The sequence below is a fragment of the Hyla sarda genome, chromosome 2 (genome assembly GCF_029499605.1).
Source record: "Hyla sarda isolate aHylSar1 chromosome 2, aHylSar1.hap1, whole genome shotgun sequence".
NCBI lineage: Eukaryota > Metazoa > Chordata > Amphibia > Anura > Hylidae > Hyla > Hyla sarda.
This window is the reverse complement of record NC_079190.1, coordinates 306543332-307075193: the sequence shown is the minus strand read 5'-3', so window position 1 is coordinate 307075193 and position 531862 is coordinate 306543332. Positions and strand designations below refer to the sequence as shown.

The 531862-nt window shown below is 45.2% G+C and overlaps 4 protein-coding genes across 8 annotated transcripts in view; 3 read left to right on the top strand and 1 right to left on the bottom strand.

Moving 5' to 3' along the window:
* The first annotated feature begins 93211 nt into the window (after window positions 1-93211).
* RPL10A (ribosomal protein L10a) lies at window positions 93212-110155 on the top strand. Its single transcript, XM_056557645.1, has 6 exons — window positions 93212-93290; window positions 99558-99632; window positions 100760-100840; window positions 101431-101579; window positions 104504-104676; window positions 109954-110155. Exons 1-6 carry the CDS (start codon window positions 93286-93288, stop codon window positions 110122-110124), a joined length of 654 nt encoding a protein of 217 aa, XP_056413620.1. The 5' UTR covers window positions 93212-93285; the 3' UTR covers window positions 110125-110155.
* A 20959-nt stretch (window positions 110156-131114) lies between these two features.
* LOC130356318 (tubby-related protein 1-like) lies at window positions 131115-349763 on the bottom strand. Of its 3 annotated transcripts, none has more exons than XM_056557640.1 (13): window positions 349667-349763; window positions 278450-278555; window positions 269216-269356; window positions 203300-203386; window positions 199990-200100; window positions 185842-185967; window positions 182705-182793; window positions 164344-164514; window positions 163915-164027; window positions 163689-163797; window positions 157893-157991; window positions 150603-150774; window positions 131115-131316 (listed from the first exon to the last, which is right to left on the bottom strand). In XM_056557640.1, exons 1-13 carry the CDS (start codon window positions 349679-349681, stop codon window positions 131183-131185), a joined length of 1473 nt encoding a protein of 490 aa, XP_056413615.1. In that variant the 5' UTR covers window positions 349682-349763; the 3' UTR covers window positions 131115-131182. The 3 variants fall into 3 exon arrangements, with proteins under 3 accessions (XP_056413615.1, XP_056413616.1, XP_056413617.1); XM_056557641.1 differs by having other exon boundaries at window positions 182705-182790; XM_056557642.1 differs by having other exon boundaries at window positions 185842-185961.
* On the top strand, window positions 322586-454298 carry LOC130356319 (colipase-like). 2 transcript variants are annotated; one of them, XM_056557644.1, is made up of 3 exons: window positions 322586-322657; window positions 433504-433626; window positions 454120-454298. In XM_056557644.1, exons 1-3 carry the CDS (start codon window positions 322628-322630, stop codon window positions 454255-454257), a joined length of 291 nt encoding a protein of 96 aa, XP_056413619.1. In that variant the 5' UTR covers window positions 322586-322627; the 3' UTR covers window positions 454258-454298. The 2 variants fall into 2 exon arrangements, with proteins under 2 accessions (XP_056413619.1, XP_056413618.1); XM_056557643.1 differs by lacking the exon at window positions 322586-322657 and adding an exon at window positions 331234-331346.
* Window positions 454299-500623: 46325 nt separating this feature from the next.
* Window positions 500624-531862, top strand: part of LOC130356316 (mitogen-activated protein kinase 14) — a 174012-nt gene continuing 142773 nt past the window's right edge. For both annotated transcript variants that reach the window (XM_056557639.1, XM_056557638.1), the window contains exon 1: window positions 500624-500864. In XM_056557639.1, the coding sequence (XP_056413614.1) occupies window positions 500746-500864 (119 nt within the window). In that variant the 5' untranslated portion in view covers window positions 500624-500745. The remainder of the gene's footprint in view (window positions 500865-531862) is intronic.

The window sequence follows — 531862 nt, the reverse complement described above, 5'->3', positions numbered from 1 at the left end:
TCAGACACTGACAGAGGTGATGCCGTTACCATGAATTGTGGTGAGCATAAGGACATCCCTCTTTTCCTTATACCTGACCAGCAACAGGTTTTCATGGGTAAGGGAACGGGACTCACCCCTGGGGATTAGCGCCTGGAGGGATAGGTGGGGAGGCCTCTCTGATTTTTCCGCACGGTCCCACAAGCGGACATAGATCTGGCGGTGAGGGATTTGAACAGAGGGGTACTAGTGTAAAAGTTATCCACGTAAAGGTGGTAACCCTTATCTAGTAGTGGGTGCAAAAGGTCACACACGATCTTCCTGCTGACACCCAGAATGGGGGGACATTCTGGGGGTTCAATACAGGAATCTTGACCCTCATATATTCTAAACTTGTAAGTGTACCCATAGGTACTCTCACAAAGTTTATACAGCTTCACTCCATATCTCGCCCGCTTAGATGGGATATATTGGCGGAAAATGAGTCTCCCCTTAAAACTGATAAGAGACTCATCTACAGAGAGCTCCCTTTTGGGGACATAGGCCTCCATAAATTTGGCCCCAAAGTGATCTATGATCGGCCGTATCTTGTACAGCCGGTCATAGGCAGGATCCCCTTTGGGGGGGGCGGGGGGACATGCTGCATTATCATTGTAATGCAGGCATTTCCTCATGGCCTCAAAACGTCGCCGTGCCATGAACGGGGTCTGGTAGAGGTCGTCCCCGCTCCAGTACTGCCCGACACTTGGTTTTTTGACTAGACCCATATGCAGCACGAGGCCCCAAAATGTCCTCATTTCAGCTGCATTGGAGGCATAACATCCATTGGGACTAGCCAAAAGTGAACCGCAATAAACTGTTGGGCATACAGGTTTGTCTGTGTCACCATCATGTTGACAAAGCTGCCATTGAAATAATAACTAAAAAAGTCTATTTCAGTGAACCTGGCTGTGTCAATTTGGATTCCTGGGTTGCCAGTTCTCTGGGGTAGTCCAGACAGGTTCAGCGGTAGAGGGTACCGGTGGAATTGCCTGGTGGGCCAGCATACTAGTACAGGCGACATGGTCGCTAGGGCTAGTATAAGGCACAGGGTCATTTGCATGGGGGTATCTGGCCTCACACGGCGGCGTCTCCAACGCCTTGGGGGTTCATCATCATAACTTGATGATGAGGAGAGCGAGGAAGAGACCAGGAAAATGGGGTCTTCCTCGCCTTCACTGACGCTTTCAGAGTCAGAGGCAAGTATGGCATATGCCTCCTCTGCTGAAAATGCCCTGCGAGCCATTGCCTAACATTTATGGGAGGGGGGGGGAGCATGTGTGTGTGTGTTTTTTTTTACTTTGAGTATATGTGTAGGGGGGGGGGGTTCTACTTAATACCTAACCCACTAACAAAAAACTACAAAAAAAAGAGAAAAGAAAAAAACTAAGGGTGTACTTCTATCGCAAAAAAACCTGCACCAAAGAGACAGTACCTAATCAGTTGTGTGCGCCACTGATTAGGGCTCAGTGGCGGCAGGGGGCTCAGAAGACACCAAAAAGGGGGGGGGGGAGATAAAAAAAACACCTGCCTGAATCCTAAAAAAAACGCTGATCAGTTATATATTACTATCAGCGGTCAGGGCAGGCACACACAGGGGTACGGTCCGTCCACACAGCATGGACCTGCTGCTGGTGGCACGGACCGCTAATCCCCAAAAAAGGTGCTAAAAAATAAAATATAATAAAAACGCTGGTGGGGTGAAACTTTAAACGTATACAAAAAGAATAGAAAGAATTGCCCAAAACACTTTTCTTATTCTGACAAACAATAACAAAAAAAAACCTTAGACAGTAAGGTTAATTCCACACGGTGGAATTTCCGTGTGGAACTCAAAGTAAGAAATCTGCCGAAATATACTCCCCATTTACTTTAATGGGATTCCACTGTCTCATTCACACAACTTAATTTCCACTGCAGAAATTCCACTCTGCAAAAGCCCTGTCAAATTTTGAGGAATTCCATGGCAGAATCCAAAAGTGGATATTCAGCTGCATTAACATGCCTACCATCCCAAAACTCTGTCAATAAATACACTTTCTGCTACATAACACAAGGCTTCATATAAACCACATCAATTTGCTTCTCGAACACCTAGAGGTAAGAACAGAAACAGCTTTAAATGTCTTTCCATATTAAATTCTATCTTTGTGGACACCAAAAGCATAAGAAATGATAACCTAAAATGGTGTGACTAAAATATAAAGCAAATATGTCAGTAATTCACCAAGTGCATGCTCATTAATTGACACAATATAACAAAACAATGGCCCTGATTTACTAAGAGTGTAGTGTAGTTTTCTTTGTGAGTTTTAAAGAAGAAATGCAGCGCAAAACTTTTACCTTTCCTTTTGCAAAGGCTGCAAAAACTTAAAAAAAAAAATTTAAATCACCTTCCTGCATACCCCAGTTGTGCCGATATCGGCATCCCGGTCCTCCTGCATCGCTGCGGACGGCGATACGCTGACTACAGTGTGACGTAACAAGCCTAATGAGAGGGAGCCGAGCAGTGCCAGAGGACCGGGACGCAAAATCGGCACAATGGTGGAATGTAGCAAGATGAGTTAAAGTTTTTTGTTTGTTTGTTTTTGCACCCCGGGGACAAGGAAAGGTAAAAGGTTTGCGCTGCATTTCTCATTTAAGTCCCTACAAGTATTTTTTCACAGTATTTACTAATATTTCCCTCCATTTTGCACCTTTACTATGTTTTACTTTATTTTACAACTGCTCTGAGCCGTGGGATTTCTAGAGATCAAATCCACCACATTTTCTGTGGAAACCTTAGTAACTATGATGGGATTTTCTAAAATGTCAGGGTCACGCCCCCTTTTGGTGACCATGCCCCCTTACAATTGCAGCCATGTGGCGTAGACACAATTTGTTGCGCAGTGTGACAAATTCTGGCGTACAACTAAACAAAACAGGTCGGGTTCACATGAGTAAGTCAGGGCCAGTCTCTACAGCCATTAGGTACAAGTCTTTATGTAACTTTATGTAATTCATTTTCATTTATTAAATTTATTGCTCATTAATATCTTTCCTAACTCAACATTTAACACTTTCAACCTTGCAGGTTTATTTACATCACAGAAATTCAATTAACAAGAAATCTCTATGAAAGCGGTTATGTATTTCTTATGATTAGTAAAATATAGATAGTCTTCTTTTAGGTGTAAGATTGCTGACAGCAAAGTTGTACTAGTTCCCACGATGTCTTCTGATTACAATTTGAGAACACATTGCCTATTTGCAGTCTAATGCAAGTCTATTGTATCCTAGCCACCTCCCTTCAGCAGTCTTCTCACGCTGAACAAAATGGGGGAGGGGTAAAGTAAAATAAGCACACCAAATACTTAGCAGCGTGTAAGCAAATGTTCATAAATTTTAAGACTGTAGTTGTTATAGACTGTTAGCCAAGTCTTTTATTTCAAAAGATTTTTTATCAGTTTACATGATTAAGTGTACATGAAGTTTGCTCAGTTGAACCTTTCACACATACATTACAAGAAAATTATTGACATTGTGACATTATTGACTAATATTTCAACCAGCCGGTCGCTCAATTAATTATACTATACCAGTTATAATAATGACGGTCACAGTGTGTTTGTGCTTATGTTTAATGTATAGGTTTTATACTCTTAAAGAAGATAAGAACAAATACATTATAAAGATGAAATACAGTATAATCCATTTCTGATTTGGCATACATTATCAAAAATTGTACCATTGTAAACACAATAATGCAGACTATTTTATATAGCATTCTATACAGCTATTCTATTTACTATTCTATACAGCAAAAAAATAAAATAAAATAAAACAGAAACCAGTAAGCATAATGTGCAGTGTTATCCCAGCCTAAAGAAACATGGTTAAACTGTGAAGTCTCCATATATATATATATATATATATATATATATATATATATATACCATATTTTTCGCCGTATAAGACGCACTTCTTCTTCCCCAAAACTGGGGGGAAAAAGTCGGTGCGTCTTATACGGCGAATACACCCCTATCGCGGCGGTCCCTGCGGCCATCAGCGGCCTGGACCCGCGGCTAATACAGGACATCACCGATCGCGGTGATGCCCTGTATTAACCCTTCAGACGCGGCGATCAAAGCTGACCGCTGCGTCTGGAGCGAAAGTGACACTAACCCGGCTGTTCAGTCGGGCTGTTCGGTCCAGAACAGCCATACTGAATAGCCGGGTTAGTGCTTACAGGACACCGGGAGGGACCTTACCTGCCTCCTCGGTGTCTTCTCCGTTCAGGGATCCCCTGTATGGCCGGCGCTCTCCTTCCTCGTTATTACGTCGTTGTGTACGTGCGTCGGCGAGCATAACGCCGTGATGGCGGCGACGGAGAGCGAGGATACCCAGCCGGCAGCAGAGACATTCCGGAGCGACGGGGACACGGCGACAGCGATGAAGCGACATCCAGGGCAGTGGTGACGGGTCTGGAGTGGCGGGACACGTGAGTATTACCTCCTATGCAGTGGTCTTCAATCTGCAGACCTCCAGATGTTGCAAAACTACAACTCCCAGCATGCCCAGACAGCCAACTGCTGTCCGGGCATGCTGGGAGTTGTAGTTTTGCAACATCTGGAGGTCCGCAGGTTGAAGGCCACTATTGGGTTCAAAATCTTCATTTTTTTAGATTTTGCACCTTTAAATTGGACGAAAAATACAGTATATATATACAGAATGTTTTAGAAATTGTGCTATTCCTTTTTTATTCCTCCTGGAAATGTATGGATAAAATAACAATCAGTATACTGTCTTTAGGGACAGTCTGTTTTGATATGGGGAATGATAGAGTCTAGTCCTCCATGTATTTATACAAGCAAAATAATTTATACTTAGATCTAACGTCATGCAACTTTTCTTAAAGCAAAGTTGCATGAAGTTAGATCTAAGTGTAAATTATAGGTCAAAAGGGAAGTAAAACTTATCTCCTTAACCTCTTCAGGACATAGGGCGTATGGATACGCCCTGAATCCCGAGTCCTTAAGGACCGAGGGCGTATCCATACGCCCGTGGGAATTCCGGCCCCCACCGCTAGCCGGTTGGGGACCGGAGCCGGATGCCTGCTGAAATCGTTCAGCAGGCATCCCGGCATATCGCCCAGGGGGGTCATTATGTCCCCCCATGTCGGCGATCGCCGCAGATCGCTGGACAATTCAGTCCAGCGATCTGCGGCGATTCCGGGTCAATCGGATCTCCAGTGACCCGGTGACCCGGAATTACTGGCTGTTCGGGGCCGTCTCTGACGGCCCCGAACATCCAGAGTCTGCAGGGGTGAGGTGGCACTGGTGCCACCTCACGATCGCCCTGATTCGTCGGCTGGATTACCGGCCGACCAATCAGGGCGCCTGCTGCGAGTGTCACTCCCGCACCCGCTCCGCCCCTCTTCCGGAGGACGTGAGCGGGTGCGGGACATGCACCCCGGGTGCTGGGGACCCCGATCCCCGGCGTCCCTGTTGGGATCGGGGCCCCAGGAGCAGCGGCGGCGGCGTGACTGACCTCACGCGGCTGGATCGTTGGAGGTGAGTGACAGCCTCCTGCTGTTGCTTAGCAACAGCTCCCAGCATGCAAAAAGGGCATGCTGGGAGCTGTAGTTATGCAACAGCAGGAGGCAGACCACCACAACTCCCAGCATTCCCTTATGGGCATGCTGGGACTTATGGTTTTGCAACAGCTGGAGGCACATTTTTTTCTATGGAAAAGTGTACCTTCAGCTGTTGTATAACTACAACTCCCAGCTTGCACAAACAGCTAAAGTGCATGCTGGGAGTTGTAGTGGTGCATCTGCTGGTTGCATAACTACAACTCCCAGCATGTCCGTTGGCTGTCGGTGACTGCTGAGAGTTGTAGTTTTGCAACAGCTGAAGGCACACTGGTTGTGAAACTCAGAGTTTTTTTTTTTACCTAACTCAGTGTTTCACGACCGGTGTGCCTCCAGCTGTTGCAAACTACAACTCTCAGCAGTCACCGTACACCATGCACCGTACATGCTGGGAGTTGTAGTTTTGCAACAGCTGGAGGCACACTGGTTGTGAAACACTGAGTTAGGTCACAAACTCAGTGAGACATAACCAGTGTGCCTACAGTTATTGCAAAACTACAACTCTCAGCAGTCACCGACAGCCAACGGGCATGCTGGGAGTTGTAGTTATGCAACAGCTGGATGTGTCCCCCCCCCCCAATGTGAACGTACAGGGTACACTCACATGGGCGGAGGATTACAGTAAGTATCTGGCTGCAAGTTTGAGCTGCCGCAAACTTTCTGCTGCAGCTCAAACTGCCAGCGAGAAACTACTGTGAACCCCCGCCCGTGTGACTGTACCCTAAAAACACTACACTAGCACAAAAAAATAAAATAAAAAGTAAAAAAACACTACGTATACACATACCCTTATACAGCCCCCCTCCCCTCCTCAATAAAAATGAAAAACGTCTGGTACGCCACTGTTTCCAGAACGGAGCCTCCAGCTGTTGCAAAACAACTCCCAGTATTGCCAGATAGCCACTGACTGTCCAGGCATGCTGGGAGTTTTGCAACAGCTGGAGGCACCCTGTTTGGGAATCACTGGCGTAGAATTCCCCTATGTCCACCCCTATGCAAATCCCTAATTTAGGCCTCAAATGCGCATGGCGCTCTCACTTTGGAGCCCTGTCGTATTTCAAGGCAACAGTTTAGGATCACATATGGGGTATCGCCGTACTCGGGAGAAATTGGGTTACAAATTTTGGGGGGTATTTTCTGCTTTTACCCTTTTTAAAAATGTAAAATTTTTGGGAAAACAAGCATTTTAGGTAAAAAAAGAAAAAATTTTTTTTTACATATGCAAAAGTCGTGAAACACCTGTGGGGTATAAAGGTTCACTTAACCCCTTGTTACGTTCCCCGAGGGGTCTAGTTTCCAAAATAGTATGCCATGGTTTTTTTTTTTGCTGTCCTGGCACCATAGGGGCTTCCTAAATGCGGCATGCCCCCAGAGAAAAATTTGCTTTCAAAAAGCCAAATGTGACTCCTTCTCTTCCGAGACCTGTAGTGCGCCAGCAGAGCACTTTTCACCCCCATATGGGGTGTTTTCTTAATCAGGAGAAATTGGGCTTCAAATTTTTAGGGGTATTTTCTGCTATTACCCTTTTTAAAAATTAAAAATTTTTGGGAAAACAAGCATTTTAGGTAAAAATATATATTTTTTTTTTTACATTTGCAAAAGTCGTGAAACACCTGTGGGGTATTAAGGTTCACTTTATCCCATGTTACATTCCCCGAGGGGTCTAGTTTCCAAAATGGTATGCCATGTGTTTTTTTTTTGCTGTTCTGGCACCATAAGGGCTTCCTAAATGCAACATGCCCCCCAAAAACCATTTCAGAAAAACGTACTCTCCAAAATCCCCTTGTCGCTCCTTCGCTTCTGAGCCCTCTACTGCGCCCGCCGAACACTTTACATAGACATATGAGGTATGTCCTTACTCGAGAGAAATTGGGCTACAAATGCAAGTAAAAATTTTGTCCTTTTACCCCTTGTAAAAATTAAAAAATTGGGTCTACAAGAACATGCGAGTGTAAAAAATGAAGATTGTGAATTTTCTCCTTCACTTTGCTGCTATTCGTGTGAAACACCTAAAGGGTTAAAACACTTACTGAATGTCATTTTGAATACTTTGGGGGGTGTAGTTTTTATAAAGGGGTCATTTATGGGGTATTTCTAATATGAAGACCCTTCAAATCCACTTCAAAACTGAACTGGTCCCTGAAAAATAGCGAGTTTGAAAATTTTGTGAAAAATCGGAAAATTGCTGCGGAACTTTGAAGCCCTCTGGTGTCTTCCAAAAGTAAAAACTAATAAATTTTATGATGCAAACATAAAGTAAACATATTGTATATGTGAACAAAAAAAAAATGTATTCGTAATAACCATTTTCCTTACAAGCAGAAAGCTTCAAAGTTAGAAAAATGCTAAATTTTCAAATTTTTCATCAAATTTACGGATTTTTCACCAAGAAAGGATGCAAATATCGACAAAAATTTACCACTATGTTAAAGTAGAATATGTCACGAAAAAACAATCTCGGAATCAGAATTGATAACTAAAAACATCCCAGAGTTATTAATGTTTAAAGTGACAGTGGTCAGATGTGCAAAAAACGCTCCGGTCCTTAAGGCCAAAATGGGCTCCGTCCTGAAGGGGTTAAAGGGGTACTCTGTTGTAAAACATTTTTTTTATCATTTGGTGCCAGAAAGTTGAACAGATTTGTAAATGACTTCTATTAAAAAATCTTTACCTTTCCAGTACTTTTTAGCAGCTGTATTTAGAGATGAGAGAACTTTTAAAAAATTTGATGCGGCCGATTCGCCAAATTTTTCGGAAAATTTGTATTGATCCGAATTTATTTGCAGCTAATCTACAGGGTGGGCCATTCATATGGATACACCTTAATAAAATGGGAATGGTTGGTGATATTAACTTCCTGTTTGTGGCACATTAGTATATGTGAGGGGGGAAACTTTTTAAGATGGGTGGTGACCATGGTGGCCATTTTGAAGTCGGACATTTTGAATCCAACTTTTGTTTTTTCAATAGGAAGAGGGTCATGTGACACATCAAACTTACTGGGAATTTCACAAGAAAAACAATGATGTGCTTGGTTTTAATGTAACTTTATTCTTTCATGAGTTGTTTACAAGTTTATGACCACTTGTAAAATGTGTTCAATGTGCTGCCCAGTGTGTTGGATTGTCATTGCAGCCCTCTTCTCCCACACTTCACACACTGATAGCAACACCGCAGGAGAAATGCTAGCACAGGCTTCCAGTATCCGTAATTTCTAGTATTGAAATTTCTATTAATCATGTATTTAGCTCATGCTAAACATCCAATAATTTAAGGCCCAAGCCCAGAAGCATCAAAAAGCCAAGTAGCTCCTGAAACACAGTCCGGAGCAGGCGTCAGCAGTACACCCGAGGGTTTCATAACCCCTTACATAGAAAGATCAAAGTAGAAATTTATATTAAGCATGTATTTAGCTAGTGCCAAACATCCAAAAATTTAAGGCACAAGCCCAGAAGCATCACTAAGCCCAGTAGTTCTTGTAACACACAGTCAGGAGCAGGCATCAGCAGTACACCAGAGGGTTTCATATCCCCTTATATTGAAAGATCAATGTTGAAATTTCTATTAAGCATGTATTTAGCTCATGCTAAAAATCTAAAAATTTAAGGCGCAAGCCCAGAAGCATCAGTAAGCCAAGTAATTCCTAAAAGACACAGGAGCAGTCAGACGAAGGCATCTGCAGTACAGCCGAGGGTTTCATAACCCCTTATATTGAAAGATCAATGTTGAAATCTGAATTAAGCATTTATATTAGCTAGTGCTACCATAACATATATTGAGTTTATATCCCAGTCCCAGCAGCATCAGAAAATTATTTATTGGCTGACTGACACAGCCTGGAGGTGGGGAAAGCATAAGGAGCCCATATAGTGTCTGAATGGTACAGCCTGAAGGTGGATGAAGCATGAGGAGACCATATAGTGGCTTAATGACACAGCGTGGAGGTGTTGGCAGCATGAGGAGACCATAAAGTGGCTGAATGGCACAGCCAGGAGTTGGCAGCAGCATGAGTAGACGCTAGGCCTTCACAATCTTTAAGATTAAAAGATGAATTCAGAAATTTAAACCGAAGATTTTGGGTAGCTAGTGCTACCTACCATAACAAAATTTTTATACCCAGGCCAAGCAGCAGTATCAGTAAACCATATATTGCCTGAATGACACAGCCTAGAGTTGTCTGAAGCAAGAGTACACACCAGGGCTTCACAATCCCCAAGAAAAAAACACAAGAATTTTTGAAATTTTAAATGAAGATTTTGGATAGCTGGTGCTACCTACCATAACAACATTTTTATTCCCAGACCAAGCCCCAGAAGCATCAGTAAACCATATATTGCCTGAATGACACAGCCTGGAGTTGGCTGAAGCATGAGGAGACCATTGAAATGCATGATTTTTTAATTAAAATTTAAGATTTTGAAATTGAACTTTTAACTCCCAAGTTTTAGTGTCCCGGACCCCGGCATGTGGGTACAAAGGGCCAAATCTAACAGGCCCCCACAGGGCTCATGTGGCCGTGAGATGTAGGCGCAACGCCTTTATTGCCCTGACCAGCCATTGTTTCCAACACTTTTCGCAAAGGCAAACCATGTGAAGAACAGCATGACACAGCCGTGCCCTGCAAACATGGTATGCTGGAAGGCCACTGAGTCTTGTCCGGGCAGTGGAGGCTGGGGACACCGTGGAGGATGAGGAGGCAGAGTCGCACACTGTCACAGGACAAACAAGCTGACAGAATGGAGCAGGAAGAAGCATGAGTACACAAGGGGGTACACAACCCCTAAAATTAAAAAGTGAATGTTGAAATCTCTATTGAAGATGCATGTTAGGTAGTGCTACCATCCAAAAATGTAAGGCCCAAGCCCAAAAGCATCAGTAAGCCAAGTAGTTCCTGAAAGACACAGTCAGGAAAAGGCTTTAGCAGTACACAAGAGGATTTCATATCCCCTAAGATTGAAAGATCAATGTTGAAATCTCAATTAGGCATGTATGCAGGCTAGTGCAAAACATCCAAAAATTTAAGACCCAAGCCCTGAAGCATCAGTAAGCCAAGTAGTTCCTGAAAGACACAGGAGCAGTCAGGAACAGGCATCAGCAGTACCCAAGAGGGTTTCATAACCCCTTACATTGAAAGATCAATGTTGAAATTTCTATTAAGCATGTATTTAGCTAGTGCTAAACATCCAAAAATTTAAGGCCCAAGCCAAGAAGCATCAAAAAGCCAAGTAGTTCCTGAAACACAGAGTCAGTAGCAGGCATAAGCAGTACCCAAGAGGCTTTCATAACCCCTTACATTGCACAATCAATTTTGAAATTTCAATTAAGCATGTGTGTAGCTAGTCCAAACATCCAAAAATTAAAGGCCCAAGGCCAGAAACATCAGTGAAGCAAGTAGTTCCTGAAAGACACAGGATCAGTCAGGAGCAGGCATTCGCAGTACCCAAGAGGGTTTCATAACCCCTTACATTTAAAGATCAATGTTGAAATGTGCATTAAGCATGTATTAAGCTACTGCTAAACATCCAAAAATGAAAGGCCCAAGGCCAGAAGCATCAGAGGCAAGTAGTTCCTGAAAGACACAGGATCAGTCAGGAGCAGGCATTCTCAGTACCCAAGAGGGTTTCATAACCCCTTACATTTAAAGATCAATGTTGAAATTTGCATTAAGCACGTATTTAGCTACTGCTAAACATCCAAAAATTAAAAGGCCCAAGGCCAGAAGCATCAGAGGCAAGTAGTTCCTGAAAGACACAGGATCAGTCAGGAGCAGGCATTCACAGTACCCAAGAGGGTTTCATAACCCCTTACATTTAAAGATCAATGTTGAAATTTGCATTAGGCATGTATTTAGCTACCGCTAAATATCCAAAAATTTAAGGCCCAAGGCCAGAAGCATCAGTGAGGCAAGTAGTTTCTTAAAGACACAGGATCAGTCAGGAGCAGGCATTCGCAGTACCCAAGAGGGTTTCATAACCCTAATTGACAACCCAAGAGAGTTTCATAACCATAATTGTGAAGTGTTGGTGTAGAAGCATGGTCAATCTACTCTGAGGCATCTGGCATTAGTGGGTGGAAATCCTGGCTGATCCATGCGTGATTCATCTTCACAAATGTCAGTCTCTCCACATTTTTCGTGGACAGACGAGTTCGCCTTGGGGTGACTGTGGCCCCGGCCGCACTTAACACCCGCTCTGATGGCACAGGACAGCTTTTCCAGGGAAAACTCTGCTAGTTGCGGCCATAAATCAAGTTTGGCTGCCCAGAAGTCCAGCGGATCTTCAAGGTTTGTTGACATGGCCATGTCAAGGTATGCCACCATCTGCTGGTTTAGGTCCTGCTCCATGTCTACCTGCTGCTGATGAGTTGCTTCACTATGCGGGTGAAGAAAGCTACTCATCTGCGACTGTAGACTTAGGCTGTTGATAATGGAGCTGGTACTGCTCCTGCCACCCCTCCCCAGCAGCCATGGCAGTGGAAGGTGAGCGCAGAGGCCCCCCCGAGTCAGACCTGCGAGTGGATGGACCATGTCACCGATAGGCATCGGCCAACTGACTAAGTAGGATCTCTCTGTAGTGGGTCTGTAGTGTCCTCCCTCTCAGTGGGTGTAAAAAAGGCCCCAATTCTGTGACGGTAGCGAGGGTCCAATTAGGTGGAGAGCCAGAAGTCATCTCGCTGACGAATTATGACAATTCGGGGGTCACTATGCAGGCAACTGAGCATGCATCGTGCCATTTGCGCCAGAGACTCGGAGGGACTCCCTGCCTCCATCTCCACTGCATACTGCCACGGTGTGTCTGGGTCCTCTGTCTCGCCTTCCTCATAATAACCCTCTAGCTCCTCTAGCTGATCATGCTCCTCCTCTCCTGTCCGATGACTAGAAACACTGCCCATCTCATCAAACCTAAACTGTGCTCCACTCTGCCCCTCCTCCTCCTCCAGTTCAGCCCCCACAGGGCTCATGTAGCCGTGAGATGTAGGCGCAACGTCTCCATTGCCGTGACCAGCCATCGTTTCAATCATTTGTTGTAGGCAATGTAGGAGTGGAATTACGTTGTTCATCACGTAATCCAGGTGACTTACAAATAATGTGGCTTTCTCAAAGGGCCTTAGCAAACAGCAGGTGTCACGTATGAGCTGCCACTGGTTCACATTGAAGTTACACAGGGGAGTACCCCTATCTGCTTGGATCATCAAGAAATCGGTGATGGCTTTTCTTTGTTCATATAGTCTGTCCAACATATGGAGGGTGGAATTGCAATGTGTGGCAATGTCACAAATAAGTCTATGTTGTGGGGTACCGTTCTGATGCTGCAGCTCAAGGAGGGTGTGCTTTGCAGTGTACGAGTGGCTGAAGTGCATGCACAGTTTCCTTGCCATTGTTAGGATGTCTTGCAAATGGGGTGAAGACTTCAGGAAGTGCTTGACAACCAGATTGAACACGTGTGCCATGCAGGGTGCATGTTTCACACTTCCTTGTCGCAGTGCGGACAGGATGTCCTTCCCGTTGTCGGTCACCATGGTTCCCATTTCCAGTGTTCGTGGAGTAAGCCATACTCAGATTTCTTGACAAATTAATTTTAGCAGTTCCTCCCCTGTGTTACTCCGTTCGCCAAGGCAAACCATGTGAAGAACAGCGTGACACCACCGTGCCCTACACACGATGGTACGATGAAGGGCCACTGAGATTTGTATGTGCAGTGGAGGCCGAGGACACTGTGGAGGATGAGGAGGTGGAGTCGCACACTGTCACAAGACCAACTGCCTGAGAGCGAGAGCGTGGAGGAGGAAGTGGTGTGACCTGTCCAAGTTGTTGTCCTGGCTGTGCAGGAACCACATTTACCCAGTGGGCCGTAAAAGACATGTATTGTCCCTGCCTGTAGTTACAGCTCCACATGTCTGCACTGCCGTGCACTTTTGAACACACCGACAGGCTCAAGGACTGGCCCACCTTCTCTTGTACAAAATGATGCAGGGCTGGTGCTGCCTTCGCAAAGAAATGACGGCTTGGGACTCTCCACCTCGGCTCGGCACAAGCCATCAACTCTCTGAAAGGTGCAGAGTCTACCACTTGAAATGGGAGGGACTGCAGCACCAGCAACTTGGAAAGGAGGACATTCAGCTTCTGCTCCATTGGATGAGTGGGCGCATACTGTTGTGTCTTGGACATGGATTCGCCTATGGATTGTTGGCAGAATGGCTGACTACAAGTAGGAGGAGCAGAAGCATCTGGATCGACAGAAGGAGGGTACGACACACAGCTCCCTTCGCCTGAGGTGGTGGACCCTTGGCTGGCTGAAAGAGGGAGTGGTGTGCCGCTGGGTGATGCGGCAGGCTGGACCACCACTTCTGAGCCACGGTTGTCCCAGGCCGCTTTATGGTGGCACATTATATGTTGACGCAGGGCCGTGGTGCCAACATTGCTACCCTGTCCACGCTTCACCTTCTGCCGACATATCTTGCATGTGGCTGTGTTAACTTCCTCCGGATGCTTGATGAAAAACTGCCAGACCGCAGAGTATCTGATTTTACCACCAACAGTGCGCAATAATTGACTGCTACTGCCACCGTCTCCAGGAACCCCTGTTTCACTACCTCCCGGGAAGGTAGGCTGCCGTGAAGCAGGTGGCCTACCCCGGCACGTTTGGCTCCTGAATTTCCACTTCTGCCACTATGCTGACTGCCGACTATGCTACTACCTTGCTGGCTCATTTGCTGGCTCACGGGCAAGCTGCAACCCTCTTCTGCTGATGATGATGAAGCCCCCTCTGCACCCGGCTCCCAAGTGCGATCGGCTTCATCATCATCGAGTTCTGTCTGCACGTCACTGATGTCCTCCTCAGGTTCCTCAACAGAGTATGATTCAGGACCCTGAATGCTGGAAACACCACAACCCACGTCACCCTCCTCATCAATAATTGCCTACCTAGCGTAGGAAGCGGCAGATGTCTCCTCCACTTCTTGGCTGGGCAGTAGCTGCTGACTGTCATCTAATACATCTTCCTCACTGAATAGTGATGCTGAACCCACTGCGTAAGATAATTCTTTAGGGATGGGAACAGCAAAGGACAGAGGCAATGGAAGGACAGGGACTGCTCCCGGGCCATGCATACTGAGGGTTGTAGATAAGCAATTTGACCGTGTAGTAGGAGATGTCGGCGCTGGATAGAGGAACCAGGAGGAGTGCAGCATAAAATCAAGTTGGGTTTATTAGATGCAACGCGTTTCGCTGCGCATGCGCAGCGAAACGCGTTGCATCTAATAAACCCAACTTGATTTTATGCTGCACTCCTCCTGGTTCCTCTATCCAGCGCCGACATCTCCTACTACACGGTCAAATTGCTTATCTACTGCCTCTTAGAAGGGCTGCGGATGAGGACACAAGCATTTACAGGCGCTTCCCATTGTTGTGTGTGTGCACACAACCAACTCTGGTAAGCGGCGTGGGATAGATCGTTTCCCTTCCCTATGGGCCTGACCTGCTGATCCCGCACATGGAGCGCCTTCTGCTTTCCTTTTAGATTAACTGAGGGTTGTATCTGAGGAACCCACCGACTGTTGACTGGGGGTATCTGATGTTACTTGTGATGAAGTGAATGACCACGTCAACCAATCGACGACGAGAGATGAGTTGTCGGTAGAGAGACGACCAGTAGCTGATACCGGCAGCTCAGGCCTCTCGCTGCGACTCCTGCTGCCACTCGGCCCTAGTCTGCTTCGACCTCTGCCTGATAAATTTTTAGCCTCTGTCACTCTTCTGGGCATGTCCTGGGACTTCTCTGCCTGACATAGTGCGTATACAAGGGGAGTAAAATACGCTTCACTACACGCCTTTCACTGTATGTGGGCTTGCTGCAGATTAACAAGTTCAAAAAAAGCAAACTACTTACTTGTAGGTATATGGTATGCACAAATGACAGAAAAAAAGGCTCTATAGTACACTTGGAAAACACCAACCGGTGATTACTTTTGCCTGGACTTTCCCAATATCTGCACTTGTTACAGATTTACATATACAAAATAGTAGACTGCTTTGATGTAGGTATGTGGTATGCACTTATGAGTGCAGAAAAATGCACTACTATGAGCCTAAAAACTAAATTTTGTAAAACACCAGCCGGTGAGTACTTTTGCTTGAACTTTAACAGTATGTAGGCCCTTGACAGATTAACAGGTACAAAATGGTACACTACTTAGATGTAGGTATGTGGTATGCACGTATGAGGGTAAAAAAATGGGCTACAATACGCCAAAAAACTTTGTCACCAGCCGGTGATTACTTTTGCCAGGACTTTCCCAGTATCTAGACTTGTTACAGATTTACAGATACAAAATAATAGACTGCTTTGATGTAGGTATGTGGTATGTACGTATGAGTGCAGACAAATCCACTACAGTCTGCTGAAAAAGCGTACTTTTGCACAGCAGCAGGACACAACAGTGCAGCACCACAAACAAAAAAAAACGGGGATTAAACCCTAAATTGCACTCTGTCACAGAGTGTTAAGAATGGTGTGAACTGGTTTTTATACCGTCTACAGACTAGTATATGCAGCAGATGATTTCTTGTGGAAAAAATACACAGAATTGTGCTGAAAAATCTTTCCTGCCTCCTGTGATAAGGTTCATGAAGTTCAGGCAGCTTGTTGATATGTTTGAGGCAACGAAAAGCTATCTGCCCCTCTGATAAAATGCTGAATGAAGTGACTGGGAGCTTAATGGCTGGCATCAAAATAATTCTAAGTGACAACAAGCACTGCACTTCTCTCTGTCCACAACGCTGATATAACTAGCAGTTGGCAGTGGAACGCTGCGGTATGATCAATTCAGCGTCTCTGTGTAACACACAGAGACACGCAGTCTGTCCTATCTCTGCAGTGTATATGGCATGAAATGAGCAGCCGCAAGATGGCAATGGTGACCCCTTCACCCTGAGGGATTTCAAAGATAGGATCTATAGCTTGTTTGTCTGTTACTTTTTCCCTCTTAATCAACAGTTGCAACTGCTCACGGGACAACTCCAGGGACCGACATTAGAGGAAGTCCGCACCTGGCCAGAATCTGAGAAGGTGACAGTGGAACAGATCTTTGAAGGACTGTTCCAGGTATTTGAGTCACATTCTCCATCAGAGGTATATCTCCAGCTGTATGAAAGGTGACAAAAGCCAGGTGAGACCTTGAGAGCGTTTGCTGTAGACTTACAGAATGCCCTAGAGACTGTCCAGAAGTTAGATGTTACATAGTACGGTCGAAAAAAGACATATGTCCATCAAGTTCAACCAGGGAATTGAAGGGTTGCGATATTGGGGAAGGGATGGGATTTTATATTTCTTCATAAGCATTAATGTTATTTTGATCCAGGAATGTATCTAATCCTGTTTTAAAGCTGTAAATTTTTCCTGCTGTGACCAGTTCCTGAGGTAGACTGTTCCATAAGTTCACAGTTCTCATGGTAAAGAAGGCGTGTCGCCCCTTGAGACTAAACTTTTTCTTCTCCAGATGGAGGGAGTGCCCCCTCGTCCTTTGGGGGGGTTTAACCTGGAACAGTTTTTCTCCATATTTTTTGTATCAGAGGTATGGGCCATTAATATACTTATATATGTTTATCATATCCCCCCTTAAACGTCTCTTAAGACTAAACAATTGTAACTCCTTTAACCCCTTAAGGACTCAGCCCATTTTGGCCTTAAGGACTCAGACAATTTAATTTTTACGTTTTCATTTTTCCTCCTCGCCTTCTAAAAATCATAACTCTTTTATATTTTCATCCACAGACTAGTATGGGGCTTGTTTTTTGTGCGACCAGTTGTCCTTTGTAATGACATCACTCATTATATCATAAAATGTATGGCGCAACCAAAAAACACTATTTTTGTGGGGAAATTAAAACGAAAAACGCAATTTTGCTAATTTTGAAAGGTTTCATTTTCACGCCGTACAATTTATGGTAAAAATGACATGTGTTCTTTATTCTGAGGGTCAATACGATTAAAATGATACCCATTATTACGTACTTTTCTATTATTGTTGCGCTTAAAAGAAATCACAAACTTTTTAACCAAATTAGTACGTTTATAATCCCTTTATTTTGATGACCTCTAACTTTTTTATTTTTCCGTATAAGCGGCGGTATGGGGGCTCATTTTTTGCGCCATGATCTATACTTTTTTTTGATACCACATTTGCATATACAAAACTTTTAATTCATTTTTTATAATTTTTTTAATTAATATTTTTTTAATTATTTAATATTATATTTTTTTAATTAAAGTAGGAATTTTGGACTTTTTTTTTTTCGTTCACGCCGTTCACCGTACGGGATCATTAACATTTTATTTTAATAGTTTGGACATTTACGCACGCGGCGATACCAAATATGTCTATAAAAAAAAATTACGCTTTTTGGGGGTAAAATAGGAAAAAACGGACGTTTTACTTTTTTATTGGGGGAGGGGATTTTTCACTTTTTTTTTACTTTTACTTTTACATTTTTTTAAATTTTGTTTACACTTGAATAGTCCCCATAGGGGACTATTCATAGCAATACCATGATTGCTAATACTGATCTGTTCTATGTATAGGACATAGAACAGATCAGTGTTAACGGTTATCTTCTGCTCTGGTCTGCTCGATCTCAGACCAGAGCAGAAGACGCCGGGAGCCGGACGGAGGAAGGAGAGGGGACCTCCGTGCGGCGTTATGAATGATCGGATCCCCGCAGCAGCGCTGCGGGCGATCCGATCATTCATTCAAATCGCGCACTGCCGCAGATGCCTGGATCTGTATTGATCCCGGCACCTGAGGGGTTAATGGCGGATGCCCGCGAGATCGCGGGCGTCGGCCATTGACGGCGGGTCCCTGGCTGCGATCAGCAGCCGGGATCAGCCGCGCATGACACGGGCATCGCTCCGATGCCCGCGGTTATGCACAGGACGTAAATGTACGTCCTGGTGCGTTAAGTACCACCTCACCAGGACGTACATTTACGTCCTGCGTCCTTAAGGGGTTAATCGCTCCTCATAGCTAAGATGTTCCATGCCCCATATTAGTTTAGTCGCGCGTCTCTGCACCCTTTCCAGCTCCACAGTGTCCCTTTTATGTACAGGCGACCAAAACTGAACAGCATATTCCAGGTGAGGCCCTACCAATACTTTATAAAGGGGGAGTATTATGTCCCTGTCCCTTGAGTCCATGCCTCTTTTGATACATGACAATATCCTGCTGGCTTTGGAAGCAGCAGCCTGACATTGCATGCTATTCTGTAGTCTGTGATCTACAAGTACACCCAGATCCTTCTCTACCAGTGACTCTGCCAGTTTAATCCCCCCTAAGACATACGATGCATGCAGATTATTAGTACTCAGATGCATAACTTTACATTTATCCACATTGAACCTCATTTGCCAAGTGGATCCCCAGACACTTAGTCTATCCAAGTCATCTTGTAACATATGCACATCCTCTATAGACTGTACTGTGCTACAAAGCTTGGTGTCATCTGCAAAGATAGAAACAGAGCTGTTAATGCCATCCTCTATATCATTGATAAATAAATTAAACAACAGGGGTCCCAGTACAGAACCTTGGGGTACACCACTAATTACCGGGGACCAGTAAGAGTACGAATCATTGACCACCACTCTCTGGGTACGATCCATGAGCCAGTGTTCAATCCAGTTACAAACTAAAATTTCCAAACCCAAAGACCTTAACTTACCTGTCAGACGTCTATGAGGGACAGTATCAAATGCTTTAGCAAAATCCAGAAACACTATATCCACAGCCATTCCTCTGTCAAGGCTTCTACTCACCTCTTCATAAAAGCAAATTAGATTGGTTTGACCACTTCTATCCTTAGTAAACCCATGCTGGTTATCACTTATAATACTATTATACCCTGTGTATTCCTGTATGTAATCCCTTATAAGTCCTTCAAACAATTTACCCACAATGCACGTTAAACTTACCGGTCTATAGTTTCCTGGGGAAGACCTAGTGCCCTTCTTGAAGATTGGCACCACATTCGCCTTGCGCCAGTCCCTTGGGACAATACCAGACATGAGTGACTCTCTAAATATCATGAACAAGGGTACAGATATTACTGAACTTACCTCTCTAAGAACTCTTGGGTGTAGTCCATCTGGTCCCGAATAGTGTTGCTCGCGAATATTCGCAATTCGAATTTTATTCGCGAATATCGCATATTCGCGAATTCGCGAATATTCGCGAATATAGCGCTATATATTCGTAATTACGAATATTCGTTTTTTATTTTTTATTTTTTTATTTTTTTTTTCACAGTACACATCACAGTGATCATCCCTCTCTGCTTCCAGTTTATGTGGTGTAAGAAGGCTCTAATACTACTGTGTGAGACTGGTGTGCGAATTTTCGCATATGCGAAAATATGCATATGATAAGTTTCGCATATGCGAATTTTAGTTTATGTTAATTTTGTATATGCAAATTTTCGCATATGTTAATTTTCGCACACGCGAATATCCGCATATGCGAAAATAAAAAGAGAACATTGCGAATATGCGAATATTCGCGAATATGACGAATATTCGTCCATATATTCGCGAATATTCGCGAATTCGAATATGGCCTATGCCGCTCAACACTAGTCCCGAACAGGGCAACAAAGTGTTAATGGACAGATTCATTGATGGAGTCCATAATAAGTGGGAAAAGGCCCAAATGAGAATGTTAGCAGTCCAAACCCCCAATATGTCATCTCAAACACATTACAAGTACAAGAAAACCTTGTTCGCATCACGGCCAGGGGTATAGACATCAGATACATCAGGATTATGTGTGTGAACACGTACCTAATGTGAATCAAGTGAAAAATGGAAAAACCATATGTGAAGTGAATGAACCATCGTATGGGTGTTGTATTCATTGCAAATGCTGTGAATGACATGCAGGTATCCATCGATTGTAGAACACCGTTACATAAATGAGCTCACGTTACAATATAAATGTTAAATGGTATAAATGTTGTGTAAATTTGTGAGATTCAAAAAACAAAACAGGTATTACATAACTGTCAAATGCATAGTGCAACCTCAGCATGTGTTGCAGAGTATCACATAATTTGGTGATGCCCCTCAAGTCAAATATATCCAAAATAAGAATCAGCACGATTCAGCTGAAAACCCCCCCCTCGGCTTATACTCGAGTGAACTCTCCACCCGCAGTGGTCTTCAACCTGCGGACCTCCAGAGGTTTCAAAACTACAACTCCCAGCAAGCCCGGGCAGCCATCGGCTCTCCGGGCTTGCTGGGAGTTGTAGTTTTGAAACCTCTGGAGGTCCGCAGGTTGAATACCACTGCGGCCTTCGACATCATCCAGCCCCCTCTCACCCCCTTTAGTTCTGTACAGTACTCGCCTCCGCTCGGTGCTGGCCCGGAGCTGCAGGTCTGTCCGGTGAGGAAGTCGTCCGGTGGGATAGTGGTTCCGGGCTGCTATCTTCACCGGGGAGGCCTCTTCTAAGCGCTTCAGGCCCGGCCCCAGAATAGTCACGTTGCCTTGACGACGACGCAGAGGTACGTTCATTACCAACGTCCTTCTGCGTCATCGTCAAGGCAACGCCTCTATTCTGGGCCCGAAGAGCGGAGAAGAGGCGCCCCCCGGTGAAGATAGCAGCCCGGAACCACTATCCCACCGGACGACCTCCTCACCGGACAGTCCTGCAGAACCGGACCAGCGCCGAGCGGAGGGGAGTACTGTACAGAACTAAAGGGGGTGAGAGGGGGCTGGATGATGTCGAAGGCCGCAGTGGTCTTCAACCTGCGGACCTCCAGAGGTTTCAAAACTACAACTCCCAGCAAGCCCGGGCAGCCATCAGCTGTCCGGGCTTGCTGGGAGTTGTAGTTTTGAAACCTCTGGAGGCCCGCAGGTTGAAGACCACTGAGGGCGAATAGTTCACAAGAGGATGATGACAAGAGGATGATGAAGGGGGGTGTGGGATGATGACAAGGGGAAGATGAAGGGGGGTGGGGATGATGACAAGGGGATGATGACAAGGGCATGATGAAGGGGGGGTGTGGGATGATGACAAGGGGATGATTAAGGGGGGTGGGGATGATTAACCTGTTGGGGACGAAGGGCGTATGCATACGCCCTTGCGTCCTGGTACTTAAGGACGAAGGGCGTATCCATACGCCCGGGGGAATTTCTGTCCCCGCCGCACGCCGGGCGGGGATCAGACCGAGGTGACTGCTGATATCTATCAGCAGGCACCCCGTGCAAATGCCTAGGGGGGTCATTAGACCCCCCCATGTCGGCGATCGGTGCAAATCGCAAGTGAATTCACACTTGCGATTTGCGCCGATTCCGGGTCATTACGGGTCTATGGTGACCCGGTGACCCGGAATATAAGGGGGATCGCGGTTGTCTAAGACACCCACGATCCCCCTGAAGCGATAGGAGTGAGGTGGCAGGGGTGCCACCCCTCCTATCCCTGCTATTGGTGGTCTAGACACGACCACCAATAGCAGATCGGGGGCGGGGGGGGTTTACTTTCATTTCCCCGTCCTGCCCACGCACAATAGGCGGGCCAGAATGGGGAAAACGAAGACGTCCACTTACCCCTCTGGAGGCGACGGGGATCAGCGGGCAGCGACGGAGATCTGCGGGCAGCGTGCGGCAGAAGAGGACGGCTCCCTGGATGCGACGGAAGCCTGTAAGTAGTTGCCTAGCAACATCTAGAGGGTTACAGTCTTAGACCACTATAGTGGTCTCTAGACTGTAGCCCTCCAGATGTTGCAAAACTACAACTCCCAGCATGCCCAGACAGCTGTTTGCTGTGTGGGCATGCTGGGAGTTGTAGTTTTGCAACATCTGGAGGTCCACAGTTTGGAGAAAACTGTTCAGTGGTCTCTAAATTGTACCACTCCAGATGTTGCAAAACTGAAAATTGCAGCATGCCCAAACAGCAAACAGCTGTCTCGGCATGCTGGGAGTTGTAGTTACGTACTTCCAGCTGTTGCATAACTACATCTCCCAGCATGCCCTTCTGTGATCAGTACATGCTGGGAATTGTAGTTTTGCAACAGCTGGAGGCACACTGGTTGGAAAATACTGAGTTAGGTAAGAGAACCTAACTGAAGGTTTTCCAACCAGTGGGCCTCCAGCTGTTGCAAAACTACAACTCCCAGCATGCACAGTCTGTCAGTACATGCTGAGAGTTGTAGTTTTGCAACAGCTGGAGGCACACTGGTTGGAAAATACTGAGTTAGGTAACAGAACCTGACTGAAGGTTTTCCAACCAGTGTGCCTCCAGCTGTTGCAAAACTACAACTCCCAGCATGTACTGACAGACCGTGCATGCTGGAAGTTGCAGTTTTGCAACAGCTGGAGGCACACTGGTTGGAAAATACTGAGATAGGAAACAGAACCTAACTGAGGGTTTTCCAACCAGCGTGCCTCCAGCGGTTGCAAAACTACAACTCCCAGCATGTACTGACAGACCGTGCATGCTGGGAGTTGTAGTTTTGCAACAGTTGGTGGTACACTGGTTGGAAAATACTGAGTTAGGTAACAAAACCTCACTGAAGGTTTTCCAACCAGTGTGCCTCCAGCTGTTGCAAAAGTACAACTCCCAGCATGCACGGTCTGTCAGTACATGCTGGGAGTTGTAGTTTTGAAACAGCTGGAGGTTTGCCCCCCCATGTGAACGTACAGGTTACATTCACATAGGCTGGTTTACAGTAAGTTTACTGCTTCAAGTATGAGCTGCAGCAAATTTTCTCGCCGCAGCGCAAATTCCTAGTGGGAAACTCACCGTAACCCGCCAGTGTGAATGTACCCTAAAAACACTACACTACACTAACACATAATAAAGAGTAAAACACTACATATACACCCCCTTACACTGTCCCCCCCAATAAAAATGAAAAACGTATTGTACGGCAGTGTTTCAAAAACGGAGCCTCCAGCTGTTGCAAAACAACAACTCCACGCATTTCTGGACAGCCACTGACTGTCCAGGCATGCTGGGAGTTTAGCAACAGCTGGAGGCACCCTGTTTGGGAATCACTGGCGTAGAATACCCCTATGTCCACCCCTATGCAATCCCTAATTTAGTCCTCAAATGCACATGGTGCTCTCTCACTTCGGAGCCCTGTCGTATTTCAAGGAAACAGTTTAGGGCCACATATGGGGTATCTCCTTACTCGGGAGAAATTGCACATGGCCCCCGACTTCCATTCCAAACAAATTATCTCTCTAAAAGCTCAATGGCGCTCCTTCTCTTCTGAGCATTGTAGCATTGCCCTTGTAAAAAAGTAAAATTTGGGGAAAAAACTGCATTTTAGTGAAAACATTTTTTTTTCATTTACACATCCGACTTTAACAAAAAGTTGTCAAACACCTGTGGGGTGTTAAGGCTCACCGTATCCCTTGTTACGTTCCTTGAGGGGTGTAGTTTCCATAATAGTGTGCGATGTGGGGGGGGGGGGGGGGTTGCTGTCCTGGCACCATAGGGGCTTCCTAAATGGGACTAAAACCATTTCAGAAAAACTCACTCTCCAAAATCCCATTGTTGCTCCTTCCCTTCTGAGCCCTCTACTGCGCCCGCCGAACACTTGACATACACATATGAGGTATTTTCTTACTCGAGAGAAATTGGGTTACAAATTTTGAGAGGATTTATTTTCCTTTTACCCCTTGTAAAAATTCAAAAACTGGGTCTACAAGAACATGCGGGTGTAAAAAATGAAGATTTTGAATTTTCTCCTTCACTTTGCTGCTATTCCTGTGAAACACCTAAAGGGTTAACACACTTACTGAATGTCATTTTGAATACTTTGGGGGTGCAGTTTTTATAATGGGTTCATTTATGGGGTATTTCTAACCAGAAGACCCTTCAAATCCACTTCAAACCTCAACTGGTCCCTGAAAAATTCAAATGTTTAAAATTTTGCGAAAAAGTGGAAAATTGCTGATGAACTTTGAAGCCCTCTGATGTTTTCCAAAATTAAAAACATGTCAACTTTATGATGGAAACATAAAGTAGACATATCGTATATGTGAATCAAAATATTATTTATTTGGAATGTCTATTTTCCTTACAAGCAGAGAGCTTCAAAGTTAGAAAATGTAGAAAAGTATTGACGAAAATTTACCACTAACATAAAGTAGAATATGTCACGAAAAAACAATCAAATCAAATTTCTAAGTAAAAGCATCCCAGAGTTATTTATGCTTAAAGTGACAGTGGTCAGATTTGCAAAAAATGCTCCCGTCCTTAGGGTCATAATGGGCTCCGTCCCCAAGGGGTTAAAACATTGATTAATTGCAACACTACCCATGTAGTCTACATGATTGAACATCATATTCTCACATGTAACTGTGGTGATGCATAGTGCTTTTGTGCTTCTGTGTTATGTTCTGTTATTCTTATGCTTTGTGTTAAGTCTACCATTATTATATTTTACATATTACCGTATATACTCGAGTATAAGCCGACCCGAATATAAGCCGAGGCCCCTAATTTCACCCCAATATCCCAGGAAAAGTTATTGACTCGAGTATAAGCCTAGGGTGGGAAATACATCATCCCCCCCTGTCATCATCCAGACCCCCGTCATTAACATCCTCATCATTATCACCCTGTCATCATCCAGACCCTCATCATCATCACCCTGTCATCATCCCCTTGTCATCATCCCCTTGTCATCATCCCACACCCCCCCTTCATCATGCCTTTGTCATCATCCCCTTGTCATCATCCCCACCCCCCTTAATCATCCCCTTGTCATCATCCCACACCCCCCCTTCATCATGCCCTTGTCATCATCCCCTTGCCACTATAGTGGTCTAAGACTGTAACCCTCTAGATGTTGCTAGGCAACTACTTACAGGCTTCCGTCGCATCCAGGGAGCCGTCCTCTTCTGCCGCACGCTGCCCGCAGATCTCCGTCGCTGCCCGCTGATCCCCGTCGCCTCCAGAGGGGTAAGTGGACGTCTTCGTTTTCCCCATTCTGGCCCGCCTATTGTGCGTGGGCAGGACGGGGAAATGAAAGTAAACCCCCCCCGCCCCCGATCTGCTATTGGTGGTCGTGTCTAGACCACCAATAGCAGGGATAGGAGGGGTGGCACCCCTGCCACCTCACTCCTATCGCTTCAGGGGGATCGTGGGTGTCTTAGACAACCGCGATCCCCCTTATATTCCGGGTCACCGGGTCACCATAGACCCGTAATGACCCGGAATCGGCGCAAATCGCAAGTGTGAATTCACTTGCGATTTGCACCGATCGCCGACATGGGGGGGTCTAATGACCCCCCTAGGCATTTGCACGGGGTGCCTGCTGATAGATATCAGCAGTCACCTCGGTCTGATCCCCGCCCGGCGTGCGGCGGGGACAGAAATTCCCCCGGGCGTATGCATACGCCCTTCGTCCCCAACAGGTTAATGATGTTTTTCTGTTTTTTTTACAGTGGATGCAAATTCTTTTGTGTTGATCATGAGGGCTCAACAGATACATCTGGTGGCACCACAGCGATAACACCCACTGGTAGACAACCAACTGGCATTGGAATTAACAGTTGTAAACTCACTAAAGATTTAACCCTTTTTGCCACAAATCTTGTCCCTTTTTGTAATAATGGATTTTTGCTTTTTGCATGTAAAATACTATTAACAGCAGTTGGTTTACAGAAGAGTTGCGTGTGTATTTTATGGCTGACAGAATCCCCATGTCAAGGTGACATCAAGGAAGTTGGTAGTGTTTTCCAATTGATAAGTAAACTGTAGGTTGTGAGTAGAGATGAGCGAATTTTAAAAAATTTAATTCGGCCGATTCGCCAAATTTATTAAATAAATCGATTCGATCGGAATAAATTCTTGGCAAATTTTTATTACTAATGTATTTAAATAATGTGTTTAATAAAGTGTGTGTGTCACTTTTTTCCCTATGTTTTTTAAATTTTTTAGGTAGTACTGCTACTCACAGCATGGAACAGACTGTTCAATGATGGGAGTAGTAGTACCTGTGCTAATAGACAGATTACCCTGGGTGTCATACCTGATACCCGCTGTGATCGTCCTGTATAATGTATAGATGCGGGCGGCTTTCTCGCATCTAGATAGGGCGATCGCATCGGGTGTCAGGAGTGACACCTACTGTGATCTGTCCTCAACTGCAGGTACCACTGCTCCCAACATGGAGCATACTTACACACACACTTTATTAAACACAATATTAAAATACATTACTAATAAAAATGTAAAAAAAAATAATTATAAAAAATATATAATTTTTACATTTAAATGGCCCCTTTCTACATTTTTATTATTGTCGGCTACATTTTTAGGTCCCTGCCTGCCCACATAAATTGATCCCTGTTTAAAAATTTACATAAAATATTTTTTTTTTGCTGGCTTTATAATTTTTTAAACACCCAAGAATGGAGTCTACATTTTATTCTATTCTGCCAGAGCAGAGAAAATCTTTAACTGCAAAGGTCACAGGTTAAATATGTGGTTAACCACAATTAATTTGCATGGTAAGTAGGTCAATTGACTGTGCTCTTGTGGTTTACCACATATTAAAATTTTATGTGTCTAGCGCCTTTATTTTTTTATTACAATTTTAATTTAGCTAACTAGTCTGAATTCCTCTCAAAGGGAGGGTCATGGCCTCACTGCAGGTCTCCGCCCCCTCCCTCAGTATGCTGTCTGCTCACATCTCCCCTAGCATTAGCAAAACTACAACTCCCATCTTGCCCTCACTGACAGTAGTGGGACACAAGCTGACCGTGGAAGGATTTTTCCTCCAGCTGTGAGCCCTGCGCTCACAGCTGTCAATCAAGGAAGTGGGTCCATGACGCATGGACACAGCAGGACTAGTATGTGTCCAAGCAGGTAGGAGGGGGCAGTTCTTTGACTGGCTTTTTCAGTATGAAATACAGAAAATTTTCTAATGAAAGCAATTGCAAAACCTATTGGTTTTGCATGCTTTACAACATATCATAAGTTTTTGTATCTGACAGTACCCATTTTACCTGATTGCTTTGGCTCTGCGCTGAAAAGAAAAAAGACTGCTATGTGAATTTCAATAATTTCCTTATGTATCACAAAAATAAAGAATGTAAAACTGATACTGTGACCATGCCTGAATTTGTAGGCAACAAAAGTTAAATGTTTTAAAACAAAATATTTTTTATTAAAAAGCAGCGAACAATTTGTGTGAGCAGGGCAGGGAACTGAGAGCCCTGGCCAGCCGATATTAACATGCAAAGCAGCCTGTGAAAATGAATAGAATACTGTAATATAGTATTACAGTAAAGGTTAGAATAGACAAATAATATTCTTAGACTGGTGCTTTATATATATATATATATATATATATATATATATATATATATGTATAGAGAGAGAGAGAGAGAGAGAGAGAGAGAGAGCATTCAATATTTTACACTGCCGTGTGCAGATTGAATCAGCTTGTTGTACAGTTCTGCCGGGATGGATTTGTTTAGTTAACATTTTTTAATAAGGGGGTATGGTGACTAAAAGCACGATTAAATATACTAGGTTTCTATCCAAAATACACCCATACAGCATAACGAAATGTGCTGTATGGGCGCAATGGTACATTTGCTGTACGGATGTATTTTGTATATAAACCTAGTATATTTAATAGTGGTACTTTTAGTCACTATACCCACTTATTAAAAGGTGTCCCCCCCCCCCCCCCGCTGCCGGCAGTGCTGCCGTTCACAATGCGGGACACGCCTGCATGCAAACCCCTGACTGCCGCTTACCTTCTGCCCAGTCTCCTTCTGGTCATGTTGCAGGGCTCGCTCGCTTCTCTGTTCCTCTCCTCCTGCCCGTCTCTGCTGGCGCCTGTGTACTCACCTCCTAGGGCGCGCGCGCGCCGGCTTTTCTAAATTTAAGAGGCCAGTGCACCAATAATTGGTTCATATTTCAAACCTACCTTATTTAGTTCCGGCACTTCCTCCTATTTTCTGCTGGATCTTTGTGCCCTTGTTGCCAAGAGAAAGTGTTTATTTTGTGACTTGCCTTGCCGTGTATCTGATCCCTTGCTATGTTTACTAACCTTGCTCCTGTGCCACCTGTCCTGACCTCCTGCCAGTCCTGACTACATCTGTGCATCATTCCTCCTGTGCCTCGCTATAACTCGGCTGCCTGTGGGAATGAGTCATATCAGGGGTAGCGACCTGGGTGTTGCTTGCCGCAGCAAGTCCATCCCGTTTTGCGGTGGACACTGGTGAATACCAGCGGCACCTTAGACTCCACTCCCTGGTACGACCCAAGCCATCTTCCTCACAGGTCAGTGGATTCACCTATCTATCTAGTAAGATCCGGCCATGGATCCCGTCAAGGTTCCTCTGCCCATTGTTTCTGACTTCTCTGCAATTGTCGCACAGCAGTCCATGCAGATTGAGCAGTTGTCTCAGCTTACCGCACTGATGCAGCAGTTTCTCACCTCACAACAGCCTCAACCAGCTTCTGTGGAACCTTCAGTGTCATCTGCCCCAGTGGCTACCGGAGGCTCCAAGATTTGTTTATCTCTGCCTTCCAAGTATGACGGAGATCCCAAGTTGTGTAAAGGTTTTTTCACTCAGTGCTCTATGCATATGTAACTCTAGGCTGACCAGTTCCCTACAGAACATGCTAAAGTGGCGTTCGTCATCAGTCTTCTGTCTAGCAAAGCTCAGGCCTGGGCTACTTCTCTTTGGGAATGATAATTATCTGGTGTCTGCAAACCTCCAGTCCTTCCTAGTGGAATTCCACAATGTCTTTGAAGAACCGGCACAGGCTTCCTCTGCTGAGACAGCCCTGTCGAATCTCTGTCAAGGGAACTCTCCCGTAGGGGATTATGCAGTACAATTCCGCATCCTGACCTCCAAACTGGCTTGGAATGATAAGGCCTTGAGCGCTACCTTAAAAAAAAGGACTTTCTAATAGAATCAAGGACGCCCTTGTTGCACAAGACCTTCCGACTTCACTGAGTGACCTTATCAACTTGGCCACTCGAATTGATGAGCTTTGCTGTGAAAGGGAACCTGTCCATACACGTCGGCTCCCTCGCTTGGCATCTGTTTTCCAGCGTCCACTTCATTCTTCTCCTATGTCACCAGAGGAGGAGCTTATGTATGAGAGATTTGTTTGTTACAATGTAGCTGGCATGAGAGTGCCTAGTTTAAGTTTTTCTTACCGGACAGCAGAGTCACGGGAAAAGGGACGCGGAGGCTGCTACCTTCATTGGCTCATAGAGTCTATATGTCATCGAAGGTGTTGCACTCTCAGTGCAACACCATATGGTAAGGTGCAATATTTTACATTCATCTTACTTATTACCCCACAATATTTCACTAGGAGCGCACCTCTTTTTGTTCATTTTTACTTCACAGTCTTCGGGTGGTTTTTTCCACTCCGGCAAGGGAATTTTTCTCTGAGGTTTGCTGCACCAGTGGATTATACAATATGAATTATTAACAACAACGGCTACAACAGCGAGATGAACTCATCTGCAGACTCACGATTCCAGCGAGTGGAAACAAAGGTAACCAGGTTGCTAATGGTGACAGCAGCAACCTGGAACAATTTAACATTGAACTAATGACCAGACTGTTTTTTCAACTCGAAGCTAAACTTAAGGATGAGATGCAACATCAGTTAGATGTGGATTTTCTTAAACTATATCGTAAAGAAAATATTACCCCTAGGGGGTTGAGACTTACCTTTTGTTCAACTTTTAAAAATGACATTGATTATACAAGGGGATGGTATGAACTCATGGACTCATGTACATTTATGATGGTTGATTATCTGTGTAAGAAACGACTATCACTTTGCAATGAATTGAATGATGAAGTTTTGTCACTTATGAATGAATTACAAATGTTCTCAGGTTGTGGTAGTTTTGATAAAATTAATGCCCAGATCACATATAGATTATCTAAATTTGAGAAAGAGATTATAGAGAAGAAAGCTAACAAACTGCACAGAGACAGGTCGGATTATTTACAGGGTGAGCCCTGGGCTTGGAATAATCTTCCCAAGAGAGGGAAATATAATGATGATGGCAATATTAAAATTTATGATGATAACACCAAAACAGACCATAAAACATCCCACAAAGGTGGGACCCCAATAGGCCGATACACTGCACCAGGGATGTACAACAACAAATATTTCACCAATACCTCGTATAAAGGAAGAGGCAACAAATTGGATACTGTAAAAGTATACCCAACAGGGGAAACAAGGATGGATAAGGAGCCCGCAAACACTACAATACAGAAAGTGAAAGAGGCTGGTGAAGTCTGCACCAATGAAGGCTCTAGAAATAATCATAAGAGGAATCCAATAAATACCAAGGAAGCAGTTCCAGAAATGGACAATATTGAATCAAATGAGAGAATCAAGTCTGGGACTCCTCCCGCTTATACAGGATTGAGTGAGAAGGATAAGTCTGGAACCTCTCCTGCACAAATGCAACAGGGAGACGGGCCTTGTGCGCCAAAAGAAGGCATCTTCCAAACCCCTGAGAGGGGAACAACAAATAGCAGACAGAACTGCCTGAGTACCCCCAAATCCCTTTTCTTACAAGCGAGCCACAATCTCTCTAAAAAATATGAAAATGCCAGCAAGGAAATAAAAAAGGCATTGAAAGCAAGAGAGGATCTAGCAGCAAAATCTCCCTCCACTCAGAAACTAACACCCATCAAACAAATATGGGGCATCTCTGATCTAATAGATCTTAACTTATCTCTGCATGAGGCTATCTCACCCACAGGAGTAACATCGTTACGAGCATCCCCTGTGAATGATGAGATAATCACCATAGACAATACAGAGAACAAAAACTCAATAGCCCTCTATTTGAAGGACAGGTGCCATGTACAAGAAGAATGCATTGATGCAATCAATGATATCAATGGCCTCCCCACGAAGTCTTTTTTAGAAATAAGCAAGACCAAGCAGTCGAATGTTCCAATCATGTTTCAGAAGAGAAAAAGCAAAAGGAAAATAGAAGACGTAGAGGAAATGGAGGAAAAAGAAAGAGAGAAAAAAGGAAAGAAGAACCCGATGAAGGAACCAGGAGTGCAAGTAGGGGAACAATAAAAATATTTAATCTATCAAAACATCATCTTACCCCACATGAAATGTCTGTACTTGAAAAAGGGCTGTCCTTCTGTCCATCGAATAAAGGGGATGACTTTCAGCTGTTTTTAGACTTGAACAGATTTATCAGGAAATTGACCTTACAAAGGTTTTTTTCCATGAAAGAGAACCAGAAAGACCACTCCAGAACCACTACTAGATATGGAGGATTTGGATGAAGCAGTACACCAAGCGGTGAAACTCCCTTCCACCTTTTATCCGACCCATGCCAAAGGTCCAAACATTGAAGTTTTTCACGACCTGGTGTCACAGGAGCTTATGAAATCGGCTAGGATCACTCACCATAATCTCACTAAGGAAGAGAATGCAGCAATTAAAACTCTACAAAAAAACCATGACATCGTGATTAGGTGTGCTGATAAAGGGGGAGGAGTAGTGGTTCTTGACTACGAGTACTATGAGGAAGAATCATATAGAATATTGTCTGACAAAAGATTCTATGAGGAAATTCCACATAACCCGTTTCCACAGGTTGAAAAAAACCTGCATCTTCTGATTGAAGAAGGAACAAAGAACAAAGTCTTAAATAAGGAAGAAAGTAAATATCTAAAAATTAGTTTAGCTAACAAAACATATTTCTATTTTTTACCAAAAATTCACAAATCCCTCAGTAATCCCCCTGGCCGGCCAATTATTTCAAACATTAATTCCCTGAGCAGTAATTTGGCACACTATATTGATCTTTTTTTGCAACCATATGTTTTGCAGCTACCTAGTTTTCTGAAAGATTCTACCCAACTCATTAAAATATTGATTGACAGACCGTGGATATCCGGATATCGCTTTATCACGTGTGATGTTACATCTCTGTATACGAATATATCACACACCTTGGGCTTACAATGTATAAGAAGTTATCTAGACAGTGATGCCAAAATCAGATGCTATCTTTAACAAGGAGGCAAGGATTTTGGAGACTAGATTCAAAGAAAAAAAGTATTCGAAGGGGATCATAAACATGCTCGACAACAGGCACAGAGAAAAATGCAAAAGGAATGCCTGCACTCTACAACAACAGAGGATAAGGCTTTTGATGAGATAAAAATACAGAGGCAAAAAACTAATTTTACAACAACCTACAGTAGCTCTTCATTTAGAATACGGGAAGTCCTGAAGAAAAATTGGCATATTCTGTCCAATGATGTACACCTCAAAGGGAAGATACCAGATTGCCCGCAAATTACGTTTAGAAGAGCCCCGACCCTCAAAAACCTATTAGCTCCAAGCCAGATTCGGCAACGCAAGAAAAAATGTAATAGTTTAACAGAAGATTTACCTCCGGGCAGCTACAAATGTGGAGCAAGACGGTGTATGTGCTGTAAAGAAATCAGACATAGAACTAATGCCATTATATCCTACCACACAAAAGAGACATTTCAGATCAAGGACAGACTCACCTGCCAGTCCTCGTATGTTGTGTATCTCATTGATTGTGTATGTGGTCTCCAGTATGTAGGGAGAACGATCCAACCCCTACACAATAGGATTAATAAGCACCGTCAGAATATAAAAAAGCACTTTCTTCTGCATGGGCTATCGCGCCACTGTACTATACGTCATCCTGATGAGAGTAACCCCATCAAAGTGACCCCTATTGATTTTATCAGTGAGCACAATTCAAATCGCTTCGAGCTACTTAAGAAACGCGAAGTGTATTGGATATTTAAACTCAACACCATCTCTCCTCGGGGTCTTAATGAGATTACAGAAAACATCATTTAATACCCCTGTTATTCAACAGTCTCTTTTTTCTTCCCCTTTACCCCCACCCTTTTTCTCCCCCCCTTCCCCCCCCCCCTCCCCCTCTTTTTTATCCCCTTCCCCCCCCCACTTTTTCAATCATTTTATATGTATATAAAAAAAAAATTTATGCAAAATACCCCTATCATGTCATTTAAAAAAAAAAATTTGGGGATTTTTTGCATGGCCCGATCTATGAAGCAGATGGGCATAAACTGATTTTTCTGACCCTTTTTCCCCTTTTTAACATCAAATGCTCCGAATGAAATTCAGTCTATCTATGGGACCATCACTCCGGAGATGAGACATGATCCTGCATCAGAAACAATAACAACGGAGACTGCTCCCTTTAAGTTGATAGATCAAACAAAATGGAATTCTCGCACCTGGGATTGGTGTTTCCCCAGCGCTGCAAAATAAGCAGGGACTACTGTGGATTATTTCATCTTACCTCCCCTCAGTCGGCAGAAACTGATATTATTATAAACTTAAACTAGGCACTCTCATGCCAGCTACATTGTAACAAACAAATCTCTCATCACACTGTAGCAAATCGTTGCAGTGACAAATTATTTGTACCTTGCGGGTCCCGCAGAGATACATATATATATAACATAAACCACTTGTATCCCGCTAGCTCAGCGTGGGATTCCAGCTGGTATAACCAGACATCCCTGCTATTACCCACACCTATCTCCTATTAACCGCATTCAATGCGCATCAGCCTGCTAGGAAGGCTTTTTTCATTATGTCTAGGCTTAGCGGAGGGCTCCATTCTGAGTGTCTCCAGCGCTTCAAACAGGAGATTTTATGCATAGCCCCAAAACCTTGTCCAGTTCATGTTGCCATACCGGCCTTAACTCATGAGCAGGGATTTTGTGCTGGTCGGCTTAAATTTTAGGATGTCAGTTTTCTTGTAAGTACGGATATTAGCATATTAGTTTTTTCTGTTCATAGATCACATTGTTAGACATCCAATTCAATTCAATTTTGCTATATGGTCTGCATATTGTTTATTGTACAGTTCTTTTATCTTCCTTCCCCTTTTACCCTCTGACCCGGTGGCAGTTTCATTATCTGAACATTTAAAAACTGGCGTTTTTTTTCTTGTAACTCATACTGCCTGACGAAGAATCCGGTCCGGATTCAAAACTTTTAAGTTGCACCATTTTAAGAAAAAAAAATTTGCCTTTTTAACGCTCTGGCAAGTTTTTTTTTCATTTTCCAAGGAAGGCGCCGTCCGGAGGTTCCATATCTTTTATCCTTTCCTCAAAAATGAAAGTGTTGGCCCTTTAAAAAATGATGAGGAAGAAATTATAAAGGGGGATCAGGAAAAAGCAAATATATTAAACAAATTCTTCTCCACTGTATTCACTGGGGAAAATGAAATGGCAGGTGAAATACAGTGTGATAAGGTAAACTCCCCAGTACAGGTCACCTGTCTAAACCAGGAAGAAGTACAGTGCCGCCTACAAAAAATCAAAATAGACAAATCACCAGGTCCAGATGGCATTCACCCCCGTGTTCTAAAGGAATTAAGTAATGTAATAGACAGACCCCTATTTTTATTATTCAGGGACTCTATAGTGACAGGGACTGTTCCCCAGGACTGGCAAGTGGCAAATGTGGTGCCAATATTTAAGAAGGGGTCAAAAGGTGACCCCGGGAATTATAGACCTGTTAGTTTAACCTCGGTTGTATGTAAATTGTTTGAGGGTTTCCTAAGAGATGCTATTTTGGAATATCTTGATAAAAATAAATGTATGATCCTGTATCAGCATGGATTTATGAGGGATCGATCCTGTCAAACTAACCTAATCAGCTTTTATGAGGAGGTGAGCTCCAGACTGGACCAGGGACAATCACTGGATGCTGTATATCTGGATTTTTCCAAAGCATTTGATACGGTTCAACATAAAAGGTTGGTGCATAAAATGAGAAGGTTTGGGCTGGGGGAGAATGTGTGCAAGTAGGTAAGTAACTGACTCAATGATAGGAAACAGAGGGTGGTTACTAATGGTACTTATTCTGATTGGTTGACTGTTACTAATGGGGTACCACAGGGGTCCGTTTTGGGTCCTGTCCTATTTAATATATTCATTAATGACCTTGCAGAGGGGTTGAATAGTAAAGTAGCAATCTTTGCAGATGACACTAAACTCTGTAAAGCGGTAAACACTATAGAGGACAGTGCACTGTTACAAATGGATCTGGATAGGTTGGAGGTTTGGGCTGGGAAGTGGCAGATAAGGTTCAACACTGATAAATGTAAGGTAATGCACATGGGAAAGAAAAATCCGGGCTGGGATTATGTATTAAATGGGAGAACACTTGGGACGACTGACATGGAAAAGGACTTGGGAGTCTTAGTTAACCCCTTAAGAACCAGGGGGTTTTCCGTTTTTGCACTTTCGTTTTTTCCTCCTTACCTTTAAAAAATCATAACCCTTTAAATTTTGCACCCTAAAATCCATATGATGACTTATTTTTTTCGCCACCAATTCTACTTTGTAATGACATCAGTCATTTTACCCAAAAATGTACGGCGAAACGGAAAAAAATCATTGTGAGACAAAATTGAAAAAAAAAAACAATTTTGTAACTTTTGGGGGCTTCTGTTTCTACGCAGTAAATTTTTCGGTAAAAATGACACATTCTCTTTATTCTGTAGGTCCATACGATTAAAATGATACCCTACTTATATCGGTTTGATTTTGTCGTACTTCTGAAAAAAAATCATAACTACATGCAGGAAAATGTATACGTTTAAAATTGTCATCTTCTGACCCCTATAACTTTTTTATTTTACCACATATGGGTCGGTATGAGGACTCATTTTTTGTACCCTTTTTGTATTGATCGGACTTGTTGATCACTTTTTATTCATTTTTTTCATGATATAAAAAGTGACCAAAAATACACAATTTTGGACTTTGGAATTTTTTTGCGTGTACGCCATTGACCGTGCGGTTTAATTAACAATATATTTTTATAATTCGGACATTTCTGCACTAGGCGATACCACATATGTTTATTTTTATTTACACAGTTTTTTTTTTAAATCGGAAAAGGGGGTTGATTCAAACTTTTAATAGGGGAAGAGTTAAATGATCTTTATTCACTTTTTTTCCACTTTTTTTTTGCAGTGTTATAGCTCCCATAGGGACCTAAAACACTGCACACACTGATCTTTTACATTGATCACTGGTTTCTCATAGGAAACCAGTGATCGATGATTCTGCCGCTTGACTGCTCATGCCTTTATCTCCGGCACTGAGCGATCACTGCCGCGCGCTATTAGCCACGGGTCCAAGCCATTGTTAGAGGCTGGGCCCGACCCGCTATGACACGGGGCCACGTCGTGGCCCGGCGTTATAGAAAGGGAAAGGACTCAGGACGTACCAGTACGTCCTTGGTCCTTAAGGGGTTAACAGTAAATTTAGCTGTAGTGACCAGTGTCGGGCACCTGCTGCCAAGTCTAATAAAATCATGGGATGCATCAGTAGGGGCATAGATGCCCACGACAAGGAAATAATTCTACCGCTGTACAAATCACTAGTCAAACCACACATAGAATACTGTGTATAGTACTGGGCACCAGTGTACAAGAAAGATATAGTGGAGCTGGAGAGGGTTCAAAGACGGGCAACCAGAGTAATATGGGGAATGGGAGGACTACAGTACCCAGAAAGATTATCAGAATTAGGGTTATTTAGTTTAGAAAAAAGAAGGCTTAGGGGAGACCTAACAACTATGTATAAATATATCAGGGAACAGTACAGAGATCTCTCCCTTGATCTATTTATACCCAGGACTGTATCAATAACAAGGGGGCATCCTCTACGGCTAGAGGAAAGAAGGCTTCTACACCAGCACAGACGGGGGTTCTTTACTGTAAGAACAGTGAGACTGTGGAATTCTCTCCCGGAGGAGGTGGTCATGGTGAACAAACATAGAGTTCAAAAAGGGTCTGGATGCACTTTTGGAGAGTAATAACATTACTGGTTATGTATACTAGATTTATAGGGACAGAAGGTTGATTCAGGGATTTATTCTGACTGCCATATTTGGAGGAATTTTTACCTCTAGTATGAGGGTTTTTTGCCTTCCTCTGGATCAACTCAACTCAATAGGGACTTATTAGGGTTATAGGTTGAACTTGATGGACTCTGGTCTTTTTTCAACCTTATGAACTATGTTACTATGTATATTGTCTGGAGTCCACCCAGCCTAAGATTGCCCCATCTTCTTCTATTTAGATGGCCTACCTCTTCCTTATCAAAATTATTCTGATGTGTTTTGCGAGAAGCAGGCAGAGATTCATCCACCACATCGTCCTTATGATTGCCCCATTGATCTTCAACCTGGCTCTACTTCTCCCCAGGGAAGAATGCAAGCTATGGCTAATGATATTCAAGAAAACCTACAAAAGGGTTTCATCCAAAAGTCCACCTCTCCAGCTGGGGCTGGATTCTTCTTTGTAGAAAAAAAGGATGGATCCCTCGTCCCTGTATTGACTATCGGGGTTTAAACATGATTGCGATCAAAAATTGCTACCCTTTGCCTCTTATCTCTGAATTTTTTTGATCGTTTATGGGGAGACAGAATCTTTTTTAAGTTGGGTCTGAGAGGAGCATATAATCTTATTCGAATTTGTGAAGGTGACAAATGGAAGACAACCATTTTGAGTACCTAGTCATGCCCGCTGTCTTTCAAGAATTCGTAAATGACATCTTCCAAGATCTGTTGTACACCTGTGTAGTCGTCTACCTGGATGATATTCTGATTTTCTCTCCCAATTTGGAAGCTCATTGTTTCCATGTCTGTCTCCAGGAGAATCGTCTGAATGCCAAGCTTGAGAAATGTCTATTTGAGAGAACTAGTCTTCCATTCCTTGGATACATTGTCTTCCACAAAGGTTTACAGATGGATCCTGCCAAGCTTTCTGCGGTTTTGGAATGGCCACGTCCATCCGGTCTGCAGGCTATTCAACAATTTTTGGGGTTTGCCAATTACTACCGGCAATTCATTCCACACTTTTCTTCCTTGGTGGCCCCAATTGTAGCCCTCACCAAAAAGAACTGCAACCCCAAGAACTGGTCCCCTAAGGCTGAGGAGGCCTTCTCTCATTTAAAATCTGCCTTTGCTTGTACGCCTGTTCTCCAAAGACCTGATCCTGATAAACCATTCTTTTTGGAGGCTGACACATCTTCCGTGGGAGCTGGCACAGTATTAACTCAGAAAGCCCCCATGAACAAGATATGACCTGTGGTTTTTTCTCCAAGACCTTTCACCAGCGGAGAGGAATTACTTTATTGGCGCCCGGGAACTCCTCGCTATAAAACTTGCCTTAGAGGAATGGGGTCATCTTTTGAAGGGTTCCTTACATCCAGTCAGCATCTTTACGGATCACAAGAACCTATTATATCTTCAGTCTGCCAAACTTTTGAATCCTCGCCAGGAAAAGATGGTCGCTCTTCTTCTCCAGGTTCAATTTTTTTGTTTATTTCCATCCTGCCGACAAGAACATTAGAGCTGATGCACTTTCCAGGTCCTCAGATGTGGTTGGTCAGGATTCCACTCCTCGTCATATTATTCCACCTGAGTGTTTAGTTCCTGTGGCACCTGCAGTCCTCCAGCAAGCTCCATCTGGAAGATCTTTTGTGCCACTTCTATTGAGATGCAGGGTGCTGAGCTGGGGTCATTCTTCCTTGGTAGCTGGCCATTCCGGTGTGCAGAAGTCCTTTCAATTAATCTCTCGGCATTATTAGTGGCCCTACCTCAAACGAGATGTCACAGACTTTGTCAGTTCCTGTGCTACCTGTGCTTGAGACAAGAAACCTCGGCAGAGACCTGCTGTCTTTCTACAGCCACTTCCTATTTCGGACACTCCTTGGTTGCCAATTGCTATGGATTTTAACACCGATCTGCCCCCTTCCTATAACAATATGGTCATCTGGGTGGTGGTCGATCGGTTTTCCAAGATGGCTCATTTTATTCCATTGCCTGGGTTACTTTCTGCTCCTCAACTGGCCAAGCACTTCCTTCAGCATATCTTCCGTTTACATGGCCTCCCTTCTCACATCGTCTCGGACCGCTTAGTGCAATTTGTTTCGAAGTTCTGGCAAGCATTATGCTCTCGTCTGGAAATTAAGTTTCAATTCTCAACTTCCCATCACCCGCAATCCAATGAGCAAGTCGAGAGAGTGAATCAAGTCTTGGGAGAATTTCTTCATCACTTTGTTTGAGCCCGAAAGGACGACTGGGTCGATCTTTTACCCTGGGCGGAATTCTCTTACAACTCTGAGGTCACGATGTCTTCTCCATTTTATGTTGTCTATGGTCTTCATCCTCGACCTCCTCTTCCAGTCCCCTCGGGCATGCCAGCCGTTGATGAACTAGTTTGGGATTTCATTTCCATTTGGCAACAGATTCGGCAATCTCTGCTTCAAGCCTCCTACCGTATAAAATCTCAGGCAGATAAGAAAAGAAGATCTTCATCTTTCTCTCCTGGTGATAAGGTCTGGTTACCCTCCAAATACATCCGTTTCAAGGTTCCCAGTTACAAGTTGGGTCCTCACTTCCTGGGACCATTTGAGGTTTTACGAAAGATTAATCCGGTCTCCTATAAACTTCGTCTGCCTTCTTCCCTTCGCATTCCGAATTCTTTCCATGTCTCCCTACTCAAGCCAGTTGTGATCAATCAGTTCTCACAAAAGTCTCTTGTTTCCTATCCTGTTTCTGGTTCTTCTGACATCTACGAGGTCAAATAAATCTTGGCCACGAAAACTGTAAGCAGGTTGTTATTTTTTGGTGGAATGGAAAGGTTTCGGTTCGGAGGAGAGATCCTTGGAGCCGGAGGAGAATATTCTGGCCCTTGACTTACTTCAGAACTTTTTTAGACCCAAAAACAGGGGGAGACCCAGGGGGGGGGTACTGCTAAGGATCTGCTCCCCACTGCTGGCAGTGCAACGGTTCGCATTGCGGGACTCGCCCGCATGCGAACCCTGGACTGCCGCTTACCCTCTGCCCTGTCTCCTTCTGGTCATGTTGCGGGGATCGCTCGTTGCAAGCCCCGCTCTGTTCCTCTCCTCCTGCCTGTCTCTGCCGCGGCTTTTCTAAATTTAAAAGGGCCAGTGCACCAATAATTGGTGCATGTTCCAAACCTACCCTATTTAGTTCTGGCACTTCCTCCTGTTCCCTGCTGGATCTTTGTGCCCTAGTTGCAAAGAGAGAGCATTTATATTGTGACTTGCCTTGCCATGTATCTGATCCCTTGCTATGTTTACTGACCTTGCTACTGTGCCGCCTCATTCCTCCTGTGCCTCGCTATACCTCGGCTTCCTGTGGGAACAAGTCGTATCAGGGGTAGCGACCTGGGTGCCGCCTGCCGCAGAAAGTCCATCCCGTTGTTACGCCGAGCGCTCCGGGTCCCTGCTCATGCCCGGAGCGCTCGCGGCGTTCTCCTCTCTGCAGTGCCCCGGTCAGACCCGCTGACCGGGAGCGCTGCACTGTCACTGCCGCGTCCCAATCTACTCACCTGTCCCGTTCCCTGGCTGTCACGTCCTGGCGCGCGCGGTTCTACTCTCTAGGGTGCGCGCGCCGACTCTCTAAGATTTAAAGGGCCAGTGCACCACTAATTGGTGCCTGGCCCAATCTGTGTAATTGGCTTCCATCTGCTCCAGGCTTATTTAAAACCACTTCCCCTTCCTGTCCTTGCCGGATCTTGTTGCCTCAGTGCCTAGTGAAAGCGTTTTTGTGTATGCCCTTACCAGTGTTACCAGACCTTCTGCCGTTGCCCTTGACTATGAACCTTGCCGCCTGCCCTGACCTTCTGCTACGTCTGACCTCGCCTGTCTAGTCCTCCTGTCCCATGCCACTCTCAGCAGTCAGTGAGGTTGAGCCGTTACCGGTGGACACGACCTGGTTGCTACCGGTCCACCGGTACGGTCCACGCCAATCCCTCTCTGACACAGAGGATCCACCTTCAGCTTGCCGAATCCTGATAGTAGATCCGGCCATGGATCCCGCTGAGGTGCCACTGCCAAGTCTCGCTGACCTCGCCACCGTGGTCGCCCAACAAGGACAACAGCTGTCGCAGTTGTCCGCCATGCTACAGCAGCTTCTGCCTCTACCGCAGCAACCATCTCCTCCGCCTGCTCCTGTTTCTCCTCCGCAGCAAGTTGCTACTTCCAGACTCCGCTTGTCCCTACCTGACAAGTTCGATGGGAACTCTAAATTGTACTGTGGGTTCCTGTCCCAGTGTTCTTTGCACTTGGAGATGATGTCGGACCAATTCCCCACTCAACAGTCTAAGGTGGCTTTCGTGGTCAGTCTCCTGTCTGGAAAGGCCTTGGCATGGGCCACACCGCACTGGGACCGCAACGATCCTGCCACTGCTACAATCCAGTCCTTCTTCACTGAAGTTCGTAGTGTCTTTGAGGAGCCAGCCCAGGCCTCCTCAGCCGAGACCGCTTTGCTGAACCTCGTCCAAGGGAGTTCTTCCGTAGGCGAATACGCCATCCAGTTTCGTACCCTCGCCTCTGAGCTATCCTGGAACAATGAGGCCTTCTGCGCGACCTTCAAGAAAGGCTTATCCAGTCACATCAAAGATGTGCTGGCCGCACGAAAAATTCCTGCTACCCTATCTGAACTTATCCAGTTGGCCACCCGCATTGATATGCGTTTTTCTGAAAGACGCCAGGAGCTCCGCCAGGAAAAGGACCTTGATCTCTGGGTACCTCTCTCCCAAAATCCTCTGCAATCTACTCCTGTGCCTCCCGCCGAGGATGCTATGCAAGTGGATCGGTCTCGTCTGACCCAAGAAGAGAGGTCTCGTCGCAGAGATGAAAATTTGTGCCTGTACTGCGCTAGTACCGAACATTTCCTGGTGGACTGCCCTATTCGTCCTCCGCGTCTGGGAAACGCACGCACGCACCCTGTTCACATAGGAGTGGCGTCTCTTGGCATAAATTCTGCCCCTCCACGTCTGACTGTACCTGTGCGGATTTCTCCTTCTGTTAACTCCTCCTTCTCTGCTGTGGCCTTCTTGGACTCCGGTTCTGCAGGAAACTTTATTTTGGCCTCTTTCGTTGATAGGTTCAGTATCCCAGTAACCTGTCTCGTCAAGCCGCTCTACATTTCTTCTGTCAACGGAGAAAAATTGGACTGCACTGTGCGTTACTGCACAGAACCCTTGCTTATGAGCATTGGACTGCATCATGAAAAAATTGAATTTCTTGTTCTGCCCAACTGCACCTCTGAAGTCCTCCTCGGTCTGCCATGGCTCCAACATCATTCTCCTACCCTTGACTGGACCACCGGGGAGATCAAAAATTGGGGTCCTTCTTGTCACAAACGATGCCTTACATCTTCTCCCACTTGTCTAACTCCTGAGGTTCCACCCTTACCGGTCCCGCCCAAGGCTTACCAGGACTTTTCTGATATTTTCTTCAAAAAGCAAGCAGAGATCTTACCTCCTCATAGCCTCCTTCCTGGTACCACTCTGCCCCGTGGCAAGCTTCACTCTCTGCCCCCCCTCCCCATTCCCACTTCTTCTGGAGTTCCTGCCGTAGATGAAGTAACCAAGGATTTCTCTGTTATCTGGAAGGAGACTCAAGAGTCACTCCCACTGGACTCGTCTCGTATGAAGGGACAAGCAGATAAAAAGAGGGGGAGACCTAAGGGGGGGGTACTGTTACGCCGAGCGCACGCGGCGTTCTCCTCTCTGCAGCACCCCGGTCAGCCTGGCCAAATCAGTGTAATTGGCTTCCATCTGCTCCAGGCTAATTTAAAACCACTTCCCCTTCCTGTCCTTGCCGGATCTTGTTGCCTCAGTGCCTAGTGAAAGCGTTTTTGTGTATGCCTTTACCAGTGTTACCAGACCTTCTGCCGTTGCCCTTGACTACGAACCTTGCCGCCTGCCCTGACCTTCTGCTACGTCTGACCTTGCCTCTGTTTAGTCCTCCTGTCCCACGCCACTCTCAGCAGTCAGTGAGGTTGAGCCGTTACCGGTGGACACGACTTGGTTGCTACTGCCGCAGCAAGACCAGGCAGAGGATCCACCTTCAGCCTGCCGAATCCTGACACTCGTTTTGCGGTGGGCTCTGGTGAATACCAGCGGCACCTTAGACTCCGCTCCCTAGTACGGCCCAGGCCATCTTCCTCAGTGGTCAGTGGATCCACCTATCTCAGCCGTTACAGTAAACCACAAGAGCACAGTCAATTGACCTACTTATTGTGCAAATTAATTGTGGTTAACCATATATTTAACTCCTTGGGGACGAAGGGCGTATGCATACGCCGTGGCGTCACGTCACTTAAGGATGGAGGGCGTACCTGTACGCCCTCTGCATTTCCGATCACCGCCGCTTGCCAGGGGGTGATCGGACCGGGATGACTGCTGATATCCATCAGCAGGCATCCCGCGGCAATGCCTAGGGGGGTTCTGAGACTCCCAAGTCGGTGATCGCAGCAAATTGCTGGTCAATTCAGACCAGTGATTTGCCACGATCCGGGCCAATCGGGTCACTGGTGACCCAATCGCCCGGAAAATAAGAATGATCAGAGCTGTCAGAGACAGGAGGGGGGCGGGGGGGGCTTAGAGTTCATTTCCCCTGCTCTGCCCACCGATCGAAGTCGCGACAGAGCGGGGGGAACATGGGCGGCAAGGGGGGAGCATGGCCCGGCTTTCCCGGACCGGCGGAGGCATCCTGGACCAGCGGCAGCGGCATCGACACAGGAGGAGCGGCTGGAAAGTGTGGCGTGGAGAAGGCTGCAGCGAAGATCGGGGTAAGTGATCTTCTCTGCACTATAGGGTGCGCGTCGGCAGTATAAGATTTAAAGCGCCAGTGCACCATTAATTGGTGCCTGGCCCAATCCGTAATTGGTTACTCCTATAAATGTATCCTGCCCCTTCCTGCCCTTGCCGGATCTTTGTTGCCTCAGTGCCCGAGAGAAAGCGTTCTTGTGTATTTCCTTGCCTGTTGCCGATCCCGTTGTTAATGACTACCGCCTGAGAACCCGTGCTGCTAGCCCTGACCTTTGCTACGTCTGACCACGCCTCTGCCTGCCCATTCTGTACTTCGCCTGTCTCAGCTGCCAGTGAGGTTGGGCCGCTATCGGAGGATACGACCTGGTAGTTACCGCCGCAGCAAGACCATCCCGCTTTGCGGCGGGCTCTGGTGAAAACCAGTAACTGCTTAGAACCGATCCTCCGGTACGATCCCCGCCAATCCCTCTCTGGCACAGAGGATCCACCACCTGTACCGCTTCCTGCTACTAGTCCGGATCCTGACAGTAACATCCGGCCATGGATCCCGCTGAGGTGCCTTTGCCTAGTGTTGCAGACCTTTCTACGATTGTGGCCCAGCAGTCGCAGCAGATCGCCCAGCAAGGTCAACAGCTGGCACAGTTGACCGCCATGTTGCAGTAACTCCTACTAGCGCAGCAGCAGCCGCTACCTCCGCCTGCACCAGCATCACCACCGCAGCCTGTGACCGCCTCATCTTATAGAGTCCGTTTGTCCATGCCGGCCAAGTACGACGGAGATACCAAGTTGTGCCGCGGATTCCTGTCTCAATGCTCTCTCCATCTTGAGATGTTGGCGGAGAAGTTCCCCTCAGAGCGAGCCAAGGTGGCATTCGTTGTTAGCCTGCTTTCTGGGAAGGCCCTGGCCTGGGCTACACCGCTTTGGGACCACAACGATCCAGCCACTGCAAGTGTCCAGAGTTTCTTCCAGAATTTCCGAAGTGTCTTTGAGGGGCCAGCTCGGGCTTCCTCAGCTGAGACTGCTTTATTGAACTTGTCCCAGGGGAGTTCATCTGTGGGAGACTACGCTATCCGTTTCCGTACCCTTGCTTCTGAACTCTCCTGGAATAACGAGGCGCTCTGTGCTACTTTCAAGAAAGGCTTGTCCAGCACCATAAAGGATGTTCTGGCCGCACAAGACGTGCCTACCAATCTGAGTGACCTCATCCACTTGGCCACCAGGATTGACCTGCATTTTGCTGAGAGACGAGAGGAACTGCTACAGGAAAAGGGAAGTGCTCGTCCCAGATGTTTTCCTCGTCTGGCTCCTATCTTCCAGCATCCACCGCAACCCTCTACTGGGCCTCCTACTGAGGAAGCCATGCAGGTGGATCGTCTCGCCTGACCACGCAAGAAAGGAACCGCCATAGAGACCAGAATCTCTGTATGTACTGTGCTAGTACTGAGCATTTCCTAAGGGACTGCCCTCTTCGTCCACCACGTCAGGGAAACGCCCGCACCTAGTCAACGTTGGAGAGGCGTTACTAGGTGTGAATACCCCCTCTCCACGCGTTACTGTATCCGTGCGGATTTCAGTATCCGCCAAGACATCCTTTGCTGCCACAGCTTTTCTGGATTCCGGTTCTGCCGCTAACTTCATCGACGCCTCACTGGTAAACAAGTTCAACCTCCATGTGGTTCACTTGCAAAAGTCCTTCTTCATCTCCACAGTCAACGGAGAGAGAGTCGACGGCACGGTGCAGTTCCGTACGCACCCCCTCCAGATGGACATTGGAGTTCTGCATTCCGAGTGATTGGAGTTTTTTGTGTTACCCCATTGCACCTCTGAACTCCTCTTGGATCTGCCCTGGCTGCAGCGCCATTGTTCTGTTCTGGATTGGACCTCCGGAGAGATCCGAAGCTGGGGCTCGGCTTGTCTTGGAAGATGCCTTAAGCCGATACAAGTCAAGTCTGCACCTGTCGTTCCTCCTCCCGGTCTGCCTGAACCTTATGTGGATTTTTTGGACGTCTTTTGCAAGAAACAAGCGGAGGTGTTGCCTCAACATAGGCCATATGACTGCCCCATTGACTTGTAACCCGGTACTTCGCCTCCTAGAGGAAGAATTTACCCTCTGGCTTTTAATACCCGAGACGGTCATTTTGAGTAATTAGTCATGCCCTTTGGCCTCTGTAACGCCACAGCTGTCTTCAAGAAGTTCGTTAACGATATTTTCAGAGACCTGCTCTATACCTGTGTCATAGTCTATTTGGATGACATCCTCATCTTCTCTTCTAATTTGCATCAACACCGTGCTCATGTCCGCTTAGTGCTCTCCCGTCTCAGGAAGAACCGCCTCTATGCTAAATTTGAAAAGTGCTTGTTCGACCGCACCAGTCTTCCCTTTTTAGGCTACATCATTTCCGCCAAGGGGCTTCAAATGGATCCTACCAAGCTCTCTGCCGTCCTGGACTGGCCTCGTCCTTCTGGCCTTAAGGCCATTCAGCGATTTCTCGGATTCGCTAACTACTATAGACAGTTCATCCCGCATTATTCCACCCTTGTGGCACCAATTGTGGCCTTGACCAAGAAGGGGGCTAATCCGAAATCCTGGCCTCCTCAGGCTGAGAAGGCCTTCTGCGCTCTCAAGTCTGCCTTTACCACCGCTCCAGTTCTGTCCAGGCCGGACCCCACCAAGCCTTTCTACCTGGAGGTAGACGCTTCCTCCGTAGGTGCTGGTGCTCTGCTCAGGCAAAGGACTCCGAAAGGCAAATCGATTATTGTGGGTTTTTCTCTAAAACTTTCTCTCCCGCTGAGAGAAATTATTCCATTGGAGAATTACTCGCCATCAAGTTGGCTTTGGAGGAGTGGCGGCATTTACTAGAAGGATTTGTACATCCCCTGAACATCTACACAGATCATAAAAATCTTTTATACCTCCAGTCTGCTCAGAGATTAAACCCCCACCAAGCTCGCTGGTCTCTATTTTTTGCCAGATTTAATTTCCTGATCCACTTTCGTCCAGCGAGTAAGAACTTCAGGGCCGACGCCCTCTCTCGCTCCTCTGATGTCGCAGGAGATGAGGCCAAGCCACAGCACATTGTGATTCCGGAATGTCTTGTCACCGTGGCACCTGTAGACTTGCGCAATCTCCCTCCAAGGAAGACCTATGTTTCTCCCCGTCTTCGTCTGAAAATTCTTAAGTGGGGGCATTCTTCTCTACTCGCAGGGCATCCTGGCGTCCGAAAAACTGTACAACTTATCTCCAGAAGATATTTGTTACGCCGAGCGCTCCGGGTCCCCGCTCCTCCCCGGAGCGCTCGCTTCACTCCCTCCGCTGCAGCGCTCCGGTCACGTCCTCTGACCCGGGGCGCTGCGATCCTGCTGCCAGCCGGGATGCGATTCGCGATGCGGGTAGCGCCCGCTCGCGATGCGCACCCCGGCTCCCCTACCTGACCCGCTCCCCGTCTGTTCTCTCCCGGCGCGCGCGGCCCCGCTCCCTAGGGCGCGCGCGCGCCGGGTCTCTGCGATTTAAAGGGCCACTGCGCCGCTGATTGGCGCAGTGGTTCCAATTAGTGTTTACACCTGTGCACTTCCCTATATCACCTCACTTCCCCTTCACTCCCTCGCCGGATCTTGTTGCCTTAGTGCCAGTGAAAGCGTTCCTTGTGTGTTCCTTGCCTGTGTTTCCAGACCTTCTGCCGTTGCCCCTGACTACGATCCTTGCTGCCTGCCCCGACCTTCTGCTACGTCCGACCTTGCTTCTGCCTACTCCCTTGTACCGCGCCTATCTTCAGCAGCCAGAGAGGTGAGCCGTTGCTAGTGGATACGACCTGGTCACTACCGCCGCAGCAAGACCATCCCGCTTTGCGGCGGGCTCTGGTGAAAACCAGTAGTGGCTTAGAACCGGTCCACTAGCACGGTCCACGCCATCCCTCTCTGGCACAGAGGGTCCACTACCTGCCAGCCGGCATCGTGACAGTAGATCCGGCCATGGATCCCGCTGAAGTTCCTCTGCCAGTTGTCGCTGACCTCACCACGGTGGTCGCCCAGCAGTCACAACAGATAGCGCAACAAGGCCAACAGCTGTCTCAACTGACCGTTATGCTACAACAGTTGCTACCACAGCTTCAGCAGTCATCTCCTCCGCCAGCTCCTGCACCTCCTCCGCAGCGAGTGGCCGCTCCTGGGATACGTTTATCCTTGCCGGATAAATTTGATGGGGACTCTAAGTTTTGCCGTGGCTTTCTTTCCCAATGTTCCCTGCATCTGGAGATGATGTCGGACCTGTTTCCCACTGAAAGGTCTAAGGTGGCTTTCGTAGTCAGTCTTCTGTCCGGAAAAGCCCTGTCATGGGCCACACCGCTCTGGGACCGCAATGACCCCGTCACTGCCTCTGTACACTCCTTCTTCTCGGAAATCCGAAGTGTCTTTGAGGAACCTGCCCGAGCCTCTTCTGCTGAGACTGCCCTGTTGAACCTGGTCCAGGGTAATTCTTCCGTTGGCGAGTATGCCGTACAATTCCGTACACTTGCTTCAGAACTGTCCTGGAATAATGAGGCCCTCTGCGCGACCTTCAAAAAAGGCCTATCCAGCAACATTAAAGATGTTCTGGCCGCACGAGAAATTCCTGCTAATCTACATGAACTTATTCACCTAGCCACTCGCATTGACATGCGTTTTTCTGAAAGGCGTCAGGAACTCCGCCAAGATATGGACTCTGTTCGCACGAGGCGTTTCGTCTCCTCGGCTCCTCTCTCCTCTGGTCCCCTGCAATCTGTTCCTGTGCCTCCCGCCGTGGAGGCTATGCAGGTCGACCGGTCTCGCCTGACACCTCAAGAGAGGACACGACGCCGTATGGAGAACCTCTGCCTGTACTGTGCTAGTACCGAACACTTCCTGAGGGATTGTCCTATCCGTCCTCCCCGCCTGGAAAGACGTACGCTGACTCCGCACAAAGGTGACACAGTCCTTGATGTCTACTCTGCTTCTCCACGTCTTACTGTGCCTGTGCGGATGTCTGCCTCTGCCTTCTCCTTCTCTACAGTGGCCTTCTTGGACTCTGGATCTGCAGGAAATTTTATTTTGGCCTCTCTCGTCAACAGGTTCAACATCCCAGTGACCAGTCTCGCCAGACCCCTCTACATCAATTGTGTAAATAATGAAAGATTGGACTGTACCATACGTTTCCGCACGGAGCCCCTTCTTATGAGCATCGGATCTCATCATGAGAGGATTGAACTTTTGGTCCTCCCCAATTGCACCTCGGAGATTCTCCTTGGACTACCCTGGCTTCAACTTCATTCCCCAACCCTGGATTGGTCCACTGGGGAGATCAAGAGTTGGGGGTCCTCTTGTTCCAAGAACTGTCTAAAACCGGTTCCCAGTAACCCTTGCCGTAACTCTGTGGTTCCTCCAGTAACCGGTCTCCCTAAGGCCTATATGGACTTCGCGGATGTTTTCTGCAAAAAGCAAGCTGAGACTCTACCTCCTCACAGGCCTTATGATTGCCCTATCGACCTCCTCCCGGGTACTACTCCACCCCGGGGCAGAATTTATCCTCTCTCTGCCCCAGAGACTCTTGCCATGTCCGAATACGTCCAGGAGAATCTAAAAAAGGGCTTTATCCGTAAATCTTCCTCTCCTGCCGGAGCCGGATTTTTCTTTGTGTCCAAAAAAGATGGCTCCCTACGTCCTTGCATTGACTACCGCGGTCTTAATAAAATCACGGTTAAGAACCGCTACCCCTTACCCCTCATCTCTGAACTCTTTGATCGCCTCCAAGGTGCCCACATCTTCACTAAATTGGACTTAAGAGGCGCCTATAACCTCATCCGCATCAGAGAGGGGGACGAGTGGAAAACGGCATTTAACACCAGAGATGGACACTTTGAGTATCTGGTCATGCCCTTTGGACTGTGCAATGCCCCTGCCGTCTTCCAAGACTTTGTCAATGAAATTTTTCGTGATCTGTTATACTCCTGTGTTGTGGTATATCTGGACGATATCCTAATTTTTTCTGCCAATCTAGAAGAACACCGCCAGCATGTCCGTATGGTTCTTCAGAGACTTCGTGACAACCAACTCTATGCCAAAATTGAGAAATGTCTGTTTGAATGCCAATCTCTTCCTTTTCTAGGATATTTGGTCTCTGGCCAGGGACTACAGATGGATCCTGACAAACTCTCTGCCGTCTTAAATTGGCCACGCCCCTCCGGACTCCGTGCTATCCAACGCTTTTTGGGGTTCGCCAATTATTACAGGCAATTTATTCCACATTTTTCTACCATTGTGGCTCCTATCGTGGCTTTAACCAAAAAAAATGCTGATCCCAAGTCCTGGCCTCCTCAAGCAGAAGACTCCTTTAAACGACTCAAGTCTGCCTTTTCTTCGGCTCCCGTGCTCTCCAGACCTGACCCTTCCAAACCCTTCCTATTGGAGGTTGATGCCTCCTCAGTAGGAGCTGGAGCTGTTCTTCTACAAAAAAATTCTTCCGGGCATGCTGTCACTTGTGGTTTTTTCTCTAGGACCTTCTCTCCAGCGGAGAGGAACTACTCCATCGGGGATCGAGAGCTTCTAGCCATTAAATTAGCACTTGAGGAATGGAGGCATCTGCTGGAGGGATCAAGATTTCCTGTTATCATCTACACCGACCACAAGAACCTCTCCTACCTCCAGTCGGCCCAACGGCTGAATCCTCGCCAGGCCCGGTGGTCTCTGTTCTTTGCCCGATTTAATTTTGAGATTCACTTTCGTCCTGCCGATAAGAACATTAGGGCCGATGCTCTCTCTCGTTCCTCGGATGCCTCAGAAGTTGATCTCCCTCCGCAACACATCATTCCACCTGACTGCCTGATCTCCACTTCTCCTGCCTCCATCAGGCAGACTCCTCCAGGAAAGACCTTTGTTTCTCCACGCCAACGCCTCGGAATCCTCAAATGGGGTCACTCCTCCCATCTCGCAGGTCATGCGGGCATCAAGAAATCTGTGCAACTCATCTCCCGCTTCTATTGGTGGCCGACTCTGGAGACGGATGTTGGGGACTTTGTGCGAGCCTGCACTATCTGTGCCCGGGATAAGACTCCTCGCCAGAAGCCCGCTGGTTTTCTTCATCCTCTGCCTGTCCCCAAACAGCCTTGGTCTCTGATTGGTATGGATTTTATTACTGATTTACCCCCTTCCCGTGGCAACACCGTTATTTGGGTGGTCGTTGATCGATTCTCCAAAATGGCACATTTCATCCCTCTTCCTGGTCTTCCTTCTGCGCCTCAGTTGGCTAAACAATTTTTTGTACACATTTTTCGTCTTCACGGGTTGCCTACGCAGATTGTCTCGGATAGAGGGGTCCAATTCGTGTCTAAATTCTGGAGAGCTCTCTGTAAACAACTCAAGATTAAATTAAATTTTTCCTCTGCATATCATCCCCAGTCCAATGGACAAGTAGAAAGAATTAACCAGATCCTGGGTGATTATTTGCGACATTTTGTTTCCTCCCGCCAGGATGACTGGGCAGATCTCCTTCCATGGGCCGAATTCTCGTATAACTTCAGGGTCTCTGAATCTTCCTCCAAATCCCCGTTTTTCGTGGTGTACGGCCGTCACCCTCTTCCCCCCCTCCCTACCCCCTTACCCTCTGGTCTGCCCGCTGTGGATGAAATTTCTCGTGACCTTTCCATTATATGGAGAGAGACCCAAAATTCTCTCTTACAGGCTTCTTCACGCATGAAGAGGTTCGCGGATAAGAAAAGAAGAGCTCCCCCCGTTTTTTCCCCTGGAGACAAGGTATGGCTCTCCGCTAAATATGTCCGCTTCCGTGTCCCTAGCTACAAGTTGGGACCACGCTATCTTGGTCCTTTCAAAGTTTTGTGTCAAATTAATCCTGTCTCTTATAAACTTCTTCTTCCTCCTTCTCTTCGTATCCCTAATGCCTTTCACGTCTCTCTTCTCAAACCACTCATCCTCAACCGTTTTTCTCCCAAATCTGTTCCTCCCACTCCTGTTTCCGGCTCCTCGGACGTCTTCTCGGTCAAGGAAATTTTGGCTGCCAAAAAGGTCAGAGGAAAAAATTTTTTTTTGGTAGACTGGGAGGGTTGTGGTCCTGAAGAGAGATCCTGGGAACCTGAGGACAACATCCTTGACAAAAGTCTGCTCCTCAGGTTCTCAGGCTCCAAGAAGAGGGGGAGACCCAAGGGGGGGGGGTACTGTTACGCCGAGCGCTCCGGGTCCCCGCTCCTCCCCGGAGCGCTCGCTTCACTCCCTCCGCTGCAGCGCTCCGGTCACGTCCTCTGACCCGGGGCGCTGCGATCCTGCTGCCAGCCGGGATGCGATTCGCGATGCGGGTAGCGCCCGCTCGCGATGCGCACCCCGGCTCCCCTACCTGACCCGCTCCCCGTCTGTTCTCTCCCGGCGCGCGCGGCCCCGCTCCCTAGGGCGCGCGCGCGCCGGGTCTCTGCGATTTAAAGGGCCACTGCGCCGCTGATTGGCGCAGTGGTTCCAATTAGTGTTTACACCTGTGCACTTCCCTATATCACCTCACTTCCCCTTCACTCCCTCGCCGGATCTTGTTGCCTTAGTGCCAGTGAAAGCGTTCCTTGTGTGTTCCTTGCCTGTGTTTCCAGACCTTCTGCCGTTGCCCCTGACTACGATCCTTGCTGCCTGCCCCGACCTTCTGCTACGTCCGACCTTGCTTCTGCCTACTCCCTTGTACCGCGCCTATCTTCAGCAGCCAGAGAGGTGAGCCGTTGCTAGTGGATACGACCTGGTCACTACCGCCGCAGCAAGACCATCCCGCTTTGCGGCGGGCTCTGGTGAAAACCAGTAGTGGCTTAGAACCGGTCCACTAGCACGGTCCACGCCATCCCTCTCTGGCACAGAGGGTCCACTACCTGCCAGCCGGCATCGTGACAATATTGGTGGCCATCCTTAGAAAAGGACATCTTTGAGTTTGTGCAGTCCTGTTCTGTGTGCACTAGAGACAAGACCCCTCGCCAGAGACCCTCCGGCCTCCTCCAGCCACTCCCTGTACCGGAGACCCCATGGTCCCATATCGCTATGGACTTCGTTACAGATCTACCACCCTCTCATGGGAAAACAGTTATTTGGGTCATCGTGGGCCGCTTCTCTAAGATGGCGCACTTCATCCCATTGCCTGCCTTACCATCTGTGCCACAGTTGGCCAAGCATTTCTTGCGACACATCTTCCACTTACACGGCCTTCCTTTGCATATTGTCTCCGACAGAGGGGTCCAATTTGTGTCCAAATTCTGGAGTGGAGGGCCCTTTGTGGACAGCTTAAAATCAAGCTGGACTTCTTCTTACCACCCCCAAACCAACGGTCAAGTGGAGCGGGTAAATCAAATCTTGGGCGACTACCTTCGCCACTTCGTCTCCTCCTGCCAAGATGATTGGGTCAACCTCCTCCCGTGGGCGGAGTTCTCTTACAACCATAAGGACTCTTCCGCCACAAACAAGTCTCCCTTCCGCTTCCTGCTACTAGTCCGGATCCTGACACTGAGCATGTAGTTCTGCAATATCTGGCCCTTTATATGTTACAGAACTACAACTCCCAGCATTCCAGGACAGTCTGGGCATGCTTGGAGTTGTAGTTTTGCAACATCTGGAGGGCTACAGTTTGGAGACCACTACTTAGCGGTCTCCAAACTGTTCTTCCCCAGTTGTTGCATAACTACAACTCGTAGCATGCCCAGACTGTCCAGGCATGCTGGGAGTTGTAGTTCTGCAACATCTGAAGGGCCAGATATTGCAGAACTACACGCCCAGGATCCCTGACTGTCTTGCCACGCTGGGAATTGTAGTTTAGCAACAGCTGTAGACATACTGGTTGGGAAACACTGAGCTAGAGTCTGTTTCCTAACTCAGTGATTCATACCCGTGTGCCTCAAGCTGTTGCCAAACTACAACTCACAGAATGCACTGAGAGACCGTATATGCTGGGAGTTGTAGTTTTGCAACAGCTGGAGGCACACGGGTTGGAATCACTAAGCTAGAGTCTGCTTTCTCAGTGGTTCCCCACCAGTGTAAAACTACAACTCCCAGCATGTACGGTCTGTCAGTGCATTCTGGGACATTTTGCCACAGCTGAAGGTTTGGGGCGGCCCCCCTTCCATATGAATGTACAGGGTACATTGATACGGGCGGGATTACAGGGGGTTTCCCTCTACAAGTTTGAGATGCGGCAAATTTTCCACCGAAGCTCAAACTCCCAGCGGAAAACGTACTGTGAACCCCCTCCCGTGTGAATGTACCCTAAAAACACTACACTACACTACCAAATAATAAAAAGTAAAACACTACATATACACCCTCTTACACGTCCACCCCCCCCCCCAATAAAAATGAAAAACGTCTCATACAGCAGTGTTTCCTAAACGGAGCCTCCAGCTGTTGCAAAACCACAACTCCCATTATTGCCGGACAGCCATAGACTGTCCTGGCAGGCTGGGAGTCTTGCAACAGCTGGAAGCACCCTGTTTGGGAAACACTGCTGTAGGGTTTTACTGTAGGTAACTGGGTCCGCACCTACTGCAAATTCCTTATTTAGGCCTCAAATGCGCATGGCGCTCTCTCACTTCAGAGCCCTGTCATATTTCAAGGCAACAGTTTAGGGCCACATATGGGGTATTTCCGTACTCGGGATTTTTCTTCTTTTACCCCTAATGAAAAGGTAAAGTTGGGGGCTACACCAGCATATTAATGTAAAAAATTTTTTTATCTTGCCCCATACTTTTCATTTTCACAAGAGCTAAGGAGAAAAAGACCCCCAAAATTTCTAACCCATTTCTTCTGAGTACGGAAATACCCCATATGTGTATGTAAAATGCTTTGCGTATGAACTACATGGCTCAGGAGTGAGAGAGCGCCATGTACATTTGAGGCCTAAATTGGTGATTTGCACAGGGGTGGCTGATCGTTACAGCAGTTCTGACATGAACGCAAAAAAAAAAACACCCACATATGACCCCATTTTGGAAACTACAACCCTCACGGAATGTAACAAGGGGTATAGTGAGCCTTAACATCCTTCAGGTCTTTGAAATGTTTCATTAAAATTTGTCCCTGAAATGCTGGCGTTACTCCAAATTTTTCATTTTTACAAGGGATAATAGGAAAAAAGCCCCCCAAAATATGTAAGCCTATTTCTTCTGAGTATATAAATACCCCATATGTGGATGTAAAGTGCTCTGCGGGCAAACTACAATGCTCAGAAGAGAAGGGGCGCCATTGGGCTTTTTGAGAGAGAATTAGGCTGGAATTGAAGGCAATGTGTGTTTACATTTTGGAAACTACACCCCTCACGGAATGTAGTGGGGTTCAGTGAGCATTTACGCCCTACAGGTGTCTGACAGATTTTTGGAACAGTCATCCGTAAAAATAAAAAAAAATTATTTTTAATTTGCACCACCCACTGTTCCAAAGATCTGTCAAATGCCAGTGGGGTGTAAATGCTCACTGCACCCCTTATTAAATTCTGTGAGGGGTGTAGTTTCCAAAATAGTATGCCATGTGGTTTTTTTTTGTTTGTTTTTTTCTGGCTTCATGGGGGCTTCCTAAATGCGACATGCCCCCAAAAACCATTTCAGCAAAATTTGCTCTCCAAAAGCCCAATGTCGCTCCTTCCCTTCTTAGCCCTCTAGTGCACCCGCAGATCACTTTACATCCACATATGAGGTATTTCCTTACTCGCGACAAATGGGGTTACAAATTTTGTCGGGCATTTTCTCCTATTAATCCTTGTGAAAATGAAAAGTTTGGGGTAACATCAGCATTTTAGTGTTAAAAAATCAAATTTTTCATTTTCACATCCCACTTTAATGAAAGTTCATCAATCACCTGTGGGGTGTTTAGGCTCACTGTATTCCTTGTTACGTTTCTTGAGGGGTGTAGTTTCCAAAATAGCATGCCATGTGTTTTTTTTTTTTGCTGTTCTGGCACCATAGATGCTTCCTAAATGCAACATGCCCCCCAAAACTATTTCATCAAAATTTGCTTTCCTTAAGCCAAATGTGACTCCTTCTCTTCTGAGCATTGTAGTTTGCCCGCAGAGCGTTTTACGCCCTAACATGGGGTATTTCCATACTTAGAAGAGATGGGCTTACAAATTTCGGGGGGCATTTTCTCCCATTACCCTTTGTAAAAATGGTAAATTTGGGGGGGAAAAACTGCACTTTAGGGAAAAAAATTTCATTTACACATCCGACTTTAACGAAAAGTCGTCAAACACCTGTGGGGTGTTAAGGCTCACTGGACCCCTTGTTACATGCCTTGAGGGGTGGAGTTTCCAAAATAGTATGCCATGTGTTTTTTTTTTTTTTTTTTTTTGCTGTTCTGGCACCATAGGGGCTTTCCTAAATGTGACATGCCCCTCAAAAACCATTTCAGAAAAATTCACTCTCCAAAATCCCATTGTTGCTCCTTCCCTTCTGAGCCCTCTACTGCACCCACCGAACACTTGACATACACATATGAGGTATTTCCTTACTCAAGAGAAATTGGGTTACAAATTTTGGGGGGATTTTTCTCCTATTAACCTTTGCAAAAATTCAAAAACTGGGCCTACAAGAACATGCGAGTGTAAAAAATTAAGATTTTGAATTTTCTCCTTCACTTTGCTGCTATTCCTGTGAAACACCTAAAGGGTTCAAAAACTTTCTGAATGTCAGTTTGAATACTTTGAGGGGTGCAGTTTTTATAATGGGGTAATTTATGAGGTATTTCTAATATGAAGGCCCTTCAAATACACTTCAAAACTGAACTGGTCCCTGAAAAATTCAGATTATGAAAATTTTGTGAAAAATTGGAAAATTGCTGCTGTACTTTGAAGCCCTCTGATGTTTTCCCAAAAGTTGTTTTCCCAAAAATTAAAACATGTCAACTTTATGATGAAAATATAAAGTAGACATATTGTATTTGTGAATCAATATATCATTTATTTGGAATGTCTGTTTTCCTTACAAGCAGAGAGCTTCAAAGTTAGAAAAATGCAAAATTTTCAATTTTTTCATCAAATTTTGGAATTTTTCACCAAGAAATGATTCAAGTATCGACAAAAATTTACCGCTAACATGAAGTAGAATATCACGAAAAAACAATCTCGAAATCAGAATGAAAAGTAAAAACATCCCAGAGTTATTAATACTTAAAGTGACAGTGGTCAGAATTGCAAAAAATGCTCCCGTTCTTAGGGTTATAATGGGCTCTGTCCCCAAGGGTTAAACTGTGACCTTTGCAGTTAATGATTTTCTCTGCTCTGGCAGAATATAATAAAATGTAGACTTGGGTATTTAAAAAACTTATAAAGCCACAAAAAAAAACATTAATGTTAATTTTTAAACAGGGATCAATTTATGTGTGCAGGCAGGGACCTAAAAATGTAGCTGACAATAATAAAAATGTAGAAAGGGGCCATTTAAATGTAAAAATAATATAGTTTTTATAATTAATTTTCTTACATTTTTTTTATTAGTGATATATTTTAATATTGTGTTTAATAAAGTGTGTGTGTTTCACTTTTTTTTCTCTATTTTTTAAATTTTTTAGGTAGTACTACTGCCAGCATGGAACAGACTGTTACAAGATGGGAGCTGTAGTACCTGTACTAATAGACAGATCACAGCAGGTGTCACTACTGACACCCGAAGCGATTGTCCTTTCTATTGCAGAGATGGAGCGGCTTTCTCCTGCGCTCGCATCACTGCACTATTCTCCGGCCGGCCAGTGATGTGAATAGAATTCACATCACTTATTCGTACTTCCAGCAAAGAGCTGTGATTGGCCAGATGGTTCCAGCCAATCACAGCTCTCTGCGGGAAATATGAATAATAGGTATATATATATATATATGGTATATACTCATACTTCAGTGGGACCAGAGAAGGGCGATCGCCCGCCTGCATCTATACATTGTCATAAGTGACACCCGCTGCAATCTGTCTATTAATGCAGGTACCACAGCTCCCAGCATGGAGCAGAGTGTGCTTCATGTTGGGAGCAGTACTACCTGCAGTTAAATACAGATCACAGCAGGTGTCACTCATGACACCGGTTGTGATCGTCCTATCTATTGCAGAGATGCGAGCGCAGGAGAAAGCCGCTCACATCTATACATTATACAGGACAATAGCAAGGGGTGTCGCTAATTAAGAAATGTGTTATTTTGAATAGAGTCAAAGTTCTGATTCGGTCCGAATCAAATTTTTTATGAAATTCCGAAGGAATTCGACTTTGTCCGATTAGGTTCGCTCATCTCTAGTTGTGAGAATTGGTATTGAGGTATTGCACAAAAGAAATTGCCTCCTCCTCTGACCCCCTCCACACTAGGAGGAGGTCATCTATATATCGGCCATACCAACCCACTAAGAGGTGGAAGATGTTATCTGCCGTATATAGATGGACCACCTCCCAATGAGACATGTATAGATTTGCCAGAGAGGGGGAAAAATTATTTTTCAGAACAAGAAGAAGAATGTCCAGCATACATTTTTTAAGTCCTTACTGTAGTTGGAATATTTGTTAAGATGAAAAAAGACTGCATGAAATTGCTGATTCGTGTGGTATGCACGTATACAATGCGGTGACATCGCATTACAGCCATTTATCTTGTGCACTCCATGAGAAGGATTGTGTGGCATAGAGTAGGGTTTTGTTGTCCCGGATATATCCCATTGCTGGGGACACAAGTGGTTGAAGGAGATGATCTAACCACTCATCCAGATGTTCCTGTTGCGAGTAAATGCCCAACACTATAGGGCATAGTGGAGGAGGGAACACCTTCTTGTGGGTTTGGGGGAACCCATGAAAAACTGGACATTTCAGAGATTCTGGGAGCATATAGCTTTTCAGTTTCTCAGTGAGTATGCCCAGAAATACCCCCTCATTTAGTATCTTTTCCAATTTGGTTTTAACTACAGATGTAGGATCAGATGTTACTTTCCTATATGTCGTTGCATCATTTAGTTGTTCCAGAATGAGTTTTTCATACAGCAGTTTGTTTAATACAAGGACTGACCCTCCTTTATCCACCTGTCTCGCCACTATGTTGTCGTTGGCGGCTAATTCTTGGAGGGCAGCAATTTGTCTGCGATTTAAATTACATGACATGCTGATAGGTGTTTGTAAAAGAGATTTTAGATCTTCTTCAACAATCATTTAAAATAAGTTCATAGATTCCACTTGTGAGTTAACAGGATAAAAGGCTGTGTTGATAGTAACAAAACTCTTATAAAAAAAACTCTTAATGTGAATCAAACGAAAAAAGTATTCAGTGCAATCGATGTATCCATCTATTGTAGAACACCATTACATTAATGAGTTCAAGTTAAAAAATAAATGTTAGAAAGTATATATGTCGTGTAAATTTGTGAATAGGCTCAAATTTAAGATCCCAAGGATCAATGACCCAAGTGAGGGGTGGACTAAACAACCGTTTAATATATACTGCAACTCAGTCCAGAAGGAGCAATGACCCTAACCTCTGAAGACGTCACATGAAGTGATGAAACATGTTAGGGGGGGCAGTGTGAGGAATTTTAACATCAGCATCAGCCACAACTATCGGCACACACTGCAGGTGTGCTGATTACTAAAAATCAATGTCAGTCCAAATGGACAACAGTATATAGAGATCACAGAGTGTGCTCATGATGCTGGATTTTTAATTAATTTTCAGCTCATATAAATTAGTTTTTTCAGTAATAAAAGTTAAGTTTTAAACAATTATAGTGAGGGAAAATAAGTGGACTTTTTTACTCAGTCCTTCTGGACTGAGTTGCAGTGTAAATTTGTGAGACTCAAAAAAACAAACGGGTATTACATAACTGTCAAATGCATAGTGCAACCTCAGCATGTTTTGCAGTGTATCACATAATTTGGTGATGCCCCTCAAGTCAAATATATCCAAAATAAGAAAATAAATAATATGTAAAATATAATAATGGTAGACATAACACAAAGCATAATAATAACAGAATGCAGCACATACAAAGAAGCACATGAGCACTATGCATCACCTCAGTTACATGTGAGAATATGATGTTCAATCAGTAAATGTACATCAGATCATGTCTAGCATTCATGCCCCTAGGGCTGTGGGAATCAAGAGCCAAAATCCAAAAAGCCTCCCTGGACTTAAATTTTTAAGTCCAGTCACCTCCCCTGCAAGGCGGTCTGACTTGCTCAATCCCTATCACTTCAAAACCAGAGGTGTCATCTAGGTGGTGATCTCTAGGGTGTTTAGATAATCCAGATGTGGGTCGGTTGCTGCCCAATGCATTACACGTGCAACGAAAATGTTCTGTAAAGCGAATTTTCAATTTTCTAGTAGTGAAACCTATGTATTGAATATGACATTTGGTACAAGTTACTATGTAAACTACATGGGTAGTGTAGGACCCCTCTAAAATACTCCCATATAAACCCATGGAGGAGCTAGTTAATGAGATCTATGCATGCTGAGGTACAGTCAAGACCTGAGAGTGTCTGGTGTCCTGAGGAGACCCAAGGCCTAGTCACGCAGCCACGCTTCCATCACCAAGTGCCTCACAGGTGAACGTCAAAGCCTAGTAAGCTACACAAGGGGTGAAGCCTAGTGAGTCCTAGTCAAGTAAGTCAAGTGTGTCTAAATTCAACGTGGGTCTGCAGCATTCTGTCCAAGTCCACTATAAGTCCCAGCAAGTCCTCAAGTCTCTAAAGTCACTGGTCACCACCTTGGGCCTAACTGAGTTGTAAAGACTATTCCATCTGTCTGCCTCAGTAAAGCTGCTCCGTAACTTTGCATCAGAGTCATTATTTGCCCCGCGCCTAGCCCAGGATCCAGCGGCCATACCTTGGGTGGTGTAGAGGATAACCACTCCCTGGCGTCATGAACACAAGGGGTTAATGCCTTCTGCCCCTAGGGTAATAACATCTTCCCTGCATTACACCCTCACCACAAATTTGTAAATAGAAAAAGAAGAACAACAGAAGGAAATGCCAAAGGTAAACAAGTATAGAATCTAAACAAAAACAATAAAGAGAACAAAGACTAGAGAGACAAAGGGAAAGATTTAATGAGAGGAGACAAGGGAAGGGGAGCAAGTTGGTCAGCAGCTTGCATCTTAATTAAAAAGAGTTATTATGGTGAGGTATCTGATTGATCAGAAATGCAACCTTTAACCAATTACAAACCATGGATGAGCAGAAATTCCTAATTGTGATAAACCATACTTTTTTTCTGCTCAATATTCACAAACCTGTGACAGAACCTCAAGGATGCCCAATCATATCTTGCACAAATCCAACAACCAATATTTTAGCTCACTACATAGACCTAAACTTACAGCAATATGTAATCAAGCTTCTAACACCTTTTAACACTCTCCTTGCACTTTAATTGGCATGTAGTCTAATCTATGTAAATATTGGACATGGCATTGGCTTCCAATGTACTGAACAATTTCTAGCAAATTACCCCCACATTGGTGAATCCTAGGAAATGTTAGAAGAGTCAGAGTTTATTCCTAAAAAACAATATTTTCCTGTACAACAGTGCCATCTACCACCAGTGGCGTGGTAATGCAATGTCTGCCCCCTCGTTTATTCATAGAGGCCTTTGAGTCCATCCATAGGACAGACTTTCACTAAACATCTAATTTTTTTATCACAGATTTATAGACAACTCAAGTTCACCAACTATCTGTTGGATACACTAAAGGCCAATAAGTGGGGTATACAGTTTACCATGATTTCTAGTGAAAACAGTGAAAATGTTGTTTTCAGAGTTATGCATCTCACATGATGAGAGTAGAATTATGAAATCCACCCACTTCAAATCAGTGGACACCAATAGTTATAGTGAACCCTACAAATAGTAGCTATATAATATATAATACAGTCACTATAGGAGAGTGAGATATAGAGAGATGACAAATGTAATAATGAATACAAATTTACTAAAAAAAATGATGAAAATCAGACATTGCTTTTAAATGTGAATCATTTTGAAAAACAAAACTTAGCAAAAATGATGGTCCCCTGAACTTAACCCCTTAAGGACAATGGACGTAACTGTATGTCCTGATGCAGTGGTACCCAACACACCAGGACGTACTTTTACAACCTGTGCATGACTCAAGCACAAATAATAATTTTTTGGGGTTCGCCGTACATTTTATGGTAAAATTTGTGATGTTATTACTAGAGATGAGCGAACTTACAGTAAATTCGATTCATCACGAACTTCTCGGCTCGGCATTTGATGACTTATCCTGCGTAAATTAGTTCAGCCTTCAGGTGCTCCAGTGGGCTGGAAAAGGTGGATACAGTCCTAGGAAAGAGTCTCCTAGGACTGTATCCCCCTTTTCTAGCCCACCGGAGCACCTGAAAGCTGAACTAATTTATGCAGGAAAAGCCATCAACTGCCGAGCCGAGAAGTTCGTGACGAATCGAATTTACTGTAAGTTCGCTCATCTCTAGTTATTACAAAGGACAATTGGTCACACAAAAAAACAAGCCATCATATGGGTCTGCGGATGGAAATATAAAAGAGTTATGGATTTTAAAAGGCGAGGAGGAAGAACAAAAACACAAAAATAAAATTGGCCTGGTCCTTAAGGGGTTAATATTTTGTTCCAGAACACTTTAAGGCAGGTACTGCAATCAAGCGATTTCTGTAACTCTCAATGATACTTCTGCACTTGTCTACAGGTATTTTGGACCAATCCTCATAAGCAAACTGCTTCAGCTGTCTCAGGTTTGAAAGGTGCCTTCTCCAGACTGCATGTTTCAGCTTCTTTCACAGATATTCAATAGAATTTACATCTAGGCTTTTAGAAGGTCACTTCAGAACAGTCCAATGTTTTACTCTTTTACGCCATTCGTGTGTGTTTTTAGCTGAGTGATTTAGGTCATTATCCTGTTGGAGGATCCATGACATGCGAATGAGACCAAGCTTCCAGACACTGAGCAGAATCTTTCGCTTGATAATGCCTTGATAGTCTTGAGATTTAATGTACAGTTTCAAGACACCCAATGTCAGAAGCAGAAAAGCAGCCCCAAAACGCAACAGAGGCTCCTTCATGCTTTATAGTAGGTACAGTGTCCTGTTCTTTATATGCCTCATTTTTGCATCTGCAAACACAGAGCTAATCTGACTTGCCAAAAAGCTGCAGTTTTGTCTCATTTTTCCAAAGAACAAGACAAAAATCTTCTGGGACAATGAGGGGCATTTACTAAGGGGTTTAGTCATTTTTTTCTGACTATTTTTGGCGCAAAATTGTTGCAATTGAGCCTACCATATTTTTCGTGCAACTTTCTCTAGCAAAAGCTAGAAAGTCAAAAAATTTTCCAGCTTGATTTATGCAAGTTTTCATTTTTGACATGCAGTGGTCAGGTATTTATTAACTGAGACAGTCGCAGTTGCGCAATAAACTGTCGCAACGGCCGTAAAAATGTACTAAATTTACTCCAGCTCCAACATGGAGCAGGAAAAGCTACTGCCGCCCGGGCTCTGGCATACTTTTTCCCCGCTACCGGGACACTGCAGTGATTTACTGCCATCTGTCTGCTAAGTGTTGCAAGACTACAAGTCCAAGCATGCCCTTACAGTGAGGACACGCTGGGGTTTGTAGTCTTGTAGCAGCGGGAGCTGAGCGGCGCGGGCGGGAGAGAAGGGGGGGGGGATATCAGTGTCCCCATAAGTGAGGGTAGTGGGGAGGCCATATGAGGAGCCCGAGCGGCTGCACTGTAATGTCAGCCCGGGCTCCTGCCCTGAGAGCCAAAGGCTTTGGCTGTCAGGGCATGCTGGGTGTTGTAGTTTTGCAACAGCTGGAGGGCCACAGTTTGCAGACCACTGGTTTGTGGTCTGTAAACTGTAGTCCTCCAGCTGTTGCAAAACTAAACAGCTGAAGGGGACCGATGAAGACGTTCACTTACCCTTCCGAGGCTCCAGCGACGATCAGTGATGGAGATCGTCAGGCGGCACTGTGGCGTGGCAGTGTCTTGCGGCAATGTCGTGCGGTGCTGGATCCTACGGAAGCCGGTAAGTTGCCCAAGCCCTAAAACAGTGTTTCCCAACCAGGGTGCCTCCAGATGTTGCAAGACTACAACTCCCAGCATGCCTGGAAACCCTTTGGCTGTCCAGGCATGCTGGGAGTTGTAGTTTTGCAACATCTGGAGGCACCCTGGTTGGGAAACACTGGCCTAAAACAGTGTTTCCCAACCAGGGTGCCTCCAGATGTTGCAAGACTACAACTCCCAGCATGCCTGGACAGCCTTTGGCTGTCCAGGCATGCTGGGAGTTGTAGTTTTGCAACAGCTGGAGGGCCACAGTTTGTAGACCACTGGTTTGTGATCTGTAAACTGTAGTCCTCCAGCTGTTGCAAAACTAAACAGCTGAAGGGGACCGGCGAAGACGTTCACTTACCCTTCCGAGGCTCCAGCGACGATCGGTGACGGAGATCGTCGGGCAGCACTGTCGCGCGGCAATGTCATGCGGCACTGGATCCTACGGAAGTCGGTAAGTTGCCCAAGCCCTAAAATAGTGTTTCCCAACCAGGGTGCCTCCAGATGTTGCAAGACTACAACTCCCAGCATGCCTGGACAGCCTTTGGCTGTCCAGGCATGCTGGGAGTTGTAGTTTTGCAACATCTGGAGGCACCCTGGTTGGGAAACACTGGCATAACTATCCAGATATAGATTGGGGCCGGGGGCTGGCTAAAATTACAAAGGGGAGAAAATTCCTAAATTTATTGCAGGATAATTTTATGGGCCAGTTTGTGGAGGACCCAACAAGAAGTGATGCCTTGTTGGATCTGATCATTTCCAACAACGCAGAGCTGGTTGGTAATGTAACTGTGAGGGAAAACCTTGGTAATAGTGACCACAATATAGTTACTTTTGACTTAAAATGTAGAAAACAAAGACAGACGGGGAAAGCAAAAACATATAACTTTAAAAAGGAAAACTTCCCTGGGCTGAGGGCTGCACTACAGGACATAGACTGGGGGGAGGTGTTCTCAAATACTGATACAGAAGGTAAATGGGACATCTTTAAATCAACTCTAAATAACTATACAGCTAAATATATACCAAAGGGGAACAAATATAAACGATTAAAACTAAATCCTACATGGCTGACAAATGATGTTAAAAGAGCAATAAACAACAAAAAAATTGCCTTCAAAAAATTCAAATCTGATGGGTCAGCTATAACATTTAAACAGTACAAGGAGCTTAATAAAATCTGTAAAAATGTAATAAAACAGCAAAAATTCAAAATGAGAGACAGGTGGCCAAAGAAAGCAAAACTAATCCTAAATATTTTTTAAGATATAAATACAAAAAAAAACAAGGACAGAGCATGTAGGACCCCTTAATAATGATAATGGGGAGGTTGTCACGGGCGATCAAGAGAAGGCGGAGCTACTGAATGGGTTCTTTAGTTCTGTATACACTATGGAAAAAGGAGCTAACATTGGCCAGGTCAGTGCTGGTAACACATCATGTAATGTACTGAACTGGCTTAATGTAGAGATGGTACAAGGTAAGTTAAGTAAAGTAAATGTAAGCAAATCTCCAGGGCCGGATGGACTACACCCAAGAGTTCTTAGAGAGGTAAGTTCAGTAATATCTGTACCCTTGTTCATGATATTTAGAGATTCTCTGGTGTCTGGAATTGTGCCAAGGGACTGGCGCAAGGCTAATGTGGTACCAATCTTCAAGAAGGGCTCTAGGTCTTCGCCAGGCAATTATAGACCGGTAAGTCTAACGTGCATTGTGGGTAAATTGTTTGAAGGACTTATAAGGGATTACATACAGGAATACATAGGGGATAATAGTATTATAAGTGATAGCCAGCATGGGTTTACTAAGGATAGAAGTTGTCAAACCAATCTAATTTGCTTTTATGAAGAGGTGAGTAGAAGCCTTGACAGAGGAATGGCTGTGGATATAGTGTTTCTGGATTTTGCTAAAGCATTTGATACTGTCCCTCATAGACGTCTGACAGGTAAGTTAAGGTCTTTGGGCTTGGAAACTTTAGTTTGTAACTGGATTGAACACTGGCTCATGGATCGTACCCAGAGAGTGGTGATCAATGATTCGTACTCTGATTGGTCCCCGGTAATTAGTGGTGTACCCCAAGGTTCAGTACTGGGCCCGCTGCTGTTTATTTTATTTATCAATGATATAGAGGATGGTATTAACAGCTCTGTTTCTATCTTTGCAGATGACACCAAGCTTTGTAGCACGGTACAGTCTATAGAGGATGTGTATAGGTTACAAGATGACTTGGATAGACTAAGTGTCTGGGCATCCACTTGGCAAATGAGGTTCAATGTGGATAAATGTAAAGTTATGCATCTGGGTACTAATAACCTGCATGCGTCTTATGTCTTAGGGGGGATTAAACTGGCAGAGTCACTGGTAGAGAAGGATCTGGGTGTACTTGTAGATCACAGACTACAGAATAGCATGCGATGTCAGGCTGCTGCTTCCAAAGCCGGCAGGATATTGTCATGTATAAAAAGAGGCATGGACTCGAGGGACAGGGACATAATACTCCCCATTTATAAAGCATTGGTACGGCCTCACCTGGAATATGCTGTTCAGTTTTGGTCGCCTGTTCATAAAAGGGACACTGCGGAGTTGGAAAGGGTGCAGAGACGCGCAACTAAACTAATATGGGGCATGGAACATCTTAGCTATGAGGAGCGATTAAAGGAGTTACAATTGTTTAGTCTTGAGAAGAGACGTTTAAGGGGGGATATGATAAACGTATATAAGTATATTAATGGCCCATACAAAAAATATGGAGAAAAACTGTTCCAGGTTAAACCCCCCCAAAGGACGAGGGGGCACTCCCTCCGTCTGGAGAAGAAAAAGTTTAGTCTCAAGGGGCGACACGCCTTCTTTACCGTGAGGACTGTGAATTTATGGAACGGTCTACCTCAGGAACTGGTAACAGCAGGAACAATTAACAGCTTTAAAACAGGGTTAGATACATTCCTGGAACAAAATAACATTAATGCTTATGCAGAATTATAAAACTACATCCCTTTCCCTTATCCCCTTACACCCTTCACTTCAATTTCCTGTTTGGACTTGATGGACGTATGTCTTTTTTCAACCATACTAACTATTTAACTATGTAACCGGGGTGCCTCCAGATGTTGCAAGACTACAACTCCCAGCATGCCTGGACAGCTTTTGGCTGTCCAGGCATGCTGGGAGTTGTAGTTTTGCAACATCTGGAGGCACCCTGGTTGGGAAACACTGGCCTAAAACAGTGTTTCCCAACCAGGGTGCCTTCAGATGTGGCAAAACTACAACTCCCAGGTTGGGAAACACTGTGCCCGGCCTCCGCCCCACCTTACTGTAAGGGCATGCTGGGAGTTGAAGGGGAGTGCTTGTAGGATGAAAATAGGGGGGACCCTATGCGTTTTTTTTTTTATTTTAAAAAAAAACACATAGGGTCCCCCCTATTTTTATTCTCAGCCAAATACCAACCAAACCGTAACAGCCTGACGTTACCAGGGTGGGCAAAGACCATTGTTACTGGCCCTCCCCAGCCTAAATAACGCCAGCCTGTTACCGCCTAGGCCCAGGAGCGCAATTTTTTACGCTCCAGGCCTGTTGGTACCGGCTCTTCCTGTCACCCCTGTGGCGTTGGGTACCGGGGTAATAATTGGGGGTTAGCGCTAGCTGTTTTTGTGGCTAACGCTAAGCCCGGCTTAGTACATTTAGGGAGAAAAAACAGTGTTAAAAAAATGTAATAAACACACACAAACTAAACGCCGTTTACCACTATTCTGAGCCATGACTACAATTTAGTTATTGAATTATTTAGATGTGGTGAAAAAGCTAAAAAAAAAAAACTCAAAAACAAAAGATCCAGAAGGAAACCTAGCAGCCAAACCTATTCAGACAGCAGGAAAAAGGAACAGACTATTTTTTCTACTACATGAAGTAAAATTTTCCACTTTTGCCTATGTGTGCCAAATTTATTAACGCCGTGCAACAATTTAGTAAATTTGTCGCACATAGTCAAAAATGAAGTAAAAAAAAACAGGGTAAAAACCAGACTAAATAGTAAAAGATTAGTAAATGCCCCTCAATGTCTTTTGGACAGATAAGACACAAAAAACTTTTTTATAGTTTACATTTAGAGGCTGCAAACCCATCTTGATTTTATCCAGCTGACACATGGGCAAAGTTTATTAGATGTAGAGCTGCTGTATGTATAGTGTAGTGCGCTGCCAAACCAAGAATTCCAAGGTACAACTGCACTTGGTATACAGTAACTTGCTGTGATTCTGCTGTGTAATTTTTGGTTCATGTGGCTTGTTCTGGAAAACTGAATATAACCAAACTGCTTCTCTTATACAAGTCATACATTGCAATACAGAAGTAGAGAGCAGATTGCCAGCAGCAGCCAGCAGCAGTGACGTTGATCCAGATTAACTACTTACTGTGTCTCGAGAACAGTTGTTGGCCCCTGGTCAGGCGATTTTTCCCATAAGGCTTTTAAACGACCTAATACCATTATCCGCCTCTTTAATGATGGAAAATTGATAAGAAACCCGCAATTTTGCAACTTTTTGGGGTTTGGTTTTTTATGCAGTGCATTTTATTGTAAAAGTGACATGTTCCGAATCTGCCAAACCCGAATTTGTTACGAATTTCATGAAAAATTATATTCGCAACAAATGCAAATTTCACCACGATTCTAACGCACAAATCGCTTCATTAAACTTCATTTAGTGCGGTCCAGACTCCAGGGCATCTAAAATGGCGGATCCACATGTGAGGACATGGGGCAAGGAACTCTGGGAAGGCGGGAAGGCCAGGTGGGAAGGCGGGATGACCCTGAATCACATGCAGGATGCAGCCTATCAGCAGCCAGTCACCCCTGTGATGTCACAGCCTTATATAATTGGCAGCCATATTCCAGCTAGTCACTTCATCTTTTCACTGCAGAGAAATAGGACAGCGCTGTGTGTTACACAGACAAGCTTTTTCCAGCAGCTTTTCACCTCCTAGTCACATCAGCGTTCTGGTGGACAGAGAGCAGTGCATTTTTCACAGAAAATAATTTTTACTGCAACCATTAAACCTACAGCAGTGTATTACAGAGAGGGGCAGAGAGCTATGTGTTGCCTCATTAATTTAAACAAGCTGGCTCACCTTGAGAAACCTTAGCAGAAGACGACAAAATAGTACACTACTTAGATGTAGGTATGTGATATGCACTTATGAGGGAATAATTTTTCAGCGCATTTCTGCCCTCTTTGTTCTACAGGGTGGGCCATTTATATGGATACACCTTAATAAAATGGGAATGGTTGGTGATATTAACTTCCTGTTTGTGGCACATTAGTATATTTGAGGGGGAAAATTTTCAAGATAGGTGGTGACCATGGTGGCCATTTTGAAGTCGGCCATTTTTAATCCAACTTTTGTTTTTTCAAAAGGAAATTGGGTTGATGTCTGGTGAACACAGTAACCGGGTCATTGCAGCAGATTTCAATGCAAGACACCATACGAGACTACCCATCTCGCATGCTACAGTTAGCAAATTGCTTGCTAAGTTTTGTGAAACTGGTTCAGTGTTGGATTTGCCAAAATGTGGACGCATGAAATCTGTCACTAATGAAGAAACATCAGTGGCTGTCCTAGCTTCATTCAGCAAGAGCCCACAGCGTAGCACTCCCCGCATGTCATTGGAGAGTGGCATTCGTCGAACCTCCCTTCGGCAGATATTAGCTACTCACAAATGGCACCCTTACAAACGCCAGTTACTGCAGCATCTCAACAAGGATGACCCAGATCGGCGCACTGAATTTGCAGAATGGGCAAAACAAAAATTGGAACAGGACCCTGTTGAGTAATGAGGCAAACTTTTATGTGAATGGTGAAGTAACTTCACCACTGCTATTGGTCTGACACTAACCCACATTGGATAGATCCCTCCAAGACTGTTGGAACACAAAAATTGATGGTATGGTGTGGTATATAGGGTACAAAGATAGTGGGGCCTGCACCGGCCATGAGTGCATTGTGTATCTGTTGCCGGCTACCAGCAGTGCCGGGATTCGCATCGCGGCCCGTCACTCACCCTGTACTGCTGCCGCTTCTGCTCCTGTGTCTCGGCTCCGTCGCACGCGCCCCCGTCTCCTAGGGCTCGCGCGCAATGGAGCTAAGATTTAAAGGGCCAGTACGCCCATAATTACTGTTTGCATCTGACACTACCTTATAAAGTCCCTGCACCTCCCACACTTCCCTGCTGGATCTTCAGTGCCCCTAGCCTGAGATTAAGAGTTCCCTATAGCCAGTTTTCCTTGTCTGTGTATCCAGACTTTTCACTACGTATTTTGACTCTGCTCCTTTGCCGCCTGCCTTGACCTTCTGCTGCGTTGACTACGCTACTGCCTTATCCTCCTGTACCTCGCCTTGCCCAGCTACCTGTGTGGTCAAGCCATGTCGGGGGTAGCAACTTGGGTGTCGCCTGCTGCAGCAAGTCCATCCTGCTTTGCAGCGGGCTCTGGTGAAGACCAGCAGCACCTTAGACTCCGCTCCCCGATACGGTCCGAGTCATCAGCCACACAGGTTAGAGGATCCACATCCAGCTTTGTTACAGCAAGATCCGGCCCCGCCAGGGTTCCTCTGCCCGATAGTCCGGATCTCGCTTCCACAGTCACAGCAGTTGGCCCAGCAGGCACAGCATATGAACCAGTTATCCGCCTTGATGCAGCAGTTCCTATCTGCTCAGCAGCAACCGTCGCAACCACAGCCTCCTCCTGTTCCGATGGTGTCTTCCGCTCCTGCAGTTGTCTCCGGTTCTAGACTCCGCCTGTCTCTTCCCGAGAAATATGCGGGGGATTCGAAGTCCTGTCGTGGTTTTGTGACTCAGTGCTCCATGCACATAGAACTCATGGTGGATCTCTTCCCTACGGAATGAGCAAAGGTGGCCTTCATCGTCAGTCTTTTAACTGGAAGGGCTTTGGCCTGGGCAACTCCACTTTGTGACCGTGGTGATGCTCTCACTATTAATCTCCAGGCGTTCCTGATAGAATTTCGGGGTGTCTTCGAAGAACCTGCTCGAGCTTCCTCTGCTGAGTCGGCATTGCTGAGCCTTACTCAGGGCAACTCCTCTGTGGGCGAGTATGCAACTCGCTTTCGTACCCTGGCATCGGAGTTAGCATGGAATGAAGAAGCTCTCTGCGCCACCTTCAAGAGAGGACTGTCAACTCAAATCAAGGATGTTCTCGCTGCCCGGGAATTGCCATCTAATCTCCTTGTATAGTTAGCATCTTGGATTGATATCCGTTTCTCAGAGCGACATGAGGAACTACGCCAAGAAAGGGAGTCTGTACGACATTGGCGCTTTCCTCGTCTGGCACCAGCCTTCCAGCAACCACCGCAACCTTCTATGCTGCCTCCCGCAGTGGAGGCTACTATGCAGGTGGATCGGTCTTGCTTGACCCCGCAGGAAAGGAATCGCCGACGAACTGAGGATCTCTGCCTATCCTGCGCCACTTCCTAAAAGACTGTCCTCTGTGTCCTCAGCCAGGGAAACGCTCACACCTAGGGTTTGTGGGAGAGGCCTCCCTAGGTGTGAATACCACCTCTCCACGCTTAAATATGACGGTCCAGCTTTTTCTACCTTCCAAAGAGATCATCTCCCTTATTGCCTTTCTGGACTCTGGCTCCGCAGGAAATTTTATTGATGCTCCTCTAGTGCATAGGCATCGTCTGCTGGTGTTCTGCCTGTTAAAGCCTCTCTTCATCTCCTCAGTGAATGGTGAAAGACTGGATTGTACTGTGCTATATTGCACAGAAATATTGACTATGCAGGTTGGAGTCTCGCATAGGGATAACTTGTCCATCTATGTTCTCCCACATTGTACTTCTCCTCTCTTGCTTGGCCTACCATGGTTGCAACTCCATGCTCCACAGCTGGATTGGAAACTGGAGAAGTTCTTCGCTGGGGTCCGCATTGCAACAATAACTGTATCCACATACAAATCACAAAGATGGAACCATCATCTCGTCCTATGCCTGGTGGTTTTCCTTTCTTTCTTTTGGACTATGCTCATGTCTTCTGTGAAAAGCAAGCTGAAATGTTACCACCACATCACCCCTACGATTGTCCAATTGACTTGCTACCCGGCACCACACCTCCCAGGGGCAGAACCTACCCTTTATCTGTTTCCGAAACTCAGGACATGTCTAATTATATCCAGGAGAACCTTCAGAAGGGATTCATCAGGAAGTCCTCTTCCCCTGCCGGAGCTGGTTTCTTCTTTGTGGAAAAGAAAGAATGGTCTCTGCGACCTTGCATAGACTACCATGGTCTGAATAAAATTGTGGTAAAGAACTGCTACCCACTTCCTTTAATCTCTGAGTTGTCTGATCGTCTGCCAGGTGCAAAATCTTCTCTAAATTGGATCTTCGTGGAGCCTATAATTGAATTCGAATACGAGAAGAGGACGAAAGGAAGACCGCATTTAATACTCGCGTCGGACACTTCGAGTATCTTGTGATGCCATTCGGACTCCAGTGGTTTTTCAGAAGTTCGTTAATGATATTTTCCATGACCTCCTGTACTCCTGTGTCGTTGTTTACTTGGATGACATACTCATCTACTCACCCAATGTCCAGTGTCATCGCTCTCACCTACATCAAGTCTGACAGCGTTTCCGAGAAAATTAACTCCACGCTAAACTTGAGAGATGTACTTTTGAAAAAAACAGCCTTCCATTCCTGGGCTATATTATTACCAGTCAAGGCCTCCAAATGGACCCCAACAAGCTGTCCGGGGTACTAGACTGGCCTCAACCTTCGGGCTTGAAAGAAATTCAGTACTTTCTCGGATTTGCCAATTACTATCAACAGTTTATTCCTCACTACTCCACTCGAGTAGCTCCCATCATCTCACTTATCAAGAAGACTGCAAATCAAAGAGTCTGGACTCCTGAGGCTGAAAAAGCTTTCAAACTGTTAAAGTCTGCCTACGCTTCAGCTCCTGTTCTGTCTAGACCCGATCCTAGCAAGCCATTTATCTTGGAAGTAGATGCTTCCTCTGTTGGAGCAGGTGCAGTGTTGACACAGAAGTCTTCTAAGGGGAGAACGTTAACCTGCGGATTTTTATCCAAAACTTTCTCCCCTGCGGAGAGAAATTACACCATCGGAGATCGCAAGCTCTTGGCCATTAAGTTGGCATTAGAAGAATGGCGTCACCTCTTGGAGCTCTGAACACCCTGTTACTATCTATTCCGATCACAAGAACTTGCTCTATCTCCAGTCTGCTCATCGGCTCAACCCCCGACAGGCTCGTTGGTCTCTGTTTTTCTCCAGGTTTAACTTCTTAATCCACTTCCGTCCTGCTGAGAAGAATCTTTGTGCTGACGCTCTGTCCAGATCCTCCGATGTTCAAGGCTTGGAATCCCATTCTCAACATATTATTTCCCCTGATCGTCTCATCTCAGCAGCGCCAGCGTATCTTCAGCATTTACAACCAGGGAAGACTTATGTACCTCCAATTTAAAGGGGTACTCCGGTGGTCAAGGCTTTTTTTTGCTTGTGACTTACCCTGTTTGTGTTGGCTGCCTCTTTTTTATGGTGTTTGGCCTAATGTCCTTCTGTTCTTTGTTTGCTTTTCATACCCCAGTTTGTTTTCTGTCCGTTGTTTCTACTTCCTTTTTGTAGCCTGCCTTGAAACTACGAATCCCAGCATGCCTCATGTCTTGCACGTTTGTTTGTTTTTTTTCTTTGGGATCCGCCCTGCTTTTTTTTTTTTTAACCCTTTTGGTAACGCCTTGCACACGCCCACTTGCTATTGCTGCACAAACCCACATGGATAATTTTGATGTCATGCAGCCGCTGCAAAACTCAAACCAGCAGGCACACGTTACAGATGCGGAAAAAAAAATCCACACACATACATTGCATGATGCATCGGCAAACCAGACACCCACACATATATAAACACAGACGCGCACACACACACACCGGTACTAAAAACACAACTGGATGAACAGAATCACCCACGCATCCAGGCCATATGCCTGGGGATTGGACGGGTGGCAGGAGCGTCATCAAATAAACAGAAAGAAGCACGAATGCGCTACACACCACCGGCAATTGGTTTAGCAACATGGTAGGAGTTATTGAAGGGCTAACAGGGTTAACCAATCAGCAAAGAGGCTGATCGGAGCAACATACATATTCAATAGCTGGCCGCCCACACGCCGAGAGAAAGGACAGGGGGGAAAAAACAAACCAGTGATGTATTGGCCACCATCAACTCTGAACATGGCCGATGTGGTGGCCGACAGTAAATATCCCTCACAAAACTACTAAACTTCTGGGGCCACAATCAGGTAAGAAAAACATACACTTGCAGGCCAAAAAAAAACACTTGTCAATTGCAAAAAGCAAGCACATAAGAAGAAGAGGTAACATAGTTAAAAATATTCACCACCGGAGTACCCCTTTAAGACTCTGAGTCCTGAAATGGGGTCATTCCTCTTTATCGGCCGGTCATGATGGAATACAACAATATTGGTAGTCCACTTGAAAACATGATGTCGTTGACTTTGTACGAGCTTGTTCAGTTTGTGCCTGGGACAAGACCCCCTGTTCCAAGCCTGCTGGTCTACTACATCCTTTGTCAGTTCCAGAGCACCCCTTGACCGATATTGCAATGGATTTTATCACTGATCTTCCCTCATCTGGCGGAAATACTGTCATTTGGGTTGATGTGGATAGATTGTTGTGGATAGATTCTCTAAAATGGCTCATTTTGTGCCATTACCCTCTGCACCACAGCTTGCCAAGTTGTTCTTCTGCCATATCTTCCGTCTGCGTGGATTGCCCTCCCATATTGTCTATGACCGAGGAGTCCAATTTGTCTCTAAGTTTTGGAGGGCCCTCTGTTCTCGTCTTCAAGTTAAATTAGATTTCTCTTTTGGTTACCACCCTTAATCCAACAGACAAGTCGAAAGAGTAAACCAGGTCTTGGAAAACTATCTCTGCCCTGTTGTTTCTGCTCGCCAAGACGACTGGGCTGCTCTGCTACCCTGGGCCGAGTTTTCATGTAACCATAAGGATCCTGAATCCTCTGGGTCTTCTCCTTTCTTTGTGGTCTATGGACTTCATCCTCATCCTCCTTTACCCCTGTCCACTTCCTCCGGAGTTCCTATGGCCGATGATCAAGTGCAGAACTTCGCCTCCATCTGAAAATAGACTCGCGACTCTCTACAGCATGCTGCCACTCGTATGAAATTACAAGCGTATGAAAGAAAAGACGTCCTCCTCCAGAATTCTCTCCAGGGGACAAAGTGTGGTTGTCTTCCAAGTTCATCCGTTTTAAAGTTCCATCTTATAAACTGGGCCCTCGCTATTTGGGTCCCTACAAAATCAAAAAAAATGTAAACCCTGTGGCTTATTCTCTCCACCTGCCCTCTTCTCTCCGGATTCAGAATTCTTTTCATGTATCCCTCTTGAAACCTGTCATTCATAACCGCTTCTCTAAAAAAGTTATCACTCCTACCCCCATCTCTGGTACCTCCGATGTTTATGTGGTCAAGGAAATTTTGGACAGAAGGTGGTCAGAGAAAAAGTTTTTTCCTTGTGGATTGGGAAGGATTTGTCCCAGAAGAAAGATCATGGGAGCCGCAGGAAAACATTCTAGACTGTGACCTTATCCACAAGTTCTTGTCCTCAAAAAAGAGGGGGAGACCAAAAGGGGGTACTGTTATGCCCTGTGCTCCGGCCGCCTGCACCGGCCGTGAGCGCATTGTGCATCTGTCCCCGGCTGCCGGCGGAGCCGGGATTCACATCGCAGGACGCGCCCGCATGCAAATCCTGGCCCGTCACTCACCCTGTACTGCTGCCGCTTCCGCTCCTGTGTCTGGGCTCCGTCACGCGCGCCTCCGTCTCCTAGGGCGCACGCGCGACGGAACTCTGAGATTTAAAGGGCCAGTATGCCCATAATTACTGTTTGCACCTGACACTACCTTATAAGTCCCTGCACCTCCCTGCCGGATCTTCAGTGCCCCTAGCCTGAGATTAAGCGTTCCCTATAGCCTGTTTGCCTTGTCCGTGTACCCAGACCTTCCGCTACGTTATTTGACTCTGCACCTTTGCCGCCTGCCTTGACCTTCTGCTACGTTGACTACGCTACTGCCTTATCCTCCTGTATCTTGCCTTGACCAGCTACCTGTGAGCCGTGTCGGGGGTAGCAACCTGGGTGTCGCCTGCCACAGCAAGCCCATCCTGCCTTGCGGCAGGCTCTGGTGAAGACCAGCGGCACCTTAGACTCCGCTCCCCGATACAGTCCGAGTCATCAGCCACACAGGTTAGAGGATCCACATCCAGCTTCATTACAGTTAATCTGTCAAGGGCCTAGATACTGTGAAAGGCCAGGCAAAAGTAATCACCGGCTGTTTTTTTTTTACTCCACAACGTATTTAATTGCACTGTAGCGCATTTTTCTGCCCACATAAGTCCATACCACATACCTACATTTAAGTAATGTACTATTTTGTACCTGTTAATCTGTCAAGGGCCTAGATACTGTGAAAGGCCAGGCAAAAGCCATCACTGGCTGTTCTTTTACTCCACTACTTATTTAAGCGTACTGTAGTGTATTTTTGTTGCCCACATAGATGTAGGTATGTGGTATGCACTTAAGAGGGCAGAAAAATGCGCTACAGTACGCTTAAAAAACATATTTGTGCACAACACCAGCTGGTGATTACTTTTGCCTGGACTTTCACAGTATCTAGGCCCTTGACAGATTAACAGGTACAAAATAGTACATTACTTAGATGTAGGTATGTGGTATGCACTTAAGTAATGTACTATTTTGTACCTGTTAATCTGTCAAGGGCCTAGATACTGTGAAAGTCCAGGCAAAAGTAATCACCTGCTGGTGTTTAACTCCACTACTTCTTTAAGTGTACTGTAGCGCATTTTTCTGCCCACATAAGTGCATACAAACTTCCTACATCTAAGTAGTGTACTATTTTGTTAATCTGTCAAGGACGGCTCACATTAAAGGGGTACTCCGGTGAAAACCTTTTTTCTTTTAAATCAACTGGTGCCAGAAAGTTAAATAGATTAGTAAATTACTTCTATTAAAAAGTCTTAATCCTTCCAGTACTTATTAGCTGCTGAATGCTACAGAGGAAATTCCTTTCTTTTTGGAACACTGATGGCATCACGACCACAGTGTTCTCTGCTGACATCTCTGTCCATTTTAGCAACCGTGCATAGCAGATGTATGCTAAGGGCAGCATGGTGGCTCAGTGGTTAGCACTGCTACCTTGCAGTGCTTGGGCCTTGGGTTCAAATCCCACTAAGGACAACTATAAATATAGAGTTATTATTATTATAATGACGTCAGCAAAGAGCACTGTGCTCGTGATGTCATCAGAGAGAATTCCAAAAAGAAAAGAATTTCCTCTATAGTATTCAGCAGCTAATAAGTACAGGAAGGATTAAGATTTTTTTAATAGAAGTAATTTACAAATCTGTTTAACTTTCTGGCACCAGTTGATTTAAAAGAAAAAAGGTTTTCACCGGAGTACCCCTTTAAACTTTAACGTGGACATGGCAGGAAACAATCAACCCCAAGTGCAGTTGTGCACCTAAGCTGGGGTGGAGGTCCTGCACTTGTGATCCGTTGCTATGGGCGATCCCCAGCATAATATGTATACAATGGAGGATGCCTGCAGACGGTCACAAGTACCACAATGGCATCCTACACCAGATAAATGTGTATGTGGATGAGTATTACATAATTTAGACATTAAACAACTACATTAGCGTGGTCTAAAGTGATAAGAGGTGCTCAACCCCAAGTGCAGTTGTGCACCTAAGTTGGAGTGGAGGACCTGCACTTATGGACCACAATATGGTTTCACTCCTGTGGCAGATGCAAACAATGGCATTAGCTAACCCTCAAAACTGATATAAAAGTGAGACATTAGCCAGTATATCCTTATATGAAGGACACACCTGAGCCTGCACACTACGCCAAGGTTTCTCATATGGTGCAGGACCTAACACTAGCCTACCTGTGCCAGATGAGCAAAGCCATTGTTTGCATCTGCCACAGGAGTGAAACCATATTGTGGTCCATAAGTGCAGGTCCTCCACTCCAACTTAGATGCACAACTGCACTTGGGGTTGAGCACCTCTTATCACTTTAGACCACGCTAATGTAGTTGTTTAATCTGTCAAGGGACTAGATACTGTGAAAGTCCAGGCAAAAGTAATCACCGGCTGGTGTTGTGCATGTGACAGATCCATCTGCTGGTTAACCTCTTGGCCCCAATTAGAATGTTGTGGTTAACCGCAGACACCTCTCCATTCCATCCGTACGGGTGGTCGTCGTTCGCCGACCAAGGCGGCAGCCGTTTTTGGGACACGAGGAAAAATCAGCAGTGTTCGGTACAAATCCTATGGAACTAAAAACGGACCCTTTATCTACCAAACACCGCTGGAAGCTGCCGCCCGCCTTCTATTTCGTCATTTATATGTTTCAATGTGCTTTCTTGTTGTGTTCTGAGATGGCGATTGTCTCTGTCCTGGGAGATAATTGGATTTCTTCGTCCTGGGAGATAATTGGTTTTCTTCCTAGTTGTCTGGGGGATAGAGAGGAGAGAGGTATGGGTAAAGTGGGAAGGGCTTATGTTGAAGCCACTGTGATTGGCTACTGTCCACTATGTTTTACAGTCTTCCATCAGGTCCCCTAGGGGAGTGTCCACCTGGTGGAGACCTGCATAAATACCGGGCAGGTAGCCCCATTAAATTCATTCCTGTTTGACCCTCAAGACAGAGCTGGTCTTGTTTGTGGAGGGAATTACTATTGGGACAGCGCTTTCGTTATTTCTAGCTATGGAAGGAGTTCGACTGATTTGCTGATCGGGAGCGGACGCGTTCGTATCCTCCGGTCGGGAGTTGGACAGTCGGCTGGAACCAACCTGCGTTCATGGAGAATGGGATCATTCCAAGCGGCGGCTTCCTCTACCTGTCGGGGATTGTCGTAACAGTGCACAAATACATTTTTTAAGATTACTGTAGCGCATTTTTCTGCCCTCATAAGTGCATACCACATAGGTACATATACCGTATTTATCGGCGTATAACACACATTTTTTAGACTAAAATGTTTAGCCTAAAATCTACCTGCGTGTTATACGCCAATAAGCCGCTGCAGTTCAATGATTTAAAGCGGGCGCTTTAAATCAATGAACTGCAGCGGCTTTTTCAGGTGCAGAGACCGCCACCGCTGCTGGCTTCTCTGCCCCTGCCTGTTCTGGGGTCCCTGCTGCCGCCGCTTCTCTCCCCCTGCTTTCGGCGCCGCTGCCCCTTCTCTCCCCCTGTCTATTGGTGCCGCTGCCCCTTCTCTCCCCCTGTCTATCGGTGCCGCTGCCCCTTCTCTCCCCCTGTCTATCGGTGCCGCTGCCCCTTCTCTCCCCCTGGCTATCGGTGCCGCTGCCCCATTGCCGGCGACGATAGCCAGGGGGAGAGAAGCAGCACCGGCAATGGGGCAGCGGTGCCGATAGCAAGGGGGAGAGAAGGGGCAGCGGCACCCATTGCCGGCGCCGCTGCCCTGTTGCCTCCCCCATCCCCGGTTGTATAATTACCTGTTGCTGGGGTCGGGTCCGCGCTGCTTCAGGCCTCCGGTGTGTGTCCCCTGCGTCGTTGCTATGCGCTGCACGGCGAGACGCCATGACGAGTGACGTCACTCGTCATTGCGTCTCGGAGCGCATAACAACGACAGAGGGGATGCGACACCGGAGGCATGAAGCAGCGTGGACCCGACCCCGGCAACAGGTAATTATACAACCGGGGATGGGGGAGGCAACGAGGCCGGCAATGGGTGCCGCTGCCCCTTCTCTCTCCCTGGCTGTTGGTGCCGCTGCCCCATTGCCGGCGCTGCTTCTCTCCCCCTGGCTATCGGCGCCGGCAATGGGGCAGCGGCACCGATAGCCAGGGGGAGAGAAGGGGCAGTAGCGCCGACAGCCAGGGGGAGAGAAGCGGCGGCAGCAGGGCTCTAGACCCCAGGAAAGGCAGGGGGAGAGAAGCAGGCAGCGATGGCCTCTCTCCCCCTGCCTTTCCTGGGGGGCTTCTGCCAGGTAAGAAACAGTGTATCGGGGTATACACACGCACCCTCATTTTACCAAGGATATTTGGGTAAAAAACTTTTTTTACCCAAATATCCTTGGTAAAATGAGGGTGCGTGTTATAGGCCGGTGCGTGGTATACCCCGATAAATACGGTAAGTAGTGTACTATTTGGTAACGGTTAATCTGTCAAGGGCCTAGATACTGTGAAAGTCCAGGCAAAAGTAATCACCGGCTGGAATTGTGCACAAATACGATTTTTAACCAGTTAAGGACCCAGGGCATACAGGTACGTCCTGACACCCTGGTACTTAAGGACCCAGGGCGTACCCATACGCCGGTGGGAATTTCGGTCCCCCGCCGCGGGCCGGGCAGGGACCGGGGTGACTGCTGATATCAATCAGCAGGCACCTTGCGCAAATGCCCAGGGGGCATTTCACCAGTGAATTCACACCGGTGAATCACACCGCAAATCACCGGTGAATTCACACCGTTGACCTGGAAAATAAGGGTGATCGGAGTTGTCCAAGACACCCACGACACCCTGAAGGGATAGGAGTGAGGTGGCAGGGGTGCCACCCCTCCTATTGGTCATTAAGAAGCGACAACCAATAGCAGATCAGGGGCGGGGGGGTTAACTTTCGGTTCCCCCGTTGTACCCACCCACAGTAGGCTGGACAGAACGGGGAAACAGTGACCGGCACTGAAGTCTACTTACCCTTAGGCGCCGGCGGAGGCGACGGTGATCGGAGGTAGCAGAGGACGGCGATGCTGCTCCCTGGATCCTACAGAAGCCGGTGAGTTTCCAAGCAACTTCTAGAGGGCTACAGTTTAGAGACCACTATACAGTGGTCTCTAAACTGTAGCCCTCCAGATGTTGAAAAACTACAACTCCCAGCATGCCCAGACAGCTGTTTGGACATGCTGGGATTTGCAGTTTTGCAACAGCTGAAGGGCAAGGACAGTTTGGAGATCACAGTGCAGTAGTCTCTAAACTGTGGCCCTCTAGATCTTGCAAAACTACAACTCCTAGCATGTCCACACAGCAGTTTGTTGTCTGGGCATGCTGGAATTTGTAGTTTTGCAACATCTGGAGGGCCACAGTTTGGAGATCACTGTGCATTGGTCTCTACACTGTAGCCCTCCAGATATTGCAAAACTGCAAATCCCAGCATGCCCAAACAGCAAACAGCTGTCTCAGCATGCTGGGAGTTGTAGTTGCGTATCTCCAACTGTTGGATATAACTACATCTCACAGCATGCCCTTCAGCGATCAGTACATGCGGGGAGTTGTAGTTTTGGAACAGCTGGAGGCCCACTGGTTGGAAAATACTGAGTTAGGTAACAGAGCCTAACTGAAGGTTTTCCAACCGGTGTGCCTCCAGCTGTTGCAAAAGTACAACTCCCAGCATGCACGGTCTGTCAGTACATGCTGGGAGTTGTAGTTTTGAAACAGCTGGAGGTTTGCCCCCCATGTGAATGTACAGGATACATTCACACGGGCGGGTTTACAGCAAGTTTCCTGCTTGAAGTTTTAGCTGCGGCAAATTTTACGGTAAAAACACTACATATACACCCCCTTACACTCCCCCACTCCCCCCCCCCCCCGCCCCCCAATAAAAATGAAAAATGTATTGTACAGCAGTGTTTCCAAAACTGCAAAACAATAACTCCCAGCATTTCCGGACAGCCACTGACTGTCCAGGCATGCTGGGAGTTTAACAACAGCTGGAGGCACCCTGTCTGGGAATCACTGGCGTAGAATAGCCCTATGTCCACCCATATGCAATCCCTAATGTAGTCCTCAAATGCGCATGGCGCTCTCTCACTTCAGAGCCCTGTCGTATTTCAAGGAAACAGTTTAAGGCCACATATGGGGTATTTCCGTACTCGGGAGAAATTGCACTACACATTTTGGGGGTCTTTTTCTCCTTTTACCCCTTATGAAAAGGAAAAGTTGGGGGCTATACCAGGCTGTTAGTGTAAAAATTTACTTTTACTTTTTATTTTCACAAGCGGTAAAAGGAAAAAAAAGACCCCCAAAATTTGTAACGCAATTTCACCTGCGTATGGAAATACCCCATATGTGGGCGTAAAATGCTCTGCGGGCGCACAACAAGGCTCAGGAGTGAGAGCGCATTATGTACATTTGAGGCCTAAATTCGTGATTTGCATAGGGGTGGCTGATTTTACAGCAGTTCGGACATAAATGCAAAAAAATAAATACCCACATGGAAACTATTTTGGAAACTACAACCCTCGCGGGAACGTAACAAGGGGTATAGTGAGCCTTAACACTCCACAGGTGTTTGACGAATTTTTGCTAAAGTTGGATGGGAAAATGAAAAAAATAAATTTTTCACAAAAATGCTGGTGTTAACCTGAATTTTTTATTTTCACAAGGGAAAATAGGAAAAAAGCCCTCCAAAATTTGTAACCCCATTTCTTCTGAGTAAGAACATACCCCATATGTGGATGTAAAGTGCTCTGCGGGTGCACTACAATGCACCATTGGGCTTCTGGAGAGAAAATTTGTCCGGAATTGAAGGCCACGTGTGTTTACAAAGCCCCCATAGTGCCAGAACAATGGACCCCCCCCCCACATGTGACCCCATTTTGGAAACTACACCCCTCACATAATGTAATAAGGGGTGCAGTGAGCATTTATGCCCCACAGGTGTCTGACGGGTGTCTTGAAGGGTGTAGTTTCCAAAATAGTAGGCCATGTGTTGTTGTTTTTTTGCTGTTCTAGCACTATAGGAGCTTCCTAAATGGGACATGCCCCCAAAAAACCATTTCAGCAAAATTTGCTTTCCAAAAGCCAAATGTGACTCTTCCTCTTCTTAGCATTGTAGTTAGCCCACAGAGCCTTTTACGTCCTAACATGGGGTATTTCCGTACTCAGAAGAGATGGGGTTACAAATTTTGGGGGGCATTTTCTCCCATTACCCTTTCTAAAAATGTAAAATTTGGGGGGGAAAATGAACTTTAGTGAATCACCTGTGGGGTGATGGACCCCTCAATGGACCCCTTGTTACGTGCCTTGAGTGATGTAGTTTTCAAAATAGTATGCCATGTGGTTTTGTTTTTGACATTCTGGCATAATAGGGGCTTCCTAAATGCACCATGCCCCCCCCAAAAACCATTTCAGAAAAATTCACTCTCCAAAATCCCATTGTCGCTCCTTCCCTTCTGAGCCCTCTACTGCACCCACCGAACACTTCACATATACATATGAGGTATTTGCTTACTCAAGAGAAATTGGGTTACAAATTTTGGGGGGCTTTTTCTCCTATTACCCTTTTCTTCTTCTCGCTGCTATTCCTGTGAGACACCTAAAGGGTTAACAAACTTTCTGAATGTCATTTTGAATACTTTGAGGGGTGCAGTTTCTATAATGGGGTCATTTATGGGGTATTTCTAATATGACGGTCCTTCAAATCCACTTCAAAACTGAACTTGTACCTGAAAAATTCACGAAAAACTATCTTGGAATCAGAATGAAAAGTGAAAGCATCCCAGAGTTATTGCTGTTTAATGTTATTAAAGTGACAGTGGTCAGATGAGCAAAAAACGCTCTGGTGCTTGAGGTGAAAGGGCTTGGTCCTTAACCTCTTGGGGATGCATGGCGTATGCATGCGCCCTGCATTACCGATACTTAAGGACTTAGGGCATACCTGTACGCCCTGGTCCCATTTCCCGGGGTTAAACCGTTCTCACCAGCAGAGAACGGGTTAAACCCGGTGGGTCCCAGTTGCTACGGGCAGCAAGGACCCACGGCTAATGCCGTGCATGGCTGATCAGGCCGATGCCTGGCATTAACCCTTTAGACCCCGCAATCAAAGTTTATTGTGGCGTCTAAAATGAAAGTAAAAGAATCCCGGCAGCTCAGCGGAGCTGAACGGGACTGTTGCGACAAAATTGTGATGTCCCGATTAGCTTACCGGATGACGGGAGGGTCCTCACCTGCCTCTCCGTTGTCCGATAGGCAATCTACTGCTCCATGCCTGCACAGCAGGGTAGAGCAGTAGATTGCCGGTTACACTGATCAGTGCTTTGCAAGGGCAAAGCACTGATCAGTATATGCAATCAGAAGATTGCATGTTGTAGCCCCCTATGGGAGATTAAAAAAAAAAAAAGTGTAAACATTTTTTTTAATAAAAGTTCATTAAAGGAGATGTCCAGCGCAGACTTTTTCTATTCCATCCTGCCCAGGCTGCAAAAAAAAGACGAAACAAACTTTCACTTACCTCCATATGTTCCCCTGGAGCTCCGCAACAGCTGATCGGTCGGCCGGGCTGTCTGCTTCCTACTTCCTTTAGCCCGGCACATCACACGGCACTTCAGCCTATCACCGACTGCAGCGATGTCCCGCTTCGGCCAGTGATAGGCTGAAGCACCGTGTGAAGTACCGGGCTAAAGGAAGTAGGAAGTAAACAGGCCGGCCGACCGATCAGCTGTTGCGGAGCTCCGGGGGAACATATGAAGGTAAGTAAAAGTTTGTTTTGTCTTTTTTTGCAGCCCGGGCAGGATGGAATAGAAAAAGTCTGCGCCGGACATCTCCTTTAACCCCTTCCCTATTAAAAGTTTAAATCACCACCCTTTTCCCATTTTTTAAAATAAAATAAAGAAATAAAGAATAAAAATAATCATATGTGGTACCGCCATGTGCGTAAATGTTTGAACTATTAAAATATTAGGTGTATGGCATACACGTAAAAAAATACCAAAGTCCAAAATTGTGCATTTTTGGTCACTTCATATACCATAAAAATATTGATAAAAAACGATTAAAAAGTCCCATCAAAACAAAAATGGTACCTATAAAAACTACAGATGACGACGCAAAAAATGAGCCCTCATACCGCCCCGTCCACGGAAAAAATAAAAAGTTATAGGGGTCATAAAATGCCAATTTTAAACATACTATTTTTGGTGCATGTAATTTATAATTATTTTAAGTATTAAATAAAATAAAACCTATATAAATTGGGTATCCTTGTAACTGTATGGACCTACAGACTAAAGATAATGTGTCATTTTTACCAAATATTGCACTGCATAGAAACGGAAGGCCCAAAAATTTACATATGGCATTTTTTCTTTTTTATTTCACCCCACAAAAATTTTTTTTTTTGGTTTTGCCACAGGTTATATTCTAAAATGAGTTATATCATTGCAAAATACAATTGGTGACACAAAAAACAAACCCTTATATGGGTCTGTAGGTGCAAAATTGAAAGCGTTATGATTTTTAGAAAAGAAGGAGGAAAAAGCGAAAATGCAAAAAACGAAAATTTGCTGAGTCCTTAAGGTGAAAATAGGAGTCCCTAAGGGTTAAAGGGGGTACTCCGGTGGAAAACTATTATTTTTATTTTTTTTATCAACTGGTGCCAGAAAGGTAAACAGATTTGTAAATTACTTCTATACAAAAATCTTAATCCTTCCAGTACTAGCTGCTGAATACTACAGAGGAAATTATTTTCATTTTGCAACACTGTGCTCTCTGCTGACATCTCTGTCCATTTTAGGAACTGTCCAGAGCAGCATATGTTTGCTATGAGGATTTTCTCCTACTCCGGACAGTTCCTAAAATGGATAGAGATGTCAGCAGAGAGCACTGTGCCCGTGATGTCAGCAGAGAGCAGTGTTCCAAAAAGGAAACAATTGCTCTGTAGTATTCAGCAGCTAATAAGTACTGGAATCTTTGGTTTGTGGCTCCAGCCTGCTTTGGCAGGATAGAGCAACAGACCACAGATAGCACTGATCAATGCTGTGTAATAACACATGCGTATAAATATCTGAATTACGGTATATACTCGAGTATAAGACGACCCGAATATAAGCCGAGACCCCTAATTTCACCCCAAAATCCCAGGAAAAGTTATTGACTCGAGTATAAGCCTAGGGTGGGAAATACATCATCCCCCCTGTCATCATCCAGACCCCCGTCATTAACACCCTCATCATCATCACCCTGTCATCATCCCCCCTTCATCATCACCGCCTGTAATCATCCCCTTGTCATCATCCCACACCCCCCTTCATCATCCCCGTCATCATCCCACCCCCCCCCTTCATCATCCCCTTGTCATAATCCCACACACCCCCTTCCTCATCCCCTTGTCATCATCCCACACCCCACCTTCATCATCCCCTTGTCATCATCACCACGTCATCAGCCCCCCCCTTTCATCATCACCGCTTGTCAATGTCTGATACAGTAGTCTTCAACCTGCTGACCTCCAGAAGTTTCAAAACTACAACTCCCAGCAAGCCCGGGCAGCCTCTCGAGGTCCGCAGGTTGAAGACCACTGCGGCCTTCGACATCATCCAGCCCCCCCCCCCCTCACCCCCTTTAGTTTTGTACTCACCTCCGCTGGGCGGGATGTTAGGGTGCGCTGGTCCGGTGCTGCAGGACTGTCCGGTGGGGAGGTCGTCCGGTGGGATAGTGGTTCCGGGCTGCCATCTTCACCGGGGGGGGCCTCTTCTCGGCGCTTCGGGCCCGGAATAGAGGCGTTGCCTTGACGACGACGCAGAGCGACGTTAGTAATGAACGTCCCTCAGCATCGTCGTCAAGGCAACGTGACTATTCCGGGGCCGAGCCCGAAGGCCCCCCGGTGAGGATGGCAGCCCGGAACCACTATCCCACCGGACGACCTCCCCACCGGACAGTCCTGCAGCACCGGACCAGCGCACCTTAACGTCCCGCCGAGCGGAGTACAAAACTAAAGGGGGTGAGAGGGGGGGGGGCTGGATGATGTCGAAGGCCGCAGTGGTCTTCAACCTGCAGACCTCCAGAGGTTTCAAAACTACAGCCGATGGCTGCCCGGGCTTGCTGGGAGTTGTAGTTTTGAAACATCTGGAGGTCCGCAGGTTGAAGACCACTGAGGGCGGAGAGTTCACTCGAGTATAAGCCGAGGGGGGTGTTTTCAGCACGAAAAATCGTGCTGAAAAACTCGGCTTATACTCGAGTATATACGGTATTAAAATATAATTTCACGTCATATAGCAGAAAAAAATCCATTAACCTCTTCCCGCTATTGGACGTATGCATACGTCCAGACGAACTACACGTTCGCGCAAATGGACGTATGCATACGTCCAAGCGATCTCCTGCTCTGCCGCGGGCAGCGCAGGAGATCGCCGGCGGGACTCAGCTGTCAATCACAGCCGGAGTCCCACTGCAGCTACCGGGGCCGCGATCGCGCCGGTCCCGGCAGCATTAACCCCATAGATGCCGTGATCACAGCATCTATGGTGTTCGCAGGGGGAGCGCTCTCCCCCTGTCCACTAACAGCGGCGCCACGATAAATTAAGGGGGATCGGGGGTGTCCAAGACACCCTCGATCCCCGTGAAGAGATAGGAGTGAGGTGGCAGGGGTGCCACCCCCTCCTATCCCTGCTATTGATCGGCGGAGCGACTGACCAATAGCAGACTGGGGGCGGGGGGGTTAAAGTTCGGTTCCCCCTGCTATGCCCACCCATCGGTGTCCGGGCACAGCGGGGGGAACCATGTAGTAGCGGCGGCAGCGGTCACTTACCCGGTGGCGGAGCTCCAGATGACAGCGGCGGCTGTGATCATGGCGGCGGCGTCATGTCCGGGAGTCTGTTACCTAGCAACATCTGCAGGGCGACAGTTTGGAGAGTGGTCTCTAAACTGTGGCCCTCCAGATGTTGTAAAACTACAACTCCCACCATGCCTTGACAGCTGTTTGAGGTGTTGGCATGCTGGGATTTGTAGTTTTGCAAGATGGGGTTCAGGCTAGAGATCACTGACAGTGGTCTCTAAACTGTAGCCCTCCAGATGTTACAAAACTACAACTCCCAGCATGCCCAGACAGCAATTTGCTGTCTTAGCATGCTTAGATTTGTAGTTTTGCAACATCTGGAGGGCTACAGTTTAGGGACCACTGTCAGTGATCTCCAGCCTGAACCCCTCTAAATCTTGCAAAACTACAACTCCCAGCATTCAGGAACAGCAAAAGGCTGTCTCGGCATGCTGGGAGTTGTACTTGCGTGCCTCCAGCTATGGCATAACTACATCTCCCAGCATTCCCTTTGGCAATCAGTACATGCTGAGAGTTGTAGTTCTGCAACAGCTGGAGGCACACTGTTTGGGAAATACCGAGTTAGGTAATAGGTTCTATTACCTAACTCAGTATTTTCCAACCAGTGTGCCTCCAGCTGTTGCAAAACTACAACTCCCAGCATGCATGTTCTGTCAGTGCATGCTGGGAGTTGTAGTTTTGCCCCCCCTCCCATGTGAATGAACAGGTTACATTCACACTGGCGGCGTATTACAGTGAATTCTCCGCTTCAAGCTTGAGCTGCGGCAAATTTTCCGTCACAGCTCAAACTCCTAGCAGGAGACTCAGTGTAATCCACCGTCAGTGTGAATGTAGCCTAAAAACACTACACTATACTAACATAAAATAAAGAGTAAAACACTACATATACACACGTACACAGCCCCCCCCCCCCCCCCCCAATAAAAATGAAAAACATATCCTCCGGCAGTGTTTCCAAAATGAAGCCTCTAGCTGTTGCAAAACAAAAACTCCCAGCATTTCCGGACAGCCATTGACTGTCCAAGCATGCTGGGAGTTTTGCAACAGCTGGAGGCACCCTGTTTGGGAATCACTGGCCTAGAATACCCCTATGTCCACCACAATGCAAATCCCTAATTTAGGCCTCAAATGCGCATGATGCTCTCACTTTGGAGCCCTGTCGTATTTCAAGGCAACAGTTTAGGGCCACATATGGGGTATCGCCGTACTCAGGAGAAATTGCCTAACAAATTTTGGGGGGCTTTTTCTCCTTTTACCCCTTATGAAAAAGTAAAGTTGGGGTCTACGCCAGCATGTTAGTGTAAAAAAAAAAACATTTTTGTACACTAACATACTGGTGTTGCCCCATACTTTTAAATTTCACAAGCGGTAAAAGAAAAAAGCCCCCAAAATTTGTAACGCAATTTCTCCTGAGTACGGAAATACCCCATATATGGGTGCACAACAAGGCTCAGAAAGGAGAGTGCACCATGTACATTTGAGGTCTAAATTGGTGATTTGCACAGGGGTGGCTGATTTTACAGCGGTTCTGACATAAGCGCAAAACAATAAATACCCACATGTGACCCCATTTTGGAAACTACACCCCTCACGGAATGTAACAAGGGGTATAGTGAGCATTTACACCCCACAGGTGTCTGACAGATCTTTGAAACAGGGGTCTGTGAAAATGAAAAATAAGATTTTTAATTTGCACAGCCCACTGTTCCAAAGATCTGTCAAATGCCAGTGGGGTGTAAATTCTCACTGCACCCCTTATTACATTCCGTGAGGGGTGTAGTTTTAAAAATGGGGTCACATGTGGGGGGTCCACTGTTCTGGCACCACGGGGGGCTTTGTAAATGCACATGGCCAAATTCTCTCTCCAAAAGCTTAATGATGCTCCTTCTCTTCTGAGCATTGTAGTCCGCCCCCAGTGCACTTCACGTCCACTTATGGGGTAATTCCATACTCAGAAGAGATGGGGTTACAAATTTTGGGGGGTATTTTCTGCTATTATCCCTTGTAAAAATGTAAAATTTGGGGGAAAACAAGCATTTTAGTGTAAAAAAAAATTTTTTTTTTTACATATGCAAAAGTCGGGATTCACTTTAAGGTTAAGGTTCACTTTACCCATTGTTACGTTCCCGAAGAGGTCTAGTTTTCAAAATGGTATGCCATGTGTTTTTTTTTTTGCTGTCCTGGCACCATAGGGGCTTCCTAAATGCGGCATGCCCCCAGAGCAAAATTTGCTTCCAAAAAGCCAAATGTGACTCCTTCTCTTCTGAGACCTGTAGTGCGCCAGCAGAGCACTTTTCATCCCCATATGGGGTGTTTTCTGAATCGGGAGAAATTGGGCTTCAAATTTTGGGGGGGGGGTTATTTTCTGCTATTACCTTTTTTTAAATGTAAAATTTTTGCTAAACCAAGCATTTTTGGTAAAAAAAAATTTTTTTTTTTACATATGCAAAAGCCGTGAAACACCTGTGGGGTATTAAGGTTCACTTTATCCCTTGTTACGTTCCTCAAGGGGTCTAGTTTCCAAAATGGTATGCCATGTGTTTTTTTTTTCTGTCCTGGCACCATAGGGGCTTCCTAAATGCGACATGCCCCCAGAGCAAAATTTGCTCTCAAAAAGCCAAATATGACTCCTTCTCTTCTGAGCATTGTAGTTCGCCCGTAGTGCACTTCAGGTCAACTTAAGGGGTACCTCCATACTCAGAAGAGATGGGGTTACACATTTTGGGGGATATTTTCTGCTATTAACCCTTACAAAAATGTGAAATTTGGGGGGAAACACATTTTAGTGAAAAAAATATATATTTTTTTTTACATATGCAAAAGTCGTGAAACACCTGTGGGGTATTAAGGTTCACTTAATTCCTTGTTACATTCCTCAAGGGGTCTAGTTTCCAAAATGGTATGCCATGTGTTTTTTTTTTCCTGCTATTTTGGCACCATAGGGGCTTCCTAAATGCAACATGCCCCCCAAAAACCATTTCAGAAAAACGTACTCTCCAAAATCCCCTTGTTGCTCCTTCGCTTTTGAGCCCTCTACTGCGCCCGCCTAACAATTTTCATAGACATTTGAGGTATGTGCTTACTCGAGAGAAATTGGGCTACAAATTCAAGTATAAATTTTATCCTTTTACCCCTTGTAAAAATTCAAAAATTGGGTCTACAAGAACATGCAAGTGTAAAAAATGAAGATTTTGAATTTTCTCCTTTACTTTGCTGCTTTTCCTGTGAAACACCTAAAGGGTTAAAACACTTACTGAATGTCATTTTGAATACTTTGGGGTGCAGTTTTTATAATGGGGTAATTTATGGGGTATTTCTAATATGAAGACCCTTCAAATCCACTTCAAACCTGAACTGGTCCATGAAAAATAGCGAGTTTGAAAATTTTGTGAAAATTTTTAAAATTGCTGCTGAACTTTGAAGCCCTCTGTCTTCCAAAAGTAAAAACACGTCAATTTTATGATGCAATCATAAAGTAGACATATTGTATATGTGAATCCAAAAAAAAATTATTTGGAATATCTATTTTTCTTACAAGCAGAGAGCTTCAAAGTTAGAAAAATGCATGGGTGGGTATTTTTCACCAAGAAAGGATGCAAGTTACCAAAAAAATTTACCACTATGTTAAAGTAGAATATGTCACGAAAAAACAATCTCAGAATCAGAATGATAACTAAAAGCATTCCAGAGTTATTAATGTTTAAAGTGACAGTGGTCAGATGTGCAAAAAAGGGCTGCGTCCTAGAGCTGAAAATGGGCTGCGTCCTTAAGGGGTTAAAAAAAATGGAACTGTTTAAAACTAAAGATCAAGGCACAAAGACATGAGCTCTCATATAGCCCCATATGCGGAAAAATTAAAACATTATAAGGGTCAGAAGGGGACAATTTTAAGCCTACTAATTTTCGTACAAAAAGTTGTCATTTTTTTTCACTAGCAAAATAAAACAGAACCTATATAAATTGGTCCAAATTGGAATCGTTTGGACCTACAGAATAAAGATAACATGTAATTTTTACCAAAAAGTGCACTACATAATAACGCACCCCCTAAAACTTGCATAATGGTGTTTTTTTTTTTTTATATATATATAATTTTGCCCCACAAATAATTTTTATTTTTGCTTTATCATACATTTTGTGGTAAAATGAGTGATGTTACTGCAAAGAACAATAAGTCCCACAAACAACAAGCCCTATAGATGAAGGAAAGCCCTATAGATGAGGAAAAATTGAAAACACAAAAAAACTTAAAAATTGCTGCGTCATTAAGGGCTAACTACTCTCCCTGCCTGCACCACTAAAGCTTTCTCTAAGAGCTAGTGTTCCAGATGGCACAAAACTAGCAGGATGAGCACAGATCCGGGGGCAAGACTCTCTTCAAGGGCTGTCAGAGAGCAGAGTAGAGCTGCGGAAGGTTCAACCACCCTCTGGTTGCAACCGACCAATCACAGCCGTCCAGAGGGGTAGCACCACATATGGAAGAGGGTGATTGGTGCCATGTCTAACGGCACCAATTACCATCTTATTCCAGGTCATGCCCCGGTCTCAGGACCCCCTCGGGCGATGTTCCAATAAGGGTGCTGATATCTATCAGAAGTCATCCTACTCCAATCACCGTGCCGGAGGGCGTACAGGACGCCCTTCATCCTGAAGAGGATAAGGCAATGCTCAGAAAACGTGTGGACATTCTGCACATGTGAGCAAACAGGTGGTCACTAGAACCACATGGAAATATGCCGTTTCATAGCTGCCAATGTATTTCCAAGCGAAATCCACAAAAAGAAAAGTCTATTCTTTTTGTGGACGTTGGCATCGGCATTTCCACAGTAGAAGAAACATCTGCTGTGGAAATTCCACCATGTGAACCAGTGCAGCAGAATCTTACTGAAATCAATGGGACTCTGCTGTAGTGGAATTGTGCTGTGTGAACATATCCTAATTCACTTTGAATATAGCAGAGTACAGCAGCTCCCACAAAGAATATAAAGAAGCAGTCCTGTATTATCCCTGTTCTCCTAATCATGGGGTCCCGGCAGTTGGACCCCACGCGATCAGTTTTTTTCCCTTTCCCCCCTTATTCTGAGAATATGAGATAACATGTATTCGCGGGAAGACCCAGTTGTACAGCGTAATGTGTTTAGAGTGAGATGTCATGCCATTTATAGACTATAATCTCGGACTCCACAAACATGGCCGTATGCAAACATCGCGAGATTACGTGCTTCTTAAGGGCATGCGCGGAAGTAGCTTTCCTTTTTCATCGTTGAGGCTTGACGGTGTCCATCATGAGGTAGGTGGTAGCGCGGGCCCATCCTGCTTCATCCGCGGTCTCGAGAGCTCGTTGTTACTGTAAGGCGCCCGTATGCCCAATGGAAGGGTCGGTTTATGCGGGGACTGCCGTATTATGAACGATGAAGCACTGTCTGTCGTTTTATAGACTTAGGAGTTACTAGGCCTAGGACCGGGCGGGCGGCACTGTACGGGAGGAAGCCGGTATAGAACTCGGGCGTTATAGTGGGAAGAAGGTTCGCAGTTTTAGTATTACAGCGGCATGTGTATTGTAAGCTGCAGGAAATCCGCCATTTCCAAACCTATCTGTGGTGGATGATATCCTGACTGTCATTGGGGATCTGCCATCTTATTCACATCCTATGGTGAACGTCTTGGCCCCATGTAAGCGAGAACCACAGGGGAAATAAGTAATGTGCTGTATATCACGTGTCTGTTTATGGATCAGACTGTTCAGCTGGCTATGCCTAGGTCTGTGCCACATGCTGGCATTGGCTATTTCTTCCACAAGGTTTCCATGACCTCACTACCGAGTTTTCAATTAGCTTCTTGTGCATTGTACCAGTCTGTCCGGGTTCACATCAGTGTTTGACAGAAATTAAGCACTGCAGGGCCAGTTTAGAGGGACATAGTAAAGGAGTGGAATGCCCATAGAGATTAATGGACCAGAGTGAAATGCCCATAGATAATAGAAATGTAATATTTGAATTGGAGACATTTTGACTTATCTAAGGCCCAGATTTATCAAAACTGGAGTGGTTTTTCCACAGCAACCAATCACAGCTCAGCTAACGAGATCTGGTAAAGTGAAAGCTGAGCTGTGATTGGTTGCTGTGGTAAAATCTCTCCAGTTTTTCCCTCAGTGTAAATCTGGGCCTTAATCTTTCAGGCATGCACTACAAAGGCAGTGATTAATATTTAGATTAAGTAGATTGACATATTTCTGCAGAATGACAAGGGAATTATGCAATGCCCATAGAGTATTATGGGAAGAAAAATGATCAGTGCATTTCCATGTAAATCTGTTATGTAGAAAATTAAACTTTACCACAAGTATTCCACAGAGTAGCACATTGTAAACTGAAAATTACCTGGGATTATACCTGTTTTCTATAGACCAAGAGGATAGCAGACTGGAATTCCCATAGACTATAATGGGAAGCAAAATTGGAGTTGCAAATCAAATCTTTGTCAGACATACTCCAAATTCCGTGGCATTACTTCAAATTGAGATAGGGGTTATCATTGGTTTCTATTAAATGACAAGGGGATGAGTGGAATGGACACAGAATATAATTTGGTAAAATATGAGCTAGTTTGCACAGAAATCTGTTATGTAAGAAATTGCCCTTAACCCTTAAGGACTCGGCCCATTTTCACCTTGACGCAGCCAATTTTATATTTGCATTGTTTTTTTCCTCCTCGCCTTCTAAAATTCATAATTTAAAAATTTCTTTTCCCAGACCCATGAGGGCTTTTTATATTTTTTTATTGCGTGACAAGTTGTACTTTGTAATATCACTCATTTTACCCTAAAATGTATGATAAAACCCCAAAAATATTTTGTGTAAGGAAAATTTAACAAAAATCATAATTTTGCAAATCTGGGGGGGGCTTTGTTTTTGCGCTATACACTTTTACGGTAAAAAAAAAATACATGTTTTCTTCTGGGTCAATAAGATTAAAATGATACTCATGGTTACATTTCTATAGTAGCGCTTTGATAAAAATCCTTTTTTTTTTACAAAATCAGTGTTTAAAATTGCCCTATTTTGACCCTCTAACTTTCTTATTACCATATTCAGGGATTTGTGAGGGCTCATTTTTTACGCCATGATCTGTAGTTTGTTTTGGTACCAGATTTGCGTGTATGGCTTTTTGATCATTTTTTATTAAAATTTTTAGCAGTTTAATGTGATAAACAGAGATTTCTGTCACTTAACGTTTACACCGCTCACCGTAGGGGAGCATTATATTATAGTTCGGACATTTACGCACACAACGATAACAAATGTTTATGTATTTGGGGGGAAAATGTGATTAAAAAAACTTATTGGGGGAGGGGATTTTTCACTTTTATATATTTTTTTAACTTACACTTTTTTTCCTTTTTTTTTTAGTCCCCATGGACTATTTATAGCAATCATTAGATTTCTAATACTGTTCAGTGCTATGCATAGGGCATAGCAAAGATCAGTATTATCGGCAATCTTCTCTGGTCTGCGCGATCGCTGATGTCGCTATTACCAGCGGGTCCGTGGCTGACAGCCACCGGAACCCACTGGGAATGAAGCAAGCGCATCTCCTGCGCCTTAAGGGTGCGTTCCCACAGGGCATATAAGCAGCGTATTTGACGCTGCGCAAAGTTTACGGCAGCAGCGGGAAATACGCTGTGTATTCCTTGCTCACTATACACACAGGGCATTCCGGCGGCAGCCCTATGTGTGCAGTGAGTTTTGGAGGCGGAGCCGCGCGTCAGACACGCCGGCACACGGCCCCGCCTCCAAAACTCACTACACGCATAGGGCTGCCGCCGGAATGCCGTGTGTGTATAGTGAGCAAGGAATACGCAGCGTATTTCCCGCTGCTGGCGTAAATTTTGCGCAGCGTCAAATACGCTGCGTATACGCCCTGTGGAAACGCACCCTAGATGTACGGTGCTGTGCTATGCAGCGCTGTGTATTTACGGCGCATGTCCTTAAGCAGTTAACACGTGTTCCCTGGGTAGAGTAGCGCATTGTAAAATGAAAATTTGTTGTCTCAGCAGTTGGACACCCAGCAATCACTTATCCTGTGAACTTGAAGAGTGTGCCTGCTAAAGATTTATTTCATGTTAAATGATTAACATCTGCATGTCTCCAGTTATTGCAAAAATACAACTCCCAGCATGCCTGTACAGCTTTTGGCTTCTGGGCATGCTGGGAGTTTTAGTTTTGCAACAACTGGTGAAACACTGAAAACACTGCTCCATCGGGACAAAAAAAATAAAAATAGTGAAGAAATGATAGCACTTCTACAATATTATGCATACTAATGTTGGTACAATACCTGTCATTATGCTGGGGTGTGGAAATTTAAATAAAAAAACTACTTGTCCCTCAAGAAAATACACTTGTCCTGGTAAAATTTCAACCAATATAATACAAAAATAGGGTCTTGATTAGTTTCCGCACTTTTGTTTTTTCCTCCTTGTCCTATAATAGCCATAACACTTATTTTTCCATCTACAGACCCATGAGGCATGTTTTTTTGCAGGGAAGTATATGTTGTAATGAAACCTTTTTTTTTTTTTTCCATAACTTATGCTCTGGAACAAACAAAAAAAAAAATTGTGAGGTGAAATTGAAAAAAAATGCTAATTTTGAGGATATATATATATACACCTCAAAATTAGCATTTTTTTCAATTTCACCTCACAATTTTTTTTGTTTGTTCCAGAGCATAAGTTATGGAAAAAAAGGTTTCATTACAACATATACTTCCCTGCTATATATATATATATATTATAGCCATTCACCTTGTGGTCAAACTTACATATTTTGATACTTCGGCCTGATTACACCAATACCAAATTTTAGTTTGTCATGTTTTAATGTTTTTTTTTTTATTTAAAAAAGGAAATCCCCTGACCCCTATAATTTTTCCGTATACTGGGCTGTATGAGGGCTCATTTTTTGGGCTGTAATATGCTGTTTGTATCGGTACCAATTTGGCATTGATCAGACTTTTTGAACTTTTACCTTTTTTTAATTTTTTTCTGGGATATGTTATAAAAATAAAAAAGCTATTCTGTGATTTGTTTTTTTTTACGTTAACACCATTTACCATACGGGATATAAAATGTTATTTTTTAATAGTTCAGTCAATTATGCACACGCAAATACCAAATAAGTTATTATGTTTATATATTATTATATGGAAAAGGGGGTGATCTGAACTCTTAGGGTACGTTCCAACGGGCGGATTTATTTGTGGGTTTCCTGCTGCGTATTTGAAAGGGGGCAGGCTCTTCTCAGCTGTCCGCAGCAGATTTTCCAAGGCGGAATTTACGCAGCGGAGATTCCGCCGCAGAAAATCTGCTGCGGACAGCAGAGAAGAGACCAGCCCCTTTCAAATACACAGCGGGAAACCTGCAAATCCGCCCGTGTGAACATACCTCTAATATGGAAGAGGTTAATGAGTGTTAAACTTTTTTTTTTATTTATTTTTTTTTTTTGAGGAATTCCTTTAGATTCCCCATACAGATAAATGCAGTTCTATTGAACTCTATTAATCTGTGTTCATTTGGTTGAGCCTCAATCAGATGCAGAGCTATGGGGCAGCCATGGATGCAGAGGTAAGCCCTCCGGCTACCTCCACAGGGGATCGTGGGGGGTGGGCAATCAACCCCACTAGACCACCAGGGATGGTTAAAAGATCCCTTTAGACACCACTGTCAACTTTGACAGCGGTGATCTAAAGGGTTAATAGCTGGCCGCAGCATGCCAGGCTATTAGCAGGGCCCCCTGCTACTGAAAACACCAGGGGGCTGCCGAGTATGGAGCGAGCAGGACTCGGGAGCCCGCTCCATACACCCTGACTGCCGGTGTGAGGTGCAGACTTGTGTCCTATGCAGGTCTGCGCCTGCTCTTCCCGTCTGTCTGCACGGGGGGGGGCAGTCCGATAGAGCTAAAGCTATGAAAAATTCACCTGCCTGGTGCCCAAAACTACATGATTCGGGTAATAGGATTTCCACATCTGTTATGAATTCTCCCAGCACTGATAACCCCCTCCCTTGCCTTTTATTTTTGCTATTTTTAATATTTCTACCTTTTTTTTCAAATATTTTTTTTTTTTTTTGTTAGCTCTGGCGCTCCTAATGGGATATTACCTGGCAAGCCCTGAAGCCCTGCCAGGGAGAACATCCGCCCTCTATTCTATGCTGCACTTGGGAGCACAACATAGAAGGAAGAGGGCGAGGCAGCCAATCATGGCTGGCTGCTCCTAAATCTTCCTCCTCTGCTTGTGTAACACAGAGGATGGGAGATTGAAGCAGACATTGCACACACAGCGCTCGCTCTTGTCTGCATAATTGAGAGCAAGCACTGGTCCCCTGCCAGGTCCGCAGGAGACCAAAACATGAACTATATGAGACACTGAATGTGGGCTGGATCACAAGGGAGACCCCTATTGGCCAAAATTCCACGGCCGAAGAAGAGAAAAATATTTTTTTAAACATGAAATACACTAGTAAGCTGATTCATCTCACTAGAGGAATAAAGAGAACATGTCAATTTCACCATAAAGTTTACGGAGTAAAAACCAAAGTTGCAAAATTGCGTATTTTTCTTTTCACAATACATTTTGTTAAAATGAAAGGCGTCACTACGAAGTACAATGGCCTGTGCAAATGAAAAGCCTTCATATTAGGGATCGACCGATTATAGGTATGGCCGATATTATCGGCCGATAATCACGATTTTGGGCATTACCTTGCCGATAATGCCCTGCACCGGCGACCGACCCACCGCACCCCCCACCATAGTGCTGGGAGGTATACCAGTATGGATTTTTGCCCATACCGCTATACTGGTCGCGCCCCTCCCCCACCCTCAGAGTCAATAAAAAAAAAATTTAAACTTACCCGTAATGGGGGTGGTCCGGGCCATCCTTCCTGTAGTGTCCGGCGGCATTCCGGATGGAGGGTGAACCGGTCCGGGCTGTCCTTCTTCTCTGGGGGTCCTCTTCTCCACTCCAGGCAGGCTCCGGCCTAGTACGCTGCATAGACGCCGTGACGTCAGGTGCGTCTCTGCGCAGCGGCGTCTATGCAGCGTACTAGGCCAGAGCCTGCCCGGAGTGGAGAAGATGACTGCCGGAGAAGGAAAGCCCGGACCGGTTCACCCTCCACCCGGAATGCTGCCGGACACTACAGGAAGGATGGATGGCCCGGACCACCCTGACAGGTAGGAGAGAGAAGCAGATGGTGGTGGTGGCCTATGGCACCGCAAAAGCCACTGCAGTGCATTGATTTAAAGTGCCCGCTTTAAATCAATGTTCTGCAGCAGTGTCGAGGGGGGATAAATAGCCGATAACTTATACCGGAATATCGGTATAAGTTATCGGCCCTAACCTCCACCGATTATCGGTATCGGCCCTAAAAAAACATCGGTCGATCCCTACTTCATATGGATCCATAGATGGAGAAATAAGGGGGGGGGAGAAGCAAGAATGAAAATACTGTCCTTAAGAGGTTAAATCTCAGACTTTTTTTTTATTCTTAATCTTGTAGTAGTAAAGTTTCTCGTGATACCCTATATGAAGGAGTGAGGGAAGTACTGCTTGGAGCAAGACGGAAGAAGAGAAAGTAAGTTGTGGTCTATTAACTTTCAGGTGACTTGTTTAGTGGAGAACTTGGTGTAGGATCCTTTATGTAGTGCTTAGCAGATGTCTGTTTAGGATAATTTTAATCAATCCAGTCACTGCTTATTCCATTCTACTGCCTAGACCAGTGTTCCCCAACCAGGGTGCCTCCAGGTGTTGCAAAACTAAAACTCCCAGAATGCCTGGACAGTCTGTGCAGGCATGCTGGGAGTTGTAGTTTTGCAACATCTGGAGGCACCCTGGTTGGGAAACACTGGCCTAGACTGACAACTTTTTATAATGTTCCCCAGAAATAGGAGGAAGGTATGGCACGAATATATGCAAACTCTTAGTTGGTGGAAATCTTCAGTTCAAGGGTGCATGGCAGAAATATTTAATGTATTAAGAGGTTGTGTCTCCTCATACTTAAAGGTGTAGTCTCGCTTCAGAAAATTACTTTCTATTCAGACTAGGGAATAATTAGCAGATCAGTTGCTGGCCCAATTGTGCAAATGGAATGCACTGTGTTCAGTTCATGGCAATGGTTGGAATCCCTATAAAGAATGAAATAAGCACTGGCTGTATATTGGTGCACAATTTTGTTTCCTGACTTTGTGATGGTGCCAGTGGTCAGACTGTTGTGATCCACTAGTTGTCCCCAATTCCCATAATCTGTGGATAACTTTAAGAAATAATGTGAAAGAATGGGAAATGTTCAGTTAACTTCAGATCTGAAATCAGTAATGCACACAGAACAGCTCAGCATATTTTAGGAGGCTGGGTATTATAGTATTATATATAGAATTTATAATCTGGGAGACGTGTGCGCTTTTTCCCTGTGAACATAAGGCTGTGTTCCCGTTCAATATTTTGAGCCTTATTTTTATCACATTGGGCCATATTTCTACAAATACCATTGGAACACAAATAAATAAATCTATTATAGTTTATTTTTTGGACCCACTCCTGGTTTGAGTAAAAATGCTGATCAAATATGGATAACATTGTGCACTTACCCGAACACTTAAAATTTATCTGCATTCTTGACATACCACATGTTCACTGCCAGCTAGGGTCAAATTTTGTGCCATAGCTACACTAAACATGCTTGCATTTCTATATTCTATTTAGGTTTCTGCAAACTGTGGAGCTTCAGATCAGCCTCAAAAACTATGACCCTCAAAAGGACAAGCGTTTTTCTGGAACAGTCAGGTTTGGACACTACTCCTATTCTCACCCAGCTTTTGCCTTGCATCTCCCTCTTAACTAGTATGCTGTGAGGAGGGGAACACTATGGCAAATGATATGGGTAGTTCAGTTACCTGGACCATAAGGTTAGCTGAACGGACCCCCACCCTGGGTCTTAAAATATGAGGGTAGGTGTGGTTTGGTCGTCTGTCCAACACCCACCGAATAATACTTCGGTATTATGCAAGGTTTGTTTCTAGATTTCATGTCTTGAATCAGGTTTTGTCTTAGTATTATCACTTTTTAAAAACTCTTGGCATGTTAAGGTGTACTGTCCCTCTTTAGTTTTTCAGACCTGAGATCTCTGCATTTCTACAGAACCTTTTCATTACTATTCTTGAAATAAATGGTACTGCAGTCAGTTGGAGGGCCATTAATATTTAGAATTTCAGAATGCAGACATCTCAGAGCTAAAGGCATATGTGGCAGTACCCTGTTGCACAAACAATTTTAAGGTTTCCCACCTAGGTCTATTTTGACCTTTTACTGCCAAAGTTCTTAAAGAGTGAACATTTAACCAATTACTTTTCTAACTTTTTACTTTCTATTTTTAGGCTTAAGTCTACACCAAGACCCAAATTTTCTGTTTGTGTTTTGGGAGATCAGCAGCACTGCGATGAAGCAAAAGCAGTTGACATGCCACACATGGACATAGAAGCTCTTAAAAAGTTAAACAAGAACAAAAAACTGGTGAAAAAGCTGGGTGTGTGCGCATGTATTATTGATTTCATTTTTAGTAATAAAAAAGTTCTGGAGGAAGGTGGTCTTTCCAGTCTGACCACGGTGCTTTGTGCTGCCACATCTTTCAGTGTCAGGAACAATCCAGAGCAGAACTTTGCTATGAGGGGTTTTCTTTTACTCTGGACAGTTCTGACACAAAGGGGTCAGCAGAGAGCAATGTGGTCAGGTTGGAAAGAACCACATACGGCATACAGCCGTTAAAAATCTAGATCTTTCCAGTACTTAAGTAGAAGTGATCTACAAATCTAACTTTTTGGTACTAGTTGATTTGAAAGCATTTTTACCAGTGGAGCATCCCTCTTAGGCTGCAGCAATGTTTAATTTTTGCATTTGCATTTTTTTACTCCACTCCCCCCAATTTTTTATTTTTTGGCCACCACCTGTACTTTGTATAGAAATCGCTCACTTTCACAAGCTATAATGAAACAAAATTGTGGGCTAAATTTTGGAAACTGACTCTGCAACTTGGGGTTTTATGCTTTGACACACTGCCCTTTTTCTTGACTTTGGGATTTATGTTTACACCATTAAATAAGTTGTTTCATTCACATATTTTAATAATTCAGACTTTTACACATATGGTGATACCACCACATGTTTATATTTTTTTATTTTAACAAAGGGGGTTATATACTTTTTTTTTCATAGGGAACTATTAGAGATCGACCGACTATCGGTTTGGCCGATATTATTGGTCGATAATCTTGATTTTGTGCATTATCGGTATTGGCAATTACCTTGCCGATAATCCGATAATGCCCCGCACCACCCCCACTGCACTGCGACCACCGACCCACCGCACTGTGACCTCCCCGGCCCCATTGCCTCCCCCATCCCTGGTTTTATAATTACCTGTTCCCGGGGTCAAAGCTACTTCTGGCTCCCGCTGCGTCCTGCGTTACGCTGTGCGCAATGGCGAGTGACGTGATGTCAGTCAGTGCGCACAGTAACGGCTCAGGAGGACGCCACCGGAGCCAGATGTAGAGTGGACCCCAGGAACAGGTAATTATAAAACTGTGGATGGGGGAGGCAATGCGACGCGGGGGGGGGGGGGGGGGGGCAGGCGGTGATAGGACTCAGCACCCCCGGACAGGCAGGGGGAGAGAAGCGGGTGGCAGCGGTCTATAACCGCGCAAAAGCCGCTGCAGTTCATTGATTTAAAGCGCCCGCTTTAAATCAATGATCTGCAGCGGTGTCGCGGGGGGGTTAAATAGCTGATAACTTATGCCGATATTCCAGTTTAAATTATCAGCCCTAACCTCCACAGATTATCGGTATGGGCCCTAAAAAAGATCTGTCGATCCCTAGGAACTATTACATGCAATCTTTCGAATGCAAAAACTGAACAAGCCATACTAAAAGCACAGCATTGATCAAGGTTATTGGCACTACATTACAGGCTGAGGCTGCCTGTAAAGATTGCTGGTTGGCCTGATGTAATGAGGGACTTTCTGCCTGTCTTGGCTGATTAGGACCCTATGATTTTCCCATGGTGGTCCCAGAGCTACTGGCAACGGATTTTCAGCACTTTAGACTAGGGATCGACTGATTAGCGGTATGGCCGATAATCACTATTTTGGGCGGTATCGGCAATTATCTTGCCGATAAGCCAATAATGCCCGTACCGCAACCCCCCCGACCCACCGCACTGCGTCGCACCCCCCCACCGTAGTGCTGGGCAGTATACCGGTTGCTCCCCTCCCCCACCCTCAGTCAATAAAAAATTAAACTTACCTATAATGGGGGTGGTCCGGGCCATCCATCCTTCCTGTAGTGTCCTGCGGCATTCTGGGTGGAGGGTGAACCGGTCCGGGCTGTCCTTCCCCAGGGGTCATCTTCTCCGCTCCGGCCTAGTACGCTGCATAGACGCCGCTATGCCGTGACGTCAGGTGCGTCACTGCGCAGCGGCGTCTATGCTGCATTACTAGGCCGGAGCCTGCCCGGAGTGAAGAGGACCCCGGAGAAGTACAGGCCGGACCGGTTCACCCTCCACCCATAATGCCGCCGGACACTACAGGAAGGATGGATGGCCTGGACCACCCTGACAGGTAGGGGGAGAGAAGCGGGTGGTGGCGGCGGCCTATGGCACTGCAAAAGCCACTGCAGTGCATTGATTTAAAGCGCCCGCTTTAAATCAATGATCTGCAGCGGTGTCGCGGTGGGATAAATAGCCGATAACTTATACCGGAATATCGGTATAAGTTATCGGCTATCGGCCCTAAAAAAACGATATGTCGATCCCTACTTTAGACATTACAATCAAAGTTAAGGGTTAATGCTGTACATTGTAAATGTAGGCACTGTATAATTAGCTAAACATATGTAAATTCATTCCCTGTAATGAAACGTTGATTCTTACAATTGTGGCATGTGGGTGGGTGCGGCTCAGGATGCCAGCAGTTACACAACTGACATTGTCTGCAACTGCAGGTTTCCAGATTCCAGTTGCTAATCTCCCACGGCTGTGGTCCATTAACTTCTTATGATTGTGGAATGGGGTGTTATGGCAGCCACGTCTGCCATGTTTGTGAACTTAAGATTTCAGTGGTATACTGACAGACATAATACACTGCAATACATGAGTATTTTATGAGCGATTAACCACTTACTTGAATTAACAAAATTAAGGAAGGTAAAATAAACCTTTTCTACCTGGTTAGGGAGGGTTAATACAGAAGTCATGCACCCCCAAAATAGTTGCATTTGAAAAATGTAATGCTTGCTACAAAGCCCTAATGTCAATGTAATTACAAATTACATTTCCAAAGACAGCTGCTGCATCAAGCACCAAATTAGATAGCTTTACTAAGGGATTAAATGTTGTTCCTATACTGGTTTTCTTTTACTATGGCTTTGACTAACATAACATTTTGTATTTTTCCCCAGCTAAGAAATTTGATGCATTCTTAGCCTCTGAATCACTGATCAAGCAGATTCCTCGTATCTTGGGACCTGGCTTGAACAAGGCTGGAAAATTTCCTTCCTTGTTAACACACAATGAGAACTTGGTTGCAAAGGTTGACGAAGTAAAGTCCACCATTAAATTCCAGATGAAAAAGGTGGGTTAGATTTGCTTGTAGTTTTAAGTTTAAGGGAGTTTGTAGTGTTAGCCAATAAGTGTCATTGCTACTGCACTAGTCTATATATTTAAAGAGCAACTGTCATAAACTAAATTTTTCCTAATCCCCCCCCTCCCCATCTATCCCTGACTCTAACTCTCTATCCCTGTATTTATTTTTGTTTAAAACCCCATGTAAATACCTTTTTCATAGCATCTTCAGTAGCTGTGTTGAGCAGTATACGAGGGCAGGAAGTGGGTGTGGCCCGACAGGCGCATAGTCATCAGAAGCCTGTCCGGCCCAGCATCTGCCCTTCTTCCTGTATGCTGCGCTCCCTTTCTGGAGCGCACATACATGTGAAGCACAGTGGAGGGCCGGTGTGAGGTGGATTCTTGTGTCCACTCCTCCCCCAGATTTCCAAAGCTAGAGCTGGGGGAGGGCAGAGCAAGGGGGGAGAGGAGGTACACACCCCCTCCCTCATCTCCAGTTCTCCACGTAAAGCCAGAGCACTGTTCCTCATCTCCCCTGCCTGAGCTCTGACTGTGGTTACTGTACACGTGCTGGGGATTCATACACTGCAGGGACTGGGAATTAATCTCTGCCTGGGGATGATTTCTATGTGAGGGGGGGGGGGGGGTCCCTGGTGTGTGTATGTATGCTGGGAGTTGTAGTCCCTGTTAGGGGTGTGTCTGTATGCTGGGAGTTGTAGTCCCTGTTAGGGGTGTGTCTATGCTGGGAGTTGTAGTCCCTGGGGGGGTCTATATGCTGGGAGTTATAGTCCCTGTTAGGGTGGTGTGTATGCTAGTGTTTCCCAACCAGGGATTGCTGGGAGTTGTAGTTTTGAAATGCCTGGAGGCACTCTGGTTGGGAAAGGGTACCTTTTGGGTACGTTCACACTTTTTGTGTACGTGCATATTTTTGCTGTAGATCTGCTGCAGATTTTCACTCCCCATTGACTTCACGTGCATAATTTCACAACAATCTAGATATATACTGTAGGTCCTTACAATTAAAATGATACCCAACTTATATAGATTTTATGTCATGCTAACTCTTTTACAAAGTTATTTTTGCAAAGTTTTATAAAGTCCTCCTACGACCATATAACTATTTTTCTGTATACAGGGCTATTTGAGGGCTCATTTATTTATTTTTTTAAATAAAAAATTTATAAATAAAAAAAATAAAAAATTTTTTATACATTTTTATTTTTCCTCTTGGGGACCAAGGGTATACCTGTACACCCTTGTTCTGCTCCCCTTCTGAGCATGTCATAGCTGGTCTGTTTAGGCAGCTGTCTGATGCTGGACATCACCAATTCATAGGATAAGGGTCCTGGCAGCTCAGCAGAGCTGATTGGGACCACCGCAGTGCCATGATCAGCTGAGGACAGCGGGATGGCCCTTTCCTGCCTCCCCTCTGTCCAATTGTTGGTCTGAAGCCCCAGTCAGCCATTGCAGGCTGGAGCAGCAGAGCACCGATGACACTAATCAATGCTATGGCATAGCATTGAGCAGTGTATGCAATCCAAGGATTGCATGTTGTAGTTCCCAATGGTGACTAAAAAACGTAAGTTAATGTGAATTAATACCTTCCCTAATGTTTGAATCTACACTTTTTGAATGGAAAAAAAGGGGAGAAACAAACATGTCCAAACTATAAAAAATGTAACATCACTTTAATTGCACAGTCAGTGGCATGTACGTAAATTAAGTGCAGAATTGTGTATTTTTTGGTCACTTAGTATTCCCTAAATGAAGTGTTTAAGTCCCTTAAAAACAAATTGTACTTATAAACTTCACATTACAGTGCAAAAATAAGCTCACACATCCCCGTATACAGAAATTAAAAATGATAGGGGTCAGAAGAAAATTTTAAAGCAAAACCATCAAAAGCTGTCATTCTGTAGGTCCATACGATTAAAAATTTCATTTTTACCCAAAAGTGCAGTGTGGAATTGAAGTCTCAAAATAATTTTTTTAATTTTTTTTTGCCATAGATTTTTATGGTGAAATGATTACAAAGTAAAATTGGTGCAAAAAACAAGCCCTTATATGGGTCTGTAGGTGGAAAATTGAAAGTTTTAATTCCACCTTGCCTTCTAAAAATCAAAGTGCAAAAATGAGAACCCAATGTCCTGAAGGGTTTAATGGGACAGTTTCCAACTCAAAGGGAGAGAGAAATATGGGAGATCAAACCCATATTTAGAGGCACTGTCATTATGAAAAACTTTATACTTTGTAATACTACTAAGATTACTTTTTAAATATACAGGGTGGGCCATTTATATGGATACTAGGGATCGACTTATTATCGGTTTGGCCGATATTATCGGCCGATAATCACGATTTTGGGCATTATCGGCAATTACCTTGCCGATGATGCACCGGCCCCATTGCCTCCCCCATCCCCGGTTTTATAATTTCCTGTTCCTGTGGTCCACACTACTTCCGGCTCCTGCTGCGTCCTGAGTTACGCTGTGCGCAATGACGAGTGACGTGACATCGCCGTCAGTGCGCACAGTGACGGCTCAGGGGGACGCCACCGGAGCCAGATGTAGAGTGGACCCCAGGAACAGGTAATTATAAAACCGGGGATGGGGGAGGCAATGGGGCCAGTGCTGTGGGGGTGCGACGGTGGGGCAGTGATAGGACTTGGGACCCCCGAACAGTCAGGGGGAGAGAAGCGGGTGGCGGCGGTCTCTGGCACCGCAAAAGCCACTGCAGTTCATTGATTTAAAGCGCCCGCTTTAAATCAATGATCTGCAGCTGTGTCGCGGGGGGGATAAATAGCCGATAACTTATACCGGAATATCGGTATAAGTTATCGGCTATCGGTCCGAACCTCCACCGATTATAGGTATCGGCCCTAAAAAACCAATATCGGTCGATCCTCAATAAAATGGGAATGGTTGGTGATATTAACTTTCTGTTTGTGGCACATTAGTATATGTGAGGGGGGGGGGGACTTTTCAAGATGGGTGGTGACCATGGCGGCCATTTTGAAGTTGGCCATTTTGAATCCAACTTTTGTTTGTTCAATAGGAAGAGGGTCATGTGACACATCAAACTTATTGGGAATTTCACAGGAAAAACAATGATGTGCTTTGTCTTAACGTAACTTTATTCTTTCATGAGTTATTTACCACTTATAAAATGTGTTCAATGTGCTGCCTATTGTGTTGGATTGTCAATGCAACCCTCTTCTCCCACTCTTCACACACTGATAGCAACACCGCAGGAGAAATGCTAGCACAGGCTTCCAGTATCCGTAGTTTCAGGTGCTGCACATCTCGTATCTTCACAGCATGGACAATTGCCTTTAGATGACCCCAAAGATAAAAGTCTAAGGGGGTCAGATGGGGAGACCTTGGGGGCCATTCAACTGGATATGTGAAATTACTACATGTGTTTCTCTCTTTATGCACTGAAGCTGGCACGTTCCCTGAGTTTTTCCAGCAAGATGGTGCACCACCACATTATGGGTGTAAGGTCCGAGCATTCCTAGATGAACAGTTTCCTGGAAAGTGGCTTGGTCGTCGTGGGCCAGTTGAATTCCCCAAGGTCTCCCAATCTGACCCCTTTAGACTTTTATCTTTGCGGTCATCTGAAGGCAATTGTCCATGCTGTGAAGATACGAGATGTGCAGCACCTGAAACTACAGATACTGGAAGCCTGTGCTAGCATTTCTCCTGCGGTGTTGCTATCAGTGTGTGAAGAGTGGGAGAAAAGAGTTGCATTGACAATCCAACACAATGGGCAGCACATTGAACACATTTTATAAGTGGTCAGAAACTTGTAAATGACTCATGAAACAATAAAGTTACGTTAAAATGAAGCACATAATTTTTTTTTGTGAAATTCCCAATAAATGTCACATGACCCTCTTCCTATTGAAAAAACAAGTTGGATTCAAAATGGCCGCCATGGTCACCACCCATCTTGACGTTTTCCCCCTCACATATACTAATGGGCCACAAACAGGAAGTTAATATCACCAACCATTCCCATTCTATTAAGGTGTATCCATATAAATGGCCCACCCTGTACATTTAAGTCAATTGAAAATAGCTGCCACTAGGGGTCATCTATCTTTATGCAGACATAATACTGTATTTTGCAGTATTTATTTATATAGCGCCTACAGATTCCGCAGCGCCATAAAGCATGTTGGTATACAGTATAGGAGATCACCATTGCACCACTACAGCCTATAGCTGTTCCTAAACTAAATCTCCCATGGTGGGAGTTTTAGTTTTAAAACAGCTGGGGGTACAATCTTTGTAGTTTTGCAACAGCTGGAGGCCCACAGCTCTAAACAGTTTTACAAGGGATGTGTGGGCATGCTGGGAGTTGTAGTTTTGCAACAACTAAAGGCAACACTGCCCTAACATTGCTTTATAAACACTCCAGCTCTTGCAAAACTAACTCCCAGCATGCTTTAACAACCAAAGCTTTCTGACTCCTGAATGACAAAGAAGCTGATCAGACATTCAGGTGTCTTTGAAAGCTGAATGATACACATAGTGACAGATGTTGAATAGTATCCAGCTTTACTAGGAACAGACTGTAAATCGCTACACAGTAGTTTCTATGCATACATTTTCTGACTGCCAGGCTGCTCCCAGACTTAGCAGATGAGTCCTTCACGGTGAGGGAGAGGACACTCCTCCATAAAATAACAAAGCAAGTGAGCTACAAGGTGTCGTGGTTACTCCACTCATCTCTTAACACAAAGCTGTTGAAATAAAGGACTTTAAAACTAAAACTTAATTGGATGAATTGAACGTTCCACTATAGTAAAGTCTGTAAAGGAGTAGTGCAGCAAAAAATAACTTGTACCCCCCCCCCCCCCCCCCCCGTGATTTAAAACTTATCCCTTATCCTTTGAATAGGGGAAAAGTTATAGATTGCAGGGGTCTGTGCTGGGACCCCCTGCGATCTCCTGCACAGGGCCCTGGCAGTATGCCGGAAGCGGCTGCTCAGACCCCTGCAGGAAGCTGCAGCCAGCACACCCCCTCAATTTATTTCTGGGGTACGTGGAGTGGGCGTGTCATCCAGTGCTCCATGCGGGGGAAGACTGCCGAGGTGCTGTTAAGGAGACATGGGTGCTCAGTTTTTATTTTTTTTTTTGGTAATAGCAGGCAAATGGCAGTGTTCATGTGGTTTTTCTATCTTATGCTCCTGTGATGAGATTTTTCTGAACTTTCATACAAAGGGGGGGTGGACTAGCATGGTACTGTCCAAAACTTATAGGGCTCACTTATGTTTCTTTCAGGTCCTGTGTCTGGCTGTTGCAGTTGGACATGTGAAGATGAGTGAGGAGGAGCTGGTCTACAACATCCACCTGGCAATTAACTTCTTGGTGTCACTGTTAAAAAAGAATTGGCAGAATGTGAGGGCTCTTTATATCAAAAGCTCCATGGGCAAACCACAGCGCCTGTACTAACTTTTGACAACAATAAAGTGTTTTCATAGGTTTTTGTGTTTGAATAGGCATCTTTTCCAACATTTTTTATTTTAACATGTGAACTGTACACAGGACTAGCTAGAATATGCTGTCACTAAGGGACTATCTGCAAACTTGATAGTTACAACTTGATTACATCAGAGGTGAACAAATGGACCAGAATGCTCGTACATTTAATTCACAATGATGACTGGGCAAATAATGAATGGAAAATTACACCTAGCTGGGGGGATAATCGGGGGGAAATGTGAAACTATACCTACATGGTGTGTGGATTTTTTTATTTTTTTTGTCATGTTTTTGTTTCGATAGGTGGGAGAAATGTTAAGGTGGTGGTTAGAGTACCTCAAGATCTTGTTAAATTTTACAATCCTCCCAGTTCACTACCCCATCATGATAAACCACCTGCCTTTATTTTTTGTACCTTGAAATTGCTTTTGTATTTTCTGCTGATTCAGACTGGGAAGGGGCAGTATCCAGCAGTTGTGACCACGTCTAAAGCCATACAGGGATGAACTTCCTCCCACACTGAAATGCTATGGGCTGTGTAGCAGTGTGAGTTGAGCTATGACTGGATAAGGCTGCTCAGCATTTCATGCTTTTGGATTTCTGCCAGACCAGCAGGAGTCCAGTCTGCAAAAGATCAGGGATATTTGCTCTCAAGTAGGAAGATGGCTAGTGGCTGCTTTTTTTAAACACAAATAAAACATAAAAAATTACATTAGAATTTTTTTTTTTTTAGCATGAGTGCAATAGCAGAAACTAGTTTTAATGAGTGCCCATTTAAGGCCTATGAAGAACCTTTCGATAAATCTTCCTCTGTTTGGGGGGACTCGACTGCTTAAAGGGGGCAGTTTTAAAAAGTGTGTATTAAAAGCTTTAAAAAACAAACTCCCCTAATTCAAATTGCCCCCCTTTTCTAGTTTTTTTTTAAAACCATTGTACAAATCAGAATGCACATTTGGTAGCATTGTCCATAATTGTATGAACTATTTAAATGTTTCTGATCCTGCACGAACTGTGTAAACTCAAAACAATTCCAAACTTAAAAATAGATTTTTGGTTACATTACATCCTAAAAATGTGATCAAAGCTAGAACTATACAAAAGTAGTACAATTAACTGCAGCTCATGGCACAAAAAAAACACCAACATAACTCCGTAGGCAAAAAAAAAGTTATAAGGGTGAAAACATGGTAAAGAACTTTGTTTTAAGGTTAAAAAATAATTCCCCCTCCTACAGTGACCATATAGTGGTAAATACCAGCTCTACAGAATTGTGACTACATAGTTACAGGTGACTTGCAGGTTATGTCTTCTCTGATTGGAGTCATTTACACTTCTCTTTCATCCAGCTCAGACGCTCATAATTTCTTACAGCCACAACTTTTCTTCACAGAACCTGCCAAGCATTTTGTGCTCTGCACTTTTTCAGCACCTATAGAACTCTACAGTAATAAGAACCCCTTGTTGGGTAGACAAGTGGGTTAGGGAAGAGTAGGTAGGTCCCCTCCATTAAGTAGATAGGTCACTTCAATAAGTGAAAGGTCCCTTCACATGGTTCCCCCCCATTATGGTAGTGCCACCTGGAAGTAGGTCCCCATGTAGATAGCTTCTCACTGTAGGTAGTTACTCCCGGTCGGCAGTAGCAGCCTCCTATAAGTAGGTGTTACTCCCTGAAGGAAGGACACTTTTTAGATAGTAGCTCCCCCTGTATATAGCAGTAGCAGCCACACCCATAATTTAACAGCGTAAGGACGCAGGGTGTACATTTACACCCTGACAGCTCTCCTTCAATGATGTGAGTCATAGTAGGATGGTCCTGGAAGCTATCAGCTGCTGGGACCCATGGCTAATGGTGGACATCACCGATAGTGGTGATACCCAGCATTAACCCTTTAGATGCTGGGATTAAAGTTGTTTATTTAATTTTAAATTATTTTTTTTAAACACAATTTAGAAACCACAAATAGCCCCATCTGCTCAGTGGAGCTAATCGGGACATCCAGTGCATGTAATCCTCTATGGGAATAAAAGTGGACATTTTTTTTAAATAGTGAATTGACCCCTTAACCAATAAAAGTTTGTACCACTCCCCTTTTCATATATATACTACTTGCATAAATGTCTGGTATTTTATATATACACGCCATTATTTGTGCAGTGTAACATTTTTATTGTTCAAAGTCCAGAATTGCGTATTTTTGGGCACTTTTTGATTGCTTTTTATGAATTTTTTTTATTTTTTAAAGATATACAAAGTCCCATTAAAAACTACAGATCACAGCGCAAAAAATGAGGACCCACATATCCCCGTATATGGAAAAATAAAGTTTAACCATTAAGGACCCAGCCCATTTATACCTTAAGGACCCGGCCATTCTTTGAACATCTGACCACTGTCCCTTTAAGCATTAATAACTCTGGGATGCTTTTACTTTTCATTCTGATTCCGAGTTTTTTCATGACCTACTTTGTTAGTGGTAACATTTTGATACTTTGCATCATGTCTTGGTGAAAAATGCCAAAAATGTGATGAAAAAGAAAATTTAGCTTTTTTTTTTTTTTTTTTTTTTTACTTTAGTTCTATAGGTCCTGAAAGTGCAGAGCCCAAAATGCTTGGCAGGTTCTGTGAAGAAAAGTTGTGGCTGTAAGAAATTATGAGCGTCTGAGCTGGATGAAAAAGAAAAGTAAATGACTCCAATCAGAGAAGACTCCAATCAGATTTGTAAATTACTTCTATTAAAAAATCTTAATCCTTTCAGTACTTATGAGCTGCTGAAGTTAAGGTTGTTCTTTTCTGTCAAGTACTGAAAGGATTAAGATTTTTTAATTGAAGTAATTTACAAATCTAGTCAAAATATAGACATGTGTGCAGCTCATAAAACACAATCCGAGGATATAATTGGTTATAAGCCGAAACCCAACGGCCGAAATTATGAAAAATAATGTACAAAGTGTATCAAGGATTCTATCCCAAAAGGTACATAATGTTTGAATAAAATAACATAGGATGCTATAAGTATACGGTTTTTATTCAATACAAATAAATATAAAATCGTAAAATGCACTATATATCCTCTGGCATGCAATATAACAGAATGAAGAAAACCACTGGGCCCAAGTGGTGACACCCCCCCCAATACGTAAAGATATTAAACATTTTTTATCTTTATGTATAGGTGGTGTGTCGTGGTTTTCTTCATCCTGTTATATTGCATGCCAGAGGATATATAGTGCATTTTACTATTTTATATTTATTTGTATTCAATAAAAATCGTATACTTATAGCATCCTATGTTATTTTATTCAAACATCATTATGTACCTTTTGGGATAGAATCCTTGAGGATTGGTTATACAATTTGTACATAATTTACAAATCTGTTTAACTTTCTGGAGCCAGTTGATATGTTTTTTTTTTTCTGGATAACCCCTTTTAAGGATGAATTGTTCAAAGATCATATAGCAATTTATTTAGGCGCACACACAGCAACGCGTTTCCTGCCCGTAGCAGGCACTTCATCATTCAAATGTGCATGTAAAAACAGGAGACAGACAGGTTTAAACAAAGTCCTTACGTATATTTAAAAGGTTAAGTCAATTAGGCTATTCAGGATAAAACACTAAGTAACATGACTAGCAGGTTTAAAAAATAGTGCAAATCAAAGATCAGACAGTATTACATAAAAAAATATTCATGATTTAATAAAACCGCAGCTATGATTCAACTCATTTAATAGACCAGGTGTGAGTGAATCGCCGACGGTATGTATCTCGACACTGTAGTAGCAAGTTCTTTTATGAATGAAGAACACTGGGGGAGATTTATCAAAACTTGTGCAAAGGAAAAGTTGCCTATAGCAACCAATCCGATCTCTTTCATTTTGCAGATGTCTTGTTAAAAATGAGGAGCGATATGATTGGTTGCTAGGGGCAACATTTCCTCTGGATAGGTTTTGATAAATCTCCCCCCACTGTGTTTTTATGAATGAAGGGTGCTGTGTACGCTGTAGATGAGGCGGAGTAGGAAAGTGTAACACAGGTGCAGCACCATGTTTGTAAGGCATTACAAATGAGATCGCCGGGGGTAACCATCGGTAACCGATGAGGTTGAAAGTGCTATTTAAGCAGTTATGGTAAGTAATATAATATGCTGTAATATGCTCTGCAGGTTTTTATGCTAGACCGTAGTAACAAGGGGAAGAGCACATGAAAGGCAGCATATATAGAACCGGTTGAAGGTTCAATTGCTGGCTGGGCATATAGTTTAGATTTATGCGCCGCTCAGAAGGGCATGCTAAAACGTGGCTATGATGGGTAAGGGCTCATTCACACAGCCGTCTGTCCCCATTGTTTTATCCCAGTTTTGTTTCCTGTCTTGCAGGCTTTAAACGGATTCAAAACGGTTAAAAAAAAAAATCCCATTCATGTGAATGGGATTTTTTTACAATCCTTTTGTACCAGTCTGCACTCATTTCCGTTTTTTTTTTGACGGCAGAAAACGGAAGAAAAAACGTATACAGTAAATTTAACATTGAAGTCTATGGAAAACGGATAAGCCTTTAACCCCTTAAGGACACATGACGTACTGGAACGTCATGTGTCCGCTCCCGATCTATAGCGCGGGGCCACGGCCGGGACCCGTGGCTAATAGCACGCGGCATTGATCGCTGTGCCGCGTGCTATTAACCCTTTAGACGCGGCGTTCAAAGTTGAACGCCGCGTCTAAAGTGAAACTGAAACTATGCCGGTTAGCTCAGTGGGCTGTTCGGGATAGCCGCAGCGAAATCGCGGCATCCAGAACAGCAGGAGGGTCCCTACCTGCCTCCTCGTTGTCCAATCGCCGAATGACTGCTCAGTGATCAGTGGGGGACATGTATAATTTCCAGTGTATAATAGAAGTTTTTTACCCCTCTGCCTGTTGTCTAAATTTGGCGCAGCTGCGTTAAATTTATCATTCTTGCGCAGCTACTTTCTTGAATTGCGTTTAAATTTAGAATTCTCCTCAGAGCATAAATTTACACCGCAGCTCTATTTAGTAGGAGCTTTGTCTGCAGCGTATCTGCACCTAAACAGTAAATGTGTCCTCGTTATTAGTTCTAGAATTTTTTATCTTCATTATGTAGAGTTTTAATCTCACAATAATACCACTTTTTGCACCCAATTATAACACATCAATTATACCAATGTCCTTATTCTTCATTTAACATCTGTGACACTCCTGTGTCAGTGTAAATAATTTTATTTTTATACACTAACATACTGGTGTAGACTCCAACTGTTCCTTTTCATAATGGGTAAAAGGAGAAAAAGCCCCCCAAAATCTGTAAGGCAATTTCTCCCGAGTATGGCGATACCCCATATGTGACCCTAAAATGTTGCCTTGAAATACGGTCTCCAAAGTGAGAGCGCCATGCGCATTTGAGGCCTAAATTAGGGTTTTGCATAGGGGTAGACGTAGGAGTATTCTATGCCAGTGTTTCCAAATCAGGGTGCCTCCAGCTGTTGCAAGACTCCCAACATGCCTGGACAGTCAATGGCTGTCCGTTAATACTGGAAGTTGTTGTTTTGCAACAGCTGGAGGCTCCATTTTGGAAACAGTGGCATACCAGACGTTGTTCATATTTATTGGGGAGGGGGGCTGTGTAGCGGTATGTGTATATGTAGTGTGGTATATGTAGTGTAGTGTAGTGTTTTTAGGGTACAGTCATATGGGTGGGGGTTCACAGCGAGTTTGCTGCATCTCAATCTTGCAGCACTCCCTGTAAACCTCCGCCCATGTGAGTGTACCCTGTCCATTCACATTGGGGGGAGGAGGGGGGAAACATCCAGCTGTTGCAAAACTACAACTCTGAGCATGCCCTTTGGTTGTCTGTGCATGCTGGGAGTTGTAGTTTTGCAACAGCTGGAGGCACACTGGTTGCGAAACACGGAAACAGACTGTGTTTCGCAACCAGTGTGCCTTCAGCTGTTGCAAAAACTTCAAATCTCAGCATGCAGTGACAGCAGAAGGACATGCTGGAACTTGTAGTTATGCAACAGCTGGAGGCATACTGCTACAACTCCCAGCATGCCCTTTGGCAGTCCGTGCATGCTGAGGGTTGTAGTTATGCAACAGCTGAAGGCACACTAGTTGCAAAACACTTGAAAGTTTTTTACTTAACTCAGTGTTTCCAAACCAGTGTGCCTCCAGCTGTTGCAAAACTTCAATTCCCAGCATGCATGGTCTGTCAGTGCATGCTGGGCGTTAGTTTGGAGGCACACGGGTTGGGAAAAAGTTAGGAAACGAACAATGTTTCCCAACTAGTGTGCCTCCAGCTGTTGCAAAACTATAATTCCCAGCATGGCCAAACATGCTGGAAGTTGTATTTCCGCAATATCTGAAGGGTCAGATGTTGACAAAATACAACTCCCAGCATGCTTGGGCATGCTGGGAGTTGTAGTTTTGCAACAGCTGGATGTCCACAGTTTGTAGACCACTGTATAATGGTCTCCAATCTGTGGTCTTCCAGATGTTACAGAACTACAACTCCCAGCATGCCTCGACAGAGTGGGCATGCTGAGATCTGTAATTTTGGCACATCTGGAAGAGCACAGATTGGAGACCATTATACAGTGGTCTCCAAACTGGCCTTCCAGATGTTGCAAAACTACAACTCCCAGAAAGCCAAAGGCTGTCTGGGTATGCTGGGAGTTGCAGTTTTAAAACTCCCAGAGGCAGCAGTGAGATCGCTTTACGGCGATCTCACTGCTGCCAACGAAGATGCCGCCCTGCTGCTGCTGCAAACTCACCGCGGGAACGCACCACCCCCGGGACCGCCTGGAGGACGCTGCTTGTGTCGGGACTGCTCGGGACACCGCATGGCCGGGTAAGTGACACTTAGCAGAGCGGTGTGTGTCCCGATCCCCGTGATCCGGACTCGCACACCGCGCTGCTATCAGCTAGTCAGATTTGACTAGCTGATAGCAGCGATTGCTGGGGGAGGGGGGGGGATGAAACCCCCCGTGGTCACATGGTAAGATGGCTGGCTATCAGTGATAGCCACCATCTTACCGGGCGCTGGGGAAAAGTATAACGGAAAGCAGTAAATTTTAAAAATAAAAGGAGAATGAGCTACAGTGTTAAGTGGATTATAAAGCTATTTTAATGTGACTGAGTTTGTTCAATGATATGTTATCAAACATTTCCTATGTAAATGTATTAAATTGTTGGATCATAAAATAACAATACCAATATAGAAGTGATCTAATGAATAACTGAACTGGAAACAAATATTCTATATGCAAATTATTTTAAAAGTGCTTTGGAATAACCAAGAGTAAAAAACAATATAAAATAGTCATATTACATTATCAATCTTATTTATAACATATTCAAAATTTTTAGCTAATCATATCATAGCCATCTCCTGCCGACATGGTACCACACTCATCATAGTAGCCACTACATACAGTACCAATAACTGCCCATACCAAACACACACATGTATAAAGTGCATAATGCAGTATATACAATGATCACTTCTGGGATGCAGCGCATACCAGTCTTCGCACATCAGCATACATGTGTAAATGTACTAACAACTTTCCGTGGCAGAAATTTTACGATACGGAGCACATTATAAATAAAATAAAAATTTGCATTATGCATATAAAATTTTCCATCACAGTTGCACACATTAGCATGCGCATATTATTTTGCAGCAACATTGTAATATGTGTGTAGACATGTATGTATAGTATGTTACCCATCATAGCCGCGTTTTAGCATGCCCTTCTGAGCGGCGCATATAACTCTAAACTATATTCCTGCCTAGGCAGCAATTGAACCTTCAACCGGTTCTTTATATGCTGCCTTTCATGTGCTCTTCCCCTTGTTACTACGGTCTAGCGCATAAAAACCTGCAGAGCATTTTACAGCATATTATATTACTTACCATAACTGCTTAAATAGCACTTTCAACCTCATCGGTTACCGATGGTTACCCCCGGTGATCTCAGTTGTAATGCCTTACAAACATGGTGCTGCACCTGTGTTACACTGTCCTACTCCGCCTCATCTACAGCGTACACAACACCCTTCATTCATAAAAACAATGTTCTTCTTTCATAAAAGAACTTACTACTATAGTGTCGAGATACGTACCCTCGGCGATTCACTCACACCTGGTCTATTAAATGAGTTGGATCATGGCTGCGGTTTTATTAAATCATGAATATATTTTTAAGGGGGGATATGATAAATGTATATAAGTATATAAATGGCCCATACAAAAAATATGGAGAAAAACTGTTCCAAGTTAACCCCCCCCCCCAAAGGACGAGGGGGCACTCCCTCCGTCTGGAGAAGAAAAAGTTTAGTCTCAAGGGGCTACACGCCTTCTTTACCATGAGAACTGTAAACTTATGGAACAGTCTACCTCAGGAACTGGTCACAGCAGGAAAAATTAACAGCTTTAAAACAGGTTTAGATACATTCCTGGAACAAAATAACATTAATGCTTATGAAGAAATATAAAATCCCATCCCTTCCCCAATATCACGTCACACCCCTACCCTTCAATTCCCTGGTTGAACTTGATGGACATATGTCTTTTTTCGACCATACTAACTGTGTCCGTACTATTTTTTTTATGTAATACTGTCTGATATCTCTATTTCATTTGCACTATTTTTTATACCTGCTAGTCATGTTACTCAGTGTTTTATCCTGAATAGCCTAATTGACTTAACCTTTTAAATGTACGTAAGGACTTTCTATTTAAACCTGTCTGTCTCCTGTTTTTACATGCACATTTGCCTGATGAAGTTCCCGCTACGGGCAGGAAACGTGTTGCTTTGTGTGCCCAAATAAATTGCTATATGATCTTTGAACATTTCATCCTTAATTCATGCTGTTAAAGCGCCTGCTGGAGATCCATCTTTCTTTTGTTTTCTGGCTGATATTGGACCAGTGGTCGAGGACTTGACCGGAGGATCGGGGCTGCTGACAGCTAACCATTGTTTTATACGCTGCATGGTGTTGTGCCCAGAGCGCAACGCTACTTGGCAAGTGTGTTTTTTTACTACCACTGCCATATATAAATACAGTATTACACTAGGGGCACGTGTGCCTTTTTTGCCTCTTTTTGTCTCTACATGTTTTTACTTTTGGAAGACATCAGAGGGCTTCAAAGTTCAGCAGCAATTTTTCACAATTTTCAAAATCAGAATTTTTCAGGGACCAGTTCAGTTTTGAAGATGATTTGAAGGGCCTTCATATTAGAAATACACCACAAATGACCCAATTATAAAAACTGAACCCCTCAAAGTATCCAAAATGACATTCAGTAAGTGTGTTTTACCCTTTCGGTGTTTCACAGGAATAGCAGCAAAGTGAAGGAGAAAATTCTAAATCTTCATTTTGTACACTTGTTCTTGTAGACCCAGTTTTTGAATTTTTACATGTGGGTAATAGGAGAAAAAGACCCTCAAAATTTGTAACCCAATTTCTCTCGAGTAAGGAAATACCTCATATGTGTATGTCAAGTGTTCATGGGCGCAGTAGAGGGTTCAGAATGGAAGGGGCAACAATGGGAATTTGGAATTTTGCTGAAATGGTTTTTGGGGGGCATGTCGCATTTAGAAAGCCTCTATGGTGGCAGAACAGCAGAAAACCCCACATGACATACCATTTTGGAAACTACACCCCTCAAGACACGTAACAAGGGGTCCAGTTAGCCTAAACACCCCATAGGTGTTTGACGACTTTTCGTTAAAATCGGATGTGTAAATGTAGACAATTTTTTTCACTAAAGTGCATTTTTTTCCCCCCAAATTTACCATTTTTACAAAGGGTAACAGGAGAAAATGCCCCCCAAAATTTGTAACCTCATCTCTTCTGAGTATGGAAATACCCCATGTTAGGATGTAAAACGCTCTGCGGGCGAACTACAATGCTCAGAAGAGGAGTCACATTTGGCTTTTTGAAAACAAATTTTGCTGAAATAGTTTTTGGGGGGCACGTCGCATTTAGGAAGCCCCGGTGGTGCCAGAACAGCAAAAAATACCCACATGGCATACTATTTTGGAAAAGACCCCTTAAGGAACGTAACAAGAGGTACAGTGAGCTTTAACACCCCATAGGTGTTTGATGACTTTTTGTTAAAGTTGGATGGGTAAATGAGAAAAAGTTTTTTACTAAAATGCATTTTTTCCCCCTAAAGTTTACATTTTTACAAGGGGTGCTAGGAGAAAATGACCCCCAAAATTTTAACCCTATTTCTTGAGTATGGAAATACCCCATGTGTGGACGTCTACAATGCTCAGAAGAGGAGGAGCACTATTGGGATTTTGAAGAGAAAATTTGTCCAAAATTGAAGGCCACGCATTTACAAACCCCCAACCCCCCCCCCCCCCCCCCCGTAGTGCCAGAACAATGGAAACATTTTGGAAACTACACCCTTCATGTATTGTAATAAGGGGTACAGTGAGCATTTACACCCCACAGGTGTCTGACAGATTTTTGGAACAGTGGTCCGTAAAAATGAAAAATTAAATTTTTCATTTGCACAGCCCACTGTTCCAAAGATCTGTCAAACGCCAGTGGGGTGTAAATACTCACTGCACCCCTTATTAAATTCTGTGTGGGGTGTAGTTTCCAAAATGGGGTCACATGTGGGGGGGTCCACTGTTCTGGTACCACAGGGGGCTTTGAAACGTACATGGCCCCTGACTACCATTCTAAATAAATACTCTTTCCAAAAACTCAATGGCACTCCTCTTCTTCTGAGCATTGTAGTGTGCCAGCAGAGCACTTGACGTCCACACCTGGGGTATTTCCATACTCAGGAGAAAATGACCCCCAAAATTTGTAACCCTGAGTATGGAAATACCCCATGTGTGGACGTCAAGTGCTCTGCTGGCGCACTACAATGCTCAGAAGAGGAGGAGTGCCATTGAGCTTTGGGAAAGAGAATTTGTTTAGAATGGTAGTCAGGGGCCATGTGCGTTTCAAAGCCCCCCGTGGTGCCAGAACAGTGGAACTACACCCCTCACAGAATTTAATATGGGGTGCAGTGAGTATTTAAACCCCACTGGCGTTTGACAGATCTTTGGAACAGTGGGCTGTGCTAAGGAAAAATTTTATTTTTCATTTTCACGGACCACTGTTCCAAAAATCTGTCAGACACCTGTGGGGTGTAAATGCTCACTGTACCCCTTATAACAATACATGAGGGGTGTAGTTTCCAAAATGGGGTCACATGGGGGGGGGGGGAGTCCATTGTTCTGGCACTACGGGGGTTTTTGTAAACACGTGGCCTTCAATTCCGGACAAATTTTCTCTTCAAAATCCCAATGGAGCTCCTTCTCTTCTGAGCATTGTAGTTCACCCGCAGAGCACTTTACGTCCACATATGGGGTATGTTCTTACTCAGAAGAAATGGGTTACAAATTTTGGGGGGCTTTTTTTTTCTATTTTCCCTTGTGAAAATTAAAAATTTAGGGTAACACCAGCATTTTAGTTTCCAAAATGGGGTCACTTGTGGGTATTTTTTTGTGTTTCTCAGAACCACTGTTAAATCAGCCTCCCCTGTGCAAACACCAATTTAGGCCTCAAGTGTTCATAGTGCGCTCTCTCTCCTGAGCCTTGTTGTGCGCCCGCAGAGCACTTTACGCCCTCATATGGGGTATTTCCGTACTCGGGAAATATTGCATTACAAATTTTGAGGGTCTTTTTTTCCTTTTACCTCTTGTGAAAATAAAAAGTATGGGGCAACACCAGCATGCTAGTATAATTTTTTTTTACACTAAAATGCTGGTTTAGACCCCAACTTTTCCTTTTCATAAAGGGGTAAAAGGAGAAAAAGCAAACCTCCAGCTGTTGCAAAACTACAACTCCCAACATACACTGACAGACCGTGCATATGGGAGTTGTACATTTGCAACAGCTGGAGGCACACTGGTTGGAAAAACTTCAGTTAGGTTCTGTTATCTAACTCAGTATTTTCCAACCAGTGTGCCTCCAGCTGTTGCAAATCTACAACTCCCAGCATGTACTGATCGCCGAAGGGCATGCTGGGAGATGTACTTATACAACAGCTGGAGCTACGTAACTACAGCTCCCAGCATGGCGAAAAAGCCGTTTGCTGTTTGTGCATGCTGGGAGTTGTAGTTTTGCAAGATTTAGAGGGCCAAGGTTTAGAAACCACCGCACAGTGATCTCCAAACTGTAGCCCTCCAGCTAATAGCTGTCTGGGCATGCTGGGAGCTGTAGTTTTTCAACATCTGGAGGGCTACAGTTTAGAGACCACTGTACAGTGGTCTCCAAACTGTAGCCTTCCAGATGTTTCTAGGCAACAACTCACTGGCTTTCGTAGTCACAGGATTGCCGCACCAGGGAGAGGATCGCTGCCTGCCGCCGGTAAGTTAGCTCCACCGTCGCAGAACAGTTCCCCCGTTCTGCCCGAACAACAGTTGGTAGGCAGAGCGGGGGAACGGAACTTTTTATTTACACTGTGTATTTTTTTTTTTTTTTCATAGGAAAAGGGGGGGGTTAAATGATCTTTATTCACTTTTCCCCCCCCCCCCCCCTTTTTTTTTTTTCAGTGTTATAGCTCCCATAGGGACCTTAAACAATGCACACACTGATCTTTTACATTGACCACTGGTTTCTCATAGGAAACCAGTGATCGATGATTCTGCTGCTTGACTGCTCATGCCTGGATCTCAGGCACTGAGCAGTCATTCGGCGATCGGACAGCGAGGAGGCAGGTAGGGACCCTCCAGCTGTCTTGTAAGCTGTTCAGGATGCTGCGATTTCGCTGCGGCTATCCCAAACAGCTCCCTGAGTTAACCGGCATACTTTCACTTTAGACGCGGCGTTCAACTTTGAACGCCAGGTCTAAAGGGTTAATAGCACGCGGCACCGCAATCAATGCCGCGCGCTATTAGCCATGGGTCCCGGCCTCTATGTTAGAGGCCGGGCCCGACCCGCTATGACGCGGGGCCACGCCCTAGCCCCGCGTTATAGATCGGGAGCGGACTCATCACATAACGTTACGTCATTGGTCCTTAACAGGTTAATGGAGTGAATATCCAAATCACGCTAGAAGGATTACCTTTCTGATCGACTGGGAGCTGGAGCTGGGAGAACCAGACAAATTACGATAAACAGGTAACTTTTATCTCTCCATAAATTTAAACCTCATAATCGCGCGAGAGAGAGACCTTACAACATAAATTACTGTTGACATACTTCGCTTATTCCATATCCATCTTCGTTTTCATTTTTTTTTCCCTCATTTAACTTATGTCCATATTTTGTCCCATAAACATTTTGACACAGAACATGTATACCTAGTTGTTTCATTGCTTCTATGACGTAATAGAGGCTTGCCATTTATATTAGCATGTTTCCTTACCTTTATATACAGTTTTACATATAAATTGATATTTACAGTACATCTCATTGTTTTTGCTTCTATGAAATAATAGAAGCCTACCATGTTCTACGTTACCTGTATGTTCATTCTTATTATCTGTAAAAACATTAATAAAAACCTTTTGAAAGGGACGATACTTTAGAGCTATGCATGAATGAAGTGCCTAATGGCAAGAAACACGTCACCCATTACTGAACACACTGGCGTCGGGATATGCTATGGCTAGATGCCAAGATGTACTGCACTGAACGTTTATAATAAAGATGTTATGAAGACAGTCACGTAGAAAAAGAATGCAATGGCACTCACCAGATACTAAGGCTTCTTTCACACTGCCGTTGTTACACTTGGGGAAGCCGGGGAGGATAGCTGGAGGAAAAATACATCATGCAACATTTTTTCCTCCAGCTACTCCTGTCGAAAAAAAACGATGCCCGACAGATCCCATAATAGTAAATGGGAACTCCACCATGGGTGTTAAGTGGAGAAAAAAAAACTTCTCCGCTCAACTTCTATAAAATACCAGACACCCAGCAAAACCACATTCAAGTTAATGGTATTCATCAGGACCCAGCTGTGTCAGTTATGCTTTGTGCTGTTTTGGGTCGGTTCTATGCAAAAAAAAGAGCCAAATGGACCCTGAACGGGTTGGCCAACAATGACAGTGTGAACCTAGCGTCCCTCAGCAGCACAATGTGGGGTCTCTCTGCCCCTGTGAGCAAAGTAGGACATAGTTTTTTTTTTTAGTTTATTCAATAAAAAATCCCAAGGACCTTCCCGCCCCCCCGCCCCTGCCGGTATAAATCACCAGGCTGACACCAGGACAGTGAGTTTTTTTTTTTTATCTGTCCTAGTGTGAGCATGGACTTCCAATCTCCCCCATATTGTGATTTTACATTTACCTGTATTTCTTTTCTCCTAGGGCGGGGTAGCATGTTCCGATGCGCGGCGCCATCTTGTTGTGGTCTGGAGAAGGAACTGTCTCTCCGGACTCTACAACTTCCTGTTTGGGGGCCATTTTACTGTAGCCCATAGGGAGTAAAGCTGATATGTCACTTCCGATCCAGAGGATCTGCAGATGCGGCCGCAAATATCCTTTTTTTCAGGAGAACTTTTTCATTTTTATAACTTACATGTTAAAGAATGCCTTGTAGGGTTATGAGGATTAACCTCATAGTTATTTAAGATAGTTTATTTAAAGTATTTTCTCCTTTACTTTACTGCCGGGTACTACCCGGAAGTGGGCGGGGCTTCTCCCTGATGCGATTTTGCCAGCTATTTAAACCACCCCCTTTCAGGTTTTAGGTCTCTTGGAGCCAGGATCTATTTCTTTGTGCTACTAGACATTATATATTTCTGTTTGTGATTTTTTTCAGTTCTAAAGATCTGAAGCCTAGGTATTTCCCTAGATATGTTTATACTTGATTTGTTTTAGATGTCCTCAATGGAGTTTGGAGGGCGCAGAGAGGCTTATGGAAAATCCTCTCAGAAATGAAAACACTTGGAGTGTAATACATGCAAGATTCCACTGCCAGATGGATATAATTACCGCATTTGTTCATCATGTCACCCTCGATTACCACCAGATAGTGAGCCATCCATGCAGGATATGTTCGGAGTTGAAGGACACACTAGCAGTTGCTCCTCCTTCAAACAAAAAGCCCAGACGTGGTGATTCTTCTGTCATCTGATGAAGAGTTTAGAGTATTAGATAAGACGAGATCCTCTAGCTCAGAAGAAGTAGTACAGGGAAAGACGTATTTCCCTGTAGAAAAGTTCCCTAAAGTCATTAGAGCTGTACAGACAAAAAAATGCACCGGCTGTCCGGGAAGAAGCTCCCTCTACATCAAAGGGGCCCAGGGTGTTTTCTATGGAGGACATGATCCTAGATCTAATGAAGACCGAGTGGGTCAACCCGGAGAAGGCACCAGTCCTCAATAGGAGGTTTAAGACCCTTTACCCATTGGATCAGTCGAAATCCAAGGACTGGGTCAACCCACCTAAAGTGGATTATGCCATAGCAAAGTTCTCCAAGAGAACTATTATTCCGTCAGATGACAGATCAAGCCTTAAAGGGGTACTCCGCCCCTAGACATCTTATCCCCTATCCAAAGGATAGGGGATAAGATGTCAGATTGCTGGGGACCCCGAGGATCGCTGCTGCAGCACCCCGCTATCATTACTGCGCAGAGCGAGATCGTTCTGCACGTAATGACGGGCAATACAGGGGCCGGAGCATCGTTACGTCATGGCTCCGCCCCTCGTGACATCACGGCCCGCCCCGTCAATACAAGTCTATGGGAGAGGGCGTGGCGGTCGTCACGCCCCCTGCCATAGACTTGCATTAAGGGGATGGGCCGTGATGTCGTGAGGGGCGGAACCATGATGTCACGCTGCTCCGGCCCCTGTATCGCCCGTCATTACGCACAGAGCGAACTCGCTCTGTGCAGTAATGATGGCGGGGTGCCGCAGCGGCGATCCCCGGGGTCCCCAGCAGTGGGACCGCGGCGATCTAACATCTTATCCCCTATCCTTTGGATTGGGGATAAGATGCCAGGGGCGGAATACCCCTTTAAAGTCCCTAGGGACCGTCGAATAGAGGTCACCCTTAGGAGGTCATATACAGCATCTTCCAGCCAGTGTGCTGTAGGGAATGCATCCTTTGAAGTGATTAGAGCAATGAAATCTTGGCTTTCTAGGATACAGGATGACATAGATTCGGGTGTCAGTAGACACGATATTCTTAGATCATTCAAATATATTAACCTAGGTATAGACTATCTTTACAATGCAAATTGTCAACAGATTAAACTGGCATCACGTTATAATGCCCTATCATCTGCCGTTAGGCCCTTTGGTTAAGGCCCTGGCCAGGAGATAGTCACTCCAAATATATCCTAGGGAATCTAGAGTTTAACCCGACCAAATTACTTGGTCCAGAACTAGACACCATTATGGAGGAGCTCTCCAACAAGAAGGGGAAGAACCTTCTGTTATCAGATCCTTTCGTGGGCGATACAATCAAGCTAGACAAGACCGATCTCCGCAGAGAACCAAACAATACAGAACTTCTGGACAGGGTAGAGGATCTGGATCTTCTAGAAGAGGGCCATCTAGAGCCAGAGGCTCAAAAAGCCAGAATTCTGACTCGATATGTAGGCGGTCGTCTTCAGTTCTTCCTCCCAGCTTGGCAAGCACTAATAAAGGATGCTTGGGTTATAAATGTGGTAAAGAGTGGTGTGAGGTGTCACCCTCCAGAGAGGTATCTATCCTCCCCTCTTCTAAATCCTCCAAAACAAGAGGTTTTGGAAGAGGCTATTCTGGAGCTAATTACAAATGCTGCGGTAGAAACAGTTCCCCTGGAAGAGAGGGGCAGTGGGGTTATTCCCCAGTGTTTCTAGTACCCAAGCCAGGGGGAAAGTGGAGACTTATAATAGACCTAAGATATCTCAATCAGTACATAATAAAGAAAATGTTTTGGATGGAAACCATAAAGTCAGTGAAGTCCCTCATTCTGATGGACGATTATATGGCGTCACTAGATCTAAAGGACGCCTATTTCCACATACCCATCTTTCAGAGGCACAGAATATTCCTGCGGATTGCAGTCTTTATCAAAGGAGTTCTCCATCATCTCCAGTTTCGAGTCCTGCCATTTGGCATTTCAACCGCCCCATTTGTGTTCACGAAGGTGGTCTCTTCCATTATGGTAGTGCTCAGAGTTCAGGGTATCAGAATAATACCCTATCTGGACCACTGGCTTATATTGGCCAGAACTAGAGAGGAGCTTCGCTGTCAGACCACCATTACGCTGGACTTACTTCACAAACTAGGTTGGTTAATAAATCAACACAAGTCCCATCTAAACCCAACCAAGGAAATAACCTTTCTGGGTTTCTGTTTAGATTCCCACAGCATGACAATCCATCTATCTCCAGCAAGGAAGGACAGGATATCCAGGGGATATCAATTCCTTTGAGTCCCTCGCAGGATAACCCTGAGGACCCTTATGAGATTCTTAGGTCTCCTATCCTCCTCAGCAGAGGCTGGCACATGAGGCCACTTCAGACAGAAATCCTTCAGAGTTGGGACAGGAGGATCTCCTCCCTAGACACTCATCTAAGACTTTCTCCAACAGTTCGAGTTGGTGGGCGATTCCCCAGGACAGAATGTCACTTACAGAACCTCCATGGTTACTCTTGAAGACAGACGCATCAGGGTCAGGATGGGGAGCCCACCTGCTGGGAAGAAAGGTGAATGGGAATTGGAGTACAGAGGAACTTCCACTTTTGTCCAATATAAAGGAACTAAGGGCAATTTACTATGCCCTTCTTAACTTCGCCCCCTTCCTGCTGGGACAAGCCGTCAAAGTAAGAATGGACAACATGTCGGCTGTTTATTACATAAACAAACAAGGAGGAACAAGATCAGTTCCACTACTTCAGGAGGTGGCAAGGATCTTTCGGTGGGCCGAAACTCGAATCCTCAGACTGTCTGCAGTCCACATAAAGGGACTCTACAATGTCATAGCAGACCATCTAAGCAGAGAGCTTACAGGACCGGGAGAATGGGCTCTGAACCAAGATATATTCCTTTAGCTAGTAGACCACTGGGGTCTCCCGGAGATAGATCTGATGGCCACAAGATCCAATTGCAAGCTAGACAAGTTCTGCTCCCTTTATCCTGCGGACAAACCTCTTCATGTGGATGCCATGACGATTCCGTGGAATTTCAAGCTGGCCTACATATTTCCTCCAATCTCAAAGATACCCATTGTATTAATGAAGATCAGACAGGATCAGGCACTCAGTTCTGCCACAATCTCAAGACACTCAGTCTGACAGCATGGAGGTTGATAGGTTCTTACTAAAAGCCAGAGGGTTTTCAGACCGCATACTTGAGACGCTATCTCACTCTAGGAGTGAGGCAACTAACAAGACCTATGCTAGAATCAGGAAGATCTTTATTTCCTGGTGTATCGCTAAGAAGATTGATGCTTCTTCCCCATTTATTCCATCAATTCTGGAATTTCTCCAGGACAGGTTTGATAAAGGACTTTCTCCTAATTCCATTAAGGTACAGCTAGCAGCTCTGTCTGCATCTTTACAGAGACGTATTTTTCAAGAACCAGTAGTAAAGTCATTCATCAAGGCTATTACTAGAATTTGTCCTAGGTCTGTGAAACCAGTTGCTCCCTGGGATCTGGCATTGGTCTTGCAACAACTGTGTGCTCAACCCTCTGAACCCTTGGAGGAAGTGGAACTTAGGTTCCTCACTCTTAAGGTGGTGCTACTTTTAGCTGTCACCACTGCTAAGAGGGTTGGTGAACTACAAGCTTTAGCCTCAGTAGAACCTTACAAAGTGTTCTTACCCAGAAAGGTCCTTCTGAGATTCCTTCCATCTTTTTTGCCTAAGGTTGCCTCTTTTGCAAATATTAACCAAGTTATTTCTCTTCCAGAGTTTTTTCCTGAGTCTGGATCTTCTCAGAAGGATCTTGCTTCCCTAGATCTGGTAAGTTGTTTAAGAATCTATATAGAGAGAACCAAACCCTTTAGAAAGGCTGAGAATCTTTTCATCTTGCATCAGGGTGTAAAGAACGGTGCTGAGGCATCTAAACCCTCCATTTCTAGATGGATATGTGAATGTATAAACCTATCTATGTTACACCTCTAGGGGGCTTACTGAACCTGAGTTCACGAAAGCACACTCCACAAGATCTGTGTCTGTCTCTTGGGCAGAACGAAATTCTGTTCCTCTGGAACACATCTTTCAGGCTGCGACCTGGAGCTCTCCGTTAACCTTTCTAAGACACTACAGGGTAGATAAATTTTTGTCTAGCGAAACTGCCTTCGCTAAGACCATTATTAATTCTGCAACGCAGGAGAGCCCTCCCTAGGGGTGATTCTTGCTAGATCACCACATTGTGCTGCTGAGGGAAGACTACATTTAGAAAGTTAATTTGTTTTCCCTTAGTCTCCTCAGCAGCACAAGCTTCCCTCCCTTTTTTACATTTACTTTATAATTTACTCACTGTCCTGGTGTGAGCCTGGTGATTTATACCGGCGGGGGGGGGGAGGTCTTTAGGTTTTTTTTTGCTTATTCATTAAAAAAAATCCCATGTCCTACTTTGCTCACAGGGGCGGAGACACCCCACATTGTGCTGCTGAGGAGACTAAGGGAAAAAAATTAACTTTCAAAATTTAGTCTTAATATGCATAGTGCTTCTTTGCCCAACAAATGTTCATCAAAATCCCTCTTCCCGGATAAGACTTTCATATGCTTTATTGCCTGAAATGCTAGTGATTTATGCTTTCCACTATGGTGCACCTATAGCTGAGCTACAGGAGTATCATACTGTATGATGATATCACTTATATGCTCAAGGATTGCTCTTCTAAATTGGTAGATGGTTTTGCCAATATCCCGTGAACTCCGGAACGGGCCCCAGATCTTCAGGACAGGACATCGACTCTCTCAGTGAGGAGCAAGTGTTTTCTACTGGTAGAAGGCCCGGGCTCCATTCATTGCTATGGGTGTGCCAAAAAGACTCGAGTACAGCAGTTGGGCATCTCCTTTAAGTAGTGGGCAATGACAAGTGGTCACCTTTAGATTCCTTACAGATCATGAATTCCCAATATTTGGTAACACTTCTAAAATTATTACTCTGGCATATAAATTGATATGCCTCTAATGTGTCCTTTTAAAGTGTAAAGCTAAATTTCTTTAAAACAAAACAACCCAAAATTGGTCTTTGGGAGGGTTGGGGGGGGGGGGGGGCTAACTGGGGAGCTAGGGGGTCATAATAAATTATAAATGTTTAAACTTGAAAATCCATCACAGGAAATCAGTTCTGGAGAAGGGGGTGGTCTTCTCAAAGAGGTGGCCTTTTACCGTATATCTTCTGCACTAATATAACACTTGATCTTTGTTACACTTGTTATAAATTTTTGGTGTTGATGTATGCTAAAATGCCATTTTATAGTATTTAGTTATGATTTTCACCCTTAGGGTATGTTTACACTGACGAATTGGAGAGGAATTTCCACAAGTAATTTTGCTCGCTTTTTCCTCTCCAAATCATTCAGCAATGAAATCCCCCATAGAGTTGTGCAGAATTTCTGCCCCTCAGTTCACACTGAGGAATTTCCTCAAGCAGAATTCTGACGAGGAAGTCTGTTCCGCTTGAAGAAAGAACATGTTCTTTCTTTCAGGCGGAATCAGCGTCGTTCTCCCATAGAGATCAATGTTATTTTTTTTTTTCAGTCAGAAGCATTTCCACGCGGAATTCGCGCGGAATTTCCGCATGAGAAAAAAAAGAGGAGTATTAAATAATAACAAAAAATACATATATTACGCCCACTCTCCACCCCGCGCGAAATCGCTGCTAATACTGAGCGGAAAAAAAAATGTATTTTGGGGTGGAAATCTTCAGCGTGATTTCCGCCCCAATTCCTCAGTGTGAACATGCCCTTAAGTTTTACTCATATATGGCCTTCTGTGCCAGAGAAATACTATGAGAATGACATGTATGATATTCATTTTTTTTTATTAGAAATTTTGTTTCACATAATGGGAAAAGATATGTAATTAAGGGGAAAATCCTTGGGTACATCATTCACATGCCAACTTTCCATCAAAGCTAGACAGAGCAATTGCAAATGCTTGAACTGCACACATAGGGTACTTATAATCCATGGTGAATGCATCATCTGCTATGCGACCAAATTGCATGATGATATAATCAACTGTAAAACAAAAACAAAGAAAATGATCTTGTAGCATCTTATATTTTAATTTAACAGTTTAACCCCTTGGGGACGGAGCCCATTATGACCGTAAGGACGGGAGCATTTTTTGAAAATCTGACCACTGTCACTTTAAGCATTAATAACTCTGGGATGCTTTTGCTTATAAATTTGATTCCGAGAGAGGTTTTTTGTGACATATTCTACTTTATGGTAGTGGTACATTTTCGTCGATACTTGCATAATTTCTTGGTGAAAAATAGAGATGAGCGAACTTACAATAAATTCGATTCATCACGAACTTCTCAGCTCGACAGTTGATGAATTTTCCTGCATAAATTAGTTCAGCTTTCCGATGCTCCGGTAGGCTGGAAACGGTGGATACAGTCCTAGGAGACTCTTTCCTAGGACTGTATCCACCTTTTCCAGCCCACCGGAGCACCTGAAGGCTGAACTAATTTATGCAGGAAAAGTCAGCAACCGCCGAGCTGAGAAGTTCGTGACGAATCGAATTTACTGTAAGTTCGCTCATCTCTAGTGAAAAATAAAAAAATGTGATGGAAAATTAGAAAATTTAGCATTTTTCTAACTTTGAAGCTCTTTGCTTGTAAGGAAAATAGACATTCCAAATAAATTATATATTGATTTACATATACAATATGTCTAATTTATATATGCATCATGAAGTTAACATGTTTTTCCAATTTTTCACAAAATTTTCAAAATCGGTATTTTTCAGGGACCAGTTCAGGTTTGAAGTGGATTTGAAGGGTCTTTATATTAGAAATACCCCATAAATGACCCCATTATAAAAACTGCACCCCTCAAAATGTGTGTTAACCCTTTAGGTGTTTCACAGGAATAGCAGCAAAGTGAAGGAGAAAATTCAAAATATTCATTTTTTACACTTGCATGTTCTTGTAGACCCAGTTTTTTAATTTTTACAAGGGTAAAAGGAGAAAAATCCTCTCTAAATTTGTAACCCTATTTCTCTCGCATAAGGAAATACCTAATATGTGTATGTAAAGTGTTCGGTGGGCTCAGAAGGGAAGGAGCGACAATGGGATTTTGGAGAGTGAGTTTTTCTGAAATTGTTTTTGGGGGGCATGTCGCATTTAGGAAGCCCCTATGGTGCCAGGACAGCAAATAAAAAAACACATGGCACACTATTATGGAAACTACACCCCTCAAGGAACGTAACAAGGGGTACGGTGAGCCTTAACACCCCACAAGTGTTTGACAACATTTTGTAAAATTTGGATGTGTAAATGAAAAAAAATAAATTTTCACTAAAATGCTGGTTTTCCCCCAAATTTTACTTTTTTACAAGGGGTAATAGGAGAAAATGCCCCCCAAAATTTGTAGCCCCATTTCTTCTAAGTATGGAAATACCCCATGTGTGGATGTCAAGTGCACTGCTGGCGCACTACAATGCTCAGAAGAGAAGGAGCGCCACTGAGCTTTTAGAGAGAGAATTTGTTTGGAATAGAAGTCGGGGGCCATGTGCATTTACGAAGCCCCCGTGGTGTCAGAACAGTGGACCCCACACATGTGACCCCATTTTGGAAACTACACACCTCACAGAATGTGATAAGGGGTACAGTGAGCATTTACACCCTACTGGCGTTTGACAGATCTTTGGAACAGTGGGCTGTGCAAACGAAAAATTTTATTTTTCATTTTCACGGACCACTGTTCCAAAAATCTGTCAGACACCTGTGGGGCGTAAATGCTCACTGTACCCCTTATGACATTCTGTCAGGGGTGTGGTTTCTAAAATGGGGTCTCATGTGGGGGAGGTTCCTTGTTCTGGCACTATGGGGGCTTTGTAAACACACGTGACCTTTAATTCCGGTTACAAATTTTGGGGGGCTTTTTTCCTATTTTCCCTTGTGAAAATGAAAAATTTTGGGTAACACCAGCATTTTAGTGAAATTTTTCCCATTCAACTTTAATGAAAATTCGTCAAACACTTGTGGGGTGTTAAAGTTCACTATACCCCTTGTTACATTCCATGAGGGGTGGAGTTTCCAAAATGGGGTGACATGTAGGTATTTATTTTTTTGCATTTATGTCAGAACCGCTGTAAAATCAGCCACCCCTGTGCAAATCACCAATTTAGGCCTCAAATGTACATAGTGCGCTCTCGCTAGTGAACCTTGTTATGTGCCCGCAGAGCATTTTACACACACATATGGGGTATTTCCGTACAAAATTGCGTTACAAATTTTGGGGGTCTTTTTTTCCTTTTACCTCTTGTGAAAACAAAAAGTAAAGGGCAACACCAGCATGTTAGTGTAAAAATTTTTTTTTTTTTTACACTTTTTACACTAACAGGCTGGTGTAGACCCCAACTTTTCCTTTTCATAAGGGGTAAAAGGAGAAAAAGCCCCTCAAAATTTGTAGTGCAATTTCTCCCGAGTACGGAAATACCCCATATGTGACCCTAAACTGTTTCCTTGAAATACGACAGGGCTCCAAAGTGAGAGAGCGCCATGCGCATTTGAGGACTAAATTAGGGATTGCATAGGGGTGGACATAGGGGAATTCTACGCCAGTGATTCCCAAACAAGGTGCCTCCAGCTGTTGATAAACTCCCAACATGCCTGGACAGTCAGTGGCTGTCCGGAAATGCTGGGAGTTGTTGTTTTGCAACAGCTGGAGGCTCCGTTTTGGAAGCACTGCTGTACAATACGTTTTTCATTTTTATTAGGGGGACAGTTTAAGGGGTGTATATGTAGTGTTTTACCCTTTATTATGTGTTAGTGTAGTGTAGTGTTTAGGGTACATTCACACTGGCGGAGGTTTACAGTGAGCTTACAGCTAATTTGCCGCAGCTCATACTTGAAGCAGAAAACTTACTTTAAACCTGCCCGTGTGAATGTACTCTGTACATTGACATGGGGGGCAAACCTCCAGCTGTTTAAAAACTACAACACGGTCTGTCAGTGCATGCTGAGAGTTGTACTTTTACAACAGCTGGAGGCATACTGGGTGGAAAACCTTCAGTTAGGTTCTGTTACCTAACTCAGATTTTTCCAACCAGTGTCCCTCCAGCTATTGCAAAACTACAACTCCCAGCATGTACTGATCACCGAAGAGCATGCTGGGAGATGTAGTTATGCAACAGCTGGAGGTAAGCAACTACAGCAAACAGCATGCCGAGACAGCTGTTTGCTGTTTGGGCATGCTGGGATTGCAGTTTTGCAACATCTGAAGGGCTACAGTTTAGAGACCACTGCACAGTGATATCCAAACTGTGGACCTCCAGATGTTGCAAAACTACAAATCCCAGCATGCCCAGACAGCAAACTGCTATGTGGGCTTGCTGGGAGTTGCAATTTTGCAAGATCTAGAGGGCCACAGTTAACTGCACAGTGATATCCAAACTGTAGCCATCCAGCTGTTGCAAAACTACAAATCCCAGCATGACAGCTTGTCTGGGCATGCTGTGAGTTGTAATTTTGCAACATCTGGTGGGCAACAGTGTAGCGACCACTGTATAGTGGTCTCAAACTGTAGCCCTCTAGATGTTGGTAGGCAACTTACCGTCTTCCGTCGGATCCAGGGAGCCAGCCGCACGACATGCCGCCCGCCAATCTCCGACACCGATCGTCGCCCCCCAGCAGCCTCGCCCACAGGGTAAGTGGACTTCGTCGCCAGTCCTCTTCAGTTTCCCTGTTCTGCCCCACCTAATGTGGGTGGGCAGAATGGGGAAAACGAAAGCCAACCCCCCCCCCCCGCTCTGCTATTGGTTGTCGCTTTTGATGCCCAATAGCAGGGATAGGAGGGGTGGCACTACTGCCACCTCACTCCTATCCCTTCAGGGGGATCGTCGGTGTCTTGGACAACCGCGATCCCCCCTATTTTCTGGGTCACCATAGACCCGTATGACCCGGAATAGCCGGAAATCGCAAGTGTGAATTCACTTGCGATTTGCGCCGATCGCCGACATGTGGGCATTTGCGTGGGGTGCCTGCTGATCGATATCAGCAGTCACCCCTGACCGGTCCTCGCCCGGCGGGGACCAAAATTCCCACGGGCGAATGCATACGCCCTTCGTCCGTAAGTACCAGGACGCAAGGGCGTATGCATACGCCCTTCTTCCCCAACAGGATAATTGACCTGTGAATTATAGATTCAGGGTTTAGGCTGTGTTTACACCCTAAACAGATAATATAGGAAGGTAAGGTGTTGTTCCTTCTCCCGCAAGGAAGTTTTTTTTAACCCCTTAAGGATAAAACCCATTTTCACCTTAAGGACCAGAGCATTTTTGGCAAATCTGACCTGTGTCACTTTATGCATTAAGAACTCTGGGATGCTTTTACTTATCATACAAAAATTGTAAAATGTTGAATTTTTTTGAACTTTGAAACTCTCTGCTTGTAAAGAAAATGGACATGCCAAAAAAATTATATAAAAAACAAAATAGGACAAGAGTGCTTCCATGTGTGGGATCACCAGTAGAAATGTGGTAGAAAGGTGATTGTTGTGCTCACCTTGTGTAGTTGTGCAATAAACGAGGCCCAATGCTCAGAAGATGTATCAGTGATCACACGAGGTGCTGCACGGCTGCTGCGGACTTCCCACGCCGGGTTAGCGTGCATCGATCAGCAAGCACCCCGCGCAAATGCCCAGGGGGGTCAACAGACCCCCCCCCCCCATGTTGGCGATCGCCGGTGAATTCACAGCAGCGATTTGTGGCGATTCCGGTGATGTGGGTCACTGACCAGGAGATACATGGTGATCGGGGGTGTAGATAGAACCCCCCCCCCCAATCACCTCCTGTATCTATGTGAAGGTGGCGATTTCGTCCCCCCCCAGGATCGCTGCTATTGGCCGGACGAATGTCAGAGCAATAGCAGCCGGCAGGGGAGGGGTTAACGTCCCCTTCTTCTACAGTGTATAGCAGTATTATATTCAGGGTACAGTGTGTGGCAGTATTATATTTAGTCAATACAGTGTATAGCAGTATTATATTTAGGGTACAGTGTGTGGCAGTATTATATTAAGGGTACAGTGTGTGGCAGAATTATAGGCCTTAAGCTGTGTGAGGGGCATATGTAATTTTTCTATTCTCTGTCGCCATTATGTTGTAGAAGTGTTCTTTGTTACGTCGCACTTCTTTTTGGTTAAATATCTTACCTGGCTGACCTGTCCTTTTATGTTTGCTATTTTATAAAAATAACATGGTTACTGTCGCTTTAAATAGATTGCACACTAAATAATGGCATGTCTTTGGTCGCCATGGATACATGGCCCCTGCGTACATTCACCTCTGGTCATGTGAATACATTCACTACCAGTGTCTTCTATGACGTATGTGCGATCACTATTAGCGCAGGCTATTGTTTACCTCACATGATAGTTCATGGGACACCAGTTATGCGACTTCTTTGTGTTCTGATCTCTGGATTCGGGAGGCGTGTACCGACTGGTGTTTACATCACGTGACGTCTCACGTGACACTGATCATGTGACTTCCCTACGCACCGATCCGGAAGGGCATGGCGGCGCAGCATCATTATGTTTTAGATCCAGGATCTTGTTATGGCAGCACATGGCCATTGTTTACATGGCGTATGTGATGCCAGCCATGTGATCTATACGCAATCTGATCCGGAAGTGATTATCTGAAGTGGCGCCTTCCTAAATAGCTACGGACATGCACTTATGAGGGGATATGACGCACTGGACCTGGCATCTTGTCTACAGGTTAGTTATATGAGGCATCCATCATTATTAGCCACACCAATGGTTGCAGTGTGTTCTCTAGATCCGCACCACATTGGCTGAGTATTAACTGAGGCGGGCTTTGTCGTCCATATTTAAGGTTCAAGTTTAGACATACTAATCATGGCCACCAGCAGACCACATCCATTATGCTCCTTATCTGGCCATCATGAGGATCGTCTCCTGTCATCAAGCCCCCTGACTGTCCCCTGATGAACAGGGGGGCGTGAAACGCGTTGGGACGTTTTTAACCATTTTTTGCAGACCGGTCACATTGCCTGATAAGTATCTCATTCTTTGATGGTCTATCATTACCTGTGTGATTGATACAGCGTATATCATGCTTTCTATATTATAGCATTAGTACTGCTATCTTGAAAAGGAGGATACAGGATTATTTTTTATATAATATTTTTTTTCCTCTTTCTCATGGTTCATTGATTCTCTTTATTTGAGACACACTGATATAGAGTCCCTTAACGTATGTGCCTTGCAATTTTGTGCACCTTTTCATGAACACATCCACATGTCCTCTGCATTATGCATTTAGCAGAGGGAGTATTTTTGTGTTCCTGCACTTTATAACTTACTGGAAGACTGTTGTATCAGCTCCATCCCTCTCCTCTGGTTCCCGTGCTCGGACTGGTGGGTGGCGTTCCCATCCGTAGGTAATCAGCAAAATGAAGAAATGTCCAGCACCAGGAAGGCAGGTAAAACTTTTCTTTATTGTGGCGTCAATAAAAGTAGGGTACACAGAACAAGTAGGCTACTTGTTCTGTGTACCCTACATTTATTGACGCCACAATAAAGAAAAGTTTTACCTGCCTTCCTGGTGCTGGACATTTCTTCATTTTGCACTTTATAACTGTTACACCTGTTTACTGTAGATGATTAGATCTGTATTTGCAGCTACAATATTATTGTGTTCCTGCACTTTATAACTGCTACACCTGTGTACTGTAGATAATTGGATCTGTATTTGCAGTTATAATATCATATGTCTTATCAATTTCCTGAGTACAGAATCAGTTTATATAGTTACAATACATCCAACTATTTGGATTTTGATCTATTTTTGTATCTGGTGTATATCTAGCAGGGTTTCCTTCCCTATGCCTATAGTTATCTAGGGCGCCCCGGTGAGACAGTGAGTTCTCCATCCTTTGCTGTCTTAGTATAGGGCTTATAGTGAATTTGCAGGTGTAGGTTCTGTAGCGGGGCCGCCCTTATCAGGGCGTAAACTCTGCCTTAGGGTAGGTTAGAGGGAGGGTGAGATAAGGAGAGGGCTAGGTAGCAGCCAACTACATCCAATTGGCATGGGAAAATGAAAAAAAAAAATGCTAGTGTTACCCTAAATTTTTCATTTTCACAAGGGAGAATATTAAAAAAGCCCCCAAAAATTTGTAATCCCATTTCTTCTGAGTAAGAAAATACCCCAAATATGGATGTAAAGTGCTCTGCGGGCAAACTACAATGATCAGAAGAGAGGGAGCGCCATTGGGCTTTTGAAGAGAAAATTTGTCCAGAATTGAATGCCACGTGTGTTTACAAAGCCCCCATAGTGCCAGAACAATGGATCCCCCCCACATGTGACCCCATTATGGAAACTACACCCCTCATGTAATGTAATAAGGGGTACAGTGAGCATTTATGCCCCACAGGTGTCTGACAGATTTTTGGAACAGTGATCCATGAAAACGAAAAATTTAATTTTTCATTTGCACAGCCCACTGTTCCAAAGATCTGCCAAACGCCAGTGGGGTGTAAATACTCACTGCACTCCTTATTAAATTCTGTAAGGGGTGTAGTTTCCAAAATGGGGTCACCTGTTCTGGCACAACGGGGGGCTTTGTAAATGCACATGGCCCCTGACTTCCATTCCAAACAAAAAATTCTCTTTCCAAAAATTCAATGGCGCTCCTTCTCTTCTGAGCATTGTAGTGCGCCAGCAGAGCACTTGACGTCCACACATGGGGTATTTCCATACTCCGAAGAAATGGGGTTACAAATTTTGGGGGTAATTTACTCCTATTACCCCTTGTAAAAATGTAAAATTTGGGAAAAAGGCATTTTTGTGAATTTTTTTTTTTTTTTTTCATTTACACATCCGACTTTAGCAAAAAGTCGTCAAACACCTGTTAAGGCTCACTGGACCCCTAGTTACGTGCCTTGAGGGGTGTAGTTTCCAAAATGGTATGCCATGTGGGTTTTTTTCTGCTGTTCTGGCACCATAGGGGCTTCCTAAATGTGACATGCCCCCCAAAAACCATTTCAGAAAAACTCATTCTCCAAAATCCCATTGTCGCTCCTTCCCTTCTGAGCCCTCTACTGCACCCGCCGAACACTTTACATACACATATGAGGTATTTCCTTACGCAAGAGAAAGTGTGTTACAAATTTTGAGGGTATTTCTCTCCTATTAACCTTTGTAAAAAATAAAAAAAACTGGGTCTACAAGAACATGCGAGTGGAAAAAAATGAAAATTTTGAATTTTCTCCTTCACTTTGCTGCTATGCCTGTGAAACACCTAAAGGGTTAACACACTTACTGAATGTCATTCTGAATACTTTGAGTGGTGCAGTTTTTATAATGGGGTCATTTGTGGGGTATTTCTAATAAGAAGGCCCTTCAAATCCACTTCAAAACTGAACTGGTCGATGAAAAATTCCAATTTTGAAAATTTTGTGAAAAATTTGAAAATTGCTGCTGAACTTAGAAGCCCTCTGATGTCTTCCAAAAGTAAAAACATGTTAACTTTATGATGCAAACATAAAGTAGACATATTGTATTTGTGAATCAAAATATAATTTCTTTTGAATATTTGCGAAAATTCAAAATCTTCATTTTTTACACAAACATGTTCTTGTAGACCCATATTTTTTTAAATTGTTTTACAAGGGTTAAAGGAGAAAAAGCCCCCAAAATTTGTAACCCAATTTCTCTTGAGTAAGGAAATACCTCATATGTGTATGTTAAGTGCTTTGTGGATGCACTAGAGTTCTCAGAAGAGAAAGGGCAACAATGGGATTTTGAAGAGCGAATTTTGCTGAAATGTTTTTTGCAGGGCATGTCGCATTTAGGAAGTCCCTATGGTGCCGGAACAGCAAAAAAAAATAAAACACCCCACATGATATACTATTTGGGAAACGACACCCCTCAAGGAATGTAACAAGGGGTACAGTGAGCCTTAACACCCCACAGGTGTTTGACGAATTTTCAATAAAGTTGGACGTGAAATGTAAAAATTTAATTTATTTCACTAAAATGCCTGTTACCCCAAATTTTTCATTTTCACAAGTAATTGTAATAGGTGAAAATGTCCCCCAAAATTTTAAACCCCATTTCTTTTGAGTAAGGAAAAACTGCATATGTGGATGTAAAGTGATTTGCAAGTGAATTTTGGTGAAATGGTTTTTGTGGGGCATGTCCCCATGGTGCCAGAACAGCGAAAAACACCTCACATTGCTCACTAATAGGAAATGACTCCCCTCAAGGAACGTAACAAGGGGTGCAGTGAGCATTTACACCCCACTGGTGTTTGACAGATCTTTGTAACAGTGGGCTGTGCAAATAACATTTTTCATTTTCACGGACCCCTGTTCCAAAAATCTGTCATTCACCTGTGGGGTGTAAATTCTCACTGCACCCCTTGTTACGTTCCGTGAGGGGTGCAGTTTCCAAAATGGGGTCACATGTGGGTATTTATTTTTTTGCGTTTATGTCAGAACCGCTGTAAAATCAGCCACCCCTGTGCAAATCACCAGTTTAGGCCTCAAATGTACATAGTGCACTCTCACGCCTGAGCCTTGTTGTGCACCCGCAGAGCATTTTACACCCACATATGGGGTATTTCCGTACTTGGGAGAAATGGTGTTACAAATTTTGGGGGTCTTTTTTTTCCCTTTTACCTCTTATGAAAATGAAAAGTATGGGGCAACACCAGCATGTTAGTGAAAAAAATAAAAATGTTTACTAACATGCTGGTGTAGACCCCAACTTTACCTTTTCATAAGGGGTAAAAGGAGAAAAATCCCCCAAAATTTGTAGCTTAATTTCTCCGGAGTACGGAGATATCCCATATGTGCCCCTAAACTCTTGTCTTGAAATACAACAGGACTCTGAAGTGAGAGAGCACCATGCGCATTTGAGGCCTAAATTAGGGATTTTCATAGGGTTGTACCCGGAAGCAAGCGTTATACTTGCCTCCTCCACCAAAAGTACTGTACGTCAGTTTTCCCCAAACAGGGTGCTTCCAGCTGTTGCAAAACTCCCAACATGCCTGCACAGTCAATGGCTGTCCAGCAATACTGGGAATTGTTATTTTGCAACAGCTGGAGGCTCCTTTTAGAAAAACTGACGTACAAGACGTTTTACATTTTTATTGGGTGGGGGGGGGGAGCAACAGTGTAAGGGTGTGTATATGTAGTGTTATACTCTTCATTTAGGGTTAGTGTAGTGTAGTATTTTTAGGGTACATTCACACGGGCGGGGTTTACAGTGATTTTCCCGCTACAGCGGAAAATTTGCCGCATCTCAAACTTGAAGCGGGAAACTTGCTGTAAACCCCCACCCATGTGAATGTACCCTGTACATTCACATGGGGGCAAAACTACAACTCCCACCGTGCACTGACAGACCTTGGATGCTGGGAGTTGTAGTTATGCAACAGCTGGAGGCACACTGGTTGGGATTGGGAAACACTGAGTTAGGCAACAGAATACCGCAGTGTTTACGCACCACTGTCTGTTTCTTAACTCAGTGTTTCCCAACCCATGTGCCTCCAGCTGTTGCAAAACTACAACTCCCAGCATGCATGGTCTGTCAGAGCATGCTGGGAGTTATAGTTTCGCAACAGCAGGAGGCACACAGGTTGGGAAACATTGAGTTAGGAAACAGACAATGTTTCCCAACCAGTGTGCCTCCAGTTGTTGCAATACCCAAAGGGCATGTTGGGAGTTGTAGTCATTCAACAACCGGAGAACTGTGTAGTGGTCTCCAAACTGTAGCCCTCCAGATATACACTCCAAGTATCCCCAGACTGCCCAGGCATGCTGGAAGTTGCAGTTCGGCAACATCTGAAGCGCCAGATGTTGCGGAACTACAACTCCCAGCATGCCTGGACAGTCTCGGCATGCTTTGAATTGACATTTGGAGCACTATAGTTTGTACACCACTGTATAGTGGTCTCCAAACAGTGCCCTTCTAGTTGTTGCAAAACTACAACTCCCAGCATGCTGAGACTGTCCAGGCATGCTGTGAGTTGTAGTTCTACAACATCTGAAGGGCCAGATGTTAAAGAACTACAACTCCCAGCATGCCTGGACTGTCTGGGCATGCTGAGAGTTGTAGCTTTGCAACATCTGGAAGGACAGTGGTCTCCAAACTGTGGCCCTCCAGATGTTGCAAAACTACTACAAGGCTGTCTGGGCATCCTGGGAGTTGTAGTTTTGAAACTCCTAGATACAGCAGTGAAGATCACTTTACAGCCATCTTCACAGCTGCATCTGACACCGCCGCTGCCTCCACTTGCCTGCTGCCTCCTGTCAGCCGCCGGTCCTGATCCCTGATCCCTGCACCGTGATCTGAGGTAACTGCCGCCAGTCCCCGCCACATCCACGGCCCCCGCACCATCGCCGCTATCTTTCCCCCACTTTCACCTTCGCCCCTGCCTGATCGCCCCTGTCTGATCGGCCAATCGCAGGGGATAGGAGGAGGTGGCACCCCTGCCACCTCACTCCAATCCTTTAGGATGATTGGAGCTGTCTCTGACAGCTCCGATCATCCCAATTTTCCCGGCTATTGGGTCATCAGAGATCCGATCAGCCCCGGAATTGCCGATCTCAATTGATCAGCGAATTGCGGCGATCGCCGACATGAGGGGGGGGGGGGTCTTCTCAGAAACCCCCAGGCATTTGCACAGGGATGCCTGCTGAATGATTTCAGCAGGCATCCTGGTCCGATCCCCGTCTGCCTAGCGGTGGGGATCGAAATTCTCACAGGCGTACAGGTACGCCCTTGGTACCAGGGCGCAGGGGCGTACCCATATGCCGTGGTCCCCAACAGGTTAAGGCAGTGCTAGAAAATAACTATGGCCACACAAAATATTGACACTTTGGGCCCAATTTGGACATTTCCTTTTAGGGGTGTATTGACTTTTGTTGCCAAAGTTTAGACATTATTGGCTGTGTGAATTCCTATAGAGAAAACAGACATGGTCGCACATCCACAATTTGTATTTCGATCTACTTGCTTCTCAGCATAAATTAAAAAACTAACAGGTTGTTTGTATACATTTTGATCAAAAAGTACAAGCCCACTCGCCACATCAAGGCCACCTGTTTAGAGTGGGTCCCTAACATCCCTAGAATAAAATGGCATAGCACTGGGTGGCGAACACCACCACTGCAACACCAGTGCCCACAGGGGGAACAACCCACTGGCAGAGCAGCCCCAATGCCACTCAGACCAGTCCCAGGGCCGCGCCTCCCCACAGAAAATAGGTGGCCTTGACGTGGAGAGTGGGCTTGTACTTTTTGATCAAAATGCATACTAACAACCTGCTAGTTTTGGAATTTATGCTGTGAAGCAAGTAGATCAAAATACAAATTGTGGATGTGCGACAATGTCTGTTTTCTCTATATGAATTCCCATTGTGTTTTCTATCCCCCTCTTTTGCCCACTGAGCTAACCGGCAGCACTTTACTTTCAACTTTGAACGCCGCGTCTGCAATCAGTGCTGTGTGCTATTAGCCATGTGTCCCGGCCGTTGTTAGAGGCCGGGCCCGACCCGCTATGACTGTTGCCTCGCGTTATAGAACGGGGGCGGACTCAGGGCGTACAGGTACGCCCTGCGCCCTTAAGAGGTTAAGAGGACCGCAAAATAAAGCACAGGCTGTGTACTCACTACTTTACACTGTAGAAGATTGTCATTTCTTCAGTGTTGTAACATGAAATGATATAATAAAATATTTATTAAAATGTGAGTGGTGTACTTACTTATGTGAGATACTGTATATTAAAATCACTGATTATGCTGGTTATACAGAGCATATAGTGATTTAAAGGGGTACTGCAGCGAAAAGTCTGTGGATAGGGGATGGGTGTCAGATAGTGAGGGGTCAGACCACGATCTACCTGAACTGGCCCTGGCTCTCTGAGAGAAGTTTGCTTCTCTCGGAGAGCTGAACCCCAATCATGAAATTCCAGGGGGTCCCAGCAGTCTGACACTTATGCCCTATCCTCTGGATAAGGGATAAGTCACTTTTCTCTGCAGTACCCCTTTAACAGAGCCAAATATGCCCCATATACAGGTGGATGGTTAGAACAACCTATCCCCTGTATGCTTCTGTCACTATAGATGTTTTATTTTGCTCATTGCACAGAATGCCTAGCATGGCTGTACTAAGAATCATGAGCATTGTACCATTCTGGACTAAAAACACATATTAAATCACAATCCAGTCCCAAACACATTGCAAAGGGCAAGTTTTTTTTTTTGGATGGGGCAAACAAAATTACGGCAACACCTTGGAGGGGCATTAAACCCCATGCATTGCAATTTTTCTTTATTGCTGATTTCCCACATAATTGAGGGTGACATATTAGGGGGAACACAGCTACCCAACTTTCTCTGCGGAGCTAATCTAGGTCTGTTGAGACCCATCCACTCACTGCAGCTACATGAAAACTAGCAATCACATGATCGCTAGGATGGGAAAAAGGAAACCTCATGGCTTTTGCTACTCTATGTAAGGACTCATTGAGTGCTGTTTATATAGCAATCCGTAAAGGAAGGGACACAGTTAAACCAGGGGCGGACTGACACCACTCAGGGCCCCCGGACCAAATAAAGCAAGGGCCCCCAGCAAGACTCCACCCCTGGCCCCACCCCTGCCCTGCCCCTATTCCTGCCCAGTATGTACATGAATATTTGCCATAGAATAGGGGGTGCAGGGTGCTTGAGGCTATGGTGTACTTTGAGGCATGGCAATGCCAATAACCTTAACTACACCAAGCGCTTAAAAACACTGAACTATACGCCTCCTTTTTGTGCCAACTTGGGATCTCTGTCTGCGATACCCAGTCCAACTTGGCTCCAGCCTTCACTCACCTTAAAGAGGTACTACGGTGGAAAACATTTTTTTTAAATCAACTGGTGCCAGAAAGTTAAACAGATTTGTAAATTACTTCTATTAAAAAATCTTATTCCTACCAGTACTTATTAGCAGCTGCATACTTCAGAGGAAATTCTTTTCTTTTTGGATTTTTTTTTCTGTCACGACCACAGTGCTCTCTGCTGACACCATTTTAGGAAATGTCCAGAGCAGCATATGTTTGCTATGGGGAATTTCTCCTGCTTTGGACAGTTCCTGACTGTCAGAGGTGTCAACAGAGAGCACTGTGGTCGTGACAGAAGAGAAATCCAAAAAGAGAAGAATTTCCTCTGTAGTATACAGCCGCTAATAAGGAAGGATTAAGATTTTTTAATAGAAGTAATTTACAAATCTGTTTAACTTTCTAGCACCAGTTGATTTCAAAAGAGAGAAAAAAAATGTTTTTCACAGGAGTGCCTGCCTTTCACAGCTCACTACATGATGGCACAGTCAGATATATAACTCATCTCTGACTGTGCCATCATATAGTGAGCGGTGAAAGGCAGGTAAAAAATAGCAACTAGTCCTTTTATAAGCCACACACTACCATTTTTGCTTCCTGCTTGGGTGAGGCTGAGGCCTCTAAGATTTATTACAGAAATAGCACAGCAGCACAGAGTATTTCTGGAGGGAACTGTCGTGAGGCAGACTGTCTGAAATACTCTGTGCTGCTGGGAAGCCTACTCCTGCCTTTCACCGCTCCCTACATGATGGCACAGTCTGAGATATAAGTGATATGTGAAATATAACTTATATCTCTGACTGTACCATCATGTAGGGGGGTGGTGAAAGGAAGGTAGAAGATGGAGTAGGCTTCCCCGCAGCACAGAGTATTTCTGGCAGACAGTCTGCCTCACGACAGTTCCCTACAGAAATATTCTGTGCTGCTGTGCTATTTCTTTAATAAATCTTAGAGGCCTCAGCCTCACCCAAGCAGGGGGTGGGAAAAGGTCCGCAATACACAAAATGCACTATATCTATTTAGCTGTAGATTAAAGTGCTGCTTTAGACAGCAACTCACAAATGATGTCTTCTCTAATCAGTCTTGTTCCCTTCTCTTCTCCAACTGGTCTGCGCCATCATGACAATTTCCTCCAGCCACAATTCTTCACCATTAAACCTGCAAAACAAACCTATTAGGCTCCACACTTTTTCTATGGGTGACAGAGGGGTGTAGAGGAGTGTACAGGGGTGACAGAGGGGTGTAGAGGAGTGTACATGGGGGACAGAGGGTTGTAGAGGAGTGTACATGGGTGGCAGAGAGGTGTAGAGGAGAGTACATGGGTGACAGAGAGTGTAGAGGAGTGTACATGGGTGGCAGAGGAGTGTAGAGGAGTGTACATGGGTGGCAGAGGGGTGTAGAGGAGTGTACATGGGTGACAGAGGGGTGTAGAGGAGTGTACAGAGGGGTGTAGAGAAGTGTACATGGGTGGCAGAGGGTGTAGAGGAGTGTACATGGGTGACAGAGGGGGTGTAGAGGAGTGTACATGGGTGGCAGAGGGGTGTAGAGAAGTGTACATGGGTAGCAGAGGGGTGTAGAGGAGTGTACATGGGTGACAGAGGGGTGTAGAGAAGTGTACATGGGTGACAGGGGTGTAGAGGAGTGTACAGAGGGGTGTAGAGAAATGTACATGGGTGGCAGAGGAGTGTACATGGGTGACAGAGGGGGTGTAGAGGAGTGTACATGGGTGACAGAGGGGGTGTAGAGGAGTGTACATGGGTGACAGAGGGGGTGTAGAGGAGTGTACATGGGTGGCAGAGGGGTGTAGAGGAGTGTACATGGGTGACAGAGGGGTGTAGAGGAGTGTACATGGGTGGTAGAGGGGTGTAGAGGAGTGTACAGAGGGGTGTAGAGAAGTGTACATGGGTGGCAGAGGGGTGTAGAGGAGTGTACATGGGTGGCAGAGGGGTGTAGAGAAGTGTACATGGGTGGCAGAGGGGTGTAGAGGAGTGTACATGGGTGACAGAGGGGTGTAGAGAAGTGTACATGGGTAGCAGAGGGGTGTAGAGGAGTGTACATGGGTGACAGAGCAGTGTAGAGAAGTGTACATGGGTGACAGAGGGGTGTAGAGAAGTGTACATGGGTGACAGAGGGGTGTAGAGGAGTGTACAGAGGGGTGTAGAGAAATGTACATGGGTGGCAGAGGAGTGTAGAGGAGTGTACATGGGTGACAGAGGGGGTGTAGAGGAGTGTACATGGGTGACAGAGGGGGTGTAGAGGAGTGTACATGGGTGACAGAGGGGGTGTAGAGGAGTGTACATGGGTGGCAGAGGGGTGTAGAGGAGTGTACATGGGTGACAGAGGGGTGTAGAGGAGTGTACATGGGTGGTAGAGGGGTGTAGAGGAGTGTACATGGGTGGCAGAGGGGTGTAGAGGAGTGTACATGGGTGGCAGAGGGGTGTAGAGAAGTGTACATGGGTGGCAGAGGGGTGTAGAGGAGTGTACATGGGTGACAGAGGGGTGTACATGGGTGACAGAGGGGTGTAGATAAGTGTACATGGGTGGCAGAGGGTTGTAGAGGAGTGTACATGGGTGACAGAGGGGGTGTAGAGGAGTGTACAGGGGTGACAGAGGGGTGTAGAGGAGTGTACATGGGTAACCGAGGGGTGTAGAGGAGTGTACATGGGTGGCAGAGGGGTGTAAAGGAGTGTACATGTGTGGCAGAGGGGTGTACATGTGTGATAGAGGTGTAGAGGAGTGTACATGGGTGACAGGGGGAGTAGGGTGTTACAGAGGGGTGGACAGGGGTAACAAGGTGGTAATAGAGGGGTGGATAGGGGTGACAAAGGGACAGAGGGGTGAATAGGGGATGGACATGGGTGACAAGGATGTGGTCAGGGGTGGACAATGGAGAGTGAACATCATGGGTGACAGGGGGATGGACAGGGGTGACAGAGAGGTGGATAGGGAGGTGGACATGCATGACAGGAGGGTGAAAAGGGGGTAAAAGAGGGGTGGACAGGAGTGAGAGAGGGGTGGACTGTGGTGACAAAGGGACAGAGGGGTGAATAGGGGGTGGACATGGGTGACAGAGGGGTAGACTAGGGGGTGGTCAGAGGGGTGGATGGGGGGTGATCATGGGTGACAGAGATACGGACAGGGGTGACAGAGGGGTGGCCAAGGTGGACATGGATGACAGGGGGGGTGGACATGGGAGACAGGGGGGTGAACAGGGGTGACAGAGGGGTGAATAGGGGTGTGGACATGGCTGACAGGGGGGTAGACAAGGGAGACAGGGGGAGTGAACAGGGGGTCAGAGGGGTGAATAGGGGGTGGACATAGTTGACAGAGGGGTAGACTGGGGGGGGGGTGGTCAGAGGGTTGCCCAGGGGGGACATGGGTGACAGGGGTGGCCAAGGTGGACATGGATGACAGGGGGGGTGGACATGGGAGACAGGGGGGATGGACAAGGATGACAGGGGGGATGGACAAGGATGACAAAGGGGTTAAAGGGGGTAGAATAAGGCTGTGGACATGGGTGACAGGGGGTAGATTGGAGGGTGGACATGGGAGACAGGGGGTGAACAGGGGTGACAGGGGGGTGAACAGAGGTGACAGGGGGTCAGAGGTGTGGACAGGCATGACAAGGGGGTATAAGAGGGGTCACAAAGGGACAGAGAGGTGAATAAGGGGGTGGACAGGGGTGGACATGGATGACAGGGGGGGGTGAACAGGTATGACAGGGGGGTGGAAAAGGATGACAAGGTGGTAAAAGGGGTGACAAAAGGGACAGGGGTGACAGGGTAGACTGGGGCTGGACAGGGGGAGTGGTGAACATGGGTGACAGGGATGGTGGTGAACATGGGTGACAGGGTGGACAAGGCGGACATGAATGAAAGGAGGGTGGACATGAATGACTGGGGGAATGGGTGACCCAGGGGGGGGGGGGTAACAGAGGGGTGGAAAGGGTACAGTACCTTAAGCAAGCCGGCACAGGGCGCAGCTTGCAGTTCCACGGCATCTTCGGCACCATTTTCGGCTTACTGTGCCGGAGGGGGATGCTGGGTGCGCAGTACGCACGTACGTTTCCCTTCCCCCCTCCGGCGCTGTGAGTTACAGGCGCACAGGCTGCGGCGGGAAATTATAAATGCCGCGGCATCGGGGGAGCACGGCCTGATCTAGGGGGGGCCATGGTCTCCTCTGCCCCCCCTAGCGATGCCACTGGTTCTCCGGGGGGCGGGCCCGCCGGCTAAATCCCAGACACCGCGGTAGCGGTGCCGGGCCCGGGTGTCACAGGAAATTAAAAAATATAATATTTTTTTTATATTTAAAGTGACAGGCGGTGGACAAGAGGGCCCCCTTCCCGGCCGGGCCTTAGGACGACGGCCGATTGGACCGGCCTGTCAGTCCGCCCCTGAGTTAAACCATCCTAGCCTTCTCTCAGGTCTAGCTCTCCAAGAACATCCTTGCAAGGACAATTGCGGACTGCCCAGACATTTATAGTCTATGAGCAGTCTGCAAGTGGTTAATAAAATTAAAGGAATACTCCGGTGGAAAACAATTTATTTTAAATCACCTGGTGCCAGAAAGTTAAACAGATTTGTAAATGACTTCTATTAAAAAATCTTGATTCTTCCTGTACTTATCAGCTGCTGTTTACTACAGAGAAAGTTCTTCTTTTTGAATTTCTTTTCTGTCTGACCACAGTGCTCTCTGCTGACACCTCTGTCCATGTCAGGAACTGTCCAGAGCAGGATAGGTTTGCTATGGGGATTTGCTCCTATTCTGGACAGTTCCTGACATGGACAGAGGTGTCAGCAGAGAGCACTGTGGACAGACAGGAAAGAAATTCAAGAAGAAAAGAACTTTCTATGTAGTATGCAACAGCTGACAGTTGTACTGGACAGGTTTAGATTTTTTAATAGAAATAATTTACAAATCTGTATAACTTTCTGGCACCAGTTGATTTAAAATAAATTGTTTTCCACCAGAGTACCCCTTTAAGTACATAAGACATTTCCTTTAAACTTTTCTTCATAATTAAAGGTAAACAGTGACAGTCTATAATTATTTGTGAAGATTACAATGTATTGTTTGTATTGTATCCTAATACTGTCTTAGAAGCTGTATTCATTCAATGATAAATTTAAAATGACTCAAGCTTATTTAATTTGTTACATTGAACTGTAGTAGTGATTTAAGATGGAAAAAAATGCTACATTTTATTATTTACAATAATGTACTACTACAATATGTGTTTCATATAAAGGCCAAATAAAACCAATACTATAACCTGGAAATTATCAATTTGGGTATGATGGATTAACAGTTTGGTGTTGCACTATGCGGTAGAAGCAATATGTTGTATCTCCATTGCTTGAAACATAATTAAGAAATGTAATCAATATATAGGAGCAGCATTACCTTACTAACCCTACTGAAATATGTATACACTTACCATCATCGGAATGGACAATTTGAAAGTTCTTGATGGAAGGGTGTGTGACGCGTCCATGAAAGTTCAAAACATAAGACTGTGTTTCATCATTCCACACTGGGCTCTTATTATGTAACTCTATCACATTCTCCATGTTCTTGTTCTGCCATCGTTGGAGTAGTCCATCATTATCCTTTTACAAAATTACCAACAAACAAGAAAAAATTTGTAATTTTTTTTTACTTTTTCATAAATATTTTTTAGATATCTTAATATATTAAAATTTACCATTACATTACTATACTAGAATTATTTAAATCCAGTCTAAAGTAATAATCACTAGAAGTATTGTTGGCCTGGAAAAGGAACTCTTAAGTCCTCCATACCCATAAAGCACTTCTAGTATTTCCTTGATTGCTGAATTAGTGGTTGATCCAGTCTGAGCAGTTGAAATAGTATGGTTAAAAAATGTATATGTCAAGGGTATGGCTTGGCTTCCGAGCTGCATAGCTGCTTGAGAGTCTATTTCCCACAAGAAGCAGCAACTAAAGTGATGCGATACCGCTTACAGTCACTCAACAGACCCCACTGTCACTCCTGGAATGCCTAAGAGAAGAAAAATCTGTGTTCAGACTATAGAAACTAGCAGTCTTTTACTTTACTCCCAGTGCAGGCCTATACCAATATATGCCTGGGGGTTAAATCACAGCAAGGCCCATTCTACTCAGTGTGATCTGATAGATCTCCTCAAAACTGCAGCCTCTCACCTCCAACCAAAGTAACATCGCAGAGAACACTTCTCCATCCAGCCACAACCAACACATTACAGGTCTCAGTGATATTAATGCAAGATGAAGAGTCTCTGCACTCTCCGCTTGCTTGGCATGGCGCACCCTTGTCAGCTCCTGTGCCGCTTATATAGAGAAATTCTCTGAAGCAACAACCATTAGCCTAAGTCATCACAAACACAAATGACCTGTCTGCCCCACAGCACTCCAATAATGCGAGAAAGGACTACTTCGACCTCCTACCTAACTCTAACATTTCAGTTATGGAGTTACAAATAATGCATATGCTAGGTTATACGCAAGTCTCTACAATTTTTCCTTTTGTTTTCTTTTCTACAAATTTATTTTTAATCCTCTCTGTAGAAGTAAAAGGTCTGAATAACCCCCCAAAAGGGCTTATATGTGTCTGAGGCTAAAGCACAAGCCTAACCGGTCTCTGTGCACAAATAAAATGTGCCTGATGAAGCAGCTGTGCTGTGAAACATGTTGCATTATGGGTGAATAAACGTTTGGTCTAGCTACCTGGTTGTCGAGCGCCCTTTATCCCGTCTACATTTTGGAGTTTCCACCCCTGTTGTATCTGTGCACAAATGACATACGCTGCTCATAAGAGTGCATTTCATATGAAATACTGCTACAGTGTTGGTGTTTTGAAATGAGAAGTGAAAACTGTTGCAGGATTAAGATTAATCCATTAAAGGGGTACTCTCGTGGAAAACTTTTTTTTTTAAGTCAACTGGTGCCAGAAAGTTAAACAGATTTGTAAATCACTTCTATTAAACAATCTTAATCCTTCCAGTACTTTTTAGGGGCTGCATACTAATGAGAAATACAAAAAAGAAATGTATTTCCTGTGATGTCCTGACCACAGTGCTCTCTGCTGACCTCTGCTGTCCATTTTAGGAACTGTCCAGAGCAGCATATGTTTGCTATGGGGATTTTCTCCTGTTCTGGACAGTTCCTAAAATGGACAGCAGAGGTCAGCAGAGAGCACTGTGGCACAGGAAATGCATTTCTTTTTTTGATTTCTCTTTAGTATACAGCCCCTAAAAAGTACTAGAAGGATTAAGATTTTTTCATAGAAGTGATTTACAAATCTGTTTAACTTTCTGGCACCAGTTGATTTAAAAAAAAGGTTTCCAGGGGAGTACCCCTTTAAGATGAATTCACCTTTTTTAGGACATACATGAAATTGAAAGCTGTAGTAGGGCAAAAGGGCTATTGGGCTCCCTGCCCGTCTTTTAATTTGAAGGCTGCAGGCTGCTTTAGGCCTGCGGCCTACAAGAGACCAGGTGTGGAGTACAAATTCTGTGTCCTCCCCGGTGCATTAGCATTATGATGTCCTCTCAGTATGCACTTTACTTCCAGGCAGTGGAAGAGAGGAGGTTGTGGTAAATATAAAAGCAAGTACACTAAGCGATTGTTGAGCTAGCGATTGTGTGTCTGTATAGAGGTGTGAAGTATACAAGTTAGTGAGTATAAAAGTGAGGGGACTTAAAATTAAGGGACTTTAAATTCAGGAAGTTTAAGTTGAATTATTTGATTTTTTTTTTCTTTTCTGTAAATTTTTGCTATCCCCAAATCTAGTATGACCTCCATGTTGGAAAAGGCAGTCCAGTGTGCATCTTGCACAATGTATGCAATCCTTGAACAGCAGTTTGAGGGTGCATATTGTTGTGCGAGATGTGTGCGAGTTGTTCATTTGGAAACCCAGATCCTGGATCTAGAGGAGCAACTGGCCACACTGAGATGCATTGACAACCCGGAGAGGAGTCTCCTGCTCACTGAGCAGGTACTCTCTGGGGTAGAGGTGGGGGAGGATAGTGGGACGGAGGTGCAGGACAGTCAGGCAGCTAGCTGGGTTACAGTTAGAAAATGGGGTAGAGGGAAAAGTGTCAGGGAGGCTAGTCCTGAACTGGCACACCCCAACAAGTTTGCCCGGTTGGCAGATGAGGGAGATACCATTTCAGAGCTAGCAGTACTGCAGCAGGACTCTTCCTCTGACCACCAAGGGGGTGTCTGCTCCAGTAAGGAGGGAGGGAGGAGTGCAGGGCAGGCCAGACAGGTACTGGTAGTGGAGGACTCAATTATTAGGGGGACAGACAGGGCAATCTGTCACAAAGACCGGGATCGCCGAACAGTGTGTTGTCTTCCTGGTGTTCAAGTTCGGCAAATCGCGGATCGGGTTGACAGGTTGCTGGGTGGGGCTGGAGAAGACCCAGCAGTCATGGTACATATTGGCACCAATGACAAAGTAAGAGGTAGGTGGAGTGTCCTTAAAAATGATTTCAGGGACTTAGGCTGCAAGCTTAAGGCAAGGACCTCCAAGGTAGTATTTTCTGAAATATTACCTGTACCACGAGCCACACCAGAGAGGCAGCGGGAAATTAGGTAGGTAAACAGGTGGCTCAGAAGCTGGAGTAGGAAGGAGGGGTTTGGGTTCATGAACTGGGCCGACTTCGCTGTCGGTTACCGGCTTTAGCGTAGGGGACAGGCTGCACCTCAATGGGGAGGGTGCAGCTGTGCTTGGGGAGAAGATGGCTAGAAGGGTGGAGGAGTGTTTAAACTAGGGACTGGGGGGAGGGAACCTACAACGTAGAGGGTGAAGATAGAGTAGATAGAGGGAGGGACTTAATAATGTACCAGGGGGTGGAGCGGAGGGAGGGGTTAGAATAGTTAATATGGATAGGCATCATAGGAAAAAAAAACATACACCATTGAAGTGCATGTTGACTAATGCCAGAAGTCTGTACAATAAAACTGACGAACTGGAGTTGAAAATTTCTGAGGTGGATTATGACATAGTCGGTATAACAGAGACTTGGTTGGAGGATAGCTGTGACTGGGCGGTCAACATACAGGGTTATAGTCTATTCAGGAAGGATCGGACAAAACGGAAAGGGGGAGGAGTCTGTCGTTATGTAAAGTCCAATTTGAAGGCCGCACTGCAGGAGGATATTTGGGAGGAAAACGATAACGTGGAGACATTATGGGTAGAAATATATGGAGATAAAAATAAAAAAATTCTGGTTTGCTATAAGCCACCAAACATAATGGAAGAGCCAGAAGATCAATTATTGAGGCAAATAAACAAGGCAGAAAATCTAAATGATGTGATAATAATGGGGGACTTTAACTATCCTGATATAAACTGGGAGACTGAGACCTGTGAATCTAATAAAGGAAACAGATTTCTGACTATAGCTAAAGACAATTATCTGTCCCAAATGGTGCAGGGCCCTACCAGAGGGGCGGCCCACTAGACTTAATATTAACCAACAGACCTGACAGAGTAACTAATGTGCAAGTAGATGGAAACCTAGGAAATAGTGACCATAATGTAATACATTATAACTTGTTCTTCAATAAGGGAATCTCTCGAGGGGCTACAAAAACAATGAACTTTAGGAAGGCAAAGTTCGATCAACTCAGAGAAGCCCTTAACAATATAAAATGGGATAATGTCCTAAATATGAATAATGACACTAAATGGAAGACTTTTAAAAATATCTTAAATTTTCACTGTAAGATGTATATAAAAGGGTCAGAAATAAAAGAAAACCAATATGGATGAATAAAAATGTTAAGGGGGCAATAAATGACAAAAATAAAGCATTTCAACTACTAAAACAGGACAGCAGTGAAGAAGCATTAAAAAGCTATAGAGAAAAATGTAAAATATGTAAAAAACAGATAAAAGCCGCAAAAATAGAGACAGAAAGACTCATTGCCAAAGAGAGTAAAACTAACCCCAAAATGTTCTTTAACTATATAAATAGCAAAAAGGTCAAAAATGAAAGTGTGGGCCCTTTAAAAAATGATGAGGAAGAAATTATAAATGGGGATCAGGAAAAAGCAAATATATTAAACAAATTCTTCTCCACTGTATTCACTGAGGAAAATGAAATGCCAGGTGAAATACAGTGTGATAAGGTAAACTCCCCAGTACAGGTCACCTGTCTAACCCAGGAAGAAGTACAGTGCCGCCTACAAAAAATCTAAATAGACAAATCACCAGGTCCAGATGGCATTCACCCCTGTGTTCTAAAGGAATTAAGTAATGTAATAGACAGACCCCTATTTTTAATATTCAGGGACTCTATAGTGACAGGGACTGTTCCCCAGGACTGGCACATGGCAAATGTGGTGCCAATATTTAAGAAGGGGTCAAAAGGTGACCCTTGGAATGATAGACCTGTTAGTTTAACCTCGGTTGTATGTAAATTGTTTGAGGGTTTCCTAAGAGATGCTATTTTGGAATATCTTTATAAAAATACAGTGACCTCTCGACCTACGATGGCCCCGACATACGATAATTTCAACATGCGATGGCCTCTCAGAGGCCATCGCATGTTGAAGGCAGCATCAACATACGATGCTTTTTTATGTCGGGGCCATCGCATAAACGGCTATCCAGCAGCGCAGACTGCTTCAGCTGCCACCGGATAGCCGTTTACGGTGCCCTGTGTGGTCCGCTGACGATCACTTACCTGTCCTCGGGGCTCCGGCGCGTCCTCTTCAGGATCCCCTGCATCGTCGGCGCTCTCCATCACGTCGCTGCGCACGCCGTCCCGTCATCCAATAGGAGCGGCGTAGCGACGTGATGGCGGCAACGGAGAGCGCGGATGCCGTGGAAGCAGAGGTGGGGACACCCCGGGGACGCGGCGACAGCAATGGACGGCGACATCCCGGGCAGCGGTGAAGAGCGGTGACGATCCGGAGCGGCGGGGACAGGTGAGTACAACTTCCTCTAACAGTGGTCTGCAACCTGCGGACCTCCAGATGTTGCAAAACTACAACACCCAGCATGCCCGGACAGCCAACGGCTCTCCGGGCATGCTGGGTGTTGTAGTTTTGTAACATTTGGAGATCCCAGGTTGTAGACCACTGTCCTATACTTTACATTGCACGGATCCCTCAACATGCGATGGTTTCAACAAACGATGGTCCGTTTGGAACGGATTACCATCGTATGTTGAGGGACCACTGTAAATGGATGACCCAGTATCAGCATGGATTTATGAGGGATCGATCCTGTCAAACTAAACTGATCAGCTTTTATGAGTAGGTGAGCTCCAGACTGGACCAGGGGCAATCGCTGGATGTCGTATATCTGGATTTTTCCAAAGCATTTGATACGGTTCCACATAAAAGGTTGGTGCATAAAATGAGAAGGTTTGGGCTGGGGGAGAATGTGTGCAAGTGGGTAAGTAACTGGCTCAATGATAGGAAACAGAGGGTGGTTATTAATGGTACTTATTCTGATTGGGTGACTGTTACTAGTGCGGTAGCACAGGGGTCCATCCTGGGTCCTGTCCTATTTAATATATTCATTAATGACCTTGCAGAGGGGTTGAATAGTAAAGTAGCAATCTTTGCAGATGACACTAAACTCTGTAAAGCGGTAAACACTATAGAGGACAGTGCACTGTTACAAATGGATCTGAATAGGTTGGAGGTTTGGGCTGGGAGGTTCAAAACTGATAAATGTAAGGTAATGCACATGGGGAAGAAAAATCCGGGCTGGGATTATGTATTAAATGGGAGAACACTTGGGACGACTGACATGGAAAAGGACTTAGGAGTCTTAGTTAACAGTAAATTTAGCTGTAGTGACCAGTGTCAGGCAGCTGCTGCCAAGGCTAATAAAATCATGGGGTGCATCAATAGGGGCATAGATACCCACGACAAGGAAATAATTCTACTGATGTACAAATCACTAGTCAGACCACACATAGAATACTGTGTACAGTACTGGGCACCAATGTACAAGAAAGATATAGTGGAGCTGGAGAGGGTTCAAAGACAGGCAACTAGAGTAATACGGGGAATGGGAGGACTACAGTACCCAGAAAGATTATCAGAATTAGGGTTATTTAGTTTAGAAAAAAGAAGGCTTAGGGGAGACCTAATAACTATGTATAAATATATCAGGGGACAGTACAGAGATCTCTCCCATGATCTAGTTATACCCAGGACTGTATCAATAACAAGGGGGCATCCGCTACGTCTAGAGGAAAGAAGGTTTCTACACCAGCACAGATGGGGGTTCTTTACTGTAAGAGCAGTGAGACTGTGGAATTCTCTCCCGGAGGAGGTGGTCATGGTGAACTCTGTAATAGAGTTCAAAAAGGGTCTGGATGCATTTTTGGAGAGTAATAACATTACTGGTTATGTATACTAGATTTATAGGGACAGAAGGTTGATCCAGGGATTTATTCTGACTCCCATATTTGGAGTCGGGAAGGAATTTTTAACTCTAGTATGAGGGTTTTTTGCTTTCCTCTGGATCAACTCAACTCAATAGGGACTTATTAGGGTTATAGGTTGAACTTGATGGTCTTTTTTCAACCTTATGAACTATGTTACTATGTTACTTATGAACTATGCACCTTGCCTGTTGGCTTTGAAGAGGGGATAAGGAGGCTGTTTCCTAATGCACATTTATGAGCATCAGGAAACAGGAGAGATAGTTGCTTCATAAAACAGGTACACTTTAAACAATATTGTTAGTTCAACTCACATTTCGTGGACGGATTGGTACTCTTTCACAGTCTTCATCCATTCCTGGTATAAGCACTGTCATCTTCCGTGGACCTTTAAATCCCAAGACATTTGTTTCCTGTTTGAGTGCCATATAATTTTTAAGTTACTTGAACGACTTTCTATAATGACAATACACTTACAAATTTATAGTAAAAAAAAAAAAAAAAAAACATGCCTAGGCAGATAATTGCAGTTTGGCAGGCATAGCTAAAATAACAATCAAAAACAACAGATCTGTGAGCATATCCTAGTCTATTTGGGCCGTTTTACATAAAATAAAAATAAAAAAGCTTAAAAAGTGGCCCTTTTTCTTTACATTATGTTCAGAACGCTGGGTTTGGACCACCACGCCCCCAACCCCCCATAGACATGAACTAGGTGTGGTTCAGCTTGCTGAGCCAATTAGAGTCCTCCTGGTTGAAGCTCAGGCATATATAAGGAGGCCTTTTCAAGTCATTCCCTGCTCGTGATAGTTCTAAGTAACTGACCTAGCAACCTCTGTACTCATTGAGGGGAATTTATCATTGTATATAGAGCTTTTTTACTGTATTTTTTAACGCAAAAATTTGTGCAAGAGTTTTTTTGCTCAAAAACTGAAAAATTTGAAAAAGCACTTTTCTTGCGCAAATATACACCACCTCGGAGGATACGTACCAAAGTGTCTATTTTGGGACAGTAAGGACTGCTACTCCCATCATGGAAAGACTCTGCCCATGATGGGAGTTGTAGTCCAGGGGCTGAGGTGCAGATCGCAGCAGGTCATTATCCAGAGACCCGCTGTTATCCGCATTTATTAACTGTAAAAGTCGGTGCATTGCCGTGGAATGAGATTTGCCATAGAATGAGATGGTCCGCCTCCATCACATCCTATTGGCTCTCTCTTGTCACGTGACATATTTAAACGTCACGCATCGATGCGCACAGCAGTGTCAATTTGGCTATCACAGGGAGAGGATCTCCTCACCCTGTGATAGCTGAAGCTGTACGGAGCTCTCATGGCCTCTGTGGCCCGACAGAAGTTCACACATGTACGCAGCTCATACGGCTGCCTCATATACAGTTACTGTTGATCCACAGCGCTATCGGGATCCCTATGCCCGATGGCGCTGTCATCAGGATCCCCACGCCCGCAGCTCTACACCCCGTCCCCCGCAGCTGTACTCCCCGTCCCCCGCATCTCTACTCCCCGTCCTACGCAGCTCTACTCCCCGTCCCCGCATCTCTACTCCCCGTCCCACGTAGCTGTACTCCCCGTCCCCCGCATCTCTACTCCCCGTCCTACGCAGCTGTACTCCCTGTCCTACGCAGCTCTACTCCCCGTCCCCTGTGAATGCTCAGGGAGCGATCCACAGCGCAATGGGGATTCCTACGCCCGATGGCGCTGTCATCAGTGTGCGTCCCCGCGAGCGCCCCATGCCCGCAGCTGTACTCCCCGTCCCCCGCAGCTCTACTCCCCGTCCCGTTAACGCTCAGGGAGCGGGGAACAGAAAGTAGAGCATCGGCCGCAGGTAAAGTAGTACTGCGCATGCGCAGCACTACGCGAATAACTTAACCTGCGCCCGATGCTCTACTTTCTGTTCCCCGCTCCCTGAGCGTTAACGGGACGGGGAGTAGAGCTGCGGGGGGCGGAGGACGGGGAGTAGAGCTGCGGGCTTGGGGCGCTCGCGGGGACGCACATTGATGACAGCGCCATCGGGATCCCGATAGCGCTGTGGATCAACTGTAAATGTATATGAGGCAGCCGTATGAGCTGCGTACATGTGTGAACTTCTGTCGTGCCACAGAGGCCATGAGAGCTCCGTACAGCATCAGCTATCACAGGGTGAGGAGATCCTCTCCCTGTGATAGCCAAATTGACACTGCTGTGCGCATCGATGCGTGACGTTTAAATATGTCACGTGACAAGAGAGAGCCAATAGGATGTGATGGAGGCGGACCATCTCATTCTATGGCAAATCTCATTCCACGGCAATGCACCGGCAGCACAGGGAAGCTCTGATTGGTGAAAAGCTATTAACCAATCAGAGCTCACATCTCCCGGCAGGGATTATGAATTATAAGAACTGTATAGGAGCCGGTGGGAAGTGGAGTGTAGCCGAATGTGCCGCCGGCTTGTATAGTTAATAAATGTGGATCGCAGTGGATCTCCGGAGAATGATCTGCGATCTGCCCCGCTGCCCTTGGACTACTACTCCTATCATAGGACAGTCTGTCCCATGATGGGAGTAGTTGTAGTAGCGCGGCGCTGCTTAGGGATGGCACTTGCACATCCCCCGGCTGCGGGACTTTATAGGACTACTACTCCCATCATGGACAGACTCTGCCCATAATTGGAGTTGTAGTCCAGGGGCCGAGGTGCAGATTGCATTGGGTCATTCTGCAGAGACCCGCTGCGATACGCATTTAAGTTAGCAAGCGGGCGGTACATGCGGCTACATCGCGCTCCCCGCCGGCTTCTATATACACTGTCATAATTCATAATCTCCGCCGGGAGACAGAAGCTCTGATTGGTCAATAGCTATTCACCAATCAGAGCACCTGTGTTCCGGCGGTGGGGATTATGAATTGGGGATTATGAATGACAGTGTCTACAGAAGCCGGCGGGGAGTGCAATGTAGCCGCATGTACCGCCGGCTTGTTAACTTAAATGTGGATCCACTGCGATCCACATTTATTAACTATACAAACCGGCGGTACATGCGTCTACACTGCGCTGCCCACCGACTTCTATATACACTGTCATAATTCATAATCCCTGCCGCCGGAACACAGGAGTTCTGATTGGTGAATAGCTATTGACCAATCAGAGCTCCCCTCTCCCGGCGGGGATTATTAATTATGACAGTGTAAGCAGGAATCGCCGGATTGTTAACTTAAATGCAGATCGCACTCGGTCTCTGCAGAATGACCAAGTGCCATCTGCACCTCAGCTCCTGGACTACAACTCCCATCATTGGCAGAGTCTGTTCATGATGGGAGTAGTAGTTCTAAAACAGCTGGGGATGTGCAAGTGCCATCCCTCAGCAGCACTGCGGTACTACAACTACTTCCATCATGGGACAGACTCTGTCCCATGATAGAAGTAGTAGTCCAAGGGCAGAGAGACAGATCTCTGTTCAAATTATGCGTTTTGCATAATGGGAACAAAGTAGTGTGTTCCCAAACAGGGACACTCCAGCTGTTGCTTAACTACAGCCCCCCCCCCCCCCCCATGATGGGAGTTGTAGTTTAGCAACAATTGGAGGCTCCCTGTTTAGGAACATGCTGCATTATGTGAGCTCTTCCCAGGGGAGAGTGCAAAAAAATGTACTAACCCATATTTCTTGTTTTTCTTTTCTTCCCATTTCAAATACATGAATGCGGAGGACTACGTCAGATTCGGTGGACCGCGACGATAACCAGCGTTTTTTTGTTCTTTCAATAATATGGTTAACGAGGGCTGTGGGGGAGTGTTTTTTCCTAAATAAATTATTTTTTTCAATGTGTCGTGTTTTTTATAATTGAATTTTCAGGATTAGTAGTGGAAGCTGTCTGATAGATGGAATCCATTACTAAGCGGGGGCTTAGCATTAGCCCCAAAATCAGCTAGTGCTAACCTCCAATTATTACCTCGGTACCCACCGCCACAGGGGTGCTGGGAAGAGTCGGTACCAACAGGCTCTTCCCGGCGTTTTTTTTAAATATATACATTAAATGAATAAAAAAACGTGTGTGGTTCCCCCATTTTTTCATTATTGGCCAGGGTACCGGGGTAATAATTGGGGGCTAGCGCTAGCTGTTTTGGGGGCTACCGCTAAGCCCCAGCTTAGTAATGGATTCTGTCTACAAGACGCCTTCCACTACTAAGCCTGAAAACTCAATTATAAAAAACACAACACATTGAAATTGAAAAAAAAAAAAAATTATTTAAAAAAATACCCCCCACAGCCCTCGTTAACCCTTTTATTGACATAAAAAAACGCTGTTCATCGTCGCAATCCACCAAATCTGACATAGTCCTCCGCATTCACGTATCTAAATTTCGAGGAAAAAAAAAGTTTAGTAAATTTTTTTGTTTCCACACACCAGCAAAAACGCAAGAAAAACTGACAAAATGCAGGAAAAAGCTGGGACAGTTTTTCTGGAGTTTTTGCTGATGGACAAAAAACCTCAATGGAATCCTGGCCTCAAAGCAATAGAACAAAATCCCTACGTCCACTTTTCCTGTGAGGTAGAGAAGGAGTGCACGGTAGAGTGAGGGGGTGGGGCATTTCTATATTTGCACAAAATTTATCAAAGGAGTGCACAACCTTTTGTAAATTCTGAGCAAGAGTGTAAATTAGACAAGCAGTGTAAAGGGGTAGATCTGTGTCTACAATAGACATCTAATGATAATCTGTTATTGTACTTTGTGCTCTTCTGGTTTAGACTCAGCTCTCTGAATATGTATTTTTGTGTGTAAGTGTTTAGGTTCGTTTTCTGTTAGTTTGTGTGCCTCCAGCTTTTCCCAACCTTTTGGCAGTTTTGCAGTTTATTATTTTGACTGTAATGCCCATCACTTATTTAGGAAGGGACTGTCACCGTAGTTTTGGACCTGCTGTCTATGAGTGGGTTTCCAATAGGCAGGGACAGAGGTTGCGGGTGAGTTCAGGGCAGCACTCTTTCTCTGCCCTGATGTGACACAATTCAATTTAATTGAATTCCTGCAGCAGAAATTTGGCTGTGTTAATGGGACAGGGGAATCCAATTGAAGTGTATTTGCTATAAATTCATGCAGAATTTTCATGCAGAATTCTGTGCAGAAATTCTGATGTGAAACATAGCCTAAGAGTACATTCAGTTGAGCAGATCCACAGCGTATTTTACGCTGCGGATCCCTACAGGGTGACTTTAGATATGCCTGATCAGAGTGGCACTACGCCGCTACGAGCAGACACACTGCTGCAATGTGTGAGTCGCCACGGATGCGCGGTGTACTCACAGACATCGTGGCCACTCCCACTGCTCTGAGCTTGGCCCAGAGTAGCCGCGATGTGTGAGTATACTGCGCATGTGTTTGTCTGCTCATAGTGGTGTATTGCTGCTCTGAGCAGGCACATCTAAAGGCACCCTGTACCAGTCCTTTGGTGACTGATCCGCAGCGTAAGATACGCTGTGGATCCACTTGTCTGAAAGTGCTCACATGTGCGTATTTTTGCTGCAGATCTGCAGCAGAATTTGCTGCCCACTGACTTAAAGAGGTAGGAAAATCAGCTACAGCAAATCAGAAAATACGTACGTGAGGAGAGTTTTAAACTAATATAATACAGCCATAATATAGAAGAAAGCCTGGCCCTACCTGGGTCTAATGCCCTGAAGTGATATGCTCATACACACTTGAGCTGCTTTCAGTTTGGTTCATCAGACTCACAGGTCGGGCCTTGTAGTCATAGCATGTCCCTATAACGACTGTTGATCGTTATTTGGTGGTCATTTAGCGAGCTTTCACATGGTTTAATAAATTGCAAATCAGGCCACATGAAAGATCGTTGGATTATTTGTGCGGCCCTTTAATTTCATTGTTTACACAGACTGCATATCATTAACAAGTATTTCTATGAACACTCATTCAGCTGATAACCAGTCCATGTAAAGGATCCTTATATGTGTCTTTGTGTTTATACTATACAGTTAAAGTTTGGGAAGCTGAGAGATTCCAAACTAGAAGTAAAACTGAAAATGTTGTACTTTTGGTCTTTATTTTATGCCAAACCCCATATTATTTCAAAACTACTCTAAAGGAGTTTTTACTTACATACACAATTGCTGCAAGTTCCTGACGTACATTGGACCAGTCAGAATTAGCTTTTTCAGGATTCGCTCCATTGTCAAATACAGTAAATTTTGTCCCCATTAGATTAGACCTAAAAAAAAAGTTTTACTATAACATTAATGCTCATGTAAACATTTTGTGAATGACTAAGAACTGACACCATTAGTTAAAATTTTTAAAATATATAGAATAAAACATTTTAGTTTACCTCAGTTTTCCGATAAAATTCTCTCCACCACGGGATAAATCTGTAGCATCAATTGAGATTAAGTAGTTGGAGGTTTTACTCTTCTTTCGTTTTCTTCCAGCTAATAAGAAGACCTGGAGTATAAATACACATGTAAAAGTTATCTGTACGTAAGGACATTATAAGGTCTGCGTCATGTCTCTTCTTATAAGGGCATGTTGACATCAAGGAGAAGAATGCTCAGAACTTCTAGTGGCAAAAAAAGGAACTCTAATTCTAAGTTGAGACGTCATTACATGTGTTACTACAATGATTATCTTGCCATGGCTTTCCTTGGGGAACTCGTCTGTTTGCATTTCACAATCTCTATAAACCAGTCTTATCAACTTGATGTAAAATGTTTTAAATCAAACATTACTGCAGACTATTGTATTATAAATGATTTCTTACCTTCTTATCATTATCAAGATGAACATAATAAGTTGGATACCATCCCCTGTCCATTCCTTTTTTATCCCTTGTGACCTTACATTTGATAGTTACACCTTGTGGTGCTGGGCGCAGCACAAATTCTTCGAGATTATCTACTTCAATGTCAGGTGAGGGTGAACGTTCTTCTTTCTGCCACAATAGAGAAAAGTTTAATTTTGCCAAACATAATTCATTACAAATATATGATTTAGTATGTAAATCAATATTTTGGTTAGTTTACACTTGTGTACGGTTCTGGTGGTTTTAACTGTACATATTGGCCCAGATTTATCAATCTGTCTGAGACAGAAAAAGGAGTGACCTTGTGGTGGCTAACTGGGGTGATCCGACTGAAATAAGGTGACGCCAGCGTACCGTTTACCTCTACGTTCCAAGGGTAGTAGCTTCCTGGGCAATAACTGGGGTAATAACTACCACAGATTCAGGGTTACGGAAACTGCAAAATTTTACTCAGGAACTTGCAAAAATATACAGGAACAGCTCAAAAGTAGTGCAAAATTTGATGGAGTATGCTTCAGGGATCACAGTTGCTTCAGGGCACTATTTAACTTGTAGTCCTTGCTGACTGACTAGCTATTTGCTTGCTGAATTATGTTTAGACTGATCTGGATTGGGCTAAATAGCTTTTTTGAGACTTAGGAGTTCACCAACACTGACTCTATTCTCCACATAGGAATCCTTAATTAGGGCTTACCACCAGTGTTTAGATTGTAGATTTAAGGACCGGAATTTGTCCAAGGCTTTCTATCTCTTGGCTCTGGGCTCTCTTGGCTCTCCTTCCCACTGCAGATTTTCCACTGACTTGCTGGACAACTTGGTCAGTGGGATCCTGTGAAGGGTGCTGTCGCTCTGATTTTCAACTAGATTTTCTGCAACTAGATTTTCTTAGGCCTGTCCTCATGTGGTGAGGTACAGGTCCACATCATAGGTCTAATGTTGACCTCCACTCTCTCTCCTCAGAACTATGATGCTTTTCACCCACTTGATTAATACTGACTTGAGATTAGAAACTGTAGATTCTCCAGTACAGCTAGGGTTCTGACAAGATCCAATTGCTTTCTCCGCCAGGGCTTGATTTTTCACTGTACAGGGGATCACTTGCAGAATGGCTGGGTAGAATTAAGAAAAGATTTGTTCCTAGGATTCCCTCAGAATTTCTCACACACAACTTGTTTGAGCGGTGGTTATGGCGGTAAGGTCCTTGACTTAAATAACAACAACCTATTTGGAATAATGGTTTACCATTGTCAAAGCATAAGAATACCCTGAATGGGTAGGGGCCAACTTCACATGACCCAATGCTACAAGCTGGTTTGGTGTCTGACTGGGGATGGAATGGAGTGATGCTCTGGCATCCTTTCATCCATTTTTAGTGACCTTGCAGATGAAGCACTCATTGCACCAATGCCCGATATCTCCTCGCATTCCTATGTAGTAGGATCACTTTTTGATGGTGGCTTGGTTTTGTGGACACCGAAGTGTCCTGACTGGTCATGATACGCATTAAGGGCCATAATGGCATCGCTCCTTAGGATCAGGATTTGATGCAGTCTCTTGCCAGAGACAGGGTCTAGAGTGTATCGATACAGCATCCCTTTCTGGATAAAGAGTCGCTTCCTCAAAGACGATGGAGTTTAATGTCAGGCTGAGCTTGACATAGACGTGATGGCACTTTTCCCTCTGTGAGGTAGTCATACAGTTCACCCAGGACTCAACTTTCATCTGGATGGTTTTGCAGGTGGAAAGGTCTCCATAGAGCTCTCCCAGCTTTTTTTTGCCTTCTATGGCAGCAGTGATGGCATTCTCATTAACAAACAGGTCTTCCTGAGGCGGTTCCTCACCATCAGTTAATCATGAGAGTATGTCAGCACTGACATTTGACTTGCCACTTCTGTACTTTATTGTGAAGCAGTAGTTGGTTAGTCTGGAAGCCCATCTTTGCTCGGCAGCATAAAGTTTTGCAGTGTTGAGGTGCGCCACTGGGTTGTTATCAGTGTAGACAGTGAACAGAGTAGCCCACATAAGAGCTAAGAGTTTAAACTTGAAGGGACTATAGTTGCTATCATTCCTTTTGGCACCTCGCAGATTTCAGCTGACATAAGCAATTACATGTTCATTGCTATCCTGCACTTAAGACAAGTCAGCTCCAAGGCCTTGGAAACTGGCATCTGTGTAAAGCCGGAATAGTTGACTGTAATCCAGATGCACCAGGATTGGAGGTTGCGAGAGTAAGTGCTTTAAGGCTTGAAAGGTGGTTTCCTGTTCTTCATCCCAGGCAAAAGGGAGTCTTCCATTGTAGTTGTAATAGCCAGCAAATCCTATAAAGCTTCGGATATGTTTTAAAGTGGTAGGGGTAGGCCAATTTTTGGCAGTGGCCCCTTTAGCAGGGTCTGGCTGGACTCACTCCACACTTACAAGATGGGCAGGTCAAGCAGGTGCATTCTGAAGGCTTGATTTTGAGACCATGTTGTATCAGCACATCAAAGACGTCAGACAGATGCTCAAGGTACTACTGGTAAGTCTTCGAATCAACAATGGCATCGTCCAAGTATAAGAGGACACTTCATATGTCCAAGACACCTTTCCATCACATGCTGGAATGTAGCTAGGCCATTGCATAGCCCAAACAGCATACTCTTGAACTCAAAGAGGCCCAAGAACTCGAGGAAGCCCAGTAGCTGCTGGTCAGGTCTAGAGTGGAGAAATAGGTGGCTGAGCCCAATGTAGTAAGCGACTCTTCGATCATTGGCAGTGAATACACATCGTTGAGTTTGCGATAGTCTACGAAGAATCGGATTGTTTCCACCTTTCTTCTTTACCAGCACTAGCATTAACATCCACTTCCTTTATTTTGGCCAACATTTTCTTAAACATTTTGGTACATTGCCGGCACGACTGGTCAATGTCTTTCTTTGACTGGCAGATTATCGCCCATGAAAATGCAGTGTTGAATTAGGGAGGTCTACTCAAAATCAGTGGGGTCTTTGCTGGAGGCTTGATGATGCCTTTTTGTTATGTTCAGGACACTGTTGAAGGTTGAGTAGTGGTGATATCTCCCACATGAGTTGTGCCCACCAGGGCTCTGGGTTGGTCCTGCTTGGGTCCCATGTGGTTGTGGTCATCTGCTGCTTGGCAACAGGTCGCTCTTTCGGGATAACTGGGCTACAGCAGTGTACTTGCATAGGGCAGTGGGAGTGTTGCCCAGGTTCACCAACTCCGACTGGACTAGCTCAAGGAGGGCTTGATAATCCCGGTTCTTCAGGCTTAGACAGGCTTGACACCTAAAGCATAGTCTATGTGTTGTGCTGTAAGGTCACCAATCTCATGTCTTAAATGCGGACACGGCAGATCTCTCCTCTTTTGTTGGCAAATATTTGCTCAGCCTTAAGTGCTTTCAGGTGATGTTGCAGGGCTTTTCTATGAGTGGGAGAAGAAGTGGGAAGAGAAGCATGCAAGACATCCATGACCTTTACAGACCTCAAAAGCAGTTTCTCATAATGTTCATCCCCAAAATGTATTCTGCAGTCCCCTCATCCTTAATATTAGTAACAATAAAACCTTGCCCAGCAAATACACGACTTCCTACCTAAACATGACCCCACCTAGCTGTCGTGGAGCAGGTGCAGGTCCAGGATACTGATCTCTGGATAAGAATGACACACATGATAACAGTGTAGGTCTGGTCACCAGCTTCTTAACTGCCTTAGTGAGTTCTGATGTGAGGTCTTGTTTCATACTTTGAAGCTCAATGGTAGAGGTGACAGTTTGTACAGCCTGAACTGGAGAAGGGGGTAAGGGTTGGACAGGTGAGGCAACAGCCCCTGTGGGTTCCTGACTTGGGGCAGGAACAGCAGTGGCACCCGCTGACTAAGTCTATGACTCCGCTACTTGGACAGCCAGTCTTTTAAACACAAGGAAGGAGATACCTGGGTTCTGGGCGGCAAGCATTTGGAGTTGGGCCTCATCGCATTTAGCATAGACGCCATCTATGAACCTGTTCAATAATACTTTGTTCCCTCTATTGGGAGGTATCCCATCCAATTTTTGGACAATGTCAAAGGCATTCTGGAGGACCACTGCATAAGCTCTCAGACTATAGCCTGGCTTCTGTCGCCACTCATAGAATCTGAGGTGTACCTCTGAGGGTGCTCGTCTTGAACACCTGCTGTAGACCTGTTGACTAGAAGGAAAACTGTAGCACTCCGATAAACTCTGGAATTTCTCCTTGAAGTCTGGCAGACTGAAGAGGTTTCTTCTATAGGTGGGGACCGTGAATAACAGTGTAGGAGCAGCAGCTGGAATAGTTGGAACACTGGCAGTAGTTTAAGAAATGGCACTGATTGCTAGAGCAGATGGTGCACTTGCTGTAGGTGGTGATGTGGCACTTATGTTTGGTAGTTCACTTGTACTTGGTTCAGACATGTTAGAAATTGGAGGGCACTCTCACTTTAAGAATAATGTATGTGTAAGGCCCTTTAAGAAATTTGCAGGAGTGCTGCAGCAGTCTATAGCTGTAGTGATTTGAGGTGCTCCCCCTCTATTTTGCAGGTACAGGCAGCAATGACCTTGGTGGCTGACAACTGTGGGCAATAGCTGCACAGAATGTGACAGCCACAGGATATTGGTAGCAGAATGAGGCGCCAGAGGCTTTGCTCAGCACTGTGCTGATGACTGGAGATCAGGGACGTGCACACATAGGGGTAAAAGGGGGCTGGAGCCCCTGCCCTTTTCCTCACATGCCCCTAAAGTGCCCTCACAAAAGGAGCTACAGACTCAGGGTGACAGGTGCAGTAAAAAAGGATCCATTGCTGGGGAGTTGTATGGGGTTTAATGGAGGGTGCTGTGCCCTCCCTGCAGGAAGGGGGCACCACTCACCCTGTCATTATCATCTATTTCTCTGCTCCTCTCCAAACGGAGGAGACAGGAGCAGAGGAGGCAGAGAGAAGACCCGCCCACAGCATGTCCCGGCCACAGCATGTCCCGACCAGAAACTTTAGTCTATGCAGAGGGGTTGGTTACTGTAAGTAACTGTAAATATATGTAAGTGATTGTATGTCAGTGTGTGTGTATGTATATATATATATATATATATATATGTGTGTGTGTGTGTATCTCTATGTATGTGCCTGTGCAGAGAGGGATGGCTGAGCCCTTAGTATAAGTGACTGTGTATATATGTGAGTGATTGTATGTCAGTGTTATCACAGCCAGCGCTCCGGCCTCCACCTCCGGACCGGAGCGCCCGCTGCCTGTGTTTCTCCTTCTGGGGTCCTGGCGTCTCCCGGTCAAACACACTGACCGGGAGCGCGGGTCTCAGCCTGGCAGGGACGCGGCTAGCGTGGCGGCTGGTCCCCGCTCACGCGCCGCATCCTTGTTAAGCTTACCTGCTCCCCGTGCGGCGTCCCTGGTTCCTGGTTCCCGGCGCCCACTCTCTAGGGCGCGCACGCGCCGGCTTCAGTAAATTTAAAGGGCCAGCGCACCAGTAATTGATGTGCTGGTTCCACACCTCCCTTGTCAATTCCCAATAAAAGACACCTGCCCCTTCCTGCCCTTGTCGGATCTTTGTGCCTTGTGCTTCTGAGAAAGCGTTCCCTACAGTGTTATTGCCTAACCAGTTGCCAAACCCTTTGCTACCATATACTCACCTGTGAACCCTTTCCGCCTGCCCTGACCTCTGCTACGTCCGACTACGCTCTTGCCTGCTCCCTGTGTACCACGCCATATAAGCCACCAGAGAGATCGAGTAGCTATTGGAGGATACGACCTGGTGGTTACCGCCGCAGCAAGTCCATCCCGCCTTGCGGCGGGCTCTGGTAAAAACCAGTAACCACTTAGAACCGGTCCTCTGGTACAACCCGTGTCATCGCCTCTTTGGTTCAGAGGATCCACTTCCAGTCCTGCCGGTACGTGACAAGTGTGTCTGTATGATGTGTATATATGTTTGTGTGTGTGTGTGTATCTCTATGTATGTGCCTGTGCAGAGAGGGATGGCTGGGCCCTTAGTATAAGTGACTGTGTATATATGTGAGTGATTGTATGTCAGTGTGTCTGTATGATGTGTATATATGTGTGTGTGTGTATCTCTATGTATGTGCCTATATATGTGAGCAAGTGAATCTATGTATATGTGTGTGTATATATGTGAGCAAGTGAATCTATGTATGTGTATATGTATATATATATATATATATATATATATATATATATGCTGTATATACACACACACATAGATTCACTTTCTCACATATATACACACACATATACATAGATTCACATATATATAATGTGAGCAAGTTAATCTATGTATGTGTGTATATATGTGAGCAAGTGAATCTTTGTGTGTGTGTGTGTGTGTGTGTATATATATATATATATATCTGTGAGCAAATGTATGTGTGAACCTGTATGTATGATGTGCCTGTTGGCCATATCTTTTATTATGTATTCCATGTTGTATGTATGTGTCAAAGTGTCTCTATGTATGTGTGTATATTTCTTATGTAACTGTGTGTGTCTTTATGTTATGTGCTTGTATGTATTGTATGAACCACATTATTAGGGAATTAATAGAGGAATGTAAGCACATTATATAGAGAATTTATGGAAGCACAGAATATATTTTATTTATATTGGAACATTATATTTTTATGTATTCTGGCACTGTGTATAGATCCTTAATGGTGGCACAGTATAGTTAAATAACAGTGGCACAGTATATAGTTAATTAATGGAAGCACAGTATATAGGGAATTAATAGATGAATTTGAATGGTGGCACAGTAAGGTATATAATTAAAGAGAAACTGACAGGCTGTTTACTCGCACTAAACCCAATACACTAGGTTACAGTGCAGGAGAACAGGAGAAAGATAATGTTATACTTACTAAATGTGGACCAGCCGTTTTCTAGGTATTGCCCCACATTGCTAGTATGTGAATTTAGTCTTGTGCTCAATGGAGCTTCTCTGCCTCCATCCTGTATGCTGTGCTATGCCTGGCCGTCTTTGTATATTTATAATTCTTTTTCTCCAACTCTTGTATATTGTAGCATGTAAGCATATATTAGTGTAGTGTCCATCTCTTCAGTGTAAGAACCAGAGCTGTGTGGAGATTCCTGCATAAGGTGGGTGCTGGGTGATGGGTGCTGGGTGATGGGTGCTGGGTGATTGGGGATGGGTGCTGGGTGATTGGTGATGGGTGCTAAGTAATTGGGGATGGATGATGGGTGATTGGGGATGGGTGCTGGGTGATTGGGGATGGGTACTGGGTGAGGCTGGGTACAGTGCACGTTCTGTCATATAGAGGTCAGACCGGGGCATATAGGGGGAGATTTATTAAAACCTTTGCAGAGGAAAAGCCCTCTGCAAAATGAAAGAAATGATCTGATTGGTTGCTATGGGCGACTGCACCGCTCTTTCTCTGCACAGGTTTTGATAAATCTCCTCTATAATACAGTATATTATAGGGCAGCTGTCACATGTTTTCTGTAAATAAAACTGACAGCACAGCCAAAGTGTATATACACATGGCAGACCTTCATAGAAACTGTTCTTGACTTTATTTTACAAAAACACCAACTTTTATGGGGATAGGAATGTCGAGGAGGCCTGGCGGGAGTCCACTGTATCCCTGGGCCGCAGCACATCTGCCCATTAAGTCTGGCAGACGTTTTTTAAATTATGAGAAGTGCCCTCTTTTTTACTTGAGCCTCTGCCCTCCAAAATGTCTGTGCACGTCCCTGCTGGAGATGTTTAGTACTTTACTTTGTAACACTTGTAATGGCCGACAGTAAAACTCTCCCCCTCTTTTCCATGCGCAGACTTACACAAATGGCACATACACAGATGCACAGCAGGTGCGTTTTTCGCTTGCAAAAGTCACTGTTCGCACTGGGGGGGGGGGGTTACTTGCAATAAGGCACACATCTGCATTCTGTTTGTGGAATGCCAAAATTAGGATTTGCTGGCTAACTGAGGTGATGTGACTGGAATTGTTTGTGATGCCCGGGTAGCGTTAACCTCCATACTTCAAGGGTCGTAGCTTCTTGGGCCAAGCCCTGAGGTAATAACGACCAAGATGCAGAGTTATGGAAACTACTAAATTTTATTCAAGAACTTGCAAAAATATATAGGAACAGTTCAACAGTAGTGCATAGTTTGTTGGAGTATGCTTTAGGGATCACTTTTGCTTAAGGACTTGTAGTCCTTGCTGACTGACTAACTTCTTGCTTACTGAATTATGTTTAAATGGATCTGGATTGGACTGTATAGCTTGTTTGAGACTTAGGAGCTGATCAACACTGACTCTACTTTCCACAAAGGAATCCAGAATTTAGGGCTTACCGCCAGGGTTTAGATTGTGAATTTATTAATCAGAGCTGCCCAAGGCTTTCTATCGCCTGTAATCCTCTTATTTGCTAATGGGGTCCGTGGGCTTTCTTGGCTCTTCTCCCTACTGAACGCTTGCTGCCTACTTTCTGGACAACTTGGTTGGCGAGATCTTGTGAGGGATGCTGTCACTCTGAACAGATTAGTATCAGTATCATGTGGTACAGGTCCACAGCAGAGGTCTAATATTGACCTGCACTCTCTCTCCTCACAATTATTCTAAACACTGACTAGCTCCTCCTAGTCTAGCAAACTTAAAGGGGTACTCCGGTGAAAACCTTTTTTCTTTTAAATCAACTGGTGGCAGAAAGTTAAACATATTTGTAAATTACTTCTATTAAAAAATCTTAATCCTTCCTGTACTTATTAGCTGCTGAATGCTACAGAGGAAATTCCTTTCTTTTTGGAACACTGATTACATCACGAACACAGTGCTCTCTGCTGACATCTCTGTCCATTTTAGCAACCATGCATACCAGATGCATGCTAAGGGCAGTATGGTGGCTCAGTGGTTAGCACTGCTGCCTTGCAGTGCTGGGGACTTGGGTTCAAATCCCACTGTTGTTCAAAGGACAACAATAAATAATGCTTTATTATTATTATAATAACGTCAGCAGAGAAAACTGTGCTCGTGATGTCATCAGAGAGCATTCCAAAAAGAAAAGAATTTCCTCTGTAGTATTCAGCAGCTAGTAAGTACAGGAAGGATTAAGATTTTTTAATAGAAGTAATTTACAAATATGTTTAACTTTCTGCCACCAGTTGATTTAAAAGAAAAAAGGTTTTCACCAGAGTACCCCTTTAAGGGAATCAGGGCAGCAGCCCTGATTGACTGAAGCAAGCATGTGACCCCCCCCCCCCCCTGCATCCTCCTGTACAAAGAAGTTAACCCCTTAGAGCATTAAAGTGCATTTGCAATACATTACAGTGCAATACATATCACATCTTACCCCTTCCCTCTTTGGCGATTTTTCATTTTTGCACTTTTGTTTTTTTCTCCTCACCTTCTAAAAATCATAAAACTTTCAATTTATTTTCCACCTAAAAGTCCATTAGAGGGCTTGTTCTTTGCGCCAACAATTTTACTTTGTAATACCATTACCAATTTCACTACAAAATCTATGGCAAAACCAGAAATTATTTGTGGGGCAAAATTGAAAAAATAAAACCATTTTGTAATTTTTAGCAGCTGATATTTATTCTGTAGGTCCATACGGTCGCAAGGATACCCAATTTATATACGGTAGGTTTGATTTTTTTTTACTACAAAAAAAAAATTATAACTGAAACTAATGTGTTGAAAAATGTCCTCTTCTGACCCCTATAACTTTTTTATTTTTACGTATAAGGTGCAGTATGAGCAATAATTATTTGCGCATGGTCTGAAGTTTTTATCGGTACCATTTTTGTTTTGATCAGACTTTTTGATCAGTTTTTATTCATTATTTTATGGTATAAAAAGTGACCAAAAATATGCTCTTTTGGACTTTGGAATTTTTTTACGTGTACATCATTGAACGTGCGGTTTAATTAATGATATATTTTTATAGTTCAGACATTTACGTACGTGGTGATACCACATATGTAAAAAAATTTTATTTACAGTTTTTTTTATGGGAAAGTTTTTTTAATGATTCAAACTTTTATTAGGGAAAGGGTTAAATCATATTTATTAACACTTTATTTTCATGCAATAGCATGGCATTGATCAGTGTTAACGGCGCTCGACTGCTCCTGCCTGTATCTCAGGCACAGAGCAGTCATTCAGCGATCAGACAGCAAAGTAGGCAGGTAGGGATCCTCTTCCTGTCCTGCAAGCTGTTGGGGACACCGCGATTTTGCTGTGGCGGTCCCAAACAGCACCACTGAGCTAACCAGCAATGTTTGCTTTTGTTTAGATGCGGTGATCAAGTTTGGGTTAAAGGGCTAAAGGGTTAATGCTGGACATCAACCCGATCGGCGATGTCCGGCATTAGCCGCGGGTCCTGGTTGCCTGTTGCGACCGGGACCCACAGGGTATGATGCGCGCTCACCTGCTGAGCATGCGTCATACCTCGGGAACCGCACATGGACGTTAATGAACGTCTATTTGCGGCAAGGGGTCAAAGTAGTGGGGCCCAAAGCAGACACATTAGGTGCAGCACGGTGACGTTATATGACATTTCACATTTTTGATCATTTTATGCCTTTATTGCTACATGTTTACAACTTTAGCACTTTTTTTGCATCACATTTTGCATCAGGCACTTTTCCATTTTTTCCATATGCACTTTATTGTCATTATTTATGTATAAGGCTCACAGTGACAATTGTTATTAATAGTTTTTAATTGTCTGTGCACTTTCCCTTTTTTGCTGTATGCTAATAAAATGTATGATATTATATGCATGGTGTGCATCAATTTATGGTTGCCAACTTTTCTTCTTGGGTATATATTCTTACCAAACGTGTCATGCTCTGCCGTAAGCTATTCAATGGTAATGTTATCTCATATTTTTTATGTTGGCCAAAGGTCGTCTTTAAAAAACAAACAAAACAACACTGCAAATATAATTGACCCTATTATACATTAAGTTAATGGGATCTGTCAGGATTTATTTGGTTTCATTGGAACGGAGTCTAAGTGAGCAAAATGTATGTTGTTGCAATGTGACATATTAAACCGAACACATTAAATCCACTTCTAATTGCATCAATATCGTTTAATATATTATTTATGAATTATTAATTTCATAAGACATTGGCCGAAGACAAAAGTGGTTGGCTCCAAAGTCAGCTCTAAATTGTCAATGTATCCAACTTTGTAATCCAGAAGGTGTCACAACATAGTAAACATGTGTGGCATTCTTCTGTATTATTTTTAACGTGGACTTGTTCTATAATTTGCCATATTAGGGGTCATGTATCATAGTCTGTGACTTTTGATGTTTTACACCAAGGTTGCAAACCATGATTTTCACTGATGTAGCTGGCCGACCTCTATCAAGAAGCTGCACCTTTTGATACTTTTGGATCACCTGCTGTGTACCGATTTGTGCTGCAGGTTATCCAGATACACTTGCCAGGTGTAAGCATGATAAATATGCCAGTCATCTGGACAACCTGCTCTAAACTGGCATCAGGCCATCCCAGCGCTCGGCTAGGCAGCAGATATACATTGTAGCCAGGAAAGAGTTGAGGAGGAATGTCCTACATCCCTCATTAACACTTTAGGGACTCTATCCAGCGATGTCTATACTTCACTGGATAGCGTCCCCCAATGCTGGGCTCCACTTTGGGGGGTAAATAAGGGATGCTCAGCTCATCGTCCATTTGAATCCACCAAATCCACTGTAATCCTCAGCATACACAGATGCTGACACAAATGTACTAACACAAAATAGTTAGTACATTTTGGCGCTCTCTCCACTTGGTTATGTCAGCTGTGTTCACACACAGCTTTTTTAACATGGTTTACAAATAACAACTTATTTAAAGGGGTACTACCCTGGAAAACTTTTTTTTTTTTTAAGTCAACTGGTGCCAGAAAGTAATAGGAAAACGGTTAGTCCGTTCACCCACACTAAACCTGACTGCCTGTCAGTGGTGCCAACGGACAGCGGCTCCCGAAACCTCGCCACACATCAATTAAAGGGGTACTCCGGTGAAAACTGGTGGCAGAAAGTTAAACATAGTTGTAAATTACTTCTATTAAAAAATCTTAATCCTTCCGGTACTTATTAGCTGCTGAATGCTACAGAGGAAATTCCTTTTTTTTGGAACACTGATGACATCACAAACACAGTGCTCTCTGCTGACATCTCTGTCCATTTTAGCAACCATGCATAGCAGATGTATGCTAAGGGCAGCATGGTGGCTCAGTGGTTAGCATTGCTGCCTTGCAGTGCTGGGGACTTGGGTTCAAATCCCACTAAGGACAACAATAAATAAAGCGTTATTATTATAATAATAATGTCAGCAGAGAGAACTGTGCTTGTGATTTCATCAGAGAGCATTCCAAAAAGAAAAGAATTTCCTCTGTAGTATTCAGCAGCTTATAAGTACAGGAAGGATTAAGATTTTTTAATAGAAGTAATTTACAAATATGTTTAACTTTCGGCCACCAGTTGATTTAAAAGAAAAAAGGTTTTCACCAGAATACCCCTTTAACCCCTTAAGGACTCAGCCCATTTTGGCCTTAAGGACTCAGACAATTTAATTTTTACGTTTTCATTTTTTCCTCCTCGCCTTCTAAAAATCATAGCTCTTTTATATTTTCATCCACAGACTAGTATGAGGGCTTGTTTTTTCCGTGACCAGTTGTCCTTTGTAATGACATCACTCATTATATCATAAAATGTATGGCGCAACCAAAAAACACTATTTTTGTGGGGAAATTAAAACGAAAAACGCAATTTTGCTAATTTTGGAAGGTTTTGTTTTCACGCCGTACAATTTATGGTAAAAATGACGTGTGTTCTTTATTCTTAGGGTCAATACGATATACCCATTAAATGATACCCATTATTATATACTTTTATATTATTGTTGCGCTTAAAAAAAATCACAAACTTTTTAACCAAATTAGTACGTTTATAATCCCTTTATTTTGATGACCTCTAACTTTTTTATTTTTCCGTATAAGCGGCGGTATGGGGGCTCATTTTTTGCGCCATGATCTGTACTTTTTTTTGATACCACATTTGCATATAAAAAACTTTTAATACACTTTTTATAATTTTTTTTAATAAAATGTATTAAAAAAGTAGGAATTTTGGACTTTTTTTTATTTTTTTTCGTTCACGCCGTTCACCGTACGGGATCATTAACATTTTATTTTAATAGTTCGGACATTTACGCACGCGGCGATACCAAATATGTCTATAAAAAATGTTTTTTTACGCTTTTTGGGGGTAAAATAGGAAAAAACGGACGTTTTACTTTTTTATTGGGGGAGGGGATTTTTCCCTTTTTTTTAACTTTTACATTTTTTTACATTTTTTTTTACACTTGAATAGTCCCCATAGGGGACTATTCATAGCAATACCATGATTGCTAATACTGGTCTGTTCTATGTATAGGACATAGAACAGATCAGTATTATCGGTCATCTCCTTCTCTGGTCTGCTCGATCACAGACCAGAGCAGGAGACGCCGGGAGCCGCACGGAGGAAGGAGAGGGGACCTCCGTGCGGCGTTATGAATGATCGGATCCCCGCAGCAGCGCTGCGGGCGATCCGATCGTTCATTTAAATCGCGAACTCCCGCAGATGCCGGGATCTGTATTGATCCCGGCACCTGAGGGGTTAATGGCGGACGCCCGCGAGATCGCGGGCGTCGGCCATTGCCGGCGGGTCCCTGGCTGCGATCAGCAGCCGGGATCAGCCGCGCATGACACGGGCATCGCTCCGATGCCCGCGGTTATGCTTAGGACGTAAATGTACGTCCTGGTGCGTTAAGTACCACCTCACCAGGACGTACATTTACGTCCTGCGTCCTTAAGGGGTTAAAGCGCATCCCAGAGATGTGCCTGAAAATCTGCACAACTCTATAAGGTGAGCAGCATTTCAATTTATTTTATTCTATTATTATAATTTTTTTATCCCATCAAAGCTAATGGCACTATTAGGTGCCATCTCTGCGCTTTCTTTTCTATACCCCCACCATAGCTTTTTGTGAACTGGTATTTCCTTTTTGAATTTTCTTCTTGGCTTACAAATCCCATAATTCCATTCTCCTCCCTCCCACACATCAACCACCCCACCCATTGAAACATAAATGAGCTGCATCGTTCAAAAGATCTGTGGTTTTCAATCAGGGTGCCTATAGCTGTTGCATTAGTTGCAGATTGATCTCTCTCCCACCAAGCGATCGCTCCACCCATTGAAGCAGACAGGCTCCCTGTCATTAGCTGACTGGTGAGGTCAGGTCTCAGCCGCATTGCAACCTGGGAAAAATCTGAGACAACATTCATTTTGTATGCTGTTAAAAATAAATATTGGGGTGAAAATCACATAAGAATTGTGAGAAAACCGTCACACACAGGTACAGACACTATGAGGGACATTTATCAATGTTTGCTTATGTATTCTTTTTTTTAGTAATTTTTTCCTTACTTTTTTTTTGCTTATGTGTGACTTATCAACTGGTTTCAGGCTGTTGATAATTTTCTTTCACGTAAGCAATTTTTCCTTTTTTTACTTTGGTAGTAGCTTTTTCTGCTCCATGTTTGAGCTGGAGTAAATTTAGTACATTTTTAACGCTGTTGCGACTTTTTTTTGCGCAGTTGCGACTGTCGCAGTTAATAAATACCTGACTACCCGTAGTCCATTTTAAAATTATTACTACATAATAAATTTTAGGAAAACTTGCTTTTCTCGCTTTCCAGTCAAAATGTTGCACGAAAAATCGCGTAGTCGCAGCTGCGACAATTTTGCGACAATTATAGTAAAGAAAACCTGACTAAACCCGTTGATAAATGTCCATATATATTACTAACTACACTAACTTTACAGCCCCTGTAGCATAGTCGAATAAAAAAAAATTCCTGGAATACCCCTTTAATCCAGTTAATTCAAAATCAGGTACCAGAAAGAAGAATAGAATACAGAACGCTAGCTTCAGAAATACTCTTCTTTCACTGGTGAGGTCTAAAAGCACACTGCAGGTTTATTTAGCCAGCTAAACAGGTGTGGTCACACCAGAATCTGATAGGTGGGCGAGACTTTGCTATGATAGGTCAGTGTGGAGTCTCAGCAACCTAACACAGAAAACAGGAAATTTGAAGAGACAGTTACAATCTAAACTCTTTTTCCTATGTGTTGTCTTATTGTCTCTACCTGTTTTTCTGCATTATCCCTTATTCACAAATTTCTTTACCATCCCCCTCTTGCCTGACTGCTCTCTTTGTGACCTGGGAAACTTCCTACAACAAAATCAACACCTCATTACCAAGGTTTCCCTTTAGTCTGTGCACCCCAGTCTAGCCAGCACCAAACATAATGTGGTTTAGAGAATCCACAAACAAAAAATAAAAACATTTAGAGTGCGTTCCCACCTGGCATATACGCAGCGTATTTCACGCTGCGCAAAATTTGTGGCAGCAGCGGGAAATACGCTGCTTATTCCTCACTCACTATACACACAGGACTTTCCAGTGGCAGCCCTATGCGTGTAGTGCGTTTTGGAGACTGGGCCATGTGTCGTCGTGACTGTAACGCGCGGCTCCACCTCCAAAACTCACTAAACATATAGGGCTGCCGCTGGAAAGTCCTGTGTGTATAGTGAGCGAGGAATACGCAGCGTATTTCCCGCTGCTGCCGCAAATTTTGCACAGCGTGAAATACGCTGCTTATACACCAGGTGGGAACGCACCCTTAACGTTAAATAGTAAGCATTATTACTCCCATACAGTGACATATAGTGGCACATTCCAGCACTAAACAGGAGCTCTAAAGACCATGGTGGGGATTTATCAAAACTTTTGTAGAGGAAGAGTGGTGCAGTTGCCCATGGCAACCAATCAGATAACTTCTTTCATTTTTCACAGGCCTCTTTAAAAATGAAAGAAGCGATCTGATTGCTTGCCATGGGCAACTGCACCACTCTTCCTCTGCACAGTTTCTGATAAGTCTCCCCTCATATACATATTCACAGCACAGTTACATCAAGTGACTCAGAATCAGTGTTTTCTTAAAGGAGTACTCCGGTGGATTTTTTTTTTTTTTTTTAAATCAACTGGTGCCAGAAAGTTAAACAGATTTGTAAATTACTTCTATTAAAAAATCTTAATCTTTCCAGTACTCATTAGCTGCTGAATACTACAGAAGAAATTATTTTCTTTTTGGAAAACAGAGCTCTCTGCTGACATCTCTGTCCATTTTAAGAACTGTCCAGAGTAGGAGAAAATCCCCATAGCAAACATATGCTGCTCTGGACAGTTCCTAAAATGGACAGAGATGTCAGCAGAGAGCACTGTGCTCGTGATGTCAGCAGAGAGTACTGTGTTCCAAAAAGAAAAGAATTTCCTCTGTAGTATTCAGCAGCTAATAAGTACTGTAAGGATTAAGACTTTTTAGTTGAAGTAATTTACAAATCTGTTTAACTTTCTGGCATCAGTTGATTAAAAAAAAAAAGTTTTCCATCGGAGTACCCCTTTAATGTTGTTCACTTTTTCAATCTCCCCAGACCACTATGAAGATTTCTTCCAGCCATGACTCATCTCTGCATTATTTCAGGACAAACATCTTCTCACTATAGCATATTCCTCACCCCTACACAAGCTCCACATCTATATTGCCCTAAATGGTAATAAAGCCCAACACAGTATACGTGCCCTATTTAGCCCCCACACAATAAAAGGGTTCTTTATTTGAGCCCCAAAAAGCAGCAAGGTCCCCTTTCTTTGCAATAAGCCTCCCTCTACAGTCAGCGTGAATCACTGCTATCTCCCTGCAGGAATCTCTAATAGGCCTAAAACCTACAGGAAGAGGTGACAAGATCCATTAACTTTCTGTTCCATCAACAGGAAACTGGTGCATTAATAGGGTACTCTGCCCCTGGGACATTTTATACCATAGGGCATAAGACGTCCAGGGGAGGGGTACCCATTTAAGTCAGTATTCATTAAAAAATTGCATCTTATACTTTTTTTCCCTGGACCTCTCAGATTAAGGATGAGGTTCATGCTAAAAATCTAAAATATATCTCAATTTATTTTCTACTTAGACCGTAAAGAGAGAGAAGATATGGGAGACACTCAGTGCACAGGCAACCCATCTAGTGAAAATTGCTTTATTTCGGGTGAAAATACATTCCACGTGGGATGCCATACCAGCTCAGGTAAATTTGATTAGTCATGTCCCTCTTGTACTTCTGAGGGATCGCCTATGAGTTCCTCCCGTTTCTTCTCACTCTCTTTATGGTCCATTGGCTTCCTTTCAGGGATGTGAGCACCACAAAGAGTAAGTGACATCCATGCATAAGCGCACTACAGACTTTTCATAGTAAAGGAGTGTGGCTAGTGTTCCAAAAAGGTGCTGACACCTTTCTCTATGGACTGTATTTATTTGTATTTTTTTAATCTTGAATCCATAATGATATAAATGTAGGAAGAAGTTGCAGCCATAGAAAGGCCTCCTTACAAAACTGTCAGCCTAGCTGTGCAAACGTTAGCATACTTTCGGTGTCAACTAAATCCGGGTAATATGCACATACTGTATGTTTTTAACAGTATATTGAGTAGCATAAGCCGTTCATTTCTTAGGCCTACTTCACATCGAGCATTTCACAAAAATGTAAAAAATCAGTGTGATCTGCTACACCATGGGCAATATTCTTTATCGGTCAACAATTTAATCATATGTGCCCAGTACTTAAAGGGGTACTCAGGTGGAAAACCTTTTTTTTTTTTTTTTTTTTTTTTTTTTTTTAAATGAACTGGTGCCAGAAAGTTAAACAGATTTGTAAATGACTTCTACTAAAAAAATCTTTACCCTTCCAGTACTTTTTAGCAGCTGTAAGCTACAGAAGAAATTATTTTCTTTTTGAATTTCTTTTTTGTCTTGTCCACAGTGCTCTTCTGACACCTGATGCCCGTATCAGGAACTGTCCAGAGCAGGAGAAAATCCCCATTGCAAACCTATGCTGCTCTGGACAGTTCCTGACACGGACAGAGGTGTCAGCAGAGAGCACTGTGGACAAGACAAAAAAGAAATTCAAAAAGAAAAGATTTTCCTCTGTAACATAAAGCTGCTAAAAAGTACAGGAAGGCTAAAGATTTTTTAATAGAAGTAATTTACAAATCTGTTTAACTTTCTGGCATCAGTTCATAAAAATAAAAAAATAAAAAATAAAAAGGTTTCCACCGGAGTACCCCTTTAAAACATGTATGGAGGTCAGTTTGTTTCTGTAAGATAATAGAACCATACATGCACCAACATTTTCTTTTAATACCTTTTTGGATTTCTTTCCTTTCTTTCCCCTCTTGTTTGTGTTCTTAATGGTTTCCTCAACTTCTTTATCATCAGATTTTGAAGACCCTGCTGAAGAATAATTTTCATATTACAAAATAACTGACTGGGCTTATTAACCCCTTAATGAAGCAGTGATTTTTCATTTTTTTTCATTTTTGTTTTTTCCTCTTCACATTTTAAAATCCATAACTCTTTCAATTTTCTATCTATAGGGGCGAAATTGAAAAAATAAAGCCATTATGCAACTTTTAGGGAGTTTAGTTTCTACACACTGCACTTTACAGTAAAATTATCAAGTTATCTTTATTTTGTATCATTACAATGATACTCAATTTATGTAGGTTTTGTTCTATTTTACTAGTAAAAAAAATAAACTGTGTATACTCGAGTATAAGCCGAGTTTTTCAGTATGATTTTTTGTGCTGAAAACGCCCCCCCCTCGGCTTATACACGAGTGAACCAAAAAAATATATATATACCGGTGGTTGGGTCCGGGCCGTCCATCTTCACTGCAGGGACCGTCCGCATTCCGGTGGGGAGTCGGTCAGGACGCTGCATTGAAGCCACCACGCAGTGACGTCTAAGCGCAGCAGACATGTGATGTCAGGGGCATCCCTGCAAACGGATGTCTGCTGCGCACGGATGTCCCTGCGCGGCGGCGTCACTAGTCCGGGGATGGCCCGGAGCGGAGAAGAGGGCCTCCCGATGGAGATGGACGGCCCAGACCGGCTCACCCTCCCCCCCCCCCCGGAATGTGGACAGTCCCTGCAGTGAAGAAGGACGGCCCGATACACCCTCCCCAGATAGTCCCTGCAGCTACTAGAGCAACAACTGTAGAGGTGAGAAGACAACAAAAGGGGGTCTGCATGATGACGGGGGATATGGACAGGGGGTGATATGGACAGGGGGGGTCTGGATGATGACAGGGGAGGGGATGATGACGGAGAGGGGGAAAGATGGATGATGACGGGGGGGATGATGTATTTCCCACCCTAGGCTTATACTCGAGTCAATACGTTTTCCTAGATTTTTGGGGTGAAATTAGGGGCCTCGGCTTATATTCGGGTCAGCATATACTCGAAAATAAGTATGCTTAAAATTGTCTTCTGACAATTTATTTTACTGTATACAGGGCTAATTTTTTAGCGCCGTGATCTGTAGTTTTTATTGGTACTATTTTTATTTTTATAGGACTTTTTAATTGCTTTTTATTCCTTTTTTGGTATATGTGACCAAAATATGCAATTCTGGACTTTGCTATTTACTTTAAATGTACGCCATTGACCATGCGGTTTAAGCAACATTATATTTTACTGGTTCACCCTATTCTGATCGCACTTTTTTTTTTCACATCTTTTTTTTAGTCCCCATAGGACCATTGATCAGTGGTATCTGTGCTCTGCTGCTCTAGCCTGTCAAAGCAGTCTGAAGCAGCAGAGCTGTCATCAAAAGGCATAAAGGCAGTTAGGGACCCTTTGGCTGTCTAAGCAACTGCTCAACCAGGAAATACAGAGCTTAACTGACATGGGAAGACAAAATTCAAAGCAACAAAACAAATGTTTTTCCCTTGGTTCTAGAGCTAGGGCAGAGAGGCAAGCAATGCTATATGCTTCTGCAGCATGTTTTACCTCATGTTGCAATACCCCTTTAACCTCTTCCCTCTTGGGCCATTTTTCATTTTTGCACTTATGATTTTTAGAAGGTGAGGAGGAAAAAACTAAACACTTTCATTATTCCACCTACAGACCCATATGAGGGCTTATTTTTTATGCCACCAATTTTACATTGTAATACCATTAATCATTTCACCACAAAATGTACGGTGAAACCAGAAAAAATTATATTGGTGGGACAAGACTGAAAAAAAAAAAAAAAACGCCATTTTCTAAATTGGGGGGGGGGGGGGGGGGGGGGGGGGGGTTGTGCTTCCATTTCTACACAGTGCATTTTTCAGTACAAAGGAAACCTTATCTTTATTTTGTAGGTCCATACGGTTCCAGGGATACCCAATTTATGCAAATTTTTTTTCCATATATATGGATGTATGAGGGCAAATTTTTTGCGTCATGATGTGAAGTTTTTATCTGGATAATTTTTATTTTGATGGCACCTTTTGATTGCGTTTTTATAATTTTTTTTCTAGTATATGAAGTGACCAAAAATACGCATTTCTGGACTTTGGAATTTTTTTTTTACGCTTGCGCCTTTGACCAAGCGGTTTAATTAACATTATATTTTAATTGTTCGGACATTTACGTACATGGCAATACTACACGTTTAGGTTTTACTTATTTATTTAAACTTATTAGGGAAGGGGGTTACTGCATATTTTTTTTTTTTTTTACACTTTAAGTCCCTATAGGGGACTATAACATGCAATCTTTAGATTGCATACACTGATCAATGCTTCTCCATAGCTTCAGCCTTGCAAAGCTGAACGCAAGGCTGGAGCACAGATCAAACACCTTCCCCCCCCCCCCCCATTCTCTCAGCTAATTGGGATGCCGCGGTTTCGCCGCAGCATTCCCGATCAGCTCACTGAGCTAGGAATTAACCACTTTTAGACGCCACAATCAACTTTGATTGTGGCGTCTAAAGGGTTAATGCTGGACATCAGCCTGATCGGCGATCTCGGACATTAGCAGTAGGAACTGCCGAGCGTGCATCATACATATACGTCCATTTGCGGGAAAGGGTTAATTCTAACTTTGTGGACACTATAAAGTTGTACATATACAAGTATTGATAATGTTTCACTTAACAGCACATATAAAGACAACAAGACATTTAGAATATGCAGCAGTTAGAATTTTAGTGTAAATGCACAGGACACCAAGGACAACTTTCTTCCCCTCAACTAACCCCGCAGCCACCACTGAACTTTTCCCCCTACCCTGACCAATTGCTTGAACCCTGCTATATGTCTATGTGACAAAGACGGTAGCATAAACTTGCATTTTGCAGCTGTTTCAGCCATGTGGCAGGGTGGTAGAGACAGGGGAGGGAGAGAATGTATAAGTAAACACTTCACCTGGCTCTTTGGGGTCTAAACACTATCTATGTTTTTTATGACATATTAAAAAAATTTTGTTGCACAGCGCCCATTTTACTTAATACCTTTTTTCTTCTCTTTTACATCCTTAGGTGTTTCGCTTTTAGACTGAAACATATTAGCTGCCTTTTTCTTTGTTGATTTTATAGGCTTTGAACTGGAGTCCGATTCTTTGTCTGTACTTTCTGTTGCTTGATAAGATAAAAAATAAAACAGTAATCAGAAACTCAGACAAAAAACAGCTAAAATATTTGTCATGCTTTTATGCTCATGCAGTTTGATATCATTTAAAGGATATGTAGAGTTGTTTTTGGTATTGCTCTAAATTATTTAAAATAAAGCTAAGCTAAATAAAGCAAAATTAAGCAAAAAATCTCAGAAATCAGTGGCAGAGTTAGCTGTTTTACTGGACATGGTCTTGTAGGCATTTGCAACTACAAACTGCTGGAAAGTAAAGCATATGTCACCATTGTCACGATGCCGGCTGGCAGGTAGTGGACCCTCTGTGCCAGAGAGGGATGGCGTGGACCGTGCTAGTGGACCGGTTCTAAGCCACTACTGGTTTTCACCAGAGCCCGCCGCAAAGCGGGATGGTCTTGCTGCGGCGGTAGTGACCAGGTCGTATCCACTAGCAACGGCTCACCTCTCTGGCTGCTGAAGATAGGCGCGGTACAAGGGAGTAGGCAGAAGCAAGGTCGGACGTAGCAGAAGGTCGGGGCAGGCAGCAAGGATCGTAGTCAGGGGCAACGGCAGAAGGTCTGGAAACACAGGCAAGGAACACACAAGGAACGCTTTCACTGGCACTAAGGCAACAAGATCCGGCGAGGGAGTGAAGGGGAAGTGAGGTGATATAGGGAAGTGCACAGGTGTAAACACTAATTGGAACCACTGCGCCAATCAGCGGCGCAGTGGCCCTTTAAATCGCAGAGACCCGGCGCGCGCGCGCCCTAGGGAGCGGGGCCGCGCGCGCCGGGAGAGAACAGACGGGGAGCGGGTCAGGTAGGGGAGCCGGGGTGCGCATCGCGAGCGGGCGCTACCCGCATCGCGAATCGCATCCCGGCTGGCAGCAGGATCGCAGCGCCCCGGGTCAGAGGACGTGACCGGAGCGCTGCAGCGGAGGGAGTGAAGCGAGCGCTCCGGGGAGGAGCGGGGACCCGGAGCGCTCGGCGTAACAGTACCCCCCCCCTTGGGTCTCCCCCTCTTCTTGGAGCCTGAGAACCTGAGGAGCAGACTTTTGTCAAGAATGTTGTCCTCAGGTTCCCAGGATCTCTCTTCAGGACCACAACCCTCCCAGTCTACCAAAAAAAAATTTTTCCCTCTGACCTTTTTGGCAGCCAAAATTTCCTTGACCGAGAAGACGTCCGAGGAGCCGGAAACAGGAGTGGGAGGAACAGATTTGGGAGAAAAACGGTTGAGGATGAGTGGTTTGAGAAGAGAGACGTGAAAGGCATTAGGGATACGAAGAGAAGGAGGAAGAAGAAGTTTATAAGAGACAGGATTAATTTGACACAAAACTTTGAAAGGACCAAGATAGCGTGGTCCCAACTTGTAGCTAGGGACACGGAAGCGGACATATTTAGCGGAGAGCCATACCTTGTCTCCAGGGGAAAAAACGGGGGGAGCTCTTCTCTTCTTATCCGCGAACCTCTTCATGCGTGAAGAAGCCTGTAAGAGAGAATTTTGGGTCTCTCTCCATATAATGGAAAGGTCACGAGAAATTTCATCCACAGCGGGCAGACCAGAGGGCAAGGGGGTAGGGAGGGGGGGAAGAGGGTGACGGCCGTACACCACGAAAAACGGGGATTTGGAGGAAGATTCAGAGACCCTGAAGTTATACGAGAATTCGGCCCATGGAAGGAGATCTGCCCAGTCATCCTGGCGGGAGGAAACAAAATGTCGCAAATAATCACCCAGGATCTGGTTAATTCTTTCTACTTGTCCATTGGACTGGGGATGATATGCAGAGGAAAAATTTAATTTAATCTTGAGTTGTTTACAGAGAGCTCTCCAGAATTTAGACACGAATTGGACCCCTCTATCCGAGACAATCTGCGTAGGCAACCCGTGAAGACGAAAAATGTGTACAAAAAATTGTTTAGCCAACTGAGGCGCAGAAGGAAGACCAGGAAGAGGGATGAAATGTGCCATTTTGGAGAATCGATCAACGACCACCCAAATAACGGTGTTGCCACGGGAAGGGGGTAAATCAGTAATAAAATCCATACCAATCAGAGACCAAGGCTGTTCGGGGACAGGCAGAGGATGAAGAAAACCAGCGGGCTTCTGGCGAGGAGTCTTATCCCGGGCACAGATAGTGCAGGCTCGCACAAAGTCCCCAACATCCGTCTCCAGAGTCGGCCACCAATAGAAGCGGGAGATGAGTTGCACAGATTTCTTGATGCCCGCATGACCTGCGAGATGGGAGGAGTGACCCCATTTGAGGATTCCGAGGCGTTGGCGTGGAGAAACAAAGGTCTTTCCTGGAGGAGTCTGCCTGATGGAGGCAGGAGAAGTGGAGATCAGGCAGTCAGGTGGAATGATGTGTTGCGGAGGGAGATCAACTTCTGAGGCATCCGAGGAACGAGAGAGAGCATCGGCCCTAATGTTCTTATCGGCAGGACGAAAGTGAATCTCAAAATTAAATCGGGCAAAGAACAGAGACCACCGGGCCTGGCGAGGATTCAGCCGTTGGGCCGACTGGAGGTAGGAGAGGTTCTTGTGGTCGGTGTAGATAATAACAGGAAATCTTGATCCCTCCAGCAGATGCCTCCATTCCTCAAGTGCTAATTTAATGGCTAGAAGCTCTCGATCCCCGATGGAGTAGTTCCTCTCCGCTGGAGAGAAGGTCCTAGAGAAAAAACCACAAGTGACAGCATGCCCGGAAGAATTTTTTTGTAGAAGAACAGCTCCAGCTCCTACTGAGGAGGCATCAACCTCCAATAGGAAGGGTTTGGAAGGGTCAGGTCTGGAGAGCACGGGAGCCGAAGAAAAGGCAGACTTGAGTCGTTTAAAGGAGTCTTCTGCTTGAGGAGGCCAGGACTTGGGATCAGCATTTTTTTTGGTTAAAGCCACGATAGGAGCCACAATGGTAGAAAAATGTGGAATAAATTGCCTGTAATAATTGGCGAACCCCAAAAAGCGTTGGATAGCACGGAGTCCGGAGGGGCGTGGCCAATTTAAGACGGCAGAGAGTTTGTCTGGATCCATCTGTAGTCCCTGGCCAGAGACCAAATATCCTAGAAAAGGAAGAGATTGGCATTCAAACAGACATTTCTCAATTTTGGCATAGAGTTGGTTGTCACGAAGTCTCTGAAGAACCATACGGACATGCTGGCGGTGTTCTTCTAGATTGGCAGAAAAAATTAGGATATCGTCCAGATATACCACAACACAGGAGTATAACAGATCACGAAAAATTTCATTGACAAAGTCTTGGAAGACGGCAGGGGCATTGCACAGTCCAAAGGGCATGACCAGATACTCAAAGTGTCCATCTCTGGTGTTAAATGCCGTTTTCCACTCGTCCCCCTCTCTGATGCGGATGAGGTTATAGGCGCCTCTTAAGTCCAATTTAGTGAAGATGTGGGCACCTTGGAGGCGATCAAAGAGTTCAGAGATGAGGGGTAAGGGGTAGCGGTTCTTAACCGTGATTTTATTAAGACCGCGGTAGTCAATGCAAGGACGTAGGGAGCCATCTTTTTTGGACACAAAGAAAAATCCGGCTCCGGCAGGAGAGGAGGATTTACGGATAAAGCCCCTTTTTAGATTCTCCTGGACGTATTCGGACATGGCAAGAGTCTCTGGGGCAGAGAGAGGATAAATTCTGCCCCGGGGTGGAGTAGTACCCGGGAGGAGGTCGATAGGGCAATCATAAGGCCTGTGAGGAGGTAGAGTCTCAGCTTGCTTTTTGCAGAAAACATCCGCGAAGTCCATATAGGCCTTAGGGAGACCGGTTACTGGAGGAACCACAGAGTTACGGCAAGGGTTACTGGGAACCGGTTTTAGACAGTTCTTGGAACAAGAGGACCCCCAACTCTTGATCTCCCCAGTGGACCAATCCAGGGTTGGGGAATGAAGTTGAAGCCAGGGAAGTCCAAGGAGAATCTCCGAGGTGCAATTGGGGAGGACCAAAAGTTCAATCCTCTCATGATGAGATCCGATGCTCATAAGAAGGGGCTCCGTGCGGAAACGTATGGTACAGTCCAATCTTTCATTATTTACACAATTGATGTAGAGGGGTCTGGCGAGACTGGTCACTGGGATGTTGAACCTGTTGACGAGAGAGGCCAAAATAAAATTTCCTGCAGATCCAGAGTCCAAGAAGGCCACTGTAGAGAAGGAGAAGGCAGAGGCAGACATCCGCACAGGCACAGTAAGACGTGGAGAAGCAGAGTAGACATCAAGGACTGTCTCACCTTTGTGCGGAGTCAGCGTACGTCTTTCCAGGCGGGGAGGACGGATAGGACAATCCCTCAGGAAGTGTTCGGTACTAGCACAGTACAGGCAGAGGTTCTCCATACGGCGTCGTGTCCTCTCTTGAGGTGTCAGGCGAGACCGGTCGACCTGCATAGCCTCCACGGCGGGAGGCACAGGAACAGATTGCAGGGGACCAGAGGAGAGAGGAGCCGAGGAGACGAAACGCCTCGTGCGAACAGAGTCCATATCTTGGCGGAGTTCCTGACGCCTTTCAGAAAAACGCATGTCAATGCGAGTGGCTAGGTGAATAAGTTCATGTAGATTAGCAGGAATTTCTCGTGCGGCCAGAACATCTTTAATGTTGCTGGATAGGCCTTTTTTGAAGGTCGCGCAGAGGGCCTCATTATTCCAGGACAGTTCTGAAGCAAGTGTACGGAATTGTACGGCATACTCGCCAACGGAAGAATTACCCTGGACCAGGTTCAACAGGGCAGTCTCAGCAGAAGAGGCTCGGGCAGGTTCCTCAAAGACACTTCGGATTTCCGAGAAGAAGGAGTGTACAGAGGCAGTGACGGGGTCATTGCGGTCCCAGAGCGGTGTGGCCCATGACAGGGCTTTTCCGGACAGAAGACTGACTACGAAAGCCACCTTAGACCTTTCAGTGGGAAACAGGTCCGACATCATCTCCAGATGCAGGGAACATTGGGAAAGAAAGCCACGGCAAAACTTAGAGTCCCCATCAAATTTATCCGGCAAGGATAAACGTATCCCAGGAGCGGCCACTCGCTGCGGAGGAGGTGCAGGAGCTGGCGGAGGAGATGACTGCTGAAGCTGTGGTAGCAACTGTTGTAGCATAACGGTCAGTTGAGACAGCTGTTGGCCTTGTTGCGCTATCTGTTGTGACTGCTGGGCGACCACCGTGGTGAGGTCAGCGACAACTGGCAGAGGAACTTCAGCGGGATCCATGGCCGGATCTACTGTCACGATGCCGGCTGGCAGGTAGTGGACCCTCTGTGCCAGAGAGGGATGGCGTGGACCGTGCTAGTGGACCGGTTCTAAGCCACTACTGGTTTTCACCAGAGCCCGCCGCAAAGCGGGATGGTCTTGCTGCGGCGGTAGTGACCAGGTCGTATCCACTAGCAACGGCTCACCTCTCTGGCTGCTGAAGATAGGCGCGGTACAAGGGAGTAGGCAGAAGCAAGGTCGGACGTAGCAGAAGGTCGGGGCAGGCAGCAAGGATCGTAGTCAGGGGCAACGGCAGAAGGTCTGGAAACACAGGCAAGGAACACACAAGGAACGCTTTCACTGGCACTAAGGCAACAAGATCCGGCGAGGGAGTGAAGGGGAAGTGAGGTGATATAGGGAAGTGCACAGGTGTAAACACTAATTGGAACCACTGCGCCAATCAGCGGCGCAGTGGCCCTTTAAATCGCAGAGACCCGGCGCGCGCGCGCCCTAGGGAGCGGGGCCGCGCGCGCCGGGAGAGAACAGACGGGGAGCGGGTCAGGTAGGGGAGCCGGGGTGCGCATCGCGAGCGGGCGCTACCCGCATCGCGAATCGCATCCCGGCTGGCAGCAGGATCGCAGCGCCCCGGGTCAGAGGACGTGACCGGAGCGCTGCAGCGGAGGGAGTGAAGCGAGCGCTCCGGGGAGGAGCGGGGACCCGGAGCGCTCGGCGTAACAACCATCACATTCACCAAACCCTTTCTAAAAATGATAAAAGGAGAACTCCAGGAAAAAGTTACTTATACCCTATCCACAAGATAGGGGAAAAGTAGCTGACCGCAGGGGGTCTGACCGATGGGACCCCCTGCGCTCTCTCCAACAGGACCCCGGCTCTTTCAGTGAGAAGTACTGGACATGCGCTACATTCATTTCTATGGAACCACCCATGATGTCAAAGTGCTGTACTCGGGTCTTTTCAGCGTTCTTCAAAAATCTATCCAGCTATTCTGCAAGTGATCCCCCGTACAATGGAAAGTCAAGCCCTGCAGAGAAAGAAATTGGACCTTATGAGAACCCTAGCCAGTGCAGTGCCATATATTATGTTTTGCCATGGAATGTGTTACATGACTCAGCCCTTTCCAGTGCTGGACTAAGACAGCTCCATTGGCTGACACACATACACCAGCACCTACCATTGGCTCCTGGGGGGGGGTCGCGTGTCACGTGACCACAAATATGCTGTCTAAAACACTGTTCCCTTCAGTGTGAGTTTGGCTACCACAGCAAGAGGATGTCTCTTGCTGTGATAGCCAAAGTGCTGCGGCTGCAAGGTTATTCGCGCTGCAGCTGTAATGTAATTGATTCCCTGCCATGGGGACCGTGCTCCCACGGGGGGATCTCAGGACTGTGGCTGATATTACATTCATTCCCAGCTATGGGGACTGTGCTCCCACAGGGGGATATATAGGACTGATCCGTGTATAACACAGTTGTAAAGAAGATATTCTCACTCTAAATTTTAGTAAGCACTGATGAAGCAGTGAGATAATAATAAAACGTCACTTTTATTTATCCATTTTTAAAAAACGTATTGACGAAAAAATTGGAAAAATGTATAAATTCACACAAAGCAATCAAAATATGGTGAATCACAAAAGATGTGCATAAGAAATGTCTTTAAGACACGATAAAAGTTCAGCCGCCAACTGCTGTAAGTAGTAGCACCCTGATTATGATTTAACCATATCCCGCTGGGCACACCTATAGCGTGGGCAGGAGAGGGATACCTTAGGTGTAGATTCCACTTTAGCAGTCATATATTATTCCACATCAAAGTACATAGATATATCCATAAAAAGGACACAGTCACTTGCAACTGCTGAGAATAGTACAATGCCGACCTGCAAGGTGTCTTGTGCTCGTGTTACATAGTTACATAGTTAGTACGGTCGAAAAAAGACATATGTCCATCAAGTTCAACCAGGGAATTAAGGGGTAGGGGTGTGGCGCGATATTGGGGGAGGGATTTTATATTTCTTCATAAGCATTAATGTTATTTTGTTCTATGAATGTATCTAATCCTGTTTTAAAGCTGTTAATTGTTCCTGCTGTGACCAGTTCCTGAGGTAGACCGTTCCATAAATTCACAGTCCTCACGGTAAAGAAGGCGTGTCGCCCCTTGAGACTAAACTTTTTCTTCTCCAGACGGAGGGAGTGCCCCCTCGTCCTTTGGGGGGGTTTAACCTGGAACAGTTTTTCTCCATATTTTTTGTATGGGCCATTAATATACTTATATACGTTTATCATATCCCCCCTTAAACGTCTCTTCTCAACACTAAACAATTGTAACTCCTTTAATCGCTCCTCATAGCTAAGATGTTCCATGCCCCAAAGATGTTCCATGCCCCAATTATATTTTGTGCAGCAAGATGTCAGACTGTAATAGGAAAAGGAGTACTATTCTTTACTGGTTATGCTTCCCTTACATGCAAAATCGCACCATTAGAATAGGTGTCTAGGAGCACAGATTATTAGTTGAGTATCGTTGTAAAGCACCTCCCCACAGCCAGATCCGTAGCTTACCTGAAGAAATTACACAGGTGTAGTTAGAATGAGAGTGTCGTGCTGTTGGAGGAGGATCCGGGGTGTGTTTAAAACTTTGACCGCGAATGTAGTTTAACATACGGCCGCCATCAGAGCTGTATGCGGCATCTCACGACAGAGAGCTTAAATATTTTCTTCTAAAGAATCTAAATGCTGTATAAATAACAATTCCTCAATTCCTCAATGAGACTAACAGCAAGAAACGTGTTGAATCCGCAACAGAATTTACATTATCTACAACCAACTGCATGGACTGTATGACTACAGAATTGATGTCTAAAAACAAAGCACCTTAATACGCTGAGCACACCGGCAGGATTCAATACGGACCTCTGAACCACCGTGAGGACTGCAATCCACCCGGAGGAAACACTGCTCGTAATGAGCCAGAGGACACATCCGTACGAAGCAAGCTCGGGATACCAGGTTCAATTTTCCTTTTTTATACATCCTATCACTGCCTGAGATAGACTGTTACTTTGAATATGACCTTCCGCTGCTAAAAAATTACCTAGGTGTGAGCTGTGATACACTGCGGTACCGGACTGTGTGAACACGAGCACAAGACACCTTGCAGGTCGGCATTGTACTATTCTCAGCAGTTGCAAGTGACTGTGTCCTTTTTATGGATATATCTATGTACCTTGGTGCGGAATAATATATGACTGCTAAAGTGGAATCTACACCTAAGGTATCCTTCTCCTGCACACGCTATAGGTGTGCCCAGCGGGATATGGTTAAATCATAATCAGGGTGCTACTACTTACAGCAGTTGGCGGCTGAACTTTATCTTAAAGACATTTTTTTGTGCACATCTTTTGTGATTCACCATATTTTGATTACTTTGTGTGAATTTATACATTTTTCCAATTTTTTTCGTCAATACGTTTTAAAAAAATGGAGAAATAAAAGTTTTATTATTATTTCACTGCTTCATCAGTGCTTACTCCCACAGGGGGATCTTTTGCAGTGTCTCATGTGTTTGAGACAGCATATTTGTGGTCATGTGCGCACACACACACACACACCCCTAGGAACCAATGGTAGGTGGCGGGTGTGCGCATGTAAGCCAATGGAGCTGTCTTAGTCCAGCACTGGAAAGTGCTGAGTCATGTAACATATTCCATGGCAAAACACAAAATATGGCACTACACCGGCCTGGAGAATCATCAGTCTCTTATCTCAAGTCAGTATTATTAATTAAGTGGGTGAAAAGCACCATAAGTCCCAGCAAGGCAACAGGGCTCCTAATGGGTTACCCTGCATTCCTTCCACTCTGCTCCATACTGCCTGCGTGTAATACCATCTGCACCCTGTTCAGTAAAAGGCAGTTATCCGCAACCCGATGTCGGTGTGTTTCTGGCTCAAGAGAACCTGTATCCACCTCAGACCATATATAGGCTAACGGTGCCCTGGCATCACAAAGTAATTTCTTGCACCCCCATGTCACCACAACTTTTGGCATCACAAACAGGATTCGGGTGTCTGCCTAAAGCCCCCCCAGTCTGAACTGTACCTCACAAAGTGCTCGAGCGTGCAACAGATGCAACAGATGTTACTATGTAATGTGGTAGGTCTAAGAGAAGCATAGCCTCTGGATTGGTGAATCTTATGAGGCCAACAAGAAGTTATATAAGTCAGAGCGTGGCGTCCAGAGAGACAGTAGCCTCATAACCCTTGACAAAGCTGATTTGTCATCAAAACGTCGGGTAGGCTAGCAGTTCATGTTTTAATCCAGTGGCATAGTGGCACACAATAGTGGGGAGTTAGTGCTGTCACCTGCTGTGTGCAGTGCAGAGCGCACAATACAAGTGTGAATAGAATAGACTGTACATTCCACCCAGATAGGAGAGGCTATCCTTCTCCTAGACCAACCACATTGACAGATTTGTTTGTGGAGGGTATAAGATTTTAAACAAGATTTAATAAACATTACTATTTTATGGGGGGGGGGGTTTCTAGTAAGGATTTCCCCGCCAGGGGCTCACCCCTTAAAGGTTTGTTTACAAATGAAGAAAGTCCCAGCCCTGTAGGAGTTAACCGTTGCCCGCGATCTCCCACGCGCATGAAGATCCAAACTCCGCCTATCGCCCACCTTGGGGAGCAACGCCTTCTCCCAAGCAGCAAGGAGGAAACAAAGTGCCGCCCTGTGTTGCACAGGGGAAGATTTTATTTTATGAGCCGGACACTACAGGTAGTCTGCTGGGTGCCAACATCTTTAAAATGCCGCGGCTGCCGCCCTTCTCACCAGGACTGTCCTGCTGCAAGAAACATCAAGTGAGTGTCAGCAATCATCGGCCCTGTGCTGCACAAAGCCCCAGGTGCTCAGATCTGCCACCAGAACCCACAAAACAGAGAAGGAGTGCCATCTAAGCTGCTGCAGCACCTCTGCAAGTTTCTTAAGAGTCCATATACCATCTTTTCCTTAAAGCAACAGTGTGTCTGACCCAAGTACCAGCGGGTTACAGGGCTCCAGTGCGACCCCACCACCAGAGGCGAGTGCATCATCTGCTCCAGCGACCAACACCGCATCTCCAACTGCTGCCAGCATCCCAGATGTTCCAGCTGTTCCAGTCCCTTTAGCAGCTGCCCCTACACCGGTCTTCAAGGGAACCCCATGCTCTCCACCTACAGCGGAGACCTCTTCCCCCTGCGGGACTTTGAAGAGAAGTTCCAGAACCTCTCAGAATTCTCAATTTTCCTTCTAGCCAACAGGTGCTGATGGGACAGCTCCAGGGACCAGCGCTAGATTAAGTCCGTACCTGGCCTGCAGAGAACAAGGCAACAGTCGACCAGATCTTCAAAGGACTCCGCCAGGTGTTTGAAACACGAGCACCATCTGAGGTATGCCTGCAATTCTACGAACGGTGACAGAAGCCAAGTGAGAGCCTGAGGACATATACTGTAGTACTCCAAAATGAATTTGACACTGTCCAGAAATTAGATGGGATACCTACACCCCCCCTCCACCCCTGATAGAGGGAACAAAGTTTTGATGGACAGATTCATAGACGGCGTATATGCCAAGTGGGACAAGGCCCAATTAAAAATGCATGTTGTATAGAACCCTGGTATCTCATTACCCTTATTCAGAGACTGAGTAGAGACTGAGTCAGCGGATACCACTACTACCTCTATTCCAAGTCAGGAGCCTCTTGGGGCCACTGCTACACCTACTCCTATTTCACCTCCCACTTCACTCCCTGCCTCCGCGGTACAAGCTGTCAGTTCTATCATTGAGTTCCAACATCAGCTGCTAAAGTGCCTCGGCCTACTCCTGGCATTGAGGAGGTTTGGCTGTCCCAACGGGCACCAACTAAAGTGCCTCGGCCTACTCTTGAGGAAGTTTGGCCAGCCCATCAGGCACCTACAGTTTGTCCCCCAGTGGTGCAAGCCGCTGCGGTGCAGATGGTGGTTACCATAAGCCCCACCACCTCACATTCCAGTTTAAGCAAGGTGTCGTGGAACATCAATGTAAATCCATCAATAAGAGATTGAGTCGGCACTGCCTATCAGCGTGGTGTCCGTATCGCGGAAAGATCAGTCCCAAAGGTATACACCGGTGCACTAGTCTCCAGTATGGGGTGCTCTAGTAGATATAGTCAAGCAGAACAATCGAAGCAAAGAAGAAGTCAAAGGCACTCACCATAAAAACTGGATATTCTTTATTGCATCTTCAATGGAGGTGCGATCAGGTCAGGTGCTCCAGCGGTCGGCTGGGGGCGTGTCTGGAAATGTTTTTGTGCAAAGTGACGCACTTCCTCAGCCAACGCTGGACACCTTGCTACCTGTCCGTGCTTAAATACATTAACAGGTGAGTTGCCACAGCAACTAAAACAACACTAATGTGAGTTAAAAACAATGTAAATTATTACAAAAACATTACAAAAATGGGCTGAGATCATGGCGGTCATTCAAACCGAGTGGCCCGAGGGCGCCCAATTTTAAAATCCATCGGGCTTCCCTCTAGAGTAACAGATTATGTCTGTCTCCGCCGCCTACAGGAACATTAACCCTCTCTTGACCGACAAATTTCACTCCTCTACAGTTAAGTCCATGGGCGTCTTTCATGTTGGCAATCCATCTGGGGCCACCTTTTTCAGTGTTAAGTGAATACAGGTGTTCACGTATGCGGATCGTTAGTTGCCGGATGGTTTTGCCCACATAAAATCGGCCACATGGACAAAACAGCACGTATACTACAAAAGTCGTCCCACATGTAATTAGTTGCCTAACAGTGTGGGTGAAACCTTCAATTCGAATGGTCTTGCTATTCATACTGTAACTACAGAAAGAGCAGCTGCCACAGGCATGATTACCCGTGGGACCCGCTCTGCTGAGCCAGTTATCCTGACCTTGTTCTCTATCCTGACTAGTGGGTTGGTTCAATTTCTCTCTGAGGGTAGGAGTTTTTCTGAATGTAATCAGTGGTCCTTCTTTAGTCCTGGCTCCCAATTCAGGGTCTGCTTGTAGTATGTACCATGCCTTCCTAATTGCCTCAGACACTCTATTATTCATATTGGAATTATCCAAGGAGAATACGAACCTGCTAGCTTTGCTCTGGATTCTTTTCTTAGGGGTAAGTAACTCTTGTCTGTCACGGGCCTCAGCTTTCTTGAAGCCCTCCTCTATGACTTTCTGAGGATACTCTCTATTCTGTAGTCTCTTTTTGAGGTCAGCTTGCTGCATGTAACTTTCTGTGGTACTATTGATGCGCTTAAGTTGCAGAAATTGCGAATATGGGATACCCTTCTTAACATGGGTGGGATGTATCATAGTGGAGAAGGGCATTCTTGGCTATATCCTTACGGTAGCCAACAGTATGTAAATGGCCCCTCTCCACTATGAGCTAGACTTCTTAGATGTCAAATTCATTCATTCCAAAAACCGAGGTAAATAGCATGTTGACAGTGTTATGGGTATTAAGGTGTTGCACAAACTGTAGGAACACTTCCCTGGAGCCGTCCCACACCACCAGGACATTATCTACGTATCTAAGTAGGAGCTTGATGTGCCTGGCGTATGGGTTTGACTCCGAGAAAATGTATCTTCTCTCGAAGACTGTTAGGAAGAGATTGGCGTAAGTGCAGGAGACCTGTGTGCCCATCGCAGTACCGGTCTCCTGCCTATACCAATCATCTCCCGAGCGGAAGTCATTATGGCTGAGTATCAGGGTGAGGGCATCACTGATGAAGTTGCTAAATGAGGGAGATTTGTCAGTGCTCTGGAGGAACTCTCTAATTGCCTCCACACCCGCATCCCTAGGGTGTGATTGTATTGTATTTGATCGCTTTTTATAAATTTTTTTCATGATATATAAAGTGACCAAAAATAAGCTATTTTGGACTTTGGAATTTTTTTGCGCTTACGCCATTGACCGTGCGGTTTAACTAATGATATATTTTTATAATTCGGACATTTCTTTATGCAGCGATACCACATATGTTTACTTTTATTTACATAGTTTTTTTTTATGGGAAAAGGGGGGTGATTCTTACTTTTATTAGGGAAAGGGTTAAATGATCTTCATTAACTTCTTTTTTTCACTTATAGGGGGCTATAACACTGCACAAACAGATCTTTTACATTTATCATTGTTATCCCATAGGATAACATTGATCAATGATTCTGCCGCTTGACTGCTCATGCCTGGATCTCAGGTACAGAGCAGTCATTCGGCGATCAGACACGCAGGAGGAAGGTCCCGAACCGCCCACTGAGCTAACCGGCACTGATTAGCTTTCACTTTAGATGCCGTGATCAACTTTGAACGCCGCATCTAAAGGGTTAATAGAGCGCAGCACCACTATCAGTGCAGCGCGCTATTAGCCACGGGTCCCAGCCGTTGCTAGGTGCCGGGCCCGACCCGCTATGATGCAGGTCCACGCCGTGGCCCCGCGTTATAGAAAGGGAGAGGACTCAGGACGTATCAGTAAATCCTGGGTCGGGTCGTCAAGGGGTTAAGACAATCGAGATTTATGAAAACCTATGCAGAGGAAAAGTTGGCCAGTTGCCCATAGCAACCAATCAGATTGCTTCTTTTATTTTTCAGAGGCCTTGTTAAAAATGAAAAAGACACGATCTGATCGGTTGCTATGGGCAACTGGTCAACTTTTTCTCAGCACAGGTTTTTATAAATCTTCCCCATTTATGCTTTTAATTATTCTACACTATATAACATATCTGTTAAAATGTACATAGTACAGGATTTTTTAAACAATATTTCTACACACAAAAATAACAATTCACCTTTCTTTTTGCTGTTTTCTTTTTTTTCACCATTTGTTAGAAACATGGCTCCAGTGTTTTTCTGCTTGGCTTTGGCTCCATTACTTTTTGTTGGAAGGTCACTTTTAACTCCTACAATACAAACTGGCTTGAATACACGTAACAAGTGATATTGTGCAGCATCAATTTTCTATTAATCACTCTCGTATTGGTCCCTAACTAGTGGCTCTCAATAGTAACCTTTATGGTCATATGCACTGATTACTATATGAATTACATTTTTTATAACATGTATTACATACATTGTGGCTGCTGTCACTAGAGCTGAAGTTCAGACACTGATAAGTTACCTAAAGAACTCCTATAGCCTTTCTGCACGTTCTTGAGGGTCTATTCAGATTTGATGCGCAGCATTTGTAATTGCCGATTAGAAGCTGTGCTCATTCATTTAGTTTACACTGAAATCTGCAGCAGAAAATCCTGTGCATCAAATCCTGCGCATGAAATCTGCGTACGTGTGACCGTACCCTAAAGGTACCCAAAGGATAAGGGATAAGATGTCTGATCGGAGGGGGTCCCACAGCTGGGCCTCCCTTTGATTTCTGGGCCGGCGCTGCAGCATTCTGAACACGGAAGCTTGGAGCTTCCATGTTCATGACATAATGCCACACCCCCACCCATTCGTGTCTATGGGAGGGCAGCTATTACATATGAATGAAGGGGGCGTGACGGCTCCGTGCACCAGATGACTGCTCCGTGCCCCTGATGATTGGGGTGCTGCACCGACAGAGGTGGCTCTAGACTTTGTGAGGCCTTAGGCGAAACTTGAACACGAGGCCCTCACTGACCAAATGTCACAACGTAGTGTGGGTTGGCAGCACCCGAGATAAGGTATCACTGGTGCCAAGTCACAGAGAAGGTCACTACAGACACTCCAGATTTACAATTCTGCATTCCTTTCAAACCATGTTTGCACTCAATAACAAAAAAAACCTCACTAGTGGACTTTTGCGCCTTCACAGCAAAATGTCAGAATCAATAAAATCTATGGGGGATATTTATCAAAACCTGTCCAGAGGAAAAGTTGCTGCGCTGCCCATAGCAACCAATCAGATTGCTTCTTTTATTTTTCAGAGGCCATTTCAAAAATGAAAGAAGCAATCTGATTGGTTGCTATGGGCAACTCAGCAATTTTGATAAATCTCCCCCTATATATGTATTTCTTTTATACTGATGACAAATAACTGAGATGTAACCCTTGTGCCAGGGAGTGTAATAGGAGTACTCACCACTGTGTGTCGGGGTGCTGTGAGATGCAGAATGGGAGCAGCAGGAACAGGAGCTGAAGGGACCTCATAGTGACAGACAGGGGTGCTTCTCCTGACCCGCCCCTGAGGAACCTTTCTCTGTCCTGCAGCTCTTCACGAGAAAGCCACCCACTTCCCAGAGACTCCTCGTCCACCCTCTGTATGGACCCCTCCTCTTCATCCTCTGCTTATAGGTACCCTTACTACACCCTCACATAGACTCTTTGGTCCCACAATATAAATGCTTTCCTTCTCCTCTGCCCCCCATTAAAGACACCCCCTGCCCCCCCCTTATAGATCCCTCCACTCCTCCTGTTCTCTCCTAAAGAAACTTCTTTTCCTTTCCCTTTCTCTCCCCCTGTACCCACTTATATGGACTCCTCTTCTCCTCCTGTACCCCCTTATATTGAGTCCCCTTCCTCTCCTGTAGTACCCCCTAACATAGAGTCTGGCCTTAAATACTTGTCCTCTTGTCCCCCCTTACAGACTCCTCCTATCCCCCTTAATAGTGACCATGCTTCCTTTAATATTTCCCCATGTCTCCCACTTTCTTTATTTCTGTTCCCCCGCAGTTATTGCCCTCTCACCTGCTATCCAGTGTCAATGCTCTCTGTTGCAGCAGCGCTCAGTCTTAGCTCCTGAGCTGCCGCTGCCCATCCTCCTCCTGGACCTAAGTCTGTTTCAGTGCAGGCCACACGTGAATTTTAGTGCAGGCCACGTGCAATGAGATGATGTCATCGCAATCAGCCTGCACTGTAAGAGCTGTGAAGCTGCACAAAACCGAGTGGCAATGCATACATTTTATGCATTGGCACTTATTTTACTTCCTCACGCGAGGCCCTTGCAAATGCGAGGCCTTAGGCGGCCGCCTAACTTGCCTGATGGTAGAGCTGCCTCTGCATGCCGAAGATCGCTGGGGGTCCCTGCAGTGACCCCCCCACGATAAGACATCTTATACCCTATCCTTTGGATAGGGATAAGATGTCTAGGGGCATACTACCCCTTTAAAGTGAACCTGACTCTTGTTTTATGCTGCCAATGAAACAGGTACAGGGAGCGGGGTCCCAAAACACTTGGGAAACACGTTTGGGCATTTCAGAGAAATCATAGTTTATAAAAGACTAGGTAGTCACACGGCAGTTACTGCAACTGCTCTGCACCCGGCCTCCCCAACCCGGCACTCCCTATCTATGCTACCTGGGTCCTGGCATCTTTTGTAAACAAGAGTCAATTATAGTGTTTGTCGACCCTGTTCACTGCACCTGTTTATTTGCTAGGGTGGGTTCACACTATGTTTTGATGATTTAGTCAGCGGATCGGCGGTGGGGGTTGTAAACCGGGCGTTCCTGTAACCCAGCCGGACCCAGCCCGGATCTCATTAATTTGATTGAGCCTATTTTTGCTCCGTATTTTTACAGTTTTAGTTCCGGTCACAAAATCGATTTAACATTTTATTATATTTTATATTACTAACAGAATAACCAGCATTGTCCGATCTTCCTACCTAAACCATGTGGGAGAGGAAAATAAACAATGACGCTCTTCCTCATATGCTGTCCTAACAACTTGTCCTCATATTCCGACCTCGTATCCCATCCTCATATCCTTACCTCATATACTGTCCTCATATCCAGTCCTCATATCCTGACCTGGATATGGTGGGGCTGAGCTTTAATGAAGAGATTGTAGTCTGAAAATAGAAGGGGTTTGGCTTTGTGAAGCTTGGGGGGTGAATTGCCTTGTAAGAGGGGCATGGCTTGCCAGCCAGACCAACACATCAAGATTGAAAAAGACTCTTGAGAGGGTTGAAACCTTGTTTGATGGAATACATTTTTAACACATTTTTCACTATCCTGGACTGCATTGGTTTTTTGGATTTATGGATACTACGGGGACTTTGTGCACCTTGCCCTTTACAATTGCCTGCACCTGCCTCCTAAGAATTTTATGCTGTCTTTCCAGCATAAAAGAGTGCTTTTACATCTGTTTTTTCTAGATAGATAGGTAGGTAGATTATAGCCAACCTTTTTGTTTTTTCTCTGTAGTATCAGAATCTGACTTCTTCTTTGGCTTCTTTGTGGTCTTTCCATTCTCTGAAACTTTTTCTGCTCCTAAACAGAATTTAAAGGAGTAAATGACTACAAATATAAAATGAATGTAATAACGTAATTTTTTTTCTGAATTCACCAATAACCCTAAAATACCAAAATAATCAAATTTTTTAATTAAATACTGTAGGTGACTGGTGTTACTTGATACTAGTTGTAGTTACTGAATTGAAACAAAGTGCTGCCATCATTGTATATGATTGCTCACTTATGATTTGAGAGTTATTGTCAAGGGTAACTTTGATGTCTAGAATAGTGCATTCTTCTGTCTATGTGATATTATATGATTAAATAACCTTTCCTCATTAAGCCCTGTCCATATGCTCTATTTCAGGGGTGTCCACATTTTTTTAATTTTGCCATTACATCAGAAATATATGTGTGAGTGGGCTGCACATATTCTGCACCCACCCCCAATCTCCCCAGAGTGAAGACCACCATCATAAGACCCAGGGCCAGCTTTTAGGCACCCTGTGGGAAGCTTTTTGTTGGCGCCCCCATGGCCGCACACCATGTGGCCACGCAACCTCTCTCATGCAGGGCCGTTTGAAGGAATTTGGGGGCCCCAAGCAAAATAGACATGGAGGTCCCCCCCCCCAAACACAAAAAATACAGGAACCACAGCATAGCCATACAGTTTAAGTTTACCCACAATTTATATAAATAAAAAAGGAGATTAACATTGCAATTTCCATGCACATTAAATGCAATAGCAGTATTTGCACTGTGCAAATACTGCTGTTGCATTTAATGTGCATGAAATTTGAACATTTTCAATAAATGAACATTTGCGAAAAACACCACTGTACCATGCAAATTGTGTGGTACAGTGGTGTTTTTTGCAAATGTTTAATGTATATTCGATACAATGTAGTACCCCCAGATTAACCCCCTCCCCACAGTAGGCAGGTAGTACCCCTAGATTAACCCCCTCCCCCCAGCAGGCAGGTAGTACCCCCAGATTAACCCCCGTAGGCATGTAGCACGCCCACATTAACCCCCTCCCCCCCAGTAGGCAGGTAGTACCCCCCGCACCCCAGGTGGGGGTTCATCTGGGGGTGCTACCTTCCTACTGGGGGGAAGAGGGGGTTAATCTGGGGGTACTACCTTCCTACAGGGTGGGGGAGTGGGGGTTAATCTGGGGGTACTACCTTCCTACTGGTTGGGAGGGGGTTAATCTGGGGGTTACTACCTATGTACTGGGGGGCCCCAGATTACCCCCTCCCCCAGTAGGCAGGTAGTACCCCCAGATTAACCCCCCCCCAGTAGGCAGGTAGTACCCCCTGTACCCCAGGAGGGGGTTAATCTGGGGGTGCTACCTTCCTACTGGGGGGGAGGGTGTTAATCTGGGGGTACTACCTTCTTACAGGGCGGGGGTGGAGGTTAATCTTGGGGTACTACCTTCCTACTGGTGGGGAGGGGGTTAATCTGGGGGTACTACCTACCTACTGGGGGGCCCCAGATTGTCCCCCCCAGTAGGCAGGTAGTACCCCAGATTAACCCCCTCCCCCCAGTAGGCCGCCAGTACCCCCAGATTAACCCCCCCCCCAGTATGCAGGTAGTACCCCCTGTACCCCAGAGGGGGTTCATCTGGGGGTGTTACCTTCCTACTGGAGGGGAGGGGTTAATCTGGGGGTACTACCTGACTACTGGGGGGCCCAGATTAACTCCCTCCCCCCAGTAGGCAGGTAGTACCCCCAGATTAACCCCCTCCTCCCCCAGTAGGAAGGTAATAGCCCAGATTAATCCCCTTCCCCCCAATAGGCAGGTTGTACCCCAGACTAAACCCCTCCCCCCAGACCCAGTAGGCAAGTAGTTAGGGGTACTCACCCCAGTCAGAGTCACTGAAATGTAACTGACGCCACACGACGCGCACAGTCACGTGACACGTCACATCACGCTCTACGGCCGGCGTTAGGATGCCCTGGGACTCAGCGTGCCGTCATGTGGCGCACGAACATATGAAGTCTGGACCAGAGGTGAGCCGGGGCGGGGCACAAAAGAAGCCGGAGGCAGCGACTTCAGTCTCTGCCTCCCGCTCCAGACAAGCTCTAGCACTGCTGGCCCGGCAGGCCGACAGGGCGAGCTGCCTGCTGAACGGGATAGGGAAGGAGGACCGGCAAACACAGGCTCTGCTTCGGGGGCCCCGGGCCAGCTCGGGGCCCCAAGCAATTGCTTGGTTTCCCTTTCCTCTTCCGACGGGCCTGCTCTCATGTAATGCCACACCTCTCCTCTAATATTTCCCTTTTTTATAAAAAGCAAAACAAAGAGAATAGAAAGTTTGATAAAAAGTAAGAGCAAACACTTAGGGAACAAAACATTCATTTCTTACTATATGAGGGCACAAAGTAGAAACTGTTACTGTGTGGGGCAAAACAGACTATAGAGGTGAGATAAGGTACTGGAACAAGGAGACTAGTGACACCGTTTAGGCTGTATACACTATTTTAAATTAACTGGACAACGCAGCAGACAACACACTCTTGAGTCTGACCAAAATTGTGGATATGGCCTGGATATGGTTTGGTGACTCTGTTCTGGCCATTAGAATAAGTCGACTGTCATGAAGGACAAGTAGATTGGGCTCCTCTTTTAGTTACTTTAAAAAAAAAAATATATATATATATATATATATGTATATTCACACCCCTGTTACTAATAAGACCAGTATACAAAGTGGGAAATATTATCTGCATACTTGATACTATTATACTGTTACTGACCACATTCCAGTGTACTGAGACTAAAATTATCAATAATACCTGTACGCAAGGGACAAGAATACCAACACACCAGGACCACTAACATTACAATAAGGCCATACTGTTACTAAATAAAATACACTATGTACAAGCCAATATTCCCCTCATACGGTGACCCATATAGTGGAAGATAATAGCACTACACAGGATCTTCAAGCCGTGTTTACAATACAGTTATATCCAGTGACTCACAGTGGTATCTTCTCTGTGTGAATGAAAGGTAATGGGCCTCATTTACTAAGCTTAAACCGACCAGTGTTTGTCTGGTTATTATGTCTGAGACATGTCTAGAAAATCCAACAAACCCTACATTGCACTGTGAAAAGCCAAAAAGGAGCGTGGTCTGTCGCAATGGGGGCGTTGTCGACTCGAAAAGGGGCGTGGTTTCACAAACCGACTGATTTAATATTGAATTCACAGAAAATCCTGTGGGTAAATGGCTGGAAATATCGACCTAGAAAAAGATGGTCAGAAAATGTTCCCGACTTTTCCCAATAGTAAATAGAGAGGAATCCTGCAAGTCTGAAACAACTTTTCCCACTAGTAAAAACCGACACTCTTAGTAAATAAGGCCCAATGTCTTCCCCCACCGCTCACACCAAGTATAAGGGCAGAGACACATCTCACAATTGCATGTACACACACACACACACACTTCTCCTGTACCCAATACCCTGCAGCAAGCGCCAACTTTTCTACCGCTTGCCATTTCATTCATATTTTAAGTGAACATGCTGCATGATTTGATTCTGCATCTAAATCCACATCAAAATCCATGGAAAAAAGGCAGACTTTGTGGCAGATGAGTTCATAACTAGAGATGTGCGAACTTTTGAAAAAAGTTTGGCTCGCCGGGCAAACCAAATTTTCCTAAAATGTTTGGTTCACAGAAACCTAGTTCTCTGCAAACCAGCAATAAAATTGGCCTTAAAATAAGTGTATTATGTTGCCTTAGAGCTCTACAGCCCTGTACAGCACTGCTATGATTGTACTTAAAGGGGACTCCGCTGGCCATTTAGCTTCCAAACACTTTGTGCACGCTGTGGGGGTTGGCTATGACCCTTACTGATGCCACACCATGCCCCTACCATAGACTTTCATTGAGGGGGCATGGCGCGACATCACACCACACGACCACCGTAGCTCGCACGCAGCTTTCGGAATGTTCCGAATGCTGGCCAGTGGAGTACCCCTTTAAGTAGTTTTTAGGGTCATTTCACATGTACAGTATCCTGCTCAGATTTGATGTGCAGGATTTTGTGCACAGTATTTTATGCTGCAAATTTCAATGTAAACTAAATGGCTGAACACAGCTTCAAATTCTGCACATAAAATCTGCGTAGGATACTGAAGGTGTGAATAGACCCTTAAAGTGTTTTTTATGGCTTTTTTTATTCATTATTATTTTATTTAACAACAATACCTCATATAGCAAGTTATTCATAAAACAAATCATGACTATATCCTCATACAAAACAAAGGAGACCCGATTTCCCCCAATTGATCTTAAACCTCGAGTATTTACTGAATTATTCTATCAAATTACAATAGCGATTTTTTTCACCACATCTTTTATTAACAATAATACATTATCTGCATATAATAAGATCCTTTCTATTGCCCCATTAATGCCAAATCCTTCAAATAGCTCTATGTCCCTTATTATATGCGCTAATGGTCCCAAAAACAATGAGAACAATAGAGGGGACAGAGGGCAGCCATGCCTTTTTTCCCTCTGCAGCATCACTAATCCCCCTGATATGTTGTTGTTGTTGATATTGACTCAAGTTTTGGGACCCTTAACCCCTGGACCAGGGGTTTTTTCCGTTTTTTTCCTCCTTACCTTTAAAAAATCATAACTCTTTCATCCCACATTCCGCATCCCACATGATTTTGAGGATGTGGAATCATTGTGGGTAGAATTACAAAAGGAGGGAAATACTGAAAAAATTGTATTTGGTGTAATCTACAGACCCCCTAATATCACTGAAGAGATAGAAGGTCAGCTGTATAAACAAATAGAGAGGGCTGCCCGGGCAGGTACAGTGGTAATAATGGGAGATTTTAACTATCCAGATATAGATTGGGGTCCGGGGTTGGCTAAAACTTCAAAGGGGAGAAAATTCCTAAATTTATTGTAGGATAATTTTATGGGCCAGTTTGTGGAGGACCCAACAAGAAGTGATGCCTTGTTGGATCTGATCATTTCCAACAACGCAGAGCTGGTTGGTAATGTAACTGTGCGGGAAAACCTTGGTAATAGCGACCACAATATAGTTACTTTTGACTTAAAATGTAGAAAACAAAGACAGACGGGGAAGGCAAAAACATATAACTTTAAAAAGGCAAATTTCCCTGGGCTGAGGGCTGCACTACAGGACATAGACTGGGGGGAGGTGTTGTCAAATACTGATACAGAAGGTAAATGGGGCATCTTTAATCCGATAACGACCATGGACGTCTATACTCGTCCAATGGCCGTTACCGGGGTATGACGCGGGCTCCCGACTCGAGCCCGCGTCATACCGGCCAGCCCCCAGCTGATTCCTGTAGCTGGGGGCCGGCGTTAATAGCCGACATGCGGCGATCGCCGCGGCCGGCTATTAACCCTTTAGATTGCCGCTGTCAAAGTTGACAGCGGCGTCTAAAGGTGCCTGTATTAAGTCCCTGGTGGTCCAGTGGGGTGTATCGCCCCCCCGCAGCGCGATCGCGGGGGAGTGATCCACTACTGAGGTAGCCTGAGGGCTTACCTCTCCTGCTGCGGCGGCTCCGGTGCTCTGAATGATAAAGCCTGGCAGGGCCAGGCTTTATCAATCGAGCGCAGAGCATGCAGATCATTGTGGTTTTATGAAACCACAATGATCTGTATGAGGAATCTAATGATTCCTCCTAAAAGTCCCCTAAGGGGACTAAAAGTGTAAAAAAAAAAAGGTTAAAAAAAGTTTAAAAACACACACATTAACCCCTTCCTTATTAAAAGTTTAACCCCCCCTTTTCCCAAATTCCATATTAAAAATATGTAACCATAATAAAAATAAACATATGTGGTATCGCCGCGTGCGTAAATGTCTGAACTATAAAAATATATCATTAATTAAACCGCACGGTCAATGACGTACATGCAAAAAAATTCAAAGTTTCAAATAGCGTATTTTTGGTCACTTTTCATACCATAAAAAAAAAGGAATAAAAAGCGATCAAGAAGTCCAATCAAAATAAAAATGGTACCGATTAAAACTTCAGATCATGGCGCAAAAAATTAGCCCTCAAACCACCCTGTACGTGGAAAAATAAAAAAGTTATAGGGGTCAGAAAAGGACAATTTTAAATGTATAAATTTTCCTGCATGTAGTTATGATTTTTTCCAGAAGTACGACGAAATCAAACCTATATAAGTAGGGTATCATTTTAACCGTATGGACCTACAGAATAAAGATAAAGTGTCATTTTTACCGAAAAATGTACTGCCTGGAAACAGAAGCCCCCAAAATTTACAAAATTGTGTTTTTTCTTCAATTTTGATGCACAATGATTTTTTTTTCCGTTTCGCCATAAATGTTTGTGTAAAATGACTGATGTCATTCCAAAGTAGAATTGGTGGCGCAAAAAATAAGCCCACATATGGATTTTTAGGTGCAAAATTGAAAGGGTTAGGATTTTTAAAAGGTAAGGAGGAAAAAATGAAAGTGTAAAAACAGAAAAATGCTTGGTCCTTAAGGGGTTAAATCAACTCTAAATTACTATACAGCTAAATATATACCAAAGGGGAACAAATATAAACGATTAAAACTAAATCCTACATGGCTGACAAATGATGTTAAAAGAGCAATAAACAACGAAAAAACAGCCTTCAAAAAATACAAATCTGATGGGTCAGCTATAACATTTAAACAGTACAAAGAGCTTAATAAAATCTGTAAAAATGTAATAAAACAGCAAAAATTCTAAATTAAAAACAGGTGGCCAAAGAAAGCAAAACTAATCCTAAATATTTTTTTAGAAATATAAATACAAAAAAAAAACAAGGACAGAGCATGTAGGACTATTAAACACTGATATTAGGATGAATAGGTTAGGTCTCCCAATATCACAAAAAACTGAAATGACTGAAAGGGAACCTCTAAAACATATCTTTTAATGTGCACATCTAAAAATGTACAAATTTAACAAGTATCAAAAAGTAGAAAAGTAGACAAAATAGAAAAAATATATATTATAGGGCCACCATCAGTGTCCTACCATATAGGTGTATCTAAGCAAAGTGCATCGTCTCTCCAGTTATGAGGCTCAGTTACTGTTGCGTAACCACTGACACCTCACATATATATTCACAGGAGGGACAGCCCGCTATGCAGATAACACACACAAAGCATTGTTCGCGAACAATAACCAATCCTGAATATTGATATTGCACAATGTAAGCTATTAAACCAATAAATGTATTCACATCTCCTGTATGCTGCCCACAACCCTGCTGCAGTTGTATAGGGGTGTGAGCAGGCAGGACATATTAATGCGCATTAATCAGACATATTATATGGGAATAATATGCATATTGAACCGCTTGAAGTACTGGTATATAGCTACTGAGGGTAGTATCCTAGTTAGGATTCCAATGCTCTGTCCAAAAATGAATGAACCACGATGTACAGTCCACCTATGTATGCGAACTTGTAGTATATCAGTGAGGACTATGGATATCAAGTCCACTGTTCACACTTTAGCGCAGCCGCGCCTCCAGTCAGGTAACTCTCTGTCAGCTATAGTACACAGCAGTACTGCTGAAATAGATTCATAGTAATGGCAGTCCACTAGATCATGCACTTCAAGATATCAAGCTCAATGCGTTATTAGGTTGTCCTCGCAGGAATAATGGTTATTGTCACGGACATTTAGCCAGCATACAGTTGTTGATGTATATTAGCACAGCATTCAAATAGTGTATATGCACAATATTATCAGTTAGATATAGTTTAGAGATTCTTAGATGTCCCCATCAGATGAATTGAGTAGCCAGTTCACACTGTGCAGTTTGCAGTATTTACACTAAGATATGCTGAATAGAAGTTCAAACTGCACAGTGTGAACTGGCTACTCAATTCATCTGATTGTTCGCGAACAATGCTTAGTGTGTGTTATCTGCATAGCGGGCTGTCCCTCCTGTGAATATATATGTGAGGTGTCAGTGGTTACGCAACAGTAACTGAGCCTCATAACTGGAGAGACTATGTGCTTTGCTTAGATACACCTATATGGTAGGACACTGATGGCGGCCCTATAATATTTATTTTTCTATTTTGTCTACTTTTCTACTTTTTGATACTTGTTATATTTGTATATTTTTAGATGTGCACATTAAAAGCTATGTTTTAGAGGTTCCCTTTCAGTCATTTCAGAGCATGTAGAACCCCTTAATAATGATAATGGGGAGGCTGTCACGGGCGATCAAGAGAAGTCGGAGCTACTGAATGGGTTCTTTAGTTCTGTATATACTATGGAAGAAGGAGGAGCTGACATTGGACAGGTCAGTGCTGGTAACACATCATGTAATGTACTGAACTGGCTTAATGTAGAAATGGTACAAGGTAAGTTAAGTAAAGTAAATGTAAGCAAATCTCCAGGACCGGATGGACTACACCCAAGAGTTCTTAGAGAGGTAAGTTCAGTAATATCTGTACCCTTGTTCATGATATTTAGAGATTCTCTGGTGTCTGGTATTGTGCCAAGGGACTAGAGCAAGGCGAATGTGGTACCAATCTTCAAGAAGGGCTGTAGGTCTTCGCCAGGCAATTATAGACCGGTAAGTCTAACGTGCATTGTGGGTAAATTGTTTAAAGGACTTAGAAGGGATTACATACAGGAATACATAGGGGATAATTGTATTATAAGTGATAGCCAGCATGGGTTTACTAAGGATAGAAGTTGTCAAACCAATCTAATTTGCTTTTATGAAGATGTGAGTAGAAGCCTTGACAGAGGAATGGCTGGGGATATAGGGGGAGATTTATCAAAACCTGTGCAGAGGAAAACTTGCCCAGTTGCCCATAGCAACCAATCAGATTGCTTCTTTCATTTTTCACAGGTCTTCATAAAAATGAAAGAAGCAAGCTGATTGGTTGCTATGGGCAACTGGGCAAGTTTTCCTCTGCACAGGTTTTGATAAATCTCCCTCATAGTGTTTCTGGATTTTGCTAAAGCATTTAATACTGTCCCTCATAGTCGTCTGACAGGTAAGTTAAGGTCTTTGGGTTTGGAAACTTTAGTTTGTAACTGGATTGAACACTGGCTCATGGATCGTACCCAGAGAGTGGTGGTCAATAATTCGTACTCTGATTGGTCCACGGTTATTAATGGTGTACCCCAAGGTTCTGTACTGGGATCCGCTGTTGTTTAATTTATTTATCAATGATATAGAGGATGGTATTAACAGCTCTGTTTCTATCTTTGCAGATGACACCAAGCTTTGTAGCACGGTACAGTCTATAGAGGATGTGTATAGGTTACAAGATGACTTGGATAGACTAAGTGTCTGGGCATCCACTTGGCAAATGAGGTTCAATGTGGATAAATGTAAAGTTATGCATCTGGGTACTAATAACATGCATGCGTCGTATGTCTTAGGGGGGATTAAACTGGCAGAGTCACTGGTAGAGAAGGATCTGGGTGTACTTGTAGATCACAGACTTCAGAATAGCATGCAATGTCAGGCTGCTGCTTCCAAAGCCAGCAGGATATTGTCATGTATCAAAAGAGGCATGGACTCAAGGGACAGGGACTTAATACTCCCCCTTTATAAAGCATTGGTATGGCCTCACCTGGAATATGCTGTTCAGTTGTGGTCGCCTGTCCATAAAAGGGGCACTGCGGAGCTGGAAAGGGTGCAGAGACGTGCGACTAAACTAATATGGGGCATGGAACATTTTAGCTACGAGGAACAATTAAAGGAGTTACAATTGTTTAGTCTTGAGAAGAGACAATTAAGGGGGGATATGATAAACGTATATAAGTATATAAATGGCCCATACAAAACATGGAGAAAAACTGTTCCAGGTTAAACTCCCCCCAAAGAACGAGGGGGCACTCCCTCCGTCTGGAGAAGAAAAGGTTTAGTCTAAAGGGGCGACACGCCTTCTTTACCATAAGAACTGTGAATTTATGGAACAGTCTACCTCAGGAACTGGTCACAGCAGGAACAATTAATAGCTTTAAAACAGGTTTAGATACATTCCTGGAACAAAATTACATTAATGCTTATGCAGAATTATAAAACTACATCCCTTCCCCTTATCCCCTTACACCCTTCCCTTCAATTCCCTGGTTGAACTTGATGGACGTATGTCTTTTTTCAACCGTACTAACTATGTAACTATGTAACTAATTTTGCACCTAAAAATCCATATGATGGCTTATTTTTTGCACCACCAATTCTACTTTGTAATGACATCAGTCATTTTATCCAAAAATCTATGGCGAAACGGAAAAAAAATCATTGTGAGACAAAATTGAAAAAATAAAAACACCATTTTGTACCTTTTGGGGGCTTCTGTTTCTATGCAGTGAATTTTTCGGTAAAAATGACACATTCTTTTTATGCTGTAGGTCCATACGATTAAAATGATACCATACTTTTATAGGTTTGAGTTTGTCGTACTTCTGAAAAAAATCATAACTACATGCAGGAAAATTTATACATCTTCTGACCCCTATAACTTTTTATTTTTCCGCATATGGGGCAGTATGAGGGCTAATTTTTTGCACCATGATCTGAAGTTTTTTGCGATACAATTTTGTATTGATCAGACTTGTTGATCGCTTTTTATTCATTTTTTCATGATATAAAAAGTGACCAAAAATACACTATTTTGGACTTTGGAATTTTTTTGTGCGTACGCCATTGACTGTGGGGTTTAATTAATGATATATTTTTATAATTTGGACATTTCCGCATGCGGCGATACCACATATGTTTATTTTTATTTGCACTGGGTTTTATTTATTAGGGGAGGGGTTACATGATCTTTATTCACTTTTTTTTTTCACTTTTTTTTTGCAGTGTTATAGCTCCCATAGGGGGCTATAACACTGCACACACTGATCTTTTACATTGATCACTGGTTTCTCATAGAAAACCAGTGATCAATGATTTTGCCGCTTGACTGCACATGCCTGGATCTCAGGCACTGAGCAGTCATTCGGCGATCAGACAACAGGAGGCAAGGTAGGAGACCCTCCTCGTGTCCCAGAGCTTTTCGGGATGCCGCGATTTTGCCGCAGACATCCTAAACAGCCCCCTGAGCTAACCGGCAGTAATTTACTTTCACTTTAGATGCAGTGTTCAACTTTGAACGCTGCATCTAAAGGGTTAATAGCGCGCATCACTGCGATCATTGCCGCGCCCTATTAGCCACGGGTCCCAGCCGTTGTTAGAGGCCGGGCCCCACCTGCTATAGAAAGGGAAAGAACTCAGGACGTACAGGTTAAACAGTAGTTTGACACCTTCAAAAAAAAAAAAAAAAAAACTCCCCCAAATTCATACCTTCAATTACCTTAAATAGGAATCCTCACTCCACTCTATCAAACGCCTTATGGGCATCTAAAGATAGGATGGAGTGCCTCCCCCTCCCCCAGAAGTCGGCATATTCAAGAAAATCCAACAAATATTTCCATAAATATTTCTCCGCGATATAAATCTCTTCTGTTCTAATCCAACCAATTAACTAGTTACTTTTTGCAACTGTTTCATCCATATTTTATCAAAAAGTTTCTGATTCGTATTCAAAAGCAAGATATACCAAAAAAGAGGTAGGATTAATTTCTGCCTAAGACCTATTATAGCTTCTGCCATTGAGGAGGTTAACTCCCCCTCTCCTCAGGGATCAATTTATTTCCTCAAGGAGGCAGTGCAGCAATGAGTCCCGAAATTTCTTATGTATGTTAAACTACAGCCCATCTGACCCGAGCGCCGAGCTACAGGAAAAAGAGTCAAGTGCAGCGCTAACTTCTGTCAAATTAATATCCCTGTCCAATTATTTTATTATCCAATCTCCCCTTCTTATGGGAAGTTTATTCCTTTCAAAAAAATGTTAATCTCAAACTCAGACTTCCAGCTTATAGCTCTTGATACTATTCAAGTGCTATCTGCTCTCTCCTTCTGATCATTAACCAATTTCCCCAACTTATTTTTCAATGTGACAATCTTTTAATTCTCTCATTGATTTTGTTTAAGCCCAAAAAAAAAAATAAAAAAAAATAGCATGCTGGGTAGAGTTGAACAAACCTTTGAAAAGTTTGGTTCGCCGAACCCATCAAACTTTTTGGAAATCGCAAGTTTTGTTCAGCTCGGTTCGACTTGAACCGGCAATAAAAAAAGCCCATTAACATGTTTAAAACACTGCCTAACAGGTCTAAACCCCTGTCTAACACTCTTAGGGGTGTATTCAAGTAGTTTTAAAGTGTTTTTAAGGCTCAGTTATGGTGACATGCATTAGCCGATGGTAACTATTCCCGCTGACTAATTATCTTTTTTTAAGGCTAATTCGCACCAAAATAAAGCAGCATAAAGTATCCCTGGTTGTCAGTAGATGCCTGCCAGTGGTGATATGCTCACGGAGGCATAGGAAGATGCCGTGGCTTTATCCCGGTGTGCCAAAAATGATCCCTTTTTTGAGAGTAATAACAGGTTCTTAGTCTAGCAAGTAAAGAAGACGGCATTGATTTTTCCAAGTGTTACAAAATTGATCCCTTTTTTGGGAGTAGTAATAGAATTGGCGTTCTAAAATAGTGAAGACTGAAGAAGAAATCGCTCTTGTATGAAAAGCTGAAAAAAATTATCCCTTTTCTGGGGATGATCGTTTGTGTTTGTGTAGGCCTGGCTGGAAATAGGGTGATGGAGGATTGGTGTTACTAGTAGTATCCCGTGTACAGCAGGTGGTGGCTAATTGATTTTAATAGCGTACAGCATGAGATGGAAGAAAGATGTTAATAACGTACAGCATGAGATGGCGGACAGATATCACTAGCGTACAGCATGAGATGGCATACAGATGTCCCTAGTGTACAGCATTAGATGTGTGGTGAGCAAAGATGAATGGCGGGACCACGGGGTGTAGCAGTGTAGGTGGATGGGGCAGATGGTATTAACCCCAGGGGCAAGGTGTTATTAACCCCAAATGTTCCTGACACCAGAGTGGTTATTGGGCATCGGGAACCACCTAAACGATATCTCCGCTATCCCAATGGCTAGGCAGTGAAATGTAAGTCCATGACTAGGTTATGATTTAACGGAGGCTTTACTCAGGTCACACAGTTGTTATAGTCTCTACAGCTTGGCCAGAATCCCAGAGAGGTGGCCAGGAACACAGAAGGACCTCGCAGCTTGCTGGGAACAATTGTACTTGTAATGGACTTTAGATCATTGACTTTAGCCTTGACTGACTGTAGGTAGGGACAGCAGACATAGACTTGACTTACTGGAAGTGATGGTAGATTTGAGGCCTTCCAGGTAGCTGGACACTAGCACTGAGACATCTGGTCTTAACTGTACCCCAGTAGAAAGAAAGAGCAAAGAGAACTAATTGTAATGGCCGCCCCCTTATAAAGGGGGGCTGAGACAAAAGCCCATAGGTCAAGCTGCGGGTCATGTGTTAAGCTGGTGACTCTCTGGGTAACATAAACATAACATGTGACATCTCAAAAGTCCTTTAGACAATTACATTAGTCATCCAAAGGTCCTTTATACTGTCTATGCATTAGCATATTAACTATATACCCATTACAATAAATAACATTGTTCTAACAGCAGGGGAGACACTGCAGGAGAGCCCCCAGGTTACTGAGGGACTCAACCTGACAGGACCTAAGTGTAGTGCAGGACTATGTTCTGTAGTGGGACATTACAGATGGCAGACATATGTAACTGGTGTACATCATTAGATGGCAGACACATGTCACTAGCGTACAGCATGAGATGGCAGACACATGTCACTAGCGTACAGCATGAGATGGCGGACACATGTCACTAGCGTACAGCATGAGATGGCGGACACATGTCACTAGCGTACAGCATGAGATGGCGGACACATGTCACTACCGTACCGCATGAGATGGCAGACACATGTCACTAGCGTAAAGCATGAGATGGCGAAGAGATGGCACTAGCGTACAGCATTAGATGGTGGACTGGTAGTGGCAAGAAGGTGGTGGGCTGGTTGCTAACTGATGTTACTATTGTACAGCATGAGATGGAGGACAGATGTCACTAGCGTACACCATGAGATGGCAGACTGAGGTCACTAGCATCCAGCAGGGATGGTGGTAGTACTGCCCAATCAGTGGCATCTTGCACAGGAGGTTTAAATTCCTCTCTGATCCATGCCTGATTCATTTTAGTAAAAGTCAGTTTTTCCACGCTGCTGGCTGACAATCTGAGGTGACCACGTCACCTGCTGTGCTGAACACTCTCTCTGAAGCCACACTAGATGGTGGACAAGACTGAACACTCATGGCAAACTCTGGACAATGGTCCAATCTGGTGAGCCAGGAGTCCATGGGGTCTGGGCTCATGGTGTATGCCAAAGAAAGTGGTCTGCTGAGGTACGCCTCAACCTGGTTATTCTGGTGATGGTTTACATCCCTTTGATGACTAATGCATACAGGATGCATAAACTTCGTCATCATGTGCTCAAATGTCAAGATAAGGCCACTGTTGCTGCTGATGCTCCTACCTCTTGCTGAGGTAGTGCTGGCAGCTTGGAGTGTTGACTCTGTGGAGAGCTGAGACTGGACCCCCAAATCCATAGAGTCCATCTCCAAATCTTCCTCTTCTGGTCTTACTACCTTCTCATCCAACGCCTCCTCCTCAAGGAGAACATCTGTACTGCTAGCATCAAGACGTGTACTCTCCTCCATCCCTCCTTCTTCATCGCCGTCAGCGTCTGCTCCAAAAGAACTATCAGAGGCATTACATCGCCATTGCCACTGTTTTCCATGATGACATATCTTGTCACCTCCTCAAAAGGCACGAACATGCGACAAATGTCCCTGATTAGCTGGCAATCCCTGAGCTGTAAATTGCACTGGCTCCAGAAATCGTCTTACTGTAGCATAAGAAAGTTGGTCACCGCTGTGTGCTGCTGGTAGAGGTGGTGCAACATGTGTAAGGTGGAGTTCCATAGCGTTGGAACGTCGCAAATAAGGCGGTGTTGGGGAAGACCGTTTTGGCACTGGTGAAGCAAGCCATGTTTTAAAGCATATAAACAGCTAAATTGAATACATGGAGGAAAATTTGCAGACACCACTGGCTTGACACCTGGACAAGTTGTCAAGAAACATTTCACCACAAGGTTTAACAAGTGTGCCAAACAGGGACAGTGTGTCATGCCACCTATACGCATCGGTTTGTTTATGTTTGTGCCATTATCAGTGACAACATATCCCAACACAGCCTGTGAACCAGTGTGAAACCTCTTGTTGCAGACAGAGCAGCAGCTCGCCGCTGTGTATCTTTTCTCGCCACAGCAGGTGTAACACAGCATGGCAGCGCTTGATTTTGCAGCGATGAAAGAAGGGGGAGAGAGGAGGAGAATAAGCAAAGCTTAGGATAGATGAGGGTGTCAGCAGTTGAACACGTTAATAGAGTGGCCCACCCTCTTTGCCACATGATTGTGAAAGGTGGGGATAGCTTTCTTTGCAAAATAATGGCAACTAGGTATGTGCCACCTGGGCTTAGCACACCCCACTAGTTGCCTGAAGGCTGTGGAGATGGTATGGGAGGGCATGCGCCACCAACAACTTGGCCAGGTAGGAATTGAGGTGCACTGGGTGACTGGGAGAATACTGTTTGCTGGAGGACATGGATTTCACAATTGATAACTGAGGGGATCGGAGAGGAGGGCATGAGACAGATGTGGCAAATCCAGAAAATGTGCTGCCTGTGGAAGAGGCCAGTTGGAAGGGATCTGGAGGATCAACAGTAGCAGCAGCAGCGTCTTGTCTGTCCCACGCAGCCTTGTGCTGACACTCCATATGCCTGCATATAGACTTTTGTCCCCACATTCGGACCCTGGCCACGGCTTACTTTCTGTTTGCAGAGACAACATATTGCCACGTTCTCTGGATCAGGTAAGGTGGAAAAAGAATTCCACACATCAGAATATCGGACAGAGACTGCACCACCTGACTGTACCCCACCTCGGGATGGCTCTTCATCACAGGTTTTCTTCTCCCTGAACAAGTCAGTTGACACCTGCTCTGAACACGTCAGTTCATGCCAAGGTGGTTCCCACGTCCTGTCCAATACCACATCATGGTCATTGTCAAACTCCTCATCCTCCATGCTACTCCTCTCTGCATGGACTTCTTGGGCTCCTTGCTCCCCCTCAGCATAGTCACCTTGACTCCTTACAGTTTCCCCACCATGCTTACCACCCCCAGTCCCGCTAGTGCTGGGCTCAACCACTGATTCAACCTCCACCACCTTGCCAACACACTCCAAAGCTTGACTATCCCCACACAACTGGTTAGTGTAATCCTTCTGCATAGCAGTTGGGGGAGGCAAAGCCAGAGATGAGGAGGCACCGCATCTAGGATGGACCTTTCCACCTCCCCATGTGAGTGTAGATGCAAAGGAATCCACTGACCGGTGGCTCACTGTCATAATTGTCAGAATCTTCCTGCTCAGAAGTGATATGACAGAAATATTCCAGTAACGCTGGAACATCCTGTGAAACCAGCAAACCTTTCTAAGGCAGTGAGAATTTGGAATGGCTGAAACAGCTGCCACTATTACCAAATACACCTGGCTACTGTTGCCACTACCTGTATTAGGACTGCCACAAACATTCTTACTGACAGAGAACATAGTGGGGGTCTTCTGCCCTCTACGCTGTCCACCAACTCCTTTTCCAGACATTTTTTTTGGTTACTTTTATCCTTTTGAATGATTTTTCACCATCCTACTTGTCAAATCTAAGAGATAACAGCACAATGAGTACTGAAGGTGTTGGTGGAAGAATATGAAATAAACCACAACTGTATTTACACTTCAGGCTAGATACGTGTAACTTAACCCCTTAAGGACGCAGGACGTAAATGTACGTCCTGGTGAGGTGGTACTTAACGCACCAGGACGTACATTTACGTCCTAAGCATAACCGCGGGCATCGGAGCGATGCCCGTGTCATGCGCGGCTGATCCCGGCTGCTGATCGCAGCCAGGGACCCGCCGGCAATGGCCGACGCCCGCGATCTCGCGGGCGTCCGCCATTAACCCCTCAGGTGCCGGGATCAATACAGATCCCGGCATCTGCGGCAGTTCGCGATTAAAATGAACGATCGGATCGCCCGCAGCGCTGCTGCGGGGATCCGATCATTCATAACGCCGCACGGAGGTCCCCTCACCTTCCTCCGTGCGGCTCCCGGCGTCTCCTGCTCTGGTCTGTGATCGAGCAGACCAGAGCAGGAGATGACCGATAATACTGATCTGTTCTATGTCCTATACATAGAACAGATCAGTATTAGCAATCATGGTATTGCTATGAATAGTCCCCTATGGGGACTATTCAAGTGTAAAAAAAAATGTAAAAAAATGGAAAAGTAAAAGTAAAAAAAAAGTGAAAAATCCCCTCCCCCAATAAAAAAGTAAAACGTCCGTTTTTTCCTATTTTACCCCCAAAAAGCGTAAAAAACGTTTTTTATAGACATATTTGGTATCGCCGCGTGCGTAAATGTCAGAACTGTTAAAATAAAATGTTAATGATCCCGTACGGTTGACGGCGTGAACGAAAAAAAATTAAAAAAGTCCAAAATTCCTACTTTTTTAATACATTTTATTTAAAAAAAAATTATAAAAAATGTATTAAAAGTTTTTTATATACAAATGTGGTATCAAAAAAAAGTACAGATCATGGCGCAAAAAATGAGCCCCCATACCGCCGCTTATACGGAAAAATAAAAAAGTTATAGGTCATCAAAATAAAGGGATTATAAACGTACTAATTTGGTTAAAAAGTTTGTGATTTTTTTTAAGCACAACAATAATATAAAAGTATATAATAATGGGTATCATTTTAATCGTATTGACCCTCAGAATAAAGAACACATGTCATTTTTACCAGAAATTGTACGGCGTGAAAACAAAACCTTCCAAAATTAGCAAAATTGCGTTTTTCGTTTTAATTTCCCCACAAAAATAGTGTTTTTTGGTTGCGCCATACATTTTATGATATAATGAGTGATGTCATTACAAAGGACAACTGGTCGCGCAAAAAACAAGCCCTCATACTAGTCTGTGGATGAAAATATAAAAGAGTTATGATTTTTAGAAGGCGAGGAGGAAAAAATGAAAACGTAAAAATTAAATTGTCTGAGTCCTTAAGGCCAAAATGGGCTGAGTCCTTAAGGGGTTAAACATGCTTTTTGACTGGCAAAGATGACAGCACAATGAGTACTGATGGTGTTTGCGGAACAATATGAAATGCAGCAGACCTGTATTAACACTACAGGCTACATACGTGTAACTTCAACACGCTTTTTTACTGGCAGAGATGACAGCACAATAAGTACAGACAGTGTTTGAAGAACAATATGAAATGGAACAGAACTGTATTAACACTACAGGCTACATAGGTCTAACTTCAACATGCTTTTTGACTGGCAGAGATGACAGCACAATGAGTACTGACTGTGCTTGCGGAACAATATGAAATGCAACAGACGTGTATTAACACTACAGGCTTTATATGTGTAACTTCAACACGCCTTTTGACTGGCAGAGATGACAGCACAATGAGTACTGATGGTGTTTACGGAACAATATGAAATGCACCAGAACTACAGGCTAGATACAGATCACGGTACTTGCTGGTTGAGGAACACTATTCAATTCAGGTATTTGCAGGTCTTGAAAAAGGCTTTAGATTTGTGGTAGCAAAAGATAAGTCCTTCAGAGTCTGTGAGAAGGATGTCCCCTTATCTGCTGTATAGGAGCCCCTATAGGTTTCTTGCATGGGGACTGACACCTGTTCCTACACACACAAGGTCTTTCTTTCTATCTGTATATATCTGTATCTATCCTTCTCTCTCTTTCTAATCTGTATCTCTATCTTTCTAATTGATAACTGTCACTAGTTATGTCTCTCTCTGTGTCTCTCCCTCTTTCTTTGTCTCGTTCTGGCAGTTCTTCCGTCTCTGTATGCAGTTGTTGACATCACTGCCCTCTTATCTGTGTAAAAATGCCCTCCCACCTTGCTGTGTGCTGACTGACACGGTAAGCAGCAAATCACATGATAGACCTGGGTTATCATGTGATATGCTGATGTCAATGACCACCTTGCTTCTTCCATCTGCCAAAAAAGCATGCTTTCTGTTTTTTCACGTTATTTACTGGCTCGCACCAAACCAGTATAAGCTTGAGTGTTAGCCAATCCGGAAAAATCCAACATTTCAAGTCAAATCTGGGTTCGCCGGATTTGGCTGGCTAATCTATAATGCTGAGCTTTTTCAAGTATATATTTGCGATGGGCTTCTTGGCATTGTACAAATTTTTTCCAATTTTCATTTTTCAAATCTCTTCCATACTCCCTTTCTGCCTGTCAAACTGACCCAATAAGTTCTCTTTCTTTCTCTTTACACTTCTTTTTAAATTTTGCAATATTCTTACACATAATTCGCCATAGAAACGTTTTTAATGCATCCCAAACCATAGCGATTTTTGTCAAACTTTTGTTAACTTTTTTAAAATCTTTTGTTTCATCTGCAATACCCTTAGTAACTTCATCTATTTTCAACCAATGGAGATTTATAAGAAATGTATTTGCTTCTTACTAAATTTTGCTCCTTTCCTCCGGCATCAATGCGACACACCATCATGACATGATCATTCCTCATTTCCTTTATTCTCACTTATGCCGAAGGTTTACAAACAAATAATCTATCCTAAAGGCCGTTTTGTGTGTCGCATTGATGCAGGAAAAAAAGTTCCTATCTTTCAATTGCTCCCTCCATGCGTCCAACCACCTGACCTCTTGACACCTATTATAAAGAAGAGACCTACCACCTCCTAATTCCCTATTTTGCCAATCTATCTCTTTGTCCATTATACAATTGAGGTTTACCCAAAACGAAAAAAATTAAGATAATCCTTATTCTTTAACCCCTTAAGGACGCAGCCCTTTTTCACCTTAAGGACTGAGCCCTTTTTCGCAATTATGACCACCGTCACTTTACGAATTAATAACGCGAAAACGCTTTTACCGAATATTCTGATTCTGAGATTGTTTTTTCGTGACATATTCTACTTTATTTTGGTGGTAAATTTTCGGCATTAATTGCATCCCTTTTTGGTGAAAAATCCCCAAATTTCATGAAAATTTTGAAAATTTAGCATTTTTCTAACTTTGAAGCTCTCTAATTGTAAGGAAAATGAATATTCCAAATTTTTTTTATTTTTCTTCACAAATACAATATGTCTACTTTATGTTGGCACCATAAAATGGACATACTTTTGCTTTTTGAAAAAATTAGAGGGCTTCAAAGTAGAGCAGCAATTTTCAAAAATGTCATGAAAATTGCTAAATCTGAAGGGACAAATGTTACAGAACTACAACTCCCAGCATGCCTGGGCAGTCGAGGCATGCTGAGAGTTGTAGTTTGGCAACATCTGGAGGGCTACTGTTTGGGCACCACTGTAACAGTGGTCTCCAAACTGTGACCCTCCAGATGTTGCAAAACTACAACTCCCAGCATGCCCAGACAGCCTTTGGCTGTCTGGGCATGCTGGGAGTTGCAGTTTGGCCCCCCTAGTGGTTGCCACAGTAAAGATCGATTTACTTTCACTTTCAATTCCCCCCCCCCCCCCCCACTGTCGATTCCCTACCTGATCAGGATCCAGCAGGCTCCAGCGAAGATCCAAGGTCCCCAGGCATCTTCTCCTGCAGGTACGGCCTCCATCTTCTTCCCAGAGCCCCTCGACATCCAGGGGCGGGCAGAACAGGTCAGAACTGCCATGCGCTGCCATTGGTCAGAACTCCGTTCTGAGTAATGGCAGGGGATAGGAGTAGATCGCAGCTTTGCGACCTCACTCCTATCCTTTAGGCTGATCGGGGCTGTTGCTGACAACTCCGATCAGCCCTATTTTCCGGGTGATCGGGTCACCAGAGACCCGATCAGCCCGGAATTGGAGAAAATCGCATGTCTGAATTGACATGCGATTTTCTCCCATCGCCGACATGGGGGGGGGGGTCTCAGGACCCCCCTGGGCAATGTGCCAGGGTGCCTGCTGAATGATTTCAGCAGGCATCCGGCTCCGGTCCCCAACCGGCTAGCGGTGGGGACCGGATTTCCCACGGGCGTATGGATACGCCCTCGGTCCTTAAGGACTCGGAATGCAGGGCGTATCCATACGCCCTGTGTCCTGAAGAGGTTAAGAAGCCCAACAGTTCCTGTAATACCTCAACTGCAAATGGAGGAGGTATGTATATGAAAGCAAGAATCTTCCCTGATGTTCAGTTAAAGCTTGTCTAATCTGAATATCCGCACACCTGTGTATCAGAACTGAGACTCCTGATGTTGAGTGGAATGTCTCCTTAGTCCAATGCCTCCCTAACATTTACTGATTTTTTTGTAAGAGAGAGACAATTACCTATTTGGTCAAAAATAGTAACCCTTTTACACTTATCATTAACACCTCTAAAATTCCATGTTACTATTCTTTTTTCTATTGGATCTTTTTAACCTTGTTTACGACCAATACTCTAGCATTTCCCTTTCCTACTGGTGAATCTCAGCTGGCAAAGTCTCTTGTGGTGATTTTAAGAATTTATCCATTTTTGTACTATGTACAGAATAATTTACTCCTCCTCCTGATCTCCTGGGGTTGAGCCTGGGTGCCATAGTTTTATTTTTAAACTTAAAATATAAAAAAGGCTGAAGGGATTCTTCACCTTTCCCCCCTGGGCATCTCTGGGGATGCCAAATATATTTGTAATGCTTTTCCCTCAGACTGTTTAAATGCAGTTAGAAGAATTCCCCAAACACAGTCTATTGCCGCATCAGTCCCGGCCCTTGATTATTGCTATACGTATTTCTCCCACTTGTGTTTCTCTCCTTAGGCATATACCATTAGAGCAGGGCAGGTAGCCAGGTGCCCGTTGCAGCTCACCGTCCAGTGCTCCCAGCAGCCGACCCTCTGACCAAGGAGCAGGTCGGGAAGCTTGCCCAGGGCTGCCTCACTCACAGCTCTGGTGTCTTCCGGCTTTATGCTTCCCAGTGTCCCTCACTGCCTCACATCATCCTCTCTCGTTGCCTCCTCCGCATTGGAGACAGACGCCAGGTGCTGAACCCCCATGCCCCCTGGGCCGAAGCGCAAGGCACCACCGAAGCCGAACATCCTTATCGGCCACCATCCAGTGCACCGGGTAAGGGAGCAGGTCAGTCGGTTCTTCTTTCATGTCAAGGCAGGGGGAGAAGTCCGTAGCACCAATAGTGCTACATTCTTCGTGCAAGCGGGCTCCAGGAGCTGACAGCATTACGTCATATGTCAAGTTAATGTCAAAGTTACGGAGACATGCAGTAACCTATGGTAACTAACAGCTTGTTTTAAACAAACACAAATAACGGTGTTCAGTGTACAGCAGTATGTGGCAGACTGGTGGGGGCGTAGTATCCAGCATAAAGCAGGAGGTGGTGGACAGTTGGGAGTTGTAATATCCAGCATACAGAAGGAGGTGACAGACTGGTGGTGTAATAGTATCAAGCATACAGCAGGAGGTGGTGGACTGGTAAGAGTTTTTGTATCCAGCTGACAGCAGGGGTGATGGTAGTACTTTCTAATCAGCGACATTTGGCACAGGAGGTTTAAATTCCTCATGAATCCATGCCTGATAAATTTTAACAAACATGAGTTTTTTTTTTAACATTGCTGTCAGACAATCTTGTTTGCTTAGGGTGTGGCATTGGTGTGCGGGCTCTGGTGTGTCCTTCATATAAGGATACACTGGCGAATGTCTCAATTTTAACATCAGTGTTGAGGGATAGCCAATGTCATTGTATACATCTACCACAGTAGTGCACCTAAATTTCTGTATTGTATTATTCTAATTGTTACACATCCACACGGTTTATCTGGTGTAGGATTCTATTGTGGCACTTGTAGTCCGCTGCAGGCATCCTCCATTGTATGCATTTTTATGCTGGGGATCTCCCCTAGCAACGGACTACAAGGGCAGGATCTGCTCCCCCAGTATAAATGCACAACTGCATTTGGGGTTGAGCACCTCCAGCCATTTGAGACCACGTTTTTTGGTGTTGTTTAAAAATGTATACTTGGAGGTGTGTAAACTCCATATGTTAATGCACCTTGAACATTTTCCAAGCAGCATTAAGGTTGCACCTTTGAGGCCATGCACCTATATCAGCCAACTTGGGTGGGGCTTGTAGCCTGTCTCTCCCTCCTCCCATTGTATGTTCTCAGTCACACCGGAGGGAACTGGGAGCAGGCTGCATGTCGGCCTAGTGTTACTGTAATTGCCCACTGGCCCCTGGTTTTTGCTTATTACGCACAGGTAGGTTAGCGTTAGGTCCCGCACCATTTGAGAAACCTTGGCGTTGGTGTGCGGGGTCTGATGTGTCCTTCATATAAGGATACACTGGCGAATGTCTCAATTTTAACATCAGTGTTGAGGGATAGCCAATGTCATTGTATACATCTACCACAGTAGTGCACCTACATTTCTGTATTGCTTAGGGATGACACCTCTGCCTGCTGTGATGTACACTCTTGCTGATGCTACACTGGAGGATGGACAAGACAGAACCCTTACCAATTATGTTATTATGGTACCCATGGCAAACTTGACAAGTTCTGGCCAATTGTCTAATCTGGTGACCCAGAATGGAGAAACTGGAACCATTATTACATAGTAACATAGTTCGTAAGGTTGAAAAAAGACAAGAGTCCATCAAGTTCAACCTATATACCTAATGAGTCCCTACTGAGTTGATCCAGAGGAAGGCAAAAACCCTCATCTTAGAGGTAAAAATTCCTTCCCAACTCCAAATATGAATATGATCCCTGGATCATTGTTCTGTCCCTATAAATCTAGAATCCCTAACTTGTAATGTTATTACTCTCCAAAAATGCATCAAGGCCCCTTTGGAACTCTTTAACCAAGTTCACCATGACCACCTCCTCTGGGAGAGAGTTCCACAGTCTGACTGTTCTTACAGAAAAGAACCTCTGTCTGTGCTGATGTAAGAACCTTCTTTCCTCTAAACGTATAGGATGCCCCCTTGTTATAGATATAGTCCTAGGTATAAATAGATCATGTGAGAGATATCTGTACTGCCCCCTGATATATTTATACATAGTTATTAGGTTGCCCCTAAGCCTTCTTTTTTCTAAATTAAATAACCCTAATTCTGATAATCTTCCTGGGTACTGTAGTCCCCCCATTCCCCTTATTAATCTGGTTGCCCGTCTTTGAACCCTCTCAATCTCCACTATATCTTTCTTGTACACTGTATTGTTGGAGAAGACTATGATAGTGATAACTCAGAAATGGCTGGATGCGAGCTAGGACTGGACTGTTAATGTACAGGGCTACATTATGGTCAGAAATGACCATACAAGTAAGGGGTTGCTTATACGTAAAACCCTGTCTTAGGCCAATTCTGCGTGAGGACATCGATGAGGAAAATTATCATTTAGGGTCTCTGTCGGTGGAAATAAGGGGAGAGAGGGGGAAGAACAAGAAATTACTGATAGGGGTTTGTTATAAGACACCAAGTATAAAAGAAGCAGCAGAAAACATAATAATTAGACAAATAGATGGGGCAGCAAGGAAGGGAGAAGTCATTATTGTGAGGGACTTTAACTACCCTGACATCGACTGGGAAGCTGAAACTGTAGGACCAGCAAGGGAAACAGATTTTTGGCAATAATAACAGACAATTACCTGTCCCAACTAGTGCAGGACACAACATGAGGTGAGGCACTTTTGGACCTTATACTAACCAATTGGCCAGACATAGTATCTGAGGTAGAGGGTCATCTTGGTAATAGTGACCACAACATAATAAGTTTCTGTAAATGACATACGGGAATAAAAGGACCAGAAATAGAAAAATAATTATTTGGCTAACCAAAACAGTAAGGGATGCCATAAATGATAAGAAGAAAGCATTTAAACTACTAAAACAAGAGGTAGTGGGAAAACATTAAAGAATTATAAGGAGAGAAATAAAATCTGTAAAAAAGAAATAAAACTAGCAAAAATTTCAACAGAGAAAATGATTGCCATAGAAAAAAAAAGAACCCCAAAATATTCTTCACATACTTAAATAATAAGAAACTTAAAACTGAACAGGAAGTCCAATCGACTTGTTCGTCCGAGCGGTTATTAAGGAGGTAAAGGCCTTGTACTACCCCCAGTTGAGGAGCAACCTCACCCCAGGTGAAGAGAGAGCTCTGAAGTGGCTTGTATCTAGACCTGACCTAAAGGTCACTAAAGCTGACAAAAGTGGCAGCACTGTCGCAATGACAGCTGCAGCCTATTGTAACGGTCCGGACAGGTGACTGGAGGTGGATCCACTGGACCAGAGGAGTGATGGCGTGGGCCGTACCCAGGGATCTAGGAGCTACTGGAGCTCCTTAGCAATCTAAGGAGCTACTGGTCTTCACCAGAGCCCGCCGCAAAGCGGGATGGTCTTGCTGCGGCAGGTAGCCTCCAGGTCGTTCCACCAGATAGCGACTCAACGCCTCTGGTTGCTGAGATAGGCGCGGTACAGGAGGAACGGACAGAAGCGTAGTCAGACGTAGCAAAAGGTCAGGGCAGGCGGCACAGGTTCAGAAGCGGTAGTCACTAGAAACAGGTCAAGGCAGGCAGCACAGGTTCAGAGGCGGTGGTTACGGGCAAGGGTCGGCAACAGGCAGGGAACACTTTAATAATGGGAACGCTTTCTCTGAGGCACGAGGCACAAAGATCCGGCGAGGGCAGGAAGGGGCTTGAGACTTTTATAAGACAGTAAGGGCCAGGCACCAATCAATGGTGTGCTGGCCCTTTAAATTTCATGAAGCCGGCGTGCGCGCGCCCTAAGGAGCGGGGCCGCGCACGCCGGGAGGAAGAGGCAGCGCAAGGGGACGGGACCGCGGGTAAGTGGACACGGGATGCGGCGTGCGTGCGGGGACCGGCCGCCACACTAACCGCATCCCCGACGGAGGAAACCCTGCGCTCCCGGTCAGCGTGTCTGACCGGGACGCACAGGGAAGCCGCAGACTGGGGCAGAGGCAGCGAGCGCTCCGATCCAGAGGAGGGGACCGGAGCGCTCACTGTAACACCTATGACACCGAGAAAAAACGTCTATTAGGAGATACAACCACTTACAGACCTCTCTCAGTCAATCCAACCACTAAGACCCTCGTCCAACTGAGGACTTTTCTTAGAACCAGTTGGGAAAGAGGAGTCATTTCCCCAAAAAAACTGCAGAAAAACTCCTCCCTACTGCCCCATGATTCCCTAGATGGTACTATTTGCCCAAGGTACACAAGTCTCAGAGTCGACCCCCTGGTCGCCCAATTGTGGCGGGGATCGGTTCTGTGACCCAATACCTTTCGCAGTATATAGAGTGGCTCCTAAAACCATTGCTGCCATTCACCCCTCCATACATCAAAGACACAGGAGCCCTTTTGACCGCCGGTCTCCTGCACTTATGCCAATCTATTCCTCGCCATCTTTGAACGCAGATATGTATTTTCTCATATGAATCCCTTCTCCAGAAACATTAAACTGTTTCTGAGGTATGTCGACGACATATTGGTCGTCTGGGATGCATCAGAAACAGAGTTCTTTGAATTTGTCACTTATCTCAACCGGACTAACAAAGAGAATATGCTGTTCACTGCTGTGTTTGTGGGCAATGAACTTGATTTTTAGATGTCAAGCTAAAGGTGGTCGAGAACACCCTCACTACTGAGGGTTTCAGAAAAAGCACAGCTCGGAATGCATTACTCCATTTTCATAGCTCTCACCCCCACCATGTTAAGAGTACACCATATTCTCAGTTTCTCCGTTTACGGAGAATTAATAGTACCGACCAGACCTTTGCCTCCCAAGCCCAAGATCTAAAAAAGAGGTTACTAGCAAGGAAATATCCTACCAACATCATTGAGTCTAGTCTTTTAGATAGGATTATCTAACCCCAAGAGAAGGCCACCCCAAATAGGTTTACGTTCTCCCTTGCCAATTCCAACATGAACCAGAATGTGGTTAATGCAATATGCCACCACTGGTACATGTTGGAAGCAGACCCTGACCTTCACGAAATGACCCAACACCCTCCTCTTATTACATTTAGGAAGAATATGACCAAAGGTGAGAAACTGAAGAAACTACAGAATAAGTCAGATCATCAGTCAGCAGGTACCAACTGGCTAACTAAATATTCTTTAAAGGGCAACTACCCTTGCAGATCTTGCCCACACTGCACGCATATGCAGACAGGAACTGATAACTTGCAGATCTTGCTTTGTTGTATACACTTTGATTTGCCCTTGTGGCAGATTCTATGAGGGCAAGACCATCAGGCAACTCCATATCCGGTTCCGGAAACATGTTCGTTCAATCCGGACCGGTACTGGAGCCCCGAGGTTTATTGCCCACATGAATCAGGCACACGGGGGCAATCACAGTGAACTAAACTTCTTAGGCTTGGAAAGAATCCCACCCATTCATAATGGAGGAGATCATGACAGACTCCTGCTTCAGAAGAAAGCCCATTGGATTGCACGGTTAAATGCAACCAGGAACATTGGTCTCAATGACCGGAATGAATATAGTTCCTTTCTGTAATATCTATGCACTTTTCATATTCTGACACTAGTTTGTTATTTGTTATTGTTTATGTTTTTGATCCCTTTCTGTATGTCACATGACCGCTGACCAACTCATGTGATATTCACGTCAGCCAGGTTGCTTGGCGACTGCAGTGCATACCCTCTACAAAAGTAGAGGTTATGCACGCACAAGCCGTTCCAGCTAGAGGAAGTGCGTGAGCCGCACGAAAAAACTTGTTCCGGTCAAGCCCCGTCCTCCACCGTTGCTCCCCCACCTGTGACCTGTATCCTGTCTGAGAGACTGCAATAAATACACCTGCTTGGTGTGTGCCGCCTGTCTGTTTTTCTTTGCTCTGTTGGTAAAACTGAAAATGTTGGCCCCAATAATATGGGTGTAATGGTGGAGGAAGATGAGGAAAAGGCTAATTTACTAAATGACTTCTTCTCTACTGTAGATGAAAATCCAATGTCAGATAACAGGGGATGGAACAAAGTAAATTCTCCTGCAAATCTCACCGTTTTAAACCAAGAAAAAGGGCGGTGCCGCATTAGTAACATAAAACACACAAATCACTGGAACCAGATGGCATCCATCCCAGGGTTTTGCAAGAATTAAATTCTATGCTAGACAGACCTTTATTCCTTATATTGAAAGGAAAATGGGTTGTAGTGTGGGTGAACAGGAGACTGATGCAAGATGTCTGACTAACAAACATACCTGCAGCCCAAACCAGTGTCCCTCTGAAGGTCCACTTCTTTCTTCAGTGAATTGCGTACTGGAGGCGGTCCCGCCGGGTGAATCTGAATATTCATGAGCCCTGGTCACGTGAGCGCTCAGTAGACACAAGCGCTCACCTGACGCTACATGAATATTCAAAGAAGCGGACCTTCAGAGGGACCTCCAAGCTGCAGGTACATATCTTAGTCAGACACAGTGCATCGGTCTCTGACCCATATACTATAACCCAGTGCATTCGGTTTAGTGTGGGTAAATGGGATGACTATTTTCCTTTAAAGATTCTATAATGACAGGGATTGTTTCTCATGACTGTCTCTTAGCAAATGTGGTACCAGTATTCAAAAAGGGGTCAAAAAGGGATCATGGGAACTATAGGCCTGTAAGTTTACCATCTGTTGTGGGTAAGATTTTTGAGGGTATTTTAGAGAAGCTATTCTGGAATATCTTAATCAAAATAAACTTCCAACACAGCACCAACATGGGTTTATGCGGGATCGGTCCGGTCAGACTAATCTGATCAGCTTCTATGAGGAGGTGAGTTATAGATTGGATCGGGGTGAAGCTGTGGATGTTATATATCTGGACTTTTCTAAAGCAATTGATACTGTGCCACACAAAGGTTAGTACAAAAAGGAGGATACTGGGACTAGGGGAGGACATATGTAAATGGGTTAGCAACTAGCTGAGTGGCAGGAAGCAGAGAATGAGAATCAATGGAACTTACTCTGGTTGGGTGACAGTTAGTAGTGGGGTACCACAGGGGTCGACTAATTTTCAATATCTTTATTAATAACCTTGTAGAGGGATTACAAAGTAGAATTTCTATATTTGCAGATGACACTAAACTGCGTATTTTTTTGCTAATTGTGTGCACTGCTGATGAAGAGAAGACACACAATGCACTACCTGTGGACAAGGCCTGACTTGGGGTAATGAAAGTAAAAGTAAAGCGATCTTTACTGTGACAACCACTAGGAAGGCAGAACTGCAACTCCCAGCATGCCCAGACAGCCAAAGGCTGTCTGGGCATGCTGGGAGTTGTAGTTTTGCAACATCTGGAGGGTCACAGTTTGGAGACCACTGTTACAGTGGTGCCTAAACGGTAGCCCTCCAGATGTTACCAAGCTACAGCTCTCAGCATGCCTAGACTGCCCAGGCATGCTGGGAGTTGTAGTTCTGTAACATCTGTCCCTTCAGATTTTGCAATTTTCACGAAATGTTTGAAAATTGCTGCTCTACTTTGAAGCCCTCTAATTTTTTCAAAAAGTAAAAATATGTCCATTTTATGATGCCAACATAAAGTGGACATATTGTGTAACGGACCGTTTCTGCACACAAGGGGTTAAAAAACGTTTAGGCGATAAATCCCCTTTTCAGAACCACAGGCACAGCTACTGCAGAACACCAAACTCCTGAACTGGATACAAAATAGCACTCCGAACTGGAACCTCACGAATAGCTGCTAACAGACGAACAGGAAAAGCTCCCAAGCAGCTTACACTCCTGGCAATCAGTCTCTAACAGCATACAGTGAATCCCCCCAAGAACGAGACAAGGCTCTGTGTTGAGGGTCAAGCAGTGGTCTGATTTTTTTTTTTATCAGATATTTTTATAAAAATTTTTAAACAAAACATTTCACATACAGTAAACCCCCCCTCCACCCATCCCACCCATCTTACAAACAAACATTCCGTCTCACCCTTCTGCAGCAGCAAGAATATATACTAGTTGTTAACCAGTGGTTTGATTATACTCTTATCCTGATGGGCATACTCCCTTACTTCTTGCACACACAACCACAGCAAACGGCACCTACAGGCACTCCAACAAAGCCACCAGAGAAGGATAGAAATGAAAGGGTGGACAAGGAGAAAGTGAAGCCACATACATAAATCCGCAGTAATCAAGCCAAGCATACTATGGCAAGCACAGTCCGAGGGCTCACAAGTAATTATGAATCAGTCGTCAGTGGGTCAAAGTGGTGTACCCAGGGTCCCCAAATACCATCAAACTTCCTTTCAACTTTACGCTTAATATGTATCCCTTTCTCCAAGCCCAATCTGCTTTATTCTTTTAATAAGATCAGCCACTCCCGGAGGAGACGGTCTGATCCAAAACTGCGCAATTAGTTTCCTAGCTTGATACAGCACTCGTAAGATCCCCACTTCTCTCATGGAGGGTTCCTTATCACAACCAATAAGGCCAAGTAAGCACACCTTAGGTTCTCTATGCAGTGTAACCCCATAGACCGCCCTAATAAGGTGTATCACATCAGCCCAATAGGAATGTAAGACAGGGCACGCCCACACCATGTGAAGTAGGTGAGCCTCCAACTCACCACATCGAGGGCAGGCAGAGTCGGACCGAACACCAATATTATGTAAGAACAATGAGGTCTTATACACCCTGTGCAAAAAATAACAACTGTGACAGTCTGTTAGATTCTGACAGGGACAATGACGGGGCAAGCAACAGAACTATAGACCATTCCTCGTCACTCAGCCCACCAAGGTCTCTCTCCCACTTAGTCCGGACTGTTAGGGGGAAACGCTCATGGTACAAACTCAAGATTTCACTGTACAACCAAGAAATAACTCCCGCAGACTCCCTTTTCGTAACTACAGATTCTAGGACCCTATTAGTTTGTACCTCCATCAGCCGCAGCCGATTCTGAGTTTTGTAAACATGACAGAGTTGCAGGTATCGATAAAATGATGAACATGATAAAGCGAACTCTTCCTGCAAGTCCTCAAAAGATCGGACTACCCCCTGTACAGCCAACTGCCCCACTTCACACAGTCCCTTCCTCTCCCAATAACGAGCTTCCTCAAAAGAGAAGAAAACTGGCAAGCTCGGGTTACGCCACAGCGGTGTACACGATATGAAACTTGTAAGACCCAGTAACTTACGCGCGTGGCCCCATAGCTTGCAAAGGAGCTGGGCAGTCGGAGAAGAATCCAGAGGTCTGGTCAGGGCTCCAATTTACATAATATGTATTGGCACCCTCCCTCCACATGTTTGGCCATAAATAATCAACCCGTAGGACCCAGGATAGACGTCTTTGCCCACCCTCTAACCTGATGTAATTGCGAGGCTAGATAATACAACTAGGGATTAGGTAGCACCAACCCACATGAAGTTTTTCCCCTTTGTAATGTTTCAAGTTTAATCCTAGCAGTCGCTCCCCCCAACACCAACTGTCGGAAAAGCCGCTGAATTCTATGAAAGTAAGTCATTGCTATCCACACTGGTGAGTTCTGCAACACATATAATAACTGCGGCATTAGCACCAAACTCAGGAGGAGTACTAGGCAGGGAGACACGTGGACCCTCAATAGAAGCTTTAAAAAGGTCCGCACAGTCCTCTAGGGGGCCACAGCAGCCATTGGGAGAGGGGTCACTCCGCGGTCAGGTGAGTCAGGGGACAGGCGTTTTAGGGCAAACCACTCCAATTTGGCCACCACCTCTTGTTGTAGAGTCAACGTATTTCCACCAGTGGACGACCCACCGGTTCTCTGTTGAGAGGTGCTAGCCCCCTTTTTATTCCTGCGCACCATAGCAGATTTCAAGTAATGTAGTAAGGAGACCACTCAGGCAGCACCCACAGCTCACTAACACAGCCAATTCGGGAGCAGTAGAAGTCAGAGTACTCCTTTAACATTGTAATAGTTTGCAGCACTCAGTCCAGCCAGCAGCAGTGGGAGTCAGAGTACCTCTGGAAGTTGCAACAGCAGTGAACACTCAGTCCAGTCAGCAGCAATAGTAATCAGGGTAACCCCTTTAAGGTGTAATATCCGTCAGCACTCAGTCCAGCCAGCAACAGTAAGAGTAAGAGTCAGAGTACCCCTTTAAGTTGTAACAGCATACAGCACTCAGTCCAGCCAGCAGAAGTAAGAGACAGGGTACCTCTTTAAGTTGCAGCCGTTTCCAGCACTCAGTCCAGCCAGCAGTAGCAGGAGCCAGAGTACCCCTTTAAGTGGTAGCAGCTGTCAGCACTCAATCCAGCCAGCAGTAGTAAGAGGCAGAGCACCCCTTTAAGTTGCACCCACTTTCAGCACTCAGTCCAGCTAGCTGCAAAATGAGTCAGAGTACCCATTAAAGTTGTAGCAGCTGTCAGCACTAAATCCAGCCAGAAGTCCAGCACACAGTCCCAAGTATGGTGCAAAGGGCAGGTGGGGTCCCCCAAGCTCCAGCAGCCCTCCCTTCAGCAATGCCCTCGCAGCTCCGCTCCCTGCAACCCAGGGGTCCTCCAGCTGTAGAGACACCAGTTATTGTGGGCTCCCCCCCTCACAGGATACTGTCCAGTTGCTACCCACAGATGGGCCAGGCACTTACTGATTGAAACGCAGGGACCCCGGCAAGATTCCCAAGATGGCGGCCGGCTCAACACGAGGCCGCTCTCACTCCCGTACCACCGGACTGATCCCCCGCATCCACAAGGCCCTCTCCACTCTTCACAGCCTCCGAGGACGTTGGAGGGCCCAGCAGTCAGCGCAGGCGTCCGGAGGTACCAGCGCGCCTCCCCACAGCCTCCCCCAGCAGCCGAAGATAGAGGGTCAGGAGGAATGTCCCAGGATGGCGCCCAGGACTCTGCTGCGGCCGAAGAGAGGATCCCCGCCAGTCCCCACCGCAGGCCTCCCGCAGCTCTCACTCACCGGACCTTTCCATGATGAGCCACCAGTCCAGGTAGGAGGACTCTTCAGCTCCCCAGAGAGCACAGCAGCGCCCGGATGGTAGTCAGCAGGATTACCAGAGGCCCCCCGCAGCCGAGCACACTCCCAATGCCCCTTCTCCTCCAAATAGCACCTCTACAAGGGTCCCCCAAGCAGCAGGGGTCCTGCAGGACAAGGCAGCACTTGTATTTTAGCAGGATGGTTGATATATCCGCAGGATCAATTACAGGATGACAGGAGCTCTCCTCACACACGTCTGCTCAGGCAGCCATCCCAGCCACGCCCCAGTGGTCTGATTTTAATGGGGCTACCTGCCCGGTATTTATGCAGGTCTCCACCAGGTGGACACCTGATGGAAGACTGTAAAACATAGTGGACAATAGCCAATCGCAGTGGCTTCAACATAAGCCCTTCCCACTTTACCCATACCTCCCTCCTCTCTATTCCCCAGACAACTGGGAAGAAATCCAATTATCTCCCAGGACGAAGAAATCCAATTATCTCCCAGGGATAGAGGCAGACTCCATTGAGCACATGGTTGCAAAAAGACATAAAACTACACAATGCCACAATTACTACATAAAACATGCAACATATCCCCAGATAGCTTAGGTCTGAGCGCACATTATCAAATGGTGCTCAGACCACACACATACAGTTCAATTGCCATGGAGCTAAAGTCTTTCCCATAGTCTTTTATTATATGAATGGGCTCCATGGCATAGCTATCTGGGGCATCACCGCTCACACAGGGCAAGTACCGAATGACCCCACTGTATTTAAAGGGCCAGAATGAGTGACATACACTCTGGTATGGCTGAATACTGTTTTTAAAGGGCCCAATCTCCCAGGGCCATAGTCCAAAGGCAGCAGGCAGGCAACCAGGCTTCTCCAATGCAATGTGGCGAGATTGGTCTCGTCACATCTCTCCCCTTTTCCAAACAGACTAACAGGGTATCTGACCTCCTGCCGGTCAGTGCCCTTGTTAGTCCAGCAGCCCACCCACAAAACAGAAACAGTAATACAGCCCACCCACAATAACTGGTTACTACACCTGGGTAGAGGAGAATATTGTACAGGTGCCTCACCACGGCTGTGTGGGGAACTGGTAAGCTGCCTTGGTGGGTTGCTGAGGGGGCAGAGACCAGCGGTACTCTGCCCTGATGCCAGCACTGCCACGGGAGTAGTCTGGTTGAAGCCTGATTGCTGGAGACCGACTGTCTCCCCTTTAGCTGCACCGCTCTGCTGCTGGAGACCGACTGTCTCCCCTTTTGTTGCACAGCTCCGCTGCCGGAGGGGGAGACCGACTGTCTCCTCTTTGGATACTCTCAGCTGTCGCTGGGGAAAGGGGGTAACAGGCTCCTCTCCTGATAGAACATTCTGCCGCTAGGGAAAGGAGACTGAGCTCTCTACTCCCGGCCCTTTAATGATCCGCCGCTGGGGAGAGGTGGTAGCAAGCTCCTCTCCCATACATATTTTCATCCTCTGTGGAGGGAGAACGACTGTCTCTGCTCCCAATACAGTGTCCTGCTGCTGGGGGAAGGAGACTGGGCTCTCTATTCCCTGCTGGACACTCTGCCGCTGGGGAATGGAGACTAGGATCCCAATTCCCTGCACCTCACTCGGCCGCTGGGGAATGGAGACTGGGCTCCCAATTCCCAAAAAATCACGCTGCTGCTGGGGGGGGGCAGGAACAACTACCTCTGCCCCCTGTAACTCAGCCCGCCGCTGGGGAGGGAGGACGCTGCTCTCCACTCCCTGCATTTCACACTGCCACTGGGGAATGGAGACTGGACTCCCAATTCCCGGCATATCACACTGCCGCTGGGGAATGGAGACTGGGCTCCCAATTCCCAGCATATCACACTGCCGCTGGGGAATGGAGACTGGGCTCCCAATTCCCTGGGGTTCTTCCCAGTAAATCTCCACGATGTCCTCCCAGCTGAAGGGCTCTGGACCTGGGTCTGCCACAATGCTCTCCTGCTGGGTATCCTCGATGGAACGGAACAGATCTCTGTAATCCTGCTCCAGCTCCATCTCTTGGATTACTAGGGGGGCCAGGTCTTGCTCCACTCCGTGAAGGTCATCCCAGTCATACCTGCTCTCCCTCCACTCAAAGAGATCCTGGAACCGGGCTTGTGTAGCGCTCCCAAACTCAGGCTCTGCAAAAGTCTCCCATAACAAGCCAGGACCGTCAAACTCGTCTCCCTCTGGCTTGTCATGCTCGGCTGTCCAGGGGTAAGTACTGAGCTTCATACCACCAGAGCGCCTGGTAGGCATCTTCCAGCCACATCTCCCGACATACCAGGTGCTTCAGATCTTCTACCCACTCTTCCAGGGGCTGCTCTCCCAGGAAAGGCATCCACAGGGCTAGTCGCTTCTGCTGTCGCTACTCCTCCTTGGGGAGCCTCTCGTCCCGCAGATATTCCACAATACCCAGTGCCTGGTACCAGATGTCTTTGCGGACTGCATCCCAGCCATCCAGGTCCTCCTCCTCATACAAAACTGCTGGTTCCATTCTGTTGCTTTTAGGGTCACTGTACTGGGACATGCGGTGCCCCCAACTTGTAAATCCAAAGAAATGGTGTTCTGTAGCTGTCCTTCTGGCTGTAGGAACAATCCCACCGTTGCCACCAATTGTAACGGACTGTTTCTGCACACAAGGGGGTAAAAACCGTTTAGGCGATAAATCCCCTTTTCAGAACCACAGGCACAGCTACTGCAGAACACCAAACTCCCGAACTGGATACAAAATAGCACTCCGAACTGGAAACTCACGAATAGCTGCTAACAGACGAACAGGAAAAGCTCCCAAGCGGCTTACACTCCTGGAAATCAGTCTCTAACAGCATACAGTGAATCCCCCCAAGAACGAGACAAGGCTCTGTGTTGAGGGTCAAGCAGTGGTCTGATTTTAATGGGGCTACCTGCCCGGTATTTATGCAGGTCTCCACCAGGTGGACACTCCCCTAGGGGACCTGATGGAAGACTGTAAAACATAGTGGACAGTAGCCAATCGCAGTGGCTTCAACATAAGTCCTTCCCACTTTACCCATACCTCCCTCCTCTCTATTCCCAGACAACTGGGAAGAAATCCAATTATCTCCCAGGATGAAGAAATCCAATTATCTCCCAGGGATAGAGGCAGACTCCATTGAGCACATGGTTGCAAAAAGACATTAAACTACACAATGCCACAATTACTACATAAAACATATACATGCAACATATCCCCAGATAGCTTAGGTCTTAGCGCACATTATCAAATGGTGCTCAGACCACACACATACAGTTCAATTGCCATGGAGCTAAAGTCTTTCCCATAGTCTTTCATTATATGAATGGGCTCCATGGCATAGCTATCTGGGGCATCAACGCTCACACAGGGCAAGTACCGAATGACCCCACTGTATTTAAAGGGCCAGAATGAGTGACATACACTCTGGTATGGCTGAATACTGTTTTTAAAGAGCCCCATCTCCCAGGGCCATAGTCCAAAGGCAGCAGGCGGGCAACCAGGCTTCTCCAATGCAATGTGGCGAGATTGGTCTCGTCACATATTGTATTTGTGAATAAAAATTTAATATATTTGGAATATCCATTTTCCTTACAAGCAGAGAGCTTCAAAGTTAGAAAAATGCAACATTTTCCAAAATTTCTTGAAATTTTGGGATTTTCCACCAAAAAAGGATGCAAGTAACGACGAAAATTTACCACCAAAATAAAGTAGAATATGTCACGAAAAAACAGTCTCAGAATCAGAATATTCGGTGTTAGAGTTATTAATGCATAAAGCGATGGCGGTCAGAATTGCGAAAAAGGGCTCAGTCCTTAAGGTGAAAAAGGGCTGCATCCTTAAGGGGTTAATATCGCTCTCAAAAATACCTTTAGTGTTTCCCACACTATGAGAGTATTGGTAGAGCCTTTGTTCATTTCCCCAAATTCTCTAATTTCGCTATCTACTCCCCTAGTTATCTCATCAATTTTTAACCAATGAGGGTTTATATACATAATCCTTACTACCTCCTTCTTTTCCTGCCCCTTTTTGATATAACATACCACCATCGCATGGTCGGATATACACCTAGGCTCATAGAATATTTTCTGTATCAATGCCATCGCAGAACTATTGGTCAACACATGGTCAATCCTCGAGGCAGTTTTGTGAGTAGCATTAAAACAGGAAAAACTCCTCTTATTAGGATACAGGTTTTGCCAGGCGTCCTCCCACCCCACTTCTAGACACCATTTATACAGGAGAATGTTACCACTTCCCAGATCTCTTCCCTGCCAATCCATTTCTTTACTCATCACACAGTTCTTATCTCCAGGCACTAATAGATCCTGGTATTCTTTGTCTTTTAGGAAATCCCTCAGTGCTTGGAGATGGTCAATCTTCCCTCCCACTTAGCAAACAGAAAAAAAAATCCAGTTGGGAGGGAATTATTTGTATATTAACTGCCTTATGGATTAAAACTGAAACTCCCGAATTGCCTGGAGATGTTTATTAATTCTATCAAACATTGCTACGCGTTTATTCTTATTTTTCACCCCTCTAACATTCCATATTATAATCTTGTGATTATTCTCCATTTACTTTATCATTTACACACCTCTTCCAAATGAACCTCTATGCTTCACTTAACCCCCCTCGCCTAACCCAACCCCTCTGGCTACCTTTAATGACATAGATATTTGTTACTGTATCCCCTTTTCCTCCAGCCACTTATTTATCTCAATATCCGTGCTAAAAAAAAAAAGAATTTGGTCGTTATACTTGATCCTCAGTCTTGCTGGAAATAACAGTGAGAATGATATGCCTGCTGCATGCAATCTTTTCTTCACCCCACTAAATGTCATCCTCTTGCATTGTGTGTCCCTGGAAAAACCCAGGTAGATGTAGACTTTAGAACTGCCACACATAATTGGGCCTTTTTCCTAGAGAATTTTAGTAGCATGTCTCTGTCCTGAGAGCATAGCAGCTTTACCAAGAAGGTTCTGGGTGGTGATCCTACTGGGGGCTTCTTTTGTAGGAATTCTGTGTGCTCTTTCCACATGAAAAAGTGCCGAGAGTGCCTGAATGCCGACAGAGTCCCTCAGCCATTTAACGATGAAGGCTAATGGGTTTTCTCCTTCTTCCCCCTCTGGCAATCCTATAATCTGCACATTACTGCGTTGGGATCTGTTCTCTAAATCGGCCACCTTTTCTTTAAGCTGTTTATTATCTGTTTTCATCGCCTCCCATTCTTCCGCATATCTCCAGGCTCCTTTTCCATACGCAGTACTGCTTTTTCAATTTGTTTAACTCTGTCTGCCTTATTAGAGAGACATCAGTACTAAAGCGTTCCGACTTTGAAAAGTCAAGTCCTCCAAAGCCTTATTGCATTTCTCCACCCCATTCAAAATCGTATTTAAAACTTGTGCATTCGCAGTAGCCCTCTCTCCCTCCTTTTTGGCCTCTTTGTTCTGAAGTGCAGCAGTATCTTAACCCATAGACTACCGTAGACATGTCAGGAGTCCTGACCAGTATTTTTCTGTGTCCTTATTTTTATAGTGTCATGTGGGGATTTCAGTTATTTGTCCATTCTGGTGGTATGTCTATGCTCACTCCCCCTCCAGATTTCCTGGTATTGATTTTTGGTGGCATGACCCGGGATTTACTGTTCCTTCCGCTTACTATCTTTTTGGGACTTGTTAAAATCTACTAAGTGTGATGATTCAAGTTTGTAGGTAGTCTGCAGGAAAACAAACAGGGGGGGGGGGGGGGGGGGCATCTCAGTATGTAACATACCTGCACCGCTTTTCCAGCAGTCATAAATAAGGCTTTTTATCATAGATTTACAGCTTTGTAGAATTTTCCACTCCACCTAACTTGTTGATTGTATCAGCAGAAACCGCTATTAATACAAGGCTAAAAAGTGAATAAAAGAATATGTCAGTTCCTTCTCTCCTTTTCTCCTCTCTACATCTCCTAGGTATGCAGATTGCATGAACAGACATGAAGCCAATTAACTCCCCCCCCCCCTTTTTACCCCTCCTTTTCGGCAACAGCTGGAGGAGTTCCATTCCCGGCACACAGTTTCGTTCCCCCCTCTTTTATTTTCACCTTGTTGACTTATGCTTTTAACAAGTCCATCCACTGTTTGCTCTACCTCTACCTTTCTGTTAGCGCTCATCATCCCACAGTCCTGCAGCAAGGTCCCTTTCAAGGCACCACCACGTCCTTCCCCCATTAAGCATATAGACCCTGCAATCCAGGCATATCTTTATCAGCCTCCACTGTACCCTTGTCCTTTAGCGTCGGCCACATCACCAACCAATTAAGCAGAATTGTACAGAGAAGCCATTTCACATGCACTCCGGTGCCTTGGACGTTCTCCCGGCGTCTTCTGGGTTCACCAGCAGCCGGTCACATAACCCACCTCCACCACTCATGTTATCCCCGAGAGGACCCTTAATAACCGGGAGTAAGCTGTCTTCCTAATGCCTGTGCGACCATACCGGCACAGCTCCATAACTGCAGGCAATGTAAGAATGTAAGAGAACACAATGCCGTGACACGACAGCTGTGTCTGCGGATTTCCTTATCCTTAGTCTGCCGGTGCATTGCCGTGGAATGAGATTTGCCATAGAATGAGATGGTCCGCCTCCATCACATCCTATTGGCTCACTCTTGTCACGTGACATATTTAAACGTCACGCATCGATGCGCACAGTAGTGTCAGTTTGGCTATCACAGGGAGAGGATCTCCTCACCCTGTGATAGCTGAAGCTGCACGGAGCTCTCATGGCCTCTGTGGCCCGACAGAAGTTCACACATGTACGCAGCTCATACGGCTGCCTCATGTACACTTACTCTATTATTACATGTACTGTTGATCCACAGCGCTATCGGGATCCCTATGCCCGATGGCGCTGTCATCAGTGTGCGTCCCCGCGAGCGCCCCACGCCCGCAGCTCCACTCCCCGTCCCCCGCAGCTGTACTCCCCGTCCCCCGCAGCTCTACTCCCCGTCCCCCGCAGTTCTACTCCCCGTCCCCCGTAGCTCTACTCCCCGTCCCCCGCAGCTGTACTCCCCGTCGCCCGTAGCTCTACTCCCCGTCCCCCGCAGCTCTACTCCCCGTCCCCCGCAGCTCTACTCCCCGTCCCCCGCAGCTGTACTCCCAGTCCCCCGCAGCTCTACTCCCCGTCCCCCGCAGCTCTACTCCCCGTCCCCCGCAGCTCTACTCCCCGTCCCCCGTAGCTCTACTCCCCGTCCCCCGCAGCTGTACTCCCCGTCCCCCGCAGCTGTACTCCCCGTCCCACGCAGCTGTACTCCCCGTCGCCCGTAGGTCTACTCCCCGTCCCCTGTTAACGCTCAGGGAGCGATCCACAGCGCTATGGGGATTCCTATGCCCGATGCCGCTGTCATCAGTGTGCGTCCCCGCGAGCGCCCCATGCCCGCAGCTGTACTCCCCGTCCCGTTAAAGCTTAGTGATCGGGGAACAGAAAGTAGAGCATCGGGCGCAGGTAAAGTAGTACTGCGCATGCGCAGCACTACGCGAATAACTTAACCTGCGCCCGATGCTCTACTTTCTGTTCCTCACTCCCTGAGCGTTAACGGGACGGGGAGTACAGCTGCGGGCGTGGGGCGCTCGTGGGGACGCACACTGATGACAGCGGCATCGGGCATCGGGATCCCCATAGCGCTGTGGATCAACAGTAAATGTATATGAGGCAGCCGTATGAGCTGCGTACATGTGTGAACTTCTGTCGGGCCACAGAGGCCATGAGAGCTCCGTGCAGCTTCAGCTATCACAGGGTGAGGAGATCCTCTCCCTGTGATAGCCAAACTGACACTGCTGTGCGCGTCGATGCGTGACGTTTAAATATGTCACGTGACAAGAGTGAGCCAATAGGATGTGATGGAGTCGGACCATCTCATTCTATGGCAAATCTCATTCCACGGCAATGCACCGGGTAGGCCAGGAGGGAGAGAGCACAGCACTTGGTCCACAGGATTCATCAGGTGGCTGGAGGAGAGGTCAGGTTCAGGAACCGACGGTTTGACATCATGCCGTCACGTGCAAGCCCCCCCCCCGGTCCTTCCAACCCTTTTAACTACATAGTTATGTTACACTCAGATATAAGTGTATGATTAATCCAAGTTTGTGTGAGATGAAACCTAGAAAATACATGTAACTGACACTTAGACAGCGATCCCACATTTAATCCCAATGCCTTTAACTGCGTTTTTCTGGGCTGAATCACAGATCTGCATTCTCAGGGCTCAGCTCGATCTTCTGTTTTCATAACATATAAATATGCAGTGAATCTACCTTCAGCATACCCTCACATAATCCTGAACATGGTTCTCTGAGGGTTTGTCTAAGATTGAGCTAGAAAATCCACTAATGACATCAGTACCTGCATATTTCTACCAAACCCATTCCCGGACACTCACTGCCTAGGATGGTCCTTAGTTGGGAGCAGGGCCGGCGTTAGGGGGGGGGCAACCCAGGCAATTGCCTAGGGCCCCCATCCCCCAGGGGGCCCCCTGCCGGCTTCTCAGTAGGGGGGGGGCAACTGTTTTAAAGTGTCCGCAGCGACTGCTGCTTGTTAAAGATAAGCAACCCAGCCGCGGTCACTTTAAAACCGTGACCAGCGGCAGACCCGGACACTTCTGCTTTCTCTATTTTTCACATTTCCTTACCTGGCCGCGCTCCGCAGGCTCAGATAATGCGGCGGGTTTTGTGGGCTGTGTGAATAATATGAGGAGTGACGTGTCCTGCCGGTGCTCTATGCGGCGTCAGGGACTTCACTCCTCATTTCCTGCAGCGCCGGTGTAGTGAAAAAAACTGTGTCATGAAGCGTTCTGCAGGAAATGAGGAGTGACGTCCCTGACGCAGCATAGAGGACCCGGCAGGAGACGTCACTCGTCATATTATCCACACAGCCCACAAGACCCGCCACATTACCTGAGCCAGACAGGTAAGGAAATATGAAAAATAGAAAAAGTAGGGGGGGGGGGAAGAGGGGAACTATACTGCCAACCTAATGTGGGGGAACCTACTGCCTACCTAATGGGGGGGGGGCTGCAACCTAATGTGAGGGAACTATACTGCCAGCCTAATGTGGGGGAACATACTGCACCTAATGTGGGGAAACTATACTGCTTACCTAATGTGGGTAAACATACTGCCAACCTAATGGGGGGGAGGGACTGCAACCTAATGTGGGAGAACATGCTGCCTAACTAATGGGGGGGGGGACTGCAACCTAATGTGGGGAAACTATAATGCCTACCTAATGTGGGGGAACATACTGCACCTAATGTGGGGAAACTATACTGCCTACCTAATGGGGGCAACATACTGCCAACCTAATGGGGGAGAACTGCAACCTAATGTGGGGGAACATACTACCTACCTAATGTGGGGGAAATATACTGGCTACCTAATGTGGGGGAACTACAACCTAATGTGGGGGAACTACAACCTAATGTGGGGGAACTATACTGCCAACCTAATGTGGGGGAACTACAACCTAATGTGGGGGAACTATACTGCCAACCTACTGTGGGGGAACTATACTGCCAACCTAATGTGGGGGAACTATACTGTCTATCTAATGTGGGGGAACTACAACCTAATGTGGGGGAACTACAACCTAATGTGGGGGAACTATACTGCCAACCTAATGTGGGGGAACTACAACCTAATGTGGGGGAGGGAACTATACAGCCAACCTAATGTGGGGGGAACTATACTGCCAACCTAATGTGGGGGGAACTATACTGCAAACCTAATATGGGGGAACATACTGCCAACCTAATTAGGGGGAACTGCAACATAATGTGCGGGAACTATACTGCCAACCTAATGTGGGGGATCTATACTGCCAACCTAAGGTGGGGGAACTATACTGTCTACCTAATGTGGGGGAACTATACTGTCTACCTAATGTGGGAGAACATACTGCCAACTTAATGTGGGGGAACTATACTGCCAACCTAATGTGGGGGAACTATACTGCCAACCTAATGTGGGGGAACAACAACCTAATGTGGGGGAACATACTGCCAACCTAATGTGGGGGAACTACAACCTAATGTGGGGGGAACTATACTGCCAACCTAATGTGGGGGGAACTATACTGCCAGCCTAATGTGGGGGAACATACTGCACCTAATGTGGGGAAACAATACTGCCTACCTAATGTGGGGGAACATATTGCCAACCTAATGGGGGGGGGGACTGCAACCTAATGTGGGGGAACATACTGCCTACCTAATGGGGGGAACTGCAACCTAATGTGGGGGAACATACTGTCTACCTCATGTGGGGGAACATACTGCACCTAATGTGGGGAAACTATACTACCTACCTAATGTGGGGGAACATACTACACCTAATGTGGGGAAACTATACTGCCTACCTAATGGGGGGAACAAACTGCCAACCTAATGGGGGAGAACTGCAACCTAAAGTGGGGGAACATACTGCCTACCTAATGTGGGGGAACATACTGCCTACCTAATGTGGGGGAACACATTGCCAACCTAATGTGGGGAACATACTGCCAATCTAATGTGGGGGATCTATACTGCCAACCTAATGTGGGGAAGCCATACTGTCTACCTAATGTGGGGGAACATACTGCCAACTTAATGTGGGGGAACTATACTGCCAACCTAATGTGGGGGAAATATACTGTCTACCTAATGTGGGGGAACTACAACCTAATGTGGGGGAACTATACTGCCAACCTAATGTGGGGGAACTACAACCTAATGTGGGGGAACTATACTGCCAACCTAATGTGGGGGAACTATACTGCCAACCTAATGTGGGGGAACTATACTGTCTATCTAATGTGGGGGAACTACAACCTAATGTGGGGGAACTACAACCTAATGTGGGGGAACTATACTGCCAACCTAATGTGGGGGAACTACAACCTAATGTGGGGGGGGGGGAGGGAACTATACAGCCAACCTAATGTGGGGGGAACTATACTGCCAACCCAATGTGGGGGGAACTATACTGCAAACCTAATATGGGGGAACATAATGCCAACCTAATTAGGGAAGGAAATTTGAGGAAACAAAAAAAGAGAGAGAGGGCAGCGCCTCGTGTTATACCGTACAAACAGAGAAATCCCAGGTGGATCCCCCAGCAGGGTGTACTCTCACCTGGTGACCCTCTTGGGGTTAAGCGTATCTCCCCGTTTGAGGGGTATTAAGTGGAATCCGTGCTGCAGCTGAAGGTGCCTAGACCGGTGTCCTGGGAAGGAACCCGTAGAGTACTTGAATGAGGAGGAAAGAGAGGGCCCTTGTGTCCAGCGCTGCTCGGTGCCAAGGATGGTTCAGGCAAGATATATGTTTTAAAAGAGGTTTATTTATATGTCAAATAAATAAAACTATTAAAACTATTAATTAAAAGTGCATGCAAGCAATAACGCGTTTCGGGATCAGCATATCCCTTCTTCAGATTGCAGATGTAAAAAATGATGAAACTAAACATTTAAATAGGCGCCAGACCGGTATTCCAGGTCAGAGGGCGTGTATCTGAACCGGATCCGGATCGGCGTAAAGTCTTAAGATTTTTTTTTACCATTAGGTCGGCATAAAGAAAACAAACAAGATACACGGGACATGTATTGTAGGAATAGGTGTGTATCTAAGAACAGAATATCACAGTAAATTAGCTTTTGGGTGAAGTATATATGAATGAGTGCTAAAAGCGCATCCCAAAGGGAGGCTTGGAGCGCATCAGTCAGACAACATAGTCTGGTGTGAGTGACGTCAGGTGAAAGGACTTAATGCGAACTAGTATTACTGGGGAAATGTAGGTGCGCGGGGAACATTTGAACAGGCCGGATAGATTGAGAAACGTATACAGCCAATGAAAGTTGGTGGGAGGGGCATGAGTGGAAGAACAACAATCTAGTGGCAATACGGCGTAATGTCAAAAATGTAAACAAAGGTCACATGTTTGGTGTATACCAATCAGGGATGGGGTCTATGAAAAGAACCCAATTTAAACAAATAGAGGCAGCCAATCCGGAGGTGGATGGAGGCGCTAGCAACTGGTCGAGATATACAATGTATATAATGATGAATAAAATAGTACAGCGGACATCTGTGTTCTTAGTGAGAGAGAAAAAGTGCGAAGCAAACTATTGTATCGAGGTAAGTAGAAAGTATGTAAGGTCTATGATAATGATGATCATGTTACGTGCTCGATGTACTCGTTAAGACCTGTCGGTTGTAAGGTTTGTAGGCGGAATATCCAATAGTTTTCCCGTCGGCGAAGGCAAGTGAATCTTTGATTAGTGTCTTCCGAGATGTGTTCAATTGGCGTAATGTGAAATCCGGAAAATTTGCAGCCATGCGCCGCCGCAGCATGCCTTGACACACTGTGCAAATTGTATCCGTTGGTCACATTTGATCGATGTTTGTTGAGTCGACAGCGCAAAGGTTGAATGCTGCGTCCTATATATTGAAGAGAACAGGAACACTCCAGAAGATAAATGATATATGACGTGTTGCAGTTCATAAATGTTTTGATATTGAATACTTCTTGTGTTATGTTGGATTTGAATGTTTTCTTAGCATGATTAATTGACTGGCAGCATTTGCATCTTGTGGTATTGCATCTATAGCTTCCTATTACATACAGGTGGCATGGAAAAAACTGTAGGGATAGTGGCTTTCAGATTTTTTAGACGGCTGGGGGCTAGGATATTTTTGAGTGATCGATTTTTCCGATAGGTGATAAGAGGATGGGAGGGAATGACATCTTTCAAATACGGATCCAATTTGAGGGTATCCCAATGTTTCTTTAGAATCTTTTTGATATTTTTATGGTCACTTGAAAAATTGGTGATGAAATTGCAAGAGAAACTGGTATTGTTGTCTTCTTTTTTGATTGATGATGGAAGTAGGCATATCTGTTGGTCTAGGGCTTTTGCTTTTTGGAAACTATTTTGGATCAGAGATGTTGGGTAGCCTTTAGATTTGAATCTCTTGGTCAGCATTTTACTTTGCATGGTGTAATCTGAAAGTTGTGTACAGTTTCTTCTTAGCCGTTTAAATTGCCCAAAGGGGATATTGTTTAACCACTTGTGAAAGTGGGAACTGCTATAATCCAGGTAACTATTACTGTCAACAGATTTGAAATAAGTTTTAGTGTTGATATTTTTAGCTGGAGTGTGAAACACAATGACGTCCAAAAATTCTGCATTATTAGGATAAATGTTATGAGTAAAATGGAGGTTCTGGGTATTATCGTTCAGATCTGTAATAAATTTATTGAGAACATTGAGGTCGGTGTCCCAGATAATAAATATATCATCGATATATCTTCTGTAAATTATACAGTGACGAAACAAAGGATGAGTGTAAACAAATTGGTGTTCGAAAAAACTCATAAACAGATTTGCCAGACTTGGTGCGAAGCGCGTGCCCATCGCCGTGCCTCGTTCCTGTTTATAGATACGGTTATTAAATGAAAAATAGTTGTGATGTAATATGAATTTGATCCCATCTAAAATGAACATTTTTTGAGCAGTGGGCATCTTAGGGTCTAAATCCAGAAAAAAAGAAACGGCTTGTATGCCTTGGTCATGGTCTATGATTGTATAAAGAGACGTTATGTCCATTGTTAGGAAGCAATATGAATCATGGGATATTGATAACGGAGTTTATGAAATCTGCAGTATCACGGAGGTAGGCCGGTGTAGTGATGACAAATTGCTGCAGCAAGATGTCTATATACTGGGAGAGGTTGGATGTGAGAGAATTGATGCCGGAAATGATAGGACGTCCAGGGGGGTTCGTAGCATCCTTGTGGATTTTTGGCAGATAGTAAAATAGAGGAGTGTCAGGTTGAGTGATGGTGATGAACTCGAATTCCTTTTTATTTAACACGCCAGAATTGTAACCTTGTAAAAGAAAATCATTAAACTCACTACAGTACAGAGAAGTGGGATTAAGGGATAGCTGTATGTAGAAGGTGGTATCAGACAATAAACGGTTAGCTTCAAGGAGATAGTCTATTCGATCCAGTAATACAATGCCACCTCCTTTATCCGCCGCTTTTATTATAATAGAATCATCTTTCGATAAGGTGGTTAAGGCCTCTCGTTGTTTTTTAGAGAGATTAGGTTTGTGTCTGTTTGCGACTTTAGAGCACATTTGTTTGAATTCAGAAATAACTGCTGCTGAGAATGTATCAAGGAAGGAGCCTCTATGGTGAATCGGATGAAACGTGGATGGGGGTTTTAAGCCTGTGGGTATAGGGGCCGGATCAAGGATATTAACATAGGAATTTATTGGCATAGCGGATGGAGTGTCATTTTTGGCAATCATGTTGAAATGCCGTTTTAAAGTTAGTTTTCTAATATAGCTATTTAAATCGAGGAATAGATCGAAATCTTTGGATTTTGCAGTGGGGCAGAATGATAGACCCTTTTTAAGTACGCTTTCCTCGATTTCAGTCAGAATATGTTTGGAGAGGTTGAAAATGCGGATTGTATCTAGTTCTGATGGTCCGGCGAGGGTATCGGATGGTTTATTTTGTTCCTCTTTTCTCTGTCTTTGTTTCTGTCCCCAGAGGTCTTCGTTTACGTATTGCACCTTCCTTCCCGGAGGACTTAGACTTTTGTACCAAATGGGAAAGTGCACTTCACATTTCATCGCGCTTGCTTATTGATGTGTTAATTGAAAAAAGATGTGCTCTTGTGGACAGTATTTCTGACCAAATTGATGATTGCCTGTCTTGTCTAACACCTTTTCAATGCACCTCTGAGTATCAAAAAACTAACCAAACAGTTCAACACAAGATTAGCAAATATGAAAAAGAATTAATAAATACTAAACTACACAAACTGAACAGAGATCGAACTGATTACAAAACTAATAACATAAAATTTTGGGAGAAACCCAAATCTGTTCCGAAACCAACACAAACTAAAACCACATCAAACAACTTCACATCTCGTCCCAAAACAATCTTCAAACCTACTCCACGTCCCAAACCGATATTCAAACCGATACCCAAACCAAGATCACACCAACCTGCACTCAATCACCTTTGCAATAACCATATCTCCACTATATCCATGCCAAAACATCATCTGGCCCCCCAACCCATGTCACCCGTGTTTCAACATGTCGATCCCACTACAGTCCCAGAAGATCTACTTCAACTATTAAATAACACTAACAATAAACCAAATCTTCCATCTGGCAGATTTGAACAAATGTCCATCTCTGATATATCCACCCTATCTCTCAACGATTCTATACTCACAGTTCATCCTACCTGCAATCTGGTTTCTCCATCCCCTAACAATCCTCACAACACATGTTATTACACACCATGCACTGAATCTGTACCAGTCATTCAATATAATTCCACCACTTCGGATACGTCACTGATTTTAAACAACTCTGGAGCTAATTCGTCTTTTTTAGGGCTCCCTCCCATCATTAATTGCAATCCGCCGATACCATTACCGATTCAAGGGCTCCTTCAATCCTCAGAGACAGTCCATGTGGCGCTCCCCCTATCGTCAAAAAGAAAAGAAAGAGAGGATGTCGAGGAGGACAGAAACAAAGACAGAGAAAAGAGGAACAAAATAAACCATCCGATACCCTCGCCGGACCATCAGAACTAGATACAATCCGCATTTTCAACCTCTCCAAACATATTCTGACTGAAATCGAGGAAAGCGTACTTAAAAAGGGTCTATCATTCTGCCCCACTGCAAAATCCAAAGATTTCGATCTATTCCTCGATTTAAATAGCTATATTAGAAAACTAACTTTAAAACGGCATTTCAACATGATTGCCAAAAATGACACTCCATCCGCTATGCCAATAAATTCCTATGTTAATATCCTTGATCCGGCCCCTATACCCACAGGCTTAAAACCCCCATCCACGTTTCATCCGATTCACCATAGAGGCTCCTTCCTTGATACATTCTCAGCAGCAGTTATTTCTGAATTCAAACAAATGTGCTCTAAAGTCGCAAACAGACACAAACCTAATCTCTCTAAAAAACAACGAGAGGCCTTAACCACCTTATCGAAAGATGATTCTATTATAATAAAAGCGGCGGATAAAGGAGGTGGCATTGTATTACTGGATCGAATAGACTATCTCCTTGAAGCTAACCGTTTATTGTCTGATACCACCTTCTACATACAGCTATCCCTTAATCCCACTTCTCTGTACTGTAGTGAGTTTAATGATTTTCTTTTACAAGGTTACAATTCTGGCGTGTTAAATAAAAAGGAATTCGAGTTCATCACCATCACTCAACCTGACACTCCTCTATTTTACTATCTGCCAAAAATCCACAAGGATGCTACGAACCCCCCTGGACGTCCTATCATTTCCGGCATCAATTCTCTCACATCCAACCTCTCCCAGTATATAGACATCTTGCTGCAGCAATTTGTCATCACTACACCGGCCTACCTCCGTGATACTGCAGATTTCATAAACTCCGTTATCAATATCCCATGGAAAGATTCATATTGCTTCCTAACAATGGACATAACGTCTCTTTATACAATCATAGACCATGACCAAGGCATACAAGCCGTTTCTTTTTTTCTGGATTTAGACCCTAAGATGCCCACTGCTCAAAAAATGTTCATTTTAGATGGGATCAAATTCATATTACATCACAACTATTTTTCATTTAATAACCGTATCTATAAACAGGAACGAGGCACGGCGATGGGCACGCGCTTCGCACCAAGTCTGGCAAATCTGTTTATGAGTTTTTTCGAACACCAATTTGTTTACACTCATCCTTTGTTTCGTCACTGTATAATTTACAGAAGATATATCGATGATATATTTATTATCTGGGACACCGACCTCAATGTTCTCAATAAATTTATTACAGATCTGAACGATAATACCCAGAACCTCCATTTTACTCATAACATTTATCCTAATAATGCAGAATTTTTGGACGTCATTGTGTTTCACACTCCAGCTAAAAATATCAACACTAAAACTTATTTCAAATCTGTTGACAGTAATAGTTACCTGGATTATAGCAGTTCCCACTTTCACAAGTGGTTAAACAATATCCCCTTTGGGCAATTTAAACGGCTAAGAAGAAACTGTACACAACTTTCAGATTACACCATGCAAAGTAAAATGCTGACCAAGAGATTCAAATCTAAAGGCTACCCAACATCTCTGATCCAAAATAGTTTCCAAAAAGCAAAAGCCCTAGACCAACAGATATGCCTACTTCCATCATCAATCAAAAAAGAAGACAACAATACCAGTTTCTCTTGCAATTTCATCACCAATTTTTCAAGTGACCATAAAAATATCAAAAAGATTCTAAAGAAACATTGGGATACCCTCAAATTGGATCCGTATTTGAAAGATGTCATTCCCTCCCATCCTCTTATCACCTATCGGAAAAATCGATCACTCAAAAATATCCTAGCCCCCAGCCGTCTAAAAAATCTGAAAGCCACTATCCCTACAGTTTTTTCCATGCCACCTGTATGTAATAGGAAGCTATAGATGCAATACCACAAGATGCAAATGCTGCCAGTCAATTAATCATGCTAAGAAAACATTCAAATCCAACATAACACAAGAAGTATTCAATATCAAAACATTTATGAACTGCAACACGTCATATATCATTTATCTTCTGGAGTGTTCCTGTTCTCTTCAATATATAGGACGCAGCATTCAACCTTTGCGCTGTCGACTCAACAAACATCGATCAAATGTGACCAACGGATACAATTTGCACAGTGTGTCAAGGCATGCTGCGGCGGCGCATGGCTGCAAATTTTCCGGATTTCACATTACGCCAATTGAACACATCTCGGAAGACACTAATCAAAGATTCACTTGCCTTCGCCGACGGGAAAACTATTGGATATTCCGCCTACAAACCTTACAACCGACAGGTCTTAACGAGTACATCGAGCACGTAACATGATCATCATTATCATAGACCTTACATACTTTCTACTTACCTCGATACAATAGTTTGCTTCGCACTTTTTCTCTCTCACTAAGAACACAGATGTCCGCTGTACTATTTTATTCATCATTATATACATTGTATATCTCGACCAGTTGCTAGCGCCTCCATCCACCTCCGGATTGGCTGCCTCTATTTGTTTAAATTGGGTTCTTTTCATAGACCCCATCCCTGATTGGTATACACCAAACATGTGACCTTTGTTTACATTTTTGACATTACGCCGTATTGCCACTAGATTGTTGTTCTTCCACTCATGCCCCTCCCACCAACTTTCATTGGCTGTATACGTTTCTCAATCTATCCGGCCTGTTCAAATGTTCCCCGCGCACCTACATTTCCCCAGTAATACTAGTTCGCATTAAGTCCTTTCACCTGACGTCACTCACACCAGACTATGTTGTCTGACTGATGCGCTCCAAGCCTCCCTTTGGGATGCGCTTTTAGCACTCATTCATATATACTTCACCCAAAAGCTAATTTACTGTGATATTCTGTTCTTAGATACACACCTATTCCTACAATACATGTCCCGTGTATCTTGTTTGTTTTCTTTATGCCGACCTAATGGTAAAAAAAAATCTTAAGACTTTACGCCGATCCGGATCCGGTTCAGATACACGCCCTCTGACCTGGAATACCGGTCTGGCGCCTATTTAAATGTTTAGTTTCATCATTTTTTACATCTGCAATCTGAAGAAGGGATATGCTGATCCCGAAACGCGTTATTGCTTGCATGCACTTTTAATTAATAGTTTTAATAGTTTTATTTATTTGACATATAAATAAACCTCTTTTAAAACGTTTATCTTGCCTGAACCATCCTTGGCACCGAGCAGCGCTGGACACAAGGGCCCTCTCTTTCCTCCTCATTCAACCTAATTAGGGGGAACTGCAACCTAATGTGGGGGAACTATACTGCCAACCTAATGTGGGGGATCTATACTGCCAACCTAAGGTGGGGGAACTATACTGTCTATCTAATGTGGGGGAACTATACTGTCTACCTAATGTGGGGGAACATACTGCCAACTTAATGTGGGGGAACTATACTGCCAACCTAATGTGGGGGAACTATACTGCCAACCTAATGTGGGGGAACTATACTGTCTACCTAATGTGGGGGAACTACAACCTAATGTGGGGGAACATACTGCCAACCTAATGTGGGGGAACTACAACCTAATGTGGGGGGAACTATACTGCCAACCTAATGTGGGGGGAACTAAACTGCCAGCCTAATGTGGGGGAACATACTGCACCTAATGTGGGGAAACAATACTGCCTACCTAATGTGGGGGAACATACTGCCAACCTAATGGGGGGGGGGGGACTGCAACCTAATGTGGGGGAACATACTGCCTACCTAATGGGGGGGACTGCAACCTAATGTGGGGGAACATACTGCCTACCCAATGTGGGGGAACATACTGCACCTAATGTGGGGAAACTATACTGCCTACCTAATGTGGGGGAACATACTGCACCTAATGCGGGGAAACTATACTGCCTACCTAATGTGGGGAACAAACTGCCAACCTAATGGGGGAGAACTGCAACCTAAAGTGGGGGAACATACTGCCTACCTAATGTGGGGGAACATACTGCCTACCTAATGTGGGGGAACACATTGCCAACCTAATGTGGGGGAACATACTGCCAATCTAATGTGGGGGATCTATACTGCCAACCTAATGTGGGGAAGCCATACTGTCTACCTAATGTGGGGGAACATACTGCCAACTTAATGTGGGGGAACTATACTGCCAACCTAATGTGGGGGAAATATACTGTCTACCTAATGTGGGGGAACTACAACCTAATGTGGGGGAACTACAACCTAATGTAGGGGAACTATACTGCCAACCTAATGTGGGGGAACTACAACCTAATGTGGGGGGGGGGAGGGAACTATACTGCCAACCTAATGTGGGGGGGGAACTATACTGCCAACCTAATGTGGGGGAACTATACTGCAAACCTAATATGGGGGAACATACTGCAAACCTAATTAGGGGGAACTGCAATATATTGTGGGAGAACTATAGTGCCAACCTAATGTGGGGGGACTATACTGCCAACCTAATGTGGGGGAACTATACTGCCAACCTAATGTGGGGGAACTATACTGCCAACCTAATGTGGGGGGAACTATACTGCCAACCTAATGTGGGGGAACTATACTGCCAACCTAATGTGGGGGAACTATACTGTCTACCTAATGTGGGGGAACTACAACCTAATGTGGGGGGACTATACTGCCAACCTAATGTGGGGGAACTATACTGCCAACCTAATGTGGGGGAACTATACTGCCAACCTAATGTGGGGGGAACTATACTGCCAACCTAATGTGGGGGAACTATACTGCCTATCTAATGTGGGGGAACTATACTGCCAACCTAATGTGGGGGAATTATACAAAAATATAAAATTGTACTATTCTGATCCCTATAACTCTTTTATTTTTCTGTATATGGGGATGTATGAGGTCATTTTTTGCGCTGTGATTTGTAGTTTTATCGGTACCATTTTTGTTTTGATGGGACTTTTCAATTGCTTTTTAAGATATTTTTTATGGTATTTTATGGTATTTTTATGGACCAAAAATGTGCAAATCTGGTTAGTGCACTATTACGACTTTTGGGGCCCCTCTTTTGATTTTGCCTAGGGCCACGCTAAGCCTAAAACCGGCCCTGGTTGGGAGGCATGGCAAGGGAAGTCTACCACAGTGAACTGCATTCTCTTGTAGACAGTGCTCCGGCAGCAGTACATTGAACAAGGAGAAGCCAGGGTTCAGATGGGTCTCCGGCTCCCAGCTCTGTGGGTCCTTGTAAAGTTCACACAGTGGAGGTTGTGATGCTGAGTGCTTTGGCCAGAGAGGTCTTCCTTCTGTCAATGTATCCAACGTGTATCTCCAACTGCAGCCATGCACACGTTCCACACTTACATATATGCTGCACATACCTCAAGGTGTGTGTTTTCTCGAGAGTTCTCCGGCTCTGTGAAGGGCCTGGTCCACTCAGTCCATTAAAGGGGTATTCCAGGCAAAACCTTTTTTTATATATATCAACTGGCTCCGGAAAGTTAAACAGATTTGTAAATGACGTAAAAATCTTAATCCTTCCAATAGTTATTAGCTTCTGAAGTTTTCTGTCTAACTGCTCAATGATGATGTCACGTGCTGGGAGCTGTGCATGATGGGAGAATATCCCCATAGGAACTGCACAGCTCCCTGGACGTGAGTCATTAGAGAAGAGAGCAGTTAGACAGAAAACAACAACTCAACTTCAGAAGCTAATAACTATTGGAAGGATTAAGATTTTTTAATAGAAGTAATTTACAAATCTGTTTAACCTTCCGGAGCCAGTTGATATATATAAAAAAGTTTTGGCCTGGAATACCCCTTTAAGAAAGGCACATGGCCCCATGTAACTCTCTATAATTCCTCCCTCATTATTTTTTAAAGGGCCAACACTTTCAGTTTTAACCTTTTCAACCATTTATGTTGTACTGTGTACTGTGTGCAGGTGGTGGGTATAGCAATGTTTTTACCTAATATTTGCAGGCTTTCATGACCCCAAAAAATGCTTTTGATCAAAGCCACGCCTATCCGACCGTCAGTGGCTTTGATCAAAAGCATTTTTGGGGGTCATGAAAGCCTGAAAATATTAGGTAAAAACCTTGCTATACCCACCACCTGCACACAGTACAAAGGCTGTGTGCAGGTTATAGCACCCAGATTTCATGACAGTTGCGCTTTAAAGATAATTTTGGGGTTAGTTTTACTCTCTTTCGCAATGTGTCTCTCTGTCTCTGTGATGAATTTTGCAGTGTTGCTTGAATGAACACCAGCAAAGTCATCAAAAAGGTGATGGCCTTAGAGTACAGTTAACTCATTGTCATGTTCAAGAAACCAGTTTGATATGATGTGAGCTTTGTGACATGGTGAATTATCCTGCTGGAAGTAGCCATTTGAAGATGGGTACACTGTGGTCATGAAGGGATGGACATGGTCAGCAACAATACTCAAGAAGAATGTTGATGAAGGACTCCAGCTCGATTAACAGATCAATATGCCATCTTTATTTCTGGACGCTACATGGATCACAGGTGAGACAGGATGTGACGCGTTTCGGCCAGGTGCTAGCCTTACATTTGGTATTAGTAAGGCCAGCACCTGGCCGAAATGCGTCACATCCTGTCTCACCTGTGATCCATGTAGCGTCCAGAAATAAAGATGGCATTTTGATCTGTTAATCGAGCTGGAGTCCTTCATCTTCTTGCTTTACATTGTTCGGGTGTAGTCCACACCATTCTTCGTGCTCGTGTGGTGGGCCAAGGGGTGAGCTGATTCGTACTCTTTCTTTGTCTCAAGAAGAATGCTGCATTAAAACAATCCTCAATTGTTAATAAGGGGACCAAGTGTGCCCAAGTGCACTAAAACAAATGTCCCCTTTGCCACTACACCACTACCACCAGCAAGAACAATTTAAAACCAGGCAGGATGTATCCATGCTTTAATGTTGTTTATGCCAAATCTGAATTCAGCTGGGTTTTGTTGGCTGTCTGGGCATGCTGGGAGTTGTAGTTTTGCAACATCTGGAGGTCCAGTTTGGAGACCACTGTATGGTGGTCTGGAAACTGTGACCCTCCAGATGCTACAAAACTACAACTCTAAGCATGCACAGAAAGTCCAGGTTTGCTGGTAGTTGTAGTTCTGCAACATCTGGCCCTCCAGATGGTGCAGAACTACAAGTTCAAGCATGCCTGGAGAGTCTGGTTGGGGCCTAGAGGGCCACAGTTTGGAGACTGCTATACAGTGATCTCTAAACTGTGGCCCTCCAGATGTTGCAAAACTACAATTCCCAGCATGCCCAGAAAGTCAGGAATGTTGGAAGTTGTAGTTTGGCAACATTTGGCCATTCAGATGTTGTCAAACTACAACTCCCAGCATGCCTGGACAGTCTGGGCATGCTGAGAGTTGTAGTTTTGCAGCATCTAGAGGGCCACAGTTTGGAGACCACTATACAGGGATCTCCATACTGTTCCCCTCCAGGCTGTTGCATAACTACAACTCTCAGCATGCCCTTTGGATATTAGTGCATGTCTGGAGTTGTAGTTTTGCAACAGATGGAGGCACACTAATGGGAAAATGTTGAAAACCAGTGTGCATTCAGCTGTTGCAAAACTACATCCCCCAGCATGCATGGTCAGTGCATGCTGGGAGTTGTAGATTTGCAACAGCTGGAGATTTGTGCGCACTCCCCCTCCCTCCCAACGTGAATGCACAGGGTACATTCACATGGGCAGGGGTTAACAGAGTGTTTCCCGCTGCAAGTTTGAAATGCAGCAAATTTTCCGCCACAGCTGAAACTCCCACCGGAAAACTTACTGTAAACCCCTGCCAGTAGAAATGTACCCAAAAAACACTACACTACACAAAATAAAGAGTAAAACACACTCTTATACAGTGACCCAGCCCCCCCCCCCCCCCCCCCAATAAAAGTAAAAAATGTCATGTACTGCACTGTTTCCAAATAGGAGCCTCCAGCTGTTGCAAAATAACTCCCTGCATTGCTGGACAACCATTGACTGTCCAGGCATGCTGGGAGTTTTACAACAGCTGGAGGCCCCCTGTTTGTGAAACATAGTTTTTGGTGGTGGAGGCAAGTGTAATTCTTGCATCTGGGTCCTCCCCTAGGAAAATCCCTATTTAGGCCTTAAAATGCGCATGGCGTTCTCTCACTACGGAGCCCTGTCATATTTCAAGGCAACAGTTTAGGGCCATATGTGGGGTATTTCTATACCCGGGAGAAATTGCGTTACAAATTTGGGGGGGCCTTTTTTTCTTTTACCTCTTATGAAGAGAAAAAGGTTGGGTCTATACCAGCATGTTAGTGTAAAAAAAAATTTTTTTCCACTAACATGCTGGTGTTGCCCCTAACTTTTCATTCTTACAAGAAAAAGGAGAAAAAGACCCCGAAATTTGGAGTACAGAAATACCCCATATGTGGACGCAAAGTGTTCTGCAGGCGCACAACAGGGCTCAGGAGTTGCAACCCTTACTACATTCTGTGAGGGGTACAGTTTCCGAAATGGAGTCATATGTGGGGGGTCCACTGTTCTGGCAGCATGGGGGCTTTGAAAAAGTACATGGCCCCTGACTGGGGCTTCCTAAATGCGACACGACCCCCAAAAACCATTTCAGCAAAATTCGCTCTCCGAAAGCCCATTGTTGCTCCTTCCCTTCTGAGCCTTCTAGTGCGCTCGTAGATCAATTTACATCCACATGTGAGATATTTCCTTACTCGGGAGGAATTGGTTTACAAATTTTGGTGGACTTTTTCCCCTTTTACCCCTTGTAAAAATGAAGAAAATGGGGCTACAATAACATGTTAGTGTAAAAAAAAGGAGATTCTGAACCTTCCCCTCCGCTTTGCTGCTATTCTTGTGAAACACTGTGTTAACAAACTTTCTGAATGTCATTTTAAATACTTTAAGGGGTCCAGTTTTCATAATGGGTTCATTATGGGGCATTTCTAACATAAAGACCCTCAAATTCACATTCACATGGCATTCACCCCCGTGTTCTAAAGGAATTAAGTAATGTAATAGACAGACCCATATTTTTAATATTCAGGGAATCTATAGTAACAGGGCTGTTCCCCAGGACTGGTGCATGGCAAATGTGGTACCAATATTTAAAAAGGGATCAAAAGGTGACCCCGGGAATTATATAGACCTGTTAGTTTAACCTCCGTTGTATGTAAATTGTTAGAGGGTTTTCTAAGGAATGCAGTTCTGGAGTATCTTAATAAAAATAAATGTATCACCCCATATCAGCATGGATTTATGAGGGATCGATCCTGTCAAACTAACCTGATCAGCTTTTATAAGGAGGTGAGCTCCAGACTGTACCAGGGGGAATCGCTGGATGTCATATTTCTGGATTTTTCCCAAAGCATTTGATACGGTGCCACAAAAAAGGTACATAAAATAAGAAGGATGGGGCTGGGGAAGAATGTATGCAAGTGGGTAAGTAATTGGCTCAGTGATAGGAAACAGAGGGTGGTTATTGATGGTACTTATTCTGATTGGGTGACTGTTACTAGTGGGGTACCACAGGGGTCCCTCTTGGGTCCTGTTCTATTTAATATATTTATTAATGACCTTGTAGAGGGATTGAATAGTAAAGTTGCAATCTTTGCAGATGATACTAAACTCTGTAAAGTGGTAAAGACTATAGAGGACAGTGCACTGTTACAAATGGATCTGGATAGGTTGGAGGTTTGGGCTGGGAAGTGGCAGATGAGGTTCAACACTGATAAATGTAAGATAATGCACATGGGGAAGAAAAATCTGGCTGGGATTATGTATTAAATGGGAGTACACTTGGGACGACTGACATGGAAAAGGATTTAGGAGTCTTTAGCTGTAGTCACCAGTGTCGGGCAGCTGCTGCCAAGGCTATAATTAAATCATGGGGTGCATCAATAGGGGCATAGATGCCCACGACAAGGAAATCATTCTACCGCTGTACAAATCACTAGTCAGACCACACATAGAATACCGTGTACAGTACTGGGCACCAGTGTACAAGAAAGATATAGTGAAGCTAGAGAGGGTTCAAAGACGGGCAACCAGAGTAATACGGGGAATGGGAGAACTACAGTACCCAGAAAGATTATCAGAATTAGTGTTATTTAGTTTAGAAAAAAGAAGGCTTAGGGGAGACCTAATAACTATGTATAAATATATCAGGGGGCAGTACAGAGATCTCTCCTGTGATCTATTTATACCCAGGACTGTATATAACAAGGGGGCATCCTTTACATTTAGAGGAAAAAAGGTTTCTACACCAGCACAGATGGGGATTCTTTACTGTAAGAGCAGTGATAATGTGGAATTCTCTGCCTGAGGAGTTGGTCATGGTGAACTCTGTAAAAGAGTTTAAAAGGGGTCTGGATGCATTTTTGGAGAATAATAACATCGCTGGTTATGGATACTAGATTTATAGGGACAGAACGTCGATCCAGGGATTTACGTCTGCTCCAAGCCCCTGATGTTTCACAGCCTCTGATCCCGTGACATCAATCCCCGGCAGTGACAGGAACAATAGATTCTCCTGCCTCCAACTGCAGCTTGAGGAGAGCAAGAATCGGGGGGCGGGTGGAGACGGAATGTTATTACATTGATGATGAGGAGACAGATGACTGTGGTGGCAGGGGGTGTAATGATGAAAAGAAGGACCAGGGGGGGGGAGGGTGTTTTGTAATGATGATGTGGAGGACCGGGGTGGGGGGGGGGTGTAATGGGGTTGTCTAATGATGGTGAGGAGGAGGACCAAAAGGGGGGGGAGGGTTGCTTCTGTAATGAAAATGAGGAGGACCGAGGAGGGGGTTTATGTAATGATGATGAATAAACCGAGGACCATGGGGAGGGGGGTTGGGGGGGATTGTGTTGGTGTAATGATGATTAGGAGAAGGGGGTGGTTGTGTAATGATCATGAGAAGACAGAGGATTGGGAAGTGGGCGCGGTGGGTTGTGGGGGAGGGTGGAGGAGGACCCGGGGGGCAGTTGTGTAATGATGAGGAGGAGACTGAGGATTGGGGGGGGTTGGTGGGATGACGGTGTTAGTGTAATGATAATTAGCAGGAGGGGGGCAGGAGATGTAATGATGATGAAGGAGGACCAGGGAGGGGGGTGTAATGATGATGATGAGGACCGGGGAGGGAGGCAAAGGAGCCTGGAGAGGAGTTAGGGGTCTGGGGGGGGGGGGGGGGTTCAGGGAGCATGAAGAGAACTTACAAATCTAGGAGGGAAGAAAGGGGTGGAACAAAGGAACCGGGAGGAAGATTTATATTATATTCAGCGTACAGCGTATAGCAGGGTCATATTTAGAGGCTACAGTGTGTGACAGTATTTTACTCAGGTGGTTCAGTGTGTACCAGTATTATATTCAGGGGTACAGTGTGAGGCAGAATTCAGAGGGTACAGTGTGTACCAGTATTATATTCAGGGGTACAGTGTGTGGCATTAATATATTTAGAGGGTACAGTGTGTGGCAGTATTATATTCAGGGGGGACAGTGTGTGGTAGTATTAGATTCAGGGGTTCAGTGTTTGGTAGTATTATATTCAAAGGGTACAGCGTGTGGCAGTATTATATTCAGGGATACAATGTATGGCAGTATTATATTCAGGGAGTATAGTGGGTGGCAGTATTATACTCAGGGGGTACAGTGTATGACAGTGTTAAATTCAGGGGGTACGGTGTGTGGCAATAATATATTTAGAGGGTACAATGCGTTGCAGGGTTATATTCAGGGGGTACAGTGGTTGGCAGTATTATATTCAGGGGGGTGCTGGTAATTGCCTCCAGCTGTGTTTTTTTTTACTATTCTACTTAATGAGGTTGCTCTCTGTTATGTGCAATGTATCTATATGGGTTTTATTTAAGTGTTTTATATATATATATATATATATATATATATATATATATATATTCTATATTTTGATATTATTCAACTTTTATCTATTTTATAATGTCCGGTACTGGTTCTGCGGGAGTCCCGGTCCCAGTTACCCAGAAGTGTTTGTAATGACAGTAGTCTTATCAAATGCATGTGTGATAAGAATATTGGATCCTGTGGTTCAGCGCCTGAAGAAGAGTCCCATTTTTCTCCCTGGTTCAGTGATCTCCACTGTCCGGTTCCAGACTACATTTCACCAGTGACCAAATGCTCATATACCAGAGGGACAAGGTGGCTGAGGACCTATTACATTACTATGCGCTCTCAGATGTTATGCTTTGAGCATAGCACATATAGGTAAGGTGCCATTCTTTCCCAACTTTCCTAGTTATTCATTGTCCTCATTGATCTGCACTAGGTGCTCACCTTCTTTTTTTGTCTCTACCTTTCTATTAGGGTTATGTTTAGGGCGTACAGTGGTTGGCAGTATTATATTCAGAGGGTACAGTTAGTAGCAGCATTATATTCAGACGGTAGTGTGGCAGTATTATATTTAGGGGGTACAGTGTGTGGCGATAATATATTTAGAGGGTGCAGTGCGTGGCAGGGTTATATTCAGGGGATCCAGTGGTTGTCAGTATTATCTTCAAGGGATACAGTGGTTGGCAGTATTATATTCAGGGCAGGGGCGGACACAGACAACAGAGGGCCCCTGTGCAAAGAATGTGCCTGGGCCCCCCCCCCCCAAAAAAAAAGTAATATGCCATAAAATTGCACTGCAACTCACATTAATTTGCATTAGATAGGCAGCAGTTCCCCCACATTAGGTAGCATAGATTCCCCACATTAGGTGGCATAGTTTCCCCACATTATGTAGCATATATTCCCCACATTAGGTAGCATTGCATAGTTTCCCCACATTAGGTAGCGTAGCATAGATTCCCTACATTAGGTAGCGTAGCCCCACATTAGGTAGCGTAGCATAGCATATATTCCCCACATTAGGTAGCATGGCATAGATTCCCCACATTAGGTAGCGTAGCATATATTCCCCACATTAGGTAGTGTAGCAAAGATTCCCCACATTAGGTAGCATAGCATATATTCCCCACATTAGGTAGCATAGATTCCCCACATTAGGTAGCATAGCATATATTCCCCACATTAGGTAGCATAGATTCCCCACATTAGGTAGCATAGCATATATTCCCCACATTAGGTAGCATAGATTCCCCACATAAGGTAGCGCAGCATAACCCCAACAAACAAACACACACACACTCTCACTCACCCACACACTCTTACCTGGCCTGCACTACTTACATTTGCCCATGGGGACTTCCTGGCAGAGGTGCGTGCTATAAGTGACATCATCGCACGCTCTGCGCTGGACGTCAGCGTCCAGGTGCTTGCGATGACGTCACTCACTGCACGCACCTCAGCCAGGAAGTCCCCATGGGCAGATGTAAGTAGCAGTTTAGTGACTGGGCAAGACTGGTTTCCCTGTCATATGTGCACTGGCAGGGCTGCCATCAGAAATTTCGGGGCCCCTTACACAACTCAAGGCCTGAGACCCCCACCGATCACCTCGGTTGAAGTGGTTCTCCAGCTGTTGGAAAGCTAAAACTCCCATCATGTCTGGAGAGCCTCAGGCAATGGGAGTTGTAGTTTTGTAACAGCTGAAGAGACACAGATTGGACACAGTTTTACCCATCATCACTGCAGAACTTACAAGTGACTACAGCTCTGATGGGACAGTCATAAGAACACACAATGATGTCAGTGACCTGAGTGACGTCTTCTTTTCTTCTTCATCTCGTCCAGAGACCAGGTCTTCCCCCAGCTCCATCTTCTCTGCAGAGTCTGACATCCAGACATCATTGGCTCCTCACTGTCAGCAGATCCTCATCCTCTGCATGAAGACAGTAATCATTATAACCTTGCCAGAAAGTGTAACCTAAATAAAATACTGCCCCACACTGTACCCTGAATATAATACTGCTATACACTGTACCCACTAAATATAATCCTGCCACACACTGTACCCTGAATATAATCCTGCCACACACTGTACCCTGAATATAATCCTGCCACACACTGTACCCTGAATATAATACTGCCACACACTGTACCATGAATAGCATACTGCCATACACTGTACCCACTAAATATAATACTGCTATTCACTGTACCCACTAAATATAATACTGCCCCACACAGTACCCTAAATAAAATACTGTCACACACTGTACCCTAAATAAAATACTGCCCCACACTGTACCCTAAATATAATATTGCCAGACACTGTACCCTGAATACAATACTGCTGTACACTGTACCCACTAAATATAATACTGCTATACACTGTATCCACTAAATATAATCCTGCTACACACTGTAACCTGAATATAATACTGCCACACACTGTGCCCACTAAATATAATCCTGCCACACACCGTACCCTGAATATAATAATGCTATACACTGTAACCTGAGTATAATACTGCTATACACTGTACCCACTAAATATAATCCTGCCACACACTGTACCCTGAATATAATACTGCTATACACTGTACCCTGAATATAATAATACTATACACTGTACCCTGAATATAATACTGCTACACACTGTGCCCACTAAATATAATCCTGCCACACACCGTACCCTGAATATAATAATGCTATACACTGTAACCTGAGTATAATACTGCTATACACTGTACCCACTAAATATAATCCTGCCACACACTGTACCCTGAATATAATACTGCTATACACTGTACCCACTAAATATAATCCTGCCACACACTATACCCACTAAATATAATACCTCTTATCCTCTGTGTCCTCATCACCACCCCCGCACCTCTCCTCATCACTACTATAACCCCCCCCCCCGCACCTCTCCTCATCACTACTATAACCCCCCCACACACCTCTCCTCATCACTACTATAACCCCCCCACACACCTCTCCTCATCACTACTATAACCCCCCACACACCTCTCCTCATCACTACTATAACCCCCGCACCTCTCCTCATCACTACTATAACCCCCGCACCTCTCCTCATCACTATTATAATGCCCCCTGCATCTCTCACCACCCCCATAACACCCCCCTGCACCTCTCTTCACCCCCATAACACCCTCCTGCACCTCTTATCACCCCCATAACCCCCCCTGCACCTCTCATCACCCCATAACACCCCCCCTCTCATCACCCCCATAACACCCCCTGCATCTCTCATCACTCCCATAACACCCCCTGCATCTCTCATCACTCCCATAACACCCTCTGCATCTCTCATCACCCCCATAACCCCCCCCTGCATCTCTCATCACCCCCATAACCCCCCTGCACCTCTCATCACCCCCATAACCCCCCCTGCATCTCTCATCACCCCCATAACCCCCCTGCACCTCTCATCACCCCCATAACCCCCCTGCATCTCTCATCACCCCCATAACACCCCCTGCATCTCTCATCACTCCCATAACACCCCCTGCATCTCTCATCACCCCCATAACCCCCCCTGCATCTCTCATCACCCCCATAACCCCCCTGCACCTCTCATCACCCCCATAACCTCCCCATGCACCTTTCATCCCCCCATAACACCCCCTGCACCTCTCATCCCCCCCATAACACCCCCCTGCACCTCTCATCCCCCCCATAACACCCCCCTGCACCTCTCATTACCCCCATAACACCCCCCTGCACCTCTCATTACCCCCATAACCCCCTGCACCTCTCATCACCCCCATAACCTCCCCATGCACCTTTCATCCCCCCATAACACCCCCCTGCACCTCTCATCCCCCCATAACACCCCCTGCACCTCTCATTACCCCCATAACCCCCCCCCCCTCTCATCACCCCTATAACACCCCAAGCAAAAGTTCCCCTGCACCTCTCATCACCATTGTAGTCTGCAAACAACATAGCCCCCATCCACCCCCCCCCCCCCCCCCGTTCACTTACCCTGCCGGGGTTCGGTGCAGCTGCTGCTCCTGTCAGAGTGTCACTGCACGGGGAGGATCCGTCGGGAGGCTGCTGGACTGGAGATCGCGCCGGGACAGGTCAGGTGACTGGAGTAGACGTGCGTGCCTGCGCGGGGCACGTTGACTACCATCGGCCCCTGGCCTGTCCGGCCCTGCCGTACTTCTTAAGGGGCCCGCGCCCTAGAAAGGGCGGGCCTCATAGTCCTGCGGGCCCCCCAGACTATGAGGCCCGGTCATAGTTCTGACGGGTACCCAGCCAGGAGTCAGTGAGTGACAGTCGCAGTCACTCACTGACTAGCCGGAAAAAAAAAAGTACAGGGACGTCCGGGCCTCCCTGAAGCTCCGGGCCCCATACAAGTGTATGGGTTTACCCCCTGATGGCGGCCCTGTCCACTGGGTCCGATGGTAGGACCGGCCCAGCGTGTGAGGGCGGGCCCCCGCACACGCTGGGCCCCTGTGCAGCTGAACCGGCTGCACAGGCGATATGTCCGCCCCTGATTCAGGGGGTACAGTGGTTGGCAATCTTATATTCAGGGGGGTAGAGGATTTGAGAGAAATATAATCTTCATACAGAGGACGTCAGACTCTGCAGAGAAGATAGAGCTGGAAGAAGTCCAGACGTCTGGACCAGATAAAGAAGAAAAGGAAAGATGACAGAGAAGACATCACTCAGGTCACTGATATCGTTGTATATTCTCCTGACTGTCCCATAAAAGCTGTAGTAACTTTTAAGTTCTCTATTTATGATGGGTGTTGCTGTACCCCAATCTGTGTCTCTCCAGCTGTTGCAAAACTACAACTCCCATAATATCTGAGGCTCTCTAAGCATGATGGGAGTTGTAGCTTTGCAACAGCTGGATAGCCACTTGAACTGAGGTGATTGGTGGGGGTCTCATTGGTCAGACCCTCACCATAAAAATGGGCTGCTTATTTTAGATTGCCTGGGCCTATTTCTGGTCCCAGTCTGGCCCTGCCTGTAAGTCACTTATATCACTGTATATTCTCCTGACTGTGTCTCATTAGTGCTGTAGTCACTGATATCTTTGTGCGACTGAGGTCGAGTAAGGGAGTCATCAGGGATTGGGGAAGCAGGTCGTCGGGGGAGGGGGGGGGGGGGGTTGCCAGGACAATTTTTCGTATCGGGGCCCTGTAGTTTCTAGCTACGCCCCTGGTTCAGTGCTATGCTATAGCATAACATTAATGAGTTATATCAACAATCTACATGTACATCCTTCTATGCTTCCCAATGTCAATAATCTTACACGTCTTTTAAAATATATGTCAAAATGATCTCTTTGCACTTATTCAGAACACAATTTTGCCTCACCAGGTTTCTGTTTGGATGCTTTAGTGGCACTGAAGTTTGACAATGTTGCCTCCTTCTTTTCCTCAGTGGACTCCTTGGTTTTTTTTTTCACCACCTTTTCTTCATTGTTTTCGCCTTTTTTCTTTTTTAATTTTTTTGTAACTGTAAAGTAAAAAGTTGAAAGAAATATAAAGCTAAAGAATGCAATAATTTTCTTTTCAATATTATACAAATTGTGATTGAGATTCTTATCCATTGTCATCATTGCTTTTTCCCAATTTTTTTTTTCTAGGTCAGTAAATAATGGCCTTCATTTGTTTTTCTATCAATTTTTTTATTAGCAGCTTATAAAAAATTCACTCCACATACTATAAAACTTATTTTTATTCTCAATAAAAGAATGATACTCTGCAAGCACCATTGTAGCAAGCTATTGTAATGCTATTTTTTTTATTAGCATTTTAGCCTACTGTAAGAACCACCAAGTTTTCCGTATATACTCGAGTATAAGCCGAGTTTTTCAGCACGATTTTTCGTGCTGAAAACACCCCCCTCGGCTTATACTCGAGTGAACTCCCCCACCCGCAGTGGTCTTCAACCTGCGGACCTCCAGAGGTTTCAAAACTACAACTCCCAGCAAGCCCGGGCAGCCATCGGCTGTCCGGGCTTGCTGGGAGTTGTAGTTTTGAAACCTCCGGAGGTCCGCAGGTTGAAGACCACTGCGGCCTTCAACATCATCCAGCCCCCTCTCACCCCCTTTAGTTCTGAGTACTCACCTCCGCTCGGCGCTGGTCCGGTCCTGCAGGACTGTCCGGAGAGGAGGTGGTCCGGTGGGATAGTGGTTCCGGGCTGCTATCTTCACCGGGGAGGCCTCTTCTAAGCGCTTCGGGCCCGGCCTCAGAATAGTCACGTTGCCGTGACAACGACGCAGAGGTGCGTCATTTGCGTCATTGTCAAGGCAACGCATCTATTCCGGGCCGGAAGCGCGGAGAAGAGGCGCCCTCGGTGAAGATAGCAGCCCGGACCACCTCCTCACCGGACCACCTCCTCACCGGACAGTCCTGCAGGACCGGACCAGCGCCGAGCGGAGGTGAGTACTCAGAACTAAAGGGGGTGAGAGGGGGGCTGGATGATGTTGAAGGCCGCAGTGGTCTTCAACCTGCGGACCTCCGGAGGTTTCAAAACTACAACTCCCAGCAAGCCCGGACAGCCGATGGCTGCCCGGGCTTGCTGGGAGTTGTAGTTTTGAAACCTCTGGAGGTCCGCAGGTTGAAGACCACTGAGGGCGAATGATGAGAAGAGGATGATGAAGGGGGGGTGTGGGGATGATGAAGGGGGGTGGGGATGATTACAAGGGGATGATGAAGGGGGGATGTGTGGGATGATAAGGGGATGATGAAGGGGGGATGTGCGGGATGATAAGGGGATGATGAAGGGGGGATGTGTGGGATGATAAGGGGATGATGAAGGGGGGATGTGTGGGATGATAAGGGGATGATGAAGGGGGGATGTGCGGGATGATAAGGGGATGATGAAGGGGGGATGTGCGGGATGATAAGGGGATGATGAAGGGGGGATGTGCGGGATGATAAGGGGATGATGAAGGGGGGATGTGTGGGATGATGACAAGGGGATGATGATGAGGATGTTAATGACGGGTCTGGATGATGACAGGGGGGGATGAGGTATTTCCCACCCTAGGCTTATACTCGAGTTAATAACTTTTCCTGGGATTTTGGGTTGAAATTAGGGGTCTCGGCTTATACTCGGGTCGGCTTATACTCGAGTATATACGGTATATAGTCAATTTGTTGTAATCCAAGGGGCAATCCAAGCAGGCAGTCTGGGTGCTATCACGCCCAAAACATCCCGATATCATAATGATGTAATGAAAAATAAAAACCTGCCCAACTTTTTACAGGTCATGAATTTAGATTACGCCGGGTGTCAGTCCGGAGACCCGCTGTAAAACGTGAGTTATAGCCAGGTGAAGTATGTGGCAGTGTGCTTTACTTCCTGGCCAATTGCCCAGATTCTAATGATGCTTTTTTTTTTATAGTCCGTGTGCTTCACACAGCTTTAGCTCAGATCTTCGAACTGCAACCCCGTACTATCTAAACTATTGACATGTTTGGACGACATGTCAATAGTTTATAAAAATGATAGTGTGATGTCCCAGTACAGGACATGGTCCTGTACTACCCTTAGACTCTGTCAGGTTGAGTCCCTCAGCGACCTTGGAGCTCCCCTGCAAGGTCTCCCCCTATTGTTTCATAATGTTGTGTATATCACTTTAATGCCTAAACAGCATCTTTACATATAGGTAGTGCAGAGGACCTGTGGGAGGTCTCAAGGACCTGTGTAATTCTGTCACATGTTATGTTATGCAGTCACATGATTTGTTGTCACATGTTCTCCCAGAGAGCACCAGCTTAACCTATGACCCGCAGCTTGACCAATGGTCTTTAGTCCAGCCCCCCACTATATAAAGAGGCGGCTACCTTACTGAGCACAGCAACTACCAGAGATCTCAGTGCAAGTGATCAGCATCTGGAAGACCCCAAAAGCTACAGTCATTCCAGTAAGTCTTAAGTCTATGTCTGCTTTCACTACAAGTAGTAGGGTCCTGCATATAGTCAAGTCAAGTCCAGTCTGAAGTCAAATTAATTACAAGTATATTGTTCCAGCAAGCTGCAAGGTCCTTCTGGGTCATGGCCACCTCTCTGGGAAATCTGGCTGTGAAGATAATTACATCTGTATTATACTCCGTAAAGCCTCCGCTTGACCATAACTGGTTGTGGACTCTCATTTCACTACTAGTAACTGGGATAGCAGAGAATCCAGACATGTGGTGTTCCGGAACCCTAAAACCACACTGGCATCATGAACACAAGGAGTTAACCACATCTTGCCCTCAGGGTTTACACAATCTGATCCCACCACTGACACCGCTACACAGTTGGTCCCGCCATACCACCGTGGGTCACCACAATCTTGGCGTCAAGAACAGGATCCCGGTGTGTGCCTTAACCACTCAGCCACCCAGTCAAATCAAGTCAGGCCAGCCATTAACAGTATGCAGGTATGTGCCGAAGCCAAGTTTCCGCAAGTCCTACCCCCTAAGTCTGAACTGTGTCTAATTGAAAATTGCATACCTTTGCAAAAAAGTGTGCGCCAGCAAAGTGTCCAGGACTGTGTCATTGAAATAAGTTTGTGTGCTGGCACTGAAGAAATAGTGGGGGAGGTGAAAATTAAAGTATTGTCTGTGGTGAAGAAATCTGCAAAAGTTGGATTTACAATGTGCAAGATTAGAACAGAAGCCATGTTGCGCGCCAAAATATCTGTTGTACCTGCAAGCGTTAAAGATGTGCTGGAAAAGCGCGCCATAGGTTCCCGCCAGAACCAGCGTCCCGCCCCTGGGTGTGGAAACAATGCTGTGGTGTCCAGACCAAAATGGTCCACCCCTTGTTGCCGGGAGGGGGGGGGAGATGAAGAGAATGCACTGCTTAGAGTCACTTCCGGTCCCAAAGAGTAGATTTCTCTACTCCCTCCTCCTCCAGCCCTGAGCCAGTACCCCAGGCCCCAGAGCCTATAGCATGTTCGCAGTCATCACAGCCATCAGTACGTCCACCATCACCACGGCTCCCTAAGTGGCTGTTCGGCGATGAGCCGAGTCTTATCAGATACATGCGGGAGCATCTACTTCCCTTGCCCGGGAAGTCTATACCCTCAGTCCCTCCAGACCAATCCGAAAAGGCCAAAAGAGTTGCCAAAGTGGCAGCTGGATCAAGGAACTGAGGGTCCAGAAGCTGCAGAGATACGGGCCGAAGCTGCTTCCATTCGAAGAAAGACAGCAGCAGCAGGACACGAAGCAGCTAGAGGTACTGTACAACTGCCGACTGGAGCAACCCCAAGAGGGTGAGCCATCCCTCAGGTGCCGACGCGCTACAGTGATTAAATTTGACCGTGTCCGGGGATTCGGCACCATCATGGATTGTCACCATGAAGATGTTCTCCTTGCCAACAGGAGAGCTGTACAGAGAGAATATCTCCCCCCAGAAAAACACTCTCTAAAGAGTGGGGAGATTATTGAATACACCCCAGTGAAAAGCTTGCGAGGGGAATGGGCAGCTGCTATCACCAGACCAGTAAACCCTACTCAAATCCCATTTGCCTATTTCCCCTCTAAAGATTGGGACTCAGATTCCTTTTGGCTCCTCCCTCCAAGTGCTAAAGGAGCAGTCGTCCGGGAGGAGTATCTTGATCCACCAGCAATGGATCCCAAGTACCAAAGTCACTCAAGTCGACGTTCCAGTACAGATGTGCCCAGGCCTACTCCTATAAGCGAGGAGGTTTGGCCTGACCACCGAGCACCAACTCATGTACCCAGGCCTACTCCAGCTGTCAAGGAGGTTTGGCCTAACCAATGGTGTTGCGGTTCTAGGGTGATAATCCTGTCTGCAGCTCCACTTATTGTGGAAAATCCTGCTGACTACACCAATTGTGATTTTAGAATTAGAGTAAAACAAACATGCCCCTCCCCCGACCATGCGCTTTCTTTGTTAGTCCCCAAAATGGCCACCAACTATATGAAACAGAAAGTTCAGGCTAAATTTATAGGTCCTAAATATGTTTGTAAAACACCCAGAAACACTGATTAAGTTTTGTACAACTATGAAATAATTGTACAAGGTATTTTGGCAGAAATGTCTTGTACCAACTGTGTATACCCACCAAATTAACAATCACTCGGTAACCAGCAAAGTTGATAACATTTAATAAAACATTCATTAGCTAAACCAAATAAGACATACATACAAGCATTAAGACAATAGTACATTCTCTATGTTTAGCAAACTAGCATAAATCTACCCAAGTGATACATGAATATTTAGTGTAGAAATGGCACAATCAATATACTTATCCATCCCAGGCTAAAGAACAGGAGATGCTCCCTTCTTCAAGGAAGATCAAAAGGAAAAGAGACAGAGGGCCATATGGTTTTCAGTTAAATCTCCTAATGCCCCACCCCTTTGGCCTAGTGTCTGCCTGCTCTCCTCACATGATGTGGAAAAACAGGTTCTTTAGCCCCGCCTACTGTGGCTGTATGTGAAACTAAACTTGAGAGTGCGGGGGCAGGGAAATTTATACTAAATGGAATATAATGGATGTAAAAACACACCATTTCAATATCCATAACAAATGGGTACCCACGAAAGTGCCTGGGCCTACTCCTGCAGTGGCGGAGGTTTAGCCTGAAGAGCAGGCACCAACTAGTTATCCCTCTGTGGTGCAAGCCAGTGCAGTGCAGGTGGTGGTTACTGTCAACCCCACCATCACCAATTCCAACCTGCCCCATGTGTCCTGGGATACCCATGTGGACCTCATGCAAGGGGCCCAGTCTCGCAACCCTAGGTACATCTCACAGCCTAGAACCCCACCTGGTAGGGGAGACTGGGAAAGAAAAAAGGTTGTTTAAGTAACTTGTGTACAGAAAATAACCAGACTTGGTTGCAAGACTGACTGTCGTGCAGTAGCACATTTTGTTGTTTCAGGTTCCTGCAAGGGTTCAAGATTTGTGCCTGACAAGACTGTGTCAAGAAAAGGTCTTCTGTTGCAACCAACCTTAGTAAGTAATGTGCCCAACATCAGCAGAGAGACTCCTTGATGTAGGAGATTCTATTAAGCTGCATTCCAGTCTTCTCAGGATGGGGACCCTGAGTTGATTGAACCATGAACTCCTTATGTACATGGACAACTGAGCAGTTCATGAACTCTGAAGTAATATATTTTGGTTCATTATTGTGGTCCTAATGTGACGGTCCTATATCAATGTCAAATAAAATGTATAAAGTTATTGTACACTAAAAGTCAATGGGGGAGATTTATCAAAACCTATCCAGAGGAAAAGTTGCTGAGTTGCCAATAGCAACCAATCAGATTGCTTCTTTCATTTTTAAAGAGGCCTGTGAAAATTAAAGAAGCAATCTGATTGGTTGCTATTGTGGTGTCCCGGTACCGTATTGCATCCAGTACCTAGTGTAGAGGTCTCCAAAGTCAGAGTGACTACGTTCAGGTAGGGTTTCTCAGGTGGGACAGCCCCTAGTCGCCTCTCCTTAAGTTAAACTTGTATGTTAATAAATGTATTATGTATGTATTAGTAATTCTATCTATATTATATAGGACTGTATAGTACTTACCTTGTTCAGCGTCGCAGGACCTTCAGTCATGTGACCAAGTTAGTAACCTCTATGGTATGTTGTAGGACCTTAGGAGGTCCTTGGGTCACGTGATACCCAGCATTCTCTGTAATGGTGATTGACATCCATATGGACCAATTAGCTTTAGTCCAGCCCCTGCCCATATAAGGGAGCTGCGTCCAATTATCGCTCTCTTGGGTTGCTGCTCTTGTGGATGCCGGACTAACAGGACGGTGTACTACGCAACTTTCAACGACACACTAGGCCTCAAAACCTACGGCCTCACAGAACCAAAAATCGTGAGTCTTATACTAATTCCTGCTAATACTAGCCTAACTACTGGAACACAACTAATTCTCTAAAGCCAGTGGAGCAGCACAATAGTCTAGAGACTCTTAAAGCTAAACTCCCAACCATTGTCAATCTCCAAAAGGAAGCTGTATTGATGAGAGACTGTTATGTTGTTGAAGTATACAGAAAAACTTCAGTAAAGTTAACGCTGTTTGCAGAAGCTTTCCGGTTGTGGACAATCCATTATTACTATCTACTTAAACTCAGTATCATCTACCTCCCTATCGTTCATGAGAAGGGCGGCGGTAGGAAAAGCTTTATTGAGGAGCCCTCACCCTGGCGTCACGAATAGCAAGGGTTAACAAACACCCTTAATTACCTGCACAGCTACACTCCCCATACCCTACACCCCCCAAGCTACCACACTATGGGCAACTCAGCAATTTTTTCTCTAGGCAGGTCTTGATAAAACTCCCCCAATGTGTCCAGTCATTTCTGATGTCGGTTTATCTCCTTACAGGGGTTTTTCATTATACGGTCGGGAGGAGCACATGTCACCAGCATCTTGTACATGTATAAAATAGTGTGTATAGTACACTACAGTACACATAGTCGTGTACACAATGAATGTACACATAGTTATATATACACAAGTCAAGTATACCTCAGTCACATACAGTAGTACTGTATCACTCACATTACACATTCTACTAACAGTCATATGTCAAATGTGTATAATGTCATATGTTCTTGTGTTCGTGCGCAGGATACTTTCCTGGCTAGAAAGTACTCCTGAAACGAACCTAAAGCACATAGTCAATAAAAGTTAATGTGAATGTCAAAATGTTATATGTATTCAGAGTCTAGCATAAAAATGTCTAGAGAAAACTAAAAATAGTGTTCTGGGGAGATGTGCTTTTATGCCAAGGGACCCCAGTAGCCAAGGCATTGGGCAGAGAGCCTCCGGCAACCCAATCTGCCAATGTGTAATTCATAGTCATAAGCCTAGTCATGTATACGATGTCTAGTGCATAGTCAAAATGTCATGTTATGTCTAGTAAACTGTTATGTAAGTCAGTAAGTGCATAGTCAAAGGTCCTTACCAGTAAAGAAAACTTGTATGTACTAGTTATATATCATTGTTTATCCAGTTCAACCACAAGTCAGAGCATGTATGGACTCTTACAAAGACTCTAATGTTATTCGTTATTTCAGCAGATTGAAATAGACGTTTGTGCAAAAATGCCTCAGGACTGCATCTGGCCCCACAGCCACTTCGTTTCTCAACACTGACAGAACTTACGTCGAGGACGACATGTTAAGTAGGGGGGTTTGTGATGTCCAAGTACAGGACATGTGTTAAGTAGGGGGGTTTGTGATGTCCCAGTACAGGACATGTGTATATCACTTTAATGCCTAGACAGTATCTTTATGTATAGGTAGTGCAGAGGACCTGTAGGAGGTCACAAGGACCTATGTAAGTCTGTCACATATTATGTTATGCAGTCACATGATTTGTTTTCACATGTTCTCCCAGAGAGCACCAGCTTAACCTATGACCTGCAGTTTGACCAATGGGCTTTAGTCCAGCCCCCCACTATATAAAGGGGTGGCCATTACAATTCACTCTCTTAGCTCTTACCACCTGCTACCTTACTGAGCACAGCAACTACCAGAGATCTCAGTGCAAGTGATCAGCATCTGGAAGACCCCAAAAGCTACAGTCATTCCAGTAAGTCTTAAAGGCGTACTCCAGCGCTAAGACATCTTATCCCCTGTCCAAAGGATAGGGGATAAGATGCCTGATCTGGGGGGGGGGGTCCCGCCGCTGGGGACCCCTGTGATCTTGCACGCCGCACCCCATTAGAATCAGCCCCCGGAGCGTGCTCACTCCAGGTCTGATTACTGGCGATAACGGGGACCGAGCATAGTGACATCACGGCTCCACCCCCGTGTGACATCACGCTCCGCCCCCTCAATGCAATCCTATGGAGTGGGCGTGGCAGCTGTCATGCCCCCTCCCATAGGCCTGCATTGAGGGGGCGGATCGCCAGTAATCAGAACCGGAGCGAGCACGCTCCGGGGGCTGATTCTAACGAGGTGCGGCGTGCAAGATCACGGTGGTCCCCGCGATCAGGTATCTTATCCCCTATCATTTGAATAGGGGATAAGATGTCTTAACGCCGGAGTACCCCTTTAATTCTATGTCTGCTGTCACTACAAGTAGTAGGGTCCTGCATATAGTCAAGTCCAGTCTCAAGTCAAATAAATTACAAGTATATTGTTCCAGCAAGCTGCGAGGTCCTTCTGAGTCCTGGCCACATCTTTGGGAAATCTGGCCTTAGCTCTGAAGATAATTCCATCTGTTTTATACTCAGTAAAGCCTCCGTTTTACCATAACTGGTTGTGGACCCCCATTTCACTACTAGTAACTGGGAAAGCGGAGAATCCGGGCGTGTGGTGTTTCAGAACCCTAAAACCCACACTGGAGTCACCAACAATAGGGGTTAACAACATCTTGCCCTCGGGGTTAACACCAGCTGATCCCACCACTCACACCGCTACACCCGTGATCCCGCCATACCACCGTGGGTCACCACAACAGTAATGCTTTATTTTCAATCAAGTTTACTGTAGCCTCCATGTGTCCAAGCTAGATAGACTTTATATTAATATCATACATAGTTTTAGGTAAACTCCTCTGTTACTATGTTTTTTGATATTTTATAGTATTTTGTTTCTAGTTTTCAGATTACTTTCTTACCTTGAGATTGTGGCTCACAATCTGTAACATCTTCTTTTTTTGCCTTTGACTTCTTGCTTTCTCTTTGATTCTTTGACTCATTTGCTTCTAGTTTCTGCTTTGTAGTCTATTTTGAAATCAAAGCATTGTCAGAAACACTGTATATAAGTTATTTATGTACTGATGAAGTAAGTCAGTGTGTTTTTTAAAGATTGTTGGCCAGAGGATGCCATGCAGAAAAAAAAAACCAAAACTATTCAATCGTTTTCATCTCACTAGAAGCAAGTTTTTAACTTCCCCTCCCCTTCCGCCGTGAAGATTTGTGGACACGGGAAAGCAGTAGGGCTAGCACAAACACCCAATTAAAGGGGTTATCCAGGAATAGAAGAACAGAGATAATTTCTTTCAAAAACCATGCCCTATCTGTCTCCAGGTTGGGTGTGGTTCTGCAGCTCAGTTTCATTGAAATGAATGGAGCCAAGTTGTAATACCCCACCCAACCTGGAGACAGACAGGGCACGGTTTTTGAAAGATAATAGCGTTGTTTTTCTATTCCTGGATAACCCCTTTAAGAGATCACACAGAGGAAGGAGTTTCTCCAGCTTTAAAGACAATATTGGAGGCAATTAACAAATGTAATATGTCCATTATAAGAGACAACCTTACAAATATTAATGTTATTGCAAAGAGATGAAAGGAAGAGTATCAACACTGGAAGACAATATGTCAAGTGTTAAAATGGAAATGAAAAAAGTGACATCTGCCATCAGTATGACATCAGTATCTGGAGCAAAAATTATTGATTTAGATGATTGCTCCAGAGGCAACTTGGTTTGATTGGTTTCCCTGATGGGGTTGAGGGAAAAGATCCAATAAATTTTGTGCAGGACTGGTTGGTAACAGTAATAGGGCAACCAAGTTTATCTGAGGTGTTCCTTGTTGAGAGGGCTCATAGGGTCCTGTTACACCTGCTGCACCCAGGGAGCAATCCAAGACAATAATAGTGAAAGTATTAAATGCTAGAGACCTGGACATTATTTTGAGAGTGTCAAGGGAACAAAATAGTGTGATGCATAATAATAACAACACAATATCCATATTTCCTGATTATGCATTGGAAACACAGAAGAAACACATTCCATCTAAAAATAAAAATAAAAGGTTATATCAGAATGGCGTGAAATTCTCTATTTTGTTCCCTGCAGGAATCTGAACCATGTATAATTGCATATTACATTTTTTTAGTTTGCCCGGAGGAGAAGATGAGTTGGATGGATAGTCAGGGTCTAAAGAATGTGGTAGAAAATGGCTAAATGGTCATATCCAAAAGCTTTTCATATGTTATTACTGATGAAAATTCAAGACCTTTTGTAATGTGGTTGCTTAAAATGTTTTGAATACTTAATAAAGAAATTGCCTCCTGAAAATCCCACCACTAGGGGTCCCAATACCTATTGAGACACTAACCAATCCTGCAGCAGCATCCGCCTGTCCATGAGTTATGAACAAGAGCTGACTCATGGACAAGGCTGCATGAGCAGACACACAAATCACCTCCCACCACCCTTCCCCTGAGAGGATTTCTAACACTGTGAGCTATTGAAAAGCAGTATTTTTATAATAAATATAGGTGATAGAGACATAAAAATGTACCTGGTCAGGATTAGGTACTGAGTAACATCATTTTTTTTTTTTTGTGCTATCTGATAGGTACACTTTCAGGAGGAGGCCGAAAAGTGAGTAAATGCTAGGAAAGAGGCTTGCTTGAAATAGAGCCAGTCAAAAAGGGGAGAGAGGGTGAGGTAGAGGGTGGTGGGTTAAGTATTAGATTTACATGGTGTAAGTTTTTGTCTGTGAATACTGCTCCCCGTTATGATGATGCTAATGACTTGAGGGACTTCAGATGAGTACACAAATAATTGTTTGAAATGTATGAGGATTATGGGAAAATAATGGGATTATAGGATTACTGGAAATGCACCTAACATGTGAAACCTCACATTTAATAAGGACAAATCAACGGTTGCATTACTTCCATACATTTCATACTTCATACTAGGGGAGTCATGATACTAATTCACAAGAAATGAATTCTATCAAAAATCACCAAACTCAAATGAGATATAGCTAATTAGATGAATCTTTAATAGAGTACATAAATGTTAGAACATAATTAAAAAAAATGGGGGGGGGGGGGGGAGTATTCAGCAGCAATCAGGAAAAAAGGTGCAAGAGGCCATAACAATACAATATGCACTTCACCATATATTACTGTGTACTAATGTGCATGGATATGTGAAGTCCTCCGCTCGATCCCCCTTACCGCTGCTCCAGTGCTCCGACCAGAGAGGTGGCGTTCCTCTCCACGTGCAGCAAACAAACAATAGAAGAGGTCCGGCACAATGGTAGCAGGTAAAATCCGGTGCTTTATTCAACATGCAGAATAGCATATGGTACAGGAGACAATAGCCTACGCGTTTCGGGCTGTTGAGCCCTTAGTCATGAGAAGTGGTGTGATCAGCTTTATTAGCAGGGGAGAGGGGTATAGGAGAGGTACGAAGGCAAAACCTCCTAGCCATCCATAAATACCCTGCTGTCCCCTGACCTGGAAGTTTAAAAGAAAACACGCTTGTCACTACCAGTACAGAGACCTGCTGATGTACTCACATGTAATGGACCCGCACTACCCCTATGCTGTTTCGCAATCTCACTTCATCAGGGAGTGTCTAGATGTGGGTTTGGGTATGTTATTTTTGTTGGTGTTCGACCAATCAGAAATGTAAAAGAGTAATTGGATCACAATACCTGTGAAGATAGATTATGTGTGCGATATGCGCGTATCCCGGAAGTCCCGACTGTTCCGGATCCGTCTGCACGTGCGTGTGTAATGACGTGTGTGCACACGTCATCCCGCAATAGCGGGCACAGGCGCAGATTAAGCCAGCCAGCGTAGACGGAGGTGCATGCACAATGCAACATTTGCATCGCGCATGAAGCCGCCAGCTTGGTTGGAGGAAATATGCGCAAGCGCATAGAGGCCCATTGAAGTGATAAAGTGCAGGGACTTTCACAGCCCCGAATATGGGTATGTTACCAATTTGTTCTATATAGGGCCCTGACATGTAAACATAAGAACATTTGGACAAGACAAAAAAATAATAAAAAATAAAGAATGAACAATATAATGATATTAAAGTGCCATTGACAGTGAAGAAAAATGAAAAGAGTGAACACATGGTGAGACACACATGGGAGTAAAATAATATAAAAAAACATTGAAATAATTCAGAGTGCATTAAAAGAATTGAACAAAAATTGTAAATGATGAATATCAGAAAAGCTAAGTGAAGTGAATTAATGTAATAATCCTGATCATATATGTGCAGTATGCATGCAAAAAAGCATAATAAGGTGCAATGTGCAATTTATAACCTTGCATGGATCAAAAATTTGAAAAAGTGCTATGTGCAGAGTTGAGCCTTGTGTAAAATTTGATAAATAAAAACATATATTATTTGTACTCGGGGCTGCAAGACTCGGGGTTGCAACGTTGCATACCTACCTGTATTAATTAACATAACTTTAGTAAAGCGGTCAGAGGTGTGCCATTAACCGCGCACGAGGGCACGCCTATAGTGGGCATACCCTATGGATGAATAAATGAATAAATAAGTGAATAAATAACGGAGGGATGGGTGGGTTTCCAAAAATCACGTGTGCTCTGCCCTAAGGCAGAAGGGCCATTATATACCCATCACTCACCGCCCTAACTCCTATAACCCCGCCTAGAGGCAGAGGTGGTGATGGTTACTCATGCCCCTCGTACAAATACTGCCCTTTAGAGGCTTAACACTTGTACTCTGGGCTGCAAGACTCGTACTCGGGGTTGCAACGTTGCATACCTACCTGTATTAATTAACATAACTTTTGTAAAGCGGTCAGAGGTGTGCCCTTAACCGCGCTCGAGGGCACGCCCATAGTGGGCAAAATGATCAATCATAGAAATAATAGCAATGACAATTATCGTATTTGTACTCGGGGCTGCAAGACTCGTACTCAGGGTTGCAAAGTTGCATACCTACCTGTATTAATTAACATAACTTTAGTAAAACAGTCAGAGGTGTGCCATTAACCACGCTCGTGGGCACACCTATAGAGGGGAAAATCATCAAAAATAGAAATAATAACAGACAATATCGTATTTATACCACACACGCTAGCCACCTCAACCCTCATGTCCCCTGCTTAACCATATTTCGTAAGACAACATTGCAGCTGCCAACTGGTGACCATATGAGCTAATACCTGGTACTGAGAAGATAAATGCTAGCCTGACAACCAGGCCTATTTCTGCAGCTGGTGACGTCGTGATGCATGTTCACCTGTGGACTAAACTCGTGCAGATCTGTTACCTGAAGACATCATCTATATACATATATAGATGCCCTCGGTCGCCAGATGTACCTACCCACTCTTACAGAAAAGTGTCAGTAACAGTAAACAAAGTGTCAGTAACAGTAAGTCTGGAAACAATCCCATATGTCATAAATGTATTGTTCTGAAGGCGTGTCAGTAACAATAACCTGCACTGAGCATCCCCTGCGGATGTGGCAGGCAAAAAGTAAACAACCACCTATGTCTCGAAATGTTCTTGCTCTGAAAAAGGGTCAGTAAACAAGGACCTGAGTGATGCCTCCCCCTGCAGACGTGGCAGGCGTAACGGGAAAACGATCACCTGTGTGTCTTGGTGATATTGTTGTGAGAAGACATGACAGTAACAATAACCTGCATTGCCTGAATGCAAGAACGCAAAAACATTAATATTCACAGGCCTATGTTACCACATAGCTCGAAAATACCACTGTGCCTACCAACAATTTGCTAACATATGAAACAAATGCTGCTCCCATGAAACCTAACCGGGACCGAGACCTTGAGAAACCGAGTAGGGTTATTATGATACTGCAACACCTGAGAAACCAACATGATGCCAAAGTGGCAGCCTACTGTAAGTCATAGACCAAACGTATGAGAAGCGTGACTAATGTTCTAACATCCTAATGAGTTGATGACTGAATGCATTGTTGATTCCCTGTAGTATCGACTGTATAGTAACAGTGCAATCGTAAGCCACGCATGTAGATAAGATACACAGCAGTGGTAACAGCATCCATGGTATATACACAGCAGCACCAATCTGCGGCTTACCTCCAAAGCTAACACCATCAGGATGCATCCAACCTAAAAACATCACATACCATTAGACTCCCACCACCTAAGTGTCCAGACGTTATTGCTCTGAAGGCGTGTCAGTAACGAATAACTGTTAAACTCCCACCTGACTTCGAATCAGGTACCGTGGGGATACAAGCACCAAAATGTCGAAATATAATTACTCTGAAGACGTGTCAGTAGTATTAATTGAGCCACTCATGTCCCAACCTGAAAAACGTGTCAGGTACTGTGGGGATAGCAGACCCTATATGTCGAGGTATTAATGTACTGAAAACGTGTCAGTAACAATAACTATTAACTCCCACCTGAAAGCAAAAAGGTACCGTGGGGACACAGGCCCTATATGTTGAGGTATTATTGCTCTGAAGACATTACAATAGCAATAACTGAGCACAACGTATCCCACCTGAAAAACGTGTCAGGTACGGTGGAGATATAACCTAAATGTTGAGGTATTATTGAGCACCAATCTGCGGCTTACCTCCAAAGCTAACACCACCAGGATGCATCCAACCTAAAAACATCACATACCATTAGACTCCCACCACCTAAGTGTCCAGACGTTATTGCTCTGAAGGCATGTCAGTAATGAATAACTGTTAAACACCCACCTGACTGCGAATCAGGTACCGTGGGGATACAAGCACAAAAATGTTGAGAAATTATTACTATTACACTCGCATCCCAACCTGAAAAAGTGTCAGGTACTGTGGAGATAGCACACCCTATATGTCGAAGTATTATTGTACTGAAAACGTGTCAGTAACAATAACTATAAAACTCCCACCTGAAATCATAAAGGTACCGTGGGGACACAGGCCCTATATGTTGAGGTATTTTGCTCTGAAGATGCGTCAATAGCAATAACTGAGCAAAACGTATCCCACCTGAAAACGTGTCCGGCACTGTGGAGATATAACCTAAATGTTGAGGTATTATTGTTCAGAAAACGTGTCAGTAACGATAATTATGAGATTTCGTCTCTCACCTGAAAACGTGTGAGGTACTGTGAGAAATGCTACTTGCGTCGACTTAATGAAAAGACTATTACTAGAGTGCATGAACGACTATTATGAGCGTGTGTGACTGACTACTATGCTCGCATATGCCTTAGTTGATTAATCTGAGAGCATGTACATGAATTGATTAATATGACAGCACATGACATGACTTATTAATAGGTGTATGCATGAAAAATAACTACTATGGGAGCTTATACTTTATGTGACAACTATGATAGCATAAGAATGACTATCCTGAGAGCGTATACATGAAATGACTATTATGAGAGCATAAGAATGACTACTATGAGAGTGTATACATGAATGACTGTTATGAAAGCGTATACATGAAGTGTCAATTATGAAGGTGTAAGAATGGTTACTATGAGAGTGTAAACCTGAAATGACTGCTATGCGCGCGAATACATATGTGAAAACTATGAGCAAATGCGTGAAATGACTACTCTGAGCGTATACGTGATGAGATTGTTAAGCGAGCGTGAGGATGTTTACTAGGAGAGTTTGCATGGAATGACTACTCTGAGAGTGTATACCGTATTTATCGTGGTATACCACGCACCGGCCTATAACACGCACCCTCATTTTACCAAGGATATTTGGGTCAAAAAAAATTTTTGACCCAAATATCCATGGTAAAATGAGGGTGCGTGTGTGCGCGTGTATACCCCGATACACCCCCAGGAAAGGCAGGGGGAGAGAGGCCGTCGCTGCCGGCTTCTCTCCCCCTGCCTTTCCTGGGGTCTAGAGCCCTGCTGCCGGCCCTTCCCTCCCCCTGGCTATCGGCGCCGCTGCCCGTTCTGTCCCCCCGACTATCGGTGTCAGGGGGAGAGAAGGGGCAGCGGCACCCATTGCCGGCGCCGCTGCCCCGTTGCCTCCCCCCATCCCCGGTTGGATAATTACCTGTTGCCGGGGTCGGGTCCGCGCTGCTTCAAGCCTCCGGTGTGCGTCCCCTGCGTCGTTGCTATGCACTGCACGGCGCGGCGCACTGATGTCATGCGCCGCCCCGTGCAGCGCATAGCAATGACGAAGCGGACGATTGATTCAATTCCCTGGAAGTTAAACCAATGTACATTAAGCTGCAGGGGCAAGTGGCACAGTAAACAACTCCAGAAGAACAACAGTTTGTGTGGGTGATTTTGAACTGTTTTGTGCCACTCGAATTGACAAAATGCAGGGCAGTCTCCACATTAGGGCAAGCTACACAGCGACCACAGGGTTTACACCCCCACCTAGGACCCTTTGTGTTTTTGCAGGGCTCGCTGAATCTGTCTCCATCGGGCCAAAAACACTGGCCTATCTTATAGATGGATCCCGTATTCAATCAATACGTACCCAGGAAACCTTCCATTACTTACCGCCGTTCCAGAAATCTAAAAGACATCTTAGTCCATAGTCATCACAGGAGCCCTAATGGTAAGGGTATTTTCGGTACAAAGGGTCCCAGGTGGGGGTGTAAACCCTGCAGGCGCTGTGTGGCTTACCCTAATGTGTAGACTGCCCTGAATTTTGTCGATTCAAGTGGCACAAAACAGTTCAAAATCACCCACACCATAAACTGTTGTACCTCTGGAGTTGTTTACTGTGCCACTTGCTTCTGCAACTTAATGTACATTGGTTTAACCCCTTAACCCCTTAAGGACCACGGGTTTTTCCGTTTTTGCACTTTCGTTTTTTCCTCCTCGCTTTTTAAAAATCATAACCCTTTCAATTTTGCACCTAAAAATCCATATGATGGCTTATTTTTTCCCCACCATTTTTACTTTGCAGTGAAATCAGTCATTTTACCCAAAAATGTATGACGAAACAGAAAAAAAATCATTGTGCGACGAAATTGAAGAAAAAATTTAATTTTTGTAACTTTTGGGGGCTTCCGTTTCTACGCAGTACATTTTTCAGTAAAAATTACACTTTATCTTTATTCTGTAGGTCCATACAATTAAAATGATACCCTACTTATATAGGTTTGATTTTGTCATACTTCTGGAAAAAATCATAACTACATGCAGGAAAATTTATACGTTTAAAATTGTCATCTTCTGACCCCTCTACCTTTTTATTTTGCTGCATATGGGGCGGTATGAGGACTCATTTTTTTGTGCCATGATCTGAAGTTTTTAGTGGTACCATTTTTGTATTGATCAGACTTTTTGATCGCTTTTTATTCATTTTTTCATTATATAAAAAAAAAAAGTGACCAAAAATACGTTATTTTGGACTTTGGAATTTTTTTGCGCATACACCATTGACCGTGCGGTTTAATTAATTATATATTTTTATAGTTCGGACATTTTCGCACACGGCGATACCACATGTTTATATTTATTTTTATTTACATGGTTTTTTTTTATGGGAAAAGGGGGGTGATTTGGACTTTTATTAGGGAAAGGGTTATATGACATTTATTAACTTTTTTTTTTTTTGCAGTGTTATAGCTCCCATAGGGGGCTATAACACTGCACACACTGATTGAAAGGACTGTTCACTGCATACATACTGCACATATATGATCTGGATTATTATATTAATTCACTTCACTTAGCTTTTTTGATATTCATCTTTTACAATTTTTGTGCAATTCTTTTAATGTACTCTGAATTCTTTTAATGTTATTTGATATTATTGTACTCCCATGTGTGACTCCCATGAGTTCACTGTTTTCATTTTTCTGCACTGTCACAGGCACTTTAACCCCTTAAGGACCCGGGGGTTTTCCGTTTTTGCACTTTTGTTTTTTTCCTCCTTACTCAAAATCCATATGATGGCTTATTTTTTGCGCCACCAGTTCTACTTTGTAATGACATCAGTCATTTTACCCAAAAATCTATGGAGAAACGGTAAAATAAATCATTGTGAGACAAAATTGACGAAAAAACGCCTTTTTGTAACTTTTGGGGGCTTCCATTTCTACGCATGGATTATATTCCCAGAAAGAGAGCAGGACCTGTAAAGTTGATATTTCCAAGGTAATAAGTGCGGCATTTTCAGGATGCAAGAGTGTAGGAGTCGCATGGTAGATATGCCCTGGAAGATGGACGCAGTAACCGGGATGTTGAAATTTAAGATGGAGGAGCGCAGGAAATGCTTAATGGATAAGCCGGGATGATGGATGTAACATCCAAGAGAAAAATAAAGAGGTTCCCATATATGGTTATCGGATAAGTTCCGTGGTTTCATCTGCGCCGTCCTCAGGAGGAATAAACTGCAAACCGTTTGCCGTTTATTCCTACTGAGGACGGCGCAGATGCGTCGAAACTAGTAGAGGAGGCAAATCTCAGATTTTAATCAATTTCACTGATTCCAATCGCTTGGGTACTGCAGACCCATAAGACAGGAGACCACTGGGTTAATCCCAGAATTTACTAATTATCTGGAACTGTGAAATTGTGGTTTTAATCACTTGTCATCATTTTATATTAACACAATAAAAGTTATATTTTACTTTAATTGGGGGGTTCACCTTAAAAGGGATTTGTGCCTTGGGCTTCGGCCCCGGGTTTGTGAGATATATATTAGTGGGATCCCTGACCCACCCAAGGGTTTTTTTGTGGTCCATGTAAACAAACTGCAGTGAATCCACAATCAGCCAATCTTAATCACCCATGTGTCCATGTAAACAAACTGCAACCAATTCACGCTCAGCTTGGTTAAACATGTGTCCATGTAAACAAATCGTAGACAATCAACGCCCAGCTCGGTATAATGAATTAAGGAGAATAAATAATAATAATTACGGGCCCAAGATAAGGCAAAAACTGTCAACAGCTGCACAAGATGAGCGAAGACACTCTTTAATAGCACATTTATCATTAGCGATAATTCAAGACCAGTTATGTTCTCTCGATCTAGATGAGAGACCATGCCAATGCATTCTTTAATCTACAACCTATATGTGTAGCATATGCTAAAAAGAATTTTCATTCCTATATAATAGTTTTTTACCTAGAACATTGTTACAACACTGTTTTTAATATTTGTATGTGCATGTCATCAAATGACGTCATCATGGCGCTTTCTCTCCCAATCTTTTTCAAATGTGTACATGTATATAAAGAATGCTTTTATGTTTTGTCACCATGACCTGATGAAACGAGGTATCCCTCACGAAACCCGTTGTCACAGTTGTCAAGATAAAGTGAAATGTTTATCATATACGTTCTCCGCATCTTCACTCCGACATCCCGATACTGGGACACAGAACAAGATTCTCCCAGGTGCCCCATTGCAGCATCATTATTTTCCTGCTGGACAAGCTACTTTGCAGCTCCACTCCAGCACAAGAGAATTCTGACCTTGGTGTTTATGAAGGGTAACTGAGTTTAATATCAATAATTTTAAACACTGAATTAACCATTGAATATTCCAAGACTTGTGAGCTAAACTCTATACCAAATTCACCCAGCAAGACTGAGCAACACAACCCTCTCTAATAAACATCACCACAAACAGTGGTGTAGCAACAGGGGGGGGGCAGGTGGTGCGGGCCAGGCTGGTGTGCACCAGCCTGGTATAGGGTGACACCCTGAACCCCCCCCCCCTCCCCTGATATTGCTGTGAGCATGCGTGACAAGGGTCCTCTAGCACCCCCCCCCCCCTCGGACATCACATCACTGCAACCCCCACCCTTCCACCCTGCCCCCATACTCAGCTTTCAGTCCTCCAGAATCGATTTGGGACAGTAAGGGTTAGCGTGATGGGACGTCAGCAGCGGACGTGACAGTGCAGACGTGATGCGCCGCCGGCACTGAGCTTGATCTGAGCGAGGAAGAAGTCAGCGCGCGGTCTGCAAACTAGCCAGCCAGGAACAGTAGCGTGCACCTGACCCTGGTAAGCTGCTGCCAGTAAGAAAAAGGGGTGCTGGGGGGCTCTAGATGTTGAGGGGTGCTATCCCCGGGTGGGGGGGACGGGTGTTGTTGGTCGATGATGAGCATTGGGCATAACTGCCTTGGGCATTAGCATCAATGATGAGCATTGGGCATAACTGCTTTGGGCATTAGCATCCCAATCATCCACCAGCAATCCCCCACTGTAGCACCTCACCATCCATCAGCTGATGCTGTTACCACAGGGTGGTAGGGGAATGGGGGGGTTGTTGCTGGTGGAAGATGGGGGTGCTACTGCTGGGGGGGTGTTGCTGGTGGATGATTGGAATGCTACTGCCATGAAGATGGTGCTGCTGATGCATGATGATGATGGTTGCTACTGCCGGGGGGGGGGGGGGGCAGTAGCACCCCCATCATCCACCAGCAACACCCTCCCCACTGGCAGTAGAGCACCCTCATCCTCCACCAGCAACACCCCCCCCCCCAGCAGTAGCACCCCCAACTTCCACCAACACCACTCCCCATTCCCCCTACCCCCCCTGTGGTAATAGCATTTGCTGACGGATGATGGGGATGCTACTGCCCAGGGCAGTGACACCCTCATCATCCACCAGCAACCAACATCCCCCCTCCCCCCTGCAGTAGCACCCCTATCATCAACCAGCAACACCCCCCCCCCCCCCCACGCCCAGTAATAGCACCCCTCATCTAGAGCCTCCTAGCACTATTTTTCTCCCTGGCAGCGGCTTACCAGGGTTATATTATATAGTTAGTACGGTCAAAAAGACATATGTCCATCAAGTTCAACCAGGGAATTAAGGGGTAGGGGTGTGGCGCGATATTGGGGAAGGGATGGGATTTTTTATTTCTTCATAAGCATTAATGTTATTTTGTTCCATGAATGTATCTAATCCTGTTTTAAAGCTGTTAATTGTTCCTGCTGTGACCAGTTGCTGAGGTAGACCGTTCCATAAATTCACAGTCCTCACGGTAAAGAAGGCGTGTCGCCCCTTGAGACTAAACTTTTTCTTCTCCAGACGGAGGGAGTGCCCCCTCGTCCTTTGGGGGGGTTTAACCAGGAACAGTTTTTCTCCATATTTTTTGTATGGGTCATTAATATACTTATATACGTTTATCATATCCCCCCTTAAACGTCTCTTCTCAAGACTAAACAATTGTAACTCCTTTAATCGCTTCTCATAGCTAAGATGTTCCATGCCCCATATTAGTTTAGTCGCGCGTCTCTGCACCCTTTCCAACTCTGCAGTGTCCCTTTTATGGACAGGTGCCCAAAACTGAACAGCATATTCCAGGTGAGGCCGTACCAATGCTTTATAAAGGGGGAGTATTATGTCCCTGTCCCTTGAGTCCATGCCTCTTTTGATACATGACAATATCCTGCCGGCTTTGGAAGCAGCAGCCTGACATTGCATGCTATTCTGTAGTCTGTGATCTACAAGTACACCCAGATCCTTCTCTACCAGTGACTCTGCCAGTTTAATCCCCCCTAAGACATACGATGCATGCAGGTTATTAGTACCCAGATGCATAACTTTACATTTAACCACATTGAACCTCATTTGCCAAGTGGATGCCCAGACACTTAGTCTATCCAAGTCATCTTGTAACTTATGCACATCCTCTATAGACTGTACTGTGCTACAAAGCTTGGTGTCATCTGCAAAGATAGAAACAGAGCTGTTAATACCATCCTCTATATCATTGATAAATAAATTAAACAACAGCGGGCCCAGTACTGAACCTTGGGGTACACCACTAATAACCGGGGACCAATCAGAGTACGAATCATTGACCACCACTCTCTGGGTACGATCCATGAGCCAGTGTTCAATCCAGTTACAAACTAAAGTTTCCAAACCCAAAGACCTTAACTTACCTGTCAGACGTCTATGAGGGACAGTATCAAACGCTTTAGCAAAATCCAGAAACACTATATCCACAGCCATTCCTCTGTCAAGGCTTCTACTCACCTCTTCATAAAAGCAAATTAGATTGGTTTGACAACTTCTATCCTTAGCAAACCCATGCTGGCTATCACTTATAATACAATTATCCCCTATGTATTCCTGTATGTAATCCCTTATAAGTCCTTCAAACAATTTACCCACAATGCACATTAAACTTACCGGTCTATAGTTTCCTGGGGAAGACCTAGAGCCCTTTTTGAAGATTGGCACCACATTCGCCTTGCGCCAGTCCCTTGGCACAATATATTCAGAGAGCACAGTGTATGGTAGTGTGGTATTATTATATTGAGAATTTACAGTGTGTGGTAGTATTACATTCAGAGGGTATAGTGTGTGGTAGTATTATATTCAGAGGGTACAGTGTGTGGTAGTATATTCAGAGAGCGCAGTGTGTGGTAGTGTATGGTAATATTGTATTTAGAGGGTATGGTGTGTATGTGGGGGCTGTGTATGTGTGTGGGGACTTTGTATATGGGAGCTGTGTATGTGTGTGGGGGTTGTCTATATGTATATGGGGGGCTGTGAATATGTATATGGGGCTGTGTGTGTGTGGGGGGGGGCTGTGTATATGTATACGGGGCTGTGTATGTGTGTGTGGAGGCTGTGTATGTGTATAAGGGGGCTGTCTATATGTATATAGATGGCTGTCTACATGTGTATGGGGGGCTGTCTATATGTGTATGGGGCTGTATATGTGTGTGTGGGGGCTGTCTATATGTATATGGGGGCTGTGTATCTCTCTGTGGGGGATGTGTGTGGGGGGGCTGTGTATGTGTGTGTGTGGGGGCTGGGTATGTGTCTTTGTATGTGTATATGGGGGCTGTGTATGTGTTTGTGTGGGAGCTGTGTATGTGTGTTTGGGGCTGTGTATGTGCATATGGGGGCTGTGCATGTGTATATGGGGGCTGTGTATAAGGGAGCTGTGTATGTGGGGGCTTTGTATGTGTGGGCTGTGTGTGTGTGAGGGGGCTGTGTATATGTATATGGGGGCTGTGTGTGTGGGGGGGCTGTGTATATGTATCTGGGGCTGTGTATGTGTGGGGGCTGTGTATATGTATATGGGGGCTGTGTATGAGGAGCTTTGTATATGGGGGCTGTGTATGTGTGGGGGGGGGCTGTGTGTGCTGTGTATGTGTCTGTGGGGGCTGTGTATGTGTGTTTGGGGCTGTGTATATGGGGATTTCTATATATATATGGGGGGCTGTCTATGTATATGGGGGCTGTCTATATGTGTATGGGGGGCTATCTACACATATATATGTGTATATATATATATATATATATATATGGGGCTGTCTATATGTGTATGGGGGGGCTGTGTATGTGTGTTTGGGGCTGTGTATGTGTATATGGGGGGCTGTCTATATGTATATAGGGGGCTATCTATGTGTGTATGGGGGGCTGTATATGTGTGTGTGTGGGGCTGTGTATATGGGGGCTGTGTATGTGTGGGGGGGGGCTGTGTGTGCTGTGTATGTGTCTGTGGGGGCTGTGTATGTGTGTTTGGGGCTGTGTATATGTATATGGGGGCTATGTATGTGTATATGGGGGCTGTGTATGTGTATATGAGGGCTGTCTATGTGTATATAGGGGTTGTGTATAAGGGAGCTGTGTATGTGTGTGGGCTGTGTATGTGTGTGTGTGGGCTGTGTATGTGTGTGTGGGATGTGTGTGTGGGGGCTATGTATATGTATATGGGGGCTGTGTGTGTCGGGGCTGTGTATATGTATATGGGGGCTGTCTATATGTATTTGAGGGCTGTGTATGTGTATGGGGGGGCTGTGTATATGTATATGGGGCTGTGTGCGGGGGGGCTGTGTATGTGTGTATGAGGGCTGTGTATGTGTATATGGGGTCTGTCTATATGTATATGGGGGCTGTGTGTTGGGGGGGCTGTGTATATGTATATGGGGGCTGTGTATGTGTGTGGGGGCTGTGTATTTGTATATGGGGGCTGTGTATGTGTGTGTGGGGGCTGTGTATGTGTATATGGGGCTGTCTATATGTATTTGAGGGCTGTGTATGTGTGTGGGGGGGCTGTGTATATGTATATGGGGCTGTGTGTGTGGGGGCTGTGTATGTGTATATGAGGGCTGTGTATGTGTATATGGAGTCTGTGTATATGTATATGGGGGCTGTGTGTGGGGGGGGGGCTGTGTATATGTATATGGGGGCTGTGTATGTGTGTGTGGGGGTCTGTGTATATGTATATGGGGCTGTGTATGTGTGTGTGGGGGCTGGGTATGTGTCTTTGTATGTGTATATGGGGGCTGTGTATGTGTTTGTGTGGGAGCTGTGTATGTGTGTTTGGGGCTGTGTATGTGCATATGGGGGCTGTGTATGTGTATATGGGGGCTGTGTATGTGTATATGGGGGCTGTGTATAAGGGAGCTGTGTTTGTGTGTGTGTGGGCTGTGTATGTGTGAGCTGTGTGTGTGTGTGAGGGGGGCTGTGTATATGTATATGGGGGCTGTGTATGTGTAATTCAAAATGAGAGACAGGTGACCAAAGAAAGCAAAACTAACCCTAAATATTTTTTTAGATATATAAATGCAAAAAAAACAAGGACAGAGCATGTAGGACCCCTTAATAATGATAATGTGGAGGTTGTCACAGGCGATAAAGAGAAAGCAGAGCTACTGAATGGGTTCTTTAGTTCTGTATATACTTAGGAAGAAGGAGCTGACATTGGCCAGGTCAGTGCTGGTAACACATCATGTAATGTACTGAACTGGCTTAATGTAGAAATGGTACAAGGTAAGTTAAGTAATATAAATGTAAGCAAATCTCCAGGGCCAGATGGATTGCACCAAAGAGTTCTTAGAGAGGTAAGTTCTGTACCCCTGTTCATGATATTTAGAGATTCACTGGTGTCTGGTTTTGTGCCAAGGGACTGGCGCAAGGCAAATGTGGTGCCAATCTTCATAAAGGGCTCTAGGTCTTCCCCAGGAAACTATAGACTGGTAAATCTAACGTGCATTGTGGGTAAATTGTTTGAAGGACTTATAAGGGATTACATAGAGGAATACATAGGGGATAATTGTATTATAAGTGATAGCCAGCATGGGTTTACTAAGGATAGAAGTTGTCAAACCAATCTAATTTGCTTTTATGAAGAGGTGAGTAGAAGCCTTGACAGAGGAATGGCTGTGGATATAGTGTTTCTGGATTTTGCTAAAGCGTTTGATACTGTCCCTCATAGACGTCTGACAGGTAAGCTAAGGTCTTTGGGCTTGGAAACTTTAGTTTGTAACTGGATTGAACACTGGCTCATGGATTGTACCCAGAGAGTGGTGGTCAATGATTCGTACTCTGATTGGTCCCCGGTAATTAGTGGTGTACCCCAAGGTTCAGTACTGGGCCCGCTGTTTAATTTATTTATCAATGATATAGAGGATGGTATTAACAGCTCTGTTTCTATCTTTGCAGATGACACCAAGCTTTGTAGCATGGTACAGTCTATAGAGGATGTGTATAGGTTACAAGATGACTTGGATAGACTGTGTCTGGGCATCCACTTGGCAAATGGGGTTCAATGTGGATAAATGTAAAGTTATGCATCTGGGTACTAATAACCTGCATGCATCGTATGTCTTAGGGGGGATTAAACTGGCAGAGTCACGGGTAGAGAAGAATAGCATGCAATGTCAGGCTGCTGCTTCCAAGGCCAACAAGATATTGTCATGTATAAAAAGAGGCATGGACTCGAGGGACAGGGACATATTACTGCCCCTTTATAGAGCATTGGTACGACCTCACCTGGAATATGCTGTTCAGTTTTGGGCATCAGTCCATAAAAGGGACACTGTGGAGCTGGAAAGGGTGCAGAGACGTGCGACTGAACTAATATGGGGCATGGAACATCTTAGTTATGAGGAGCGATTAAAGGAGTTACAATTGTTTAGTCTTGAGAAGAGACGTTTAAGGGGGGATATGATAAATGTATATAAGTATATTAATGGCCCATACAAAAAATATGGAGAAAAACTGTTCCAGGTTAAACCTCCCCAAAGGACGAGGGGGCACTCCCTCCGTCTGGAGAAGAAAAGGTTTAGTCTCAAGGGGTGACACGCCTTCTTTACCATAAGAACAGGTAACTTATGGAACAGTCTACCTCAGGAACTGGTCACAGCAGGAAAATTTAACAGCTTTAAAACAGGGTTAGATACATTCCTGGAACAAAATAACATTAATGCTTATGAAGAAATATAAAATCCCATCCCTTCCCCAATATCGCGCCACACCCCTACCCTTCAATTCCCTGGTTGGACTTATGTCTTTTTTCAACCGTACTAACTATGTAACTATGTGGAGCTTTGTATATGGGGCTGTGTATGTGTGTTTGGGGCTGTGTATGTGTATATGGGGGCTGTATATGTGTCTGTGGGGGCTGTGTATGTGTGTTTGGGGCTGTGTATATGTATATGGGGGCTGTGTATGTGTATATGGGGGCTGTGTATGTGTGTGTGGGGGGCTGTGTATATGTATATGGGGGCTGTGTGTGTGGAGGCTGTGTATGTGTATATGGGGGCTGTGTATGTGTATATGGAGGCTGTCTATATGTATATGGGGCTGTGTATGTGTGTTTGGGGCTGTGTATGTGTATATAGGGGCTGTGTATATGTATATGGGGGCTGTCTATATGTATATGGGGGCTGTGTGTGTGGGGGGGCTGTGTATATGTATATGGGGGCTGTGTATGGGTATATGGGGGCTGTGTATGTGTGTGTGGGGGGCTGTGTATATGTATATGGGGCTGTGTATGTGTGTGTGGTGGCTGTGTATGTGTATAAGGGGGCAGTGTATGTGTATATGGGGCTGTCTATATGTATATGGGGGCTGTGTATGTGTGTGGGGGCTGGGTATATGGGGCTGTGTGTTTATATGGGGGCTGTGTATGTGTATATGGGGGCTGTCTATATGTGTATTGGGGCTGTCTACATGTGTATGGGGGGCTGTATATGTGTGTGGTGGCTGTCTATATGTATATGGGGGCTGTGTATATGTATATGGGGGCTGTGTTTATGTATATGGAGGCTTTGTGTGTGGGTGGAGGCTGTGTATGTGTGTGTGGGAGCTGGGTAAGTGTCTTTTGTATGTGTATATGGGGGCTGTGTATGTGTGTTTGGGGCTGTGTATATGTATATGGAGGCCATGTATGTGTATATGGGGGCTGTGTATGAGTATATGGGGGCTGTGTATGTGTATATAGGGGCTGTGTATAAGGGAGCTGTGTGGGGGGGGCTGTGTATGTGTGTGGGGTGGCTGTGTATATGAATATGGGGGCTGTGTGTGTGTGTGTGTGGGCTGTGTATCTGTGTATATGTATATGGGCACTGTGTGTGTGGGCTGTGTATATGTATATGGGGGCTGTGTATATGTATATGGGGCGGTGTATGTGTGGGGGCTGAATATATGTATATGGGGGCTGAGTATATGTATATGGGGGCTGTGTATGTGTGTGTAGGGCTGTGAATATGGGGCCGTGTATGTGTTTTTCGGGCTGTGTATGTGTATATGGGGGCTTTCTATATGTATATGGGGGCTGTCTATATGTGTATGGGGGGCTGTACATGTGTGCGTCGTGGGCTGTGTATATGTATATGGGGGGCTGTCTATGTATATGGGGGGGTTGTCTATTTGTATATAGGGCTGTCTATATGTGTATGGGGAGCTGTGTATGTGTACAGTATATGGGGGCTGTCTGCATATGGGGGCTGTCTATATGTATATGGGGGGCTGTCTATATGTGTATGGGGGCTGTATGTGTGTGTGGGGGCTGTGTATATGTATATGGGGGCTGTGTATATTTATATAGGGGCTGTGGGAGGGGCTGCGTATGTGTGTTTGGGGCTGTGTATATGAATATGGGGGCTGTGTATGTGTGTGTGGGGGCTGTGTATATGAGGGCTGTCTATGTGTATATAGGGGCTGTGTAAAAGGGAGCTGTGTGTGGGCGGGCTGTGTATGTGTGTTGGGCTGTGTATATGTATATGGGGCTGTGTGTGTAGGGGGGCTGCGTGTGTGGGGGCTGTGTATGTGTGTGTGGGAGCTGTGTATGTGTGTGTGGGAGCTGTGAATGTGTGTTTGGGGCTGTGTATATGTATATGGGGCTGTGTATGTGTATATGAGGGCTGTCTATGTGTATATAGGGGCTGTATATAAGGGAGCTGTGTGTGGGGGGGGCTGTGTATGTGTGTGTGTGTGGGCTGTGTGTGTGGGCTGTGTATATGTATATGGGGGCTGTGTGTGTGTGGGGGGGGGGTTAAAGTTTAAAGGGGTACTCTGCCCCTAGACATCTTATCCCCTATCCAAAGGATAGGGGATGAGATGTCAGATCGCCGGGGTCCCGCTGCTGGGGACCCCTGGGATCGCCGCTGCGGCATCGCGCTTTCATTACTACACAGAGCGAGTTCGCTCTGTGCGTAATGACGGGCGATAAAGGGGACGGAGCAGCGTGACTTCATGGCTCCGCCCCTCCTGACATCATGGTCCGCCCCCTTAATGTAAGTCTATGGCAGGGGGCGTGACGACCGCCACGCCCCCTCCCATAGACTTGTATTGAGGGGGCTGGCCGTGACATCACGAGGGGCGGAGCCGTGACATAACGATGCTTCAGCCCCTGTATCGCCCGTCATTACGCACAGAGCGAACTCGCTCTATGCAGTAATGATAGCGCGGTGCCGCAGCGGCGATCCCGAGGGTCCCCAGTAGCGGGACCCCGGCGATCTGACCTCTTATCCCCTATCCTTTGGATAGGGGATGTCTAGGGGCGGAGTACCCCTTTAAGCTAAAAATCGAGTTTACAAGTTTTTATAGCCTTAGCTGAATGGCAGCAGTTTTTCCAATGGTTTACAGCTTCAGTCTTGAACTATTGACCCTCCATTCCCTTCACTTATATAAGTGTCTCTAGTCCTGCAAAAAACATATTTACTTAATCCCGTATCAGTGAGAGTCTAGGTTACCCATGGGTTCCTTGTAACAGCAGAACACAACACTATGGAAAGTATAAGTATTGCCACTCCTAGTGCGTTGCGTGCCATATAGTAAAGCACATGGAAAGCATGCTTCTTCACGGTCACTTAACGTGTTCGTTTTGCGGTTACATGAGGCACTGCATGCATTGGTCTTTATTCTTAAAGTAGAGAAATCATTAATTATAACTTTTTGTGAATTGGAACATTTAAACTTGCTTTTTTACATTTTTTTATTCCAATCTAAATTTAGTAGGAGTCGGTGCATTGTTTGCCGACTCCGACTCCAGGTACCCAAAATTTCATCCGACTCCACAGCCCTGTATTTGACTATTGTATTTTTCATTTTTTTCCCTTACCTTATTTTATCCCTTTATCCTTTTAGTAAAATTTTCTAATATTCTCTCTAATATATTTCCTTTCATCTCATATATCCGAGTCTTTATTCCGTTTGCTCTTACCTTTCCGGTATTCAGCTCGCGCTCCCTTTACTGTTAGCGGTTACAGTACAGCGTCTCGCGAGATTTCCACCTCAGTTGGTACTCAACTAAGGTGACACAGCGGGGATACACAGCTCTCATTCGGCAATACCTTCTGTCAGCTCCGGTCATATTGTGGTGTTACACTGCCCCCTAGTGTGCTCTTTCCCTTACTACAGCTAGCTGTACTACAGTATCTCTGTGAATTGATTTCATGATATAAAAAAATCTTTTGCCTCACAACCATTCTCAATATTATTCCATATATATATATATATATATATATATATATATATATATATATATATATATATATCTTAGGCACTTATTTATTGCCCTGTTTCAATTCATTATTATTAAAATATTTATTAATTCATTTTATTGTTCTATTTATTGATATATATATATATGAATTTATTTTTAAGTTATTATTAATTTCTTATTATTTATTGTTATATATATATATATATATATATATATATATATATATATATCTAAAAAAATATATATATATATATATAATATTTATAATTTATTTATAAATTTTTCCATACATTATATATATATAAAATATATATATATATATATATATATATATATATACTATTGAGACTATTACAATGTTTTCAGACCAATCTCAAACTTAAGACTGTGAACCTTTAGCTGAGGACCAACTGCAAGATCTAGCTGATTAGTCAGTGTCCCGTTCGGTCCAGTCTGCAATAAAAAAAAATGCCATGGCTACCATGCATGATTCTATACCAAAATCTGTTAATTTGGCTATTGCTCAGTCTAATGCTCAAAGAACAACCCAGGATCACCCATCTATGCCTACTGATACCCTACCAAAGGGTATTTCCAAACATAACAAATCTGCTTTTAAGAGGTGATTCACTGATGATGACCGTTCCTCTCAGAACCAGAGGAAAAAATCCCAAAAGGGATAGCTGAAGACCCTATTGACGGCTCGCAACCACATAGCAGCCATACTACTGGTGTCAAACACATACACTCACTATCCTCTTCTACCTGTGAGGAGGTTTTCACTAAACGGGGACAGAAAAGCCTCTTCAAGAGACAAACCCAATTATTTTGTGTAATTAGATGGTGATTCCTGGGATTCAAAATATTCTGAAAATGATGACCCCTTTTAGGCCATGTTCACACTACGGAATTCTCGCGGAATTCCATGAGCGGAACTCTGCAAGCGGAATTCCGCGGTGTGAACTTAACATTAGTGTGAATGGGTCTCCGCAAGACCCGTTCACACTGCGGAATTTCCGCCGCTGAAATTGTTCCGCGCAAAGAAAGAACATGTTCATTCTTTGTGCGGATTCCGCAAGCACTGCAAGCTTCTTCGGCGGCGGCCACCAGACGGAATCTTCGCTCGCGGAATTCAGCGAGCGGAGATTCCATAGTGTGAACGCACCATTACTGTCCTGAGGACAATGAGGGAAGTGATATTGACTGTGAGAACGGTAACACCAAGGATTCTACCATATTAGATAGGATGGGCACTCCATTATTTGATCCCTCCCATATAAAGAACCCCAGGTCAGGGGAATGGGTGCCCAACCCCCATGTGGCCCAGTTCATAAAGGAGTAGTCCAGTGCTGAAAAACGTATCCCCTATCCTATAGATAGGGGATACATTTCAGATCGTGGGGGAGTCTGACCACTGGGGCCCCCCACGATATTCTGAACGGGGCCCCAGCAGCCCACGGGAAAGGGGCATGTTGACCACCGCACAAAGAGGCGGCTGACACACCCCCTCAATACAACTCTATGGCAGAGCCAGAGCACTGCCTTCGGCAATCTCCGGCTCTGCCATAGCGCTGTATTAAGGAGGCGTGTCGGACACTGCTTCTGGCGGTGGTCGACATCTGCTATCTGGCCAGTGAGCCAGGGCCCCATACAAGAGATCCGGGAGGCCCCAGCGGTCAGGCCCCCCGCAATCTGAAACGTATCCCCTATCCTTAGGATAGGGGATATGTTTTTCAGCACTGGACTACTCCTTTAAATAACTGGATAAAAAAGGGTCTTGGCATCTAATGCTGATCAGACTCTTGAACTAGACCCCAACCTTGTCAGATACATTGTCAGATTCTAAAATCTGGTTCTAACCCCAAAAAGGGTATAGATCGATCAATGAAAGCTTGTCAAGACAAGTTCTTAGCTTTGTAGGAGAAAAAGAAGGGTATTACCGTCCTCAAGCTGATATGGTGGTGTACTGAGTAACCTGGCTAGATGCGTTTTGAGACTTCCTTAGTCTCTTTTTCAATAGCTGCTGATGTAGTTTGAAAGCCCATTCTCTGTCTTTTTATATGGTTTGATATGATTGTTAATCAAGCTCGGCGAAAAATCCGAACTCGACCAGAAAACCAGAAATGGCCCAGGGGGATTGAACTTTGTATATACACATGAAAGTATGCATAGTTACATAGTTACATAGTTACATAGTTAGTACGGTCGAAAAAAGACATATGTCCATCAAGTTCAACCAGGGAATTAAGGGGTAGGGGTGTGGCGCGATATTGGGGAAGGGATGGGATTTTATATTTCTTCATAAGCATTAATGTTATTTTGTTCCATAAATGTATCTAATCCTGTTTTAAAGCTGTTAATTGTTCCTACTGTGACCAGTTCCTGAGGTAGACCGTTCCATAAATTCACAGTCCTCACGGTAAAGAAGGCGTGTCGCCCCTTGAGACTAAACTTTTTCTTCTCCAGACGGAGGGAGTGTCCCCTCGTCCTTTGGGGGGGTTTAACCTGGAACAGTTTTTCTCCATATTTTTTGTATGGGCCATTAATATACTTATATACGTTTATCATATCCCCCCTTAAACGTCTCTTCTCAAGACTAAACAATTGTAACTCCTTTAATCGCTCCTCATAGCTAAGATGTTCCATGCCCCATATTAGTTTAGTCGCGCGTCTCTGCACCCTTTCCAACTCCGCAGTGTCCCTTTTATGGACAGGTGCCCAAAACTGAACAGCATATTCCAGGTGAGGCCGTACCAATGCTTTATAAAGGGGGAGTATTATGTCCCTGTCCCTTGAGTCCATGCCTCTTTTTATACATGACAATATCCTGCCGGCTTTGGAAGCAGCAGCCTGACATTGCATGCTATTCTGTAGTCTGTGATCTACAAGTACACCCAGATCCTTCTCTACCAGTGACTCTGCCAGTTTAATCCCCCCTAAGACATACGATGCATGCAGGTTATTAGTACCCAGATGCATAACTTTACATTTATCCACATTGAACCTCATTTGCCAAGTGATGCAGTATAAGTAAATATAATATAATAGAATGGATTAAATACAATAAGTAGAAATTTAAGGTGGATACTCTGAGGTCTTCTAATGGTCATTATATTAAAATGAAACATAATACATAAAATAGGTAAAATGGGACAAAATATAAATGGCATGAAGAAAAACAACTAATGTGGTTTGTGATACAGATTATAATGTGTGTTAAAATTCTTGGTGTTCGGTCTAATATATTAAAGACATATACGGTAGATCCGATAAAGAAATGAGTAGTATAATACGTATTTTTGAAGAGTACACAACATCAGTCTCATCTGTAGCACCTATCGCAAACCCACATCCTTAAATAGTTACATCAGGTTCGACAGTTGCCATTTACCTCAATGGCTTACAAACATACCATACGGACAGTTCAGACATATTAGGCGCAGTTGCACACACATCCAACAGTTTGAAATAGAAGCCAATGAACTAAAGGCACAATTCCAACAAAAACATTATCCAGAAAAATTTATACACGATTCTGTAATGTCCCAGTACAGGGTATAACCCAGTACAGTACTTAGGCCCTGTCAGGTTGAGCCCCTCAGTGTCCTGGGGGCTCTCCTGCAGTGCTTCCCCCATAATAAAGTTAGTGTTACTATGTCTAGTCAGTACAAGGTTATGAATTATGTGTATATAAAGTATAAAAGGACATATGTCTAAAGGACCTTCGGAGTTATCACATGCTATGTTATCACATGTTACCCAGAGAGCACCAGTAAAATACATGACCTGCAGCTTGACCTATGGGCTTCTGGCTCAGCGCCCCTTTATAAGAGGAGGAGCCATTACAATCTCGCTCTTCTACCACAGCTCTTGTGCTCTTACACCAGACCTTTGCTGAGGCACAGCTAAGCACAGACCTCAGATCCAGCATCCAGTACACCTGGAGGCTATAAAGCCTGCGCACAAGCCTGCATATGTCAGTAAGTCCAGCCATCTATGTCTACTGTCTCCACCTACAACCAAGTCAAGTTAACAGTCAAGTCAATTATAGTCAGAGTGGCTGCATGGAAGTCTGATCCAAAAGTATTGCAACCCCAAACACGGGCCCTTTCCGTGTTACTGGCTGACTCTCTGGGATTCTGGCCTAGCTGTAAAGAGTTTAACACCTGTCTAACCTCAGTTAAGCCTCTGTCAACCATAACCTGGTCATGGACTCTTTTTGCCCTGCCTAACCTTGGGATAACGGGGAAATGTTTGGGGGGGTTACAGATTCCCAAAAACCATTCTGGTGTCACGAACATTAGGGGTTAATAACATCTTGCCCCTGGGGTTAACACCATCTGCCCCATCCACCTACACCCATCACGCGTGGTAACCCCACAAATCGGGGTCACCACAATTCACTTATGAAAGCAAAAATACAAAACCGAGAATCTTTTTTGAAAATAAACAACCATCACCTGCAGAAAACATAACACAACAAACAGCTAAACTGGTACTTCCCTTTAACACAGCATACGCCAAATAAAAAAAATCATCAATAAAACTGGCATTTACTACAAACAGACAAAACAATAGGATAGTCTTTACCCTCACAACCACCAATTGTATTCACCAAAGCCCCCAATTTGGCCCTCAAAATAGCCCCCATCACCAAGTCCACCGTTATCACACAACGTGAAAAACCATAGACTATGATATCAGGTTCAAAAGGTTTCCACAGATGCACCCAATGCAATAACTGCAAGGCCACCTCTTTTTCCTAAAAGACAGAAGTAATGACATCTTCTACCAATCACACACAACATAGAATAAAAAAAATTCCTCACCTGCAATAGTAAAAATATCATATACATAATACAATGCCCATGTTCCAAACAGTACATAGGCCGCACATCCAGAACCCTAAAGAAAAGAATAGCAGAGCATTTCTATAACATTAAATGCGGATACGAAAAGCACACCCTTTCATCACATTATAAACAGTACCACAACTGTCACCTAAGAGGTACCACCTTTGCAGCTCTCCAAACAGTAAATCCAGACTGGAGGGGTAGCAATTTCACCTCCAAAATGTCTAGAGCAGAGTCCAAAATTATATATCAATTGGAAACATTGGCTCTGAAAGGTCTCAACGCAGAACTTGACATTTTTAGGTTCATATAGCAGGAGACAGACCACCCCCAGAAAGAGGAGTCAAAGCCGGACTGTAATCAGTGCCTGAACCCCTCCCTCCCCTATTCATTCCCGCTCTTTAAAAGAGTTCTTCAAAAGGACCCCAAAAAATAATTCACACAACACTTCCTTGTATCTCTGGCATATATCTAGTGCAGACATCATTCCAACACTATAGTCTATTTGCCACAGTTGTTATCCATTACTATTTATATATATATATATATATATATATATATATATATATATATATATATATATATATATTTTTTTTTTTTTTTTTTTTTTATTAATTTATTTATTTTTTCATTATTTTTTTTTTCTCTCCTTTTTTTTCTCCTTTTTTCCAATATGCTTTATACTTTACAACTTTATATCCATATATATATCCATCGCACTCCTCAAAAATACATATTATACATTTCTTTATCGGATCTACCGTATATGTCTTTAAATATCCATATACGGTATATCCATCGCACTCCTCAAAAATACATATTATACATTTCTTTATTGGATCTACCGTATATGTCTTTAATATATTAGACTGTACAGCAATAATTTGAACACACATTATAATCTGTATCACAAACCACATTAGTAGTTTTTCTTCATGCCATTTATATTTTGTCCCATTTTACCTATTTTATTTTTATTAATTATATTTAATTTTAATATAATGACCATTAGAAGACCTCAGAGTGTCCACTTTAAATTTCTACTTATTGTATTTAATCCATTCTATTATATTATATTTACTGCATCGCATACTATTATGTGTATATACAAAGTTCAATCCCCCTGGGCCATTTCTGGTTTTCTGGTCCAGTTCAGATTTTTTGCAGAGCTTGATTAACAATCAATCACATACTTGCAAACCATATAAGAAAACTGAGAATGGGCTTTCAAACTACATCAGCAGCTATTGAAAAAAGAGACTAAGGAAGTTTCTAATCGCGTCTAGCCAGGTTACCCAGTACACAACCATATCAGGAGCACATAGCCGCTTATATCTATTAAGAAGAACAATTGAATTTCCATATAAGTTGCAGAGTGATTATCATCTGTAAACGTCATCATCTACTTCCAGCGACAGACCTCCACCAGCTGACCTCTCCCTCCCTAGGCCCGCCGTGATCTTACCCCTGCCAGACGGACAGCGAGGAGGAGACCGGCTTGAGCTTATGACGGTTAAGTGTGAGAGCTAAGTGGGATCTCCATCGGTGAGCAGCGCACACCCATCACACTAAATATATGCATAAGCTTTCTCTCCGAAATCATAAGGAACGGCACATAGCAATGATGCAATAACCTCTACAGAAGACAGGAATTTACTGTCCTTTTACTTTAAAGCATTTCTGGTGTTGGCATACAATGCCATATGACTTTCCTTATTTACAGGCTTAGTGTACCTTAGTATGCACACAAGTTATTAAGCAACCTCAAAGCAATCTTCCATTTTTGCAGACACCAGGACTTATATCATGTCAGCAAACTGTTCACCCAGAAATAACTACATATTATAAGTTATAATTGTCATCCTGAATGTTGGTACAACAAAAGAAATTTACATACTATATATTTTTACATATTTTACCTGTATATTTAAATATGCTAACCACCAGTAGCCACATATAACGGCAAAACAAACTCCGTACACATGGTATACTAACAAACTCCACAGCTCCACAGTATACAGGCTCATAGCCAGCGCTGTACATATTTTGCATTATATCTTTTAGACTTTATTTAAAAAAAAAATATTGGATTTAACAGGGGAGTCTATTGCCTTCGATACTCCGATTGATGTCCATGTACTCAGGGGTTGGGTTTAGCGTTCTGTATGTTTCTTTGGAAACGCTAATGCATTGTGTGCCGAGCGCAGATGTTTGATACTTCTTAAATGGGACCCACAACTCCGAAACATCTACCCCCACTGATGGTCTATTGTTCGGTGAACAATTCATAAAAGAAATTAGTAAATATGTCGGGCTTTTTGCCTCAAAAGACAAGGCACAAAGCTCTTTAAAATGTGTCTTTTCAAATAAGGTTTTCGGCAGGGCTGGAAAAAGGCATGGTCGTTTCCCCAGCTGTCCTCCCCACTACAGACCCCCACAGAGAGGCTGATTCAAAACAGAAAGGTCCTCATATACATAAGCCCCTACCTACCCAGCTGCTCCTTTCTACCCCTATCGGGGACGTCCATGGAGAACTAGAGGGCAACGAAGATCAATCTTCACCCCATTCCAGACCTGCACCTGGTAAGTCAATCATTACTTCCTTTTTCCCTTCCAGTGGGCGGAAGACTATTATATTTTTTTCATAATTGGGGTATGATTCCTTCCGACCACTGGATTCTCAACACTGTTATGGGATATCAAACAGAGTTCATGTCCAACCCCATCCAATCTCGACTTCCTTGTCCAATCCACTTTTCTCTAGAAGATCAATCTCTGATAGATGAGAAGATAAAAGACATTTATTTAAAAAATGCTATGTCTCCAGTACCACTACACTCTGCGGGTTTTGTCAGCAAACTTTTTCTGGTGAAAAAGAAGGATGGAGGTTACCGGCTGGTCATAAATCTAAAACTGTTGAACAATTTTGTCTGGTATCAACCTTTAAAGATGGAAGGCATCCATCTTTTAAGAGATATTTTATTACTAGGAGATTGGTTGATAAAAATTTAAGATGCTTATGTGACTGTTCCTATTCATCCTTTGGGCAAATCCTTCCCCAATTCATTTGGCACAACCAAAAATGGCAATTTACATGCCTTCCATGCGGCCTATCGTCAGTCCCATGGTGGTTCACGAAACTTTTAAAACCAGTGGTGGCTGCTCTGAGATCTCGTGACATTTGTCTTATACTTTATCTAGATGATATATTGATTATGGCTCATTCCATCTCTCTAGCATACCTTCATATGGATTGGACCCTATCTCTTCTGACCAGTCTTGGATTCCTGATCAATTTTGAGAAGTCCAAACTTATTCCCTCGCAGTAAGTAGAATTCTTAGGATTGTTGATCAACAATCAGCTCTCTTAAGCCTTCCCTCAAGGAAATTGAAAACGATTCGGAAAGAGATTCGATCTCTTCTCAACAAGGATCGAATATCTTTACATTCTGTAATCTGATTCGTGGGCTTACTCTCAGCCTCAATTCAGGCTAAATTCCCTGCTCCTCAACATTACAGGGCTCTCCAACATTTGATGATCCAACATTTGAGAGAAGGCCTAGGCTATTCAGACGAGATTCGTCTATCCTTAGAAGCAAGAGAAGAACTTCTATGGTGGTTAAATTACGTTCAGGAGTGGAACAGCAAAACAATATTTTATTCCAAACCGGATCTCATCTTGGAATCCAAAGCAAGTCTTCTGCGATGGGAAGTGCTTACCATTTCCACAGGAGCAAAACGGTCCCACTAAGTCTCAACTTCACATTAACTGCCTGGAACTTCTGGCACGCTTCTTCGCCTTAAAGAACTTTGCGAGAGACATGCCTCACTGTTGCATACTCCTATGTATGGAAAATCAGCAGTTCAATATATCAACCCTCTGGGAGGCATGAAATCGAGACTCTTAGCCAACATCGCCAATTTTCAATCAGATCAATCCCTTATGGGGTCTTTTCCAAAGAGATCTCTTCACATCTTGTCTCAACTGTCAAATTCCCCACTTCTTCAGCTGGTGCCCCGATCCGGAGGACTTAGGAATAGATGCTCTTCTTCAGATCCGGCCCCAGGAACGCTATATGCATTTGATTCTAATCCCCAGAGTTCTTCTTCAAGTCTTAATTCAGAGGGCGACCTTAGTTCTGATCACCCTATGATGGCTGGCTCAGTCGTGGTTCCCTCAGATTCTTGCAATGCTATTAGACCAGCTGAAAATCCATAATACCCTTCTCTTCTTCTGGATCCTTCGGAAATCCACATCCCTTGATCCTTTCGAATCAACTTTCTCAGGTGGCATGGCAGATATCTGGCCAATTACAGTTGACTCAGAATTTTCTTTGTCAACTTGAGATATCCTCACAGAAGCCTGAGCTCCAGGTACCAGATCTGCTTACGGATCAGCCTGGAGAAAATGGGTTCATTGGTGCTCACAACGGAATTTGGATCCCATTCATGCACTTATCGTCCATATTTCAAATTTTCTTTCTGCATCTTTTGATGCTGGGAAACCTTACAGAACATTAAGTCTATACTGTTCTGCTATCTATTTTTATTACACTCCTTTTCAGTCTGTTTAAGTTGGTAAACACCCCTTAATATGTAAACTACTTAAGGGTATGTGCTTTAAGCATCCTCCTCGTCCTAAATATCTTTCCACTTGGGGTGTCAATGTACTTCTTTCATTATTTACAACCTGGGATGACAATGAATCTTTATCTTTTAAACTCTTATCTTTTAAACTAAGGATCCATAGAGGCACTAAAACAAATATTTGTGAAGTGTTTTATCCCGCTTTTCCTCTACAAGACAAACTTTGTGTAGTTTGCTGCCTTAAAGCTTATGAATCCAGAACTAAATCTCTCCATCATCCTTCGTTTTCTCACCTTCTCATTTCCTACTGTAAACCTCACTTACCGGTTTCTTCTCCGGCTTTAGCAATATGGGTCAAACAATCCATGTCCCTTGTAGGTATAGATATATCTACTTTTAGCACTCATCTACTAGAGGAGCAGTATCTGCTAAAAATTTTCAAACAGGAGGTTCTCTCTCTCTCTCTCTGACCTTCTCAAAGCAGCCAATTGGTTTTCAGAATCTGTCTTCAAAACCTTCTACTTTAGACCTGAAACTCATGTCTCTATATTTCTCATATACCTTTCCTTATATGTTTAGATTTTTTGTACCTATGTTTATGCTTGTATTTTTTTATGCATAGTATTTAAGCTTTAACCCCTTAAGGACTGAGCCCTTTTTCACCTTAAGGACTCAGCCATTTTTTGCAATTCTGACCACTGTCACTTTAAACATTAATAACTGGCAGAGTCACTGGTAGAGAAGGATCTGGGTGTACTTGTAGATCACAGACTACAGAATAGCATGCAATGTCAGGCTGCTGCTTCCAAAGCCGGCAGGATATTGTCATGTATAAAAAGAGGCATGGACTCAAGGGACAGGGACATAATACTCCCCCTTTATAAATCATTGGTACGGCCTTACCTGGAATATGCTGTTCAGTTTTGGGCACCTGTCCATAAAAGGGACACTGCGGAGTTGGAAAGGGTGCAGAGACGCGCGACTAAACTAATATGGGGCATGGAACATCTTAGCTATGAGGAGCGATTAAAGGAGTTACAATTGTTTAGTCTTGAGAAGAGACGTTTAAGGGGGGATATGATAAACGTATATAAGTATATTAATGGCCCATACAAAAAATATGGAGAAAAACTGTTCCAGGTTAAACCCCCCCAAAGGACGAGGGGGCACTCCCTCCGTCTGGAGAAGAAAAAGTTTAGTCTCAAGGGGCGACACGCCTTCTTTACCGTGAGGACTGTGAATTTATGGAACGGTCTACCTCAGGAACTGGTCACAGCAGGAACAATTAACAGCTTTAAAACAGGATTAGATACATTCCTGGAACAAAATAACATTAATGCTTATGAAGAAATATAAAATCTCATCCCTTCCCCAATATCGCGCCACACCCCTACCCCTTAATTCTCTGGTTGAACTTGATGGACATATGTCTTTTTTCGACCGTACCAACTATGTAACTATGTAACTCTGGAATGCTTTTAGTTATCAATCTGATTCCGAGACTGTTTTTTCCTGACATATTCTACTTTAACATAGTGGTAAAATTTTGTGGTAACTTGCATCCTTTCTTGGTGAAAAATCCCCAAATTTGATGAAAAATTAGAAAATTTTGGATTTTTCTAACTTTGAAGCTCTCTGCTTGTAAGGAAAATGGATATTCCAAATATTATTTTTTTATTCACATATACAATATGTCTACTTTATGTTTGCATCATAAAATTGACGTGTTTTTACTTTTGGAAGACACCAGAGGGCTTCAAAGTTCAGCAGCAATTTTCCAATTTTTCACAAAATTTTGAACAAATTTTGAAGGGTCTTCATATTAGAAATACCCCATAAATGACCCCATTATAAAAACTACACCCCCCAAAGTATTCAAGATGACATTCAGTCAGAGTTTTAACCCTTTAGGTGTTTCACAGGAATAGCAGCAAAGTGAAGGAGAAAATTCACAATCTTCATTTTTTACACTCGCATGTTTTTGTAGACCCAATTTTTGAATTTTTGCAAGGTGTAAAAAGGAGAATTTTTTACTTGTATTTGAAACCCAATTTCTCTCGAGTAAGGACATACCTCATATGTCTATGTTAATTGTTCGGCGGGCGCAGTAGAGGGCTCAGAAGGGAAGGAGCGACAAATGGTTTTTGGGGGGCATGTCACATTTAGGAAGCCCCTATGGTGCCAGAACAGCAAATAAAAAACACATGGCATACCATTTTGGAAACTAGACCCCTCGGGGAACATAACAAGGGGTTAAGCGAACCTTAATACCCTACAGGTGATTCCCGACTTTTGCATATATAAAAAAAAATAATAATTTCCCTAAAATGCTTGGTTTCCCAAAAGTTTTACATTTTTAAAAAGGGTAATAGCAGAAAATATCCACCAAAATTTGAAGCCCAATTTCTCCCGATTCAGAAAACACCCCATATGGGGGTGAAAAGTGCTCTGCTGGCGCACTACAGGTCTCAGAAGAGAAGGAGTCACATTTGGCTTTTTTTAAGGAAATTTTGCTCTGGGGGCATGCCGCATTTAGGAAGCCCCTATGGTGCCAGGACAGCAAAAAACCCCACATGGCATACCATTTTGGAAACTAGACCCCTTGGGGAACGTAATAAGGGGTAATGTGAACCTTAATACCCCACAGGGGTTTCACAACTTTTGCATATGTAAAAAAAAAAAATTTACCTAAAATGCTTGGTTTCCCAAAAAATTTAAATTTTTACAAAGGGTTAAAGCAGAAAATACCCCCCAGAATTTGAAGCCCAATTTCTCCCGATTCAGAAAACACCCCATATGGGGGTGAAAAGTTCTCTGCTGGCGCACTACATGTCTCAAAAGAGAAGGAGTCACATTTGGCTTTTTGAAAGCAAATTTTGCTCTGGGGGCATGCTGCATTTAGGAAGCCCCCATGGTGCCAGAACAGCAAGAAAAAAACACATGGCATACCATTTTGGAAACTAGACCCCTCAGGGAACGTAACAAGGGGTTAAGTGAACCTTAATACCCCACAGGTGTTTCACGACTTTTGCATATGTAAAAAAAAATTTTTTTTTAACCTAAAATGCCTCTTTTCCCATAAATGTTAAATTTTTAAAAAGGGTAAAAGCAGAAAATACCCCCCAAAATTTGTAACACAATTTCTCCCGAGTACGGCGATACCCCATATGTGGCCCTAAACTGTTGCCTTGAAATACGACAGGGCTCCAAAGTGAGAGCGCCATGCGCATTTGAGGCTTAAATTAGGGACTTGCATAGGGGTGGACATAGGGGTATTCTACGCCAGTGATTCCCAAACAGGGTGCCTCCAGCTGTTGTAAAACTCCCAGCATGCCTAGACAGTCCGTGGCTATCTGGCAATACTGGGAGTAGTTGTTTTGCAACAGCTGGAGGCTCCGTTTTGGAAACAGTGGCGTACCAGACGTTTTTCATTTTTATTGGGGAGGGGGGCTGTGTAGGGATATGTGTATATGTAGTGTTTTTTACTTTTTATTTTATTTTGTGTTAGTGTAGTGTAGTGTTTTTAGGGTACAGTTCACAGTAGTTTCTCGCTGGTAGTTTGAGCTGCGGCAGAAAATTTGCCGCAGCTCAAACTTGCAGCCGGATACTTACTGTAATCCTCCGCCCATGTGAGTGTACCCTGTATGTTCACATTGGGGGGGGGGGGGAACATCCAGCTGTGGCAAAACTACAACTCCCAGCATGTACGGTCTATCAGTGCATGCTGGGAGTTGTAGTTTTGCAACCGCTGGAGGCTCCCTTTTAGAAACAGTGGCGTACCAGACGTTTTTCATTTTTATTGGGGAGGGGAGGGGGGTTGTATAGGGGTATGTGTATACGTAGTGTTTTTTACTTTTTATTGTGTGTTAGTGTAGTGTTTTTAGGGTACAGTCGCATGGGCGGGGGGTTCACAGTAGTTTCTCGCTGGCAGTTTGAGCTGCGGCAGAAAATTTGCCGCAGTTCAAACTTGCAGCCGGATACTTACTGTAATCCTCCGCCCATGTGAGTGTACCCTGTACATTCACATTGGGGGGGGGGGCGAGAAACATCCAGCTGTTGCAAAACTACAACTCCCAGCATGTACGGTCTATCAGTGCATGCTGGGAGTTGTAGTTTTGCAACAGCTGGAGGCACACTGGTTGTGAAACACCGAGTTTGGTAACCAGTGTTTTGCATCCAGTGTGCCTTCAGCTGTTGCAAAAGCTACAACCCCCAGCATGTACGGACAGCGGAAGGGCATGCTGGGTCTTGTAGTTATGCAACAGCTGGAGGCTGGGGATTGCTGGGGATTATAGTTATGCAACAGCTGGAGACACACTGGTTTGCTACTTAACTCAGTGTGCCTTCAGCTGTTGCAAAACTACAACTCTCAGCAGTCACCGACAGCCAACGGGCATGCTGGGAATTGTAGTTATGCAACCAGCAGATACACTACTACAACTCCCAGCATACACTTTAGCTGTTTGTGCAAGCTGGGAGTTGTAGTTACACAACAGCTGAAGGTACACTTTTCCATAGAAAAATGTGCCTCCAGTTGTTGCAAAACTACAAGTCCCAGCATGCCCTTTTTGCATGCTGGGAGCTGTTGCTAAGCAACAGCAGGAGGCTGTCACTCACCTCCAACGATCCAGCCGTATCACATCAGTCCCTCGTCGTCGCTGCCGCGGCCGTCGCTCCTGGGGCCCCGATCCCAACATTGACGCCGGGGATCGGGGTCCCCAGCACCTGGGGTGCACGTCCCGCACCCGCTCACGTCCTCCGGAAGAGGGGCGGAGCGGGTTGCGGGAGTGACACCCGCAGCGGGCGCCCTGACCGGCCGACGAATCAGGGCGATCGTGAGGTGGCACCAGTGCCACCTCACCCCAGCAGGCTCTGGCTGTTCGGGGCCGTCGGAGACGGCCCCGAACAGCCTGTAATTCCGGGTCGCCGGGTCACTGGAGACCCGATTGACCCGGAATCTGCCGCAGATCGCTGGACTGAATTGTCCAGCGATCTGCGGCCATCGCCAACATGGGGGGGGCATAATGACCCCCCCTGGGCGATATGCCCTGATGCCTGCTGAACGATTTCAGCAGGCATCGGGCACCGGCTCCCCTCCAGCTAGTGGCGGGGGGCCAGGATTTGACAGGACGTACTCAAACGTCCTGAGTCCTTAAGGACTCGAAAAATGGGCCGTTTGAGTATGTCCTGCGTCCTTAAGGGGTTAAACTTGCATAATGTGAAGTCTCCTGTCTTGACATAAAAATTGAGATTTTCCTTCCCTTGGTGACGGAAAATATAGATTTTATAAAAGACAGGAGACGAACATTATCCCTCCCATGTAACCCTCCCCTATATGTTAATTATATATATTTTCTAGCTTTCTAGATCACAATGGATGATGTTCTTCCAAGTCTTGTTTTGTTGTTCTGGTTAACCGTTCCAGATTCCATAGATCAAAACAAACCGGGAGTGCTCCCTTGTGTAGGATTTATGAGACCAAACAGAGCTTTGATATATGTCAGGAAACGTGCTCACCTTTTCAGGTTGTGCAGACTTCAGGCACAGCACTTACAATTGTTTCAGTAGTAATAATTGAATCCAGCTGCTGCGGCTTCCAATGCCACGAGGGACATACAATAAACAGAGAATAGAGACAAATAGGAATGGGAAGCTTCCAGCTTGTGCCAGCTTGAGGAAGGAGATCGACTTCAATAAGGTAAGTAGTATTTGATTACAAACACGCAATGCGTTTCAAGGCCGTGTCGAACTTTTCCTCAGGCGTGTATTACAACAGTAGATCAACAGAGAAATAGACACATTCATAGGCGTCACCACTTACGTTACAGCGAAGTTAAGTTATCGATACTAAATCACATGATTTAAAATGTAGACTGAAATATAAATACAAGAAAACCAAAATAAATAAGACCTCCAGGGGACAAGGTATTAAGTTTAAAATTTCAAAAGGACTCCCTATTTATAAGTCTTTGGTAGCGATTAAATACATTTTCAGGGATCTAAAAAAAGGGGTGTGTTCCCGAAATTTTCACAAAAACCCAACATATTTGCTAAGGTTTCCACATAAAATGATGTGGATTTGAGCTGAGGAAAACCAGACAGATCAGAGCATGTGTAAAAAAAAGCTAAGTGTAGGGAAAGTGGAAAATGTAGGGAAACCTTAGTAAATGCCGTGGAAAATAAATTGTAGGGAATTAAAACCCACAAAGAAACCTACATTCCACTCTTTCAAAATTAATAGATATATTGTTACGGTGCTTATTCATTCTAGCACTAAGTGTCTGCATTGTTCGACCAACATGTTGGATTTTGCATTTACAGGTAAGTAAATAGACCACATAAGATGAGTATATCCCATATGTGGCTCTAAACTTATGCATTGAAAGGGAGTGAGGGAGCTTCATGCGCATTTGAGGCAATGGTGGATTTTCTGCAACTCAAACTCGGCGTGGGAAACTTACCGTAAATCCACCCGTGTGCTCTAGCTGTTGCATAACTACAACTCCCAGCATGCCAAAGTTATGCAACAGCTTGAGGCACACAACTACAACTCCAGCAGGCCCTTTGGCTGTCCGTGCATGCTGGGAGTTGTAGTTTTGCAACAGCTAGAGGAATAAAAGTGCAAATAGCTGCTGCATAACTACAACTCCCAGCATGCACAGACAGCCAAAGGGCATGCTGGGAGTTGTATTTATGTACATTCGTCTGGTACATAACTACAATGCCCAGCATGCCTTTTGAATGTTGGTGCATGCAGGGGGTTGTAGTTATGCAACAGCTGGGGGAATTTATTTTCTATCAAAAAGTGTTCCTCCAGCTGTTGCATAACTATAACTCCCAGCATAAACGGACAGCCGAAGGGCATGTTGGGAGGCATAAAACTATAAGTCCCAGCATGCCCTTTGGCTTTCTGTGCATGCTGGGAGTTGCAGTTATGCAAGAGCTATTGGCACTCTTTTCTACTAGCTCTTGCATAATTACAATGGGGGAGATTTATCAAAACCTGTGCAGAGGAAAAGTTGCCAAGTTGCCCATGGCAACCAATCAGATTGCTTCTTTCATTTTTAATAAGGCCCCTGCAAAGTGAAAGAAGCGATCTGATTGGTTGCCAAGGGCAACTGGTCAACTTTTCCTCTGCACAGGTTTTGATAAATCTCCCCCAATATAATTACCTTTTGACTGTCCATGCATCCAAGTTATGCAAGAGCTAGTGGAAAAAAGTGTCACTAGCTCTTGCATAACTACAACTCCCAGCATGTACAGACTGCCAAAGGGATGCTGGGAGTTGTAGTTGTGTACCTACAGCTGTTGTATAACTACAACTTTTGGCATACCCTTTGGGACGACCAATCACGGCGAGCGTGAGGTGGCACCAGTGCCAAAGGGTATGCCAAAAGTTCAAAAGTGCCTCACTCCAGCTGTATGGGGGGGATTGGTGCTGTCTCAAACAGCGACAATCACCCTTATATTCTGGGCCACCGGGTCACCAGAGACCCATCCCCGCCTGATCACCGTGTCCAGGACAGCTGGGGACCCCCGGGATCATGCACGCGGCACCCCGTTTGTAATCAGTGCCCGGAGCGTGTTCGCTCCGGGACTGATTACTGGCGACCGCAAGGCCGGCGGCGTGTGACGTCACGCCTCCACCCCTGTGTGACGTCATGCTCCGCCCCTCAATTCAAGCCGACGAGAGGGGGCGTGATAGCTATCACGCCCCCTCCCGTTGGCTTGCATTGAGGGGCGGAGCGTGACGTCACACGGGGGTGGAGGCGTGACGTCACACGCCGCCCTGCGGTCGACCATAATCAGACCCAGAGCGAACACGCTCTGGGCACTGATTACAAACGGGGTGCCGCGTGCATGATCCCGGGGGTCCCCAGCTGCGGGACTGGGGATAAGATGTTTAAGCACCGGAGTACCCCTTCAATGTCACATCCCCCATCACATATCCCCTTGTCACATTCTCCTCCTATGTCACATATCCCCGTCACATTCTCCCCCCCATGTCACAATCTCCCCCGTCACATTCTCCCACCCATGTCACAATCTCCCCCGTCACATTCTCCCACCCATGTCACAATCCCCCCCCCGTAACAATCTTCCCTCCATGTCACATCCCCCCTCCCTGTCACATATCCCCTTGTCACATTCTCCCCCTTTGTCACATGTCCCAGTGTCACATTCTCCCCCCATGTCCCTGTGGTACCCTGGTACCCGGGTGGTGTAGTGCAGGTAGTAGTAGGGGCAGGTGGTAATACCCCAAGGACAGATGGTAGTATAATCCCTTATAGTGTTCGTGACGCCAGGATGTGGTTGTATGGTGTAGGGCACCGCCGACAACCAACTCAGAAACGGCATATATTAAATGAGAGTCCAAAGTAGGTTTTGATGCAACTGGAACTTTACTGAAGAAGACAGTATAACGTTTCTTACAGCCAACTTCCACAGAGGTGACCGTGACACAGCCTCTTAGGCTTGCTTGGACTTGTAGTGGTAATAATGATGATGTAGGCCACTGTGCTACTGTTATGACTTTAGTAGGGACAGTAGAAACTTGACTTGTAGACAAAGATGAGACTTACAGATTATATGTGGCTGCAGACTTGTAGGCTTTGGCCTAGCTGTATTGGACCGAACATGACTGGTGCTTTCTTCACTGTCAAGGAATTAAGAGCAGACACCAAGGCAGGTGGTACTGGCATGGGAGCGGGTGGTGATGGTGGCACTGACCTGACGGATGCCCCTAGTGTCTCGGAGGGAGAGGTGCTACCTTCTTCGGACTCAATAACTTGGATGGCAAGTCTCTTAAAAGCGGGGAATGACAAACTATGGTTCTGTACCGCTAACATTCTAAGTTGGGCTTTGTCCCATTTGTTGTGAGCCCCATCAATAAATCTGTCCATCAATACAGTCTCTAGGGCATTTTGTAAGGCTACAGCATAAGCTCGGAGGGTCTCACCTGGCTTCTGTCGTCTCTCATACAGGCAGAGATGTACCTCTGACGGGGAATAAAATTCAAACACTTGGTACAGACTCTCAAAGATCTGCTCCAATGAGCAACTGCACCTGTTGATTAGGGGGAAAAGAATAAAAAACAAAAAGGCTTTGCATCTTTTTAAAATCTCGCAAAGTGAAGGGGTCCCCATTGTAGGTGGGAAGAACGGGGTTCCCCAAGAAGACTGGTGCAGCTACAGGAACTCCTAAACTGTTGCACTGAACTGGAGATGGTAGAACCCTCCGAGTTTCCAAAACAGGTGATGATCCAACCGCTGGGGTTGAAGAAGCACCCTCGTCTAATGGTCCTGGAGAACTGGGTGCTGAAATCTTGCAGGCTTGATTGAGTGAGCTGTCGTTTTAAGAAGTCTGGAGTCCGCTGGCCCTTTAAGAAGTTTTGAGTGCGCTGTCGCTATAAGAAGTCTGGAGTGCGCTGTCCCTTTAAGAAGTTTTGCATGAGCAGTCGCTTTAAGAAATCCAGCAATGTGCTGGGGTCCCCTGATGTATGCCGCTTACTTATATCCCTTGCTGACTTTCGCAGAGTCTGCGCAGCGGTGGACTGATATGGTGATACAGGCGCAGCTGCCGGAGCCTTTAAGATGGCTGCGCCCAGGGAATTTCAAGCTGGGTCCAGCTGAGAAATACTTCCTAACTGATACACGGGGTAGACTTTTCGTTCCTCCCTGCAGGCTAAGGAGGAGTGACTGCGAAGGGCTGGCGGGGCGGAGCTGTGGCCGCTCGCATGTGCTGGAAGACCCGAGACTGAGGAATAACCCTTGCAGGTACACTTTGCAACAGCACTACAGTGTTCTTCACCTCCCCTCTGCACGTGGGGGGAGTGCTGCGTGTGGTGCATCGGAGAAATGATATGTTATATATAAAGGACTGGGTGTAAAGTCGCCGGCAATGAGACCGTGCGCCCCACGTGCCGGTGAGTGTAAATGATCATCTGGAAATGAAAGTGGTATTAGAACAGTGCGCTCTGGAGATGGTAGTAAGTAGGAATAGTATAAACGGATGGTTTTAGTACCAGGCCGACTGTGGGACACGGTCTGCTGGATAGGTGCAAAGGTAATGCTGCATAAGGCAGAAACAAGGGGAACAAGTGGTAAGTATAATATGAAAAAACATAAAAAATATATATATGAGGCAACTGTAGTTATATGCACGATGTAAGTGGCAGCTAAACTGGAAATAATGATATGCTAAAGGTAATTACTGTATGTACAATGCACATATGCAACAACTGATCAGGACAATATAAATGGTAAAATTAGGGTAGATGCGTATGGAATAAGAGATAAACATTATGAGCATCGACCAACAGGGGATCAAGGGAATGTGGAGAATGATACCGGTGTTGTGAAAAGGTAATGATGTTGAAATACAGACTTGCAACATATGTGAAAAACAGAGGAATAGATGAAAAAGCCAAAATGTGGAGTCATAGAATAGTTTCTAGGATTTCATTTAACCCTTTTGGAGTAATCGTGAACAACTTATAAATCCAGAATACTTCACGTTTTTAAGCAGTTCAAATCGGTTTGTTGAGAGCTCTGGAATTTGGTCAATGGACATAATAGTAATAATTCTACACATGCAAGTTCCAAACGGTGATGGATATTAGTGTATAGTGCAGTGACATCGCAAGTTATCATCTGATATACTTGCTCCCAAGGGGTACAAAGATAGCTCAAAGGTTGATGACATACTTTTGTAAGTAGCGGTCTATTAAATGTGCAAGATTACTGGTACATGAATTTTTATTTGAAATGATAGGATGACCAGGGGGATGCGTAAGGGATTTGTGTATTTTTGGAAGAAAGTAAAAATAGAGTTTATTGCCATTGGAACTGAATTACTTGCAGAAATGTTTGTTCATTTTTGTTGAGAATACCTTCTTGCGTAGCTTCCTGGATTATTCCAGTCAGTTTCTTCTGCATTTTTTGGAAGGGATCCTGTTTGATGATTTTATAAAAGTCCTCAAATATACTGAGAAACACATGTATGCTCAGTACCGAAACACTTGCATGCTCAGTGCAGTCAGGTACACACATATGCTCAGTACAGAAACATGCTTACATTCAGTACAGAGACACGCACACTCAGTACACATGTATGCTTAGTAAAGAGACACATGCATGCATACAGTCATGTTCACACATGAACGCTTAGTACAGTAAGACACATCATGCTTAGTACAGTCAGATACACATGTAAGCTCAGTACAGAGATACATGTATGCTCTGTGCTGAGTGTACCTGACTGTACTGAGACATGCACGCTCAGCACCGTCAAGAACATGTGTATGCTCAATACAGAAACACACACATGCACACTCAGTACAGTCGGGTACAAATGTACGCCCAGTACAGAGACACATGCATATGCACACTCAATACATTCAAGGACAAATATACGATCAGTACAGAGACACATGCACATACTGTACAGTCAGGTACACATGTACACTCAGTACAGAGACATGCACATGCACACTCAGCACAGTCAAGTACAGATGTCTGTTCAATACCGAGACACACACGCACGCTCAGTACAGTCAGGCACACACGTATACTTGGGACAGAGACACATGCATATGCACACTCAAAACAGTCAGGTACACGCAAACGCTCAGTACAGAGACACATACAAACTCGGTACAGTCAGGTTCACACATACGCTCAATATACACATGCACACATGCACGCTCAGTACAGTTAGGTACACACGTATACACATTACAGAGACACACACTTAGAACAGTCAAGTACACACATATGCTCTGTACTGAGATGCATGCTTAGTACAATCAGGTACACATAGTAACATAGTTCGTAAGGTTGAAAAAAAGACCAGAGTCCATCAAGTTCAACCTATAACCCTAATGAGTCCCTACAGAGTTGATCCAGGAGGAAGGTAAAAAAACCCTCATAGTAGAGGAAAAAATTCCTTCCTGACTCCAAATATGGCAATCAGAATAGATCCCTGGATAAAATTTTTGTCCCTATAGATCTAGAATCTATAACCTGTAATGCTATTACTCTCCAAAAATGCATCCAGGCCCCTCTTGAACTCCTTTACTGAGTTCACAATGACCACCTCCTCCGGGAGAGAGTTCCACAGTCTCACTGCACTTACAGTAAAGAACCCCGGTTATGTGGCACCGTATCAAATGCTTTGGAAATATCCAGATATACGACATCCACTTGTCCAGTCTGGAGCTCACGTCCTCATAAAAACTGATCAGGTTAGTATGACAGGACCGATCCCTCATAAAGCCATGCTGATTTGAAGTCATACATTTATTTTGATCAAGATACTCCAAAATAGAATCTCTTAGAAAACCCTAAAACAATTTACATACAACGGAGGTTAAACTAACAGCAACAAAGGAAAGGAAAAAATGCTCAGCTCACCATCCACTTGTAGTATGTAGGACTGACTTGGGCTGGGTAGAAGCACCTGGAGCAGGGATGAATCCGGGCCACTTCCCGTAAATGAGAACCATACAGACAAAGGGAATCCAGCTCTCAGGATATAGAAGAGGATAAGACGTAGCTTTTAATATCTCATGTTAAAATTATCCAAAATCGATCACAAACCCAAAAAATAAAAAAGAAGGAAAAGGGGGGGGGGGGGACATTTTAACATGAGATATTAAAAGCTACGTCTTATCCTCTTCTACATCCTGAGAGCTGGATTCCCTTTGTCTGTATGGTTAAACTAACAGGCCTATAATTCCCGGGGTCATCTTTTGACCCCTTTTTAAATATTGGCACCACATTTGCCATGCACCGGTCCTCGGGAACAGTGCCTGTTACTATAGAGTCCCTGAATTTTAAAAGTAAAGGTCTATTACATTACTTAATTCCTTTAGCACATGGGGGTGAATGCCATCTGGACCTGGCGATTTGTCTATTTAGATTTTTTGTATTTTTTGTACTTCTTTCTGGGTTAGACAGGTAACCTGTACTAGGGAGTTTACCTTCTCTCGCTGTATTTCACCTGGCATTTCATTTTCCTCAGTGAATACAGTGGAGAAGAATTTAATATATTTGCTTTTTCCTGATCCCATTTATAATTTCTTCTTTATTGTTTTTTAAAGAGCCTACACTTTCATTTTTAACCTTTTTGCTATTTATATAGTTAAAGAACATTTTGGGGTTAGTTTTACTCTCTTTGACAATGAATCTCTATTTTTTTTTACATATTTTAAATTTTTTCTATAACTTTTTAATGCTTCTTTACTGCCGTCCTGTTTTAGTAGTTTAAATGCTTTATTTTTGTCATTTATTGTCATTTTTTTCATCCATATTGGCTTTCTTTTATTTCTGACCATTTTATTCCCATAAGGTAGAATTTAAGATATTTTTAAAAGTCTCCCATTCAGTGTCAGTATTCTTGTTTTTCAGGACATTATCCCAATTTATATTGTTAAGGGCTTCTCTGAGTTGATCAAACTTTGCCTTCCTAAAGTTCATTGTTTTTGTGGCCCCTTGAGATATTCCCTTATTGAAGAACAAGTTATAATGTATTATATTATGAGCACTATTTCCTAGGTGTCCTACTTACACATTAGTTACTCTGTCAGATCTGTTGGTTAATATTAAGTCCAGTAGGGCCCCCCCTCTGGTTGGGCCCAGCACCATTTGTCTTTAGCTATAGTCAGAAACCTGTTTCCTTTCTGAGATTCACAGGTCTCAGTCTCCCATTTTATATCAGGATAGTTAAAGTCCCCAATTATTATCACCTCATTCTGATTTGCTGCCTTGTTTATTTGCCTCAGTGGGTTTTAGCAAACCCCTATCAGAATTTTTTTTTAATCTACATATATTTCTAACCATAATGACTCCACATTATTGTTTCCCTCCCATATATCCTGAATAGACTACAAGAAGCAGGTATCCCGGCTCAATCCCTGGTCTGGATACTGGAGTAATCACAAGGAAAGAGAAGAACTCCAGCTCAGCTCAGGAAGATATGGCTTTATTCACATCAACGAGGCAACAGGTACAGGGAGGAAGTGACGCGTTTCGGCCAGGTGCTGGCCTTAGTCGTACAATAATTAGGAGTTCTAAGAACCCTTATATATGGGTCCAAGAATGAAGGCAGGTGCTCAGAGACAATCAATCACCGGCAACTCCCGTTCACACTCGGAACCATTCACATAGAAAAAACACAGAAAATTTAGAGCGTGTACAAGTCCATATCATATAGTGTGAACGAATAGTTAAAAGAAAACATTTATTATATTATCTAAAATATATAAAAGATACACAATCAATAAAGATAGGGGTATTATAACAATGCTTGTGAGCAAGATAGCAAGTGTGCATGGACAACCTTGCACCACATGCATTTGCTCACAGAAGTAAAAAAAATAGATGTGTTTTCTAATAGCCATGCGAACAGCGGTATAACAGTGGTAAATACCAAAAACTGAATTTTTTATGAGATAAGGAGGAAATATATATGCAGCATGTTTAACCCCTTAAGGACCAGGCCATTTTACACCTTAAGGACCGGAGCGTTTTTTGCAATTCTGACCACTGTCACTTTAAACATTAATAACTCTGGAATGCTTTTAGTTATCATTCTGATTCTGAGAATGTTTTTTCGTGACATTTTCTACTTTAACTTAGTGGTAAAATTTTATGGTAACTTGCATCCTTTCTTGGTGAAAAATCCCAAAATTTGATGAAAAAGATGAAAATTTAGCATTTTTCTAACTTTGAAGCTCTCTGCTTGTAAGGAAAATGGATATTCAAAATAAAACATTTTTGGGTTCACATATACAATATGTCTACTTTATGTTTGCATCATAAAATTAATGAGTTTTTACTTTTGGAAGACACCAGAGGGCTTCAAAGTTCAGCAGCAATTTGGAAATTTTTCACAAAATTTTCAAACTCGCTATTTTTCATGGACCAGTTCAGGTTTGAAGTGGATTTGAAGGGTCTTCATATTAGAAATACCCCATAAATGACCCCATTATAAAAACTACACCCCCAAAGTATTCAAAATTACATTCAATAAGTGTATTAACCCTTTAGGTGTTTCACAGGAATAGCATAAAAGTGAAGGAGGAAATTCACAATCTTCATTTTTTACACTCGCATGTTCTTGTATACCCAATTTTTGAATTTTTGCAATTGGTAGAAAGGAGAACATTTTTACTTGTATTTGAAACCCAATTTCTCTCGAGTAAGCACATACCTCATATGTCTATGTTAATTGTTCAGTGGGCGCAGTAGAGGGCTCAGAAGGGAAGGAGCGACAAATGGTTTTTGGGGGGCATGTCACCTTTAGGAAGCCCCTATGGTGCCAGGACAGCAAAAAAAAAACACATGGCATACCATTTTGGAAACTAGACCCCTCGGGGAACGTAACAAGGGGTAAAGTGAACCTTAATACCCCACAGGTGATTCACGACTTTTGCATATGTAAAAAAAAAAAAATGTTTCACCTAAAATGCTTGGGTTTCCCAAAAATTTTACATTTTTAAAAAGGATAATAGCAGAAAATACCCCCCAAAATTTGAAGCCCAATTTCTCCCGATTCAGAAAACACCCCATATGGGGGTGAAAAGTGCTCTGCTGGAGCACTACAGGTCTCAGAAGAGAAGGAGTCACATTTGGCTTTTTGAAAGCAAATTTTGCTCTGGGGGCATGCCGCATTTAGGAAGCCCCTATGGTGCCAGAACCGCATAAAAAACCCACATGTCATACCATTTGGGAAACTAGACCCCTCGGGGAACGTAACAAGGGGTAATGTGAACCTTAATACCCCACAGGTGATTCACAACTTTTGCATATGTAAAAAAAAAAAATGTTTACCTAAAATGCTTGGTTTCCCAAAAATTTTACATTTTTAAAAAGGGTAATAGCAGAAAATACCCCCCAAAATTTGTAACACAAATTCTCCCGAGTACGGCGATACCCCATATGTGGCCCTAAACTGTTGCCTTGAAATACGACAGGGCTCCAAAGTGAGAGCGCCATGCGCATTTGAGGCCTAAAATAGGGACTTGCATAGGGGTGGACATAGGGGTATTTTACGCCAGTGATTCCCAAACAGGGTGCCTCCAGCTGTTGTAAAAGTCCCAGCATGCCTAGACAGTCAGTGGCTGTCTGGTAATACTGGGAGTAGTTGTTTTGCAACAGCTGGAGGCTCCGTTTTGGAAACAGTGGTGTACCAGACATTTTTCATTTTTATTGGGGAGGGGGGCTGTGTAGGGGAATGTGTATATGTAGTGTTTTTTACTTTTTATTTTATTTTGTGTTAGTGTAGTGTTTTTAGGGTACAGTCGCACGGGCGGGGGGTTCACAGTAGTTTCTCGCTGGCAGTTTGAGCTGCGGCCGAAAATTTGCCGCAGCTCAAACTTGCAGCCGAATAGTTACTGTAATCCTCCGCCCATGTGAGTGTACCCTGTACGTTCACATTGGGGTGAGGGGGGGGGGGGAACATCCAGCTGTTGCAAAACTACAACTCCCAGCATGTAGGGTCTATAAGTGCATGCTGGGAGTTGTAGTTTTGCAACAGCTGGAGGCTCCGTTTTGGAAACAGTGGCGTACCAGACGTTTTTCATTTTTATTGGGGAGGGTAGTGTAGTGTTTTTTACTTTTTATTTTATTTTGTGTTAGTGTAGTGTTTTTAGGGTACAGTCGCACGGGCAGGGGGTTCACAGTAGTTTCTCGCTGGCAGTTTGAGCTGCAGCAGAAAATTTGCCGCAGCTCAAACTTGCAGCCGGATACTTACTGTAATCCTCCGCCCATGTGAGTGTACCCTGTACATTCACATTGGGGGGGGACATCCAGCTGTTGCAAAACTACAACTCCCAGCATGTACGGTCTATCAGTGCATGCTGGGAGTTGTAGTTTTGCAACAGCTGGAGGCACACTTTTTGTGAAACACAGAGTTTGGCAACAAACTCAGTGTTTTGCAACCAGTGTGCCTTCAGCTGTTGCAAAAGCTACAACCCCCAGCATGTACGGACAGCGGAACGGCATGCTGGGTGTTGTAGTTATGCAACAGCGGGAGGCATACTACTTTGGCTGGGGATGCTGGGGATTGTAGTTATGCAACAGCTGGAGACACACTGGTTTGCTACTTAACTCAGTGTACCTTCAGCTGTTGCAAAACTACAACTCTCAGCAGTCACCGACAGCCAACGGGCATGCTGGGAGTTGTAGTTATGCAACCAGCAGATGCACCACTACAACTCCCAGCATGCACTTTAGCTGTTTGTGCAAGCTGGGAGTTGTAGTTACACAACAGCTGAAGGTACACTTTTCCATAGAAAGAATGTGCCTCCAGCTGTTGCAAAACCATAAGTCCCAGCATGCCCATAAGGGAATGCTGGGAGTTGTGGTGGTCTGCCTCCTCCTGTTGCATAACTACAGCTCCCAGCATGCCCTTTTTGCATGCTGGGAGCTGTTGCTAAGCAACAGCAGGAGGCTGTCACTCACCTCCTGCTGCTGCTGATCGACGCTGCAGGTCAGTCCCGCCGCCGCCGCCGTCGTCGCTCCTGGGGCCCCGATCCCAACATTAACGCCGGGGATCGGGGTCCCCAGCACCCGGGGTCGTCTTCCCGTACCCGCTCACGGAGAGGGGCGGAGCGGGTGCGGGAGTGACACCCGCAGCAGGCGCCCTGATTGGTCGGCCGGCCGACGAATCAGGGCGATCGTGAGGTGGCACCAGTGCCACCTCACCCCTGCATGCTCTGGCTGTTCGGGGCCGTCTCTGACGGCCCAGATCAGCCAGTAATTCCGGGTCACCGGGTCACTGGAGACCCGATTGACCCGGAATCGCCGCAGATCGCTGGACTGAATTGTCCAGCGATCTGCGGCCATCGCCGACATGGGGGGGCATAATGACCCCCCTGGGCGATATGCGCGATGCCTGCTGAACGATTTCAGCAGGCATCGGGCACCGGCTCCCCTCCGGCTAGCGGCGGGGGGCCGGGAATGGACAGGACGTACTCCTACGTCCTCGGTCCTTAAGGACTCGGAAACGGGGGCGTAGGAGTACGTCCATTGTCCTTAAGGGGTTAACTAAATATAGCAACAATAGGTACAGTGTTGAGAATTATGGTCTCATATACTGTACATGCAAGAGAAGGTTATATATAAAACCAGATGTAAATTACTAGTAACTGCAGAGTTATAGGAACAGGCTATAGCAATATCAATAAAAATATATGACATGTAGGATTAAATTTAGACCATAAATATTGACACTGCGACTATATATTAGTAATGTAAAATTACATCCAACCTTTTATTAAGACCATTCGGGACCCTTGTATCTAGTTTGAGAATCCAATATATTTGCCTATCCATGAGTTTTTTTCTGGGGTCTCCTCCTCTCTTTGGACAGAACACTCTTTCGATGCCTTGTAACTTAATATTCGACCAATTACCAGCATGACATTCTGCAATTTGTTTTGAAATCATAGAGATATTTCTGCTATTAAAATGCAGAATGTCAGAAAGGTGTTTTCTAATTCGTGTTTTAAGTGTGTTAGTGGTACACCCTACGTATTGCACCATACAAGACTCACAAGTAAATAAATAAACCACATATTTTGTTTGATGTGGTTTTACCCACTATGTCATCATTTTCCTCAGACATCAACCTCTCCAGTTCCTCTGTTTTATTGGTCAGACTTCTGGCATTAGTCAACATGCAATTCAAAGGTGTATGTTTTTTCTTCCTATGAAGCCTATCCCTATTAGCTATTCTAACCCCTCCCTCCGCCCCACCCCCAGGTACATTAATAAGTCCCCCCTCTCTATCTACACTATCTTCCCCCTCTATGTTGTAGGTTCCCTCACCACAGTCTCTGGTTTGAACACTCCTCCACCCTTCTAGCCATCTTCTCACCAAGCACAGCTGCACCCTCCCCATTGAGGTGCAGTCTGTCCCTATGGTAAAGCCAGTGTCCGACAGCGAAGTCAGCCCAGTTCTCCATGAATCCAAACCCCTCCTTCCTACACCAGCTTCTGAGCCACTTGCTTACCTCCCTAATCTCCCGCTGCCTCTCTGGTGTGGCTTGTGGTACAGGTAATATTTCAGAAAATATTACCTTGGAGGTCCTTGCTTTAAGCTTGCAGCCTAAGTCCCTGAAATCATTTTTAACCCCTTAATGACCAAGCCCATTTTCAACTTAAGGACCAGGCCAATTTTATTTTTGCGTTTTTCGTTTTTTCCTCCTCGCCTTCTAAAATCCATAACTCTTTTATATTTCCATCTACAGACCCATATAAGGGCTTCTTTTTTGCGTGACCAATTGTACTTTGTAATGAAACCTCTCATTTTACCATAAAATGTACGGTGAACCCCAAAAATAAATTTCCTGTTGCTCTATTTTGACCACCTATAACTTTTTCATTTTTCCATATATAGGGCGGTATCAGGGCTCCTTTTTTGCGCCGTCATCTGTACTTTTTTTAGATACCACATTTGCATATATAAAACTTTTAGATCATTTTTATAATTTTTTTTTTTAATAAAATGTGAAAAAAGCAGCATTTTTGGACTTTTTTAATTTTTTATGTTTACGCCATTCACCGTACAGGATCATTAGCATAATGCTCAGTATTACCCCGGGAGATGGCCGGAGCTAGGTAAGGTCACCTCTGGCTGTCATGCTGGATGATCCGATCATCCAATCATAGTGCCGCAATGCCGCAGATGCCGTGATCTGTATTGACCACGGCATCGGATGGGTTAATGGCGGACATCCGCGCGATCGCGGATGTCGGCCATTAAGGGCGGGTCCCCTGCCGTGTATGACACGAGCACCCTTCCGATGCTCGCGGTCATACACAGGATGTAAATGTACGTCCTGGTGCGGGAAGTCCCACCAAACCAGGACGTACATTTACGTCCGTGGTCGTTAAGGGGTTAAGGACACTCCACCTACCTCTTACTTTGTCATTGGTGCCAATATGTACCATGACTGCTGGGTCCTCTCCAGCCCCACCCAGCAATCTATCAACCTGATCCGCGATGTGCCGAACTCGAGCGCCAGGAAGACAACACACTGTTCGGTGGTCCTGGTCTTTGTGACAGATCACCCATTCTGTCCCCCTAATAATTGAGCAAAGAGATAGGATGGTAGCTGCGGCATTCTCTTGAGGAGCGAATCTCCCTAGAAGAGAGAGGTGCAGAAGCTTGTGAGGTGAGGGAGAAGGGTGTCCATGAAGGTCCTATAATAGGTCAGAGGGAGGCAATATGGGCCAGGGCTACTTCTAGGCAGAAAGGAGGAGACAACTGTTAGTACCTCCTCTATAGTAAAAGGGGTTAGAAGCTCATGGGACATGGAGCGATCAGGAGTTGTAGGTCAGAGAGGAAAGTCTAGATTTTTGAGGTCTTACCAAGTGTGTTTAAGGACTCAGAATCTTCTAGATTGTACAAGGAGGAGTACAAATTTTGGAAGGCCTTGGCAGGGTTTGAGGAATGCAGTATACCCATACCATCTCAGACAGCATGGATGTGTTGCCTATGTGGTGTCCCGGTACCGTATTGCATACCGTACCTTGGTAGAGGTCCCCAAAGTCAGAGTTCCTAGGAACGGTGGGGTCCCTCTTTTCTAGATAGCTCCTCGTCACCCCTCAGTTAGCTAATATTCAAATAAATATCAGTGTAAATATGTATATTTAAATGCCTAGCTGTTAGCATTGCAGGACCTTAGGTCATGTGACTCGTTGTTCAGAACTCTATGGTTTGTTGAAGGACCTTTGGTGGTTCTTGTGTCAGATGTTCACCCACAATGCCATGTAACGGTGAGTGACAGCTGTTAAGGACCAATCCAAAACCGCTCAGCCCCTGCCCATATAAAGGAGCTGCAGCCAATAATGACTCTCTTGGGTTGCTGACACTGGATGAGGTAGGACCTCCGCAACTTCCACAGACAATTACTAGGCCAAAGCCTTGCGGCCTCGGCCTACGCTAAAGACTGTGAGTTCTTACAATTCCCCTCTAACTCCGCAAGATCACTGGACCTAAACCTACCCCTAAATCCAGCAGATCTATGCTACAAAATCCTCCTAAACTAAAGAGAACTTACCCGGTCCCAACCACTGTCAATCGCTGCTCAGCTGTATATAGACTCTGTTATCTGGACTGTTACCGGTTACTGCATGTTACAGAAAATCTTCAGTAAAGTTTCAACAAGTTTTCAGCTAAGCACTGGTTGTGGACAATCTGTTAATCTGCACTCACCTATCGCTCTTGGGAAGGGTGGCGATAGGCCCAGCATTACCTTAGCATTTAACCCTCACCCTGTTGTCACAAGTGACAAGGGTTAATAAACCCCTGATACCTGCTCAGCAACACCCCAGCTACCCTACACCCCTGAGGCTTACCACACTTAGCTTTAGCCTTTTTCAAGAGGGAGGACATGAGTTTACCCACTTTGTGGCCGTAGGCATCAATCATGTGCTGCAATGCAAATTATGCCTTAGAGGATTTCTGCTTGTGGTATGCCTTGGGGGGTGTAGGATAATTGGGATGTTGTAGTAGATATCCCAACTATACCTGTCTGTACCTGTCTGTCCTGCCCTGCACTCCTCCCTCCTTCCTTACTGGAGCAGACGCCCCCCTGGCGCTCAGAGGCAGAGTCCTGCTGCAGTCCCTCTCACTTTTATACTTACACTCACTTGTATACTTCACACTCTTGTATACAGACAAACAATCACTAACTCAGACAATCGCTTAGTATACTTTCTTTTATAGTTACCAGACACCACCTCTCTCTTCCACTTCCTGGATGTGAATGCAAAAATGTACGCTTATACAGAGACACACACATGTACACACAGTACAGTCAGGTACACACGTACACTCATACAGAGAGACACACACATGCAAGCTCAGTACAGTCAGATACACACATATAGTACAGAGACACTAGCACATGTATGCTAAGTACAGTCCGGTACACATGAACACTCAGTACAGACACACACACATGCAAGTTCAGTACAGTCCGGTACACACAAACACACATACAAAGTACAGGCACACAAGCTTCATTTTATAAAAAGGAAATTTCCTACTTTTTTTCAAAACATTTTACTTAAAGAGTACCTGTCACCAAATAAAACTTTTTATATAGTATTCCTTATGTAATTAGCAGACACTTTCCCATTCCCTTGCTTTTAAAATTATCAACATAAATATGTTTAAAACGTAATAGAAAAAAAAATGGCCACTAGGTGACTCTGTTCTGTCCCCTGCTGCAATTAATACAGTGAGTTTGGTCTCCTCCCGGCGTGGCAGGAGACCAAACTCAGAAAGTGTTTTTCTGCTCTGAGCTTGATTGACAGCTGCACTAAGCCTGACTGAAAGCTGCCTAGAGCCTCACTGAAAAATGCAGAGAGCCTCACCTAAAGATGCATAGAGCCTGAGGTCTTCTATTCACCACCGCACTGCAACAATGTGAGGGTGGAAGTGGTTCCCTATCAGGCTTCAGTGATGTCATAGCAATATAGAACACAGTCCAGCTGACCTCTCCTGACTCGATGCACGGACCGGTGGCCGGCTAGGCACCAAACAATACTGAATAAAGGCAGAAGGTCCAGCACGTTGATGATTTGCAGCTTTATTGAAGTAGACAACACATGGTAAAAGCAACAGTCAGACGTGATTCGAGAGCATGTGCTCTTCCTCAGTGATGTCAGCGTATACTCAGGTGAGGTTTAAATATTTAGGAATAGGGCGGAGAATATGCTGATAATACCTTGCACCTCACCGGATATACAACTGGCTGGAGGATCAATATACAAAGATAAAAAAGATTCTAAAATAGGCTACATCGCATGAAACCCATGCATCTCCCGATATCCACTGTGAATTCTCAAAGGCTCTCAGCACATCCCTGGAATCTTTCAAATATCCAGGGACACGCTGTACCAATGGTTGAAGTAATTGGTCCACCCACATGGACAAATGTTCCAAATGGGAACCATTGCTGGATAAAATTGGTCTCATGGGTGGAAGACAGTGGAAGAGAGGTGGTAAATATAAAGCAATTACACTAAGAGATTGTTGAGCTAGCAATTGTGTGTCTGTATACAAGAGTGTGAATTATACAAGTGAGTGAGTATAAAAGTGAGGGGACTTAAAATTAAGGGTATACTGTAAAGTATTGTGAGCATTTTGAGTGCATTTCTGTGTTTTTTCTTTCTTTCTTTCTTTTCCCTCTCTTTCTCTGTCTGGGAGGATTACAGGTGGAGAGAGGGTGGAGTAACTAAATAATTAGCAGCTGATAAATTGCAGCTGTTTGCAGCCAGCTAGCCATTTGCATTCACTTCCAGGCAGTGGAAGAGAGGTGGTAAATATAAAGCAAGTACACAAAGCGATTGTTGAGCTAGAGATTGTGTGTCTGTATACAAGAGTGGGAAGTATACAAGTTAGTGAGTATAAACGTGAGGGGACTTAAAATTAAGGGACTTTACATTCAGGAAGTTTAAATTGAAATATTAGATTTTTTTTTTTATTTTCTGTTAATTTTTGCTATCCCCAAATCTAGTATGGCCTCCATGTTGGAAAAGGCAGTCCAGTGTGCATCTTGCACAATGTATGCAATGCTTGAACAGCAGTTTGAAGGTGCATATTGTTGTGCGAGATGTGTGCGAGTTGTTCACTTGGAAGCCCAGATCCTGGATCTAGAGGAGCAACTGGCAACACTGAGATGCATTGACAGCTTGGAGAGGAGTCTCCTGCTCACTGAGCGGGTACTCTCTGGGGTAGAGGTGGGGGAGGATAGTGGGATGGAGGTGCAGGACAGTCAGGCAGTTAGCTGGGTTACAGTTAGAAAACGGGGTAGAGGAAAAAGTGTCAGGGAGGCTAGTCCTGAACTGGCACACCCCAACAAGTTTGCCCGGTTGGCAGATGAGGGGGATGCCATCTCAGAGCTAGCGGTACTGCAGCAGAACTCTGCCTCTTACCGACAGGGGGGTGTCTGCTCCAGTAAGGAGGGAGGAGTGCAGGGCAGGCCAGACAGGTACTGGTAGTGGGGGACTCAATTATTAGGGGGACAGACAGGGCGATCTGTCACAAAGACCGGGATCGCCAAACAGTGTGTTGTCTTCCTGGCGCTCGAGTTCGGCACATCACGTATCGGGTTGACAGGTTGCTGGGTGGGGCCGGAGAAGACCCAGCAGTCATGGTACATATTGGCACCAATGACAAAGTAAGAGGTAGGTGGAGTGTCCTTAAAAATGATTTCAGGGACTTAGGCTGCAAGCTTAAGGCAAGGACCTCCAAGGTAGTATTTTCTGAAATATTACCTGTACCACGAGCCACACCAGACAGGCAGCGGGAGATTAGGGAGGTAAACAAGTGGCTCAGAAGCTGGTATAGGAAGGAAGGGTTTGGGTTCATGGAGAACTGGGCCGACTTCGCTGTCGGTTACCGGCTCTACCATAGGGACGGCTGCACCTCAATGGGGAGGGTGCAGCTGTGCTTGGGGAAAAGATGGCTAGAAGGGTGGAGGAGTGTTTAAACTAGGGACTGGAGGGGGGGTGGGAACCTACAACATAGAGCTGGAAGATAGTGTATATAGAGGGGGGGGACTTAATAATATACCTGGGGGTGGAGCGGAGGGAGGGGTTAGAATAGTTAATAGGGATAGGCATCATAGGGAAAAAAAACATACACCATTGAAGTGCATGTTGACTAATGCCAGAAGTCTGTCCAATAAAACTGACAAACTGGAGTTGAAAATTTCTGAGGAGGATTATGACTTAGTAGCTATAACAGAGACTTGGTTGGATGATAGCTGTGACTGGGCGGTCAACATACAGGGTTATTGTCACGATTCGGCTTCCAGGTAGTGGATCCTCTGTGTCAGCGAGGGATTGGCGTGGACCGTGCTAGTGGACCGGTTCTAAGAGGCTACTGGTGTTCACCAGAGCCCGCCGCAAAGCGGGATGGTCTTGCTGCGGCAGTAGCAACCAGGTCGTATCCACTAGCAACGGCTCAACCTCGCTGACTGCTGAGAAGGCGTGGGACAGAAGGACTAGGCAGAGGCAAGGTCAGACGTAGCAGAAGGTCGGGGCAGGCGGCAAGGTTCGTAGTCAAGATGGATAGCAGAAGTTCAGGTAACACAGGCTTTGGACACACTAAACGCTTTCACTGGCACAAGGCAACAAGATCCGGCAAGGGAGTGCAGGGGAGGTGAGCAGATATAGTCTGGGAGCAGGTGGAAGCCAATTAAGCTAATTGGGCCAGGCACCAATCATTGGTGCACTGGCCCTTTAAGTCTCAGAGAGCTGGCGCGCGCGCGCCCTAGAGAGCGGAGCCGCGCGCGCCAGCACATGACAGCAGGGGACCGGGACGGGTAAGTGACCTGGGATGCGATTCGCGAGCGGGCGCGTCCCGCTGTGCGAATCGCATCCCCGACGGCCATGACAGTGCAGCGTTCCCGGTCAGCGGGACTGACCGGGGCGCTGCAGGGAGAGAGACGCCGTGAGCGCTCCGGGGAGGAGCGGGGACCCGGAGCGCTAGGCGTAACAGTACCCCCCCCCTTAGGTCTCCCCTTTTCTTTGTCCGGTAACTGCCTCCCCTGGGATGAGGACACCGGGAAAGAATGGAGGGTTTCCTCAACGGCAGGCAGTACAGCAGGAGTGGGAATGGGGAGGGAGGGCAGAGGGCGAAGCCTGGCACGGGGCAGTGTGTCACCAGGACGGGGGCCATGAGGAGGCACTGAGGCTTGCCTGACGGGACTGGGAGGGGGGGAGAGGCACTTCCTATGGCAGGCGGAGTCCCAGTTCTTGATCTCCCCGGTGGTCCAATCAAGGGTGGGAGAATGAAGCCGGAGCCATGGCAGACCGAGGAGGACCTCAGAGGTACAGTTGGGGAGGACGAAGAGCTCAATCACTTCGCGATGGGGTCCAATACACATCAGGAGGGGTTCTGTGCGGTAACGCACGGTGCAATCCAATCTGACTCCGTTGACCGCGGAAATGTAGAGCGGCTTGACGAGACGGGTCACCAGGATGCGGAATTTATTCACCAGAGAATCCAGAATAAAATTCCCAGAGGCACCAGAGTCCAAGCAGGCCACGGCTGAGAGGGAGGAGTTGGCTGAAGGAGAAATCCGCACGGGCACCGTGAGACGTGGAGAAGCAGACTTAGAACCAAGAGACGCCACACCCACGTGAGCTGGGTGCGTGCGTGCGTTTCCCAGACGTGGAGGACGAATAGGGCAATCCACCAGGAAATGCTCGGTACTGGCACAGTACAGACAAAGATTTTCTTCCCTACGGCGATTCCTCTCTTCCTGGGTCAGGCGAGACCGATCCACTTGCATGGCCTCCTCGGCGGGAGGCCCAGGCGTAGGTTGCAACGGAGACTGTGGGAGAGGTGCCCAGAGATCTAAGTCTTTTTCCTGGCGGAGCTCTTGATGTCTCTCAGAAAAGCGCATGTCAATGCGGGTGGCCAAATGGATAAGTTCTTGCAGGTTGGCAGGAATCTCTCGTGCGGCCAGCACATCCTTGATGCGACTGGATAGGCCTTTTTTAAAGGTCGCGCAGAGAGCCTCATTATTCCATGATAATTCAGAAGCAAGAGTACGAAATTGGATGGCGTACTCGCCCACTGAAGAATTACCCTGGACCAGGTTCAGCAGGGCAGTCTCGGCAGAAGAAGCTCGGGCTGGTTCCTCGAAGACACTCCGGACTTCAGCGAAGAAGGACTGGACTGTGGCTGTGGCAGGATCATTGCGGTCCCAGAGCGGTGTGGCCCAAGACAAGGCCTTTCCTGAAAGAAGGCTCACTACGAACGCCACCTTAGACCGTTCTGTAGGAAACAAGTCCGACAACATCTCCATATGCAGGGAACACTGAGACAGAAATCCACGGCAGAGTCTAGAGTCCCCATCAAATTTGTCCGGCAGGGACAAGCGGAGGCTAGGAGCGGCCACTCGCTGCGGAGGAGGTGCAGGAGCTGGCGGAGGAGATGGTTGCTGCTGTAGCAGAGGCAGAAGTTGCTGTAACATGGCGGTCAACTGCGACAGCTGCTGTCCTTGTTGGGCAATCTGCTGCGATTGCTGAGCGACCACCGTGGGAAGGTCAGCGAGACTTGGCAGCGGCACCTCAGCGGGATCCATGGCCGGATCTACTGTCACGATTCGGCTTCCAGGTAGTGGATCCTCTGTGTCAGCGAGGGATTGGCGTGGACCGTGTTAGTGGACCGGTGTTCACCAGAGCACGCCGCAAAGCGGGATGGTCTTGCTGCGGCAGTAGCAACCAGGTCGTATCCACTAGCAACGGCTCAACCTCGCTGACTGCTGAGAAGGCGTGGGACAGAAGGACTAGGCAGAGGCAAGGTCAGACGTAGCAGAAGGTCGGGGCAGGCGGCAAGGTTCGTAGTCAAGATGGATAGCAGAAGTTCAGGTAACACAGGCTTTGGACACACTAAACGCTTTCACTGGCACAAGGCAACAAGATCCGGCAAGAAAGTGCAGGGGAGGTGAGCAGATATAGTCTGGGAGCAGGTGGAAGCCAATTAAGCTAATTGGGCCAGGCACCAATCATTGGTGCACTGGCCCTTTAAGTCTCAGAGAGCTGGCGCGCACGCGCCCTAGAAAGCGGAGCCGCGCGCGCCAGCACATGACAGCAGGGGACCGTGACGGGTAAGTGACCTGGGATGCGATTCGCGAGCGGGCGCGTCCCGCTGTGCGAATCGCATCCCCGACGGCCATGACAGTGCAGCGCTCCCGGTCAGCGGGACTGACCGGGGCGCTGCAGGGAGAGAGACGCCGTGAGCGCTCCGGGGAGGAGCGGGGACCCGGAGCGCTAGGCGTAACAGTTATAGTCTATTCAGAAAGGATCAGACAAAACGGAAAGGGGGAGGAGTCTGTCTTTATGTAAAGTCCAATTTGAAGGCCGCACTGCAGGAGGATATTTGGAAGGAAAACGATAACGTGGAGTCATTATGGTTAGAAATATATGAGATATGAGATAAAAATAAAAAAAATTCTGGTTTGCTATAAGCCACCAAACATAATGGAAGAGCCAGAAGATCAATTATTGAGGCAAATAAACAAAGGCAGAAAATCAAAATGATGTGATAATAATGGGGGACTTTAACTATCCTGATATAAACTGGGAGACTGAAACCTGTGAATCTAATAAAGGAAACAGATTTCTGACTATAGCTAAAGACAATTATCTGTCCCAAATGGTGCAGGTCCCTATCAGAGGCGTGCCCTACTAGACTTAATATTAACCAACAGACCTGATAGAGTAACTAATGTGCAAGTAGATGGACACCTAGGAAATAGTGTTGAGCGGCATAGGCCATATTCGAATTCGCGAATATTCACGAATATATGGATGAATATTCGTCATATATTCGCGAATATTCACATATTCGTAATATTCTCGATTTATTTTCGCATATGCGAAAATTCACATATGCGAAAATTAGCATATACAGAAATTAACATAAGCAAACATTCGCATATGCGAAAATTAGCATATGCAGATTTTCGCGTATGCGAAAATTCGCACACCGGTCTCAAACAGTAGTATTAGAGCCTTCTTTACACCACACAAGCTGGAAGCAGAAAGGGATGATCACTGTGATGTGTACTGTGAAAAAAAAAAAATTTAAAAAATTTAAAAAAATGAAAAAAATATTCGTAATTACGAATATATAGTGCTATATTCGCGAATATTCGCGAATTCGCGAATATGCGATATTCGCGAATAAAATTCGCATTGCGAATATTCGCGAGCAACACTACTAGGAAATAGTGATCATAATATAATACATTATAACTTGTTCTTCAATAAGGGAATATCTCAAGGGGCCACAAAAACAATGAACTTTAGGAAGGCAAAGTTCGATCAACTCAGAGAAGCCCTTAACAATATAAAATGGGATAATGTCCTCAAAAAGAACAATACTGACACTAAATGGGAGACTTTTAAAAATATCTTAAATTTTCACTGTAAAATGTATATACCTTATGGGAATAAAAGTCTCAGAAATAAAAGAAAACCAATATGGATGAATAAAAATGTTAAGGGGGCAATAAATGACAAAAATAAAGCATTTAAATTACTAAAACAGGACAGCAGTGAAGAAGCATTAAAAAGCTATAGAGAAAAATCTAAAATATGTAAAAAAAACAGATAAAAGCTGCAAAAATAGAGACTCATTGCCAAAGAGAGTAAAACTAACCCCATAATATTCTTTACCTATATAAATAGCAAAAAAGGTCAAAAATGAAAGTGTACGCCCTTTAAAAAATTATGAGGAAGAAATTATAAACGGGGATCAGGAAAAAGCTAATATATTAAACAAATTCTTCTACACTGTATTCACTGAGGAAAATGAAATGCCAGATGAAATACAGTATGATAAGGTAAACTCCCATGTACAGGTCACCTGTCTAACCCAGGAAGAAGTAGAGTGCCACCTACAAAAAATCTAAATAGACAAATCACCAGGTCCAGATGGCATTCACCCCTGTGTTCTAAAGGAATTAAGTAATGTAATAGACAGACCCCTATTTTTAATATTCAGGGACTCTATAGTGACAGGGACTGTTCCCCAGGACTGGCGCATGGCAAATGTGGTGCTAATATTTAAGAAGGGGTCAAAAGGTGACCCTGGGAATTATAGACCTGTTAGTTTAACCTCGGTTGTATGTAAATTGTTTGATGGTTTCCTAAGAGATGCAATTTTGGAATATCTTGATAAAAAATAAATGTATGACCCCGTATCAGCATGGATTTATGAGGGATCAGTCCTGTCAAACTAACCTGATCAGCTTTTACGAGGAGGTGAGCACCAGACTGGACCAGGGACCAGACTGGACCAGGGGCAATTGCTGGATGTCATATATCTGGATTTTTCCAAAGCATTTGATACGATTCCACATAAAAGGTGTGTGCATAAAATGAGAAGGTTTGGGATGGGGGAGAATGTGTGCAACTGGCTCACTGATAGGAAACAGAGGTTGGTTATTAATGGTACTTATTCTGATTGGGTGACTGTTACTAGTAGGGTACCACAGGGGTCCATCTTGGGTCCTGTCCTATTTAATATATTCATTAATGACCTTGCAGAGGGGTTGAATAGTAAATTAGCAATCTTTGCAGATGACACTAAACTCTGTAAAGTAGTAAACACTATAGAGGACAGTGCATTGTTACAAATGGATCTGGATAGTTTGGAGGTTTGGGCTGGGAAGTGGCAGATGAGGTTCAACACTAATAAATGTAAGGTAATGCACATGGGGAAGAAAAATCCGGGCTGGGATTATGTATTATATGGGAGAACACACGGCTGACATGGAAAAGGACTTAGGATTCTTAGTTAACAGTAAATTTAGCTGTAGTGACCAGTGTCGGGCAGCTGCTGCCAAGGCTAATAAAATCATGGGGTGCATCAATAGGGGCATAGATGTCCACGACAAGGAAATAATTCTACTGCTCTACAAATCACTAGTCAGACCACACATAGAATACTGTGTACAGTACTGGGCACCAGTGTACAAGAAAGATATAGTGGAGCTGGAGAGGGTTCAAAGACGGGCAACCAGAGTAATACGGGGAATAAGAGGACTACAGTACCCAGAAAGATTATCAGAATTAGGGTTATTTAGTTTAGAAAAAAGAAGGCTTAGGGGAGACCTAATAACTATGTATAAATATATCAGGGGACAGTACAGATGATAGATGATCTATTTATACCCAGGACTCTATCAATAACAAGGGGGCATCCTCTACGTCTAGAGGAAAGAAGGTTTCTACACCAGCACAGACGGGGATTCTTTACTGTAAGAGCAGTGAGACTGTGGAATTCTCTCCCGGAGGAGGTGGTCATGGTGAACTCTGTAAAAGAGTTCAAAAAGGGTCTGGATGCATTTTTGGAGAGTAATAACATTGATGGTTATGTATACTAGATTTATAGGGACAGAAGGTTGATGCAGGGATTTATTCTGACTGCCATATTTGGAGTCGGGAAGGAATTTTTACCTCTAGTATGAGGGTTTTTTTGCTTTCCTCTGGATCAACTCAACTCAATAGGGACTTATTAGGGTTATAGGTTGAACTTGATGGACTCTGGTCTTTTTTCAACCTTATGAACCATGTTACTATGTTACTATTTAAATTGCATAATTCTGAAGTTGGTGTTAGCAGATATCAAGGAAAAAAAAAATTCCGCTGTGACCCAGGCCTCCTCTCCTAATCTAATTCCCTCCCTATCCCATTTAGCATTTTCAATTTCTCACTTTTACCTACCGTATTTATCGGCGTATAACACGCACTTTTTAGGCTAAAATTTTTAGCCTAAAGTCTGTGTGCGTGTTATACGCCGATACCCCCCCCCCAGGAAAGGCAGGGGGAGAGAGGCCGTCGCTGCCCGCTTCTCTCCCCCTGCCTTTCCTGGGGTCTAGAGTGCTGCTGTCGGCCCTTTTCACCCCCTGGTTATCGGCGCCGCTGCCCGTTCTGTCCCCCTGACTATCGGTGCCGGTGCCGATAGCCAGGGGGAGAGACGCGGCGCCGACAGCCAGGGGGAGAGAAGGGGCAGCGGCACCCATTGCCGGCGCCGCTGCCCCGTTGCCTCCCCCCATCCCCGGTGGCATAATTACCTGTGTCGGGTCCGCGCTGCTCCAGGCCTCCGTCGTTGCTATGCGCTGAACGGCGCCTGGAGCAGCGGAGCAGCGCGGACCCGAGCAGCGCGGACCCGACTCAGGCCTGGAGCAGCGCGGACCCGACTCAGGTAATTATGCCACCGGGGATGGGGGGAGGCAACGGGGCAGCGGCGCCGGCACCGATAGTCAGGGGGACAGAACGGGCAGCGGCGCCGATAACCAGGGGGTGAAAAGGGCCGACAGCAGCGCTCTAGACCCCAGGAAAGGCAGGGGGAGAGAAGCGGGCAGCGACGGCCTCTCTCCCCCTGCCTTTCCTGGGGGTATACACGCGCACACACGCACCCTCATTTTATCATGGATATTTGGGTAAAAAACTTTTTTTACCCAAATATCCTTGGTAAAATGAGGGTGCGTGTTATAGGCCGGTGCGTGGTATACCCCGATAAATACGGTAATTCATCTTTCAATTTATTGTAAATAATGACCATATTACTACCTCTCCACTACATAACCAATCAAAAAAATAAACTATTACTTATATTTAAAATCTGTTCATTCAAGGTGTTACCTATCTGCTTGTTTTAGTTGTAAAAGCCAAACATTATGTTTATTACTTAAATTAAATTATTTTTGAATGTCTTCAGTCATTTTCAAAACTTAATTTTCATAAAATTATCCCACATATGTTCCCCCTCTATTTTTCCAAAAACCCATTTGACCCATCTTACCAAATTCCACCAAGTTAAAGTAAGGGAGTGAAACCAAAACTACCATCAATATTATAACAAAATTCCTTTATAATCAGAAATTGTCAGAATACCACCTGACATTCAAAATAATAAAATGATACATATGTTCTCTGAAGAAAAGGATCCTTCATTAGATGACAATATGAGTATTGTGTGTTCCAGTGACAACTTAATTCTGCAACTGAAGAACCACAAAAAAGAATGAACGACTTAAAGCCTACTGGAACTGAGGAACAAAATAGTAAATCTATCACCTGGGATAGTCAGACAATTCCAACAGCCGGTGGTTAGTATCCACAGTTCCCTGTTTCTGCTAGTCCTTGGCAATATTGCTTTTATTACTGGTCTGGTATCAACATGGCAATAATGCTGGAAGAGTAACTCAAGGATACCCACATGTTTCCTACAATACACAGTCAATATATGGAGACCATATAGTGGCTGAATGACACAGCCTGGAGGTGGCTGAAGCATGAGGAGTCCATATAGTGTCTGAATGATACAGCCTGGAGTTGGCTGCAGATGGGGAGACAATAGTGCCTCACAATCTCTAAAAATAAAAGATGAATTTTGAAATTTCAATTGAAGATGTATGGTACCTAGTGCTACCATAAACATATATAGGTAATGTCCTAGGCCCAGCAGCATCACTAAATCATGTAGTTGCTGAATGACACAGACAGGAGCAGGCAGCAGCATGAGTACACAAGAGGGGTTCACAACCCCTAACATTAAAAGGTAAATGTTGAAATCTCTATTGAAGATGCATGTTAGCTAGAGCAACCATCCAAAAATGTAAGGCCCAAGCCCAGCAACATCACTAAACCATGTAGTTGCTAAATAACACAGACAGGAGTAGTCAGCAGCAGGAGTACACAAGAGGGTTTCATAAACCTTAAGATTGAAAGATCAACGTTGAAATCTCAATTAAGCATGTATGTAAGCTAGTGCTAACATCCAAAAATTTAAGGCCCAAGCCCAGCAGCATCAGTAAGCCAAGTAGTTCCTGAAAGACACGGTCAGGAGCAGGCAGCAGCAGTACTCAAGAGGGTTTCAAAACCCCTAAGACTGAAAGATCAATGTTGAAATCTCTATTGAAGAGGTATGTTACTTTGTGCTATCATCAAAGAATTTAAGGCCCAAGCCCAGCAGCTTCACTAAGCACAGTAGTTCCTGAAAAAACCCACAGAGGGAGCGGCATGCCACTGGGTGATGCAGCAGGCTGGACGACTACATCGGAGCCACGGTTCTCTCAGGGTGCTTTATGGTGGCGAAGCATATGTTGACGCAGGGCTGTGGTGCCAACACTGGGACCCTGGCCACGCTTCACCTTCTGCCGACATATCTTGCATGTGGCTATATGAACCTCCTTCGGATGCTTGATGAAAAACTGCCACATCACCGAGTAGCTGATTTTCTCACCAACAGTCCGCACTGATTGACTTCTACTGCCGCCAACTCCAGGAACCCTTGTTCCACTACCTCCCGGAAGGTAGGCTGCCGCAATGCAGGTGGTCTCCCCTGGGCACATTTGGCTCCAGAATTTCCACTTCTGCCACCACGCTGACTGCCAACCATGCTACCAGCTTGCTGGCTCAGCTGCTGCCTCACAGGCAACCTGCAACCCTCTTCTCCCGATGATGATGATGATGAAGCGCCTTCTGCACCCAGCTCCCAATTGCGATCGGCTTCATCATCATCAACAAGTGTCTGCACATCACTGATGTCCTCCTCAGGTTCCTCAACAGTGTCTGTCTGCTTCAGGACCCTGAACCCTGGCAACACCGCCTCCCACGTCACTCAACTCATCACTACTTGCCCGCCTAGCAGAAGCGGAGGATGTCTACTCCACTTCTTGGCTGGGCAGTAGCTGCTGACTGTCCTCTATTAGATCATCCTCACTGAATAGTGGAGCTGAACCCACAGCATAAGATACTTCTGTAGGAGAGGGAACAGCATAGGACAGAGGCAATGGGAGGACAGGGACTGCTCCCTGGCCATGCCAACTGAGGGTTGTGTCTGAGGAATCCACCGACTGTTGACTGGGGTGTCAGATGTCACTTGTGATGAAGTGGATGACCATGTTAACCATTCGACGATGGCAGATGGGTTGCTGGTCGAGACACGATCGCTAGCTGATAACGGGAGCTCAGGCCTCTCGGTGCGACTCCTGCTGCAACTCGACCCTAGTCTGCTGCGACCTCTGCCTGAAGTATTTAGGCCTCTGCCACTCCTCTGTGCACGTCCTGGCACTTCTCTGCCTGACATACTTAGTGTGCATATGAGGGGAGTACAACAAGCTTCACTACGCTTAAACCAGTATTTGTCTAGGTTTGCACTTTTGGCTGGCCTTTCACAGTATCTAGGCCCTTGAGAGATTAACAGGAACAAAATAGTACACTACTTAGATGTAGGTATGTGGTATACCCTGATGAGGGTAGAAACATGCTCTACAGTACATTTAAAAAAGTATCTGAGTACAACACCAGCCGATGAGTACTTTTGCCAGGACTTTCACAGTATGTAGGCCCTTGACAGATTAACAGGTACAAAATAGTACACTACTTAGATGTATGTATGCGGTCTGCATTGATGAGGGCATTGATGAGTCAGTATTTTTGTAAAACACCAGCAGGAGATTACTTTTGTCTGTTCTCTCACAGTATGTAGGCCTTTGACAGATTAACAGGTACAAAATAGTACACTACTTAGATCTAGGTATACATTGATGAGGGCAGAAAAATGCACTACAGAACACTTAAAAAAGTATATTTTTGTAAAACACCAGCAGTACATAACAGTGCTGCAGCCTAAAAAAGCTGTGTACTAAACAAAAAATTGCACTCTGTCACAGACTATTAGGAATTCGACTGCTGGATATTATACCGTCTACAGACTAGTATAACCAGTAGATGCTATTTTGTGGAACAAAGACACTGAATTGTTCTGAAAAATTATTCCTGCCTCCTCTGCTAAGGTTCATGAAGTTGATGCAGCTTGTTAAAATGTAATACTATGCTGAAGAAAGTGACTGGGAGGTTAAAGGGGTACTCCGACGCTAAGACATCTTATCCCCTGATCGTGGGGGTCCCACCGCTGAGGACCCCCGTGATCTTGCACGCAGCACCCCGTTAGAATCAGTCCCCGGAGAACGTTCACTCCAGGTCTGATTACTGGAGATCACGGGGATAAGATGTCTTAGTGCCAGAGTACCCCTTTAATGCCTGCAGCTGCAGTAAAAATCCTTTTCATTGAAAAAAAACAATGCTCACCGTCCACAAGAACGATGATGTGACTAGGAGGATGTTAAATGCTGCTGGAATGCGCCTTTCTCTGCTTTCTCTGCTTTAACACACACAGACACACACACAGGCTGTCTGTCCTATCTCTCTGCAGTGTCATGAATGAAGTGGCTGGCCGCAATATGGCTGCCGATTATATAGGGCTGTGACATCACAGGGGTGACTGGCTGCTGATAGGCTGCATCCTCCATGTGATTCAGGGATATCCCGCCTTGCCTTCCTGCCTTCACAGCATCCCTTGCCCCATGTATTGACATGTGGAACCGCCATTTTAGATGCCCCGGAGCCTGGAACGCTGTAAAATGTAGTTTAATGAAGCGATTTGCACGATAGAATCGCGGCGATATTCACATTCGTTGCAAATCGAATATTTCCTAAAATTCATAACGAATTCGGGTTTGTCAACTTCGATTCGCTCATCTCTAGTGTTAAGGCTCACTGTACCCCTTGTTACGTTCCTTGAGGGGTGTAGTTTCCAATATAGTATGCCATGTGTTTTTTTTTTTTTTTTTTTTTTGCTGTTCTGGCGCCATAGGGGCTTCCTAAATGTGACATGCCCCCCAAAAACCATTTCAGCTAAATTTGCTTTCCAAAAGCCAAATGTGACTCCTTCTCTTCTGAGCATTGTAGTGCGCCCGTAGTGCATTTGACGTTCACACATGGGGTATTTCCATACTCGGAAGAGATGGGGTTACATATTTTGGGGGGCATTTTCTCATATTACCCCTTGTAAAAATTTAAAATTTGGTGGAAAACCAGCATTTTAGTGAAAAAAATTAATTTACACATCCGATTTTAATGAAAAGTCATCAAACACCTGTGGGGTTTAAGGCTCACTGTAACCCTTGTTACATTCCTTGAGGGTGTAGTTTATAAAATAGTATGCCATGTTGTTTTTTTTTTCTGCTCTGGCACTGCTCTGCTCTGGCAGGAAATGAGACATGCCCCCCAAAAACCATTTCAGAAAAACTCACTCTCCAAAATCCCATTGTTGGTTCTTCGCTTCTGAGCCCTCTACTGCGCCTGCCGAACACTTTACATACATATATGAGGTATTTCCATACTTAATTTTGGAAATTTTCACAAACAAATTATGCAAGTATCGACAAAAATTTACCACTGACATAAATAGAATAGGTCACGAAAAAACAATCTCGGAATCAGAATGACAAGTAAAAGCACCCCAGAGTTAATAATGCTTAAAGTGTGCAAAAAATCAGATATGCAAAAAATGCCCAGGCCCTTAAAAGGGTTATCCAGGAAAAAACTTTTTTTTATATATCAACTGGCTCCAGAAAGTTAAACAGATTTGTAAATTACTTCTATTAAAAAATCTTAATCCTTTCAGTACTTATGAGCTTCTGAAGTTAAATGGGCACTGTCATGAAATAAAAAAAATTGAAATGTTGTAGTACTTAAGTACTACAACATATCTCTAATATACTTTAATTAAGTAGTGGCCGAATGCATTCGGCAGTGACGTCCCTACAGAATTTCGACTCATTTAAGCCTGGCAATGAGTCGAAATTCAGTCATTGCGGTGCTCGCTCCCGCCTGTCAATCGGACAGGCGGGGGCGAGCGCTTTGAAGGAAGTGGATGCGCGCAGGCTCCCGGGGACAAGGTAAAGTATTATGCCGGGGGGGGGGGGGGGGTTGTGTGTTCACCTATACAGTATGCCTCCAGTTTCCCCACTACAACTCCCAGCATGCCCTGACAGCCAATAGATGTCAGGGCAAGCTGGGAGTTGTAGTGGGGAAACAGCTGGAGGGACACTGAATAGGTGAACTAAGGGGGGGTGGGGAGGGGGAGTGGGTTGAGCGGAGCGGCGGTGCCGGGGCGGGTTGCGGGCTGCGCGGCGGGGAGGGGGTACTCTGAATGGGTGAACTAAGGGGAGGGGGAGTGAGTTGAGCGGAGCGGCGGGGCCGGGGGGGTTGCGGGCTGCGCGGCGGGGAGCAGTATGAGCCAATAGATGTCAGGGCAAGCTGGGAGTTGCAGTGGGGAAACAGCTGGAGGCCCCCTGTATAGGTGAACTACGGGCGGAAGTGTCAGCCCCAGCAGACATCAGTGACGTGGTGCTTGCTGGGGAAGTCTGCCTGGTAGTGAGCACACTACCAGGCAGACATAAAGTCATTTTTAATATGTAAAAAAAAATTTAAGGCAGGGAGGGGGTAAGGGATAGATGGGTAATAGGCAGGGACAGAAAAAAGAAAAAAAGTGATGGTGGGAGGTATCCTTTAAGGTTGTTCTTTTCTGTCTAAGTGCTCTCTGAACCTCCCAGTGCTCTCGGGAACCGCCCAGTTTAGAAGATGTTTGCTATGGTGATTTGCTTCTAAACTGGGCGGTTCCCGAGACACGTGTCATCAGAGAGCACTTAGACAGAAAAGAACAACCTTAACTTCAGAAGCTCATAAGTACTGAAAGGATAAAAAAAATTTAATAGAGGTAATTTACAAATCTGTTTAACTTTCTGGAGCCAGTTGATATATGAAAAAAGTTTTTTCCTGGATAACCCCTTTAAGGTGAAAATTGGCTTGGTCCTTAAGAGGTTAAGGGGGTATTTAAAAATCTTAATCCTTCCAGTACTTATCAGCTGCTGTATACTACAGAGGTTTTATTTTATGAATTTCTTTTCTCTCTGACCACAGTGCTCTCTGTTGACACCTCTGTCCATGTCAGGAATTGTCCAGAGCAGGAGCAAATCCCCATAGCAAACCTATCCTGCTCTGGACAGGTCCTGAAACAAACAGAGGTGCCAGCAGAGAGCACTGTGGTCAGACAAAAGAAATTCAAAAAAGAGAAGAATTTCCTCTGTAGTATACAGCATCTGATAAGTACTGGACGGAGTAAGATTTTTTAATATTAGTAATTTACAAATCTGTTTAACTTTCTGGCACCAGTTGATTTAAAAAAATAAAAGATTCTACATGAGTACCCCTTTATCCTTACAGAAGCAAGGTATAATAGGAGTACTTACATGGAAGACTTGAGGGGCTTTACTAGGCAGCTGGTTGACAAGTCAGCTACTCTCCCCCCCACAATTGCATCAAGGGAGGTTGTTTGAGTGCAACAGTAGTTATCCACCATTTTACTAACCCTTTTACTAATGCCACAGTCATTATTGTTAAATGGTGGGATCAGAGCTATCTCAGATCCTATCCATTACTAAAGCATCTCAGCAGTAATGCACAGCTGGCACTCAACATGAATGGAGTAGGCTCAGCTAGTTTTGCAATGGCTGGAGGTTTGCGCCCCCCTTCCCCCCCCCCCCCCTAAAAAAAAAAACCCAGGGTTCATGCACACGGTCGGGTTTACAGTGAGTTTCATGCTACGATTTTCAGCTGCAGCAAATTTTCCACCACAGCTCAAACTCCCAGCGAAAAACTCACTGTAAACTGGTCCGTGTGCATGTACCCTAAAAACACTACACTAGACTGCACAAAATAAACAGTATAACACTACATACACACACACCCCTACACTGTTACCCCCTCCCCCCTAAAAAATAAAAACGTTTTGTGCGGCACTGTTTCCTAAACGGAGCATCCAGCTTTTGCAAAACAACAACTCCCAGCATTGCCTGACAGCCACTGACTGTCCAGGCATGCTGCCAATTTTGCAACATCTGATTGGGAAACACTTCTGTAGGGTATTTTTGGTAAAGGAAGCAAACACAGTGCTTGCATCCGGGTCCACCCCTATGCAAATCCCAAATGTAGGCCTCAAATGCGCATGGCGCTCTCTCACTTCGGAGCCCTGTCGTATTTCAAGGCAACAGTTTAGTGCACATATGGGTTATTTTCAAACTTGAGAGAAATTGTGTTACAAGTTTTGGGGGGCTCCTTTAACCCCTTATGAAAAGGAAAAGTTGGGGGCTACACCAGCAAGTCAGAGTAAAAAAAATTATTTTATTACACTAAAATAAATAAAATAAAACCCACATGTGGCCCCATTTTGGAAACTACACCCCTCAAGGAATGTCATAAAGGGTGCAGTTATCATTTACACCCCACAGGTGTCTGACAGATTTTTGGAACAGTGGCCCGTAAAAATGAAAATTTTTAATGCTCACTGCACCCCTTGTTACATTCCATGAGGGGTGTAGTTTTCAAAATGGGGTCACATGTGGGGAGTCACTGTTCTGGCACCATAGGGGGCTTTGTAAACACACATGGCCCCTGAATTCAATTCCAGCCAAATTCTCTCTCCAAAAAACTTATATTTTGCTCCTTCTCTTCTGAGCACAGTAGTGTGCCCACAGAGCACTTTACGTCCACATATGGGATATTTCCATATTTTAGAGAAATTGGATTACAAATTGTGGGGGGCTTTTTCTCCTTTTACCCCTAAAAATGGGGCTACAACAACATGTTAGCACTTTGCTGCTATTCCTATAAAACACCTAAAGGGTTAACAAACTACATAAAGGGTTAACCAACTTTCTGACAGTCATTTTGAATACTTTGAGGGGTGCTGTTTCTATAATGGGGTAATTTATGGGGGATTTCTCAAAAGATCTGTTCAAATCCAATTCAAACTGAACTGGTCCTTGAAAAATAAATAAATAAATTGCTGCTAAGTCTTCTAATGTCTTCAAAAAGTAAAAACATATCAACTTCATGAAGCCAACATAAAGTAGACATATTGGCATTCATTTACTAACAGCATTCAGACTTTTTTTGTCGGGTTGTGTGCCTAAATTCTGTGTAAATTCTGAATGTGCGACAGGGAAAAAAAACAGAATCAGAAGCACTCTGAGTGAAAAAAAAATCCTACAAAATGGGTTTGGTTTTTGGGAAAAGAGGCATGTTCCCTACATTTCATCAAAAATCCCTCGTCTTTTCTGAAAATCATGTGAATTTTCTGGGACGAAAACCCTACACTTTAAAGCATGTATAACGTTTCCGAGAGCAGAGTAAATTAGTAAAGACCATGGAGAAAAAGGTGGGAGCAGCAAAAAAACACAACAAAACCTACACTCCACTCTTAGTAAATCAGGGCCATTGCGTATGTGAATCAATATATAATTTATTTGGCATGTCTATTTTCCTTACAAGCAGAGAGTTTCAAAATGAGAAAAATGCTAAATATTCTAAATTTTTATCAAATTTTGGAATTTTTCACCAAGAAATGATGCAAGTATCGACGAAAATTTATCTCTATCATAGTAGAATATAGAAACAAGTAAAATATGTCATGAAAAACCATCTTGGAATCAGACTGATAAGTAAAAGCATCCCAGAATGAATAATGTATTAAGTGACACAGGTCAGATTTGCAAAAAATGCCCTGGTCCTTAAGGTCAAAATGGGCATGGTCCTTAAGGGGTTAAACTCTGTATCTTACCTTGTTGCTAGCCATATTTGTTCCTGTTCTGGTTATTTTATGACATGATGACCTGCTCCCTCATATCCTGGCAGTCACTTACAGAACAGAACCTGACCTCCTTCATGCCCGCATACAAACATGCTAATTACAGATTATCCTAGGTCACTAATCTTTCTGTGACCATCTGGCATTGACACACAAGAAAACAAAGGGGGGAGGTGGGACACAAAATTTACATCAATTAAAACTGCTACATTACTGTCATATTACATTGACTGAAGTTTTCTGAGTTTCTTCTTATTTAGATCATAACCATGTGAAATGCCTCCTATCTATCTATCTGTAAAACTCAATGACAGGCATATTCAAAGAATGATGGATTTTTCTGCACAGTTTTTCTTTTACATTATTTATTAATTTACTTGGGATTCTCAAAGACCCCCCCCCCCCCTTTTTGTTTGAATATATGTGCCAAAATTGCAAACAACAATTATAAAAACAGGCGGGGCAAGCTATATCTGAGGAAGAAAAAAACGAAAATGCAAAAAGAAAAATGTCCTGGTCCTTAAAGGGGTACTCCGCTGCTCAGCGTTTGGAACAAACTGTTCCAAACGCTGGATCCGGTACCGGGAGCTCGTGACGTCATAGCCGTCTCATGCATTCGGAACAGTTTGTTCCAAACACTGAGCAGCGGAGTACCCCTTTAACTCCTTAACGACGCAGGACGTATATTTACATCCTCCGCCGGCTCCCGCGATATGCTGCGGGGTCACGCGGTGTCCCCGCATCACATCGGGTCGGTCCCGGTGGCTATCAATGGCCGGGACCCGCGGCTAATACAGGACATCACCGATCGCGGTGATGCCCTGTATTAACCCTTCAGACGCGGCGATCAAAGCTGACCGTCGCGTCTGAAGTGAAAGTATCCCGGTTGCTCAGTCGGGCTGTTCGGGACCGCCGCAATTTCACCGAACAGCTTACAGGACACCGGGAGGGCCCTTACCTGCCTCCTCGGTGTCCGATCGGCGAATGACTGCTCCGTGCCTGAGATCCAGGCAGGAGCAGTCAAGCGCTGATAACACTGATCACAGGCGTGTTAATACATGCCAGTGATCTGTGTAAAAGATCAATGTATGTAATGTTATAGGCCCCTACGGGACCTATAACACTGCAAAAAAAAAGTGTTAATAAAGGTCATTTAACCCCTTCCCTAATAAAAGTTTGAATCACCACCCTTTTCCCATAAAAAAAATAAAACAGTGTAAATAAAATAAAAAAATAAACATATGTGGTATCGCTGCATGCGTAAATGTCCGAACTATAAAAATATATAATTAATTAAACCGCATGGTCAATGGCGTACGCGCAAAAAAATTCCAAAGTCCAAAAAAGCGTATTTTTGGTCACTTTTTATGAATAAAAAGTGATCAAAAAGTCCGATCAAAACAATAATGGATAAAAACTTCAGATCACGGCGCAAAAAAATGAGTCCTCATACCGCCCTTTACGTGGAAAAATAAAAAAGTTATAGGGGTCAGAAGATGACATTTTTAAACGTATAAATTTTCCTGCATGTAGTTATGATTTTTTCCAGAAGTACGACAAAATCAAACCTATATAAGTAGGGTACCATTTTAACTGTATGGACCTACAGAATAATGATAAGGTGTCATTTTTACCGAAATATGCATTGCGTAGAAACGGAAGCCCCCAAAAGTTACAAAATGGCGTTTTTTCTTCGATTTTGTCACACAATTATTTTTTTTTCCGTTTCGCCGTGAATTTTTGGGTAAAATTACTAATGTCACTGCAAAGTAGAATTGGTGACGCAAAAAATAAGCCATAATATGGGTTTTTAGGTGGAAAATTTAAAGGGTTATGATCTTTAAAAGGTAAGGTGGAAAAAATGAAAGTGCAAAAACTGAAAAACCCTGAGTCCTTAAAGGGGTAGTCCAGTGGTGAAAAACGAATCCCCTATCCTAAGGATAAGGGGATAAGTTTGAGATCGCGGGGGTTCGACCACTGGGGCCCCCTGCCATCTCTCTGTATGGGGGCCAGGCTCTCCGGCCAGATAGCGGGTGTCGACCTCCGCACGAAGCAGCGCCGACACGCCCCTCAATACATCTCTATGGCAGAGCCGGAGATTGCCGAAGGCAGCACTTCGGCTCTGCCATAGAGTTGTATTGAGGGGACGTGTCGGCCGCCGCTTCGTGCGGAGGTCGACACGCCCCCTTCCCGCGGGCTGTCGGGGCTCCGTACAGGAGATCGCAGGATCCTTAGGATAGGGGATAAGTTGTTCACCACTGGACTACTCCTTTAAGGACCCAGCCATTTTACACCTTAGGACCCGGCCATTTTAAACATTAATTTAAACATTTAACACTTTAAACATTAATAACTCTGGAATGCTTTTAGTTATCATTCTGATTCCGAGATTTGTTTTTCGTGACATATTCTACTTTAACATAGTGGTAAATTTTTGTGGTAACTTGCATCCTTTCTTGGTGAAAAATCCCAAAATTTGATGAAAAATTAGAAAATTTAGCATTTTTCTAACTTTGAAGCTCTCTGCTTGTAAGGAAAATGGATATTCCAAATAATTTTTTTTATTCACATATACAATATGTCCACTTTATGTTTGCATCATAAAATTGACGTGTTTTTACTTTTGGAAGACACCAGAGGGCTTCAAAGTTCAGCAGCCATTTTCCAATTTTTCACAAAATTTCCAAACTCACAATTTTTCATGGACCAGTGGATTTGTGGATTTGAAGGGTCTTCATCTTAGAAATACCCCACAAATGACCCCATTATAAAAACTGCACCCCCACCCCCCCAATGTATTCAAAATTACAATCAGTCAGTGTTTTAACCATTTAGGTGTTTCACAGGAATAGCAGCAAAGTGAAGGAGAAAATTCACAATCTTCATTTTTTACACTCACATGTCCTTGTAGACCCAATTTTTTAATTTTTACAAGGGGTAAAAGGAGAAAATGTATACTTATATTTGTAGCCCAATTTCTCTCGAGTAAGCACATACCTCACATCTCTATGAATATGTCATTACATTCCGTGAGGGGTGCAGTTTCCGAAATGGGGTCACGTGTTTTTTTTTGGTTTTTTTTTGCGTTTGTCAAAACCGCTGTAACAATCAGCCACCCCTGCGCAAATCACATCAAATGTACATGGTGCACTCGCCCTTCTGGGCCTTGTTGTGCGCCCCCAGAGCACTTTGCACCAACATATGGGGTATCTCCGTAGTCGGTAGAAATTGCATTACAAATTTTGGGGGGGCTTTTTTCAATTTTACCTCTTGTCAAAATGAAAAGTATAGGGCAACACCAGCATGTTAGTGTAAAAAAAAAATTTTTTTACACTAACATGCTGGTGTAGACCCCAATTCACCTTTTCATAAGGGGTGAAAGGAGAAAAAGCCCCCCAAAATTTGTTAGGCAGTTTCTCCCGAGTACAGCAATACCCCATGTGTGGCCCTAAACTGTTGCCTTGAAATATGACAGGGCTCCAAATTGAGAGCGCCATGTGCATTTGAGGCCTGAATTAGGGATTTGCATAAGGGTGGACATAGGGGTATTCTACGCCAGTGATTCCCAAACAGGGTGCCTCCAGCTGTTGCAAAACTCCCAGCATGCTTGGACAGGCAATGGCTGTCCGGCAATACTGTGAGTTGTTGTTTTGCAACAGCTGGAGGCTCCATTTTGGAAACAGTGACGTACCAGACGTTTTTCATTTTTATTGGGGAGGGGGCTGTGTAGGGGTATGTGTATATGTAGTGTTTTTTACTTTTTATTTTATTTAGTGTTAGTGTAGTCTAGTGTAGTGTTTTTAGTGTACAGTCACACGGGCGGGGGATTACAGCGAGTTTCCCGCTGCGAGTTTGAGCTGCCGCTCAAAATTTGCTGCATCGCAAACTTGCAGCCTGATACTCACTGTAAGCCCCCTGCCCATGTGAATGTACCCTGTACATTCACAGGGGGGGGAGGGGAAACCTCCAGGTGTTGCAAAACTACAACTCCCAGCATGCACAGTCTATCAGTGCATGCTGGTAGTTATAGTTTTGCAACAGCTGGAGGCACACAGGTTGGGAAACACTGAGTTAGGAAACAGACAATGTTTCCCAACCAGTGTGCCTCCAGTTGTTGCAAAACCACTACTCCCAAACATTCTCAGGCATGCTGGAAGTAATAGTTCGGCAACATCTTTAGAGCCAGATGTTGCCGAACTACAACTCCCAGCATGCTTGGAGTTGTAGTTTTGCAACATCTGGAGGACTACAGTTTGCAGACCACTAATACAGTGGTTCCCAATCTGTGCCCTTCCAGATGTTGCAAAACTACAACTCCCAGTATGCCAAAACAGTCCAGGCATGCTGGGAGTTGTAGTTCTGCAACATCTGAAGGGCCAGATGTTACAGAACTACAACTCCCAGCATGCCTGGACAGTAAGGGCATGGTGAGGATGTGTAGTTTTGCAACATCTGGAAGGGCCTCCAAATGTTGCAAAACTGCAACTCCCAGCATGCCCAGACGCCAAGGGCTGTCTGGGCATGCTGGGAGTTGTAGTGTAAGGGGACCAGATGGAGCAGTCCAGATCGCTTTACGGCGGTCTGGACTGCTGCAAAGGTCCCGCAACGCCGCCGAAGATCCACTCACCTGTCGCCGTCTCTGCCGCCGGGATCCGGGTCTACAGAGACGAGGTAAGTACCGGGGCTGGGCCCCAGCACTCCCCCGTCCCCCGCCACGTCCTCCGGTCTTCCTCCCGTTCTCTCCGGACTTCCAGGGGCCGGGCAGGGCGGGAGGAAGTAACCGCCCCCCCCCCCTTGCGATTGGTCGGTTAGCTAACCGAGGAATCGCAGGGGATAGGAGGAGGTGGCAGGCTTGCCACCTAGCTCTTATACTTCAGCATGGTCCTGACTGTCTGTGACAACCGGGATCATGCAAAACTACCGGACGGTCGGACGGTCGGGTCCTAGAGACCCGATCAACCCGGTAACGCCGCAGATCGCAGGGGCGATTTTCCTCGCGATTAGCGATGATCACCGACATCGGGGGGCCGACATGGCCCCCCTCTGCGTTTGCCCTGGATGCCTGCTGAAGCATTTCAGCAGGCATCTGCTTCCGATCTCTGCCCGGTGCGCGTCAGGGACCGGCTAACGCCAGGACGTACGGGGACGTCCTGGGTCCTTAAAGCCCAGGGTGCGGGGATGTCCCCGTACGTCCTGGGTCCTTGAGGGGTTAAGGACGGAGGGTTTTTCAGTTTTTGCATTTTCGTTTTTTCCTTATCACCTTCCAAAAATAATAACACTTTCAAATTTGCACCTAAAAATCCATATGATGGCTTATTTTTTGCACCACCAATCCTACTTTGTAATTACATCAGTCATTTTACCCAAAAATTTACAGCGAAACGGGAAAAAAATAATTGTGCGACAAAATGGAAGAAAAAACGCCATTTTGTAACTTTTGGGGGCTTCCGTTTCTACACAGTAAATTTTTCGGTAAAAATGACACCTTATCTTTGTTCTGTAGGTCCATACGGTTAAAATGATACCCTATTTATATAGGTTTGATTTTGTCGTACTTCTGAAAAAAATCATAACTACATGCAGGAAAATTTATACGTTTAAAATTGTCATCTTCTGACCCCTATACGTTTTTTTTTCCACATATAGGGCGGTATGAGGGCAAATTTTTTGCGCCGTGATCTTAAGTTTTTAGCAGTACCATTTTGTTGTAATCTGACTTTTTGATCGCTTTTTATTCATTTTTTATGGTATAAAAAGTGACCAAAAATATGCTATTTTGGACTTTGGAATTTTTTTGCGCGTACGCCATTGACCGTGCGGTTTAATGAACTATATATTTTTATAATTCGGACATTTACGCAGGCGGCGTTATCACATATGTTTATTTTTATTTACACAGTTTTTTTATGGGAAAAGGGGGTGATTCAAACTTTTATTAGGGAAAGGGTTAAATGATCTTTATCAACTTTTTTTTTTTTTTGCAGTGTTATAGCTCCCATAAGGGGCTATAACACTGCAGACACTGATCTTTTACACAGATCAGTGCAAAGCCATAGCTTTGCATTGATCAGTGTTATCGGCGGTTGATTGCTCAAGCCTGGATTTCAGAAGATCAGACGCGCAGGAGGCAGGTAAGCCACCCTCCTGCTGCGTCCTAGCTGATCGGGACATCACAATTTTATCTTGATGTTCCCGATCAGCCCGAATGAGCATCTGGGATGCTTTTACTTTCACTTTTAGACACGGCGTTCTGCTTTGATCGCCGTGTCTAAAGACTTCATGCCGGACATCAGCCCGATCGGCGATGTCCGGCATTAGTGTGAGTCCAGATTGCTTATAGCAACCTGGACCCACCGGTATGATGCATTATATATGGAAACACGCATATGGGCGTTTATAAACATCCAATTACGCTAAGGGGTTAAGGAGTTTAAAAAAATTATATGGGTGTGTAGGTGACAAAAGCTTTAATACGTACACAGTTTTGAATATATATATATATATATATATATATATATATATCATATATCAGGCGCAAAAATGTTTTTTTTTACCACGATGAGCTTTGAATATCCCTCTCAATGTGTGTGTGTGTGTGTGTGTGTGTATGTATGTGTGTATGTTCCAGCATCACTTCCAAACGGCTAAGGATATTAACATGAAACTTGGTACACATTACTTATATGTCAACAACAAACATAGGATAGGTGATTTAACCCTTACCCGCCCCCTTTTGTGAGAGTCAGAGTTTTTATTTAAAGTCCCATACAAGTTTAATAGGAAATATATGTTACATAACTTCCAAACAGCTGAAGATATTTCGATAATACTCGGTCAAATGTAACTTTTATGTGCACTAAAAATATAGGATAGTTAATTTAACCCTAACTTACCCTCATTTGCGAGGGATGGGGTTTTTGTTTAAAGTTCAATGCAAATCTATGGGAAATGTATGTTCCAGCATAACTTCCGTACGGCTGGAGATACTTCGATAATACTTGGTCACATGTTACTTATATGTCAAATAAAAATATATAATAGATAAATTAACCCATAACCTACCCCCATATGTGATTGATTTTTTTTTTTCAAGCCCCATGCAAGTATATAGGACTTCTGGGGCCTTACTCCGCAAGCTCCGCTCTGCATCTCCTGGTGAATGTGTCAGTCCGGCTGGCAAGCCACACCCTCCGTGCATGCCACGCCCCATCTTGCAAAGACACACCCGGCCTTTAAGCCACACCCCTTTTATAAGGACGGGATATGAGGTCGGGATATGGGGACGGGATATGAGGGGACACGGCTCATAGTGCGCTCAGAATCACCTGCACATCTCTCGGGAAATAGACCACATGATGCGGCCTCTTAGCTCCGGTCCGGGGCAGGCTGACCAGCGCGTCGTTACTCTTCCCAGACTCAGTCCCCAGAACACTTTGGAGTCTGAACAGGGAGTGCATATCACGTATGGTGTTCACGCCCACACACATGCTGATCACTCTGGCCACCATGCAAAACAGCAGACAATGAGCGGAGCGTGAGGCTGTACATAAAGTGTGCATGAGGCTGCGATTACTATGGTTACGAGGAACGATCAGGCCACGTCCTAGTAAGACTGTATTTCCCATTAAGACCAGACTGGAGTAGATAGATGACATACTGTGATCCACAGTACAGTGTCCATGTGGCCTACAGTACGTAGGGAGAACTATCCGCTGCTTCCGTGAGAGACTTAATAAACATCGCAGCAATACAGTGCATGGATTTGCTCTACACAGTGTGTCTCGACACATGAACGAGCACCACTCTGGCAATTTTAATCTGATACAGGCCACTCTTATCGAGCAGATAGCCAAGGATATCTCACAACGATTCGAGACACTTAGAAGGTGAGAGAACTTTTGGATACATACCCTTAACACTCTCGTCCCGCATGGTCTCAATGAGATGATTGAATGTAATTTTTAATCCCTTATCAGTGTATTCTTCTGTGTTTCGCACACAATCTAATAGTAACTTTATCTATGTATATGTACATGTATGTATATATATATATATATATGTATATATATATGTGTATGTATATGTTTGTATGTGTATGTATGTATATATATATCGTTCTATTTATGTTTTTTTACTACATATGGCTATGCATTCACAACCCCCCCCCTTTTTTCCCCTCCCCCCCCATCCCTCCATATGCTACTGATGGATGGCCATACTTCCCGTGTGCCTCTCATAGTTATACACATATATCTATTAGCATTTCAGCATATGGAACTGGGGATGTGTATATATATATATATATATATATATATATATATATATATATATATGTATATCCCTAGTTTAGATCCCCCTTTGAGGAATAATTCTTATATTTTTAATTATATTTATATTTTTATTCATTCCAGTATATATATATATGGCTCCTACATCCAGCGCATATGTTATATACACTCATCCTCTGCCCTTTACATCTAGGGGTCCAGAGAATTATTGGGTCAACTTCCCCACTGGCCCCTATTTTATTCCATCTTATTCCTTTTTTTGATTTTACTATATTATATTATATCCCCATTATATCACTACAGTAAGAATGCTTCTCCCCACTCTACACTGATACCTTTTGTCAGGGCTGTCTACTCTATCATGTATATTCCCACTGCACCGACCCTATTGGCGCATGGATGCAGGTTCACACTGTGTGCACCCAGCGCTGACCTGACAGAGATGCCAGTTTTCTATGCCATCATTCACTCTCTGCCACCGGCCTTTGTACCTCATCACGGTCCACACCGCTTACTATATACCGTGACACCTCTCGAGCCGGCATCCATCCCCACACTTACACTGACAGTGCCGGTGCACGATCGCACACTTACCCTGTGTGCATCCAGCGCTCGGCACGTCAGTGCTATCATACTCTGTAACTATCCCCGCCCCTCTGGGTCTTATTGGTTAGCCACTACCACATGCCTCCGCCCCTTGGCAACGCGTCCTTCACGCCGGCTCCTATGTTGTCAGTATTCTCCGCTGTGCAGCGGCAGGATGCTGACATCTGGAGACCGGATGTCAACAGTACCATTGCGGCTTTTTTCTCTAATATATTAACTACATTTTTCACATTTTGTAGTAGTCCTTGGCTCACATATACAATGTACTCTGTATGAATATGTCTATTATACTTTTATTATCTTATATATTGTTTCTATGTACCTGATGTGATGTCATTGTTTGGCTCCGCCTCCTTTTGCTTTTAGCCACCATTTGTTAGTGTATTTAAACTCTATCTGTACCTTTATCATGCACACTGATCTGAGGAAGGGGGTGGCTCCCCCGAAACGCATCATCTGTGTACTTCATTGTCCTCTTATGCTCTAATAAACCACTCCTGTGTTTTTTTACCAATACCTCTGGTTGGCATCTACATACTCTGGAACTAGCAGCGCCTCTGTAAGGGTCATATTTTCCTTCTTCGCCTCCACTTCCTTCAGGATCGGATCTCTTCCTTCCCTGCGACCCAGGCTCAGCAGCAGTTCCAGCCCTTCTGTCACCCACGGTGTGGGTTATATGCGAATACCCTATTCGCTCAAGGTGAGCGGCCACTACCTAGGGGCAAGTCCTGCCCGTTCACTGTGACTTTGTTTTAATCTGTTATCCCTGTTTAGTGGTAATGCACAAGGCGCCTGTGTCGGTCTCTCCTTTTTTCTCTCCCACTCTCTAGTAAGCTACAGGACCTTTGCTATGTCAAGATCAGTTGACCAGTATGGAGGGCGTAATGCTAGGTTACAGAATAACTTTCACATTACATCGTCATGTGATCCTACCAGTGCCGAGCTAAAGGGCCACGCCCCCCGAAATTTTTGGAGGAAAATTCAATCAGCCGAAAATGCTTAAATGGGAATTTTCGGCTGATAATTTTTTTGGCAGCTGAAATTTCAGTGCATCACTAGTGATTTGTATATAACATGGTGGTGGGTGTGCATAAGGCAGGTTTGAGAAAGGGAGGTAACACTCCTGAAATGTCACCAAACGGCCAAAGCTCACAGATGCTGAGTGCTTCGACTCCCAGAATTATGGCCAGAACAAGAGCCTTCAGCTGAGGTACATGATTTCCAATTACGCCTAATCCATGGACTCTCGCTACTTGTCATTGGGTAAATATTCATGCAATATCTGTGTTGAAAAAGTATATGTATTTTGCATTTGAAAAGGAATGGATAAAAGCTTTGGATAAATGCAATCCCTTTGCAGAGACAAAATGAAGAAGGGCTAGCTGAATTGCTTGAATTTCTCTAAGATTGGCAGAGATAAGCCGCTCCTGAGAAGACCAAGTCCCATGGACTGGAATGTCTAAGAGATGTGCACCCCAGCTACTTGGGATGCGTCTGTGGTCAATATGATCAGAGGTTGAACCATAGACCCCCTGTCCCTGAAGTGAATCCACCATCTGAGGGAGTAACGGGATTTCCAAGACAGGGAGCACAGGGAATTGAGCCTGAAAGGGCTGCCATTACATTTTGATAGGCCCTCCGACTGAAGAGGGCAGAGGTGCCACAAAGCCTAAAGGACTGCTTCCGCAGATGCTGACATGAGCCCTTCTGCTCCACGGGAGGTTTCTGTCCTCCCTAAGCTCGCCTTAGGACACCTGTGTTATGGTTTGACAGGTGTATCACCCCCCATGAGGGTCTGGATTGGGACTCAACGAGGTACAGACAGGAACTCTGCAGTACTCTTTATCTTAGATCTTCTTTCGGGAGTCAATTGGAGTGACATCCCCATGAAGTCGATGATGAAGCATAGGTACTTCACAGAGGTTGACGGGCTTACCTGTGGCTTCTGCCAGTTGTTGATCTAACCTAAAACGGAAGAGGAAGGAAAGAGCGACCTGAAGATGCTGAGTTAAGACCACTTGAGAGGAAGGCTTCAGAAGCTAGTCCTACAGGTAAGGCATGATGCTCAGACCCTGACGTCTGAGGGCCAAGGAATTAGCCATCGGGTATATTGGATTTAAACTGTTTGGTTAGTATGGGTCCCTCATCTGGGGGCCCTTATCTGCCTTTAAGACCCTAGGGCCTTTAACGGCCAGATCAGAAGGCTCCCTATGATCAACATCCTGGTCCCCCAACCAGATGATCTAAGTAACGTTTGCATTTTCCCTGGAGGAAAAAACTAAGAAGTGAGCTCTTCATCATCTGAAGAAGATGATACAAGAGAGACCACAGCAGGTTTCTCAGTAGGAGCTGAAACTTCCACAGGGGTTTGAGGTCTCACAGGAAAGACATTTCTGGTTAACTTCTCAGCAATGAAGTCTTTGACCTCTATGATAGAGCCATCAACATAGCTCTTCACCCAGACAAACATCTCCTGCATGGACTCTGGGACAACACCTCTCACAACTAGAGAACTGGCAGTTATCCTCTAGGGGGGGGGTGTTGCACCCAAAATACGGTGACAGATTTACTGGCATCGGAATCCCGAGGGGAAGACATCCCTGAGGAATAGAATAATTAAAAAGTAGTATTCCTAGACTACCTCCATAAAAATCCAAGAAAGAAATAAAGACAGGTGCAGACCAGTACAAGGAGAAAATAGCTCAATCCAGATCATAAGAAAATAATAGAATATCTATCACCAACCTCGGATCACAAAGACCAGAGGACTCTGAGTACTTGCTGACCGACTGAAGCTGCTTATATGCAGCAGGGAGGCCAAACGAAAAAACCCTCCCCAGCGGCAAGCAGAAAAATACCTCAGGAGGAGATAATCAAAACATTACCAACAGATGGATGATCTCTGACAAGGAGAGAAACAGCTCCGCAGAAGAAAATAGATTAAAGCTCTTTTATATGGCAACACTCTAAGTGTAAGTTTATTGTCTAAGGAAACCCCAGTGGCTCATAGTGTTAAACTTTATCACCTGTACATTTTCATAGAAAAAGCTTGTTATCCAACAAAAGCCTCATTATTTACAAAGGTCATTTGTATAGTTCTCCACCTTCTGGGTGCTGTCCAGGACTTAGGACAGTAGTTATGTAACGCTGAGTGCTCCGGGTCCCGCTGCTTCCCCGGAGCTCTCGCGGCGTCTTCTCGCTAACAGCGCTCCGGTCACTGCTTCTGACTGAGAGCGCTATTTCCGTATCAGCGTCGGGGATGCGACCCGTGTGGCGGGACGTCCCCGCTCACGGACCGCATCCCAACTCACTTACCGTCCTCCTGCTGCCCCTTCCTCCCGGCGCGCGTGGCCCCGCTCCTTAGGGCGTGCGCGCGCCAGCTTACTCAGATTTAAAGGGCCAGTGCACCATTAATTGGTGCCTGGTCCAATCAGTGCTAATGTATAAAAACCCACTTCCCCTTCCTGTCCTTTCCAGATCTTGTTGCCCTAGTGCCCTGAGAAAGCGTTCTGTGTGTATCCCAAGCCTGTGTATCCAGACCTTTGCCGCCTGCCTTGACCTCTTGCTACGTCCAACCTTGCCTTCGCCTTGTCCTTGAGTACTTCGCCTATCTCAGCTGTTAGTGAGGTCTATTCGCTATCGGGGTTACGACCTGGGAATTCACCGCCGCAGCAAGTCCATCCTGCCTGACAGTAGATCCGGCCATGGATCCAGCTGAGGTACCGCTGCCAAGCCTCGCTGACCTCACCACCGTGATCGCCCAGCAGTCCCAGCAGATCGTCCAACAAGGACAGCAGCTGTCTCAGTTGACTGTTTCAGCAGCTTCTACCTCCACTGCAGCAACCTTCTCCTCCGCCAGCTCCAGCATCTCCTCCACAGCGAGCTGCCACTTCCACGTCCAGAGTCCGCCTGTCTCTACCTGACAAGTTTGATGAGGATTCTAAGCTCTGCCGTGGGTTCCTGACCCAGTGTTCGCTGCACCTGGAGATCATGTCGCACCACTTTCCCACTGAATGGTCTAAGGTGGCATTAGTGGTCAGTCTGCTATCTGGAAAGGCCTTGTCCTGGGCCACACCGCTTTGGGACCGCAACGATCCTGCCACTGCTACCATTCAGTCCTTCTTCACCGAAGTATGCAGTGTCTTTGAGGAACCTGCCCATGCCTCTTCCTCTGAAACAGCCTTGCTAAACCTCGTCCAAGGAGACTCTACAGTGAGCGAATATGCCGTTGTTACGCCGAGCGCTCCGGGTTCCCGCTCCTCCCCGGAGCGCTCGCTTCACCTCCTCCGCTGCAGCGCCCCGGTCACGTCCTCTGACCCGGGGCGCTGCGATCCTGCTGCTAGCCGGGATGCGATTCGCGATGCGGGTAGCGCCCGCTCGCGATGCGCACCCCGGCTCTCCTACCTGACTCGCTCCCCGTCTGTTCTGTCCCGGCGCGCGCGGCCCCGCTCCCTAGGGCGCGCGCGCGCCGGGTCTCTGCGATTTAAAGGGCCACTGCGCCGCTGATTGGCGCAGTGGTTCCAATTAGAGTTATCACCTGTGCACTCCCTATATTACCTCACTTCCCTTGCACTCCCTTGCCGGATCTTGTTGCCTTAGTGCCAGTGAAAGCGTTCCTTGTGTGTCCCTTGCCAGTGTTTCCAGACCTTCTGCCGTTGCCCCTGACTACGATCCTTGCTGCCTGCCCCGACCTTCTGCTACGTCCGACCTTGCTTCTGCCTACTCCCTTGTACCGCGCCTATCTTCAGCAGCCAGAGAGGTGAGCCGTTGCTAGTGGATACGACCTGGTCACTACCGCCGCAGCAAGACCATCCCGCTTTGCGGCGGGCTCTGGTGAAAACCAGTAGTGGCTTAGAACCGGTCCACTAGCACGGTCCACGCCAATCCCTCTCTGGCACAGAGGGTCCACTACCTGCCAGCCGGCATCGTGACAGTAGATCCGGCCATGGATCCCGCTGAAGTTCCTCTGCCAGTTGTCGCTGACCTCACCACGGTGGTCGCCCAGCAGTCACAACAGATTGCGCAACAAGGCCAACAGCTGTCTCAACTGACCGTTATGCTACAACAGTTGCTACCACAGCTTCAGCAGTCATCTCCTCCGCCAGCTCCTGCACCTCCTCCGCAGCGAGTGGCCGCTCCTGGGATACGCTTATCCTTGCCGGATAAGTTTGATGGGGACTCTAAGTTTTGCCGTGGCTTCCTTTCCCAATGTTCCCTGCATCTGGAGATGATGTCGGACCTGTTTCCCACTGAAAGGTCTAAGGTGGCTTTCGTAGTCAGTCTTCTGTCCGGAAAAGCCCTGTCATGGGCCACACCGCTCTGGGACCGCAATGACCCCGTCACTGCCTCAGTACACTCCTTCTTCTCGGAAATCCGAAGTGTCTTTGAGGAACCTGCCCGAGCCTCTTCTGCTGAGACTGCCCTGTTGAACCTGGTCCAGGGTAATTCTTCCGTTGGCGAGTATGCCATACAATTCCGTACACTTGCTTCAGAATTGTCCTGGAATAATGAGGCCCTCTGCGCGACCTTCAAAAAAGGCCTATCCAGCAACATTAAAGATGTTCTGGCCGCACGAGAAATTCCTGCTAATCTACATGAACTTATTCACCTAGCCACTCGCATTGACATGCGTTTTTCTGAAAGGCGTCAGGAACTCCGCCAAGATATGGACTCTGTTCGCACGAGGCGTTTCGTCTCCTCGGCTCCTCTCTCCTCTGGTCCCCTGCAATCTGTTCCTGTGCCTCCCGCCGTGGAGGCTATGCAGGTCGACCGGTCTCGCCTGACACCTCAAGAGAGGACACGACGCCGTATGGAGAACCTCTGCCTGTACTGTGCTAGTACCGAACACTTCCTGAGGGATTGTCCTATCCGTCCTCCCCGCCTGGAAAGACGTACGCTGACTCCGCACAAAGGTGAGACAGTCCTTGATGTCTACTCTGCTTCTCCACGTCTTACTGTGCCTGTGCGGATGTCTGCTTCTGCCTTCTCCTTCTCTACAGTGGCCTTCTTGGACTCTGGTTCTGCAGGAAATTTTATTTTGGCCTCTCTCGTCAACAGGTTCAACATCCCAGTGACCAGTCTCGCCAGACCCCTCTACATCAATTGTGTAAATAATGAAAGATTGGACTGTACCATACGTTTCCGCACGGAGCCCCTTCTTATGAGCATCGGATCTCATCATGAGAGGATTGAACTTTTGGTCCTCCCCAATTGCACCTCGGAGATTCTCCTTGGACTTCCCTGGCTTCAACTTCATTCCCCAACCCTGGATTGGTCCACTGGGGAGATCAAGAGTTGGGGGTCCTCTTGTTCCAAGAACTGTCTAAAACCGGTTCCCAGTAACCCTTGCCGTAACTCTGTGGTTCCTCCAGTAACCGGTCTCCCCAAGGCCTATATGGACTTCGCGGATGTTTTCTGCAAAAAACAAGCTGAGACTCTACCTCCTCACAGGCCTTATGATTGCCCTATCGACCTCCTCCCGGGTACTACTCCACCCCGGGGCAGAATTTATCCTCTCTCTGCCCCAGAGACTCTTGCCATGTCCGAATACGTCCAGGAGAATCTAAAAAGGGGCTTTATCCGTAAATCCTCCTCTCCTGCCGGAGCCGGATTTTTCTTTGTCTCCAAAAAAGATGGCTCCCTACGTCCTTGCATTGACTACCGCGGTCTTAATAAAATCACGGTTAAGAACCGCTACCCCTTACCCCTCATCTCTGAACTCTTTGATCGCCTCCAAGGTGCCCACATCTTCACTAAATTGGACTTAAGAGGCGCCTATAACCTCATCCGCATCAGAGAGGGGGACGAGTGGAAAACGGCATTTAACACCAGAGATGGACACTTTGAGTATCTGGTCATGCCCTTTGGACTGTGCAATGCCCCTGCCGTCTTCCAAGACTTTGTCAATGAAATTTTTCGTGATCTATTATACTCCTGTGTTGTGGTATATCTGGACGATATCCTAATTTTTTCTGCCAATCTAGAGGAACACCGCCGGCATGTCCGTATGGTTCTTCAGAGACTTCGTGACAACCAACTCTATGCCAAAATTGAGAAATGTCTGTTTGAATGCCAATCTCTTCCTTTTCTAGGATATTTGGTCTCTGGCCAGGGACTACAGATGGATCCAGACAAACTCTCTGCCGTCTTAAATTGGCCACGCCCCTCCGGACTCCGTGCTATCCAACGCTTTTTGGGGTTCGCCAATTATTACAGGCAATTTATTCCACATTTTTCTACCATTGTGGCTCCTATCGTGGCTTTAACCAAGAAAAATGCTGATCCCAAGTCCTGGCCTCCTCAAGCAGAAGACTCCTTTAAACAACTCAAGTCTGCCTTTTCTTCGGCTCCCGTGCTCTCCAGACCTGACCCTTCCAAACCCTTCCTATTGGAGGTTGATGCCTCCTCAGTAGGAGCTGGAGCTGTTCTTCTACAAAAAAATCCTTCCGGGCATGCTGTCACTTGTGGTTTTTTCTCTAGGACCTTCTCTCCAGCGGAGAGGAACTACTCCATCGGGGATCGAGAACTTCTAGCCATTAAATTAGCACTTGAGGAATGGAGGCATCTGCTGGAGGGATCAAGATTTCCTGTTATTATCTACACCGACCACAAGAACCTCTCCTACCTCCAGTCGGCCCAACGGCTGAATCCTCGCCAGGCCCGGTGGTCTCTGTTCTTTGCCCGATTTAATTTTGAGATTCACTTTCGTCCTGCCGATAAGAACATTAGAGCCGATGCTCTCTCTCGTTCCTCGGATGCCTCAGAAGTTGATCTCCCTCCGCAACACATCATTCCACCTGACTGCCTGATCTCCACTTCTCCTGCCTCCATCAGACAGACTCCTCCAGGAAAGACCTTTGTTTCTCCACGCCAACGCCTCGGAATCCTCAAATGGGGTCACTCCTCCCATCTCGCAGGTCATGCGGGCATCAAGAAATCTGTGCAACTCATCTCCCGCTTCTATTGGTGGCCAACTCTGGAGACGGATGTTGGGGACTTTGTGCGAGCCTGCACTATCTGTGCCCGGGATAAGACTCCTCGCCAGAAGCCCGCTGGTTTTCTTCATCCTCTGCCTGTCCCCGAACAGCCTTGGTCTCTGATTGGTATGGATTTTATTACTGATTTACCCCCTTCCCGTGGCAACACCGTTATTTGGGTGGTCGTTGATCGATTCTCCAAAATGGCACATTTCATTCCTCTTCCTGGTCTTCCTTCTGCGCCTCAGTTGGCTAAACAATTTTTTGTACACATTTTTCGTCTTCACGGGTTGCCTACGCAGATTGTCTCGGATAGAGGGGTCCAATTCGTGTCTAAATTCTGGAGAGCTCTCTGTAAACAACTCAAGATTAAATTAAATTTTTCCTCTGCATATCATCCCCAGTCCAATGGACAAGTAGAAAGAATTAACCAGATCCTGGGTGATTATTTGCGACATTTTGTTTCCTCCCGCCAGGATGACTGGGCAGATCTCCTTCCATGGGCCGAATTCTCGTATAACTTCAGGGTCTCTGAATCTTCCTCCAAATCCCCATTTTTCGTGGTGTACGGCCGTCACCCTCTTCCCCCCCTCCCTACCCCCTTGCCCTCTGGTCTGCCCGCTGTGGATGAAATTTCTCGTGACCTTTCCATTATATGGAGAGAGACCCAAAATTCTCTCTTACAGGCTTCTTCACGCATGAAGAGGTTCGCGGATAAGAAAAGAAGAGCTCCCCCCGTTTTTTCCCCTGGAGACAAGGTATGGCTCTCCGCTAAATATGTCCGCTTCCGTGTCCCTAGCTACAAGTTGGGACCACGCTATCTTGGTCCTTTCAAAATTCTGTGTCAAATTAATCCTGTCTCTTATAAACTTCTTCTTCCTCCTTCTCTTCGTATCCCTAATGCCTTTCACGTCTCTCTTCTCAAACCACTCATCCTCAACCGTTTTTCTCCCAAATCTGTTCCTCCCACTCCTGTTTCCGGCTCCTCGGACGTCTTCTCGGTCAAGGAGATTTTGGCTGCCAAAAAGGTCAGAGGAAAAAATTTTTTTTTAGTAGACTGGGAGGGTTGTGGTCCTGAAGAGAGATCCTGGGAACCTGAGGACAACATCCTTGACAAAAGTCTGCTCCTCAGGTTCTCAGGCTCCAAGAAGAGGGGGAGACCCAAGGGGGGGGGTACTGTTACGCCGAGCGCTCCGGGTTCCCGCTCCTCCCCGGAGCGCTCGCTTCACCTCCTCCGCTGCAGCGCCCCGGTCACGTCCTCTGACCCGGGGCGCTGCGATCCTGCTGCTAGCCGGGATGCGATTCGCGATGCGGGTAGCGCCCGCTCGCGATGCGCACCCCGGCTCTCCTACCTGACTCGCTCCCCGTCTGTTCTGTCCCGGCGCGCGCGGCCCCGCTCCCTAGGGCGCGCGCGCGCCGGGTCTCTGCGATTTAAAGGGCCACTGCGCCGCTGATTGGCGCAGTGGTTCCAATTAGAGTTATCACCTGTGCACTCCCTATATTACCTCACTTCCCTTGCACTCCCTTGCCGGATCTTGTTGCCTTAGTGCCAGTGAAAGCGTTCCTTGTGTGTCCCTTGCCAGTGTTTCCAGACCTTCTGCCGTTGCCCCTGACTACGATCCTTGCTGCCTGCCCCGACCTTCTGCTACGTCCGACCTTGCTTCTGCCTACTCCCTTGTACCGCGCCTATCTTCAGCAGCCAGAGAGGTGAGCCGTTGCTAGTGGATACGACCTGGTCACTACCGCCGCAGCAAGACCATCCCGCTTTGCGGCGGGCTCTGGTGAAAACCAGTAGTGGCTTAGAACCGGTCCACTAGCACGGTCCACGCCAATCCCTCTCTGGCACAGAGGGTCCACTACCTGCCAGCCGGCATCGTGACAGCCGTGCAGTCTTTCAGGACTTTGCAACGCCCCTGCAGTCTTTCAGGACTTTGTCAATTAATCTTTCTGGACATGCTGTATTCCTGTGTGGTAGTCTATCTAGATGGCATCCTCATTTTTTCCCCCAACCTAGAGGAACATTGCCTCCATGTCCGTCAAGTGCTTCAGCGCCTACGCAAAAATCATCTTTATACCAAGATTGAGAAATGTCTTTTTGAGCGCAGCAGTCTACCCTTCCTGGGATATATAGTGTCCGGTCAAGGCCTTCAAATGGACCCTGATAAGCTATCTGCGGTAATAGATTGGCCACGTCCCACTGGTCTACGAGCTATCCAACGATTTCTCGGATTTGCTAATTATTACCGTCAATTCATTCCCCACTTCTCCACCATCGTTGCTCCTATTGTGGCATTAACCAAGAAAAATGCTAATCCGAAATCCTGGCCATCTCAGGCAGAGGAAGCCTTTAATCTCCTCTGCTCCAGTCTTGTCCAGACCTGATCCTCTGAAGCCCTTCTTCCTTGAAGTTGACGCCTCCTCAGTTGGAGCCGAAGCAGTCCTTCTTCAAAAAACCGCTGAGGATAAAAATATCACTTGCGGTTTCTTCTCCAAAACGTTTTCTCCGTCTGAAAAAAACTATTCAATAGGAGACCGAGAACTATTGGCCATTAAGTTGGCACTTGAGGAGTGGAGACATCTTCTGGAAGGGTCCCTTCATCCCATCACCATCTACGCAGACCACAAAAATGTATCTTATCTTCAATCCGCCCAACGGTTAAACCCTCGCCAGGCTAGATGGTCATTGTTCTTTGCCCGTTTCAATTTTCAAATCCATTTTCTGCAGACAAGAATGTTAGGGCAGATGCTCTATCACGTTCCACCGATGCTTCAGAAGCCGAGACTCTTCCTCAGCACATCATACCTCCTGAGTGTCTGATCTCTTCTGCTCCTGCTTCTCTGGCACCAATTCCTCCTGGAAAAATTTATGTTCCTCCACGTCTTCGCCTCCAGACCCTCAAATGGGGCCATTCCTCTCATCTGGCTGGTCACACTGGAATCAAAAAATCTATACAGTTGATTGCCAGACACTATTGGTGGTCCTCCCTGGAAAAAGATGTGACCGATTTCGTACGAGCCTGTACAGTGTGTGCACATGACAAGTCTCCTCGCCAGAAACCTGCAGGTCTTCTTCTCCCTCTGCCGGTGCCTGAACTGCCTTGGTCTCACATAGCCATGGACTTCATCACTGACCTCCCTTTATCTCTTGGCAACCCCGTCAGCTGGGTGGTCGTTGATTGCTTTTCTAAAATGGCTCATTTTGTTCCGCTTCCTGGCCTTCCTTCTGTGCCACAGTTGGCAAAGCATTTCTTTCTGCAGATTTTTCATCTTCACGGGCTCCCCACGCATATCGTCTCGGATAGAGGCGTTTAATTTATTTCAAAATTTTGGAGAGCACTCTGCAATCAATTAAAGATTAAATTAAATTTCTCTTCCTCCTATCACCCCCAATCCAGTGGACAAGTGGAAAGAGTGAATCAGATCCTTGGTGACTACTTGCGACATTTTGTCTCCTCCCGTCAAGATGATTGGGTCGACCTTCTGCCCCGGGCTGAATTCTCGTACAATTTCAAAAATTCAGAATCTTCCTCCAAATCTCCATTTTTGTGGTGTACGGCCATCATCCGCTTCCCCCCCCCCCTCCCCATTCCCACTTCATCTGAGGTTCCTGCCGTGGATGAATTAACCCGGGACTTCTCATCCATCTGGAAGGAGACTCAAAAGTCACTCTTACTGGCCTCATCCCGCATGAAGAGACATGCCGATAAAAAGAAAAGAACTCCTCCTGTCTTTTCCCCTGGTGACAAAGTGTGGCTCTCTGCCAAATACATACGGTTTCGTGTCCCTAGCTACAAGCTGGGTCCTCGTTACCTCGGGCCATTTAAAATCAAAAAACAAATCAATTCAGTCTCCTACAAGCTCCATCTTCCTTCTTCTCTTCATATTCCTAACGCTTTTCATGTCTCCCTTCTCAAACCTCTCATACTTAACCGCTTTTCCCCCAAGGTCACCGTTCCTGCTCCTGTCACTGGGTCCTCTGATGTCTTCTCCGTGAAAGAGATTCTCGCCTCCAAGGTTGTCCGAGGTCAAAAAAAATTTCTTGTTGATTGGGAGAATTGTGGCCCCGAAGAGAGGTCTTGGGAACCCGAGGCCAATATCCTTGACAAGGAGCTAATTCATAAATTTCTGGGTCCCAAAAAGAGGGGGAGACCCAAGGGGGGGGTACTGTAACGCCGAGCACTCTGGGTCCCGCTGCTTCCCCGGAGTGCTCGTGGCGTCTTCTCTCTGACAGCTCTCTGGTCACTGCTTCTGACCGAGAGCGCTATTTCCCTATCAGCGGCGGGGATGCGACCCGTGTAGCGGGACGTCCCCGCTCACGGACCGCATCCCAACTCACTTACCATCCTCCTGCTGCCCCTTCCTCCTGGCGCGCGCGGCCCGCTCCTTAGGGCACACAAGCGCCAACTTACTCAGATTTAAACGGCCAGTGCACCATTAATTGGTGCCTGGTCCAATCAGTGCTAATGTATAAAAACCCACTTCCCTTCCTGCCCTGAGAAAGCATTCTGTGTGTATCCCAAGCCTGTGTATCCAGACCCTTGCCGTTGCCCCTAACTATGAACCTTTGCCGCCTGCCTTGACCTTTTGCTACGTCCGACCTTGCCTTCGCCTTGTCCTTGTGTACTTCTCCTATCTCAGCTGTTAGTGAGGTCGAGTCGCTATCGGGGCATACAACCTGGGAGTTTACCGCCGCAGCAAGTACATCCCGCCTTGCGGCGGGCTCTGGCGAAAACCAGTAACTTCTTAGAACCGGTCCCCTGGTATGGCCCACGCCATCGCCTCACTAACACAGAGGATCCACTACCCGCTACCAGTCTGGTTCCTGACAACTAGATAAAACCGGCCAACACCATCTAAAGTTAGACATATATATATATATATATATATATATATATATATATATATATATATATATATATATTTATATACAAAAAACCAAAAGGCAACAGCTTACAAAAAAAATGTAAAAGAATATAAAGTAAGATGCAGGCAACCTGTTAAAGGATCAAGTCCAACAATCCATCCAAAGATAAAAAAGAAGATCAGGGCAGCACTCCAATAACGTGAAAAAGAGTGAATTTATTCCATCAAAGCAATGTGCAAAAACAGCAGTGACGTTTCAATCCTCTCCAGGATCTTTTTCAAGCTGAACTAAACAGATTTGTGGTTTCTTTTATACATACAACCATAAAATGAATCAATTATCAATAAAGTGCGAGATCAAAATACAATAAAGTGCAATTAGTGCATAAAACGTGTACAGTAGAATAATCAGTATGCATTGTAAGGCAAGCTTATACATATGTCCAGAATAACTGGACAATAAAGTGCTTACAGTGATCTTAAAACAATCAGATTACCTATAATTAAAAACAGTCAAACAATCAGAGGAATAATTACAGTAACACTATACCTTAAGCATGTGTGATGGCGTGCATGGACACTCGGCGTTCTGGAAGTGCCGTCTGTACCAGCCCCACCCCTTACATGACGTTGTAGTCAATCATTGGTTTGAGATCTCCGTCATGCGAACACAAATGAATATCGGCGTGTGCGCAATGCCGGCTCTAATGTTCTTCTACGTTTGTTCTTCTACGTTAGGACAGATTTTCCATTTTTCAAGATGGCGCTGTCGCACCAATTTCCTCGGTGAGCATGCGCAGGTACGTGACTATGCATGGACGTAAGAGCCGGCATTGCGCACGCGCCGATATTCATTTGTGTTTGCAGGACGGAGATCTCAAATCAATGATTGACTACAATGTCATGTAAGGGGTGGGGCTGGTACAGAAGGCGCTTCCGGAACGCCGAGTGTCCATGCACAACATCACACATGCTTAAAGGAGATATCCAATAGTTAAAAATCTGAAAATATGTACCTGCCACAGGTTAGACCTTGACTCCATGATGCCACCGCACTTTTCATTATATGTCTGCCCCATCCCGTTTGTATGCTATGCCACTGTGAAAATAGCAGCACTTCCTGGTTATGGAGCCTGAGCTCCCATCATCCTCTTCACTCTGAAAAAATGACTTCCTCTCAAGTCTGTAACAAAGTGTATGCCCCCAAAGCCTGCCCATATCACGCCCTACTGTGCTAAATCTCTGCCCTTCTTATTGCTTACAGCTCCTCCCTTCCCCCCCCCCCCCCCCTGCTCTGTTTTGCACCAATTGATGGCTCCCTGTTTGGGTAGACAGGTGGCTCCCTGTTTGGGTAGACAAAATGTCATAACCAATTTTTTGTGTTTTTTTTAATCTCGTTTCAGATCCGTGTATGCAGAGGATTATAGCAGATTCGATGGATTACGGTGGATTAATTTTTTTTTCTTTTAATAAAATGGTTAAGGAGGGCTGTGGGGAAGTGTTTTTTTAAAATAAAATCATTTTTCCAATGTGTTGTGTTTTTTATTTTATTGAATTTTCAGGCTTAGTAGTGGAAGCTGGTCTTTTTGACGGAATCCATTACTAAGCCAGGGCTTAGCGCTAGCCCCAAAAACAGCTAGCGCTAACCCCCCAATTTTTATTCCGGTACCCACCGCCACAGGGGTGACGGGAAGAGCCAGTACCAACAGGCCCGGAGCATCAAAAATGGCGCTCCTGGGCCTAGACGGTAACAGGCTGGCGTTATATAGGCTGGGAGGGCCAGTAGCAATGGTCCTTGCCCACCCTGGTAACGTGAGGCTGTAGCTGTTTGGTTGGTATTGTGCTGAGGATGAAAATACGGGGAACCCTATGCGTTTTTTAAATGTATTTAAATAAAAAAAAACATGTAGGGTTCCCCGTATTTTCATTCTCAGCATAATACCAACCAAACGGCAACAGCCTGACGTTACTAGAGTGGGCAAGGACCATTGTTACTGGCCCTCCCCAGCCTAAATAATGCCAGCCTGTTACAGCCTAGGCCCAGGAGCACCATTTTTGATGCTCCAGGCCTGTTGGTACTGGCTCTTCCCGGCACCCCTGTGGCGGTGGGTATTGGGGTAATAATTGGGGGTTAGCACTAGCTGTTTTTGGATTCTGTCAAAAAGACAGGCTTCCCCTACTAAGCCTGAAAATTCAATAAAAAAAAAACACAACACGTCGGAAAAATTATTTTATTTTAAAAAACACTCCCCCACAACCCTCGTTAACCATTTTATTAAAAGAAAAAAAAATAATCTGCCGTAATCCATCGAATCCACCGTAATCCTCTACATAAACGGATCTGAAACAAGAAGAAAAAAAACACAAAAAATTGGTTATGACATTTTTTGCGCTGTCCGCTGGGAGAGCACACATGATGCAATGTCTACCCAAACAGGGAGCCACCAATTGGTGCAAAACTACAACTCCCAGCATGCCCAGACCACCTTTGGCTGTCTGGGCATGCTGTGACATGTAGTTTAGCAACAGCTGGGGTCTCCCAGTCTGGGTAGACACTGCCAGAATGGTCTGTTCACATTATACAAAACGGAGAATGTGAACAGTGCTTCAGATTTACTAGCCTGGTTCCCTTCTGTAGCTCCGCCCCTAATGATGTCATCACTAGGGGCGGAGCTACACGGACCTGCCCGGGACTCGAGGGAAGTAAGCGGACTTTGTCTTCTGTATACACTATATACAGCTATCTATAGATAGCTGTATATACTGTATACTGCCCAAACGGCTATAGGAGCAAGGAATCCTGTCAGTCTTGTGTCTAACCCTTGTAACATTCCTGGAGGGGTCTAGTTTCCAAAATGGTGTCACATGTGGGGGGTTTCTGCTGTTCTGGCATCATGAGTGGTTTAAAAATGCACATGGCCCCCGACTTCAATTTCAGCAAAATTTTCTCTACAAAAGACCAATGGCACTCATCTAACAGAGCACTTAACATCCACATATGGGGCATTTTCTTAATCGGGAGAAATTGGGCTTCAAATTTTGGGGTCCATTTTCTCCTATTAAACCATGTGAAGATGAAAAATTTTGATTAACACCATCATTTTAGTGTTAAAAATCTAATTTTCCATTTTTACATCCAACTTCAATGCAAAGTGGTCAAACACCTGTGAGGTGTTAAGATTCACAATACCCCTTGTTAAATTCCTTGAGGGGTGTAGTTTCCAAAATAGTATGCCATGTGGGTCTTTCTTTTTTTTTGCTGTTCTGGCACCCTGGGGACTTTCTAAATGCAACATGCCCCCCAAAAACCATTTCAGCAAAATTCTCTTTCAAAAAGCCATATTTTGCTCCTTCTCTTCTGAGCATTGTAGTGCGCCAGCAGAGCACTTAATGGCCACATATGGGGCGTTTTCTTAATCAGGAGAAATTGGGCTTCAAATTTTGGGGTCCATTTTCACTTATTACTCCTTGTGAAAAAGAAAAATTTGGGGTAACACCATCATTTGAGTGTTAAAAATCTAAATTTCCATTTTCACGTCCAACTTCAACGCAAAGTCATCAAACACTTGTGAGGTGTTAAGGCTCACTATACCGCTTGTTACGTTCCTTGAGGGATGTAGTTTCCAAAATAGTATGCCATGTAGGGGTTATTTTGCTGTTCTGGCACCATAGGGGCCACAGTTGCTCTTTCCCTCTTGAGCCATGTTGTGAGCCCGCAGAGCACTTTATGTCAACATATGAGGTATTTCCATTCTCGAGAAAAATTGGGCTAAAAATTTTGGGGGGCTTTTTCACCTAATACCACTTTTAAAAATGAAAAAAAATGGGGCTACAAAAACATGTAAGTGTAAAAAAAGCATATTTAGATTTTTCTCCTCCACTTTGTTGCTATTCTTGTGAAACACCTAAAGGGTTAACAAACTTTCTGAATGTCATTTTGAATACTTAGAGGGGTGTAGTTTCTATAATGCGATCATTTATGGGGTATTTCTCACAGAAAGGCCTCTCAGATCCACTTCAAACTTAAATGGTCAATGAAAAATTCAGATTTTGAAATTTTTGTGAAAATTTTGAAAATTGCTGCTATACTTTGAAGCCCTCTAAAGTCTTCAAAAAGTAAAAACATGTCAAGTTTCTGATGCCAACATAAAGTAGACATATTGTGTATGTGAATCAATATAACATTTATTTGGAATATCCATTTTCCTTATAAGCAGAGAGTTTCAAAGTTAGAAAATGCTACATTTTTAAACATTTTCATGACATTTTGGAATTTTTCACCAAGAAGGGAAAATAATGATGAATGTTTACCACTATATTAAAGTAAAATATGTCACGAAAAAATAATCTCAAAATCAGAATAATCGGTAAAAGCATCCCAGAGTTATTAATGCATAAAGTCACAGTGGTCAGAATAGAATAGATTTTTTGTGCTGAAAACGCCCCCCTCGGCTTATACTCAAGTGAACTCTCCGCCTGTCAGCCCCTTCTCAGTGGTCTTCAACCTGCGGACCTCCAGATGTTGCAAAACTACAACTCCCAGCATGCCCGGGCATGCTAGGAGTTGCAGTTTTGAAACCTCTGGAGGTCCGCAGGTTGAAGACCACTGCGGCCTTCGTCATCATCCAGTCCCACCCTTTAGTTTTCTACTCTCCTCCCCTCGGTGGGAAGGAAGGGCGACTTGGTCTGGGCCATCTATGCTGCAGGGACCGTCCGGTGGGGAGGGTTAATCGTGCCGGCCTGTCCATCTTCACCGGGAGGCCCTCTTCTCCGCTCCGGGCCCGGCCCCGGCCTAGTGACGTTGCCTTGACGACGATGCACAGGGACGTCTGTGTGCAGCAGACGTACCTGCGCATGAACGTCCCTGTGCGTCGTCGTCAAGGCAAGGTTTCTAGGCCGGGCCCGGAGCGGAGAAGAGGGCCTCCCGGTGAAGATGGAAAGGCCGGAGCGACTAACCCTCCCCACCGGACGGTCTCTGCAGCATAGATGGCCCGGACCAGCTCACCCTTCCTTCCCACCAAGGGGAGGGGAGTAGAAAACTAAAGGGGGGGGGGGTCTGGATGATGAAGGTCGCAGTGGTCTTCAACCTGCGGACCTCCAGAGGTTTCAGAACTGCAACTCCCAGCATGCCCAGACAGCTATCCCCTATCCCCAAAGGATAGGGGATAAGATGCCTGATCGGGGGGAGGGGGGGTCCCACTGCTGGGGAGTACCCTGTTACAATCAGTCCCTGGAGCACGTTCGTTTCGGGTCTGATTACTGGCGATCATGGGGGCCAGAGCATTGTGAAGTCACGGCCCCACCCAGTGTGACGTCACGCTCCACCCCCCTCAATGCAAGGCTATGGGAAGGGGCATGACAGCAGCGAGATCCCCCGCGATCAGGCATCTTCCAAAGGATAGGGGATAAGATGTCTTAGCGCCGGAGTACCCCTTATAGGTGAAAAAGGGCTCAGTCCTTAAGGGGTTAAGGACCAGTCCAATTTTCATTTTTGCACTTTCGTTTTTTCCTCCTCCCCTTCTAAAAATCATAGCGCTTTCAATTTTGCACCTACAGACTCATATAAGGGCTTGCTTTTTGCGCCACCAATTGTACTTTGTAATGGCATCAATTATCTAATAACAAAATAGTTACATAGTTACATAGTTGCATAGTTACATAGTTACATAGTTACATAGTTACTACGGTCGAAAAAAGACATATGTCCATCAAGTTCAACCAGGGAATTAAGGGGTAGGGGTGTGGCGCGATATTGGGTGTCACGATCCCGGCTGGTAGGAGGTGGATCCTCTGTGCCAGAGAGGGATTGGCGAGGACCGTGCTAGTGGACCGGTTCTAAGTCACTACAGGTTTTCACCAGAGCCCGCCGCAAAGCGGGATGGTCTTGCTGCGGCGGTAGTGACCAGGTCGTATCCACTAGCAACGGCTCAACCTCTCTGACTGCTGAAGATAGGCGCGGTACAAGGGAGTAGACAAAGGCAAGGTCGGACGTAGCAGAAGGTCGGGGCAGGCAGCAAGGATCGTAGTCAGGGGCAACGGCAGGAGGTCTGGAACACGGGCTAGGAACAAACAAGGGAACGCTTTCACTAGGCACAAGGGCAACAAGATCCGGCAAGGGAGTGCAGGGGAAGCGAGGTATAAGTAGGGAGTGCACAGGTGGAAACTAATCAAGGTAATTGGAAGATTGGACCAGGCACCATCATTGGTGCACTGGCCCTTTAAATCGCAGAGACCCGGCGCGCGCGCGCCCTAGGGAGCGGGGCCGCGCCCGCCGGGACAGGACCGACGGAGAGCGAGTCAGGTACGGGAGCCGGGGTGCGCATCGCGAGCGGGCGCCACCCGCATCGCGAATCGCATCCCGGCTGGAGGCGGTACCGCAGCGCACCCGGTCAGTGGATCTGACCGGGGCGCTGCAGCAACGAGGATGAGGCGAGCGCTCCGGGGAGGAACGGGGACCCGGAGCGCTCGGCGTAACATTGGGGAAGGGATGAGATTTTATATTTCTTCATAAGCATTAATCTTATTTTGTTCCAGGAATGTATCTAATCCTGTTTTAAAGCTGTTAATTGTTCCTGCTGTGACCAGTTCCTGAGGTAGACCGTTCCATAAATTCACAGTCCTCACGGTAAAGAAGGCGTGTCGCCCCTTGAGACTAAACTTTTTCTTCTCCAGACGGAGGGAGTGCCCCCTCGTCCTTTGGGGGGGGTTAACCTGGAACAGTTTTTCTCCATATTTTTTGTATGGGCCATTAATATACTTATATACGTTTATCATATCCCCCCTTAAACGTCTCTTCTCAAGACTAAACAATTGTAACTCCTTTAATCGCTCCTCATAGCTAAGATGTTCCATGCCCCATATTAGTTTAGTCGCGCGTCTCTGCACCCTTTCCAACTCCGCAGTGTCCCTTTTATGGACAGGTGCCCAAAACTGAACAGCATATTCCAGGTAAGGCCGTACCAATGATTTATAAAGGGGGAGTATTATGTCCCTGTCCCTTGAGTCCATGCCTCTTTTGATACATGACAATATCCTGCCGGCTTTGGAAGCAGCAGCCTGACATTGCATGCTATTCTGTAGTCTGTGATCTACAAGTACACCCAGATCCTTCTCTACCAGTGACTCTGCCAGTTTAATCCCCCCTAAGACATACGATGCATGCAGGTTATTAGTACCCAGATGCATAACTTTACATTTATCCACATTGAACCTCATTTGCCAAGTGGATGCCCAGACACTTAGTCTATCCAAGTCATCTTGTAACTTATGCACATCCTCTATAGACTGTACCGTGCTACAAAGCTTGGTGTCATCTGCAAAGATAGAAACAGAGCTGTTAATACCATCTATATCATTGATAAATAAATTAAACAACAGCGGGCCCAGTACTGAACCTTGGGGTACACCACTAATAACCGGGGACCAATCAGAGTACGAATCATTGACCACCACTCTCTGGGTACGATCCATGAGCCAGTGTTCAATCCAGTTACAAACTAAAATTTCCAAACCCAAAGACCTTAACTTACCTGTCAGACGTCTATGAGGGACAGTATCAAACGCTTTAGCAAAATTCAGAAACACTATATCCACAGCCATTCCTCTGTCAAGGCTTCTACTCACCTCTTCATAAAAGCAAATTAGATTGGTTTGACAACTTCTATCCTTAGTAAACCCATGCTGGCTATCACTTATAATACAATTATCCCATATGTATTCCTGTATGTAATCCCTTATAAGTCCTTCAAACAATTTACCCACAATGCACGTTAAACTTACCGGTCTATAGTTTCCTGGGGAAGACCTAGAGCCCTTTTTGAAGATTGGCACCACATTCGCCTTGCGCCAGTCCCTTGGCACAATACCAGACACCAGAGAATCTCTAAATATCACGAACAGGGGTACAGATATTACTGAACTTACCTCTCTAAGAACTCTTGGGTGTAGTCCATCCGGTCCTGGGGATTTGCTTACATTTATATCACTTAACTTACCTTGTACCATCTCTACATTAAGCCAGTTCAGTAGATTACATGATGTGTTACCAGCACTGACCTGGCCAATGTCAGCTCCTTCTTCCATAGTGTATACAGAACTAAAGAACCCATTCAGTAGCTCCGCCTTCTCTTGATCGCCTGTGACAACCTCCCCATTATCATTATTAAGGGGTCCTACATGCTCTGTCCTTGGTTTTTTTGCATTTATATATCTAAAAAAATATTTAGGATTAGTTTTGCTTTCTTTGGCCACCTGTCTCTCATTTTGAATTTTTGCTGTTTTTATTACATTTTTACAGATTTTATTAAGCTCCTTGTATTGTTTAAATGTTATAGCTGACCCATCAGATTTGTATTTTTTGAAGGCTATTTTTTTGTTGTTTATTGCTCTTTTAACATCATGTGTCAGCCATGTAGGATTTAGTTTTAATCGTTTATATTTGTTCCCCTTTGGTATATATTTAGCTGTATAGTTATTTAGAGTTGATTTAAAGATGTCCCATTTACCTTCTGTATCAGTATTTGACAACACCTCCCCCCAGTCTATGTCCTGTAGTGCAGCCCTCAGCCCAGGGAAATTTGCCTTTTTAAAGTTATATGTTTTTGCCTTCCCCGCCTGTCTTTGTTTTCTACATTTTAAGTCAAAAGTAACTATATTGTGGTCGCTATTACCAAGGTTTTCCCGCACAGTTACATTACCAACCAGCTCTGCATTGTTGGAAATGATCAGATCCAACAAGGCATCACTTCTTGTTGGGTCCTCCACAAACTGGCCCATAAAATTATCCTGCAATAAATTTAGGAATTGTCGCCCCTTTGTAGTTTTAGCCAACCCCGGACCCCAATCTATATCTGGATAGTTAAAATCTCCCATTATTACCACTGTACCTGCCCGGGCGGCCCTCTCTATTTGTTTATGAAGCCGAACTTCTATCTCTTCAGTGATATTAGGGGGTCTGTAGATTACACCAAATACTATTTTTTCAGTATTTCCCTCCTTTTGTAACTCTACCCACAATGATTCCACATCCTCAGAATCATCACACACTATGGCATCGTTCACACCCAAAACCAAAGAATATATATTTGTGGGGTGAAATTGAAAAAAAAACACCTCATTCTGTCACTCTTGGGGGCTTCCGTTTCTATACAGTGCAATTTTTGGTAAAAATGACACCATATCTTTATACTGTAGTATAGAAATTTATGTAGGTTTTGTTTTATTTTGCAACTTTAACCTGTTAAGGATGAAAGGCATACAGGTATGCCCTTGTGTCCTGGTACTTAACCCCTTAACCCCTTTACTCAACAGCCTGTTTTGGCCTCAATGACCAAGGCCTTTTTTTCAAATCTGACATGTGTCTCTTTATGTGGTAATAACTCTGGAATGCTTTTACTTATCAATCCAATTCCGAGATTGTTTTTTCGTGACATATTGTACTTTACATTAGTGGTAAATTTTGATTGATATATTCAGCGTTTTTTGTAAAAAAAATGAAAAATTTGGCAAAAAAATGAAAAATTTGCATTTTTCTAGACTTTACATTTTATGCTTGTACCATAAATAGTCATATCGCACCAAATTAATGATTAATTCACATCTGCAATATGTCTACTTTATGTTCCCATCATTTGATAAACATTATTTTACTTTTTTAGAATGTTAGAGGGTTTATAAGTTTAGCAGCAATTTTCCAGATTTTCAAGAAAATTTCAAAATCTGATTTTTCAGGGACCAGTTCAGTTCTGAAGTGGAATTGAGGGGCCTGAATGTTAGATACCCCCATAAATCACCCCATTTTATAACCTGCACCCCTTAAAGTAGTCAGAATGACATTAAAGAAGTTTATTAACCCTTTCGGTGCTTCACAGAAATGAAAGCAAAGTGGAGGCTGAATTTAAAAATTTCATTTTTTTTGCAGATTTTTCATTTTTATCCATTTTTTTCTGTAACACAATAGGTGTTGACAAAGAAATAAAACTCAAGATTTATTCCCTGAATTCTGACGTTTTTAGAAATATTCCATATGTGGCCTTTGTGCGCTACGTGTCTCTCATGCAGGCCTCAGACATGAAGGAGTGCTATGTGGATTTTGGGGCACCCTTTTAGTTTAGGATATTTTGTTGGCATCATATAAAGTCGCAGACGCCTTGGGGTGAAAAAATATTTTTGGGAGACAAGTTGACGCTTTTATTGGTACCATTCTGGGACACATGTGACACTTTGAGCGTTTTTTATTTTATTTTTTATGAGGTGATATACATAAAAAAATCTATTCTGCAGTTGTTTTTTATTAAAAGAATTTAGGTCGTTCGTCATGCGGTATAAAAGACATGTTAACTTTACTCTGCAGGTTGATACGGTTACGGCGATACCAAATTTCTATGCTTTTTTTTATATTTTAGTTCATTTATAGCATAAAAACGATTTTAGTAAAAAAAATCACGTTTTTAATTCGCCGTATTCTGTGAGCCATAACTTTTTTATTTTTTCACTGACGCAATTGTGTATGGACTCTTTTTTTGCGGGACATGTTGATGTTTTTGGGGGGACTATTTTTGAGTTTGTGTTGGGGTGTATTATATATATATATAATTTATTTTACTATTTTTTTCCAATTTTTTTCATTTTATTTTTCATATTTTTTATTTTAATTTTTTTTCACATTTTTATTTTTTTTTCCACTTTTTTAATTTCTTTTTCACTTTATTTCACATTTAACTTTTTTTTGTTTTACTGTTATACACAGAATTCAATGGAGTACACATCTGTACTCCATTGAATTTTGCCTATGTCTGTCAGTACTGACAGGCATAGGAAAGATCAGTCCCTACCTTAGGTAGAGACTGATCACTCATGTTGCCATGGCAACGGAGGCTACTGTCAGTCCTCCGGTTGCCATGGCAACCATCAGCGCTCTGCTTTCACTTTGCAGAGCGCCGATGGTGACAGTGGGAGCTCCCTCCCTCTGTAATCCTAATAGACGCCGCGGTCACAGTGACCGCAGCGTCTACAGGGTTAACTCAGGATCGGAGCTGCGCTCCGATCCTGAGTGCTGCGGGCGGCCTCCCCCAACGGGGCCCCTCTCACCACCGATCGCTTCACTGAATGAAGCGACGGAGGAGAGGGGGAAGGAGGAGACCGCCGCCAGATCACTGCTTTCGGTTCGTCTGAACTGACGGACCAATAGCAGCGATCGCCGGCCGGGGACCGCTGCGATTGGTCCCTGGCCGGCTTCAGGGAGGTCCTGCTGTGTAGCACAGCAAGTTTCATAAAACTGTCACAGCGCGCGGCGGCGCTGTGACAGTTTATGTCCATCAGGTACATGTACCTGATGTTGCGCGAAGTCACCGCGATTCATCAGGTACATGTACCTGATTTTGCGTAAACGGGTTAAGGACTGAGCATTTTTCCATCTTTGCACTTTCATTTTTTCCTCCTTACCTTTTAAAAATCATAACCCTTTCAATTTTGCACCTACAGACCCATATGATGGCTGTATTTTTGCGCCACCAATTGCACTTTGTAATGATATCAGTCATTTTACCCAAAAATCAAAAAATATTTGTAGGACAAAATTGAAAGAAAAAAAAATGGCCATTTTGTAAATTTTGGGGGCTTCTGTTTCTATGCAGTGCATTTTTTGGTAAAAATGACAACTTCCCTTTATTCTGTAGGTCCATGCAATTAAAATGATACCCTACTTATTTAGGTTTGATTCTGTTTTACTTCTGGTAAAATTCATAACTACATGCACGAAAATGTATACGTTTAAAAATGTCCCTTTCTGACCCCTATAACTTTTTTATTTTTCCGCATACGGGGCAGTATGAGGGCTTATTTTTTGCGCCGTGATCTGAAGTTTTCATTTTTGGTTTGATCTGACTTTTTGATCACTTTTTATAAAAAATTTTATAATATAAAAATTGACCAAAAATACGCTATTTTGGACTTTAGAATTTTTTTTTCACATGTACGCCACTGGCCGTGCAGTTTAATTAACAATATATTTTAATAGTTCGGACATTTACCGTATATACTCGAGTATAAGCCGACCCGAGTATAAGCCGAGACCCCTAATTTCAACCCAAAATCCCAGGAAAAGTTATTGACTCGAGTATAAGCCTAGGGTGGGAAATACATCATCCCCCTGTCATCATCCAGACCCCCGTCATTAACATCCTCATCATCATCACCGCCTGTCATCATCCAGACCCTCATCATCATTACCTGTCATCATCCCACACCCCCCCTTCATCATCCCCTTGTCATCATCCCCACCCCCCTTCATCATCCCCTTGTCATCATCCCCACCCCCCTTCATCATCATCCCACACCCCCCCTTCATCATCCCCACCCCCCTTCATCATCCCCTTGTCATCATCCCCACCCCCTTGCATCCCCTTGTAATCATCCCACACCCCCCCCCTTCATCATCCCCTTGTCATCATCCCACACACCCCCCTTCATCATCTCACCCCCCCCCCCCCTTCATCATCCTCTTGTCATCATCCCACACACCCCCTTCATCATCCTCTTGTCATCATCCGCCCGCAGTGGTCTTCAACCTGCGGACCTCCAGAGGTTTCAAAACTACAACTCCCAGCAAGCCCGGGCAGCCATCGGCTGTCCGGGCTTGCTGGGAGTTGTAGTTTTGAAACCTCCGGAGGTCCGCAGGTTGAAGACCACTGCGGCCTTCAACATCATCCAGCCCCCTCTCACCCCCTTTAGTTCTGTACAGTACTCACCTCCGCTCGGCGCTGGTCCGGTGCTGCAGGACTGTCCAGTGGGGAGGTCGTCCGGTGGGATAGTGGTTCCGGGCTGCTATCTTCACCGGGGGTGCCTCTTCTCCGCGCTGCGGGCCCAGAATAGAGGCGTTGCCTGGACGATGACGCAGAAGTACGTTGGCAATGAACGTACCTCTGCGTCGTTGTCAAGGCAACGTGACTATTCTGGGGCCGGGCCAGAAGCGCTTAGAAGAGGCCTCCCCGGTGAAGATAGCAGCCCGGAACCACTATCCCACCGGACGACCTCCTCACCGGACAGTCCTGCAGCACCGGACCAGCGCTGAGGGGAGGTGAGTACTGTACAGAACTAAAGGGGGTGAGAGGGGGCTGGATGATGTCGAAGGCCGCAGTGGTCTTCAACCTGCGGACCTCCGGAGGTTTCAAAACTACAACTCCCAGCAAGCCCGGACAGCCGATGGCTGCCCGGGCTTGCTGGGAGTTGTAGTTTTGAAACCTCTGGAGGTCCGCAGGTTGAAGACCACTGCGGGTGGAGAGTTCACTCGAGTATAAGCCGAGGGGGGTGTTTTCAGCACGAAAAATCGTGCTGAAAAACTCGGCTTATACTCGAGTATATACGGTATTCACGCAGCGATAACACATATGTTTATATTTATTTTTATTCACATAGTTTTTTTTTTTTAAATGGGAAAATTTTTATTAGGGAAGGGGTCAAATTATTTTTGCAATGTTATAGCTCCCATAGGGGACTACAGTCATGGCCGTAAATGTTGGCACCCCTGAAATTTTTGCAGTAACACATGTTTTGCTATACACGTGTTTATTCCCTCTGTGTATATTGGAACTAAACCAAAAAAAGGGAGGAAAAAAGCTAATTGGACATAATGTCACACCAAACTCCAAAAATGGGTTGGGCAAAATTGTTGGCACTCTTACAAAATTGTGGAAAAATGTTATTGTTTCAAGCATATGATGCTCCTTTAAACACACCTGGGGCAAGTAACAGGTGTGGGCAGTATAAAAATCACACCTGAAAACATATAAAAAGGAGAGAAGTTCACTTAATCTTTGCATTGTGTGTCTGTGTGCCACACTAAGCACGGACAACAGAAAGAGGAGAAGAGAACTGTCTGAGGACTTGAGAACCAAAACTGTGGGAAAATATCAACAATCTCAAGGTTACAAGTCCATCTCCAGAGATCTAGATTTGCCTTTGTCCACAGTGCGCAACATTATCAAGAAGTTTGCAACCCAATGCACTGTAGTTAGTTTCCCTGGGCGTGGACGGCGGAGAAAAATTGATGAAAGGTGTCAACGCAGGATAGTATGGATGGTGGATTAGCAGCCCCAAACAAGTTCCAAAAGATATTCAAGCTGCCCTGCAGGCTCAGGGAGCATCAGTGTCAGCGCAAACTATCCATCGATATTTAAATGAAATGAAACGCTATGGCAGGAGACCAGAGAGGACCCCACTGCTGAGACAGAGACATAAAAAGCAAGACTACATTTTGCCAAAATTAACTTGAACCAAAATCCTTCTGGGAAAATGTCTCGTGGACAGATGAGACCAAGATAGATCTTTTTGGTAAAGCACATCATTCTACTGTTTACCGAAAACGGAATGAGGCTTACAAAGTAAAGAACACAGTACCTACAGTGAAATATGGTGGAGGCTCAGTGATGTTTTGCTGTTGTTTGCTGTTGCAAGGCATCATGAAATCTGAGGATTACCCATGGATTTTGGGTCGCACTGTACAGCCAAGTGTTAGAAAGCTGGGTTTGCGTCCAAGATCTTGGGTCTTCCAGCAGGACAATGACCCCAAACATACATCAAAAAGCACCTAGAAATGGATGGCAACAAGGCGCTGGAGAGTTCTGAAGTGGCCAGCAGTGAGTCCAGATCTAAATGCCACTGAACACCTGTGGAGAGATCTTAAAATTGCTGTTGGAAAAAGACGCCCTTTCCATAAAAGAGACCTGGAGCAGTTTGCAAAGGAAGAGTGGTCCAACATTCCGGCTGAGAGGTGTAAGAAGCTTATTGATGGTTATAGGAAGCGACTGATTTCAGTTATTTTTTCCAAAGGGTGTGCCACCAAATATTAAGTTAAGGGTGCCATAATTTTGTCTAGCCCATTTTTGAAGTTTGGTGTGACTTTATGTCCAATTAACTTTTTTTTTCCTCCCTTTTTTGGTTTAGTTCCAATACACACAAAGGGAATAAACTTGTATATAGCAAAACATGTGTTACTGCAATCCTTTTCTGTGAGAAATAATTTTCTAGAAAAATTTCAGGGGTGCCAACATTTACGGCCGTGACTGTATAACATGCAGACACTGATGAATGCTATGCAACCGGGACCCACCAGGTTTAACCCGTTCTCCGCTTGTGAAAACGGTTTAAACCCTGTTAACTTAAGTACCTGTACACCCTATGTCCTGGACGGGTTAATAGTGTGTAATGTCCCAGCATGGGATGTGGTTCCGTACTGTATTTCTGCCCTGTCAGGCAGAGTCCCTGTGTGTCCTTAGGGTTCTCCTGCAACAAATCCCATAATATTTGTTTAAGTTATGTATAGTTTTGTGTTATAAGTATAATATACCTTTAAATCTTTGTACCACATAATGGTATTGTTACCCAGAGAACCCCAGTGACCAGGTGACCTCCCAAGTGACCCATGGGCTCCTTGCACAGCCCATCTATATAATATGGGGAGGAGCTGCAATCTTGCTCTTAGCTCAAGCTCTTAGGTCTTTTGAGTTCCTGAGGTCCAGTGCAGTCAAGACATCTCAGTGTGTGTGTCCGGAGCATTGGAGGCCTCAAGCCTAAAGTCTGCAGCCACCTGTCGATTGCAGTAAGCCAAAGTCATCTAATTGTCAGTCATCAAGTCAGTCAAGTCTACTGTTTAGTCACCGTGGCCTGCACCAAAGTCTGTCTAACTACTGCAAGTCCCAGCAACCCTGTGAGGTCTCCCTGTGTCACTGGCCACCTTTCTGGGATATTTGCTGAACTGCATGGACTGAACCATCTGTCTTATCTCAGTAGAGCTACAGTTACCCTTAACCTCTTAAGGACCCATGACCTAAATGTACATCATGAGTCCACTCCCGTTCTATAACTTGGGGCCACGGCGTGGCCCAGCGTCGTAGCGGGTCAGGCCCAGCCTCTAACAATGGCCGGGACCCGTGGCGCACTGATCACGGTGCCGCACGCTATTAACCCTTTAGACACCGCGTTCAAAGTTGAACACCGCTTCTAAAGTGAAAGTAAATCGTTGCCGGTTAGCTCAGGGGGCTGTTCGGGATGTCTGTGGCGAAATCACGGCATCCCAAACAGCTGTAAAACAGCAGGAGGATCCCTTACCTTGCCTCCGGGTGTCCGATCGCCGAATGACTGCTCAGTGCCTGAGATCCAGGCATGAGCAGTAAAGCAGCAGAATCATTGATCAATGGTTTCCTATGAGAAACCATTGATGAATATAAAAAATCAGTGTGTGCAGTGTTATAGCCCCTTATGGGAGCTATATCATTGCAAAAAAAAAAGTGAAGAAAGATCTTTTACCCCTTCCCTAATAAAAGTTTGAATCACCCCCCTTTTCTAATAAAAAAAACCAGAGTAAATAAAAATAAACATATGTGGTATCGCCGTGTGTGGAAATGTCCAAATGATAAAATATATTGGTAATTAAACCGCACGGTCAATGGCGTACGCACAAAAAAATTTCAAAGTCCAGAATAGTGTATTTTTGGTCACTTTTTAAATAATGAAAAAAATGAATAAAAAGCGATCAATAAGTCCTATCAATACAAAAATGGTACCGCTAAAACTTCAGATCGCAGTGCAAAAAATGAGCCCTCCTACCGCGGAAAAATAAAAAAAGTAATAGGGGTCTGAATTTGACAATTTTAAACATATACATTTTCCTGCATGTAGTTATGATTTTTTCCAGAAGTACGACAAAATCAAACCTACAGTAAGTAGGGTATCATTTTAATCACATGGACCTACAGAATAAAGATAAGGTGTCATTTTTACCGAAAAATTTACTGTGTAGAAACGGAAGTCCCCAAAAGTTACAAAATGGCGTTTTTTTTTCCAATTTTGTCTCATAATGATTTTTTTTTTCCATTTCGCCGTATATTTTTTTGTAAAATGACTGACGTCATTACAAAGCAGAATTGGTAGTGCAAAAAATAAGCCATCATATGGATTTTTAGGTGCAAAATTGAAAGAGTTATGATTTTTTTAAGGTAAGGAGGAAAAAATTTAAATGCAAAAACGGAAAAACCCCTGGTACTTAAGTGGTTAACCTGGCCTTGGACTCTTTATTGCCCCTGCCTAATTTAGGATTAGCGGTACAACCTTTCAGATGTTATATAGGCAAACCACGCCCTGTCGTCATGACAAGAAGGGGTTAATTCCATCTACCCCTTGGGCAACAACATCTGCCCTGCACCTTATACCTCACACCCTGACACCAGAACTCTAAACTGTTGGTAAAATTGCAGTTTTCTGACAATGTGCACAGTGCCGCAATGTAAGCTACAATACTTTCACTGGGAAGCTGATTCCGTTTGTTAAACTGGAAACGCTTTACGGTTTCAGATGGAGTAGGAGCAAAATAATTATTTAACACTGTAATAATCTCCTCATAAATATACAGTGCATAGTGAAAGTATTCGGCCCCCTTGAACTTTTCGACCTTTTGCCACATTTCAGGATTCAAACATAAAGATATAAAACTGTAATGTTTTTGTGAAGAATCAACAACAAGTGGGACACAATCATGTGGAACGAAATTTATTGGATATTTCAAACTTTTTAACAAATAAAAAACAGAAAAATTGGGCGTGCAAAATTATTCAACCCCTTAAGTTAATAATTTGTAGCGCCACCTTTTGCTGTGATTACAGCTGTAAGTCGCTTGGGGTATGTCTCTATCAGTTTTGCACATTGAGAGACTGAAATTTTTGCCCATTTCTCCTAGCAAAACAGCTGGAGCTCAGTGAGGTTGGATGGAGAGAGTTTGTGAACAGCAGTTTTCAGTTCTTTCCACAGATTCTCGATTGGATTCAGGTCTGGACTTTGACTTGGCCATTCTAACACCTGGATATGTTTATTTGTGAACCATTCCATTGTAGATTTTGCTTTATGTTTTGGATCATTGTCTTGTTGGAAGACAAATCTCCGTCCCAGTCTCAGGTCTTTTGCAGACTCCATAAGGTTTTCTTCCAGAATGGTCCTGTATTTGGCTCCATCCATCTTCCCATCAATTTTAACCATCTTCCCTGTCCCTGCTGAAGAAAAGCAGGCCCAAACCATGATGCTGCCACCACCATGTTTGACAGTGGGGATGGTGTGTTCAGGGTGATGAGCTGTGTTGCTTTTACGCCAAACATAACGTTTTGCATTGTTGCCAAAAAGTTACATTTTGGTTTCATCTGACCAGCGCACCTTCTTCCACATGTTTGGTGAGTCTCCCCGTTGGCTTGTGGCAAACTTTAAAGGGGTATTCCAGGCAAAAACTTTTTTATATATATCAACTGGCTCCGGAAAGTTAAACAGATTTGTAAATTACTTCTATTAAAAAATCTTAATCCTTCCAATAGTTATTAGCTTCTGAAGTTTTCTGTCTAACTGCCAATGATGATGTCACGTCCCAGGAGCTGTGGATGATGGGAAAATATCCCCGTAGGAGCTGCACAGCTTCTGGGACGTGAGTCATCAGAAAGCAGTTAGACAGAAAACAGCAACTCAACTTCAGAAGCTAATAACTATTGGAAGGATTAAGATTTTTTAATAGAAGCAATTTACAAATCTGTTTAACTTTCCGGAGCCAGTTGATATATAAAAAAAGTTTTGGCCTGGAATACCCCTTTAAACAACACTTTTTATGGATATTTTTAAGAAATGGCTTTCTTCTTGCCACTCTTCCATAAAGGCCAGATTTGTGCAGTATACGACTGATTGTTGTCCTATGGACAGAGTCTTCCACCTCAGCTGTAGATCTATGCAGTTCATCCAGAGTGATCATGGGCCTCTTGGCTGCATCTCTGATCAGTCTTCTCCTTGAATGAGCTGAAAGTCTAGAGGTACGGCAAGGTCTTCGTAGATTTGCAGTGGTATGATACTCCTTCCATTTCAATATTATCGCTTGCACAGTGCTCCTTGGGATGTTTAAAGCTTGGGAAATCTTTTTGTATCCAAATCCGGCTTTAAACTTCTCCATAACAGTATCTCGGACTTGCCTGGTGTATTCCTTGTTCTTCATGATGTTCTCTGCGCTTTAAACGGACCTCTGAGACTATCACAGTGCAGGTGCATTTATTCAGAGACTTGATTACACACAGGTGGATTCTATTTATCATTTAGTCATTTAGGTCAACATTGGATCATTCAGAGATCCTCACTGAACTTCTGGAGAGAGTTTGCTGCAGTGAAAGTAAAGGGGCTGAATAATTTTGCACGCCCAATTTTTCAGTTTTTTATTTGTTAAAAAAGTTTGAAATATCCCACAAATTTTGTTCCACTTCATGATTGTGTCCCACATGTTGTTGATTCTTCACAAAAAATTACAGTTTTATATCTTTATGTTTGAAGCCTGAAATGTGGCAAAAGGTCGAAAAGTTCAAGGGGGCCGAATGCTTTCACTATGCACTGTAGTCATTGGGTTTCTTTGGGGACATCAGAGAGCAGGTGATATCATATGTCTTGTGGCCTATGTCACTGAGCAGCATGGCACGCTTCTGAATAGCATCAGATACCTTATATGCTTCCAGATAAAACATCAATCTTTAAGCATATGAATTCTATAAAGATGGGATGGAAACATCAAATTCCTCCATATGCCTGATGGTAACCATTTTATAGTTGTAGTATTGTATAACTAAGCAGGATAGTAACTGGAATTAAGTATTTTTCAGACCCAAATGAACTCTGTATAATGCTTTAACACACAGTTATCTCATCCTCATAGCCAATTGTTATGTCTTGTACTTAATTAATGTTGATAACTAATACGATGCAGGAGCATTGGTATATGTCTCTTACTGGTCAAACAAAATGGAGACTGAACAAGAAAACAAAGTTTTTCACATGTGTGACAAACAAGATAAACACAATTGACATTACTATACTATTTTAGAACGTCTCCGCTACAGAGCCATCTAGTGGCACTAGACATACATAACAGACAAAACACAACAGAATACATAACAGATACATGCTTTGTGGTAGTCTTCCAGATACTGTAGCGAGTCATAATTTTGAGAGCTACCCTGGGTTTCTTGCCATCCCAGATACAATTAGAGACATTCCTGTTCAACAAGGTTAAATAGGATTTTGGGATAATTCACTCTCACATTTTGGGGGAGGGGGGGCATTGATCAACGTATCTATGTTTTTTAGTTTTTTATTTATTTTTTGCATTTTTTTGGCACAGTATCTTTTTGTGACAATATTTGGAGCATTCTCACTTCTATCAAATTGTAAACTTGCTAGGATTTTGATGGTCCTGTGTTAGATTTTTGTACTGGACAGTATTTTATCAATTGCCTAAATTGTATTTTGCCTTTAATTTACCAGTTTTTGACACATGTTTGACGCAAATCTCCGCCAACAATATTCTGACATGGAAAACACACATACCAAAGGAAGAATATGGTATGCACCAAAATTACTAAAGGACGTGTGCCTAATGATAAATTTTGCACACGTCTGTAAAAACCAAAGTAAAAAAAAAACGGGTAAAAAGAAACTGACAACAGGTAAAAATGATATGTGTAGACTTCCCATCCTTAACAATACTGAGAGCACCTCTTTTCTCTTTATATGTGGCATAATTAAACGGGAATCTTGATTTCTTTGGGGACAATTTTTCAGCAAGATTTGAAAACAGCAGCTGTTTTTCTCCTTTTATCTACCTCAGTTCTAATAAAAGCTTGTAGAATATAACGTGGCCATGTTCAGAAATATTTTTTACAGAAATGCATGTGATCATTGTTATCTCTTGCTTCACACCTGTAGTGTTCACATTACTGAACTGATAAATAAGTTTACTTCTCAAACATGTTTGCTAAATTGATTGGTTAATAGCAGGTCACATGTTATCATGGGATAAGTATATTTGTGAAGCTTGATAGAGGACTTGGTTAATCTGGATCCATCACTAAAGAAATGGCACAAAATAGGATTATGACCTTTTTGCTGTTTGTGTGTCTACTGATGTGTTTTAGGGAAGCACAGTCTGGACTCATCTTTAACTTGGTAAGTTGAATTATAATTTATATTTATATTTTATGCACTCAGTACTTATTTAAATACTAGCTGAGTACCTGGCGTTGCCCGTTTTTTCCTTCCTAATCCTAGTTGGGGAGGAAAATAAACAAAGGAGGAAGCTTTTGACCTCAAATCCCATCCCCATATATTGTTGTCATATCCCAACCCCGTATCCCGTCCTCATATCCCGTCCTCATGCCCCGACCTCCTATCCAGTCCTCCTATCCCGTCCTCCTATCCCGTCCTCCTATCCCGTCCTTCTATCCCGACCTCCTATCGCGACCTCCTATCCCGACCTCCTATCCCGTCCTCCTATCCCGTCCTCCTATCCCGACCTCCTATCCCAACCTCCTATCCCGTTCTCCTATGCCGACCTGCTATCTCGACCTCCTATCCCGTCCTGCTATCCCGTCCTTCTATCCCGTCCTCCTATCCCGACCTCCTATCCCGACCTCCTATCCCGTCCTCCTATCCCGTCCTCCTATCCCGACCTCCTATCCCGACCTCCTATCCCGACCTCCTATCCCGTCCTCCTATCTTGTCCTCCTATCCCGTCCTCCAATCTCGACCTCCTATCCCGACCTCCAATCTCGACCTCCTATCCCAACCTCCTATCCCGACCTCCTATCCCGACATCCTTTCCCGTCGTCATATCTTGACCTCCTATCTCGACCTCCTATCCCATCCTCCTATCTCGACCTACTATCCGGACCTCCTATCCAGACCTCCTATCCAGACCTCCTATCCCGTCCTCCTATCCCGACCTCCTTTTCCGTCCTCATATCTTGACCTCCTATCTTGACCTCCTATCCCATCCTCCTATCCCAACCTCCTATCCAGACCTCCTATCCCGTCCTCATATCCCGTCCTCCTATCTTGTCCTCCTATCCCGAACTCCTATCCCAACCTCCTACCCGACCTCCTATCCCGTCCTCATATCTCGTCCTCATATCCCGTCCTCCTACCCTGACCTCCTATCTCAACCTCCTATCCCGACCTCCCATCCCGTCCTCATATCCCGACCTATACCGTCCTCCTATACCATCCTCCTATCCCATCCTCCTATCCCGTCCTCCTATCCCGACTCGTAATATGTGTACCAGGTAATGAAATAGCTCCAGCCGTACGGAAATTATATGGGAACATACATTTCCCATTGATTTGCATGGAACTTTAAAAAAAAAAACCTGACCCTCACAAATGTGGGTAGTTAAGGGTTAAATTAACTATCCTATATTTTAAGTGGACATATAAGTAACATGTGATTACCGAAGTATTATCGAAATATCTCCAGCTGTTTGGAAGTTATGCAGTAACATATATTTCCCATTGACTTGCATGGGACTTTAAACATAAGACCCGCCCCTGGCAAATGGGGGTGAGTAAGGGTTAAATTACCTATCCTATGTTTGTTGACATATAAGTAAAATGTGTGCCAAGTTTCATGTTAATATCTTTAACCGTTTGAAAGTTTTTGTGGAACATACACACATACATACACACACACGTTGAGTTTTATATACCGTATATAGATTTTAGTCTTTTAGCTATGCTTGGATTTCCCATGCATATTTTGATGCCACATAGAAACATGTTTTGATGGCATTAGTAGTATACTTAATGGGATTGTGACAAGGGGTGGTTGACAACCTAAGGCACAATTACACCTTACAAAACACTTATTGGCCCAGGAACTCAGAAAACACTCATTGGCCCAGGTAGATTGTCTTCCACACATTAGAAGAGAAGGCTTTTAGTTAACTTTAACCCCTTAAGGACCCAGCCCAAATATACCTTAAAGGGGTATTCCGCCCCTAGACATTTTATCCCCTATCCAAAGGATAGGGGATAAGATGTCAGATCGCCGCGGTCCCGCTCTGTGCTGTAATGATAACGCAGTGCCGCAGCGGGGATCCCGGGGGTCCCCAGCAGCGGGACCGCGGCGATCTGACATCTTATCCCCTATCCTTTGGATACTTGAATCATTTCTTGGTGAAAAATTCCAAAATTTTATGAAAAAATTTAAAATGTTGCATTTTTTTTTTTTATTTGAAACTCTCTGCTTATAAGGAAAATGGATATTCCAAATACATTATATATTGATTCACATATACAATATGTCTACTTTATGTTTGCATCATAAAGTTGACATGTTTTTACTTTTGGAAGACACCAGAGGGCTTCAAAGTTCAGCAGCAATTTTCGGAATTTTTCAGGGACCACTTCAGTTTTGAAGTGGATTTGAAGGGCTTTCTTATTAAAAAAAATACCCCACAAATGACCCCATTATAAAAACTGCACCCCTCAAAGTATTCAAAATGACATTCAGAATGTTTGTTAACCCTTTAGGTGTTTCACAGGAATAGCAGCAAAGTGAAGGAGAAAATTCAAAATCTTCATTTTTTTCACTCGCATGTTCTTGTAGACCCAGTTTTTGAATTTTTACAATGGGGTAATAGATGAAAAATCCCCCCAAAATGTGTAACCCAATTTCTCTCAAGTAAGGAAATACCTTACTCAAGTGTTCGGCGAGCGCAATAGAGGGCTCAGAAGGGAAGGAGCGACAATGGGATTTTGGAGAGGGGATTTTGCTGAAATGATTTTTGGGGGGCATGTCACATTTAGGAAGCCCCTATGGTGCCAGAACAGCAGAAAAACCCCACATGGCATACCATTTTGGAAACTACACCCCTCAAGGCACGTAACAAGGGGTCCAGTGAGCCTTAACACCCCACAGGTGTTTGACGACTTTTCGTTAAAGTCGGATGTGTTGATGAAAAAAATTTATTTTCACTAAAGTGCATTTTTTTCCCCAAATGTATCCTTTTTACAAAGGGTAATAGGAGGAAATGCCCCCCAAAATGTGTAACCCCATCTCTTCTGAGTATATAAATACCCCAGGTTAGGACGTAAAATGCTCTGCGAGCGAACTACAATGCTCAGAAGAGAAGGAGTCACATTTAGCTTTTGGAAAGCAAATTTTGCTGAAATGGTGTTTGGGGGGCATGTCGCATTTGGGAAACACCTAGGGTGCCAGAACAGCAAAAAAAAAAACACATGGCATACTATTTTGGAAACTATACCCCTCAAGGAACTTAACAAGGGGTACAGTGAGCCTTAACACCTCACAGGTATTTCACGACTTTTTGTGAAAGTTGGATGTGTAAATGAAAAAAAATATTTTTTTACTAAAATGCTGTGTTTTCCCCAAATTTTACATTTTTACACGGGGTAATAGGAGAAAATGACCACCAAAATGTGTAACCCCATTTCTTCTGAATATGTAAATACCCCATGTGTGGAAGTCAAGTGCACTGCGGGCGCACTACAATGTTCAGAAGAGGAGGAGCGCCATTGAGCTTTTTGAAAGAACATTAGTTTGGAATGGAAGTCGGGGGCCATGTGCATTTACAAAGCCCCCGTGGTGCCAGAACAGTCGACCCCCGCCACATGTGACCCCATTTTGGAAACTACACCCCTCACAGAATTTAATAAGGGGTGCAGTAAGTATTTACACCCCACTGGCGTTTGACAGAACTTTGAAACAGTGGGCTGTGCAAATGAAAAATAAAAGTTTTCATTTTCACAGATCACTGTTCCAATAATCTGTCAGACCCCTGTGGGGCGTAAATGCTCACTGTACCCCTTATTACATTACGTGAGGGGTGTAGTTTCCAAAATGGGGTCACATGTGGGGGGGTCCATTGTTCTGGCACTATGGGGGCTTTGTAAACACACGTGGCCTTCAATTCCGGACAAATTTTCTCTTCAAAATCCCAATGGCGCTCCTTCTCTTCTGAGCATTGTAGTGCACCCGCAGAGCACTTAACATCCACATATGGGGTATGTTCTTACTCAGAAGAAATTTGTTACAAATTTGGAGGGGGCTTTTTTCCAATTTTCCCTTGTGAAAATGAAAAATTTAGGGTAACACCAGCATTTTAGCGAAAAAAATTATTTTTTCTCATTTTCCCATCCAACTCTTCTGCCAAACACCTGTGGGGTGTAAATGATCACTATACCCCTAGTTACGTTCCGTGAGGGGTGTAGTTTCCAAAATGGGGTCACAAGTGGGTATTTATTTTTTTGTGTTTATGGCAGAACTGCTGTAAATTCAGCCAGCCCTGTGCAAATCACCAATTTAGGCCTCAAATGTACATAGTGCGCTCTCACTCCTGAGCCTTGTTGTGCGTCCGCAGAACATTTTACGCCCACATTTGGGGTATTTCCGTACTCAGGAGAAATTGCGTTACAAATTTTGGGGGTCTTTTTTTTACTTTTACCGCTTGTCAAAATAAAAAGTATGGGGCAAAACCAGCATGTTAGTTTAAAAAAAAAAAAAATGTTTACACTAACAGGCTGGTGTAGACCCCAACCTTTCCTTTTCATAAGGGGTAAAAGGAAAAAAAGCCCCCCAAATTTGTAGTGCAATTTCTCCCGAGTACGGAAATACCCCATATGTGACCCTAAACTGTTTACTTGAAATACGACAGGGCTCTGAAGTGAGAGAGGGCCATGCGCATTTGAGGACTTCATGGGGATTGCATAGGGGTGGACATAGGGCTATTCTACGCCAGGGATTCCCAAACAGGGTGCCTCCAGCTGTTGCTAAACTCCCAGCATGCCTGGACAGTCAGTGGCTGTCCGGAAATGATGGGAGTTGGTGATTTGCAACAGCTGGAGGCTCCGTTTTGGAAACCCTGCCGTACGATACGTTTTTCATTTTTATTGGGGGGGACAGTGTAAGGGGTGTATATGTAGGGTTTTACTCTTTATTATGTGTTAGTGTAGTGTAGGTTTTTTTAGGGTACATTCACACTGGTGGGCGTTTACAGTAAGTTTACCACTAGGAGTTTGTGCTGCGGCGAAAAATTTGTTCAGCCCAAACTTGAAGCAGAAAACTAACTGTAAACCTGCCTGTGTGAATGTACTCTGTACGTTCACATGGGGGGGGCAAACCTCCAGCTGTTTCAAAGTGCAACAGCTGGAGATACACAACTACAACTCCCAGCATGCCAAGACAGCTGTTTGTTTGGACATGCTGGGATTTGCAGTTTTTCAACATCTGGAGAGCTATAGTTTAGAGACCACTGCACAGTGATCTCCAAACTGTGGACCTCCAGATGTTGCAAAACTACAAATCCCAGCATGCTCAGACAGCAAACTGCTATGTGGGCATGCTGGGAGTTGTAGTTTTGCAAGATCTGGAGAGCGACAGTATAGAGATCATTGTGCAGTGGTCTCAAACTGTAGCTCTCCAGCTGTTGCAAATCTACAAATCCCAGCATGCCTAAACAACTCTCTGGGCATGCTGGGAGTTGTAGTTTTGCAAAATCTGGACGGCTACCGTTTAGAGACCACTCTATAGTGGTCTCAGACTGTAGCCCTCCAGATGTTGCTAAGCAACTCACTGGCTTCCGTAGGATCCACGGAGCTGCGTCGCCGTCCTCTTCTTCCGTCGATCGTCGCCCGCTGCCGCCATTGATCGTCACCCGCTGCCGTCGCCGATGAGTGAGTGGACTTCGGCGCCGGTCCGGTGTTGTTTCCCCGTTCTGCCCCGCCTATTGTGGGTGGGCAGGACGGGGGAAACCGAAAGTAAAGCCCCCCGCTCCCGATCTGCTATTGGTCATCGCGTCTTGATGATCAATAGCAGGGATAGGAGGGATGGCACCCCTGCCACCTCACTCCTATCGCTTCAGGGGGATCGTGGGTGTCTTGGACACCCGCGATCCCCCTTCTATTCCGGGTCATCGGGTCACCATAGACAAAAGTGTAAATTCACTTGCGATTTGCGCCGATCACCGACATGGGGGGGTCTGAGGACCCCCCTGGGCATTTGCGCGGGGTGCCTGCTGATCGATATCAGCAGGCACCCACGTACGTCCTGGGTCCTTAAGTACCAGAAAGCCAGGACGTATCCATACGCCCTAGGTACTTAAGTGGTTAAGAGCAAGCAACGGAAGCCAGTGTGTGAGCATGCTTGGCTTGGTGTGTGTTTTCATACTAAGTGTGTTTGAAGACTACGTGTGTGGACGTAAGATTAAAGGACTTTAGATTCAGAAAGTGTAGGGGAATGCAAATTGTATTAATTGTAATATTTATTGTCTGATTCTCTTTGATATCTTTACTATCCCAATTACTTAAATGTCCTTCATGTTTTACAATGCTATCCAGTGTACATCTTGCTCAATCTATGCAATTCTTGAACAGGGGTTTGAGGATGGATATTGCTATGTGAGCCCAGATCGTAAATCTAAAGCAACTGACAAGACTGAAATACACTGATCACATGTGTGTTGTCTTCCTGGCACTCAAGTTTTACACATCAGGCATTGAGTTGACAGATTACATGGGAGAGGGTGAAAAAGATCCATCAGTCGTGGTGCACATTGGCATCAAGGACAAAGTAACACGTAGGTGGAGTGTCCTTAAAGGGGTACTCTCACCCTAGACATCTTATCCCCTATCCAAAGGATAAACACTACACTAACACAAAATAAAAGGTTAAACACTACATATACACCCCTTACACATTACCCCCAAAAAATAAAAAAACGTATCGTACGTCAGTGTTTCCAAAAGGGTGCTTCCAGCTGTTCCAGGCATGCTGGAAGTTTAGCAACAGCTGGAGGCACACGGTTTGGGAATCACTGGCGTAGAATATCCCTATGTCCACCCCTATGCAATGTTGTTTTTTCCCCAAATGTTACATTTTTCAAAGGGTTAATAGGAGAAAATGCCCCCCAAAATTTATAACCCCATTTCTTATGATTATGGAAATACACCATGTGTGGACGTCAAGTGCTCTGCTGGCGCACTACAATGCTCATAAGAGGAGCGGAATGGAAGTTGGGGGACATGTGTGTTTACAAATCCCCCATGGTGCCAGAACAGTGGACCCCCCACGTGTGACCCCATTTTGGAAACTACACCCCTCACGGAACATAACAAGGGGTACAGTGGGCCTTAACACCTCACAGGTGCAAATTCTCGTTAAAGTTGGATGGGAAAATTATAAAAATAATAATTTTCTGAAAAAAATGCTGGTGTTACCCTAAATTTTTTTCATTCTCACAGGGGAAAATAGGACCCTCCCCCCCCCCCCCCCCCTCCAAATTTGTAACAAAATTTCTTCTGAGTTAGAACATACTCCATATGTGGATGTTAAGTGCTCTGTGGTTGAACTACCATTCTCAGAAGAGAAGGAGTGCCATTGGGCTTTTGGAGAGAAAATTTGCATGGAATTGAAGGCCATGTGTGTTTACAAAGCCCCCATGGTGCCAGAACACATGTGACCCCATTTTGGAAACTAAACCCTTTACGGAATGTAATAAGGGGTACAGTGAGCATTTACGCCCCACAAGCGTCTGACAGATTTTTGGAACAGTGGTCCGTGAAAATGAAAAATAAATTTTTTTATTTGCACAGCCCACTGTTCCAAAGATCTGACACTGGGGTGTAAATGCTCAGTGCACCCCTTATTAAATTCTGTGAGGGGTGTAGATTCCAAAATGGGGTCACATATGGGGGGTCAACTGTTCTGGCACCATGGGGCCTTTGTAAATGCACATTTACCTCCAAACAAATTCTCTCTCCAATAGCCAAATAGCTCAAACCCTATTTTTTATTTTTTTTTTTGCTGTTCCGGTACCATAGGGGCTTCCTAAATGAGACATGCCCCCCAAAAACCATTTCAGCAAAATTTTCTTTTCACTTCTCTTATGAGCATTGTAGTTCGCTAGCAGAGCACTTGATGCCCACACATGGGTCATTTCCATTTTGGGGAGGGTTACACATTTTGGGGGGGCATTTTCTCCTAGTACCCCTTGTAAAAATGTGAAATTTGGTGAAAAACCAATGCCACTCAGACCCTCCCCATAGACACGGTGCCACGGCATCAACGGATGCCGCACAGCATCACACCAGTGTGAACAAGGTGTAAAAACTCACTTGCCATGTGCTCCCAGTCAGACTGGGAGGCTCTCAGAAAGGAAAGGGCCCTGTGCAGCTTCCTGCTAATTTATATAGGGCTGGGCTGAGGGGGAGAGGTAGAGTGCAGACCAAGTAAAAATAAAAAAAAAAGAAGAGGGGGATAGAAAACACAATGGGGTACATTTATCAAAGCATTTAGTAGATTTTTTTCGCAAAAAAGTCGCTCATGCAACTACTCTCTTTTTTTCTGCGACTTTTTGATTGTGCAGTGCCCTAAGCAAAAAATAAAAATCCTGCTTACCAAAGCAAAAAGTGATTTTTGACTTGCAGTGGTCAGAGATTTATTAAGTGTGAATGTCGCAAAAAAGTCGCATCACATGAAAAAACCTACTAAATTTACTCCAGCTCAGACAAGGAGCAGAAAAAGGCACTATCAAAGCAAATAAAGAAAACTTGCTTACGTGAAAGAAATTTATCAACAGGCTGAAAGCAGTTGATAAATAAGTCGCACATAAGCAAAAAAAATGTAGGGAAAAATTTACTAAAAAAAGAAATACATAAGCAAACATTGATAAATGTCCCCCAATTTGAATTCAAGTAGAGAAAAAAGACATGGTCGCACATCCACAAATTGTATTTTGATCTACAGGGTGGCCATTTATATGGATACGCCTTAATAAAATGGGAATGGTTGGTGATACTAACTTCCTGTTTGTGGCACATTAGTTTATGTGAGGGGGGGAAATTTTCAAGATGGGTGGTGACCATGGCGGCCATTTTGAAGTCGGACATTTTGAATCCAACTTTCATTTTTTCAATAGGAAGAGGGTCATGTGACACATCTCGTATGTTCACAGCATAGACAATTGCCTTCAGATGACCCCAATAATGTGGTGCTGCACCATCTTGCTGGAAAAACTCAGGGAACATGCCAGCTTCAGCGCATAAGGAGGGAAACAAATCATCATGTAGCAATTTCGTATATCCAGGTGCCTGGAGGTTTCCATTGATGAAGAATGGCCCCACTATCTTTGTACCCCATATACCACACCATACCATCAATTTTTGTGTTCCAACAGTCTTGGACGGATCTATCCAATGTGGGTTAGTGTCAGACCAATAGCGGTGGTTTTGTTAATTTCACCATTAACATAAAAGTTTGCCACATCACTGAACAAAATCTTCTGCGTAAACTGAGGGTCCTGTTCCAATTTTAGTTTTGTCCATCAGGGCCGGACTGGCCTAGCCGGATACCTTCCCGGTAGGCCGACCGCACAGTGGCTGCTCACTGACACAAGGTCCTGACACTAAGTCAGGACCTTGTGTAAAGCGGCCACAGAGAGCTGTATGCTCCCAGCAACTCCACTCAACCCAGTACCTGCGCATCCAGAGGCAGCACGTAGCGCAGTGATTCCCAAACGTGATTTTTTTTTAAAATTTCGGCGCCGCAGGGGGGAGGGAAGTTGGTGTGCGCTGTGAGGCTGTAAGAGGACCTGCGATGATGTCACCGTCATGTGATCAGTCACATGGAGGAAGAGGAGGAGTCACATGATCAGGGGCTGCTGTTCTAGGTCTCAGCATACCCCTACGTCCCCCAGCCTCCCTTAGCTTCCCCCTCCCCCTGCGGCGTAGGGAGGGGAAGTATGCGGAAGCTGCGCCGGGTCGGTGTAGTGACCCGTGCCCCAGCGTTCCCCTTCCCCTGCGGCGCAGTGAATGATTGCCTTGCCGGAGCCCTCAGTCGGTGCCCTGCCGGAGAGGCGAAGAACGGGGAAGAAAAATGGCTTGTTTAAGGTACTGTACCATATCCATCCCCCTCCCTCACCCATGTCCATCCCCCCTCCCTCACCCATGTTCATCCCCCCCTCCCTCACGCATGTCCATCCCCCCCTCACCCATGTCCATCCCCCCCTCCCTCACCCATGTCCATCCCCCCTCCCTCACCCATGTCCATCCCCCCTCCCTCACCCATGTCCATCCCCCCTCCCTCACCCATGTCCATCCCAACCTCCCTCACCCATGTCCATCCCCCCTCCCTCACCCATGTGCTTCCCCCCTCCTTCACCCATGTCTATCCCCTCCTTCACCCATGTCTATCCCCTCCTTCACCCATGTCCATCCCCCCTCCCTCCCCCATGTCCCTCCCCCATATCCATCCCCCTCCTCCCCCATGTCCATCCCCCTCCCTCACCCATGTCCATCTCCCCCCCATCACCCATATCTATCCTCCTGTCATTCATGTCCACCTTGTCCATATCCTGTCCATCCCTGTCACCCATGTTCACCCCCCAGTCTACCGCCTGTCACCCATGTCCACCCCCCTATTTACCCCTCTGTCCCCCCTCTTTTATCCCCCTTGTCATCCTTTTCCACCCTTCTGTCATCCCTGTTTACCCCCATATCTCCCATGTCCACGCTCCTGTCATCCATGTCCACCTTGGCCACCCCTCTGTCACCCCTGTCCATCACCCTGTCACCCATGTTCACCCCCCCATTCACCCCTCTGTCACCCCAGTCCACCATTCTTTGTCACTCCTGTCCACCCCTCTTTTAACTGCTTGTCACCGTTGTCCACCCCTCTGTCATCCCTGTCCATCCTCGTGTCACCCATGTTCACCCCCCATTGTCCACCCCTCTGACCACATACTTGTCACCCATGTACACCCCTCTGTCTCTTTGTCACCCCTGTCCACCCCTATCACTTACAGTGACCTTGTCAGTCCTGTCACCCCCGACGCCCCCCTGTCACCCATGTACACCCCTTTACACCCCTGTGCCACACATGTACACCCCTCTACACCCCTCTGCCACCCATGTACACTCCTCTACACCCCTCTGTCACCCATGTACACTCCTCTTTTTTTTTCTTCTTCTTCCCGGAGAGGGAAATTACACCCCTCTGCCACCCATGTACACTCCTCTGTCACCCATGTACACCCCTTTACACCCATCTGCCACCCATGTACACCCCTCTGTCCCCCCTGTTACCACCTTGTCACTCCTGTCCACCCCTTACACCCCCCTGTCACCCATGTACAGTCTTCTACACCCCTCTGCCACCCATGTACACCCCTTTACACCTCTCTGCCACCCATGTACACCCCTCTGCCACCCATGTACACTGCTCTACACCCCACTGCCACTCATGTATACTCCTCTACACCCCTCTGTCACCCTTGTACACCCCTCTGTCACCCATGTATACCCATTTACACCCCTCTACCACCCATGTAATCCCCTCTAAACCCCTCTGCCACTCCTCTAGACCCCTCTGTCACCCATGTACACTCCTCTGAACCCCTCTGCCACTCCTCTACACCCCTCTGTTACCCATGTACACTCCTCTACACCCATCTGTCACCCATTTACACTCATCTACACCCATCTGTCACCCATGTACACTCCTCTACACCCCTCTGTCACCCATGTACACTCCTCTACACCCCTCTGTCACCCATGTACACTCCTCTACACCCCTCTGCCACCACTGTAAACCCCTCTATCACCCCCTACACCCCTCTGTCACCCCCAAATACTCCTCTACTCACCTGTCTCCCATGTACACCCCTTTGTCACCCATGTACAGCCCTCTGTCTCCCCCGTACACTCCTTTACACATCTGTCTCCCATGTGCACCCCCTCTGTTACCCCTTTACACCTATACGCCCCTGTATTCCTCTTCACTTGGAAAAGGGGAATCTGGAGGCTAATGCTGGTAAAGTGCGGAACCATAATAGATTTGTTTTGCAGGTTTAACGGTGAATAGTTGTGGCGTGAAGAATTGGTCAGGACGGTCTGTACCAGAAGAACGACGCTGATCAGAGAAGATGTCAGTGTGAGTTGCTGTATAAAGCAGCATTTTAAACTACATACCCACTGATAAATAGATATTGGAATTTGTGTGCATTGCGGGTTTTTTTTTTTCTTCTTCTTTTTTTTTTTTTTTTTGCTCGTCAACTTCGATCAGGGTGCCCCGCGAAAAAAATATTTTTTCGGAGGGGTGCCCCGAGCCGAAAAAGGTTGGGAAACACTAGTACACAGGATTTGGTCAGTAACAGTATGATGGTAATATAAATGGTGATAATATTCCTCCCTGTATACTGGTATTATTGGCAATATTGGTCAGTATACAGGATTTGGTGATAGTGCGATTATTGTTAATATCAGTCTAAGTATAGAGGACTTGGTCAGTTACAGTGTGATGGTAATATTTCCTTTCCTCCCATACTATTGTTACTTGGTAAATGTATGACTTATATAGACATATACAGTATTATAATGCATGGAAAATTTACACATATATAAATTGCTCCAGCATAGTGAAATACAGTCGCAATTTATTTCTTCGAAATATATATCGAGGAATTAAAAAAAATATATATATATTAGTGTACTGTAAAGGGATAAATCTAGGCGTGGCTACTGATGGCTGACACAATGCTGCGGGGCTGGTCTGCAATTATTTCCAGGGCTGGTTTTCATCCCCAGTCTTGCCCTGTTGCCCAGTCTGCAGCATCTGAAACTACGGATACTGGAAGCCTGTGCTAGCATTTCTCTTGCGGTGTTGCTATCAGTTTGTGAAGAGTGGGAGAAGAGGGTTGCATTGACAATCCAACACAATGGGCCGCACATTGAACACATTTTATAAGTGGTCAGAAACTTGTAAATAACTCATGATAGAATAAAGTTACGTTAAAACCAAGCACATCATTGTTTTTCTTGTGAAATTCAAAATAAGTTTGATATGTCACGTTACCCTCTTCCTATTGAAAAAACAAAAGTTTGATTCAAAATGGCAGACTTCAAAATGGCCACCATGGTCACCACCCATCTTGAAAAGTTTCCCCCCTCACATATACTAATGTGCCACACCACATGGAAGTTAACATCGCCAACCATTCCCACATCCACAATAGGTGGGGCAGAACGAGGAAACCGACAGAGGACCGGCACCGAAGATCCACTTGCCCATCCGACGGCAGCGGGCGACGGGGATCGGCAGGCGGCGATGTCATGCATCTGGCTCCCTGGATCCTACGGAAGCCAGTGAGTTGCCTAGCAACATCTGGAGGGCTACAGTTTGAGACCACTATACAGTGGTCTCTAAACAGCTATTTGCTGTGTGGGCATGCTGGAATTTGCAGTTTTGCAACAGCTGGAGGGCTACAGTTTGGAAATCATTGTGCAGTGATCTCTAAACTGTGGCCCTCTAGATCTTTCAAAACTACAACTCCTAGCATGCCCACACAGCAGTTTGCTGTCTGGGCATGCTGGGATTTGTAGTTTTGCAACATCTGGAGGGCCACAGTTTGGAGATCACTGTGCAGTAGTCTCTAAACTGTAACCCTCCAGATGTTGCAAAACTGCAAATCCCAGCATGCCAAAACAGCTGTCTCGGCATGCTGGGAGTTGTAGTTGCGTACCTCCAGCTGTTGTATAACTACATCTCCCAGCATGCACTTAGGCGATCAGTACATGCTGGGAGTTGTAGTTTTGCAACAGCTGGAGGCACACTGGTTGGAAAATACTGAGTTAGGTAACAGAACCTAACTGAAGGTTATCCAACTGTTGCAAAGTACAACTCCCAGCATGCACGGTCTGTCAGTACATGCTGGAAGTTGTAGTTTTGAAACAGATGGAGGTTTGCCCCCCCCCCCCCCATGTGAATGTACAGGGTACATTGTGGGTTTACAGTAAGTTTCCTGCTTGAAGTTTGAGCTGCGGCAAATTTTTCGCCACAGCGCAAACTCCTAGCGAGAAACTCACTGTAAACACCAAAATTTCTCCTGAGTATGGAAACACCCCATATGTGGGCTTAAAATGCTCTGCGGGCGCACAACAAGGCTCAGGAGTGAGAGCGCACTATGTACATTTGAGGCCTAAATGTCTTAAATTTTGCTTACCTGAAAATTTCAATTCCTGGAGTCTGTAGGCAGCACAGTATGGGTTAAACTGGTCCCCCTGGACTTTTCAGAAGAGATACACAGCATAATTAAAGTATTAGCATAATTAATTAGCTCCTCCTACACACCATAAATACCCCCCTATAACCACACACCACAGAGTTAGTTTTAAAGCATGATTTATTAGGGTAGGATCCCTGTGCTGCCTACGGACTCCAGGAATTGAAATTTTCAGGTAAGCAAATTTTAAGACATTCCTGGTCGTCCTACGGCAGCACAGTATGGGATCTAAGTAGCAGAAAAAAACAAAGGGAGGGCATTACTTCTTGAACGCTTCTTCCAACACTGTTTTGCCTAGGGCTGGACAACTGGAGAAATCCAACCGGTAGTGCTGCATAAACGTAGTCGGAGTTGCCCAGGTAGCTGCTCTGCATATTTCTTGTAGAGAGACATATAATACTTCTGCCCAAGAGGCTGCAGTTGCTCTAGTAGAATGAGCGTTTATATCTCTTGGAGGATCCAGTCCCTCCATCTGGAAACAGCAACTTATGGTTTTCTTTATCCAATTTGTAATTGCAGATTTTGCAGCTTTCGCTCCTCTTGATTTCCCTCCAAATTGTATAAACAGATGTTCAGAGCATCTAAATGGCTGCGTTCTGGCGATGTATTCTAGAACTGATCTCCTTACATCTAGTTTGGAAATTTCTTCCTCTTACGAGAGGGCTGGTAGGATGATCTCTTGTTGCAGGTTAGACACTGAATGTATTTTTGGGATAAATCCTGGTAACGTATGCAGGACCAAGGCATCCCCTAGATCCCTGAGATAAGGTTCATGGCATGACAACGCTTGTATTTCACTTATGCGCCAGGCTGACGCGATGGCGACCAAAAAACACGTCTTCCAGGTAAGAAATTTCAAATCAACAGAATCCACCGGCTCAAAAGGCTCCGTGGCCAAACATTTTAACACTCTGGAAAGATCCCAAGATGGGATTGGTTTATCTATCTTCGGACATAGATTGTTGACTCCTTTAAAAAATCTCCTGACCATCGGATCATCCGAGAATTTTCCTCATAAGAAATAGTTTATAGCCGCAAACTGCACCTTCAATGTGGATTGTTTAAGGCCTTTGTGCATCCCCTGTTGAAGAAAATTCAGTACCATGGGTACTGTGACCTCCTGTTCTGGACATCTAGATCTGAAAATTTTCCAGATCCTAGCGTAGCACTTCTTCGTACCTGACTTACTGGAACTCACCAATGTAGAGATCACTTCGTCTGTAAGACCCTTCTTCTTTAGTTCTTCCAATTCAGTTTCCAAGCCGTCAAATTCAGGAATTCCAGATTTTGATGATACATCCCTTTTTGCTTGAGCAAATCCATCCTCTTTGGCAGATGCCAGAACTGATTTCTTGATATTTCCCTGATTATTGAAAACCGCGATCTCCTTGGCCAATAGGGAAGGATCAGTATGGAATGAGGTTTCTCCTTCTTTATGTTCCACAACGTTCTTTGGATCAGTGCCGGAGGCGGAAACGCATACACGAACCTCTTCTCCCAGGATATTGCAAGGCCGTCTATGTGCAGAGGCTTGTCTAGCGGTGACAGGGAACAGAAGTTCTATAGCTTGGTGTTTTGCCTTGTAGCGAAAACATCCAGTTCCGGTGTTCCAAATTTTTCTGTGATCTTCCGAAACACCTGCTGATTCAGCTCCCTGTCACGATTCGGCTTACAGGTAGTGGATCCTCTGTGTCAGCGAGGGATTGGCGTGGACCGTGCTAGTGGACCGGTTCTAAGAGGCTACTGGTGTTCACCAGAGCCCGCCGCAAAGCGGGATGGTCTTGCTGCGGCAGTAGCAACCAGGTCGTATCCACTAGCAACGGCTCAACCTCGCTGACTGCTGAGAAGGCGTGGGACAGAAGGACTAGGCAGAGGCAAGGTCAGACGTAGCAGAAGGTCGGGGCAGGCGGCAAGGTTCGTAGTCAAGATGGATAGCAGAAGTTCAGGTAACACAGGCTTTGGACACACTAAACGCTTTCACTGGCACAAGGCAACAAGATCCGGCAAGGGAGTGCAGGGGCAGTGAGCAGATATAGTCTGGGAGCAGGTGGGAGCCAATTAAGCTAATTGGGCCAGGCACCAATCATTGGTGCACTGGCCCTTTAAGTCTCAGAGAGCTGGCGCGCGCGCGCCCTAGAGAGCGGAGCCGCGCGCGCCAGCACATGACAGCAGGGGACCGGGACGGGTAAGTGACCTGGGATGCGATTCGCGAGCGGGCGCGTCCCGCTGTGCGAATCGCATCCCCGACGGCCATGACAGTGCAGCGCTCCCGGTCAGCGGGACCGACCGGGGCGCTGCGGGGAGAGAGACGCCGTGAGCGCTCCGGGGAGGAGCGGGGACCCGGAGCGCTAGGCGTAACACTCCCATTCTCCTGGATGCAGGGTCCTTCTGCTTAGCAGATCTGCTTTCCAATTGAAGGAACCCTTCAGATGGACGGCTGTCAGACTTTTCACATTCCTCTCTGCCCACTGAAAAATCTTGGCACATTGAGACATGAGATTCGGGCATCTTGTACCTCCCTGCTTGTTCAAGTAAAAAAACGTAAGGGAGGTTGTCTGATCTTACTAAAACCTCCTTGCCGAACAAGAAAGGGGAAAAGAGAAGAAGGGCTAGATACACTGCCCTTAACTCCTTCATGTTTGACGAAAAACTTCTCTCCGACCGGGACCACTTTGCCTGTGTCCAATGATGCCCAATGTACGCTCCCCATCCAAGAGCAGAGGCACCTGTTGTCAGTATAACAGTTTGTTGGACTGGCAGGATCGATCTCCCTCTCCAGAATCTGTCCGAGACTAACCACCACCATAGGTCCTTGCAGAGGTCCGCTGGGATCCAGATAATTTTCTCCAAGGTTGTCTGTGATCTGTTCCATGCAGTTAGGACTCTCCTTTGTAGCTTGCGTATGTGGGCTTTCGCCCATTGAACTGCGTCTATCGTCGACGTCAAACTCCCCAGAATTCTCATGGCGTGGCGAATGGTCACTCTTCTGTTCATTAAAAGATACCTGATTTGCTTCCTCAGTTTTTCTTCCCTCTCCTGAGAGATTGAGATCTTCATCGCTATAGAATCCACTATGAATCCCAGAAAGATGACTCTTTGGGATGGGCATAGGTGTGATTTTTTCTCGTTTATAATGAAGCCATGTCTTTCGAGGAATTTTATTGTCTTGGCTACGTCCTTTGTGAGTTGTTCCTCTGACACCGCCTTCACCCACCAGTCGTCCAAGTATGGGACTACCGAGACCCTCTGAATATGTAGGGCCGCTGCTAGTACCACTACCACTTTCGTGAAAACCCTTGGGGATGAACTTAGCCCAAAGGGTAGACTGGTGAACTGGAAGTGCCATACCGAGTTTGCTACCTTGATAGCGAATCTGAGATATTTTCTGAACAGAGGGTGTATTGGGATGTGGAGATAGGCATCCGCCAAATCCATTGTTGCCATAAAATCGCCTTGATTGAGGATATGGATCAGAGATCTTATAGTTTCCATTTTGAAATGTTTCTTCTCCAGAAATTTGTTCAAGTAGGTTAAATCTATCACTAATCTCCATTTGCCATTGCTTTTTTGGAACTGAAAATATCCTGGAGTACACCCCTGTGCCCATATCTTGTTCTGGCACCCATTCTATGGCATCTTTTGCATAGAATTCCAGAACCAATGGCATGATTTTGGGGTCTTGTCCGGAGTTGATAAAAAATGTTTCTGGCGGATTGTTGAGAAACTCCAACTTGTAGCCTTCTTTTATTACTGACAGCACCCACCTGTCCTTCATGGATTGTTCCCATGCTGGAAAAAAAGTTCTTAATCTTCCTCCAACTTTGGGGAGCCATAAACTGGCGTCATAATTCCTTCTTTTTTGATGGAGGCTTGACCTTACTGGCTTGGTTGTAGTTGCTATTTTTCCTTTGTCTATAGTTCTGGTATAATTCCCCTGTTGGTAATTCTTCTTGTAGAATCTTGGGGACCTTCTCCATTTAGGCTTTCCCTTAAACGACTCTTTCTTGGCCGTTTCAGGGAAGACGTCATTCTCATCATTCATGTCCTTTAGAATCCCTTTGAGATTAGGACCGAACATAGACTCGGTAGAGAATGGTAAAGAAATAAGATGATTCTTTGCCGCCACATTACCTTTAACCCCTTAAGGACCAGGCCATTTTACACCTTAGGATCAGAGGGTTTTTTGAACATCTGATCACTGTCACTTTAAAGGGTAGCTCCCACCATCATGATTTTTTTTTCTGTCCCTGCCTATTGCCCTTCTATCCCTAACACCCTCCCTGCCTTTATTTATTTATTTTTACTATTTTTAAAATGGCATTTAGTCTGCCTGGTAGTGTGCTCACTACCAGGCAGACTTCCCCAGCAGGCACCACATCACTTCCGCCCTTAGTTCTCCCAACAGGGTGCCTCCAGCTGTTTCACCACTACAACTCCCAGCATGCCCTGACATCTATTGGCTATCATTCTGATTCCGAGATTGTTTTTTCGTGACATATTCTACTTTATGTTATCGGTAAAATTTTGTCGATACTTGCATCGTTTCTTAGTGAAAAATTCCAAAATTTGATGAAAAAATTTAAAATTTTGCATTTTTCTAACTTTGAAGCTCTCTGCTTGTAAGGAAAATGGATATTCAAAATAAAAAATTTTTAATTCACATATACAATATGTCCACTTTATGTTTGCATCATAAAATTGACGTGTTTTTACTTTTGGAAGACACCAGAGGGCTTCAAAGTTCAGCAGCAATTTTCCAATTTTTCTCAAAATTTCCAAAATCACAATTTTTCAGGGACCAGTTCAGGTTTGAAGTGGATTTGAAGGGTCTTCATATTAGACATTCCTCACAAATGACCCCATTATAAAAACTGCACCCCCCAAAGTATTCAAAATGACATTCAGTCAGCATTTTATCCCTTTAGGTGTTTCACAGGAATAGCAGCAAAGTGAAGGAGAAAATTCCCAATCTTCATTTTTCACACTCGCATGTTCTTGTAGACCCAATTTTTGAATTTTTACAAGGGGTAAAAGGAGAAAATGTATACTCATATTTGTAGCCCAATTTCTCTCGAGTAAGCACATACCTCATATGTCTATGTAAATTATTCGTCGGGTCGAAGTAGTGGGCTCAGAAGCAAAGGAACGACAAGGGGATTTTGGAGAGTACGTTTTCTGAAATGGTTTTTGGGGGGCATGTTGCATTTAGGAAGCCCCTATGGTGCCAGAACAGGAAAAAAAAAACACATGGCATACCATTTTGGAAACTAGACCCCTTGAGGAACGTAACATGGAATAAAGTGAGCCTTAATACCCCACAGCTATTAACCCACAAGGGTTAATAGCAGAAAATATCCCCCAAAATTTGTAACCCCATGTCTTCTGAGTATCGAGGTACCCCATAAGTTGACCTGAAGTGCACTACGGGCGAACTACAATGCTCAGAAGAGAAGGAGTCATATTTGGCTTTTTGATAGCAAATTTTGCTCAGGGGCATGTTGCATTTAGGAAGCCCCTATGGTGCCAGGACAGCAAAAAAATACCCACATGGCATACCATTTTGAAAACTAGACCGCTTGTGGAACGTAACAAGGAATAAAGAGAGCCTTAATACCCCACATGGGTTTCACGACTTTTGCATACGTAAAGAAAAAATAATTTTTTCACAAAAATGTGTGTTTCCCCCCAAAATTTCACATTTTTGCAAGGGTTAAAAGCAGAAAATACCCCCCAAAATTTGTAACCCCATCTCTTCTGAGTATGGAGGTACCCCATAAGTTGAACTGAAGCGCACTACGGGCGAACTACAATGCTCAGAAGAGAAGGAGTCATATTTGGCTTTTTGAGAGCAAATTTTGCTCGGGGGGCATGTCGCATTTAGGAAGCCCCTATGGTGCCAGGACAGCAAAATAACCCCCACATGGCATACCATTTTGGAAACTAGACCCCTTGAGGAACGTAACAAGAGGTACAGTGAGCATTTACCCCCCACTGGTGTGTGTCAGATCTTTGGAACAGTGGGCTGTACAAAATTTTTTATTTGCACAGCCCACTGTTCCAAAGATCTGTCAGACACCAGTGGGGGGTAAATTCTCACTGCACCCCTCATTACATTCCATGAGGGGTGTAGTTTCCGAAATGGGGTCACATTTTGTCAAAACCGCTGTAACAATCAGCCACCCCTGTGCCAATCACCTCAAATGTACATGGCGCACTCTCCCTTCTGGGCCTTCTTGTGCACCCCCAAAGCACTTTGCGCCCACATATGGGGTATCTCCGTAGTCGGGAGAAATTGCCTTACAAATTTTGGGGGGCGTTTTTCCCTTTTACCTCTTGTCAAAATGAAAAGTATGGGGCAACACCAGCATGTTAGTGTAAAATTTTTTATTTTTTACACTAACATGCTGGTGTAGACCCAAACATCACCTTTTCATAAGGGGTGAAAGGAGAAAAAGCCCCTCCAAAATTTGTTAGGCAATTTCTCCCGAGTACGGCGATACCCCGTATGTGACCCTAAACTGTTGCCTTGAAATACGACAGGGCTCCAAAGTGAGAGAGCGCCATGCGCATTTGAGGCCTGAATTAGGGATTTGCATAGGGGTGGACATAGGGGTATTCTATGTCAGTGATTCCCAAAAAGGGTGCCTCCAGCTGTTGCAAAACTCCCAGCATGCCTGGACAGTCAACGGCTGTCCGGCAATACTGGGAGTTGTTGTTTTGTAACAGCTGGAGGCTCCATTTTGGAAACAGTGGCTTACCAGACGTTTTTCGTTTTTATTGGGGAGGGGAGGGGGGGCTGTGTAGGGGTATGTGTATATGTAGTGTTTTTTACTTTTTATTTTGTTTTAGTGTAGTGTAGTGTTTTTAGGGTACAGTCACACGGGCGGGGGATTACAGCGAGTTTCCCGCTGTGAGTTTGAGCTGCCGCGCAAAATTTGCTGCATCGCAAACTTGCAGACTGATACTCACTGTAAGCCCCCTGCCCATGTGAATGTACCCTGTACATTCACGGGGGGGGACCTCCAGCTGTTGCAAAACTACAACTCCCAGCATGCCCAGTCTATCAGTGCATGCTGGTAGTTATAGTTTTGCAACAGCTGGAGGCACACGGGTTGGGAAACACTGAGTTAGGAAACAGACAATGTTTCCCAACCAGTGTGCCTCCAGTTGTTGCAAAACCACAACTCCCAAACATTCTCAGGCATGCTGGAAGTAGTAGTTCGGCAACATCTTTGGAGCCAGATGTTGCCGAACTACAACTCCCAGCATGCTTGGAGTTGTAGTTTTGCAACATCTGGAGGACTACAGTTTGCAGACCACTAATACAGTGGTTCCCAACCTGTGCCCTTCCAGATGTTGCAAAACTACAACTCCCAGAATGCCCAGACGCCGAAACCAAAACTGTCCAGGCATGCTGGGAGTTGTAGTTCTGCAACATCTGAAGGGCCAGATGTTACAGAACTACAACTCCCAGCATGCCTGGACAGTAAGGGCATGCTAAGGATGTGTAGTTTTGCAACATCTGGAAGGGCACAGTGGTCCCAAAACTGCGGACCTCCAGATGTTGCAAAACTGCAACTCCCAGAATGCCCAGACGCCGAGGGCTGTCTGGGCATGCTGGAAGTTGTAGTATACAGGGTCCCAATACAGCAATGCATGTCGCTTTACGGCGACGTGCATTGCTGTAAAGGGCCCGACCACGGCTGAAGATCCACTCACCTGACGCCGACGCCGCCGTCTTCATCGCCGGGATCCGGGTCTTCAGGGACGAGGTAAGTATCGGGGCCGGTCCCCAGCACTCCCCCGTCCCCCGCCGCATCCTCCGGTCTTCCTCCCATCCTCTCCGGACTTCCAGGGGCCGGGCATGGCGGGAGGAAGTAACCGCCCCCCCCCCCCTGCGATTGGTCGGTTAACTAACTGACGGATCGCAGGGGATAGGAGGAGGTGGCAGGCTTGCCACCTCGCTCCTATACTTTAGCATGGTCGTGGCTGTCTGCGACAGCCGGGATCATGCAAAATTACCGGGCGGTCGGGTCCCAGAGACCCGATCAGCCCGGTATCGCCGTAGATTGCAAGGGCCCCTACATGCAGATCGCAAGGGCCCCTACATGGCCCCCCTTGGCTTTTGCCCTGGATGCCTGCTGAAGCATTTCAGCAGGCATCCGGTTCCGATCTCTGCCCAGCGTTGTGGAACGTCATTGGCCCTTAAAGCCCAGGGTGCCATGACGTTCCACAACGTCATTGGTCCTTAAGAGGTTAAGCCACTGTTTAATCCATAAAGATCTTCTAATGGAATTTGTCTCCGCCAAATTCTGTGCTGTCAACCTGAGTGCATCCAATGGTGCGTCACATAAAAATTCCGTGGCTGACTTCTTTACCGGTATCCTTTTCAAAATATCCTCACGAGGGACTCCCTCATGAAGATCTTTTGTCATCTGGCTAATCCAAACACGTAGAGCCCTTGCTACCGGAAGTGATGCCATGGCTATTTTAGCTGTTGCAGCTGTTGTAGAATAAGCTTTCTTCGCTAGCGAGTCTTCCCTTTTGTCCATTGGGTTAGACAAAAGAGAAGTATCCTCAGATGGAAAGTACGACTTCGTTACCAACTTTGCCACTGGCAAATCCACCTTTAGTGGGTTATACCAAGAAGTGGTAGCTTGAGATGAAAGTTTATACACAGACCTGAACCGTGAACCTACATCCACTCGCTTATCAGGTTTCTCCCAATTGGTTTTAAACCACTTGTTCAGTTCAGGATGAGCTGGGAACACCTTATCCACTGATATGGGGAAATAATATAAGCTCTCCCTAGGCAGCTTGCCTTCAGTAGAATGGTCAGACTCAAGCACATGCTTTACAAATTTGACCAGATTGTGCATATCATCCTTATGGAATATATAGTAATCTTCTGGTGCCTCTTGTGATTCTACTGAAGAACAAGATCTAGAGTCATCTGAGTCTGATGGGGAAACAGCACGGTGATGCGTTTCTTCGCTGGTGCAGCCTCTTCCGGCAAAAAGGCTGCTATACACTTTTGAAACCAGTCAAAGAAAGAGCCAGCCTCATCTCCAAACCTCTGCTCCTCCTCAGCAGGCTGAGAATTTTCGGAACATTCTTCACAAACATCCATCTCTGCATTATCTGGTAATGGTTGTGAGCATGATCTGCACTGCCTGTGTTTAGATTTCCTGGTTCTTTTCGCTCTCATAGTTGCGTCAGCCATCTATAATACAAAATATATATATATATTCCATAGAACCAGGAAATCAACACAGGAAACATGTACTATAATCATAAGTATATCCAGATACTCTAAATTGTGAAGGGCCATAAAAACTCCACACAACTATATATACATATATGGAACATATACACTGGGCCTAAAGTCACTTCACAGTGCCTATCCCCATATGTACACTCTATGTTACTTCACAGTAACTACCCAGTGCTTATCAACAGACTGAAGACACTTCACAGTGCCCATAACATGTCCTGGCATTGATATGTAATAAGGTGAACAACATACCTTACTTTCCCAGTCTGCCCTGCTGCCCTTAGGATACAGTGTGTTGGCAGCAGGACCGGCTTCTGTTTTATTACATACCCGGGAGCCGTACGCTTCGCCCCCCTCTGCTGACGTCACTTATGGGTCCGGCACCACGCGCAGGAAGCCTGAGCCCCGCTCTGTGTTATTCGTGGCTTGCGTACCTGTCTGAGGGCATGACAGCGTGCGCATTCCAGAACTTCACAGTACCGGCTGCTATACGTCCTGGCTCCTGCTTCTGCCTCCCGATAAGAGGACTTCCATAACCAGAAAAAAAAGGCCTCACAGTACTTCACAGTGCCTGCGGCTGTTATCCGTCCTTCATTTTGGCTCCTGCTTGTGCCTCACGGTAGGCGGACTTCCATAATCAGAGCAAAGCCTCAGTACTTCACAGTACCCCTAAGCTCCTTTGCCTCACATAGGACTTCACAGTCTCCTATGCAGATATCCCAGGACTAGCTAATGTCCTGTATAATACCATCGGATATACCTAAGAGAATGTGAAAAGGATAGGTTATAGATTATAAGCTTGTAACAAATATCTCTTCCTGAAAGCCAGAAGAAAAAAAACTCTGTAGTATGTGGTTATAGGGGGGTATTTATGATGTGTAGGAGGAGCTCATTAATTATGCTAATACTTTAATTATGCTGTGTATCTCTTCTGACAAGTCCAGGGGGACCAGTTTAACCAGTTTAACCAGTTTAACCAGTTTAACTCCTGTAGGACAACCAGAAATTGGTGATTTGCACAGGGGTGGCTGATTTTACAGCGGTTCTGACATAAACGCAAAGAAATAAATACCCACATGTGACCCCATTTTGGAAACTACACCCCTTACGGAATGTAACAAGGGGTATAGTGAGCCTTGACACCCCACAGGTGTTTCACAAATTTTCGTTAAAGCTGGATGGGAAAATGAGAAAAAAAATGTTTTCACTAAAATGCTGGTCACCCTAAATTTTTCATTTTCACAAGGGAAAATAGGAAAAAAAGCCCCCAAAATTTGTTACCCAATTTCTTCTGAGTATATAGATACCCCATATGTGGATGTAAAGTGCTCTGCTGGCGAACTACAATGCTCAGAAAAAAAGGAGCACCATTGGGCTTTTGAAGAGAAAATTTGTCCAGAATTGAAGGCCATGTGTGTCTACAAAGCCCCCATAGTGCTAGAACAGCGGACCCCCCCACATGTGACCCCATTTTGGAAACTACACCCCTCATGTAATGTAATAAGGGGTGCAGTGAGCATTTACACCCCACAGGTGTCTAACAGATTTTTGGAACAGTGGTCCGTGAAAATGAAAAATTTAATTTTTTATTTGCACAGCCCACTGTTTGCCACGATTCGGCTGGCTGGAGGTGGATCCTCTGTGCCAGAGAGGGAATGGCGTGGACCGTGCTGGTGGACCGGTTCTAAGTTGCTACTGGTATTCACCAGAGCCCGCCGCAAAGCGGGATGGTCTTGCAGCGGCGGTAGCAACCAGGTCGTATCCACCAGCAACGGCTCAACCTCTCTGACTGCTGAAGATAGGCGCGGTACAAGGGAGTAGACAAGAGCAAGGTCGGACGTAGCAGAAGGTCAGGGCAGGCAGCAAGGATCGTAGTCAGGGGCAACGGCAGGAGGTCTGGAACACAGGCTAGGAACACACAAGGAAACGCTTTCACTGGCACAATGGCAACAAGATCCGGCGAGGGAGTGCAGGGGAAGTGAGGTATAAATAGGGAGTGCACAGGTGAACACACTAATTAAGCCAGCTGCGCCAATCAGTGGCGCAGTGGCCCTTTAAATTGCAGAGACCCGGCGCGCGCGCACCCTAAGGAGCGGGGCCGCGCGCGCCGGGACAAGACCGACGGAGAGCGAGTCAGGTACGGGAGCCGGGATGTGCATCGCGAGCGGGCGCCTCCCGCATCGCGAATCGCATCCCGGCTGAGAGAGGTATTGCAGCGCACCCGGTCAGCAGGTCTGACCGGGGCGCTGCAAATGCGAGGATGTTGCGAGCGCTCCGGGGAGGAGCGGGGACCCGGAGCGCTCGGCGTAACAGTACCCCCCCCCCCCTTGGGTCTCCCCCTCTTCTTGGAGCCTGAGAACCTGAGGATAAGACTTTTGTCTAGGATGTTGTCCTCAGGTTCCCAGGATCTCTCTTCTGGACCACAGCCTTCCCAATCCACCTAGAAATTTTTTTTCCCTCTGACCGTCTTGGAGGCCAGAATCTCCTTCACGGAGAAGACGTCAGAAGAACCGGAAACAGGAGTGGGAGAAACAAGTTTGGGAGAGAAGCGGTTAATGATGAGTGGTTTAAGGAGAGAGACATGGAAGGCATTGGGAATACGAAGAGAAGGAGGAAGAAGGAGTTTGTAAGAGACAGGGTTAATCTGGCACAAGACTTTGAAAGGACCAAGATAGCGTGGTCCCAGTTTGTAACTGGGGACACGAAAGCGGACATATTTAGCGGAGAGCCATACCTTGTCTCCGGGAGCAAAAATGGGGGGAGTTCTTCTTTTCTTATCGGCAAACCTTTTCATGCGGGATGAAGCCTGTAAAAGAGAATTTTGGGTCTCTTTCCATATGGTGGAAAGATCACGAGTCACTTCATCCACAGCGGGCAAACCAGAGGGCAAGGGAGTAGGGAGGGGAGGAAGAGGGTGACGGCCGTACACCACGAAAAATGGGGACTTAGCAGAAGATTCGGAGACTCTGAAGTTGTATGAGAATTCGGCCCATGGTAGAAGATCTGCCCAGTCATCCTGGCGGGAGGAAACAAAATGCCGTAAATAGTCACCCAGGACCTGGTTAATTCTTTCTACTTGCCCATTGGATTGGGGATGATAAGAAGAAGAGAAGTTTAATTTAATCTTGAGCTGTTTACAGAGGGCCCTCCAGAATTTAGACACGAATTGGACGCCTCTATCCGAGACGATCTGCGTGGGCAAACCGTGAAGACGAAAAATGTGTACAAAAAATTGTTTTGCCAACTGAGGCGCTGAAGGAAGACCAGGAAGAGGAATAAAATGTGCCATCTTGGAAAATCGATCAACGACCACCCAAACAACTGTGTTGCCACGGGATGGGGATAAGTCTGTAATAAAGTCCATACCAATCAGTGACCAAGGCTGTTCGGGGACAGGCAGAGGATGAAGGAGACCAGCAGGCTTCTGGCGAGGAGTCTTATCCCGGGCACAGACAGTACAGGCCCGCACAAAATCAACAACATCCGTCTCCAGAGTCGGCCACCAATAGAAACGAGAGATGAGTTGCAAGGATTTTTTGATGCCCGCATGGCCTGCGAGGTGGGAGGAGTGTCCCCATTTGAGAATCCCGAGACGCTGGCGTGGAGAAACGAAGGTCTTCCCTGGAGGAGTTTGCCTGATGGAGGCTGGAGAAGTGGAGATCAGACAGTCAGGAGGAATTATGTGTTGCGGAGAGAGCTCTACTTCCGAGGCATCCGAGGAACGAGAGAGGGCATCGGCCCTAATGTTCTTGTCGGCAGGGCGAAAATGAATTTCAAAGTTAAAACGGGCAAAGAACAACGACCACCTGGCCTGGCGAGGGTTCAGCCGTTGGGCAGACTGGAGATAGGAGAGATTCTTGTGATCAGTGTATATGATAACTGGAAATTTTGATCCCTCCAGCAGATGCCTCCATTCCTCAAGCGCCAATTTAATGGCCAGTAGTTCTCGATCCCCGATGGAGTAGTTTCTCTCCGCCGGAGAGAAGGTCCTAGAAAAAAACCACAAGTAACAGCATGCCCGGAAGAATTTTTTTGTAGAAGGACAGCTCCAGCTCCCACTGAGGAGGCATCTACCTCCAATAGGAAGGGTTTAGATGGGTCAGGTCTGGAGAGCACGGGAGCAGAAGAAAAGGCAGACTTGAGATGTTTAAATGCGTCTTCCGCTTGGGGAGACCAGGACTTGGGATTGGCATTTTTCTTGGTTAAAGCCACGATAGGAGCCACAATAGTGGAAAAGTGTGGAATAAATTGTCTGTAATAATTGGCGAACCCCAAAAAACGTTGGATAGCACGGAGTCCGGAGGGGCGTGGCCAATCTAAGACGGCAGAGAGTTTATCTGGGTCCATTTGTAGTCCCTGGCCAGAGACCAAGTATCCTAGGAAAGGAAGAGATTGACATTCAAACAGACATTTCTCCATTTTGGCATAAAGTTGATTGTCTCGAAGTCTCTGAAGAACCATGCGGACATGCTGGCGGTGTTCTTCTAAGTTGGCAGAAAAAATCAGAATATCGTCCAGATAAACCACAGGACAGGAATATAAGAGATCACGAAAAATGTCATTAACAAAGTCTTGGAAGACGGCAGGGGCGTTGCACAGGCCAAAGGGCATGACCAGATACTCAAAGTGTCCATCTTTGGTGTTAAATGCAGTCTTCCATTCGTCCCCCTCCCTGATGCGGATGAGATTATAAGCACCTCTTAAGTCCAGTTTGGTAAAGATGTGGGCACCTTGTAGGCGATCAAAGAGTTCCGAGATAAGAGGTAGGGGGTAGCGGTTCTTTACCGTGATTTTATTAAGTCCGCGGTAATCAATGCAAGGACGTAGGGAGCCATCTTTTTTGGACACAAAAAAAAATCCAGCTCCGGCAGGAGAGGAGGATTTGCGGATAAACCCCTTTTTTAAATTTTCCTGGATGTACTCTGACATGGCAAGAGTCTCTGGAGCAGACAGAGGATAAATTCTGCCCCGGGGTGGAGTAGTACCCGGGAGGAGGTCAATAGGACAGTCATAAGGCCTGTGAGGAGGTAAAGTCTCAGCTTGCTTTTTGCAAAACACGTCAGCATAGTCCATATAAGCCTTAGGAAGACCGGTTACAGGGGGAACCACAGGGTCACGGCAGGGAGTACTGGGAACCGGTTTAAGACAGTCCTTGAAACAAGAAGTACCCCAGTTCTTGATTTCTCCTGTGGACCAATCAAGGGTTGGGGAATGGCGTTGAAGCCACGGTAATCCAAGAAGAATTTCTGAAGTGCAGTTGGAGAGGACCAAAAATTAAATTTTTTCGTGATGAGGTCCGATGCACATTAGGAGAGGTTCCGTGCGGTAACGCACGGTACAGTCCAATCTTTCATTGCTAACAGAATTGATGTAGAGGGGTCTGGCGAGACTGGTCACCGGGATGTTGAACCTGTTGATGAGAGAGGCCAAAATAAAATTTCCTGCAGATCCGGTATCCAAGAAGGCCATAATAGAGAAGGAGAAGGTAGAGGAAGATATCCGCACAGGCACAGTAAGGCGTGGAGAAGCAGAGTTGACATCAAGAACTGTCTCACCTTTGTGCGGAGTCAGCGTACGTCTTTCCAGGCGGGGAGGACGGATAGGACAATCCTTCAAGAAGTGTTCGGTACTGGCACAGTACAGGCACAGATTCTCCATGCGGCGTCGTGTCCTCTCTTGAGGTGTCAAGCGAGACCGGTCAACTTGCATAGCCTCCACGGCGGGAGGCACAGGAACGGATTGCAGAGGACCAGAGGAGAGAGGAGCCGGGGAGAAAAAACGCCTCGTGCGAACAAAGTCCATATCCTGGCGGAGCTCCTGACGCCTTTCGGAAAAACGCATGTCAATGCGGGTGGCCAGATGAATAAGTTCATGCAGGTTAGCAGGAATTTCTCGTGCGGCCAGCACATCTTTAATGTTGCTGGATAGGCCTTTTTTAAAGGTCGCGCAGAGGGCCTCATTATTCCAGGATAATTCGGAGGCAAGAGTACGGAATTGGATGGCGTACTCGCCAACAGAAGAATTACCCTGGACCAGGTTCAGCAGGGCAGTCTCAGCAGAAGAGGCTCGGGCAGGTTCCTCAAAGACACTTCGAATCTCCGTGAAGAAGGAGTGTACAGAGGCAGTGACGGGGTCATTGCGGTCCCAGAGCGGTGTGGCCCATGACAGAGCTTTCCCAGATAGAAGGCTGACTACGAAAGCCACCTTAGACCTTTCAGTAGGAAACTGGTCCGACATCATCTCCAAGTGCAGGGAACATTGCGAAAGAAAGCCACGGCAAAACTTAGAGTCCCCATCAAATTTATCCGGCAAGGATAATCGTAGGCCGGAAGCGGCCACTCGCTGCGGAGGAGGTGCAGGAGCTGGCGGAGGAGATGATTGCTGAAGCTGTGGTAGTAGCTGCTGTAGCATCACGGTCAGTTGAGACAGCTGGTGGCCTTGTTGCGCTATCTGTTGCGACTGCTGGGCGACCACCGTGGTGAGGTCGGCGACAACTGGCAGTGGGACTTCAGCGGGATCCATGGCCGGATCTACTGTCACGATTCGGCTGGCTGGAGGTGGATCCTCTGTGCCAGAGAGGGATTGGCGTGGACCGTGCTGGTGGACCGGTTCTAAGTTGCTACTGGTATTCACCAGAGCCCGCCGCAAAGCGGGATGGTCTTGCAGCGGCGGTAGCAACCAGGTCGTATCCACCAGCAACGGCTCAACCTCTCTGACTGCTGAAGATAGGCGCGGTACAAGGGAGTAGACAAGAGCAAGGTCGGACGTAGCAGAAGGTCAGGGCAGGCAGCAAGGATCGTAGTCAGGGGCAACGGCAGGAGGTCTGGAACACAAGCTAGGAACACACAAGGAAACGCTTTCACTGGCACAATGGCAACAAGATCCGGCGAGGGAGTGCAGGGGAAGTGAGGTATAAATAGGGAGTGCACAGGTGAACACACTAATTAAGCCAGCTGCGCCAATCAGTGGCGCAGTGGCCCTTTAAATTGCAGAGACCCGGCGCGCGCGCGCCCTAAGGAGCGGGGCCGCGCGCGCCGGGACAAGACCGACGGAGAGCGAGTCAGGTACGGGAGCCGGGATGCGCATCGCGAGCGGGCGCCTCCCGCATCGCGAATCGCATCCCGGCTGAGAGAGGTATTGCAGCGCACCCGGTCAGCAGGTCTGACCGGGGCGCTGCAAATGCGAGGATGTTGCGAGCGCTCCGGGGAGGAGCGGGGACCCGGAGCGCTCGGCGTAACAATATATATATATATGTTTGTGTGTGGGAGTATATATGTATGTCTAGGGGGCCTATGAGCCTAGTGTGCAGTCAGTACACAGTATGCAGGTATATGCACATGGAAATAAAAATGCTGGAAAAACGAAGTTCAATTGTTATAGATATCATAGGAATAAATAGTCCAAAAATAAGTCCAACAGTATCCAAAGGTATCAAATATCCCAGGTTGAGATATGCGTGAAAATAAATGAGCAGGAAAACAAAGTCCCATAGATATGCCGTAAAAACAGATATACCGGAAAACAGGGTCCTATGTGGGAGTACCAAGTCCTATTGCAGTAAAAGTTATTGGCATCAGGGGGGGGGGGGGGTTTTGCCCAAACATGTGTGCCCAGAAGATATCCAGAGGGGGATATCTCCTAGGTTGGGGGGGGGGGGGGGGAGTGTGTGGGGACAGACATAGCATAAATACAGAGGGGGCTCATAAATACAGAGGGAGGGGGAGGGAGGACTTGAGTTGTACTTACATTCCGGCGTCCTGAAGCCTATGATGTGCTGTGGTGGCGTGGCTGTGTGGATCGCGGCATCCTGTCTTATATATGAGCACTGGGGGGAGTAACCGGAAGTGCGCGATATTCAACTTCCGGTCCGCGTGTGGCACCCCATAGTGGGTAAAGTGGTGTGATACAGTTTGATGCTGGAAGAAGGAGGAGGGGGGAACTCTTGAGGAGAGAGAGTGGGGTAGAGGGGGAAGAGAAGGAGGGAAAATGGGGAAGAAAGCGGAAAGAAGCAGAGAGGAACAAAAAAAGGGGATGAGAAATGATGAAAGTGAAGAGCATAAAGGGAGGGACAGGGAAACAAAGGGAATGGGAACCAGAAAGGAAGTAAAGTGGGGGGATAGGAACAGTGGGACAGAGGGAAAAAGTTGATGAAAGTGTAAGGCACGAGGAGAGGGGCAGGGGATCAGAGGAAATGGGAACTGGAGAGAATGGAAAGTGGAGGCATGGGAACAGTGGGACAGAGGGGAAAGAGGGTGATGATAGAGGAGGAATGGAACTCCAAACTGAAAAAGATACCAAGGATTTGGAGATGGTGCCGCAGAGGCTACTGCAGATGATGAAGAGGCTACTGGGGATATAGAGGGAGGAATGGGGGGTAAGTGTAGAGCGGGGGGGGTGAGGAATTGGGATGAGGGTGGCAGGGAAGATGGGGGGGAGAAAGGGTGTGGCAGGGAAAGGTGGCCAGGTTGGTGGGGGGGGGGCAGAGAGGGAAGGAAAAGAAAAAAGGGGGGAGGATAGGGGGGGATGGGACATGGGATGGATGGGGAACCAGGGAGAGATGTGTGGGAAACCAAGAGGTACGGCAGTGTCCAAAAAATGGGGGGGAGGGGCGGATCCATGGTGGAGGGGTGGTTAAAGTTCTATGCACTCATTGAGGCCATCTGGGGTGAGACATTTCAGTTTATAAATCCAGTATGCTTCCCTGTGGTTAAGTGCGATCTGTCTGTTTTCTTTGTCTTCTGAGATCTGCTCGATGGGGGTCACTCTGATGCACGAAAAGTCTTTGTTATGCTTCTTCGTTAGGTGTCTGGAGACGCTTTGCTTAAGGTGTCCGATGTTGCAATTGTGACGATGGCCGTTCAAGCGTTTCCTGAGGGTCTGTGTGGTCCTGCCTACATAATATAGTCCGCAACAGCAGTCGAGTAAGTAAATTACGTAAGAGGAGCCACAGTCTAAATGTGTTTTAATCTCAAAGGCGGTACCAATGTTCATGGTTGTGAAAGATTTCTTCCCATGTTCGATACTGAGGCAACAGAGACATCCCTGGCTCCTACAGTTGAAGGACCCCGGAGTGGGGGTGATGATGGTCTTGGAGGTTTTTTTTGTTTTTCTGAGGCGACTGGGTGCTAGTATGTTTTTTATGGTCTTTCCTCTGCGAAATGTCAATTTGGGCTTTTCAGGTAGGAGTTTTTTCAGTATTGGGTCCACAAGTACTGAAAATCCCATTAGTGAGACTATATGTGTAAAACTTAATAGAAATGTAAAGTTTATGTTCACAAATGCCAGAAGCCTAGCAAATAAAATGGGGGAGCTTGAGGCCTTGATACTGGAGGAACATATTGATATACCGTATATACTCGAGTATAAGCCGACCCGAGTATAAGCCGAGACCCCTAATTTCAACCCAAAATCCCAGGAAAAGTTATTGACTCGAGTATAAGCCTAGGGTGGGAAATACCTCATCCCCCCCTGTCATCATCCAGACCCGTCATTAACATCCTCATCATCATCCCCTTGTCATCATCCCACACATCCCCCCTTCATCATCCTCTTATCATCCCACACATCCCCCCTTCATCATCCCCTTATCATCCCACACATCCCCCCTTCATCATCCCCTTGTCATCATCTCACACATCCCCCCTTCATCATCCCCTTATCATCCCGCACATCCCCCCTTCATCATCCCCTTATCATCCCACACATCCCCCCTTCATCATCCCCTTGTCATCATCCCACACATCCCCCCTTCATCATCCCCTTATCATCCCACACCCCCCCTTCATCATCCCCACCCCCCTTCATCATCCCCACACCCCCCCTTCATCATCATCTTCTCATCATTCGCCCTCAGTGGTCTTCAACCTGCGGACCTCCAGAGGTTTCAAAACTACAACTCCCAGCAAGCCCGGGCAGCCATCGGCTGTCCGGGCTTGCTGGGAGTTGTAGTTTTGAAACCTCCGGAGGTCCGCAGGTTGAAGACCACTGCGGCCTTCAACATCATCCAGCCCCCTCTCACCCCCTTTAGTTCTGAGTACTCACCTCCGCTCGGCGCTGGTCCGGTCCTGCAGGGCTGTCCGGTGAGGAGGTGGTCCGGTGAGGAGGTGGTCCGGGCTGCTATCTTCACCGGGGGCGCCTCTTCTCCGCGCTTCCGGCCCGGAATAGAGGCGTTGCCTTGACAATGACGCAGAATTACGTTGGCAATGAACGCACCTCTGCGTCGTTGTCACGGCAACGTGACTATTCTGAGGCCGGGCCCGAAGCGCTTAGAAGAGGCCTCCCCGGTGAAGATAGCAGCCCGGAACACTATCCCACCGGACCACCTCCTCACCGGACAGTCCTGCAGGACCGGACCAGCGCCGAGCGGAGGTGAGTACTCAGAACTAAAGGGGGTGAGAGGGGGCTGGATGATGTTGAAGGCCGCAGTGGTCTTCAACCTGCGGACCTCCGGAGGTTTCAAAACTACAACTCCCAGCAAGCCCGGACAGCCGATGGCTGCCCGGGCTTGCTGGGAGTTGTAGTTTTGAAACCTCTGGAGGTCCGCAGGTTGAAGACCACTGCGGGTGGGGGAGTTCACTCGAGTATAAGCCGAGGGGGGTGTTTTCAGCACGAAAAATCGTGCTGAAAAACTCGGCCTATACTCGAGTATATACGGTAGTTGGGGTCACTGAGACATGGCTGGACTCCTCGCATGACTGGGCTGTTAATCTGCAGGGGTTTACATTGTTTTGCAAGGATATAATGAACAGAAAAGGTGGTGGAGTCTGTCTGTATGTAAGAAGTGGTATGAAAGTCAGTGTGAACGATGCCATAGTGTGTGATGATTCTGAGGATGTGGAATCACTGTGGGTAGAATTACAAAAGGAGGGAAATACTGAAAAAATAATATTTGGTGTAATCTACAGACCCCATAATATCACTGAAGAGATAGAAGGTCGGCTGTATAAACAAATAGAGAGGGCCGCCCGGGCAGGTACAGTGGTAATAATGGGAGATTTTAACTATCAAGATATAGATTGGGGCCGGGGGTTGGCTAAAACTACAAAGGGGAGAAAATTCCTAAATTTATTGCAGGATAATTTTATGGGCCAGTTTGTGGAGGACCCAACAAGAAGTTATGCCTTGTTGGATCTGATCATTTCCAACAATGCAGAGCTGGTTGGTAATGTAACTGTGAGGGAAAACCTTGGTAATAGCGACCACAATATAGTTACTTTTGACTTAAAATGTAGAAAACAAAGACAGACGGGGAAAGCAAAAACATATAACTTTAAAAAGGCAAACTTCCCTGGGCTGAGGGCTGCACTACAGGACATAGACTGGGGGGAGGTGTTCTCAAATACTGATACAGAAGGTAAATGGGACATCTTTAAATCAACTCTAAATAACTATACAGCTAAATATATACCAAAGGGGAACAAATATAAACGATTAAAACTAAATCCTACATGGCTGACAAATGAGGTTAAAAGAGCAATAAACAACAAAAAAATAGCCTTCAAAAAATACAAATCTGATGGGTCAGCTATAACATTTAAACAGTACAAGGAGCTTAATAAAATCTGTAAAAATGTAATAAAAACAGCAAAAATTCAAAATGAGAGACAGGTGGCCAAAGAAAGCAAAACTAATCCTAAATATTTTTTTAGATATATAAATACAAAAAAACCAAGGACAGAGCATGTAGGACCCCTTAATAATGATAATGGGGAGGTTGTCACGGGCGATCAAGAGAAGGCGGAGCTACTGAATGGGTTCTTTAGTTCTGTATATACTATGGAAGAAGGAGCTGACATTGGCCAGGTCAGTGCTGGTAACACATCATATAATGTATTGAACTGGCTTAATGTAGAGATGGTACAAGGTAAGTTAAGTAAAGTAAATGTAAGCAAATCTCCAGGGCCGGATGGACTACACCCAAGAGTTCTTAGAGAGGTAAGTTCAGTAATATCTGTACCCTTGTTCATAATATTTAGAGATTCTCTGGTGTCTGGTATTGTGCCAAGGGACTGGCGCAAGGCTAATGTGGTACCAATCTTCAAGAAGGGCTCTAGGTCTTCGCCAGGCAATTATAGACCTGTAAGTCTAACGTGCATTGTGGGTAAATTGTTTGAAGGACTTATAAGGGATTACATACAGGACTACATAGGGGATAATAGTATTATAAGTGATAGCCAGCATGGGTTTACTAAGGATAGAAGTTGTCAAACCAATCTAATTTGCTTTGATGAAGAGGTGAGTAGAAGCCTTGACAGAGGAATGGCTGTGGATATAGTGTTTCTGGATTTTGCCAAAGCGTTTGATACTGTCCCTCACAGACGTCTGACAGGTAAGTTAAGGTCCTTGGGCTTGGAAACTTTAGTTTGTAACTGGATTGAACACTGGCTCATGGATCGTACCCAGAGAGTGGTGGTCAATGATTCGTACTCTGATTGGTCCCCGGTTATTAGTGGTGTACCCCAAGGTTCAGTACTGGGCCCGCTGCTGTTTAATTTATTTATCAATGATATAGAGGATGGTATTAATAGCTCTGTTTCTATCTTTGCAGATGACACCAAGCTTTGTAGCACGGTATAGTCTATAGAGGATGTGCATAAGTTACAAGATGACTTGGATAGACTAAGTGTCTGGGCATCCACTTGGCAAATGAGGTTCAATGTGGATAAATGTAAAGTTATGCATCTGGGTACTAATAACCTGCATGCGTCGTATGTCTTAGGGGGGATTAAACTGGCAGAGTCACTGGTAGAGAAGGATCTGGGTGTACTTGTAGATCACAGACTACAGAATAGCATGCAATGTCAGGCTGCTGCTTCCAAAGCCGGCAGGATATTGTCATGTATCAAAAGAGGCATGGACTCAAGGGACAGGTACATAATACTCCCCCTTTATAAAGCATTGGTACGGCCTCACCTGGAATATGCTGTTCAGTTTTGGTCGCCTGTTCATAAAAGGGACACTGCGGAGTTGGAAAGGGTGCAGAGACGCGCAACTAAACTAATATGGGGCATGGAACATCTTAGCTATGAGGAGCGATTAAAGGAGTTACAATTGTTTAGTCTTGAGAAGAGACGTTTAAGGGGGGATATGATAAACGTATATAAGTATATAAATGGCCCATACAAAAAATATGGAGAAAAACTGTTCCAGATTAAACCCCCCCAAAGGACGAGGGGGCACTCCCTCCGTCAGGAGAAGAAAAGGTTTAGTCTAAAGGGGCGACACGCCTTCTTTACTGTGAGGACTGTGAATTTATGGAACGGTCTACCTCAGGAACTGGTCATAGCAGGAACAATTAACAGCTTTAAAACAGGGTTAGATACATTCCTGGAACAAAATAACATTAATGCTTATTCAGAATTATAAAACTATATCCCTTTCCCTTATCCCCTTACACCCTTCACTTCAATTCCCTGGTTGGACTTGATGGACGTATGTCTTTTTTCAACCATACTAACTATGTAAGTAACTATGTAACTAAGTAGGGTACCCCAGTTTCTTTCGAAGATTTCCCTAATTCTTTTGTGATCTTGATTGAAGGTCGTAATGAAGTTACAGCTGTAAATGTTTTGTTCTAGAGTGCCTGTTCTTGGAGCAGCTGATGGTAGGAGATCTTTTTGTTCCGTGTTTAGGTTGGCTGTGAATGCTTCTTTTAGAATTGAAGACGGATAGTTTTTCTGTTTGAATCTGTTGTGTAAAATTTTGATTGGGTTTTGTAATCCGAGGTGTTTGTGCAGTTGTGGCGGATTCTCCTGTACTGACTGTAAGGAATGTTTGTCAACCATTTTTTGTAGTGTGCACTGTGAAAGTCTAGGAAGCTGTTTGTGTCAACTTTTTTTAAGTGGGTTTTAGTTATGATCTTGTCATGTTGATGGCTCACATTGAGGTCCAATAAGACAATGGAGATTTGATCCATAGTGGCTGTAAATTCTAAACCCCAGTGGTTTTGGTTTAGGTGTTGGATGAAGTTGTTTGCAGTGGTGGGGTCTCCGATCCAAATGATGAATAGGTCATCGATGTAGCGTTTATAGTAGACAATGTGGGGGTTGAAAGCCAGAGAACCGTTGATATGTTCCGCTTCGAAACCTCCCATGAACAGATTCGCATAGCTGGGGGACACTCGAGTCCCCATCGCTGTTACCACCTTTTATTTGGTGGTAGAGGGTGTCCCCGTAGGAGAACACATTGTGGGTGAGTATGAATTGGAGGCTCTTGATAAGAAAGTCAATCTGTTTTTCCTTAAACTTGCCAGTATATTTGATACCTTTGGATACTGTTGGACTTATTTTTGGACTATTTATTCCTATGATATCTATTACAATTGAACTCCGTTTTTTCCAGCACATTTATTTCCATGTGCATATACCTGCTTACTGTGTACTGACTGCACACTAGGCTCATAGGCCCCCTAGACATACATATATAATCCCACATATATATATATATATATATATATATATATATATATATATATATATAAATGTGTGTGCTTTTGTTAGATATGTTCACATAAAAAAAAATTCTCTGCTGTGAGTGCCTGTTATTCTTCCACTCCCCTTGCAGCACACACATTTTTATCCAATTTTACCTGCCACATATACTTATGTGGTTCCCCCTACCCTGTATATTCTTTTACATATATATATGTATATACACAAATTTTACAAAATATTCTTAATGCCCTCACTTTCATGTGTAATGACTTTTATCCTTGTACCCATTGCGCTATCCTCTTAGCATTTGTTTTATGGACCTGAAGAAGGCACATGCTGGTGCCAAAACGCGTTGTCCGATTGTTCTAAACCACAATAAACTGTCCTGTGCTTTGTTGGCGTTCCGAATCCTTTTATTCCAGCAGTAGCGCTTGTCTAGAACCCCCGCTTTTTCTACTCTCCTTTTCCTGGTTTCTTTTAATCTTAGGGATTGTGAAGCCCTATGGTCTCCTCATGCTGTCGCCAACTCCAGGCTGTGTCATTCTGCCATATTATTGTCTTCTTATGCTGCTGCCACCTCTAGGCTCTGTCATTGTGCCGCCATGTGACTCCTGGTTAGATTGGGTTTTTTGGTCATACAGTATTAGTTCAAAGTAAACACCGGAACATTAAACATGGGAATCTAATATTAATCTTTAAATTTAAACAAATCGATGTCATTTTTTCAAGACCGGGGCCCTATGGTCGTCGACGTCATATTACCTGTGGAATTATAACAAGAATCCAATTAAACAGCTTGGAGCGCTAACAATGTACCATAACTGATTAAATGAAACATTCGCACATTTTCACAGTCAGGGCGGCACTGAGAGGCAGGGAGTGGGAACAGGTGGTATCTTGCCTGGCGGAGGACCGCCAGCTCGATTTTAAAATACAAGTACAAGCTTTTTCACTGCAACCACTTCTAGCTTTATGCGCCCACTTATCCAACGGCACAGAAGCTGAATGTGCTCCTGTCCAAGTTGCTGGTACTGCAGTCCCTCCCTATTCAAGTGGACACTCAGAGTATGGGGGTGTGCTGAAAGGCAGGGGCTGGAACAGGTGGTAGCTCACCTCGTGGCGGACCGCCAGCTCGATGGGTAATCAAAAAATGTAAATACATTTTAATTAAATTAAAATGACATAATAAAATCTGCCACCTCCAGATGCTCTGCAGCAGTGATTCCAATAGCGATGCCTGTAATCTGAATGTCATACTGAATAACAGTATTATTTCACTAACACAGCACACTCCCTATGCGTGTTAGGACAAAGCAAAGTGTTCTACACCCCTATTGAGGCTCTTTGTAGGCCAGAAATTATCGTTTTTAATAGTGATTGGCTGAAATAACTTCGACCAGAACCACATTTTTTCGGAATATTTGGCAAATCTGACGAATCGAATTTTCAAAAATTTGCTCATCTCTAGTACTGGGCACCAGTGTACAAAAAAGATATAATGGATCTGGACAGGGTTCAAAGACAGGCAACCAGAGTAATATGGGGAATGGGAGGACTACAGTACCCAGAAAGATTATCAGAATTAGGGTTATTTAGTTTAGAAAAAAGGCTTAGGGGTGACCTAATAACTATGTATAAATATATCAGGGGACAGTAGAGAGATCTCTCCCATGATCTATTTATACCCAGGACTGTATCTATGACAAGAGGGCATTATCTTCGTTTAGAGGAAAGAAGGTTTCTACCTCAGCACAGACAGTGGGTTCTTTACTGTAAGAGCAATGAGACTATGGAACTCTCTGCCAGAGGAGATGGTCATGGTGAACTCTGTAAAAGAGTTCACAAGGGGTCTGGATGCATTTTTGGAGAGTAATAACATTACAGGTTATGGATTCTAGATTTATAGGGACAGAACGTTGATCCAGGGATTTATTCTGACTGCCATATTTGGAGTCGGGAAGGAATTTTTACCTCTCAGATGAAGGTTTTTTGCCTTCTTCTGGATCAACTCAGTAGGGACTCATTAGGGTTATAGGTTTAACTTGATGGACTCTGGTCTTTTTTCAACCTTGTGAACTATGTTACTATGATGCTAGCTAGAAGTCTATGCAGAGAAAAGGTCAAATCTGCTGGCTGGACATGGAGTGGGGTACACTGCTGCCGGCTTCTTTTGCCTATATCTTACAATCGCAATCTAGAAAAAGGTTGAAGAAATTAAAGAATCTGTGGGTTAACTGGTAAAAACGTTTTCCCCAGGGTGTTTTTTTTTTCCCCTGGGAGGCGGGGTACTGATATGTATTTTATACTGTACCTTTTGCAAAAGGCGTGTGATTAAAGGGGTTCTCCACTGTCTTAACCTACTTTTGGCAGTTAGTTCTGTGGTTATACGTTGTTATGGCTTTTTTTCATGTTGCTAACGGTTCTGTATGTGGTGTTTTACTTACCTTTTTTCCAGACCCGGAAGCTGGTTTCTTCATTTGCTTCCTGCCTTGCCTGGACCACTTTGTTTATTTTCTTCCGCTGCCATCTAGCCATTGGGACGTCACCGTGGAGGGTGGTGTGTTGGAGGCCGGCCTGCCCCTCGCTCCATACGTGCCCGCCTCCCTCGCGACGGAATCCTCGGTCGTCATCAGCGAAGGCTGTCTGGACTTGCTGGGAGTTGTAGTTTTGCAACAGCTGGAGGCACCCTGGTTGGGAAACACTGCCATAGCAATAACCTTCAGGAGCTGTCCAGCGCTCCGGGACTCACCTCTGGCCAGGTTAGGGTTAACAATCCTCCAGTGTGTCAGGCCCGATGCTGACATCACTATGGCACATGCGCAGATGATCCTCCGGAGCGAGGACCAACTGCGCATGCGCCCATCACGGCATCCGATTCGCCGAAAGCAGCCCAATCCGCATTCAGCTTAGAAGAAGCTGAAAGTAAGGAGGGTGCGCTCTGATGACGACAGAGGATTCCGTCGCGCGGGAGGCGGGCACGTACGGAGCGAGGGGCAGGCCGGCCTCCAACACACCACCCTCCACGGTGACGTCCCGATGGCAAGATGGTGGCGGAAGAAAAGAAAAAAAGTGGTCAAGGCAAGGCAGGAAGCAAATGAAGAAACCAGCTTCCAGGTCTGGAAAAAAGGTAAGTAAAACACCACATACCGAACCGTTAGCAACATGAAAAAAAGCCATAATAACATATAGCCAAAAAACTAACTAACTGCCAAAAGTTGGTTAAGGCAGTGGAGAACCCCTTTAATTGTTAAAAATGGAAAGAAAAGTAAAGAAAGAAATGTATTTAAATAAACTTTATAAACTATGTAGCTATGTAGTTACTGTATATGGCATTTGTTTTACAAAAAAGAAAAAAATATGTGTGAAGGCGGCCTTTCTTTATTATCACATTATCAAGTGAAATAAAAAAAACTTTATAATCAATTTCACAAAAAAATTATCTTGCTCTATTTTAAAATTAGGACCATGGAGAACTATGTCTTCAAAGTGCACAATGTAAGAGTGGCTGTTGCCACAGGGAGAGCGGCGTGAGCCTTGCAAGATGTGCTCCAAAAGCAGCAGAAACTCAGAAATGTTCACCTTTGGTGAGTATATGTAAACAGCAGTTGAGCTGGGTTCTCTTTCACACATACAGTGTAAAAGTCCTGAAGATGACTATAACTCGAGCAGATTATAAAACTCTTCATGAGGCTGGTCCTCTTTCATTTCTTGTGGAAATGTATACATAAATACTTTGTAATGACACCTTTCATTTTACCATAAAATGTATGATGCAACAAAAAAAATATTTATTGGGACTTCTGTGCTTTGTTTTAAATTAGTGCACGTTATTGTAATTATGTTAAACCTGGCATGTTCTCTTTATTCTGTGGATTAATTTATTTAATTAATTAGAGGGGTGCTCCAAGGGAAGTTAATAAAAATAATTATTAAAATGCCCCAAAGCCACTACAATACCTGTTCTGTGCCGCCTGCAGTTATCCATGTGATCTTGCCAGCTCATGTGGCCCCTGTTGTCTCCTGAATATTCTTTATTTTCTTGCTTGAAGCCCAGTCTACAACTCCCAGCAGTCAGTGCAGCTCTGTGTAATGGCTGCCAGCCAGTAGCTATAGAGGTAGCCAGAGGGGTCCCCAAAGCAAATCTGCCCCATAAGAGACAGCATTATAATTGCCATATAGGGCCCTTTTGCAGATTTTGCATCGAGGCCCAGAAGTGACAAGCTACACCTCTGCTGCCAGGCTTTTGCTATTTGTGTGCATGCTGTGTTGTTGAAAACACAATGTACATGTATTTTCTTTCAGACTATCCTTCCCCCAGCAATAAATCATACTAAAAAAAGACACCGACAGCGCTCCGTAGTGTGATACCATTTTCAACAGGAATAGATGTACTAAAAGTGATGCTTACCACATCAAGTTACACACCACCAAGTGTAACTATGGAAAAGAGCAAAGGTTTTAGGTGCCTGCAGCCACTCCACGTCCAACTTCAATGTAAAAGCAAAAGTTTCCTCCAACGTATTGACTAGATTCAGAGGCGCTGGACACACAAACTGAAGGGATCTCAAGTTTATTCACCCATGATGCAATGCATTTCACAGTAAGACTGCTTCATCAGGCGTACTCAGGATGAGTATGTGTGTCCAGCGTTTGTGTGTCCAGCGCCTCTGAATCCCATTGATACGTTGGAGGAAACCTTTGCTTTTAGCAATAAATCATGATATTCTCTGAATGGCAGCAGTCAGTAATTAGATCTACAGCGGAAAAAGGGCAGTGGTATGTGCTGAGGAGACGTCTCTGCCAGGAAAATCCTCACACAGGGAGGGGAGGGAAGGTGTGGCTGTGAAGCCAGAAATCACGTGGTATTTTCCAGGAGGCTGTGGGCTAGGTCTCAGTGAGGGGTTTACACAAAGATAAGGTGGAACTGAATATGAGATCTTTCTCTCACTCCCTGCATGTAAGTGACAGCTGAAAGAGGGAGGCTGCCATATATAACTAATGAATGATATTTTGACAAATAAATAGGTTGGTGAGAGGGAAAGTATGGGCTATGGGTTTAGTTCCCAGAGCACCCCTTTAATGATTAAAATGATACTCATTTACATGTTATCAAGCTGTACTTTTAACAAAATAAGCATGTTTAAAATTATCCTATTCTGACCCCCTATAACTTTTTCTATATACAGGCCTGTATGAGGACTTTTTTTTTGCACCATGATCATAAGTTTTTATCAGTACTTTTGCACACATGTGACTTTTTGATTACTTTACATTCTATTTTTTTCTGGGCCCTGATGTGAACAAAAATCTGAAATTTTGGACAATTTTTTTTTTTAATCTTTACACTACTCACATATGAGATCATTAACATTATTGTCAGGATCCGGACTGGTATGCGGAGAGGACACTGGTGGTGGATCCTCTGTGTCAGTGAGGTGATGGCGTGGGCCGTACCAGGGGAACGGAATCTAAGGGGTTACTGGTTTTCACCAGAGCCCGCCGCAAAGCGGGATGGACTTGCAGCGGCAGGTAACCCCCGGGTCGGTCCACCCGTTAGGGACTCAACCTTACTGACAGCTGAGACAGGCGCGGTACACAAGTACTAGACAGAGGCGAGGTCAGACGTAGCAGAAGGTCAGGGCAGGCAGCGAGGTTCGTAGTCAGGAGCAACAGCAGAAGGTCTGGGTACACACTATAACGCTTTCACAGGGCACAAGGCAACAAGATCCGGCAGGGAACAGAAGGGGAAGCAGACTTTTATGCACATGGAAGCTGATTAGACTGATTGGGCCAGGCACCAATTAGCAGTGCGCTGGCCCTTTAAATCTGAGAGCCCCGGCGCGCGCGCGCCCTAGAGAGCGGGGCCACGCGCACCGGGACCCAGCAGGAGATTGGGACAGGTGAGTGGGACGGGAAGCGATCCTCAAACGGGCACAACCCGCTAGGCGGATCGCATCCCCGCCGGGCACAACAGAGCAGCGTCTCCAGTTAGCGCTGCTGACCGGAGCGCTGCAGGGCAGAAGAGGGGGACCCGGAGCGCTCGGCGTAACAGTACCCCCCCCCCCTTTGGTCTCCTCCTCTTTTTGGAGCCAAGAAACCTGGCAATGCGTTCCTTGTCTAAGATTTTGGCTTCAGGCTCCCAGGATCTCTCCTCAGGACCGCAATTCTCCCAATCCACCCAAATTTTTTTTTTTTTACCTCTGACCACCTTGGAGGCGAGGATCTGTTTGATAGAAAAGACATCAGAGGAACCGGAGACAGGGACAGGAACAGGAACCTTAGGAGAAAAACGATTAAGGATAACAGGTTTAAGTAACGAGACATGAAAAGAGTTAGGAATGCAGAGAGAGGTAGGAAGGTGGAGCTGATAGGACACAGGGTTAATCTGTCTCAGGACTTTGAACGGGCCTAAGAACCGCGGGCTCAACTTGTAGCTCGGGACCCGGAAATGAATATATTTGGCGGAGAGCCATACTATGTCACCCGGAGAAAAAACGGGAGGAGCCCTTCTGCTCTTGTCAGCATGTTTCTTCATCCGGGAGGAAGCCAATTGGAGAGAATTATGGGTGTCACGCCAGATGGAGGGGAAATCCTGAGTCAGCTCATCCACAGCAGGAACACCAGAAGAAGAGGGCAACGGGAGGGGGGGGAAGAGGGTGACGGCCGTACACCACAAAAAACGGAGATTTAGCGGAGGACTCAGAATTTTTTTAATTATAAGAAAATTCGACCCAGGGCAGGAGGTCGACCCAGTCGTCTTGGCAAGAAGAAACAAAGTGCCGAAGATAATTGCCCAAAACCTGGTTCACTCTTTCCACTTGTGGATTGTGGATGGTAGGCAGATGAAAAATGGGTGCAGAGAGCCCTCCAAAATTTAGAAACAAATTGCACGCCTCCGTGGAGGCGAAAAATTTGGAGGAAAATTTTTTTAGCCAACTGAGGTGCGGAAGGAAGACCAGGCAGAGGAACAAAGTGGGCCATCTTGGAGAAACGATCAACGACCACCCAAATAACTGTGTTACCATGTGAATCAGGAAGATCTGTAATGAAATCCATGGCAATTTGGAACCATGGTTGCTCAGGGACGGGCAAAGGATTGAGGAGTCCAGCAGGCTTCTGGCGGGGAGTTTTATCCCGGGCACAAACAGTAATAGCCCGAACAAAATCAGTAACGTCCCTCTCCAGTGTAGGCCACCAATACAGATGGGAGATTAGCTGAATGGACTTTTTAATGCCAGCATGACCAGCCAGGTGAGAAGAATGCCCCCATTTGAGGATCCTGAGGCGAAGACGTGGAGGAACAAAAGTCTTTCCAGGGGGGTTTGCCCCAGTGAAGCTGGAGCAGAGGAGACCAGGCACTCAGGTGGTATAATATGCTGCAGAGGGGCTTCAGACTCGGAGGCATCAGAAGAACGAGATAGGGCATCAGCTCTTACATTCTTGTCAGTGCGACGGAAGTGTATCTCGAAGTTGAAGCGGGCAAAAAACAACGACCATCTAGCCTGGCGAGGATTCAAACTGGAGGTAACACAAATTCTTATGGTCAGTGTAAATGACAATGGGGTGTTTGGAACCCTCCAAAAGATATCTCCACTCCTCGAGTGCTAACTTGATGTCCAGGAGTTCACGATTAGTGTTGAGCGGCATAGGCCATATTCGAATTTGCGATATTTCGGGAATATATGGACGAATATTCGTCATATATTTGCTAAATTTGCATATTTGTAATATTCGCGTTTAATTTTCGCATACGCGTAAATTCGCGTATGCGAAAATTAGCATATGCGAAAATTAGCATAAACCACAATTAGCATAAGCGTAAATTCGCAAATGCGGAAATTAGCATATGCGAAAATTCGCACACCAGTCTCACACAGTAGTATTAGAGCCTTCTTTACACCACACAAGCTGGAACCAGAGAGGGGTGATCACTGTGCTGTGTACTGTGAAAAAAAAATTAAAAAAAATAAAAAAAACGAATATTCGTAATTACGAATATATAGTGCTATATTCGCAAATATTCGCAAATTCGCGAATATGCGATATTCGCGAATAAAATTCGCATTGCGAATATTCGCGAGCAACACTATTCACGATCTCCAATAGAGTAGTTCTTTTCTGCCGGAGAGAAAGTCTTTGAGAAAAAACCACAAGTAATGTTCCGTCCAGTAGCTTTTTTTTTTGTAGAAGAATGGCTCCGGCTCCGACTGAGGAAGCATCTACTTCCAAGAAGAATGGTTTCAACGGATCAGGTCTGGACAAGACTGGTGCAGAGGCGAAGGCAGCTTTGAGACGTTTGAAGGCCTCATCCGCTTGTGGAGGCCAAGACTTTGGATTAGCATTCCTCTTAGTCAGAGCCACAATGGTGGAGAAGTGGGGAATAAACTGTCGATAATAGTTGGCGAATCCCAGGAAGCGTTGGATAGCACGGAGTCCAGAAGGGCGTGGCCAATCCAAAACCGCCAACAGTTTATCTGGATCCATTTGAAGCCCTTGGCCAGAGACTAGATAACCTAGAAAAGGAAGACTGTTGCATTCAAAGAGACATTTTTCAAATTTAGCATATAGGTGGTTTTCACAGAGTCTTTGGAGCACTTGACGGACATGACGACGGTGTTCCTCTAAGTTAGAGGAAAAAATCAAGATGTCATCCAAGTAGACCACAACACAGGTATACAATAAGTCCCGAAAGATCTCATTAACAAAGTCCTGGAAGACTGCAGGGGCGTTGCAGAGCCCAAAGGGCATGACTAGATATTCAAAATGTCCATCTCTGGTATTGAAAGCGGTTTTCCACTCATCACCTTTACGGATGCGAATAAGATTATAGGCGCCCCTTAGATCCAGTTTGTGAAGATATTTGCTCCGCGTAGACGGTCAAAGAGTTCGGAGATCAAATGCAGGGGATAGCGGTTTTTGATGGTAATCTTGTTTAAACCACGGTAGTCAATACATGGGCGTAAGGATCCATCCTTTTTAGAAACAAAGAAGAACCCTGCTCCAGCAAGGGATGAGGATTTCCGAATAAAACCCCTCTTTAGGTTTTCCTGGATGTACTCCATCATGGCTTGAGTCTCTGGGGCTGAAAGAGGGTAAATCCTGCCACGGGGCGGAGTGGTACCAGGAAGAAGGTCAATAGGGCAATCATAAGGTCTATGTGGAGGTAAGACCTCTGCTTGCTTTTTGCAGAATACATCTGAATAGTCCTGGTAAGCTTTGGGAAGGCCCGGTAAAGAAGAAGCTGCGGGGGTTTGACTAGTGGAAGCAGACTTGAGACATCGCTTGTTACAAGAAGGACCATAGCTTTTGATCTCCCCGGTGGTCTAGTCAAGGGTAGGAGCATGACGCTGGAGCCACGGCAAGCCGAGTAGAACTTCAGAGGTGCAGTTAGGCAGGGGCAGGGGTTCAGTGCGGTAGCGCACAGTGCAGACCAATTTCTCTCCGTTTACTGAAGAGATGAAGAGCGGCTTCACGAGACGGGTTACTGGAATACTGAACCTATTAACGAAAGAGGCCAAGATAAAGTTTCCTGCAGAACCAGAGTCCAAGAAGGCCACTGCTGAGAAGGAGGAGTTGGCGGAAGGAGAAATCCGCACAGGTACAGTCAGACGTGGAGAGGCAGAATTCACACCAAGTGTTATTTCACCCACGTGAACTAGGTGCGTGCGTTTCTCCTGACGCGGAGGGCGGATAGGACAGTCTTTTAGGAAATGTTCGGTACTAGCACAGTACAGGCACAAATTCTCGTTTCGGCGGCGAGTCCTCTCTTGTTGGGTCAGGCGAGACCGATCCACTTGCATAGCCTCCTCGGCGGAAGGCACAGGAACAGATTGCAAAGGACGTTGGAAGAGAGGAGCCTAGGAGGGAAACCGCCTGGTGCGAACGAGATCCTTTTCCCGACGAAGTTCCTGGCGTCTTTCCGAGAAACGCATGTCGATGCGGGTGGCCAAATGGCCAATTCAGACAGATTAGCAGGAATTTCTCGTGCGGCCGGGACATCTTTGATATTACTGGATAAGCCTTTCTTGAAGGTTGCGCAGAGGGCCTCATTATTCCAGGATAGCTCTGAGGCGAGGGTGCGGAAATGGATGGCGTATTCGCCCACAGAAGAACTCCCTTGGACAAAATTCAGCAAAGCAGTCTTGGCTGAGGAAGCCCGGGTTGGCTCCTCAAATACACTACGTACTTCAGAGAAGAAGGACTGGATTGTAGCAGTGGCAGGATCGTTGCGGTCCCAAAGCGGTGTGGCCCATAACAAGGCCTTTCCAGACAGGAGGCTGACCACGCATAGGCGTGCGCAGCCTATTGCATTAGGGTGTGCACCCTAAAGCACAAACTCACTCCGCATATATATATATATAATACATATATATATATATATATATATATATATATATATATATATATATACACACACACATACATATACACACACACACTCTTGCTTGCATAGTGTAGGAGGATTGTATTCAGGGCCGGTTTTAGGCTTAACATGGCCATGGGCAAAATCAGAAGTGGGGTCCCAAAAGTCGTAATAGTGCACTAATCAGATTAGCACTATTAGTCACTTCAAATACCATAAAAAATATCTAAAAAGCAAAAAAAAAAAAACGGTACCGATAAAAACTACAAATCACAGCGCTAAAAATGACCCTCACATCCCCATATACAGAAAAATAAAAGTGCTATAGGGATCAAAATAGTACAATTTTATATTTTTGTATAGTTCCCCCACATTAGGTTGGCAGTATAGTTCCCCCACATTAGGTTGGCAGTAGAAATCTCCCAAATTAGGATGGAAATATATTTCCCCCACATTAGGTTGGCAGTATAGTTCCCCCACATTAGGTGCAGTATAGTTCCCCCACATTAGGTTAGTAGTACAGTTCCCCCACATTAGGTTGGCAGTATAGTTCCCCCACATTAGGTGCAGTATAGTTCCCCCACATTAGGTTAGTAGTACAGTTCCCCCACATCAGGTTGGCAGTATAGTTCCCCCACATTAGATTGGCAGTATAGTTCCCCCACATTAGGTTAGTAGTACAGTTCCTCCACATTAGGTGCAGTACAGTTCCCCCACAGGTGCAATATAGTTCCCCCACATTAGGTGCAGTACAGTTCCCCCACATTAGGTGTAGTATAGTTCCCCCACATTAGGTGCAGTATAGTTCCCCACATTAGGTGCATTACAGTTCCCCCACATTAGGTACAGTATAGTCCCCCACATTAGGTGCAGTACAGTTCCCCCACATTAGGTGCACTATAGTTCCCCCACATTAGGTGCAATATAGTTCCCCCACATTAGGTGCAATATAGTTCCCCCACATTAGGTGCAATATAGTTCCCCCACATTAGGTGCAGTACAGTTCCCCCACATTAGGTGCAATATAGTTCCCCCACATTAGGTGCAGTACAGTTCCCCCACATTAGGTGCAGTATAGTTCTCCACATTAGGTGCAGTATAGTTATAATTGTAGGGAGGAGGACAAGTCTAGAATTTACCATGATGCTTACGGGACTAATTCTACCCCTGATCTTATATTTGCCAAGGGGTTCAATGGGCAGAGCCAAAGGGTTGTCAAAATTAGGTTTTGCCTAGAGTGTCAAAAATCCATGCACCAGCCCTGACTAGACCTCCCACTTGTGTGTATGTTTGCTGGTGTTTATAGGGAGGCATTTGATGTGGATTTGAATAAAAAATAGTAAGTTGAATGGTAAAACTCATGTTTTTCTTTACTTGGCAAACAGAAGAATGCTTTTACTATAGGATGGTGGCACAGAGGGGGGAATATTCCAAATAGAATTTTTTTTTGCACCAGATTGGTTGAAAAAGTGATGCAGCACCAAGCAAGCTTGGAGCAGTGTGCACGTTGTAGTTTTGGGTCTGCGGCTGACCCAAAACTAGGACTCCCAGGATGTTGCACCATAATCTAAATTGTACTCCTATATAGATGTGTGGAGTTGTAGTTTTGGTCATCATAGATTGTATCAGGGCATGCTGGGAATTGTAGTTGGTAACTGCACCCCCCAGCATTGCATTCCTTCAAGGAATGCAATGCTGGGATTTGCAGTTACCAACTACAATTCCCAGCATGCCCTGATACAATATATGGTGACCAAAACTACAACTCCGATTATGTTGCACTGGGGGTGCTGTGTGTGTGTGTGTGTGTGTGAAGTGCTGTGTGTGAGTGTGGGGGGGGGGGGGTGCTGTGTGTGAGTGTGGGGGGGGGGTGCTGTGTGTGTGTGAGGTGCTGTGTGTGAGTGTGGGGGGGTACTGTGTGTGAGTGTGGGGGGGGGGTGCTGTGTGTGAGTGTGGGGGGGGTGCTGTGTGTGTGTGTGTGTGGAGGGGGTGCTGTGTGTGTGTGTGGGGGGGGTGTGCTGTGTGTGTGTGTGGAGGGGGTGCTGTGTGTGAGTGTGGGGGGGGGTGCTGTGTGTGAGTGTGGGGGGGGTGCTGTGTGTGAGTGTGGGGGGGGTGCTGTGTGTGAGTGTGGGGGGGTGCTGTGTGTGTGTGTGGAGGGGGTGCTGTGTGTGTGTGTGTGGGGGGGGGGGGGTGCTGTGTGTGAGTGTGGGGGGGGTGCTGTGTGTGTGTGTGGAGGGGGTGCTGTGTGTGAGTGTGGGGGGGTGGTGCTGTGTGTGTGTGTGTGTGTGTGGAGGGGGTTCTGTGTGTGAGTGTGGGGGGGGTGCTGTGTGTGTGTGTGTTTGAGAGGTGCTGTGTGTTTGAGGGGTGCTGTGTGGGGGATTGCGTACATAATACATACATAATATAAAATACATACATAATACATAAAAAAAATAAAAAAAATTGTTTATTTCAGCTACCGGGTCGGTGCTGTAGTAGTTTTTAGTATATTTGCTGGTAGAAGAGCACTGCAGAGAACAGGCCGTGTCCCGTGTATCAGAACAAAGGAAAAAAGAAAGTTGCCTCTTTCAAGGTGCTTGTAGTATTAAAACATCAAACCTTTAATCTGTATGCATTAAAAATAGAAAAAGGTGACATCAATCATTAAAGAGAAGTGAAACACCAACACGTTTTGAGCAAAATGTAGTTCTTAATCATGGCTATATGTAGCCCAAAACGCACTGGAGTTTCACTTCTCTTTTATGATGTCCACCTTTTTCTATTTTTAATGTATACAGATTAAAGGTTTGATGGTTTAATATACTACAAGCACCGATATCCTTGGAAGAGCTGGAGGAAACTTTATTTTTTCTTTTGTTCTGATTCATAATACATATATACATACGTCATACATACATACACACATCACACATGCATAACCTACACACATATATATATATATATATATATATATATATATATTATATATATATATATATATATATATATACACACATACATACATAATGCATAAATACATACTATATGCATACAAACATCATACATATATAATACATGCATATATCATACATACATATGCACACCATACATAATACATACACAAATCCATTATATATACACACACATCATACATAAATACATAATACATACATAACATAAAGTACATACATAACATATATATGGTATGTATGTACTGTATGTTCTGTATGTATGATGTGTGTATGTATGATGTATTTATGTATGATGTGTGTGTATATATAATGGATTTGTGTATGTATTATGTATGGTGTGCATATGTATGTATTATGTATGTATTATATATGTATGATGTTTGTATTTATGCATTATATATATATATATATATATATATATATTATACACACATAATGCATAAATACAAACATCATACATATATAATACATACATATGCACACCATACATAATACATACACAAATCCATTATATATACACACACATCATACATAAATACATCATACATACATAATACACATCATACATAAATATTACACACACCATACATACATAATACACATCATACATACATATTATACACACCATACATACATAATACACACACACCATACATATTACACACACCATACATACATATTACACACACACCATGCATATTACACACACCATACATACATATTACACACACACCATGCATATTACACACACCATACATACATATTACACAAACCATACATACATAATACACACATCCCACCCCCCTCCCGTCCTCGGTCTGTGCACTTTTCTTACCTGCGGCAGCCATGTTGGGGTCAGAGGCCAGGCACGTCCACTCCCATCTGCTGCACACTTTGCACCATCGCCCACTTCTTCCTCATGCTGAGGAATGGACACTCGGTGCCAGGAGTTGTGGCCAGGATCATCCCAGGAGGTGGAAGGAGAAGTGCGCAGCTGCGGGGCAGCCCCTGCATCTGCAGTTAGCGCAGCAGTGTGCGCGGCCGGGGAAGGGGGAGGAGCGGCCCGGAGGAAGGGGAAAAGAGTGGCCCAGAGGAAGGGGGGATAGAGCGGCCCGGAGGAAGGGGATAGAGCGGCCCGGAGGAAGGGGGGATAGAGCGGCCGGAGGACGGGGGTTAGAGCGGCCCGGAGGAAGGGGATAGAGCGGCCCAGAGGAAGGGGGGATAGAGCGGCCGGAGGACGGGGGATAGAGCGGCCCAGAGGAAGGGGGGATAGAGCGGCCGGAGGACGGGGGATAGAGCGGCCTGAACCGCAAATAAAAAAAAATGCATTTTTAAACATCCGGTGTGCCCTGAAAGTCTTTCAGGGCACAACGGATGTTTAAAAATGCATTTTTTTTTTAAATTTGCGGCTCCGGCCAATCTATCCCCCGTCCTCCGGCTAGTGATGTCGGGGATGTCCGGTGGGGCTGGGGTTTAGTAGTGAGGAAAAAAAAAAAGTCCTGCAGCAGCGGGCCGCGGCTGCGGTGATTAGGGTGTGCCTGTGCACGCCCGGCACACCCCGTACGCACGCCTATGTGACCACGAACGCCACCTTAGACCGTTCTGTAGGGAATTGATCAGACATCATCTCCAGGTGCAGGGAACACTGGGACAGGAATCCACGGCACTGTTTAGAGTCCCCATCAAACTTGTCTGGTAGAGACAGGTACAAGCTGGGAGCCGCCACTCGCTGCGGGGGAGATGCAGGAGCTGGCGGAGGAGATGGTTGCTGTTGTTGCGGCAGAAGCTGTTGCAGCATAGCGGTCAACTGAGTCAACTGCTGTCCTTGTAGCGCGATCTGCTGTGATTTCTGGGCGACCATGGAGGTTAGGTCAGCGACACTGGGCAGCGGGACCTCAGCGGGATCCATGGCCGGATCTACTGTCAGGATCCAGACTGGTATGCGGAGGGGACACTGGTGGTGGATCCTCTGTGTCAGTGAGGTGATGGCGTGGGCCATACCAGGGGAACGGAATCTAAGGGGTTACTGGTTTTCACCAGAGCCCGCCGCAAAGCGGGATGGACTTGCAGCGGCAGGTAACCCCCAGGTCGTTCCACCCAATAGCGACTCAACCTCACTGACAGCTGAGACAGGTGCGGTACACAAGGACTAGACAGAGGCAAGGTCAGACGTAGCAGAAGGTCAGGGCAGGCAGCGAGGTTTGTAGTCAGGGGCAACAGCAGAAGGTCTGGGTACACAGGCTTGGGAACACACTATAACGCTTTCACAGGGCACAAGGCAACAAGATCCGGCAGGGAACAGAAGGGGAAGCAGACTTTTATGCACATGGAAGCTGATTAGACTGATTGGGCCAGGCACCAATTAGCGGTGCGCTGGCCCTTCAAATCTGAAAGCCCCGGCGCACACGCGCCCTAGAGAGCAGGGCCGCGCGCACCGGGACCCAGCAGGAGATCGGGACAGGTGAGTGGGACGGGATGCGATCCGCGAACGGGCATGTCCCGCTAGGCGGATTGCATCCCCGCCAGGCACAACAGAGCAGCGTCTCCGGTCAGCGCTGCTTTCACAGGGCACAAGGCAACAAGATCCGGCAGGGAACGGAAGGGGAAGCAGACTTTTATGCACATGGAAGCTGATTAGACTGATTGGGCCAGGCACCAATTAGCTGTGCGCTGGCCCTTCAAATCTGAGAGCCCCGGTGCACGCGCGTCCTAGAGAGCAGGGCCGCGTGCACCGGCACCCAGCAGGAGATCGGGACAGGGGAGTGGGACGGGATGCGATCCGAGAACGGGCATGTCCCGCTAGGCGGATTGCATCCCCGCCAGGCACAACAGAGCAGCGTCTCCGGTCAGCGCTGCTGACCGGAGCGCTACAGAGCAGAAGACGCCGTGAGCGCTTTGGAGGAGGAGGGGGACCCGGAGCGCTCGGCGTAACAATTATATTTTAATAGTTCTGACATTTCTGCATGTGGCGATACCAAATATGTTGATTTCTTTTATTTTTTTTACTTCCTTTTATTTGTAAAATTTAAAAAGGTGGGGATTCATTTTTTTATTGAGAGAGGGGCTTATTCCCATTGATTAAAACGTTTTACTTCTTTAAGTCCCACAGGAGACTATTTATAGCAATCTATTGATTGCTATTACTGTTCATTGCTTTGCATAAGAATAGCACTAATCAGTGTAATCAGTGATCTACTTCTGTGGTCTGCTAGAAGGCAGACAATAGAAGAAGCTTGCCGGAGCGGCCATGGATATTGTGAGTTGACCCCCGGATGTCATCTTGATGTATTGGTCCCTTGCGACTACAAAGAGTAGTCCGATAAGTCTCTTGAAGCCAACGTATGCTTTAGATGCCATGATCAGAATTGATCACGCTATTCTTCAGGGTTAATGGCAGGCATCAGCATGATTGCTGATATCTGCCATTAGGGGCAGTCCCTGTCTGCTGATAGAAACCGAGAACCGCTGTCTATGAAGCAAGCACGGCTCCTGCACTCGCTTTGTAGTCCCAGTGAGACTCAGGACGTACAGGTATGTCCTACATCCTCTAGGGGTTAATACAAATATGTTTTTCAATATAGATTTCGGACACATTGGGGGGAAATGCAAAGAATTTAGAGCCACTTTTTTTGCGCCACATTTTGTCACACACTATTAGCGTCACATATTCAGATATTTAGCACCCATGGCACGGATAGGCTGTTTGTGCTAGTAACACCCTATTTTTAAAGTTTTGCAAAACTTTTTGGCTCACAAAAGTGCAGCAGTTAATACCAAATTAACCTGGTATGAAATTATGTGTTATTTTCTTTTTGGATTTGGCTGCAAGACAAACAGCACTGATTACACAAAATTATACTTATATTCCCACCTCTGGCTTTAGAGAGGAAGAAATTAAAACTATCGAGAAAATTTACTAAGACTGGCATTTCATATGCCGTTCTCAAAGGGGTACTCCATTGTCAAACTTTTTTGAAACATTATCCCCAGGCTGCTGGCATATAACAAAAACAAACTTACCTGCTGCAGCTCCCGTGGTGTCGTGGTATCGCTGTTCCTGTCCTCCAGCCCAGGGCTTCTTCCTGGATTCCAGTGGTTGACACACCAAACTGCGCACCAGGAAGACCAGTGCCTGGGCTCAATACGTCACACTGCTGTCAGGATCCGGACTAGCGGCTGGTGAGTACACTGGAGGTGGATCCTCTGTGCCAGAGAGGCAATGACGCGGGTCGCACTGGGGAATCGGTTCCAAGCAGTTACTGGTGTTTACCAGAGCCTGCCGCAAAGCGGGATGGACTTGCTGCGGCGGTAACTACCAGGTCGTGTTCCCCAGTAGCGACTCGACCTCTCTGGCAGTTGAGACAAGCGCGGTACACAAGGACTAGACAGAGGCGAGGTCAGACGTAGCAGAAGGTCAGGGCAGGCAGCGAGGTTCGTAGTCAGGGGCAACAGCAGAAGGTCTGGGTACACAGGCTTGGGAACACACTATAACGCTTTCTCAGGGCACAAGGCAACAAGATCTGGCAAAGAGAGGAAGGGGAGTGGGTTTTTATAGGAATGGGAGTGATTGGGCCAGGCACCAATTAGTGGTGCACTAGCCCTTTAAATTTTAGCAAGCCGGCGCGCCCGCGCCCTAGGGAGCAGGGCCGTGTGCGCCGGGAGGAAGGAGACGGAGGCGAGAGGTGAGTGACATGGGGCGCGATCTGAGGGCAGGCACGACCCGTGCCTCGGATCGCGTCCCCTCCGGAGACCAGGGAGCAGCACTCGTGGTCAGCGATGCCGACCAGAGCGCTGCAAGCAGAAGCACGCCGTGAGCGCTCAGCGTGGCAGTACCCCCCCCCCCCCTTGGGTCTCCCCCTCTTCTTGGAACCGAGGAATCTGTAGATGAGTTCCTTGTCTAAGATATTGTCCTCTGGCTCCCAAGACCTCTCTTCGGGGCCACAATTCTCCCAATCAACAAGAATTTTTTTTTTTTACCTCTGATAGCCTTGGAAGCGAGGATTTCTTTAACCGAGAAGACGTCAGCGGACCCCGAGACAGGAGCAGGAACGGTGAACTTGGGGGAAAAGCAGTTAAGAATGAGAGGCTTGAGAAGGGAAACATGAAAGGAGTTAGGAATACGAAGAGAAGGAGGAAGATGGAGCTTGTAAGAGACAGAGTTGATTTGACTTTAAATGGCCCAGCTTGTAGCTAGGGACACAAAACCAAATATATTTGTCACCAGGGGCAAAGACAGGAGGAATTCTTCTCTTCTTGTCCGCATGTTTCTTCATACGAGAGGAGGCCAGCGAGAGCGACTTTTGAGTCTCTTTCCAAATTGAGGTAAAGTCCCGGGTCAAATCATCTACGGCAGGAACTCCAGAAGAAGTGGGAATGGGGAGGGGGGGGAAGCGGGTGACGGCCGTACACCACAAAGAATGGAGATTTGGCAGATGACTCAGAGTTTTTGAAATTGTACGAGAATTCAGCCCAGGGTAACAGGTCGACCCAATCATCTTGGCGGGAGGAGACAAAATGTCGCAGGTAGTCAACAAGGATCTGGTTTACTCTCTCCACTTGTCCATTAGATTGCGGGTGGTAGGCGGAGGAAAAATTCTATTTAATCTTCAATTCGGTGCAGATTGTTCTCCAGAATTTCTAGATGAATTGAACGCCTCTATCAGAGACAATATGCGTAGGCAGTCTGTGGAAATGAAAAATGTGCAAAAAGAATTGCTTCGCCAATTGTGGCGCAGAAGGAAGACCAGGAAGCGGAACAAAATGGGCCATTTTGGAGAATCGATCAACGAACACCCAAATGACAGTGTTGCCATGGGACTATACTAAAAGAAAGGAGGAGTAACCACTATAGAAGACGCACACAAAAAATCATACAGAAAATATACACATCTTTATTAATACTAATACATAAAGCAGCAACACCAAAATTTAAAACTACTTAAAAACACATACATGAATCAGGTGGAGGGCTGTAGCCCTACAAAAACACCTAAGGCCCCCTGCCAGACCAATAATGGTCCCTGGTGGGTGTCCCAACACACAAGGAGGTAGAAACCTATATCCGTATGGGCAATAAAAAAATAATAATAAATAAATACATTTTAGACAATATATCAGAAAATGACCTGAAAAATAATCAAGAGCCCAATACTGTGAAACAAGGGGAAAAAAATATCACTGATCACAAATGTGAATGTGTGACCCAGGGATACCTCACCAGAACAGGGGATACACCAGTGTTGTCATGGGATACAGGAAGGTCAGTGACGAAGTCTATCACTATGTGTGACCAAGGCTGCTCGGGTACCGGCAGAGGAAGAAGAAGACCCGCAGGCCTCTGGCGATGAGTTTTATCACATGCATAGACAGTACAGGAGCGTATGAAGTCAGTCACATCTTTTTCAAAGGAAGGCCACCAATAGTGTCTGGCAATCAACTGAATGGATTTCTTGATTCCATCGTGACCCGCCAAGTGGGAGGAGTGACCCCATTTGAGAGTCCGGAGGTGAAGACGTGCGGGGACAAAGGTTTTTCCTGGAGGAACTGGCGCCAGAGAAGCAGGAGCAGCAGAGATCAGACACTCAGGGGGAATGATGTGTTGGGGAGAGGTTTCTGCTTCCGTGGCATCAGTGGAACGTGATAGGGCATCCGCCCTGACATTCTTGTCTGCAGGACGAAAATGGATCTGGAAATTGAAGCAGGCGAAGAACAATGACCACCTGGCCTGGCGAGGATTTAAGCGCTGGGTGGACTGTAGGTAGGACAGATTTTTGTGGTCAGTGTAGATGGTGATAGGGTGGAGGGAACCTTCCAGGAGAGGTCTCCACTCCTCAAGTGCCAACTTAATGGCCAGCAATTCTCGGTCACCAATAGCGTAGTTTCTTTCAGGAGGAGAAAAGGTTTTAGAGAAAAAAACGCAAGTGATGTTTTTTCCTTTAGCGGTTTTTTGAAGGTAGGACTGCCCCGGCTCCTACTGAAGAGGCATCTATCTCAAGGAAGAATGGTTTCAGAGGATCGGACCTAGTCAAGACTGGGGCGGAGGCGAAGGTGGCCTTAAGGCGAGTAAAAGCTTTTTCCGCTTGGGGAGGCCAGGATCTCTGATTCGCATCTTTCTTGGTCAGAGCCACAATAGGAGCCATGATAGTGGAGAAGTGGGGGAGAAACTGACGGTAGTAATTAGCGAATCTGAGGAAGTGCTGGATAGAGCGAAGTCCGGAGGGGCGTGGCCAATCCAAGACCGCGGAGAGCTTGTCGGGGTCCATTTGAAGACCTTGTCCAGAGACCAGATATCCCAGGAAAGGAAGACAGGTACATTGAAAGAGGCATTTTTCAATCTTGGCGTAGAGATGGTTAACACGGAGGCGCTGGAGCACTTGACAAACATGGAGGCAGTGTTCCTCTAGGTTGGAGGAGAAGATTAGAATGTCATCTAGATAGACCACCACGCAGGTATACAACAAGTCCCGGAAGATTTAATTGACAAAGTCTTGGAAGACTGCAGGGGCGTTGCAAAGACTGAATGGCATGACAAGGTATTCGAAGTTGCCATCCCTGGTGTTAAAAGCGGTTTTCCACTCATCTCCTTCACAAATTCTGATGAGATTATACGCGCCCCTGAGTTCAAGATTAGTAAAAATCTTTGCTCCGCGCAGCCGGTCAAAGAGTTCCGAGATGAGAGGCAGAGGGTAGCGGTTCTTTACAGTGATTTTATTGAGACCGCGGTAGTCAATACAAGGGCGTAGAGACCCGTCCTTCTTGGCAACAAAGAAGAATCCTGCTCCAGCAGGAGAAGAAGACTTCCTGATGAAACCTTTTTTGAGATTCTCCTGAATATACTCCGTCATGGCCTTAGTTTCTGGAGCCGAGAGAGGGTAAATCCTGCCACGGGGCGGTGTGGTACCAGGGAGCAAGTCAATAGGGCAGTCGTAGGGCCTATGAGGTGTTAAGGCCTCTGCCTGTTTCTTGCAAAAGACGTCAGAAAAGTCTTGATAGGCCTTTGGAAGGCCGAGCAATGGAGAAGCAATGGAGACTTGGCTGGTAGGTAGCGACTTAAGGCAGCGTGTGTGGCAGGAAGAGCCCCAGGATTTAATGTCCCCAGTGGTCCAGTCGAGGGTAGGAGAATGTCGCTGGAGCCAGGGTAAGCCAAGAAGGATGTCAGAGGTGCAGTTTGGCAGGACAAAGAACTCAATCATTTCTTGATGGAGAACCCCCACGGACATGCGTACTGGGTCTGTGCGGTAACGCACGGTGGAATTCAGTTGTTCCCCGTTAACTGAGGAAATAAAGAAGGGCTTGATGAGACTGATAACAGGGATGTTATACCGGTTGATGAAGGAGGCTTTAATTAAGTTTCCTGCTGAACCAGAGTCCAAGAAAGCCTCCGCAGAGAAGGAGGCTTTATCAGCTGGAGAAATCCGCACTGGAATAGTCAGGCGTGGAGAGGAAGAATTTACACCCAGTGACGCCTCTCCCACGTTCACTAGGTGCGAGCGTTTCCCTGACGCTGAGGATGAAGAGGACAATCCTTTAGGAAATGTTCAGAGCTCGCACAGTATAAGCATAAGTTCTCGTTCCTCCGGCGAGTCCTCTCTTGCTGGGTCAGGCGAGACCGGTCCACTTGCATGGCCTCCTCAGCGGGAGGCACAGTAACAGGCTGCAAAGGATGCTAGAAGAGAGGAGCCAGGCGTGGGTATCGCCTAGTGCGAACGAGATCTTTCTCCTGGCAGAGCTCCTGACGCCTTTCAATGTAGCACATATCAATGCGGGTAACCAGGTGGATGAGTTCAGTCAGGAAGGAGGGTATCTCTCGTGCGGCCAGACAATCCTTAATGTGGCTGGATAAACCTTTTTTAAAGGTCGCGCAGAGAGCCTTATTGTTCCAGGCCAACTCAGAGGCCAAAGTACGGAATTGTATGGCGTATTCGCCTACAGTAGAGTCTCCTTGGACAAGGTTCAGCAAGGCAGTTTCCGCGGATGAGGCACGGGCAGGTTCCTCGAAGACACTGCGGACTTCAGTAAAGAAGGACTGGACGGAGGCAGTGGCAGGATCGTTGCAGTCCCAGAGCGGCGTGGCCCAGGCCAAGGCCTTCCCAGAAAGAAAACTGACGACGAATGCCACCTTAGACCGTTCTGTGGGGAATTGGTCCGACAACATCTCTAGGTGCAGGGAACATTGGGACAGGAATCCTCGGCACTTTTTAGAGTCCCCGTCAAACTTATCTGGGAGAGACAGGCGTACTCTAGCAGAGGTAGCAGCAGCTCGGAGAGGAGGAGATGCTGGAGCTGGCAGTTGAGGCTGTGGAGGCAGAAGCTGTTGTATCATGGCGGTCAACTGCGACAGCTGTTGTCCTTGTTGAGCAATCTGCTGGGACTGCTGGGCAACCACGGAGGTGAGGTCAGCGAGGCTTGGCAGCAGCACCTCAGTGGGATCCATGGCCGGATCTACTGTCAGGATCCGGACTAGCGGCTGGTGAGGACACTGGAGGTGGATCCTCTGTGCCAGAGAGGCGATGACGCGGGTCGTACTGGGGAATCGGTTCTAAGCAGTTACTGGTGTTCACCAGCGCCCGCCGCAAAGCGGGATGGACTTGCTGCGGCAGTAACTACCAGGTCGTGTTCCCCAGTAGAGACTCGACCTCTCTGGCAGCTGAGACTGGCGCGGTACACAAGGACTAGACAGAGGCGAGGTCAGACGTAGCAGAAGGTCAAGGCAGGCAGCGAGGTTCGTAGTCAGGGGCAACAGCAGAAGGTCTAGGTACACAGGCTTGGGAACACACTATAACGCTTTCTCAGGGCACAAGGCAACAAGATCCGGCAAGGAGAGGAAGGGGGAGTGGGTTTTTATAGGTATGGGAGTGATTGGGCCAGGCACCAATTAGTGGTGCACTGGCCCTTTAAATTTTAGCAAGCTGGCGCCGGGAGGAAGCAGACGGAGGAGGGAGGTGAGTGACATGGGGCGCGATCCGAGGGCGGGCACGACCCGTGCCTCAGATCGCGTCCCCTCCAGAGACCAGGGAGCAGCGCTCGCGGTCAGCGATGCCGTCCGGAGCTCTGCAAGCAGAAGCACGCCGTGAGCGCTCCGGGGAGGCAGCGGGACCCGGAGCGCTCAGCGTGACAACTGCCATTCCATAGCCAAGGCAGGACATAGCTGTGGCTGACAATAAATGCAGTTGACATGTCGGCCACAAATATAAATAAAAAAAATAAAAAAAGTTTGACAGCAGAGTACCCATTTAAGTAAAATCAAGCTGGTGTAGTATGTATTGGATGTACCAAGAGTCGCATGTCCCTGAATAATGCCAAAGAAATTGTGGCTACAGCAGCCTTAGATATGTACGCCAGATATGAGCTGGCATAGATCTCCACTATAATTCAGGCCAGTTACTGACCTACAGTAAATTATAATAAATGTGCTGGGCTATAGTGGCTATATCACCTTTCCTGCGAAACCCCACTCACTTTTTGTGCAAGTGAGCTGTGCATAAAAAATGGCAACTTTTTATGCAAATACCTAGTGTATAAGGGATGATAAATACCCCCATGTGATAATATGTACAAGCCATACTACCAAAAGCTGCATTAAAAAACAGATGTTATATAGGGTAAAACAATGTGCATTGAAATTGAAGCATTAGACAGGGCATTCTAAGCAAGCAGACTGCCCACTCTCATGCTGCATCTCCTGCCACTGATCTAAAAATTTGACAGAGGATGGGGTAAAGAGTAATATGATCTTCATTAACTATATCATCTTTTTTCTTTAGCATCTTACTGGAGTCTACTATTACTGCCTATGTGAAAGTGGGCTTAATTGTGAAGTGGACAGATCTATAGTCGGAACCATCACAAACACAGATTTTGGATACTGCAAGGACCCAAATGAAAGATATATAAAATATTAACAGTTAAAAAGTATCTATATTCATGTTTGATTTTCAAGAGGTTACCAGTCTTATGTAAATAAAGGTTTTCTTTCTTCTTGGATCTTGTCTTTTAATTCTTATGTTCTGTTTGTTATCAGTAAATTAATAGATTTTCATTTACAGTCTGAGAATTAGTCTGACAATGTCAGGCTCACACAGTTATATTTTGTTGCAATTAGGCTACTTGCACACTGCTGTTGTGACCCATTGTAATGGGTCTGTTAGGCTCTTTTTTTTTGGCCTTTAATGGCCGTTATCGGGACGGGTCACAACAGGCACAGGGGACAGGTCACAACAGGCACAGCTGGATCTCATTGATTATAATGGAGTCTGTTGTTTTACAGAAGTATAGCGGGAGAAAAAGAAAGTGCATGCACTAATTGTTCTCCCGCTATACTGGTGTACTGCCAGGTCACAACGGCAGTGTGAAAGTAGTCTTTTCTTTTCTGTCTGACGACAGTGCTCTCTGCTGACACCTCTGTCCATGTCAGGAACTGTCCAGAGGAGGATAGGTTTGCTATGGGGATTTTCTCCTGCTCTGGACAGTTCCTGACATGGACAGAGGTGTCATCAGAGAGCACTGTGGTCAAACAGAAAATAAATTCAAAAAGAAAAGAACTTCCTTTGTAGTATACAGCAGCTGATAAGTACTCGAAGAATTAAGATTTTTTTTTCTTTCAATAGTTTTTTATAGAATTTTATCATAATAGAAAAACATAAACATGTATAAAGGACAGACGCAGCTGTCAACTTATTATTTTATGACAACAAAGACAGCGAACATTTGTTTACTGTATATAGGTAGACTTGGTTGTCGATTCAATCTTACATATAAGATAGGCAGTTGTTTAACTTAACCAAACCAAAAGGAAAACAGAAATAAATAAAATAAATTAGAATAAAGGAAATATAACATCTCCGACATGACATACATAGTAGTATGCGTGTGTACCAATAATGTTATATATTTTCTTTTTCTTTTATCCTTATATATCTGATGCATAATGAAACGTAGTAGAAAAGTGCAAATGCCAAGACAATACTTATAGAACAAGATGATGATAAGGTTTAACTCTAATAATGGATGTCAATGTGCCTCTTGTAACATAATGTCTTTGTGTAAGTATCATGTCAGTGGAAAAATCACTGTTACTCAAATATCTATACAATGAGAGGACAGAGACCATGATAACCATCTGGTGTTAAATGTATCCAACTTTCCAGAACTCCTAACTATAACCTTTTCGAATGAATATGTTGTATTTATTTTATTCAGGATGATATCAAAACAGGGGACCAATGGAGTTTTCCAGTTACTCAGTAATGTGTTTTTAGCAATTATCGTGATAATACTAAATAATTCTCTTAGTGGAGGGTAGTGTTGAGCGGCATAGGCCATATTCGAATTCGCGAATATATGGACGAATATTCGTCATATATTTGCGAATATTCGCATATTCTCGTTTTATTTTCGCATATGTGAAAATTCGCGAATACGAAAATTAACATATGCGGAAATGAGCATATACAAAATTTGCATAAGGGAAAATTCGCATATGCGAACATTCGCATATGCAAATTTTCGCATATGTGAAAATTCGCACACCAGTCTCACACAGTAGAATTAGAGCCTTCTTTACACCACACAAGCTGGAAGCAGAGAGGGATGATCACTGTGATGTGTACTGTGAAAAAAAAACAAAAAAAACGCGAATATATAGTGCTATATTCGCGAATATTCGCGAATTCGCGAATATGCGATATTCGCGAATAAAATTTGCATTGCGAATATTCGCGAGCAACACTAGTGGAGGGGGTAGATTTTGTAAATCTATATAAAGGATTCCACGGAATGGAACAGTTAAATATAGGCGTCAAGAGATTTTTGCACTCTGACCAGAATATTTGGATGATTGGACAGTTCCCTAGGGTGTGAAGGAGAGTACCTTTATGACCGCAACCCCTCCAACAAAATTTTGAAGAACCAGGATAAGCTTTCGCAATCTTTTCAGGAGTAAAGTACCATCTGAGGATAGTTTTGTATGCGGATTCAATGTGAGAAGAGCATTGAAATGATTTATGTATATATTTAAAGGCGTATTGCCAGTCTTCTGTTTCTATGTCTAATCCTAAGTCACCTTCCCATAACCGGAATGGGCAGCTTTTGTAAAATGTATCACATTTAGTATACAAGTTATATAAAGGTTTTATGCCTATAGGGGATGAAAAATATTGTAAAGTGCTACTATCCAATTTAAGCTGAGAAGGCATAATTGTATTTATAAAGTGTCTAATAATTAGTTATTTGTGAAATTCGTTATTATTAACATGATAACTTGAATGAATATCTTCGAAAGGCATGATCTCAGAGTGTTTCAGAATATGTCTGAAGTGGGTGATACCTCTATCAAAACAGCTTTGTAGGTCCAAATCAGGGGAATTGGCAAGGACTATGGAGAGGGGAAGATCCTCTATAGTTGAATATTTAAGGGTGGTTAATGAGTATAGATATTGTGTCCAGGCTTTGTAGGAGGCTCTGACTAACGGATTATATAATTTAGGGACTGGAAATTTCCAGGCAGGAAGGAAAAGCATGTTGTATAATGTGTATGGATAAGTAGAAAGTTGTTCAATCATGGCCCATGAGGAGTTTGTATCTACATTCCACCAATGCTTCAGTAAAGAAACAAGTGTTGTGATGTAGTATCCTCTAATATCCGGAGTGCTCAATCCACTAGTCCTTTTGGATTTAGTAAGAATAGATAATTAAATTCTAGGTTTTTTGCCTGCCCAGATAAAGTTTGACAATATACGATTGGCTTTCTGAAAAAAGGACTTAGGGAGGAGGATAGGAATGGTCCTAAAGTGGTACAAGAATTTTGGAAGCAGAAACATTTTGAATGTGGCTATTCTTCCCGTACAGGAGATATCCGATTTTTTTGAGTTTTTGTGTTTTCGAAGAGATATGGGTTAACAGGGGTTCATAGTTAGTAGTAAATAGGGTGTACCCCTAAATATTGAATACTATTGTTTCGCCAATCAAAATTATAATGGGATTTCAGAAGTGAAAGAGTATAAGGAGTAATGTTTAAATGGTAAAGCTTGGGTTTCTGTATTATTTAGATGGTAATAAGATATATGTCCAAATTTATCTATATTTTCCATAACCGATGTTAGTGAATTTTTGGATAAAAAAATTGTTACGCCGTGCGCTCCGGGTCCCTGCTCCTCCCCGGAGCGCTCGCGGCGTTCCTCTCTCTGCAGCGCCTCGGTCAGACCCGCTGACCGGGAGCGCTGCACTGACACTGCCGGCGGGGATGTGATTCGCATAGCGGGACGTGCCCGCTCGTGAATCGCATCCCAAGTCACTTACCTGTCCCGGTCCCCGGCTGTCACGTCCTGGCGTGCGCGGCTCCGTTCCTTAGGGCGCGGGCGCGCCAGCTCTCTAAGACTTAAAGGGCCAGTGCACCAATGATTGGTGCCTGGCCCAATCAGTCTGATTAGCTTCCACCTGTGCACCTGTCTATATAACCTCACTTCCCCTTCCCTTCCTGGCCGGATCTTGTTGCCATTGTGCCAGTGAAAGCGTTCCTTGTTTGTCCCAAGCCAGTGTTCCAGACCTCTTGCCGTTGCCCCTGACTACGATCCTTGCTGCCTGCCCTGACCTTCTGCTACGTCCGACCTTGCTCTTGCCTAATCCCTTGTACCGCGCCTATCTCAGCAGTCAGAGAGGTTGAGCCGTTACCGGTGGATACGACCTGGTTGCTACCGCCGCTGCAAGACCATACCGCTTTGCGGCAGGCTCTGGTGAATACCAGTAGCAACTTAGAACCGGTCCACCGGTACGGTCCACGCCAATCCCTCTCTGACACAGAGGATCCACCTCCAGCCTGCCGAATCCTGACAAAAATTATATAATATGATTGGTACCTCCTATACAACAGTTTGAGGGTGCATATTGTTGTGCGAGATGTGTGCTAGTTGTCCGTTTGGAAGCCCAGATCCTGCATCTAGAGGGGCGACTGGCAACAATGAGAAGCATTAACAACATGGAGAGGAGTCTCGTGCTCACTGAGCAGGCACTCTCGGGAATAGAGGTGGGGGAGGACAGTGGGACGGAGTTGCAGGACAGTCAGGCAGTTAGCTGGGTTACAGTTAGAAAGAGGGGTAGGGGAAAAAGTGTCAGGGAGGCTAGTCCTGAACTGGCACACCCCAACAAGTTTGCCCACTTGGCAGATGAGGGGGATGCCATTACAGAGCTAGCAGAACTGCAGCAGGATACCGCCTCTGACCGCCAGGGGGGTGTCTGCTCCAGTAAGGAGGGAGGAAGCAGTACAGGGCAGGCCAGACAGGTACTAGTGGTGGGGGACTCAATTATTAGGGGGACAGACAGGGCAATCTGTCACAAAGACCGGGATCGCCGAACAGTGTGTTGTCTGCCTGGCGCACGAGTTCGGCACATCGCGGATCGGGTTGATAGGTTGCTGGGCGGGGCTGGAGAGGACCCAGCAGTCATGGTACATATTGGCACCAATGACAAAGTAAGAGGTAGGTGGAGTGTCCTTAAAAATGATTTCAGGGACTTAGGCCGCAAGCTTAAGGCAAGGACCTCCAAGGTAGTATTTTCTGAAATACTACCAGTACCACGAGCCACACCAGAGAGGCAGCGGGAGATCAGGGAGGTAAACAAGTGGCTCAGAAGCTGGTGTAGGAAGGAAGGGTTTGGGTTCATGGAGAACTGGGCTGACTTCGCTGTCGGTTACCGGCTCTACCGTAGGGACGGGCTGCACCTCAATGGGGATGGTGCAGCTTTGCTTGGGGAGAAGATGGCTAGAAGGGTGGAGGAGTGTTTAAACTAGGGACTTGGGGGGAGGGAACCTACAGCAAAGAGGGGTAAGATAGTGTAGATAGAGAGGTGGGAATTATAAATGTACCTGGGGGTGGAGCGGAGGGAGAGGATAGAATAGTTAATAGGAATAGGCTTCATAGGAAAATAAAACTTACACCCTTGAATCCCATTAACCCCAATAACATAAAGGATGGAAATGTAAAGTGTATGTTCACAAATGCCAGAAGCCTAGCAAATAAAATGGGGGAGCTTGAGGCCTTGATACTGGAGGAACATATTGATATAGTTGGGGTCACTGAGACATGGCTGGACTCCTCGCATGACTGGGCTGTCAATCTGCAGGGGTTTACATTGTTTCGCAAGGATAGAATGAACAGAAAAGGTGGTGGAGTCTGTCTGTATGTAAGAAGTGGTATGAAAGTCAGTGTGAACAATGACATAGTGTGTGATGATTTTGAGGAGGTGGAATCACTGTGGGTAGAATTACAAAAGGAGGGAAATACTGAAAAAATAATATTTGGGGTAATCTACAGACCCCCTAATATCACTGAAGAGATAGAAGTTCGGCTTCATAAACAAATAGAGAGGGCCGCCCGGGCAGGTACAGTGGTAATAATGGGAGATTTTAACTATCCAGATATAGATTGGGGTCCGGGGTTGGCTAAAACTACAAAGGGGCGACAATTCCTAAATTTATTGCAGGATAATTTTATGGGCCAGTTTGTGGAGGACCCAACAAGAAGTGATGCCTTGTTGGATCTGATCATTTCCAACAACGCAGAGCTGGTTGGTAATGTAACTGTGCGGGAAATCCTTGGTAATAGCGACCACAATATAGTTACTTTTGACTTAAAATGTAGAAAACAAAGACAGACGGGGAAGGCAAAAACATATAACTTTAAAAAGGCAAATTTCCCTGGGCTGAGAGCTGCACTACAGGACATAGACTGGGGGGAGGTGTTGTCAAATACTGATACAGAAGGTAAATGGGACATCTTTAAATCAACTCTAAATAACTATACATCTAAATATATACCAAAGGGGAACAAATATAAACGATTAAAACTAAATCCTACATGGCTGACACATAATGTTAAAAGAGCAATAAACAACAAAAAAATAGCCTTCAAAAAATACAAATCTGATGGGTCAGCGATAACATTTAAACAGTACAAAGAGCTTAATAAAATCTGTAAAAATGTAATAAAAACAGCAAAAATTCAAAACGAGAGACAGGTGGCCAAAGAAAGCAAAACTAATCCTAAATATTTTTTTAGATATATAAATGCAAAAAAACCAAGGACAGAGCATGTAGGACCCCTTAATAATGATAATGGGGTGGTTGTCACAGGCGATCAAGAGAAAGCGGAGCTACTGAATGGGTTCTTTAGTTCTGGATACACTATGGAAAAAGGAGCTGACATTGGCCAGGTCAGTGCTGGTAACACATCATGTAATGTACTGAACTGGCTTAATGTAGAGATGGTACAAGGTAAGTTAAGTGATATAAATGTAAGCAAATCTCCAGGGCCAGATGGATTGCACCCAAGAGTTCTTAGAGAGGTAAGTTCAGTAATATCTGTACCCCTGTTCATGATATTTAGAGATTCTCTGGTGTCTGGTATTGTGCCAAGGGACTGGCGCAAGGCGAATGTGGTGCCAATCTTCAAAAAGGGCTCTAGGTCTTCCCCAGGAAACTATAGACCGGTAAGTTTAACGTGCATTGTGGGTAAATTGTTTGAAGGACTTATAAGGGATTACATACAGGAATACATAGGGGATAATTGTATTATAAGTGATAGCCAGCATGGGTTTACTAAGGATAGAAGTTGTCAAACCAATCTAATTTGATTTTATGAAGAGGTGAGTAGAAGCCTTGACAGAGGAATGGCTGTGGATATAGTGTTTCTGGATTTTGCTAAAGCGTTTGATACTGTCCCTCATAGACGTCTGACAGGTAAGTTAAGGTTTGGAAATTTTAGTTTGTAACTGGATTGAACACTGGCTCATGGATCGTACCCAGAGAGTGGTGGTCAATGATTCGTACTCTGATTGATCCCCGGTTATTAGTGGTGTACCCCAAGGTTCAGTACTGGGCCCGCTGCTGTTTAATTTATTTATCAATGATATAGAGGATGGTATTAACAGCTCTGTTTCTATCTTTGCAGATGACACCAAGCTTTGTAGCACGGTACAGTCTATAGAGGATGTGCATAAGTTACAAGATGACTTGGATAGACTAAGTGTCTGGGCATCCACTTGGCAAATGAGGTTCAATGTGGATAAATGTAAAGTTATGCATCTGGGTACTAACAACCTGCATGCATCGTATGTCTTAGGGGGGATTAAACTGTCAGAGTCACTGGTAGAGAAGGATCTGGGTGTACTTGTAGATCGCAGACTACAGAATAGCATGCAATGTCAGGCTGCTGCTTCCAAAGCCGGCAGGATATTGTCATGTATCAAAAGAGGCATGGACTCAAGGGACAGGGACATAATACTCCCCCTTTATAAAGCATTGGTACGGCCTCACCTGGAATATGCTGTTCAGTTTTGGGCACCTGTCCATAAAAGGGACACTGCGGAGTTGGAAAGGGTGCAGAGACGCGCGACTAAACTAATATGGGGCATGGAACATCTTAGCTATGAGGAGCGATTAAAGGAGTTACAATTGTTTAGTCTTGAGAAGAGACGTTTAAGGGGGGATATGATAAATAGTGTTGCTCACGAATATTCGCAATTCGAATATTATTCGCGAATATCGCATATTCGCGAATTTGCGAATTTCGCGAATATAGCGCTATATATTCGTAATTACGAATATTCGTTTTTTTTTTTGTTTTTTTTTCTTCACAGTACACATCACAGTGATCACCCCTCTCTGCTTCCAGCTTGTGTGGTGTAAAGAAGGCTGTAATACTACTGTGTGAGACTGGCGTGCGAAAATTCGCATATGCGAAATTTAGCATATGTTAATTTTCGCATATACGAATTTTCGCGTATGTTAATTTTGTATGTGATAATATTCACATATGTTAATTTTCGCATACGCGAATGTTCGCATATGCGAAAATATATCGAGAATATAACGAATATGCGAATATTCGCGAATATATGACGAATATTCGTCCATATATTCGCGAATATTCGCGAATTCGAATATGGCCTATGCCGCTCAACACTAATGATAAACGTATATAAGTATATTAATGGCCCATACAAAAAATATGGAGAAAAACTGTTCCGGATTAAACCCCCCCAAAGGACGAGGGGGCACTCCCTCCGTCTGGAGAAGAAAAAGTTTAGTCTCAAGGGGCGACACGCCTTCTTTACCGTGAGGACTGTGAATTTATGGAACGGTCTACCTCAGGAACTGGTCACAGCAGGAACAATTAACAGCTTTAAAACAGGATTAGATACATTCATGGAACAAAATAACATTAATGCTTATGAAGAAATATAAAATCCCATCCCTTCCCCAATATCGCGCCACACCTCTATCCCTTAATTCCCTGGTTGAACTTGATGGACATATGTCTTTTTTCGACCGTACTAACTATGTAACTATGTAACTATGTAACTATGTAACTATGTATAGACACACCCGTAATATTAGTGTCTGAGCAGATAGTTTGGGCAAGGGGTTCCATAGATGATATGTAAATTAAAGGGGATAGCGGGCACCCCTGCCTTGATCCATTTGTGATTAGGAATTCATCAGATAATGTTCCGTTCGCCAATACTTTGTTCCATTCGCCAATACCAGATTGATCACTGTTGATTAGTTTAGGGAGTACTACTGCCAATCTTGTGGCTATCAATTTAGCATTGATTTTTATATCCTGGTTCAGGAGGGATATTGGTCTATAATTTTGTGGTAAATCTGTGGATTTACCAGGTTTGGGCAGGGTTGTGATCAAGGCTTGCAAATTTTCTTTTGGCAAGGAGCCAGACGACATGGCTTCTTGGCAGAACTTAAGAAGATGGGGAGAGAGGACTTTAATATATTTCTTATAATATATATTTGCAAACCCATCAGGTCCGGGGGCTTTACCGATGGGGGAGGGATTGAATTACTTTATGCATTTCTGGGAGAGAGATTTTTGCATTCAAGATTAGAAGTTGTGTTTCTGATAATTTGGGAAGGTTTAGCTTATGGAGATAAGATTGTATAGAAGTTAAATGATCCCTGTGACATCTGAGATCACGTCTTAGTAAAGCCAATTCAGTCGTTGTTACGCCGAGCGCTCCGGGTCCCCGCTCCTCCCCGGAGCGCTCGCAACATCCTCGCATTTGCAGCGCCCCGGTCAGACCTGCTGACCGGGTGCGCTGCAATACCTCTCTCAGCCGGGATGCGATTCGCGATGCGGGAGGCGCCCGCTCGCGATGCGCATCCCGGCTCCCGGACCTGACTCGCTCTCCGTCGGTCTTGTCCCGGCGCGCGCGGCCCCGCTCCTTAGGGTGCGCGCGCGCCGGGTCTCTGCAATTTAAAGGGCCACTGCGCCACTGATTGGCGCAGCTGGCTTAATTAGTGTGTTCACCTGTGCACTCCCTATTTATACCTCACTTCCCCTGCACTCCCTCGCCGGATCTTGTTGCCATTGTGCCAGTGAAAGCGTTCCCTTGTGTGTTCCTAGCCTGTGTTCCAGACCTCCTGCCGTTGCCCCTGACTACGATCCTTGCTGCCTGCCCTGACCTTCTGCTACGTCCGACCTTGCTCTTGTCTACTCCCTTGTACCGCGCCTATCTTCAGCAGTCAGAGAGGTTGAGCCGTTGCTGGTGGATACGACCTGGTTGCTACCGCCGCTGCAAGACCATCCCGCTTTGCGGCGGGCTCTGGTGAATACCAGTAGCAACTTAGAACCGGTCCACCAGCACGGTCCACGCCAATCCCTCTCTGGCACAGAGGATCCACCTCCAGCCAGCCGAATCGTGACAGTAGATCCGGCCATGGATCCCGCTGAAATCCCACTGCCAGTTGTCGCCGACCTCACCACGGTGGTCGCCCAGCAGTCGCAACAGATAGCGCAACAAGGCCACCAGCTGTCTCAACTGACCGTGATGCTACAGCAGCTATTTCCACAACTCCAGCAACAATCTCCTCCGCCAGCTCCTGCACCTCCTCCACAGCGAGTGGCCGCTTCCGGCCTACGATTATCCTTGCCGGATAATTTTAATGGGGACTCTAAGTTTTGCCTTGGCTTTCTTTCACAATGTTCCCTGCACTTGGAGATGATGTCGGACCAGTTTCCTACTGAAAGGTCTAAGGTGGCTTTCGTAGTCAGCCTTCTGTCTGGGAAAGCTCTGTCATGGGCCACACCGCTCTGGGACCGCAATGACTCTGTCACTGCCTCTGTACACTCCTTCTTCACGGAGATTCGAAGTGTCTTTGAGGAACCTGCCCGAGCCTCTTCTGCTGAGACTGCCCTGCTGAACCTGGTCCAGGGTAATTCTTCTGTTGGCGAGTACGCCATCCAATTCCGTACTCTTGCCTCCGAATTATCCTGGAATAATGAGGCCCTCTGCGCGACCTTTAAAAAAGGCCTATCCAGCAACATTAAAGATGTGCTGGCCGCACGAGAAATTCCTGCTAACCTGCATGAACTTATTCATCTGGCCACCCGCATTGACATGCGTTTTTCCGAAAGGCGTCAGGAGCTCCGCCAGGATATGGACTTTGTTCGCACGAGGCGGTTTCTCTCCCCGGCTCCTCTCTCCTCTGGTCCTCTGCAATCCGTTCCTGTGCCTCCCGCCGTGGAGGCTATGCAAGTTGACCGGTCTCGCTTGACACCTCAAGAGAGGACACGACGCCGCATGGAGAATCTGTGCCTGTACTGTGCCAGTACCGAACACTTCTTGAAGGATTGTCCTATCCATCCTCCCCGCCTGGAAAGACGTCCGCTGATTCCGCACAAAGGTGAGACAGATTTTGATGTCAACTCTGCTTCTCCACGCCTTACTGTGCCTGTGCGGATATCTTCCTCTACCTTCTCCTTCTCTGCCGTGGCCTTCCTGGATTCCGGATCTGCAGGAAATTTTATTTTGGCCTCTCTCATCAACAGGTTCAACATCCCGGTGACCAGTCTCGCCAGACCCCTCTACATCAATTCTGTTAACAATGAAAGATTGGACTGTACCGTGCGTTACCGCACGGAACCTCTCCTAATGTGCATCGGACCTCATCACGAAAAAATATAATTTTTGGTCCTCTCCAACTGCACTTCAGAAATTCTTCTTGGATTACCGTGGCTTCAACGCCATTCCCCAACCCTTGATTGGTCCACAGGAGAAATCAAGAACTGGGGTACTTCTTGTCTCAAGGACTGTCTTAAACCGGTTCCCAGTACTCCCTGTCGTGACCCTGTGGTTCCCCCTGTATCCGGTCTTCCTAAGGCTTATATGGACTATGCTGACGTCTTTTGCAAGAAGCAAGCTGAGACTTTACCCCCTCACAGGCCTTATGACTGTCCTATTGACCTCCTCCCGGGTACTACTCCACCCCGGGGCAGAATCTATCCTCTGTCTGCTCCAGAGACTCTTGCCATGTCAGAGTACATCCAGGAGAATTTAAAAAAGGGCTTTATCCGCAAATCCTCCTCTCCTGCCGGAGCTGGATTTTTTTTTGTCTCCAAAAAAGATGGCTCCCTACGCCCTTGCATTGACTACCGCGGACTTAATAAAATCACGGTAAAAAACCGCTACCCCTTACCTCTTATCTCGGAACTCTTTGATCGCCTTCAAGGTGCCCACATCTTTACCAAACTGGACTTAAGGGGGGCTTATAATCTCATCCGCATCAGGGAGGGGGACGAATGGAAGACTGCATTTAACACTAGAGATGGACGCTTTGAGTATCTGGTCATGCCCTTTGGCCTGTGCAACACCCCTGCCGTCTTCCAAGACTTTGTTAATGAAATTTTTCGTGATCTCTTATATTCCTGTGTTGTGGTTTATCTGGACGATATTCTGATTTTTTCTGCCAACTTAGAAGAACACCGCCAGCATGTCCGCATGGTTCTTCAGAGACTTCGGGACAATCAACTTTATGCCAAAATGGAGAAATGTCTCTTTGAATGTCAATCTCTTCCTTTCCTAGGATACTTGGTCTCTGGCCAGGGACTACAAATGGACCCAGATAAACTCTCTGCCGTATTAGATTGGCCACGCCCCTCCGGACTCCGTGCTATCCAACGTTTTTTGGGGTTTGCCAATTATTACAGACAATTTATTCCACACTTTTCCACTATTGTGGCTCCTATCGTGGCTTTAACCAAGAAAAATGCCAATCCCAAGTCCTGGTCTCCTCAAGCGGAAGACGCATTTAAACATCTCAAGTCTGCCTTTTCTTCTGCCCCCGTGCTCTCCAGACCTGACCCATCTAAACCCTTCCTTTTGGAGGTAGATGCCTCCTCAGTGGGAGCTGGAGCTGTCCTTCTACAAAAAAATTCTTCCGGTCATGCTGTTACTTGTGGTTTTTTTTCTAGGACCTTCTCTCCAGCGGAGAGGAATTACTCCATCGGGGATCGAGAACTACTGGCCATTAAATTGGCGCTTGAGGAATGGAGGCATCTGCTGGAGGGATCAAAATTTCCAGTTATCATATACACTGATCACAAGAATCTCTCCTATCTCCAGTCTGCCCAACGACTGAACCCTCGCCAGGCCAGGTGGTCGTTGTTCTTTGCCCGTTTTAACTTTGAAATTCATTTTCGCCCTGCTGACAAGAACATTAGGGCCGATGCCCTCTCTCGTTCTTCTGATGCCTCTGAAGTAGAAGTCTCTCCGCAACACATCATCCCTCCGGACTGTCTGATCTCTACTTCTCCAGCCTCCATCAGGCAAACTCCTCCAGGGAAGACCTTCGTTTCTCCACGCCAGCGTCTCGGGATTCTCAAATGGGGACACTCCTCCCATCTCGCAGGCCATGCGGGCATCAAAAAATCCTTGCAACTCATCTCTCGTTTTTATTGGTGGCCGACTCTGGAGACGGATGTTGTAGATTTTGTGCGGGCCTGTACTGTCTGTGCCCGAGATAAGACTCCTCGCCAGAAGCCTGCTGGTCTCCTTCATCCTCTGCCCGTTCCCGAACAGCCTTGGTCACAGATTGGTATGGACTTTATTACAGACTTGCCCTCATCCCGTGGCAACACAGTTGTTTGGGTGGTCGTTGATCGATTTTCCAAGATGGCACATTTTATTCCTCTTCCTGGTCTTCCTTCAGCGCCTCAGTTGGCAAAGCAATTTTTTGTACACATTTTTCGCCTTCATGGATTGCCCACGCATATCGTCTCGGATAGAGGCGTCCAATTCGTGTCTAAATTCTGGGGGGCCCTCTGTAAACAGCTCAAGATTAAATTAAACTTCTCTTCTTCTTATCATCCCCAATCCAATGGGCAAGTAGAAAGAATTAACCAGGTCCTGGGTGACTATTTACGGCATTTTGTTTCCTCCCGCCAGGATGACTGGGCAGATCTTCTACCATGGGCCGAATTCTCATACAACTTCAGAGTCTCCGAATCTTCTGCTAAGTCCCCATTTTTCATGGTGTACGGCCGTCACCCTCTTCCCCCCCTCCCTACTCCCTTGCCCTCTGGTTTGCCCGCTGTGGATGAAGTGACTCGTGATCTTTCCACCATATGGAAAGAGACCCAAAATTCTCTTTTACAGGCTTCTTCCCGCATGAAAAAGTTTGCCGATAAGAAAAGAAGAACTCCCCCCATTTTTGCTCCCGGAGACAAGGTATGGCTCTCCGCTAAATATGTCCGCTTTCGTGTCCCCAGTTACAAACTGGGACCACGCTATCTTGGTCCTTTCAAAGTCTTGTGCCAGATTAACCCTGTCTCTTACAAACTCCTTCTTCCTCCTTCTCTTCGTATTCCCAATGCCTTCCATGTCTCTCTCCTTAAACCACTCATCATTAACCGCTTCTCTCCCAAACTTGTTTCTCCCACTCCTGTCTCCGGTTCTTCTGACGTCTTCTCCGTGAAGGAGATTCTGGCCTCCAAGACGGTCAGAGGGAAAAAAAATTTTTGGGTGGATTGGGAAGGCTGTGGTCCAGAAGAGAGATCCTGGGAACCTGAGGACAACATCCTAGACAAAAGTCTTATCCTCAGGTTCTCAGGCTCCAAGAAGAGGGGGAGACCCAAGGGGGGGGGTACTGTTACGCCGAGCGCTCCGGGTCCCCGCTCCTCCCCGGAGCGCTCGCAACATCCTCGCATTTGCAGCGCCCCGGTCAGACCTGCTGACCGGGTGCGCTGCAATACCTCTCTCAGCCGGGATGCGATTAGCGATGCGGGAGGCGCCCGCTCGCGATGCACATCCCGGCTCCCGTACCTGACTCGCTCTCCGTCGGTCTTGTCCCGGCGCGCGCGGCCCCGCTCCTTAGGGCGCGCGCGCGCCGGGTCTCTGCAATTTAAAGGGCCACTGCGCCACTGATTGGCGCAGCTGGCTTAATTAGTGTGTTCACCTGTGCACTCCCTATTTATACCTCACTTCCCCTGCACTCCCTCGCCGGATCTTGTTGCCATTGTGCCAGTGAAAGCGTTCCCTTGTGTGTTCCTAGCCTGTGTTCCAGACCTCCTGCCGTTGCCCCTGACTACGATCCTTGCTGCCTGCCCTGACCTTCTGCTACGTCCGACCTTGCTCTTGTCTACTCCCTTGTACCGCGCCTATCTTCAGCAGTCAGAGAGGTTGAGCCGTTGCTGGTGGATACGACCTGGTTGCTACCGCCGCTGCAAGACCATCCCGCTTTGCGGCGGGCTCTGGTGAATACCAGTAGCAACTTAGAACCGGTCCACCAACACGGTCCACGCCAATCCCTCTCTGGCACAGAGGATCCACCTCCAGCCAGCCGAATCGTGACAGTCGTCAAGGCATCTGAAGGTTATCTATGTTGGCTGTGCCAAGAAGTTTAATTCTAGACAACAAATCAGAAATCACTCTTTCCGTTTCCTTTTTAAGAATACAGTAGAATTATATTTGATACATAGTCCCCTTATAACCGCTTTACAACAGTTCCATATAAGAATAGGATTATTAACAGAGTGAGTATTATGTTCAAAATAATCCTGTATGTTGGAATAAATTTTTTGGGAAAAGTCTTTATGAGAGAGAAGAAAAGGTCGGATTTTCCATTGATATGACTGGTGGGGGAGAATATTGGCATTCAGAGTAATAGTTATAGCTGAGTGATCTGATTATGTGATAGTTTCGATCGTATTAGATAGTATGTGATTAATCAGGGGCCTATCTATCAAAAACATATCTAACCAGGAATAAGTATTGTGAGCCGCTGACAAGTGTGTAAAACCTTTTTCAGAGCTATGAGTAATACGCCATATGTCGTAAAGTTCTATTTCCCAGGCCCAAGAGGCTAAAAGATTCCGAGATGGAGATGTGGAATCCATTTTTGGATTCATTACCATGTTATAATCTCCGCATAATAATGTGGGACCCTATGTTTTTTTATGTATCAACTTAAACAGTTTATTGAAAAACCTAATCTGTCCCGAGTTAGGAGCATATAATGTGATCAGAGTTAGTGGAGTGGAGTTAATAGTGCAGTATAAGACAATATACCGGCCATTTGGGTCAATTATAGATTCATTCAGATTATAGTTTATTGTATTTTTAACCCCTTAAGGACTGAGCCCTTTTTCACCTTAAGGACTGAGCCTTTTTTTTGCAATTCTGATTGTCACGATTCGGCTGGCTGGAGGTGGATCCTTTGTGCCAGAGAGGGATTGGCGTGGACCGTGTTGGTGGACCGGTTCTAATTTGCTACTGGTATTCACCAGAGCCCGCCGCAAAGCGGGATGGTCTTGCAGCGGCGGTAGCAACCAGGTCGTATCCACCAGCAACGGCTCAACCTCTCTGACTGCTGAAGATAAGCGCGGTACAAGGGAGTAGACAAGAGCAAGGTCGGACGTAGCAGAAGGTCAGGCAGCAAGGATCGTAGTCAGGGGCAACGGCAGGAGGTCTGGAACACAGGCTAGGAACACACAAGGGAACGCTTTCACTGGCACAATGGCAACAAGATCCGGCGAGGGAGTGCAGGGGAAGTGAGGTATAAGTAGGGAGTGCACAGGTGATGACACTGATTAGGCCTGCTGCGCCAATCAGTGGCGCAGTGGCCCTTTAAATTGCAGAGACCCGGCGTGCGCGCGCCCTAAGGAGCAGGGCCGCGCGCGCCGGGACAACACAGACGGGGAACGGGTCAGGTACGGGAGCCGGGATGCGCATCGTGAGCGGGCGCCTCCCGCGTCGCGAATCGCATCCCGGCTGGGAGTGATATTGCAGCGCACCCGGTCAGCAGGTCTGACCGGGGCGCTGCGAATGAGAGGACGCTGCGAGCGCTCCGGGGAGGAGCGGGGACCCGGAGCGCTCGGCGTAACAGTACCCCCCCCCCCCTTGGGTCTCCCCCTCTTCTTGGAGCCTGAGAACCTGAGAACAAGACTTTTGTCTAGGCTGTTGTCCTCAGGTTCCCAAGATCTCTCCTCTGGGCCACAGTTCTCCCAATCAACCAAGAAGATTTTTTTACCTCTGACCGTCTTGGAGGCTAGAATCTCCTTCACCGAGAAGACGTCAGACAAACCGGAAACAGGAGTGGGAGAAACAACTTTGGGAGAGAAGCGGTTAAGGATGAGGGGTTTAAGGAGAGAGACATGGAAGGCATTGGGAATACGGAGAGAAGGAGGAAGAAGGAGTTTGTAAGAGACAGGGTTAATCTGGCACAAGATTTTGAAAGGACCAAGATAGCGTGGTCCCAGTTTATAACTGGGGACACGAAAGCGGACATACTTAGCGGAGAGCCATACCTTGTCTCCGGGAGCAAAAATGGGGGGAGTTCTTCTTTTTTTATCAGCAAATTTTTTTCATCCGGGATGAAGCCTATAAAAGAGAATTTTGGGTTTCTTTCCATATGGTGGAAAGATCTCGAGTCACTTCATCCCCAGCGGGCAAACCAGAGGGCAAGGGAGTGGGGAGGGGAGGAAGAGGGTGACGGCCGTACACCACGAAAAATGGGGATTTAGCAGAAGATTCGGAGACTCTGAAGTTGTATGAGAATTCGGCCCATGGTAGAAGATCTGCCCAGTCATCCTGGCGGGAGGAAACAAAATGCCGTAAATAGTCACCCAGGACCTGATTAACTCTTTCTACTTGCCCATTGGATTGGGGATGATAAGAAGAAGAGAAGTTTAATTTGATCTTGAGCTGTTTACAGAGGGCCCTCCAGAATTTAGACACGAATTGGACGTCTTTATCCGAGACGATATGCGTGGGCAAACCGTGAAGGCGAAAAATGTGTATAAAAAATAGCTTTGCCAACTGAGGCGCTGAAGGAAGGCCAGGAAGAGGAATAAAATGTGCCATCTTGGAAAATCGATCAACGACCACCCAAACAACTGTGTTGCCACAGGATGAGGGCAAGTCCGTAATAAAGTCCATACCAATCTGTGACCAAGGTTGTTCAGGAACAGGCAGAGGATGAAGGAGACCAGCAGGCTTCTGGCGAGGAGTCTTATCCCGGGCACAGACAGTACAGGCCCGCACGAAATCAACAACATCAGTCTCCAGAGTCGGCCACCAATAAAATCGAGAGATGAGTTGAAAGGATTTTTTGATGCCCGCATGGCCTGCGAGGTGGGAGGAGTGTCCCCACTTGAGAATCCCGAGACGCTGGCGTGGAGAAACGAAGGTCTTCCCTGGAGGAGTTTGCCTGATGGAAGCTGGAGAAGTGGAGATCAGACAGTCCGGAGGAATGATGGGTCGCGGAGAGGCTTCTACTTCAGAGGCATCTGAAGAACGAGAGAGGGCATCGGCCCTAATGTTCTTGTCAGCAGGGCGAAAATGGATTTCAAAGTTAAAACGGGCAAAGAATAACGACCACCTAGCCTGGCAAGGGTTCAGTCGTTGGGCAGACTGGAGATAGGAGAGATTCTTTTGATCAGTGTATATAATAACTGGATATTTGGATCCCTCCAGCAGGTGCCTCCATTCCTCAAGCGCCAATTTTATGGCCAGTAATTCTCGATCACCAATGGAGTAGTTTTTCTCCGCCGGAGAGAAGGTCCTAGAAAAAAAAACACAAGTAACAGCATGCCCGGAAGAATTTTTTTGTAGAAGAACTGCTCCAGCTCCTACTGAGGAGGCGTCTACCTCCAATAAGAAGGGTTTAGATGGGTCAGGTCTGGAGAGTACGGGAGTAGAAGAAAAGGCAGACTTGAGATGTTTAAATGCGTCTTCCGCTTGAGGAGACCAGGACTTAGGATTGGCATTTTTCTTGGTTAGAGCCACGATAGGGGCCACAATAGTGGAGAAGTGTGGAATGAATTGTCTGTAATAATTGTCGAACCCCAAAAAATGTTGGATAGCACGGAGTCCGGAGGGGCGTGGCCAATCTAATACGGCAGATAGTTTATCTGGGTCCATTTGTAGTCCCTGGCCAGAGACTAAGTATCCTAGGAAAGGAAGAGAGTGACATTCAAAGAGACATTTTTCCATTTTGGCATAAAGTTGATTGTCCTGAAGTCTCTGAAGAACCATGCGGACATGCTGGCAGTGTTCTTCTAAGTTGGCAGAAAAAATCAGAATATCGTCCAGGTAAACCACAACACAGGTATATAGGAGATCACGAAAAATTTCATTAACAAAGTCTTGGAAGACGGCAGGGGCGTTGCACAGGCCAAAGGGCATGACCAGATACTCAAAGTGTCCATCTCTGGTGTTAAATGCAGTCTTCCATTCGTCCCCCTCCCTGATGCGGATGAGATTATAAGCACCTCTTAAGTCCAGCTTGGTAAAGATGTGGGCGCCTTGTAGGCGATCAAAGAGTTCTGAGATAAGAGGTAAGGGGTAGCGTTTTTTTTTATTAAGTCCGCGGTAATCAATGCAAGGGCGTAGGGAGCCATCTTTTTTGGAGACAAAAAAAAATCCAGCTCCGGCAGGAGAGGAGGACTTGCGGATAAACCCCTTTTTTAAATTCTCCTGGATGTACTCCGACATGGCTTGGGTTTCAGGAGCAGACAGAGGATAGATTCTGCCCCGGGGTGGAGTAGTACCCGGGAGGAGGTCAATAGGACAGTCATAAGGCCTGTGAGGAGGCAAAGTCTCTGCTTGTTTTTTGCAAAAAACATCAGCATAGTCCAGATAGGCCTTAGGAAGACCAGATACCGGGGGAACCACAGGGTCACGACTGTGAGTACTGGGAACCGGTTTAAGACAGTCCTTGTGGCAAGAAGTACCCCAGTTCTTGATTTCCCCTGTGGTCCAATCAAGGGTTGGGGAATGGCGTTGAAGCCACGGTAATCCAAGAAGAATTTCTGAAGTGCAGTTAGAGAGGACCAAAAATTAAATTTTTTCGTGATGGGGTCCGATGCACATTAGGAGAGGTTCCGTGCGGTAACGCACAGTACAGTCCAATCTTTCATTGTTAACAGAATTGATGTAGAGGGGTCTGGCGAGACTGGTCACCGGGATGTTGAACCTGTTGATGAGAGAGGCCAAAATAAAATTTCCTGCAGATCCGGAATCCAAGAAGGCCATAGCAGAGAAGGAGAAGGTAGAAGAAGATATCCGCACTGGCACAGTAAGGCGTGGAGAAGCAGAGTTCACATCAAGAGCTGTCTCATCACCTTTGTGCGGAGTCAGCGTGCGTCTTTCTTGGCAGGGAGGACGGATAGGACAATCCTTCAAGAAATGTTCGGTACCGGCACAGTACAGGCAAAGATTCTCCATGCGGCGTCGTCTCCTCTCTTGAGGTGTCAAGCGAGACCGGTCAACTTGCATAGCCTCCACGGCGGGAGGCACAGGAACGGATTGCAGAGGACCAGAGGAGAGAGGAGCCGGGGAGAGAAACCGCCTCGTGCGAACAAAGTCCATATCCTGGCGGAGCTCCTGACGCCTTTCGGAAAAACCCATGTCAATGCGGGTGGCAAGATGAATAAGTTCATGCAGGTTAGCAGGAATTTCTCGTGCGGCCAGCACATCTTTAATGTTACTGGATAGGCCTTTTTTAAAGGTCGCGCAGAGGGCCTCGTTATTCCAGGATAATTCGGAGGCAAGAGTACGGAATTGGATGGCGTACTCGCCAACAGAAGAATTACCCTGGACCAGGTTCAGCAGGGCAGTCTCGGCAGAAGAGGCTTGGGCAGGTTCCTCAAAGACACTTCGAATCTCCGTGAAGAAGGAGTGTACAGAGGCAGTGACAGGGTCATTGCGGTCCCAGAGCGGTGTGGCCCATGACAGAGCTTTCCCAGACAGAAGGCTGACTACGAAAGCCACCTTAGACCTTTCAGTAGGAAACTGGTCCGACATCATCTCCAAGTGCAGGGAACATTGCGAAAGAAAACCACGGCAAAACTTAGAGTCCCCATCAAATTTATCCGGCAAGGATAATCGAAGGCTGGAAGCGGCCACTCGCTGCGGAGGAGATGCAGGAGCTGGTGGAGGAGAAGATTGCTGGAGCTGTGGTAGTAGCTGCTGTAGCATCACGGTCAGTTGAGACAGCTGGTGGCCTTGTTGCGCTATCTGTTGCGACTGCTGGGCGACAACCGTGGTGAGGTCGGCGACAACTGGCAGCGGAACCTCAGCGGGATTCATGGCCGGATCTACTGTCATGATTCGGCTGACTGGAGGTGGATCCTCTGTGCCAGAGAGGGATTGGCGTGGACCGTGTTGGTGGACCGGTTCTAAGTTGCTACTGGTATTCACCAGAGCCCGCCGCAAAGCGGGATGGTCTTGCAGCGGCGGTAGCAACCAGGTCGTATCCACCAGCAACGGCTTAACCTCTCTGACTGCTGAAGATAAGCGCGGTACAAGGGAGTAGACAAGAGCAAGGTCGGACGTAGCAGAAGGTCAGGGCAGGCAGCAAGGATCGTAGTCAGGGGCAACGGCAGGAGGTCTGGAACACAGGCTAGGAATACACAAGGGAACGCTTTCACTGGCACAATGGCAACAAGATCCGGCGAGGGAGTGCAGGGGAAGTGAGGTATAAGTAGGGAGTGCACAGGTGATGACACTGATTAGGCCTGCTGCGCCAATCAGTGGCGCAGTGGCCCTTTAAATTGCAGAGACCCGGCGCGCGCGCGCCCTAAGGAGCGGGGCCGCGCGCGCCGGGACAACACAGACGGGGAACGGGTCAGGTACGGGAGCCGGGATGCGCATCGCGAGCGTGCGCCTCCCGCGTCGCGAATCGCATCCCGGCTGGGAGTGATATTGCAGCGCACCCGGTCAGCAGGTCTGAGAGGGGCGCTGCGAATGAGAGGACGCTGCGAGCGCTCTGGGGAGGAGCGGGGACCCGGAGCGCTCGGCGTAACACTGATCACTGTCACTTTATGCATTAATAACTCTGGGATGCTTTTATTGATTATTCTGATTCCGAGAGCGTTTTTTCCTGACATATTCTACTTTAACATAGTGGTTAATCTTTGTCGTTACTTGCATCCTTTCATGAAAATTTTGAAATGTTGCATTTTTCTAACTTTGAAACTCTCTGCTTGTAAGGAAAATGGATATTCCAACTAAATTTTATATTGGTTCACAAATACAATATGTCTACTTTATGTTGGCATCATAAAATTGACCTATTTTTACTTTTTGAAGACATTAGAGGGCTTCAAAGTATAGCAGCAATTTTCAAAATTTTCATGAAAATGTCAAAATCTGAATTTTTCAGGGACCAGTTAAGTTTGAACTGGATATGAGGGGCCTGTGAGAAATACCCCATAAATGACCCCATTATAGAAACTACACCCCTCAAAGTTTTCAAAATGACATTCAAAAAGTGTGTTAACCCTTTAGGTGTTTCACAAGAAATGCAGCAAAGTGGAGGAGAAAAATCAAAATCTGCGTTTTTCACACTAACATGTTCTTGTAGCCCCATTTTTTCATTTTTAAAAGTGGTAAAAGGAGAAAAAGCCCCCCAAAATTTGGAGTTCAATTTCTATCGAGTACGTAAATATCTCATATGTTGACATAAAGTGCTCTGTGGGCTCACAACATGGCTCAAGAGGGAAAGAGCAACTGTAGGATTTTTTAAAACAAATTTTTGCTGTCATGGTTTTTGGGGGCCATGTTGCATTTAGGAAGCCCCCATGGTGCCAGAACAGCAAAAAAAAAACAAAAAAAAAAAAACACATGGCATACTATTTTGGAAACTACACCCCTCTAGGAACGTAACAAGGGGTATAGTGAGCCTTAACACCCCACAGGTGTTTGACGACTTTGCATTGAATTTGGACATGAAAATGGAAAATTAGATTTTTAACACTAAAATTATGGTGTTACCCCAAATTTTTCTTTTTCACAAGGAATAAGAGGAGCAAATGGACCCCAAAATTTGAAACCCAATTTCTCCTGATTAAGAAAACGTCTCATATGTGGACGTAAAGTACTATGTTGGCGCACTACAGTGCTCAGAAGAGAAGGAGCAAAATTTTGCTTTTTGAAATTGAATTTTGCTGAAATGTTTTTTTGGGGGGCATGTTGCATTTAGAAAGTCTCCAGGGTGCCAGAACAGCAAAAATACCCCCACATGGCATATCATTTTGGAAACTACACCCCTCAAGGAATGTAATAAGGGGTATAGTGAACTTTAACACGCCACAGGTGTTTGACGACTTTGCATTGAAGTTGGACGTGAAAATCAGATTTTTAACACTAAAATGATAGTGTTTTTATTTTCACATGGTGTAATAGGAGAAAATGGACCCCACAATTTGAAGCCCAATTTCTCCCGGTTAAGAAAACACTCCATATGTGGACGTTAAGTGCTCTGCTGGCGCACTACAGGTCTCAGAACAGAAGGAGCACCATTGGACTTTTGGAGATAGAATCTTGATGGAATTGAAATCAGGGGCCATGTACATTTACAAACCTCCCATGATGCCAGAACAGCAGAAACCCCCCACATGGGACTCCATTTTGGGAACTACACCCCTCACAGAATGTAATAAGGGGTGCAGTGAGCATTTACACCCCACTGGCGTTTGACAGATCTTTGGAACAGCGGGCTGTGCAAATGAAAAATTAAATTTTTCATTTTCACGGACCACTGTTCAAAAAAATCTGTCAGACACCTGTGGGGTGTAAATGCTAACTGCACCGCTTATTAAATTCTGTGAGGGGTGTAGTTTCCAAAATGGGGTCACATGTGGGGGGGGGGGGGGGGCTCCACTGTTCTGGCACCATGGGGGCTTTGTAAATGTACATGGCCTTCAATTCCAGACACATTCTCTCTCCAAAAGCCCAATGGTGCTCCTTCTCTTCTATTCTGAGCATTGTAGTTTGCTTGCAGAGCACTTAACATCCACATATGGGGTATTTATATACTCAGAAAAAATGGGATTACAAATTTTGAGGGGCTTTTTTTCTATTACCCCTTGTGAAAATGAAAAATTTGGGATAACATCAGCATTTTAGTGAAGAAAATATAAATTTTTCATTTTCACGTCCAACTTTAACGAAAATTCGTCAAACACCTGTGGGGTGTTAAGGCTCACTATACCCCTTAAATTCTATGAGGGGTGTAGTTTCCAAAATGGGGTCACATGTCGGTATTTATTTTTTTGCGTTTATGTCAGAACCGCTGTAAAATCAGCCACCCCTGTGCAAATCACCAATTTAGGCCTCAAATGTACATAGTGCGCTTTCACTCCTGAGCCTTGTTGTGCGTCTGCACAGCATTTTACGTCCACATATGGAGTATTTCCGTACTCAGGAGAAATTGCGTTACAAATTTTGGGGGTCTTTTTTTCCTTTTCCTTCTTGTGAAAATGAAAAGTAAGGGCCAACACCAGCATGTAAGTGTAAAATTTGTTATCTTTTTTACACTAACAGGCTGGTGTAGACCCCAACTTTACCTTTTCATAAGGGGTAAAAGGAGAAAAAGCCCCCCAAAATTTGTTCGGCAATTTTTCCCGAGTACGGAGATACCCCATATGTGGCACTAAACTGTTGCCTTGAAATACGACAGGGCTCCGGAGTTAGGGAGCGCCATGCGCATTTGAGGCCTAATTTAGATATTTGCATAGGCACGGATCCGAATGCAAGAATTAGATTTGCCTTGGATACCAAAATTACCCTACGGCATGTGTTTCCCAAACAGGGCACCTCCAGCTGTTGCAAAACTCCCAGCATGCCTGGACAGTTAATGGCTGTCTGGCAATACTGGGAGTTGTTGTTTTGCAACAGCTGGAGACTCCATTTTAGAAACCGTGCCGTACCAGAGGTTTCCCATTTTTATTAGGGGGGTAATTGTGTAGGGGTATGTGTATATGTTGTGTTTTACCCTTTATTTTGTGTAAGTGTAGTGTTTTTAGGGTACATTCAGACTGCTGGGAGATTACAGTGAGTTTCCCGCTGGGAGTTTGAGCTTCAGCAGAAAATTTCCTGCATCTCCAACTTGCAGCGAGAGACTAACTGTAAACTCCCACCCGTGTGAATGTACTCTGTACATTCACATGGGGGGGGGGGGGCAAACCTCCAGCTGTTGAAGAGCTATAGCTCCCAGCATGCCCTTTGGCTGTCCGTGCATGCTGAGCGTTGTAGTTATGCAACAGCTGGAGGCACACTGGTTGCAAAACACTGAGTTAGGTTGGGAAACATTGTCTGTTTCCTAACTCAGTGTTTCCCAACCAGTGTTCCTCCAGCTGTTGCAAAACTACAACTCCAAGCATGCATGGTCTGTCAGTGCATGCTGGGAGTTATAGTTTTGCAACAACTGGAGGCACACTGATTGGGAAACACTGAGTTAGGAAACAGACAATGTTTCCCAACCAGTGTGCCTCCAGTTGTTCAAAACTACAGTTCCCAGCATGCCCAGACATCTGGAAGAGCACAGTTTGGAAACCACTATACAGTGGTGCCCAAATGGTAGAGCTCCAGATGTTGCAAAACTACAACTCCAAGCATGCCCAGACTGTCCAGACATGCTGGGAGTTGTAGTACTGCAACATCTGAACATCAGAACTACAACTCCCAGCATGCCTGGGCAGTCTGAGAGTTGTAGTTTTGCAACATCTGGAGGGCTACCGTTTGGGCACCAGTGTATAGTGGTCTCCAAACTGTGGCCCTCCAGCTGTTGCAAAACTACAACTCCCAGCATGCAGGGTCTGTCAGTGCATGCTGGGAGTTATAGTTTTGCAACAGCTGGAGGCACACTGATTGGGAAACACTGAGTTAGGAAACAGACAATGTTTCCCAACCAGTGTGCCTCCAGTTGTTCAAAACTACAGTTCCCAACATGCCCAGACATCTGGAAGAGCACAATTTGGAGACCACTATGCAGTGGTGCCCAAATGGTAGAGCTCCAGATGTTGCAAAACTACAACTCCAAGCATGTCCAGACTGTCCAGACATGCTGGGAGTTGTAGTACTGCAACATCTGAACATCAGAACTACAACTCCCAGCATGCCTGGGCATGCTGAGAGTTGTAGTTTTGCAACATCTGGAGGGCTACCGTTTGGGCACCAGTGCATAGTGGTCTCCAAACTGTGGCCCTACAGATGTTGCAAAACTACAACTCCCAGCATGCCTAGACTGCCTTTGGAGATCGCTTTACTGCTGCCTTCATTGCTGCTCCGTGCCATCGCCTCCCTACCTCCGCCGCTGATGCCACTGATGATCGCGGGTCCCCACCACCATCCTCACCCCCACTCTGCCCGACATCCAGGGGCGGGCAGAGCGGGGGGTTTCCATGGTAACCCCCCACCTTCAACTGCCATTGGTTAGTAGTCATTGCTGACTAATGGCAGGGGATAGGAGGGGGTGGCACTCTGCCACCTCGCTCCTATCACTTGGGATGATCGGGGCTGTCACTGACAGCTCTGATCATCCCTTTTTTCTGGGCGATCGGGTCATCAGAGACCCGATCAGCCCGGGATTGCACAAATTGCAGATCTGAATTGATCGGCGATTTGCGCCGATCGCCGACATGGGGGGGTCTCAGGACCCTCCCAGGCATTTGCACGGGATGCCTGCTGAATGATTTCAGCAGGCATCCCGGTCCGGTCCCCGTCCGGTGAGCGGCAAGGACCGGAAATGCTCAGGGCGTACAGGTACACCCTAAGTCCTTAAGGATCGGGGATGCAGGGCGTATGCATACGCCCTGCGTCCCCAAGAGGTTAATAGTGATCAAAACATCCCTAGTTTTAGTATGGTAATGAGATTGATATATGTTGGAGTAAGCCGGGTGTTTCATTCTGAAATTATCAGAAGGGAGGAGATGCGTCTCTTGGGCACAGATAATGTCACATTTGAGGGACTGAGCTTCTTTCCAAAAGTGAGAACGTTTATGCGGAGCATTGAGGCCATTGACATTTAAACTTGCTATACCAATAACCATTGCAAAAAACGTAAACATTTGTTTTAGAAGCTAGAAGTATAAAATTAAGTGTGGAGGCGGCGTGTCTCCCAGCAAGAACACGCCAACTCCTTGCATATTGGCATGTCACAGATTTAGAACCAGAAGTAGTATAAGGGTTAAAGGCACACAAGTGAGTTAGATAATGGTAAACAAACCACAAATAAACATAGCAAACCTTAAACGCCAGGACCCTATAGAGGGAACCTATTGGAAAAGGTGGGGCGAAAGTCCACACTGTAGCCAAGTGAGTACAACCTCCGGCAGACCTGCAACAAAAAAAGGTAAATCATACTGCCATATAAATTTACTCAGGTAACTAGTCATTTCTCAGTCGAGGTTTAGTAGTAGAGGAGATCTCTTTCCTAGGTGAGGAAGGGAGAGCTTCCAGACTTTTAGTAAGGTGAGTCCATCTTCAGGTGTTCTTATGACGTGTATGTTGTCACCTCTGCGAATCAGTAGACGAACTGGTAAACCCCATCTGTATGGGATATTTGCTGAACGTAAAGCTTGAGTGATAGGTTGGAGTGCTCTGCGAGCTTGTAATGTCACTGCGGACAGGTCCGCAAAAATGGATACTTTATGGTTTCTTGAGAATTCCATAATTTTTTCTTTAGTGGAGAAAATTTTTTTCTAGCTAATAAGTCTCTTGGGACTGTGTCATCTACGGTATATGCTTTGGACGAGGAATTCTATGTGCACGGTCTATTTCTAATTCTTGAGCGGTGCATGCAAGATAGCTGGAGTAAGTGAGCAAACATATGCTGAAATGTTGGCAGGTGAGATATTTTCAGGGATTCCCCCGCAATTTTATATTGTTGCGGCGACTCCTATCTTCCAAGTCCGCTACTTTCTCTTTAAGTGCAGACAATTCATCCTCGTGTTCCTTATGAGAATCAACCAGGGCATTGATGGAAATAAAGAAATCTTCAAGGTTTGTTTCTATATGAGTAACTCTATAAGGCTGGAACTCCACTGAGTTTTTTTTGCAAAAACGCCATAAAAAATGCCAATTTTCCCGCACAGCGTTTTTTCTGTGAAAAAACACCACGTCCAGATGTTAGCTGCAAGTCAAGAGTAAACTGCAAAGTGCTAGATCCACTTGGCGTTTTTCAGTTTGGCTTATTTTTTTATCCTTTTGGCGTTTTTCAGTAATTTTGGGCTCAGTGGCTGGATTTTCAAATCGCCCGACAAAACCTAGTTTGGCGTTTTTTGCCCTGAAATCATGGCGTTTTCCTCCCATAGAAGTCTATGGGAGAGCAAAAACGCCAAGAAAAACGCCATGTTGGTTTTAAATTTTGCGTTTTTGCAGGCGGTTTTTATTCTTTTTTGGACTTTAGCGATCCAAAAAAATTATGGAGATACCTTTTTTTATAAAAATTTCGTAGGGTACCATAAAAACTAAATTAATAAAAAAAAGATACAGTAGTGATGGAAAAAATTGTATCTAACGAAATTTATCTTTTTTTTAATTAAATGTTTATTAATTTTTAAACAGGGATCAATTTATGTGAGCGGGTAAAGCACTAAAAATGTAGCCGACAATAATAAAAATGTGGTGTGTGTGTGTTTTTCACTATTTTTTTTTTTTTTTACATTATTTAGGTAGTACTACTACTCCCAGCATGGAACACACTGTTCCATGATGGGAGTAGTAGTACCTGTACTAATTGACAGATTGCCGGGGTCCATTGCGATCCTCCTGTATAATGTATAGATGCGGCGGCCGCTCTTCTATGGTCCCCTGCACTGCCGTATATATACACATATTCATATTTCCCGCAGAGCTGTGATTGGGCAGATGGTTCCAGTCAATCACAGCTCTCTGTGAGAAATATGAATATGTGTATATATACGGCAGTGTAGTGGACCATAGAAGAGCGGCTGCATCCATACATTATACCGGAGGATCGCAGCGCGTGTCAGGAGTGATACCCGCTGTGATCGTAACTACAAGTACTACTACTCCCAACATGGAGCACACTCTGCTCCATGCTGGGAGCTGTAGTACCTGCATTAATAGACAGATCGCATCATGTGTCAGAAATTACACTCGCTGCGATCTGTCTATTAACCCCTTAAGGACTCAGGGTTTTTCTGTTTTTGCACTTTCGTTTTTTCCTCCTTACCTTTTAAAAATCATAACCCTTTCAATTTTCCACCTAAAAATCCATATTATGGCTTATTTTTTGCGTCGCCAATTCTACTTTGCAGTGACATTAGTCATTTTACCCTAAAATACACGGCGAAACAGAAAAAAAAATCATTGTGCGACAAAATGGAAAAAAAAAACGCCCTTTTGTAACTTTTGGGGGCTTCCGTTTCTACGCAGTGCATATTTCGGTAAAAATTACACCTTATCATTATTCTGTAGGTCCATACGGTTAAAATGATACCCTACTTATATAGGTTTGATTTTGTCGCACTTCTGGAAAAAATCATAACTACATGCAGGAAAATTAATACGTTTAAAAATGTCATCTTCTGACCCCTATAACTTTTTTATTTTTCCATGTACAGGGCGGTATGAGGACTCATTTTTTGCACCGTGATCTGAAGTTTTTATCGGTATGATTTTTGTTTTGATCTGACTTTTTGATCACTTTTTATTCATTTTTTTTAATGGTATAAAAAGTGACCAAAATACGCTTTTTTGGACTTTGGAATTTTTTTGCGCGTACGCCATTGACCGTGCAGTTTAATTAATGATATATTTTTATAGTTCGGACATTTACGCACGCGGTGATACCACATATGTTTATTTATTTATTTATTTTTTTACACTGTTTTATTTTTTTTATGGGAAAAGGGGGGTGATTCAAACTTTTATTAGGGAAGGGGTTAAATGACCTTTATTAACACTTTTTTTAAACTTTTTTTTTGCAGTGTTATAGGTCCCATAGGGACCTATAACACTGCACACACTGATCTTCTACACAGATCACAGGCGTGTATTAACACGCCTGTGATCAGTGTTATCAGCGCTTGACTGCTCCTGCCTGGATCTCAGGCACGGAGCAGTCATTCGTCGATCGGACACCGAGGAGGCAGGTAAGGGCCCTCCCGGTGTCCGGTCAGCTGTTCGGGTATTAACCTCAGGTCCCGGCCGTTGATGAGCGCCGGGACCGACGCAATATGATGCAGGATCGCGGCGCGATCCCGCATCATATGGCGGGAGCCGGCGCAGGACGTAAATATACGTCCTGCGTCGTTAAGGGGTTAATGCAGGTACTAAAACTCCCAGCATGGAGCAGAATGTAGTACCTGCAGTAAGGGCCAGATCACAGCGGATGTCACTCCTCCTGACACCCGTTGCGATCCTCCTGATGTGAATGTCGGGATCAGCTGTTCTCAGGGCTACAGAGCCGGAGATCAGCTGATGCTGAGCCGTAGGTATACATCGTATATCTACTGCCCAGCAAGAACTTACAGTGAGCCTGCAATGTGTATACAGTATACACATTGCTGGCTCACTTAACCCTTTGCTGAGCTGTGCGCCATGCGCAAGGCCAGCAAGGAAAGAGTTAACTTACACTGCTGGACAGTGTAGGTTAACCCTTTGGGGGGTATACACTATATACAGCTATCTATAGATAGCTGTATATAGTGTATACAGAAGACGAAGTCCGCTTACTTCCCTCGAGTCCCGGGCAGGTCTGTTAGCTCCGCCCCATAGTGATGATGTCATTAGGGGTGTGGTTACAGAAGGGAACCAAGCTAGTAAATCTGAAGCTCTGTTCACATTGTTTGTTTTGTAAAATGTGAACAGACCCTTCTGGCAGTGTCTACCCAGACAGGGAGACTCCAGCTGTTGCTAAACTACAACTCCCAGCATGCCCAGACAGCCAAAGGCTGTCTGGGCATGCTGGGAGTTGTAGTTTTGCACCAATTGGTGGCTCCCTGTTTGGGTAGACATTGCATCATGGGTGCTCTCCCCAGCAGACAGCGCCAAAAATGTCATAACCAATTTTTGGTGTTGTGTATGCAGAGGATTATGTCGGATTTGATGGATTACGCTGGATTATTATTTTTTTCTTTTAATAAAATGGTTAACAAAGGCTGTGGGGGAGTGTTTTTTTTAAAATAAAATAATTTTTCCAATGTGTTGTTTTTTTTTATTGAATTTTCAGGCTTAGTAGTGGAAGCCGGTCTTATTGATGGAATCCATTACTGAGCCAGGGCTTAGCGCTAGCCCCAAAAACAGCTAGCGCTAACCCCCAATTATTACCCCGGTACCCACCGCCACAGGGGTGCCGGGAAGAGCCGGTACCAACAGGCCTGGAGCATCAAAAATGGCGCTCCTGGGCCTAGACGGTAACAGGTTCGCATTATTTAGGCTGGGGAGGGACAGTAACAATGGTCCTCGCCCACCCTGGTAATGTCAGGCTGTTGCTGTTTGGTTGGTATTGTGCTGAGAATGAAAAGACGGGGGAACCCTATGCGTTTTTTTAATTAAATTTTTATTTTTTTTTTTTAAACAAATTTTATTGAATTTTCATTGTTATAAACAAACATCACACATTGATAGTTAAGTGCGGAATATCGTCGAATAGGAGCCATAAGAACATTCAATAAATTACAAAACCAGAAACTGTAAACTCCACACAGCTAATGGATAACCCAAGTGGACATGCGCGGCAGTATCACAATATTCATTCGCCTCGCTCTAATTAGGCGTGCCATGTTCGTAGTATGTTAGAAGTCAAGGTCAAGAGGTAAGTCGTAATGGACCCAGTGAATCACTCAAAACCCCAAGACAGTACCAGTCTGTCGAGCTAAAGGGCTTAACTATGTCCTCGATTTCAGCTGATGTGTAGTGTGTAACAATAAAATCTTGCCATTTGGCGAAATATTTTGCCGTGTTTGTGTTCATGTGTCGTTCAGTATCAAGCCTATCTATCCCACATAACAATTTAAGTTGCGATATGACCATGGTGATTGTGGGAACAGAAGGGGAGAGCCAGGCTGCGAAGATACACCTAAGTGCCACTAAGAGGACAATGTGAACTAATTGGGGTGTTTTGGTGGGGCCTTGGTCGGTCAAGTCAGGTGGTCTAAACTGATGAAACAATAGGGCTCTTGGTGTATGTGGTAGTGACATTTCCCATTTCTCTCTGATGTATGATATAATCATTTGCCAATATCTTTCTGTATGGGGGCACGTCCAAACTCCATGCCACATATTCGTCAAAGGGGTAGCACATTTAGGGCAGGCCGTGATACGATCGGGGAAATCCGGGGAAGGCAGTATGTTAAACCCATATAAGGCTTTGTGAGCCATTTTGTAGTAGGTTTCACGCCATCTCTCATTGATAATGCATTTACGGATGATATTCCACCCATTCAAGATACATTCCGAAATATCGTCTCCTGGTACCCATGAGGTCCACGCTGAAAAAATAGAAGAGGGTGTAAATTTCAGTAGTACTTTCCTAAGGGATGTGTATATCATAGAGATGGACAATTTACGGGGTTCCGAACCAATAAGATAGTCTAGTTCGTTCTTTGTGGCCTCTTTGGACAGGTTACGCAATCGACTAAAGAAGAAGGAGCATATCTGTTGCATAGGGAATGCATGAGACGGGGGAAGGTTGTGTAGGGAGAGCAGTGTGGTTGGTCGGAGCCATCGTTTCTGAGTAACGTCCATAAAGTGCTTGGCCGTCGTGAGGCCCTTGTCCGACCAAAGGCCAAGCACCTCAGGAGGAAGTCTTGGGGGAAACTCTGGATGTTTCGCCAGTGGTAGATGTTTGGATAAGAGGTAAGGCAGTCCATATAACTTCCTGACCTCCTTCCAAGATGCCACCGTATCCCTCAGCAGTACAGAGCGCTTCACTATGGAGGGGAGTTTAGAGTATGTAGTATGTAAGAGGACTGCTAGGTTCCATGGAGCCGCCAATTCACTCTCTAGACCGTAAAGAGCATGATAAGAGGATCCATGTATCCAGTCATTAACAAATCGAAAAAGACATGATAGATTGTATCCTCTAACATTGGGAAAATTCAGTCCCCCATCAGACCTATTGAGCATCAATTTGTTTAGTGCGATTCTGGGCCTCTTCCCCGCCCAGATAAATTTGGTGAATGCTGAGTTTAAGCCTTTCACGTCAGTATGTTTTAACAGAAGTGGTAGGGTTTGCAGGGGGTATAGGAGACGCGCAAAGCTGACCATTTTAATGAGTGCACATCTCCCCATAAAGTTCAGGGGGAGTTTTTCCCATTTACGTAATTCAGCTTTAATCTTGGAGAAGAGGGGAGTATAGTTTAAACTATATATGGTGTCGGGCGTTCTCCCTATTTTGATACCCAGGTAGGTGATGGAGGAGTCAGCAATGCGGACTCCCATACCTGATATCTCTGGAAGCCACTGGTGACGGAAAGGACCTAGGGGTAAAAGTTCCGATTTAGACACATTTATTTTGTAACCCGAGAACGCCCCAAATGTTCTCAGATGTTCAAGAATGCGTCCTAGGGAAGCAGTCGGGCCATCAAGGAACAATAAAATATCATCTGCGAACATTGTCAATTTTACTTCATTCTTCCCCACCTTAATGCCAGGATAATTATTTTCAGACAGTAGGGAGAGCGCCAGGGGTTCTAACGCTAAATTAAAGAGTAGGGGAGAGAGTGGGCAACCCTGTCTGGTGCCCTTGAAGAGAGGGAAGGGCGTGGATAGGATACCAGGTGTGTGTATTCTAGCCTTGGGGGTTGCATAAATCCCAGAAATGTAATTCCTAAATGACCCTTGAATACCAATCGCATCCAGCACCAGTCCCAGCCAATCCCATTTTACATTATCGAATGCTTTTTCGGCATCCAAAGTGAGCAAGGCAGGAGCTTCACCCCTCTGGGGCTGATGTTGTAGGCGATCTAGAACCGCCATAACCGTTCTCAAATTCATGGTAGCTGATCTGTTCCTAATAAAGCCCACTTGATGGGAACCGATTAAGGCTGGCATGAATCGAGAAAGACGGTCAGCTAAAATTTTTGATAGAATCTTGATGTCTTGGTTAATTAGAGATATCGGACGATAGGAACCTGGGTCAGTTAGGTCCTTACCCGGTTTAGGCAAAACTTTTATGTGTGCAAGAGAGGCTTCTGTGGGTAATGATCCCGTAGACATGAATACCTGAAACATATCCCTTAAGACTGGGGCAATCTGCTCTGATAGGGCTTTATAAAATTCGCCTGAATACCCGTCTGGGCCCGGGGCCTTCCCGTTATGGAGATGACCGATAACTCCCTGTATTTCCTCCACCGACACCGGTGCATTAAGAATCTCCCTCTGTTCTTCCGTCAGTGTGGGAAGTTGGACCCGTTTCAAGAAGGCCTCACCCGCCGAAAGGTCAGAGGGAGAGTTTTCAGAAAGCGAGCTATAGTAGGAGGACAGCAATTTGTTAATGGAGTGAGGGTTTTTGTGCGTGACTCCCGAGGAGTCTTTAAGTGCTGTTATGTGAGGGGTAGGTATCTTTCCCCTAGCTATACGGGCCAGTAGACGTCCCGATTTGTTACCGTGTCTAAAGAGATCTACCTCAAAGTGGGACCTCCCTAGGCGTTCCCTTCTATCCCACCATAGTTCAAAATTGGCTCTAGCCGATTTCCATTCCTCCCGGTTCTGAATAGTAGGGTGGGCTACGAAGGTGGCATAGACATCCCTTAGTCGAGCACTGGCTTCATTCAGATTTTTCAGAGAGGTGCGTTTTAGGTGGGCCACGTGTGCCATCAATTTTCCCCTTAATACTGCCTTCCCCGATTCCCAGAACAGAGTTGGGTCTGAGCGGTGTTCCCCATTATATACGGTATATTCTAACCACCAACCCCTAAGTAATTCGAGAAAGGTATCATCCTTGGCCAGCAGTGAGGGGTAACGCCAAAGAATATCTGTCCCTTTGGGGTAGGAGGGCAGGAGCCGCAGGCAGAGAGGGGTATGGTCTGACAACGCCAGTTCTCCAATGTCTACTGAGCTAACTTTATGGTAAAGTTCCGGAGATGTCAGTAGATAGTCTATACGAGACCAGGAAGAGTGGGCATTGGAGAAATGGGTGAATTCCCTATCATCTGGGTGAGACATTCTCCACACATCTAGCAGTCCCAATTGGTCTAAGAAAGGGGGCAATACACAGTCTCTGCTACGTATGGGGATTGCTTGAGATGTCGGGCCCTTTCTGTCCACTAGGGGGTCGAGGACTGTGTTAAAGTCGCCCCCCACTATTTTGTTCGTCGTGTTATCGTCATGAATTCTGTCTGCTAGAGCGTGAAAAAAGGACTTATTTTCCCCATTGGGACCGTATATGTTATAAATGCTAAAGATCTCTCCATTGTGGTCAAGTCGTAAGTGTGAGACCCTGCCTTCATCATCAGTGTCGTGTGATATAAGACCAAAAGCAAAAGATTTGTGGATCAAAGTGACCACTCCTGCTTTCCCATCCTGGGCCTGAGAACCAAACACCTGCCCCACCCATTGCTGCTGTAACCTAAAAAAATCTGAGCCAGCTAGGTGGGTTTCTTGGAGGAGGACAATGTCCGGGTGGAATCGCTTCAAATATCGTATAAAAAGTCTTCGTTTTTGGGGGGAGCGAAGACCCTTGACATTCCACGATATTATGTTAGGCATGGTAAATCAAGACAATCCAGACAATCCCTCATAGAGGGCTGTGCAGATATTATATGTGTAAATAGATATGAAAGGGCACAGCAGCAATGGGGGCATACCAAACATGACCCTGAATAAGCAATACCGTGTAAAGTTTCTATAAGGCAGGATAGGTGCCCGATAATAAACTGGGCAGTAGTTTTCACTAGAGGTTCCAAGCTGTGGGAAAGAACAAACAAAACAAAAACAGTATACAAGCAAATAACAGTTAACCATCCTGTAGAATATCCTAGAAAGTGTTGCTAGTTTAGCAAAACCTTCCTTTTGGATAATGGACTTCCTTTTTTCGGCCGACATAGGCATCAAAGTAATATCACACCTTTCTGGACGCCCATGCTCCCCCCCCTCCCCCCGACCCCCTCTAAGATGGTCGAGTCCCTCAGTCAGGTAGGTGAAAGGCCAACCCTGCCGTGCGGCCGTGCAACATTACAGCACCAAAGCCGGGTTGGAATATGGCAACATTGAAAACCTTTCGTGTAACAACGCCATATAGGCGAGGAAGATAAAAACAAAGAGAAAACCTGGACGTCCGGTTCATCATTCCCGTAGTCCCAGCAGAAGGCTCAAAGGCAAGAAGGTGAAGTCATCATGAACAAGGAACAAGGAACAGCTGTGTTCAGTCAGGTGAAGATCGCCTGTCGCTGTCATAGCCACGGCCTGGAGAGCGATGACGTCTACGTCGGTGTCTTTGGCTTGCAGAGAATTGCGAATCTCTAGGTGCTGAGCGGGAACGATGATTCCTTCTCGGTGATCTCGAACGACGAGTGGGTGTCCGGGCTGGTGGACGGGAAGATGACGTGGAGGAAGAGGACAGCAGCTGGTCTATTGATGAAGATGCTTCCTCTGGAGTCTTGAAAGTGGTGGTAGAGCCGTCAGGATGGAACACCCTCAGGGTGGCTGGATACTGAAGTTGGAATCTATATTTCGCCTGAAATAGCTTAGTGCAAACAGTGCTGAAGGCCCTCCTTCGTTTCGCCACTTCTACCGAGAAGTCCTCAAAAATCAACAGGCGCATTCCATGAATTTCCAGGGGTTGTGTCAGACGGCGGTACGCCCTCAAAATGTCAACTTTGTCGTTGTAATCCAGTAGTCGAAGAATGACTTGACGGGGGCGGGCCTCCGGAGTGGAAGATGGTCGGTTAGGCTGGGGGTGTGAAGATGGGCCAATTCTGTGGGCTCGTTCCACCCTGCAGGGATGAGACAGGCCAAGCGACTTAGGAAGATCTCGCTCGCAAAAGCGTTGCAGGTCAAGAGGTGCTACTGTCTCCTTAACCCCCACTATACGTAAATTATTGCGCCTAGAGCGGTTTTCTAGGTCTTCCATTTTCTCGCCAATGCGGATCATCTCCAATTCCATGCCATGTAGGCGTTTAGCTGCAGCCGTGTCGGTATCCTCCAATTGGGAGGTTCTGTGCTCTAATTCTGACAGGCGGCCAGTATGTTCCTGTACTTCCAGTTTTAGGTTTTGGAGAGTTGCTTTTAGGACCTCCTCCACTATATTTCGTACAGTTGGGGTAATACGTAACGCCATTTCATTCGCCAGGTGCTGGTAGTCTATGGAGAAGGCCGGCCCTGAGGAAAGTTGAGGGGTCGCAATAGTAGTCCCGGGGGGTGAGGGGCCCACGGTGGCAGTGTGTGGTCCCAAGTGTGGGACAGCTGGCAGGCTGACTTCCATAGCGGTTACCTCAGAGCTTAACTGCCTCTCCGTTTGTGGTGGCCGTGATGTCACCCCCGATGCGGCCTCCGCCATCACTGCAGAGTCGGGCTGCGCCAATTCTGGGACTGCAGGTGGTGTCTGTTTTTGGGAACCGCCATGCGGTGTCGCCCCGTCAGTCCCCGGTGTCCCCACGCGGGTATCATTCATTGGTGGCAGTGTGGGGACTCCCGCAGCGGGTCGCAGCTTCTGTCCCGCTGTCGCCGCCATGACAGGTGCGCTTTGTGGTGTGTGCTGGGGAGGCGCGGGCTGTGATGTACCGGAGGAGCCGCCACGTTGGAGGTACCTGTCCATCCCCTTGGACTGGCTGAGGTGTCGGGCGGTGATCGGGGACTTCTGAAGCCCGTTAGTGCAGCGGTACTTAGCTGATAGGAGTCGGGGGTGAAGGAGCACACGCGCTCGCCGTCTACATCAGGCCGCGCCGGAACCGGAAGTGCAATTAAATTTTAATAAATAATTAACCTCTTAACCCCTTAAGGACCGGGGTTTTTTCCGTTTTTGCATTTTCGTTTTTTGCTCCTTGCCTTTAAAAAATCATAATTCTTTCAATTTTGCACCTAAAAATCCATATTATCACTTATTTTTGCGCCACCAATTCTACTTTGTAATGACGTCAGTCATTGTGCCCAAAAATCTACGGTGAAACGAAAAAAAAAAATCATTGTACGACAAAATTTAAAAAAAAACGCCATTTTGTAACTTTTGGGGGCTCCCGTTTCTACGTACCGTATATACTCGAGTATAAGCCGACCCGAGTATAAGCCGAGACCCCTAATTTCAACCCAAAATCCCAGGAAAAGTTATTGACTCGAGTATAAGCCTAGGGTGGGAAATACATCATCCCCCCCTGTCATCATCCAGACCCGTCATTAACATCCTCATCATCATCACCGCCTGTCATCATCCAGACCCTCATCATCATCACCTGTCATCATCCCCTTGTCATCATCCCACACATCCCCTCTTCATCATCCCCTTGTCATCATCCCACACATCCCCCCTTCATCATCCCCTTGTCATCATCCCCACCCCCCTTCATCATCCCCTTGTAATCATCCCACACACCCCCCTTCATCATCCTCTTCTCATCATCCGCCCTCAGTGGTCTTCAACCTGCGGACCTCCAGAGGTTTCAAAACTACAACTCCCAGCAAGCCCGGGCAGCCATCGGCTGTCCGGGCTTGCTGGGAGTTGTAGTTTTGAAACCTCCGGAGGTCCGCAGGTTGAAGACCACTGCGGCCTTCGACATCATCCAGCCCCCTCTCACCCCCTTTAGTTCTGTACAGTACTCACCTCCGCTCGGCGCTGGTCCGGTGCTGCAGGGCTGTCCGGAGAGGAGGTGGTCCGGTGGGATAGTGGTTCCGGGCTGCTATCTTCACCGGGGAGGCCTCTTCTCCGCGCTTCCGGCCCGGAATAGAGGCGTTGCCTTGACAATGACGCAGAAGTACGTTGGCAATGAACGTACCTCTGCGTCGTTGTCAAGGCAACGTGACTATTCTGGGGCCGGGCCCGAATCGCCTCCCCGGTGAAGATAGCAGCCCGGAACCACTATCCCACCGGACCACCTCCTCTCCGGACAGTCCTGCAGCACCGGACCAGCGCCGAGTGGAGGTGAGTACTGTACAGAACTAAAGGGGGTGAGAGGGGGCTGGATGATGTCGAAGGCCGCAGTGGTCTTCAACCTGCGGACCTCCGGAGGTTTCAAAACTACAACTCCCAGCAAGCCCGGACAGCCGATGGCTGCCCGGGCTTGCTGGGAGTTGTAGTTTTGAAACCTCTGGAGGTCCGCAGGTTGAAGACCACTGCGGGTGGAGAGTTCACTCGAGTATAAGCCGAGGGGGGTGTTTTCAGCACGAAAAATCGTGCTGAAAAACTCAGCTTATACTCGAGTATATACATTTTTCGGTAAACATGACACCTGATATTTATTCTGTAGGTCCATACGGTTAAAATGATACCCTACATGTATAGGTTTGATTTTGTCGTACTTCTGGAAAAAATCATAACTTCATGCAGGAAAATGTATACGTTTAAAATTGTCATCTTCTGACCCCTATAACTTTTTTATTTTTCCGTGTATGGGGCGGTTTAATTTTTGCATTGATAGGACTTATTAATCGCTTTTTATTCATTTTTTCATGATATAAAATGTGACCAAAAATGCACTATTTTGGACTTTGGAATTTTTTTGCGCGCACGCCATTGACCGTGCGGTTTAAATAACGATATATTTTTATAATTCGGACATTTCCGCACGCGGCGATACCATATATGTTTATTTTTATTTTCACTGTGTTTTTTTTTTATGGGAAAAGGGGGGTTATTCAAACTTTTAATAGGGAAGGGGTTAAATGATGTTTATTCACTTTTTTTTGCAGTGTTATAGGTCCCATAGGGACCTATAACACTGCACACACTGATCTTTATCATTGATCACTGGTTTCTCATAAGAAACCAGTGATCGATGATTCTGCCGCTTGACTGCTCATGCCTGGATCTCAGGCACTGAGCAGTCATTCGGCGATCGGACAGCGAGGAGGCAGATTGGGACCCTCCCGCTGTCCTGTAAGCTGTTCGGGATGCTGTGATTTCTAAAGGGTTAATAGCGCGCGGCACAGCGATCAATGCCGTGCGCTATTAGCCACGGGTCACGGCAGTTGTTAGAGGCCGGGCCCGACCCGCTATGGCCCCGCGTTATAGATCGGGAGTGGACACATGACGTTCCAGTACGTCATGTGTTCTTAAGGGGTTAAACAAATAAAAAACGTATTTTCATTCTTAGCACAATACCAACCAAACAGCAACAGCCTGACGTTACTAGGGTAGGAGAGGACCATTGTTACTGGCCCTCCCCAGCCTAGCTGTTTTTCTAGCGCTAAGCCCTGGCTTAGTAATGGATTCCGTCAATAAGAGCAGCTTTTACTACTAAGCCTGAAAATTCAATTTAAAAAAAACGCAACACATTGGAAAAATTATTTTATTTAAAAAAAAACACACCCCCCACAGCCCTCGTTAACCATTTTATTAAAAGAAAGAAAAAATTAATCCGCCGTAATCCATCTAATCCGCCGTAATCCTCTGCATACACGGATCTGAAACGAGAAGAAAAAAAACACAAAAAATTGGTTATGACATTTTTGGCGCGGTCCGCTGGGAAGAGCACCCATGATGCAATGTCTACCCAAACAGGGAGCCACCAATTGGTGCAAAACTACAACTCCCAGCATGCCCAGACAGCCTTGCCTTTGGCTGTCTGGGCATGCTGGGAGTTGTAGTTTAGCAACAGCTGGAGTCTCCCTGTCTGGGTACACACTGCCAGAAGGGTCTGTTCACATTATACAAAACGGACTATGTGAACAGAGCTTCAGATTTACTAGCCTGGTTCCCTACTGTAGCTTCGCCCCCTAATGATGTCATCACTAGGGGGTGGAGCTACACTGACCTGCCCGGGACTTGAGGGAAGTAAGCGGACTTCGTCTTCTGTATACACTATATACAGCTATCTATAGATAGTATATATCTATATAAAGTATACTGCCCAAACGGCTATAGGAGCAAGGAGCCCTGTCAGTATAATGACAGGATTCCCGGCTCCTGTATAGTATACAAGGGTACACTATGCCCCCCTTGTATACTATACGGCTGGGGAGGTGAGTAGTGATGCTGTACATCACTCCTCATCTCCCTACAATCTGTGGACCAGGCGCTCAGCATCCGACCCACAGAGTGGTACCCAGAAGGCAGTGAGAAAACTGCCACAGGGGACAAAACTGGCTATTTGACACACACCAGGAAAAAACGCCAGAAAAAACGCCAGAAAAACTGCCAACATGCAAGGAAAATTCGTGGCAGTTTTCCTGGCAGTTTTTCCTGGCGTTTTTGCTGGTGGGAAAAAATCTCAGTGGAGTCCTAGCCTAACTCAAGGTTTCAACTGTAGATTTGAGAGGAGTAACTATGGAATGAATATCCATAAGAAAAGTCTTAAGCTGCATTCACACCACGTTTTTGCAATACAGTTCCCGTATACGTTTTCTATGTGAAAACCATATGGAACCGTATTGAAAACTGTATGCATTGACTCTCCATTGAAAACCGTATGCCAAAAGAGGCATCAGGTTGTGTCCGTTTTGCATCCTGTACGGTTTTGTCAGCATTTTTGCCTGTACCCAAAACCGTAGTCTACGGCTGGGTTCACATCACGTTTTTCCCCATACAGGAGCGCATACGGCAGGGGAGAGCTAAAAACTTGCGCTCCCTTATCCTGCTATATGCGGTCCCATATAATATAATTCAATTCAATGAATCGACCGGAGTGAACCGGTCGGCTCATTTTTCCCCGTATGCTGTTTTCTACCGGACCTAAAACCGTGGTTCACTACGGTTTTAGGTACGGTAGAAATCCGCATACGGGGAAAAATGAGCCAACCGGTTCACTCCGGTCGGTTCATTGAATTGAATTATATACAGAACCGCATACAGCAGGATACGGGAGCGCAAGTTTTTAGCTCTCCCCTGCCGTATGCGCTCCCGTATGGGGAAAAACGTCATGTGAACCCAGCCTACCACGGTTTTTGGTGCGGGGGAAAAACTGTATTAAACCGTATATATTATTTTTTAACATGGGAGTCATTGGGAATCGTACAGAACTGTATGTGCGTACGGTTCCATCAGGTTTTCACCATACGGTTTTTGACTTTGCAGTTTTTTTCTTGGAATTTCAATCAAACAAGTGAAACTTTATCCCCAAATTTTTTTTTAAAACGGATGCAACCGGACATCATTTTTCAAACCGTATACGTTTTCAACTGTATATGGGTTGAAATTCGTACACGTTTTGATACAGTTTAGTCAGGTTTTGAGGAATCTGTTTTTCATCCAAAACCTGATACTGGAACTGTATTGCAAAAACACTGCTTATCTCCTGGGGTCATCCAGAGTTCACAGGCACTGACCTCACATTGGACAGCCTCACACAGCATGGAGAATCTACAGAGGCAGAACAGCACAGCTCTCTTAGGGGGACATGTATCATTGCATTTAGACCATTTTTCACGTCTACAAATTTTGCGCAATTGTGCTTTTTTTGCATAGAGCTGCGTTTTTTTTGGTGGACAGTTTTCTAAAGTTGTCACCAGTTTGGTCTACCGTACACCACCTAATCCAGTGGACTGGTATTTATCAATTGCGCAAAAAAAAAGTAGATGTTTTTTTTTGCGCAATTGCGCTTTTTTGCAAGAAAAGTAGTCTAAACCTAAGAGTGCTAGCAAGGACTCGTAGAAAATGGCAGACAGTGGAAGATGCAGGTGGGGGATGCAGGAGCTGTCTCTCAGCACTGCAGTACTACAACTACTCCCATCATGGGACAGAATCTGTCCCATAATGGCAGTAGTTGTAGTACCGGAGCGCTGAGAGACGCACATCCCCCGTCTGCGGGACTCTATTGTGACTGTTAGGACTACTACTCCCATCATGGACAGACTCTGTCCATGATGGGAGTTGTAGTCCTGGGGCTGAAGGACAGATCGCAGCAGGTCATTCTCCAGAGACCCGCTGCGATCTGCATTTATTAACTTAAAAAGCCGGCGGTATATGCGGCTCCACTGCGCTGCCGCCGGCTCCCGTATACAGATGTCACGATTCATAATCCCCGCCTCCGGGAGAGGGGAGCTCTGATTGGTGGAAAGCTATTCACCACTATTAGCCAATCAGAGCTCCTGTCTTCTGGCGGGGATTATGAATTGTGACAGGTCTATAGAGGGGAGCGAGTGGAGCCGCTTCTACAGTACAGTATATAATTGTTATGTGTACTGTACCCCCCCCCCCAGACTAATACTGACCCCTTCTATAGTGAGCGCTGGGACCGCTGTGTGATTGACAGGTCCCCAGCGCAAGTGTCCGGCCCCACTGACCTTTATATGTTATAAATCTTTATGATACACACTGCCCGTCCTCCTCTTCATTCTTCTGATACCAGAGACGAGCGGCTTCTGCTTTCACTATAGTCAGAGCGCCCCCTGCCATTGTCTGACCCCAGCCCCGTGCAGTGTGGAGGCAGGGAGGGGGCGCTCTGTCTATAGACTATGATACAGAAGCCGCTCGTCTCCGGTATCAGAAGAATGAAGAGGAGGACGGGCAGTGTGTATCATAAAGATTTATAACATATAAAGCGCTCACTATAGAAGGGGTCAGTATTAGTCTGTGGTGGGGAAATAACATAACAATTATATACTGTAGAAGCGGCTCCACTCGCTCTCCTGTATAGACCTGTCACAATTCATAATCCCCGCCAGAAGACAGGAGCTCTGATTGGTGAATAGTGGTGAATAGCTTTCCACCAATCAGAGCTCCCCTCTCCCGGCGGCGGGGATTATGAATCGTGACATCTGTATACAGGAGGAGGGGGCGGAGGGGAGTGCAGCGTTGCCGCTGGCTTTTTAAGTTAATAAATGCAGATCGCAGCGGGTCTCTGGAGAATGACCTGCTGCGATCTGTCCTTCAGCCCAAGGACTACAACTCCCATCATGGACAGAGTCTGTCCATGATGGGAGTAGTAGTCCTAACAGTCACAATACAGTTTCACAGCTTGGGGATGTGTAAGAGCCATCCCTCAGCACTGCGGTACTACGACTACTCCCATCATGGGACACAAAATTTCCCATGATGGGAGTAGTAGTCCAAGGGCAGACTGACGGATCTCAGGGGTTTCACTCTTGAGACCCCTTGCAACTTCTCCGCCCCTGCCCCCTAGTGATGACATCATTAGGGGGCGGAGCTTCACAGTCCAGGCCTGAAGCCAGGGTGGTAAGTATGGCTCGGTTCTCATTATGCGTTTTGCATAATGGGAACAGAGCCTTTTTGGCAGTGTGTTCCCAAACAAGGAGACTCCAGCTGTTGTTTACCTACAGCCCCCATGATGGGAGTTGTAGTTTAGCAACAATTGGAGGCTCCCTCTTTAGGAACACACTGCATTATGTGCGCTCTACCCAGGGGAAAGCGCCAAAAATGTACTGACCCATTTTTCGTGTTTTTTTTTTCTTGTCATTTCAGATAAGTGAATGCAGAGGACTACCTGAGATTCGGTGGAGTGTGACGATGACTAGCATTTTTTTAATTTCAATAAAAGGGTTAACGAGGGCTGTGGGGGGAGTGTTTTTTTAAATCCATTTTTTATTTCATGTGTTGTGTTTTTTATAATTGAAATTTCAGGCTTAGTAGTGGAAGCCGTCTTGTAGACGGAATCTTTTACTAAGCTGGGCTTAGCGTTAGCCCCGAAAACAGCTAGCGCTAACCCCCAATTATTACCCCGGTACTCACCACCACAGGGGTGCCGGGAAGAGCCGTTACCAACAGGCCCGGAGCATCAAAAATAGCGCTCCTTGGCCTAGGCGGTAACAGGCTGGGGTTATTTAGGCTGGGGAGGGCCAGTAACAATGGTCCTCGCCCATCCTGGTAATGTCAGGCTGTTGCTGATTGGTTGGTGTCTGATTGACACTGAAAATATGGGGAAGCCTATGTGTTGTTTTTTTTTGTAATAAAAAAAAGTGTGTGGTTCCCCATATTTTCAGTGTCAGTCAGATACCAACCAATCAGCAACAGCCTGACGTTACCAGGGTGGGCGAGGACCATTGTTACTGGCTCTCCCCAACCTAAATAACCCCAGCCAGGAGCGCTATTTTTGACACTCCAGGCCTGTTGGTACTGGCTCTTCCCGGCAACCCTGTGGCGGTGGGTAACGGGGTAATAATTGGGGGTTAGCGCTAGCTGTTTTTGTGGCTAACGCTAAGCCCGGCATTGAAAAAAAAATGTATTAAAAAAAAAAAAAAACACTCCCCACACAGCCCTCATTAAACCTTTTATTGACATTAAAAAAAAGCTGGTCATCATCGCAATACACTGAATCTGACCTACTCCTCCCCATTCACGTATCTGAAATGAGAGAAAAAAAAGTTGAGGACATCATTTGCGATCTCACCTGGTGAGTGCGCCCATACTGCAGTATGTAACAGGGGGCCTCCAATTGTTCTTGTCTGCCTACTGTATATACAGTCATCTATAGATGGCTGTATATACAGGAGAGCGCACAAAGATTTAACTCAGAGCTGCAGTGTGGGTTAACTCTTTCCTTGCTGGGCTCCTGTATAGTATACATGGATACACTATGCCCCCTGTATACTATACAGCGGGCGGAGGTAAGTAGTGATGCTCTGCACCCTGTATATGTATATGCTATACATCACTCCTTACCTCCTTACACTCCGTGGGGCGGGCGCTCTGCATCCGACCCCTGGAGTAGTACCTGCAGTGAAAAAAATGCACACAGGGTACAAAAATGTTTGTTTCCGCACACCAGCAAAAATGCAAGAAAAAACACAAGGGGAGAGATTAATCAAAACCTATGTAGAGGAAGAGCGGTGCAGTTGCCCATAGCAACCTATCAGATTGCTCCTTTCATTTTTGTAAAGAAGCAATCTGATTGGTTGCCATGGGCAACTGCACTACTCTTCCTCTGTACAGTTTTTGATAAATCTCCCTCAAGAAAAATTACCAAAATGCAGGAAAAGCTGGGACCGTTTTTCAGGCGTTTTTGCTGGTGGACAAAAAAAAACCTCAGTGGAATCCTGAAAAACAATAGAACAAAAGACCAGCGTCCAGGAAACACCACTATTCCTGTGAGGTGTAGAACAGGTCTACAAATAGAACTGTGTGGAGATTTAGACCATTGCACGAAATTTATCATGGGGCTTGCACAAGTTTGATAAATTTGGAGAAATTGCTCCAAATTTAGACCAACCAAAATGATCTACAAAAAACGTCTACCAAAAACAACATTGATACATCTCCCCCTTAGTGCCTCACAAAGATCCCCTGGGTTAACCCCTTCATGCAGCCCAGCAAAGCAGAAGCCCAGACTGTCATCTAAGGACCAGGACTCTGAGGTATTTAAATGGGACTCAGCTCCTCTCCTTCTAAGGGTATGTTCACACCGAGGAATTGGAGAGGAATTTCCACAAGTAATTCTGCTCGCTTATTCCTCTCCAATTCATTCAGCAGTGCCATACCCCCATAGTATTTAGTTCACTTTCCTCTCCTCAGTTTACACTGAGGAAATTCTGCTAGCGGAATTCTGTCACAGAATTCCGTTCTGCATGAAGAATGAACATGTTCTTTCTTCATGCGGAAATTGCGTCCTAACCCCATCGAAGTGAATGTAAACATTTTTGGCAGTCTGCCACGCTTCCGCGCAGAATTCCCTCATTTTACTATGTCCTATCCTCTTTCATTCCCGCATTCAGCATGCATTCCACGCGGAAAAAAAACGGCGTTTTGAGCGGATTTTTTAAGTGACCATTCCGCTCACACCTTAACCAGTGTGAACATACCCTAATACTACATGTGATGCCCTGGGTGCTTTAGCTGTGTCTAATCAGACTCTCACTGATACTACAATGAAAGAAATGCTTGTTGCTCTGCTAGCTACACTGATGTTAAACTATTTAACCCTAGGCTACACTACGCTAACTACAATTGCCTCCCTCCCTCACAGCTTACTCCACTGCGCTACCTAGGCTCCCGAAGTCCGTTGTAAACTGTGCAAGAACTCACAGTTTACTATGGACTCGCTGACTACGCTAGCCCTCACGGTAACTGCGGAATCCATAGTACACTGCGCATGCGCTCACGCTTTACTACGGACTCTCAGGAAACTTTACATCACCTGACCACTCTTCGGAGCTGTCACTGCGCATGCGCACAACGACCTGGAGGTTGCGCAACCCACGGCGAATCTCGCGGGACTTGCGGCACTCTGGTCTGGCAACCGGGGGCTACGGAGTGTGGAGTTTATCTGGAGTGGGGTGGACTCTGTGGCGGGGTAGTGTGGGGTGCAGCAGCAATGTCCTCTAATTCTCCTTCCGGATTCTACCGACAGGAGTTGAACAAAACCCTGTGGGAGGTGCCTGAGAGGTATCAGAACCTGAGTCCTGTGGGCTCCGGGGCGTACGGCTCGGTCTGGTAAGTGAGTTTCCCGTAGCTCGTGGGTTTGGGGATCCAGGGTGCTGCAGGGGCCCGGAGGCCAGGTGATGTCCGGCGGCCGGGCCTCAGCCGAGCGCCTCAGGTTTGTTTGGCCACTTCCTTACCGTGTGCTGAGGCCTAGCGTCCTGCCGTGCCCGGGATTAGGAGGAAACTTTATATTGTTCCGCAATGCACGGCGAGCGAATTCCTTAGCGGGATTGATTTAGCCAATTGTCAAACCGGGCGCTGCATGGCGGAAAGAGACCCGGAAGCCTCTCATTCACCACGTCTGACCCCTCACATCAGGCAGGGTGTAGTTCTACATGGGGGTCATCCAGTCTGACACTAAAGCAGTGATTCCCAACCAGGGTGCCTCCAGATGTTGCAAAACTACAACTCCCAGCATGCCCGGACGGCCAAAGGCTGTCCGGGCATGCTGGGAGTTGTAGTTTTGCAGCACCTGGAGGCACCCTGGTTGGGAAACACTGCACTAAAGTGATGCCATACAAGCCGATTGAAGCTGACACTATTGTGCAATATAGGAAATGCGCTCCAGGGTTGCATGTCTGACAGAAGGCCACTTGGGGCCCAAACGGCGTGAATTTTGAAATGCCAATAAAGAAGTCAGAACTTGTTTCTGTTTTGATGCTGTCAAGTCTACCTTTCTTTGTACTTGTTGCATGTTGTGACACAAATTGCCTCCACAAATCTCAGGCTATGTTTACTTCAGCACTGGGAATATCTGTTCTGTTGGATTATTGTCATCTAATGGACCTAATTCTAAATGGATGCCAGTGGGCCGTTATTTTAAATTAACTGTTGGAAAATCTGTTAGAATCATTTTGAGTGTGAATTCACACGTACAGCATCCAGTGCATATTTCATGCACAGATTGTAAACCTGCAGATTTCAAAGTAAACTAAATGACTGAACACAGCATCAAATCTGCAGGTAAAAAAAATCTGCGCATGAAATATGCACAGGGTACGGTTTGTGTGAATTCACCCTAAGGGTAGGGGCACACGGAACGGATCTGCAGTGTATTTTACGCAGCGGATCTGCAGATGAAGGACCCTTCAGTGTGCAGAAACAGCGATCTGCAAGTCGCAGCGTACTTGTACACATTGCAGCTGCTCCCCTGTTCTCTGAGGTAAGCCAAGAGCAGACGCAATGGGGGAGATTTATCAAAGTTGTCTGTCCCGCATCAATATAGACCAAACTACAGAGCGTTAGGCGGGTCTATTGTGCGCCTAATTTATCAAATGGCGCACGGCTCTTGATAAATTCTGTGCACAGACTGCATGATCTATGCTTTAGTCTATATTTAAACCTGCTCCAACATGGTCTGACATTTCGGCGTACTTTCAGCCTATGCGACTTGTCGCTGAAAAGTCGCTTTTGATAAATTCAGCACCAATGCATTTTTCAATGCATTTCCGTATAAAATAGACTTGCATGCATCATGTTCTAAAAACCCTCTATAGCAAAAGTCGCAGAAAAGTCGCACATATTTAGACTGCGACTTTCTGTGCGACAAATTTAGACAAGAAAAAACAGTCTAAATCCTTTGATAAATCTCCCCCATTGTGTGCGATTACATTGCGCATGCGCACAGCGACTTGCAGAACACTGTGGCCTAGACTCCTCAAACTGTGAGACAAAGAATAGAGGGATTTTCTCACAGCAACCAATAATGACCAATCACATCAAAGTGAAACCTGAGCTGTGATTGGTTGCTTTGGGAAAATCCCTCAATTTTTTTTCTCGCACAGTTTGATAAATCTGGCCCTCTGTCTCTTCTGGGATTGCCGCTACGAGCAGGCACAGCTGGAGGCACACTGTAGGATCCATCATCGGCGGATCCGTTTTGTTTGACACTACCCTTAGGGTGTATTCCCACGTACAGTATCCTGTGCGTCTTTGATGCACAGGATTTGAAGCTGTATTAACCCCTTAACGACGAAGGACGTAAATGTACATCCTGGTGATGCGGTACTTAATGCACCAGGACGTACATTTACATCCTAAGCATAACCGCGGGCATCGGAGTGATGCCTAGATCATGCGCGGCAGGTCACAGCCAGGGACCCGCCGTTAATGGCGGACATCCGCGATCCCGCGGATGTCCTCCAATAACCCCTCAGATGCCGTGATCAATACAGATCACGGCATCTGCAGCATCGTGGTCACTTAAATGGATGATTGGATCGCCCGCAGCGCTGCCGCGGCGATCCGATCATCCTGCACGGCAGCCGGAGGTCCCCTCACCTGCCTCCGCTGCCTTCCGGGAGTCTTCTACTCTGATTAGAGATGAGCGAATTTACAGTAAATTCGATTCGTCACGAACTTCTCGGCTCGGCAGTTGATGACTTATCGGGCACAAATTAGTTCAGCTTTCAGGCGTTCCCGTGGGCTGGAAAAGGTGGATACAGTCCTAGGGGACTGTATCCACCTTTTCCAGCCCACCGGAGCACCTGAAAGCTGAACTAATTTATGCAGGATAAGTCATCAACTGCCGAGCCTGTGACGAATCGAATTTACTGTAAATTCGCTCATCTCTAACTCTGATCTGCCTTCCCGCAGACCAGAGCAGAAGATGACCGATAACCCTTATCAGTGCTATGTCCTATACATAGCACTGAACAGCATTAGCAATCGAGTGATTGCTTTAAATAGTCCCCTATGGGGACTATTAAAGTGTAAAAAAATAAATAAAAAAAAGTAAAAAAATGTGAAAAACCCCCTCCCCCCAATAAAAACGTAAATTGCCCCATTTTCCCTATTTCACCCCCAAAAAGTGTTAACATTTTTTTTTTTATATACATATTTGGTATCGCCGCGTGCGTAAATATCTGAACTATAAAAATAAAATGTTAATGATACCGTACGGGGAACGGCGTGAACGTAAAAAAAAAGTCCTAAATAGATGCTTTTTTTATAACATTTTATTCAAAATTTTTTTTATAAAAAATGTATTAAAAGTTTTATATAAGCAAATATGGTATCAATAAAAAATACAGATCACGGCGCAAAAAATGAGCCCTCATACCGCCGCTTATACAGAAAAATGAAAAAGTTATAGGCCTTCAAAATAGGGGGATCTTAAAGGGGTACTCCGCCCCTAGACATCTTATCCCCTATCCAAAGGATAGGAGATAAGATGTCAGATTGCCACGGTCCCGCTGCTGGGGATCCCCGCTGCGGCACTGCGCTATCATTACAGCACGGAGCGAGTTCGCTCTGTGCGTAATGACGGGCGATACAGGGAACGGAGCAGCATGACGTCATGGCTCCGCCCCTCGTGACATCACGGCCCGTCCCCTTAATGCAAGTCTATGGCAGGGGGCGAGACGACCGCCACGCCCCCTCCCATAGACTTGTATTGAAAGGGGCAGGCCGTAACGTCACGATGGGCGGAGCCGTGACGTAACGATGCTCGGTCCTCTGTATTGCCTGTCATTACGTGCAGAGCGAACTCACTCTGTGCTGTAATGATAGCGCAGTGCCGCAGTGGGAATCCCAGGGCTCCCCAGCAGCAGGACCGCGGCGATCTGACATCTTATCCCCTATCCTTTGGATAGGGGATAAGATGTCTAGGGGCGGAGTACCCCTTTAAACGTACTAATTTGGTTAAAAAGTTTGTGAATTTTTTTTAAGTGCAACAGTAATAGAAAAGTATGTTATCACGGGTATCATTTTAATCGTATTGACCCAAAGAATAAATAACACTTAAAGTCACTTTTACCATAAATTGTACAGCGTGAAAACAAAACCTTCCAAAATTAGCAAAATTGCGGTTTTCTTTTAAATTTCCCCACACAAATAGTATTTTTTTGGTTGCGCCATACATTTTATGGTAAAGTGAGTGATGGCATTACAACGGACAACTGGTTCCGCAAAAAACAAGCCCTCATACTAGTCTGTGGATGAAAATATAAGAGTTATGATTTTTTTTGAAGGCGAGGAGGAAAAAATTAAAACGTAAAAATACAATTTTCTATGTCCTTAAAGGGGTACTCCGCCCCTAGACATCTTATCCCCTATCCAAAGGATAGGGGATAAGATGTCAGATCGCCGCAGTCCCGCTGCTGGGGAGCCTTGGGATCCCCGCTGCAGCACTGCGCTATCATTACAGCACAGAGCGCTGCACGTAATGACGGGCAATACAGGGGCTGGAGCATCGTTACGTCACGGCCCGCCCCTTTCAATACAAGTCTATGGGAGGGGGCTTGGCGGTTGTCACGCCCCCTGCCATAGACTTGCATTAAGGGGACGGGCTGTGATGTCACGAGCGGGGGAGCCATGACGTCACGCGGCTCCGTTCCCTGTATCGCCCGTCATTACGCACAGAGCGAACTCGCTCTGTGCTGTAATGATAGCGCAGTGCCGCAGCGGGGATCCCGGGGCTCCCCAGCAGCGGGACTGCGGCGATCTGACATCTTATCCCCTATCCTTTGGATAGGGGATAAGATGTCTAGGGGCGGAGTACCCCTTTAAGGCCAAAATGGTCTGCGTCCTTAAGGGGTTAAGTTATTTATTTTAGGCCCCTTTCACACTGTTAATAGCTGTTAGTTTTTTTTTTTTTTTTTTTTCTCTCATGTGATGAGGCACAACGGGCCTCGACGGCTCCCATTTACTATTATGGGGTCCATCGGGCGCCGTTGTTTTTTGACAGGAGAAGTGGGAGAAAAATATTTTGTTTCTCCCTGGCTCCCCCGACGGACCTCACACTGCCGTGTCCGAACTACAGTGTGAAAAAAGCCATACATTGAAATCTTCAGCATAAAGGCCTGCTCATCAAATATGTACAGGATACTGTACATGTGAATAGACCCTAAGGCTATGTTCACACCTGCATAATTTTGCTGCAGATTTATTGTAGTAGATTTTGCTACAGAAGATCTGTAGCAAAAATACGCATGTATGAGTGTTCCTTAATCTGTTCTTTCTGTTCATGTCTGTTCTTTTAACTACCCACGTTTAAGGTTATGTGATCTGACCTCACTTCCTTTTAGGGGTGTGAATCGCCAAGAATTTGGCGATTCGATTCGAATCGCTATACCAGTGTGGCGATTCGATATATATCGCGATATATCGCGATACCGTCTAGGTGACGATACATCGCGATATATCGCCCACCTGGGAGCATTCATAGATCCCAATAGACGCCGCTGTCAGCTTTGACAGCGGCGATCTAGTACTCCGGTGCTCACTTTTCTCATGTTATCCCGTCCGGGCTGCAAAATAAAATAAAACGCACTTTATCTTACCTGCCAACGAGCCCGCGGAGCTCCGGTACAGTCCGGTACAGGTGTTCGGTCCCCGGGCTGTATTCTTCTTACTTCCTGTTAGTCCGGCACGTCACATGGAGCTTCAGCCTATCACCAGCGGAGGCGGGACATCGCTGCGGCTGGTGATAGGCTGAAGCTCCATGTGACGTGCCGGACTAACAGGAAGTAAGAAGAATACAGCCCGGGGACCGAACACCTGTACCGGAGCTCCGCGGGCTCGTTGGCAGGTAAGATAAAGTGCGTTTTATTAAAAATTCCACATCCCTAAAAGAATCGATTCAAAAATATTTTGAATCGATTCTGTATCGGCAAATGAAAAATCGCGATTATCGCGAGAATCGATTTTTTCTTACATCCCTACTTCCTTTGTCTTTTCACTTTCATATTGTAACTGATAGGGATGTCCCGATAAAAGGGGCCGATACCAGGTATCTGCATGGTATCGGGGACTCGTCTAAAGTCCCCGATACCAAATCCGATACCTGCTGTCTACAAAGGGGGGGGGGCACTGCTGTCTACAAAGGGGGGGGGGCACTGCTGTCTACAAAGGGGGGGGGGCACTGCTGTCTACAAAGGGGGGGGGGGGCACTGCTGTCTACAAAGGGGGGGGGGGGGCACTGCTGTCTACAAAGGGGGGGGGGGGGCACTGCTGTCTACAAAGGGGGGGGGGGGCACTGCTGTCTACAAAGGGGGGGGGGCACTGCTGTCTACAAAGGGGGGGGGCACTGCTGTCTACAAAGGGGGGGGGGCACTGCTGTCTACAAAGGGGGGGGGGGCACTGCTGTCTACAAAGGGGGGGGGCACTGCTGTCTACAAAGGGGGGGGGCACTGCTGTCTACAAAGGGGGGGGCACTGCTGTCTACAAAGGGGGGGCACTGCTGTCTACAAAGGGGGGGCACTGCTGTCTACAAAGGGGGGGGGCACTGCTGTCTACAAAGGGGGGGGGCACTGCTGTCTACAAAGGGGGGGGGCACTGCTGTCTACAAAGGGGGGGGGGGCACTGCTGTCTACTAAGGGGGGGGGCACTGCTGTCTACAAAGGGGGGGGGCACTGCTGTCTACAAAGGGGGGGGGGGGGCACTGCTGTCTACAAAGGGGGGGGGGGCACTGCTGTCTACAAAGGGGGAGGGGGCACTGCTGTCTACAAAGGGGGAGGGGGCACTGCTGTCTACAAAGGGGGAGGGGGCACTGCTGTCTACAAAGGGGGAGGGGGCACTGCTGTCTACAAAGGGGGAGGGGGCACTGCTGTCTACAAAGGGGGAGGGGGCACTGCTGTCTACAAAGGGGGAGGGGGCACTGCTGTCTACAAAGGGGGAGGGGGCACTGCTGTCTACAAAGGGGGAGGGGGCACTGCTGTCTACAGCTGGGGTTCCTGTTGACTACAAGGGGTTCCTGTTGTCTGTCTGCAACTATCTATACTACCTACAAGGGGATAGCGGGTCGGGCCCGTGGCTAATAGCGCGCGGCATTGATCGCGGTGCCGTGCACTATTAACCTTTTAGACACAGCGTTCAAAGTTGAATGCCGCGTCTAAAATGAAAGTGAAACCATGCCGGTTAGCTCAGGGAGCTGTTCGGGATAGCCGCTGCGAAATCGCGGCATCCCAAGACAGCTGGAGGGTCCCCACCTGCCTCCTCGCTGTCCGATCGCCGAATGACTGCTCAGTGCCTGAGATCCAGCCATGAGCAGTCAAGCGGCAGAATCATCGATTACTGGTTTCTTATGAGAAACCATTGAACGATGTAAAAGATCAGTGTGTGCAGTGTTATAGGTCCCTATGGGAGCTATAACAGTGGGAAAAAAAGTGAATAAAGATCATTTAACCCCTTCTCTATTAAAAGTTTGAATCACCCCCCTTTTCCCATAAAAAAAAAAACTGTAAATAAAAATAAACATATCGCCGCGTGCATAAATGTCCGAATTATAAAAATATATAGTTAAACCGCACTGTCAATGGCGTACGCGCAAAGAATTTCCAAAGTCCAAAGTAGTGCATTTTTGGTCACTTTTTATATCATGAAAATTTTTTATAAAAAGCGATCAAAAAGACATATCAATGCAAAAATGATGCCGCTAAAAACTTTGATCCCTCATACCGCCCCATAGGCGGAAAACTAAAAAAGTTATAGGGGTCAGAAGATGACAATTTTAAACGTATAAATTTTCCTGCATGTAGTTTTGATTTTTTTCCAGAAGTACAACAAAATCAAAACTATATAAGTAGGGTATCATTTTAACCGTATGGACCTACAGAATACATATCAGGTGTCATTTTTACCGAAAAATGTACGGTGTAGAAACGGAAGCCCCCAAAATTACAAAATGGCGTTTTTTTTTTTTCAATTTTGTCTCTCAATTATTTTTTTTTTTTTCAGTTTCGCCGTAGATTTTTGGGTAAAATGACTGACATCATTACAAAGTAGAATTGGTGGCGCAAAAATAAGCAATCATATGGATTTTTAGGTGAAAAATTGAGTTATGATTTTTTAAAGGTAAAAAAACGAAAATGCAAAAACGGAAAAACCCCGGGTCCTTAAGGGGTTAAAAATTATAACCCTTTCAATTTTACACCTACAGACCCATATGATGGCTTGTTTTTTGCGCCACCAATTGTACTTTGTAATGACATCAATCACTTTACCAAAAAATCGACAGCGAAACCAAAAATTGAAGAAAAATTCATTGCCCCCCCTCCATGTTGGTAACTGCTGGTGAATTCACCCCCATTGCCGCAAAGTGCCAGTGAATTCACACCGGCGATTTGCAGCGATTCCGGGTTATACGGGTCTCCGGTGGCCCGGAAAATAAGGGGGATCGGGGTTGTCCAAGACACTCACGATCCTCCTGAAGGGATAAGAGTGAGGTGGCAGGGGAGCCACCCCTCCTATTCCTGCTATTGGTCGTCTAGAAGTGACAACCAATAGCAGATCGGGGGCGCGGGGGGGGGGGGCTCAACCTTCGGTTTCCCCGTTCTGCCCACCCACAATAGACGGGGCAGAACGGGGAAACCGAAGGAGACCGGTGCCGAAGTCCACTTACCCATTGGCGGCAGCAGCAGGTGACGATCGGCGGCAGAAGAGGACGGCGATGCGGCTACCTAGATCCTATGGATTCTGGTGAGTTGCCTAGCAACATATGGAGGGCTACAGTTTGAGACCACTATATAGTGGTCTCCAAACTGTAGCCCCCCAGATGTTGCAAAACAACAACTCCCAGCATGCCCAGGTAGCTGTTTGCTGTTAGGGCATGCTGGGATTTGTAGTTTTGCAACATCTGGAGGGCCACAGTTTGGCGATGACTGTGCAGTGGTCTCTAATAGAGATGAGCGAACTTACAGTAAGTTCGATTCGTCACGAACTTCTCAGCTCGGCAGTTGATGACTTATCCTGCATAAATTAGTTACGCTCTCCGGTGGGCTGGAAAAGGTGGATACAGTCCTAGGAAAGAGTCTCCTAGGACTGTATCCACCTTTTCCAGCTCATGGGAGCACCTGAAAGCTGAACTAATTCATGCAGGAAAAGTAATCAACTGCCGAGCCGAGAAGTTCGTGACAAATCGAATTTACTGTAAGTTCGCTCATCTCTAGTCTCTAAACTGTAGCCCTCCAGATGTTGCAAAACTGCAAATCCCAGCATGCCCATACAGCTGTCTCGGCATACTGGGAGTTGTAGTAGTGTACCTCCAGCTGTTGCTTAACTACATCTCCCAGCATGCCCTTCCAACTGGTTGGAAAATACTGAGTTAGGTAACAGAACCTAACTGAAGGTTTTCCAACCAGTGTGCCTCCAGCTGTTGTAAAACTACATCTCCCAGCATGCACGGTCTGTCAGTACATGCTGGGAGTTGTAGTTCTGAAACAGCTGGAGGTTTGTATAGGGTACATTCACACAGGCGGGTTTACAGTAAGTTTTCTGCCTCAAGTTTGAGCTGCAGCAAATTTTTGGCTGCAGTGCAAACTCCTAGTGGGAAACTCGCCGTAACCCGCCAGTGCGAGTGTACCCTAGAAACACTACACTAACACATAATAAAGGGTAAAACACTACATATACACCCCCTTACACTGTCCCCCCCCCCCCCCCAATAAAAATGAAAAACGGCAGTGTTTCCAAAATTGGGCCTCCAGCTGTTACAAAACAACAACTCACAGCATTTCCGCACAGCCACTGACTGTCCAGGCATGCTGGGAGTTTAGCAACAGCTGGAGGCACCCTGTTTGGGAATCACTGGCATAGAGTACCCCTATGTCCACCCCTATGCAATCCATTATTTAGTCCTCAAATGCGCATGGCGCTCTCTCATTTCGTCGCCCTGTCGTATTTCAAGGAAACAGTTTAGGGCCACATATGGGGTATCTCCGTACTTGGGAGAAATTGCACTACAAACTTTGTGGGGCTTTTTCTCCTTTTACCCCTTATGAAAAGGAAAAGTTGGGGGCTACACCAGCCTGTTAGTGCAATATATATATATATTTTTTTACACTAACAGGCTGGTGTAGCCCCATACTTTTTATTTTCACAAGCAGTAAAAGGAAAAAAAAGACCCCAAAATTTGTAACGCTATTTCTCCTGAGTACGGAAATACCCCAGATGTGGGCGTAAAATGTTCTGCGGACGCACAAATCTCAGGAGTGAGAGCGCACTATGTACATTTGAGGCCTAAATTGGTGATTTGCACAGGGGTGGCTGATTTTACAACGGTTCTGACATAAACGCAAAAAAAAAAATACCCACGTGTGGCCCCATTTTGGAAACTACACCCCTCACGGAATGTAACAAGGGGTATAGTTGGATAGGAAAATGAAAATGTTTTTTTTTTCACTAAAATGCTGGTGTTACCCTAAATTTTTCATTTTCACAAGGGAAAATAGGAAAAAAAAGCCCCCCAAAATTTGCAACCCATTTCTTCTGAGTAAGAACATACCCCATACGTGGATGTAAAATGTGTGTTTACAAAGCCGCCCTAGTGCCAGAACAGTGGACTCCCCCCCCCCCCCCCACATGTGATCCCATTTTGGAAACTACACCCCTCACGGAATGTAAGAAGGGGTACAGTGAGCATTTACACCCCACAGGTGTCTGACAAATTTTTCATTGGCACAGCCCACTGTTCCAAAGATCTGTCAAATGCCAGTGGGGTGTAAATACTCACTGCACCCCTTATTAAATTCTGTGAGGGGTGTAGTTTCCAACCACGGGGGGCTTTGTAAACACTCATGGCCTCTGACTTCCATTCCAAAAAAATTCTCTCTAAAAGCTCAATGGCGCTCCTTTTCTTCTGAGCATTGTAGTGCGCCAGCAAAGCACTTGACCATCCACACATGGTCCACACAGAAGAAATGGGATTACACATTTTGGGGGTCATTTTCTCCTATTACTCATGTTTTTTTCATTTATACATCCAACTTTGACAAGGTTCACTGGACCCCTTGTTACGTGCCTTGAGGGGTGTAGTTTCCAAAATAGTATGCCATGTGATTTTTTTTTCTTCTGTCCTGGCACCAAAGGGGCTTCCTAAATGAGACATGCCCCCCAAAAACCATTTCAGCAGAATTCGCTCTCCAAAATCCCATTGTTGCTCCTTCTCTTCTGGGCCCTCTAGTGCACCCACAAAGCACTTGACATCCACATATGAGGTATTTCCTTACTCAAGAGAAATTGGGTTACATATTTTGGGGGCTTTTTCTCCTTTTACCCCTTGTAAAAATAAAAAATATGGGTCTACAAGAGTATGTTAGTGTAAAAAATGAAGATGTTGAATTTTTGGCTCCACTTTGCTGCTGTGAAACACTTAAAGGGTTAACAAACTTTCTGAATGTCATCTTGAATATGTTGAGGGGTTCAGTTTTCATAATGGGGTCCATTATGGGGTATTTCTAACTTAAAGACCCTCAAATTCACTTAAAAACTGAACTGGTCCCTGAATATTTCAGATTTTGAAATTTATTTGAAAAATTAGAAAATTGCTGCTATACTTTGAAGCCCTCTGATGTCTTCAAAAAGTAAAAACATATCAACTTTATGATGCCAACATAAAGTAGACAAATTGTATATGTGAATCAATATGTAATTTTTTTGGGATGTCTATTTTACTCACAAGCAGAGAGCTTCAAAGTTATAAAAAATGCAAAATTTTCAAATTTTTCATGAAATTTTGGAATTTTTCACCAAGAAATGATGCAAGTATCGACGAAAATTTACCACTAACATAACGTAGAATATGTCACGAAAAAACTATCTCTGAATCAAATTCATAAGTACAAGCATCCCAGAGTTATTAATGCTTAAAGTGGAAGTGGTCAGAATTGCAAAAAATGCTCTGGTCCTTAGGGTCAAAATGGGCTCGGTCCCCAAAGGGTTAAATTAAGTTTTTATTTTGAATATACATGCACATACTTGAACATACAAAATCAGAGGCATGCAAATTTGGAATATCAAATGCAGTATCAGTCAAAGTACATCAATAACATACAAACAGGAAATTTGGCTGATCTTATCAAGGTCCGATCAAGCCCCACGGGGGGGGGGGGGGGGGGCGAAGGGAAGGAATAGGGTAGGGAAGGAAGTAGGGGGGGAGGGAATGGAAGCAACAAGAAGAAAGGGGAAGGAGGAAGCAGGATAGAAGAAGAAAATCCCTGGAGATTACATAGAAGCAACATCATAGGACAAGCAATATCGCGAACTTACCTTATAGGACGATCACAACACCAAGCTCTCTAGGTCAGGGCGGTGAAAGGGAAGGAAATGGCTCTATGGAGTAGTAATCAAGGAGGCGAGGAATGAGTTTTGAAGTGGATTTGATGGGTCTTCATATTAGAAATTCCCCATAAATGACCCCATTATAAAAACTTCACCCGCCCCATGTATTCAAAATGTCTTTCAGAAAGTTTGTTAACCCTTTAGGTATTTTACAGGAATAGCAGCAAGGTAAAGGAGGAAATTCAAAATCTTCATTTTGTACACTCGCATGTTCTTGTAGACCCAGTTTTTGAAATTTTACAAGGGGTAAAAGGAGAAGAAGCCCCCCAAAATTTGTAACCCAATTTCTCTCGAGTAAGGAAATACCTCATATGTGTATGTCAAGTGCTTTGTGGGTGCACTAGGGGCCTCAGAAGGGAAGGAGCAACAATGGGATTTTGGAGAGTGAGTTTTTCTGAAATGGTTTTTGGGGGGCATGTCACATTTAGGAAGCCTCTATGGTGCCAGGACAGCAGCAAAAAATAAAAACCATGGCATACCATTTTGGAATGTAACAAGGGGTCCGCTGAGCCTTAACACCCCACAGGTGTTTGCTGACTTTTCGGTAGTTGGATGTGTAAATTAATTTATTTAAATTTTTTTCACTAAAATGCTGGTTTTCCCCCAAATTTTAAATTTTTACAAGGGGTTATAGGAGAAAATGAACATTTTTCATTTTTACGAACCACTGTTCAAAAAATCTGTCAGACACCTGTGGGATGTAAATGTTCACTGTACCCCTTATTACATGAGGTGTGTAGTTTCCAAAATGGGGTCACATGGGGGGGGGGTGTCCACTGTTCTGGCACCATGGGGGCTTTGTAAACGCACATGGCCTTCAATTCCAGCCTAATTCTCTCTCAAAAAGCCATATGTCACTCCTTCTCTTCTGAGCATTGTAGTTTGCCCGCAGAGCACTTTACATCCACATATGGGGTATGCTCTTACTCGGAAAAAATGGTGTCACATATTTTGGGAGGCTTTTTTTTTTCCTATTACACCTTGTGAAAATGAAAATTTTGGGGTAACACTGGCATTTCAGGGAAAAGAAAACACATTTTAAATTTTTATGTCCAGCTTTAACTTAAATTTGTCAGAGACCTGTGAGGTGTTAAGGCTCACTATACCCCTTGTTACATTCCGTGAATGGGGGTCACGTGTTGTTTTTTTTTTTTTGTTCATGTCAGAACCGCTGTTACTACCAGCCACCCCTGTGCAAATCACCAATTTAGGCCTCAAATGTACATGGCGCTCTCTCTCATGAGCCATGTAGTTTGTCCGCAGAGCATTTTACGTCCACATATGGGGTATTTGCATACTCGGAAGAAATTGCATTAGACAATTTGGGGGTCTTTTTCTCCTTTTACCTCTTATGAAAATGAAAAGTATGGGGCAACACCAGCATGTTAGTTTAAAAGTTGTAATTTTTTGACACGAACATGCTGGTGTAGACCCCAACTTTACCTTTTCATAAGGGGTAAAAGGAGAAAAAGCCCCCCAAAATTTGTAATGCAATTTCTCCTTCAGCTGTGGCAAAACTACAACTCCTAGAATGCACTGACAGACCATACATGCTGGGAGTTGTAGTTTTGCAACAGCTGTAGGCACACTGGTGGGGAACCACTGAGTTAAGAAACAGACTATAGCTCAGTGATTCCAACCCATGTGCCTCCAAACTACAACTCCCAGCTCGTACAGTCTGTACATTCTGAGAGTTGTAGTTTTGCAACAGCTGGAGGCACACGGGTTGGAATCACTGAGTTAGGAAACACTCTAGCTCAGTGTTTCCCAACAAGTGTGCCTACTGCTGTTGCAAAAGTACAATTCCCAGCGTGGCCAGACAGTCAGGGATCCTGGGCGTGTAGTTCTGCAATATCTGGGCCTTCAGATGTTGCAGAACTAAAACTCCCAGCCTGGACAGTCTGGGCATGCTAGGAGCTGTAGTTATGCAACAACTGGGGAAGAACAGTTTGGAGACCGCTAAGTAGTGGTCTCCAAACTGTAGCGCTCCAAGTGTTGCAAAACTACAACTCCAAGCATGCCCAGATTGTTCAGGCATGCTGGGAGTTGTAGTTCGGCAACATCTGAAGGGCCAGATATTAGGGATCGACCGATTATTGGTATGGCCGATATTATCGGCCGATAATCACGATTTTGGGCATTATCGGCATCGGCAATTACCTTGCCGATAATGCCCCGCCCACCGCACCGCGTCACACCCCCCACCATAGTGCTGGGCGGTATACCGGTATGGATTTTTGCCCATACCGCTATACCGGTCGGGCCCCTCCCCCACCCTCCAGGTCAATAAAAAAAATTAAACTTACCCGTAATGGGGGTGGTCCGGGCCATCCATCGTTCCTGTAGTGTCCGGGGATTTCCGGGTGAACCGGTCCGGGCTGTCCTCCTTCTCCGGCGGTCATCTTCTCCACTCCGGGCAGGCTCCGGCCTAGTAGCTGCATAGACGGCGTGACGTCAGGTGCGTCGCTGCGCACGGGTGTCACTGCGCAGCGGCTTCTATGCAGCGTACTAGGCCGGAGCCTGCCCGGAGTGGAGAAGATGACCGCCGGAGAAGGACAGCCCGGACCGGTTCACCGTTCACCCGGGATGCCCCCGGACCACCCTGACAGGTAGGGGGAGAGAAGCGGGTGGTGGTGGTGGCGGCGGCGGCCTATGGCACCGCAAAAGCCACTGCAGTGCATTGATTTAAAGCGCCTGCTTTAAATCAACGCACTGCAGCGGTGTCGAGGGGGATAAATAGCCGATAACTTATACCGGAATATCGGTATAAGTTATCGGCTATCGGCCCTAACCTCCACCGATTATCGGTATCGGCCCTAAAAAAACGATATCGGTCGATTCCTACCAGATATTGCAGAACTACACGCACAGCATCCCTGACTGTCTTGGCATGCTGGAAATTGTAGTTTTGCAACATCTGGAGGGCTACGGTTTGGAGACCACCGTATATAGTGGTCTCCAAACTGTGCCACTTCAGATGTTGCAAAGCTACAACTCCCAGCATGCCCAGACAGTCAGTGCATGCTGAAAGTTGTAGTTTTGCAACATCTGGAGGACTACAGTTTAGAGACCACTACACAGCCTGGCTGTCTGAACATGCTGGGAGTTGTAGTTTTGCAGCTTTTGGAAGGCCACAGTCAAGATCACTTACCGCGATCTTCACTGCAGCATTCTCCACCGCCGCACTTACCAGCCGCCACTCCGATGATGCCGCCGCCGGTCCGGGTAAGCCTGCCAATGGCAGGGGATAGGAGGAGGTGGCAACACTGCTACCTCTCTCCTATCCTTTACGATGGTCTCTGACAGCTCCGATCATTCTTATTTTCCACGCGATCGGGTCACCAGAGACCCGATTGGAAAATTGACCAGCGATTTGCGGTCGACATGGGGGGGGGGGTCTCAGGACCAGCCTAGGCATTGCCACGGGATGCCTGCTTATAGATATCAGCAGTCATCCCGGTCCGATCACCGCCCGGTGGGCGGTGGTGACCGGAAATGCGGGGGGCATACAGGTACGCCCTCCATCCTTAAAGGGTACCTCTCATCAAATAAACTTTTGATATATTTTAGATGAACGAATGTTGAATAACTTTCCAATAACATGTTAATGAAAAATATGCTTCTTTCTATTGTATTTTTCCCGATCAGTCCCGTCAGCAAGCATTTCTGACTCATGCTGGAGTCCTAAACACTCAGAGCTGCCAGCCTGCTTTGTTCACAGCCAAACAGGCTGTGAACAAAGCAGGCTGGCAGCTCTGAGTGTTCTCCTTTGTGAACAAAGCAGACTGGCAGCTCGTAGTGTTTAGGACTCCAGCATGAGTCTGAAATGCTTGCTGCCAGGACTGGTAGGGAGACCCCTAGTGGTCATTTCTTCAAAGTGGAAAATTAAATAGAAAGAAGCATATTTTTTAATAACATGCAATTGTGAAGTTATTCTGCACACATTAATCTATAATATATCTAAAGTTTTTTTGATGAGAGGTACCCTTTAAGTGACGGGACGTGAGGAAGTATCCATACACCCTCCGTCCCCAAAGAGTTAATATTGTTATATTCTGATTTTTTTTTTTTTTTTTTTTTTTTTATAAAGAACATATTGGGGCTATTTATCAAAACTTGTGTAGATGAAGAGTGACACATTTGTCACATTTTGATTTTGAGAAATCTCCTCTATAGTCTTCTCTGTATATAGTTATGTAACACAAAATGCCAGCAACACTTTCTGAGGGGGTTTCCTCATTAAACATAGTTGGTAGTGAATCTGTACCCATATTTGTAAAAGAGTATACATGTATACATCCCCCCCCCCCCCCATGGATCTGATCACTTCCTGGTTTCTTCTCTAAGGGTAGGGTCACACGGTGCGGATCCGCCGATGACCCAACCTAAATTGTGCCTCCAACTGTTGCCCCCCTGTGTGCTGCTTGCAGCAGCAATACGCCGCTCTGAGCAGCCACACAAGGACTTGCGAGTCATCTCACGCATGCGCAGTGTACTCAGACATCGTGGCCTCTCCTCGATGTCTGTGAGTACACTGTGAGTATGCACAGTGACTCGCAGGCCCGTGGGGCTGCTCGGAGTGGTGCATTGCTGCTTCAAGCAGCACACAGGGGAACAGCTGGAGTCACAAACTCCTCAAAAAATTTTTTTTTTTAAATATCCGGTCTCTGGGACTTAAAATGCAGGCTCCCAGACCTGACAGGTGAGGTGGATAGTGTTCTAAAGCTGCGTTACAGATGAAAAAGAATTTTCAACGGCTGGCTGTCCACTGTAAATGTCCTTTTTTGGCCAAAACTGTACTGATAGATTGCTTGGTGCGCACTCTGGTTGTCAATTAACCCCTTAAGGACCCCGCCAATTCTATTTTTGTGTTTTTCGTTTTTTACTCCTTGCCTTCTAAAAATCAGAACTCCAATTCTACTTTGTAATGAAATCACTAATTTTATCATAAAATGTACGGTGCATCTCAAAAATATTAATTTGTTGGGAAATTGAGAAGAAAACCGCAATTTATCAAATTTTGGAAGGTTTCGTTTTCACGCTGTACACTTTACGGTAAAAATGACATGTTGTCTTTTTTCTGTGGGTCTATACGATTAACCTGTTGGAGACGGAGGGCTTAACTATACGCCCTCATCCCGCTCCACTTCTATGATGCCCACTCGGGAGCTGAGGCTGGGCCATAGCAGGGCGGTCCCTCCGGGACCTGTGTTTAATGCCGGACATCACCGATCGCGGTGTTGCCTGCATTAACCTATTAGCCGTCGCGGTGTCTAAAATGATCGCTGTGTCTAAAATGAAACTAAATGGATCCAGGCAGCTCAGTGGAGCTGTTTAGGACCATGGCGTTAAAACCGCAATGTCCCGTTCCGCTGAGAGGATGGCAGGAGGGTCCTTACATGCCTCCTTGCTGTCCAATCTGTGGCTCGATGCTTCCAGCAAGCCATGCAGCTGGAGCAATTGAGCACAGATAGCACTGATCAATGCTGTGCTATGGCATAGCATTGATCAGTGTATGCAATCCAAGGATTGCATGTAATTCTCCTATGAGGGTTAAAATTGTGTCACCAAACAAACAAAAAAGTTTAAAAATAAGTTAATGTCAATTAACCCCTTAAGGACCAGAGCGTTTTTTGCAATTCTGACCACTGTCACTTTAAACATTAATAACTCTGGAATGCTTTTAGTTATCATTCTGATTCCGAGATTGTTTTTTCGTGACATATCCTACTTTAACTTAGTGGTAAAATTTTGTGGTATCTTGCATCCTTTCTTGGTGAAAAATCCCCAAATTTGATGAAAAAAAATGAACATTTTGCATTTTTCTGTTCATATATACAATATGTCTACTTTATGTTTTCATCATAAAATTTATGAGTTTTTACTATTGGAAGACACCAGAGGGCTTCAAAGTTCAGCAGCAATTTTGAAAATGTTCACAAAATTTTCAAACTCGCTATTTTTCATGGACCAGTTCAGGTTTGAAGTTGATTTGAAGGGTCTTCATATTAGAAATGCCCTATAAATGACCCCATTATAAAAACTACACCCCCCAAAGTATTCAAAATGACATTCAATAAGTGTATTAACCCTTTAGGTGTTTCACAGGAATCGCAGCAAAGTGAAGGAGAAAATTCACAATCTTCATTTTTTACACTCGCATGTTCTTGTAGACCCAATTTTTGAATTTTTGCAAGGGGTAAAAAGGAGAAAATTTTTACTTGTATTTGAAACCCAATTTCTCTCGAGTAAGCACATACCTCATATGTCTGTTAATTGTTCGGCTGGCGCAGTAGAGGGCTCAGAAGGGAAGGAGCGACAAATGGTTTTTGGGGGGCATGTCACCCTTAGGAAGCCTCTATGGTGCCAGGACAGCAAAAAAAAAAACACATGGCATACCATTTTGTAAACTAGACCCCTCGGGGAACGTAACAAGGGGTAAAGTGAACCTTAATACCCCACAGGTGATTCACGACTTTAGCATATGAAAAAAAATATATATATTTTTTACCTAAAATGCTTGGTTTCCCAAAATTTTTACATTTTTAAAAAGGGTAATAGCAGAAAATACCCCCCAAAATTTGTAACACAATTTCTCCCGAGTACGGCAATGCCCCATATGTGACCCTAAACTGTTGCGCAATGCGCATTTGAGGCCTAAATTAGGGACTTGCATAGGGGTGGACATAGGGGTATTCTATGCCAATGATTCCCAAACAGGGTGCCTCCAGCTGTTGTAAAACTCCCAGCATGCCTGGACAGTCAACGACTATCTGGCAATACTGGGAGTAGTTGTTTTGCAACAGCTGTAGGCTCCGTTTTGGAAACAGTGGCGCACCAGACATTTTTCATTTTTATTGGGGAGGGGGGCTGTGTAGGGATATGTGTATATGTAGTGTTTTTTACTTTTTATTTTATTGTGTGTTAGTGTAGTGTAGTGTTTTTAGGGTACAGTCGCACGGGCGGGGGGTTCACAGTAGTTTCTCGCTGGCAGTTTGAGCTGCGGCAGAAAATTTGCCGCAGCTCAAACTTGCAGCCGGATACTTACTGTAAACCTCTGCCCATGTGAGTGTACCCTGTACGTTCACATTGGGGGGGGAGGGGGGCGAGAAACATCCAGCTGTTGCAAAACTACAACTCCCAGCATGTACGGTCTATCAGTGCATGCTGGGAGTTGTAGTTTTGCAACAGCTGGAGGCACACTGGTTGTGAAACACCGAGTTTGGTAACAAACTCAGTGTTTTGCAACCAGTGTGCCTTCAGCTGTTGCAAAAGCTACAACCCCCAGCATGTACGGACAGCGGAAGGGCATGCTGGGTCTTGTAGTTATGCAACAGCTGGAGGCATACTACTTTGGCTGGGGATTGTAGTTATGCAACAGCTGGAGACACACTGGTTTGCTACTTAACTCAGTGTGCCTTCAGCTGTTGCAAAACTACAACTCTCAGCAGTCACCGACAGCCAACGGGCATGCTGGGAGTTGTAGTTATGCAACCACCAGATGCACCACTACAACTCCCAGCATGCACTTTAGCTGATTGTGCACGCTGGGAGTTGTAGTTATACAACAGCTGAAGATACTTTTCCATAGAAAAAATGTGCCTCCAGCTGTTGCAAAACCATAAGTCCCAGCATGCCCATAAGGGAATGCTGGGAGTTGTGGTGGTCTGCCTCCTCCTGTTGCATAACTACAGCTCCCAGCATGCCCTTTTTGCATGCTGGGAGCTGTTGCTAAGCAACAGCAGGAGGCTGTCACTCACCACCTCCTGCTGCTGATCCACGCCGCGCAGGTCAGTCCCGCCGCCGTCGCTCCTGGGGCGCCGATCCCAACATTAACGCCGGGGATTGGGGTCCCCAGCACCCGGGGTGCACGTCCCGCACCCGCTCACGTCCTCCGGAAGAGGGGTGGAGTGGGTTGCGGGAGTGACACCCGCAGCAGGCGCCCTGATTGGTCGGCCGGCCGACGAATCAGGGCGATAGTGAGGTGGCACCAGTGCCACCTCACCCCTGCAGGCTATGGCTGTTCGGGGCTGTCTCTGACGGCCCCGATCAGCCAGTAATTCCGGGTCACTGGAGACCCGATTGACCCGGAATCGCCACAGATCGCTGGACTGAATTGTCCAGCGATCTGCGGCCATCGCCGACATGGGGAGCATAATGACCCTCCTGGGCGATATGCCGCGATGCCTGCTGAACGATTTCAGCAGGCATCGGGCACCGACTCCCCTCCGGCTAGCGGCGGGGGGCCGGGAATGGACAGGACGTACTCCTACGTCCTCGGTCCTTAAGGACTCGGAAACGGGGGAGTAGGAGTACGTCCATTGTCCTTAAGGGGTTAATATAAGTTTGAATCGCCCCCCCTTTTCCCATAAAAAAAATAAAATTAAAATAAACAAACTGTCACATGCCGCGTGTGTAAATGTCTGAACTATAAAAATGTTTTGCGTATTTTTGGTCATTTTGTGTACCCTAAAAATGTATAAAAAGCGATCAAAAAGTATCCAAAAAAAAAGATTAAAACTTCAGATCAGGGCGCACATAATGAGCCCTGATATACCCCTGTTTATGGAAAAATTAAAAAGTTAGGGGTAAAAAGAGGACAATTTTTTACATTCTCATATTAGTACAAAAAGTTATAATTTTTAAAAATAAAATCATAAAAGAAAAAGTAAAACCAAATCAAACCTATATAAGTTGGGTATCATTTTAATCGTATAGAATCGGAAGCCCCCAAAATGTTGCTTTTTTTTTTTTCTATTTTGCCTCACAAATTATTTTATGATTTTGCCATAGATGTGGTGGTGAAATGATTGACAGTATTACAAAGTAAAATTGGCGCAAAAAACAAACCCTCATATGGGTCTGTAAGTGGAAAATTTTAAGCGTTATGATTTTTAAAAGGGGAGAAGGAAAAAAACGAAAGTGGAAAAGTGACTCCGTTCTTAAGGGGTTAAAATGATACACATGCTTTCCTAATATTACATAGTTACATAGTTAGTACGGTCGAAAAAAGACATATGTCCATCAAGGGGTGTGGCGCGATATTGGGGAAGGGATGGGATTTTATATTTTTTCATAAGCATTAATGTTATTTTGTTCCATGAATGTATCTAATCCTGTTTTAAAGCTGTTAATTGTTCCTGCTGTGACCAGTTCCTGAGGTAGACCGTTCCATAAATTCACAGTCCTCACGGTAAAGAAGGCGTGTCGCCCCTTGAGACTAAACTTTTTCTTCTCCAGACGGAGGGAGTGTCCCCTCGTCCTTTGGGGGGGTTTAACCTGGAACAGTTTTTCTCCATATTTTTTGTATGGGCCATTAATATACTTATATACGTTTATCATATCCCCCCTTAAACGTCTCTTCTCAAGACTAAACAATTGTAACTCCTTTAATCGCTCCTCATAGCTAAGATGTTCCATGCCCCATATTAGTTTAGTCGCGCGTCTCTGCACCCTTTCCAACTCCGCAGTGTCCCTTTTATGGACAGGTGCCCAAAACTGAACAGCATATTCCAGGTGAGGCCGTACCAATGCTTTATAAAGGGGGAGTATTATGTCCCTGTCCCTTGAGTCCATGCCTCTTTTGATACATGACAATATCCTGCCGGCTTTGGAAGCAGCAGCCTGACATTGCATGCTATTCTGTAGTCTGTGATCTACAAGTACACCCAGATCCTTCTCTACCAGTGACTCTGACAGTTTAATCCCCCCTAAGACATACGATGCATGCAGGTTATTAGTACCCAGATGCATAACTTTACATTTATCCACATTGAACCTCATTTGCCAAGTGGATGCCCAGACACTTAGTCTATCCAAGTCATCTTGTAACTTATGCACATCCTCTATAGACTGTACCGTGCTACAAAGCTTGGTGTCATCTGCAAAGATAGAAACAGAGCTGTTAATACCATCCTCTATATCATTGATAAATAAATTAAACAACAGCGGGCCCAGTACTGAACCTTGGGGTACACCACTAATTACCGGGGACCAATCAGAGTACGAATCATTGACCAACACTCTCTGGGTACGATCCATGAGCCAGTGTTCAATCCAGTTACAAACTAAAGTTTCCAAGCCCAAGGACCTTAACTTACCTGTCAGACGTCTATGAGGGACGGTATCAAACGCTTTAGCAAAATCCAGAAACACTATATCCACAGCCATTCCTCTGTCAAGGCTTCTACTCACCTCTTCATAAAAGCAAATTAGATTGGTTTGACAACTTCTATCCCAAGTAAACCTAAGTCCTTCAAACTATTTACCCACAATGCACGATAAACTTACCGGTCTATAGTTTCCTGGGGAAGACCTAGAGCCCTTTTTGAAGATTGGCACCACATTCGTCTTGCGCCAGTCCCTTGGCACAATACCAGACACCAGAGAATCTCTAAATATCATGAACAGGGGTACAGATATTACTGAACTTACCTCTCTAAGAACTCTTGGGTGCAATCCATCTGGCCCTGGAGATTTGCTTACATTTATATCACTTAACTTACCTTGTACCATCTCTACATTAAGCCAGTTCAGTACATTACATGATGTGTTACCAGCACTGACCTGGCCAATGTCAGCTCCTTTTTCCATAGTGTATACAGAACTAAAGAACCCATTCAGTATCTCCGCTTTCTCTTGATCGTACAGCTTTAAAAAAAAAAAAACTCTTTAAATAAAATTTGTAAGTTTAAAATTGCCTCATTTTGACAACCTTTAACTTTCTCATTTTTCTGTATACGTGGCTGTAAGAGGGCAAATTTCTTGCGCAGTGATCTGTAGTTTTTAACCCATTTTGGCCTTAAATGGGCACTGTCAGATACTGAAACTTTTGATCTGTTGTAAAGCATGTAGAACCAATAGGTTTTGCAATTGCTTCCATTAGAAAATTTTCATACTGAAAAAGCCAGTCAAACAACTGCCCCCCTGCCTACTTGGACACATACTAGTCCCGCTGTGTCCATGCATCGTCACCTACATCATGGACACACTTCCTTCATTGACAGCTGTGAGCGCAGGGCTCACAGCTGGAGGAAAAACCCTCCCACTGTCAGCTTGTGAGCAGACAGCAGGGGGCCACCCCCCCTCCATGAGAGGAATTCTGACTAGTGAGTTAAATTAAAAGTTTAATAAAAAAAAAAAAAAATGTGCTAGACACCCAAAAATTGGATGTACATGGTCAGAATTATATAGAAAAAATGTTTTTTTTTTTGTTGGATCTTACGGTTACGCTTTAAGGAGACAGCTAATTTTTAGTTTTTCCATTTTTGTTTGTTTTTTTTCCTCCTCCCCTTCTAAAAATCTTAACACTTTTAATTTTGCCCCTACAGGCCCATATAAGGGCCTGTTTTTTTGCATCACCAATTTTACTTTGTAATGACATAATTTATTTATTTTTTAACGTAATCTGCGGCAAAACAAAAAAAACTTATTTGTGGGATGAAATTTAAAAAAAGCCATTTTGTAACTTTTGGGTTAAAATGACACAATCAGATCACTTCTTTCATTTTTCTCAGGCCTCTTTAAAAATGAAAAAGCGATCTGATTGGTTGCTATGGACAACCCAGCAACTTTTTCTTTGGTCAGGTTTTGATAAATCTCCTACTTTTCTCTTTATTCTGTAAGTCCCATACGGGTTACAAGGATACCCAATTTATGTAGGTTTTATTTTACTACTTTAAAAAAAAATTCAACTACATGCACCAAAATTAGTATCTGACCCCTATAAGTTAACATTTTTCTGCATATGGGGCTATAATAGGGCTAATCTTTTGCGCTGTGGTCTGTAGTTTTTATCGGTACCATTTTTGTTTTAATTGGACTTTTTGATTGCTTATTTTTTTTTTATATGGTATGTGAAGTGTCAAATAATGCACAATTTTGGTACTTTTTACATGTACGCCATAGTAACATAGTATATAAATACCCCATGTGTGGACTTAAAGGAGTAGTCCAGTGGTGACCCAGTGGTGAACAACTTATCCCCTATCCTAAGGATAGGGGATAAGTTTGAGATCGCAGGGGATCTGACCGCTGGGGCCCCCTGCGATCTCCTGTACGGAGCCCCGACAGCCCACGGGAAGGGGGCGTGTTGACCTCCGCACGAAGCGGCGGCCGACACGCCCCCTCAATACAACTCTATGGCAGAGCCGAAGCGCTGCCTTCGGCAATCTCCGGCTCTGCCATAGAGATGTATTGAGGGGGCGTGTCGGCCACCGCCGCTTCGTGCGTAGGTAGACACCCGCTATCTGGCCGGAGAGCCTGGCCCCCATACAGAGAGATTGCAGGGGGCCCCAGCGGTCGGACCCCCCGCAATCTCAAACTTATCCCCTATCCTTAGGATAGGGGATATGTTTTTCTCCACTGGACTACCCCTTTAAAGGGGCTCAGAAGAGGAGGAGCACCATTGGGCTTTTGGAGAGAGAATCTCTGGAATTGAAGGCCATGTGCGTTTACAAAGCCCCCATGGTGCCAAAACAGTGGACCTCCACACATGTGACTGCATTTTGGAAATTACACCCCTCAAGGAATGTAACAAGGGGTGCAGTGAGCATTTACACCCCACAGGTGTTTGACAGCTTATTTTGAACAGTGGTCCATGAAAATGAAAAATTTTATTTTTAATTTGCACAGCCCACTGTTCCAGGGATCTGTCAAACACCACTGGGGTGTAAATGCTCACTTGAACCCCTTATTACATTCTGAGAGGGTTGTAGTTTCCACTGTTCTGGAACCATGGGGGCTTTGTAAACGTACATGGGCCCCTACTTCCATTCCAAACAAATTCTCTCTCCAAAAGCCCAATGGCGCTCCTCCTCTCCTGAGCATTGTAGTGTGCCCGCAGAGCACCACATATGGGGTATTTTCATACTCAGAAGAGGTGGGGTTACACCTTTGGGAGGATTTTTTGGGGTAACACCAGCATTTACACATTCGACTTTAACGAAAAGTCGTCAAACACCTGTGGGTGTTAATGCTCACTGTACCCCTTTTTATGTTCCTTGTAGTTTCCAAAATAGTATGCCATGTGGATTTTGTTTTTGCTGTTCTGCCACCATAGTGGCTTTTTAAATATGACATGCCCCTCAAAAACCATTTCAGCAAAAATTTGCTTTCCAAAAGCCAAATGTGGCTCCTTCTCTTCTGAGCATTGTAGTGTGTCCACAGTGCACTTGACGTCCACACATGGGGTATTTCCATACTCAGAAGAGATGGGGTTACACATTTTGGAGGGCATTTTCTCCTATTACCCCTTGTAAAAATGTAAAATATGGGGAAAAAACTGCATTTTTAGTGAAAAAAATTCATTTACACATCCGATTTTAACGAAAAGTCGTAAAACACCTGTGGGGTGTTAAGGCTCACTCTACCCCTTGTTACGTTCCTTAAGATGTGTAGTTTCCAAAATAGTATGCCATGTGTTTTTTTTTATTTTTATTTTTTGCTGTTCTGGCACCATAGGGGCTTCCCAAATGTGACATGCCCCCCAAAAACCATTTCAGAAAAACTCACTCTCCAAAATTCCATTGTCGCTCCTTCCCTTCTGAGCTCTCTAGTGCACCCACATAGCACTTTACGTACACCTATGAGGTATTTCCTTACTTGAGAGAAATTGGGTTACAAATTTTAGGGGTTTCTCTCCTTTTACCCCTTGTAAAAATTCAAAAATGGATCAACAAGAACATGCGAGTGTAAAAAATGAAGATTTTAAATTTTCTTCTTCACTTTGCTGCTATTCCTGTGAAACACCTAAAGGGTCAACTCACTTTCTGAATGTCATTTTGAATACTTTGAGGGGTGCAGTTACTTATAATGGGGTAATTTATGGGATATTTCTAATATGAAGGCCCTTCAAATCCACTTCAAAACTTGTTGAAAAACTGGAAAATTGCTGCTAAATTTTGAAGCCCTCTGATGTCTTCAAAAAGTAAAAACATATCAATTATATGATGCAAACATGAAGTAGACATATTGTATATATGTGGATCAATACAGTCATGGCTGTAAATGTTGGTACCCCTGAAATTTTTCTAGAAAATGAAATATTTCTCACAGAAAAGGATTGCAGTAACACATGTTTTGCTATACACATGTTCCCTATTTTACAGCGGTTCTGACATAAACGCAAAAAAATACTTATACTTTACCCCATTTTGGAAACTACACACCTCATGGAACGTAACAAGGGGTATAGTGAGCCTTAACACCCCACAGGTGTTTGGCAAATTTCTGTTAAAGTTGGACGTGAAAATTAATTTTTTTTTATTTTTTCACTAAAATGCTGGTGTTACCCCAAATTATTCATTTTCACAAGGGGTAATAGGAGAAAAAGCCTCCCAAAACTTGTAACCCCATATGTGGATGTAAAGTGCTCTGTGGGTGAACTATAATCCTCAGAAGAGAAGGAGCGCCATTGAGCTTTAGGAGAGAGAATTTGATTGGAATAAAATTTGGGGGCCATGTTCGTTTACAAAGCCCCCCGTGGTGCCAGAACAGTGCCCTCCCCCACATGGACCCCATTTTGGAAACTACTTCCCTCACAGAATTTAATAAGGGGTGCAGTGAGCATTTACACCCCACTGGCGTTTGACAGATATTTGGAACAGTGGCCTGTGCATATGAAAAATTTAATTTTTCATTTTCACGGACCACTGCTCCAACAATGTCAGACACCTGTGGGTTGTAAATGCTCACTGTACCCCTTATTACATTATGTGAGGGGTGTAGTTTCCAAAATGGTGACACATGTGGGGGGGGGGTCCACTGTTCTGGCACTATGGGGGCTTTGTAAACACACATGGCCTTCAATTTCGGACACATTCTCTCTCCAAAAGGCCAATGGTACTCCTTCTCTTCTGAGCATTGTAGTGCACCCGCAGAGCACTTTACATCCACATATGGGGTATGTTTTTGCTCAGAAGAAATGGGGTTACACATTTTGGGGAATCTTTTTTCCTATTCTTCCTTGTGAAAATGAAAAATTTAGGGTAACGCCAGCATTTGAGTGAATTTTTGTTGTCATTTTCACATCCAACTTTAACGAAAAATCATCAAAAACCTGTAGGGTGTTAAGGCTCACTAAACCTCTAGTTCTGTGAGGGGTGTAGTTTCCAATATGGGGTCACATGTGGGTATTTATTGTTTTTCGTTTGTCAGAACCACTGTAAAATTGGCCACCCCTTTGCAAATCACCAATTTAGGCCTCGAATTTACATGGTGCACTCTCACCCCTGAGCCTTGTTGTGCATCGGCAGATCCCTTTACTCCCACATATGGAGTATTTCTGTACTCAGGAGAAATTGCGTTACAAATTTTGGGGGTCTTTTTTTTTCCTTTTGCCGCTTGTGAAAATTTATAGTATGGGGCAACGCTAGCATGTCAGTGTAAAAATTTTTTTTTTTTTTATACTAAAATGCTGGTGTAGACCCCAACTTTACCTTTTCATAAGGGGTAAAAGGAGAAAAAGCCCCCCCAAAATTTGTAACGCAATTTTTCCCAAATACGGAAATACCCCATATGTGGCCTTAAACTATTTCCTTGAAATACGACAGGGCTCCGAAGTGAGAGAGCGGCATTTGAGGCCTATTTTGGGGATTTGCATCTGCCACCAAAATACCCTACGGCAGTGTTTCCCATACAGGGTGTCTCCATCTGCCAGCATGCCTTGATAGTCAGTGGCTGTTCAGCAATACTGGCAGTTGTTTTTCAACAGCTGGAGGCTCTGTTTTGGAAACAGTTTCGTACAAGCCTTTTTGGGGGGGGTTACAGTGAGTTTCTCGCTGGGAGTTTCAGCTGCGGCGGAAAATTTGCCGCATCTCAAACTTGCATCAGAAAACTTGCTGTAAACTCGCCCGTGTGAATGTACCCTGTACATTCACATGGGGGGGGGGGGGGGGGGGGGGGGGCAAACCTCCAGCTGTTGCAAAACTGCAACTCCCAGCATTCACTGACAGAGACCATACTTGCTGGGAGTTGTAGTTATGCAGCAGCTGGAGGCACATTGGTTGCGCAACTCTGAAAGTGTCTTACTTAGCAGCCAGGGACCCGCCGGTAATGGCGGACATCCGCGATCGCGCGGATGTCTGCCATTATCCCCTCAGATGCCGTGATAAAAAAAAGTCCAAAATAGCTGCTTTTTTTTTATAACATTTTATTCCAAAAAAATTAATAAAAAATGTATTAAAAGTAAAATAAAACTGTCTGAGTCCTTAAGGCCCAAATGGGCTGAGTCCTTAAGGGGTTAAAAGGGGTTATTCAATGAACAGAGTTAGACAAAAACAAAACTCAGAAGAGCATAGGACATTGAGCCCTTAAGGACTCAGCCCATTTTCACCTTAACCAGATAATGACCATGGACGAGTATAGACGTCCAGGTTGGCGGGCGTTCCGGCACCTGGATGTCTATACTCGTCCATTATTCTCGTGGGTGCTGCCCAGTGCACCCACGAGATCGCGGCAGGGACTCGGCTGTATCACACAGCCGGGACCCTGCTGCACTGCCGGGACCGAAGTAAACTTCGGTCCCGGCAGTTTTAACCCTTACAGCCGCGGTCGGAAGTGACCGCGGGCTGTAAGTGTTATGACAGAGGGAGGGAGCTCCCTCTGTCACCCCTGCAGCACCCCGCATCGCGGGGTGCTGTGTGTGGCCGCGGCTGACCTGGGCCTGCCGCACTGCCGGGAGTGAAGTTCAGTTCACTGCCGACAGTTTAACCCTTACAGCCGCGGTCAGAAGTGACCGCGCGCTGTAAGGAGTTCTGACAGAGGGAGGGGGCTCCCTCTGTCTCTCCTGCAGCACCCCGGAGCATCGCGTGGTGCTGCTCCATACCTGGGCAGCCGGGGGTCCTACAAAGACCCCCAGGTCTGCCCTGGGTATTGCCTGAAAGGACGTGCCAGAGGCACGTCCTAATATGCTGCTTGCTAGTGAAAACTGGCAGGCAGCATATAACTGCAATGCTTTGGAATACTAAGTATTCCAAAGCATTAAAAAGTGTAAACATAAATAAATAAATAAAATAAAAGTGTAAAAATAAATATGTAATAAAAATGTAAAAAATAATTAAAAATACATTTATTAAATGAATCTAATAAAAAAAATGCACAATGTGTAGGATCGCATTGGCTGACATCCGCAGCATGTAATATGCTACGGATGTCCACCATGAGCTCCCTGCTGCGGCTGGGTAGCTTTGTGTGTCCACTCATAGCGGCGGATTTCCCGCCGGCAGTCATGAGCTACCCAGCCGCAGCAGTGATGGATATATTCGCCATGAGTGGGTGCTTATTCCCACAACATGGCGGATATATCCATCAGGAGCCTTAACTGTCACAGACAGACGCGTTATACTGCTATCCGACCAAGGACCAATCAGAGAGGTCCCTGGTTCAGCCAATAACTTGTAGGGGTGTGGTATAAAAATGTGGTCACTTGTGGGGGTGGGGGTACTGTTCTGCCCTGAAAGCCAAATGGCGCTCCTCTCCTTCTGAGTCCTACCACGCAGCCAAGGAACCATATATGGCCAAAGCGGGGGTATTTCCGAACATGGGACAAGCAGCTAAATAAAATATAGGATGCATTTCTTTCAATATCAGAAGTGATGTACAAAAAATATGCCCCCCAAATGATGCATTTGTGAAAAACTGCAAATTTAGAATTTTTAACACTGACTTTGTAATAATTGCCCAAAAAAAAAATTGCCAAAAAACTATGGTGTTAAAATATTCACTGTACCCCCTAGCGAATACCTTGAGGGGTCTAGTTTTTAAAATGGGGTCATTTGGGGGGGGGGGGGGGGGGGGTGTTCCTATGTTCTACTACCTTCAAATTTCTGCAAACCTTGCATAGCACATAAAAAAAGATGTACTTTTCAAATTTTCTAAATTTCAAGTTAAATTGTTAGGCTTCTAACTAATTTAAAATGGTAATTAAAAACCAAAAAATGATGTCAAAATAAAGTAGACATCTGAAAGTATAAGTTTCATAAACTATTTGGTCAGTAAGTATAAATATATGCAACCTATTAGTGTTAAAATCGTAATTTTTTGTAAAAATCATGATTTTTTGCATTATAAAAAAAAAAAAAACTACAAATGATATCTGCTTACTTTAACTATGTACATGAAGGACAACTTGTGACAAAAAAACAATGTCAGAATTATCGTGATTGGCAAAACGTTACCAGAGTTATTCTCTAATAAAGACAGACATCCCCGATTTGAAAAAACAGGCCTGGTCTTTCAGGGGCGTACAGGTTTATTTGTATTGGTCCTTAACCCCTTCAGGACCAAGCCCATTTTGGCCTTAAGGACCAGAGCGTTTTTTGCACATCTGACCACTGTCACTTTAAACATTAATAACTCTGGAATGCTTTTAGTTATCATTCTGATTCAGAGAGAGTTTTTTCGTGACATATTCTACTTTAATATGGTGGTAAATTTTTGTGGTAACTTGCATCCTTTCCTTGTGAAAAATCCTAAAATTTGATGAAAAATTTGAAAATTTTTCATTTTTCTAACTTTGAAGCTCTCTGCTTGTAAGGAAAATGTATATTACAAATAAAAAAAAAATTTTTTATTCACATGTACAATATGTCTACTTTATGTCTGCATCATAAAAGTGACGAGTTTTTACTTTTGGAAGACACCAGAGGGCTTCAAAGTTCAGCAGCAATTTTCCAATTTTTCACAAAATTTTCAAACTCACTATTTTTCAGGGACCAGTTCAGGTTTGAAGTGGATTTGAAGGGTCTTCATATTAGAAATACCCCACAAAAGACCCCATTATAAAAACTGCACCCCCCAAAGTATTCAAAATGACATTCAGTCATCATTTTAACCCTTTAGGTGTTTCACAGGAATAGAAGCAAAGTGAAGGAGAAAATTCACAATCTTCATTTTTTACACTCGCATGTTCTTGTAGACCCAATTTTTGAATTTTTACAAGGGGTAAAAGGAGA

Bases quoted from the DNA above. Each gene is read 5' to 3' on its own strand.
- RPL10A (XM_056557645.1), top strand. The intron at 100,841-101,430 runs GTTTGGACACTA...TTCTATTTTTAG, and splicing joins CGTTTTTCTGGAACAGTCAG to GCTTAAGTCTACACCAAGAC. The intron at 104,677-109,953 runs GTGGGTTAGATT...TGTTTCTTTCAG, and splicing joins TTAAATTCCAGATGAAAAAG to GTCCTGTGTCTGGCTGTTGC.
- LOC130356319 (XM_056557643.1), top strand. From the start codon at position 331,311: ATGTGCTCTTCCTCAGTGATGTCAGCGTATACTCAG. The intron at 331,347-433,503 runs GTGAGGTTTAAA...TTTTAAAATTAG, and splicing joins TGATGTCAGCGTATACTCAG to GACCATGGAGAACTATGTCT. The intron at 433,627-454,119 runs GTGAGTATATGT...TTTTTTCTTTAG, and splicing joins CTCAGAAATGTTCACCTTTG to CATCTTACTGGAGTCTACTA.
- LOC130356318 (XM_056557640.1), bottom strand. The intron at 164,515-182,704 runs GTATTAAAAGAA...CTATTGTGGCAG, and splicing joins AAGGAAAGAAATCCAAAAAG to AAAGAAGAACGTTCACCCTC. The intron at 164,028-164,343 runs GTAAGAAATCAT...TTTATACTCCAG, and splicing joins ATCTTGATAATGATAAGAAG to GTCTTCTTATTAGCTGGAAG.